Source organism: Saccostrea echinata, unplaced genomic scaffold, assembly GCF_033153115.1.
Source record: "Saccostrea echinata isolate AGI-Se365-2 ecotype Australia unplaced genomic scaffold, CSIRO_AGI_Sech_v1 ptg000028l, whole genome shotgun sequence".
Lineage (NCBI taxonomy): Eukaryota > Metazoa > Mollusca > Bivalvia > Ostreida > Ostreidae > Saccostrea > Saccostrea echinata.
In genome coordinates, this window is record NW_026889777.1 from 2,476,794 (window position 1) to 3,024,190 (window position 547,397).

Here is a 547,397-nt window from a genome sequence, read left to right on the forward strand (position 1 = left end):
GCTGAAAAAACTGCGAAAAAAAAATTCGTTATGTATGGTACGGACAGACGCACAGATAAAAAGGAAGTTGGCATCAAATTCATACAAAAATGAATCCCACCATATGACATGCCTCAGCAATGAGTGTGCTAAAATTTCAAGCAATAAGTAGTGCTTAGAAAACTGCGACGAAAATGTGTTATGTGTGGTATGGACAGACACATGGATAAACAGGAAGTTGACATCAGATTTGTATGAAAATGATTCCCACCAAGCCTAAACAAAGAGTATGCTAAAATTTCAAGCATCTGCAATGAGTAGTTGCTGAGAAAACTGTGACCAAAAATTTGTTATGGACAGTCAGACAGACACACACACAGCTAGACAGACAAGGGTAAAACAGTATCTTTTGGAGCAAGAATATAATAATACATTCCCAACACATGAGTCACCATACTACATGTACAACACACATAACAAATAACAAAATTACCACACATAATAAGCTACACTACTAACACACATGTCGAGTCACTACACTACTAACACACATGTCGAGTCACTACACTACTAACACACATGTCGAGTCACTACACTAATGAAATATACATTACAAAAAAAATTATTAAAACACACAATGAGCTATACCAGTAACACACATCAAATTAAAATATACTTTCCCAACACATGAGTTGCCATACTACATATACAACAACCATAACAAATAACAAAAATACCACATATAATAAGCTACACTTCAAACACACATGTCGAGTCACTACACTACTAACACACATGTCATGTCACTACACACTAACATACTTGTGGAGTCACTACAATACTAATATATACACTACATATAACTATATTAAAACACACACAATGAGTTATACAAGTAACACACATAAAATTATACATTCCCAACACATGAGTCACCATACTACATGTACAACTCACATAACAAATAACAAAATTACCACACATAATAAGCTACACTACTAACACACATGTCGAGTCACTACACTACTAACACACATGTCGAGTCACTTTACTACTAATATATACATTACAAATAACCATTTTAAATCACACGATGAGGCATATCAGTAACATACATAAAATTATACATTCCTAACACACGAGTCACCATACTACATACGTACACAAAATAACCACACATCATAAGCTACACTCATAACACACATGTCGAGTCACTACACTACTTACACACATGTCGAGTCACTACACTACTAATATATATTACAAAAAACAATATTTACACACATTATGAGTTATACCAGTAACACACATAAAATTATACATTAATTCCCAACACATGAGTCACCATACTATATGTACTATCATACATGTAAAACTAATAACAAAATTACCACACATAACGAGCTATACTACTAACACACATTTCAAGTCACTACACTACCATTCATATAATCTTATATATAAATGAGGTCATATAAGGAGTCAATACATTTACAATAGAGTCAACATGCTCCTAAAACACACTTATATTAGGTCGTTATAGCACTTGTCACATGTACTAGCACATGAATCACTATTATGACAAAAGAATTCTTTAGATGTACATGTAGTTGTTATTTAATCTTTGTCTAGCTGTTATGATATTTTAACAGCAAATTTTATACTCTTTCCTGCAAATTCAAAGATTGTTCTGCTTTCTGGAGGGGCATTCAAACACTTCAATTGACCATGTTTAAGTCATACTGACTTATTCCACTCCACATTGGCACTCTATGGCTGTTTTTCTTTTGTCCACACATCTTACAAATGGAACTGAAATACATAATTATATAATAGAACCATTAAAGCTTTTACATAAAAATGAAATAAAAATATATCAGTGATCAAGTTTCCAATCTTAATTAAGACACAACAACACTTCTTTAAAAGCAAAAGGACAAGAATAAATTTTAAAATTAAAATTCCTAAAACAGCTAGTTAACATTTTGTGTATTTGATTTGTATTAAATGATTATCCTTTAGAACTTGTTAGCCTTTTGAATTACTGTAAATGTATAATATTTAGCGTGTACGATATTTGGCAGAAGTTGATTACTGAGCAAGTTAGCGGAGATTTGATTTAGAGCATTTGTTAATGTTCTTCTTTATGTGTATTTGTGCAAGACATTTAGCGTTGTACTTGAATTAGCGGACATTGCTTTCCGACAAAGGCACTAAAAAGAATACACAGCGAAAAGTATATTCACAACTTAACAAACACTTTCTGAAATTTTGGGTTATCCTTTTCTTTTGTCCTTGCCTTTGGTTTCCTATCAAGCTTTCCAGTTTAAAGTGCCAAACTTTAATCTCATCTTGTTCTATAATTTACATATCAAAAGGTTGGAATCTTTATAGTTAGGACTATATAAGTACTCACAACAGAATACATGCATCTAGACAAATAAGGATTTTTTCAAAATGAAAACATGTATCCAAGCAAGTCACTTATAAGAATATTATAAATGAAAACATTCAACAAGCTACACAAATAAGATTCATTTAGCTTTTCCTGTATATTTATCTGTCTCTCATTAGTAACATATATCAATAAATGGAGTAAAATGAAAGACCTAATTTTAATTACACTAAAAGTCTACCAAGTAACAGTAATATGTAATAATTAGTTTTACATGTTTCATAATGTGCATAAGGAGATGGGTGAACAAGGCATGCAAAAAGCCTATAGCTTCAAATGTATAAAAGTCATATTCAAATACTGAGTTTAGTATTTAGAGTAAAGTTCTTCTTATTGAAAGGTATAACATTATATTACAAACAAAACTTTTCTGTGGAAAATTCTTTAAGCAAAAATCATTCTATGATAAAAAAAAAAAAGTGGTATTCTAGGGGCTGAAACCCAAGCAATGAAATTAAATCCTGAATATCAGTTTTTTTTTCTAAGAGACTAACATGCTAACCACTAAACTACATACATGTAGCTCATGACAAAAATGGGCATTTACATATGTAAATCACGTTTAAAAATGTGGCTCTTGACTAAATGGATTTCAAATATATTTCTGAAAGATATGCAGGGTTTGACACTAAGGCACGTCCGACTGACCCAGTCTAGTAAATGCATGGTCCGTCATGTTAAATGTTCAATAACTTGCCCGACTGGTTGTGTGGATGAAATAAATGTTAACTCTCATTTCAGTCTTTCAAATAAATGCTCTGACTTAAAACTTTTTAAAGAAATTTTCTTAATTTTCAGATTGCAAACACAGCCATTGCTCTGAAAAAGAAAACTTTCCTGCATGACACAATTGCTATTTTTTTTAGACCGGCTGTAATAGACAAGTCACAATCGAAACCTCAGCTTTGTTCAGTATCATTTGGTATAAATATTCATTGAATATTATAGTTTTTAATTTATTTACATGTATATTTACGGTAATAATTTTATTTAAGTTCCTTGAATTAATGTTCTTTAAAGCTTATAACATTCGCATGTTCACTCATTGGGCTGCTACCTATGGGCTCAACAGTCTGTCAAAATGTATACATGAACACATGCGAGAGATACACTGTAGTATGGTTTCAAAACTTTTTTCCCATTATAATAGGAGGTTATAAATAGAAAATTTTCAAATTTGGTCAGCGCTAGTGAATTTATGGTCAGAGCTAGTAAAAATTATGGGAAGTAGCACGACTGATCTAGTACTCATAAAAGTTAATGTCAAACCATGATATGAATGTTGTTGTGACTAGTGGTGTTCCAATCATCGATTATAATCGAAAATCAGTCAATTGCTGGCATAATCCAAGCACTCGATTACAATTTTTTTATTCTGATTAATCGGGTTATTTATTTTATTTTAAAAGCGTAATAGTTTTTAAGCCAAATATTCCAGCCGCAACTTTTCTATTAACTTATATGCATATCGTAATGGCACAGACAAAGAGACATTGTATTCATACCCAGGTAACAACGCTCATTCCTGGGTATGGACGTACTTTGGATTCTACAAAATGAGCGTAGAACCAGCTTGACTAGATAGAATATTCTGTCGTTAAAATGATATTGTCCTAAGGACTAGGGGTTGTTCCGAGACACAGTTATTCCAACTACAGCTGGACCACCACAGAAAGTAGTTATTCAACCATTCTTACCATTTAATAAACTAAAATTGACAGACTTTGTAAATGTCCGATTATAATTGATAGTTAGTTAGTTACAGTAGCCTGATCATCGATTATGAAATTCTTACCAATTCCCATCACTAGTTGTGACATAAAAGTCTATTTTTAGAAGAGTTGGTCATTTCACCATGTTTTTGTCAAACGAAATAAGAAAAGTTTTAAATATGCTTCGAGTATAATCTTACCAAAATATGGAGTGAAGACCTACTCATATTTAAAAAGTATGATATAGGAGGAAAAAATGACCATTTTTGCCCTCTTTTGGTGTGTATCTGCTATTTCATAGATCAATAATATTAATCGTTATAAGATTGTAGCAAATTGCAAAGATTTTACATAAGGTATACAATAATGTTACATGAAGTATCAAAGAAAATTTTGACATGATTAAGATTTAACTTTTTACATCTTTTTTTGTCACACAATAGGCATTTACTTGCCTTGTTTGCCCATCATCTTTATCAGTAGATAAGGTTTATGATTCAGACGGCATCTGATAATGCAGCAATAAAATGTAAAATGATAGAAATAACTGCACTATGCTCACTTTTTTCCTCCCAGAGCTCTTCTTTTCATCTTCAATTTCTTCTTCTTCATTTCCTCAACTTTTTCTTCTATTGCAAGTTCTGTAAAAAAAAAAAAAATCCAATTCGATAAACTACTAAACTGACAAAAACTCAATTTGTCAAGTTTCGGATTTTACCAGATTCATGAAAAATCTTGGCATACTGAACCTTTTTAGTGATTTATCTGAGAAAAGAGTGGTTAGTAACTTATTCGTTTTCATGTACCTGCTTGACTTCGACAGAAACGTTTTGGTACTAGAATGTAAAATACATACTTTTGTTATTACCTAAAATATTTCCATGACCTCAAATTCACCTATATTTCTTGCTGCTATTAAAGCCTGGTCAAGAAATAACGTTTCCCCTATAACAGGCATCAATTAACAAGGTTATGATTCAAAGTTTCAAAGTGTGCAGCTTGATTCACACAAAAGAAAAAAAAACATGACTGAACAGATTTACAAGTACTTGCAAAGACTAGAAATGTGTCTTGATCGACATTTTCAGCCTAAGGTAAAGTCAGGGCGTAGTCATGTAACATGTAACATTTTTCATGATGAATTACCTATATACAGTCCAATCTCATTATCTTAAACTAGATGACACAAAGTAAAAAAAAATAAAGATGTTCCTGGGTTCCAGTAAAGAGTACTCAAATACCACTTAATCATACAGTGAAACCTGTGTAATCCGACATGCACTGGGAGACAAATTTTTTGTCGGAATAGATAGGGCGTCGTATTGATCAGTGTAAAAAAACATAGAAAAAAGTAAAATGGGAATGAAATTTAACCTTGGAATTTACAGTGTGACGGATTGCACAGGCGTCAGATTAGACAGTTTTCACTGTACAATCATATAATTATGGAGATAACGAAGCTCAAGAGTCCATAGAAAAAATACAAATCAGGAGCAAACACGGACCACTAAAAACATCAGAGGTGGGATCAGGTGCAATATAGGAGTAAACATCCTCTGCCAATCATTCACATTTGATGTGTGCTCCTTGTCATGATCGGGAAAACGGAAAAGTCTGTAGACAATTCAATGTGTAAACAGACAATTCAATGTGTAAATGATGGCCAAACAATTAGTATTAAAAACATCAGTCCGCATTCGACTTACATGTAATGAAAGATTGTTTTTGCTGACAAGGTCATTGTATCGACCATAGCTAATTACACACATGCAAGTCACTACATCCAGTCAAAGTTGATGTTTTGATATTTTTTCTCAAAATATTTATGAAAGAATAAGATAAGTACATGGTAATTTTGTTGACTTGAAGAAATACATTGATGGGGAAGGGGGGGGTACTGTGATAATAATTACCTAGTCCTTTTTCATTCTGCCTTTTTCTTTATTTCTTTCCCTTTCTCTTCCGTTCCACCCTCTGGCTCATTATCTTCCATCACTTCATCCCTCTCAGAAATGGTTTCCAGTACAGATAAAGTGGTTGATGAATGACTTACTCAAAATTATGGACCCATGATATAGATGTTGTAATAATGTTACATGACACACACTGCAAGTCACTGTGCCCTGTAAAAATTGTTACCTTCTTCATTTATATTTAAGGATCAAGAACTAAATAAGAATTCATTCTTAAGTTTTACAAAAAAACTATATAAATCAGGATTTGAGAGGGCTTTGTAAAAATACTGTGAGATACATAATGTAATAACCTTGTCCTTTCTTCACCTTGTCCTCCTTGTTCTTCAGCTTTTTCTCCACTTCCTCATCTTCCTTCATTAAATCTTCCCTAGCAGCTGCTTCTAGTAGAAATAAATACCAATAAAATAAATTAAAAAAATCTTGACTCAAGAAACAGTAATGGTTACACATATTATAAAAAAAGAACATTCTTAGAATATTTGTGAAGAACTAAATAAGTATTTTAGCCAATTAAAGTAAAAGACATTCCTATCGAATAGAAAACAAGAAGTCTGTGATCGAGCCAATGCTCACTAGTAATTATAATTCCCGCACTGATTTGAATTTGGTACGGACAAGCACAGGGGTAAACAGGAAGTTGACGTCAAATTCATACAAAAATGAATCCCACCATATGGCATGCCTAAACAATTTAAAAGTGTGCTAAACTTTCAAGCATCATCCTTAACAGTTGAGAAAACTGTGATGGAAATTTAGTACGGACAGATGGAGGGATAAACAGGAAGTTAACATGGGATTCCTACAAAAATACATCCTACCATATGGCATGCCTAAACAGAGAGCGTGCTAAAATATTAAGCACCTTCGATGAGTAGTTGCTGAGAAAAGTGCAACAGAAATTTGGTAAGGACATGGATATAATAAATATGACTAATTTAAATCATGTTTCTGTCATTCCATGTAAACTTTGATCCTCTTCTGTGGCCCTACCCTACCCCTAGGGTCCATGAATTGAACAAACTTGAATCTACACTACTGGTATTTCAGGAAGCTTTCAAATACATGCAAGTTTCTCAATTAATGCAAAATTGGTTATTTTCAGTGGTTTAAATTTTCATGATTTGAGGGGATTTAATTTGTGGTTGAAAAAAAAAAAAAACATATGACACCATATCATAAAATTTCGATATTTGGTTTCACTACAATGTATACTAGTAGCTTAACACTGGAGGTTTTTTTTTATATTTTGCCTACCATGAAATGAGACCTTGATTTTTAAGGTTTCATTTAAAACACATGCATCTTTCACTTATAGAGTCACAGCTTAGTAACCGAACAATCTCATTACCTATTTCAAACATCTTGGATTGACAAGGTGCTAGAAACAAGAATTGAACAGGGACCTATTAATTATAATGCGAGTACCGACAACAACTACCGTCTAGGCTACTGTGATTTGTCAGTTTCAGGAATTAAGATAAGGGATATCAATAATGAACACTTAAGTAATTATTGCAAAATATAAAGTCTAAACATTTCGGAAAGACTATGAATTTTAAATTAATTCTACTGATTTAGTTAAAAGTTTTTGTTAGAGACTGATAAAGGAGACTTAAATTTTCAATTCAACTTTCCAGCATCATGTTTTATACAGACTGTAAGCATGGCCTGACTAAATATATGCCTGAGATATTTAAATGTCAGGGTTCAACACTAATGTTAGTCCGTTAGTCTGATCAGACTAATACATTTTCATTTGGACTAATAAAATCTGTCGCTAGTAAGTCCCAACAGACCAATAAAAATTTCTGGAAAACAAAATGAATAAATTACGATTTTCAACAACATTTACTAGAAAACCCTGCATGTATTTTTAGCTTTCTAGCATCTTAGCAGGTAGTAAGGTAATTCTGAGTCAAGTTGGCACTTAATTTTACGACTGACTGATGTGAAATTAAACATTTTAGTGATTATGATTTAGTCCTGTACAAACAATTAAGGTGGATTCCGCCCAGAATTTCGTTGGACACCAAGGGTATTCCACCGAATCCACAAATTCCAGGCTCTCAGAGATTCCGCCTAAATTTAACAGATTCCAGTCATCAAATTCTAGGCTGGGAAAATAGCTGGAAATTACAAAAAGAAATATTTTGGACAGTTTAAATGGAATCTATATTCAGGCGGAATCCTGTTATTTCAATTCTAGGTGGAATTTCAATTTCCATGCAGGCAGAATGTCAATTTCCAGGCGGAACTAATTACATTTTCGCCTCAAGCTAGTCTCCGCTTGGTTAACGCTTGGTTTCTGCTTATATTGCTTTAACATTTATCATGTTTATAGTAAGTTTTACGCCTGGAATTTTACTGAGAATTCTGTCTTGATTATGCCTTTTTCCAGGTGGAACATTTTGTACAGGGTATGATACATAAAGATGTCAAACGTTTTGAGTATAATGAATGAGATCAGGAATATGTTCATACTTCCTGCATGATCACGAGATTTTAAACAAGAGGCCCAGGGGCCACATCGCTCACCTGAGCACTATGGCTAGGAAAAAGCAGAATTCAGTTCAGTCTTGAAAGGTTGAAAAGTTTAAATAAAAAAGTGGTTCGGGGGGGGGGGGGGGGGGGGTGTCATGAATTGAACAAATTTGAATCTAAATTATCTGAGGATGCTTCAATTTAAATATGACCAAACATGACTTTGCTGTTCTTGAGTAGAAGATTTTTAAAGATTTAACCTATGTATTCCTATGTAAAACTTTGATCGCCCATTGTGGCCCCACCCGACCCCCGGGGGTCATGATTTGAACAAACTTGAATCTACACTATCTGAGGAGGCTACCATATAAATATGACCAATCATGGCTTTGCTGTTCTTGAGAGAAAATTTTTAAAGATTATTCCTATATATTCCTATGTAAAACTTTGATCGCCCATTGTGGCCCCACCCGACCCCCAGGGGTCATGATTTGAACAAACTTGAATCTACACTACCTGAGGATGCTTCCACATAAGTTTCATATTTTCAAGCACAGTGGTTCTTGAGAAGAAGATTTTTTAATGATGCCATTAATTTTTCACAAATTCTTAATTATCTCCCCTTGGAAGAAGGCGTGGCCCTTCATTTGAACAAACTTGAATCCCCATTACCCAAGGATACTTTGTGCCAAGTTTGGTTGAAATTGGCCCAGTGGTTCTTGAGAAGAAGATGAAAATGTGAAAAGTTTACAACAACAACGACAATGACAACAACAACGACAGACAACGGACAAATTCTGATCAGAAAAGCTCACTTGAGCCTTTGGCTCAGGTGAGCTAAAAATCTTTGGAATAAAACACTTCATGTACTTTCAAAAAACTATAAAAAGTACATTGTAATCAGTCTTCGACAAATCCCGGGAGTCCGAAGCCCGGGACCTGGTAAAATTGTAAGGGGGCATGTGGAAATGGCATTCTTACAAGCCCAAAGGGCATGTGAATTCTGAGGCCTAAGCCTCCGTATTATCAAATTAAGTAATACCAATAACATTAAATGTACTTAAAAGTCTGATTTTTCATCTGAAGTGGAGCACCAAATAAAATTTTAACGATAGTTTATTCTACCACGATTTCCAGGGAACTCTTTTGCAAAAGAAACACAAAAAGTGTACAGGTTGAAAACAATATTAATGGCTAGACAATAGATCGATAGAAATGGATTTCGGATCATTTCCTTGCCATGAAAAGGCAAATAAGAATAAAATTACTTGATAAAATTCTGGGCATGTGAATATTTGCTCGGGCTAGCGTAATAAGTGGTTAAACCTGCCCGAAGGGCATGTACTGAAAAAAAGATTTGGCAAAGACTGCATTGTAATGTTTATTTTTAGATAAATCATTACAAAACACTGATCTTTCCTTTTTTGACGGACTCATGTGAAGTAGTAAAAGAAGGACATGTTTGTTGAAACACCCTGTATTAAAGGGATTTCAACGCTTATGTACATGATGTATTTGTTTAATCATTCATCCCACCCCAAAACAAAAAAAAGAAGCTTTTTAAAACAATTCTACTTACGCATTAGAAGTACTGCCATCTTTTTTCTCCTGGTGAAGATTCAAAATATAATTAAATGGGTTTGTGTTCACTGGCCAATAGTTTTAAACACCATCTGCAGGAACCTTGAAGTTTTCCTGTATCACCATGAACCTAAAAAAATCGATGTTATACTTCAGTATCACAAAACATCCATCCTAAAACATTCACAGACAGACATTACACACATACAAACGTTCCACGTTCCATTTATGTTCATTATTTGAAAATAATCATAAATTGTGAATTTGCTTCATCTTGCACTGATTTAAGTCCCAACATTGTTTAGTTAAATAAATAATACAGTTAAAAAGCATGTTTTACTGACCATGCTGACAAATAATACATTAGACAAAATTAATACATGTATCGATCATGCTATCAATAAAATATGAAAAATGTTAGTGTGCATGTTTACACACACTTGAATAAGTTGACTGACTGCTTCCAAAGAATGTACATGTCCTCATTCATGTAATCCTGTTCCATGATAATAGTTTTCATTTATACCCCTTCATAAAATGACACATGCATGTCACTTACATACTGCAAGACCCTGCCGGCCTGTACATTGAGTACACTACTTTCACTTTGAACTTGAACTTGACTGAATACCGATTCCGACCTCGTTTGTGAATTTTTGTGTACATATTGAATCCTTATGTAAAAATATATTCAACTTAGCTTTGAATTAATAAATAATATAAATTGACACATTGATTGAATTTATTCGCTACATACATGTAACTGTAAACAACAGGAGGTATGAGAATTAGCTGTATGTTCATAAGGGGGGGGGGGGGGGGTTACTCCCATATGAAACTGTCTGGGTGGTTTAACCACAGGCACAAATTTAGCTTCCATAAACCTGTAACAGACTAGCATTTCTCCTCCTATATATGTAAAATATGTATAGAAAGCCATGCGAAAAAGTGGTGAAGGCAAGAACAGGCATGGGATAATGACTGAAATATAACATAACACAGTTTTACAAATAAACCCTTCACAGAAAGTTGTGCTAGGTTCCCTACATAAACTCATGGATTCTGAAAAACCTGTACCAGAAACCTGTGCCATTTTCCATATCTGGAGACCCTGATTTGGGAATCCGACCATGTCAAAAAATAACCAAATATGGAGTCATGAGATCTGCATGTGCCTTAATTAATTCATCTAGATCTGGGTTAGGATCTTGGAGAATCCCCTGATGTTGCTGTAGATGCCAAATAGAGACTGAATACAAACTTTACAATGCTTTACATTATTAATTTGATTAGTTTTAGAATTTTTAAAGTTTGAAATTAATACATGTATGAGAGTGCCACATTCATTTTTATAGAACTTATCTACACTATCATTTTAACAATTTATAGTAGTTTCTTATTAAGAATCAAATGATTCAATGCACAATTCTATAGTAATTTAACTTAATTAGGCCAAATGAAAAAAATTATGTGTTTCTGGTGACATATGCTAAAAAAAATTAGGCTAGGTAAGTAGGGAATAACTTTTTTTTTTACTTTACTGTTAATTTTGTTTACTTGATTGTTTGTTGTTTAATTCCCTTTTGAGAAATTTTCACTCATATGGAGATGCCACTACTTGTCGGTGGAGGGCTGCAAATTAATAGACCTATACTCCGCTCTCAGTGAGGGATCTTTTTCATGCCAGCACCTACTGCGACATAGGACCTCTGTTTATATGGTCTCATCCGAAGGACCGGTCTTCACGTCCCACAGTGGGATTCGAACCTGCAATCTAAGGATCAACTCCTTACTTCGCGACTCTAGAGCAAACACTCTAACCACTGCGTCACACAAGCAACACTTTTTATTTTGAAAGCATCAAATAATTATTCTGTACATTGTTTTTCTATCATATACATGTACATAAACATACATGTATATGAATAAACAAACATATATATATATATATATATATATATATATATATATATATATATATATATATATATATATATATATATATATATATATATATAAAGTAGGAGTACTCTTTAAGACTCTTGGATAAACAGGTTTTTACAGTGTACGAGACATGCATTTTATGGACTGCACTACGAGAAAACTTTACTATGAACAAAAGTACGATTCAAAATCTCGAATTGGAATAAAAAGTAGTAGAGTCGGTGGGTAAAATTAGGTCAGCTGGGTTATGGGAAATACATGTTGTTGTTTTTTTCAGCCTAAGTTTGTTCAATTTGAATTTAATAAAATCATGACTTTCTTTATCATGTGATGACACAAAATGAAATGAGATTGTTAACTTAGGTTAAATCATCATTGATCAACAAAGACTATTTCAATGTCTGTCAGCTTGCATTGAAACATCCAAGGATAAAGATTTCAAATGGCTTCTATATTAGACTTACTTACTTAGACTTTTAGTTCAAAAGTGACAAAATCATTCAAGTTGACCTAAGTACAATTCCAAGTGATATACATATATATTAGTTATGTATCTTTTATAAATTAAGAAAGACACAAGCTATATTAGCTCAGGATCATGAATCCTTCTAATCTGATTTGCACAAAGGAAGTTATGATCATGCTATGTAAAAAGCCGTGAGATTAAAAATACATGTATATAGTTTGAACTAAATCTGCCTCATTCAAATTTTGTAAGTTAGAAACTGTCTTCTTGGGACAAGTATTCCTTGCCTACACATTGGTTTCTGTGCACAAGAACACCTTGCTTTCAACCTCAGATTCTTTGTCCATATCTTGGGTCTGTGGAGCCCGTACATCTTTTCTAAATTTCATATATGGGTTCCGTGCCTTAACTGTGTCTATATACACTATGTCTATTTCACCTCAAAATTTTGGAAGGACACTACATTGTGACTCGATTTGTTTTAAAATATGCACATTAAGCAAAATAAAAGTTGTGTATTTCATAGATTTCAACAATTGGAAATGATAATATTATTAAATTACAAACTTCAACTCAGCCTGAAAGTACAATTTTTTTAACAAGTAGAATTTCTCTTAGCATGCTTACCAATAGACGTACTCAATATATATGGGGTATACAGTCCACCAATACATTTCCCATAGGCGACAATGTTAACCTTTTCTCACACTGTTTTAAATCCTTGCTTTACATTTAAGGATGGAACAACTCTCAAATAACATCTCAAGGTGGAATGTCAGATTGTTTTCCGGCCAAATGCACACATTCGCAAAAAATAAACATCTGAAAATGAAAGTAATTAAAACAATAAAAGTAGAGCATTAACATTTCCAAAATCTAGGGTGTGCACATATCAAACTATACAATTCCTTTCCTTTAAAGTCGCCTGTGTGGCGCAGTGGTTAGAGCGTTTGCTCTAGAGTCGCGGAGTAAGGAGTTGATTCTTACGTCGCGGGTTCGAATCCCACTGTGGGACGTGGAGACCGGTCCTTCGGATGAGACCGTATAAACCGAGATCCCATGTCGCAGTAGGTGCTGGCACAAAAAAGATCCCTCGCTGCTCAATGGCCATAAATGCCGAGTATAGGACAAAATTTGCAGCTCTCCACCGGCAAGTGGTGGCGTCTCCATATGAGTGAAAAATTCTCGAGAGGGACGTTAAACAACATACAAACAAAACAAACCTTTCCTTTAAAAGATATAATGTCGAAATCTTTCCAATGAACAGAGCCAAGGGAAAATTGAATGCACACTTTGGTGCTAATATGGTTGATTTAATGACCATTTTAAATTTTTTTTACTTCAGTGCAATTATCATGATTATGGTGCATGGCACAAGCCTTCAGCATATGCCAGCGAGTATGTTAATCTTTATGTACGTCGATGCAAGTTTTTTAAGCTTTGTACATGCTGTAGTGTGGCAAAGCCTTAATTTGAAGAGGTGTGGAGCAACCTTTACATCTTTTGTGTGTGTATGTGAATTTACAAGAGTCTCACTTAGCCTATCTTCTTTTACGTGTTGGTATCACAGCTGTATCACGTATCACGCTCACAAACACCACAGTGAAAGGTTTAAAATATATGCACAACCAAACCTTTGTGAAACATCTGCACTTGACTGATATCACATGCATGACTTAATAATTTTATACGTGACTCGAATGACCTCTGATTTGTTTATCATGTAAATATTTTGAACTTGTCATTTACACCTTTATATAACGTTTCTTACTCTATACTTACCATGAGGGGTATTTACATACTAAAATAAATCACAGAATGACATCGAAGGTATAATCCAATAAGTATTTCTATGTTATTAGGTTCACAATCAAGCATCACGCCACAACAGTTACGATTAAGTAGTAATTCGTTCCGGTGATGACTCGGAATGAAATTTTACACAGAAAAAAAAAAGTTTATTACTTGAGTAAATTTGAGTAGAATAGGTTAATCAGACAATTTTTTTTTTAACTAGAAATAAACATGGTAAATGGAGAGGGGGGAGGGGGGAGGCATTAACAATGTTCAAATAGATATTTCTATATATAGTCCCTGATTAGACTAAGTGTAAAATTTATGCAGTTCTTTATATATACGATGGACAATGTTTAGCAATTCATGCACCGATCCAGTCCAGTCCACTCATATTTTTTTATTTTTATTTTTTTATTTTTTATTTATTTATTTATTTATTTATTTTTTTGAGTTTTCAAATTGTAGTTTTTCTCGGGGGGGGGGGGGGGGGGAGGGGATGGACAAGTTTGCGTTTTTTAAAATTTATCTATTTATTTTTTAAGTTTTGGGTAAATTTCTCAGTTGGATTTTTTTTGGGGGGGGGGGGGGGCATGGACCCCCCCCCCCCCCGGAAGAATTCCTGGATCATCTCCTTCTGAGGAAACAATAGTGAACATGAATCACTAACTCTAATGAATAAATAAGGTAAAGTCTTGGAAACCACATTTTACAATTACCGTAATCACACCTCATCAAGTCTAGAGACTGTAATTATTTCTCTTACACGGACAGGTAAGCAACTAATGATTAAAGTTTCCAATCTGAATACATGTACAAAAACTTGCAGATTTTCATATTTTGATTAGTTTACCAGCTTTAAGGACACATACAAGAAGAACTGAGCATACTTTATTTTTGGATGAAAGAGAACTCTGATCTTGTCTACGTTAGCCGTAGTATTTTAAAAATGCATTTCCCCTTCCGATCAAAACAGTTTATCATACACATACCTCCATTATAAAGATATCTAATCTTTCTAAATTCTTTTTATACAATACATGTGCAGGTGTTCCATTGTGACATACATCAGGGACATTGTATTAGAAAATATTTAAATGAATTTGTTCATTTGAAATTCTGTAAAATCAGTCGAGAAACATTTAAAATCGAAAAGTGTGATTCTTATATAGTGAGAACGTACTGTTAAATACTTTTGTAATCATACATATTTGAAGCAGTTTTTTTTTTTAAATAAAGAATAAATTACAAATGAAGTGCATGTCTTGGACAAAGATAAATAAGATAAATAATTTCTAACTTCATAAAATAATTTATTTAACTTCTGAACTGAAGATGTGTTGATGGCAATATGTGTGACTATAAAGGATAGAGATAATTCCAGTTCAGTTCATAACTAGAACAAAGAACCAGATACGTTTGATATATTACATGAAGTATAATTTTTTATATAAGTTGAACATAATTAATTGATACGAGTGCATGAAATAGAAACATGTCAACATTATGAATAATTCGAGAAAATTCGAACTTAGACTCGATGACGACTGCAAATTATGCTTAACAAATGGATTGGGCCATGTAGTGGATTTAAAGTTATATGGAAATATATTTAAATAATTCTTTAACCTTAAAGTTTTATTTTGTGGATTATAACTAAGGGATTTGAACATAAATTTTTCAAGGGCATATAAACAACGAAATCTAAATACTCTATGTTTATCGAGTGATTGATTAATATCTTTGTATATGGAAACGATGTGATGTTTTGTAATTAACGCTTTAATTCACGGTAAAATCAACAGAAAATTAACTTACCTGATGAGATCATTTGTTGCTTTGTAGAAAAATCGAGATCATTACATACCGGAAGTCGGCCATAGTATTAGTCTGCATTGCGCATGCGCTAGAATCAAAACCGAGTAAAGTGTGTAAGGGCCATTTTTTGATCATTAGTCGGTGTGTGAAAATACGGGTGTAAACCGTCAAATGACACCAACTTTTTTTCTCGATTTTTTGGGCATAAATAATCGAGAACTACCCATTTTTCGTAAAACGGCAACTCACTACAGTGATTACTGTAGTGACTTGGAAAACTGTAGTGAGTTGATTGATGTGTCAATAAGTACCTGAGCTGAGTTGAAGGTGTTTACAAACGCACACATACTCACACACACACACACACACCCTCACACACACACACACACACACACACCCTTACACACACACACACACACACACTCACACACACACACACACACATATATATATATATATATATATATATATATATCTGGATGGGGCACTTGTCTCTTCTCGACAAGTTTGTGGCATGTTTTTTAATCAAGTCCCATCTTTTTTACCATTTTTTAGTCATGCATTTTTTATTGTGTATACCTATACAGTTTTATATGCATGATTGTTCTATATTAATTAGGGCAAATTTAAGATATGCACTTCATCTTGTATTGTATGTACTTTTTGGGTTGTTTTTAATTTTTTCCTTGTAACAGGTGTAACATATATTTAATATCAAACAATACTGCTGTATATTTATATTGTTTTTTACTTCATTGGCATTTGTAATAAATGCTCTTTTTCAATTCAAAGTATGTTGTTATCATCTTTTGGCAAAAAACAGAGCAGAGTAGATTCTGGTAGAAAAATGAAGAGAAGGTATTTGAAGTTAAAATAGACGATGGTGTATATATATATATATATATATATATATATATATATATATATATATATATATATATATATATATATATATATATATATATATATATATACTTAATTTAATTAAAAAAATCGTTGAGGACTTTTAACAAGATTTATTTAAAATAATGATTAATGTTTTATTAATAAAAAAAAATCGTTGAGGACTTTGAACTAGATTTTATAATTAGACTCTTTTTAAAGGAAATTAACCTTGTACGTATTTTTCCCCCGCAACCTATAACCTATTACAAAGAACGTCAACAACCTCATTACATATTAATGTTTTAATTATGTACGGGTACAATCGATCTTTTCCCAATATATTTCTGAACAAATTGCCTCTTCCAAATAAAAAGAAATCCTTTGAAAATTAAAAAAAAAATCAAAAATGTGATATGATTTATAAAAAAGAAAACTTAATGGAAATATTGACTTTCACAAAATAGAAACCTTTTCAGACATGAAAAAGTCTTTTTTCTGCTCAGAGAGAGATAGGAACTTTATAAAAAAGATAATAATAATAAAAAAAGAGGTCCATGGGCCACGATGCTCACCTGATTAGCTATTGCCCTTCTTGTTCATCCGTAGATTTTTTTTTCCTATAAACTCCAATACATGTAAACCTTTGATTGTCCATTGTAGACTTACCCTATCGCTCCGGGGAGTGGAATCTTAATTTGAATTAACCTGATTCTACACTACCCGAGGATGCTTCCATAAAAATATGACTTATCATGACTTTATTGTTCTTGAGAAGATTTGTAAAGGTTTTCCCTGTGAATTTTAATGTAAAAATTTGATTGCCTAATGTGGCTTTACTCTACCACCAAGAGTCTTGATTTGAAGAAAATTCAATATACACCACCTGTGGATGCTTCCGTTTAAATATGACTTTTCAAGGCTTTGTTGATCTTCAAAAAAAATCCTATTGTTGTCCCATGTACTTTGATTACCCATTGTGGCCTTACCCTACCCCCTGGGGTCATGATTATAACAAACTTAAATATACAGTATTTGAGGATGCTTCCATGAAATATGACTCATGACTTTTCTGTTCGTAAAATTTGGTTGAACAAATTAGAATAAATACTATACATGTATTTGTATGCTTACGTATATATATGATCATGACTGATCATGGCTCTTTTATGAAATTTTTCACGATTTTTCCTATATAATGTGAATAGCCATTTAAAAGTTTGATTGTCCTAAGTGGCCCCACCCGATCCCCGAGGGTCATGATATGAACAAACTGAAATGCCAAGAAGCTTTCACATGTTTCATCTTTTCTGGCAGAGTAGTTCTTGAGAAAAGGATTTTTAAATATCCTCACCCAATATTGACTATTTCTTAATTTCTCCCCTATGAAGAGGGTGTGGTCCTTCATTTGAATGAACTTTAATCCCCTACACCTAAGAATACTCTGTGTCCTGTTTGGTTGAAAGAAAAAGGTATGGTTTGGTCTTTATTGTGCTCTAAAAAACTCATATTAAAAAAAAAAGTTATGACATTGGCTTTAATATGAGTTGAGTAGATGAATGTGATAAATCATGAAAGAATATGGCATGAAGCAGGACATTGTGGAAATATGACGTCGTTAATTTTTTTTTACATTTCTAAGTTTTGAACAGAAAAGCCTCAACATGACTCATTTCTTGGGTTATTTTCCTTAAGAAAATCTTGTCCACAGCCGTCGACCACTTCAATTTTTGGATATTTGTGTAAAATCCTTTATCAAATAGCATTTATCAAAATTTTTGTGGGCGATGCATCTGCTCTTTATCATTGCATAGAAAATTCACTGAAAAATTGATGCCTTCTGCTACATTCCAAGAAAAAACGGGAAATTGCACAAGTTCATTACGTCACAATTAGTATTTAGGAGGTCATTAGTTGGGAACGTTAAGTTAACAAATAATCTTTTATATACGAAAGATTGAAACATAAACAGGCATTTCCCATAAACGTAACCTGATAAATAACCTACCCTATTTATGTTATTACGACATTATAAACAATCGTAAACTGACATATATAACTCCAATTCCCGCAGATCTTGCATTGTTTTTACTACATTGAGATCGCTTAGCACAATAAACTTCCGGTGCAGATCTGATTGCGGGGAAGGGGAGCGGATCGTAGTCAATTTCTCTAGCAACGTAATACGATATAAACAGCGGTCAACTGGCCATCTGGAGCATTCTGTTCATTGCCTCAACTGACGAGTACTTAAAAAATTGGGAATGTGGAAACCCAAAGCAGATGAGTAATTGATTAATTAATTTATTTATTTATTCATCCCAATTAATTTATGAATATTTGGAATTGATGCCTGTTAATTAAAATTTATTAATTTAAATAGTTTAACACTATACAGAAAATATTTTGGGTATTCCCACACATAGGAAAAACTTTATATGGGATATTAAAATCCCATTCTTCTTGATTTATTTGAAATATTTCCTTTTGTAATTTATTACCACTCAATAATCCATCCTTCACAAAATAATTAACGTAATAAAAGTTTTATACAAAAAGTTATTTGGTATTATATTTCCATCTGATATACAGACTTGGGAGACCCACAAGTTACAATTACCAAAATTCAAAGTAAAAAGGGTGAAACGTAACAGTTTTTACTGGACAGAATTTCAATGATTTAGAAAGCATGAATTTTATTTTCTTACATCACTTTCATATTTAAGAAAAATACAGGGCCATATTTGTATTGAAACCGTACCTTGTTCTTAGCGAAGTAGTTCTGGAGAAAAAGATACAAATTCAACGAGTTAACAACAATGACGACGACGAAGGCAGACAACGGACAATTTTCGATCAGAAAAGGTCACTTGATCCTTCGGGTCAGGTGAGCTAAATATCGTACAGCATAGCAAAAAAGTCAAACTTTATTTGAGCGAAACGTTGAAACCAGACTTTCCTTCTTGTGAGTTCGTGTATCTATCTGTCTGTCAGTCCGTCTGTCTTCCGTCCCTCGGTTTGTGCGTCAGACTGTCCCACTTGGTTTCTTCACAAGCTCGTTTAAGATAGGTATAGGCGTTTCTATACAGATTAAATAATTAAATTGGATACGGGCCACACTTCTGAACGGGTTAGGTTTAAAATGTGTTATCTATTGCATACTTGATAATCACATGTTATAACCCGTACCCATCAGAACATCGTATTATGACGTCATTGTACTTCATTACTGGAGGTTGTACAACATATCTGCAAATCAGCTTCGGCGCAATTCATACACGAATCATATTTAATTTTACAGAAACAAGGTATAATTAGAAGCACAATATTCCAGGGATTGATGATATTGCTGCAAAAATTTCAACAGTTCAGTTGTTTAGTTGCTTTTTGTACATGTAACTTTTTAGTTGAAAGATGGTAGAAATGCACAGTCCGGTGTAAGTTTCCTCAAATCCTGGTAAAATTGAGAAAGTGCATAGGATTTGCGCTGCAATTTTATTAATCTTTGGAGCATTATATATTATTTATATAAAAATTATTATATACCCTTTCACCGAGGCTGTTTTGTTGATGAGCTTTATTGAATTGACTAGTTAAAACCAATTACATAATAATATGACGTCTTAATTTGTACAGGCTATAAGATGTCGTGGGTACTAACTATATATAAGAAAATAAACTCTAAACTTTCACTGCATTACGAGATATACGTTTTATGTGTTTAAACTAGCTTATTTACATAGAAAACCTATACCTAGACTTAACTGACATGCACATTTTTTAAAACAAATTGCAGATATTGAGCTGATTTATGGTGTGTGAGTGTACTTTAAATTGATAAGTTACAGATCAAGTATGTATTTTGCTCCAGGCCAATGATTTTTGACGGAATTATGATCTTTATAATTTCTAAGGGGAATCAGATTTTCAACTTGGTTTCCTTAACCACTTGCAGGGTACCTCTGTTCATCATAAATATGCTCTTGGTTTGTTTGCTCAATAGCATAGCAGAGATGATTTTCAAAAAAAAAAAAAAAAAAAAAAAAAAAAAAAATAATGAACTCTCACTATTTAATCAATGGATCCTTCTCCCCCTCCTTCTCCCTACAATTTCGGAGGAGGCTCTTGATGATTGATTATTTATGGTTGTGATGTTTGGGTAAGGTTCTATAAATCAGGTATTGAAAATGCATAAATTCTTTCAATATCTTCGTTTCTACTCCATGGTTTTAGCAGACATTGCTAAAGGATACCTCTTCCAAAATTGATCAGGGGTTCTAGTGTTAGAGCAGGGCTGTATAAATCATATATTGAAAATGAATACCATTAAATTCTTTAAACATCTTTTTGTCTACCCGTGGGTGTTTAGCAGACATACTATTTTCATGCTTATGATGAGCAAGGATGCCTCTTCAAGAAGTATGAAATTCATAACTCTTGGGTCAATGGTTTTGGTTTTAGGACAGGGCCTCTGTTCAACATATATCGTAAAAATGATCTTTTTTTGAAAAGGAAGTCAAATATCAAGGCCAAAGTTACGAGGGGCAAAAATAATACTAAATTTGGAAAAAAATCTTGTCACATATAAGGCACATGTGAAATATGAAAGCCCTATCTTTTCTTATTCTAAAGTTATAACCAAGGTTACAATTTTTGTCACAGACAGACGGAAGACTGCCAGACGAATGAGATTTATTATCCCTTCGGTTTGGCGGATGCAGGTGCGGTTGTTGGTACATGTATATACAAATGCCATACAATGAACATTTGCCTAGTGTGTAAGGTAGTCAAAATACAGATATGTTTTTGTAAATTGCCTAGTGCTGCAATTAAGTAAACAAAGAGAAATCTCTAATGCCTGTATATTTACTCGAGGTGATGCCTCTAAGCTACAAAAACAAATTAGCTGCTTTGCCACTTGATACCAACAATTGCCTCCTGGCAACACAAAAAACTTGGTAGTACTTAGTATACAACATAGATACTTGCTACTTGTCAGTAACTACAACATGTCCCCTAGTCTCCCTGGCTCTTTGTTGACTTGTTAACTTGGATAAAGTATAAAACAACCTTTTTGCAGTCTCTTGCCAACTAAACCCTGATCTTCATGAATTATCCTGACAATAAGACATTAATTGTCCCACAGAACACTATAGTATACACAAATTAAGTAAAATTGGCCATTTTGCTACACAAATAATCTTTATTTCATACTGCTTTACAAGCAAAATCTTACTTTGAGCATGATTTGCGCGCTTAAACTAAACATTCAAACATTCATGATTATTTTGTTTATATATATATATATATATATATATATATATATATATATATATATATATATATATATATATATATATATATATATATATATATATATATATATATATGGCCGAGCGGTCTAGCGCGCTGTTCCTGTACTGCTAGGAGACAGATTCCGTAGGTCGAGAGTTCATCCCTGGGTTGAGACGGAAGTGGGTATCCTTATAAAAGTGAATTTCCTTGTGCTTTCTATATTAATATTTCTTCACTTAGGGCAGTTATGTTAGTTTCAGAGTTGTTATAAAATGTGCTGTAAAAATAAAAATTAATTCATTACAATGTGTATCGGTAACGATCCTCTAATAAAACTAATGTCCAAATAACTGTATCTCACTTCCATTCTCAATGACCGTGTAGTGAAGGACAGCGCCGCGGGAATTCTATCGGCATCGAAAGCAAGTTTTTTAACTTGCCTTGATGGCCGAGCGGTCTAGCGCGCTGTTCCTGTACTGCTAAGAGACAGATTCCGTAGGTCGAAAGTTCAACCCCGGGTTGGGGCGGAAGTGGGTATCCTTATAAAAGTGAGTTTCCTTGTGCTTTCTATATATATAATGCATTTTCACTATATAATTATTATAGCCCCCCCACCCCCCACCCCAACACCAGAATCCCTACCTAGGGACCATAAAATTCATCATGACTATGTTTTTATTTCATCGACTAAATACGCCAGGAGCAGAGATTTTCAAAGAATTAATGCATTTTCACAATATAATCATTAGAGCCCCGCCCTAAAACCAGAACTCTGACCAAGGTACCATGAAATGCACAATGTTGAAAGAGGCACCCTTTTTCATCATAACTATGCATTTAGTTTGTTTGCTTAATACCCAATAATAATAAATATTTTTTTTTGAAATTAATAATGAATTTTCACTATAAATTTAACAGAAACCCACCGTAGCACGTACCAGAACCTCTGAACCTGGGGCCATGAATTTCATAATTTCGGTAGAGGGCTGAGTGCTTAATACACTCATGCCAACAGTTTGACTGCTTAATATCCAGAAGTAAAGAAGAAGATGTTTTAAGATTGCATTTAGTTTGATGGTTTTAGTTCTTTCCCTAAGGCCCGAAGGGGGCAGGGTCCATGAAAATCACAAGTTTTGTTCCCCTTCACCCATATATTTTTTATGCCCAAATTAGTTGAATTTGGTTCAGTGGTTTCAGAGAAGAAATTGAAAATGTTCATATGTTAATCGCACGACGAAAAAGATTGAAATAGGTCACCTGAGTGATCAGGTAATCTAATAGATTATACATACTCACTATATGATAAATAGAGCACCACCCTTACTCCTGAACCCCTGACCCTGGACCAAAAATTTCACAATCTTGATAGAAGGTTGAATGCTTATTACAAACATGCCATCAATTTGACTGCTTAAAGATTGCACTAATTTTGATGGTTTTAGCCCCACTCCTAAAGTCCCAGGGGCAAGGACCATGAAATTCTCAATTTCAGTACTCTTTTACCCATCTATGCTATATGTCAAAATTCGATGAAAATGGTTTAGTGCGATGTGCGTTAACATATGAAGTTAAAAACGACTGACAGACGACGCAAAACGGGCGTCGCACAGCCGGACAAAACAGATACAATAGATCACCTTAGTGACTCAGTGACCTTAAAGGATAATGTAAGAATACAAAATAGTAAGCATCATTTTGAATAGTTAATAAGAAAATGAATGAAAACTTAAAAATAGAAAAGTTCAATAAATTTCGAAATGTTTGGTCTGCGAAACTTAATTATTTTAATTTTTTTATCATAAAAGAAAAATATTTTACAACACAGTAACATCAGTTTTATGTATTCTTATGTTAATTTCATGAAATGTTATCCATTTCAAAAAATTTAAATATAACTTATTCAAATTCAAAACAACGTATTAAAATTAAGAAATTCTATCTACAAAGTAACGTAAATATATAACACTTCACACCTGCCTAAAGGGAATAGATAAATGAATTATTTTTAAATGTTTGCATTTTATGTTAAACTTAATCATGTGGAAACAACGTTTCTATGCTGTTGAAGTTTTACCGCTGAGTGTATTTCTTTGGCTAGAAGTTCTTTGAAACGGATATGAAAATAAACAAAAAGGAACTATATTTGCATTTTGATACAATGAAGGTAAAAGCAATATAATGACTATGATTTTTTTTTTTTTTTTTTTTTTTTTTTTTTTTTGCATTGTAATATACGCGGACACATATTTCAAGTGCTAATCAAAAAATTGGGAAATATGAATGTAAAACACGTTAATTTCAATTCATTGTTAAAGTCTATTAATGGTTGCAAAATTCCATCTCAAAAGAGATATGCTGTTCTTTTCTTCAGTTGGGACCAGTATTGAGGTCATAGAGCTCCTTACACATGACAAATCACTGACTGTGCCTCAGAAACTGGAACTGCAAGTGATAAATATGAAAAAAAAATCCTTATTGGTTTCCATTATTAGAAAAAGAATTAAAAAAAACAAAACAAAACAAAAAAAAAAAAAAAAAAAAAAAAAAAAAAAAAAAAAAAAACTGCACTTATCCTGTAAAAAAAAAAAAATTCTTATATAATTAATTTCAAGGAATATTTTATAAACAATAAACATAAAATAGAATTTCGTTGGCATAATAATAATTGATTGGGCTATCAAATGAGCTGTTTAAAGATGTAAACCTGGATTCATATTTCGTGTAAAAGGCGTGTATTAATCAAACAAGAAAAAAAAACGATGTAGCTGATGCAGAAAAACATAACCCGCTTAAGCGTCGAAGCTTTTAAGTTTCCAAGTAAAAAGTACATGTATGATGGAAACAAATACATAAAATAAACCAATGCGTAAAGTTGTCTCACCTATTTCAGTTGATAAAACTAAATTCACTTTTTTTTCAACGGGACCACATGCTCCACACCAACCCGCACATCGAAAAGAAATTTCCGCTCCATCCGCTGAGCGCTGAAAATTCAGTATGCCTGTTGCATACCCTCTAACTCGTCCGTATACTATCTGTGAATAGTGTTTTGATATGTTTATTTTTGTTTGTACATTTCTGTGTTCAAAATAATGTGTAGAAAAATGTAAGTTTTTTTTCCTGATTAATAAACATTTTAAATATTTTCAGAATAATTCTGTTATTTCAACAACAATATTTCTCTGAAACATAATCAAATGATTGCTCGGTTAATTGTATGTTGTTTAATATTCAATTCGAGATTTTTCTCACATGTAGAGACATCACCTGACTAAGGATAGCTATAATAAAAAAAACAAAACAAACATTGATTGGTATATATTTTTGACTGATTTTGAATAAAAATGGCAAATATAGAAATTCTTTGGTGTTCAAATTTGAGTCTGTTGGCCATTTTATATGAATCTATACAATTATTTCAAACATTTATGACATGATTACAATATCTTACAAAATTTCTACATTGAATCTGGCAAAAATTATTCAAGTTATCTATAAGAACATAAATCTAATAGATTTATTGAAGATTTCTGAAAAAAAAATTGTGTTATTTAAGGCGAACTGATACAAAATTTGACATGTGCAGAGCGGTTACGTCCGTACAAGTATTACTGTTCTTTATTGTGTCAAAGCCTACCGTGATATGGGACCTCGGTTTTCAAAGTCTCATCCGAAAGACCCGCGAATTTCACTTTTATGAACGGACAGTACTCTTCTCCAGTATTCAATGATAATCATCTTTCAAAGAACTATTGAAATGCAATCTACTCCCTCTCAATTTAGAATATAAACTAAAGTATTAGCTTCAATTCTCAAAAACATGTATTTTAAAACAAAAAATTCTTACAGTAGGATCAAGGATCATCCCCGTCCCTCGAGTATTGATTTTGGCATGGGAGAATCGAAAACAATTTGTATTGGACTTTTCTGCAGCACAGTCTGCTGTTTGTCCAAAAGTGAGTTGGAAATTTCCTGTACGCACTGCGAATGTATAGGCAGTTCCATTTACAGACATATCCTATGAATAAAAAACAGAGAAAGACAAATAAACCAAGAGAAGTACTACTTTATATAAATATAAAATGCATTAAGGCTGCTCTTTTCTTAAGAACAATGATATATCTATATTTGTAGGAATAATGGCGAAGAGCTTTTTAAAAATCAACTTATTGTGGTTGAAGGAAGAAATTTTTGAGGTTTTATTCTTAATGAGGGTTCTTTCCTTTTAAAACTGTATTAAAAAATGGAATTATTTGAAATTTAATTATATAGCTTTAAATAGGTATGCATAACAGAAAAATATATGAAATCAGAACTTTTTTCGAAGTCATCTTTCAACTCACTTTTTATGACTAATGTTGTTATTTTATTGCTATTAAATTTGTTTTCGTTTCTTTCATATATTCTGACTCAAGAAACAATGCCGTTATCTCTAAGATACAATGTTTAATCTATTCTTAAAAATATGGGAAATTCTATAAATACAAGTTGTGATCGTTAAGCATTTTGAGAAAAGAAGTCTGAAGATTACTGAGGCCTGTTCAACAGAGCGAGCCTTCGCGAACATTTCTGTTGGAGGGATAAGGAATTTTGGCGAGCGCGCGCAAACATTCGCTCTGTTGAACACACCTCTGACCGAATATTTCGTACTACAAGTCAAGATAAGTTTTCAATATGTATTCAGAGCTAAACAACGAAAAATAAATATTTTTTGAATACATTCTACGTCATATGAATATAAAAAAAACGGTTGACTTATAAGGAACACAATTAATACACATCTCTATAATGTCGCATTGTTGGACGACCTTTTGACTAAATATTACATATATTTTCAATAAAGAACTCCAGCATTCTTTTAATATCAACTTCAGGGGACTTGTGTGTAGAATAGAATGATTTTTAACAAAGTTCTTTTGTAGACGAACAATCCCAAGATATGAAAATTTACGAGTTTTATTTTTGTTAAGGAAGCAATTGTTATGATGTCTAAAAAGCCCGCTCTTTAATTTATCATCAGAAATTGTTGTTTAAAGAATAGAAAATTGATGCTATTAATATTTGAAAAGTTTTAAGATTTTAAATTTTCCAGTCATTCTTTGGAATTCGTAGATTCCACATTTGATTTACACCTCCTCTTGAATGTGTTGTATCACAATATGTCTGAAATGTCTCCTTCACAGCAGTTTATATTTCTATGAAGAGTATGGATAGGGATTGGTTGAACATTTACTGGACTCTGCAATATATCTCTGTTTGTAAGATTTTAATAACGTTTTGGAATCCAGTATAAGTACATGTACGATAAATCGATCTCGCTTCTGTTTAAAGTGCAAATTGAAAGTTAAAACTGAAGGGTGAATTTGAAGAATTTCATCTTTTGAAAGGGAACTGTGTGTATAGGTTCGATTACCAGATGTGGAGTTAAAACCGAGTTCTTCTAATATGCAGTTGTAATAATGAGCCTCATAATCGAAAATAATATTTGATACAAGCTGTGGCAGCTTGCGCTAAAGCATACTTTTCAGTTCGTAGTCTTTCTAATTGTTTTTATTACTTCCGGTCTAATGAAAACGATAGTTTGCATTTTGCTCTTTTACTTTCTATTGCGATTCTATATTTTAAAAATCCTTGGCCCATTTTGACAGATTGTCAAGGCCATCCCCCTCATATTTCGCCCATCGTCTAGCATACTTTGATATTTTCCCGCGTTTCGATAGTATAGCAGGAAAATGTTGTATTAATGACAAGATGTTTAAACACATGTAGTGTGGATTGGTTAGAGAGTGACCAATAGAAATTGATTTTGATGTGTAATAGAGAACTGGTTTTAAAGGTTGCTCACTTCTAGCCGCCGATTTAAGCGAGCAACATCAAATTATGGACGCCGAGGACGTTCAACAGCAAATAAACACGTCAACAGCAAATAAACACGTCAATTCAACAGGCAAACAATGAGATTTTGAGTCAGTTTTCCAGTATTTTAGACAGTCGACTGTTAACAGTTCAGAGAAGTATAAATGAGCAAGTTTTTGCAGATAATTACAAATTCAAAAAGCGCGGTAATGAAGAACAATACAAGCACAATGTTAAAGTAATGGCAAAGCTGAAGGAGGCAAACGAAGAAATGGAAGAGAGCCGCATTCAAGGAGCGAGACAAAAGATAACAGAAGGTTATGACTTAATTAAGCAGAGACAAAAACTTGTTAAGTTAGCAGATTCGTCATCGGCTGGATGGAGAGCTGTAGATGAATCTGCAAAGAACCCCATAGCTTCAGAATCAGATGATGAAAAAAGAAGTTCCAAAGCGCAAACGAGGGCGGAGAGAAAAGTCAAGGACGAACGCATCAAACGTCGAAAGGATATGCGAGAGAAATGGAGGCCCTATCCTTCTATCAACGCTGCAGAAGGCAGTACTTCATCCTCTACAACGGCCGCAGTGTGGAGATCAGGGCAGTGCTACAGGTGTCATAAGAAGGGACACTGGAGAAAAGATTGTACAGAAAAAATAGATGAAAAGATAAGTAGTTTTGTATTTGAATGTTTTGACGCAAAGCAGTCATGTGAGACGAACACAGGTAAATCACTGGTAGGTAGACTGAGAAAAAATGTAGGTCAATGGCGTTCGATTGAAACGAGCAGGTATGTGTTAAGTGTTATTGAATTTGGTTACAAACTGCCTTTATTTACAATTCCAAGTCCAATAGAACTTAAAAATAACAAATCTGCATTGGAAAATGCCAATTTTGTATCAACTGAAATAGAAAAGCAGGTGAAAATGGGCATGTGCAAGATTTTATTGACAAACCAAAAGTATTGAATCCATTGACTGTAGCAGGTAATAAACAAAAACAAAGGTTGGTTTTAGACGCTAGGCATGTCAATCCACATTTATTTAAATACAAACACAAGTACAAAGACACAAGTACATCACGTGAACTGTTTCAAGAGGGTGGTTACATTTTTTCATTTGATTTGAAAAGCGCTTATCATCATATTATGATAAATGAGCTAGACAGAGAGTATTTGGGTTTTAAATGGAAAAACAAATTCTATGTGTTTAACGTTCTGCCATTTGGCATCAGTATTGCTGGATATATTTTTACAAAGGTTTTGCGAGAAGTAGTTAAATTTTGGAGATCGAAGAGTTACAAAATCGTTATGTATTTAGATGACGGCATAGGTGGTGCTGAAACTTTAGATCACGCTAGAATTGTTAGTGAAAAAAATTCAAGCTGATTTAAATGCATTAGGTTTTTTAGTGGCTGATGAGAAATGTCATTGGGAACCAGTTCAAGAAATAACTTGGTTAGGGTTCGTTTGGAACACAAATCTTGATAGAATATCAGTCTCAAATTCTAGGATAAACAAACTTAAAGCAAGTATTCAAAATATTTTGCAAGGCATCAAAGCCGGATACAAATGGTTTGAAGTTCGATTTGTTGCATCAGTAATCGGTCAGATCATTTCAACACAAGCGGTGTTTGGTGATGCGGTTAGGCTCAGAACCAGGTATATGTATTATTGCATTTTAATAAGATCCAGTTGGAATTCTTATATTATGTTGAGTAAGGAAGCTGTAGAGGAGCTTCAGTTTTGGTTACAAAATTTAGAAAGCATGAATGAAGTGGGCGCTCGGTTGAGTAAGGTCATGGACAAAGATGTCAGACAAATTGAAGTATATTGTGATGGTTCAGATTCTGGATATGGAGGTCATTTGACTCTAAGTTCAAAGGATGAACAGAAGGAATTTGAATGGTATGGTATTTGGAATGAATGTGAATGTAGACAGAGTTCCACATGGAGGGAACTGGAAACTGTTAAGAGAATTTTAGATAATTCGGTAGATTTGGTCAAGAGCAATTCAGTTGAAGTAAATTCAGAGAACAAGAATGTGCCACACATACTTAAGGTAGGTAGTAGAAATAAGTGTTTGCAGGACATTGCTATGTCTGTGCATGAGCTGTGTAAGGAGGAGAATATTCAGTTGAATTGTAAATGGTTGCCTAGAACTGCTAATAAGAAAGCAGATACACTAAGCAGGATGATCATGAGTGATTGTGATGATTGGGCTATTAAACAGGGAGTGTTTGAGTTTTTGATGAAGCATGGGGTAAGCATACATGTGACAGATTTGCTTCTAAATATAACAGTAAGTGTGAGGTATTCAATTCCAAATATTGGTGCGCTGAATCAAGCGGAGTTGATTCTTTTGAAGAGGTATGGTCAGATTGTGTTAACTGGGTTGTACCACCACCTTGTCTGATACAAAGATGTGTAAGAAAAATTGAATCTGAGAAGTGTAAGTGTACTTTGGTAATACCAGAGTGGAAATCTGCACCCTTCTGGCCAATGTTGGTCTGTAAGGATGGAAATTTCATTTGGTATACAAAATGTAGCAAAACTTAAAAATGTTGATGTTGTGTGTAGAAGTTGAGGGGGAAACGGGATTTTTTGTAAAGAGGGGCTTGTTTAATATGATGTTTTTAAGAATTGAATTTTGATATTGCAGGAATGGGATTGCAGGATAGAGTTCGAAAGGTAGCGCTGGACAGTGGAGTGAAACCTGGCAGTTATTTGGACGACATTTGCCCCCACATGAGTGTTTTGATATTATCAAGTAAAAGTGACAACACGAACAAAAACTATTTTAACGCTTTCAAAAGATGGGAGACCTTCATCAAATCACATGGACAAAGAGCACTTCCGGCAAACCCCATTCACGTTGCATTGTATTTGACACACCTTTTAGATAATGGCACAACGCAACATCCAATTAATTCGGCTGTGTACGGGATCAAGTGGGCGCATGACTGTTTGGGTTTTACAGATCCTACTAAAAATTCATTTCTTCTATCTATACAGGAAGCAGCAAGGAGAAAAGTTTCTAAAACTGTGAACAAAAAGGAACCGATTACCAAAGTAGTGTTAATAGAATTATGTAGTAAGTTCCAGGAATCAACAGATTTGTTAATTAATCGAAATCTCACAATGATTTTGTTTAGTTTCGCTGGTTTCTTCCGATTTGATGAGTTAAGCTCTCTCTTTTTCAACGATGTACTAATTTGTGACGATTATTTAGTGATATGCATCAGAAAAAGTAAGACAGATCAATATCGGCAAGGGAATGAAGTACTTATATCAAAAGGGGATATGCCTGCCTGTCCGGTGAGCATGTACCAGCGCTATTTGGAGCTTCTTGGTGATGTGGATTATAAACATTTTTTTTGCATTCAGACCTATTTTTAGGTCAAAAGACAATTGTAAACTGATTTATAAAAATAAAAAGATAAGTTATTCTGCTGCAAGAAATAACATAATACCACTTATTAAATCTGTTGTTGGGGAGGTTGATATCGGGCTTCATTCTTTAAGGTCGGGGGGAGCGACTGTGGCTGCAAACGCTAGTGTTGATGATAGATGTCTCAAAAGACATGGCAGTTGGAAAACTGATAGTTCAAAAGACGGATATATTGTTGATTCAGTTGAGAAGCGATTGCAAGTCTCTAAATCTCTTGGTTTGTAATCACAGTCGTTGTTTTTGCCCATACTTTGTAATTTCTAGCGCACGCTCGGCTGGCTGTCATGCATAGCATGTTGTTGTGTTTCATGTTGGTATAAAAGTAATGGAGTGAATACTGATATTTTCCCTCGTTTCGATAGTATAGGGGGGAAATGTTGTATTAATGACAAGATGTTTATACACATGTAGTGTGGATTGGTCAGAGAGTGACCAATAGAAATTGATTTTGATGTATAATAGAGAACTGGTTTTAAAGGTTGGTCACTTCTAGCTGCCGATTTAAGCGAGCAACATCAAAGTTTTCCTAACTTGTAGATATAAGAAAATTTTTTTTATCAGGTATACAAGTAGATTGTGAGGTCCGTCGCAACTATTTTTGCATCCAGCGGCACTAGGCAACGGACACAGGTTTCTAGAGTTTCTAAAATTATTTTATCTCTAGTTTTTCCTGGCCGGCCCTGATGCTTTTCAAAATTTTCATATTACAGTGTATATAATTATAATATATGCAGCAGTTTTTGCAAATTTTATGGTTTTATTTCGTCATACAATGTTCTGTATGTATATATTGATTTATTGTTTTGTGGAGACTGTCAATAAAATACGGCGTCCAGCGCACGCTCGGCTAGCTGTCATGCATAGCATGTTGTTGTTTTTTATGTTGGTATAAAAGTAATGGAGTGAATACCTCTACTGTATTCATAATAGAAATGAAGTTCTGTCGCCATTTAAAAGATCATGACTACCTGAATTTAGGACCTCTTTAAAAAACATCCGTTAGCTCGTAATTTTGAACTATACTTACATCACCAGTAATGGCGTGTCCAGCTGGACTATAGTTGAAAGAAAAGGAATAACAAGAACACTCAGTAAGATTTTTTCTAGATAGTTAATATCTACGCAATGTAGATATTGTTTATAATTAAAAATTTAAAATGCAATGGTTGTGAAATATCCCAAGAGCTGGCTACAAGGTATTTTGTATATAAAACGGAGATTTTTTTAGATTGACCCTGGGTAAATTCGGACAGACGCATTTTCCTTTTTGTAAATAAAGTCACTTTGATTACATAAAATCAAACAATATGATATCGGCTCTTGTATTGAAACGTATAATTCAACTTATATTATGCTGGATTACGAGACTTCTACACCGCTACTCTAGACCTAACCGTCTAACCTCTGCGCCATGCGGGCGACTCCAGTGAAATGCTTATAAAGAAGTTGATGGCCCCCATCATTTATTTCAAACTCATGTCCCGATATTTTCTTGTTGAGAGAGCCCTTGGTTTTCTCCAACATAAAAAAAGGCCACAAAGATTGCATTCAATTCCATACATAACGTTAATAGGCATTCAACTCAGATCTTTACAAGTTTTGGTATTAAAACTTTGTCCAGTGAAGTTGCTATTAAAATGATTTTTGGTAATCAAAATATCGGAGATTTTACAAATTTTTGTACATTTGGAAATGAAACATATGGTGTCAGAATAGGAATCGTCAAAAATATCTTTGATGAGTCTGGTCGAAACTTTAAAATCTATTCTACTAAAGGTATTGTCTATTTTATGCCAAAACTAGTTATCTGAAAACTGTATACTAGTATAAGACAAAGCAAATCTTAGCTTATAAACTGTTTACATGCAACATTGATTTAAAAGATTCTGAAATAACTAAATTTTGTTAATACAGTACCTCTATATTTATGGCCACTCTCGTAAATTCTGCCTTCTTTAACGGAGGAGTATAAGTGGTCGAGCAGCGCTGAAATTTACTCAACCAGTTTGAACTGTCGTGTTCAATAAAGGTATTTCCATTCTTCAGAGTGACATATTCTTTTGGATCTGATTGCATGTTGTGACAATAAATCTTCACTTTCTTTCCATTCGTTGCTGGAGGGTATAACCAGTACTCACCATCAGTATTTATACCAGCACATCCGGCGATGTCTGAACACGACTGGGGTACTTCATAAACATACAATAAAATAAAGAACAATGAATTAAGATCCTTATCTATCTGCATCTATCTATCTGTCCGTCCGTCCGTCCGTCCGTCCATCCATCCATCTATCCAACCATACAACCTTTCTTCATTTCTCTCTTTTTTCTTATCTTTCTGTCTTTCATATCTTTATAAGGTGGACAGTGATAATAATATTTTAAAACTATGTTACAGAAATATCATTTAACGATGACAGATCAAGTATATTGCCCTATTTAAATCATAAGCATATGAATACCAACAAAATAAAAAAAAAAATCATTGTAAGGATATTAATTTTGACAAAAGTGTCAAAGTGTCCTATAATTCACGATCAAATAGTACAGTTCATGTGATAAATATTATAAATTATGATTAAAACAAAATCTAAAGCTAAGACAGAAACATTTTAATTGGAATAAACTGAAAGAGAATCACACTTTTTCTGTAAATTATATTTCGCACCTGTAGAAATCTGGAAATTTTGATACATGTAATATGTCTCGTATTTGTCTGGTGCTCATTTTTCTACAGGTCCTAATCAATACTAGTAGACAATTGTCATCCACGTGGGTGAATCCTAATAAGCGATGTTTAAATCCTGAGTGTAAATGGTCGTAAACTAAAGTTCTCGCGATCCTTTTATTACTTAGAGAATAAGCCTCCTAATAATCTTTTAATTGTTTGCTATGGACTAAGTACGTCAAGAGACTTTTCAGAGATTAACAAAATAATTATTGATAAACTATTTGGGGTCTCACTTTTTTATCACTATTTGGGGTCTCACTTTTTTATCATTTATCATTTTTATGTTATATCAAATGGGGAAGATAATTTCGAACATTTATTTATTATTACTATAACATGTATCATCATCATCACCATTTTATTATACCCCCGTTATCAAGCCAAAAATTCAAATTCGACTGGTATTAATCCTCATTTTTGAAAAAAAAAAATTAATAAGAAATTCAGGTTTTGTAAAAAGATACAATAAAGCATCCTGTGCTGATTAGACCACATAACTTTGGGAACGATCCCTTTAAATGCTGAGACCAAAATTTTAAAACATAAGACGTCTCACCCTATTATACTGCATGGCATTCTCTAGGAATACAAAGAGTCGTATAAATATATGTAACTAAGATAATATTGATTAGTCATCACAGAACAGAAAAATATTCGTAATTAATTAACTGTGACAAGTCGTGTTTAAAAGATAAAAGGCTTCGCAAAATATCGTTATCATAATCAATGACAATAAATCCCTTGTACAGCATCAAGCCTTTAATTTAAAATGCAAATATGTAATGAACTCATTGTCAAGAACACACCTTGTTACTTTTACTTTGAAAGGTACTTAATAAATAAAATTCAATTTAAAAACAAATGAATTTTTAAAAGAGGCCATTTTCAGCTGGAATAGACTTTTCTTTAAAACATAAAAAACAAACTAATTTATTGCAGAAGTATCACTAGACAACTTTGATGAAAGAAGTGGTATAAATATCAATCTATTATCAAAATTTAATGCACTTATAATTAAGTTTCTGAAAATAATTTTTTTTTCGGCACAGTTACAAAATTTAAGGCACATACTGTACCATTTCCTATTTCTCAATCAAAATCACGCGAATTCAAGTCTAACGCAATTTCCCATGTACTCCAGAGACATAAACACAGATTTGAAAGTAATATCCTTAAACAATTTCGATAAAATTCATGACTTATCGAATGTGCTCGCACATCTTAAAGAAACTTCTTTTGTCTGAACATTATCAAAACTGCGAATTCCAGGCGTGTTTGATTGCCTTGCATACTTGCTTTTTCAACAAATTAAAATTTATCCTTTTTCATATTTAAGAAAAATTAGAAATGTGGGTTGAATGAATTTAAAGATATTAAAACTATAATCAAGAAAATTCAGAAATGAAATGCAAGATAGCAATTAAAACAACACAATAGTATTGTCAATTCGTGTTCACTGATGTGTGCAGTATTAGCACATCGAACACACTCGGCAAAACATAAAAGAGTTGTTAACAAAGCTGTTTCATGTTAGATTACGAAAGATGTCGTTGTCTTTAAATGCTTAAAATTTTCATGTAAGTTCAAATCACTAAAAAGAAGTTTTTTTTTTTTTTTTTTTTTTTTTTTTTTTTTTTTTTTTTAAACTAAAGAGTAAATAAAACGGCAATGCAAATGTGTCTTTACCCCGTTGATAAGAGTAAGTATTACGTGTACATTAAATAAGCCCAAGATAGCTCATCTTTGCTAGCAACTCCTGACAAACCCATTTGTGCTTTCAATATTCGGGAATTACTTTGGGGAGGTGTTCCAAGACATTGCTGATATGCAAAGTTATAGTCACTGAGTATGTGTCCGCTGCTTTTAAAAATGAAAAGCTTTCGATCCGTACATGTAAGATTGTCTTCTATTCATATAACAGTGACGTTATTAATTTTAAGGGATGTGAGAATAAGACCAGAGTCCCATTTTACAAAAGAGCTGATTTTCAAATTAACCTTAAAACAAGTTATTCCTAAAATAACACTTTGGTCGTAGTCCTAAATTCTTTTGTAAATCGGGATCCTGGTGTCTACATTGCAGATACAAAACTTACGTTGCACCTTATCAAATCATCATTGCATGACCCTTGATTATTTAGTTTTTAAAATTAAAGCACAATTACATACTAGACATATCCTAGAAAGATCTTCATTTTTCAACTAACATACTAACCTATGGCTACAGATGATTTGATATTATTCCATGTTGATGTTATACAGAGAATAATCCTTCAGATAATGTACTTACGTCTTTTGTTGCTTGCTTTGTCCATAATATAATATTCAGTTTTATTTTCGTCTCCAAGTTTGTCCAAGTTATGATGAAAATTTAAAATCTGACAAGTCCGACTGTTTTTATTGTATAATAGAGAAATGCACTGACGCTCTTTTGAGCAAACTAAACTACAATGAGTCCTGCTTTCTGTGGTGCCTGTCCAGAGAGCAAGGGACGGTTCAATGAATTCTAATCCGGATGCTGCCTTTCGAAATAATACATAATCTGAAACAGAAATTTTATGACGTAATATATATATATATATATATATATATATATATATATATATATATATATATATATATATATATATATATATATATATATATATATATATATATAAAGCACAGAAAAATTCACTTTTATTAGGATACCCACTTCCGCCCCAACCCGGAGTTAAACTCTCGACCTACGGAATCTGTCTCCTACCAGTACAGGAACAGCGTACTAGACCGCTCGGCCATCTAGGCACGTCAAGAAAACTTGCTTTCGATGCCGATGGAATTCTTGCGGCGCTGTCCTACACTACACGGTCATTGAGAAAGGAAGTGAGATAGTTATTTGGACATTAGTTTTATTAGAGGATCGTTACCGATACATATTGTAATGAATTAATTTTTATTTATAAAGCACGTTTTATAACATAAATATATATTAATATAGAAAGCACAGAGAAATTCACATTTATTAGTATACCCACTTCCGCCCCAACCCGGGGTTGAACTCTCGACCTACGGATTCTGTCTCCTACCAGTACAGAAACAGCTTGCTAGACCGCTCGGCCATCTAGGCAAGTCAAGAAAACTTGCTTTCGATGCCGATTGAATTCTCGCGGCGCTGTCCTACACTACACGGTCATTGAGAATGGATGTGAGATACAGTTATTTGGACATTAGTTTTATTTCAAAATTCTATTACAGATCAATATATCATGGAAAAAATCGCAAAAACTAAAAATAAATAATAATCATTGTTTCCTCTTAACATAAAACATGAGTTTTGACAGAATGTGGTACATTTATTAATCAACAGGATAACAACATTATACTGTGGAGTCATTAGATTTTGTCGTGGCTTAATTTTCGTGGAATTCTTGGGTACCTCTTATCTCCGAATTAACATCCTCCACGAATTAATAAACTACATGTATGATTACAAAGTCATATGCCCTTCTGTAGGAATAAGAGAAACACGAAATTACGTCCCTACGAACCTGTAAAATTTAAACAATCCACGAAAATTTACCCCCAAGAATTTTAATGATTTCACTGTTCTCATATTCTCTGAAAGTGCATATTGCAGTAGCTCTATAAAAGGATTTGGAATAAGATTTTACATCATTTGTCAACGTTTGAATTAATACAAAGTAAAGGCAAAATAAAGTCATGAACTCCACGACTAAAAAATTCAGTCATACCCTCGAACCAAGGGTGCAATAACTGTCATTTGTCAAACATCCCCGCAACACTTTGATACTAATGAAAATTCATTAAAATTGTTTTCACTTTTTTAAAACTCAATATTCTTTTCAAAATAAGAGTTTTTCAAAAATATTTCTTTTAAATGTTTTAAAACGTAATGGACTTACCTGCATATCCGTACAAAAATTGGAATTCCAAATAAGCAAAGAAAAATGCTACTTTTTCGAAATGAATTAACATTTTCTGAGTGACAACTTTGTTCTCTTTTACTCTCTTTTTATTCTCTCTATGCGCTCAGAAGAAATGGTTTAGCACAAATTCTGCGTGCCTTAAGCTTATGATTATAAACGGCTGGTTGAATACCAGTTTTTTAAATTAATAATTCATATGTTTTTAAAAACAAAAAGGTGTCATAAATTCATGTTCGTAGATACACTTAAATGCTGATTATATCAGCCAATGATTATTTAGTTCCAAATTCAAAAGAAAAAGATTATTTTCAAATTTGATTGGGGAAAAAAAAAAAAATCACATTTTCACCAAATTGCAAAATGAATATTTATGCCATACAACATATATGGAATATTTTTATGCTATTCAATTAGAAAACAAATTAAATGAACTGTCCATGTGTGTAATGGTTTGACAGAATCGCCTGCAATATGCTTTTTTGTTTGTTGTTTAACGTCCCTCTCGCGAATTTTTCACTCATAAGGAGACGCTTGCAATATGAAGAGAAAAAAAAAATAATTTCTTTTGTCAATTGTTTTCATCAGAGATCTCATTTCTATTAATTGTCCTCATGGTAGCTGTACAAAAAGATCTGGAGAGTTGGTACAGAATATCAAAAGAATAATTTAAAGCCATTTGCTTTTCTCATTATGTGGCCACAAAGCTACGCTTAACAAAAAAATGTGCGAATAGTAATGGAATAAAGGGATCATGATCCTTTTCTTTCAAATAAATGTTATTTCTGAATAGCATTTTTATTTCAAAGACGACATCGTATAAAGCATCATACATATATTTGTCATGAAACTCATTATATGATATTATGTTACAAGTGTATCTGAATGGCATATCATAGGATATAATTATAAATCTTATATTTCAAAGAACCTGAAGAACATAACTTAGAAAGGACAGAATTATTCGAACAATACTATCAAAAAGACTATTTGGATGCATATTAAATGTGTCTAAGAACAAGAAAATAATGAGCTCTTGTCTTTATTTTTGAAGATATTTTTGATTAATCATATATCATTCAGACCAATTTTGACCAGAAGAATGGCTTTAGTCTTTAATTTCCTCTTGGAAACCATGTAAATATATAAATATGCTGAAAAAATCTGTTCATTTGGATAGGAGACCATTTGAATAGATAGGTAGATATCTAAAAAGGTATCCCTAATAAAAAATTATATATAGGGATAGGGTCTTTCACATAATCTAGGAAAGGACACTAGAAATCTAAGGTAAGTGAGGTTTACGTTTAATCAAATTAGCTTTAAATTAAAATTCATTGTCCTTCTTTTCACTCAGATTATATTTTCTTTTACTCCTTAGATTTTCCAAAAGATTGATTGATTGCATGTTGTTTAACGTATCATTAAAAAAAAATTCACTCATATAGAGACGATATCGTGTGTCGTTGAAAGGCTTCAAATTTAGACCTATACACGGATTCTGAGCCCAGTTGAGTAGTGCGTGTTCTGAACAAGTCAACGCCTACCCTGACTCAGGACCTCGATTCTAAGTTCTAATCCAAAAGCCTCGTGACTTTCACTTCTAATGTGTGGCGCTTTGCGAAGGAACAGTCACTATCTATGTTTACATCTTAGGTTTGACGCAGCCCTGAAAACGAAAAAATTGAATCTGAGCCTTCCTTATCACAAAGCGAACACCCTACTACTAAATTAGACAGGAATGCCACATTAGCCTGACAATTTTATAAAGAAATAATAGTCATTTCACTCAGTGAGATATATCTTTCTTATCAGAGGATCAAGTAACCTGAAATGGTATTTACTTTCTGTAACCTACGGTGAATCAGTCCATTGATTTTATGTTCAACTACACAATTTAAGTTTGACTTCTTGATTGCTTAGTTACATTGGACTTTCGAGACTGAATACTGTTCGTTATCTTCATATTTCATTACAAAAAGTTAAAGGCATATATGCCAGGATTCTCTACATCTGAAAATTAACTATGGAGGAAGCTTCGCAAAAGCAAAATTCGATCGAAAGCCCAAATGTGTTCGAGCTTCTAGGCCTCACTTAATGAATGGTTAATATATTTTTATTTACCATGGCAACACCACAAATTGAGGTAAAAAAAAATATTTTGCAATATTTTATAGCTTACTGAAGTCTACAGAGGCTTTTCAAAATCTATACTTACAAATTAATAAATTTTGCAAATAAACTCCGAACCGGGTGCATCAGAGTTCTTACTTACTCCTCTAATAATACACTATATACAAGATGTCCGTAAACTATACTTAGATTTCACTCATACAGTTAGTTTCGTACATTAAATTAAAAGTCTACTTTCATTTTCTATAAACAGCCATGAAATAGCAAAAACGTGAGTACGGTGGCGTTTCCGGTTGGTGGATCTAAGTTATTGGAAATTTTTAATGAAACTGACAACAAACAATTGTTTATTTATTTCATAAAACGTCATCACTTTATTATTCAATCAAAACTTGATTTAAATGATATGAAAGAAATAAGTTGTGATAACCGATTAAAAAGGAAAATGTGCAAATTATTTTCTTCATTCACCGATCTTTATATCGACGGAAGCTTCTAGAACATCATATAGCATCGAGCCCGATGTTTAAAAGAAAAACGAGGTGATTATAGCTGCATGAACATAAAAAAAAGCTTTTGTCTGAATGATCATTGAAATAATGGTAAATCATAACACTATAAGTTGTGAATATATTTATATATCGAAAGACTATTACAAATATGTAGTAGGTTTTCTTAATAAAGAACAAGGTCGGTAAAATTTGTATTTTCCGTACTGAAAGCATCGTGGCAACAAACCCGAAGTACAATTTGTACTTCGTAATAAACTTGCTTACATGAAAGGAGAAAATTAATGAATAAGGCATTGTTCAATACAATTAAAGCTGTAAAATTTTGTGCTTTAATCAATACAATTCAATTTTTTTTCTGAATACAGTCTTTTGTATCAAATACTCGGCCTATTTATAAGGCGTTAAAAGCTAATTTTACACAGGTAGTTGGGTCTTGGTTTATAAATATGTATGTACCTTATTGATATGTAAAGAAAGTAAAGTACATTTTTTACATATCAATAAGGTACATGCATATTTATAAACCAAGACCCAAGTACCTGTGAATTTTTACCCCCCCCCCCCTAAAAAAATCAATTTATCAGTAAAATGTGCATATTCGTTCCTTTTATCCTTGACGGAAATGAAATAAGAGCATCTGAAGTACAATATCCACAAAATAGTTTAACAGGTTTCACAATAAACGTCAATTAATGAAATTGTGATTTTTCAAGTTTTTACAAAAAGGGGGTGGGGTGGGGTGGAGACGTACATCTACTTCATGCGGGATTTTGAACAAAGTATTTCTTTCTTCTATAAACCTGTAGGTTGTCAGTAGAAACTAAAATATATTTTCTGTCGGTAGTGGTATAAATTCAATTTCATCTAGTCAAACCAAAATTGTACGACAATGAGCGTTTTGAAAGATTTTCACAGAATGTTTTAAGTAAACATAGCAACATTGCTCGACGAATTTAATTGACGGAAACCAATTTACTAAACTTATGTTGCCTGTTGTATGACAAGTTTAATTGAAATTGAACCAAACCTGATGAAGGAGTGATATTTTGGGGGAAAAAAGAACTACAAACACGCAAGTGAAGAGAAGGACAGACGCTGACATCTTAACATTATGCCTAAACTTTCCACTGCATGGTCTTTAATATACTACATGTATAGTATACGTATCAAAATTTAATATTAGTAGAGAAGAAATCTGGAGTAGGCCCTTACTGTAATTTGCTCTTTCTTTCTCTCTCTCTCTCTCTCTCTCTCTCTCTCTCTCTCTCTAAGAGTTTGTTTGCTCATGTGGTCTTGAGAGTGCTAAAAACAGCACCACGCGACTTGTCATACAATCGGCATATGACTTGGTGACGTGATTATCAATTGACATTTTATATTATATGCCATGGAGGATTGAACATCCCCTGTCGACCGGTCACAAACGCAGTGTGCTCTGTTACAAAGTGAGACGTAATAACAATGCAAAATGTAATAAACTAGAATTATTACATTTTGCATGATTACATTTTGCATCGAGATCAACGTAGAATGTAATAACGCAAAATGTTATAACGCTATTTTTGGATTATTACATTTTGTGTTATTACATTTTACATTCGGATTAACGCAAAATGAAATAATACACCTTTTGGTTGTTACATTTTGCGTTATTTAATTTTTGCGTTGAGGCCAACGCAAAATGTAATAAAACAAAATTTAATTATTTTTTGTATTGTGTTCAACGCGAAACATCACAAAATTTATTTAAACATATAACAATGGGGAAAATCACTCTACTAAATAGACAGACACACCTATGACTATGAGACAAACGTTTACACTTTTACGGACATTATTTAATTAAGTTTTTTTTTTTAATTCTATGCCTAACAATTTTATTAAATACTTATAAAACATAAACTTAACTTTGATAGACATGTCTAATTATAAACAGTATTATATATCCATCACTGACATTCTTAATTACCAAAGATTGAGCATGGGTCCATTAAAAACCCTTGATATGCATGTGTACATTGGTTAGCAAATGAGAAGTGCATGTGTGAGTGTGTCTGGCGAGAAGAAGCGGTCGGAGTAGGGATTACTTCCTATGTTGATCATTGTATTTTATGCGCATGCAGAAACTTCCATTTTATTACTGAAAAGAAAGAGAGAGAGAGAGAGACAGAGACAGAGAGAGAAAATTTTATTTTTGCTCGTCTGCAATGCACATGATTTGTACAACAGTATGAAAATTTGTTAAGAAACCCCTTTCCAGCTATATTTATACCTGCCAGTAAAAATAAATAGATTTCTTTTCTAAATTTTATGCATGTGCCTATAAAAATGCAAAAACAAAATGATACACTGATCAACGAAATACCCCCCCCCCCCACACACACACACACACACGTCCGCACACACGTTTATAATTTACAATACCTATGTTTTGAATGTTAACCGGTGTTAAATGGCTAATGAAATCAATATAGTATGAAATCAGATCTAATGTAAGAATCAGCATATGTTTATATTTCCTTTTGTTTTATGTTCTTTCCGTTTATTTTTTCATCCACTCAATCTACTCATCCACTCATCTACCCAATTGAAAATTATGCTCAACCTGACCTACCAAAAAGTGTGTTATTGGATTTTGCGTTGTTACGTTTTGCTTAATCTCGACGAAAAATGTAACAACATAAAATGTAATAATCCACGAATCGTGTTATTACATTTTGCGTTGATCTAGACGCAAAATGTAATAACGCAAAATGCAATATATAATATCGGTTTATAACATATTGCGTTGTGATTACATTTCTCGTTGTAACAGTGCTCCTTGTCATGGTCAGGAAAAAGGAAAAAAAATCTGTAGACAATTCAGTGTATAAATAATCGCCTAACAATTAGTATGAAAAACGTCAGTCAGCATTTGACTTAATGATAGGTTGTATTTGCTGACAAAGTCATAGAATGTTAATATCCTTGTTTCATCAACTTGTTTGTCAATAGCTTGCATCGTTTTTGAAATTGTTCATATGTAAAAGACGCTCTTGCATATCAAATCAACAAGGAGATAAAAACCCCATATGCAGGTGATAGGGGTACATTGCTACATAAATAAGGGGAGGTGAAGATTGAAGGATTTTTATGGAGTTTTGGAATCCAGTATTGGTATGGCAATTCAAATTCATATTGATTGTTGGGAATATTGAAAATATTTAAAACTGGAATATGGTTTTGAAGAATTTATTTCTTAGAAAGGGAACTATGGATATAAGTTTCATTACCAGGAGGACAAAACATTTTAAAATTCGAATTCTCTGTGTTGGGTGATAATTATGAGAAATCATTAATGCGCTGGTTTTTGTTTTCTGTAAATCCTTTTTTTTTACAAGAACTTACCAAAACATATGGTATACAGGAAAAAATCTTGTGTTCAGATATCTACTCAAATTGAGCATCCACTAATTGACTCTCAATTGCTCAATTGTCACGCTTTACAGCAAAACATCGATCAATGACTGTGTTTATTTAGCACAATTTTCTCTCTCTCTCAAGAAAGAGGTGCAGGGCACACGTAGCATTAACAGATTTAACGACTCAAGTCATTAGAAAGTAGGTGTCAATACTGAAATGCAATAAAAATTTAATCATTTCCGCTATAGAATTTCACCAGACCGTGGCACATTTAACCATGCATATGACACACCTAAATTTAACCATGCGGGCCTCCATGGCTAAACTCTTCTTTCTTTATTTCCCCTTATATATCATCCCCTTAACTGTTGTTCATAGATTTCCTGGGCTTAAAAATGAGCTACTTTATGCAGATTATATTGATAATTATGAATCCTAATGGTAAAATTTTCATCGTTTTACATACTGGTAGTTAGTCTTGATTAACGTTTGCTCAGCTTCAAAGAATATGACACTTTTAAGTGAAATTATAGAAATATTAATATTCATTTGAATTTTTGATGATTAACAAATTAACTTTACTTAATGAAAAGAAATTGGAACAAATACCATATCTTTTTTCAATGAAAAAAAAAAACTTATTATTGTTTATTCTGAAGAAAATACACTAACTTCAAACTGAAGAGAGTGTCCAAAGAAATGAAAAAAAAAATCCTTCACATGTACATGCTAGATCTAGAAACAAAGACTTTTAATGTCCAAAATAATAATTAAAAAAGTACTTAAATCGTATTAGGAGGCATCCCTATGATTTTAAAGATAGATGGAAACCTAAAAAATTGAATATTTTCGCAAGTTCTAGTTTCTTTCTATTTCTTTCGGTGATGACTATTCTATTTGATATAGCACTGTCAGCATGAAATTCAATTGAACATCGTTATTTCGAACACCGACATCTCGAATACTATGGATATGTTGAAGTGAATATGGATTCCATACTATTTTTACTTTTTGTATTTTAACATCCATTTCTCCAATATATTGATATATCGAAGCATTTTCTTGACCCAGTGACTTCGAGATAACGAGTTTGACTGTACAAAGTCAGTAATAATATTATGCAAATACATTCTTCCCAAATATTTCTTTTGTTAGGATGTCTGCTATGCACAAAAATAATTTTTAAAGTTTTTTTTTCTTTCAGATCGATTCATCTTTCGAAATTATTGTTCAGCATGGTGCATAAGCTATCAATGGATTACAATGTAGAAGGGAGAATAGAAAGGGTTCCACTGGGAATCATATCTTATATTCTCAACATCATAGGAATTATTGGCAATGGGGTGGTTATACATATCTTTCGAAGACGTACTGCTCCTTCCTCAAACTACAGGATCTTCGTTCTTTATCTGTCTGTCGTTGATCTCTTTATATGTGTTTCTCACATTTCAAAAGAACTGAACAGAATGATAGCAGTGTACGACCAGGTCTCCACAGAAGATGGAGTAGTATGCAAGATATCTAACTATGTTGGTAATTCTGTAGGATATGCCTCACTTTCTATTGTACTTTTCATTGGTTTTGAAAGATACAGAAAAATTTGCAAACCTTTCAAAACACAGTTCACGATAAAACATTCAAAGATTATATGTATGGGTTGTATTTTACTTGGTTTTGTCATAAAATTTCCAGTTTGTTTGATTTATGGTAAAAGATATGTAAAAGTAGAAAGCATTAATGCTTCTCGATGTGATATTGAAAACAAATATGATGGGAATTCTTTACTTTTCCTGTTTTATACTTTCAGATTTGTAATTACTGTTACGTTTATTATATTAATAGCTGTATTTCAAGTGAACATACGAAATTCTCTTGTTAAGAAATCTAAAATAAAAAGGCAGATGAAAAACAAGGTCGTCTCCGAAAGAGCACAATCAGAGTGCAGCACTTCAACATTAAACGTAAGCAGTATTCAAAAAGAAAAAGGAAATCAGCTCCATTCAAAAGAATCAATAGAGGACATAGAGGCGGACAAAAATAGGCGAATAGCAATCACTTTTGCTTTTGTTACTGTTTTCTTGGTAGCCAGTTTCGTCACAATTACTTTGTTTCAATCCATCCAAGCTATCAAAAGATTTTTCTTTCCACGAGCAAAAATTTCCAAAATGGAGGATATCATTCAAGAATATCTGCCAGATGTTGTAATCATCAGTGGGATTCTAAATCCATTTGTTTACTTTTTTACTGATGTGCAGTTCAAACGACAGGTAATGAAACTGTGCGGTAGCAGAACATAGGTTTCAATGTTCCCCATTTTCCTTACATATTGTATCTGTAATAAAAGTAGGACTTTTACAGGAATCGATGAAAATAAATTGAGTATTTTTATCAAGTGTTCAATGTCCAATGACTGGTAAAATAAATCAACCCTAACAAATCTTAGCTGACAGAAACAGACCAAAATTTGAGAGAAATGACGTCAAATGCATGTTCTTTTTTATTTTTGTTTGAAACAGATTGAGTCTAACTCAAACATGATGAATTTGTTGAATATAAATGCCCTGCAGCTGAATATACCTAATTTAGCTGTTATGTGAACAAATTTCTGAAAATAATATACATTTATATAATTATTTGAGATTTTAACGCACAGAGAATTGTTTGAAGAATTAAGATCAGATGATACAAACAAAAAATGGATATCTGGATTGGTATATATTGTTTGACCTATTTTGGTTATGAACAATGCGAATAATAAATTTCTAAAATATTAGGAAATTGTAAACTTTCTATGACGTTCAAAATTCTTCCTTTCTGCAAACATCCTTATCAATCTCTTTATAACTTTTTGTCACCTTAAATTACATGACTGTAAAACTTTAAATGAAAAATTGAAATCTCTGCAGTTAAACTTATCCATTTTACTTATACAGTCATGACTCAATTACGTTGACATTTTCAAGACTTTTGATAAAAGTTTGTTTGTATCATATGTCCTTAAATTTGAATTGTTTTTGATCAAATCTATCACATTAAAACTCATTTATACTTACAATATAGTTATTAAAATGCTTAGCAACATTATTTTTTTTAAATATTCAGAATAGAAACTTAAAAAATTTCGTTCATAATACCAGCACAATTGGTATTTTTGCACTCTTCCTCGCAAATCATATCAAAAGGAAAAAGATGAAGATAAGGAATAGTAATATATCTAATAAATCCTTAAACAATACGAATTGAACATGGCAAAAACACAGACCCCTGAAACACCAGAAGTGGGATCAGGTGCCAAGAAGAACAAGATACCACCAAAACGATAGTGGTACATGTATATGCAAAAGAGCTCGAGGTCAATGTAGACTTTACATGCACAATAGGTTTTGGGAAATGCTGACTTTCTAGAGAAGCAATCATTCTTCCACTCCAAGCAAACTTTATTTAAACGGTATACTCTTCTTGTGAGTTTCTAGAAAATATCTCAAGTTTTATCATCATTAATCCCTTGCGCCATTCTGTTATATATACACATAAAAATGTACCTCTAATCTCTGTCGTGTTACTGGGGGCATTTATAAGTCTTTAAAGTCTGGGGGTTTTTATATCACAATGAATACCCTGAATTTCAATCAAGAAAAATAGAATAATATATCCTTTTTTTAAATCAATAATAAAACAAAACCCGCGGACATCTTCATATTTTTAAGGCGTCTGACTATAGTCGTACTTGAGAATATAAGTGTCTTGTCTTTGCGAAATTTATTATCTTTGTTGTCAAATTGATGTTGTATATTTAAAATGTCTGTTTAACGTATGGTTATATATCTGGAAAATAGTTAAAATTGAATGTGCTGGTAGATGCCGACCACAGAAGTAAAGAAAAGACCCTCTTAACTGAATATACGTAATGCAGAACTAAACAGTTTTGATTTTTAAAGCTTAACATTTAGCACTTATTAAATTTCAGTACAATCATGGTTGTAGCCAGTTGCGTTCGACATAAAATGTACTATTAAAATGTATCTATTAGAAGTACGTACTTTTATGCTTTTTAATCATTGTCAATGTTTATTCATTTACACGTTCAAATTCAAATAAATTAGGAAAAAAATATCCATTGTTTTTTTTATGTTGTTGTTCCTGTTTCTTGGCCAGACACACTATAATTATTTTATTTACTTTCGTGTCAATAAACACCACATGCAAAAAATAAGCTCGTCAATTAAATGGTTTTTTTTTTTGCTTGTTTGTATGTTTTTTTTTTTTTCTTTTTTCTTTTTTTTTTTTTTTTTGTAAAAACAGAATTATTGTTTGGCTGCATGTATCATGAAATAGTAAATTAAATCTATTCACTGTGTCAAAAAAGCTTGTTCTCCTTGTCACTTACCAATTGATACTACATGCAAATTTTAAAGCTTATAAATTGCCAATTGCTATGTAAAACTTAGATTACATATTGTGGTTCCGCCCTACTCAAGGGGATCATGATTTGAACAAACTTGAATCTACGCTACCTGAGAATGCTTAAATATAACTGATCATGACTTTGCTGTTCTTGAGAAGAAGGTTTTTTAAAAAAAAAAAAAATCCTATATATTCTAATGTAAAACTTTCATCACCCATTGAGACCTCTACCTACCCCTTGGGGTAATGAGTTGAACAAACTTGAATCTGTTTTGTCTTAGGATGCTTCCATAAATATATATATATATATATATATATATATATATATATATATATATATATATATATATATATATATATATATATATATATATATATATATATATATATATATATATATATATATATATATATATATATATATACTCATGTAAAACTTTGATCGTGAATAGTAGCCTCTTCATACCCCATGATACCCCAGGGGTTATGATTTGAACAAACTTGAATCTGCAATATATGTCAGAAAGTTTTCATTAAAGTTTTGAAGTTTCATCTCTTCTGGCGAGGTGGTTCTTGAGCAGAAGATTTTTAAATGGCCCCACCAAATGTTCAATATATCTTAATTATCTCTCCTTGGAAGAGGGCGTGGTCCTTCAGTTAAATAAATTTGAATTCCTTACATCCAAGGATGTTTTGTGCTAAGTGTGATTGAAATTGACTTAATAGTTCTGAAGAAAAAGATGAAAATGTGAAATGTTTACGACAACGACAACAACGACAGACAACGGACAAATTTCTATCAGAAAAGATCTCCTGAGCCAAAGACTCAGTTGAGCAATAAAACTTTAATTAAACAGTACCAGAATTAAGAACTATGTAAAATGACATTTAATTTCAGGCTGAACCAAAACAAATAAGTTAGCAGAAACATTTAACATTGTCAATTTATAGCACTAAAATATGAAATTTAGTTCAATATAACAGGAAAGATGCTTGTGTAAGGCCATTTGGATAAATCAGTCAAGATGATATCACCGGCTTAGCGTAGTGTTAATCAAAGGCCTCCTCTATTATAGGATTGCAGATTAAGGAATTAATTCAATGTCATGATTTCCAATCCAATTGTAAAACCTGGATACCATTAGTTCAAATCAGATCATAAAAACAGAGATCATGCATCTCAGTTAGTACAGGGAAATCCACCAAATACAGGACTATATCAACTGTAAATTGGTTGCATCCCAAATTTGGGAAAATATTCCCGAAAGAGAGGGTGTGAAAGCAAACAAAAAAATTTAAGTTTCTTAGCAACAGATAAAGAATCAATAAAATTCATTCAGAATTTTAGATTCTTACGAAATTCATTCTTTATAAATTCGAAATGCGTTGGAAACTGAGTCCACTACATCCATGTGTTCAGCTGCAAGCCCTAACAAAAACACTATAGTTAACTATAGTGATAACTTTGACACTCTGAAAACTTTGGTTTACTATAGTGATCACTATGACACTATAGTGATCACTTTGAAAACTTTGATTTACTATAGTGATCACTTTGACACTTTGATTTACTATAGTTAACTACAGTTAACTACAGTAAACTATAATTGACAATAGTATTTTTTTTGTTAGGGAGCATTGCACTGGATTTGAATTCCTCTGACTAATTAGAGTAGGATGATCTTGTGAGTTTGTTTTTGTATTCAAAAAAAAAATAGATAGCATAAATAACAGTACTGATCCCTGTTAACATTAAGAAAACCTGTACTCGCACTACGATAATTTTTTTAAGATATACATGAGGAACCTTAATAACAATAACAATATCAATGATATAAATTTCGGAAATGTATCAATATAAATGTAATATTTCCTTTTGATATATATATATATATATATATATATATATATATATATATATATATATATATATATATATATATATATATATATATATATATATATATATATATATATATATTAGAAAATGAACTATAATAACTTGAAATTCTTGGTGACATTTTTCGATTACTTTGAGTTACAAAAGTTAACAATAGGTAACTAGGTATTTTTCTTTGGGTGTAACCCGGGTTGTGATGGTCACCTTGCTAATTCTGGGATAGGATATCCTTCTTCACCCATCCTATTGCCGAGATTTGACCATTTCTGACAGTTGGACTATTATTGTTATAAAAAATAGCTTGCATGGCAAGAAATTTAAGACTCGGAGCAATCTTTTAGCTTCTGTGAACAGACCGTTAAGGAACATATCACGTGACCGCCTGGATCACGAGATTTGCGCATGGGCAGAACAATGGCAGGTGTGCATTAAAATCGGAGAGGACTTCTTAAAAAAAATAATGAACGCTTAAAACCCTCATTTTATTTCTTTGAAGGAAGTAATTCAATTAGTTCGCGAACTTTTTGATCACCTCTCGTAGAGCCTTAATAAAAAAAAAAAAAAACCCATTCATCTATTGAATGAAAAAAAATTGAATGATATTGCAAAAATAAAATATGCATTCTCTTTCTTGATAAAATTATTATTTCTGATTGGCATGAGCATGCTTTTATGTACATAGCCCATTGTATAAAGCCCATATCAATTTCGTTATAAAAGCATTATCATGAAATATTATATATAAGATAGGATTGCAGATTGTGAAAGTATTGTAAAAGCTCTCTGACTGTTATTGGGTGATTATTAACCTCGCTGTAATTATGTAAACAAATACATTCAAAGTGCTTTAACAGATGGAATATATCCAAGGATACAAGTTAATGATTTTCTCTCTATATATACGACAAACAATATTATTGAAGGTTTTGATATGAGGAGAGATCTTTGCCTTAATAAAAAGTAGGAAAATCTTTTCTTTTGACCATAAAACAATCAGAATAGTACGCTATATATAAGACAGTAGCTTATTTTCTCTGACAAGAAATGTTCAATGCCTTTTGCAATTTATCTGACAGTTTAAATTATTATTGAAAGAAATTCTTTAAATAATAATTTAAAAAAATTGAATTCATTCCCAGAGTCAAACAAAGAGAACAAAGAGAATCTATAAACAACGGATGGGTTTTTCTTATGCAACCTCAGGAAAGAGACCTTGAAGTCATCGGTAAGTTATCCTTACTTCTGTCAATTTTAGCTGCTGGTTAAGTTGCTGTCCTCAAATGAGAACTTATTTGTTAATATCAATCTGAATAAGCATATTATTTTTCTGTTGAAATATGTTGTTTGGAATTCATTTTTGATAGAAACTAGACGTACGGCTACTCTCATAAATTTGCCAGATTCAAAGCAAAGGAAGAATAGAAACGGATAGAAACAAAAATATTATCCAGAAAAATAAAATATAAAAATAATAGAAAATCTTAGTTAAGACGGCATTTAAACAGATATGTAATGCGGGGGCTTAAAAGCAAATTTTGAATGTATTTGTATGTTAAAATTTTACCCCCTTTGCTGATTTATTTCCATTAATCAAATCTGTCAATGGTGACAATCAGTTGTTTACCAATCCCAGTCGGCTTTTCCTCTGTCATTCTCCACAGAAAATGCAAACGAACAACACTACACTGGATAGTTTAAAATATAATGTTTATCCAGATTGAAAACTTGTCTTCTAAAATATTTTTTTTAAAAGTGCTGCTAGAATCGTTGGGTAAAAGTTGCTTGGAAAAAAATCTTTTGAAATATTAATATTATATGTATAAATTGAAAAAAAATGTGTGAGGGTACAAGTGCGAATGTGTGGAATTTTTTTTTTTTCAGATCGGGTAGTAGCATTCTAGTGCCACCTTTTTATGCACTAGAGATGTTTCTCAAAATATTTAATCATATACTGATTATGACCTATTTTTACGTAATAATACCGCCCCTGTATTCAACGGGTATGATCTTCCTGTACTAACAGATCGTGTATGACGTCACCAACTAGTTGGACGCGCAATTTAAGGTAAGGGGTGGATCAATTTATTTCATGATTTGTTAACATTTACAAGAATGTTTAAACTTTTTATTTTTTATATAAGAATTAAAGATGTAAATAAAAGTAAAACAAATTGTCAAAAATGTATACAAGAACTGATGGTTTACACGTTTTGCACTTATATAAACGGAGACTATGATGTAGTCAAACAGAGTCATGTGACCATGTATGATGTATCCTTCTTCCCCTTAAGGATATCCGATCCTCAGCCAGGAAGGATAACTCTTTAATTTATTATTTAATTCAAAAGTCTCAAAATGAAGCTTAAATATGAAATTTTTTCATGCAACATTTTTCATTTTATGCATCTCAATGTGATTCAAGGTTCTTTGAAGTATTAGAAACAGTCTTTTAAAACGTTGATTTTTTACCCTATAAAGATATGTTAAAAATACAGATTTAAAGAAATCGACTTTTCCTCATATTTAATCTTAGATACAAATGCTAGTCGCCCGCGTGGCGCAGTGGTTAGAGCGTCTGCTTTAGAGTCGCGGTGTAAGGAGTTGATCCTTACGTCGCGGGTTCGAATCCCACTGTGGGACGTGCAGACCGGTGCTTCGGATGAGACCGTATAAACCGAGGTCCCGGGTCGCAGTAGGTGCTGGCACGAAAAAGATCCCTCACTGCTCAATGGCCGTAAGTGCCGAGTATAGGACAAAATTTGCAGCTCTCCACGGCAAGTGGTGGAGTCTCCATATGAGTGAAAAATTCTCGAGAAAGACGTTAAACAACATACAAACAAACCAAAAAAAAAAACAAACAAACAAACAAACAAAAAAAAAAAACAAAAAAAAAAAAAACAAATGCTAATATATGATATGAAATTAGAAATGATTTGTGGTGTTTTGCAATGATAGGAAACACTTTATAAAATAGTCATTATATAATTATTGAAGTACACAGAAGAAACTGAAGAACTGTATAGGTATAAAAATCATGCAATTTCCTTCAAATGCCTGGATACTTATAGTTTTTTATCCTAAAATGTTTTTGTTGATCAATTTCCAGTTAAAAATGCATAGTAGGTGTCTTTATTCGCATTTCCTGAAATTTTATTTGAATTTTACGAATTTTCCTATATAATATGATTAACTTTAATGATGAAGTTTGAACAATTACTGTGGGTAAATTCACGTTACTTTGAGAATTCAGAGACATTTTTGTGAGCATTTTCAATTAGTCAATGCCTGATTTTCAGAACCTGAGGATCCGACTACCTTAATTAATATGTAAATGTAACCAAACAAATTATCTTTGTCCCAACCCAGAAAACACAGACCCCCTTTAAAATTGTAAGGAGCTAGAGCCATACGTGCATGTATCTGAAGGAAATTTTCTAAGGAAAATGTCAGGTTTTGACAAGTTTTTTTTTTTTGTTTTTTTTTTTTTTTGTCAGAAATTTCCGGGTCTGAGATTTGTTACAATTGACCCCCCCCCCCCCCCAAAAAAAAAATTATACTGGATAAGCAAATAATTGCCGTCGACCTTAGCCCTTTCCTAAATTGATAATAAAAATAAATTTTAATGTTAAATGTTGAGATCATTTGTAGTTTTACTGGTTAAGTTCAAGAAGCCAGTAATATGAAAATACAAAATGTACGCGTGGATTTTGTAAAAAAAAAAAAAATTGAAAAAATTTATTCGGTTTCTGAAATTAATTTGAAATTGAAAACGGCCATGTCTACAAAAATGTAGTTATTCTGCCATTATGTTTTTATTTTTTAAGGTCATACATGCACTATTTACTTCCACCGACCCCCTTTCAAAAATAACAAAATAAATAAATAAATAAAAAAAAAAAAACAAATAAATAAACAACAAAAATAGCCTTTTCCTTCTGTTTCCCTATAATAACCAACTTCCTCGCAGTATTGTAACACAGATAAAAGGTAATTAAGTTGACAAAACTAAGTTATTATCTTAACCGACTTTGAACTGCATTGCATGTACATAATTATTTTTTGATTTTTTTGAATAATTTATTCTGCTCATACAATATGTTTGATTTTTTTCTCATTTTTTTTATCACTTACATGTTACAATATTTAATGAAATAATTATGTAACTAAACTGGACCAAAAACATCCTGAAAATCACTACATGTACATATTTTTCAAGTCCCTTTTGACACATGATAATCTCACTGTTGCATCTAGATCTCTATCCAATATCTATCTTTTATGAATTTAACTGAATCCCCCTCCCTCTTTAAAAGTAAAATCAATAACAAAATACCCCCCCCCCCGCCAAAAAAAAAACAAAACAAAAAAACAAACAAACAAACAAACAAAAAAGTATATTCATCGCAAATTTGTCACACCCCATAAACCCTATATCACTTACCACAGAATGTGATTTCTAATCCTAAGTTAATACAGGTTAATACACGTAATATGTAAGTGTAGGAAAACCTAGAAGCTCGTTGTGATCAACAATTACAGTCCATTTTGAGTTTTTATTCAAAAAACACAAGGCGGTACAAGTACTCTAATGCTAGCCAGCAGAATTCTTCATTTTCGTTACCGTTTATACATCCGCAAACAGAAAAAAAAAGACATAATAGTAAAGAAAAGAAATCGAAAAATAATGCACATTTAATTTACACAATGTCAATCAAAAAAGAATGATAATATTCGAGAGATGCATGTTTTGGTTAAAACAGTTGGATCTCTGACACATCATTTACTTTTAAATTCATACACTTTCACGCAGTTGCCATTGGTGACTACAAAAAAAGTCAGACTTCCTTCCTTAAACTTGATACAAAACGGTTTGGGAATGTCGGGTATAATTCTGAGTAGCCTCCCTTTGGGGGACAGAATGTGGACGTTGTTTGATTGTTCCCCAGCCACATATATATTATCCAGGAAATCCACAGACACACAGACGGGACCGATCAGCTTAGGATGTTTATACACCCACAATGTGTTTCCATCATCTCTCATGGCTGATACGGAATTGCCACCATAATGACAGTGGATTATGTTCCCGATATCCGTCACCGTTACTGAATAAGTCCACTTCCGGGTCGGGTAAGTTTTAAGGATGTTTCCTTGTTTATCCAGTTTGATAATTGACGTTGGTCGCGTTACGTATATATTTTCTTGGAATTTCGCTATTCCCAAGCATGCCTCGCCAGTTGGAATGGTTGAGCCCAAACTAAATTTTCCGACGGACACTTTTTGTAGTGCGTTTAAGCCTTCCAATGCTATCAAGATATCAGATCCTTGAACGATTATGTCCCTAGGTTTGGGACCTACTAATTTCCCTTGAAGTATATTTTTTCCGATGCAGTCCAAATAAATAAAGCGGAAATTAGGGTAGTCCGCTAGTAGTATTCCTCCGCTTGGTAGAAAACTTCCTCCATATATCCAGCCATTTTCCACAGTAAACTCAGCCTCTAAAGTCATCTTTGCTGTTGTGACATCAAAACCAAATTCCATAGAGCACGATTTCTGAAATACAGATAGCTCTGAGAGTTTGGAAATAGTTTTCATTTCCTTCACTTTGGGTGAAATCTTTTCCTGTATATCAAACGATATTTTGTTTATATTTGTCTTTTTGATTTCGTCAATTTTACGCTTCACTTCATAATACTTAGTGACGAAAGCCAAATCGGATCCGTTTTCCTTCACGCGAGAGATAACTTGTTTACAATGTTCCATGTAGAGTTTCTTTTCCATTATGGAGTCCAAAGAAGAATTCAGCTTATCTTTTCTCTCTTTGGTGATCTTTGAAAGCTCTCCTGCGTGGCTGTTTTTTAGCAACTCCATATGTTCTACGATTTCTTGCTGTATTTGTTCAATAGTCCTGAGGATTTCGTTAGATTGTAGGTCAATCTGAGAGATGTTACTTTCCTCTTCTTTTGCAATATTCTCAAGCTTCAGGGACAGTTTATCAATTTCTGTCATCAATTTTTCGATGGCATTGTCCTCTTGTAGAGCAGTAAGACATTTGTCAATTGATTCCACTTTTTGGCATTTTCTATGTTCGAAACTGACGCAAGTGGTGCAGCACGCCTCCTGGTGATCAAAGCAGAACATCATTATCTCCCCTTTATGCTTTACGCAGACATTTTCTGCTATCATGGCAGATCCTGAAGACTTTACTTCATTTAGAGGGGCCAGCCTGTGTTCTTGAGTCATCATGTTTTTTCTGTGATACTTTGTACACATATCGCACAAAAACTCCATACAAGTCTTACACCAAAATGAAGCGGGTTGATCTTCTTGGGCCCTGTTACATGCCTCGCACATGTTATGATCCTCCACAACATTTTCATTTTTCAGATATTTTATCAAAGACTCATTAAGTGGTAATTGTTTTGCCCATTTCTCTGGTGAGCTAAATGTACCGGGGGCAGCAACAAATTCTCTGCACAACGGGCACCTGAATCCAACCGGGGAGTCCTTTGATATGCAGGCAGAAATGATATAAGACTCCAAGCAGGAGTGACAAAAGGAATGTAGGCATGGTAAATAACGCGGGTTTTTGAACCGTTCAAAGCAAACTGAACACGTGGATATATCACCTTTATGCTGTGGACTGTCGGATGTAGCCATAGTTTGGAAATTTCCTTGATCAGTAATGGTCTTCAGCTAGTACACCCGAACTCACGCTTCGCACACTGAAACACCTGAATATGTACTCATGTTTTTAGTTAACTGAATCTCAAACCCGGTCTTAAATATTTACAATAAAGGAATTGGTATTACATATCACATTAGTAACTGAATTAAAGGGCAGATGATAGAAACAAATTTTTATCAAAATTCTGGAGAATAACAACTTGATTCATATTTATATTAGTAAAATGAATAAATTTGACCGCATAGTTTTTTGTTTTTTTTTTAAATTTTCCATTAAAAGTTTCACAATAATTGGATTTATAGTGACATAAAGTTGTGTAGATTACAATCTAATTAAAATTAGATGTTCCAAATCCGCTACCGCTTCTCAAACATCTAATAACATCCCATTCGGGGTCACGTCAGAGCGACCTTTCGATTACCCAATGAAATCGCCGTCTCTGAAATCTTGGCTTATAGTTCGGATGCGTTTCTTTTTTTACTGCCAAAGCTAAACGCCCGAGGGGTTTCGTAGTAAACAAAGTATGCATGGTAAAGACTGTGCTATATATGAATGTGACATGCGGGATATATAGACGTATACATGTAATTTGTGCATTTTAGGTAAGAATGTCAGATTGGCGGACTACGTTCAATTTATACCAATATTATTTTAATTCAACGTAAGAAAATCTACTGGGCATCAATAATGTAAAGATGTAGCCGTGGAACTAATTTTAGAATCGTATACAGAAGGTTGAATCTGATTGGCCAATTTTTTTTTGTTTATTCAGAATCGAAAGGTCGCTCTGACGTGACCCCTAATGGGATGTTGTTAGATGTTTGAGAAGCGGTAGCGGATTCGGAACATCTAATTTTAATTAGATTGTATAGATTAACAATGATGGAAGAAAGCATATACATACATGTATGTAATGTCTTAATATTTTAGAAATTTATTATTTGCATTATTTACAAAAAAAAAAAAAAGAAAGAAAAAAGAAAACAAAAAGAAAAAAGAAAAGAAAGAAAAAAAAAAAACAGGTCCAAAAGTAAAATATTAAACCAATGCAGGCATCATTATTTTGTTTGTTTGTTTATATCATCTATCCTTTAAATCAATATATTCAAAAAATAATAATTTAACAGAAATCCGCTGTCTAATACTTCGCACTTAAACACATAAGAGCAGAAGTCTTCCGTCTCTGAAACTAGAATTAAGTACGAATTAAGTAAGAATTTGCAAAAAGATATACACGCTACATAAACGCGATTTTTTATGTGAAACAAAATGATTAAATGATTTGAGAAACATGATGTGTAAAAAAAATAATTACTTTCCACAAAGTTTTACTAAATAAGTCGTTGTAATTACAAAACAATTAAGCAAGATCTGCAATATATTAAGAATTCAGTCTATTCATGAATATTGATGAAGGAAGTGCGTAAACAGTATATAGACACGCATGTCCGCGGGAAATCAGAGACAACGAGGTACGTTGCATTTTGACTACGATTTTGAATAAAAGTTAATATCTGTCATTACAGAGTAGATGGTTAATACTGGTTGTTTTTAAAGATAAGTATCTTTAAGCATAAAACGTATGCCATACATGTCAAAAGTTATTTTGTATACCAAACGGCCTACCTCGTTTTCTTGACGCTATTTTTGTTTATCAATCTAAAAGTAGCGACGGTGTCACATGATGCATGAATTTAAATAGAGACATTAATTTCCTAGTACGATAATAGATAATTATAATTTGAGATACTTATGATGCGTTCATTTCCAATTGTGTAATTTACAATATTTTCGAAATTTTATTTGGTAAACAAAATAAATAAATTTCCAACTTTATTTTTAACTGACGCAAGTTATAGCGTGTATATCTTTAAAATAAATGTTTTGTGTATAGAAATGGATTATATTACCAAAATGACATAAAAATGATTTATATTTGGAAAAAAAAAGTGTCAGATAAGTATATATATATCGCAGATGCTGTCCCCAGCCACTGATGAGCTGAGAGTAAAGTGTGGCCACCATACATGTAGGTAGTATTCATGTAAATTTTGATATTTTCTACAAGAAAATGTCATATGATTAAAATATCGTCCTCTTAAAGAACAAGTAAACAATGAATCACATTTACTTATCTTCATTCAAATTACAGTCACTTCAAGTTATGGTCCTTAGGGGTGGGGGTTGAGATATTAAGGGGATGTCCATCTGATTTATGAAGGGGGAGGGGGGAATTTGAAATCAATGATGTCTTCGTAAATGTTAAAAATAAATAATCCGTCTTCAACTTGCAGGAAAATTAATAATCCTTGTCTGCATGGTGATACGTGTACCCCTCCACTTCCCAACCGGAACTTAGTGCTGTAGTTTGACAGATTTCTATTTTTATGTTTTCTCTTTTAGTGCTGACCAAACTTTTCAGAATCACCAAGAAAATAAATAATCTGATTTCAACTGGCAAGAAAATAAATAATCTTTGTCTGCATGGTGATACCCCTCCACTTCCAACCCGAAACTTAGTGTTGTTGTTTGGCAGTTTTCTATCCCCCCTCCCTTTGTTTAGTGTTGACCAAACTTTTCAATGACCAAGAAAATCAATAATCTGTCCTCTATTACCTTGAAAAAATATAATTTTTCCTTGACTGGTATTAAGATAAACGACTTAACTAAAAAACAGATTGCAACCACTTTAGAATCTAATGGTCGTTCCTTTAGGGTTCTACAGTTTTCCTTATACTTGGGGGGGTGGGGGGGGCAAACCACGGCCAACGTGTACGATCCTCTCCAATTCTATGCGGACTCCGGACCATGGCTTGAGACGAAAGGGGGGTTGGGGTTGGGGGTGGCACGATATTCAACAACACAATTTATTGTAGAGTTAAGTTTCGGCATTTCATGCCCCTTGAGTTTAGGTTGTGACTGCAATCGGCGGGGATAGATGTACATGTAGGGGATGAAGAATGCCAAATATTATCATGGGATTGTATCTTTTGATGAAAAAATGAAAATGTTCTTAAAACAACTTTGCTGAAGTAAATTGGATGACCTTGTGACTATAGGCTTCCTGTGTGGTTTTCTCGGGTGTTAATTATATAATTATTTTCTCATATTTATTTCCTTCTTTCATGATTGAACTGTTGAAGGAAAGTATGTTTTTGTCAACTAGAGCATAAATTGCTCAGGTCAACATGCATATGTGGCCCATAGGCCTCTCACGTAAGTATTTCATTTGCTAAATTCATTACCAGTCTGAAAATACAAAATTCAATGATGTACTAGGGGTAAATTCTGTTTAAAAGATTTAAAAGAGATTTTTCGAAAGAAGATTTTTGAAAAAATATGTTTGGGACAGGCGCGGATCCAGGAATTTTTTCCAGGGGAGGGGGTCCACCCCAGTCAACATAAATCCATTCCCCAAACGTGAAGAACGCCTATTTCGTAGTGGTGATGGTGGGTTAAAGTTTTCTAGGGAGGGGAGGGGGTCAAAGCCAAAATGATCAAATTTTGTAAACTTTTATCAGTATTTGGGTAGGAAAAAACCTATTTCAAATCCACACCCGCTCAAAATCAAAATCAAACCTCTACCCAAATCTATGTTAAAACATCAATGTAATTATTACATAAATTTTATACATGTACAATGACAAAATTATTGCATTCTTAAGTATAGATTAAACATTTATAAATATCTTTTGTTCCAATAGCAATAAGGGAAGGGAACTCTTTACCTCTTGAAACAAAACAATCCACTACTATAGGTTCCTTCAAAAAATTGTATAAACTCTCAAAAAACACCTACTCCTGCCTTTGTTTTTCTTTTGGTGATCGTTACTGGAATGTAATTCATACTAGATTAAGACACAATTGTGTTCTGAATAAAGATTTATTTAGGTGTAACATCATTGACAGTCCATTGTGCACTTGTGGAAAAATAGAAGACGCATATCATTTCTTTTTTTCTTGTGCGAAATACACTGCCCCAAGAAACGATCTGTTTAATGCTATTTTTAGAATGATTAATTTAACGTATTGTAGACACTCACGTTCTGTTATGGGGAGATGATTCGATCATTCAGCATTTCTGAAAATGAAAGTCAATATTCATAGCATTGCATAAAATGAAAACGAACGCCACATTACTAATTTGAATAATATTGTATTGTGTACATGTAGGATTTGAGTATATTTCATTGTTTAGATGTTACAACAAAAGGATCGGACACAAGTTCTTAAAACTTAGGACGTTCTCTCGATCTTTATAACACTTAATTACACAAAGAGGGTGTTGCAGTTCTTTTGTTATTTTCCCTAAAGCTGTAGCAGTTTAAAAGAAAAAATTTAAGTAACAGAAAACGGTCTTAATTTTTTTCAGATACAACAGTATATACAGCACAATGTAGAACAATATTTGCAAAATGCATATCGACTACTAATTTGCCATTAAAAGAAGTGTAAATTAGTCACATAGCAAAATAAGTCAAGTTTTCTGTTTTTCAAATAGGGAATCCCCATTGTTCTGAAAAACTGCCTCTTTGAAACAGAATGAATTTGATATACACATAAAGAGACAGGAATTTTCTTCAAAACTGCCATTTCCGATTTTTGTTTCAAAGAGGCATATTTTTGAAAAACACAAAAATCGAAGAAAAATTATTATCCACCCGAAATGAAAAGTGTGTAAATAAAATAGCATATTATACTTCAGTGTCGGAGCTGGTCTAGTAGTAAAGCATGTGGACTCTGCGCAAAGATTCTTTTTACCTGAGAATGGGTTCGAATCCTGGAATGGCTGGTATATACATTTTTTTCTTATACACTATAATGGAAGTACAATGTAACAACTCTCTTGAGAGATAAAGACAGAGGGAGAGAATGTCAGAGAGTTAATGGGTAATATTTTAAATAAATGCAGAATTAAATTGTTTTCTTTGATATTGTGTCTAAAACTAATAAGACATACATTTAATGTTATTATTTAGTGGCAATGTCTTAAAAAATAAAGTACTATCTCTTAAAATAATTTAATTTATTCATATTCATTTCGTTTCATTATTGTTCTGTTAATTAGTGGCTCAGATTTGACTTGAAACAACTAAATTGAAATGACTCGATGGAATTTCTTGGATATTGCATCAATAGCGTAATTATTGGACACATTTGTATATAGTGAAAAATATTAACGCACGCTTTTTACAGTACATCTTTCAAAATGATGTGCGAGTCTATTTAGGAAAAAACTATGCATGGTATTAACATAAAATATGAAATGTTTCGTTATAACAAGCTGGACATACCCGCTGTATAAATAAAGCCATCTACGTAGCATTAACTATTTTTAGAGATAACTCTTCATGCGTCGTGGGTATTTAAATGACCTTCTCGATTTAGGGAATAATCACGAGTTTCTGCAACACCCTCTTTAAATACACTGAACCAAAGGCCGAAAACATAAAAACATTATCTGCTTGCATAAACTATGTATGTTCAAATAATATATTTAATTTAATATGTACAAATGAATCTAAATAAGATACAAATCAAAAAACGACCAGATCTCCTTATAAACAATTGCACATTTAAAAAATAAACTTTCCACCAATGCGCATCTAGGTTACTATTTGAGAGACGCTAATTATTTAGCGCCGAGATGTCAAGCCTTAATTCATGCACAGATTTTAGAAGAAAATCAGACGATTCCTTTTTTTGGAGAAAACTATTTTTATATTTAAAATAATATTGAATATTATGAAGTGTTGTCATTTCTGATGATGATATCCATCACTTGACACAGAAATTTCTGCAATTCTATCAATAAGAAACTTGAAATAAAACATTTAACCAAAATCAGAAAAAAGGTAAAAAATCACTAAAAAATATTTATCGTATCATAACCTCCACTTGGATATTTGAAATCTTCATAAATAAATGTGCTGTAAGTATTATTTAGAGAACGAGACCTGTTCTGTATCGTAGATACAAATTTGGGGGTGGAAGAGTTCGTAGCACGAGTCTCCACCCCCAAATTTGTATCTACGATACAAAACAGGTCTCGTTCTCTTAATGATTTGTGACAGGATCAAAAAAAAAAAAAAAAAAAAAAAAAAAAAAAAAAAAAAAAATACCGCCCACTGTATAGCTGTGCAGCATCCAAACTTCCGCCAGAGTTCGTTTGTTCTCATACGAGGCCTCGACGAGGAGTATACATCCGCAGTATATATATATTTCCACGGACAACTTAAGTACAGCTCCACGTAACAATCAGGCAGGAGGTGATACAAAGGGTATTCAGAAATTAATGATTTTTCACTCACAGTTTTTTCTTGGGCTATAAGCCGTGTATGTGGAAGGAAAAATATTTTGGGTCATTGTTACTATGGAAACCTGGACAAAGAAATTTCCCTAGCAACCGCCCAATTTTTCTTTGTAGATTGACGAAATTTCACTCATTTTGAAGGCTTTATATGAAACGTAAATAAAGTGATTTTTTCTTTTATCTAGTGTAATAGGAAAGATACATTTTTAAAGTGTTCTGTCAACATAATAAAAAGAAATTACATTCTCTAATATATTTGCTATAGACACAGGAAAAGATACATGTTTCCCATTTTTTGCTGATTCAGCATTTTGCTTGATTTTAGCAAAAATCAAGTCAATATTATTCATTTCACCATCTTAATACAACTGTTTCATCTATTTCATGTAAAACTACAGGAAAGCTTCTCTAGGAATTTGAACTAAAAAGTTTTTCAAATTTGAAAATTCCTATCTGTTGCTAAGCAACAGAAATGGATGGTTTGTTTAATTAAAAAGGGATAATTGTAAAACATTGGAAGAAAAATCATATAAACTGTAATCATTGAGTACCAAATACAAATTTTAAACTAATAAAATATTCAATATTCTTCCTTGTATACTAAAGACTATTTTACAAAAAGCTATCTCCATAGCAACAGCAAATTTTTCTTAGCAACGAAGCATTGAAAGTTATTTTTAGCACATAGTCATCTAAGTTTTAAAAGATTATCTGATTCTTATTGTTGGATTGCTATTGCCCAGAATCGACATTGTCAAACTGTTTTTTTAAAAAGTATTTTTTAAGTTAATTCATCCATAGCAACAGAACTTGTCTACATAGCAACAAATATATTTTATAAAGAATCAGTATGTAGCAATTCCTCAGCAAAATTTGTGTCTTTAAAGGATGTTTACTAGGCAAAAACATTCTACTAATGGGAATGAAAAATCATTTATTTGACTTATGACTGTGGTATTTTTTTCACTTTGAAATAGTAAATCAATAACCTATTTTTCATGCCAGTGGCCAATTGAGGCTTGAGAGTCTTAAAATTTCTTGCAAATTCCTGAAAATTTTGCATGACCAATATTTGCATCGAAAATTGGATAGTCTAACTTCTGACAAGTTTTAAAAAAAAGTAATCTTGTAATAAAAAAAAATGACTTTTGATGAGGTCTACTTGTGACAATGCAGAACTGGTGAGGTATTGATTGACCGAGGTCGAAGGCTGAGGTTAATCAGTTCCTGACAAAGTCCGCATGGGCACGAGTAGGCCGAATTCAAAAGGTCAATAAAAACAAATGTTTATATTGTAATCATTGAGTACCAAACACAATTTTTAAAAGAATAAAATATACAATATTCTTCTGTGTAAACTAAATGCAGTTAAAAAAATTTCCATCTCCCATGGCAACAGAAAATTTTCCTTAGCAACAAGGCAAGGAAAGTAATATTTAGCACAAACATGTATTCATGAAAGTTTTTAAAAATATTTATATGATCCTAAATTCGCTGTCAAGGAATTTTAGTTACGTCTATCTAAATTGCCATTTATTTCTTTTTGTTGCACAACTTTGATGAATAAACATATTTAATAATTTTCTGATGCTCATATTTAATAACTAATAATGTTTTAATGATTGTCAAGCGAATAATCAAACTTGTAATGATTGTTTTTGATGCAATTCAGTGGACAATCTCTGTGACATTTTTTCATATGGTCCGAAGAAATGAAGGAATAGCAGCAGTAAATAAAATCATTCCACCTAATTTTCTTGATTCGTTTATTATATACAAATTTATTTATTAAATTTACTGGGTTTGTTAAAAAAAATATTGAATATTTTTAAAATTAAACAATGGTTAAATTTTATGCTTGGGGATGTAACATTTCGTGTCAATTTTGTTACGTCTCGCGCACACCCGCTTTCAGAAACAATAGAGGGAAACTTCGATTGATATGTTCTATTTATAGCAATTAGAGGTGTCGTAAAAGATTTACGAACTATGGCTGTGTTCAAATGTGAAAGTATTATTTCAAAAAATAATCATCATAATTTTATCTGTATTTTCGTGTCAAAACGTTACGTCTGTATACACGTGTCATACATCAAATACTCGGTTGACCAGAGGACGACATCCTGTTTGTATGACATTTTCTGGTCTCTACTTTCATTTTTGTAAGACCCGTGCACGTGTTGGATCAGTTCCAAGAAAAAGATGACAGGAGACGAGAGTAGTAGGTAGGTCATTTACATGTTACGTCTCTCATTTTTTGGGGACCTCATCTTTTTCGGTGATTTAAGGATGTATTTTGAAACATATATAATGCCAGATTTGCGTGTTTGCAAAGAAATAAGAATGAATTTTCTAATAAACTGTAAATATTGAACTATGCTACACTAATATAAGAATTATGCTTATTTATTTTCACACTATGGTTGGACTGATTGTGTCCACAGTTACATCACGCCCCCCAATCAAGTATTACCTAAATCTTTTAATTTAAAAATGTTCATGTACATGTGATTAAATTTCAACTGATTGAGCTTAATTTAATTGTATCAAGTAATAACCATTGTAAACTCTATTTTAGAAAATTTTTGAAAATATCTGAAAATTTATAAAAGATGTAACTTTGACGAGATTATTAAGCCACAACAGAATTTGTCACCATTACATCACTATTTATGAATATGCATATTTTTTTTGTTGATTGGCTTCTGACAAAAATACCTAATTGGTGTTTTCAGAAGTGCAAAACACACAAATAAACTTGAGTGAAATAGTGTGTATTATACATTGTTCTGTCATGCTTTAACTCCATTACATGATGTAACATAGGACACCAGTTTTTGTGTCCAAGTTAAATTTGTGAAAATATCATGAGATCAATGTTACATCACTATTAAAGTATGAGTATAGATCTTAATATCCTTGTCAAACTACCTTTTCACCATTTTTTCTTTTCTTTTCAGATCATAGAATGGCCACTGATCACTTCTGTGACTCTTTAACTTGGAAAAGATCAAGATTGATCTCTTGACAGAAGATAAAATGACATTTGTGTAGAAAGGGGCCTATACAATACAATGTATATTATTTAAATAAAACTGAAATTTTGGTCAATTGTTTACTTATTTATTAAGTTAAAATATTCTTAAAGTTTCCTGTGATCTGATTCAAAGTAAAAACTTAACAATTAAGTAAATTAAAAAAAAAAGTTTGCCAGAAAAGCTTCAGTGTCCAGTGTTACATCTCTATATGTTGAAATGAGGCATATAATTTTATTCCTTTGCCATATGATTATGCAAACTTGACCAAAAAATGCACGAATGTTAGTGCAAATCCTTTAATAAAAAAATTTTCAATTAATTTTAATTTTGGAGGAAATTTTCTTTTTTGTGTGCTGAAGTTTGTGTCCTGTTACGTCTGAAACAGAAGGTGATCTTTTTATGCATTGGTCTTTAGATTTGAGTGTAAATGAGAACAATAGACAGAAATTTTGTATACAAAGGAACAAAAATGAGTGTCACAAGTAAGATATAATTCAGTTGTAATTAACTTAATTTGAATTAAACTTGAAGTGTCTCCGTTACATCACTCAATACTAATGAATTAAATTTTAATTGTATTTCAATTGTTTCAAGTGTAACTATCTCGACCTTCTTAGGTGACTTGGTCCTGATACCAATCTTCAATTTGCACCAATTTTTAGAGTGATATCTTAAATCTGAAATATTGGACACAAAGCTTTGAGTGATGTAACAAAAATTCCTTGACAGTGAATTTAAGATCATATTACATTTTTGCAGTAAAACTGAATTTGCACAGTCTGACTGGCTATTCTACTTTTTTGTTGAATTTTCCTATGCTATTGAAATTGTAACAAATATTTAAATATCCCACATAAACAAAGTTGGGGAGTTGGGGGGTGGTTGTGTGTTATATAGAAATCCCTTTACTGTATGTCCTTCTGTCCATGCAATCTTCTCGCTATAACTTGAAAAACACTGGAAGCTCATACTTTGTACAGAGATTGCTTATGACCCAAGGAGGTGCTATGCTCTTGACACAAGGTCATGCCAGCATGTTCAAGGTCACTGGCAAAAAAAGTGTATAAAAGTTGTTGCTCGGTCCAAAACTTTGTAACGGGGAATCATTGGATGCTCATACTCAGTGCAGTAATAGCTTTGTTGACCTAAGTGTGTTAAGACCTTGACCCAAAGCCATTTTGATTAGTTCAAGGTCATTTGGTGAAAAATTTTATAATTATTTGGGTAATAAGTGATTTTGTAACGGCGAATCTCTGGAAGCTCATACATGGAATAAAATTTGCGGATGATCCAAGAGTGTTTGTTGACCTTGACCCTAGGTCATTCCGGCAAGTACGTATTCACTGGCAGAAAAAACTATATAATGGAGAATTACTGGAAGCTGATACTTGTTACAAAGATTGCTTTTGACCTAAGAGTAAAACCGACCTTAACCCAAACCCATTTTTGCGCGCAAGTTCAAGTTCACTTACAGAAAGTATAAAATTCTGGTTTGTCCTTTAACTTTGTAATTGAGAATTAATAGGCTTATACGTTGTACAAAGAATGCTTTTGACCGTGGGTAATTCATGACCTTGACCCATATAGGTTTTGGCAAGTTCAAGGTCACTGACGAAAACATATTAAATTTTTGTCTGAACTCCAACTTTGTAATGGTGATTCACTTGTAGCTTTACTTGAAACAGAGCTTGCTAATGATCCGAGGGTGTGTCCTCATATTGAATAAAGATCATTCCTCCAAGCTCAAGATCACTGACTGGAAAGGAAAAAAAAATTCTTGTCTGGGTTATTTTTCTTTTACCCTTGCCTTTGACGTTGTGACCTCAGAATCAACAACGATCATCCTTTTTCTTGGGGGAACCAATTTGAAGTTTGTCAAGCTAAGGATTTTTAGCTAACCTGAGCAAATGCTCAAGTGAGCTTTTCTGATTAAAAAGAGTCCGACGTCTGTCGTCGTTGTAATTGTAAACTTTTCACATTTTCATCTACCTCTCAAGAACCACTGGGCCAATTTCAACCAAACTAGCCACAAAGTATCCTTCAGTAAAGGGGATTCAAGTTTGTTCAGATGAAGGGACACGCCTTCTTCCAAAGGGATATTATGATGATTTTGTGAAAAATTAATGGCTTCATTTAAGAAAAAAATCTTGTTCAAATCATCGGGTAGGGCGGGGCACAATGGGCGATCAAAGTTTTAAATATGAAGACAAAGGGGAAATCTTAAATTCTTCACAAGACCAATAAAGCCATGATTGGTCATAAAAATATAAAAGCATCCTCAGTTAATGTTAATTTAATTTTTTTTCAAATCATTGCCACCCAGGAGAATAGAGGCGCCATAACAGGAGATCATATTTATACAAAGGAATATTAAGGATATAATCAATAAAAAAAATACTATGAATGGGTTCAGTCAACATACAATTCAAAGATAGATTGCATTTGCTGACAAAGTCATTGTATCGACCATAGAACTTGCGAAATTATGACTATAAACAAGACTGTTGATATTCTTATTTCATCAACTTGTTTGTCAGTAGCTTGCCTCCTTTTAGAAAGTATTCGTACCTAGAGCATCTCTTGCGTATTGAACCAACTTGGAGATATAAAACAAGCTTAGATTACAGTTAAAGCACAAACTTTAATTGTTTATTTCATGAAACAAGACTATCACTATTTTTCAGTGTATTTCTTTTATTTTTTCATTAAGCTCGTCATATCAAAAATATTTTTTACTTATTACATGTAAATATCCTGTCATAACTTGACTAGTAAATGATAAAAATCGAGAGTTAGTTATCTCGTTATAATTTAATTCTGGATGTAACACGTCATTTGATAGAATAAAAAATGTAGTTTATACCGTATAACATATGTTGCCTACGTCACAATGACTTAGGCCAAAAACGTATTATTTGGCTTGAGGTACTTTTAAAATATACCGTATAACATATGTTGCCTACGTCACAATGACTTACGCCAAAAACGTATTATTTGGCTTGAGGTACTTTCAAAATATGCTTAATTTGAAGGCATTTCTTAAGGAAAATTGCCTTAATTGGAAAATTAAATTATAAGAAATGAATTTAATTAATAGCTGCCCAAGTTACACTGGTATAACCTGGGTTGGAACAATTTACTCTTTTTTATTAACCGCTTCACGGTTTATAAAGCGGAAACTGTCCCAACGCAGGTTATACCGTACAGTATAACTGGAGTAGCTATTAAATTCATTCCTTAAATAATGAATTAGTTACCCCAATAAAATGAATTCCCTATCTTGCTTTTATAACGAGTTGGTATCATATTATAATATTTTTTTAATCTCATTCTCCAGGAGTCAGTAGTCTCGTTACAACGAGTTTGTTATCTTGTTAAAACGTTTCAACGAGTTAGTCATTTTTTTTATGATAAATTAGCTATCTTGTTCATGAGTTAGTATCTCATTATAACTTATTACATATGTAGTTATCTCATCAAAATAAGTTTTTTTAATCTTGTAATTCAGGAGACAGAAGTCTCGCTACAAAGACTTTGTTTATTTAGGTTTTCTGTCTTAGCCAATCTTGATAGTTTTGCTTACATTTTTATCTGCCAGTCAAATTGCGCACAGACTCCAGTACCGAACCGTCTAAACTCAATATAAGTAAATGGTTTGAAATATTTATAGTTTTAATATACTATTTTCCACCTTTGTTAAACAGTTTAAACTGTTGAAAAATAATTATGATATCTTGCTGCAAAACAAAATACTAAGTATATTATGGGCGTTAATATACTTTTGATGAAGAAAATAGGTGGATTGTGAAAAATGTAAAAAAAAAAAAAAAAAAAAAAAAAAAAAAAAATCCTGATACTTTAAAATACAGTTATTGACTTTTGAATTAGGTCTACTTGTTACTATACGGACTTTGTCAGGAACTGATTAACCTCACGCTTCGGCCTCGGTCAACCAATACCTCACCAGGCCTGCATTGTCACAAGTAGACCTTATCAAAAATCTATTTTTTTATTACGAGATTACTGGTTTTTTTTAAAACTTATCAGAAGTTAGACTATCCAGTTTTCGTTGCAAATATTGGTCATGATGCAAAATTTTCAGGACTTTGCAAGAAATTTTAAGACTCTAGAGTCTCAATAAGCCACTAGCATGAAAAATAGGTTATTGATTTACTATTTCAAAGTGAAAAAAATACCACAGTCATAAGTCAAGTAAGTGATATTCATTCCCATTAGTAGAATGTTTTTGCCTAGTAAACATCCTTTTAAGACAAAGATTTTTGCTGAGGAATTGCTACATACTGATTCTTTATAAAATACATTTGTTGCTATGTAGACATGTTCTATTGCTATGGATGAATTAACTCAAAAATACCTTTGAAAAAACAGTTTGACAATGTCGATTCTGGGCAATAGCAATCCAACAATAAGAATCAGATAATCTTTTAAAAAATTAGATGAATATGTCCTATAAATAATTTTCAATGTTTCGTTGCTAAGGAAAATTTGCTGTTGCTATGGAGATAGCTTTTTGTAAAAAGTCTTTAGTATACAAGGAAGAATACTGTATATTTTACTATTTTAAAATTTGTTTTTGGTACTCAATGATTACAATTTATTCGATTTTTCTTGCGATGCTTTTCATTTTCTCCTTTTTTAATTAATCAAACCATCCATTTCTGTTGCTTAGCAACAGATAGGAATTTTCAAATTTGCAAAACTTTTTAGTTCAAATTCTAAGAGAGGCTTTCCAGTGGTTTTACACGAAATAGATGAAACAGTTGTATTAAGATGGTGAAATGAATAATATCGACTTGATTTTTGCTAAAATCAAGCAAAATGCTGAATCAGCAAAAAATGGGAAACATGTATCTTTTCCTGTGTCTATAGCAAATATATTAGAGAATGTAATTTCTTTTTATTATGTTGACAGAACACTTTAAAAATGTATCTTTCTTATTACACTAAATGAGAGAAAAAATCACTATATTTACGTTTCATATAAAGCCTTCAAAATGAGTGAAATTTCGTCAATCTACAAAGAAAAATTGGGCGGTTGCTAGGGAAATTTCTTTGTCCAGGTTTCCATAGTAACAATGACCCAAAATATTTTTCCTTCCACATACACGGCTTATAGAGCAAGAAAAAACCGTGAGTGAAAAATCATTAATTTCTGAGAACCCCCATGTATCACCTTTTATATATAGGCTGCCTGATTGTTACGTGGAACTGTACTTAAGATTTATAGTCAGATTAGTTTTGACAACGGGGTAGACGTAAGTGACTTGAAGTCAGTCTTAATTGATAAGGTGGACGGATTTAATTAACCTTGTTGTAGATGGAGATTGATCCTAATTTATTTCAGGGGTCTTAAAATCTCAGTTTAACTAGATTCACATACAGGCGATACAGACAGTTTTTTCGATTTAATAATAATAAGAAGAAACAGAGTAAAAACAATATGTTCCCAAACTCCGTTTGGGGAACATAATAATAATAATAAGAAACAGAGTAAAAACAATATGTTCCCAAACTTCGTTTGGGGAACATAAATATGAAACGCTCCCCCTTACACGTCCGCAGACAGAGTTAGAATTTATAAATCATGTATACAATGTATATTAGACTGGCACAAGTGATTAGGAAAGATTAACTGAAGACGTTCTATGTGAATCTACTAGAGAAGTGTGTCTTCTAACTAAATGTTGCTAGGGGATCGTTTGTAATTTATCCTATTTTGTATCAATTGCGATGAAGAGTGAAAAATGACCCCTTGTATGTGGGTAAGTTGAATTTCTCGTGAAATATTTCCTTAAGAAGTAAAACTCAGTCTTGCCCCCATTACTTTATATATGCCCAAGAATACGTTTAATTGACTTATGTAACAAACGGTTCTCAATAATTTTGTTTTTCACTTGTGCCGATTGGATTTTTGTTGCATCAATTCGGAAAATTTATATTTGTCCGTCACGTGATCAACATAGTCATATGACATTGAAATCAAAATCTAGCTCAAAATATAATAGCTTATTTCTAACGCATATTAAGCCTTCGGACAGCCTAAACATAGTCGCACAAGGAAAATCTAATAAATCACCATCTATTTTAATGTATATCCGAAATATACGTACCCGATTGGATATTATGAAACCGGATTTAACTCGTACAGTACTGCAAAAACAATATGGTTCAACGACAAAACACTGTGGAAATGTGATTCGAGAATTCTCTGAGGGGGACTCGATAAACACGCGCGATTATCGCACTAACTTGGACAAATGGGCAAATGGACGAATCCATTCACGCACTGGCCCCTTATCTTACAAGGTCGATGTCAATGGAACTCTTTGGAGGAGGTACATTGACCAAATAGTTCATACATCCAAAGATCAAGCCGCATATCCAATACCAGTGGAGATTCCATTTGTGCCATCTGTGAAGGTTCCATGTCCCACCGACAAAACTCAGGTATGCGTGAAGGACGTAGAGACCAGTACGCCAGTACCAGTGCCACTTCAAAATCCGCCACGAACTCGTGATAAGCCGGACAAACTGTATTTGTGAGCTTATCCACAATCTGGAAATGATTGTTTACTGAAATGAACCCTTCTGTAAAGTTCATTTTGTGTGAAGTAATTTTTAATTGTATTTGATTGAACTGTTTGCTACATTAACGTATTTCATTTTTGTTTTTCATGGTGATCATTCTACTATAGTCTGTCCCACCAAGCTATTGTCACCACTTTTTGCAACATATCTCAAAATATATAAATACCTTGGCCTTCAGCCTAGGTCCGATCGATAGATCATTTTTTTTTCCAATTTTCCTCCATTTATCCGAACCCTCGAGTTCAACCGGTGTATTGACACGGCGGCAAATTCAAAGTCTACGGGGATTTAACATTGCCAAAATGGCCGTCACTTCGGAAGGGGATCCATTATTATTCGTGGATTTCCGTACTTTACCGTCATTGACGTAATGACGTAACACACTTTCGGAAATTCTCTGCACTTACGGACGTCCGGAAAAGCATACCGCCCGAGACTTACCAAGCACCTAATACACGTGTATTTTAAAATTAGTGATAAAATACGGAGTTTTAAGCATACATTGCATATCAATTGACAGAAGAATTTTAAAAGAGCTAAACACTGCGACCCATTTGAATTCATATACTAAACGATTCGTAAGTTTGAATGTTAAAAACATTCGAGGCTGCAAAATATCAACCAAGGAAGAGTGCCATGACTGCTTTGCCAAAACATGTAAGCGAATACGTTCTATAGAGTGTAAATGTAAACAAAATCTACAACTTTACCTTGCACTGAGTAAATCCCAAACACAATATATATATATAGTTCAATGTAAACACGATTAAACATCTTGTCACTTCTATACATGTCCCGTAAGTGCACTTCCTGGATTTATATACTTATAACACTTATCACACCATATATCCACCTTTGTTAATACTTTCTGAATCTTTGTGCAAACAAGACTTGTAGTCTGCATCAAACTACGTCACAAGTGGATTTTGACCTTGCCCTTCGAAAACTTCCTGTATCGGCATTAGGTAAATCCGGGCCCTGAGATTTTAAACATTTTATATCAAGTCTTTCCATTAATAAATGCCAGAATACCAAAGATCAAGGACACACTCAATCATGTACTCATGGAATACATTTTATATTTTTTTTTATTATGTCTGTAGATTTTGCATGAATATGAACTTTTAAAATATAACCAGGGATCTCTACTAACTATTAAAGTATATAGGTCCCTGATATATAACACACATTTTTAAAAAAAAAAATATGTATATTTGCAGGAAATATAAATTCTTGTCGAATCCCTCTCATATTATTTTTTCCAAACATTAAGAAAAAAAAAATTAAAAACTATAGAAAAAATTAAATAAGCATAAATAATACAAAGCATTTTACAGCTGTTTTATTTGGAAACAAGAATTTAATTTTAGGATACAGAATAGCTAGCTGAAGACATCAGACAGACCAGCACAAGCAAAGATGATTAAACCACCCAAAGTACCTGCAGATACATGTATATGGCCTTCTATAGTTTTTGAAAATTGAAAAACTGTGCAATCATTTTATTGGGGGGGGGGGGGGGGGGCATTAATCAGCTGTTAGTAGGCAGGCATTTAATTCAACTGGTTTGTGCAGACATAATTCATAAGGTTAACTTTAAAATACATTAAGTTAAAGATTCAATGAATTGACAAGTTGAAAAAATAAGTATTTGTGGGAATATAAATTAGTGGATATGTTTGACCCATCTATCCTCCCCCAAGAACAATGATGATTCCACAGTAAATGCTGCCAATTACTTTTTTTAAAATACCAAATAATTGAGTTATGTGTCTGAAACTGAAAAAGTAAATACTTGTTGAAGTTATGCTAATTTACATCTTCTTCTGTGCAAAGTAAATTCACACTGTAATAATTAAGGGTATAACATACAAATTCAGAAGAAGAAATGAAAGTCAACTGCTCTGTGGTGATGTTGTTTATGGTTTGAAAGTCCCTTCAGCCTTGGTACAATAGAAAAGTCTTGACTCATATTCAACACAATCAATGAAGCCAAGAATGAAGCTATGAATGAGTTGGAGAGTGGGTATCTTGTTTTTTTTTTATTTACACTCTTAACAGTTCTGTTGAAAATGGTTTCTGCCTTATCCAGTGTCCAGATCACTAAGTAGACTACCAGTTAATATTTGTTTCAGCCATCACTTTTGGTCTGAAATAGATAATAAAACACATCTTAAATGTTATTAAAATTCTTGAGAATGAAAATTTATGGTTAAGTAATTGAAGTGAAATTGAAGAATGAATTTCAATTCTACATGTACCAAGATACATGTAGTATAATTTATATATATATGGAAACTACAATTTTTATTTTCAGATTCCAGCCTGAAGTATGCAATTCAGACAGAGTAAAGACATTTTAATATTTTATATATACATGTACATGTATAACTTACTAGTCCAGAAGATTCCTGAGACTCTGTGATTCACCCAATTACATGAATGCCTTCGAGTCTGGTCATCATAACAATGTACTCCAATTTTTTTAACCTTCAAAAAAAAAAAATTATGTAAATAAATATAAAGGCATAATCAAGTATACTTTACTTCTTTATTACAATGTGCTCATACACTGTATACAATATGCATCATATCAGTTTTCTGGCCTTTTATTTAGTACATGTATGCTAGAATACTGTACATAACTTTAATTTTACAAATGAATGTTTTGCTAAATTTTTCTTTTGGACATAAAGAATGGATGCATACAAGGCGAAGATAATCCCCCACTCTGAGAAAAGACATTTCTTAATTCTTAAGTTCATGATGTAATATTTCACAAAAATTGTATTGTCAATATCATCTTTTACACATTTGCTTCTTTTATTTAATTGAATAACTTATTGATTAGTATTTTTTATTTTCAATTATGAAGGTATGTGGAAAGAAAAAAAAGAGCCGAAGGCTCAAGTGAGCTTTTCTGATCAAAGGGTGTCTGGCGTCTGCCATCTATAAACTTTTTCGACTTCTTCTCAAGAACCGCTGGGCCAATTTAAAACAAACCTGCAAATGTGACAAAGCATCCTTGGGTGAAGGGGATTTAAGTTTGTTCACAGGAAGTGCCATGCCTTCTTTCAAGGAGAGATAATGAAGAGTACATGAAAATTTAGTGGCATCTTTAAAAATCTTCTCAAGAACCACTAGCTAGGCAAGAAAAGATGAAAATTATGTAAAAGCTTCATTTCAAATTACATTACATGTACAATCAAGTTTATTCATATCATAACCCCGGGGGGGGGGGGGGGGGGAGGGTGTTCACAAGAGAGGGGTGAAGTTTTATGTAGGAATACATGGGAAATGTCTTTAAAAATCTTCTTGTCGAGAACAGCTTTGCCACTATTAGTCATATTAATTCAGAAGCAACCTTGGGTAATGTAGAATCAAGTTATCCTCAGGTAGTGTAGATTCAAGTTTGTTCAAATTAGGGGGGTGGGGACACAACAGAGGGTCAAAGTTTCGCATAAGAATATATAGGAATCATCTTGAAAAAAATTTTCTGTTCAAGAACAGCAAAGCCATGATTAGTCATGTTATTATAGAAGCATCCTCAGGTAGTGTAGATTCAAATTTGTTCAATTTTAGGATGGGTAGGGTGGGGGCACCAGGGTTCAAAATTCACTATATACAACTCGCAAAACACGAGTTAGAATTCCCAAATTGCGAGTTGAAAATTAGGTAACTCACAAAAACTTGCAAGTTGATTTTTTTTTTTTTTTTTTTTTTTGCATGGAAACTGTAGCAAAATTATATAATATGACAGAACACAATACTTTTGATTTAAATCAGTAATTTAAATAAAAGTCACACTGTAGTTGTATTTTGTGTATTGTACAGTAGTTACTTTTTCCTTAAGTTACATGTATTTAATTTATATAAATTTAACTTTATATGAAAATTGCAAGTAGTCTTATAAAATTGCGAGTTCACTTTGTTGGTACTCGCAATTATTTGCGAGTTGTAATTTTAGGGAGTTTCTAACCCTGGGCCACAATGAGCGATGAGCATATTACATAGGAATACATGGGGGGGGGGGGTCTTTAAAATTCTTCTGTTAAAGAACAGCAAAGCCATGATTAGTAATATTGATACGGAAGCATCCTGAGGTAGTGAAAATTTAAGTTTGCCATTGACATTACTAACAACTTTTTTTTTTATAAATGTAACTCTTCCTTGAACTTTGAAAATTGTAATATATCTCACAGCAGGGGATTGTCCTGTATGCTCTCTTTCTTTATTGTTTGAACAAAATGGGTTAACTATGGGGTAGATGTAAGTCAATGAATTTCAAATTATGAACTTTAAAGAAATAACCCCCCCCCCCCCAAAAAAAAAAAAATAATTTTTTTTTTTACAATACTGGTGAAAGAAAAAAAAAGAGAAATCTCAAGGGTTGTATACCAGGGAAACTTGCAGCATTACCATATTATGAATTCCAACTTAACAAAAAATTGTTAGTGAAAAAGAGGGGGGACTGAGGAACAACCAAAAAAAAAATCACACTGCCTTTCACATGAAGGGATGAAATGTAACTGCAAAGTTAGTACTGGAAGTGTGAATATTTCAAAATGGGAGTATTTGGGGCATGCCCCCTCCCCTGGAAAGCTTAGGATTAACGTAATAATTTGCATTCTGAGAGCTAATCTAAGTTCATTTATTTTATAATAAAATGCAGCATGCTTACTTTATCCTCAACTTAATGTATATTTAATCGAAAATTTTCTGTAACTAAAAGGGGGAAATTTGACATTTTATTAATCAGGTGAAAGGATTGTTTACAATGAATTCTGTGGACCAGCTGTTGCGTTTTAGATATGTTCCCTGTGACTGAAAGAGAAAGTAGACCTGTCATATAAAATATTAAAAATCTTAAGCTTCTTACAAAAAAAGTCATTACCATTATAGATCTACTGAAAGTTTTCGTTTTCCCCCACTAGGCCTACTGTGCAGATATGCATTGGGCGATTTCGCCGAATAATGCTTGATTTTGACAAATCATTAGCACTTGAAAACACTTCTTTTGTGGGTGTACTTTCAGAAGTAAAAAAAAAACAACTTACGTTTTCATCGAAGGAAGCTGTATCGTGTCAACATCCCCTTTCTAGAGCAGTGTGTTATCCACAACTTGTACTGCATTGAATTCGGATTATTTTCTCTCAGTTTATGAGAAAACTCGTCAAATATATTTGAATGCAAAACAATTCTTATATTTTTTACCAAAACACACTGAATTGCTTTCGTTGAATTTTTAGGATTTTTTTGTAATTTTAATTTGGAAAGAACGACTACTCCCTCGATAAACTGGTTTTCTGCCCCGTGATCTTGACGCTAATGGACGAGTTTACCATGTTAAATCCCCGTAGACTTTGAATTTGCCGCCGTTTCAATACACCGGTTGAACTCGAGGGTTCGGATAAATGCAGGAAGTTTGGAAAAAAAATGATCTATCTCTCGAACCTAGGTTGAAGGCCAAGGTATTTATATATTTTGAGATATGTTGCAAAAAGTGGTGACAGTAGCTTGGTGGGACAGACTATAGTCAGGAAGGAGTGTAGTGTATGTTAGTTCGTATTGAGTAATCCGGAAATAATTCTTCTGTGCATGTTTTAGTAATCCGGAAATTACATTCCTGTGCATGTTTTGATTTTCTCTGTTAGTTAAATAAACGAGGTAAAAACAACTGTGTTTTTATACAGCACTGTCTCAACGACATGATTAATTGATTATACCTAAAAGATCCTGAATCTATTTGCCATTACAATAATGTAACATATGTTTCGTGCAAATTTACAATCACACCTGTTCTTTGATTTTTGTCAAAAGAGCTGGGCTCATTTTATCCATCAAACGGTCTTAACCATATACCAATTAACTTACAATGTAACATGACCCAATGTCTAATTTCAAGCATCAATATAAAGTAGATACTTAGTGTTTTCATTTCCTATAAAAAAGGACCTTTACAAAATTTATTTTTTAGGTCATCTGAAAAAAGGTCAAAATATCATTGAACATTATATATTCTCAGTCTTACGTCATCACAATTAAAATTTCAACAGACAAACTGTTTGCTTTCTGCCATTTATTTACATCAGATACAGTAGAAAAAAATCCCGTGCCCGATTTTGGGATCCCCTTAATAGGAGAAGGTACATGTATTGGAGAGTGTCGGGAAGTCATGTGATCTGTTTTAACCAGTCAATATAGGCCTACACAGTCTCGTAAAATCTCACTTCCGGTAAACTACTTCCGGAGACAACTTGGAGATCGATATATAGTGCAATTATAGTAGATTGGCGGCGTATACGGTTATGACAATTTGTTTTGTATTCGATTGTAACCACCAAGGGTTGAGAAAAACATGTAAGATGTCCCAACCAGCCTCGCATTGGCGAAGAAATGGGAAAAACTTTGCAGGTACGTATCATCACTTATCATATCTTTGACCTTTGTCATCTGTTTGTACGTAGAATGCTGTATACATTTCAAAGCATGTATCAATATATGACTTTTTAAAACGTTTATTAATAAAACAGACGTAAGGATAGAAGCATGATCCCTCAGAATGACAGGATCTGCAGCTGTCACTTTGTAGATGGTGAGAAGCGTAATGGCCCCACCCTCTTCCCATGGAGTTGTGGAAAAATGTTCAATTTCCCTGATCCGAGCAAAATAAACAGGTACTTTATAACAGGGCTACTTTTATATAGTGTAGTAAAACATGATTTTGTTTATATGTTTTTCTGATGGAATAAACAATCATATATTAACTGATTAAAGCTAAGTTTTCAGTGCATAAAATGTTACATTTTATTTTTGTTCAGCTTGTCGAGAACCGAAAAAAAAGAGATAAAAGAAAAAGCAGTCTCTGAAGACCAGTGTGAATCTACTGCAATGTCATGTCAACCATTACACGTTTCTCTAGATCACACCTATCAGGCTTCATATCATCAGTTAAAAGAAGAGAATCAGGTAAATATGACAGATGTACACAAAAATAAGTGACATAGTGCATGTACTTCAATAGTAGCAATAGCATTCACCTTATTAAGAAAAAAATGTCTGATAGGATATATTAAAACTTGGTGTCTTTGGTATTTTACCTGGTACATGTTTTAATTCTTATTTGTAAGTCGGTATATGTACATTTTACATGTATTCACCAGAACCTGAGGCGTGAGGTTGAAGAACTAAGAATACAGGTCAGGATGATGTCAACAAAGCGAGCATTCAGGATTGGTGATATCATAAGTGAAGAAAGGAAGGTACGTTTCAGAAGATAAATAGTATAAATATATCAGGTATTATATAACATGTATATTATAGTATAAATAGTATATATAAGATAAATAAGTTTAATTTTGTTATCATTCAATATAGACATTAAATTAAATTTCAGCTATAAAAACCTTGTTAAAACGTTTAAATTTATAGTTGAAAATCTCCTTTCATAAAAATAAGCTGTGATCACACATGTCTTTGAACACGATACTTTGCGGTTAAGTATTTTCATTTCAGTTTACATGTTTATTGTGATAATGGGCCAACTGCTGGACAGTTCATCAGCCTGTGATAAATGACTGGATAAGTGCTAGAACATCCAATGCCAGGAAAGAAAATAAATCTGCTTATATCTTGTAAAACTGTTTATATGAAATACTGCTGGACAGTATTTTCATTTTCATGGGCAAATAAATTTGAATAATAAAAGAAAAGAAACATTCTTGACACTGTGTTTTTAATGTCATGTTTTGATATAGATGCTGATGTACACAAGTCTACGTCCTGACATGTTTCTTGCCATTGATGAAATGATGCAGAGGTTCCAGATAAAGTATATTGATGGATGGACACCATCTTTCATTTCCTTGACTGACCAATTGTTGATGACTTTAATGAAACTGACAATGAACACCCCATTTTTGGACCTTGCTGAGAGGTTCAACACTAGTGCGTCATCTGTAAATAACATTGTAACTTCTCAGATTTGTGCATTGCATGAAGTTTTATATGAAGGACTCGTAGAGAGTCGCATTCCTTCTCTCCAAAAGTGCAAGGGGTCTATGCCTATAAGTTTTGGGGATTTCAGTTCATGTAGAATAGTACTTGATGCGACGGAAATCACCCAGGATGTTCCAGGGAATGACATGAGATTGCAGGCCAGCACATATAGTGGATACAAAAATTCACACACTGTTAAAAGTGTTACAGGTGTTGCACCAAATGGTGCTTTGGTATTTATTAGTAAATTGTACCCTGGCAGCACATCTGATGTTGCAATTGTAGAACATTGTAAGGTCTTAGAACAGTTAGCACCAGGTGATATGATCTTAGCAGACAAAGGGTTCACTATTCACAAGTTGTTGCCCCAAGGAGTACATTTAAATATTCCTCCCTTTCTCACATCTAAATCCCAGTACACCCCCAGTGAGGTTCAGCTATGTAGAAAAATAGCCAAGTCTCGCATACATGTTGAAAGAGCAAATGAGCGCATTAAAAATTATGAAATTTTAAGGCATGTCCCTCAGCAATTTAGATACATTTCTACAAAAGTCTTTCAATTATGCTGTGTTTTAGTCAATTTTCAGGATCCTCTCATGCAAGAAATTGCTCAGAATTTTGCAAGTGTAGACAACTAAGATGTTAAAATTAGAATATGTTTTCACCATGTTTAATGTTATATTTTATAGCTGTTGTACATAAGGAAGAAATTTACAGAAATAAAAGTCTGTCAAAACAGATATGTTAATTCCCCAATTGACGTCTTTGTTAATTCTAACAATAGCACAGTCTTTTGGTGTCCAGACCATGAAATCACACAAGGACTTTCCAGTTATGTAAAGTTGTCCTTGAACTTGATCATAGTATTGGTGGTTTTCTCGTAATCTGTATGATTTCACTCCATGAAAATCCTGAACCTCTGTATGAAAAAATAAATAAAAATATATTTGTCTCATTTTTATAGAATAAGAATTTTCATTGGTGCTTCAAACATTAAAACACAATATTATGTATTTAGTATAAATTTTTAAGTAATTTGTTCCTTACAATAAAGTGAGAACGCTAATTATATGCCTTGAGTACTAGCATTATAATTACAACAGGAGGAGAAAACTTTTAACAATTGTTACATGGGTACCTAACTTTATCATATAAAACATATATATTGGAGTTATTGAAAATAATTAACATTTTCAAAAAAATACTTAATATACACTATTATTACCTAGGCAGAAATCATTTACTTTTTCAATAGCTTCTGGAATGGTCATATTCTTCGCTGAAAAGGGGCATTTCACCTCCAGAATTTCTGGCTTAACGTTTAACATCTCTAACATGTCAGCTAGTCCTGGATTCTGATAGTTGAATTCGAATGCAGCTGGGCGACGAATGAGTCCATCTGGGCTTGACCCAAGAACCCCATTACAGTGTAGCCAGATACCTTATAAATAGCATTATAAAGTTACAGGATAACATTATAAAGCAACACTCCGAATATTGTTATGCACTTATGTACAAGAAGACTTGTTATAAACATAACATCAAAACAGTATATTCATACTCATTATCTTCAACTTCAGTTTAATAACTGAATTTTAAATTATCTCAAGTACAATTTTTTTTATTATTATTTATTTGCCTTAAAGAAATTAACATTTTGCTTGATTTATGAAAGAAAAATACCAACCTGTTGGCTCTACAACTGCATCCCCAAAAGTTTTGTACTTTTCAATGGCGACTTTTTCATTGCACATCCCCCAAATAATAGCATCCTTTTTTGACAGATCATAAGCTGAACATAGTCTTTTGTATAAGGAGATAGGATATCTATTAAATAAGGAGCAAGAACATCTGTTAAATAAGGATCAAATTTTCAATATTTTTGATTTAATTAACTGCTTTTACATGTATTATTTAATTAAATGTACATATAAAGGCATATAACTACAGGTATACCTATTTCTCTTGATCGCTGCCAAAACACAACCAAAGTTTGATGCTGTTAATCTATTCTTCCTAACAGATGACCACATGCAATTTTCTTTTTGACCAGTGGTAAGAGAGGCAATCTACAAAAGTCCTTAAACTTAAACAACATTCAAATTAAAACTGAATACTTTCAACTCACTACACAACTTTTTTGTCTTTACCTGTTGGATTTGTTGCTCATTAATCATTAATTTTTGCTTCATCCAAGCAATCGGATTTTCCGCAGAAATAAATTCCTGGCTAGATATGAGGTCTTCAACTAGAGGCACTGCAAGTGTGGGTACAGGCGGCTCAGGGGATAGTATCCAATGCATTGCTGTTGATTAAATTAAAAAAAAATTTAAACCCTCATAGAAAAATAAGGCAAATACTCAATAACCCTGTATTAAACTGCAGTTACATTACCAATTATTAATACCAGTATATATGTTTAATATTTTTTCAAACTTATTTTATTCACTACTTCAAATAAGTGTGGGATTTCAATGTATACAATGACATGTGAAAAGAATGTACAAATAACTCCTTCAGAGTAAAAGAAATAGGTTTAAACATAATAAAAGTGTATTATTAAAAGTTTAATACAAAAACAAGAACAAAAAAAAGACAAGAACAAAGCTAAACATGTGACAATAAAAAAAAGGATCAGATTAACCTGAAAATCTCCCCACAGTAGTCAATTTCTGATATAGGAACTCCCTGTCCCTATCATTGACTGGCCTATTTGTTGCCCTAATAATTTTTGACAAAGGTTAAAAAAATAGAGCAAAATAAAATGCTAAATGGTTTCACACAAAGGCCTACCATGCAAAATAATTAAATCTGATACTTAAGGTACACTACATATTATCATTCACTACATACTGTAAATTGAAATACAAGTTAAATGCAAACATACATACACACACACATATCTATATATATATATATATATATATATATATATATATATATATATATATATATATATATATATATATATATATATATATATATAATGCACATTAGTAAATGTAGTAATCATGAGCTAGCTAACCTGTAATTTACAAATCTGTCTGCTGCAGGGAAAAGGTCCTCCATTGTCTTGGTTTGTCGAGGTGGGACCGACTTCGGATTTTTCACCCACGACTGCCGAACATCTGTCTTGGAGACATTCTTATACCTGTTGAGAATTAAATACCTGACATACATACTTATTTTATTGAAATTTGTTTAGAACTTGTCCACCGGGGATTGAAAAGAAGTTACATATATTAACATGCATAGCATATTTTATTATGCTTGTAGGTCCATCGAATGCTTTAAAATAAATTCAATAGATTTATAAGTTGTTTATTGACTAAATAAATTTAGATTAGATTACCCATAGAGAAGGAGGCTAGCCTTATGGTGACATTTATCCTGCCCATTAACACACTCACAGGTGCTGTTCTCCACATTATAATTCGTTCCAAGACTAATCTATATATTATATATCCATTAATAATATATTGATATATTTAGCTCATATATAAGTAGAATCAAACAAAACGTTTTCTTATCATTTTATTTTGTGTATTCAGTCTCAAAATGAAGGGAAATCCGCCTACCGTTACATTATAACTCCTGTCTCGCATTGAAGCTTGGACCACACCGCGGACGTATGAAGCTTCCTGGTCATAAATAAACCTCAGTACATGGTCAGAATGTACAGCTATTTCAGATTTTCTGCTCAATTTTTTGGTTCCAGCTGTATAATTTGCCCAATATAAGATAGAAAACGCCATCGCACTATTTACTGCACACCGGCCGACATGTTTGTTTATCTCCAAAACTGAAATCTCGCGAAGTCTCGCGTAACACTGTGTAGGCCTATTCAACCATTTGCAGGAAGTGGGATAAATAGATATTTATTGTGCTGTCTAGCACATGCTTCCAAATTAATATCCTTCCCTACCTACTCTTGACGTACCGACTTACAGTGCTAATGAATGCTTAATTTAAATAATTAACAGGTCGGATTTCATAGGAAACTGTGAACGATTTTAATATCGATGGCAACTCCTTTTTATGTAATGCCCTGTACATGTACAAAGACAAACACTTATGTTTGTCATGCAATAAACAAAATCACAATTGTTTCATGTAGCTAATGACATTCATGATATCTAAGTATAATCCAAAATGTTTATTTTTTTTCACTCAGTTCAGTGCTTTAATATTCATTTTAAACTACGAAATGTATTTCATTATTTTAGCTCACTTTTTTAGCTCACATTATTTTAGTCGATCTTTTCACAAAAAAATCGTACGACATATTTTTATTATAACTGAAAACTTACAATAAAAATCGTTTTCACAGAAATTCTTAAGAAAGTCATAAGTGCAAAATCTGTCGTAACTTACGAAAACCCTTACCCTCTCTTAAGTATTTCAAAACCGATTTTATTGTACAAATATAAACGTAAAAACCAAAATACACGTTAAATTGAACCTTCAAAGCAACTTCCAATAATATTCTATATCTATTTCACTAGTATTGAATTAAATGAAATACACTACAAAATATTTGCGATGCAAGTTTCACTTATTAAGATTTTCGTCAGACTTGTGATTGTGACGAAAAATTTCGAACTTCCTTGCTTCATAAACGATTGCTTTCGATATTTATTGTCAATAATTTTTTTTTTTTGCTGACAAATGTTGAAGATTAAGCTATATTTTTATTTTCATCCACTTATTTAAGGATTATAAAGCATACCAAGATCGTTGCTAGGGACGAAGTCTGTCGTAAGAAAAAAATCTTTAGTTCAATCAGCTATGAATGCGCTACTGAGCTGCAAGCATTTTATATCGCGTCCATCTGTCTGAAACTTTTAAGATTTTTAGATTCTTCCTAAGAAGCACTCGGCCAATTTCACTCAAACTTGTCACAAAGGATCTTTGAGTAAAGGAGATTTAAGTTACGTGTAGTTCAAATGAATGACCAAACCCTCTTTCAAGGGGGGGGGGGGGATTAAGAATTAGTGAAAATATGGCGACATCTGTTACAAATTTCCTACTCAGGAATCACTTGGGAAGAAAAAAAAAAAACCTTATAGGAAAGCTTTATCATTGCAAAATGTAGATTCAGTTTTTTTTAAATCATGCCTATGCATGAATGCAAAGTTTTACAAAGGAATATGAGAGGAAAAGAAATCTCAAGAACAACAGACCTATAGTGATATTGAAATATAATCCTCAGGAGTAGATTGGACCAGATTTTGAGTTTGAGGTTTTACATAGGTATATTTAGAAAAAAAATATTAATAGCACAAAGCTATGGCATGTCGAATTCATATGGAAGCATTCTCACGTAGTCTAGATTCAAGTTTGTCCAAATTATAGCCCCCTGGGTCTAGGATGGAACAAGAATAGGAGGTTAGAGTTTTATATATGGATACATAAAAGAACTCTAAATCGATATCCTATTCTCAAGAACAACAGACCTATGAATTGTCATATTGATATGGGGGCATCCTCAAGTAGAGTAGAATCAATTCGGTTTATTTCATTTCATTTAATTTAACTGGGGCTAGATAAGGGCCATATGTATATTTTTTTTAATGAACTTTAATCATTGGAGAAAATTTTTTTATCCACTCATATATCTGATAAGTAACAATTCTTAAAAATATTTAAAGGGAGGATCAAAAAAAGGCGTAAGTAGAAATTATATGTAACTGATGAGTTCCAAGTGTTATTGAAACCAAATAAAAAAAAAAGGCCAGGGGACTGTGAAACAAGTTTGCAATTTTATCTAAATTTCAGTTATTGTTCTCTCCGCATTGTTAAAAAGGTAAGTGTTTTATTTTATAAATTAATGTAAACGAATTTAGAAAAGTTATCTTTATCAGCATAACACCATGATTAATATATTCGTGTGACATCTATATTGTACATAATGACATATATTTGTTACATGTACACTTTGGTCATCTTCATGAACTAGTGCATTCCCTTTTATGTATATAGGTTAGGGATGGCAATTTGTAATCGGTTAACCGGTTACTCGGTCGGAACGATGGTAATCGGTTAGAAAATCTGTAATCGGTTAGTCGGAAAAAAAATTAAAATAGGTGTAAATTTCCTTAAAACACGATGTACAATGTTAAAAAACCCTGAATATTGATAAGTTATAATGTTTCCACATTTAATTCGGCTGATTAGGAGGTAAATAATTTAATTAAGACTCTCAAGATTGAATTTCTTGGGGGTAATTGGTCACTTTGCGAAGTGTTAATTGCTGTTTAAATACCATGTCGTTACCCAGCCTGTCTTAATTATGATATGAATTAAATCTTTTTTGAGTTCTGTTAAATGATTGCAATGTGTATCTTACCCTGTCTATCCTTCGCAGTTATCTATCAAATTATATTTTCAAACAAACATTGTAAATTATTTCAGACTCAGTTTCTGCTTATGGTGACAATGCACAATGACCTTGTGTTATAACAATATCAATTTCTGCGATATTTAAGAGATGTTTCATGGTTTCCTTATTTTTTCTTACCGTTCGAAATTGAAATAAAATAAAATATATATTTTACTAATCAAGCATTAATGCCTTTTTCATTTTTCTTGTGTATATAACTAGAGTTAACTTGAACAAGCATTCTGAGAGTATTGCATTAGCAATACTAGTCCCCTACCGGCAAGTGTAATCTGGTTCCCGTTAAAAATTGAAAATGCCATAATTCCGTTAAAAATCATTGAAGTGGAACGAAATGCAAACTTGATCTATAAGTAATCAAGTTTAAGTCACACACCAAAAATCAGCTCAATATCAGCAAGCGTTTAGAAAAAAAATCGCTGAAAACCCTTAAAAATTGAAAAGGTCGTAATTCCGTCAAAAATCAATGAAGCGGAACGAAATGCAAACATGATCCGTAACTCATCAAGATACACTCACATACCAAAAATCAGCTCAATATCTACAAGCTTTTAGGAAAAAAGTGCGGAAAACCAAGTGGGACAGACTGACAGACAGACAGAGGGACAGACAGACAGACAGACAGACAGACTCAGAGGAAACCTATAGTCCCCTCCGGTTTCACCGGTAGGGGACTAAAAATGAAATATAAGGAAAATGTGTATTTTGATACGATCAACCGATTAATCGGTCGGAACGTCTTTCGGTTAACCGATTAGCAATTCCGTATTCGATTGCCATCCCTAATATAGGTTCATCATTTCCAAGTACATGTTATATTTACAAGAATTTACATATGAGTAAAATTACTTAATCTTTCTATGTTAAAAACTTGAAATATATCTTGTTTTCATGTGTCAGAATGTTTACTTTAATTTTACAGAAAAGACAATCCTGCAACAATTTCATTTTACTCGGAAACATGTTCTGTGGTATGCTATTGCATAGATTTCTTTTTGTATTCAAAAGTTAAAATAAATTAATATTTTCAGGGTACACAGGTATTGGTTGAAATATTCAACAAAGAAGCAAATGCTTCAATGTGTAAGACGATAGCATCTGCTTGGTTCAATTAGTAAATACATTTAATCAAAGTTGCAATTATTATACTTTTCTTGAAGTTAACAGACCCCAATAACAACACTTTCGTAAAGCGATATTGAACATCTTTTCATGTTGGTACATGTATGTTTGACTTCTACAACAATTTGGGATTAGATTTTACAATGAAAATCGGAGTATTTTGACTATGAAAATTAAATTATTATAATGCTTAGATTAGATACATTGGACTTGGAATGTTTTTTTTTTCAAAGTAGATAGAAATTTGATGGATAATTTGAGCCATTGCTGTCAAGCAAAGCAAGACGATGTTATTTCTAGAAATCATTTGATCTCCAAGTCGATTCCGCAACTTTCACTTCAAAGTGCCGAGCGCTTGGCGAGGGAACAGTTGCTACCTATTTTTTATCGACGTAGGTCAGTCGCGGCTGCGATTCGAACTCACGACCTTCCCAATCATTGAGTGAGTTTGTTTGGGGTTTTTGGGGAGTAATTTCGTAGATGGAGAATTGTTGAGTTGTTACGTATATGACATTTAACATATCTTGATGGACAGGGTTTCGTGGGTTTCTTCCTACCTCAAAAACAACAAAAATTAAATACCCACGAACGTAAGTAATTTCAAAGTGTAATGGTATTAGATGTTTTGGTAAGCAACCTGATTTAAGTGCTGGAAAGTGGACGAGGCTCCTACAGGTGACGCTGACATTTAAACCTTTCTTTCCTTAATCAAAATAGCATAAAATTCAGCCTACTTCTGAATGAAAGCAGGGAACTATTTAGCTTTAAAAATACACAATCAAACCACTTACTCTGCTTTACTCTGCTTAAAAATATACCCTTTGTGGAATATAAATGTAATGGAATTTTGTAATGAATTTGAAATTTCATATAACTGCAGAATAGGAAAGGAGAAAATTAGGACAAATATCATTATATAGAAAAGCATCAGAATTGAACCGAAGAAGAAGGAGCTATACCGGAGCTGTACTTCTATTAAAACTGGAGTGGTCTTCATAATGTTAAACGAAAAATATACCCCTAATTTAGACTTTGAGAAAAATATTTTATTCTTGCACCATGAGTATAAAATTATCGTTTTTCTCTATCAAAATAATTTTAAGAAATGATATGAAAGCAAAAAACAAAAACAGGACATTGCTCCATTAAGGTGTTTTCTTGCAAAAAAAGTATCCATCTCGTGCATATTTTGATCTTGCTTATCTCCAGATTTATTCGTTCGAATCTAGTATTGTAATTAAAAATATTAAAAATTAAAATTAAAAATCAGATGAACATTTTCAACCAAGGCCGTAACTACCATTGAGGCAAGTGAAGCAAATGCCTCACTAAAATTTTAGTGTTTTCTGAAAATTGAAAATAACTTTACTTTGATATGAAATTTCAACTTTACTTTCAATTTCTTAAAATCGATCATCACACCAGGTGCTTCATTATAGTTTAGAAAGCATGTAAAAATAATTCAAAACATGTGAAAATTTCAAAGATTAAGTCTTTAATGTACTAAAACCCAGGTTTTGATACCCCCCTCCCGAGAACCCCCACCAGGGCACTACCCTCGACCCGCTTGGGACTCGGGTGGCCCCAGAATGCTTGCCTCACTAAAAATTTGAGCCTAGTTACGGCCTTGTCAACAGTGAAATACTGTAATTTATTTATGGGATAAAAGTAATATTTAGTCACAGTGAGAATGAATATCAAAGTTATATTCTGTCATGGTGTAACAATATCAGAAGTGCGACAAAACACTTAACTTTCTTTGTTTTTCACAAAAATGTTGTAAAAAGTACTCCCCGATCCTCTACATGTATAAGATGGAGAGAGTAAATAAACCATACTGAAAGAGACTAAAACTGCCGCAGTTTCTCCGATTATATTGTTAAAATCTAGTGATTAACAATGGTTTTAAGATCATCATTGCTAAGTTATAACGTATCGATCGTCAATTATTTCACGATGTTGTGGCCTTCAACTCGACATTTCGATATATCGACGACGTATTATCAATTTACAAAAGTTACTTCCATTCATATGTCGACTTGATATATCCCAGTGAGCTTGAAATAAAAGATACTACAGAGTCTGACACATCTGTTTCCTATTTGGATATTTTACTAGAAAAAGACTTTAATGGTAAAGCAACAAAGCTTCATGATAAACGTGATGACTTCAACTTCCCTTATTTATGTAGCAATATACCCTTATCACCTGCATATGGAGTTAATATTTCTCAGTTGATTCGATAAGCAAGAGCATGCTCTTACTTACTTACTTACTGCCTGTGACGCCTTTGGTGTATAGGGCAGTAACGAGGGTTTTTCCATCCTTGTCTATTACTGGCTAGCTTTTGGAGTAAGCCCTAGCTTCTCTTTTGTTCTTTAAGTTCAGCTTCCACTCCAGTCACCGCCAAGTGACTTTGGGCCTCCCTCTCTTCCGTTTTCCCTCTGGTGTCCAGAAGAGAGCTGTCTTTATGATGCTGCTCGAGTCCCTTCTAAGTACATGGCCAAGCCAGTTCCAGCGTCTTCTGATGATGATTGTGGCCATGTCCTCTTGTTGGCACCTGTTGAGAAGGTCCTGATTTGAGATGGTATTAGGCCAAATTATTCTTAAGATCCTTCTCAGGGACTTTGTATGGAATGTCGACAGCTTGTTTAGGTCACTCTCAGTCATTCTCCAACACTCTGATCCATACAAAAGGATAGGTAGAATGCACCTTTTGTATAGTTTCAGCTTTGTTCTTGTTGTATACTGACTTGATCTCCAAACAGTATGTAGGTTGCTAAATGTTGCTCTTGCCTTGGACAGTCTCTCTTTGATGTCGGTCTCTGCTCCACTATCTGTTGTTACTTTGCTACCCAAGTATGTAAAGTTTTTGGTGCATGGAAGGATGTGATTTCCACTTTGACCGCTTGTAGGTAGTTTACATTTAGGGTCATGACCTCTGTGTTTTGGTGTTTATCTTCAGTCCAATGCTTCCTGCATATTTGTGTAGCCTGCTGGTTTTGTCTGGAATATGCTGGTGGGAGTGGGAGAATAAGGCTATATCATCAGCAAAGTCTAGGTCTTCTAGAGTTGTAAATGTACCCCATCTGATGCCTCTCGGAATGTCAGATGTTGTATTCTTCATGACCCAGTCAAAGGCTATGATAAAGTGTTGATGACATTACACAGCCTTGAGGGACTCCTGTTTTAACATCAAACTCGATGCTGGTGTTTCCTCTCTGCGTCTGAAGTTGACATAAAAACTCTTGATGACATCTATTAGATGTTGTAGGATGCCATATGACCGCACAATATTCCAGACACTGTCTCTATGAATGTTGTCGAAGGCTTTTTCGAAATCAATAAAATTAATATATAAATGTCGTTGCCATTCTGTACACAGTTCAATGATGTTTCTTAGTGTAAATATTTGATCAGTACATCCTTGCCGTGGCCTAAACCCTGCTTGTTCTTCACGCAGTTTGACATCTACAGCCATGGCTATCCTTCTGATGATGATTTTAGCAATGATCTTATTTGTTTGTTGTTTGTTTGTATGTTGTTTAACGTCCCTCTCGAGAATTTTTCACTCATATGGAGACGCCACCACTTGCCGGTGGAGAGCTGCAAATTTTGTCCTATACTCGGCACTTACGGCCATTGAGCAGTGAGGGATCTTTTTCGTGCCAGCACCTACTGCGACGCGGGACCTCGGTTTATACGGTCTCATCCGAAGGACCGGTCTCCACGTCCCACAGTGGGATTCGAACCCGCGACGTAAGGATCAGCTCCTTACTTTGCGACTCTAGAGCAGACGCTCTAACCACTGCGCCACGCGGGCGACTGATCTTATTTGGGATGGAAAGAAGTGTTATTCCTCGCCAATTGTTGCAGTGATTTAGGTTGCCTTTCTTTGGTATCTTAATGATGACTCCATGGTTCCACTCATCTGGTATGGTGTTGCTTTCCCAGATGTCATGGAAAATTGGCTGTAAAATTGTGGCTGTAAAAAGTGGATCTGTATTGAACAATTCTGCACTTAAGTTGTCATATCCGGGGGCTGTTCCATTTTTTAGAGTTTGTATTGCAGAGACAATTTCTGGAATTTGTAGTGGTTCAATGCTTATGCCATGATCATTGAAATGGCCAATTGTTTCTTGTAAGTTAAAACCTGTCGAAATGCAGCTCAGATCCCTCTGAAATCCCTGCCGTTGGGGGTTTGGAAATTTGATTTTACTGAGACTAATTTCTGTTATTCGATAATATTTTTTCAAATAGTTTTAAAAAACACGACAGTAGAAACACCGGCCGTTGGCTATCTGGAGAATTTTTTGCTTTGTTATCCCCCTTGTAAATAGGGACTACGATGCCCCTTTTCCATTCTTTAGGAATCTGTCCAATCTTCATGATACCATTAAATAGTCCGCAGAGTTGATGCGTAACTGCGACACCGTCATATTTTAGATGTTCTGCTTGAATGCCATCCACACCCGGCACCTTGCGCAATTTGAGGGCATTTCGAACTCAAGACGTACATCATTTCATTATCATATTTGATATTTCCATACGCTCTATCCACTTGTGTTTTGTTTTCATCTTCATATTTGCTATCACTATGGGGAGGAGTGTAACTGTCTAAGTAATATGTTGCAAAAACATCAGCTACCGCTTCGGGTGTAATTGCAGTTATTCCTTTGTATATTATCTCTGGATAGATCTTATCGCGTCGGGGATTTTGTCTGCTTATCAGTTTCCAAAATAGTCGTGTATCACACCCAGCTGCTTGATCAATGTCAGTATAAGTGTTTTTGATAGACTGTTCGAAAGCAAATGTCTGGCATATCCGAAAATGCCGTTTGGCACGTTTATAGTTGAAATACGCTTGATAATGAATCCCTCTAGGTCTTCCTTCCTCAATCCAAATGTTTCTCATCCTCCTTTCATGCGCATGGGCCTCTTTTACTTCTTTCGTCCAGTATGGTTTAATATGGGGGTTAAATTTAGACCTAGGAATAACTGTATCTGCGCTTGAAATTAGGCATTCAACATGGGGTCCATAGAGTTCATTTATTTCTGAAAAGGTTTCTTATCTCTAGCTGACGACAAACTTCAGTTTGCTACGACAGTATACAATCGTTAGAAATTTTGTGCCAAACTGGTGATTTCCTTTTAATATCAGTAAGATGGTGTTGGTTGCTCTGTATATTAAATGCTGTTATAATGGGGAGGTGGTCAGACGTACTTGAGAATGGCCCTTCATCAAGGATTTCATAGATTTGAGACACATGTACATATAAGCATCTGAAAAAAATATAGTCTAAAATGGTCTGGGTAACCGAAAATGTGTATTTTAACTCTCTTGTTTGTATGCTACCCAACAAAAAATTAAGGTTATTTCGCATTACGAAATCCTTTAGTGCTTTTGATTTGTAAAAATTACAACGTCCATCATCTATTTCTAAGCAACTAGCATTAAAGTCACCAGCTAATATAACATGACCATACCTTGAGTAGTAATCGTAATAGTCCTGTAATTTTGAAAATTCATCTCTGTACATTTCAATATTATTTACCGCTGGGAGACATAGTCCCACAATATATATTTTCTCATTGATATTTGTCCTACATTCTAAAGCAATGACTCTTGATGATTTAATTTCTTTTGCACCAAGAATAAAAACTATAGTAATATTGCGACACCTGCTTTTCCATGTAATTCATTACTTGATTGGGGTTCACACTTATTAAATGCATAAAAATTGTTATCTAAACTGTCTATGTTCTTGGCATATCTTGGTGGTAACTTATGTTCAGTTATCACTACTATGTCACACTTGTTCTTTCGTAACAAATTTGTTAAACATAGAGGACATTAGCCCTCAAATATTCCAGGTCATCAAATTTAGAAGCATAAATAATGAAACAATACACATAAAAAGATTAAGATTCATCTTAAAACCCATTTTTTATTCCCTAGAGTCTAAGATTAATCTAGTAAAACGTAAGATTTTATTTTTATTCATCACCGATCTCGGCATCTTCTTATCTTTTCTGATTTTCAATTTCGATTTTCTCCTTCCACTCTCTCTGATTCATCCATTTTTTGCAACTCACTCCATCAGGCCATAAATATTTGGATTCTAAAAGCTCTGCATATTCCGGTGGGACGTTGATTTTTGCCGTTAAACGGGCTCCAGGGTATTTGGGCTTAAATAAGATGAAATGAGACACTGTAATCCCCCTCTTTGTTACGTAGTTCACGAGTCCTGTGCGTGTTGAAAGGGAATTTATACCCGCTAAAAAATAACGGGCTTTGCATTTATAGGTCACACCTTCAAAAATATCAAGTTCTGACTCGTCCCCTTCCTGATCTTGATGATCAGATCGATCTGGGTCACTTCCTTCAATGTTGCGCTCATTCGAACTCCTTTTGGTACTACTGGTGCCTGTAGTTACTTCATCTGTGTTCGATTCAGTTTTTTTGTGCGTTTCCGCCCAGCTATTTTCTAGTAGGTTTAGGGAGCGGGTTCCCTGGGTTTCCCTTCGATATGTCTGCATACGACACTGATTGTTTATGCTGATCCATTTCTGTAGTACTACAGTCACGGTTTGATTGTTTCTCAGGTTTATGTGGTTCCTGAATGGGGCTCCCCACAGGTATCACGTGCATTCCATCTGATAGTACAGGTTGCCCAGGTACTTTAAAAGAATTAAACTTTTCATTAATTTTTGTAACCGATTTTTGTAAACCGTTAACCGAACCTTGAGCTTGCTTTATATGATCCTCCAATCGTCCATGGTTTGCGATGATACAGGCCATTTCCGTCTCAAAATTTTAGATTTTTATACTTTCCGCGGGTTATTGTTTGTCAATACGTCTTACTTTTGGTGATAATTCTGCCTGGTATTTCTCGTTGTCAAGCCTAACTGATTCTATGGACCTCTCTAGTAACTTGATCATTTCTAACATTTGTTTCTCGTTTTGTTCCTTCTTAACTATAGTCTCTTCAAGCTTACTGATTCTTTCGTTTAACTTGTGAATGAGGACGGATTACTGAACACTAGAGAATGAATGAGTCTATACGGGGTGTTTGTTGGCCCGCCTCGTACTCTGACTTTGCTTTACTGAACATTTCTGACATACCAACGTCTTCTCCGTCAATAAATGCTTGTAGGGTGTAACAGTCGGAGGCGCTCTTATTAGTACATGAGGTCTTGTTTGTTGTTCTACGGTTAATTAACCTTTCCTTGGGACACCCCTCAATGGACCTCGCTCTACCAAGTAAAATATTTCTGTATGCTAGGATACATTCCTAGTTATTTTTTGTGATTCTAATCAAAGTATCTATGTATATGTCTCTTGGTAGTGAACTTAGTTGTTTGTCAGTGCATTCTACCCAATTACCATTTTACCGCCCGGGTCGTTATGATCATAACCAGCCATGTTGTTCTCTGAGTGATTACTCACAATCTCAAAGTTTGCGTTTTCACATGTTAATACACTGACTAATTTTAATATTTTTGTGGTTCATACTCACTACCCTATAAAACGTTCTAAAATCCATGACACTCATGCTCACGCTGTGCATTCACATGTGCGAAATTTCCATTTCCTTTACCAAGGGAACGCCAAGGCGGTTGACCCGTGGACGCCATTTTTTTTTATCAGGATCAGAATAGGGCGTAAGTGGAAAGTATATGTAACAGATACCTTCAAAGTGTTATTGAAACCAAGGAAAAGACAAGGGACTGTGAAAAAAGTTCGCAACTTTGTCTACATTTCAGTTATAGTTGTCTCCGCATTGTTGAAAAGGTAAATGTTTTATTTTATAAATTAATGTAAATGAATTTAGAAAAGTTATCTCTATCAGCATAACACCATGGTGTAATATATTCGTTTTACATTTATATTGTAAATTACGACATATATTTGTTACATGTACACTTTGGTTATCTTCATGAACTAGTGCATTCCCTTTTATGTATATAGGTTCACAAAGTACATGTCATATTTACAAGAATTTACATCTGAGTAAAAAAAAAAAAAAAAAAAAAGACAATCCTGCAACAATTTCATTACTTGGAAACATGTTTTGTTGTTCATGTATGTTATTGCATAGATTCCTTTTTGTAGTCAAATGTTAAAATACATTAATATTTTCAGGGTACACAGGTATTGATGGAAATATTCAACAAAGAAGCAAATGCTTAAATGTGTAAAACGGTCGCATCTGCTTGGTTTAATTAGCAAATATATCTAATCAAAGTTGCAATATTTTTCTTATAGTAAACAGGCCCCAAGATAATGAAACAGACTTAGACTCAAGCCAAATTTTCTATTGCCTGTAAAATGCATGTTTATTGATTTCTGAATCAATCTCTAAATTAACAGATAACAACACTTTCGTAAAGCAATATTACAAAAAAAAAAAAAAATCATGTTGGTACATGTACATGTATACTTGACTTCTACAACAATTTGGTACAGCAAAAAGGTTTTGACTTAAGCTCATGATGTTTCGTGATCCTGGGGCTAGATTTTACAATGAAAATCAGAGTTTTTTTACTATGAAAATTAAATTATAATAATGCTTAGATTAGATACATTGGACTTGGATTGATTTTTCAAAGTTGATAGAAATTTGCATGAATAATTTGCTGTCAAGCAAAGAAAGACAATGTTATATCTATAAATCGCGTGACCTTCAAGTCGATTCCGAGATTTAATGTACCTCTAATTTTTAGAATCGATAGAGAAAAAAAGTAAAGTACTAAAAAAAATTATTGAATTTGCAAGTACATAAAATAAGTCATCTCTACTAAATATTGATATATATACATAAAATAAAAGATAGGAAAATCATTTTCACTTTTGAGTTACCTTTAAAAGGAAAGGAACCGAGTTCTTTAATGTGTATATACCCTAAAATTTGGAAATGCCCTATTTAAACTGTCGCTTTAGGTGTATTTTTGAGTTGTGCATTTTTCTGGAAAAAAAAGAACCTGAAATGCGACATCAAGATTTTAACCAGTGAGAGAAAAAATAACAAGCTTACGGGATGCTCTCTCCTGCAACCAAAATTAGGCGAGAAGCTGTGTCGGAAAAGGTTTACATTGTTACTATGGGAAATGTATAATTGGGCTCTACTCAGCTACCGCATTATATGCTGATGGCAGATTATGTAATGGCATACCTTAAGAAAAAAAGATCTCTTTCCTAAATGTTGGCCAGTTTTGTATTTTTATACTTTGGGGGACATTGAATTTGTTACTACACCATTAGCCTAGTTGAACCTAAGAGATAACTACAAAGCAGATTGTTTCGTAAAACAATTTTATTACATTTTTATGGTGGCATATTTATGCCATCCAAATAAATTTTGTCAATATAATATATCTCGTCAAGTCAAGATAACTATCATGTGAAGTCAAGATAACTTGCGGATTTTGTCGAGATACACCAACTTCTATCTCGTCTAGTCAACTGAAGATAAGCTATCACATTTTTTTGCAATAGCTATCTCGACAAGACAAGATTATTTATCTTGTATCATGACAAAAATTGTTGCGTTGACAAGTACTGCCTCTTCGTAATAGCTTTCACGATAACTGTATACTCATATATGTATGTTTGTATTTATATAGATGACGTGTTACGGGTGTCTCAGTCGTTTTCCAGTGAAACTATTCGGATCTCTTTTATTGAAATTATTCTTCAAATTCATCACTGCTATTGAATCAATTTAATTTTTGTATTTGTCTCTTGGAGAAATGTAATTTTTAAAAGATAAAGAATTTTGAATATAAATCTTTCCATACACTTTCTCCGTTAAATATGAAACAAACAACGCATTATCTTAATTCATAATTTCCATTTTAGGTCTTTTCTTAGTTACTGGCCCGGCATAAGTAAAACAATTAATGCAAAGAGTCAATCATCTATTAAAAACTACCGGAACTAGTATTATAGCCAAGTGTTGATCTCTGATAAACAAAAATTGTTTATTTAATTGAATAGCAAATTTATTGAATTAATAATTGCAAATATTACAAGTAATTAAGTAAGAAGCTCAATGATTTAGTTCACACGTACTTGTATTTTATTTTACTACAAACAAAGACACGGTTTGAACACACGTTGTTTCAAACTTAATTCATTCGGAATTATGTGTGCAATACTTATTAGAGTAACAATTTGATAGAAGATATCCGCCTATTTCATTCGAAAATGACCGAGGTACCCGTAACACCTTATCTATTTATGTACTAGTATATGTACATGTAATATACAGTTATCGTGACTGCAATTATGAAGAGGCAGTACTTGTCAACGCAACAATTGTAGTCATGATACATGATAAATTATCTCGTTATGTCGAGATAGCTATCACAACAAAATGTGATAGATTATCTTGATTAGACGAGATAGAAGTTGGTGTATCTCGACAAAACCAGTAAGTTATCTTGAATTGACAAGATAGCTGTATCTTGACTTGACGCGATATCTTATGTTGACAAAAATTATGTGGATGGCATAAATATGCCACCATACATTTTGAATTTTGTCATAAGTTCGACATAAGCAAAAGGTTTGTGAGGTATCTTACGAGAAGATGGTATTGGTATCGCGGGAAAAACCTCATGGTTGACAGATTCATGTTGACTGGCCTTAATAAAGCTAGACGGTGTTAAATCCTGAATCCAGTGACCCACTTCGAATATATCAATGACGTTTATGAGTTATCTCACTCCCACTCTTGCAAAGAAAGAAATGACATTTACATAGATGACCATGGCAGATATCATCGTGCCTTTTACAATTATAGAATTTTGTTTCTTAAATCCACATGTTCCTTTGAGCTGAGAATAGGATTACAATAACTTCTTACGGCGATTATGCAAAATAAAAAGTGTTTATGCGTATATCTGACCTGCAGCTGCTTTTTCATAGTTTGAACTACCTTTCTTGAGGTTCAGTTGTATGGGTCAATCAAAGACCTCGTGCCATATTCAAACAAGTTTCTACGTCAATTTCTTTCTCCTAATTCATACAAATATGTTTTTGATGGATTTAGCTTCTAATAAAGAAGAAATCCCTTTTTAGTCACAATTTCTTTGAATCAAAGCAGTTAATGTAGTCCGATCCTCAGGCTCTGAAAATCGGCAGTTATATTATTTTTTTTTCCAAAGTTCATCATTAAAGTTAATCATATCATGATCATAAAGTAAAAATTATAAAATTTCAGATATATTTTTTCAGGAAACGCAAATAAAACCACCAGCTATGCATTTTCTATATGAAAAGTTATGCACAAATATATTTCAGGATAAAATAGTATACTAATTATCGAGGCATTTAGAGAAAATTACATGTTTTTTTAAATTCTTTTGCGGTATTTTAGTTCTGCTACTTACTTTGTTACATAGTACATAGTGTAAAAGTTTGTTCTATCATTTCAAGACCTCACAGATCACTTGTAATTTCAATTATTTCTAATAAGTGTTTGTATCTATAATGTTAGGCTAGATTACAGGAAATACGATTTCTCTAAAAACATTTTTGATTTCGTTCTTTTATAGGGTAGTAATGTTAACCTTTTATAATATTATTTAGTGATCATTTTAATTTTGATTTTTAAATTTTAAGGACGCACACATTGTTACCTTTTTTTCTTTTGCCAATATTTTTGACCTAAAACTTTGCTCCATTTTATTCATTTTTATGACTAGAAATTCTAACTCTTTATTTTTAAAAAATAAAAAAAATGATTATCTCACCTCACAACTAGTTTTTTTTTTAATTAGTATCTTTTGTCATAAAGAAATTAAAGAAGGATAACTACGATTTTTTGAATTTTTTTTTAAACGGTATTAATGTTTAAATTAAAGAATTATGATAACTATTATTGATTCTCGCATTTTTACGAGCATAGAAAATAATGCAATATTTTGATTTATTATCACCACTTCACTATTTTGCGTTTTTGTTATGTTTTATTATGTACGACACAAAAAAATTATTTATATACGTGTAAACCTCATTAATGTTATACAAATGTTTAATGAGTGTCCAATTTTCTTTACATCGTTGTGAGACATAAAATGTTTTTCGGTAAAGTGAGCAGCGCTTCATCCTTCATATTGTTTCCATTTGAATCTATTGCTATTTTTGCTGACGAACATCAGTCTTAGGGTTTCTTAATATTTTGGATTGAATTTAGAACAGTGGATCAATTTAACTTAAAATCAATCAGAAGTGATATTGACGTTTTATAAAACACCATTTATCATGTTTATCAGTCATTCTACGATAAAAGGACCAACTCAGCACATAAAACATGACATATTTGTTTCAATGAGCAAGGTAAATATCATAATTCTGTAATGGACACCTCAGTGAACTTGAAAACAAAGAATTGTCCACAAATCTGGTTCCGTTAACTTCTACAATAATTTCACTGCACCATTAAGTTTAAGGTTATGGAGTTATAATGCTTGATCAAGTCTTCTTACTTTTTAAATAAAGCTAATTTTGACCACTTTTTCGTTTTTCAATGTTCAGTATAGAACGCTAAAGTATGATTCACGAAGTCTCGCTAGAATCCGATATTAAGTTAAAATTTCTGGAAAAATATCGTTACAGAAGCTAATCGTTATGGAAGTTAGTCTCCAGCAATAAAAGTTAAAATTTTCGGCAATAGTCAAATTTAATGTTTATTTTAGTATATTTAACAAAAGTTCGAAGCATTTCGCTTATAAATTAATTAAAAAAAATGATAATTGATTTTATGAACAATACGAGTATAAAATAATTTATGACAACAAGATTAGATGTAAGTATTTTATTGTGTTTTTGTCATATTGTTTATTCAACTTAAGCATCTAGAGTGTACGTGTACTTAATAACCGGAAATAAAACATGACTCAATGCGAGTAAATTTTAGCTGTCAGCCGCAGTTAACTCTGCATCATTCTGCATACCTAGGAATCCGCGCTTTTAATTGTTTTTTTGTAGATGTCGCCCTGGGTTTTTCCAGAGGTCTACGTCGTTCGCAGCATTCCTTGATTTGGTTGCTCGCTGTAAGAACGACTTCAATTATATACTATTCAATAATTTGAGAAATGTACTTTTGTGAATAAATGACCTTTTCACACAATATGGATCTTATGTCTATTTTACGCAAAACAAGCTCGGACTCTGGCTGTTTATAATGTAGAAGTACATTGGTTGGCATAAATATTTAATGCAAAAACTTTCTTGAATTTCCGTTATGAAAGTTGGATTTAAACAACTGTTTTTAATTTGTTTTATCCATTTTGTTATGTCGAAAATATTATGGTCTAAAATAGCTGACTCGCAACTAGAATCTATGATATTTGGTTCCTTGGTCACTTTCAGACAAGTTTCAGTTCTTTTTGAAATCTGCATTCTGTGCCTGAAATTTAAAACAAAATAGTTATGGAATATTTCAACCCTTGAGATTGTTTCTTGAAAATAAAAGCTGAGTTCTCGTTCTCGTGATTTGCATTTTATTTGGAAAAAAAGAATTTCAGACTTTTAAATATAGACTTTTTCATAGATTGAATTATTATTCCTTAAATAGGAAATAGATGCTATCATCCTTTCATAGATTGGCAAGTTTTTAGTTTAAAATGAAATAAAAGAAAAGTTTGCTTGTCTGTTGGTCTTCACTCATATACAGTTAAAACTGCCGTAGCGAACCACTGTATTAAGCGAATCACTGTCATATGTGACCGTAAAAATCCCTCCCATAGGTTTTCCCTATATATTATACATGTACCTGTATTAAACGACCACCTGTCTGTCGCGACCAGCGACAGTAATTTTCGCTACCATCCTTTAATAATTATTTAATGAGAGTTTTACAAGTAAACAGCAATTCAAAATAATTCAAAATAAGTACTTTGACTTATGGTAATGAACATTAAAATATAATACATCAACATTCACGTTTTTTTCTCTCCGATATTCGAGCGCCATTTTGAAAATAGACGCTCGAGGTTTATCCCGATGAGTATCATTTCGTGCTATAAGGGCCTTATGGACAATTTGTATGTTTCCTAAAAACTTACAGTGTATAACTGGTAAAATCCTAGATGTTTAATTATGTGGATTGTGTCACCCTCGGGTTATGTAAACACACGCTAGCTAGAACTCATATGAGGTGTTAATTGAAGTGTTTAAAGAAACTGATGACAAACCGGCAATTAGACTAATAATTGTTTAACAAGATTAAATAAGTTTTTGGTCGTAAATATAAATTTTATTTTTTACCAGATGCAGCAAAAATCACGATAGTTTAGTTTCTTAGTAATGTGCACAACATATAAAGTTATATCATTAGGTTACCATTTTAGGTTAAAAAAAATAATTTAAAAAACTTTTGACTTTTTTTATTATGTATAAAATTATATTTTCAGCTGTTCAATATTTCCCAAAAATCAAAATAATAACAGAAATCAAATTTTATTACTGAACATGACAATCGATTGTACCCCAAAATTATAATGGCATTTACAGTTGGGTAATACTTAATATTGAAAAGAAGAAATATACAGTACATGATATTAATAAATTCCAGATACATATATGATATTTTCAGCATTGTATATTTAAACACACCGGAAAATAATCAACCTGTACTATGAGACCACCTGTCATATGTAACCTTTTTTTTTCCTTTCTCCGTTGGAAGGTCTATTAATACAGGTTTAACTGTATATGGAGACGCCACCACATGCAGGTGGAGGACTGCAAATTTATACCTGTACTCCAACGCATGGTCAGTGAGCAGTGAGGGATCTTCTCCTGCCAACACCTACTGCGACATTGGATCTCGGTTTATACGGTCTCATCCGAAGTATCGGTCTCGACGTCCTGCAGTGGATTCGAATCCGCGACGTAAAGATTGTCTCCTTACATCGCGATTCAAGTGCAGATGCTCTGACCACTCCGCCCCTAGAGCAACAATTTTTAAAAGTATTTTTCCATCATATGATACACATGTATATGGACGTGTACACCTGCATAAAATGTATTTGAAACACTAGGTTATTTGACAAGATATTTAATCAATTATGAAGAATTTAAAAAAAAAGCCATCTTTTTTTTAAAATTATTAGAAAGATGATTTTTCGAAAGTTTATGTAATTATTCGTACATTTTGGTACATTTTGACAATTATATATATATATAATTAAGAATATGAATTTCAGATTCGAATATTCGGTGTTTTTCAGATTTCATAAAAAGAAGTACTGTGATCAATAAATTTTGATTAGAACAGTGCTGGAATTATCCCTGTTTAATTTACTAGCGATCAATTTCTTTCACTACTTTCTTATCTTATAAATCTCCTAAATTTCATGTATTTTGTTTTGAGTAAGGTGTTAAAGAATTGTACAAAAATGCTTTATGTATAATACAAAACGTACTTTCATAGTTTTTATTAGTTAGATACGATCGGATCTAAAATCGAGAACAAAAATAAAATCTAAGAATGTCTAAAAGGCGTAAAGAGTATATATACTTATCAAAATAAAATTAATTGATCATTGAATGAATGCCCGATAGAATTAATCTGTAATTAATATTGTAAAGGGCTTAATTTCAGAATAAAAGTGTTTACTTGATTATCTCGGGTTGTACATACTCCTGAATTTTATATTCATTATCGGGAAATTAGTTAATTACCCAGGAAAATTGTCTATCGAAACATTTTATCATATCTCTTATCAGGCAGATAATTGTAATTTATTACACGTATTGAAATCTGAACAGTATACCGTTACGACTATCTTGCCTTTTGTAAGACGACTGGTTCCTCAGTTGGAGCTACTATAAATACACATGTTTCATTTGTTAAAATTACACTATTCTACATTTAAATTCTACATTTAAATCAATTATTTATTTCAGACATTGACAAATATCAAATGGAATTTCTTATTGTACACCTACAAAATTCTTCATACAATTTTACTTACAGTATAAGTATACCTACGCTAAACCTTTCATGAGAGTCGGATGATGCATATTTAAAATAAAACAGATTTATTTATTTTATTGAATATTCGAATATGAATTATTGACAAAATTGACATCCCTAATATATATATATATATATATATATATATATATATATATATATATATATATATATATATATATATATATATATATATATATATATATATATATATATATATATATATATATACACACAGTGCAGGAAACTAATTTTGTTACAGCATCGATGCTGATTTGAATGCTTCCTTTGCTTGCTGATTTGAATGCTTCCTTTGCTTGCTGATTTAATGGTAGTAATCCTTATCCTGATGCTGTTTTATAATTAGGTCAATGCTACCGGAAGTAGCATCATGCTACCGGAAGTAGATAATGAATTTCAGCATTGCCGTTTAAAGCAATAAAAGTGCCTTTTACAATTATTTGATCATAATATCTCACTATGTATAAATAATGTGAATACTTTAACCAATATTCTTTCTTTCTTTTTTAATATTTTACTGAATTAAAACTCATTGATTTTCTGTTGCTAGTAGGATAATGCTGATTTTATGTAGGTCAATGCTGGTTTTATCCTTTGCTTGCTGATGCTGATCCTGGTAATGCTGTTTTTTAAATGCTGATGCTGATGCTAGCTCGATCCTGATGCTACTAATGCTTATGCTGATGCTGGTTTATTTAACAAAATTAGTTCCCTGCACTGTATATATATATATATATAATTTTAGAATCTTTTCTAAAAATTTGAAAAATACCCATTCCAGTTCAATTATTTGTGTATTTTGTTATATATTATATATTCATTCAGTTATCGAAGAAGTCTTACAGTACATTGTATCGATATTACTGTAAATCACTTTTTCATTTCACGTAATTAGGCGAGACTGTCTGCTTGCAAAAGAAAATCAATGTCGCGTATATATAATTCCACGGTGTGCACTGTGATAAATGGATTCATAGCGTATACACTTCATTAATCCCATATTAAAATTCGTTGTCGTACCACTTTCTATGACTACTCGTGTATGCTGAAGAAGTATAAGAACCGGTGTCATTAAAAATCAAGAATCAAGCTCAAAGCATACCAAGTAAAACATTTCCAATAAATGTTTGTGGTGTTTGTACATTTTACATATCGACAATATGTAATGGCAGCGTGAGGATCTTCATCGTTTTCACAGTGCTACCAAAGTGGAAATTAGATAATATTTTATGATGATGTTGTTTAAGCGGATATGTAGTTCCTTTTCATAGATTACTTTCAAGGTCAAAATTTTTTTTTGAATTTGCGTTTATGTCGTTCATATATAATTCAGTATATGTCATTCATATATAATTCAATTAGCAGTTATCGTGACATACAAGTCTGACTGGTTAGATATTTATTGAAATGCTAGGATTTAAGAAATATATTTTAACACGTTCTTTACTTCCATAATCTAGCTTGAACGAATTAAAATTCAATAAATTAACCTATATAAGTATAGATATAAAAGAAAAAAAACCACTCCTATTCTTTATTTATTAACATACTCCTATAAAAATCATACGTCAATCAAAGTCTCAATTGTTAACTAATATCTTTCAAATTATTCAAATATAAATTGTCCTAAATGATTTTATCACTCTTAATTCCAGTCACAAAAAGGGTAAGTTGAGTGTTTATTATTGTTATAAATAATATTATTTTTTAATTTGTATTCAAAAAGTATATTATTTTTTTTAAAGTGAAGTTTAATGTACTTCTCATTTGCAGGAGATCATTGATGCTGTCCTGAATCTAATAGAAAATTTAACCACAAAACTAAAATCCGTTATCAAAGAACGATGTCCACACTCGTTGTTGTTCAGACTAACTCTTTCTATTTGTGTTTCTGTTTTAGGTGTGTGAAATAAGGGTAGAGTAAACTCAAGAGAAAAGATATGACGACCAGTACCATTCATCCACAGTCCATTGCGACAGAGTTTTGTCGATGTGACGTAACTCTGCCGGGGTCCAGTATTTCTCAAGAATCAATACGTAGCCTTCGGGAGGTAGAAATGGAGAAGGACAGCGGCTGTTCTTCGTACAGAAGAATCGCAAGGCACTGGAAAATGATTATAATCATTTTGATACCTGTATTATCGCTGATGTCTCTCGCAACAAACAGTCTTCTGAAAGCAGCAAAGGTCAAGAAAGCTTCAGAGAATTCAATTCACAAGGTAAAAGCTGCACATTTGTATGCAAATTTGATCCAAATGCTACAGAGAGAAAGAGGAATATCCTCCACATATTTGAGCACCTCTGGTGACAGATATTTATTGTTGGATACCATGCTGACAGCAAGGAAGAACACAGACCTAGCCTTTGCCAGAATACCTCCAAATCATCTTGCCATTAACTTGTATGGGATATCACATACAATTGTAAAAGTTCAAGAAAGTATTCATTTATCAAGGGAGAAGATTGAGAATGGGTCTGTTTCGGTTCAGGATCATTTAACTTTCTACACGAAGATTAACAATGGGTTGTTGAGCATTATGTTTAATGACGTTCGCATTCCAGGGGAGTGGAACTGCGTTCTGGACATTGTAGCATTTACAGCTCTTATAAGATGGACAGATGTAATTGGACTTTTGAGTGCTAGAATAGCATTCCAATATGCAACTTGTGAATTTTCTTCAGAGGCATTACAGAATCATTTGTTCTTGACTGGGGAAGCAAGGGGTTATAAAAATATATTCACACAGTACAATCCTGGAATGAGAACTGCATTTTCATTAGAAAATCAGAACACGGAAAGGTATTTGGAGGAAGTGATAAATTCGGCTTGGTCTGAATCATTTCTGAACTCTTGTAAAACAAAAGCGAAAGAAGATCGTTTATCTTTGGGATTAACATATTTTCAAAACATGACAAAATTAATCGATTATGCTTTTGAGATCCAGCAACTCAAGTCCAAAGATTTAACAGGCAAGATGTTAGAAATACGAAAAGATGCCGAATTCCAGTTTAACATATACCTCACTGTTGAGGCCATCATAACTACTGTAAGCATCATTTTAACAATATGGTATATATTGTGCAACGAGAACGTGACATTTAAAATAGCAAATAATGCTGTTATCATAAAATCCAAGGCCAAAGAGTTAGACGCAGAAAAAAAAGTTACAGAAAGACTGCAATACCAAATGTTATCTAAGAAAATTGCCACAGGGTTAAAAGAGGCACGAACTATTACTACCGAAAGCTTTGAAAATGTGACCATTTTCATCAGTGACATCATGAATTTTACAGAACTTGAAACAAGAAGTACAGCAAGACAGATCATCGATCTACTTAATGATTTATATGGGTATGTGCCGATTCTCGTACTGTTCAGATGATATAAAATGACACTTTAATATTTTTTTTATCTTAAAAATATTATATTTGCATTACAAGCATATAGGAATTCAAATTTAATGTATATGAATTAGCGAATTTTTCTGCCATCTAAAATCCTTTGAATTACACGTATCCACTATCTAAATTCACAAAAATCATATTTGTTTCATTATCATTTTAAAAATTTCCTGTAAATAACGCGATGTATATATAGCATATTTCTCTTCAAAGGTTATTTGATAGCGAAGCAGAGAAGTACGATGTCCACAAAATAGAAACATTTGGAGACTCTTACATGCTAGCTAGTGGAGTGCCAGATAGAAATGGCAGTGCACATGCTCTCCATATTTGCAATTTGGCCCTTGATCTGCATGACATCATGAAAAGATACCACGTTCCTTTTCAAACATTTGAAAGAAATGAATTCTTTAAAATCCGGATTGGAATTCATTCAGGTACTTCTCAATTTCTCATGATCAATTTACAATTAAAATACCTTTATTCTACAACATTATTGTTTCTATATGTACTTGTACATCCTATTTATTTCTTTTCTTTATTTTTTGACGATGTAGTTTTAGCTGCAATGCTATTTACTTTTTATGAAGTCATTTATGCGATCACGCGTTCAAAACTATGCAGTATTGCCAGTTGCTAATAATATAATGCATGAATTTATTTTGCATTTTGTGATAACATTAAATTTATTTAATAGATAACAAAGTTTTTCTAAGGAATGTGAAACCTTTATATATGTTTGTCATTTTCATTTATTTCACACATAGGACCTTGTGTAGCTGGAGTTCTTGGATTGAAAATACCTAGATATTGTTTATTTGGGGAAACAGTAAACATTGCAAAAAGATTAAAATCTACCGGGAGAGGTTTGTAAATTCCTGTTTGGGCATTCTCAGCATTTCCAATGATAGAAATTTGAGAGAAGAAATTAAGACATTTACATGTACATGTGTATATAAAAAAAGGATATATTTGAACAACTCTGGTGTTTGAAATGAATATACAATAAAGCCAATTATTTTTCTATTCATACGTAAAAAAATTAAGAAATTCTATAATCTTGTAACCAATTATACTCACAGCTGAAACTTTTTTACATGTGTTTTAGGAGGGAAAATCCATATAAGTAGCAAGACATATCAATTGATAAAAGAAACGGGCCATTTTACGGCTTTAGAAAGAGGAAATGTCATGATAAAGGTAAAAAGGAATTTGTTTTTAATTCTTTTAAAAATGCATGTATATGAAGAACTTTTTTTTGAAAATATATTTTCTTTCTCTTTCAATATTCTTGACGAAAATCGCAACTTCAAACTTTGGTGTGAAACTCTATTTCCATGCTCAAAAACTGTCATGCTCTAATTTTTAATTCATTTAGAAAGGATATTAATTAAAATATTAAATTGTAATGTGCAAAGCTGTTTGATTTTTTTTTAATTATAAAGAATCCATTTGATATGTCTATAATAATTAGAAAGGACTTTTATGCTATGGAAACACACATTGCAAATTATTCTAGATTTCTTAAATATTTTTTTTTGAATGCAATAGAAAACATGTCTATATAAAAGTAGAGGAATTACTGCCATTATATTTTATCATATCTCTAAATTCTTTATTGCTAATTCACTTTGTAAGGAAGGTAAGCTTTGTTACTTTTTTAAAAAAAAAACACCATTTAATAGACATATACTTCTCCATCAAAACAATCAAAACAGTAACAAAACTATGCAAGTCTTAATTTCAAACATGAAGATTTACATAATTGTACATCAGGATTTTAGATAGAGATAGTACTATACATGGAAAAGGTGTAGACAAGGAACATGGATCAATGTCAAAAATCGTAAACAACATAAACTGTTAGTCGTTTTCACGATCTAGTCCATATATTTTGAGGGTTCATTTTCATGTGCATAAGTTCAAAACTTTCAATCAAGCCTAATATTAAGCAGAATCCATGCATTAGAGAATAAAGTAGTTACTTTATGAGATCCATCAAGATACTTCGATGACGTCGAAAAACTTCATAATATTGTTTTTGTTTGTCAAGGACATGCATGTTTCATAAATGAAAATCCTGTATAAATTTCATTTTAACGGAAAACGTAAACTGTTTTTATTGCATCTAGTGTAAAAATTATTAAACAGATTTAATTTTTCAGGGAAAAGGATCACTGAAGACGTTTTGGCTAGGATCATCAGCACAGAATGCGAATGCAAAAATATGTGAGAGAGATTGATTTAATTAGCGAATGGGTCAAAGATCAAACAAAGTAATGATACTATAAAACCAACAAAATTATGCGCAGCACAACTCAGAGCGCGAAGAGGATGCAAGGCCTAAATTATACGGGAATATTTACTATGTCATCACACAACAATATCAAAAATTACCTCAGAATAAAATAATTTGTGATTTACTGATGTGAAGCTTTAAATTACATAAAAACTTACCACTGCATGTAGTGTTGTCGTTAGTTAAATCCCGTGTGACGTCATATTGTAAAAAATGATGCAGTGAGAGGCGGATCAAATTTTGTTTTATACAATTAAAGATGCAATTTGTAATCAAATGAAAAAAAATATTTGCGAATAAGTAAGAGGGCATTTACATGGATGCGATGATTATTTAATTAGTTAACTAATTTATTTTCTGTACATTCCTTAGTCAAGTGATACTACCGTTTATTCGTATGCAGATTCACTGGAGGGTAATAGAAGTGTCTTAATAAATCGATGTTTTGAAAGGACATACCCTCGATGATCTATTACAAGCTTTTACACATAAACTCAAGAAGTACTAAGAAATATTCGAAAAGTGCTGCGAACGTGATGAAATCTTTAATGAATTAATTATTTCTACATTAGATGCCGATTGGCAGCAAAATAATCAACACGTGGTCTAACTAATGGAAATTTATCTACTATAGATAATGGAATCGATATAGGTTCGCAGCTTTTTGTTTTTTTTTTTTTTTTGACAAACTACAAAGGGCGTTTAAAATACTGATAAATCAAACTTAGATTTTTAACTTGGTTATGCTCTTGCAATATTGGAATTTATAGATGACCTCAACCTGCAAGTATGATTGATAACATGACTGCCACATCAAGTGACAAGACTGAATGGAAATTCTAATCGTCCTCAACATGTATTTATTAACCATATCACATTTGTCCGATATAATGAAATTATAGAGTGGAGTACTAAAAATAATCGCCAATCATCATAAAGAATGTATTTTTCATCTTGAAATTAGAATTGCCGATATTTCCATTGAGCACCTCCAATTGTCCTGCGTAGTTAATCAGGAAATATTGTGACTTCAATCGATTCATGTACGTACGAGGGATGATCAAAAAGTTCGCGAACTATCTCTATATTTACAAAACTACAATTCAGTTCAGGATGAAATTTGGCACACAAATTGTGATAAAGATGTTCTAAAAATAGCATATGGTACGTAATGTTTTGGTCCATGTTTATGACGTCACAATGAGAAAATGACGTCAATATAGGTGACTTGTGACGAAAAATGGGTGACTCAGTCTTACTCGAGCAAGGAACGGCTGTAAAATTTAATGTTAATCTTGTAAATTCCTTTGCAGTGGCATATAATAATTTGTATAGGGTTTATGAAGACAAAGGACTTGCAAGAAGTTCGATCGTAACTTGGATTTTATTGTTTTAGTGAAGGAAGATGGTTAAAATTGATGTTTGTTCTGGTGCCCAGTGAAAGTAAGCTGGGAAAGAGACGTGTTTTCTTAAATTGAGCAGTTTGTTTTGAAGGATCGCCAAGTTACAGTTAGAAAATAAGTTAAATATCTTAACAATAAAACAATAATTAAATCCCTAAAATACCATTTATTTTATATTATAAACATATTAGATATGATAAAGAGAATGCGCCCATACTTAATTCACTTAAAAAAACGACGCATCCAAGACAGAGGAGTCGGGTTGTGATGGTCACCATGCTAAATCTGGTAAAAGATATCCTTATCCACCCATCCTATTGTCGAGATTTGTGACATTTGTGACAAAAGAACTATTCTTGTTATAAAAAATAACGTGCATGGTAATAAATATAAGACTTGGAAAAATCTTTTAGCTGCTGTGAACAGAATGTACGGAGCAAAATCACGTGACTGCCTGTGTTTCGCGCATGGGCAAGAACGATGGCAGATGTGCATTTAAAATCGGAGGTGACTACTTCAAAAAATAAAACACACTGAAACCTAGTTTTATTTTATTTATGGAAGTAATTAAATTAGTTCGCGAACTTTTTTATCACCCCTCGTATACAATCTAAAAAAAATATACAAAGATACATTCCATTGGGTCGTAATATATATACGACGTCTAATTTAACAAATGATAAAATATGTTTAATACAGTTTACTGATTTTCTTGTAAATAAAACATTTGTACCTTTTGAGTATCATTGTACTTACTGATGGTCATTTTTATGGTTAATATACTTTTAACATATATGACTGAGGTATCTTGCAATTTCATCTGTGTAGTGAGTTGAAATATACATGTACATGTATCATATTTATTGTGAATGTTTGTATGTGATATAAAATAGTCATGATAATTGTAAATAAATGTATTTTGAAAGAAACACTCTTCTTCTGAAATCTTTTGTAAAACAGCAGGAAGCTTAAACCTCTGGTTCATTGGTTCTAGAGGAGATTTCAATGATTTTTTTCCCTATATATTCATTGCAAAACATTGATCCCTTATTGTGGCTCCTTCCTACCCCCGGGGCCATGATTTGAACAATTCAGAATCAACAACATCTCGGAAAGCTTTCACATAAGTTTCATCACTTTTTGTTAAGTGGTTCATGAAAGGAAGATTAAAAAAAATTCCTTTATATTTCGACGTTAAAATTTGATCTATTCCTATTATTTGAACAGTTTAGACTCTACAACACCTTTGAAAGCTTTCAAAAAGTCTCATATCTTCTGGCTATGTTGTTCTTGAGAAGAAGCTTTTTTAAAAACCACCTTGTTTTTGCTTTTTTTTTAGAATCTCCCCTTAGAATAGGACTGGGCCCTTTATCTGAACTTTTTTAAAATTACATTTTATCAATGATCCTTTTGTGATGAATTTGGTTTAAATTGGCATGTGGTTCTTGCAAAGAAATTATAGAAAAAGTGAGAAGTTAACATACGGACGGATAGCTAGACAGACGGATGATAGGAGATCAAAAATGCTCAAAAAAGCTCACTTGAGTTTTCAGCTCAGGTGAGCTAAAATTAGCGCCATAGTGCCACCACAGTAAGATCACCGTAGCCCCTTTTACAAAAAATCTTAAGTTTTGCGTAATTTTTTTTTTAACTTAACGAGGCCGAGTCTAATTCGAGTGCGCATGACTGAGCAGCTTTTTAATATTGTGATTTTAAGGTATTCAATGTATAACGACCATTTTTGTACCAAATAAATGAATGGTCCGATTTTTAAATCATGATAGCATTCACTAATATACAAGCGAGTCATTTGTCATTCTTCAGCGTCCTGCATTGCTTACAAATCTCTTGTATATTCAGACGTCCATGGATATTTTACCAATAACTGTTGAACGAACATCAAAAGAAACATACTAGCAATCTAAACATTGCTATTTTTACCAAAATAATCCATCTGCGCCGGAAATAAACTTTGTAATAATTCCCAAGCCAACTAGATCGTCAAATTACACAGTTTGGTGACTTTTCACAATAACATTCATGTACTTGGCTGAAAAAGAATACTATAGGGCAGAAATACAAAAATTTGGGAAAAATTAGATAATTTGGCGCTTTTCCAACAAATTCCCATAGGGTCCAATAGTAAAATTTCACAACTTTTGAGATGGCCGCCTAAGAAATCGGGACGGTAAACAAAAGATTTTTTAATCTTTAAACAATAAATATAATAGTAAAAAATAATTAAAGAAAAATTTATCAAAATTTCTTGGGTAGAAATAATTAGACTTTGCCTCATTAAGAATCTCTAATGACAAATCGTAAGTGCTTTTCATGAATGCATTAGTAGCATTTTATATTTAAGATTTTATTTACGACAGAGTTCGTCCTCGGTAACGATCTCAATATGCTTTATAATCTTCCACAGCTAGTGACTTGTGACGTATATCGAGAAAAAATACTTTTACGTCCGGTTTTATAAAGTTTGTGCACTGACGATTTGCCTTGCACCGCCTGTAAGAGAGTTTTACAAACGTTTAAGGTATGAAGGTCTCGCCAAGGAAAAGCATGCATTAAACTGAGAGCGACACCCTAAGCATAAACATTGAATACATAACATGATCAAGGCATGACCCCCCAAAAAAGTTTCGATTCTTTCAATTATAAAAGAACAGCATACATTTGAGTTTTTTGTAGCATAATGATTCGAAAATAACAGATATATCTATGAGAAAACGTTTTACTTTATTTTTACTTTCAGACTAATCAATAAATTTCGATATCGTCAACAAAGTCTGATATTTTTGCAACTGACTTGCGCGTTTAAATAATACGTATCTCATTGTGTGTTTATAAATATTGATAAATAGTGTGCAATTCTAGTTAAGGTCTTCCGTCTCCACGGAAGACCTTATAGTGATTCTATTGTTTCTTATTATTAAGGTCTTCCGTCTTCACGGAAGACCTTATAGTGATTCTACTGTTTCTTCTTCTTCTTATTATTATTATTCTTATTTTTTTCCCCAAAATTTTGTGCAGGCGATTTCTCAAAAACTATTCAGTGGTTTTAAATGAAACTTTCAGGAATTATGCGTCGTCAAATGAACTTTGTTCATCAGAAGGAAAATTTGGAAAACTCGCTTCTGGTGCCAAGTTACTGACAGTTTTCTGATTTTAAAATGAAATTTTGTCCCCCCTTTTTTTCAAAAATGGTTTAAGATATGAACTGGAGACTTGTTAGAGATGATAGGTTATGTCTTCTAGATGAGGGGAATCAACTTTTTGTGCGTCGTCAATACTTCCGGTCTTTACCGGATGCGAATTTAAAAAAGTCGTATTTTGAAAATTTTTTGTTTTTCTATATTTTTCTTTTATTTTAATAAGGTTAATAGAGACTCTTCTGAAAATGCTTAATATATAATTTATTTTAGAATTGATCAATCCAAACTCTAGATATTCGCATTTCTAAATTTGAAGGGGGTCCAAAATGGCGGCTGTCTCTGTAAACTCCGATAAGTAGGTCAGAATTTACGGAGTCAGCCGAGCGTTTGTTTGAATGAAAGTACCATAAGGATCAAAGAAATGTGAAGGAAATGTTGGATTGTCACATCACAATTACGTTGCAATTCTGTTTCGCAATAGAGTTTTAATCCGGGGTTTCCTCAAACGTCTACTATATTTTTTCTTGTCTGTATCTCAAAGTAGAAAAACGACATGACTACAAGTGGAAATACGATAACTACAAACTTTTGTTTTACACCACGGAAAAACTGATCCTAAACCATGGTTATAAGTAAAAGCTTTTCAAGAAACTTGCCTGACTAAAGCAATCAATATATAGTAATTATTACCTGGCCATTGTTTTTTCCCCATGCAGGCTTGTGTCATATTAAATGAACAGAAAAGACAGAAATAAGAAAACCATTTTTTAAAGATTGTTTAATGAAAATGATTTAAATATTTTTTTTTTTTTCTAAAAGATGTTGTTATTGAACATAAATGGTATCAGATTGCTTGACCGTCGCAGGACGAGACATGTTTTTGGGCGAAACATTCTAGTCTTCCCATGAATGTGTAACTAATCGGGATAGTCCACTTTGGGGGTAAACAGGAAAATAAAACTTGTAGAAAATCTTACCTAAATCACTGCTTCAGTGTTACTTATCCATACGATATATAATAAGTACAATATGATAAATATACTTTCTCAAGCTCGATATTCAGGTTATAAGAACATACATTTTGAAATTTCATTGAAACCATCACCATTCAATAGAAAATACATTCCGAAGGATATGTGCGAATATTTACCCGTGACATTTCGCTCGAAATAATGTATCATGATCAACCTTTCGTAGTAGACAAATGGTCTGATGCAGAAGTATATAGAAGTGCAGAAAAAGATTACATGGACATGCCTGTATATGGAATTGCATGAAATAAAAAGTTGAATACATAAAGAATAAAAGAAAGTAAACAGTATCAACAGAGAATGGCTAAAGATATGAATATGAAACTTGCTGAGGTGATAGAGCATCAAATGTAGATATATTGATCGACAATTAATTTTCGTCGTTCTTACTTCCAGTCGCAAACGAAAGTGAATTCAAAAATGTTAAATTTGCAACTTTTTTGTTTTTCAATATTTTTCTTTGGGATTTACAGGGTTAATAGAGAGTCTTTTAGGAGTTTTATGTATGTTTTCATCTTTTTGATTGAAAAAGTTTGCAGAGATTTTTATAAAATTCACTTCCGGTCGAGTGATTACCTGTCCTCAAAATTAGAATTTATTCTCACAATATTGCTTGGCAACAGTAAACGACTGAAGTCTAAAACTTTCAGGTCTGATAGTCAGTCATCAGTTTATTTGAATCGTGAGAAAATCTTGTATCGCCGTTTCTTCCGGTCGTGACAGGAAGTGATGCAAAAAAGTGAATGGTTAATGGTTAGCTTTCTTGGATTTTCACGCTGAATTTCTTTTATCACTTTTTCAGAGTGAATTTTTGCTTTTATTTTCAGAATCGGACGGAAGACCTCTCATTGCTCGCAATGAGTTTCTAGTTATTAAGGTCTTCCGTTTCAGACGGAAGACCTTATAGTGATTCTACTGTTTATTAGGGTCTTCCGTCTTCAGCGGAAGACCCTTCTATTATTCTTATGTTTCTTTTTCAAGCTTCTTATTAAGGTCTTCCGTCTTCACGGAAGACCTTATAGTGATTCTACTGTTTCTTCTTCTTCTTCTTCTTCTTCTTCTTATTATTATTATTATTTTGACCAAATTTTGTGCAGGCGTTTTCTCGAAAACTATTCAGTGGTTTTTCGTGAAACTTTCAGGAAAAATTAGTCATTGTATGAACTTGTTTCATCACAAGGAAAATTTGAAAATTCCATTTTGGTTCCAAGTTATGGGCAATTTCCTGATTTTAAAATGAAATTTTGTCCGCGAGTGTTCTCAAGAATGACTAAAGATATGAACTGGAGACTTATTGGAGAGCATAGAACGTGACTTCTAAATTTGTGGAATCACATTTTCGTTCGTCGTCGGCACTTCCGGTCGTTTACGGAAGTGATCAAAGAAATCATAAAATTTCAACTTTCTTTTTTTAAATCAATACTTACATCACATTATTGCATCTCTTTTGTAGTTTCGAAATATGTTGGTCCCACCGGAAACAAAAACGTTAACTTCCGGTTATAAGAGAAAAACTGCATAATTTTAGTATTTTTCTTTCCCATTAATATACTTTGTAGATAAAGTATTTGAAATGAATTTTAAATATGTTATTCATACTGCAGATATCTAGAGTAACATCAAATATCTTTGTAAAATTCACTTCCGGTCGCGTGTTTTCCTGTCCTCAAAATGAGAAGTTCTCTGAGCAAGATCTCGGAAACAGTGAGAGATTAAGACACCAAACTTATATGATCAACAGACCTTAAGATTTAGGCAAAACCATTTGGGTTCAGAGCGTCAGCCGTCACTTCCGGTCGTCACAGGAAGTGATCAAAGAAATCGAAAATTTCAACTTTTCTTTTTTTAATTAAAAATTGCATCACTTTATTTCATCTTTTTCGCAGATTCGAAAGATGTTGGTCTCACCGGAAACAAAAACGACAACTTCCGGTTATAAGAGAAAAACTACATAATTTGAGTATTTTACTTTTCCATCAATATTTTTCCTAGAAAAAGTATTTGAAATGAATTTTAAATATGTTATTCAGACTGCAAATGTCTAGAGTAATCGTAAATATCTTTCAAAAATTCACTTCCGGTCGCATGTTTTCCTGTCCTCAAAATGTGAAGTTGTCTGAGCGAGATCTCAAAACCAGGTAAAAGATTAAAACACCAAACTTTTATGAGTAATAGACCTTGAGGAGTAGGCAAAACCATTTGGGTTAAACGCGTCAGTCGTCACTTCCGCCTGTCACAGTAAGTGATAAAAGAAATCTAAAAAAAATTAACTTTTCTTTTTTAAATTAATGCTTGCATCACTTTATTGCACATCTTTCGCTGTTTTGAAATATGTTAGATTCCACCGGAAACAAAAACGTCAACTTCCGGTTTTAGGAGATAAACTACTTTACTTTGATATTTAACTTTCTCATAAATATTGCTCATCGATAAAGTACTTGAAATGACTTTATGTATGTTGTATATACTGCAAATGTCTAGAGAAAAGTCAAAGATTTTCATAAAATTCACTTTCGGTCTCATGTTTACCTGTCCTCAAAATTAGAATTTGATCTCACAATATTGCTCGGCAACAGTAAACGACTGAAGTCTAAAACTTTCAGGACTGATGGTCAGTCATCAGTTATATGAATCGTGAGAAAATTTTGTATCGCCGTTACTTCCGGTACTTCCGGTCGTGACCGGAAGTGATGTAAAAAATGAATGGTTAACGTTAGCAAGTTGGATTTTCACGCTGACGACCAGGGTTAAATTTCCAGAGTGTCTGAATTTCTTTTATCTCTTTTTCAGCTTGAATTTTCGTTTTTATTTTCAGAATCGGAGGGAAGACCTCTCATTGCTCGCAATGAGTTTCTAGTTAAGGTCTTCCGTCTCCACGGAAGACCTTATAGTGATTCTATTGTTTCTTCTTCTTCTTATTATTAGGGTCTTTCGTCTCCAACGGAAGACCCTTCTATTATTCTATTGTTTCTTTTTCACTTTTATTATTATTATTTTTTTTTTCTTTACAATTTTTGTGCAGAAGATTTCTCGGAGTTGGCTCGATCGATTTACTTGAAAATTTCAGGGAAGATTTATCTTTGTCTGAACCTTATACGTTTTTCTCTTTTTTTGAAATTCACTTTCGGTCGGAAGTTATCGCCCTTTAATCAAAATTCAGAGGACCTCCTTGTCTGCAATGGAACTCAAAAACGATTAAAGCTAGAGTGCTGAAATTTTCAGCGATGATAGAGGACATATTGCCATTGATCACCTGGGTTTTGAAATCTTCCGGAAGTGCCTAGTATGGAAGCTCGGTAGGGGTCAAAATTTAGGAAACGAACCATGAGTGAATTTTAGAGACATTTCTTACGATAACTTTTTAACTATGAGTATTTTGTTAAACTAGATTGAACAAAAATTGTGTAGAATTACAAGATCTTTTATATGATGTCAAAGAAAAAGGGCTGACTCATCACATTAGGGGCTGAGAAGGGCCGAAAGTCTTTAATCAATAACTCTTTAATGATCAATATTTCGTAATGCATTACTGAAGCAAAAATGTTCATCTCAACAATTTACAATTATATATTTTGATATTCACATCATTTCTTACATAATTAGGGGCCATAAGGGGCCAGAATGCTAAATCTTTGACGCTCTATATCTCAAAAGTGGGAAATATTTTGATAAGCAATATTGAATAAAAGATGTTCAAAATAATGTTCTAAACAAGATGCAACCTTTCATTTTTTGCTAAACGTCCCCATTAAGGAGTTGAAGGGCCGGCCCCTAAATACTTCTTTTGTAAATATCTCAGAAACGAAAAAGAATTTCTGAATAGTTGTTGAACAAAAAGTGTTTAAAATCATGAGAGCTTTAAAGTGATATGAAGAAAAAGGGGCTGGCAACTCAAAATAGGGGCTGAGAGGGGCCGAAAGTCTTTGATCAATAACTCTTTAATGATCAATATTTTGTAATACATTACAGAAGCAAAAATGTTTATCTCAATAATTTACAACTATATATTATGATATTCACATCGTTTGTTACATGATTAGGGGCCATAAGGGGCCAGAATGCTAAATCTTTGACGCTTTATATCTCAAAAGTGGGAAATATTTTGATAACCAATATTGAACAAAAGATGTTCAAAATAATGTTCTAAACAATATGCAACCTTTCATTTTTTGCTAAACGTCCCCATTAAGGAATTAAAGGTCCGGTCCTTCAATAATTCCTTTGCAAATATATCAGAAACGAAAAAGAATTTCTGAGTAGTTGTTGAACAAAAAGTTTTCTAAATCATGAGAGCTTTAAATTGCTATGAAGAAAATGGGGCTGGACCCTCAAAATAGGGGCTGAGAGGGGCCGAAAGTCTTTAATCTATAACCCTTTAATGATCAATATTTTGTTAAACATTATAAAGCAAAATTGTTCGTCTTAACAATTTATTTATATCATTATATTTGAACGAAAATCTCAGTCAAATTCTTATCTCATCTCATCAAAAATCGGACGGAAGACCCACTCGTTGCTCGCAACGAGATCTCATCTAGTTTTTATTCTTTTTTCTTCTTACAATATTTGTGCAGACGATTTCTCGGAGATGGCTCCTTCGATTTTATTCAAATTTTCGTGAAAGGTGTGTTGATATCTGAAATTAATTCCGACAATTTCGTTAAGGGATACTTACTTCCGGTCAGAAGTTATCGCCCTTTTATCAAAATTTAGAGGACCTCCTTGTCTGCGATGGAACTCAAAAACGGCTTAAGCTAAAGCGCTGAAATTTTCAGTGATGATAGAGGACATGTTGCCTTTTTGCACCTGGGTTTAGATATTTTCCGGAAGTGCCTAGTATGGAAGCTCGGTAGGGGTCGAAATTTAGGACACGAATTATGAGTGAATTTTTGAGACATTTTGTATCATATCTTTTAAAGTATAATTATTTTGTTATAACATACTGAACAATATTTGTGCAGAATGACAAGGTCTTTAATATGATATCACGAAAAAAGGGCTGACTTATTATACTAGGGGCTGAGAGGGGCCAAAAGTATTAAATCAATAACTCTTTAACGATCAATATTTTGGTATACATTACTGAAGCAAAATTATTTATCTTAACAAACTACATCTATATATTATGATTTTTACGTCATATGTTACATAAATAAGGGCCACAAGGGGCCAGAATGCTAAATCTTTGAAGCTTTATATCTCGAAAAGGGGAAAGATTTTGAAAAGCAATATTGAACAAAAGTTGTTTAGAATGATGATCTGAACAATGTGCATCCTTTGAATTTTTCCAAAACAGCCCCTATAAGGACTTAAAGGGACGGCCCCTAAATATTTCAAGTCTACATATCTCGAAAACGAAACGAAACTTCTGAATAGTTGTTGAACAGAAAGTCTTCAAAATTACAAGACCTTTTATTTGATATCAAGAAAAAGGGGCTGATCTCTCAAATTAGGGGCTCAGAAGGGACAAAAGTCTTTCATCTATAACTTTTTAATGATCAATATTTTGTTATAAATTACTGAAGCAAAAATGTTCATCTTAACATTCTGCAACTATATATTATAAAATTTTGATCATATGTTACGTAATAAGGGGCCATAAGGGGCCAGAATGGTAAATCTTTGAAGCTTTATATCTCGAAAAGGGGAAATATTTTGATAACCAATATTGAACAAAAGATGTTCAGAATAATGTTCTAAACAATATACACCCTTTTAATTTTTGCAGGACATCCCCATTAAGGACTTGGAGGGCTGGCCCCTAAATAAGGTCATTCTATATATCTCTTAAACGAAAGGAAATTTCTGAATAGTTGTTGAACAAAAAGTCTTCAAAATCACAAGACCTTTCATGTGATATCAAGAAAAAGGGGCTGACCCCTCAAATTAGGGGCTCAGAAGGGACAAAAGTCTTTCATCTATAACTTTTTAATGATCAATATTTTGTTATAAATTACTGAAGCTAAAATGTTCATCTTAACATTCTGCAACTCTATATTATAAAATTTTGATCATATTTACGTAATAAGGGGCCATAAGGGACCAGAATGCCAAATCTTTGACACCTCGAACAAGGGGAAATATTTTGAAAAACAATATTGAACAAAAGATGTTCAGAATAATGTTTTAAACAATATGCATCCTTTCACTTTTTATAGACGAATATCTCAGTCAAGATCTTGACTAATCTTATCTAAAATCAGACGGAAGACCCACTCGTTGCTCGCAACGAGAACCATCTAGTTATTATTATTATTCTTTTTTTTTTAGACAAAATTTTGTGCACGCGATTTCTCGAAAACTATTCAATGAATATCTTTGAAATTTTCAGGAATAAAAGGTCTTTATATGAATTTTACAAAAAATTCCGTTTTTTGGTAAATTCGGTTCCAGTGCCAAGTTATGGACAATTTTCTGATTTTAAAATTAAATTTTGTCCGCGAGTGTTCTCAAGAATGGCATAAGATATGAACTGGAGACTTGTTAGAGATGAAAGAACATGATTTCTAGATTAGAGAGGGCACCTTTTCGTTCGTCGTCGGCACTTCCGGTCGCTTAGGGAAGTGATCAAAGAAGTCGTTAAATTTCAACTTTCCTTTTTTAAATCAATTCTTACATCACATTATTGTATCTCTTTTGTAGTTTTGAAATATGTTGGTCCCACCGGAAACAAAAACGTCAACTTCCGGTTATAGGAGAAAAACGACATAATTTGAGTATTTTTCTTTCCCATTAATATCTTTTGTAGATAAAGTATTTGAAATGAATTTTAAATATGTTATTCAGACAGCAAATGTCTAGAGTAACCTCAAAAATCTTTCAAAAACTCACTTCCGGTCGCGTGTTTTTCTGTCCTTAAAATGAGAAGTTGTCTGATCAAGATCTCGGAAACGGTAAGAGATTAAGACACCAGACTTATATGAGCAACAGACCTTAAGATGTAGTCAAAACCACTTGGGTTCAGAGCGTCAGCCGTCATTTCCGGTCGTCACAGGAAGTGATCAAAGAAATCGAAAATTTCATCTTTTCTTTTTTTAATTAAAAATTGCATCACTTTATTGCATCTTTTTCGCAGATACGAAAGATGTTGGTTCCACCGGAAAAAAAAAACGACAACTCCCGGTTATAAGAGAAAAACTACAAAATTTGAGTATTTTACTTTCCTATAAAAATGAATTTTAAATATGTTATTCAGACTGCAAAGGTCTAGAGTAATCTCAAATGTCTTTCAAAAATTCACTTCCGGTCGCCTGTTTTTCTGTCCTCAAAATGAAAAATTGTCTGAGCGAGATCTCAAAAACAGGTAAAAGATTAAAACACCAAATTTTTATGAGTAGCAGACCTTGAGGAGTAGGAAAAACCATTTTGGTTAACGCGTCCGTCGTAACTTCCGGTTGTCACAGGAAGTGATCAAAGAAATAAAAAAAATTAACTTTTCTTTTTTAAAATAAAGTTTGCATCACTTTATTGCATCTCTTTCGCTGTTTTGAAATATGTTAGATTCCACCGGAAACAAAAACGTCAACTTCCGGTTTTAGGTGATAAACTTCGTTATTTCGATATTGAACTTTCTCATAAATATTGCTTATCGATAAAGTACTTGAAATGTTTTTATGCATTTTGTAGATACTGCAAATGTCTAGAGAAACATCAGAGATTCTTTTTATAAAATTCACTTCCGGTCGCGTGTTTTCCTGTCCTCAGAATTAGAATTTGTTCTCACAATATTGCTCGGCAACAATAAACAACTGAAGTCTAAAACTTTCAGAACTGATAGTCAGTCATCAGTTTATTTGAATCGCGAGGAAATCTTGTATCGCCGTTACTTCCGGTCGTGACAGGAAGTGATGCAAAAAAGTGAATGGTTAATGGTTAGCACGTTGAATTTTCACGCTGACAACCAGGGTTAAATCTCCAGAGTGTCTGAATTTCTTTTATCACCTTTTCAGCTTGAATTTACATTTTTATTTTCAAATTCGGACGGAAGACCTCTCATTACTCGCAATGAGTTTCTAGTTTAATTTGCTCATTTTTATCTGTGCAGTTCAGTTGTCAATAATAGGTAACTTGAGAATGATGACTTACCAAAGTTTTGAGACCTGGGTAAAAGGAAAATTAACTCTAAGAAGAACTTTGATATCAAAGATTTTGAAAATGATTTTTCTACATCAATTAATTTGATTTTAATTCAATTTTGTGGTTGTAATTCAATTCATTATAATTTCTTCTATACTGTCGGGAATATTCCTTTTTTTGTTCTACATATATTGTAGAGAAAAAATGGGTTATATTATTTTTTTATCACTTTAATTATCTTCTTTAAAAAATATGTAGACTTACAAAATCATTATTTTTTATTGTTTTGTGAGCTTAATCGTATATGCCAAGAACAAAAAAAAAACCCAGAATTTGTTGTGCTACTTATCAAAACTCGGTAGGGAAAAATCTTAAAAGTTATGAAATTAAATTTTAGAATAATAAATATGAAATATGTTTTAATTCTTGGCCAGTTTTTTAAATGTTGATATGCTTTTTAAAAGTTATGCTCAGTAATTTGAGAATATAAGCTGGGATATGTGGAGGAACTTAAGAAAGTGGGTGAAAATGAAGATCAGTTATCAACACTTGTCAGAGACACAAACATTATTGACAACAAATATCAAATGCAATCGATTGTGAAGCAAGGGAATTTTGAAATCTAACGTCACAATCACAGGTCTGTCGTAAAAGTAGGTCATACAAAATCTTCAGTGAAAATGCCATCTTAAATATTTTGTTGTAGTATATTTTATTTAATTTTTCGACAATAATTATTAAAAATATATAATGATATTGTAGGCTGCTTAAAAAAGTTCATTTAAACGTGTAATGTGCTTTTTGCGGTAACCGTTATTTTTCTACATTTGAATAGGTTCTAAAATACTTACAAAAGGGTTAGGGCTCGCATAAAGTTACGACAAATTATACACCTAAGAATCTCCTAAGGAATTTTGTAAATAGAAATAAACTCATAAAATTTCTCTTATGATAGATTGATTGATTGTATGTTGTTTTTCGTCCCGTTGGAGAATTTTTCACTCATATAGAGACGTCACCATATACCGGTGAAGGACTTCAAATTTAGACCTTTACTCGGCACTCAGGGCCATTGAGTAGTGAGGGTTCTTTATCATAGCAACGCCTACCGTGACACGGGGCCTCTGTCTTTAAGGTCTCATCCGAAGGACCAGCAACTTTCACTTCAAAGTGCCGAGCGCTTGGCGAAGGAACGGTTGCTACCTATTTTTTTGTATCGACTTAGGTCAATCGCGGCTGTGATTTCAACACACCACCTTCCAATCACGGTGTGAGGGCTCTATCGACTCTTTTGACAGAATTTTATCATAAGATTTGTTGTGATAAGGTCATTCCAAGTTTCTTTTATGTTTAGCGTCCGCGGACGGATTGGTTAAAAATAAACAAAAATTAAAATTTACAAATACAAGTCTTTGAAAAGCAATTTTTTTTTCTTTTTGGGTCTACATATATCTTTTTTTTAAGTGATGTACCCTTTTTCCTGTTTCAATCAACTAATAATTAAAGGACAAGGTTCATTTGAAATAATATTTGGCCCTGAGAATTTCTAAAAATTAAAGTTTACGCTGAATCAAAACTTTACATTGAAAATAAAGTTTGGATATATGCTTCCTAAAAAAATAAACCCAAACTTTGAGAATGTGTCCCCTGTATACTGTTTATTCGTGTTCAAATCATGCACGGAATGCATATTTCCGGAAAAATCGTTAAAAATCAGGGACTTAAAAGCATTTTTCGATAGGTCCGCATTATATCACCACTTTGTAATTTTCACAGATGAAACATCAATTTGAAAGTATCTTTTATGCAAAAAATTACGATGGTGATATTGTGCGGACCATGTTTATTTTTAAAAAATGTGTTCATTTTACAGCATGCAATACACATGCATTCGACGGTGTTTTGCTATATCTAAATAATATTGAGAATATACCTCGCCACGTATCGCTAAAAATCCTTTAATATAAAGAATGAAATCATCATATCAATGTTATGAAGATCTGGTCTGTATTAATTCTTTACACGTTGTTCGAATATTCAGATACCTTGGGCCTATTTAGTATATATATAGCATCTTACTACCGCACTCCCTAACTAAGCGACAGTGGTTCGATTTAGACTATATATCTGGACGTTAGGTGGTTGAAAAAAGTAGCAGTTCACAAAAAAATGCAGTGTTTACACTTGTCGTATATATATTATTTTACATCTAGTTTATTTATTACCCAGTGACTGTGTAGACCTATATTCATGTCAAGCTGAACAGTAAAGCAATTATACGTCATTTTTGAAAATTGACGTCACAATGGTTTCGCCGATCTATTTGACCTGTTGGGAAAATGGACCATTTACATGTACTTGGATAATAATCAGGGGCGTAGCTAGAACTTTGATGAAGTATAGGCACAAATTATCCTGTGTGCGGCGAGGGGTCTGGGGCCGCTGAAGGCTCCCAGCGGGTCCAGGGCAGCGCCTTGGCTGGGGGTTCAGGGGGGCGAAGCCCCCCGACGGAAAATGGATTTCACGATTTTAAGACCCCTGGGTGACAAATTCTGGGCATTTAAACTACAAAATTCTGGGTCTCTTTCAAATGAAATTTCATATTAAGTAGAAAAGCTAAGAAAGTGGTCCAACTTTTTAACCAGAAATCTTTAGTTAGAAGAGTTTTTTCGGCGTAATCAAATTTAGAACATGAAGAAGAAAGTTATTGAAAAAGTATTCAAAAATAATCAGACTCAACGAAATGTTTTAGAATAAATAATGAAAAAATATTTTTTTTTTCAGAAAAAAGCTAATCTAGTCTACCCACAAAGAAGTGGTAAATTCGGGTGGACAGCCATAAAAAATTTAATTGCTGTTAATTCAAATTAATTATTAATTACAATGAAAATTAATACCACACATATCATATCTTTGAGCGTCGGGGAGTTTTATATCTATATTTAATGACATGTACTTGCATATAGAAATTTTCAAGACATTTTATAAAATGTCCTACAGTGAAACAGTCGGTTAACTATTATTTTCTTTCTTTCTTTTTTACAGTTTTGTTTTGTTTCTAAGTTTTTTTCTGAAAAAAAAAAAAAAACAAGTGCAGGCACGTGCCTTAAGTGCCTAATGGTAGCTACTCCACTGGATATGATTTTTTGAGCTATTATAGTGAAAATTGGAGGCTAAGTTTCATAAAAAGTACCCGTAAAGCCATATACATCACATAAATGTATTTTGGTCACATCATTTCTCGAGATGGTCAAAAAGGGGTAATATATAGCATTTTATGTACTTAATAGCGATTAAATAAAGGTTGGATGTATTGTGTACATTGTACATAATGAAAAAAAAGAAAGAAAAGAAAACAATAAACTTGGGAGGGGGGGGGTATAAATTACTACTTGAGTGATGATATCGGATGGGGGGTCGTGTCCAATTGTTCCTCTAAATTTATATTCTTAATATAACTGTAGATCGACAGACCTATATAAATTGAATATAGAAACATCATATAGAAGCGACGAATGGCAGAGGATAAAAAAAGTGTTTCCCTTTGATTGTCAAGAATCACATCAATTGCTTGTTATCCTTCTGTATTAATATCCGAAAAAGTATTGCCTATCTGCGCGCACATGCAAAACATAAATTCTGACTTAATTGTTTACTAAAACAGATATTAATCTTTGCTAAGAAATGATAAACTTTATCCACTGATATCTGTGCATAAGTGAACTATATTCTCAAACGGGGCTCATACATGTAATGCAGTGATCGTAAAAAATATAGCTGATTTTATTCTTGTAAATTGTTTTAACTGGAGGGAAAAATTAAAATAAAATATAAACAGGGTGTCATAAACATAGAAAATGATTTATTTAATAAATGCATTTACGATGTATAAGCATCGGATTTATTGTGAAATGGATTCCACGGTGCTGATCATCAGGCACCGCGTCTCGTTTGATCTGATGATCCGCGCCTGTCAACTTGACGTGATACGGCTCTTCGGATCGAGTTACTGTTATAATAATATATATGTATTCAAAGGCGGCTCCAGCACCGGCGTGCTGCCCCCCCCCCCCCCCCCACACACACACATTGTTTGAGATTTCGTTTTCCTTGTGTACATTTTGTTTGTTTAATCTGTTTATACTCTCAGTTTATCCACACGTTACGATCAGGCACGTAGTTTCAATGCTGATTCGAATTGGAAAAATGTTTCATGTCGAAAAAATCTTAACCTACCCCTTACATGTATAAATGGTAAAGGTTTACTTGATATTTCATTACCACGATGAACATGATACTTTTCCCACGACAACTTTTCCCCCTTTTTTTTAATTTTTGTCATCTTGAAAATATACATTTAATTAATTATGAATAACTGAATATAGAACTATTTTGCTTTAATTTCTACGCCTACAATATGTGATACAGGAACTATAAATATTTTATGTAATCAAAGTTCTCATTGAATAGACCCCCCCCCCCCCCCAAAAAACATGTAAAAAGTATCAACTGTACTGTCTGTTTCCTTTCCCTGAATAACAAAATAAAATTAATATTGCTTTCTGTTTGTTATGAACAAAAGACCATCTACTTTCAAGGGTTAACTTAGGTTCACAATATTAAATTGAGGTATTCTTAACATTATATTAGACCAAGATAAAGTAATTGACTACAGTATTTACACATTGATTACCGTTATAAGTAAACAACAGTGAAATCTGTTCACTAACACTTGATTGTCTTTGAACAATTTTCCTGGGGAAATAATTTAAGACAGGCACTTTATCTTTGAAATAATCTAGATTAGTTCATAATGTAACCTTTATATGATAAAATGTTCTCAAGGTCTAAAAAATGTTTTGTTTTTTTTTTCCCTTGAAACACCCGCTTGCGTAGGTTGTCGTCACAAAGGTATCAATTACTTAGAGGAAGTAGTAAGGATCCGCAGGGAGGGGGGGGGGGTATCCGGACCCCACCCCAACACCCACCACTTGTATAAAATTCTTACAGTAAATATACAAAAAATATGAAGGGGGAAGGGTTAAGAAAACTTTGTAAAGTTTGTGTGATATGTAGGAAGGTAAAGTGACACCTCCCTTTCAAAATAGGTATTTCAGGTTGGGGTCATCCACGCAAGCCAGGGGTCCTGAGTCAACATGTTGCCGCTGGACCCCTGGCATATTTCATTCAATATTTGTGGGCTGATTGTAGCGACGTCTTTCGGAAAAATTACAAATCTTGATTGTTCTTCTTATCTCTCAACCAATCACATTAAGCCATTCTATGATAAACAACTTGTAACACGTGCATTTGAGGTGTCAACTGAATCCTTATCTAACTATTTATGAAAACTTTAATTTGATTGGTGCTTCTCAATGAGAGAAGCAAGCCCATGAATATTGAATGAAATATGCCAGGGGTCCAACGGCAACGTGTTGACTCAGGCAGGACCTCTGGCTTGCGAGGATGTGTTGGGGTTAGTTTTCTTTTTTTAAAAAGGTTTTCTCCTTTGGGTCGATCTTTTTTGTTTTGAGTTGGTATGGAACACCTCACTCCCTTTTCTGGGAAAAATCACAGGAAAATTCCTCAATTGCGCTGTTATAATTTTCCGCGAGTCGACATTGCTTTTCCGCGAAAAATCCTTCTTTACTGTGAAGTGCTAGTATTTTCTCTTCTTTTCCGCGAAATCCTCTGTGAACCAGGTAGTACCTTTTGCTCCTTGTCCACCACGGGGATGAATTAATGTGAAAGTTAAAACATCGTTAAAACATGCTGTCTGTTCAATAACCCGTAGATACTAATATATTCGTGTCGGAACAAGCTGCATTTTTTGAGAAAAAAATGATTTTAATAGCTGATAATTCGATGTTGGAATGTTTCCGAAACTGCTGAAAGAAAAGAATAAATGAAGGTTCGCATGCATTCCTTTTTTCAAGAATGGGCTCTGCCTCTGGACAGCGCAAATAAATTATTATAATATAGACACAGTTAAACTTATGTAAATCAATCCACAGAAAAGCAATGTCAAGCACTTGCGGAGAAGTAAACTGTGGGTTTTTTTTTTTTTTTTTTTTTTTTTTTTTTTTTTTTTTTTTTAAATATAATGCAGATAAGCAGGAAGACCAAAATCTTGCGAGCCATACTGACATAGTATTACACAAAAAATCATTTTCTTGAACACCTGCAATCAAAATCCAACAAAAAGTCTTACGGTCTTTAAGTCTTTTTTGCAAAAGCTTGGCAATTACGGTTCGTCAAGTTAACAAACAAAGCCAATTAATAACATTGCTTGTGTCAATGCGAGGCGCGGAAAGTGAGAAATCCGCTAAGAATGTACTGTACATATACACCCCTTTTTATGATTCAAAAAGTTTCAAAGCCAACCATACCAATTGATTTAAAGATTTGTCTTTAGTTATGAAAAATAATTTAGAAAGCATGATATGCTATCACATGTTTACCAATACATCGAAATGTACTTTTATGAAAATGAGATTTAATTAACGTACATAATAAAATAGACACGTAAGCTGGATTTATTTTAAAACATGACGTTAAATTCTTGTTCAAGACGTCGCATAAAGCAACGTCAAAATATCACAACGTTATCGTAAACTATGCTACCTTTACGTTTACATAAAACAAAAATAAAGCTTTGTACATGCATATATTGATAATTTCATGAAAATATATACTCTCTCTCAGAGTTTTGAGAAGTATTACAGTAAAACTTGTCTAATCCGGCGACCAGTGGTTCCAAAATTTTTGGCCGGATTAGGCAACATCCGGATTGGAGAAAATTGAACCGTTATAGCAAGTTAAAAATTACATAGATATAAACAAAGAGTGCATGGTAAATAAATACTTGATCAAGTGTGTCATTTGAAAAAAATCGTCTATTTCCGTTTGTTTTGAACTCTGTTTGTTCTTCAGAATTTTCATTTCTGTTTAAGTTTTTTATTCAGTATCGAAATATAATATCTCTTGATCATTTATCAAATTTGAAAATCGTTTAATGTTTTAAACAACTCCAAAACCTCATCGTAGCTGTAAATATTATTTTGTTAGGGACAGATTCCTAATTAATTTCTTTCTTTTAAAATTAATATGTTTGAATATTTAGACACTGTATTAGTTAATTTCAAATGTCATACATGTAATGAATATTGAACCAAAATCTTGTCGCTATGGTCGTTGTAAACTAGCGACACAAAGGGAAGTAATTCTAATTGCACGTCGTGCACGCAAAACGAAAGTAGAAAGGAGGTCATGAATAAGTCTCCAAGATTTTCTACAGACATGCTACATATAACCATCACTATCACTCATTCTTATGCGAGTTTCCCCGCCTTACTTGAGCCATTTTTTTATCATGTTTATTAAAATCTAAACTGTCGATACAGGATAGATCATTAACGGGACAATAATTACCCCACGCGAGACTTCTATAATGACCAGCGGGCACAGGTAAAAATAAGTGGCCGGATTAGAGGAGATAATTTGTACTAATTATGAGCAGTTAGTTCTTTAAATAGCGGCCGGTTTACAGAATAGGCAAGATCCGGATTGAACAACATTTATTAAACATAAATTATAAAGAAAATTCAAGGGACTAAAATATTTCGCCGGACTGAACAACATGCCGGAATGCACAACATCCGGATTCAACAAGTTTTACTGTGTTTAATTTTGACACGGGGCCGAATTTTGCACCAAACGCACCTTGTCCTTAGTTACAATGCGGAGAAAATTCTCCAGTGATGATGAGAAATTCTAAAATTGTGCTTAAAATGTTTTTTTTCGGTTTGTGTGCGGATAGAAAAATAGGTTTTCTCTTATTAAGGGTGGACGCTTAACAAAGAAAAAAAAAACTTTGATTGGCCTGAGGTCAACTGGAACATAAATGCATCAACTTCTAATTCTCAAATCAAAATGTAATTCATGAACTATTTAACTTTTCCAGCATCTTCTAGACTCTCACTGGCGTCTACGCAGGAATATAAAGAGACAAGACATTTTTATTACTTCCGGGGGCAACTAGATTCTGGAACGCAGTTTGAAAGAGAATTTAGTTCTAGAACGCAGTTCGCAATGCCAAATTTTAATATAGTCACGGGATCTGAAAGAAGATGGGTGAACAAGGCGGGTGAAGTGCCTATAGTGCGACAAACGTGAAGTGAAAAACAAAATCTCAATTATATCAAAATTTGTTTTGATATTTCATCTAACATTAAAGTATACTTTATGTTAAGTCTTTACAATTTACAAAAATCTCACAAAGACTGAAATTATTTGCCTACGAAATAGCATACACACACTAAAAGGACAAAAAGGATCATTTTCTTATACTTAAACAAAATTTTTTCTACATGAGTGGGCCTTCGCTTCATTTGTTTTGAAAGTTAATCCTAAAAATTCGCATAAAAATATATATTTTTTGGTTTACAAAAACATGGAGCAACGACCCACTATACCTTAAAAGTACACATTTATGACAAAACATTCGTATCTTTCCGAGAAATACTTGAAGTCCATTAAGTCAAGGGTCATATCACAAACATGATTTAAATGCCACTATTCATAAGGAACTGCGTAGTGGTTAGCTTGTTAGTCTCAAAGCAATATGATACTCCGGATTTTTATTGTTAGAGATTAGAATCTCACGAATACCATTGTATTTTTTTAATAAAAGAATAATTATTTCGAGATTTTTTTTTTTCTCAGAAAAGTTTTGTTGACCATAATTTCATCAATTTCAATAGTGAGAACTTTACTTTAAATATTTTATCCAATATGATTTTTTTTAATATCTGAAGCTATAGGCATTCTGCACGTCTTGTTCACCCATCTTCTTTGAGGGAAGGGGACTCGTTGTCACTTACCAATTCTATGAAAAAATTGTGATTGTACCATTTCCAGTTATCGAAATCACTCTTACGTTTTTTTTTTGCTTGTTATATAATACTAAGTGGATAAACATCGGGTTATAGACTTCACAATGTCCAATGTTCCAGGCTTTGAAATTTTAAGTGAAGGGTACTAATGGTCAGTTATCACTTCGTTGAAAAATGTTGATTATATATATATATATATATATATATATATATATATATATATATATATATATATATATATATATATATATATATATATATATATTTATTTATTTATTTATAGAAAGAGTGAGTGAGTGAGAGAGAGAGAGAGAGAGAGAGAGAGATTTTGTAACTACATGTACAAATATGCTTCATGTAAATAAAAAAAATCATGTTATTCCGATACTTATATTGGGAACACTTTTGCGCACAATTACCTTTTATAAATAAAAATTTCGGAATCTCTCTGGGGTAACGTATTAAATGTTTGTGCATGAATCTTTTCTTTAGCCTTTTTAGTGTATTTGCATTTTCGATATTTGCTCATCGTTGTTTTATCAATTCTCGCTTTTCACGTGGTTCTAGCTGTATTCTGAAGTAGTTAAAAGCTTTAGAAGTTTAAATAAGAAATTCAATACATTAGGTACCAAGTAATGTCAGAAAAATACTAGGTAATGTCAGAAAGCAGGACAAAAACATAAAGTTTGACATTAAAAATATAATTTCATGCCATGATAAGTCTTGTGATAATACACGTAGGTTGACTGTTAATTGACTTGATTATAGATACACGTGAATTGCTATTTGAAATGTTAGTTACTCAAATTTATTTTGTGTCCTTTAAAACAAATTTCAAATGGCTAACTCTGATTATATATATTACGCTGTTTTGAGAGAATAAGACAATGTAGGATTTACTGCTTGGTCGTAATTAATTAGCGATAATTAATTTGTTCAATTATGTAAATCGCACTTCACCAGAGTACAACCGATAGACCGGACGCAATTCATAGCGCTCCGGATTTTTTTGTTCACAACTGTTTATAAACTTCAAACTAAACATGTAACACTGTAAATTTTTAGTTGTTTTTAGTGCTTTATATATATATATATATATATATATATATATATATATATATATATATATATATATATATATATATATATATATATATATATAGAATGAAATTTTCAAAAAACCGAAAAAATAGATTTATGGTCGTGTACGAAAGCAAAAAAGTTTATTATGTACGGTAGATCACTTAATTTTTGCGACACCTTATTTTCGCAAAATTGTAATTTGGTATTTATAAGCGAGACAAAATTTCCACGAATTTCGGTCATTGCTCAATATAATCATTCATAATACTAATATACGCGAGATTGAAATTTTCGCTAGCAGACAGTATCGCGAAATTACGCGAAAATAAAAGTGATTTACAGTGATATCGATACATTGTGCTGGAAACTTTTTGATAACTGAATGAATATATAATATATAACAAAATTTACAAATAGTTGAACTGGAATGGGTAAATTTCAATTTTAAGAATCGTTCTAAAATAAAAAAAAAAAATCAGATAATACAGTATAAATATAAAACAGTAATACTACAAAAACTTGTCCAATTAAGAATTTTTTATGTCGCTTACAAATTTACCGTTGTAATATCTTAACTATAAATTCAAAGATCGATTCCAACTCTAAGACTTAATATATGATTTTGTAAATATTTACCGATATACATGTATATGCAGTATACGTTTTGTTATGAACACAGCGTAATGTTGAAAAAGGTATTCCACTGCAAATCTAAATCTCGCTTCATTCATTTACAAATTTCAAAATGAAATTTTCAGCCTTATAAGCGTTCTGAATAGATTATAATAAATGTAACAAAAAGTTTTTTTCCTATATAAAAAGAAATAAATCAAACCAAATGCACGGATTTTCTTTCATACGAAATCATACCATGTCGCTGAAAATCAATTAACTTCCGTAAATTTCACGCACTGAATGCAGATTTCAAAAAGAACTGAAACTCATCTGAAAATGACCATGGAACCTAATATTATAGATTCTAGTTGCAAGTCAGATCAGCTATTTCAAGCCATTACATTTTCGACATAACAAAATGAATTAATTAATTTAAACAATATTTTATTATGCATAATCAAAATGGGATTGGATAGCATGCACTGCCTATATAAGTCCTCTTAAAAATGAATTAAACAAAAAAGTTGTCTGTCTTAAAAACTAAACTTCTTTAACGGTAATTTTGTTGTAAAGGTGTAAAAAAAATATTATTTTGGGAGCAAAATACTTCATACTTTTGGTTAATATCCTAAAACAAACGTTAATTTTAATATTGCAGAGTATTTTAACTTTTATTGCTGGAAATTAACTTCCATAACGATTAATTTCCGTAATGATATTTGTCCCGAAAATTTTCTTTCTATCGGATTCATGCGAGACTTCATGAATCATACTTTAGCTTTCAATACTGAACACCAGAAAACGAAAACGAGGTCAAATTCAGCTTTATTTAAAACAATAATAAGACTTGATCAAGCATTAACTTCCGTAACATTACCCTAAAATATATATTGAAATTGTTGTAAAAAGTAAACGATACCAGATTTGTGGACAGTTCTTTTTATATATATACAGGATTCTCCATAAGCTGTTTTACTGTGTCGGCCCCGACACAGTAAAAATTTCCCAGACTCAGTAACAATTCAAATTTTATGCGTGCGACACAGTAAAAATTTTGCGACACAGTAAGATCTATGATAATCAAAAAATCAGAACATAAATTCTTTCTAACTGAAACTTTAATCAAACAAATCTACCGTCTTTCATTTTTTAAGACAGAACACTAAATTATCTCTTAATTAATTAGGGTACTTTGTCTTGCTTCACCATGCATAATCAATTATCTCCTAGACCCTCGCTGGACTTTATTCATGAAGGAACAAAGACAAATAATTTGTTTTCACACTTCCATGTAACCGTATAATTGCTAGTTGCATTTTTAAATATTAATTAAAAATTAAAAATATATTATAAATATATGTCCTTATACTTCAGAACCACATCTTTGAAATTATGGTGGCACTGTGAGTCAAACATCGTACGGTAATCTTTTCATTGATGTAAGTGTATTGTTGAGGAATTTAAAGGCACCCCGAAAAATAATTTACTATTTTCTTTTTTTTTTAAAATTCGTGAATTCAATCAACTGACAAAAATCACGGCAAATTTACTTTTAAAGTGGGGAAATAGATCGATTTTATCGACCAGAATTTCCTCTGCTCTTCAAAGCATGTGTAAAATAGGAAGTTAAATATACATTGTATATACAAAAATATGAAAAAAAAAAATATACACGTACAGCATGTAGACAGACAATTTAGAGCTAAAAATAATATAATCTTCTTTTAAATTTCTTTTCACTTCTTCAGAAAAACAAAAATTGTTAAAAATTCAAAAGTTCCGAAATTCAACGATCGCCTAGTCAATTTAAAATGGTCGCACATTTGGCGACCAAGGAAAATTTTTAAGCGCCAATCAAAAACTTTTGGCGCCATGGCTCCTAAATTAGTCGCCAATTAGAGCCAAATCAAGTTGTAATATTTTTTGAAAAAAAAATTGTAAAAATTGTATATCCAATTAAATCAATTATTCATAACTTATTCATTTTTTTCTCAACAAAATGAATAAATAAATAGGCAAATGAAAAAGCATGTAATTTTTGTGGAGTATAGTATGGTTTGAAACTTTTTAAAGTTTTATATTTTCGGGGAAGTGTAGGTTCTTTTTTTCTTTAATGTTAAGGCTCTTGGTGTTGTTAGGCTGATTTGTTTGTCTGTTGCTTTTTCTTACGGCCCCAGTCACACTGTCACGGTAGTAAGCACAGAGTGCAACAGTTCAGACGATTTTAAAGACCTTATGGAATCGTGATACTCATACGGTTTTCTTGAGCGAAAAATAATATACAGGTTTCTTTTAAGATTGCATAATGTTTTATGAAGGTTTCAATCGGTTGTCTCAGCACGGACACCATCGCGGAAAAAACACGATACCCCCTGTTGAAATCGTACAATGCAACGGTCACAGCAAAGACGACCAAGGCATTGATATGGTCACCTATAATTTTTCACGGCAAACCTATGGACATGCGAAGAATGATGAAGACTTTCCTCAGATCACGCTACGTCTTGCAAGTCATTGATCGAAACGTTGAAAGAAAGGAAATATTGTTTCAATTTATTTTCCCAAAGGGTGCTTGGGGACGCCTCTTCCTCCTCCTCCTCCCCCCCCCCCACCAACCCCCAACCCCGCCCCGCTTTTCGAAGGGTTCTTTTTCTGTAAAAAAAAAAATCTGTAACTAATGTACAAAGTATAACAATTGAAAAATCTAAAGTAAACCCTAAACCTAACCTTTCTTTCAAAACAATCACACTCACTGTTTTTTTTTTTTTTTATTATCAGTGAGTGATTTTTTATAAGAGGTTATTAGATTAAGGTTATATGTTAGAATTTTGAATTGTATACTTTGTATTTGTAGCATAGAAAAATATATATTTATTTTTAAAAAGTTCAAAGAACCCAGGCTTTGGGGTACAGAGTGCGTATGAATGGGGGAGGGGGTTCCTATTCACAAGGACCAATAAAAAACCTACATGTACCTATCATTTAAATAAAAAAAAATCTTTATTCTCTTATTTGACGGGTGTATGCAATTCTTTGTTTTCGTGTAATCGATTAATGAAATTTAAAACGCCAAATTAAACAGGGAGTGCAATATACATTATTCATACCCAAGGCAAATACGAAAGTATGCTGCATATGAGGCTTTGATTTTTAAAAACAATTTCAAATGAATTATAATAAGTGCTACATGCTTGAGGTTTGATGACGTCACAGAATGCTATGATTCAATTGTCGAAGAAAAACAATGAATCAAAATGGGACAATATATGCCGAACACACGCACATACAAATGGCATTAAAATCGTTTCAATTCTACTCTGTCCTATATTGGAAACAGAATGTACTTCGTCTAACTTATGTATGTAGGTAAGACACGTAATTTGTACACAAGCGTGGTATATTTTATCTAAGGAATAACTGTCTAGTTTCTTTTTTTTTTCTTTTTTCTTTTTTTTTTTTTGTTTTATGATGTGATCAATCAAATTGTTCTTGTGATAAATTTGCATAAACACCGAAGGCGAATTGTTTGATCATTATCATAAAACAAAACACCAGACAGTTATTCCTTATATTTACATTTTTATCTGATCCATGATTCAATTAAAAAAAAATCAATAATAAGAAATCTCAGCATCAGCATCAGCTGTATTACTAAGCAACACGCAGCGAAAAAGCATGCAGTTCTGTCACGTGCTGAGCAAATCGATTTATGGGGTTATAAAGCCATTACCTTTTTGTAGTTTTATCTCAGAGAAAGACATTGGAAAATGTAAATATTTTATACAGAGGTACAACCAGTGGTTCATGTTTATACGTTATACACAATATTTATGTAATATCCCAGATAGCATGACTACGTTGGCCCTACGTTGGCTAATGGTTCGATCGTTGGCCGATGGTTGGCGTTGGGTGTACAACGTTGGCCCGACGTTGGGCCAATGTCAACATAATACTATTTTACTCAGAAGCCGAGGTTGGTTGGGGACACAACGTTGGTCCAACGTTGGGCCACTGTTGTTAGCTTGTCACCACTAAGTTGACGGAGTTTGTTGGGAGTACAACGTTGACCCAACGTTGGGCCAACATTGTGAATTACGTCCCTATTTTGATACATTTTGTTGGGTAGACAACGTTGAGCCAACGTTGGGGTGAAGTCAGAATTCAGGGAACAGGGTGAAGTGTTCTTTATATAATCGGACAAAGAGAGAGAGAGAGAGAGTGAAAGTAAAAGATAAAAAAATAGTTAATTATATGTATTTAATGTTACACATACCGTGTGTTCTTAATGAACATGCATGGTGATGTATCAAGATATTTAACGTAAAATATGTTTAAATCTTTAAACATAGTAATAAATTAAATGTTTTTGAGAATCACATAAAAATTTATTCAATTATGCATAAATCTAAATTAACTTAATTGCATGTCAAAAAAAAATAAAATGAAAATATAAGACGAAAACACTATATATAAAGACTCCCATTACATAATTTTTCTAAAGTGTTGGATTTAGGGAGCATATTCCAAGATAAGAGCACATTTTCTGACCAAGCAATTAGGACAGGGGTTTTCACAGCGTGAGACTGGCCAATTTCTATGGTAATTGTGATATCTGATAGGACGGGATGGTCAAATCTGCATCTTTTTAGCACGTCCAACATTTTAATCACGGAGGTTTCCTACAGAAGAACGTTGAAGGTGTTATGTAAAAAAGAAAGCTTAAATTTGAAATGTGTGTTCTTTGTGTGAATTTTTAAAGCTGTCTGAAGACATTTCACATATACAGAAATGTAAGTATCATTTACCTCAAATTATTTCAGATTTTGATGCACCAAATGCAAAGTTTGTTTATCTAAACATGCTAAATGCAATCTTTATCTTTTTTCTAAGCTTGCTTAAGTTTTATGTAACTATGTTGCTAATCACTGTGCCCTTTCTGCATGATGTATAAATCATAATATAAAACGTATCATTGTTACCATTAAAATCTAATTTGTACACGGTTAACAGCTCTTGAGCTTAATTTTTGAAAAATGGTAAATTAAGTGCATCAACCGTGACTGTAACAAAAGAAAATATATAGTCACGTCCACATTCCAACTACATTTGGATTCATAAATTTTGCTTTTTTGAATATATATCTTTGAAAGTTTGGCTGGGTCAGTTTCATAATCATTTAGACATCTATAAAATTCTGTCATATATTTTCTACCAAATGTTAAAAAAAGAAATCAAGAAGTTATTACTTGGTGCTTTAATGGAAAGCAAATCTCTTCTTTATAGATTAAAATTCTCATTCTATTTAATTGGTGGAAATAACTTGGCGAATAAAGAGGAGGGCATTTGCTGCCAATGTTCTCTAACAAAATTGCAAGGAATTCCATTGAATGGGCAAATTAGGAAAACCAGCTTTTTCAAAGATGATGGGGATTTAAAAAAGTAAGTAATAAAAATACGTGCTCAGTTTTCCCCCAGAAAAATGCTACAGTCGTACATTGCTACTAAATGTAGAAAAATATAATAATATTACTAATTTAAAAAAGAATACAAAATAATTAAAATATCCATTGTATTAATAGTTTCTAATGCAAGGAATGAATTACTATGAACTTGTATAAAGTATGACTTTACTTTTAGTTTTCAGCATTTCTCTTCATTTTGAGATTTGCTAAATGGATTTAACATTTATTTATTTAAAAGGAGCTGTTCGAACTAACTGCTTGTGTGCCAAATAAATTCCTAAGGAAATTAGCAATTCCACTGCATGTGATCATGAAGGAAGAATGAGAACAGACAGGGAAAAAAAAGAAGGAAATGCGTTCAAAAATGAAACAGAGGACAGTGATTGGTTATTAACCTGTTAACGAGTGAATTTGCGAAAAAAAGTGTATATATAACATTAAGTGGAAAAGTTTGGAAATTAATTCTAGATACATATTTTAATCTTAAAAAAGGGCAAAATTATTTATTGTTTTAATTATATTCAAAATAAATTTGTTATCTTATACTTTCATTTGCTTAATTCCCTTGTGTAGAAACAATTAATTCCATCACTAATAATTTATTTTGTTCTGATTAAATATAAGAAGTTGAACAAACCTGATATTATTTTTTATTTATTTTAGCTAACTTGTATTTTCAAGCATAGGATTGGAGGCAGATTTTTTTTCTGTTTGTAGAGACGATCGGATTAGTTCATTTGCAGACTTGTAACAATTTAATATGTTTATGACTTACACATTAGGCCAATGTTGGTCCAATATATCGGGCCAACATTGGACCGATGAGCAAACTGACATTGGGCCAATGTCATTTGCCAACGTTGGCCCAATGTAATTAATGACGTTGGCCCAACATTGACCCAATGTCGCATTCATTGGGCCAATGTTGGCTCAATGTTGGACCAATATCTGTAGAATCACACTTTACATTGGGCCAACGTTGGCCCAACATATCGGGCCAATATTGGGCCGATGAGCAAACTTACATTGGGCCAATGTCATTTGCCAACATTGGTCCAATGTAACCGATGACGTTGGCCCAATGTTAGCTTGCTATCTGGGATACTGGTAATTGATTTGCGACAACGAATTTTAAAATAATTGCATATATATATTCCCCGGTTAGACGTTTAGCAAATTTAAACAGTATATGTATTGAAGACTCAGATATCAAAATAACTCTTTTATTTGACAAATAGATGTATTCACAAACTATATATAGAATTTCATTCAAATCAAAGCACTGGTATTCACTTACAATGTATTTATAAAAATAATCACATAAAAACAAGTTCTTTTGCAATCAATTCAAATTATATCTCGCTACCAAAGCACTGCTTCTGCTTCAGAGCTTTAGTAAGCCTTGAGGTACTCTCTTTGCGCTTTAGCAGCACGCGTAAGCCTGTTACCACCAAATAATTCATTTACTTCTTTCAGGACATGGAAAATCTCCTCAGGATCAAAGGAAAATGTTGTGGTTTAGATCTTCCTGATCAAGGACAACATTTTATGCTCTGAGATATCTAAGTCTCATTATACTGTGCAAGCAGATACAGTCCAGCACAACTGAAGCGACAGCGTAAGGTTGTTCTCGCATTGTTCTAAGTAGACACTGGAACATGATTGCGAGATTTCCAAGGGCGTTTTCAACTACATGATCATTGAATTCGACGAGCCCTTGACACGCGGTAGTTGTACATTCTCTTTTCATCTGTCAGATGACGCTTCGAAAATGGTTTCATGAGCCAAGTCTTTGAGGCAAGGCATAATCTGCAATTATAAAATAAGGTATGTTCTTGCTATTTGGGAGAGAATCTGGTACTGGGAATCTTATAGCATTGTTTTTAATTGCCTCTTTGAAATCAGAGTTGTTAAAATCATGAGCAACACCCGATGAACCATTAACCCAGGAGGAATAGCCTTTCTATGCCATTATATCATTTTTCTAATTTGATCCTCTATTCTGAAAGGGATCTCCTGGAACATCGCAGCCTCCATTCTTAAAAAGTTCTTATTTTCTTGTGTATATGTAGTACCTTAGGATACCTCGAACCTTCAACCATGATCTGACCCAAAAATTTCTCTCCGTCTCTTCTTTTTCCTCTGGTTTAGAAAAACGTGCCACAACGATGTTGTTCTGTGCTTCCTGCCTGTTCAACTGCAGTAGCAGATTGAGAAATCGAAATCTTTGCTGATGGTTAAGTATCAAATACATACAAAACTGCTCTTGGACAGAGTTTGGAAATTTTGCAAGATTTGGAGAAACACGAATTATTCAGTTCCAGAAAAACCGTAAAATATCGTACCCAACCCGATTGGTATCGTAAAAAACATAGCAGCTATCCGTCAGAGACCGTTCTGCAGCCTTTGGAAATATTGGTATATCGTCAGTATTCGTATTACGTCCTTGACGTTATGCTTCAACCGAGACACAACGTGCTTGGGTTACGGTTTATAACGGATCGTCTTTACAGCCGTACATTTACCCTACCACGGTCGTCATTCTCCTCTTCTATTTGTTACGAATGTCCCCGAAACTCCAAGGAAGTCTATACGATGGTTAACCGGTGATATTAGGATTAAAGTGCGGTCAGACTACGATATGCCAGACAGAAAGTAGCATCCCGATATTCTACGACTGTTTTGAACATTTCATAGCGATTTACGGATCATTTGGGATTGTTCCGATTTATAAGGTTTTATTATGACTGCGGACATCCAAGTTTATACACGGATCTCCAAATCGTTACTTACCGTGATCTAAATCGTTAAAAAAAATTCATTCACCTAAGGGGTCGACATATACCAAAGATTATCATATAGTATATGCCTTGGGAAAAAGCAAACACATTTTTGTTCATGTACCAAGTCATTTTTTTTTTACATTTTGCACTTTTTATGTTCCTCAAACGAAGTTTGGTAACATGTTTTAACTCTGTTTCTTACTTTTTATGTCACTCCAAACGAAGTTAGGTCGACATATTGCAATTTTTACCCAGTAATGTTTTACGAGCATCTCGTAGATGCCTTAATCAATCTGGATGAAACCGAAATAATGATCACCACTTCTAGATGTGCAAGCATAAAAATTTCAAAATGATCACTGTTGCCATGAAAACGGGCAAAAGCAAAATGTTGATTTCTTTTCCTCAGTAATTTTTCAGTAAAACTCTTAAAAAAAAAAAAAAAAAAAAAAACTGTTTCTTGTGTGCTGTCAACGCGATCTTGCAACAACAACAGCAAGAAAAAAAAAAAGAGGTTAGACAAAAAAGAGAATAATTTAAGAAAACCTCTTTACCAACATTGGCATAGATGCAGACAAAGATTGACGATTCTCTGTTTTCTCAGAAATTGATCAGTCAATCTTTTCTTTAAATGGTTGCTTCTTGTGTCCGGTCAAAATGTTTTCTACAAAAAAGTTTGAAAAGTGTGGTCGGAAAAACGAACAATTTAGGAAAAGTTGTTCAAATCATGACCCCCCCCCCCCCCAAGGAGAAAAGAGGGGCAATAACAGTGGATCATATTTATACAAGGGAATATAAAGGATATATTAATAAAAATTTTCATCTTAGAACAGCAAAGGCATTATGTGTCATATTTATTATAAAGCATCCTTAGAAAGTTTAGATTCAAGTCTGTTCAAATCATACCCCCCCCCCCCCCCCCACCCCTCCAACCACTGTTATATTAAAACTTTTCAATACTAAACTGATTTCTGCTTTTTCCTAGCCAAAGTGCTCAGGTGAGCGATGTGGCCCTTGTCCTCGAAATTGATTATTGATGTAGTTACTTTAACCTCTGAACGTAAATTAGCATATCGTCGCTCATTATTCACTTTTTGCTCTATGACCGAATGCAATTTATTCATTTTGGTCATAAATAGTTACGATTTTCGGACTTTGAAATTAAGCTTCATTTTTTAATTATGAAAGGTAATGTCAGAAAATAGGGATAAAGGCATGCGATTTGACATTAGCAAATATCAAGTGATTTAACAAATCCATGGAACTTTCATATAGTTATAATGGATTTTTATTCGTCTAATTTATTAACCTAGTTGTTATGTTTTGTTAATGTAAATGTGAATTACATCACTTTTATTTCGATAGTGTCAAACAAGAAATAAACTACGGTGTACAAAAACTTTAATAATGGGCTAAAAATGCACGATTGTTTTTATTCCAAATTTTGTTTTATTTTGGTAAAATATTTTTAAAAATTACGTAGAAAAATTAAACAAGAGTAAAATAAAACACTACCTAATTGATATAATATATCCTTCATACATGTATGATTTTACGGTCTGCAACAATATGTACTAATAGACGACAATAAGTGCAGCGAGGGTAGGTACACATTGTCGCCGGTAAACATTTGCACAAGACGGTGATATGTACTGTCATGATCATGTTGCAATAGTTTTACAAGATACGGCTGTCTGATTTGCACACTAGTGAAATTTTAAAAAAAAATTAGCAACCCCTCACGTTTAACTTTTGGCTACGGTATGTGCAGTGAGGGTAAGCACATAATATTAATGTCGCAACTGACAATATGTATTTGTATTTTCAGAAGGCGAGTGTACGTGTCGATGCCAATATGTGAGTGAGGAAAGATGCATATATTGCTTCCTACGACAATATATACAAATTGATAATATGTACCGTCACAGGGTATGATCTCAGATGTGTTACACAAACCATCTGCATTAAAACCTTTTCATTCAAAAATGTGAAAGACCCTGATATTGCTCCACTAACTGAAGCACATGTAGGTTATGAAACGTATATTGAAATAGATGGTTTTATGTATTATCTCATGTGTAAAAAAATCTTTCATTAAGGCGACCATAATTTGATTTTTAGTTTTACGGATCCGCCGACTCTAAAAATTTGCATTTTGAAAAAAAAAATCCGGAATTTTTCAAGCCGCTCGTGTCAAACCCGTGTTTTATAATAGCAAATCATTCAGATACACGTGTGCAGAATGGTGGACATTGTTGGTTGAAAATCCTTGAAAATATATTCCTTGATCTGGAATATATAGTTACACATAAAAAAAATTGTATTTATAAAATGTTTCCTGTTCATGGTAAATGGCATCAGTTATTAAAAAAACAAAGAAGATTGAAATGGGGTAACTTTACACAATATAGAAAATACTCTGGAAATTGATAAGGATTAAATAATGACAATATCTTAGATAATTCAGAAGCCACCTCACGACTTTTTTTAATGAATATAAGAAAAAAATCGTTATATATGCAGAAATATGTTTGAATAACTTTTAAGAAATGTGAAAATAACGAACAGTGACCAGTTAATTTAAACATAATATGAGCAGAGCCTTCATGGAGGTGGGATCAGGTGCCATAAAGGAGGTAGCATTCTTGTCGACCTATCATGATCGGAAAAATCCGTAAACAATCAGTGTGAGAAATGATTGCCTAACAATTTGTATAAAGGATGTAAGTCGCTATTTGACCTAACGACAGATTTTATCAATTATACAAAGAAGCTTAAGGTCATTGTACATCTACATGTATCGATCAAAGAATGCACGAAATACTGACCACAAACGAGATTGTTGATACCCTCAACTTTTTGGGCAATAACCTGACTCGCTAATGTAGAACATGCTATCGAACCAAAGAATTTATTATTAATTATTTTTGTTTGAAAATAATATTACTTGTATCACTCAGTTTCTCTAAAAGTGAAAGAAACATCCGTAAACGATCAGAGCAAAGATTAATGACCTAACAATTTTTGTAAAAGACTTTAATCTGTATTCGACCTAACGACAGATTGTACTTATTTTACAAACAAGGTCATTGTATCGAGCATACAATGCACGAAATTCTGAATTTAAACGAGATTGTTCAAATCCTTGTATCATACCTTTTTTTGGTCAGTAACCTGCCTTAACGTATAGAACATATATACTATCGAATCAATTAACTGATTCAGTTTTTGAAATATATTATTATCAATACCACTCAGTTTGTTTATTTTTCTGAATGAAAGTGAAAGAAACAAAGAGTTTAAGGATCCATTTTAGTAATCAATTTACTGATTAAACCTTTAAAAACATCATTAGCACCACTAAGTTCTCCTGTAAGTAAACGAAATGAAGAAAAATCGGATTATGTTCAGTTCCTTGAATTCCCTGATGCATGAACGCCTACGTCAATGTTAAGGATGTTAAGAAAGTATCGATGAATTTTAAGGAAGCTCAACTTTGCGCACTAAAGAGTTCTATGTCAATATTAGTTTTTATGCAATTGACGTAAAATGTAATAAATGATTATCTATACAGTTAACGAAACAATTCAAAAATAGATGTAATTATTCAAAACAGTATCTTAGACCAAAATAAAGTAATTTGAAACATTATTTCCATGTATTTTCCCAATATAAATAATCAATAGCGATCTGACAAGCAATAATAAAGGTAATTTACTACTAAATTCTGGAATTTGCCAGTGCTCGACCTTACAACATCAAATATTGGGAGGGGGGGTGGGGGGGGGGGGCAACCAGCATCTAAAGGAAAATTTGCTATAGCAAAATAATATACTCAGAAAAAAGTGCGGGGGAGCAACCCCCGCGTTCTACCTATGTTTAGAGTTTCAATATCGCATAATTCGCGTAAAACTTGATTAATAAGGTCATGCGCCAAGACATAGAAAAATATAATGGCGAGGAGGCGACCTAATTCAAGTGATGCTTCATTTGTCGGTGATAGGGTCGTTTCAATGGAGATAGTATCGTATAATTGATGCAGAAGATGGACATGTAGGAGAATCATTCCTTTACCGAGTTCTCGCGTCTCAGAAGGAAAGTTGTAAAAGGTACGCTGTAGTCAATTCCCAATTTTCGATATAAACTCCGTTATGACCAAACTAACCCCCCCCCCCCTCCCACATGTTACAATATAAATGTAGGCTTAGAGTCAGAGGAGTCTCAGATAAAGGGTTGGAATGCACAACATAAGAATCAACTCCTTACTCCGCAACTCAAGAACGAAACGCTCTAACCAATGCGCCATACAAGCGATACTTCGGAAAGGGATCCATCATTATTCGTGATTGTCGTTATTTGCCGTCAAAAACGTAATGATGCAGTTTACACATTCAGCAGAAAAGTTTCGCTGACCAACGTACGAGTACATGCATGTGTACAATACAAGTTTGAATTGCATTTTAATTCCACTTTATTTTTCAAACTGAGACTTTTTATTGGAATAATTTGACTGTCTATCTATCATCTCTCTCTCTCTCTCTCTCTCTCTCTCTTTCTCATCATTTTCAACATCAAATACTGCATTTTTGTTTCATGTGAAAAAGTCAAGGAAATCATGGTTTAACAATGATTAATTGTTACATAAATGCTGATGTCATAAATTGAATATTTGTTTTAAATAGGCTTAACTTATCAACATATTGCTGCATTGTAGAGCTATTTTTCTTTCGCCAGTATTCATTCAAAAGTTGATGAAGGAAATATTCCAAGAGAATGGAAGTTTTTTATGATGTTTATCAGACAGTTAGTAACAAGGTTAAATGACAGGGATGGGCAATATGCGATAAATGACACGGTACACCAGAAAGCCGGCAATCGGATTTTGGAACGCAGTTCGCAGTTCGCAATTCGCAATTCAAAAGTGAACTGCATTCCAGAACGCAGTTCGCAATTCAAAATTTAAACATAAGTCATGGAGTCTGAAATTTTGAGGGTAGGCTACTAGTGGTCAGTTACCACTTCTGTGAAAAAATGGTGATGGTACCATCTCTAGTTTCCGAGATATAGAACTCCAGTTTTTAGGCCTACTATATAATACTATATGAATAAACATCGGGCTCGGGGACATCGAAGTCCCCTGTCCCGGGGTCTGAAATTTTGAGGGTAGGCTACTAGTGGTCAGTTACCACTTCTATGAAAAAATGATGATGGTACCATCTCTAGTTTCCGAGATATAGAACTCCAGTTTTTAGGCCTACTATATAATACTATATGAATAAACATCGGGCTCGGGGACATCGAAGTCCCCTGTCCCGGGGTCTGAAATTTTGAGGGTAGGCTACTAGTGGTCAGTTACCACTTCTATGAGAAAATGGTGATGGTACCGTCTCTAGTTCCCGAGATATAGAACTCCAGTTTTTAGGCCTACTATATAATACTATATGAATAAACATCGGGCTCGGGGACATCGAAGTCCCCTGTCCCGGGGTCTGAAATTTTGAGGGTAGGCTACTAGTGGTCAGTTACCACTTCTATGAAAAAATGGTGATGGTACCATCTCTAGTTTCCGAGATATAGAACTCCAGTTTTTAGGCCTACTATATAATACTATATGAATAAACATCGGGCTCGGGGACATCGAAGTCCCCTGTCCCGGGGTCTGAAATTTTGAGGGTAGGCTACTAGTGGTCAGTTACCACTTCTATGAAAAAATGGTGATGGTACCATCTCTAGTTTCCGAGAAATAGAACTCCAGTTTTTAGGCCTACTATATAATACTATATGAATAAACATCGGGCTCGGGGACATCGAAGTCCCCTGTCCCGGGGGTGATATTACCTAATCGAATAAGTGATATCACCTATTCAATTGGTGATACCAGTATCACCTATTCGAATAAGTGATATCACCTACTCAGCTTCTGAATTGGTGATATCACCTATTCGAATAGGTCATATCACCTTATCATATTGAAATGGTGATATCACTTAATCGAAAAGGTGATATCATCTATTCAAATTATTCATGAAATAAAACTCCTCTCAAGACTAGAGACTCTGAAAGCCTCGTTTACTTTCACTTTAGTTTTTAATTTGTTAATGTTATCGAAAAATCTCGTGAGTCAGGTGACAAGATTTATACAATTCATTCTTTTTGAACACGAATAATCATAACTGAGAGAACTCAGAAACTATCAATAAATTTTGCAAAACTAATCTGCGAGTGCAATTTATATATCTTTACAGGGATCGATAACATAAAGTCTTTAAAATGTTTTGGATTAACTGAGCAGCCCAAATTTTCTTGGGGCCAATGGAAAACTAGATAGTCTTGAGGAAGGGAGCATTCATTATTTTATAATGTAAGAATTGCAATTAGGTGATATCACCTATTCCAATTTGTGATATCACTCATCTAATTGAATAGGTGATATCACCTATTCGAATAGGTTATATCAATTATTCGAATAGGTGATATCACCTATTCATCTCGAAAAGGTGATATCACCTATTCGAATAAGTGATATCACTTCAATTCAAGGGTGCCTCTTTCAAAATTGTGAAGTTTGAGACCGCCCCCCCCCCCCCCCCCGGGCGAGGGGTACTGCGGGAGGGGGTTCTATTGATTTGATTTTATAGTGATTTTATAGTGAAAATGCATTATTTCTGTGAAAATCTTCTTTGCTCCAGTGTATTAAGCAAACAAACCAAGTATATAGTTATGATGAGCATGGACGCCTTTTCCAAAATTGTGAATGTCATGGCCCCTTGTTCAGGGGTTCTGGGGCCCGTTTTACAAAAGACCAAAATTTAACTATGCTTATTACTCTCTATCTTACAAATGTTAAAAAATGGTTTTAATCGTTTTAAAACGAATTTAACAGGATAATTTTAAGCTAGGAATTTCAAACAGAATTATCAATTCTGTAAAATTTTACAATCAACTTAAACCTTTGATCTAAGGCGTATTTTTTTTTTTTTTTAGGTCACCTGAGTCACTCAGGTGACCTATTGCTATCTCTTTTCATCCGTTGTCGTGCGTCGTCCGTCGTCCTTCGGTCGTAAACTTTTGAACATTTTCAGCTTCTTCTCTGGAACCAGCAAACCAATTTCAACCAATTTTGGCATATAGCATCTATGGGTGAAGGGGAACAAAAATTGTGAAATTCGTGGCCCCTGCCCCCCTGGGGCCTGAGGGGTGGGGCCAAAACCATCAAAATTAATGCAATCTTTAAAAATCTTCTTCTTTACTCCTGGACATCAAGCAGTCAAACTGTTGGCATGATTATAATAAGCACTGAGCCCTCCACCAAAATTGTGAAATTCATGGCCCCAGGGTTAGGGGTTCTGGTGCTAGGGCGGGGCTATATAGATCATATAGTGAAAGTGCATTATTTCTTTGAAAATCTTCTTCTCTACTCCTGGGTATTATGGAAACAAATTGAATACATAGTTATGAGAAGCAAGGATGACTCTACCAAAATTGTGAAATTCATGGCCCCAGGGTCAGGGTTCTGGTGCTAGGGCGGGGCTATATAGATCATATAGTAAAAGTGCATTATTTCATTGAAAATCTTCTTCTCTACTCCTGGGTATTATTGAAACAAATTGAATAAATAGTTATGATAAGCAACAGTGACTCTACAAAAATTGTGAAATTCAAAGTCCCAGGGTCAGGGGTTCTGGTGCTAGGGCGGGGCTATATAGATCATATACTGAAAGTGCATTATTTCTTTGAAAATCTTCTTCTCTACTCCTGGGTATTATTTAAACAAATTGAATACATAGTTATGATAAGCAAGAGTGACTCTACAAAAATTGTGAAATTCATAGTCCCAGGGTCAGGGGTTCTGGTGCTAGGGCGGGGCTATATAGATCATACAGTGAAAGTACATTATTTCTTTGAAAATCTTCTTCTCTGCTCCTGGTTATTATTTAAACAAATGCATAGTTATGATAAGCAAGGATGCCTCTTCCAAAATTGTGAATTTCATGATCCCTGGATCAGAGATTCTGATTTTAGGGCGGGGCTCTATTAATTATAGAGTGAAAATGCATTAATGCTTTAAAAATCTTCTCTGCACCTGGGCATATCAGAGGCAAAAAGAGTAAAAGTTTTAATAAGGAAGGGTATTTTTACCAGATTTTTGATCATCAGGACCATTTGGTCAAGTGTTCTGGTCCAGGCCAGGGCTCTATTAATTTGTATTCTACTGAGAGGAGTTATTCCCCTTTGCCATTTACTTGTGATAATTAATCACTGTAAATAATGTACTTGAAAGGTTAATAGAATAGGAGAATTATGCAAGAATTTTTATTGTATAATACAAAAAGTACTTCCATAGTTTTAATGATCAGGTAGACCTGTAAATAATAGATAAATAAAAATGAGACAAAAATAACTTCTCTTATTAAATGTTCATCAAAGACCAAGGGAGGCCAATGTAAGAGATTTCAACAAGGAATTAAAAGAGTACAGAAGCACTGATAGTTTGTTTACATACTGTCTGGTGAGAGTGATAAATGGGGAACAGATTAGAACCTAATTTATGAACTGTTAATGAATACTAGACTAATAATATTGTTGATCCTGATCACCCTATTTTTCTTGCTTTTGGGGAACAAAGCTTCACCTTTCAGTTCATTTTATACTCTATGGATCCTCTAAATTGTTGTCAGTATTATACTCAGGTGACCGTTAAGGCCCTTGGGCCTCTTTTTTTTCTTTTTTTTTCTTTTGTTTTTTTTTTTTTTTGTAAAACGTGCCCAAGGTCTACGAGAGGGGCTCTATTTTTTATATTGTTTAAATGCATCAATTCTTTGAAAATCTTCTCTATCCCTGGGAATTTAGCAGACAAACTAACTACATGGTTATGATAAGTAATTTGCCTTTTCCAAAATTGTGGAATATATAGCCCCACTAAGGGGTTCTGTGGAAAGGGGGGACTGTTGATAATAGAGTGAAAGTGCATGAATTCTTTGAAAATCTTCTCTGCTACTGAGTGCTTAGCAGATGAACTAAATACATGGTTATGATGAGCAAGGATGCTACTTTCAAAATTGTGAAAATTGTCACCCAGGATTAGATTGATTGATTGTATATTGTTTTACGTCCCATTCGAGAATTTTTCACTCATATAGAGACGTCACCATATACCGGTGAAGGGCTTCAAATTTTGACCTTTACTCGGCACTCAGGGCCATTGAGCAGTGAGGGATCTTTATCGTGCCAACGCCTGCCGTGACACGGGGCCTCGGTTTTTAAGGTCTCATCCGAAAGACCCGCAACTTTCACTCCAAAGTGCCGAGCGCATGGCGAAGGAACAGTTGCTACCTATTTTTTATCGACTTAGGTCTGTCGCGGCCGAGATTCGAACTCACGACCTCCCGATCACGGAGCGAGCGCTCTACCGACTGAGCTACCGTGAACGGTCACCCAGGATTAGAGTGTTAAGGTCGGGGCATGTCTGTGGAATACATGTATACTATGAAAATGAAATATAGTGATAATGCAATATTTCTTTGAAAATCTTCTTCCCTGTCCCTGGAAAGTTAGCAGACAAACGAACTGCAAGATAAGGATTCTCAAGGATGCCTCTTCAGAAAATTGAAATTAATAACCCCTGGGTCAGGGGTGTGTTTGTTTGTTTATTGTTTAACGTCCATCTCGAGAATTTTTCATTCATATGGAGACGCCACCACTTGACGGTGGAGAGCTGCAAATTTTGACCTATACTCGGCACTCAGGACCATTGAGCAGTGAGGGATCTTTTTTTCGACCAGCACCTACTGCGACACGGGACCTCGGTTTATACGGTCTCATCCGAAGAACCGGTCTCCACGTCTCACAGTGGGATTCGAACCCGCGACGTAAGGATCAACTCCTTACTCTGCAACTTTATTGCGAACGCTCTAACCACTTCGCCACGTGGGTCAGGGGTTTGGCTCTGTTGACTGTATGCTAAAAATGCAGTATTTCTTTGAAAATTTTCCCCTCTGCCCATGGGTATTTAGTAAACAAACTAAATGCATGGCTATGATAAGCAAGGGCGTCTCTTCCAAAATTGTAAATTTTATAGCCTCTGGGTTAAAGGCTTTGGTGTAAGGATGGAGCTATGTTGAATCTGTGGTGAAAATGCATTATTTCTTTGAAACCATTCATCTCTGCGCCTGGACATTTAGGAGGGAAAAAGAATATATATAAAACTGAAATAAATAAGATTATTCTTACAAGGTTTTTGAAATTCTGCACCATTTGGTCAATTTATCATTTTGTATTCTACTGACAGAAGTTATTCCACTTTGTTATTCACCTATGATAGTTAAACACTGTAAATGTAATTGAAGGGTCAACAGAATAACAGAATTTTACAATTTTGACAAGAAGTATTTTCTTAAATAATGTCAGGTAGACATTCAAATAATAGCTGAATAAAACAGAGGCCAATGTGAGAGAGAATGAGATAGGTTTACTAACAGTGCTCAAGAACTATCGTGTTTAGTCTGCATGAGAATAGTGACAAACTGGGCAAGTACAGGCAAGTAAATAAATCAATTTTTATATTTGCTCTTGAACAATAAATTAATTTTGTTGCTGATCCCTGTTCACTATGTTCATATTTCTCTTGTTTTGGGGCAACATAGCTTTATTTATCGGCGTCTTTGTTTTCCTTCATGTTCAATCTCCTGATCCTTTATATTGTGACATTATACTCAGGTGACCTAGGACCCTTGAACCTCTGTTCCAGAAATATTTCTGGAAGTGGTTAGTTTAATTTAACGACTAGATCCCCACTAAAAATTTCAATCCTCTATGTTACGGGTTTTTCAATATTTCTGAGCATGATGTTTAAAAAATGCGGGACCTATCGAAAGGATCAAGATTCGAGGTCGGATTTTAAATCGTTAAACACGACGGCATCACCATGCTTTTCATAAAGGTTTTTTGACAATAATACCCATTGCGTCTCGAATATATTTCATAGTATCCAGCACTTAAATTTATCCCTATTGTACAAGTTCTAAGTCGGAAGTCAATTGGCTTCATAAAATTCCTAATGAATAACACAGGTGGACCTGGGCCAAAATGCAAACCTGAGAAACTTTAGCCCCGCTTTTATTTAAAAGAAATTTCTCTTTTCTCTTTTTTTTAAAGAAAAACTGTGATTCAGTAATTATTATAGACCTTACTCGAAGTGGTATCTGAATCAACACAGCATACGCGCGCATGCTTTGATATCAACGTGACTATATTGGAACTGAAGTTCTGGAAAAGAGTTTTTTTTTTCTCTTTTACTTGTAATAAGATTTGATCTCAATTTTAGCCATCTCCATTACAAGATTAAAAAAGGGAATCAACACAACTTGGATATGTCTCAAGATTAAGGGTTAAATATTGTGCTCAACCTGCAATGGACCAATAATTCTTGAAAAGATTTGATAAATCCAATATATCTTTCAGTTTAAAACGAGTACTTAAAATTTCAGACCCCGGGGCAGGGGACTTCGATGTCCCCGAGCGCGATGTTTATTCACTTATTTTTATAAAGTTGCCATAAAAAGTGGAGGAGTGGATCTAGAAAAATAGAGATGGTACCATCACCGTATTTTCACAGAAGTGGTAATTGACCCCAAGTACCCCACTCCCAAAATTTCAGACCCCGGGACAGGGGACTTCGATGTCCCCGAGCCCGATGTTTATTCATATAGTATTACAGTACCAACCAGACCCAACGTGACACAAAGCAGTCCCAGAGCAGTCCCGTGGACTGCTTTCTGGGACTGCTCTGGGACTGCTAAAGCAGTCCCACAGCGGTCCCAGAGCAGTCCCACAGCGGTCCCAGAGCAGTCCCAGCGGTCCCAGAAAGCAGTCCCAGCGGTCCCAGAAAGCAGTCCCAGCAATCCCAGTGGGCGGGGTTTATTAATTTAATGGGCGGAGCTTACTCAGAAATGAGATTGCCAATAAACAATGTAACTATAAAAGGCAGTTGAAATTGATGATCCATTTCTTTCTGAGCAGTACATGTATCAATTCTCATGCGACAGTCATTTTTTAACTGTTAAGAAAATCACACTACACGTACATGTATATAGAAACAAATAATAAATATTGAACAAAGAAGACATTCACACCTATAAATAACATGAATATTTAAACACAGTTTTGTGGTATATTAATTTTTCACCAAAATAAATCAATTTCTAAATTACTGTGATTGATATTGGTTTCCATATTTATTTGTTTTTTTTATTTTTTTTATAGATAATTAAGCTTGAGTTATTTATTTTCTATCAAAACTAGCTTTAAATAGGCCATATAATTATAGAGCAAGGCCGATTTCCATACTATACTCTGAATGCAGTTTTCTTAAGTACTGGAGCTTTTGAAAAATTCTTTGTGTATTATATTTCAGTCATGATTATTTTCACTGACTTGCCAATTTAATTATCGTTAAATTATCTATGTAACAGAAAACAATAATACTTTTATTATATAAACGTTTGAGTGTACATCTGTAAATCACGCGAATGGAACCCTTAGATTATGTTCAAAATTAATTAATCCCGAAATAAATAATTTTATACACATTTATTGAAACGAAGATTTTTTGCAGTACAGAGATTGAAATTAGTGTCATTGTTGACCAGCATGTTCAGTGATGTGTAACACTGATACCCAAATAACATGCATTCATGCCCGAAGGCGATTGAAACTTCAGGTGTTGACACCATTTTATACATTTGTATTGCTTTTTATTAATCGGCCAGGAAAACACAAACAAAACAAATAAGAAATAGTCACAATTCCCAATATTTTAAAATGTTTATAAATTTACTCTTTTAATTACTTGTTTATAAATCAAAAACAAATTCATAAATAAATCCCCCAATAATTGTTCACAAATATAATTTGTAAAATGACTGAAGAATGGTAGAATAATTTTATTTCATGGTCATTTGATAAATTATTAGGTTTTATTTGAGGGCGGAAAAAAATAGCAAAGAATGCTCTTTTTTAGCATGCATATGGTTTTAGCTTTTTAAATTTAAAAAAAAAATCCAGTGCAGTACGTCCCTCTGAATGTCTTATTGTAATGACAAGTTTGTTTGTTTAATTGTTTGTTTGTTTGTTTTTAAATAGTGCTAATGCAAACTTTGAGTACATTCCGTAACTTGACAGCATTAATTAATTAAATAGGCCTCGATATTTTTTTCAAACACCTGTATTAAAGTTTTAATTAGCATTAATTAATTAAATAGGCCTAGATATATTTTTTTTTCAAACACCTGTATTAAAGTTTAATTCAAAGGATAAAAGTCATCTCCTGACTTCCCTTTTAACTACTTTCATTTTTTAAAATTAATTCTAGACTACAATTGTGTAAATTTACACCCCCTGAAGACATTTAGTAATTACATGTATATCTATCTCTACTTATTAAAAAATCCTTATTTTTTTTTATTCTTGATCTGAAACACCTCTCTGCTGAAAGTAAACAAAACAACAACAGGGAGCCTGCAAATTCAGAATACACAAGGGGCGGAGCTATCATGTCACTCAGAACCTTTTTCATGCATGAGTGAACAAAGCAGTCCCAGAAAGCAGTCCCAGGGACTGCTGGGACTGCTGGGTCTGCTTTCTAGAGCAGTCCCACAGCAGTCCCAGAGCAGTCCCACAGTGGTCCCAGAGCGGTCCCAAAGCAGTCCCGGGGACTGCTTTCTGGGACTGCTTAGGTGTCAGGTTGGGTCTGGTTGGTACTGTATATAGTAGACCTAAAAACTGGAGTTCTATATCTCGGAAACTAGAGATGGTACCATCACCATTTTTTCATAGAAGTGGTAACTGACCACTAGTAGCCTACCCTCAAAATTTCAGACCCCGGGACAGGGGACTTCGATGTCCCCGAGCCCGATGTTTATTCATATAGTATTATATAGTAGGCCTAAAAACTGGAGAGCTATATCTCGGAAACTAGAGATGGTACCATCACCATTTTTTCATAGAAGTGGTAACTGACCACTACTAGCCTACCCTCAAAATTTCAAACCCCGGGACAGGGGATTTTGATGTCCCCGAACCCGATGTTTATTCATATAGTATTATATAGTAGGCCTAAAAACTGGAGTTCTATATCTCGGAAACTAGAGATGGTACCATCACCATTTTTTCACAGAAGTGGTAACTGACCACTAGTAGCCTACCCTCAAATTTCAGTCCCCGGGACAGGAGACTTCGATGTCCCCGACCCCGATGTTTATTCACTTAGTATTATATAGTAGCAATAAAGAGTGGAGAGCTATACCTCGGAAACTGAAGATGGTACCATCACCATTTTTTCACAGAAGTGGTATCTGACGACTAGTAGCCTACCCTCAAAATTTCAGACCCCGGGACAGGGGACTTCGATGTCCCCGAACCCGATGTTTATTCATATAGTATTATATAGTAGGCCTAAAAACTGGAGAGCTATATCTCGGAAACTAGAGATGGTACCTCACCATTTTTTCATAGAAGTGGTAACTGACCACTAGTAGCCTACCCTCAAAATTTCAGACCCCGGGACAGGGGACTTCGATGTCCCCGAACCCGATGTTTATTCATATAGTATTATATAGTAGGCCTAAAAACTGGAGTTCTATATCTCGGAAACTAGAGATGGTACCATCACCATTTTTTCACAGAAGTGGTAACTGACCACTAGTAGCCTACCCTCAAAATTTCAGACCCCATGACTTATGTTTAAATTTTGAATTGCGAACTGCGTTCTGGAATGCAGTTCACTTTTGAATTGCGAATTGCGAACTGCGAACTGCGTTCCAAAATCTGATTGCCCAGAAAGCCCAAGAACCGAAGATTTAATTGGTGAAATGGACAATCTTAGATAGTTTAGAGAACTCCTTAGAAAAGTGTCAGATGGATGTTTTTAGAAAATGATGCTGGCAATATCAGCATTCCCAGCATATATTGAACTTCGAAATATGATATAAAGCATTAGCGTACAAATTTCCAATTATGCAATACCCGAAGAAAAGAGTTTGACCTCTGCATTCGCCAATCTCAATCTTTAGGCCTTTTTCGGTGGGGGGTCTCTATAAGAACATGGTCTACAATATTACACCGCAGATACTGAATGAGCTCAAAAAAAAAACATTTATTAACCTTCAAATGAGGAGTGTCTAAGCAAAAATGTGTGACAAAGCTATAAAAATTTCGAGAAGCAACTTTCATTTAATGTTGAAATAATGGAGATCATTTAGAACATGTACATGTAAGGTGGGCTTTTGGCGTTGTGAAATTCAATGCAACAAAAATGACGTAATTTAGAAATTTCACTAATTTTCATTAATGTTTTAGATTTTGTCCAGTGGTTAATATTTTACTTGGTAATTGTACATAATGAATGTTATGGATACAGGCATCAAATTGATAAAAACACTTGTCCGTGTCTTTTTCTTGTGTTTGTCAAATTGAAGATTCAAAATGTAACATATATTATGAAACACCCTATATATATATATATATATATATATATATATATATATATATATATATATATATATATATATATATATATACATACACACCCACACCCACACCCTCCCTCACACACACACACACACCCTCACACACACACACACACACACACACACATATATATATATATATATATATAGAGAGAGAGAGAGAGAGAGAGAGAGAGAGAGAGAGAGATTATTAATTATTATTGGTATTATTTGAGAATTTTTGTCGATTTTGATGACTTTCTATATTTTGATATCTTGCAGCCTTTGGTTTTTTTTCCCAATAATCTTTAAATAAAAAAAAACTTGATAAAAATATTTACATCTCAACATATCAAGTATTTGAAAAGATGAGTGGAAAGTACTCAAAAATTACTAGTAGTTATCTACATGTATGTCTGTAATGATTGTATTGTATGTTATGTCTATCCCTTGGCCGTGAATTGGTAATACATTCATTTCTACTAGTCGAGAATAAATTATGAATAAAAAAACCTAGAGGAAGCCGCAATTTTGTTTGTTGGGGGAGGGGAGGGATCACTATATATCAACTCTTCCCCCTTGGGGTGGGGGGGGGGGGAGACTCCTTGCAATGCACATGTTGGGGAAGTCTCACTATATGGTTCAATACTCAGCATATTATAACCCTAAAATGCATGACCAAAATACTAAATATGCTGTTGATGTTTCCAATGCAAGAGAGACAACTTGAATGAAAAATCGTCATAATTGGTGACTTGAAATAATAATAATACTCAACTACATCTTTAGTTAGGTGACCCTTCAATCGACTGACTTCTTGATTCTTCTGGAAATAGAAATGTTACTTAAAGGTCTTTGACGTAATTGAAGTTGTCGTCCAGCATTACCGTGAACGTATGATGAAAACTTTGGTTGGCGGTATGCATACATGTATTTTACATGTTCATACTATAACGTACCTTTTCCATGGGGTCTTTATTCCGCGGAACCACAATTTCTGTTTAATCTGCAGATAAAAAATAATGCCGATTTCTTGTACTGTCTTTGTATGCGTAATATGCACATTTATTATGCTATAAAAATTTCTGCTGAAAAGAAACTGGGGGGATAAGCCGAGCCATATACCTACATAACGATCGATAAAAGACCAGGAAATTCATTTTTTAAAAAATTCACTTTTTGTTGAATTAGTGTAATGCTTATTACCATTTGGATACAAATTTGACAAAACCTGAATACTGTAACAGCGAAAATGATTCTGATTAACACAAAAAAAATGGCATCACGCTCAATTTTCACAAAAACTGACATAAATTGGATGATATAACTACATTTTTTAAATAGAGTGGGTCATCGTACCATTTTTTTGAGAACGATTAATGAAAGGCAATGGAAAGATGTTGCTTTTTACACTTGCAAAATTTTGGTACGAAGACCCACTCTACATAAAAAATTAAGTAAACTTACTTAATTTTTCACCGTGGTCTTAAAAAATTCTAAGTGCAAATACGCTTGCTAAATATAGAGAACTGTATGTTATTTAAATGGGTATGTATGTGTGACTCCGTGGTCTAGTGGTTGGCGAGGAGCTCTTTAAAGGGTCGTTTATTGAGGAACGTGTTCGAGTCATGATTTTTCTATTTTTTTTATTTTTTGGGGAGGGGGTTAATTTTGTTTTACTTTATATAAAAAATGTCTATAGGAATGACATATTTTTCACTGGAAATAATATATATATATATATATATATATATATATATATATATATATATATATATATACAATATATATATATATATATATATATATATATATATAGTAATGAACTCATTTACAGTAAATTATTTAGAATTAATAAGAATAGATATTTGAATACTTTTATTCCCGTTTTTATTTATTTTTACTACAAGCGCTTCTAGATCACCACTATCATTATATACAATGTTAACATTTTTATGATATCTCCACAATAAGTGTTAACACTCAATATGCAGATTAATTAATAGAGGTCCCTACCCATGTTAGACACTTGTGACAGTAAATGAAAGTCAACTGTTTAGCTTGTTTAGAATATAAATATCATTTTGAGAACTACTGCAAACATTAATTCGAACAATTGAGAGATTTTTTCCAATAAATGTTCTTGCATAGCCGAAAAATGGGCATGGGCACATGCCTCGTCTTATTCCCCCAGATTCTTTGTGCATTAATAAATTTATCTTTCGCTAGGGCTACCAAAGGAGAAATAACGATAGCAATCGACAAAATGTGTTCTACGCTGTTAGATTATACTACGTTCATTAATTTTTGCTTCTGATAATTATTTTGACAAGACAGTGTACAACACTCTCAGAACCGGTGGGCAAACAATTCCTGTTTCAGCTGCTATAACTTGTAGAAATTCAACTTATAAATCTTTTTATAACGCTTTTCTGCCGATTTATCGTGTATTTGTTTCAATTTTGGAGTTGTATTCTTTACAGCCAATCAAAAACTCTACCAGAATTTCGGTAAGCCTCGTCTTAGCAAAACAAACGCTATCACGAGTATTCACCAGTTTCTCTGCTCGTTTCAGTTTATACGGAAACAGCCAAGAGTCTGGATGAACAAGACTATTCATTTGTGTTTCAAGTACATCTAACTCATAAACGCATAACAGAGAAATGTTCTGATCATTTGCGTAACAGCTAGAGGAGCTACATGTACAATGGTGGCATATTCCATAAATAAAAATCGCATTTTTAAATTAACTATTTTGGATAAAGTTCCTCCGGCTTTTATGATCCTCTGCTGGAAATATCACATTTGTTGATGTGATTTGAATGAACCCCCACCCCCACCACTTTGTTGTTTACATCATGATTTTTCATACTGCCGATTGCTATAGATTGTAAACAACTGCAATTTTGACTATAAACCTATATTTTCTTAAGCTTTTTCATAAGCCTTTAGAATAACGTTAATTTCAAACGATGCCAAGTATTTGTTTGAAATTGAAAAAAGGAAAAGGAAAGCACTGAGAGGTCATATGGTTCGTATAGAGATTTTGAGAAATAAATTGGTACTCTTTTCTCTCAAAGTTACGACCGCTTTTTTGATTTGAATATTCAAAGAAAAGAAAAGAAAAAATCGACCACAGAACGATTTTTGCTGACAAAATATACTTTTTTTTTCTTGCAAAATGGCAAAGTTCTTTCGCCTAATAGACGCAATTAAGTGAAAGCCTTTTTTTTCAGAAAATACAGATGAATAATTATTTTGTAGACTGTAAAGACCGCCTTTTTAACTTGAAAACTGTGATTTCGTACATGAACATATTAAATACAAAGAAAACGATATCTTGAATTGTGAACCGTCACTTTCTGCTCATATAACTAGGCTTGGAAAAAAAAAAAGAATTAAGTGAACGGGGCTCGCCTTTAACTTGGAATTTCGAGTGAAGAAAATCTTATGAATATTAATGCAAAATCTTATGAATATTAATTAGAAATATATCACATGGAAAAAAAATATCATGAATAAACTGTACACCTTTCATTTCTCCAGATGAGTTTATTTGTTAATTACATAATTGATTGTGTTGTGCAGTGCTTGATAATAATTATAGGCCACAAGTTTGAATCTGGATATCTTTACATGAATACTCTCCGATAACTTCCTTTAACAGCAAAAAACTTGAATTAGGTTTTGTTTGTTTGCTTTATTTATCTTTCAAACATTTTTTTCATTATATAAAATACACAATAGGATTTTAGTTATTGCCTACTAAACTTTCTCCAAAGGTACAAGATGCATCAGTGAATCGATATACTTTAAAATCACATATTTTCTTAGGGTCAAATTTTCAAGGGTCAAGGAGAAATAATTGTTTCATGGGAATTTGATATCGTGGTTGAAGTTATAAATCTGAAATATTCATTGACCAGATAGATCATTTGTTGGAGCACCTGACTGTAGATTCAGGGAGCCTGGGTTCACATCCCGATTTCTTTATGCATGGTGGTCAGTGCGGAGGCTTTGTTCAGGTTATGTGTGAATTAGTGAGTTCTGACAGGTCCCGTGAACTTGTGTTTTCGAGGTTGAAGACTACTTTTATTTAAAAAAAGGGAATAATGTAGAAAGTCCAGACTTTATGGACCTTGAATATTAGGCTTGGTAGCTCAATTACGAAACATTTTAGAATTTCTCATCAAATATAATGTTCAATTAACATTTTCCCTATCATAATAAACATTGTAAATTACAGACCTAAAAGCCGTAAGCCTTGGACAATTTTTAAAACCTTACACAATAATTTTGAATTATCTCTCTTTTCATGCATAACTATACGTTACATGTACATGTAATTTCAAACGTATACCTAATTCACTGACAGTCCATAGGTACTTTGGATAGGACACTTCCTCCCCCTCCCCCATATTCAACCTCAATCTCAAATATTGTTGAACATTTTTTCCAATTTATCAAATTTTCTTAATTACAATAATTTACCATATTTACCATAAGAACAATCGGGACTCCCCTCCCCCCTCCCCCCAAATAATCGCTCCACATAAAAAAAAACACCTCTAGACATATCTGAATAGTGATTTTTTTGTGTGTGGAGCGAGTATTTTGGGGTTTTCCGATTTTTCTTAAGGATTGCATGATAAATAAGTGTAACTGAGATAATTTGTGAAAAACTTAAACAAGATTTGGGATTGAAAATTGGAGAGGGAGTGAAGGAATCTGTCCTAAAGTACCTGTTTACTGTTGAAAATGTTCACTGAAAGGCTGGTTGCCCCTCCCCCTTTTTTGTAGTATAGTCAAATCAGGGAAATATGGTAACGAAAGAATAAAACTGGAATGTGAAAGAAGTGGAATCTACCTCTTTCCCCTTCACGAAAAATGACTTTCGAATTGAGACGATATGACATTTTTATGCCCACCAGACAGGCCAATAGGAATGGAGAGGGACAAAAATTTTGGAATTTATACTTAAATATGAAAAAGAAGGATAATTTTCAATTATGCTCATTCAATAATGTTGTTAGTTAAAAACTATGAAATAGAAATGTGAGCTAGTTTACGGTCAAACCCCCTCAAGAAATATCACATACCCCTCTCCTTTTTTCTTTTCAATAATTTATGTTATCGTGCCCCTTCCTCCTCCTACACTGAAATGGCCTTGATTCACTTACTATATGTGAGTTAAGAAAAGAAATATATTTTTTTATCTACAAATTCAGATATATGTACCTTGTACTTTAGAGTAGATCTGCTTTTGGATACGCATATATATATATATATATATATATATATATATATATATATATATATATATATATATATATATATATATATATATATATATATATATAATTTTATGGAATTTTCAATGATAGTCAAATTCTGAATCGTCAGCATTCTGAGGCATGCGCTCTCTTACTTTTGCCCATAGCATCAGGCTTAATCAAGCTTGTATAATTTCTGCTATGACCTCAAGGTCCATGCAATTTAAACAGTCAAAAGGTTACCACTTTGTGGTGATTTGATGTATTTCTGTAGAAGTTTATAAAGTTTCTAAGTACATGTATGTTTATGCCCACAAGTTTAATAAACTAATTCATATACATGTAAATGTGAAACAATTCATCTTATCCGGATACGTTGTACAACTGTATGGTAATAAAGAATTTTAAAAAAGTACTTGTTGGTCTCTAGTAATTGGGGATTTAAAAAGTTGTACATGTATTTTTTTAAAATGCACAATTATTTTTTTTTATAAATTATTTAACCTGAGGTTCAACATCAATTATTTTCTTATATATCCCTATATGGAATGTAACGTATTAACGTTGCATTTATGTCGCATGACTTAGATCTGTCCTTGAAGAAATAGGCTAATGTCACGGTCGATTTGAAATTATTTAATTTTCTGCCGAGGGTAATTAGGGAATCAATTAATGTAATTAAACTGAATCATGCTTTTCAGAAAACGAACTTTTTATTTTGTCTAAAGTCGATAGATTTATTAAAGTTATTGGAATTTAAGACTGCTGAAGCATTTTATTTGTTTGATTTTTTTTACCTTAAATGACAATGAAGAAGTTCTTTAAAATAATACAATAATGTGAACAGGACATAAAACATGGATCCTTGGGCACACCAGAGAGGGGTCAGGTGCCTTGGAGGAATAAGAATCCCCTGTCAACCGGTCATTCCCGCTGTAGGTCCTACATTTGTATTGATCAGATGACAGAGAAATCCTAAGTAAAAATGGTGTATAAACAATGGTTTAACAATTGGTGAGCTGAGAAACAAACACACACTTCCGCAATAGGTTATATTTGCAAACAAGATCATTAAAATGACCATAGAACTTTTGCCATACTGTTTTTTAACGAAACTGTTGAAATACTTGTGACATTAACTTATTTAAATTGTCAAAACCTTGCCTTGATTTGCAAATAGATGTTACTCAGAACTTGCTCTGCCGTATTGATTAATTTAGGAGACATACAATGAAACACACTACACACAGTTTATCGTGGAATTTCAATTATTCAATGATTCATAAAAAAAAATCTGTACCAAAAAATGATACAATAAAAAGACACACCCTGATACCCCCCCCCCTCTTTTTTTTTTTTATAAAAAAATTATGGAATACGTTAAAATTTTATGAGTTTTTACTTTTATTAAATCAAATTCAATTCACTTTATTGACGACAACTGCATTACATGAGCATGCCAGTAATGATTGTGATGATGCAATATCTTAGGCACATTTATCTTTGTGTACATGTAATAAGATATATTTTACATGAGATTTACTGTCCTATTTTGTGCCTTAGAATTTTTACGAGTATCATATGTACTTCTAAGATTGGGAAACATTTTTGGCATTTTCAATAATAAATGCTCTTTTTCGACAAACTCGGTGTTATGTTATCTGTTTGGCAAAAAACAGAGCAGAGTAGACTCATGGCTAAAAAGGTACCTCTATTATATTAGAAGAGGATGGTATAATTGTATTTATGTGAAAACATAAAGTAATTTATAGCATCTCGATTACATTGTCAATTTTTTCCGGAATAACAAAAATCTTTCCATTACGGTTCTGTACTTTACCGCCATATTGATCACGTGATATTTGTTTATTGAAGCTGTAGCCATTGTTTGAATGTGTAGAAACTATTACCCACCTCCATCCCCCTATCTTCCACCTGTTTTTGCATTTGTACTTGGTGTCTTAGGCTAAATATATTTTTGAAATACAATTGATCAAGTTTTATACATTTACTCTAGTCCCATTCATTTGTACAAGCATGTTATGTGTTTTTATAATGTTTGTTTGCGTTTTTCATAAGGATTAGTCCCATCTTTTTTGCCATAACTAGTCCAATGGGCAATACTTATTGTACATTTGTTATTTCTATGTCAGTATTTGTACGGTGTATATCTTAGGCACATTTATCTTTGTGTACATGTAAGAAGATATATTTTACATGAGATTTACTGTCCTATTTTGTGCCTTAGAATTTTTACGAGTATCCTATGTACTTCTAAGATTGGGAAACATTTTTGGCATTTTCAATAATAAATGCTCTTTTTCGACAAACTCGGTGTTATGTTATCTGTTTGGCAAAAAACAGAGCAGAGTAGACTCATGGCTAAAAAGGTACCTCTATTATATTAGAAGAGGATGGTATAACATGTATTTTAAAAGTTTTTAAACACTTTTTAAAAATTATCAGTTTTCAATACATGTACATGTAATTGCTACAATGTATAGTAACTTTTAATTATAGGTCGATTCGATATACCTGGGTATATCACTGGACTCTAAATGAAAGATACAACAGTGTTTTCCACATTTGTTTCAGATTTGATGTTTTATTAATTACTGTGGTACAATGTATAATTATATAAATGTTTCACTGATAAGTACTTTAACTGAAAATTTACAATATTCTCAAACTCTATGAAAGACGGGAAAATTTCAACATTTCACTCGTCACCTTCCTCTTGTTTGTTTGTTTGTAAAACGTCCCTTCGAGAATTTTTCAGTCATAATGCCGGTGGAGGGTCGCAGATTTAGACCTGTATTTTTATCTTTTAAAGTGGAGCAGAACACTGATAAAAAAGTAGATGTTGCAGAAATTTCTACAAATCTGGTTTAAGTCAGCACTTCGAAAATTCTACGGTTATTTTTGACATTAATTTGACAAATAAAGCAATAAATCAAACATTGAAAATTTAGATAACATTAATTCTGGTACATTTGATAAGAGATTCAAGTTTTGTCAGATCCAGGCATAAGTCAACATCTTATAGAGTTTGACGATGAGGAATTTATACACTTTTTCAAAGGACTTTATTTTGGATTTTTTCCCCATCCCTGTCCCTGTGTTCTCAATAAATAGGCAAATGATACAATAAAATTATATGCAATTAAAACCAAATAAATATTTACATATGTATTGTGTTAACCTTTTAATTTTAAATGTTAAATTTTGTATCTCATATTTAAGGAATGCAGCAAGATATGCAAAACTAATTTCTTTTTTATGGTAAAGACTTATAATAAAACAATATTATTATGGCCTTCTGAGGTGATTTTTATGGTTTAATATAGACATAAAAGATCAATATTCTCCTCGGCTTACCTCGGTCAATATTGATCTTTTTCTTGTCCATGTCAAACCATATTAATTACCTCAGAGAAACCATAATTATTTGCAAAATGAAATTGAAATGAAGCCAAAATTGATCAAGACAGCGTGAAAACAGATTAATGAGAAGAAAAAATCTAGCTAGAAGCAATACAAATTCATTGTGTTTTTTTTTTTCAAAGGATAAAGGGGAATATAGCGAGCATTGATCAATCATAAAACAATCTTCAAACAATACAAATCCCCCGGAAAATGCAAAGGTGGGATCAGGTTCCTAAAGGAGTAACCATCCCCTGTTGACCGGTTTTACCCTATGTGAGCCCCGGGGATAAGCTTTAGCTACAATAGAAAATCTATGCTTTACATGAGGATATTCAATAAAATCTACAAAAAATTTCTTCGATAAGTTTTAGTACTGTTCAAGAATCCTTACAGTAATGCAGATTCAAGTTTGTTTAAATCATATGGCAACTGTGGAATGAATTAGGCCACAATAGAGGATCGAAGTATTACATGGGAAGATTTAGAAACGAGATGATCAGGGGCAATAACGTACACCTGAACCCCATCAAATTTGCTTTTCTTTAGAAAACATCGTTTTCAATTGCTTTTTTTTCTATTTATTCCCATGAAAAATTGTGAGCCAGTATGTGACCCCATCCTAATTCAAGCCCAAATTAAATACATGCATATGTATACACCTATCATGATTACTAAAATCAATATGATAAATTGTCTTGAATATATTTTCCTATATACACACATGCATAATGTAAAGTTTGAACCCTGATTTTAACCCAAAAGGATTGACCCCGATATCCATAGTTTAAACAAACGTGAGTCCAGGCGGCTTGGGAATGTTATATCATTAATATTAGTATGACCGTGATACTATTTTTTTTAAAATAATTTTATTTATATTCATATGTAATAAACTTATTTCCAAATTTAGCTCTGATACCATAGACGATTGGCAATTATATCACCAAATATGAATCTTCACTACATTGGTATGTTTGTACATGTATATTGATACGAAGAAATGTTGCACTTTTTTGCTGAATTTTTTGAATAGATGTATTTGATTCTTTCTTGTGTCCTCAACTTAACTTGATACCAGGACTAAAACGAACCTGAATCTGCACAACCTGAAGATGTTATCATATTGATATTACTAATTATGAACAGTTGCCTACATTGCCTTGAATCCTTCAATTAAGATTTCTCTTTTGTGTACTACATTTAGTCTTTCTTCAGACAAGAGGTTTAATGGTTCACCTCTTTTTGCATGTTGTCGATTCTCTTTCCTTGGAAAGATCGGTGGCCCTCCATTTGAACAAACTTTGATCCATTTACTCAAGGATAGGTGCCAACATTGGTTGGAATTGTCCAGAGGTTCTTGAGAAGTATTCAAAATGCAGCATTTAACGTACAGTTGAACTACGGTATCTCGAACACTGATATCGCGAAAACCATGGATATGTCATCGTGATTTGGAAGTCCCATTACTTATTTGTTAAATATATTTAAAATGATTTTACCCGCAATATTAATATCTCGAATCCTTGCATATCTGGAGTTTTTTCTCTGAGTTCGAGATCGCGAAGTTAAGTTACATGTATATTTCAAAAGTTACATGTATCTATTTGAGAATGGAAAGCTACTGACAAAATAATGAGCTTAAGAATTAAAATTTTGTTATCTGAAGTGTGCAGCCAGATACAGAAATTTTATATCTTGTATACTAGCACAGGTGAGCTAGTATACAAGATATAAAATTTTATCAAGAGCAGCGGGGAGGATATGATTATTCATATTTATTTGTTTATTACATTTTTTAAATCATGCCCACGGATAGAATGCCCCATTATAATAGGAGACTGGACATGAGAAATCTGCAAATGCTGTATTATCAGGAGCAGGTGGCATTAGGTTTGTTAGCGACTTTTCTTTGCAAGCATCCTGATGTAGAACATTGATTGAGAGTTTGTGTAAGTCATGGTTTCAAAGGACAAGCGGGGGCCAAAATCAGATGAAAAAAGTCATATTACCTTTGTGGTCCATGGGCCTCTTGTCTTATTAGCTGTCTGCCTTAAGCTTAAAAGATTAAAAATGAAGGCGTAAATAAAAGCACGAAGAGAGCAAAAATATTTCCTTATAATAGTGACGTGGATTTTAAATAATACTGGACTGTGGACTTTTAAGGATGGGTCATCAAGTTACCATTATATTAACAGATAATTGTATGTGACAGACATTCTTTCAAGATTAGAGAACAGAATAAACAGTCGTTAAAGGACAATTATTAATTCTAAAGTCTCTCGCAGCATTATATATAATTATTTCTCTTTCAAGCTAACATTGACATGCCTAGATTTTAATGTCCATTAATTTTTTCCTGTTTTATCTCCATATAATTCTAATGGAATTTTATTTTAAGATTTCACTTACTAGACTTAAATAGAGTATATTTATTAACAAAGGGTCTTTGTCATTATTCGATATAAAATTTGGGTATATATAAATGGCCTTACTAATCTACTTTATTGCCAATAGAATGATGAGCCTCCCTCTCTCATCTGTTTTGGAGAAAAATTTCCTGAGAACCAGAGAATTAAATTAATGTATCTTTGAAAGTGTAGATCATTAGATATTCGCGACCCCTCATATACGCAAGATAGGTATGTGTTTGGTAAGAGTTTGGTATGTATAAGGAAGACGATTTTTTTTTAGGAAAGCTGTTTATTGCTGTAGGTATCCTATGCCAATGTAAATATATGCGAGAATGAAATTTTCAAGAGCAAAACGTCTTGCGTTATAGCGCAAAAATAAAGTTCTTGCAAATAAAAAGTTATTAACAGCATGTAACTCTGCAATTTACTACGAATCCCTTTACATCTCTCCCATCACCTTTGAATGTGCAGATTAGACAAAAATCACTGAATAAAGAAACTAATGAGAACATTGACACAAACAGATTGTACCTTAATCACAAAAACCTGCGCTACACCACAGATTGATGTCAAAACCTTTAAAAAAAATTATCAACTTCTGTGCTCTCAGTGACAATGTACTTCATCTTCCAGAACTCATTTAAGAACATTCAATTCTTCAGATTGTCTTGTAATTTGCTATTGTCTAATCGAAGTCACTGATTAGGGTCTGAAAATTCTTCCTCTTTCTGCAGTTGAAATTTCTTTAGCCTCTTGTTATTCGCCTTTAACCTTTTCTCAAATTTCTGAAATTGACCTTTAACATTTTTACCTCAAAATCATAATGGGTTTTCTTTAGGCCATAAAGAGTTTTGATATAGAAATTCATTGCAAAAGCTTAAAGATTTTTAGAGATATCGTCCGGAAACAAAAGTGGTACACATAAACAGACTGACCTTTGATCATTTGACCTCGTATCGATAGGGTCATCTAAAGGCCTTACGGAGTTGTGGATTAAAATTTTATCAATAGTCCTTTTGGCCTAAAGAAAACCCCTATTGTTGTTGAGGTCAAAAGGTCAAAGGTTAGAAATTCATACATTGCAAACATAGTGCATCAGAAACTGAATGTATTTTAATTGAGTTCTTCTTCTTTATGTATTGTATTTAAGAAAATCAATCTTTTATAAAATCACATTTGGGAATGTAAAAAGTCTCTTGGAATACATGTAGGTCATAAAAAAGATGTCTCTGTTAAAATGAAAATATGAGGCTGAGCAAACTTGGAAAACATGAATTAATCTTAAGTAATATTTAAATACATGTAATGCATAGTTATACTAATTTCGAAAGTCTTATCTTTCCCTATCCTTGCAGGGACTTTTAGAGAAGTATTTTAATCTAAGGAGGGACAAAAGATGTGCAGGTGCCTCTCCCCATAGTCTGACAGTACTGTCTACACCAGATAGACCAGACGCAATTCATAGCGCTCCGGATTTCTTTGTTCACAACTGTTTATAAACTTCAAATTAAACATGTAACACTAAATATTAAGTGTTTGATAGTTTAGTAGTAGTGCTAGTTGTTTTTGTTTCTCTATTTCCTTTGTTTTTATGACTTCTTAACTTTTTTCTATGTCCCGAGAAAGGGACAGGTCGTCTCGAAAAGAAGACGGTATGGTTTTAGCTTTATTGTGCCCTAAAAATTTAATGTTTTCAAAAAGTTTGGAAACTGGCTTATATATTAGTTGAGTATATGACTGTAATAAATCAGGAAAAAATATAGCATGATGGAGTACCATTCTGGATATATGACGTCATTAATTTGATGCATTTCTCTATTTTAAACAGAAAAAGCCTCAAAATGACCCATTTCAAGGGTTATTATCCTTAAGAAAATAGTGTCCACAGCCGTCGCCCACGTTAATTTTTAGATATGTTTTGTAAAATTCTTTGAAAAATCACATATCTCAAAATCTTTGTGGGCGATGCCTGTGGACAATATTATCTGAAAGAAAATTTCATTGAAAATTGATGTCTTCTGCAACTTTTTGAGAAAATATGGGAAAATGCACAAGTTTATGACGTCACAATTAGCATTTGGAAAGTCATGTGAGAAAAAAGATTTGTATGATCTTTCTGCATGGAATTTCAATAATTCAAAAAGCATGAGTTTTGATTTTTTACATCACTTTTATTTTTTAGAAAAACACAGGTAAAGATTTGTATTGAAACCGTACCTTGTTCTTTGACAATTATTATTGTTCGTGTCGCTGGTCATTTTTAGTGCTTTATATATATATATATATATATATATATATATATATATATATATATATATATATATATATATATATATATATATATATATATATATATATATATATATTAACTGAAGGCTGGCGACATCGACTTACTTAAGGCGATAAAAAGTAGGTAGCATATGTTCCTCAGCCAAGTGCTCTGCATCTTGAAGTGACCTTTACTCGACACTCAGGGCCATTGAGCAGTGAGGGATCTTTGTCGTGCAAACGCCTACCGTGACACGGGGCCTCGGTTTTTTAGGTCTCATCCGAAGGACCCGCAACTTTCACTTCAAAGTGCCGAGCGCATGGCGAAGGAACAGTTGCTACATGTACCTTTTTTTTTATCGACTTAGGTCATTCGCGATTCGAACTCACGACCTTCCGATCACGGGGAAAGAGCTCTACAGCCATGAGCTTATCAGATAAAGTGAATAATTCATAGTCAAATTCAGTTTAAAACAAAGACCTTATAATTGATATGAAATATGTCAATCAATTTAGGACCTAAATGATAGGTTGTATTTGCTAACAACATTCATTACAAAACATCATAACAGTCATTCTAACGACCATAGTATTTACGAAATGTAAACTAGGTTCATGAAATCCCTTTAAGGAGATTGGATCCCGTTATCAAATGTAATGAGAATTTTTTTATTAAGTGTATTTTTTGAATCTACACACATAGCTTAATTAAAAATCAAAACAAAAATGGGGTCAATGTGCTTCCTTTGGCACTGCGGAGCATTTAATACGACCTTTTTGCACTGTAATTACGTCTACCACATAAACCAATTTTTCAAAGTTTCTCCCCTAATATAGTTTATCTTAATAAACTATGGGACCAAGCACAAATTTTTTTTCCATCTTGAATAGTCACATTAAAAACTGTGAAAACCAAAAAAGTTTCAAATCACTTCGCATAGTCATTTCTTGACCTTTCTGCGTTCAAAAATGTAATTTTTGACATCTTTCTGAATTTAAACAGAATGGTTAAAATTATCTTAAATTTTCAGAAAAGAAAATAAATGAAGTGATGTCTGTTATGTTAATTTTTAGATTTTACTAAAAAAAAAAAAGTGTAAAAGTTAAGCTTAAATTGGACTATTTTTTCCCATGACTTTCGCAATATATTTGCAATATTTGCCAAATATGATGATAGAATTCGTGACAGTTAATTTAATGTATAATTTAGGACCAGCATAAAACATTTCATTGCACCAAATAACTCTGTGTGCAGGCTGCATGTAAAAATAGGATTCCAAACTTAACAATACTGTAATTACTACGAAAGAAAAAAGAAATTTCTTCTAAAAAAAACAAACTTTCCGCCACAAAATATAGTTCCTCACAGAATGTTTTCGGTATGGAATTCAATCATAAGGATTTAATTGAATATAGCATTGTAGAATCCGAAGTAATTGAAAAAACTAAAACATTAAGTAGAAATTTTTAAATACAGGTCAAGATAAAAATCTGCTCAAAAGCTGAGGAGCGAACCTCTTTAATATCAATTTATCTGAGAATAACCTCTTTCTGTTTAAATTTGATCATATCCAGAGTATGCTCTATTGTATCGAATAAACTTGGACATTTACACCGTATGAAGGCGATGGTGGAATATTACATATATAAGAGACGTTGACGAAGGAAAGGCCTAATACGTCCTATTTGTTCTACAGTTTTTTTAGTTGGTCCTTATCCTCCTTAGCCAGTTAAACATTCAAATTTGGGAAAACAAGTTTTATAAATACAAAATCACTGTCACTGAAAAGATTTGTATACTAGAGTGAATATAATGAAAGTTCTGTATTTTACATTATTTTTCAGACGCTTTTTGAATATATGAGACTCAATGTTTGATCAATAAATGATTTAAAACATTCTTCTGAATTTTCACAGAATTCCTCTGATACGTAGGATGTGAAAATCCCCTTGGTGTGACTGGGGGCATTGTCTCTACTTTAACTTTAATATCTTCTCAAATTCTTTCGGTCATTCTTTGAACAAGTCGACACTAAACAAGGCCTTGGTGCTATGTATGATGTGCTAATTCCTGACGCCTGCTCTGCAGTCATGTTTTCACAACCTGCTTCTCTCCCTTTACAATTTACTTTTATCCCTCGAAGATTGTTGAATCTGTAAAGGTATCACTTCACTGGGCAATTGAAGAGCTTAATGTTGAGTTGATTTGCTTCCGTTAGGGGCATTTAGTTATTGACAGCTGATTTCAAATTTGCGGCATTAATAAGCCAAAATTATGATCCGGCTCCTGGTGTTTAGGATATCGAGTTCTTATACATGTAAGTAGCTTTGTGCTTCAATTTATAAATACCTCTACAAGCTTGTCGCATGTGTATGACAAAAATTTCACTTCTTAAAGGCGTTAGACTTTTTGCGAATTGTCAGGATGTATAAGCGCGACGTTTGGCTAAAAAATGGATCGAGAATTTACACGAAAGATTAGTGGATATTTTGGCGGAAATATATTTGAGATTTTAGTTGAATTGAAATAAAGACATGACGATTTTAACAATCTGAAGGAACATGTCCTTCCCTTAATCCCATCACTGCCAATTAAAAAAAATATATATTGGAGTTATATATTTTCAATGCTTTAATATGTCTTTTTTTCAGTATTATCAAATGAATATACAGAGTTCATAAGACATGGGTTTAAAAGATTAGTAATGCCACTGACATTTCCAGTGTATTTGCAGTCAACTACTTTATTATGAAGTCACTAAAGTAATTATCCTAAAAGTATTACTTTCTCAGAATAATTAGAACCTACAAAAGCTTTTAGACTTTACATGTAATCTGAGATATAGCTAAAAATAAACAAGTTCTTTTATAATGAAGTTTTGTATATATATTTATAAGTATTGTAAAATATTACGCAGTACATACAGAATAATTCATGAGCGTTTTATGGATATTAAAAGGACTGGGAAGTTAACTCATGCAAATTTGCACCAACCATACGTTAATCCAATATGAATCCTTCCCCAGATACTGAAATTGATCTGTCAAAAGGAAAAATAATGGTAATTATTTTATTAATATACAGTAAAATTTGTCTAATCCGGACTCTGAGTACTCCGGATTTTTGTCCATTCCGCCGATAAATTTTAGTCCCATTAACTCTTTTAACAAATGCATTAGGAAAAATTCTGTGTAGTCCGGATACTGTCTATTCTGTATTCCGAACGGCCATACTGGTCCCCACTGCTCATAATTAACGGTAATTATTTCCTCTAATCCAGCCATGCATAATAACCTGAGTTACTTCAAAGCAATTAACACCTTTCGTGGTAAATGTGCTAACGTGTGTTTACATAAGTGTCATTACACGAACTGAAACTCGGCGTTGACACAGCCACTTGAAGAAATATATTAAGATTAAATTATAAGTAAATTTTAAAAAATACTTACACGTTCAACTTGTTTTTAACTCCATATCACACAGTATAACATAAAAACAATACGATATAGGTACACGATTTGCAAGTCAAAATATAAATCGGTATCGAAACTCAAACGTCTCGTTTCAAAATGGCGCCATAACACTGGAGAGAAGATGTAAATTTTTTACATAAAAATGAAAAATTCAATCCAAAAATTTTCAAATCGTAAATAATTGTGTTTATGGTTATGTGAAATGCGCTCTTTGACATGCAAACCCCAGGATGCTTGATATATAGTAAATAAAATATACGTGTCTGTAGATTTTGACTCCAGTAACATTTCACGTTGAGTCTCAAACTTCGTGAGCGGTTAAGAAAAATTTACAGTAAGTCATGCAATTCTTTTGTAATTCTAGACTCCCAAGTACTGATTGACTTTATCATTTAATCATATTTTGCCTACATATATATTGTACTTGTAAATATAAAAAACAACGAAAGTAAATTTCAAGTTTTTTCCTGCATTTTTCCTGCACTCCAGATTCTGTCTAATCCAGCCAAATTTTATGGAACTGGCGGTATCCGGTTTGGACAAATTATACTGTATATTCCAAAATGACAAGCTGAAGGTAGGGTTATGGTCAAACCGGAAGCAGCGATGCTAAACTCAGAGAGCCAATCAATAGTAAGTAAGTATATTGTGTTCGTGGAAGAAAAACGGAAAGGGTGGGATGATAATAATAATAAATGGAACGCAGCAGTGTAAAGGCTTGCTGTGAAGAAATATACGGAATATAGATGAACACTAATACATGTACCTGCAGATATCGTTTAAACTGCAGTAGTTTTTGTAAGTGTGGTATTTTAATAACAATATGACTTTAATATTATTTGAAATAACATGGTATACCCAATCCTTAATGAAAGTAATTTGATCAACTGATCTGACATTTACATGATTAAGGCCTTATGTCAATTGCATGTATGTCATAAACAAATTACAATATCCCAAGGGCATACCCTATTTCAAATTAAAGAATTAAGTGACAAGTTGTTTATACAGTATATATCTTCCAGTGTCTGGAAAACGCTGCTGCTTTAGTCAGAATTTTATCAGTTTAAATTAGCTCAAGTTGGAATATTTATGACCTTTTTTAAGTAATTTATGTATTTGTTAAGTAATGATCTCGATTTCACAGAAGCAGCAGCACTTTTCAAGTTAAGGAATATTTCCTTCATGTTTACTCAAAAAAATAGTCAAGATCTATTAAGAGTATGCCCTTACAAAAAGGCGATTTAATGATGCACTTTGATGTTAAATATGTGTACAAAAATGGCGTAAAATCTATTATCAATTCATTAATTCAATAGGTTCTTTAGATAAAAAATAGTTAATAAATTGTGCTGAACAAAGGCTTTGCATTTGTTAAACATTCGTCTACATATCTATAAATAATATTATATTTAATAATAAAATGCTTTTATCACTATGAAAATATTAATTGATCCAATCATCATTACATCATAACAAAGAAAATACGTCATATGTTACCATGATGAAGTTAAGTCAGCACGTGGATTGCCATCACAGACATGTTTTTATGCCTTGTTGTGTGGGACTTGTCTAGCAAAACATTTAACCTTATGCGTTTAAAATCGCAAATTTTTGCTTTTTCTGGAATTGTGGGAACTGCACTATTTTTTCTGTGATGTCAAAGTAAACATTTCCCGTTTAAATCAGCCCCCTTTATATACAACCTTAACAGTCCTACGAACTTCAAGGTGATTTAGTAACAGGCTGAATAACTTACATGATTTGAATATCTTACAGTTTATTAAACAGCTTTATATCTAAATAGCTTATGATTTAATCATCTTGCATTACTACTTCTCCCTAGGGCGACTGAATTTAGTGAACGCAAATCATCCTCAATAATGCTGATAAATACAAAGATTCGAGACTGTGCAGTACTTTTCTCAGGTTTTCTCCATATTAGACTGCTTAATGTAATATTCACAATAATTCATATAACAAAATATGTAAAATACTTTTTTTCTATTCAGAAAATAGGCTAAACTTTCGGTTTGGAAGTTTAAACATCCATTATTCCTCCTTTACTTATATAAAAAAAAGATTAACCCCATATATGAAAAAAGTTTCTATAAAAAGCTCAAATTCATAGTGTAACAAAGTTCAAATATTTATCAGATTATTGTCAAAATAGTTTTGACACATCATATACCCATTTTGTAAGGATATTGTAATTCCCGCCATACACTGTATACGTCAAAATAAAATTTTAGTCATTCAATTTATGCACTAAATTAGCAAGTTTAAAATCATTTCTATGGAGATTCAAGACTTTTTTTTGGAAAAAAAAAACTTTCATAAATTATCAAATTTACCGTGGCTAAAAAATGCACTACCACGACAACATCACGTGACTGCTATTGTTAGAGAAATATCATCTAGTATTCAAAAAGTAAACGGAACAACAGTAGTAGTAGTCCAGGGTTGAATAATTCTGTAAATAAATAATATTTAAAAAAAAATGAGGAGAGCTAAGCTGGTCTTCTGTAAGAAAAGTACAAGTACGTAATTCCTGAAAATGCTTCTGCAAATAAGCATGCGAGTTTCAACTGTATAATAGAATTCATCTAGGCCTACATCAACATTTACCACTGCATTCACTTTGCCGCTAGCTATAAATCACACAGGTGTAAACAAGTAACTATCTCAATGCACTTGTTGATATGACGTCATCATAGTAAAATTTTGCACATCTTATGTGCGGTGAGTGGTGGATCAAATGTTTTTCTTCACAGTGAAATAGAATTTTATTTATTTACAAACGTTAAATAAACAATTACATAACGTCCCTATGTGAAGCCTTTGTTTAATGCCATTATTAAATTATTGAAATCGAGAACGTTACTTAATGAAATAAACAAATCAAATACTTGGTAAAGGTCATGTATTTTTCTGGAGACCCGTTACGTAAATTTAAATGTCATGTAATAAATTGCAAATTCTAGTTAAAGCAGCAGTATTTTAACTTTAAAAAGAACAAGATATATATAAACACTTATATCACTTTGAATGAGCTCGTGTTCTTGCGATATTGATATTTTGTATGACCTCCATGCAGTACACATTATATACATTGATCACGTGACTGTCAAATCAGGTGACCAAGCTGAATGCACAACAGAATGTTTTATCTATATTATTTCAATTCATTCTAAATTTAAATGATACCATAACTTACGAAAATAAAAAAAAATGTTCAAAAAGGTTTTTTCTGCTCTTATACATTCCATTGATTTCTTATAGCATTTTTATAGCATGACTGCGCTGTACATATTTTGATGTTTTACTGACCACAGACTGATAATGGTCCACTAATAACACGACTGTTTCAAAAACGTGAGGACTTCAGCTTTTCAGTCGTCAACTTCCACCTTGAATAACATCAGTTTTAAATCGAAGTAAGCTACTAAAAATAAGTTGTTACAAGGATTTCAACTACCCCGATTAAAGTCAACTTTCCGAAAATTCGACGGTCGTTATTATGGTGACCTTGTTTGTAAATTCAACCTACAGTTGGGTCGTCGAATTTGTCTGACACGTATCATGCCATTTGATGTTATGTTATTGCTTTTCTTACTATATTTAACCATAAAATTCTCCTACCTGATCAATACACTAGAGACCAGTCGAAGGGGAATGCTTACTCCTTTAAGGCACCTGATCCCACCTCTGGTGTTTCCATGGGGCCCGTGTGTTTGCCCTGTAATTATGAGACTGAACACTTTTTGTCATCTTTATCGTTTACAGTACTCTTAAGATATTCATATGTAATCGGATTAGAGGTCTTATCAGAACTCAGCGTCCCGGTAAAGCCGCGAAGGAAAATAGAACATTATATATGTGGTCAAATCAATAAGTAGTCAAGGGCGTTGATAGAAATGATAGAAATGAGAAGGCAGCGGTTGGTACTTTAAATTTTCATCTGGACTTGTCACAGACGTTTATAAATTGAAAAGGTAAGAAATTAAATATTACAATGTTTTAGCTTTAGTTTTCAAAACTTCGAAATTACAAGGTACACAAGAAGAAAGATTCAAGATAAAGCCGTAAAAAATACATTTTTTTTTTCGATTTTAACTAGTAATCGTGCAGTTTTCGTCTTTAGTTATTTTCTGATTAAAAATATTACCTTCTATGATTTCGTTTATATTTTGAACATTGCGATCAAATTTATATCGTTGGTGGTCTTTTTAGCGCTTTTTTCCAGCAAGAATGTTTGTTTAGCAAAGACAAAGAAGTTCTTCTAAAACTTTTAACGTGCTTTAAGAGAAACATACAGTCATATACATTTCTTTGATGTTTTTAAAGGGTACAGAAAAATTCAACGAAAAAAGCAATTAGTATGACCTTCTTGATTGCACATAGGCTTTTAAAAGAAAACACCTTGACCATTTTATTTGTCATACGTATACACTGTACATGTTTTGTAGTTTTTCCCCTCTCGCAATAAATATTTAGGAAAATGCCAAAGTCTTTTAGATGATAATTTTTAAAAATGATATTATTCTTATTCTTTGCTGGTAATTAGCTGATTGATATCGTTCACCAGCATATTAGCAGCAACCTGAAAGAGCAAAGACCCATCTAATTCGCTTCCTATGGGCAGGACAAATAATCCTTGTTGCATAATATCAGCTATGGCTAATACCGTGTTTAACACAAATTATATTGATTTAATTCTAAACAAATTCTAGTAATTTTTCGTGAATTATGTATGGCAATAGAACAGAAAGTAGTATGTTATTTATGTATAATTTTATGAATCCATCTAATTTGTTTTTCTTTTATATAAGAGTCATTCTCAATTTTAGCATAATTTTTTATTATTATTATTATTTGCAATGATTTATCTGCAGCATTCACTTATAAACAAAAATCAGTGACCGTTCTTATTGTTTATTTTTCATGTATATTTAACTAAAGGTTACTATAGACTAACGAAATATTTACTGGAGTTAAGCGATTGAACATACAACAGTGTTATGCGACCAGGAATCATATTAAGGTACACATGCAATTTTTTTTATAATGACTAAAATATAACTACAGACATTACAGAAATTTGGAATTTTAATTGTGATAAAATTTGTCATTAGACCTGAAGAAAGGAAAAGAATAAGTTTAAGTTAACTAAATAAATATGTATGTAAATACTAGAGCCATAAGGTTTAATTAGTTAGCAATTAAAAGAAAAACCTTTCCATCATAATACTACATTTTGATATTAATATTATTATTATCTATTCATAAACAGGTATTTTAAAAAAAACTGGGGGGGGGGGGGGTCAGAATTTTCAAAAGGAATAGTATTAAAAAATGTAATCATGCAATATTATTTCGTACAATTTTGTTTATAAGAAAAAAACCTCATGCTACTGACGAAATGTTGATTCACATATATAGGTATATAATGATTTTTTTTAACTTAATATATTTGTATCTTGGTTACTATGTATCCCTCTACTTTGCCTCACACAGCTAAATACAAAATGTAAATGATAATATTAAATAACTGGGAATGATTGATTGTGTGTTGTTTTACGTTCCGTTCGAGAATTTTTCACTCATATAGAGACGTCCCCATATACCGGTGAAGGGCTTCAAATTTAGACTTTTACTGGGCACTCATGGCCATTTAGCAGTGATTTTTGGATGCAATGTCCTTGTTTATGATTTTGTTATATATTTTCCGTATATTTCCTAATTAAAGGATACTGTTCGTATTTTCGTACACAGGCACATTGGAGGATAATCTAATGGTCTTAGAAAATATAATGCAAGGGCATACCCTCAATAAATCATGGCAAGATTTTGATCATAAACGCTAGCAGCTGTATTAAAGGACTTATCGCATGATATTTCAAAAATCGTAATTTTATGAAAAATATTATCTACAACCTTGTTTATTAAAATACTGAATACAATAAACGTTGTTGAAAGCATATTTTAAGAGATATTGGGAGTTGAAATTCAAGTACGACAATATGCATATTTCAGTCGGATTTTGGCGAAATACTGCTCTGACGTCATAGGCGACAATTCAGTGATAGAGAGATGAGAATATACACACTTTTTACGGAGTTATCAGCGACAAATGCAGCTTAATTACGAAAAATGCTGAAAAAATAAATTCTTAATGTGCTTTTCAATTACTGTAGAAACATTAACTAGTTATAAGGTATAAGGCTTATGAGATATTTTCGTTTTTTATTCCAAACATTATTTTTCAAGATCGCCATCCTTTAAAATACATATGAAGACTTGCGTAAATTAATATTATGTTAACATCGAAGAACAACAAAGTTATATAATGTTAATTTGTGAATCAAATATGTAAATACATGTGATAAGATGACAAATCAAACCGTATTTTGATGGCGAGTTTCTTCGTCTTCCCCGCTTCTCCCTTACTATCGTCGCTGCTATTTTTACAATGTTAACAGACTTTTCAGATTTCTTCTTGCTGGCAGTTCTAACATATAAGGTTGGATATTCAATTTCATATCAATAAAATAAGCGATTTGATTGTCCACAACGCAGAAAATTCAGGGTGTATCGCGTATATTTTCGTAAGATTAACGTGAAGAGCTGATCAGCCATTGTCGCCTTTGACGTCACAGGGTCACGTGATCGCTATCTAATTAACTTAGATTTTTAATTCAGGGGTTTTCATATGAGTCAATAATTGATTAATTACCGCGGTTTATCCACAGTAAAAACACAAAATTTATAAACTGTGGTCATAGTGAATGTTTTACGCTTTTAAGTTCAACTAATTTAGAAACATGCGATAAGTCCTTTAAGCAATTTGGAAAAAAAGGTGCGATCCTGTTGACGTCTTAAAATTATTTCTATATTAAATGAAGCTAACCAGCAAAAAATTCACAATGCTTTCACACAGATATGATCTTAACAATGAAATAGTAGAAGCTTTTTAGGATTGCAACACTTTTCAAAAACTACAATGGGTGTTGAAGGTATGTAAAAATTAAATTTCGAATTCTAACTTAGTAATGCCCTTGCACTGTTGAAAATTATAGTAATCTCAGTAATGCAAATATATGTGCTAAAATCACCTGGCTGTCACGTCACGTGACAAGTCTAAATAGAAATTCCAATCTCCATCAATATGTAGTTAATAATCATAGTTACATTTGTCCGATATTATTAAAGTACTAAAAGGAATAGCCATCCCGAAAAAGAACATATTTTGTATCATAAAATCTCGCCGATATTTCCATTGCGCACCTTTACTGTACTGCGTATTGTGTATATCCCTAGCACTAGAACAATTTATTAAGTCCCTTACATTATCCTCCAATGTACGACAGTATCAGTTAACTAGGAAATATACGGAAACTATATGAACAAAATTATTTTTAAAAAAATCCAAGTTAATGGCCTCTGAAATATCTGCTTATAATATTTTATTTAGTTATGAAATACATTTGTTGTTGTAAAAATATTACTTAATCCGCCTTTTAATGCATACAAACTGCGTCAAATTCAACGGAATGACTTCACATCGCCAAGTGCATCGCGATCAGTAACTTGTTTGTACCTTGCTATGTGGTATTTAACTAACGACAAAACATGTTATAGTGAGTTTTAATGTATATGTTATTTAATTCTTTCGTACAGTTTAAATTCATAAATCATTTCATCGAGAGTTATTTTGAAGAATTGTTAGATTTATGTGATGTCATAATCAATATTTCTCCCCGCCTCTTTTTTGTATCCTTAATTGTACTGCGAAAGTAAAATGAAACACTGTGTTAGCATGACAATTTTTTAAAGAACGATTTTATTGAAAGATTATAAATTGTTGCAAAAACATAAACAGTCCATTTCAAATAGAAAGTAAAATATTTTTTTCCCGGTTGGAGATTTTTTTTCTTCTAAAATAATGTTATCGTTTATTAATTAATACCCAAAGTACCAAAAAATGAATCTCACTGTTCAGAATTTAAGTCTCACACAGTTACAACAAAACTAAATATATGAAAGTAAGTTTGAAGTCACTGGTTATAAAGGCTTAATATTTGATGAAGGATTTGACTTGTACAGCCTGTGGATAGTTTAAAAAAAGAGCTCTTAATCTCGTAACTGAATCTTATGGAAACGTTATGGAAATAGTTTAATTACGCATTGAATTTTTATTTTTGAATGTACCGACAAATTGATCTTTTGTCGGAACGGACAGATCCTGTTAATTATACTGCCGACGGCATCCAAAAATAAGAATTCAATGCTCATATTTATTCTCTCTCTTTTCTCTCTTAGTAATTGTTAATTTTTTTTAATATAAATAGCGCCTTTTGGAAAAGGTGTGCTTAATAGACGTAAGAGTCGTTGTGACGTGGGAAATAAACCGTTGTGACGTGTAAAGTTAAATAAGCCAAATGAATATTGCGAGGGGGTGGGGGGGGGAATAACAAATTAATTTTAAACATATAATTGTTATATTTTTATGATATTTCAATAGGGTAGTTGTTTTGAAATTGAGCCAAAAAAAATACATATTTTGGTGCTTTAGAGTATAGAAAATGCATATAGTTCCTACTCTGTATTCTACGGCGAAGTGAAAAGGTTTCGTATGTGTTACATGTATCAGGTATTGAATGTTGTAGCTTTCCAATTGATTTCATGAAGAAAATTACACTGATTGTCAATATATACTGAAACGCAAAAGAAAAGCAATATCATATTTGAGGCGGAAATATTACATATAGGATATAATTTTGTATCTAAAAGTAAGGACATCTTCAACTTTTTGAAATATCGGTAATTTAACGGTTGAATGATTTCCATACCATTACCGGAAGTTAAGTTTGAGTCTGCTTAACAGAAATCAAAAATTGCATGTTCAACAAAACATTTGTCAAAAATATGGGGTTTTAAGGATTTGTATCTATTCATCACAAGTAATACAGCAATGTTCCGAAAAGTACATTTCCCTTTCTTTTCCGTAAGCGATGCCAAAGCCTCCTGAAAATGACTTAAGTATGGATTTCCATTGCTCTAGCTGGAAAATCTCAAAAAAAGGTGATGAAGATTTGCAGATGCAAATATCATCACAACACGCTTCAACAGGCTCTTACGTATCACTAGCATGAACGACAGTCCTTTGACCGGAAGTCCAAGGGTTACTACACTGGGCTTGGCTAAACAAAATTCGACCTCATCATCTGAAAAGCATGCATTTAAAAATGGCAAAGAATATTTCTTTCGCTCAGATCTCGAGATTGATGAACCTATTGCATCGTAGAAATCAAGCTGCAAATGTTTTCAAATCGAGTTTTACCTTAGTGTTTTCAGTTTTTAAAAATCATTAGATAAAAATTCAAATATTTGTAGATTACTGCTTGTTGCATTTCTTTTGCGTTTCAGTATATAACAATGTAAGGGTAAGTAAGTCTTTTAGCAAATGCTCCTTGTAATGTAAAATATAAAGGTAAAGATCAAAGCTGGACAGCTTACAAGAATTTTTTAATAGAAAATTGAATGTTTAATAAGTAGTTTAATATCGAGATAAAGGTCACAACCTAGAATATTTTCAATGATCTTTATACGATCAACTAAAATTAATTGCTGAAATCAAATCAATTATTTTCTGTCGGTAAAAATATTATGATTAACGTAGGTTTAAAAAAAAGCCTCGTAAAAGTTCATGTTAAAATCCAAAATGTCTATAAGTGAAAACCTTTGCATTTTAAAACCATTATTCAAGCTAAATAACACATCTTATATTTTACTTTACAAAAATGCTCTATACTAGCTTGTGCATTGTACATCTATTTTGTTGTCTGATAAACTTTTTAATAAGTAGATCAATGTAGAAATTGATGATCCTGAGATCAGTAGCCCTATCGTTTTGCAAACGACATTATAAAATGTAAAGATAAGAAGGCTGATCATGTTAAAAAGCCCATTTAAAGATTATGAATTGTAAGGAGTGCCGATATGGACCTCTGAAAACAGAAATCGGATCAAATACCAGTTTTTACACGTGTAAATATCAGTTTTTCACTACTTTACTTAAAATGTTACTAAAATCTAAAAGTACCAGCATGCAAATCAACAATATCACAGATATTTATGATTCAAATTTTCTAATAACGACATGTGAGAAAAATAAGGGATATTCCATGAAACTATTCCTTGCATCAGATGAATATGGCGAAGTTGACAAAAAATGAATAATGTCATAAATTCTGTACACATATACATGTACATTACAAATCATGAACAAGTCAAAAAAAAAAAGATCTCGAAACACCAGAGCTTAGATCAGGTGCAGAAAAAGAGTAGGTATCTCCTGTCGAGTCGTAACACCAGTGTAGAACCCTCTGCATTAATCAGGTAAAAGGATTATTCCGAAATCATTTTTTAAAAGGAACAGTGACCTAACAATTGGTAAAATCATGTAAGTTAAAAATTAACTGACACATAAGGTTGTATTTGCAAGCTTATGCATCTGCATGACATCATAAATGTATCTTGATTGCACAATTCTGTATTTTCTTGTAAGTTTGACAAATGTCAGATCAGCGGATCGCTTTAATTTCGTGGCACAGAGGATATAGCGTTTGCATTAGAGTCGCAAGGAGTTTATCCCTACGTCGCGGGTTTGAATCCACCGTACGACGTGGAGAGCGGTCCTTCGGATGAGACCGTATTAACCGAGGTCCCGTGCGCTGCCACAAAAGAGATTTCTGTTCTGCTTAAAGGCTGTAAGTGTTGAGTACATGTCTAAATTTACAGCCATCCACCAGCAAGTAGTGGCGTCTCAGTATGAGTGAAAATTCTTGCTTAATTCAAATTTATATCTTTTCTGTCAGGGAAGCGATGATATACATACTAAATTTGAAAAGAAAAAAAAATTGTCTAAGGCCACGTTAATGTTCACCAGGTCAAGAAGTGCAAGAAGTGAAACTTCACATATAAAAAGAAAACCAATATCATAAATAAAATTCCTTTTGTTAAATATCATATAATAATTTGATAAGTCAGTAGACAAGTTGAAGATCTCGGGGTTAGTAGCCATAATTTTTTGCAAGCATCCATATGTCAAGCGATACATGTCAGTTCTCTCCATCTAAGTTTCAATAAATGTTAGATCTGACAGATGGAGAGAGAGACAGCAATCATATTGTCTATTTTGATAAATTGAATACGTTCTTAATAAAGATAAAAAAAACTTCCATCTAAAGGAACATGTTCATTGACTGATTTACATTAGAAACAATTATTAGAAAAGAGTTTTCAATTGAAGTAATATCTTTTCGTCTAAATGGAAGACGAGGAAAATGCTGGTTCGAATAATACATGTCAAAAATACTTCTTTTTTTTTTTACTTAAAATCATGTTTATAAGCATCATAATTCATATAGTGTGAAGAGTGAGCAAGAAGTAAATGCTATTTAAAGAAATTATACAATACCCTCACAGAGATTTGTTTAATATGAGAAATTCAAATTCAGATCACAATAGACTATTTATTGAGATATGACCCACTATCGCAATATTTTTATTACAACCTTGTTTCTTTCAGTTCATTGAAACTCATATCTTTGAACCGCTTACAAAAACCGTGTACATCAGAAGTACATGTAGAGAATTAACCTATCCCGAAGTATTTCTCAAATTTGGTATGTAATTGAATATAATATTGTTTAAGAGAGAAAATTCCTGGAAACAAAATGAAACTCAAGGAAATTGTCATTTAAAAAAGGTATCCTTTTAGAATCAAGATACATTTTATGATATCTTGCAAATGCATAAGCTTGCAATTACAACGTACACTGTATCGTGTGGGTCATTTTTTTTTACTGACATGTTTTTATTTATTGTTATATCTTTTCTAATTAAAAAATAATTTTGACTACTGAATAACCCTTTTATCTAGTCAATAGAGAGACCTCGGGCGTGGACAGACAACAGGGATTCTTACACCTGCTTTGCACCTTGTCCAATCTCGGGGCAGGGGGGGGGGGGGTTGTTGTTGTTATATATTTTTTTATGTTTGTTTGTTTGTTTTTGTTTTTGTTTTTTTTTTTTTTGGTTGTTGTTGTTTTTTGTTTTTTTTTTCGTTTGTTTTTTGTTTTGTTTTGTTTTTTTTTTTGGGGGGGGGGGGTTTGCCTTGTACACGTTTTTATATTGTATATAGGATTAATGACGTTAACATTATTCAATTGTCGTCATCGTCACTACTCTCACATGATGCCATAAGTAGTTGCTAAGAATGCCCCCTATATCTTCCAAACTGTTGTCGTGAGAGGTTTTTGATCAATGAATACTCGTAAAATCCTTGTTCATCAAAATGTTTGCGTTTTGAATTCTAGTGCCAAAAAGAAAATAACGAAGAAGAAAATAAATTTTGCTAGACCAACATTTAATTTATTTTTCATTTTTCAATTTCCTATAGACTCATGAAAACATAGCAATGAACCATTTTTTACTTGTCTGATTTGTCGCTTTATTGATTTACACGATAGCAATGAAACATGGTGATAACGAACAGTAATCAAGTTCAAAAGTCCATTGAAACAGTACAAATGGGAGCAGAACAAAAGCGGACCTTTATAAACATCTGAGATGGGATCAAGTGCCATTGATGAGTAAGCATCCCCTGTCGACCGGCCACACTCGCGGTGTACTGAACTGATACTTTTGTATATTTGCGTTTTAATTTTGATATTCGATTGGTACACTTCAGCTGTAAGGGCATATTACAAAGAAATATAAACGTGCATAAATACAAATCAATTTAAACTAAATTAACCTTAGTAAAGCTACTTTATTGTCACATGACATTAATATTTATTGAAATAACTTTTTATACTGAATGTACTGAATTTGGTTTGGTCACGTTATTTGACAGTCACGTGATAAATGCAGGTAATATGTACTGTATGTAGGTCACAAATTTCAATATTGCAAGGGCATACCTCAGTTTAAATTAAAATTTCAAGTAATAAATTGTTTCTACATAACTTGTAGTTTATGGAAAGTGCTGCTGCTTTAAACAGAATTTGCATTTTATGAAATTAAAATTCAAGTTATCTGGCTCTAGTCGAAATATTTAGGATCGTTACCAAGTATTTTATTTATTTATTAAGTTATGCTCTCTATTTCAGGAAAGCAGCCGCACTTTTCAAGTTAATGAATATTTCCTTTGTGTATATTAAAAAATGGTCGAGATCTATTAAGTGCATGGTTTTGGGAAAAGGCGATTTAATGAGGCACCTCAGCGTGAAACATGCAAACCCTCTTCATTAAAACACGGTAAAATTAATTTAATACATCCTTTCGATAGTTTTTAAATAACGGCACTAAACAAAGATTTCAGATTTGCATTATTGATCTACCTACGATTTTTAATTAACATTCTGTTAAATAATAAAATGCATTTTTCACTGTGAAAAATATACTTGATCCGCCTCTCACTGCACATAAAATGCGTCAAATTTTACGCAAATTATTTCATTTTCTGTTATTGTGAGGAATTGCTATATTTTGTGTGATATCACAGTACACATTTCTCGTATAATTAGGTCCCGACCGCTTATGCAGCCTAAACAGAGCTGAGTATATATTTTTGTGTTTTTGTCATTTCTCAAATATCTCGTATTAGGTCCAAATTCATTTCTTTTATACAGAACAGAAGTTGTATTTAATATATAAAAAAAAACGACGCTTTATAAAAATTCCACTCCTCTAGTAATGTTTCACATTATTAAAGATGTTCGACTTCACATTCGGTATATTTTAGGCTAGAATAGCCGTAAACATGGTATGATGACATCAAGGTCGCATGAAAATATTTCATAATTATTCTGAAGGGACTTCACCAATAAAGAAACAAGTAAAACTTTTTTTTTTTTCAAAAGACCTTTTACACAACCCTTTCTACATAATCACATTCATTTTTCAAGTTTATCAGCTTGTGAAATGAAAGACTTAAGAATTGTAAGATTTGAAATAATTCATTCTTAATTAGACTTGTAGTACAGAACTGTAACCTGCGTCACCGAGTGTGATCAATTCTGTGTCCAGAAAGGCGTGGAGATGGAAATAATCATGTTTTATAGCTCTATCAGTACCACACTTTATTTATCGAGAAAAAACGTTTTATTCAAGACAGCAGTCCGAACGGTCAAGGGTGTATCGCCTTGAGAGGACTTTTCAGGCGCATTCATGGCGTTTTTTAATCGAAATCCGTGTTGGAAGTAATGCTTTTAATTATGGTTTATTATAAATGGAAGAACAACCGAAAAAATCAATTATTGAAAGAGAAAGTAGGAGTTTTAGTACATGAACAAAATTATTCACAACTTTCTCTACTCTTCATCCAAATTAGTGAAAAACAGTCCCCTGCCCTCTGAATCGTTATAATTACCATATGTCTTCATTGTGTTTCCCTTCACATCATTAGGATAATGACCAAATATAGTATATATTAATACTTGTTTATGCGATTTCCCTACTTGCTGGTGACTTCATTGTATCATTACATAAAAATTGAATATAAGACTTACAGTTCATGTAGGAAATAGGATTATTAGGGAGTGTGTGCAATTACACCCATCTTCTGAAAATGAATAATCGCACAGCATAATTATAAGAGATAATCAATATGGTCATTAATATAGCCAATGCCAAATGAACAACAGCGTCTCATCAACAAACTGAGTTAAACAAACATAAACAAATCGATACTTCCCGTGCCCTTCAATTATCTGAGAAGGAAAATATTCGGAAAGATATAATTAACTTTGTAGTTGTAATCCCCCATGCTATTTTTTTGTAGTGTTTGTTTTCATTTTCATTTGTTTTCTTATTTCTCGTTGCTTCGTTTCATTTTCGCAAAATGTATGCTATATGAAATAAAATTATATGATTTATAATTTTTCATTTGTTTGTTATTTTTTTATATAAATTTTATTTCATTTTTTTTCTAATGAGTTACACATACTTAATAATCACAAATAGTGTGTACATTACATACAAAACAAAAACTACAAGAAATCAGTGTGTAAGTTGAGAGAGTGAGGTTGGGAAAGAGAGGGAGAGAAATGGACACTGAATTCTCAATGTATTGTTTAGAATGTTATGATTTATCACTGATAAATTCTATGGTATTCATTCAAACATATTAAATAGTCATGTTTCCATCGTTGATGTTAATCACCGAGAAGGTTTTGTTATCGGACGTAGGAACTTGTTAAAAAAATGCCTCCTCATTATAATCTAGCTGCCTCAGTGCCACATAAACATTTTGTAAATGCTTTCGGATGCCCTCAGCGTCCATTGAGTAGAAGAGACGGCTTCGCTGGTATCTACATGTAAATAAGACGTACATGTATGTATGGGGATAGTCATATATTGTGGTTTCTGTTTCTGTTACAGTGTACTAAAGATAGAACACATCTGTACGGTACAAACTCTTTTAAAAAGCTGAAACATTTATCAACATGGTACCAAATATACAATACTACCAATTTGTACACACAGGTCACGTGCTACCCACATTGACTGAGTAACATCGCGCTTTGAATGTTGGGAAAAGAACAACTTTGATATTTCTTAACTGCGGGAAAAACACATTCTATAAACAGCGAACGCCGTCATCTGATAATCTACCTTGTACACAATGTAATGTGTATCAAATTTTCACAGGATACAGTTTGCGAGAATTTTTTTTTTTTGGAATTATATTAATTTATTATCATCAATCGGTTCTTAAAGTTTTGTGAATCCTTGATCCGCATCTGCATCCATAGCAACGTAACATATGTTTATATTACGAGGTCTCGCAATTCAATTCATAATGGAAAATCTACAAATATTTGGAAAAGCCATATTCAATGCAAATATACACTTTAAAATAGTTGAAAGTAAGTTAATTTATATCCGGTCATACCAGATATAAGAATATAAATGAGAATAAGAGGCTCTTTTTCTCCAGACAGTTTGCAGCCGCATATGAATAAAAATCAAATTGATGTAATTTGTTGCTAACGACAGAGGTCAGTGTCGACTTGATGTGACAATGTATGGAATGATAAAATACAAAATACATAACGACGTCGTCACTTTTATGACCACATTACGTAATAGTTAATAATATACAAGCAAACAATATTTAAAAATCAATGAAATAGTATTCATAACTGGGAGAGAGATGATTTATATGTTTTAAATTCCAAGAAAAATAAGGAAAAACCTGATATTGATGAACTAAATTCATTTTACAAAAAAGTGTATGCTGAGAGAAAATTCTGAAAATTAAAAAAAAAAAAAATCCCCAGGAATTCACATTTATTTCTGAATATATGCTTTTATCAGAGATTATTTTTCAAAGAGATTCACATGGGGAAAAAGGAAGAGATAGTTATAAAGAAAGAATTAATTAAATTTTTTATTTTCAGATTTTTGAATCTCCATGCAACTGCATATCTGCTTAGAGAAATTGGAATAAAAAAAATGCAATATGGCTAACTCTATTCATCCGGCGCCAAGTCCGAAATACTTTAATCGACAAACTGAAAGCAGATCTACTCGCAATTTCTCCACAAATTCATCCGAAAGTTTTCAACAGTTCATGCAGAAGAACATTAGTGAATCCTCCTCCAGAAGAATTGTAAAACACTGGAAAATGATTTTGATTATACTGATACCCGTTTTATCTTTAATGACACTAACCACCGCTAATCTTTTAAAAGCAAGTGAAGTTAAAAGAGCGACAGTAAACGGCATTGAAAATGTACAGGAAGCGTATCTGTATGCGCAATTAGTGAAAATGTTACAAAGAGAAAGAGGCATCTCCTCGACATATTTGAGCAGTACTGGTAACAAGAGTGCAGCTTTCAATAAGATGATATCCGACAGAAGAAACACGGATTTAGCTTTTGCAGACATTCCTGTAAATCAGCGCACTGTCTTTGTTAGCGATATTCCTTTCACAATGTTACAACTTCATAAAAATGTCAATCTTTCTCGTGAGAGAATTAATAATGGCTCTATTTCTGTTGAGGATCATCTTGATTTCTACACTAATTTGAATGAAGGATTGGTGAATGTCATGTTTAAAGGCGTTGACATCCCAGGTGAACAAAATTACTACGGTGAAATTGTAGCGTTTTCCTCACTTGTCAGATGGACGGATATCATAGGTCTTTTGCGTGCACGAATAGCGTTTCAGTATGCGACTTGTGCCTTCACTTCAAAGACAATGCAGAATTATATGTTTCTGACCGGTAAAGCCGTGGCATATAAAAATATATTTATTCTTTACACCATGTCTTTGAAAGATGCTTTTTCTAAGCAAAACCAGAGCACAGAGGATTACCTTGATGAGGTTAGAATATTTGCCTGGTCAGAGTCATTTATGAACTCTTGTCAATCTTTCACGAAGGAACATCGTTTATCCTTAGGGTTGGTATGGTTTCAGAACATAACAAAATTTATCGACTTTGCGTTTGAGATCCAGATACGTCATTCCAACATATTAACAAGCATTATGTCACAAATAAGAAAAGATGCGGAATTTCAATTTAGTTTATATATTTCCGTTCAAATAATTATAACTATTGTGAGTTTTGTTTTAACAACATGGTACTTAGTTTGTATAGAAAAATTGACATTCAAAATTGCTAAACATGCTTCAACAATCAAAGCAAAATCCAACGAACTTGCAGCAGAAAAGAAATTAACTGATAGGCTTCTTTACCAAATGTTACCAAAGAACATAGCAAAAACATTGAAGGAATGCCGAGATGTCAACGCCGAATATTTTGAAGAGGTCACCATTTTCTTCAGTGACATTGTTGATTTCACAGAATTAGGATCTAGAAGTTCCCCAATGCAGATAATTGATTTGCTTAATGATTTATATGGGTAAGCCTCAAACTTTTTCATAATATTACAAATTTATCTATAGCTTCATCTTTCAGTAGTCAATGATATGCTTACAATTACGCCACATTGAACTGTTGCATAAGAACAAGCGGTAGCAAAGGAAAATCGGGTAAATTTCACCGAATTCAGCTTGAACAATCACTATTTCCTACAATCAAAAGGTTAAGTTTACGTCATCTCCTTTTAAGTGATCAAGAGATTAAGTAAATATTATATGATGATTTGTGAGTTATCATTGTAAACGAAATCGATTTAAGAAATAAGATATCATTTTAGAGTTTCACTGGGATATGACATGAAGTCGGCCACGTGATCAATTCCTATAACGCCCGAAGGGCGATGTAGTAGATTTGATCACGTACCGACTTCATGTTATATCCGAATGAAACTCTAAATGATATTTTATTTCTTATATTTATATTTTACTTTCATTCGTGTTACAAGGAAAAATAAGCACTATTTAGACTTTGTTATGGAAATGCAACATAGAGTACCTAAGACGTCATTTGACGTCACAATCGAACTTTCCAAATGGCTCCTGCAGTTTGCTTTCCATACACAAGATAGTCTGAACATGTGACCAACTGCATGTCATTGAAAATTGAATGTCAATTTAATTAGTATTGTCATGTAAGGAAATACATTGGCAAATGTAAATATTATACTTTGAAGAATAATTTAGTCAGGAACATAACATTAAAGACTGCTTTGTTACCAAGAACCTGATAAATTCATTGTAATGTTTTCCTTTGTCTTGCTTTTAAAGAAGGTAAACATTTACTTGAAAATTAACGAAAAGGAAGGCTATCGACATTGTATAAAGCCTCCGCTAAAATTTCACTGTTTATAATTCTTTCATTTAAGTTTATTTGACGACCATACTGAGAAGTACGATATATATAAAGTAGAGACTATCGGAGATGCTTATATGGTAGCTAGTGGGGTACCTATTCCAAACGGCAACACACATGCAGTTCATATTTGCAAACTTGCCCTAGACCTTCATGAACTCATGAGACGATACCGTGTCCCTATTTCTTTCGAAAGAGACGAAAATGTTAAAATTCGCATGGGAATACATTCAGGTAAGATTACAAAAAGGATATTTTAACACTGGTTATTTTAAATTTAATAATAGTTGCAATAGGTGGTGTGTTGCTAAATAATACATATGAAAATTCATTTCGACAAGTTATTCGCTCATTTTTGGATGACGAAATTGGCATACAGCAGTGGCTTAGACATATTTTCTCTACTATTGTTAAGTTGATACATGTTTAAAGGTTCAAAATTTAGTGACATAATTCTCAGAGTACTTACTTTAAAAGTGATTGCTTTGATTTTGTTTACTCTTTATATTTAAATTTAAAGGTCCCTGTGTGGCTGGAGTTGTAGGTAGGAAAATGCCAAGGTACTGTTTATTTGGAGACACGGTTAACACTGCGTCCAGAATGGAATCAACTGGAATAGGTTTGTCAACCCTTTTGTTTTGTTAACTGTCCGTGCTTTTCTTATTAACTTCAACCTACTGCAAACCAATAAATTTATTATTGAAAACAGATAGATACAAAAAAAAATGTAATCCTATATCAACAATTTATTGATAAATAGTTATAATCATCTGGGTCCTGTTTCCTTTCTTTAATCGCGATATCGACGTCAGTATCCATTTTCTAATTAGATTAGGAAATAAAATCTTATTATAACAGCAAATTTTAGAATTCATAAACGTCTTCTTCTGAATGATCAGAAAGGAAATAACTTTGAAAGTCTTAATGTAAACCTTATACGGTACCAATTATGATCCACCAGATGCACATTTCGACAAATTATGTCTCTTCGGTAATGCTCATGCCGAAACGTTGGAAATCCTAAATATTTAAATTTATAAAAAAAAAAAAAAAAAAAAAAAAAAAAAAAAAAAAAAATTGAAAAGCTGAAAAAAGACTGGAACAAAATACGAAGAAGGATCAGAGCTATGCATGAGAGAGATATTTCTTAATTTTGAAATATCTTTTTTATAATTTTACTACAGTAATTAAATATATATCGGTATTTTCAAGCTAGTACAGAAGTCCTTAGCTACTGCAGGGCTATAGAGACCACCAGCAGAAGCCTCGACTAAGGGGTTTTAATGTTTATCTAATACGGTACCAATTCTGATGCACCAGATGCGCATTTCAACAAATTATGTCTCTTCAGTAATACTCATGCCATAACGTTCAAATAAGGTTGGAAGAATAACATATTCATTTCAAGTTTTTGTTCCACGACAAATTAAAACAACCATAGTTGCAATGGGCATTTGTTTCCTTCTTTTTTAAGTCTTCCTGACATAATTACAAGTTAAAAAATGAATTGGTCATAAAACCTGCTTTATTTCATTTTGATTCTATATCTTAATGCATTATTACAATCCCTAAAACATGGCATTTCCAGTTCTTTCGTTCGCTCACCGTTCATTCCCTATGCGCATGCAGTTCCTCAACCTCTGGCGCTCATCGTTAAATTGATTTTTACTCATAGCTCAGAACAGTCCGTTTCTTCTCGACACTCGGAACTCCGAAGTGAATGGATTTTTAAAAGTGTCGAGTACAGATCTAAATTTGCAGCAGCTCTCCACCGACAAGTGGTGGTGTCTAAATATACTTGTAAGTGGAAAATTCTTGAAGGGACTTAAACAAACGAAAAAGCAAACTTTCGTTCAGCAAGAATATGAAAACGGAACGTGTGTAAAAGGATAGAAGTAAATAAGTAAACTCACATTTAACATCAAAAATATCCTTTTGAATATTTGTAAGATGTAAAAGAAAAGGTTCTCAATAATATAAATTGATACAGTAACTCTTCTACTGTATGCATATAATTTATCATGTCAGCAGGGAATTTCAAGACGTCCTATTGCGGCATTCAATATGATTAGTTGTAAATAATGAATGTTGAACATGCTAATAAACGTTTTGAATTATTCACTAAAATATTCACTTTTCTTATCTTTATTTCCTTATTGACTATTGAATGATCTTATGTTAATTATTTTTCTTCATGCAAAATAATCGAAAGTGTTTGGATATGTGCAGGGATTGCTCCATGTACAGATGTATTACTTTTGCGACATTGTATGATCATGAGTTTTCAATCATTTACTTTTTCTTTAGGAAGTGTACACAACAAAAGCTAGCTTTTAATCTACACTGGTGATGTCGAAAAATTAAATCTTTGTTTAAATTTACATATCGTTCTTTTAATCTAATTATGGAATAAATAAATTTAATGTTGTAAAACGCCCCAATATTCCGAATAAATCATACATCCTGAGTTCATCGCATGTTCAGTGATCGTTCCCCGTACACTTTACACTCACGTTCGAGCTACAGTTTACTCCCGTTCACTAACCGTCCACCGTATTTTTCTTTCTCCCTGCATTTGTTCAGCCTCCCCTTACCGATCACTCATCATTGTTCAAACGTTGAAATGGGTTAGTAGACTGCTTCAGTGGCTGTATCACGTAAAACATACATATTAAAGCAATCAAAGTGTGTGTATATGTGTATGAATATTTTAGACTTGAGAATCCATTAGAGATTATCTTTCAATCTTATTTCAGGTGGAAAAATCCACCTCAGTCCAGATACGTACAGCATTATTAAGCCATTAGGCTGTTTTGTAGTCTCCCTGCGAGGAAGGATTGTTATAAAGGTTTGGATTTTTATGACTTAATAAGTTAGCATTGTTAAAATTATTCTACAAGAAAAGTAGACAAACTTGTTTTATGAGAATAAAAAAAGCATATATATAATAAAATTAATAATAAAATTAAGCGAAATAAAATTACAAACAAGATTTAAAGTAATTGAAAGGAAAACATGCATGTCTGAAGAGATATGCAGGTACGTGTTAAGAGGCACAGAATATTAAGTGATATGTACTTCTTGCACGTACACCTTAGATGAAGATATTAAGAATGGTGTTAACTGTTACAATGTACTGCTAAAACAGCCGAATCATCATTAAATCTGAAGAACTTGTCAAATGCTGGCTCCTTAAAGATAAATAATGATTATACTTCTTTTAATTTTGTATTTTATATCACTATCAAGGAAAGCGGATGATAATGGAGTTTGTATTTATTGTCAGGGAAAAGGAGAGATGAAGACTTACTGGTTAGAGTCATTTATACAGACACCACAGGTGACAATATTTGAGCCTTCGTGCATATGATTAAGAAAAGGGAAACCGTGAAAAAAAAAAAGTTTGTTTTAAAACCTACGTTTTTTTTTTTCATGTATGAACATTTAAAGTAAGTTTGCATTAATTAAGAGAGAAGTTACATGTATATTTTCATTAATCTGTAAATGTGCAAAACTGTTTCATTGTTCTCAAATATATTTTTGTTAATTTTTTTACTCAGGGTTTGATTTCTTTTCTACATCAATAAGCAGCTGTTTTGTATATCAGAGTGCCATCTTAGAAGACATTCATTGTACAAAAGTATTCTTTGGTAGGACACGGAAATGTTTTAATGCCGTTGCTACAACATTTTATCATGATATTTTAAACTTCAAATGATGAAAATCATAAGAAATGAATATTACTGAAAATTTGGTGAAAAATACATTGTTGAAATGATACTTTTACTTTGCATATATAGGTAAGGCTATATCTAGACATTGGAAGGGTCTTGATTGTCATTTCCAATATCGCCAATACTTACAAGTTACGATCCACCTTACTAGAAGAAAATACAATGACACAATGCATAGGTTGTACCCTATTTTTAATGAATTTTTTTACATTTAGTGATTTCAAAACGTGATGAACAAAGGTTTTTTGAAAGACAAAGATATTGTACAAAAAATAATGAATAAATAAAGCAAGTATAAGCAATATAAATACACTATAAAAAAAAACTTGTTGAAGTTGATTTATCACATTTTAGATTAAAATCTAAATAAGTTTAATCTTGGCCTCACAGTCCGGTATAGATTGAAGGAGACAACACCAGAATTAATGCATTCTAGAAGCCTCTTGTAATAGAATCTTCCAGCATATGTTATTTTGATACAAGGAAGAATGTTGTCGCTCATGCGTGGTTGGGCTGAAATATGACAGAATTGTAACATTCACTTTCTTGCATATCTCTACCCAGTTGATGCATTAGCTTACGTTCGTTTTGATTATATGTTAATTTTTCTTTTAACTATAGATCCGTAACTTTTTCAGTTTGATATGAAGATATTTTGTTCAATTCTGATGTACATTGTATAAAGATGTTTGATATGTAAAATATTTGACAACAAACGGTAACAAAGCCTTTTTGGCAATTGCAATAATAAATACATGTAATCAATGAGTCATTGTACAGACAAATAATTTCTTTTTTTTCAAATAAAATCATTTTACCTTCAGGGTATGGTACGAAATGAAATGTTTCAATATTCCCACAGCAAAAGCATGAAAGCAGAAGAATGCACAAAACAAACGCCATGTCTGGAAAATTCTGATCTCTGTAGTTTGCCCTTACTCAATGAAACGATTTCAAGGAAATGCGATGGTTAATAAACATGCATTTGGCAGATTGATCATTGTGGGTGTTATTGTTGCTAAAGCTCCTATTGTAATGGGATAATTGAAATAGCATTTCCTTTGTAATTAGGTATTGAGCTATGTTATTATGAAGACCACCATTACGTTATATCTAAATCAAAATAATCCATCAGATACGTATATATATATATTCACAGCGTGACTTTGTGAAAAGGATGTTTGAATTATTGTCATTTGCAATGACAACGGTTACAATGCATAATATATTTAGTTGATTTTTTATTCTATTATTCTCTTTTTGCTCTGCTTTTGTTTTGTTTATTTATTTATTCTTTTGTTTGAAAAAGTTTCATTTTTTCATTTATTCATTTTGAAATTTGATATTTTTACCTCATTTATAGCTATTTTGAGGCTTTTTTGAATTTGAAGGAAATTCAATGGATATATATATATATATATATATATATATATATATATATATATATATATATATATATATATATATATATATATATATATATATACACTAGACAAAATAATTGCTAATGCACCGCCTAAATAAATTAACATTTTTCTTTTCAAAACTTGTTTATGATGTTTTTGATAAATAATTATATTACTTTAATAAAAAATGAGACATTTAAATGTTTTAACTGATAAATTACAACAATGTTTACTGAAGCGTAACCACTTCATAGAAAAAATTAAAATCATATCCATACTTTTTTGGTGGAATAAATTTCTAGTTTTTTTCTTTGTGGTTGTGTTCTTGATGTTTTTACTAATTAAAAACTCAGAAAAAAGTTACACCGTATGCGGCGTTTGACTCTAGAAGAGCGTGCTAACACAGCCAGTATGGTGTCTGCAGGGGGTTCCTTTGAAGAAATTTGTGAAAAATTAAAAGAATTAAAAGATTAAACATTTCTCTGATGAAATATTGTTGAAAATGAATTAACGATCATAAAAATGTTTACAACAGATATCGACGGCATTAAGTAAGCATCACACAATAACTTCAAGATTGTTCCTCAAAACTGTGGCAACCGGAAGTTGGGTGGATTTGGTAGGGACAAGAAGGCACTGGATGACTACTAAGCGATATGGTAGTCAATTAGGGTATATCATTTGATTTTTAAGTGGGAGACATTTTGAATGTTGCAATAACTACACTAGATGCTCATCATTACTTTAATTGTCAAAATCATCGGTGCGCAGTGCACGTCGGGAAATCGGTTTTCGGACAAGAAGGTCCTTTAAGGGTCTTGACATGACACCAAGACATTTGTCAATCCAACTGTTTTGGAAAAGATGGCATATTTTATATACTAGTACCAAACAGGAAAATGATCAATTCACAAATAAGAATAATAAGTGGTGCGTTAGCAATTTTGTCTAGTGTATATATATATATATATATATATATATATATATATATATATATATATATATATATATATATATATATATATATATATATATATATATATATATATATCTTAATATTAATCATGCCTGGTTCATATAAATTGTTAAGTACTCTACAAACAATTGGAATTAACTTCTATCGCATTTAATAGTTTGTATATAGATTGTAATTAAGCAACCCAGAAATAGATAAAGTTTTTATCAGTGTAATTAAAAGAAAATAGATGCACTTAAGACAAAAAAATATGTTTATCTCATAAATTGCAAACTAAAAGAATATGTTTTGAAATTGTATGTTTGCATTATACCAGCTACAATGACAAAAAGGATCTAAATTTGCCATGTCCTTTTACGAAAATATAATTTTATTAGTGCTTTATTTACTTCAGGAGACTGAGGAGAAGGGGGTCAGTTTTGGAGAAAAGTACTGTAGTGCTGAGACTCAATTCTTGATTTTTTTTTTTTTTTTTTTTTTTTGATCAAAGAACTGTCGACAAATCTTGCATTATTGCTACACACATGTATTAGCTGTCATGACCACACATGACCTCTGTGACAGATAAAAGACCAATCCTCAGGAATACAGATAAAGCAACTGCAGATTTATTTTGAAAATTTATTTCAGTTAAACAGATACAACAAAAGGGTATAATAGTATCCACTAAACAAGGAAAATGCCGATTTATTTTGACAATGTATGCATTTTATTGTCATCAATAGTCCTCTGTTGCATCTTCTTGTTTCCTGGTTTTTTTTTTTAAATTTTGCTTTGTTTTGCTTTTCTATTACATATTTCAAAAAAATCTATTCTTTAATGGAATGTTCCGCATTGGCCTGTAATACCTCACGGATCGAAGACAGCTGAGTAGTTTAAAGAAGTCGGGATGAAACTTGTTGGCAACTCTGAAGCAAGCACCAAATGGATAAGATATTCGCCCTGCTGAACATAAAACATCTTGATGGAATTTGATTTGAATGCATTTGCAAAAACATACCTCCTAAAGAATAAGATTTATCACTAAATGTACACTACGAATGTTAGCCAATCCTTCTGTATTAGAAAATTGCAAAATTTGACACCAGGTATAAATTCAAAATTTTTGATTCGCAATATTTAATGCTGCGTGCGGGTAAACAATAGTAGAAGGTCCTACGATAGAAAAAAGGACCACATCAAAATGTTCATATATAATAAGACATTTAGATCAGCTATAGGATCACAAATTAAAAATACCATATCAATTGCTCTGCCTTAAGTTTATATCTAAAAAAAAAATTTAAAAATTGGTGCCAAAGTTTGATTTAAATATCGTTATCGTATAATTTTATATTGCAATGGGGGAATTTTCTTTGTAAGAAAAAAATGTTAAATCATGTTATTAAAGCAAATAAAAAAAGAATAAATACCTGGATGGATGTAGAAAGGTTCATTTAAACAAAGGCTTGTATCCAGTCCATGAAACAGTATGAGAAAAAGAAAGATCAATTGTACTGAAGAAGCCATTCTTTGAATTAATAGTTTATACGACAAGATATATAGTTACATGAATACTAAGTATTTAATCCATCCTTATATATATGATCTTTAATTATTTTTGTGCAATAATTTAGTGAGTGAAGGATATGTATGTGTGCTTGGCAATTTACACTTAGCAGGATGACGTAAAATGTGGTATTTACAAGAAAGGAAAAAGATTAATGTAAAAATGTTGAAAAAGATTTAATATCCAGGGCATATTATTTAGAATGTCAAAATAAGGACATATCAAGAAGTAAAATAAAATGGGCAAACAACCATAAAGCACATTATATGTATGTCAAATATGCTTATTATAGATCTCACCAATTTGAAAAAGTGCATTTAACTTTTTTGTCATTTTAAATGTACAGAAACAACCAATATTTAATTATAGATCTCAGGAATAAAGTCTACATCCGAACAATTTTCAAAAAAAAATCATCAATTCCATTCATCATTTTTGGGATGAAGCATCCATACGTTTTACAAAACTATCATTTACAATCTCCTTCACGGGGAGAAACAAAATAATTCCCGTGTTTCCAAAGCACACAATAACCTAGTGATGGCAATGCACCTTTCAATATTACATTCACTCTGTCTGCTACATCATTGTACCCAAAATTAACCTTAAATATTGGCAATAATTTTCAAACAATTATTTTCGCAACATTATAGCGGCGATGCATCACTGATACCACAGTTTCAATTTCTGCGACCAACAATGTAGGATCTGTACTGGGAACGATGTCGTTCTCCCCGATCATTAGAACAACTACCTCGGGACCTAAAGCAAATACACTCTCCATATCCTTAGATATTATATCACGAACCTTCCTTCCATCACACCCCTGTACAAAACGGAATGCGTTTTTTCCCAGACCAAGGTTTGCAGAATATCTAATGTCATTACCATGTTTCAAGAATTCGTGAAAACGACGCACAATTGAATGACCAAGAATGACAAGCGAAGTTTTGCCCATAGAGACATGATAAAATAATTTTACTCACCAAATACTTCATAAAATAAATAACAAACTTGAAAAAAAAGCATCCGTCCTCCAAGGCTGTAGGAGGTGGGAGAAGAGGCAGAGTGACGCATCGCGTTGCCAGAATTTTAATTGTTTAATTTTGATTGGTCAATCTCTGCCTCTCCTAAGACATGAAACAAAATGACCATTATAATACATCACTATACAATATATCAGACTTGAACATTCAAGGAGGACACTTATTGATTACAATAAAAAATTTTAAGTAAACTTAACTTTATTTATCATCAAGAGTACCTCGTCAATAAGTAGAATCTTTGTGGTGCTTTTGGATTTTGTAGGTCTGTCTGCTTTTTTGCATATCTAGACAACATTTCGATACGTTCTTTTTCACTTTCATGTGATAAAAATGAAATGTGGTACTACACATCAAAAATGTATCTGTATATCATTTTTGATGAATTATTTTGCAATTGTTGATAGAAATGAAATAATCATATGTGAAATTCTTTTTTAATTTACGACTTTGCTTACAGTTTATTTTTATTTCAACTGATTTCCATGAAAATGGGTACACAAACGGAATACATAAATTATATGGAATAGATGCTTACATTTTCGTTCTCGGGGAGTAGTCTCATGAAGGACATTACATATAAAATATTATATTATAACATTTTAAAAACTCATTTTTGTCCAGTTTAATTAGACTTATTTCAATCTATATCTAACTTTGATGAAACTTTACCATATATAAAGACATAACAGCATTGTGGCAAGGATGATTTCCTCGGGAAAAATATTATCTTTTATGAATTAAACAGATTATTCTTGAATATTTTTTTTATAAAAAGCAACATTTCCCATGCATTTAATCATTTTAAAATAAGGACCGGAATAAGGAAAATTGCTTATCTAGGAACAATTTGATTATTTGTGTTTCTATTGTACGGCTGGTAGAATAGGTAGAATTAAGCTGTGATAGAATATGTCAGATATGTACCGTGGTATTACAGGGTGTATTCCTATTAAGTACTTCATTTCATGGACATGCTTTGAAAAATATGCTGATGCATTGACCGAACCTGAAATTACCTTAAACCCTTGTAAATTCCAAGATGGAAATACAATGTGAAAATTTCTTGTGACATATACTGGGTCATACAATTTTACCTTTTGCATTTATTGTCCTAGGAATTATTCTGTTTATATGGAGTAGGTCATATAAATAATTTAGAAATACAGTCCGGAGCTTTTACACGGGATTCAAAACTCTTATCAATTTACATTTTTGTTCATATCAAAAGCACTCTATTTTTCAGGTCTTATATGGTATAAAATTTTAGAAAATTCTAGATAAATTCTAGAAAAAAAAACACACTTTTCTATCCCTGTATATTAAGAAACAAACTAATTGCATAGACGAAATATGGAAATAACAATCAGTAGTCAAGTTCGAATGTCCATAAATTTACATATATTTTTGGACATATTTTTGAATTACATGGAATGAAATGTGGAGAAAACGAACTGAAATCAAGCCCACAAAGAAATGAACAATAATTTCCTCTTTGAAACGTGATGAATCCATTTTATTAAATGATAGTAAGCTATTTGTAATTCATGTTTTTTTTTATGTGCTGCTGAAGAGATGATTGGATATGAAAATCCTAATCAAGTAAAAGTATATGAAAAAAAAATATATTTTTTTTTTAATTCCATGTATATTTAATCTCGCTGATGTGCAGTACAGTTAAGGTGCCAAATGGAAATATCGGCGAATTTTTTTTCAGATAGAAAATACATTTTTTACAAGGATGGGTGAATCTTTTTAGGACTTTGCTATTATCGGACAAATGTAATGTGGTTAAAAAGTACATGTTGAGAACGATTAGGCTTCTTATTTAGACTTGTCACGTGATGTGGCAGTCACGTGATTTTAGCAAATATGTCTGCAGTATTGAGGTCATCTATAAATTCCAATAATGCAAGGGCATAACCAAGTTAAAAAAATCTAAGTTTACTTTATAATTATTAAATCAACACTCTTTATAGTTTGTGAAAAGTGCTGCGAACCTATATAGATTCTACTATCTAATTGCTAAAATTACATTTTTAGACCGTGTGTTGAATATTTTGCTGGTCAAGTACATTAAGTATAGACATAATTAATTCATTTGCAAGATTTCATCAGGTTCACAGAACTTTTCAAATATCTTCATACTTCTTGAGTTTATGTGTAAAAGCTTGTCATAATTCATTGAGGGTATGCCTTGCAATATATCGATTTATTACGACCCTTCTATTACCCTTCAATGAATCTGCATACAAATATACGGCAGTGTCCCTTGTCTAGGGAATGTACGGGAAGTATATGAATAAAATCATAAAATAGACATAGCATCTATGCTAATGGTCTTTTATATATCTGCAAATAATATTTTATTTAATTGCAAAAGTCATTTTTCATTGTATAAAATATTACTTGATCCGCCTCTCACTGCATACAAACTGCGTCAAATTTTACGATATGACGTCACATTGACGAGTGCATTGCGATCAGTGAATTGTTTATATATTTCTGTGTGGGATTTAACCAACGACAAAAATACATGCATTAGTAAGTATTGATGTAGTTTAAAGCTATCCAACAGTATAAAATAGCAAATCATTTCATTTTGTGGTAAATTGAAGAACTTGTATTTTTGTGTGATGCCATAATAAGCATTTACCCTATAAATTAGGCCCCGCATCTTTATTGGCCTTAACTGTGCTGTGTGGTGCTGACGACGCACTGTTGAGAGAGAAAGGGAAGAGCTAGCTTGGAGCAGCTGGAAGGAGGGGCAGGTCGTTGCCAGTTACCGCCGTAAATGGCGCTCTTTGTTGAAGGGCCTCATACGTCCTCCGGGACACGGAGAGGATAAATAAGTAGGTACACTGTAAGTATGATGCTGACAATTCAATATCAAACCAGAGTGCTAAATGGAACACGGGTTTCTTGTTGAAGAAACATGACGGATATCTGAACTTTTTTTTATTTGCAAAGGAGTATTGAAGTCCAAGCTTGTAATTGATAAAAAAATAATAACGTGGTGCATAGACATTTCAATAGTGAAACAAAACTAAACGTTTATAATTGCAAGAAATACATTTTTACCTACTGATTTTTATGTTCAGTGTTTGTTGACTAAGCTTTATAGATAAATATTTTATGTATTTTAATTAATGTTGCACAAATGGATTACCTAAAACCAATAAAGGGGTTTTCCAAAATGTATAAAGTGTAGTCTAATAGGTGTAAAAAAAAAATGCATCTTACACAAATTTTGTTTAAGTTTTGATCTGAATTCACTCTGATTGGTCTGTTTTGTATATTAATTACATTTCTTTTTCAGGAATAAACATTGTATTTTTTTTTCAATTCATACTCTACACACCAACAACAACAATTAATACAAGAGCTTGGAAAATGCCATTATCATAGCCGATAGAAATAGATTCAGTAAAATCTCCAACACACTGATCTATTGGTATTGTCCTGTGTACATGTTATTATGAATTAGGAAAGTAAAAACTATTTTTCAATGAACATGGTTATACATACCGCTCTTCGAAATATTAGAAAACAACACAGTGTGTATTTATCAAACTATTTAAGACGTGTAAATTCCTATATTCATACGTGTTGAATTGAACATTATGTCAGATGTTTTTAAATTTAAATCTTATCCCCTAATGCCTAAGACTATATAGGAAATACCAGCATAAATAATGCATTAGCACCCCGCAGAGCAAATTAGAAAACAGGGGATTATCATCGAGTTTCAGGAAAGAAAATAACGTAATGTAATCGCCCTTATACACTAAAGATGGCGACAACGTTTAACGTACGCAGCACTGTTAAGGCGTACTTCGAAGAATTGAACGGAATATAAACGTGCATAAGCATGTTAAGCATGCCTTAAGCATGCCTTTTTCAAATGAATTTATTTTTGTAAAGGTACTATATTATCACATAACTTTAATATTATTTGAGATAACATTGTATACCCCGCTCTGTACTGAACTTTCTTTGGTCACGTTATTTGACAGTTACGTGATAAATGATTGTAATGTGTACTGCATTTAGGTCACAAACAAATTTTTCAATATCGCAAGAGCATACCCTAGCTAAAATTAAAAATTTAAGTAATAAATGGTTTCTGTGGTTTTGTAGTTTGCTGCTGTTTAAATAGCATTCGCATTTTATTAGTTTAACTTCTAAGTTATCTGGCTTTAGTGAAATATGTGTGACCATTACCAAACATTTTATATATTTATTAAGTTATGCTCTCGATTTCAGGAACACTTTTCAAGTTAAGGAATGTGTCCATTATATATATCCAAAAAAAAATCAAGATCTATCAAGTGTATTCCCTTGCGAAAAGGTGATTTAATGAGGCGCCTTGGCGTGAAACATGCAAACCCTGTAGACAAAACCACATTAGAATTAATTCAATGTATTCTCTCGAAAGTTTTTTTTAATAATGGCACTAAACAAAGGTTTCAGATTTGTATTTATGGTCTAACTAAAATTTGCAAATGATATTCCGTTTAATGATAAAATGTATTTTCAATGTGAAAAAATTACTTCATCCACCTCTCACTGCACATGAAATGCGTCAAATTTTACCACGATGACATCATGTCGACAAGTGCATTGCGATCAGTGACTTGTTCATATCTTGCTGTGTGGGATTAACTAGCGACAGAAATGAATGCAGTGGTAAGTTTTGATGTAGTTCATCGCTCTTGTGCTGTTTGGAATTGCAAATTATTTCATTATCTGTTTTGTGAGGAATTGCTATATTTGTGTGATGTCACAGTAAACATTTCCCGTATAAATTAGACCCTGCGCCCTTTATGCAGCCTTAACAGAGGTGCGTGCAGCTTAATTTTCTTGATCAAGGACCAACACGTGAGATGTATGTGGCAGTATTTCAAAGAAATTCACGCATTTTCCTGCTTAAGAATTAAATCTTGTTCAGGGTGCAATTAGAGTGTGTGACCTGGCGAAACGTGTAATAAAAATTGACGTCACGATATACAACGTGAAATAAACTCAAAATTTAACCATATGAAATTAACACTTTATCAGTTATGTTGTTTTATTTTTTTGTCTCCAACTATTGCTAAATGTGATTACATTTTTAAATTTTGGTTTGTCTGTCCGTCTGCCTGTCATTCTGTACATGTACAACACTAGTTTCTGGACGTTATTTCAAAATATTTACATTTGCTGTGTTTTTCTACTAAGGAAACTGTGATATAGATTTGAAATCATTTTTTGTGTATACTCACGCGTAGTAATATACACTGAGAAACTTGCGCTAAAGTGACGTCACAATGAGGCTACAGAAACGTTAATTAAAATATGACGATATAGGGCAGCGATAAATTCAAACATTGAGTATACTTTTTGGTGCATTTAAACATGTAAAATGTAAATATATGGAGCTTCATGAAATATGCCTACGTGACAAGTCTGTGTGATTTACACACCAATAACTCACACAAAACTGAAAATATTCCTTAAATGTCCTATAGCTTTTGCAATGAGATTGTTTAACTTATTGTGACTAAATACAGATCCCAGTTCATATTTTGGTAAAAAAGTGAAGATGAGAAATTTAGGTATAACATGAAATGCTTTCCAGGTAATAACTTTAGCTCCCTTTAGAGCATCGGTTATAAAAGTTCATATCTTTAAAATTACATAAATAAAAACGTATTGTTATGAGTGAAAAGTTCAAACTCATGGTCATTTATTCATATATAGCGTAAGTGGTCTCCAAGTGATACCTTTAATGTAGTTATTATTGAGCTTTTGCAATAAAATTTTAAATACTAACTCTCCATGGGTTTTCAAGATTCCTATTACATAAAGGCCTATATGGAGAGGACGTATATAGGCAGTGTCTGCTGTCCATTCCTATTATACTTATGCGTGATAAAATATTGTTTAAATTAAATTAAAGGTCTATATGCCGATACCAGTATTTCCTATTTTGCAGCAAGTGGTTTTTAATTAACAAGTTTAGTTTTCCAAAAGCTATTGCAATGTCTCTTTACTTAGATGATGAACCTTTTTAACTGAAAAGAGACCCCTTATTATTTTGAGACAAAAATATGTCAAGGTTAATCCTTTTTTCTTTTTCTTTCTCAATCTGCATTTACCCTCTTATTTTTTGTCCTTAAGGGAGGGACATAATATCCCTGAATTATATTGATTGCTTTCATTATTTTCTTTAAATAGATGCTACCATTTAGAAATCCTGGGCGAGTTTTCATTGGTGATTCTTATTAAATAAAACGCAGCACACTCAGAAACCTCATATCAGTTGTGCTCCTAAAATTTTAAATGTAAGCAAAAGGCTCCTACTTGCTAGAACATTGGTTGAGGAAAAGTCTACATTATTGGTGTTTACTGTAAAATATTCCAATTCAAGCGAAGATGTAAATTAAATTTTATTTAAAGAACACTAGGATAGAGATAAGCCTCACAGATTTTCTTACACAGTGATAAAACTACGTGGGAAGGATGAGTTCTTTGATATTTTGAATAACCTATACTTACCGTGTGATAAGTGTGAACTTTAAACTGTTCAATAAGTCATGGACAACTTCTCGTTCGTAGACGCAGTGACGTCAATGAAGTGTCATTATGAGTTAAGTTATTTTAAAAATATAACAAAGCAGCGTTTTATCAACTTGCCACTCAAGGGGCTTGACGATCATCTGAATATCATTGGTTTCTCAGGCCACATTAGTCCCACCTGGACCTGTAGTTTTGTCTAATTTGATAAATAAATAAGTCTGGTGAGAATTAGCTTGTCTTTATAGAAGTTCAGGAGTAAGTAAGATAAGGAACATAGAATAATAATAAGCCTCAATATACATGTATGGTAAACTTCCCAATTGTGCTGAGATAGTTTTAGGTTTTGCCATCTTAGCAAAACCTTAGAGCCTGAACCCTGAACACATTTTAGTTAAAAGTTTTGTTTGTTCGTCTGTTTGTTGTTAAACGTCCCTCTCGAGAATTTTCATTCATATGGAGAGGCCACCACTTGCCGGTGAAGGGCTACAAATTTTGACCTATATTCGGCAGTTAGGGACATTGAGCTGTGAGGGATCTTTTTCGTGCCAGCACCTACTGTAACACGGGACCTCGGTTTATACGGTCTCATCCGAAGGACCGGTCTCCACGTCCCGCAGTGGGATTCGAACCCTGGTTAAAGGTTAAATACTTTTTATAATCATTGAAACAGTTTGCATGCCAGACGTCATAAGAATGTTTTCTAAGAAGTTCTGTATTTTAATTATAAGACCACCTTAGTCTACCCTGGAGTTTTAACCAAGGGGTCATAAATTTAACGGTTGTTTTTGATGATTAATTGTTCTATAATCTAGACTTTACAAATTGATATCCAAGAAAAAGAAGATTTCTGAAGTTATTTTTGATGGTTTTCTCTATAATCCACAATGAAAATCACAATATTTCTCCTTAAGTGATGAAAACTATATACAGAAATTTGTTCACACTCGTGCAGGGGTTCCGTAGAAGAAACCGAAAACGTGTAATAGTTTGGGACCTATAGACAACTCACAACACAAGATACTAGCAATACATCATTGAAGAGACTCAGGGCACATAATAATTTAATAACTGGCGAATAGGGATTAATGAACAGTAAACTAACTACGTCTAAGTCTCGTACAATTTATTTCAGACCAAATTTATATTTCAATAAGTATACTAATATATCTTAATATGAATTGGCTTATTTCACCTCATCATCTTTTATATTCGCATTTACAATGAAAAGACTTGGCAAAATATACTCTCATTATTTTTTATTTAAAAAAAACAAAAAACATAATAATGTAACCAATGCCTGAAATGCTGTGATGTACTCATATATAAATTACATTATCATCACATTTATTTGTAAATTAAAAAAAGGAGAAAAAGAAAACAAAGAATATTGATTTCGTGATCTATATTAACGTTGCTTTCCACTCTTTACATCACCAGAAGAAAAATTTCTCCTTCAACTGTCATGCGTATGTTCAAATATTCCATTAACAAAGTGATAGATTTCCTACCCCCAAAAAATTCAGAAGATGGAGAATATTAAAGTCATCATTTGATACATATAAACTATATTTAAGCTATATATTGCGTATTTGAGCTTAAGATAATGATACGACATTAAGTGTAGATATACATGATATATTTTTTGCACATTCAAAGTTCTCCTATAATTTTGCTCTATTTGTGTTCATGTTAATATTAAGCTCCTTCACGTGCATGACTGCGGACAAATACATCATTAAGATCTTGATGAAAGAAGACTTACAAATGTACATGCATTTTTGTAATATTGTTAAAATAACATAATTTTTCTCTTTCTTCATATCTGCCTATCTCATACTCGTTTTTCTTTCTGAATCTGTTAAACTTGTGTTCGCTGATCTATCTCTCGTTCTCATTCGACGCGATTATCGTTGATTGTCTTAATATAGTGTCAAGCGGATGTATTATAAAACCTCTTTTATTTTTGTGGGTTGTTAAAAAATGATTTTTGTTTGATTGTTTCATCTTTGAATTGACAGAAAAGTCTCATAAATATATATATATATATATATATATATATATATATATATATATATATATATATATATATATATATATATATATATATATATATATATATATATATAATACGCCATATATATTTTTAAATGGAAAAGGTTATCGTCGGTAACAGATTTGACATGTCTGAGAGCATATTGACACACACAAAAAAAAATCAAATAATTTGCCAAGAAAGTACACAAAGACTTATTCTTATTTAGCGACTCTGATATATTTGATCTCAAAACTATGACTTTTTTTTCAGCTGCTTACAACCGGAAATTAAAATACAATACCTATCCTAACTGCACATACTGTCATCAAAAATATGTGCCTAGACGAGCCTCATATTATTCTGCGGAATGGACAACAAAATGTATCCCTTGTTGAACAATTTCAAAACTTTAAGGAAGCTCTTAACACTAAAGAAAGTTGTTTTCGGACTTAGAGAAAAATACATCATATAAGCGTAAACGTAATGGGTCTATCTTTTCCCATTTGTAACGTAGGTCACCTGCCTTATTTCCCGAGGAAAAAATGTTCATAGACAATCAACTACATTATCTTTGTGAACATTACTATTGTATACTTATGTTAGGGAAAACGTTCAATTACTCAGACATACTTAGTCAAATATAATGTGAAACATTTAAAACCATTAAAAATTGAGTCATGATCAGTAAAATTCTACTTGTTCTAGCTTACTTCTGAGGGCAGATCACTCCAAATTACCGGGGTAAAACTACCCTACATAAAGAACTCTTTATTCTGCAGTGGTTTAAGCTTCCTGAAACAATTTTATTTCTATCGCTTAAAATGACAGTCCAAACTTGTACACGTAACCTTTACCAAAAACAAAAATTGAACATTATTCCTAGAGATCTCAGTTTATTGTTTTACAAAAAATGTTACAGATCCATTTATTCCTTTTATGTTGAAGTAAATTCTTTATTCGTCTTCTATGTCAATGGCTTCCAGGAAACGCTTGTTAAGTTCAGTACATGATATTCTAAGTGCTGGTATCCTAATTTGGTATACAGAAATGAACACAATAACTTGGTAATATTCAAAGTATTTTCATTTATGACAGATATCCACCTATAAGCAGATCTCAGTGCATTTCCCCGATCTGTGCAATAAGAGCAACGCCTAACAGGTCCTTTCATAATTCTTTGCACATATAATTTTCTCTCCCATGTATAATCAATATTTAAAAAGGCGTATATTTTTGCCACTATTCTATGTGGATACTGACAGAGGTTTTCGTAAATTAGTTTCATCATTCTGCTCTTGTGACAGTGTTCCAGATTGTCAAAATTGTTAAGGTCATAGGAAATAGTGTTACACAGTTCTTTAGCCAGGAAAGACACATTTTTTCCTTCATTTATTTTTCGCTCAAACTGAGAGTTTATTATCCCACGAGGATCTCGTAGTAAATAAATAATTTTCAAATTTGGAAGCCATTTTAGGAGCTTTCCCGCCATATATATCGACAGCCGGATAGTTTTTATCGTCCTTGTTGCTGCAGTTCTACATTTGATTCGTAAAAGTACAGAGCACATTTTGACAATTCGGAGTTTGTTTTTGGTTTTCGTTGACCTCTTGGTCCTTAAACAATAATAATAATCTTTGAGCTCTGGAGTGTGAAACAAGATGAAATGGTTTGTTAAAGACGCTATGTCGATATGATCAAAATTGCAGGTAAACCAATGGTAGAGTAACTCTGGATAAACTGATTGCTGTTCTTCTCTGAAAATTTTTCTGCAAAATAAAACATACGGTACATGTAAAGTATACATTAGGTGTATTTTTTTCTTATACGCAAAATCTTTACAAGTGATATTAATTTTCATCAAAGTTTGGCCTTTTTTTAAATTTGGTGGGGAATTTCTGCTACTTAGCCTTAAAAAAGTAATCAAAAAGCTTTATCATTTACAATATTCAGCACTAAGTCTTTACGCCTAAATAAGCTTTTTTCTTTTAATTAGTTATATATTTAATTCGATCGTTTATTCATACTATTTGAAAAGCAAGATCAATGAAAATCGCCTGATTTACTTTCTTTTGACCAGTTGCTCGTGCTCAACGAGAGAGATACTCTGAAAGAGAGGGAGATAAAGAGATCCCTTGTATGAAAATTACTTATAAAAAACACCTCACGGTTCCATTTAGGAACTGTGTTGAACTGTTCCGTCTCATAGCCTGTGATACCCCATGTAACGGTTCAAACATATAAAAGTCCCCCTCCGTGTGTCGGACAATGTCAGCTGTCAGAGTGGATCCCCCTCGCATGTACCCCACAATCAGCCTCAAAGGTGTCATGTCCTTAGCATATCTATCTGCATAGAATACAAAACCATTATAGCAACTGGATAAAGAATAGGTGATGAAAAAAAAATACGTTGGTCAGTGTAAAAATGCTTATGTTGACCTGTAAGTCATACTTACGTTCACTGCTAATATGATAAGTTTTGGTTGAGGATAAGCAGAATAAGCTGTGCATTTGCAACATGTTTAGGATAGGAAATAATCCCCTCTCTAAAGAAGAAAAGACAGTGTTATTATTAAGTAAGGTTAATTGAATAAATCTGAAAGATATTAGGGTTATAAAAAGTGTTTGCTGTCATGTTGTGTTCCTTTTCTGAAATGCTCATGGGTCGGGCGTTATCAAAAATTTCTAATAAATAAGTAAAACTAAAAAATAATGGTAAAAATAATTCAATGTACGACGGCATGCCTTTTCAAGGTAGAATATTGAACCTGATATAATAAAATAATGGCCAAAGGTCATTGTTAACTATTATACCCTTTCATCTAATTTCACACATGCAATGATTTCTTTTCTCTTTTCTCTTTTTGGGATGCTGAACAGAATCTTTTGACACCTTTTAGAATTATGGAAACAAATATCTGCTGAGAAAAATCATTACAATAGAAGCATCACGCGATGTTTTGGTAACTAGCTGGGAAAAAAACACAAAGTTCATTACCAGGGATTTTTTTCATGCTTTTATATTGGAAAGTTGTTCAAAGTAGGACGAAAATACATTATACATTTTGACTTCTATAATACACATTTAGAGGTAAATTATCCCATTTACGGGAAAATAAATAAAAAATTATGATTGTGTAATTATACAGAAAAAGAATTTCACATTACACATTCGTTCCTTACATCCAATTAAGCAAATTCTCAGTTTATGATGGAAAAATAGTTTTTATCAAAAAAAGACATGTATAAACATGTTTGGTATGATGATTGAAAAGTAAATGCATTGTCTTATTATAACTAGGCCCGTTGCAACGGTCTCAAAAGTGCTGGGACCTATTTTCCAAAACATCTGACAAGCAAAAAATATATAATAACTGTTCAAATCCTGGAATTTGCCAGTGCTTGGACTTACAACAAAAAAACTAAAGGAAAATTTTGCCTTAAACTTGAAAATTGAAATACATTTTCCACTTCTTTATAACAATAATTATTGATAAAAGAATTTTGTGTTACGAATATATTTTCTTAAAAATTATACATAAATCTATTAGGAAATAATGGAAAAATTACAAAATTATTCATTTTGGATTGATTATTTCTTTTAAAAAACTTAAATTAAGATTTTCATTATTGTTGATGTGACTAAAATAATTACACTTTCTTGTGACTGTCAAATTTACTTTCAATATATTGATGATATAGCAAAACAGAAAATTCTTTTTAATGCCAAAAATACGTAAACATGAAGGTAGAATATGTTATATTTAAAGACCTTAGTCTAAGATCATTCCTTCAAATCACTACCTCGAAATAAATATAGTCGGATTTACCGGCATTGTCAGAGTCACGATCTTTAAAAAACCATGCAATATCTACACTGTATCTGTCATGTACATAACTATTTCAAAACAAATGTCTAAAGTTAGCATCGTTCTGTCAGAATAAAAAGCAGTAAGATTTATTTCTTTGTACAACGCTATACTTTTAAATCTTTCTCAAAATCCTGATAAGTTATTGAAAAAGAATATTTGTTTCAGTCTAAGTGGTTAACATAGTAATGGCTATTTAAGTTTCACAGTTACAAAATCGAATATTCCAAATATATAAATACGCAAGTCAACTTCGAGAAAAACAATTTTGTATCAATCAATCATGCACTTTGCGTCAGCAACTGAACATAGAAGTAGTCATATTTTACTCATGGCAATGTGTCTTAATTAGTCAACAAATACAAATTAAATATTTTTAAATTAAAAAAGCCAAATCAGAAAAAATAAAATCTGTAGGATTTTTTATCCCATGAGAAGAAAAAATACAAACAGTTCTATGAAAACCTCTGTGTCAACTTACACATTTATATGTAGCACTGCTTGTTTTCCTTCAGATTCATGAGACAGTGAGATTTTGAACAGTGATGTGTTCAGGATCAATATCTTGTAAAAAGGATTGTATCTTTAGAAAGAAATATAAACGAAATAACGAAGACAGATATTACGCTAAAAATTGTGGGTTTTTTATATACATTTGAACGTCTAATACCACTCATAATCAGCTCAGCAGAAAGATAATTTATTTTAAAACATAGAAAAATTCAATTCAGTTTGATTTAGCTGAAATTTAATGTAATGATATGTCAAACGAAGACTAAGAATTTATTTTTATTTTAAAAGGAGTGATATTACATATAAAAAATTTGGTTTAAAACCTTAAAGAAATAAGTTTTTATCCGATAATGCAGTGGTTTATTATCTGATATATAACTAAATATGTTAACCTTGCTAAAAGAAGACTAATTAACATTGAAAACTAATTACCTCGGATTGCGTCATTTAAAATGTAAATGAAGAAGAAACCAATACACAGAAAACTGCCTCTTAGGATAACACAATGTATTCCTCGTAAACAAAACGTCTTCATCATAACTTAATAGCTCAGATTTAAAGTTCCAATTCTGAAACAAAAGAGTCTTATACATTGCGATGCTAAAGATTACAAATATTCATGTCAGATGATTAAAAGGTTATGCTTAAATGGTGTTTAAAGAATCAGTTTAACACATGCTAACCTCTGTTCCCGTACTTATTTTTGTCTTCCCACACTACATGTAAGATGAACTTTGTAAATTGTACATGTTTGTTTGGTGAAAATTGTAAAAATTTTGAACTTTTGAGTGTATTCAAAATATAAATTGTATCTTGAAGAAAAGTTTTTTTGTGTGTTATTGGTCTGCAGAACAAACAGATTTTTCGTTTAGGCATACGTAATTACACTAACAAACTTCAGAAAATTAGTCCTTAAATAGGCATTATATACATAAACTAAGTTTGCAATAAAGAAAAATCGAAAACATGTCGTTATTGGACATCTATTTTGATTGGTGACATTACTTTTATCAAAAAGTATACAATTATTAAAAAGCGTTTCTAGCTATCGTCAAAAAAGCATCGTAATCATTATTTTTTCAATATGGCTGTAAGAGAGCAGAGCTTACACTATCTTTCATACAAATATTGAACTGGCATATATATTTATATTTCCATTTCTATTTGTTTTCTCTGTGATAACTCTTTGAAAGTTAGTCGAGTTGATTTCTTAATCATTCTACCGGAATGTAAATTTTGCCAAGCGAAAGGTCAGTAGCTTAGAAGGCCTAATATGCATGTAAATCTCGTGCTGCTGTCTTTGTGTTTGACGTCAGTGGGCGGGGACTATTGAAATTGACATCTGAGGCCTCGTGTAATTTAAATCTATTAGTCTACATAAAGGGCTTCGTCCGTTATGCAAATTATCCCACGTTTCCAACTATCGTTGATGCCCTGGCATGCTCTACTAACTAGACAGTGATTCCTTAAATAAACATTACTCTCTGATTTTGATGCTTCGGATAAATAATACTTGAATAGTGTGACAGAGCCAGAGAGTCAAGCGAAAGCTTACCTCGTCTAACTACATAAATCTGAGGCTGCGTACTAGATTTATCAAACTTTCAATATTAATGTTGAAGTGTGATCGATTACTGCAGAATAAAATTCACATCAAAATTTCTTCATCTAAATTTTATTTCATTAAATGCTTCAGCAAATTCTGACGATTTTTTTCTTTTACAAATGCACATTTTGCACCAATATCATTGGTAAAGAACAAGGTACGGTTTCAATACATATCTGGCTCTGTATTTTTCTAAAATTTAGAAGTGACGTAAGAGATTTAAATTCATCTTTTCTGAATTATTGAAATTCCATGAAGTTGTTGATTGTTGTTGATTGTATTTTGCTTAACGTCCCTCTCGAGAATTTTTCACTCATATGGAGACGCCACCACTTGCCGGTGGAGAGCTGCAAATTTTGTCCTATGCTCGGCACTTACGGCCATTGAGCAGTGGGGGATCTTTTTCGTGCCAGCACCTACTGCGACACGGGACCTCGGTTTATACAGTCTCATCCGAAGGACCGGTCTCCACGTCCCACAGTGGGATTCGAACCCGCGACGAAAGGATCAACTCCTTACTTCGCGACTCTAGAGCAGACGCTTTAACCACTGCGACACGCGGGCGACAATTTCATGCAGTAAGAATATGCAAATCGTTTTTCCAATATGACGTCCTAAATACTAATTGTGACGTCAAGAACTTGTGCATTTTCTCGCATTTTCTTTAAAAGTTGCAGAAGTCATCAATTTTCAGTGGAATTTTCTTTCAAAAACATACAGCGCATGCATCGCCCACAAAGATTTTGAGATATGTATTTTTCAAATCATTTTACACTATATAAGTAAAAAATTGAAGTGGGTGAGGGCTGTGGAAAGGAAAATAAGCATAGAAATGAGTCATTATCAGGCTTTTTTAGCATAAAACTTAGAAATGTACAAAATTGATGACATCATATTTTCAGAATGGTCCTCCTTTATGCCATATTCTTTAATGATTTATCATATTCATCTACTCAACTTATGTTATAACCAGTTTCATAACCTTTTAAGAACATTAAATTTTTAGGGCACAATAAAGCCCAAACCGTACCTTTTTCTTTGATAATTAAATTTTGAGATAACTATCAGTAATCAAGCTCAAACGTCCATTGAAACAATACAAATTAGGAGTAGAGCAAACGCCTTTGGTGTCTAGGGGGTCCCAAAGAAATGCTGGAAACAGCTGGCAGAAAATGATTGGAAAAAAACACTATATAAAATAATTTTTAAATAATTAAGGACCATGTCTTTATATGCAATAAAATATTCGTACATGAATTTATATAGTTTTTCTTTACTTTTCATATGTCGACTCGATATATCCCAGCGATCTTGAAATAAAAGATAACAAAGAGTCTGACACATCTATTTCATATTTAAATAATCTACTAGAAAAAGACGTTAATGGTAACCTAACAACAAAGCTTTATGATAAACATGATGACTTTAAGTTTTCCATCGTCAACCTCCCTTACTTATTTAGCAATATACCCTTACATGTATCACCTGCATATGCGTTTAATGTCTTTCGGTTGATTCGAGTTGTTACGCAAAAGCATGCTCCAAGTTTGAACATTTTCTAAAACGAGGCTAGCTATTGACAAACAAGTTGATGAAACAAGGATTTCAGCTGTCTCGTTTAATTTTATCATTTCGCGAGTTTTATGGTCGTTAAAATGACTTTGTCACCAAAAACTACCTATAATTAAGTTAAATGGTGACTGACATTTTACATACTAATTGTTAGGTTATTATTTACACAATATTTACACACTACATCGTCCACAGATTTTTCCGATTTTTATTTATTTATTCATTTATTTATTTATTATTTATTTTTTTTTTATTATGACAAGGAGCACACGGCGGGTGTAACTGGTTGGCAGGGGATGATCACTCCTCCATGGCACCTGATCCCACCACTGATGTTTTTGGAGGTCTTTGTTTGCTCTGCTCCCAATTTCTATTGTTTGGATAGACTTTTAGCTTGTCTACTGTCCTTTTTCTCCATATTTCATTTTTTTTTTGCTTTGTACTTTTGGTAGAAAGGATATTTATACTCTCTCTCTCTCTCTGAGATTTAGGCAAAAGTGCACTTCATTGCTGGGAAAAGAAATATTTTGAAATACTCAGCAAATGATAAATACGCATTTGATACTACATTTTGTAAAAAAAAAAAACCTTACATGTTATTTTACGGCATGTACATGTAGTGAAATAACATTAATTCCTCTACATGTAGTAAAATAAGATTAATTTTACAACATTTAGTGTAATTACATTCATTTTGTAACTATTCATTATTCAAGAATAAATTAAAGAGATCAAAACAAAAAATATGGAGAAACTCTTTTGTTCTTTATATTGCTTAAAGTAATTTTAAATAGCAATACATAACAAACCATTTAGACAGAAAGTCAAATCAAATTTTAGGTAAGGAATATGAAACATCCTTTTTTTACACAAATTTTTACATTTTGAATATCAAGAAAAAAATCAAGATAAATTAAGCATAAAATATAATAAAATAAACTACATATTTTAATGTGATAGTTTATAAAATAATTTCAATTTTTTCATTGAAAATAATTTAAAAGGAAAACGTAAAATACCCCAAATTTGGCGTCTTTTACTCAAAATATGGGACGGGCAAAATCTTTTGAAATCGTGTTAAATGATGAAGCTATTCTTTCCAAATAAAATGATATATGACATTTGTAGAATTTAAAAAAAAATGGAGGGGGTTGCAAGACTTATCTTAAGTTCTCTATTTCCACTTTTTAATTATTTTTTTTTTCAATTTGAAAAATCATTTTTACAATATTTAGTGTGCTGATATGCCAAAAAATTACCCATACCGCATTACTAGACAAATAAAATTCAAACATACGAGTATTTCCTACATTATTTTGTCAGCAGGTTGTATTTCTTTTCATTGTTAACTCAAAATTCCTTTTCAATGCAAAGCCTGAAAATATCTGTATGTAAGGTTTCACACTCGAATACGAGGTAGAGGTCTGTATCCCTGGGGCTTTCTGAACAAACTTGTGAATTGTGAAAAAAAACTTCGATAATTTTGTTGATTAATCAGTTTGAACCCATGGTGTCCTTTAGCCTCTTCTTTTTTTGCAACCATGCTTTTGAAAAATAAACACATTAGAAAAACAGATTAAGTAAACATTTTCTGTATGTAAGATAAATTCTTTTACATGTAAGAGGACACTCTTTAAAAATTCCCTTCTTTGTACATTTCGCAATTTATACTTTATGCAACAGTATCTTTTGAATAACTTCGTGAACGAGTCATATAAAACATAGCTTATTTAAAGGCGTCATGTTATTTGAACCTAAAATGATCAATGTATCAAATAAAAAATACTTTAAAGAAATTACCCTTAAGATGCATTAAAAATGAACGCAGAGCATGTCGCTAAGACAGGAGCATGGTGATAGACAGCATCATAGAAAAATAACAGGACTACATGTACAAAACAACATAAATCAAAAATGGCACGACAAATGAAGGCATGATCTATATACAACATAACAAGAAACAGCATGTCACAAAGATGGGACAATGGTACAACAAATTAAAAGAGAGCATGATAATTGATACATATGTACATCTACAAAAAGTGCCTAGAGAATGTTTAACGTCAAAATCCTCTTGGCACTTTTTGTATATGTATCAATTAGTAAAAAAGTGTTTTAGTTTTACGGTTTAATTTAACATATTTATTAAGTTTTATGTTCAAAACATAAAATCCTAGTATTAAGTACTGGTTCTTATGACCTTTAACCATTGATACATTGACAGAGGAAGAAGATCACTTACAATCAAAATACACATGGAAAGATTTAAAGGGTCATTCAAAGAGTTCTTGAACTGATATAGACATGAATGTATGGTACAATAAACGGTTGTAAACAGTTTACAATATAGAAGAAGACACGTATAACAGAATATTAAAGGTCGATTTGTCAAATAGTGAACGACAAAAATTCGAAGGTGAAATCTCTCATATAACCTCTGTTTTATTTTAGAAGTAATCGTTGCCTTCCAATATAGTACCTTTCTGCATTGATTCAATATACGTGTATACATGTATTGAATCGGGTGCACAAAGAGCAGGTTGTTTCACTAAGAGTTACTTATCTACGTTTAAATAGTAAATTTTCACTACATCAATTTCAATAAATACTTATTTAAGACAAGCTCGACTGCGTGGCTCCATATGATACTGAGAAAATTCTTTTCTTAGAAACCTTAGAAATACGAATTACACCAACGTTTTAATCATGCTATGGCCTTAAGAGTATTGACACCGCTTGAGAGACTTTAAACTAAAATATATCAGCCCTTTTTCCAAAGAAGTATTCTTATACAAGGGGCCATGACAATTTCAAGTTGTGTAATTAACTACTTTTTATCGACTTACATGTAGTTCTTGGACCCATAAACTTCCGATCACGGAGTGAGCGCTCTACTGACTAAGCTAACCGTGACGGACCCTCCAGCACTTGTATTGACTTTCTATTAAAAATGTAATAAACATTTTAAATTCAAAATTTTCATTTTGAATTAAATATTTTTGTGTAAAGTTATCATCAGTTAAACTGTATCAAAATTTTTAATCAGATTTACATATCGTGAAACTGGAAATATCTTTTACTTCAGCAAAACGTTGGATGAATTTACAGAGTTATGCTCCCTTTCATAGTATTTCTCACAGAACGCTGTGCCGGATAATTCTGCCACGTCCTAAATGGGAAATTGGCGCCCGCCAAACTCTTAGTTTAAGTAAAATCCATATATACCATGTGGTAGACCATCACTTACAGAGTTCAAAACTACCTTTGTAACAAGTGAATCTCACCTGTCAGGTGAGATAATCACATTTAAAAATAAAATTCCCATGGGAAAAATAAAGTTCCTGTAGGAAAATTAAAATTCCTTAGGGATATTATCAAAATCCTATGGGATTCAATCATTTCCTGCAGGATATTTCAGAAGTCCTGCAGGAAATTAATTTACCAAGGAGAATTTTATTTCCTACGGGAATTTACCTTCCTATATGAGAAAGAAAAATCCTGTAGGAGGACAAAAGTTCTACAGGAAAAAACTTTCTCTTAAGGGAATTTTTTTCCCTTAGGAAAATAATTTCCATTAGAATAAAAATTCCCTTAGGAATTTTTAAATTACTCCTATGGGATTTTTGATATGTGTTATTTTTCTTCTCAGATTGATAATATTGAAAAAAAAAATCCCTTAGGAATTTATAATATTACTCCCTGTCCATACGATTTTCTTTTCTGTCTGCCTTCTAATATCCATTTGATAATGTTGTATGAACTGTATTCTCTTCTCATGTGTGTGTGTGTATAAATGTGTGTGTGTGTTTGTTCATTCATTTTTTTAATTAGGAATGTAAAATAAAAGTTCCACTATCTTTCCACTATCTCGTAAATCTGATTGATTACACCATCACGCGTTTTTTTTTTCTGTAACTAAACCAAACGCTAGAAGAATTAATGAATATTAAATTTCCATCATTGATGCTATTCTGAAGCATATAACCTTAATTCTCATAAACAAAGATGAATCGTTGTAGTAAAATTTCAAAAAAAAGAAGAAGAAGAAGGAAATATCACTTTTTTCAAAGCGACAGCAGATGTACTTGACTTGATACTTGACCTAGAGTAAGACCATTACATATCTAATAGTTCATGAAACAATTTACTTAAGTTTGAAGCAATTTCTGTCAAAGTTTTAAGTTTTATAGTCAATATAAATTTTCTTATCTCAATGACCTTGACTTTTGTCTGAAATATGATGTTGGGTCAATATCAATGACACTATACATGTGTATATCATAATCATACTAAAATACTACATACTACATACTAAAATTTGACTTCATTTCGACTTCATTCCTATCAAGAATTGGAGAGTTATGGGCGAAAAACAAGTCCTGGCAGACAAACACACAGACAAAACTGGTGGAAAAACCAGCAAACCAACAAACATGCCAAAACCTAATTCTAGACCTCCCTTTGAGGAGAAAAAATAAGAGGAATAAATTTCATACATCTCCTCCCTTTCCATACACCACATAAAAATTTGAATTAATATAATTACTTATGAAAGATTGAGTAATGTGTTGTCTTTTCTTCCACATTCAATCAGCACACTTGACAAGTATACGTACAAGCATAACGCATCAATTAATCCAGTTGGAATGTTCAAGGTTGACAAACTATAAACAATAGCCTGTAAATATCCTCCAAATATCTGTTGGTTTACTAGTACAATTGCGTTCAATTGCAGAAATAAATCATACAATTATCATTAGCAAAAATGTCCACATTGACCGTTTCAGGTAATTAAGGTCTTCCGTTTCCAACGGAAGTTCAACTGATTCTGATGATTAAGATTACTCTTATCATTCTTTTTTTTCCTAAACGCCAACATTAAAGCTTCATATCTTCCCCATTCCTGAACGGAATTTGTTCAAATTTTCAGGGCTTTTAGACCTTATAAAACACTCTCAAAACTCTTTCATACAATTCAGAAACTACTTTCTGTTTACGAGTTATTCCCCTTTGATTGAAATTTTGAGGCCTTTGATTTCCAGACAAAGGCTCTGAGACTGTAATAAATGGAGCACAAAACCCTTTGAAATTGAAAAGAAGAAGCATTAAAGTTGAGCACATCGGTTTTTTTTTATTTTTGCATTAAAAATGGCGCCAGAGAGGGGTCAAAAGTTAGAACGCAGAAAAGAGCAAAAATTTTGACATATTTTCCTTTATATCTTTAAAACTAAAAATATTTTGTTAAAATATGTAGAATAAATGTTGTGCATAATTGCAAGAGCTTTCATTTGATATCATTTAAAGGGGCTGGCCCCTAAAATTAGGGATCTAAAGCCCTTGAAAGTTTTTGCTTTATAACTCAAAAACGGTAAATACTTCGATATGGCTTTCGGAATTAAAGTTGTTCTTTAACACCTTATTGATCTCAAAAAAATTTAGTTTTGTTCGAGTATTGCATAATATGTCGTAATATGTAGGTAAAAAGCAGGTCCCGTAAACAGATAAGCGTTTTCATTCTGCAAGTAAATTAGAACTCTTCATGTGTATAACATAATCAAACTTGCTATAAATAATATACCCTACTGTACTTAATGCAAATTTTCTTCTAAATAAGGTTTTAAACGTGTTCTGTGGTTCACTTACAAAATTGATTTTTACAACTTTCTCTTTTTTTTTTAATTTAGTTTTAAAGAGAATACATCTTCAAAAAAGGAAGGAATAAAATGTATCTATATAACTATATAAGTAATATTAAATTTTAAGCATCGAATAATTAATGATCATTAATTAACTGTACGCATTTTACGTTCTCCATGTTCACCTCGATGTTAATAGTTATGTAACACAACCCCCGATCCCACGTTGCCGAGGTCACCAGTGTACCAGCCACCTGCGGTCATAAACCATGTAAACAAAACAAACATCTGTGAAGACTGCGATCGCGTTTTAAATCCATTGTGTAGAAACAACGATTTATAAAACATTATGTTTTTTTTATTTATATCGAATCTTTAAGATAACTTAATCTCATCTTTGATTTAATCTTAATTCCAAACACTAGTGCATAAAATCATTTCGAATTTTAATCGCTTTCACCGGCCTGTTCACTGTCGACACAACAATACGATTGAAAAAAAAAATATTTTTCTATCCCGTGTTATTGTATTCTATTTCAATTGTAATTGAAAAGGTGCTACGGCAAATAATGCAAAATATTAATGGAAGTATTAAGTATAATACTTGTGTAAAGTATAATTTTTACTATCAGTCTCTTGTTTCTTCATTTAATTTTTCATTTAATATTAAATAAACTATATACATAAAATAATACTTTTAAACATACAATAATTCACGCCTTCTTACAGCACACAGCTTACTTTCCGCCCTGACGCCTTGTGTTTAAACTCGTTCACACGTGGCCGCAGAGATCAGCGAGCCGAGGTCATATCGGTGTTAAAATGCAATGTGTACTCCTAGCGATTAATGGAAAATTGGGTTTGAAACCATTTCGAATCTTACACTGTACATATTGTTTTATTTCACTCTATCTCACGCTTATTTTTATCATAGTCTCAAAAGGCCTGTGCATTAATTCATTTCAAGTTTTATGCATTTTAATTGCAGACTTAACCACTATGTTTGCAACAATTTATTTCTCATGTTTTAAACTGCATGTACGCATGCATAATAATTGTAAGTAGAGGTGACGTTTTCAATTCTCGGGAAAACCGAAAATCAATTAATCACTTCTGAGTTTGCATTATTTGCTATCATGCTTAATATAATTGTACAGAATGATATACTTATGCATTTCTTTTATTTCGTCGAATAAACAAAATATCCCAATTACACGATTTTACGGATACATGCTTTAAGTACATGCAGTTTTACATTGAAAAGCGCCCAAAATAAATACATCCTGGGCTTTCAGAATACACATGATTGTGTACAAAGCAAAACGGGTAATTCACAGATAAGGAAAAACAGGAAAAAACATGTCTCCATAAATTAAGTACACAATCGCAATGATGTGTTTTAAATGATCAGCATGGGGTTTTTTATCCTTCGTCTATGCATTTCGACTATACGGAGAAAAGATCCGATTCCGTAAATTATAGCAAATGAGGTTGAAAATTGACGGACTTTTTATCCAAATTAACTTCAATGAACGTCTTCAGACTTGTGTTCCAAATAAAACCGCGTGGTCTGGGTTTGTCAATTTGTTTTAGAGCAGGACCTTTGGTAATATATAAAAAAAATGTGTTAGTCCTTTGCATGGCAATACATCCGAATAGTAATTACACAGCCTATCAAATATATCACGGCGTCCATAAAAGAATGAAACTTTTTGTTTTGTAAATAAAGTGGTTCTTACAAATATGTATGAAATCTAAAACAGCTAAATAATTATTTAATTTTTCTAACAAATACTAATTTGGTTCTAAGAGAGACACGCAGTTGTATACAAATATTCCAAAATAATCTTTCATGTTTAATGGACTGGCAGGTGATCTAATTTCCTCTCATCACGATACGTACACCCCCCCCCCCCCCTTTTAAAGAATACAGTGTTTTTCTTTAGAGCCGAAAATGTCAATCGGTTGGTTTGTTCAGATACGTATACATATAGGTGAGGGCTGGTGTTGAATTCCGAGAGAAATCCACAACCTATTTTAATGTAAACCAATAATCTTACGCGACGTTTGTTATTAACAAATCGTCAAATCAATGAAAAACAACGTCTGCAACGATTAATATCCGTGTCTAAGCTTTCCTATTTTATAAGCTTTTTAAGGTCTTTTATTTTATTTCTAAAACTTAAAAAACATAACGATTTTATGTGTTCATTGGAGTGGTCAATTGAGCGTCGAAGTGTGTACTATTAGTTTTTTGGGTGGGGGAGGCACCATTTTCGGTGCATTTAATTTCCGGAATTTTGCATTGCACTTCTGACAATTAATATTTTCATTCCGGATTTTTGACTATATTAATTTCCAGCAATTAAATGTTAACAAAATAGATGGAATTAAAATTTTAATAGAATATAAATGGCGAATGGCTGAAACTGTAAACCTGTACAATGTACATGGTACTTACAGCCTTTGAGCAGTAAGGGAAGAAATACGGAGAAAATGATCAGCATTCAAGCTTAAAAGACCATTCAAACAATACAAATCAGGAGCAGTGCAATCACGAACCTTTTAAAAGCAGAGAAGGAATCAAGTGCCATGGATCTGTCATGTTGTAAATTTTGAACTTACCGGTTGATAGTAAATACAAAATTTACATGTCATGTTGTAAATTTTGTATTTGCTGTCACCCGGTCAATTCAAAATTTATAGCATGTAAGATCCTTTTCATGCTAGCACTTACCCTGACACGAGACCTTATACGGTCTCATCCAAAGGACCGATCTCCACGTTTTACTACTTATCTAAACTGGACATAAAACATTCCTAATGAATTTTTAAATCATTGTGTTGAACCAATATAACAAATTATTCCGACTCGTTGTATGGTCTGAAAAAAAACATGGATGAACTTATCCAGTCAGAAACCTACGGATTAGGATTGTTCTTAAATAAATGTGTGTTATGGCCTTGATGCAAGGTCATTTGGTCGAGTCAATGTCACTGACAGAGAAACTGTAATTTCGCTACCGTGTTTCTACTAGTGAAACATTGCAGAGTGTGACATGGCCTTGACTCAAGGTCAAGGTCACTAAGGATAAGATGTTTTGACTAAAAGAACATGTGTCATTATGAATTTTTCAAATCGGTAACACACAGATTGGGTTTTATGGCCTGAGTGTGTCATGGCTTGACGCAAGGTCATTTGGAATGTTCAAGGTCACGTACATTCCTTTACAGTTTTCCTAGCGAAATATTGTAAGTTGCTTCCCCTTTCAAGATTGCTTACATGTATAACTTTAGAATGTGGCATGCCATTGACTCAAGGTCACTTCTTTCTTTCGCTACTCCAATGGAAGACCTATTCGTTGCTTTGCAACAAGCTCGCTCTAGTTTTTGTCTACTTTCTGTTTCAGCTTGCAAGCAGTCAGCCTCATGCTAATACTTACATTTAAACAAATGTCGCTTAAGTCTATAATGACAGCAGAATTGACATACTGGTGATGTTAATGAAGTATTTCACACATGCTAAATCAAACAGAATGATTTAAAACTTGCATGAATTAACCCACTCTCTACCGTCGGCTCATATATTCACCTCTGTTGTTGGCTCGCATATATCACAGTGATAAGCACGAGAAATAGTGCGTTTGCTTTAATTCATTATAAATAAATCCTTGCGCTTATGTTTGTCTTTAAGGTAGATATTTCCTAAATAGATATAGAAATATTAGTATAATTTGAAATAATCCTTGGAATATCATGTTTTCTACTTTATGTCAAAAATTTTGACGCGAGCCCATTGCAGAGGTGTCTGAGAGAGGAACAAACGACAACTTTGCATAAGTGATTGGAATTAACCCTTGTAAAACCAAATTTCTTTCCTTTCCATTCGGGTAGTTTTCGTCTCCAAGTTTAAAACGCTCTACTGACTTAGATGAAAGCGTACACTAAAAGTTAAAACTCGTTAAAACTTTCCGGGAAGCTCACTTTTTCCACTTGTCGGTAAGGTCCGATAAGTTGCGATTGCAAAAACTTTTTTTAGCAAAAATTTCGGTTGAAATAAGGTAAATATATAAGACTCAAAAAATGCTTAAAATGTATTTAGATTTATTAAGTAGCAAAGCTAGGTTAAAATATGCTTATAGAAACATCTGTGATCTGGGGTAAAAGGGACTTGTTTCAATGGTTTTGTATAATGTTATACATGGAATTGGTATTTTTTTTTTAAATCTTATGTTTTGTTATTCATTATTACTAATTATTATTATCATCATTGTTATAACTTTTTTTTTTTGGAGGGGGGATACACATGAGTGATTGTCTGAATAGCACAATTGTCGGATGATTAAAAAACTAGTAACTTTCAGCAAACAGTAATTTCATATAGGTATAAGTTCATGATTATTTATATTTGTAATTCGTTTTGAAAACAATATATTTCTATTTTTTTTTTCTTTTTGATGCAGACTAGACGTACAGTACTATGAATTTTAATTTTGGATCCAGTCAAAGCCGCGTCGGAAAAAAGGAAGAGTTGTGTACGATCTTCAATTAAATTCTTCAAAAAAAAAAAAATTAAATTAAATTAAAAAAAACTTGAAAATACCTTTTAAAAACAATTCATTTTTTATCTGATAAAAGAAATGCTGCTTCTTATTTATTTTATTTGCATGGTAAAAAAAATATTAACTTCTATATTGCATCAGATCCCAGCAAATTGGTTCCCATTTACAATTCTTTTTTCTGTCTGACTCTGAGAAGGTGATACCCCCCTCCCCCCCCCCCCCCATCGTTTCAGACACTGGCGACGGCCCTGCGAGTTGATACACTTTCATCATTGCCTTTTTGATTCATCATTTTTTTACTCAGTTTGTTATAGACCATCATAGAGTTTTTCCTGTCAACAATTACCATAGATTACAAGGGAACACAAATTTCTACTGATTTTTTTTTTCATAAACACCTTCATATTACATAAACTGTTTTATTCTCTGGAGAACGAAAATCCAGAATAAACCTTTATGCTACTTAGTATCAGAGTATTGAGAAAAAGCTGTATTTCATTTTCGGAATATTTTAAAATATCGAACTTTTCATTTCCGACATTTTGAAGTTCTCATTTCCGACATTTTAAAGTTTTAATTCATTACTGAATGGCGATATTTATCACATCTTACCTTTCAGGTAGTGAAAATAGAACTGAAGATTTCCCTCATATAAATTGTTAAAGAATAAATCAAGAATATATTATAATCCCTGATTTAAAAATAATCAGGAATGCTTGGCTTATAAAAAAGCTTATTCGGTACGATGATTTTACGTGTTTACCCAGAGGCACATGTAAGTATTGTGAACTTTCGTTCATCTCCTTTTCAATTCAAGATACATAAATAACAAAATGTTATTTATGTCTCTTCATGTATTCAGTTTGAGATCGGATAGGTTAAGATGGAAATGATAAGACATGCAGAAACTAGTTGAGGGAATAAAGCAAAATCGTTGAGGGAATTCTGGTTTTCGGTGCAGTCCCTGACATATAATTCAATGGACATTAAAACTGAACAAAAAGTGAACAAAAATTGCATGCTCATGTTACTTATGAAAAACTTTTAACTTGACTTAGTGTTGCATGTATATACAGTGTATTTTATTGTTTTTATTAAGTAAAAGTGGCTTGAAATATATGTAATATTTATGTCATTTAATTTCTATAAAATAATTGATTCTGATTGGATAAAAAAATTCTTTTGATAGCTGCATCAATAGAATCTGGAGTTCACTTGCACTTAGCAGCCAGAACTACTTTGGCTTACTTTACATGTATATTTAATTTTCTGCTTCCATATTTTTCTAATATATATATATATATATATATATATATATATATATATATATATATATATATATATATATATATATATATATATATATATATATATATAATACGCAATATATATTTTTAAGTGGAAAAGACTATCATCAGTAACAGATTTGACATGTCTGAGAGCATATTGACACACAAAAAAAGAGAATCAAATAATTTGCCAAGAAAGTACACGAAGACTAATTCTTATTTTGCGACTCTGATACATTTGAACTAACCTATGATTTTTTTTTCAGCTGCTAACAACCGGAAATTAAAATACAATACCAAGCATCCTAACTGCACTTATTGTCATCAACATTATGTGCTTAGACGAGCCTCATATTATCCTGCGGAATGGACAACAAAATGTATCACTTGATAAACATTTTCATAACTTTAAGGAAGCTCTTAACACTAAAGAAAGTTGTTTTCGGACTTAGACATCATATAAGAGTAAACATAATGGGTATATCTTTTCCTATTTGTAACGTAGGTCACCTGCCTTATTTCCCGAGGAAAAAATGTTCTTAGACAATAAACTACATTATATTTGTGAACAATTATTACTATTGTATACTTATGTTGGGAAAAGTGTTCAATTACTTAGACACACTTGTTCAAACATAATGTGAAACATTTAAATCCATTAAAAATTGAGTCATGATCAGTAAAATTCTGCTCGTTCTAGCTTACTTCTGAGGGCAGATCACTCCAAACTACCGGGTAAAACTATCCTACATAAAGAACTCTTTATTCTGCAGTGGATTAAGCTTCCTTAAACAATTTTATTTCTATCGCTTAAAATGACAGTCCAAACTTTTACACGTAACCTTTACCAAAAACAAAAATTGAACATTATTCCTAGAGATCTCAGTTTATTGTTTTACAAAAAATGTTACAGGTTCCATTTATTTCTTTTATGTTGAAGTACATTTCTTTATTCGTGTTCTATGTCAATGGCTTCCAGGAAACGCTTGTTATGTTCAGTACGTGATATTCTAAGTGCTCGTATCCTAATTTGGAATACATAAATGAACACAATAACTTGGTAATATTCAAAGTATTTTCATTTATGACAGAAATCCACCTATAAGCAGATTTCAGTGCATTTCCTCGATCTGTGCAATAAGAGCAACGCCTAATAGGTCCTTTCATAATCCTTCGCACAAATAATTTTCTCTCTGCTGTATAATTAACATTTAAAAAGGCGTATATTTTTGCCACTACTATATGCGGATACTGACAGAGGTTTTCGTAAATTAGCTTCATCATTCTGCTCTGGTGACAGTGCTCTAGATTGTCAAAACTGTTAAGGTCATTGGAAATAGTGTTACACAGTTCTTTAGCCAAGAAAGACAGATTTTTTCCTTCATTTATTTTTCGCTCAAACTGAGAGTTTATTATCCCTCGAGGATCTCGTAGTAAATAAATAATTTTCAAATTTGGAAGCCATTTTAGGAGCTGTCCCGCCATAAATATCGAGAGTCGGATAGTTTTTATCGTCCTTGTTGCTGCACTTCTACATTTGATTCGTAAAAGTACAGAACACATTTTGACAATTCGTAGTTTGTTTTTCGTTTGCGCTGACCTCTTGGTACTTACACAATCATAATAATCCTTTAGCTCTGGAGTGTGATACAAGATGAAATGGTTTGTTAAAGATGCCATGTCGATATGATCAAAATTGCAAGTAAACCAATAGTAAAGTAATTCTGAATAAACTGATTGCTGTTCTTCTCTGAAAATTTTTCTGTAAAATAAAACGTACAGTGCATAAAAAGTATATATTATGTGTATTTTTTCTCATACGCATAATCTTGTTAATATGTAGTTGGTTTACAAATAATATCATCAAAGAGCAAGGGCCACTTAGGACGTTTTTTGGCCCTGTAAATTTCTGAAAATTTTAAACTGCATGGGTTTAGTCGACAAGGCCATAAATATCACTTGAACACTTGGTGACTGAATTTCTACTAAAAATGACGTAATTTTCTTGCTACTCAATGCATTATGACGTCATGAATTGCGTCATTATTCACAAATCCCGTATATTTCTTCAAAAATGGCCAAAATATGATGCTATATTTCAATATTTCGTATACAGCACAACCTCCGATCCAAATGTTCAAATATATTATGAAAAAACTGCTCTTTAAGATTATAAAACATGATTTAATATCTGGATCGAGGAGTGTGCTCATATTTTGTTTCTTTGTTGAAGGTTTTCAATTTCACCTGTTTTCTGCAAAATTCAAGAACATTGCAATTTCTCACAACATGTTTTCCAGTACCTGGACTCTTTAGAGGAAACTTTTATATACAAACTGAAAGCGCCAAGTCTCTACTTTATATTGATGTCGAGAAAGGGTCATAATGTGTCAGTGGATAAATTGGTTTATATACAGGGCCATTTTATGCATAAAGTAGGCATAGCTCTTTGGCCTTTTTTGATTTTGGAGGAAACCTTAGCCTTATAAAAAGTAACCAAAAAAAGCTGTATCATTTACCTTTTTTGGCATTAATTCTTTACACCTAAATAAACTTTTTTCTTTTGATCAGTTATATAATTAATATATATAGTTTGGTCGTTTATTCATTTTATTTGAAAAGCAAAGATCAATAAAAATCTCCTGATTCACTCTATTTTAAAGAGTTGCCAGAGAGGTATTCTCACAGAGACAGAGATAAAGAGATCCCTCATACGAAAATTAGTTAAATATAACCACCTTTCGGTTCCGTTTAGGAACTGTGTTGAACTGTTCCGTCTTATAGCCTGTGACACCCCATGTAACGGTTCAAACATATAAAAGTCCTCCTCCGTGTGTCGAACAATATCAGCTGTCAGAGTGGTTCCCCCTCGCATGTACCCCACAATCAGCCTCAAAGGTGTCATGTCCCTAGCATATCTATCTGCACAGAATACAAATCACTAAAACAGCTGGATAAAGAATAAGTGACGGGAAAAAATATGTTACTAAAACACGTCACGAGTCTCAATGCTTTCAGCACAAAAATAAGCAATAAAGAGCGTTATTCTTTTTGATATTCATATTTCCTTTCTACACATTTATACATGTGATCAAATTGCTAATGAACGCGCCATTCTGCCATACATATACTTTTGCAAAGAGAGCATGATGAAATTTTTTGAGAAAAGGAGTTCAATCTTATTTCTCTTTTGAACAAAATAATAATTGTAATTTGTATTGTAATTGTAATTGGATTGTATACAATCATAGAACTATGGTATGTTATTGAGAAGGAATTGAAGCTTGTTAAAATTTACTTACCAAACTCAGATGCTTTCATACGTATTGCTTTTAAATAACAGTTCAAGTACATTATATATATAGTTTACACATTTGATAGATTTGAAGTAAGTTTCAAGATCATACGCGACGTACATGTTCACAATGTTCCCTTAACAATGATAATTTCCTCCATATATTTAGTTTAAAATCATAGTACCATCAGATATGCTCTTCGACAAAACACCAGCATACAATACAAGGAGTTTTCCGTAGATATCAAATGATGAAACTCCTTGTATTTTTAAAGAAAAATTAACAAAAAAATATAGTAATAGCTGGTATTTCTCAAAATTTCATTCAGATGATGAGTACAGCATTACCAGGTATAATAAAATTGCACAAAACTTCTTCAGTTATTGGAGCTTTTGAATTACAGAGGGAATAAGTAAATACAATTTTAAAAATGGTGTATGTTCTTAAGTAGAAATAGATTTTTATGATTACTAAGCAGCACGGAAGAATTTAAATAAACTAATTCACCCTAACAAAACCTTGCCATAATTAACTATGACTTATTGTCTCTTACTATGGAACTTTGAAACTTTAAAACTGTTTCCTGATACTTAAGCATAACTATTACTATTTCGCAGATTTCATATCAGAAATGGTTATTTTTGGAAACAAGTAATTTTTCCCTTTTATATCAAACATGTTTGAAAATCAACAAAAATGAAAAATCTGTATAAGAAGTTGAATTTCATAGTAAAATTACTTTGATTTAATACATGTATAGTGAAAGTTTGATTTACTTTACTTAACTACACGATTTTTTTTTTGGGGGGGGGGGGGTAAAAATGCATAAATTGACCTGTAGAGAATATGTACTTACGTTCACTTGTAATATGAAAAGGTTTGGCTGAGGATAAACAGAATACGCTGTGCATTTGCAACATGTTTATGATAGGAAATAATCCCCTCTCTAAAAAAGAAAAGACAGTGGCATTATTAAGTGAAGATAATGAAATGCCGGTAAATCTGAAAGATAAGAGGGTTATGAAAAGTGTTTGCGGTCAGAATGTGTTGTGAGGTCGATATTTGCTTTTCTAACAACGCTCGTAGGACGGGTGGTATCAAATAGTTCTAATAAATAAGTAGAAATAAAACTAATGTTAAAAATAATTTGATGCACGACGGCATGCCATTTCAAAGTAGAATATTAACTCTAATAAAGTGGAATAATGATAAAGGGTCATTGTTCACTTTTATTCCCTGCTAACTATTTTCACACATACAATGATTTCTTTTCTCTTTTTGGGACGCTGAATAGAAGAATTCGACACCTTTTAGAATTATGGAAACAAATATCTGCTGAGAACAATCATTACAATAGAAGCATCACGCGATGCTTCGGTAATTAGCTGGGGAAACAAACACAGATTTCATTGCCAGTGATTCTTTCATGCTTTTATACTCGTCCAACATTAATAATTACATATGTAAATAGATGTTATCTTTCAATAAGCACGTGGAGATAAACCAGATTAAGAAAGTAAAATTGTTTCAAAAGAACTCAAAGCAGGAAGAAAATACATAATATATTAAGACAGCTATAATGCTCATTCAGAGGTAGGAACGAGTCAAATTATCTCATTAACCGAAACAAAAATCAAAGGTTATGTATGGGTAATTATACAGTAATTCGTTCCTTACATCCATGTAAGCAAATTCTTAATTTATAATAAAACAAAAAAGTTTTCATTAGAACCAGACACGTATAAACATGTTTGACACGGTAATTGAAAAATAAGACTATTGTCTCATTACAGCCAGGCCCGTGACAACGGTCTCAAAAGTGGTGGCACCTACGTCCAAGAAAATCTAACAAGCAAAAATATAATAATAATAATAATTAAGAAATAATGTATCATTTTTAAACATCTATCGGGATATAAATACGGGTTGGTCACGAGACCCGAAGGGCTTTATGGTAAATTTGATCTCGTACCAACCCGTATTTATATCTGATAGATGTTTAAAAATGATACATTATTACTTATATTTACATTTATGACTTATTCATATTTTATATTTTCCTGATTATAATCTTTAACGCGTGAAATGTTTTATTTTTCAAATTCAACGGCACGTATTTGATCCATTGTTTGCGCGTCGACCTTTTATGACGTCACTGAGAAATTACGCAGAACGTTTATGACGCGAGGAACCAATGTTTATACGGATATAGATACGCGTTGCTTTCAATAGTGTTATATAAGGGAAACATTTGCAAATGTAAATATTAATAAATAACTGTCCAAATCCTGGAATTTGCTAGTGCTTGGTCTTACAGCAGCAAAATGTTGGGGGGAGCATCTAAAGGAATGTTTAATAAAGCAAAATATTATACTCCGAAAAAGATGCTTTCTTTCCCCCGCGTTCTACGGGCCTGATGGCAATGATACACACTTTACATGTATATCATTAATGATGTGAAGCTTCTTTTATGGACATATAATCTTCAAATGTTTCGAATCACTATAAGACATATCTTAAGGATAAGCAATTTTGCCTTAAACTTGAAAATTGAAATATATTTTATAACCATGATTATTGGGAAAAAAATTGTGTTACGAATATATTCTCTTTAAGATAATACAAAAACTTATAAAGAAATACGTGTAATCGAATAATTGCAAAATAACTCGTTTGAATTGAATATTTCTTTTATAAACTGTTTTCCTTAAAATCAAGATTTTCATTATTGCTATGTGTTCTTCTATAAAACTAAAACTTTCTTGCAGCTGTCAAATTTACTCGCAACATACTAATGATTTAGCAAAACAGAACATATCCTTTTTATTGCCAAAAATACATAAACATGAACGTAGAAAATGTTATTTTTAAAGATCTTAAACCATTCCTTCAAATCCTACCTCGAAATAAATATAGTCGGATTTTACGCAAGTGTCAGAGTCACGATCTTTTAAAACCCATGCAATATCTATACTGTATCTGTCATGTACACTACTATTTTAGAATAAATATCTAAACTTAGCATCGTTCTGTCAGAATAAAAAGCCGTAAGAATTATTTGTTTGTACGACACGATACTTTAAAATCTTTTTTGCAAACCTGATACATTATTTTAGAATATATTTCTCAATCAGATTGGTTTACATATTTATGACTATTTAAGTTTCTCAGTTACAAAATCTTATGTTCCAAATATGTAAAGACTCAAGTCAACTTCGCTGGAAAAAAAATGGTATCCATCAATTCTGCAGTTTGCTTAAGCATTTGAACATAGAAGTACATATTTCTTAATTAGTCAACATATACAAATTAAACAATTAAACAATTTAAAAAGCCAGATCTGACAAAATAAAATCCATAAGTTTTTTTTTCCATGAGAAGGAAATATACAGTGTATGAAAACCTAAAACAACAGCACAAATGCTACAGACGTCTGTTTCAACTAATATATTTATATGTTGCATTGCTTCTTTTCCTTTTAATTCATGAGACAGTGAGATTTTGAACAGTGATGCGATCTGGATCAAAATATTGTAGAAAGTTTGCATTTTTAGAAAGAAATACAAAACGAAGTAACGAAGACTGATATTATGTTAAAGGATTTCACTATTTTTATTCATTTGAACCTCTATTACCACTCATTATCAGCTCAACAGAAACTTGATTTATTTCAAAACATGGAATAATTCAATATAAGCGTTTTAAATTTAGCCGAAATTTAATACAAAGATAAGACAAACAAAGACAGAATTTATTTTTATATTTCAAAATAAGCGATATTTCAAAGCAAGTGATTTGAATAAAAATAATGTAGCCTTTACAATAACTATAAGCTTAAAAATCGGTTTTTATCTTATAATGAAGTGGTTTATTATCTAATACATAACCTGTTCTGTAAACCTTGCGAAAAGAAGACTAATTAACATTGAAAACTAATTACCTCGGATCGTGTCATATAAAATGTAAATGAAGAAGAAACCAATACACAGAAAACTGCCCTTTAGGTGAACACAGTTTATTCCTCGTAAGCAAAACATGTCTTCATCATAGCTTAATTCCTCAAATTTAAAGTTCCATTTATGAAACAAAAGAGTCTTATACATCGCGATGTTAAAGATTACAAATATTTATGTCAGATGACAAAAAAAGGTTAAGCTTGAATGGTGTGTAAAGAATCACTTTAACACATGCTAACCTATATTCCGGTACTTATTTTTGTTTTCCCATACTAACATGCACTTTGTTATACATGTGTTTGTATGATGAAAATTGTAAAAATTTTAACTGAGTGTATTTTTTAAATATAAATTGTGACCTTAATAACAGATTTGTTTTTTTTTTTTAGTTTGTGAGTGTTATTGGTCTGTAGATCAAACAGATTTCTCATGTAGGCATTAGCAATAACACTCACAAACTTCAGAAAATAAGTCCTTGAATAGGCATTATAGATATAAATTAAGTCCGCAATAAAGAAAAAATGAAAACATACCGTTATTGGTACATCTATTTCGATTTGTAACATTACTTTTATCAAACAGCATAAAATTATTAAAAACGTTTCTAGCCATCGTCAAAATAGCAGTGTAATCTATTTTTTTTCTCAATGTGGTTGTAAGAGTACACTATCTCTGATACAAGGATTGAACTAGCATATGTATTTATAAACATCACTTTCTGATTTTGATGCTTCTTATGAATAGTACTTGAATAGTGTGACAGAGCCAGAGAGTCAAGAGAAAGCTTACCTCTTCTAACTGCACAAATCTAAGACTGCGTACTAGATAGCATATCACACTTTCAATATTGTAGCGTTATCGATTACTGCAGAATAAAATTAACATGATTGAAGAGTCAAATTCCTTCATCTACCTTTTATTTCATTAAATGCTTCAGCAAATTCAGATGATTTTTCCTTTTACCTTTTGCACCAATATCATTGGTAAATTTGATAAATTAAATATTGAGATAACGAACAGTAATCAAGCTCTCAAGTCCATTGAAACAGAACAAATCGGGAGTAAAGCAAACACGGACCTCTATAAAAATTGGAATTGGGTGTCATTGGGTTAAAAAACATATGCTAGTATATGATTTCACGGGAACTTATCTAGTTATCAATATCTATCTTTAATAATAAGAAATTTTGCACATTTGTTTCATTTGATCTTGATTAAAAATGTTGACGAATTTTCATGAATTTATCTCTTTCCTTTATGGAGTAAGGGTACAAAATCTTTCAATAATTTCCGAACAGCCCTTGCATGTAGCAAACCCTTATCACCAGTAAATTGGGTTTATGTCTCTCAGTTGATTCGATACGCAAGAGCATGCTTTATCTTTGAACAATTTCTAAAACGAGGCAAGCTATTGACAAAGAAGTTATTGAAACAAGGATATCAGCTGTCTCATTTGAAGTCATCATTTTGCAAGTTTCATGGTCGTTACTATGACCTTGTCACCAAATACAACCTATCATTAAATCAAATGGGGACTGACGTTTTTCATACTAATTGTTAGGCCAATATTTGCACACTTTATCGTCTACAGATTTTTCTGTTTTTTTTTTTCCGATAATGACCAGAAGTACACGGCGGATGAGACTGGTTGGCAGGGGATGTTCCCTCCTCCATGGCACCTTACCCCAACTCTGCGTTGTTGGAGGTCCGTATTTGCTTTGTTCTCAATTTCTATTGTTTGATTAGACTTTAAGCTTGATTACTGTTCGTTATCTCCATATTTCATTTATTTGCTTCGTACTTCTGGCAGAAAGTAATTTTACATCTCTCTCTCTCTCTCTCTCTCTCTCTCTCTCAGATTCAGACAAAAGTGCACTTGATTGGGATAGGAAATATTTTGAAATACTCGGCAAATGATAAATACGTATTAGATACTACAAGAAATGGAAAATCAGACAAACTGAAATAACACAAATGTGCATTTTTACATTTTATATCATATCATTAATTTCACAAATGCATTGTAATAACATTGATTCCACTATGTGTAGTATAATAACATTAATTTCACTACGTTTTGTGTAATAATACTAATGTATTAACCATTTATTATACAAGACAAGATTAAAGAGACGAAAAAAATAAAATAAAGAGAAACCCATTTGTTCTTTGTCTTTTTTTTTTTTTTTTTTTTTTTTTTTTTTTTTTTTTTTTTGCTAAAAGTACTTTTTAATAGCAATACATGACATAACACTTAGCCAGAAAGACAACCCTTTTAAATTTTAATGTCTTTATATCCACTTTATGATGATTTGTTGTTGTTGTTTTTTTTTTCAATTTGAAAAATCCATTTTAACAACATTTACATGTAGTATGTTGATATGCCCAAAAAATTATTTCCATGTCGCATTACTAGACAAATAAAATTGTAAATATATTTTGTACATTATTATCTTACAGCGAGTTGTATTTCTGTTCGTTGTTCACTCAAAAACCCTTCACACTTCAAGGCCTGAAAATATCTGTATATAAGGTTTCATATTTGGGTACAAGGCAGAGGTCTGTATCCCTGGGGCCTTCTGGAGAAACTTGTGAATTGTGAAAAAAAAAATCGATAATTTCGAAGATCAATCAGTTGAACCCACGGTGTCCTTTAACGTCTTTTATATCTTGTTATTTTGCAACTATGCTTTGAAAAGTAAACACATTAGAAAAACAGATCAAGAAAACATGATTTGTATGTGAGATAAATTCTTTTACATGTAAGTGGACACGCTTAAAAAAACTCCTATGCTTTGTATATTTTAGCAATTTATACTTTATGCAACAGTAGTTGTTGAATAACTAAGTGAAGACGTCAGATAAATTATAACTTATTTAAAGGCGTCATGTTATATGAACCTAAAATGATCAAAGTATGAAACAAAAAAAAGAACTTTAAAAATATTATTACCCTTAAGATGCATTAATAAATGAAAATAGAGCATGTCGCTAAGACAAGAGCATGGTGAAAGACAGCATCATAGAAAAATAACAGGACTACAAAACATTGTGTTTCAAAAATGGCACGGCAAAAGGCATGATCTATATACAACATAAGAAGAAACAGCATGTCACAAAGATGGTACAACGGTACAACAAATTAAAAGAGAGCAGGATAATTGATACATCTACAAAAAGTGAGAAGAGGATTTTGATGTTTTTAACGTCAAAATCCTCTTGGCACTTTTTGTAGATGTATCAATAGGAAAAAAAAGTTTTAAGTTTTACGTTTTACTTTAACATATTTATTAAGTGAAAAAGCAAAGAGCAAAAAAATTTTACTACACGTAATTTAACATTTTTTTTTTCCCATAAGTACTAAGCTTTATGCTCAAAACATAAAATCCTAGTGTTAAGTACTGTTTCTTATGACCTTTAACCATTGATATATTGACAGATCATGAAGTTTTTATCATTGTTTATTTACATTCGAAATATTCATGGAATGATTTAAAGGGTCATACAATGGGTTCTTGAACTGATGTAGACATGGATTTATGGTACAATAAACGTTTGATGTGTGAACAGTTTACAATATAGAAGAGGACAGGTATAACAGAATATTAAAGGTCGATTTATCAAAAAGTGAACGAGAAAAAAATCGAAGATGAAGTCTTTCATATAACCTCTGTTTCATTTCAGAAGTAACACAGACTAACAATCTTGGCCTTCTAATATGGTGGCTTTTTGCATTGAGTCAATATATTCGTGTACATATATTGAATGGGTTGCACAAAGAGCAGGTTATTTCACAAAGAGAAACTTATCTACGTGTTATAATAGTAAATTTTCAATACAGCAATATTAATTTCAACAAATATTCATTCAAGACCAGCTCGACTGCATGGCTGCATATGACGATGAGAAAATTATATTCCTAGAAACCTGTGACAGTTTTGTATCTTTTTTGATTTTCGAAAAATACAATTTACACCAACTTTTATCATAGGTTAACCAACTTTTAAATCATGCATTGGCCTTAAGAGAATTGACACAGCTTTAGAAATTTTAAAAATATCAGAGCACTTTTTCCAAAAAAGTATTCTGATACAAGGAACCAAGAATCTGTGTAATTAACTATTTTTATCGACCTAGTTCTTGGACCCAGAAACTTCAGATCACGGAGTGAGCACTCTACCGACTGAGCTACCGTGACGGACCCTACAGGATTTGCATTGACTTTCTATTAAAAATAAAATTTTAAATTCAAGCATCCAATTCGAATTTATATTATATATATGTAAAGTTATCATCAGTTACACTGTATCAAGATTTTTAAACAGATTGACATATGGTGAAAAACTGGAAATACCCTTTACTTCAGCAAAACATTGGATGGATATATATATGGAGTTATGCTCCTTTTCATAGTATTTCTCAAAGGTTAATAAATCATGCTAACGTACTTTGGCGTGCCAAAATATGCCTACCCTTCATTTGTTTTGTATCTGTTTGATGCCATTCATCAAAAAATAATTACTGTTGCAATTAGTTTGACGCTACACCTACATCTTCCCTGAGTTTACTGGACTTCTTTGTGATATCCCAACAAAAATTTACAATAGTTTACTAATGCTAACTATAATGAAAACTTTGATACTTTGATATACTATGAAACTTTACTCTGAAACTTTTTTTGAGATTTCAAAGCTTAAAAATCTCTTAAATTCGATAACAGTTATGCAAAATTAGGAAATAATATGTAAATATACAAAATATCACTTCCATTTAATTTGAAAAAAATGTGCGTGTGCCAAAAAAAAAATAAGAATTTGAAATCCATAGTAAAAATACTTCAATTTACTATAGTAAAAAAAAAACTTTTATACTATGGTAAACTAAAGTTAACTATAGTATTTTTTGTTACGGTAGCTTTATTTTATTTTCTTTTTTTTTTTTTAGAAATGTAAAGTATTTTAAATATTGTGTGAAAAAGTTAAAACCACCTTTCCAATTTGGTATATTTGCATTCTTCTTTATCCTGTAGGCTCCCATGAAGCCTTCGTTGAATTCAATTTATCATATTCTAGATGTTGATACCCGAAGTGTGAATACAAAAATGAACAATGAAGATCAATGTCTAATAATGTCTTTTCTTCAATATCACGGATCCACCTGTAAGCATTTCCTAGAGCATCCCCTCGATCTGTACAATAGTGACATTTTCTAGCGGGTCCATTCATAATCCGTTTGACATAATTTCCTGTCTCATTCGTAAACTCAACATTTAAAAACTTATATATTTTTGGTACAAGTATGCTTGGATACTGACACAGGTTTTCGTAAATAATAATCAGCATTCTGTTTTTATAGCAAAGCTCTAAGTATTTAAAGTTTGTAAAGTCTGTCGAAATAGTATTACACACTTTTTTGATAGTTGCAATCGTATCATTTTCTTCGGTCACGTGTTGCTCAAATTGCGAATTTAAGATTCCTCGGGGGTCTCGTATTAAATAAGTAATTTTCAGATTTGGCAGCCATTTTAAGAGTTTTCCCGCCATTAACATTGACAAACGAACAGTCTTTATCGTCCTAGTCTTTGCTGTTGAACATCGTATACTCAAAAAGTCAACGCAATCTTTTACACTTTCAATAACACTTTTGTTTTCTTTCATATTATCTTCAAAACATTTATAGTAGTCTTTATGTTCTGGTGTATGTATTGCTATAAAAGGATCTGTTAAGGCAGTCAGATCAATATGATCGAAGTTACACGTAAACCAGTAATAAATCATTTCGGGATAAACATATTCAAGTCTCTCTTTTAGAATCGTCCTGTAATAAAAGGAAACAACATTAAATTAATATCGGTTGGACTATTCATTCGTTTTATTCTATGTATATCTTTTATTATGGTTATCAAACATAAATTGTCGATTAAAGTTGTGTTCCCTTCAAATTATTTTTTTTTATTTATAAATATTTGATGTTAATTCCTTAATAACATCAAAACACTTAATAAACGTATGGCCGTCATTGTTAATTTTGCATAACTTCCATTCTAAACTTCTTACCTTTGTGCATTAGAATAGCCTAAATAGGCTAAAATATATAAAAGTCTGCCAAAGAAAAATACATTTCTTGATAGATAAAATTACCTCTCTGTACCATTTAGAAACTTTGTTGTATTGTTCCATCTAACTGCCTGAGACAATGCGTGTAATGGTTCAAACATGTAGAAGTCCCCCTCCGTGTGACGTATAAGGTCAGCTGTTAGAGTGGTTCCTCCTCTCATATACCCCAAAACCAGCCTCATCTGCGCCTTGTCACTTGTATTATTATCATTATTACTTGCATTATACATATCTGTGTAAAATAATCAAATTTTAAATATTGTATCTCATTTGTGGTTTGCCGGATGTGTGTATTCCTGAGCAAATCGTCTGAATTAATGATGCATCTTGATTAATGAAATGTACTTCGTATATATTAATTGCCCCCCCCCCTCCACACTTCATCCAGAAGGTGGAGCATTCAGATTGTTGACATCCAGATTAAGGAGGCTCCGCTGTATACATGTTTGCATGAATCTTGAACAGATATATTAAATATTTCCTTATCCATCAATGCATACCTGATTTATGCATCTTTCTTGGAAATGTCCTGTTCATTTGCAAGCTCTCAACTGTAGATAGCAATCCTTTCTCTAATGATAAAAAAGGGAGTCGTTATTTATACAAAGTTTATATTTATGTACTTTAGTCAATTTTTTTATTCAATCCTGCAACCTGCGGTTGTCCTTATTTATATATGTAAATTGTTCTTTCCAGTTATTTTGTTTTTCACATACTTCAAATGTCAAAAACACTAGAACTTTTTAATTTCCTTATTTTTTGATATATTACTAATGATCGGTATCTCCACTGTTAGCAGGCATAACAGGATTACAGTTAGATATCTTAATCTGAATTTCTATGTCTGTGTTTCATTCATCGTTGTCGCCTGCGTGGTTAGAAACTGGTTAGAGCGTCTGCTCTAGAGTCGCGGAGTAAGCAGTTGATCCTTACGTTGCAAGTTCGAATCCCACTGTGGGACGTGGAGACCGGTCCATCGGATGAGACCGTATAAATTGAGGTCCCGTGTCGCAGTAGGTGCTGGCACGAAAAAGATCCCTCACTGCTCATTGGCCCTGAGTGCCAAGTATAGATCAAAATTTGTTGCCCTCTACCGGCAAGTGGTTGCGTCTCCATATGAGTGAAAAATTCTCGAGAGGGACGTTAAACATCATACAATCAATCAATTGATCAATCATCGTTATTTGCGGTGGACCAATGTTCGTGGATTTTGTAGGACACCTAAACCCACGAGTTTATATCCCCAAAACTTTGTCTTTACAAGAGTTACCAACGTAATCACGTTCCCATGAACCAGAACAACTTGCTAGCCAACGAACATTGACCCCACAAATGATTTCACATTACCGACTCATTTCAAATTATGTGTCATTTAAAATATTTTTAAACACACATAAGTATCCCGTTTAAATCCTAAACTATTCAATGAACAAAGTGAAATAGTAAAATCAATACATCTATGTGAAAGTTACAGCAATTGCAGAACAATTGTTTTAACTAGTGACATGATTAGTCCAAATGTTAGAATCCAGGTGTGATATTTTCCCTAACATAAGACCGCACAGTAAAGCCTTGTCAATCCGGACATCTGGATAAATGAAGCATCTGGAATACTGAATCATACTCCACAGTACTTGATATATAATAATTGCTCCCCATAAACTTCGCCCAAAAGGAAAAGCGTTCGGACTATTGACATCCGTATTAACGAAACTCGATTGTACACATATGTATCGTGTTGCCAAGTTTGAATCTTGAACAGATATATTAAATATTTCATTTTCCATCAAAGCATACCTGAATTATGCGTCTTTCTTGGAAATGTCCTGTTCATTTGCAAACTCTCAACTGTAGATAGCAATCCTTTCTCTAAGGATAAAAAAGGGAGACGTTATTTAAGTTCATATTTATGTGCTATACTCATATTTTTTATCAAATCCTGCAAATGAAAAAAAAATTAACGATTGTTTTAATTTTGATAGGTAAATTATTTCCACTTTATTTTGCTTGTATCTTGACATCTGATTTTGTAAGTCACGCAGGTGTTTTAAGGCGGCACCCTGATCATTATTCTGCAAATTTACACTTTTTTGGTAAAATGTAACATTGATAAATCGGAAAAGTTATGAAAAATTATTTACATTTATTATTCATTTTATACAGTCGCCCGTGTGGCGTAGTGGTTAGAGCTTTTGTACAGGAGTCGCGGTGTAAGGAGTTGATCCTTACGTCGAAGGTTCGAATCCAACTGCGGGAAGTGGAGACCGGTCCTTCGGATGAGACCGTATAAACCGAAGTCACGTGTCGCAGTAGGTGCTGGCTCGAAAAAGATCCCTCACTGCTCAATGACCCTGAGTGCCGAGTGTAGGTCTAAATTTGCAACCCTCCACCAGCAAGTGGTGGCGCCTCCATGTGTGAAAAATTCTCAAATGGGACGTTAAACCAATAAACAAATGGGAAACATACATTTTATAGATAAGCTAAAATAAGATTGTCATGTTAAATCTAAAAATATAACAAATGGTTTAATGAAAAAAGTTAAAAATTCAACACTAACATGGGGATAATTCATTAGTTTTTGTGAAATTAATTATGTAAAAACATCTCTGGGGCATGAAAAGTGCTGCAAGAATCTTACTCTCAAGTCACATAAATAATTATTCCACTCTTTCGTATGAAATCTTACCCACTTTTTTTTTACATTTGATCGAAGAAGTTTTATCAATTCATGTTAACCACACGATTCTAGCAGCACTTTCCAAATACTGTAGAATACAGACTTTCAATATAAGCAATAATTGTGTTTCTAAGTATGCTGCATAGTGTTGAACCTTTGCATCTTTGTTGTTATGAAGGACAGAGGAAAGGCTGATTGAGATTTCAAAACACCGAATGTCTTCAGTATAAGAGAAATGATAAAAATAGATCAGCGTACCTGATACTTTATCTTTAATTCCTTATGAATCACACATGATATTTACGGTATATGCTTTCTAACTCCCATTTCATATATTTGTTTACAACAATTTTGTCATGTTTCCTTGTTACTCGGCAAATATTTGATCAGCAGTTATGACGGCTTGGGTCAGGCATTTAACTCCCATGACAAATATTTACTATTAATACAATCCAATAATTGCAAGATTTAGTTAATATCATTTTTTGCATGTTTCGATTCAATTCTAGGACGTGAAATAGATTTTTAAACATAGATATCAAGAAATCCTTATCTGTAAAGTTCAGGTCATATAACCTACTATGACGTCTTATTGTATAGGGAAGTAGATTTACTGAATGTGGCCTTAACTTACCTGTGCAGTGTTTCAAGGATAGTGACACATTGCGAAGTATATGTCATTTATAATTTCTTTTGAATGCATAGAATTATGCCTTTAAAATTCTAAACTATTCAAAGTACAAAATCTTATAATTAAAATAATACATCAATCTGAAAGCTACAGAATATTCAGGAAAAATATTTATGAACTAGTGGCTTAATTAGTCTAAATGATGTAAGTCTGTGTGTTACATCTGCTCTAACGTAAGGCAACACAAAAGCTCAGTTGTAGCAAGATTTGATTCGCTCACTTGGAAGATATCATAGACAGCATCCAAGGAGTAACCAAGCATTTTACATTCTATGAAATCAATGCTATTTTTACATACTGTAAACCAACTTTTATTCGCTTGCGAGAAATATCCGCAAGTTTCGCTACCTACTTTGACTCGCGAATATTAATCGCCGAGAACCAATTATGTTACTTTGTATTTGTAGAGAATGTTACCTCAGTCGCGAAAATTAATCGTCGCGAAATGATTTAAACTGAAGAATCGCGAATAAAAGATGACGCGAATAATAATTGGTTTACAGTAGTCCTTTATATGTAGAATGTTTACACAATTCATACATCAGAAATGCAGTAAATATCATAAATAAAATACTTAAGAAGAAGAAATACCTCTAACCGTTTCACAAATGAAATAAAACACTAAACATCCAAAAAGTAAGAAATTATATGGAAAGCATTTAAAATAACGTGACATTCTGATATAAACAATTTTCTTGGGTCCAATGGCAATAACGCCAATGGTTCACGAAAACAAGACAGGGAAAGTTCATTGTTTAAATAGTAAATTTATGACACCTTATTTAAATTTTTCATATCTTTAACTTCAGCAATAAAAATGAAGAGAAGTCATGTAGTAAATAAATACCAAAGTAATTTATGATTTAGCGATTCAGAAAACTATCCTGTTTTTATGCCGAAAATTTATAAAACAAGTACGTAGAAAACATTTACTTCTTCTAAATTAATATTTAGACCCTTCCTTCTAAATTCTCGAAACCATACAAACAGGGCGTCTTTAACCCACTGTAACAGAGTCACGATCTGTTTATCGGATATCTATACTCTGTCATCGCTGCTGCCAGCGGACTGATCCTCCGGTTAATACGGCATTTGTAGTGTTATGAACCGTGTGCGATTGCATAGATTGCATAGGAAATATAAATAAACTATATAAATATTATCTAGATCTACCATCTTTCGCGGTTCGTGTGCAGTTTAGGTATTTATGGTAAATCTTGTCAATAAATTCATGGAATTCGCTTAGCTTTCTGATCATAGAAGCATATATCTTACGCATGCGCGTGTGCCTTAAGTATACAACGTTAACAAATCAAGATGTTTTTGTTTGAAAGCTAAGATAATGCAAAAAAATATCTAAGCTCTTCCACGAGAAGGAAAAATGCATGTGAATTGATAATATTGTGAATACATACAACAATATAATGAATGCTAAATTTTCATCTGTTTGAACTTAACTATTAACAATGTGGCATTAAATGTTTTCTTTAAGATTCTTGCGACAGCGAGATTTTTTAACATAAAAATGTTAAGGAACGATTTATTGAAAATTAAAAAAGGCGAGGAGAGCAAAAAACTGATCAATCTCAAAAACCTATAAACAATATCCTCTGTTAATTGGTAAAACCGTCTTCAGCCGTATGTTTTGATCAAGTAGACGGAAATATAGTATCAAAACAAATGCCTCACAATTTGCATGAAATATGTCAGTCAAAATACAACCCAGTGATAAGAAATATAAAATTTACGAAATTTTGACCCTACAATGAGGTTGTTGAAACCCCTGTAACATCAGCTAATTTTTCAATAGCCTGTCTCGGTTTACAAATAATCGTACTAAGAGCATTCTCTTGAGTTTTGAATAAGCAGGGAGACATAAAAACATAATGCAATTGATTGTGAAATATTACTACACATACGAGGTTGTCCCAAAAATACGCGAACATTTTCAATATCTTTTGTTTCAAGTTAAAAGTTAAAGTTAAAATTTGGCATACATCATAATCAACATTTTTTGAATAACTCATAAGAATTTCAATGAAATATCTCCAAAAATAACATTTTTCTCTCAAGTAAACGAATCTTACAAATCAGTTGTCGGCGCAACACTGACGACGTCAAAACATAGCTCGTGGCGTTTGTGAATTTGTTTTGGAAATGTGCTTCTGATAAAATTCGTTTAAGCATTAATTCGGCACTGTATTTAATTTTCTTTCATTTACCAAGTTATACATCTCAAATCCTTGTAACAAAAAAATCGGAATTAATTCTTCTAATCGACAATTTCTCAATCCTGATAATAAACATAACAGTTTGCATTGTTAAACGGCGGTCTTTACTCAGGCCTACGGCGTTCAGCTCCTGACTTTCAGTTTGTTCTCATTTTTGTTGGTCTACAAAACGCCTCTTCTGTCGGATAACCAGTCAAGCCATCCTCAAACCTCTTCAACTAGGAATAAAGCTGTGTCCGAGATAACTGTTTTTATTTCTCCATCGTTAACATATCTTTTATGGTATGGATAGGAGTCATATCCCGCTCAACACAGTACTGCTTAATAATTTGGTGCTCCACATTATCGCCAAACGTCACCATTTTTGACAATATCTAATTAAAAGTGTTTTGGCATATATCGTCATATATTTGTCATTAATGATGTCAAATTAATAAATTTTTATACAGGATCCGGAGTACACCAGATCAAAGAGTATGCGGAGGTAAATTTTGTGACATTATATTTACGTATAGCCTGGTAATAAAGAAAACTTCATTGACAATGCTACTTTTAAAAGTCAAAAACTCGCCGTGCGCTGACCACTGATATTCAACATCCTGTAAATACTGTTTTTATATACTTATGACATAACAAACCTAAAATATTTTGTCAAAATAAAGAAAATATTATTTTCCAACAACGTGCAAAAAATTATTTGTTTTGATCGAATAGTTTCTGAAATATTGAAAAAGTTCGCGTTTTTCTGGAACAACCCTCGTATAAGGAAAGTTCACAATGGAAAAGTTCAAAGTTATCTCGTTTGTCATAAAGTGAGTTGTTTGTTTTTCACATCTATAGACAGTAAAACATCCAAATATGAAACAGAAGTAGCTGAATCTTTGGTGCCTTTCATTTAGATTTCACAGGAATGGAAGTATTTATTGTATTGATAAAACTTCGTTGATATATCTTGATGTCGTGTTGTCACAGCAAGTATGTTTTCTTCTCATGTAAAAGTTTTTGAATAAATTCTACTTCATAGGAATATAAAAAAAAAAAACAGGTCGGCTAATAAAGGAGCAAAATTAGTGACCATAAAAAAACCAAGCAGGTTGATGAAAGACCTGGTCTCTAAAGACTACATAGATGTTTTCAGAAAGGAATTCCAGGATCCTTTTAATATCAACTTCAGACTACTAGTGTGTAGAATCATAGTGATATTTAGATAAAGTAATTCCGTTCAAGACCAATCACAATATATGAATATTTCCTACTTCCATTTTTAATCTAGTATTATTTCTGAGTTCCATTTTTATTGAAGAAGCAGTTGCCTATTATATCAAAAAGCTTAGTTTTAATCTGCCATGAGGAATGGTTGCACAAAGTGTTGAAAAATCATACATTTTCATGTTACTGAATTTTGAAAAATGTTATGCTTTTTATTTTTTCTTAAAGTTCTTTGGCGTGTTGGATACTGCACATTTGTTTTGACCACTTCAAGAATATGCTATAGCACAGTATGTCCTAAGATTCTACTTAATAGTATTTAATATCTTTGTGACTTGTCTATTTTCAAAAGGAAGAGCAGAACAGAGAAATGAAGACAGTTATTATGTCAACAGAATTGTACTATTTTTATTCATCTCAACGTTGAATACCTTTCATTATCAGCTCAGCAGAAAGATGATTTATTTCAAAACATGGAATAATTCAATTTTAGCGATTTCGATTTATCTGATATTTTGTTACAAATATAACATGAAATCAAGAATTGGGCTTTTTTTTAAATTTCAAAATAAAGGATCTTTCAAAAGAAAGCGATTTCAATGTAAGTTGAATGGGCTTTTGTATTATTGCCTCCATGAAAAGCATATTCATTTTTCAATCTTTGATGATATATTTGTTTATTATTTTATATGTAACTAAATTTGTAAACGTTAATTTAAAAAAAGTCTTAGTAACAATAAACATCAATTACCTCTGATCATGCCGTACAAAATATAAAGAAACATGCCAAAAATCAGGAAAATGCACATTAGGTTTACACGATATACTCCTCGGTATGTAAAACATGTCTTCATCATAATTTTACAGTTCAACTTTAAAGTTCCTTCTATAAAACAAAAGAACCTTACTTCTTGTTGTTAAATATTAAAATTATTAATGCCAAATGACCAGAAAGGATTACATTTGAATGGATTTAAAAAAAAAACAGTTTTAACGCAATAATACGCAGTTGTGGATATTTTTGTGTGATGAAGTTTGTATATTCTTATTCAGTTTAATCTATTTATACGTACGCATTAAGTTGTTGAAAAATAAAAATCACATTTGTATCTATTAGGGATGTCAACGAATACTGGTAGTCGACTATTCGACCGTCAGTCGAATGGACCGAAGATCGAATAATGAAACGACATTCGAATCTATACTTATAAATTAATAAATTTTGCATATAAACCCCGAAACGGGTGCACCAGAGTTCTTACTTACTCCTCTAACAATACACTAGATACAAGCTGATGTCCGTAAACTATATTCAGATTTCACTCGCATAGTAAGTATCGTACATTAAATTAAAAGTCTACTTTCATTTTCTATAAACAGCCATGAAATAGCTAAAACGTGAGTACGGTGGTGTTTCCGGTTGGCGGAACTAAGTTACTGGCAATTTTTAATGAAACTGACAACAAACAATCGTTTATTTATTATATAAAACGTCATCACTGAATTAGTCAATTAAAACTCGATTTAAATGATATAAAAGAAGTAAGTTTTTCAAAATAAAGAAATAAGTTTTTTCAAAATAAACTGACGGACGTTTTTCATACTAATTGTTAGGCCATTATTTACACACTGAATTGTCGACGGATTTTTCCGTTATTTCCCGATCATGACAAGGAGCACACGGCGGGTGTGACCGGTCGGCAGGGGATGCTCACTCCTCCATGGCACCTGATCCCACCTCTGATGTTTGGAGGTCCGTGTTTGCTCTGCTCCTATTTTGTATTGTTTAATGGACTTTTGAGCTTGAATACTGTTCGTTATCTCCATATATTTCATTGTGATAACCGATTAAAAAGGGAAATGTGCAAAATATTTCGTCATTCACCGATCTTTATATTGACGGAAGCTTCTAGAACATCATATAGCATCGAGTCCGATATTAAGAAAATAAAGAGGCGATTATAGCTACATGACCATAAGAAAAGCTTTCGTGTAAATGGTCAATTGAAATAATGGTAAATCACTGATAACACTATAAGTTGTGAATATAATTATATATCGAAAGACTATTACATTTACATGTATGTAGTAGGTTTTCCTAATAAATTTATCGGTAAAATTTGTATATATTCCCACTCTCTACCATCCGCTCATACATTCAGTGTTTGAGAGAGGAACGAACGACAACTCTGCATAGGAGATTGATATATTCCTACTGAGAGCATCGTGACAACGAACTCGAAGTACAATTTGTACTTCGTAATAAACTTGTTTACATGAAAAGAGAAAATTAATGAATAAGGTATTGTTCAAATACAATTAAAGATGTAAATTTTGCGCTTTAATCAACGCACAGTTAATTTCTGAATACAATCTTTTATAGCTGCAATAATGTAGCCCTCTCCTTTTTTGAGAGGGGGGGGGGGGGAGTAGGGGCCAGAAAATATCAGATCAAAGAAGAAAAAGAAAAACTGAGAGGGCTACATTATTGCAGCTTAGTCTTTTGTATCAAATACTCAGCCTATTCATAGGGCGATAAAAGCTCATTTTTACACAGGTACTTGGTTCTTGGTTAATTTAAATATGTATGTACCTTATTGGCAGGTAAAAAAGTAAAGTACACTTTTTACATATCAATAAGGTACAAACATATTTATAAACCAAGACCCAAGTACCTGTGAATTTTTACCCCCCCCCCCCCATCATTTTATTAGTAAAATGTTCATATTCGTTGCTTTTATCCTTGACGGAAATGAAATAAGAGCATCTGAAGTACAATATCCATAACGCAGTATAACAGGTTTCACAATAAATGTCAATTAATGAAATTGCTGTTTTTCAAATTTAAAAATAAATAAATAAATAAATAAATAAATAAAACACAAAAAACGGGGGGGGGGGTGGATAGGTAAATCTACTGCATGCGGGATTTTGAACAAAGTATTTGTTCCTGCATGCTGAACAAAGTATTTGTTCCTGCTATAAGCCGGTAGGCTGTCAATAGAGAACTACAATATATTTTCTGTCGGTAGTGGTATAAATTCAATTCCCCGCGGTTGCGCGGGATTTCATCTAGTATCAAAGAAATGCAAGAAAAGGGGGCGATAAAGAGAAGGAATTCTCGTCTTAAAATTGAAAAAAGCGTCCTTCCTCAAACCATCTAATATACGTCCTCAGACGATTAAGAACTCGACGGCAATCACAGTTGATAAATAATTTTCCACAGCAAAATCTGTTGACTTTCAATGTACATATGGAAAGTACAGTAATTACAAATGCTTCCCTACAGCGATAATCATTTCTCAATGACTGACCTTTTAGTTTTTGTAACGAATTATGCAACTTTGTTTGTAAAACTATTAATTGGACTTGAACTCAAACCATTGTACCAATTATATGTTACTACTTCTAAGAATGTTTGAACGCTAGGAACACACCATAGCTGTGAAGTTTTGAAACTTCGATAATTATTAAAACAATAATCTTACATTGTAAGGACATTTTGATAGCCGGGACAATCATTTATTGAACAAACAGTATTTAATCAACAATATCACCTGACGTGGGGATAGTGTGTGTTTACCCCTCCCCCTTCCACAATTCATTTTATTAGCTTTAAAAGTACCATGCTGACAATTCTCTAAGCTTACTAGAATAAAAACTGACTGTACAGACCAATTTATGAATGTGATTTACGGGAAATCATCATAATCATGCATTTTGGAGAATTGCCGATGTATATCTATTTCATTTCAAAATCTTATCCCTACGTTATCTCAACGTTAGGTGCCTCTCAATATCTGTGTGTAATATAGACATTTTGATGTTTCGAATAGTCGATTATCGTTCGGATAATGCAATCGAATGTTCGACTAAGAAAAATAAATATTTTGACATCCCTATAGCTAGTATCTATACATTTTTCTCACATTTAGAATGATACATGTGTATTGTGACAAAAACGGAGTATTTAGAGAGTGCCCACCTCATATTACTTATGAAATACAAGAATACGAACTAGAGATAACAGATATTCCATATTGCAGAGTGGTTTCTCCAGAGTGAAAAAAAAACAAATTGTTCATCTCTTGTCCTATTGGACCATAAGCTCAAGAAAATTCAAGTGATTTACCCTTCAACCAATACATATTTTGCACCAATATCATTGATTGATTTGATGTCTTTCGACAAATTTTACAAACAAGAGATGGAGACAGAAAAAAGAAAAAAAACACAATGTCGATTCGTTTATTATTCAATTAAGGGTCCACAAGGGGCAATCTAAGGTTAAATGCAAAATACTAGGGCATGCCTGTAAATGCAATGCAATATTCATCCTTTACCTTAAAAAAAAAAAAGAAAGAAAATAAGTATCAGACTCTTTAACCAGAGAGATGGGGTAAGATGGATAAAATAAACCCTCTTTCGAACTATATTAATAAAAAAAGAAAACAAATCTTTATAATTAATGATGAAATCTTGCTTCAAAATTTTTATGTTTTTTTTTTCATATTTAGGAACATTTTCCTTAAAATTCTAATCATACTTGATACTCAACAGAATTTTAGTCTAGGTTTACCACACTAGCTGTTTGTTTCCCTTTCCCTTTAAGTTTGTTTGGCTACCCCATTCTCAATGAAATTACTTCCTACGGGTCTCTTTTAATATGTATAAGCCTAAGTAGTTTAAGATACCGCAAGTAGGCCTTAGGGTATGAAGGCAATTAAGCATTTAGAAGTGTAGCCACTCTATAACAAAAAGATAATTCCTCCTTTTGACATTTTGGCATTTATGTAGATAATCATCATTGAATTTAGTCATCCATTTATAGAATAGTAAAGTACACATGTCATGTAACAGATCACTGTTTAAAATCATTCAAATAGAATAATCACGTCAGATTGGTGATAATACGTTTAAAAAACTAAATAAAGAGGAAATATGGTTAAGTAGAAAAAACTCTATTTTGATTTAAAGTGGATTTCTGATAAAGAAATGCAAAAAAAAAAAAAAAAAAAAAAAAAAAAAAATTATTTTATTTTATTTAATCTGCGAAAACTAAATCACATTATATATAAGCAAAGTGATTCATTTTGCTACGTTTTTGGCTGCTACAATCTAGAAAAATAGATGTACAACTGACCTTCCGTATCCTTAACACCATGGATATGTCAAATAACTTTTTATTTAATATATTTTTCAATCTCATATCAATTGAAAAAAAAATCTCGATTTTTTGCAGTCCCATAGAGTTCGATGCGTTTGATTGTTTAAAAGTTAGTTTATGTCTGTAAAATGTTGCTGAGGAAGAAAGTAAAGAAATAATTGTACACTAATTAAAGTTCCATTTATTCATTCAAATATTTTAGTAAACAAATGAAAAATAAGTATGCAATGTCCATGTCAAAAATGATTGTAGAGACAAAATAATTTTGTTTTATTTTCAAATGTAACGATTTTGGTTTCCTCTATGGTAACTTTATGATGTTTCTTTATGATATTTCTCAGTCTATCAACAGATCAAAATTCATGAAAACAATACACTATAAAATAAACACATGTGAAAACAAAAGGGAACACTCTATTTTTTTTTTTTTTTTTTTTTTTTTTTTTTTGGTTCTGATGTTGCATTTCCTTTTTTAAAGCGGTCACGGTAACCTAGTATTAGGGCATTCAATCATGATCAAGACGTTAACATTGGTAGTGACTATTCTTTCGCCAAGTGACCAGCATGAGAAGTATAACGCAGGAGACCTCCCCATATACCGGTGAAGGGCTTCAAATTTAGACCCTTTACTTTTACTCGGCACTCAGGGCCATTAAGCAGTGAGGGTTCTTTATCGTGCCAACGCCTACCGTGACATTGGGACTCGTTTTTAAGGTCTCATCCGAAGGACCAGAAACTTTTACTTCAAAGTGTCGAGCGCTTGGCGAAGGAAAAGTTGCTTCCTATTTTCTATCGACTTAGGTCGGTCGCGGATTGATTCGAACACACGACCTTCCGATCACGGAGGGAGCGCTATACCGACGGTCATTTTAAATTTTAAAAAACATCTGGCTTAGATTCAAATGAATAGCAAAACATTTTCAAAAATTTGTTAATGAATATTTTGAGTCGTCAAGTACATGTACAGGAGAAGTTTAATTATGAATTTACAATGCATATAAGTGCAAACAGCTCTCCTGAATCAATTGGATGAATTGTGAAGATTATGAACAGTAAACATGCTCAAAATCCACTTTAACAATACAAATTGTGAGCAAAGCAAACATGGACCTCTGAAAACTGAGGAGGAGTTAGGTATTATTGAGTAATGAGCACCTTATCCTATTTGTATTTTAATGAAAGGTTGTTGTACATTCAAAAATCATACAGAGAAATTTCATTTGATAAAGATTTGTTACCATTTTATTCCAAATTAAAGCTCAATACCTATAGGACTATTACTTTTATTAGATATTGTTTTATCTAACTTATCCGTTTAAATATACGTATCCGTATCGAGGTATGAGAGGCATAATAATCCAGATGTCTAAACTATTTAATGAAATTTCCATTGTTGATTGTTTGATTTTAAAGCGGACCCATTTATTGGGAATATCGTACAGTAATTTTTCTAAACAAATTGTATTAAGCTGTTGTATATCCCTATCATTTCGAGGGAAAATATGAAAATAAGTAAATTTGTTTTTGTTGCAATTATATTGACTTAAAAAACAAACTGCAATTTTGATTCAAACATTTACCGGGCTTTTCTCTTTTTAACAACAAAAGACACATTTATTGTTGATCGTGTTGGTATTTAACGTCTTTTGTACATGAATTTTAGAGTAGGGAACGAGGACTAACTGTTTTGCCAAGTAATAATATACAGTAGTTGGCCATAATTTAGTTCCCAAAATGGCCGCCGATGTTTTCGTGAATCTTTTTGGCGATGATGTTCTGTCTCCTAGTTTCCCAGTACGTTAAAAAATCTTACCTTTCTGCGTCCGGATATAAGCACCAATATCGAATTTGGTTTTAAATTTATTTTCCTAATTCTATTTCCGTTATGTTTGTTGATAAACTTCTGCTAACAAAATGGGTCGCCGTGGAAAAGATTTGACACCGGAGGTGAGAAAAATCATCGTAAGTTTATCTGAGAAAGGTTATTCTGGCCATAAGATCTCGAAAATCACTGGAGTTAATCCGAGGACTGTAAATAAATTTATAAAACGAGTGAAAGAAAGGGGAAACGAAAAAAAAAGAAGTGGCAGGCGGAGAAAAAACTGACAATAGAGCCGATCGTCGACTTTTTCGGATGGTACGGAACAACCGACGGCAGACCTTGGAAGACCTCACAAATAAATTTAACAACAATTCTGTTGAAAATATTTCTTCAAGGACTGTTAGAAAAAGATTGTTTGAAAATAATTATAAAAGACATATTGTTTCTGAGAAAATCACGATAAGGAGAGAAAACAGATCTCGGCGGACCAGTTTTTGTAGACAGAAATTGTGTTGGACAGTTGAAAATAACTGGTGTAAAGTAATTTTTAGTGACGAAACAAAAGTGGTAATTGGAGAGGACAAAAAAATTTATGTGTGGAGAAAATCTAACGAACGTTGAATGGGAGAATGCACAGGAATGTTTAAGGACAGAGAGAAGCAAGGTACAATCTCTGCAATGTTCTGGGGCTGTGTCACCTATAATGGTGTCGGAACACTAACACTTATAAATGGAAACACGAATTCCAATATTTATATTGAAACTTTGGATAGATATTTGTGGCCAGTGGTAACAAAAAACTTTGGAAATCACCCTTGGATATTCCAAAAAGATAATGCTCCTTGCCACGTATCTCGACAATGTAATGCCTGGAAAGCAGACAATAATATTCCCATTTTACCTTGGTCTGCAAAAAGCCCAGATATGAACATAATAGAAAATGTATGGAGAGTTTTGAAATTCCGCATCAAACGCCGCATAAATGAAATTAACAACAAGTCAGATCTTGAAAGAGTAGTGACTGAAATCTGGGCATTACTTCCTTTGCATTATATAAAAAGCCTGTATCAAAGTATTCCAAAGAGAATCAGAGCCGTAATTAAAGCAAAAGAATATTGTCAAAATACTAGAAATTTAAGGTAAGTGTGTGTTGTTATTTGCATGCTATTTAAGTTTTACATTACAACAGGCTAGTCCAACATTTAACGGCGGCGGCCATTTTTGGAACTAAATTATGGCCAACTTCTGTATGTATATAATAGAACGAATCAATAAAATGTAATATAAAGAAAGAAAGAGAAAGGACAGGACTTTCAAGTCTCTATAGTTGCGGCCGTTCAAAGGCCCCGTTTCCAATCCACAAAAGGTAAACTTTCCAAGTTGAATGTGTGACTACACGATCAGTATATATTGGTCAAAGCTGACAAAGCAGGCAACAACATTGTCTTTACAAGTGGCAATCAAACTTATACGCAAAGCTTCCTTTCTAAGGAGGAAATTCTTCAAAATCATATGTCAGTTTTGAATATTTTTAATATTCCCAACAAGCAAAATGAATTCGAATTACCAAATACATGTATTTATATTTGATTCTGAAAATTTCATAAAAATCCTTACAAACAAAGATACATAGCGGGTTCCAGTAAATGTTCTACCAAGCCTCTTTCTTTACTCCTACCTAAAATATTAACAACAGTGAAGGAGTAATTACAGGAGTACTGTACAATAATTTATTATTTTGTGCTGCAAATCAGATGTGGATACTTAAAAACTCCAAGGAACTTTTGGAAAATTTGAAATCACAAAATTTTACCAAAGTCAATAACAAAAAAATTACTGGTTTAAACTCTGTATACAACCATTCCCGAAGATAAATTAAAGTCCAGGCTTTTTGACATAATTGACAGCTGCTTTTTCAATAAAAATGGAACTCGAAAATTTACTTACCTTGTCAATCGTTATTTGCAAATTTATTTTGTTTAAAAAAAGACATTCTGATTGTACACGCAAGTACTCTGAAGTTTATGAAAAAGATGTTTGAGTTTCTCATTGACAATATCTTTGTGGTTTTGAAGACCAAGTCTCCAAATTCCAATGGGTAATTCCCATGCCAATTGCGCCCCGTTGTTTGCAGACCTATTTTTATATTCATATGAAGCAGAATTTATATTCAAAATCTTACACATGAGAAAAAGCCTCAACTCAACATTTAAATATATCGATTTATATATTATCAATTAACATTAGTTTTTTCCATTCATATGTCGACACGATATATCCAAGTGAGCATGAAATAAAAGAAACCACAGAGTCTGACACATCTGTTCCAGAAATTAAAATTTGAAGTTCATCAATTTCATTGACTAAAAATTAACGAAGACGATATTACATGCATGTGTTGCCAAATGTCTATGAACAAGTTGATTTTTCAAATAAGTATGTAATTCATCAACACATTGACTAAACATTTATCAAAATCATTACATGTACATAATTATTAATCGCTAGAAGTCTATAACCGAGTTGAGTTTATAAAAAAAAAACTCCAAAAAATTAATCCAGAGTTTGTCTCAAAATTTCATTTTTTAATGAAAAATAGAGAATCTATACTTTGTTCCGAGATGTCACCAATGAATAATAATGTGCCTTGTTGTGGAAACGATACATTCGGTATCGTTTGAAATATAACACGCCTTACATACAGAGCCTGATCTAGAGGATGGGACTGAGAGAAAAGAAAATGAGGATGAAAATGTTCAGTGACTCCCCCACCTCATCCCTCTTCCACTTTTTTTTTCACAGTATGATCAAACCGTCAACAGTTAATGTACCTGGCATAAACTTTGTGAAAAAGAAAAAATAGAGTAGAGAATCATTATACCCCCACCCACCCATCCTACCCAAGAATAGGTTTATAAAGTTTGGCCAATTTCTACACACTTGTTTGGCTTCAAAGTTTTGTTTATGTCGCTTCTTGCTTTCTTCCTGTCTCGCATCCTCCCCATCCTCCACTTTGTAAAGCCATTTTTAAATGTCTGTCTAAAAGAGACAAACTTACTCATCAAAAATGTTTTATCTTCAACACTTCAACAAACTGCAAAAAGTATTATTTTCATGTAAGTTAAACACTTTATCAGATCGCATCCTCGAATATTTCTAAGTTTTATTTAGTCACGTAAAATTTGAAGTAACGAGGTTTGACTAAATAAATAAATTTTAAGGGATAAATAGATGTACTTAAAGTTTCTAATACCAAATGTTTAGTGAAAAAGAGGAAAGCGGAACAAAATGCAAACTTGCTCTGTAAATCATAAATAAAAGTTGCGAACCAAAACTTAGTTCAAAATCTGCAAGCGTCAACGAAAAAAATCCTCTATCTAATGGTGGAAATAAACTGTCTGATAAAAAAGAGGACATAGCTGCAAATGAAGAGAGGGATCCGGAGAGGAAGCATTTCCACCCATTTCGCTTTAACTGATAGGTGACAAATAATGCAACATATAAATAGGAGGCGTGTTTCCGACTGATTAAGATGCTCGCCTGCTGAGCACATGGTCAAGAGTTCGATTCCCGAAATGTGTCTTTTTTTGTGACGTCCAATGCAATTTTAAGGCACCCATGGTCCATTTTAAGCCACTTCGAAGAAATCTTTTAAGGAGCCCCCTCTTAAGGAGTAGATTATATGTTTAGTAGTAAAAGATGACGTATATAAAGTTTATTTTAAAATTAAGGAAAAAAATCATTTCATGAGGTACTAAGCGGTATTTAGCGGATTAAAATGAATTGTAGACATCTGATTTAATTAATGTTCTAAAGGAGGGCATGTTTATCAAATACTTTTTAAGGAAATTAAAGGAATTCCCATTTGCTAGAAGGAGTTCTCAACAGCGTACAAATAGGTCAACAGAACGCCTTATGAGTGTTTATATATATATATAACATAGGTTCCTCAGGGTTCTCCATCATTTCAAATTTAACTGTGGCGCAAGACTTACGCGAAGTGCTAATATTCGCATTTATTTCGCGACCGAATTCGCGAGGGAAGCACGAAATAAGTTGAAAAACACACTGTCCCTATGAATCAATAGTTTAATATACAAATGATATTTATTTCTTGGCAAATTGATTATTAAATTTAATAATAAAAGTAATTAAACCGATTACTAAACATAGGGTAAAACAAAAATTAGGATATTCCCAAAATATATGCATACTGTGAAAAAGACCCTCCCCCTCCCAAACACACACATACTTATAAATAAACAAATATTAGCTTATAAAATCTGAAAATAAAAGTACCATTAACAATAAGTTTTAAGCATTAAACCTTCTTTAAAAAAAATACAACAGGTAAATTATATAGTGTTCATTAGAGGACGGGGAAAATTTGTGAATTAAAAAAAATACTTAAGCAGTTTAGAGTCATGAAATTATATTTTGGTGGATCTATCAACATTGCAAAAATACATGATTACGATATACGTGCGATGCTTGACACGGACTGCCAATATAATTTTGGAGACGTGGTTATCTATAGAACTATTTTAAAACATGAATGAAATAATATTAAAAATTTCATTTGCAATTTACGTGAAATGTGTGGAAAAATGGCTTGTCTCTTTTCATTCAAGTGTCCAGCGAGGTCTAGAAGATAATTGTTTGTGCAAGCCAAACAATGGGCCCTTATTAGAGTAATTAAAGGTTTCGCATTAGAAACTGAAAAACGGTACATAATTTGGAGGTTCATTTGGTTTATAAATTTATATATTTATCTTACTGACGACGACGATCTTACTGTGGCGCTAATATTTTAACTGTGGCGGAAGTATGGCGCTGATTTTTTAACAGTGGCGCTAAGGATTTAACTGTGGCGGGGCCGCCAGGTTAAACAGCCCATGGAGAACCCTGGGTTCCTATTTCTTTATCAAATGTATTTTTCATGATGGATAAACAAAAATGAAGGATCATATACATGTATACATTCTTTATGTGTGAAGAATTGATGAAATAAATGATGATAAATACCTATAATTCTTTCGTATATGTAGTAGAAAGAAATATATCCAAAAAGCAAGAAAATCAATGTCACACATCGAGAAAAAACGACGCCTTTTTGAGAAGGCACCTGCTCTCCAAAACATCACAAATAAACTGCTTCTTCATATGTACAAAATCATTTAGTCATTATTGCATTGGCATTGAGCTGATGAAATAAACCAGTTCTTTTATATTTAAAAAAATTATAATTTTAAAGTAAGTAGAGGGTGTGTCGCAGAGGAAACTTCCGTATTTTACCAAGGGCACAGGTAATATGTTGACTTTGAATTTGATGTTCCAGCTATGAGCTTTATTATAAAGCAAGGAATTCCATTAACCTTTAGAAAGTTTTTTTTTATTATGGAAATGTGACATTGTCTACCTTTTAAAACTCTCATACGGAACAAATAGGGTAAAGAAAACATGATTTTTGCTTGGTAACAAATGAAACCCAAATGCCGGATCAAAAAAATTCAAAGGTAAAGTATTGATTATTTTAATGTTAGACAACTCTAATTATTGAGCATTTTATGGTTATTTCGTATGCAATGTCTGAAATTGCTAAACTTTAAGTCAAAGAAGGAGTACAATTCAGCAATGATATACCCTGTTGAAAAGGTAGACCAAATTCTCTGTTCCTGAATAAAAATCCCTATCGTTTATAAAATAAACATTTTTTTTTTTTCATAAGGACTTGAAAAAGTCTCCTGCAGATTATGACACTAGCATCTATATTTTCAAAAGCTTTGCAAAGAGGCGAATCCCAATTGACGTAAAATAAAATCTTCTTAAAATGTAATTTCAAAGTAATAATAATAATAATAATAATAATAATTGACAAAAAATATAGCCGATTTCTTTTACCTTAATATTTCTCCATCTACCATTACAGCATAACTTATTTAGTAGGTGAAGCTTATGTGACGAAAGAAAATGGTTAAACTGACTTTCTAGTTTTTAATTTATTGATAAATTCTAACACATTTAGGTGATAATCTAACAGGGTTTTCGTTGTTTTCGTTGTTGTTGTTTATGTTAAACATGTAAGGCCAACGATTTTTTTATTTTTAACTTTACAAACCCGCTGCTCAAGTTTTTGAATTTTCAACAACAAAAAATAATAAAATAAAATTGAGAAAAAAGGAACTGTTACGTTTTTCTTTCCGATGTTTAAGGCCTCGATTGTGTATAGTATTAGAACATTTTTTTTTTTACACATTTATTCAACACATTTTCTTAAAAAATTGAAGATATTGAAAGAGTGAAGAAAATTAATCTATTTAATCTTGTATTTTGACAAATATATCATTATGGCAGATCATGAAATGTACAATTTAAGGTTCTATTTTGAGTCCTATTTGTAACCATTGTATGGCCAGTGGCAAGGAACCTGTTAGGTGAGCATCGAAAAAGAAGCAAAAATCTAGTACAAAATGTATTGTATTTCCTCCTCCTACGAGAATATATAATTCTGGTGTTCGTAAACCTAAAAATTAAAAAAGAATACTGGCCTAAGAAAGTAAAGTAGACCATTAAATCAAATTTTAAACCCATTTTCTACCTTTGACTGTTTTTCAAAATACAAGAAGATTCTACCCCAGGTCATCTGAGATCTCATTTACAAGTATCAGATTATTTTAACAACTGCTTGCAATTGTTTCCAAGATATTGTTAAAAATATTACTAATTTAGGTTATTTAAGTAGTTCGATCAACGTTCGTTATCTTCGTGTTTTTCATTCTAATATCTGTAGCCTTCTTTCTCTGGCCACTTTGCATATCTGAAGCAAAGTTTATTAAAAAGGGATATAGACACACAAACAGGAAAAGTTATAAGGACCCCATCCTTTAAAGTTTAGTGAGGGAATATGCCGGTATGTTTAGGAAGCATTCTAAACATTTCTCGGGAAATTTAGACTTTTTAAAGAAATTTGTTATGTTTGTTTGTGGATTGTTTAAGTCCCTCTAGAGAATTTTTCACACTTATGAAGACGCCACCACTTCTCGGTGGAGACCTGCAAATTTATACTAATACTCGAAACTTAGAGCCATCGAGTACTGAGTTATCTTTTTCGTGCCAACACCTACTGTGACACGGGAACTCGGTTTATCAGCTCCTTACTCCGCGACTCTAGAACAGACGTTCTAACCATTCGCCACCGTAAGAAATTTAAGTTTGATAAATTATCAAAACCGCAATAAAAACACACACACACACACACACACACCTACACACACACACACACATATATATACAGGAACAACAAAAACGAGAAAGTGGGGTTTTGGCTTCTTGAAATTGAAACAAATTATACGTGAACATTTTGAAAACATCAATGCTATACGTCAATTTACTTTGGTTTGAAAATGCAGATATTTTTGTACCAAAAAAAATAAAGTTCATTTGAATTTTTTCTAGAATTTATCTTGTATAATTTCTACTTGAAAGCATTTAACAAAATATTGATCATGGGACAAATCACCTCAAATCATCTGAAAAAAATCAAGAGCTCTACAGAGCAAAAACATAAAATAAGAAACTTCTACGCTTGTGTAAATTTTATTCGAGTTCTTTTATCATGTAGGCATCCAAGAAACCAAAGTTGAATTTAATCTATCATAATCCAAAAGCTTATATCCTAATGATGGAAAGAGAAATGAGCAATAGAGATCAATAATTATTAAAGTTTTTTCTTCAATGACGTGGATCCATCTATAAGCGTTTCCTAGAGCATCCCCACGGTCTGTGCAGTAGTGACATTTCTTAACTGTTCCATTCAGAATCCTTTTGACAAATATTTCTACCTTTTTTGGATACTCCATGTTCAAAAACTTGTATATTTTTGGCACAACTTTTAGTGGATATTGACAAAGGTTTTCATAAATAATTCTCATTATCCTGCTTTTGTGACACAGTTCTAATTCCTTAATGTGTGACAGGTCTGAAGATATAGTATTACACACTTTTTTAACAGTCGTGAAAATCCTTTTTTCTTCAGTGACGTGTTGTTCAAACTGCGAGTTGAGTATCCCACGAGGATCGCGGACTAAATGAATAATTCTCAGATTCGGTAGCCATTTTAAAAGTTTTCCCGCCATAAACATAGACATTCTAATGGTTTTAATTGTTCGTGTCCGTGCTGTAATGCATCTTGTGTACAATAAACTAACACACATTTTCACGCTATCAATAACACTTTTGGATTCATTCAACTTCAATACTGTACAATTGTAATACTCTGTAAGCTCTGGTGTGTGTATTGAAATGAATGGGTTTGTGAGGGCAGCTAGGTCAATTTGATCAAAATTGCAGGTAAACCAGTGATAAAGCAATTCCGGATAAATTGTATCACGTTCATCTCGAAAAATAGTTCTGTAAAATAAAAGATAGCAAACACGATCTAAAATAAATATTATTAGCATTTGAAAAAAAAGATAAGTGAAAAATTTTCGCAATTTTTTCCTTATATTATGCGTTTCATTTATTTGAATAAATAATGACAAAAGAGACAGATTTTGTTTGCAAATTCACATTTTTATTAAATTAACATGTATAAGTGTATAAAAAAAAAGCGTGATTTGTATACTTCTTATATTTGGTATTCATAAATATATTACCGTTTAGTTCCGTTTAAGAATTGTATTGTTTTGTTCCAACGTTGTGAAATGCCATGCAAAGGCTCAAACATATAAAAGTCCCCTTCTGTCTGACGAACAATGTCTGCTGTCAGAGTTGACCCCCCTCGCATATAACCCACGATTAGCCGCTGAGGTGTCTTCTCCCCAACTTTGTAAAACTCTGAATTAAAATCGGGTATTCATTTATCTGTAATTGTCTTCGTTACAGGGTGTTCCCTCGTTTAAAAGATCATAAAAAACCTGACAATACATACCTAAGCCGTGCAATTGAATACGGTTTGCAGAGGACAAACATTGTAAGCTGCTCATCTGCAAACTCTCAAATGTAGAAAATATTCCTTTTTCTAAAATTGAAATTAAAATTCTGTGAACAAAATATTTTGATATGCTGATATACGAAGATTGCATTGCTTGTTTAAAAACACTGACGAACAACTCATGACTATTGCATGCAATAACATTCCCTGTTGTTCTAATTGTTTGCTCAGATTGAAATTTAGGTAATTGTAATATCACATACGTCGATCGACCGTGATCAGTATATAATATTATATAATAAATATAATATAATATATAATATTATATAATAAACATTATTGTTCACTTTTTTGTACAACCCTAATTAATTAATTAAGATCGTTTAATGAAATTGCAAATTAAACGTGCAATCATCTATCATTATGCACTTCTAATAATTTTTAAAGCCTCCTAGAACGGTTCTATATCCATTGAATAGATCTGTTACGTTAAAAGATCGTTCTAGTATCTTCATGATATACATTGTAAGTTTTAATGTTCTTTAATGTACGGATTTGCAAATGACAATTATTATCGGCCACTGGAGCTGCCGATGAATTTGTTGTGTTAGAAAGTGCTCATTGGGTAGGAAACATGTTTTATTGGTTCGGAAAATAACTCCTTAATGATAATCATATGTCCGTTTTAGATATTTTTAATATTCCCAACAATCAAAATGAATTTGGATTACCATACCTTTACTGAATCCCTTAACTTTATAAAATTCTTATAAACAAAGATACATAGCGGGTTCCAGTAAATGTTCTACCAAGCCTCTTTCTTTACTCCTGATTTAAATATTTGATCTAATGAAGGAGAAGTTTCAGGATTACTGTACAACAGTATATTCGATAAATTGTGTAAATCAGATGTGGATACTTAAAACTCCAAGGAACTTTTATAAAAATTTGAAATCACAAAATTTTACTTAAATCAATAACATCAAAATGTACGACTTTTCAACACTTTATACAACCATTCCCTTCGATAAATTGAAGTCCAGGCTTTTTGACATGATAGACAGTTGCTTTTTTCATTAAAAACGGAGCTCGTAAGCTCGTATGCTTACCTTGTCATAGGTTAATTGCAATTTTTTTGTTGTTAAAAGCATTATCATTGTACATACAAGTACTCTGAAATTGATATTAAAAAGATGCTTGAGTTTCTGATTGACAATAACTATGTAGTTTTTGGAGATCAGGTCTTCCAACAATCTGTTGGAATTCCCATGGGTACCAATTGCGCCCCGTTATTAGCGGACCTATTGTTGTATTCGTATGAAGCAGAATTTATACAAAAACTTCTACATGAGAAAAAGAAAAAAACTTGAGGTGGCCTTCAACCCGACATTTCGATATATCGACAACGTATCATTGGCGTCAGAAGCAAATTAAAAGTGGGGTCTAATTGAAAGAGAAAAAATTTGAACCTGAAAAAACTTGACAAGAAAGGAAAAAAAGGAATTTTTTTTCATTTTTTTTTTCCAAACCCCAACACTTACCCTTCTTTGACTGCACTGCAACCTGTGCCTCTTGAAAGTAGGGGGTGGGGGGCTAATCCTACGTCCCAATGTTCAATGCTTGTCTATTTTTGCAAAAAGTGGGGGGGGGGCTAAGCCCCCCTCACTCCCCCCCCCCCCGTTCCGACGCCTATGCGTATTATCATTTAACAATAGTCGGTATGTCGGCTCGATATAACCCAGTGAGCTTGAAATAAAAGATAACACAGGTTCTGACCCATTTGTTTCATATTTAGATATTTTGCTAGAAAAAAACGTTAATGGTAACTTAACAACAAAGCTTTATTTAAACGTTATGATTTCAACATTTTCAATCGTCAACTTCCCTTACTTATGTAGCAATATACCCTTATCACCTACATATGGGGTTTATCTCTCTCAGTTGATTCGATATGCAGGAGCAGGCTCTACGTATAAACAATTTCTAAATCGAGGCAAGCTACTGACAAACAATTTGATGAAACAAGGATATCAACAGTCTTGTTTGAACTTTAAAGGCATCATTTCTTAAGTTTTATGGTCGATACAATGACCTTGTCAGCATATACAACCTATCATTGAGTCAAATGCTGACTGACGTTTCCCATATTAATTGTTAGACCATTAATTATACACTGACCTGTGTACGAATTTTTCCGGAAGGGGGGGGGGGTCCCGATCATGACAAGCAGCAAACGGCAGATGTGACCGGTTTGCAGGGGATGCTCACTCCCCCATGGCAACTGATCCCACCTCTAAATTTTGAGGTCCTTGTTTGCTCTGGTCCAAATTTGTATCTTTTCATTGGACTTTCGAGATTGAATACTGTTCGTTATTTTCATATTTCATGTTGAAATCATGAGTAAACTTTATCTTAAACTTGCTTTATTTTAAGAATTAATCGTTGTTATGTTAAATTTTATTCAATTTTTTCTCACCAAATATTAATCAATGAATGATTTTAAAAAACAGGATTCACAAGAGGAAAACCTTGACATGCGAGTGTGTTATAAATGAATGCAAATCGTTTTGAGTTTCCGGATAATAATTACAATATCAAAATTGATAAATAAAAATTGGGGGAAAAGTTGGAATATCAAGTAAATTTTTATCTTTTGAATATGATACAACTTCAAATGACACATTATTTTTATTTTTTTATTTTTTTACAAATGACACATTATTTTTTTTATGTGGAGATCCGATTTATTATAATAATTTATCACTGATTGTCCTATCAATTCATTGACTGTTTTGTTTAAAATACACTTAATTTAGGGTACTGGTATAGTATGTGCCACTTTTGTGTATCTTGCAATTTGTGTAATTTTATTTATAGCTCTGTACATATATACAGTTTGGAAATAAAAATATGTATACTTTTTCTGCTTTGTAGAATTTTGTGCTTTTTGGACTTTTTCTTGCAAAAAACATGATTCAAAATGTTTCATTCTTTGCGGTTGATTTCATGCTTAGCAATTTAAACTTGTTCAAGCATTTTTTAAAACGATTTTTTTTAACTTCACATATTGTTCAACCATGACTAGATTCAAGGAACGAATAAAGCATGTAAATATTTGTCTGCACATATGTCATTTCTATCAACATTTTCTTCATTTAATTAGTTTTGTTAAGCCTGACACTTCATTTGAGACATTTTTCTTAAATAATTGAGCCTGTCCAGTTTATTCAGTGTGAGCAAAAACAAAATGTATTTGTCCTTTTGTCTTGACAAATTGAATTTAATCCAAACATTAAGGATTCCTAGGACACCATGCGGCTTCTAGCAAGACCAGAAAACACGTATTTAACACGGCATGCATTTTTGGTTCAGAAGCCTATACATACTGCACTGGGCTCTTTTAGCCGACTAGTTTTATGAGGACATTTGCTTCGAAATAAAACCCATGTTATAAAAACAATAAACACGTACCAAATGAATTTATTCATTAGTCAACTTATTTTAAAATCAAATGTTGAATATTTCTTCCTTTGCCCACTTTCTGAAAGCGCTAGGAATCATATGAATTTGAGTCCTCTCCTTTAATAATTATTTTTAAGAATCTTTTACATTGCTCCTTTATACGCAGCATTGAATGTTCTTGTCTTTAAACCATCTTGCTGAATAATTATAATTATCACCATTTCTGCGACTGGGTAAAAGAACAAAGGAAAAGAAATAACATATTAATTACTTATTTTTACGAAAATCAGTTTAAGACGCTATACTTTCTAGTCCCGTCACATAACGCTTAATATCACTATCTTCTGCTTCGATAGGGTTTTGATTTTAAAATACATCTCAGACAATGAAAAAAATCCTCATTATGAAAATGATCCATGTCCGTACAATGCTGAACAACAAAATGTTATTTCTTAATTTTACGAGAACGTCGGAGTTAGAAATATGACTCTCTCCTGGATTTATTAACAACAGGTAACAGGGTTAAATAAACAGTGTGCATTGGCGAATACGAATGTCAGCAGGTGTCATGTCCACGGACAATTATCATACAATCGGCAAGGTACTTTACACAACAAAGAATTTATTTTTCATCGCATTTTCGTCAAAAGTGAGGGAAATACATGAACAAAATATAAATCTCATGTAACAAAAACAATTATTTTGATACCAGGGACGTAAATAGGTCCTTTTTGTTAACCATCATGAAATTAAAAAAAAAAAATTAAGGTTATGTTAGAAAATTTAATTATCCAATTACTGTCAACATTACGAATACACATTTTTATTCAATATATATAGGGAAAATTATTATGAAAAATGTGTCGATACATTTTTTTTTCGCTATATATATATATTTTTTTATATTTTCTAACTTTTCTTAAATTTCTACTATCAAAAGACAGGTGTAAATACATGATTATGTAACAGAGTTGGAAGTGGATATGCGTTGTATATAGTGAGGCCACGCTCCTACTAGCACTAGTTAGTGGGTTAACCCTTTAGCTCAGTCGGTAGAGCGTTGGATTTTTAATCTGAGGGTTGTAGATTCGAGCCACAGTGTGGACACCCCTAGCTAATCGGTCATAATTAAAAAAGAATAGACTTAAAACTTTTTTCCTACTTAATATCAAACCAAATTCATCTGTAATTTTATTTTCTGATGTCATTTCTAATTAAACCTGATATTTTTATAAATAAATTAAATGAACATTCAAAAATATTAGTTGAATTTTCACCAGACTTTATTCTTTCAACTAAATATTTAATGAGTAATCATTTTGACCTTTACTGTTAATATCCTAATATCCACTATAAAGAAAAGAATCATAAATGGACAACTACAGCAAATAAAATACCAAGGGGGCGTAATTTCATGATTGATTAATGAAGAAAAACGAAATGCTCAATCCGTATTTAAATGTGGTGCATATAGACTGATTTGCCAAAATCAACTCAAATATCTGGAAAGATCTAGGAAAAAACTGAAATGATTTAGACAGAACGAAATGTGAATTACCTATAATAAACAATGTAGAATCACATGCCAACTCAAATATCAGTTCAAAGTTAGCACCTTGAAGTTTCAAGAAAAAAATGTGGAAAACTTAAAATATAATGAGTATAATACCTAAATTCCCAAGTCTGGGGGCTTTTATTTCATTAAAATTCATTTATGGGGAACCAAATGCGAACTTCATCAATTATTCATCATGGTAACCACATATTAGAAATCAATTCAATATCTGAAATTGTCTTTTTTAAAAATCTTGGAAAAAGGTAAATATACTACATGTAATATATTAAATTTACAAATCAAAATGCCACAGTTCAGTCAAAAATACTCCTTACTGGATACATTCAACCCTTTTTTTTTTTTACACATAAGAGACAGATATATGGATATAGGGAGAGGAAATCTTGAATCTCTTGAATCTCTTTTCTTTTCATCGGAAGTGAACAAATGACAAAAATAAACATATATTTAGAATAACTGAGTGGTATCAATCAAGATATTCGACCGCGAGTCATATTGTCAAGGGTTCCATTCTAGACATTTGAGTTTTTATTAATTTTTTTGCGACTGAAAGGGTTTTTTGACATTACAGACTGCACGTCTGGTTCAATGACGACTGCAAAGACCAACTACGAGGGCTGTTCGATAAATCCTGAGGATAATGTCTATCCGTGTTTTACTTTTTCTTAAATTTCAAAATGACAATATCACATGTAAAAAAAAAAAAGATATTGATCTTTTTGATGTGTTGTTTCATTTCATGTGATTAAATGAAAATCATGTAGCTCAATTCTTAAATCAACATGCTTATACATGTAACCACGGAGCATTCATATCAATTTATATATATATATATATATATATATATATATATATATATATATATATATATATATATATATATATATATATATATATATATATATATATATATATTGTAACATCAAAGACATAACGCCAAGAGTTCATCCAAAACATACTCTCTTTATAAAACATTTCAAACGGTTGGACCCATACCAACTCATTAAAGAGGTTTCTAAATCACTTGAAATTAATTTTGCTAAAAAATGCTCCAATGGCAGAAGTTTGTCAATGTTTTATTTCTTTTTAGTTAACCTAGTGACTGTGCTTTTACAAAATCAGCAAAGTGAAGGGTCCATCAATTTGGATGTCGTATTTACACTTTAAAATTATTATCAGATTTTTTTTTGAAACAGTGAACTCTGTTTCCTCACAGATTGCATTTGTCTGATGAAGTCTCTACCATCCAAAACCGCCTGTTCCTTTTACACACAAATGTCAGGCTCACTTTTGACATATTCTCTGCTTCGTCCATCATTTCAAGAGTTTACATATTGTATTTTGGAGTTTTTCCGTGTACAATTATACAAAATCGTGTCTTTAGTAACTGTTGTTCCTCAATGATTTTCTACGCCATCAACTTTTCTTTGCATTTGATGTGAGGACAATCTATCTTCTGAAATTGATTTCTTTTCAAAGACGCAAAATATTAAGTCATAATTTGGCATATGAAACGATATAACAATTTTTTATACTTAAATGTAGGATTTCTTCAGTTTCTGAGCCATTATGCAGATATGACGGCAGACATTATTTAGTGTATTGTTTTTAAATTTTGACGTGCTCTGCGACACTATTTTCGCAGATTTAAATTTTAAATAAGTTTACAATATATCACAATATAATCAAATTTTATTACATTTCATTTTAATTTTTTTGTTTAAACATATCTGTTGAACATGAATATAATTTGATGTTAAATAAAATAGTTATGACAGAAGTCCGAGAACTTTTCGAACAACCCTCGTAGAATCCACATTTACGCACCTACAGTCAATCTTTATGTTCTAAGTTTCTTTTAAACCCTCTTTAAGGAGCCAGGTATGCATTAATTACAGCTTTTATGTATTGCGTACATATTACTTGAAAAGTGTTTCAGACTTCTAAACGATAACCTAAAGATGACCTTTTGTTATCTTTAAATCCACATTTAATTCAAGCTTAAAGGGAATGTTATTATCTTATGAATTGTATATAGGTTTTTTTTTTAAAACAATCTAACTGGATTCTTACATATCTGATATAAAATTTAGTTGATAGTGCAATAAAACAATTAACTAGTTGTGCTTTGTTTTTGTTTTTGTTTTTTTTTAGTTCATAGAGGAAGAGGTCTTCAACGTGGGAAGATGCCAATAAAATGCGAAATGGGTATACATATAAATTTGAAGTACTTGATGTCCGTTTTTTATTAAATATCAAAATTGTAATTTGAAGATGTACAAATTAAATGAAACTTTTTGCATTTCGAAAAGAATCTGTGAAAAATTAGACAATAAATGATAATAAAATACCTATAATTCTTTCGTACATGTAGTAAATAGAAATATATCCAAAGAGCACTAAATGGAATACCATACATCCAGACAAATGACGCATTTTGGTAAACACACTAGAAATGGGCTACCTCCCCTTCCAAAGCAGCACGATTAAACAGTTTCTCTATCATTTATACAGATAAAGAAAAACTCCGTCATTCACTACCATGAAATATACGTAGTATCAATGAATGTTTAAATCTGACAAAATAGAGCAGGCTACCTTTGTCTAAAACATAGTGACGAATATTCCCGTGCATAAACACGATCGATAACCTATGTGCATTTTAAATTCTGAAATAAACGGTATAAGGTTAACTCACACAGGAAACTTTTTGTATGGCATAGCACAAAAACAATATGGACAAATGTGCCAAGAGCACAAGTAATGTACTTGCTTTACATTTGGTGTCGTCAGCTATTATATGTTCTATTCTGAAGGAAATTGTATTTCTATTCACTACAGACAGAAATTTAAATGTTGCAAGATTTTAAGTGTTAAATTTCTTTCCGCCTTCAGAAAACCTTTTTTGACATTTTTTTATTGAAGTTTTTAAAGACAACATGATTATATCCAGATTTACTGCTATGTACGATGATTGTCCCAGAAGAACGTGTACATTAACAAATGAATATATTTTGTTTCTCTAAAATTATGAATTTAAAAATTAACAAGCACCATAGTCACAGTTTTTTGAATGCTACATACTGTGCTTGCAGAAAGTTTAGTAAAATACCTCTATAAATATTACATTTTTCTCATTGTTAAACGAATTGTACATAATTGCTGTCGGTGCAACTTCAACGACGCTAAAACAGAGATTGTGGCGTTTATGAAATTGTTCAAGAATCGTTGCTTATGGTCATTATAATGTCCTTGTCAGTTCACATAACCTAGCATTAGGTCGACTTTTGACGGACATATTTCACACCAATTGTCAGGCCTTTGTTTTAACACTAAATATTCCGTCTATCTGATCAGTACATAAGGTTCACAGCGGGTTTGTCCAGTCAATAGGGGATGCTTACACCTTCTAGGTATCTGATCCGAACTTTGCAATTTCCAGGAGTTTCTGAGGTTCGTGTTTCATGTCCTGATTACAGATTTATATTGTTTGTAGGTTTTTTGAGATTGGTGATAGTTCGTTAGATCGTTCGCTATCTTCATCTTCTTCATTTTGTGATTTACCATTGACTACCAAACGCCTCTTCTATCGGATTACAAAATATGACCAACCTTGAACCTCTTTTGTTACGTATCACCTGCGGTGTCTCAGACATTGTTTCCATCTTTTCCGTTATGAACAAAATTCGTACCCCGCCCAACATAGTATGGAATACAAATTTATTACGCCGCATTATCACCCAACGTCGCCATTTTGACAATTTCAATTGTAGCAATGATGCATAAAACGTCATTGATATCAAATTCATGAATTTCGGCACATTTGAACCATGATATATAGTTTTTGGCGCTGTATTATTTCACGTATTATTTCCCGATAATCCGATAATCTGGTAATAAACAAAGCATCGCTGACAGTGGTATTTTTGGAAAATAGAAGAAACTGGTGTGGCGACAGGTATATTATCCCGCGTAAAATCCACCTTTTTAAATGCTTATAATTATTGTTTGTTAATATATAAGAAAGAATATTTATAAGATACACTGTAAATATACATTTAATAACATATTAGTAGTATTTATTTATATAAAGATAGAAAGTAAGGCAAAAATGTGTACTAAAGTTATTTAAATCCGCTGTCATTCAACAGCTTCGAATGCCTAGTGAGATGAATACCTGACTCTGAAGGTGAAAGTACCGGTTTTGATTCTCAACAGTGCCACATTAATATATTTATTTTCTTTATGTGTAAATAAATTTGTTAAAATTTTCTAAATTCTTTCCTATGTAGAGGTACGGGAAGGAGAATATCAACGTTAACATAAACAATTCTGTTTTTGATGTAATTTGCAACTCTCCATTCCTGAAAAATAATGGAGCGTTCAAACAAAAGAGTGACGTCACAGGTGGATTTTACCTGTGTTTAATCATTTTTTTAAAATTTGCATTCACTATCTATTAAAAAGTGCTAATATTTCCAAATTAACAAAAAGTATGAAATAAGAATTGAAAATGTCCATTTCAGATTTATATTATCAGTGCAAAATAATGATCTAATAAATTGTATCAAAAAAGTAAAACTCAGATTATGCTTTTATGAAAAACAGGAATTTCTCTTGATTTACTTCAGAAAAACATCATTTTGGTTACAAATTTATGCCCCTTTTCTATAATAATTCCAATAGATAATTAAATTATGCTAAAATAAGCTTTTAGTTGATTAGATTTTCTTAGATTTTCACTTTAAATATTTTGTACGTTAAATCAAACTTATGACAAAGTGATTTGTGTTGAAATTAGGTTGATGCTGGGCCATATTTTCGTTAAAATGAGGTTTTATGTCAAGAAAAAGCACGTCACAAAAATGGTAGGACAAAGACAGCATCATCTATAAATAAATCATGAAGATAAAGATTGCAGGATAACAGACAGCATGATATAAATACAGCAAGACGAAAAAAAAACATGATAGGCTAAATTGACTTTGAAGTTTTTATAACTTTTAACACGGCCTTTGACACATTTATTGTAACTTTAAACACTTTTTCAAATGATAATCGAGATTTTTTGTTAACATTACAAATGTAAGAAAGAAAAGCGGAAAATTGAACCCAATTACTACCTTTGATGGTTGACCATTTTTCAAATTGCAAGGGAATTCTTCCTCAGGTCATTCAGTATCTCATCGGCGAATATCAGATTAGACTGATTAGTTTTAATTGTATGTAAAACATTTCTGACATTTTATTGATTTATATCTTTATTGTAATTCTCATTAAAGTAGTTGTGTGTCTCTTTCTCCGACCATATGCATCTTCCTAATCTGAAGCAAAGTGAATAACAAAAGGTTTGAAAACACACAGGGAAAAATTAAATGGACCCAGTCTGTCGCAATTTTATTGAGGGAATATAAAGTGAGTTACAAGAAATGATATTCTGTGTATTCAAGAATCTCCGTTTGAATTGAAGTTATATTGAGGAAAATCAGAATATAAAATACATAGCCGAGATTTAAATATAAAAGGAAGAACGTAATATGGAGGTTAAGGTGAAATATCTTGACATACTGAATTGTTTACTTACATACCTTTCTGAATGCATGAAGAATGATATTAACGGTCATTTACTGAGTTTTTTAAACTGATAAAAGAAAGAGGTTTCAATACAAAGCATACCCGGTATTCATCGGAATTATGAAATTGTTGTGACAAATTAAAATTCATGCTTTCAACCTCCATGGAATAAGAACATACAAATTGTTTTTCTTATATGATCTCCTAAATACCAACTGTGGCGTTTTGAATTGTGCAGTATATCCAGTATATTCTTAAAAAGTTTCAGAAGACACCTATTCTTTAAGTGGAATTTTCTTTCAGACAATATAGACTATAGCTACCTGCATCGCCCACAAAAATTTTAAGATGTTTGATTTCCAAACGATGTATACAAAACATATCCGAGAAATAAAGAGGGCGGCGGTGTAGACACTATTTTTGTACTGAAAGTAACCCTTTAAATGAATCGTTTTGAGATTTTTCTGTTTAAAGTTTAGAAATGAAACATTTTAATGACGTCATATTTCCAGATGGGTCTTCCCTTATGCTTACTTCTTTCATGATTTACATGTATAACATTCGTGAATCCAAGTTATGTTTAAGAAAATTTCAAAACTTTAAGAAAACATCAAATTTTGAGGGCATGATATAGCCAGAACCGTACCGTCTTCTTTTTAATACAAAATATTAAACGGTTGATATGCTATACGAGAAGAGGGGAATTACATGCACAGACGAATACATAACTGACACAGGGTATAGGATACTTATGTAATCGATATCACAATTTAAAAAAATCTAACATTACAACAAGTTACAAATTAAAAGAATAAAAATAAACTACAAATGAAAGGATTTTGCATATATTTAAACTATATAAAGTGACATGAAAAATGGCTACATAGACAACACTTTTAAAATCCGAATTTGCTCGAAATGGACATCTTTGTTCATACTGGTAAGATTATTATTGCCTTGAATATTTCAGGATTAATTCTCTTAATCAGGGAAGTTAGCAAGTAGAAAATTTGATAATTAGCCAATATTATTCGTTAAATATGATGGTAATTATTACGACTGTAAAAACTGACGAATATAAGAGAATATTATCATTGTTTTCGCTTGTCAACAAGGAGATAGAAAGAATGTGCTTAAAGGCGCTATTTTGTTTTAGCCACTTTGCAGCTGCAGCTCATAGGATGTTCACAAAGAGACACCTTTTTAAACTGAATTCATTTTTGTTAAGCTATTATGTTATTATGTGAATTTGAAATGAATTGGAATAAAATAGTATAACCTCAATCAATGATGATTTCATCTTGATTAAACAGTTACTTGATTAATGCAGTTTGATGTGTACTGCATGCAGATCAGAAGCAAATTTCAATATTGCAAGAGCATGCTCTCATCAACATCAAAATATGAATTGATAAATTGTTTAAATATATCTTTTAGTTTCCTAAAAATGCTGCTGCTTTAAATATAATGTATCTTATTAGTTAGAAATTAGAATAATGGGACTCCATTTGAAATTCTTATGACCTTTACCAAGTTTTTTATGTGTTTATTAAGTAACTTCCTCCATTGGAGGATAGCAGAAGGAGTTTTAAAGTTACGGAACACATCCTTTATCTATAAATAAAAAAAATGAGTAAGATCAACTTAGTGATTATCCCTTGCAAAAAGAAGATTTGAAGAGGCACCTTGATGTTAATCATACAATCCCTGTACACCATACACAGTAGAATAAATTCAATATGCTTTAAATTCTCGATAATAATTAAAAAATGCCATTAAAGAAAGGTTAATGCATTGGCATTAATTATCTATAAAACATTTTTGAATAGTATTCTAAGTAATAAAATGCATTTTTCACTGCAAAAAAATCATTTCATTCTTTACTCACCGCACATTTTTCCATGATGACATAATGTCGACAAGAACATTGCAATCAGCTTTGCTGTGTGGAATTTAAGCAGTAATAAAAATGCAGTTGTTAGATTTGGTGTAATTCAATGCTCAAATGCAGTTTCAAATTTCTAATTATTTCAGTTTCTGATCTTATGAGATATCATAATAATTGTGTAATGTCTAAGTAAACATATCCCGTGTAAATTAAGCCCAACCTTTTTTTTTTTTTTTTTTTTTTTTTTTTTTTTTTTTTTTTTGCAGTCCTAACAGTGCTGCGTAAATAATGTATCCATTTCTTTGAGTCTTTTTTGTAATCTTTTGACAACTTTACGGTACCTAACAAACTTTTAAAAAATTATCCAAAATCTTTCTTAACATACCTTTTACGTTACGTTACCTTTTATTCATTTATTAATTTCGTCTTTTCACTTTTGAATCACGGAAATAAATCACAAGTTTCATTTAATATACACATATTTATTATAAAAGCATTTTTCTTAAGAAATATATACACGTACGAAATACTTATAAGCATACGTATTTCGAAAATAAATGTAGAATATTTCTTTTGTCCTTATTCTCTCCCCCCCCCCCCCCCCCCCCCCCGAAAGCGCAAGGAACCATGAAAATTTCGAAGAATTTATTCATGTACCAATACATGTACATGTGTAAAATTAATTTCTTGTCTTCAAATCATCTCTCTCAATGATGTAGATTATCACTCACCATGTTCTGCTAAAGGGGTGTTAAAAAGGAAATCATTAGTTGCCTATTTTAAACTTAGAATTTAAGACAAATCATAAAAAAATATAATGAATTTGATGTTTGAAAACAAATTTAAGTGCTTACATCACAAAGATATTTTGATTTAAAACAATATAAATTCTTTTTTCATTCTCATTGTGAAAACGAAACCTATCAGTTTACTCTAAAAACAACACAATGTTATACCACGAGAAGGGTGGAGTGGGAAAGGTGACTCTCTGCTAGACTGAAACACGACAGGAAACACGGTTACCTAAACAGGTGCATGAGAGAGAGGAAAAGAAAATTAGTGTCAATTGACTGCGTAACATGAAGACCATGTTTCACTGGTAAACTATTTAACCAACTACGGTCATTACAGGTTTCAACGACCGAATTTTTAATCAAAAGTGAAAGAAGTACAAAATAAAATATAGATTTACATCGCATTTAAAAAGACAATTGTCTGGATACTCTTTTTAAGAGAAAAAGAACTAAAATATAAATTTTCTTCAGATTTTATATTTTCCAACCACAATCTACAATAACAGACTCGCGGGTGCCATCGCCTTTTTAATGAAGGAGTCGCCCCTTCCCCAACAATTTTGACGATATATACTATAAAATCTGAAAAAGAGCTATTATATCATTTTACCTCCTCAATATTAACATTTGATGACTCCTTTGGGGGAAGGGGGTGGGGTGTCAAGGATTTTTTTTGTTTAGTTTGGACCCAAATTGAAATTGTTTGGTTAACATCCCCCAATTAATTTTCATGTTATATAAGGCAGATATTTTTTTTTAAATATATCAAGTAATGAGTCAAATGGTCATAATTCCATTAAAACTATCAAAAGGAACAAAATACGATCTTGTTGTTGATGCATCACGGTAACAAACCAAATAGCTTCTTGATATCTACAAGCGATTAACAGGTCATGGTAGCCCACAGGTAGGGCGCTCGCTTTGAGATCGGGAGAGCAGGGTTCGATTTTCGTTCGCCGCACCGAGTCAAACCTAAAACCTAAACATAGGTAGTGAATGTTCCTTTCGCCAAGCACTCGGCATTTGAAGTGAAAGTCACGGGTCTTTCGGATGAGCTCTTTAAAACCCAGGTCCCGTGTCACGATAGGCGTTGGCACGATAAAGAACTATCACTGCTAAATGGCCATGAGTGCAGAGTGAAGTCTCTGTACATGCTGTATTAGTGAAAAGTTCTCAAATGGTACGGTAAACACATACAATCAATCAATCTGCAAGCGATTGGAAAAAAAAGGTGAAAAAAACGTATATATACTTAAATTTCTTTTAAAAAAAAGCAGCAGAGCGGAACAAATTGCAAACTCATCTATAATTCATCTGGGAAGGGTTTAGGAAAGACAATCCACTAAGCGAAGGTGGAATAAACTGTCTGACAGATAACAGGATATAGCTGCAGAGGTGGAGACGGATCCGGAGAGGTAGACTTTACGCCCCTTTGCTTTATCCTATAGGTGACAAATAATGCAAAAAATAAATAGGAGGCGTGTAGCCGACTGATAAAGATGCACGGCTGCTGAGATACGGTCGAGTTCGATTCCCGAAATGTGTACTTTGTTGTGACGTTTAAATGCCACCTTAAGGCACCTATGGTCCATTTTAAGCCACTTTGAAGTAACCTTTTAGCCCACTTTTAAGACGTCGGTGCTAGATTAAATGTATAGTAAAGATGGCATATATATATTGTTTATTTTTCAATTTTTTCATGAAGTACTAAGCGGATTCAGTGCCTTAAATAGATAAACTGTAGACCTCTGATTTAATTTATGTTCTATTGGAGGATATGTTTATATAAACAAAGGTGGAGAATCATACACACACACCCTCTTACACACACCCTCACACACACACACACACACACTCACACACACACACACACACATATATATATATATATATATATATATATATATACAATGTGTGAAAAATAGATGAAATAAATTATGATAAATACCTTTAATTCTTTCGGATATGTAGTAGAAAGAAATATTCTATAAACAATGTGTGAAAAATAGATGAAATAAATTATGATAAATACCTTTAATTCTTTCGGATATGTAGTAGAAAGAAATATATCCAAAAAGCAGGAAAATCAATACCACACATCCAGAAAAACGACGCATTTTTTGAGAAGACACCTTCTTTTCCAAAACATCAAGAATAATCTTTTTCTTTATATATGCACATGTAGAAAATATTTCCGTCATTCATTGTCATTATATATTGATCTGATGAAATAGAACAGTCCCTTTTATGTTTAAAACATAGTAACAAATACACTGTATAAAAATAATTGACAAGTACTTTAGTTAAACATAAAATTCTAAAGTAGAGGGTGTGAGGTTGACTTGCATAGGAAACTTTTGTATTTTATCAAGGGCACAGGTAATGTGCTGACTTTGAATTTGATGCTCCAAATATAAGTTTTATTAAAGTGCAGGGAATTCTGTTAACCTATAGAAAACTTTTATGTTATAATGGAAATGTGACAATTTCTTCCTTTTAAAAATTTTCATAAGGAGCTTGTAGGATAAAGGGAACATGATTTTTGCTTTGTAATAAATGAAACCAAATCCTGCATCAAAAAAGTCAATCGGTAAAGTATTGATTAGTTTAATGTTCGACAAATCTAATTATTGAGTATTTAATGGTTAATTATTTCCTATGCAATGTCTGAAATCAGTTAAACTTTAAATCAAAGAAGGAGTACAATTTGGCTCTTGATATACCCAGTTGAAAAGGGAGAAAAAAATCCTGTTCCTGGATAAACTTTCTATCTTTTTTTAAATAAACATTTTTTTTTTCAAAAGGATTTGAAAATTTCTCCTCAGTTTATTCCATTTGTGTCTATATAATCAAAAGCTTTGCAAAGGGTGTTTCCCGATTGGCTTAAAATTAAATCATGATATCACTTTATGATAAACGTTATGACTTCAACTTTTCTTACTTATGTAGCAATATACCCTTATCGACTGCATATGGGGTTTATGTTTCCCAGTTGATTCGATACACAGGAGCATGCTTTACGTACGAGCCTGCGTGGCACAGTGGTTAGAGCGTCTGCTCTAGAGTCGCAGAGTAAGGAGTTGATCCTTAAGTCGCGGGTTCGAATCTATCGCGGGACATTGAAGCTGGTCCTTCGGATGAGACCGTATAAACCAAGGTCCCTTTTTTGCATAAGGTTTTGGCATGAAAAAGATCCCTCACTGCTCAATGGCCTTAAGGAACGTGTATAGGTATAAATTTGCAGCTCTCCACCGGCAAGTGGTGGCGTCCACATATAAGTGAAAAATTCTCGTTAAACAACAATCAAACAAAAACAATAAACGTATGATCAATTTTTAAAACGAGGCAAACTATTAACCAACAAGCTGATGAAACAAGGATATCAACAATCTCGTTTGAAGTCATCATTTCGCAAGTTCTGTGGTCAATACAATGACCTTGTCAGCAAATACAATTTATCATTAGGTCAAGTGCTGACTGACGTTTTTCATACTAATTGTTAGGTCATTATTTACAATCTGGAATTTCTACGAATTTTTTCATTTACCGGATCATGACAAGGAGCACACGTCGGGTGTGACCGGTCGACAGGGGATCCTTACTCCATCATGGCACTTGATCCCGCCTCTGATGTTTTGGAGATCTGTGTTTGCTTTGCTTCCGATTTATATTGGTTAAAAAGACTATGAGCTTGTTCGCTATCTCCATGTTTCATCATTCTAAAAATGTGATTTCCAAAAAATAAACAAATGACAATAACAATATAGCCCATTTCTTTTACCTTTATATTTCTCCATCAACCTTCACAGCTAAACATAAGTAGATTAAGCTTACATAATGAAAGAAAATAGGCTAAATTGACTTTCTAGTTATTAATTTATTAATCAATTCCAGCATTGCCTTTGAAACACAATAGTTAATTTAAACACTCTTTTTGATGATAATGTAACAGTTTGTTGTTGTTGTTATTGTTTATGTTATACATATAAGAAAGGAACGTAAAAAATTAAACCAAATTACTACCTTTGACGGTTTTTCAAAATGGTAGATGACTCTTCCCCAGGTCAACTACGATCTCTTTTACAAGTATCAAATTAGTTAATAGCTCCTTACAATTGTTTCCAAAACATTGTTAAACATATTACTGATTTAGGTTGTAAAAGTAGTTCGATCATTGTCCGTAATCTTTACCTTTTTTCATTCAAAAATATGTAGGTCTCTTTCTCTGGTCACTTTGAATATCTGAAGTAGAGTTTATTACAAAAGGTATGAACACACAACCAGGGAAAGTTATCAGGACCCCATCTTTTAAATTTCTAGCGAGGGGAATATAAAGTGATCTTAGCTTGAATCAAAGTTTTATGAGAAAAATTTCCTCCATAAAAGGTACGAACTTGATGAAGGGGTTAAGTGAAAAATCTTGACATACAGTGAATTGTTTACTTTCCTGAATTTCCTGAATACAAGTAGGGGTCATTTATTGAGTTCTTAAACTGATGTGACATAAATTTATGGTACAATAAACGGTTTATATGCTTTAAGAAGAGGGCAACTATAATTTAACACATAGGATACGTAATCGATATCACAATAGAAAACAAATTTTTTAACCTTACCTTACAGGAAATAGAAGTTGCACCAGTTTTAGTAATTATCTATATTAGTACATGCATTACTGTAATAACTTATACAATTTATTATCCATCCGTTTGCTCTTACTCAATTTTTTATTAATTTTCTTTTGTAAAAGTCTGAGAGAAAAAGCAAATCTAATTTTCCCATTCATGTCAAGTAACATGTATATGTTATCTAAAATTTTGAAAGAAAATGCCTTTATGATATTATGATATAATGGTTTTTTTTCTATTATACAGACTTCCATGAAATCCTTGTTGAGTTCAATTTATCATAATCTAGATGCTGATATCCAAAATTTGAATAAAAAAATGAGCAATAAAAATCAATGATCATTAATGTCTTTTCTTCAATGACACGGATCCATCTGTAAGCATTCTCTAGTGCGTTTCCCCGATCAGTGCAATAATTACAGTTCTTAATCGGTCCGTTCATTATTTGCTGCACATAATTTTCTGTCTTTTTTGTATATTCAACTTTCAAAAACTTATATACTTGTTGCACAAGTGTGATTGGATTTTGACACAAGTTTTCGTAAATAATACTTATTATTCTGCTTTTGTAGCAAAGATCCATTTGTCTAAGATGTGACAAATCTAAAGAAATAGCATTGCACACTCTTTTGACAGTAGCAGACATGTTTCTTTCTTCGGTCACCTGTTGCTCAAACTGCGAATTTAAGATTCCTCGGGGGTCTCGTATTAGATAAATAATCTTCAGATTTGGCAGCCATTTTAAGAGTTTTCCAGCCATTAACATGGACAAACGAACAGTCTTTATCGTCCTCGTCTTTGCTGTTGAACATCGTGTAATCAACAATTCAACACAATCTTTAACACTTTCAGTTACACTCTTGTTTTCTATAATCTTACTTTCAAAACATTTATAGTAATCCTGATGTTCTGGCGTATGTATTGCTATAAAAGGATCTGTTAAAGCAGTCAGGACGATATGGTCAAAGTTACACGTAAACCAGCAATAAATCATTTCTGGATAAACATATTCAAGTCTCTCTCTTGGAATCGCCCTGTAATAAGAAGAAACAACACCAAATAAATATCAGTTCGACTTTTACTCGTTTAATGCTACGTAAATCTTTTGTAATGATTATTGAGCATAAACTGACGAACAGGGTCATGTTGTATTTCAATTTGTTTCCTTGGTCATTTTTTTTTATTTAAAGAGCATTTAATTGTGAAATCCTCATAGATATCCAAACACATAAATATTTTCCTGTCATTGTTAATTTTGCTTAATGTTTAATTCAGAACTTACATAATGCATAAAATACATTTCTCAATAGATAAAATTACCTCTCTGTACCATTTAGAAACTGTGTTGTATTGTTCCATCTAACTGCCTGAGACAATGCGTGTAATGGTTCAAACATGTAGAAGTCCCCCTCCGTGTGGCGTATAAGGTCAGCTGTCAGAGTGGTTCCTCCTCTCATATACCCCAAAACCAGCCTCATCTGCGTCTTGTCACTTGTATTATTATCATTATTACTTGCATTACACATATCTGTGTAAAATAATCAAATCTTAAATACAGTATTATATCTCTATTGTGGTTTGCAAAATATATATAGTAGCGCCTCGTATAACCGTCATTGTTAATTTTGCTTAATTTCAAATCCGAACTACATGTATTAGAATAAGCTAAAAAGGTGAAGAATCATACAAAAATGCTGAAAAAGAAGTATTAACATTTCTCGATTGAAAGGGGGAAATTGAAGGTATATCTCTATGCTATTTTGAAATGTTGTATTAATATTATCGTTAATAATTGCATCTGTGTGTAAAATAATCAATCTTAAATTTTATATCTCTATTATGAGTTGCCAAATGTGTATACATAAAGTAGCGCCTCATTAATCCGGACGTATATGTTCCCGAGAAAAATCGTTTGGATTAATGAAGCGTACTTAACATACATAACATAAAAACATATATAAATACCGGAAGGTGAAGGTCCAGATTATTGGTGTCCGGGTTAACGAGACTCCACTGTATACATCGTGTTGCCAAGTTAGAATCTCACGCAGATATATTAAATATTTTCTTTTCCCTCAATGCATACCTGTTTTTAGTGTCTTTCTTGGAAATGTCCTGTTCATCTCCAAACTCTCAATTGTAGATAGCAATTCTTTTTCTAGGGATAAAAGGAGTAGTCTTTATTTCTACCAAGCTTATATTCTTATACATGAAATCTGCTATACTTATATTCTTAATTAAATCCTGCAAATGGAAAACTTCGAAACTTCGAAACGATCGTCTTATTTATATTTGTGAATTATTTATAATTATTGTGTTTATTGTCTTCAAAGATCCTGATAGTCTACTAAGCCAAAGACGTAACGTGAGTACTGCATTTTCTTTTGTAATTTTTTCCATCCAAATAATGTCTTTTTTCAAATTACATCGATTGTAGAAATATTAACAACGTTTTAACTGGTGGCATAAGAAGTCTAAATGCTAGATAGTCACAACTGACCTTATATAAAGGCAGCACAAAAAGATGAAATGTAACAAGATTTGATCTACAAAGCATTTACTATTATTATAGATTTTTTACAAGTTAGCTAAACAAGCAGTTTACATTAGAGAATATCAATAAACTTTTTAATAGTCCATTATATGTAGAAGATATATAAAATCAGCATTATAAACTAAGACTAAAAATACCTCGAATCGTTTCACATATGAAATAAAACAATAAACATCCAGCAAGTAAGATATTATATGCAAAGCATTTAAAATATCGTGGCATTCTGGCAATTACTGTACAATTTCTAGGGTACAATGGAAACAAGACCAATGCTTCAAGAAAACAAGGCAGGAAAAGTTCATTGTTTGAACAGCTAATTTATGACACCTAATTTAGAGTTTTTATATCATTATTGTCGCAATAAAATGTAAAGAAATAGTCTAATAAATCAATATCATACTGAACGACAAAATGCATGAATTAATGACTTGGAAAGTAAATGTGAATGCTGACTGTTTTAATTTATTGCACGCTAAATTACAACCACTAGAATATCTAGCAGTTTGACCAACAATTCATCAACAAGAAAACAAACTTCTCCATTTTGTATTTCCTTTGCATTCCCACGACATGAAACCCATAAGCCCTTTGGGCTCCGTTTCTTATTTGCTAGCAAAATCTCTCGACTTTCAAGGTATATTCTCCAACAATTCCTCTTTCTTAAATCAGTTATAGTTATACATGGTAAAAAATTAAAGAGCTTTTCTGTTGTAGTTTTTACACTATTAAACTCCAGTCTCCTCCATTGAATAGCTTCCAAACTTCTTTGAACACATCAAGAGTACAGTACTGATCAATTATGTTAACCTCTTTTTCAATGTTAAGAAACTAAACGTTTTCTTACATCGTTTAATTATCCTTAATCAATTAGATCAAATTTGAATAAAGTATTATAGCATTTTAAAGATTATACTTATTTGAATCCATAATGTAACATGTTCTATAGCTATGTTTGCATGGGTTACATCAGAAATTCTGTGAGAAATTCGTTGAATCCAGGACGGAAGCATCTCTTAGTTTTTCTGTTTTAATATATTGGTACCTTTTGCAATCAAAACTATCATTGGAAACATCTCAAAATTGATAATTGATTTGTGATGCATAATTAAGAAAAAGAAGATTGCATGTACATTATTTATTTTGGTTTAGTACATGTTCTCTAATCATTTCCTTGCTTTAGTAAAACGAGAAGGGTGAAACTTCCCATAAAATCAATTCAATCGAAAACTGAAAAATCTTGCTCGGTCAATCAATAAAGAGGAACATTCCAAGAAGAAACTTAAATATGCTTCTAGATGCTGATGAAGGTAGCAATATATTCTTGTTTGTTACCAAATCGTACAAATGATAGCATTTTATAGGTCCGAAAGACTGACAGTTTTGATGATGAACTCCTGTCACAACCTTATATTCATAGCATAAGGATATTGCATTGTAACTAAACTGCGTGCACTGCGACTTTCAAATTTCGCTTATCTCTAACATGCTTCAAAACTTTTTACAAAAAAGCAAGTCTTGGTACAGAGACCCATTTTAAGTGGATGAAAAACATGAAAAAGTAGAACTGCAAGATTTGTAACACATTGAAAAGGATTAACTTGTTTGGTGTCATGTACCATCTAGGATTTCATCGGTGTTCAATGTTGATCCATTTGCAAAATGTTTGTTTTTTATTAAAAAAAAAAACAACAATATCTATTGCAGATATGAAATTAGATTATACATGTATAGTCCTTTCTTTTTAATTATTATATTTTTTTCATTTTAGTTCATTTTTTATTATTTTTTAATATTAATTTTTACTAATTTAGTTTTTCATGTTGGAACTTTCTATCCGAATATATGTGAGTCTTTTTTGTCATCTAGAATATAAGCAGGAAAGGTCCTCTGGGAATTGATGCATAAACCCATGAACGGCTTTTACCCTATTGCAATTTTAAGTGAGGAAATCATAAATGATATACAATACTTGATAATATTTAACATATTCAGCAATATATGCTTGAAGCACAATTATATTCATTCATATTTCGACTCGATATGTCGCAGTGAGACCACACAGAGTCTGCCACGTCTGTTTCATATTTGGATGTTTTAGTGACTATAGATGATAATGGCCAACTAATTACTAAACTGCATGATAAACGGGATGACCAGCTTTTCCATTGTCTATTTCCTTTATTTATGAAGTAAAATTTCAACCACCTGGATTTATGTATCCCAACTGATTCGATGTACAAGAGCATACTCCGTTTAAGATTCATTTTCAAACCAAGGCGTCCTGCTGACAAATAAGTTCATTTTACAAGGATTTCAATAACCGAGTTTATAGGCAGAGTTTCGCAATTTCTACAGTCATTTTTATGACCTTGTTTGTAAATTAACATACCATTAGGTTGTATTTTGTCTGACATGTTTTATACCATTTGTTAATTCATTGCTTTTATACTGAATTTGACTGCGGATTATTCCGTCTTCCTGACAATAAACAGGACTCACGGCGGGTGAGACGGGTGACAAGGCGTGCCTAATCCTCTTAGGCTCCTGTTCACATCTTTGGAGTTTCCAGGGTATCGTGGTTTTCCCTGTTCAGGATTTTGTTTTGTGTATTGGATTTATGAGATTGATCACTTTTCATATCTTCATCTTAAATTACATTATACATAAAAAGAATTGAAAATCTTAACAAATAGCTATAAATCACTATTTCCTCTAGCAGACCGTAAAAACGTGGCATTGATATTAAAAGCAAATCATGGCAAATGTTTTATAGAGTCATTCAATGAGTTCTTGAACTGATGTGGACGTGAAGTAATGGCAAAATAAACGGTTGATATGTAAATACCGGTAGTTTACAATGAAGAGGACACGTAAAATAGAATATGTAAGTTCGATTTGTCACAATGTGAACGAGAGGAAGTCGAAAATGAAGTCTTCGATAAAACTTCTATTAACTTCGAAAGTTATTTATTCGCATCACACACGTAGCATGTAGAAAAAAAATACATCTGACAAAACACCAATTCTTTAATTTTAAAATATTCAACTGTCTGATAGCTACATGTATTACATTTTTTTTCAAAAATATTATCTATCCCATTTTTTATATTCTGTCTTATGATAAACAATGTCATTGATCTGATTTTGTGTAATATTTCAAAAAAAAAAAAAAATAGTTATACCTTGGTTATCAAACTGGATTCACTAGATACACACACTTTCTACGTTTGAATAGCCCTCAATTTCAACTAGTATAGAGCAAAGAAAGCTAATCAGTTAGCAAGGCTTTAACATTACAAAAAAGACCATCAAGAGATGAATAATTATCTCCGACATTTTTTGTCGCGTGCCATTGATACCTCCATGAATTTAAACGTGTTTGGAATAAATTTATAGGTCACATGCGGAAAATCTCCGGAAAAGCGACAACGCACCCCCCCCCTCTTTTTTTCCTGCTAATTTTTCCTGCTTCTTGCCTTGCTTGTTCAATGAACTATAGAGATAAGGAAAAGTATTCAAGCTCAAAGACCATTTAGACAATACAAATCAGGAGCAGAGCAAACACAGACCTCTAAACACGTCAGAGGTGGGAGCAAGTGCCATTGAGGAGTGAAAACGTTTATATGCATGTATTCACCTTGACCTTCATGCAGGGAGAGGGCTACATTAAGCTGTGTCTGCTGCCCAATCCCTCTCACTTTGTGAATGGAATATCCTTTAAGATAATCCTTCTTTTGTATGAGTTGTCTATCTATTTTAAAACAAGCTACATTCCTTAATTTTATGATCCATTCATAGTTTTTTTTTATTTACAAAATCTTTTGGCGAAGACCTTAAGTAAGAAAAGGACTACAATACATGAATGATGTGACTGAAAATTTGCCCATCTTCTTGTCATCAAAGAGTTTTTGAAATTACCTCATCTGATCCTTTTAAAGGATGTACTCAGAATTTCAAAAGAATTGACCTATATATAGGAAAGAGTAATTTCCCGGAAAATGTTGCATTTGAAAATTAATGTCTATTACTTATTTTCTACCGTATATTGGTCTATTTTTTCAGATATACATGTTAAACCTAAAAAGTATTTACAACCTTAAAGTTAACGTCCTAAGTTGGCTTAAACAGCATTTTGTTCGTTAAAGCACCGATTTTTCCATGAATTTTGGCCTTAAACTCCTTCAGGACAGGCCTTTCCTGAATAAAATTATATTTTTATAGGTTGGGATCTAAGGAATGATTTAAGATAGGATTTCTTTTTAAGAAACAGCCCTGCCTTAGGGTCGAATTTTAAAAAAAAAAAAAAAAAAAAAAAAAAAAAAAAAAAAAAAAAAACTAAGAATAATGAGGAACCCTGTTTTTTGACAATCTGGTTCATTATACCATCTTTTTTCATAGCCAGAATAGCTCGTATGGTATAAAAGCTGACTATTAACATAGCTGATAGGTTTTTTTATACTCATGGTTCGAATCCACCCGGTGCCACACTTTTATAGTTTTACTATTTTATATCTTTGTATAGGCATGATAGGGACTTGTGTATTTTCCTTCAATTACCTATCTTTTATGCATGTTCATTTTTGATATAAAAGACACTAAAGAGAAAGCAAATCCTAAATTTCATTGTAAATAAAACACAGTCAAGCGGAACTATACCTTAGTATATCACGCCTGCTTCAAGGACAATAATTATTCACTCTGTGTTACTCCATACGGGTATTCTCGTATGCAGTGAGCTGTTATGGATTTCTATTGTATAAAAATTCCTTAGAATTAATCAATTTACTGTGTAACAATTCTTTTATTCCGTCTGCACTTGTACTTTTCTGGGTTGTTGAACTAGAAAGTATACATATTGTTTGTATTATTTCAGCTTAATATAATATTACAATTACAAACATGTACTTTTTAATCAATGTTCTAAATTCAGATTTCAAGTTTTGAGACAAAATCATGCTTTATAGTCTATGAAAAGAGATCTCCCATCTCTACATACTAAATAAAATGAGTTATGAAAAAAAAAATTGACACGTGTATGTAGCCTAAAGTTCTTGAGCAGAACGGTAATCAATTTTTGTAAAGACTAAAACCAGTTTGAGTCCTACAGGTCTAAGCTCCATTTTTAACGAATTTATATAATTATATAAATATATTATGTATAAATATTATAGTATATACTTGCAGAGGCCTTCGATACTTTGATGTTCTGAAAAATACATGTATATAGTAATTAACATTAGTGCCACTCATTCATGCAATTTTGCTTTTTTGTTATTTTGTTGTGTTCATATCTATTCATGTACGTGTACAAGAGTTGGTTCTTTGTTTTAATCAAAAAATTTAAACTTGAAAACCTTTATTTCTCCGTAATATTTTACTACACGTAATTTAACATTCTTTCATATTGAGCTTAATGTTTTAAACATAAAGTCCTAATGTTAAGAACTGTTTCTTCTGACCTTTAATCATTGACAGATCATAAGTATTTATGTAAGGAAATATTTTTAAGTTTCGTGTGAATTACTGGTGTGTAAATCAGACTTGTCGCGTAAGCATTCTTTTTATGAACCGCGTTTTACAGTGAATATTATTGTTTATGTATATTCAAAATACACGCGAATTGATTTAAAGGGTCATTCAATGAGTTTTCGAACTGAGGAGGATATGAATTTATGGTACAATAAACTGTTGATATGTAAATAGTTTACAATACAGAAAAGAAAACGTATAGTGGAAAAGTCAAAGTTTACTTGTCAAAAGGTGAACGGTAAGTGGAAGATGAAGTCTTATCATATATACATGTAACCTCGATTTTATTTTGAAGGTAACGCATATTTGCAATCTTGCCAAGGCTTCTAAAATGGTGTCTTCTGTATTGAATCAATATGTATATGTATTGAAAATACTGCAAAAAGAGCAGATTGTTTTATACAGGGCATGTTGTATCAAATAGAGTAACTATTCGAAATTCCACGCTTTATTAGTAAAATTTTTAATACAAATATTCCAACAAATATAGATTCAAGAGCAGCTCTGGAGGAGTGAGTTTCCCCTGCCGATCGGTCACATCGCCGTGTGCTCCTTGTCATGAATGGCCTAACAATTAGTATGAAAAACGTCAGTCAGCATATGACTCAACTGAGAGATACATGTATACATCCCAAATAGGTGATTGGGGTATATTGCTGCATGAGTAAGGGAAGTTGACGATTGAAAAGTTAAAGTCATCACGTTTATCATAAAGTTTTGATTTTAGGTTACCATTAATGTCTTTTTTTATAGTAAAATACCGTATAGCGGGTTTCTTTAGCGGGTCTAAAATTTGGCGTTTTACTTGCTCAAGGGTATGCCAATAATTTTGGTGGAACTTTTTTTGGCGGACACGGATTTCCATCACTCTGCAATAAAAATGGAAATTTATCTTTTAGATGAGTTTCAGTACGTTAAATATACCTTTGAATACCAATTTACGCAAGAGTTTGAGCAAATACCAATGCCAGTCTAAAGATATACTACCAAGTAACGTTAATTAACAGACTGATCAAAGCTATTTAAGTTATTTTTCTTGTATTTAGTACTTATAAGCAAGAGTGCAAATTTAGCGATTAAAATTTTAGCGGTCTACTACAAAACCGCTAAAATAAGCCAAAGTTAGCACCCCGCTAAAAATTCCCGCTATACGGTATCTAAATAGATGTGTCAGACTCTGTGGTATCTTTTTTTTCAAGCTCACTGGGATATATCGAGTCGACATATGAATGGAAATAACTGTTGTTAATTGTTAATACGTCGTCGATATTTCTAAATGTCGAGGTGAAGGCCAAACCAAGAGATTCCTTTTTCTCATGTATAAGATTTTGAATAAGTTCTGCTTCATATGAATACAAAAAAGGGTCTGCTAACAACGGGGCGCAATTGGTACCCATGGGAATTCCAACATATTGTTGGAAAACCTGGTCTCCAAAAACCACATAGATATTGTCCATCAGAAACTCAAGCATCTTTTGAATATTAACTTCAGAGTACTTGTGTGTACAATCAGAATGTTTTTTTTTAAATAAAATAATTTTGCAAATGACCAATGACAAGGTAAGTATATTTATAAGTTCCATTTTTATTGAAAAAGCAGCTGTCAGTGATATCAAAAAGTCTGGAGAATGGTTATTTAAAGTATTGAAAAGTCGTACGTTTTTTATGATTATTTTAAGTAAAATTTTGTGTTTTCAAATTTGCCAAAAGTTCCTTGGAATTTTAAAGTATCCACATCTGATTTACACCATTTCTTGAATTTATTATTGCACAGAACTCCTGAAGTTTCTCATTCACTGCTATTAATATTTTAGTGAGGAGTAAAGAAGGGGGCTTGGTAGAATATTTACTGGAACCCGCTATGAATCTTTGCTTGCAAGGATTTTTATGAAGTTCCGGAATCCAATATAAATATGGTAGTTCAAATTCATTTTGATTGTTGGGAACATTAAAAATTTTCAAAACTGACATATGATTTTAAAGATTTTCCTCCTTAGAAAGGGAGCTATGGGTATACGTCTGATTGCCACTTGTAGAATTCGAGTTCTTCTAAAATACAATGAAAATAACATGAATAATTATCCTTGCAAACAATGTTGTTACCTGCTTTGTTGGCTGGAACCAGTACATACTGATGGTGTAGTCTATTTAATTCTTTTTTTTCACTTCTGAATTATTGAACACAAAAGGGTAGATGGTTTACATATTGCCACTCAATCGCTTAATGCGAGATTTCAACATACATCTGATACATTTAATCCATTTTGATAAAGTGTCAAGGTCTTCTTTTACATGTCTGGCCCATTGCCTGGCGTAATCTTTGAAATTATGATTCCAGTTGAAAGATCTGGGTTACCTAAATTTTGGCCCTTTTAAAATAAGTAATTTAAGGTCCTCATTATTAACTATATTTATGTCACCATTAATAACGTGTCCAGCTGGACTATAGTTGTAGGGTGAAGAAGAACATGAACACGATGGAGGATTATGATTCAGATGCTCAATATCCAGGCTCTGCAAAGTTTTCTTGTAATTTAAAAGTTTGGAAGCAATAGTCAATGTATAATTATAGGAAATACAGGGTGTAGTCTTCAATTAGAAACATGGTGGAATACAAGAGTTGACCCTTTTGTGATTACAAATATTACTTATATTAACCACGTCAATTCCTTTATTGGCACACTGAAGTTTAAGGAACAAACGGGTAGTTTTAGCTGTATTTTCTTTCGTAAAACGTGGCCATTTAAAAAGCCTATGATTTGCAATATCCATAACCACAGATCCGAGTCTGTATTCTGGTGTCGAATAATCCAAATATGGACTTTCCTTGACTTTTGCAAATAGACTATTCAAAACTCTCGAAGGGCCAGAGTAAAGTTTGGTGCGAATGTGATGAATGCCTAATTGTTTATTCACATAAGATAGTAGTGAATCAAAGAAGACATCGTTTATAATAGGTTTATTGTAAGAGGAATGTTCATGACTACGCTTACGTCTCTTTGTACTGTTAAAAAGTTCCATCACATTCACATTGCTACACTGTTGCTTGAAAGATTCCCAACACTGTCGACATTGGCATTGCTACCATATGGAAAGGCCTGCCTAGTTTTCTAATCCAGTATTCTTTTGTCTAAGGAAAGGTGTACTCGGTGATGGGTTATTAGTATGATGGTAAATCTCTTCTAGAATTCTAACTTTCAGTGACAAAACAGAATGATCAGGTAAATTAAAATGCTTGTATAGAAGCTGCTGGCCCCCGTTGTTAATCGGAAATCTATGCCCTGATATTCTTTTATTAAGTGAACCCTTGGTTTCACCAACATAAATAAGCCCACAAACGGTACATTCTATTCCGTAGACAACATTAGATTTGCAACTCAGATTTTCCCAAGTTTTGAAATAGAAGCTCTATATCCAGTAAAATTACTAGAAAACGAAGAGCTAGTAATCAAAATATCACAGTTTTTATCTACATGCAAAAACCATGAAAGTTTGGTCTGGGTAGGGTTTAGAATTATTGAGAATGTTCCAAAGACCTGAACTGTTTAATATAGATCAGATTATCCAGGTAATTCAGATGCTGCATCTGAAGCATCTGTTTGTAAGTGTTAATCGCTAGATACATCATTCATTCAAGGTGGATCAAAGTAGGTTTTATAGTTACTTTGGAATGAACCTGCTCCAAAAACTTTACATTTATCATTCATTTGAAAATGTAGACCAGATGCAGTCTGGAGATAAACATCCCTAGATTCCTGTATGCAAATTCAGTCATCATTTAGTTTCTGAATACATATCATACACAAAGAAGAGCTTGTTTTAAAGCTTTCTAAAAAAGAGAAGGAAAATGAAATCGATTTTCTTCCTCTCAATCATTTTATTTATACATTCCACAATGCTTTTGTTGCAGAAAAGACAGCAATGTTAGTTCATGCTTCAAATTTTAACGAAAAATATATGAATGTAACTCTGCAATGACCAGAAAAGGACAAACTTCATATAGTAATACACATAATTAAATGTATAATAACGGGATGCTGAATTATTTAATATACTAGTACTAATTTCCTTTCCTAATGTCACCAAAAGTTTAAGTTTAAGTTTCAAAAGACATGAAACAAAATCTGCACTGAAAATATCCAAATCAAAATAAAAAGCATTTTAATACTATCCTCCTTCCCCCTACACAAAAACATTTATGTTTTTATTATATTTTTATTATGGATATTATGATGTTCTTAATTCAAGTTCATACAACTTGAATGCAACATCACACATTGAACATGATGAATGTAAAACTTAATATCAATTATCAAAATTGTTCAATGCAAAAGAGGAAACAAAAAGATTTATTAATTAAAAACAATCAAACTGACTCTGTTTATTTATCTTTTTGTAGTTTAGTTTGTCACTTATTGCTTACGCTATGTAATTAATAATTATATAGTTATAATAATAAACTCTTTGAAAATTTAAATTTCAATTGCTAGATTCCACTTTTGATTTCTATGGGTTGATCTTTGATATCTTGAACATTGTTATCTTGAATACTAAAGTATACAAGAAGAATTAAGGAAGCCAGTGGAGGTACCAACCACTTTTTCCCTACTGTATTTTAACCTCAATATCTCAAAATCCTTGGAAGTTTTTTTTTCCTAACTCCCTATTGAGTTTGAGATAGCGAGGTTTGACTGTAAATGTAGGTATTATTTTATTTGTAATGAGCAAACAAAGAAATTTTGAAGATGCAGCTTTCAAACGGTGGTAATATGTACCGAAAAACACCTTATTATGGCAGTAAATATAAAACGTCCCACAAAAAAGGACAAATCACCAAATGAATGTAATAAAAAATGAATGTAATATAATTCAAAGCACTTTACCAACAAATCTTGTACAGAAGCATACAGAAGTACATATTTGATTCATTATCTGAATTTTCATCTTTTTACCCAGAGTTGATGCCTGTTTTACACTGTCCTGAATATGAATACTATATAAAGTGCTATGCTATATAGCTGTATTCATCGGAAGAATTGGCTGTCCTTTCTAAATAAGATTTGTCAATCAACGATTCAATGCACTTTTTGATCATTGGTACACTAGGAGCGAATCTTGCTCGGGATTGGCTTATCACCTGAAAAGAAAATAAACAAGGCATTATAAAGTGTTCACAGAGTGAATTGTGCATGACATTAAATCAATCCATTTTTCAGATCTTCACTATAAAAGCATTTTTTTTTTTTAAATTGGGGTCAGCAATTTAAATTGAGGTTGGTCGGGAAAGCAGAAACAAACATTTTTTTTAGGCCTTACTTTAAATATGTGTATTCATTTTTGGGGGGATTTGTATTTTGGCAACTTTGGCTGAATTCTTTCATGACTACAATCAAAATAATTTTCTTTATAAAATAATACATCCAAATTCTGTTTAGTTAGCATCAATTTTTTAAGGCACCCAAATGTTCTACTTAAATTAAAATATGTGCAGTACATATACACAATTTACACATACCTCCTGTATGAGCATGGCATGTTTGAGAATTTTACGAGCTTTCATTATACGGACAATGGCTGCTTGCAAGTACATTTTTCTGTCTTCCTCTACTGCATTGTGGGTCTGCTCTACTTCCTGTTGTGGAAAATATATTCAAATTCACAAGAGTAAAAACCCTTTATCATAAGCCAGAAGGACATCTTTTTTTTTTTAATTCTGCAAAATTCTCTGGCAAGTGTTTACACCTTTCCTTAATTTCTTTCCACCAATTTTATTTCATAAATTTAAAATGATAATTTCAACTGAACAGAACAAAGAAAAATTTCTCAAACTGAAACTACAAAAACGTCTTAAATACACACCTAGGTACAATTTTATACAGTATTCTTAAAATTACCCCAAAAATGGTCATTGTAATGTCAAAATTTTTTTTATCACTATAAACACTTACCTGTGATGAATCTTTCTGAATTGCGGCTGTAATTTTGAATTTTGTCCTTTTGTTTGTATATCCCATATTGAGCGAAATACAGCTACAAGTGGTTACATCTCCCTGTCAAGTACAAATTACTACATTTACAAAATTTTCTTACTTAGCTTGATGGAGATAACTGACACATGAAGACACTTTGATCTGGATTAAATTTAATTTTCTCAGAATTAACACATGAAGACATTTAAATCTAGATTAAATTTAATCTTTGGGAGTTCAGTATATCTGGACATACTATAAACATAGACATGTATTCTTTTTACATGTAGTACTTTTTGGCAGAAAGCAACATCTGTTAAATCAAATCCATAGCTTAATTTCTTTATACACTGTATGCATACATTTATTTATAAATGTTTACTAAAATATCAAAATCTGCCAAATATCATAAACACAATTAATTTCACAGTAACCATAATAGGAATTTAAGATAAATTTGTTTGTAATGGCCCATGGAGATATAGATTCATCATGACTTATTTGTTTTAACTTACCTTGAGATTGTACTCATACATGTATTATGCTAAATTAATCTAGACTTTTTTTGGTGGAGATGATTTTATTTAGACTTACTTCAGTTGAGACAATTTTTGTGTCTAATAAGGTCTGAAGCTGTTTGACAAGTTCCTTCTCTGGTAAGTCAGTATTTTTCTTTATTTCATTAAAAGTCAGTGTATCACCACTATTGAATAACAACAAAATGGCCATGTGGAAATTGCCCATTGTCACAAAGTAAGGCCTCTTCAAATGATTAAACTTTAGCTCAGCTGAAAAGAAAAAAATATAGACACATACATGTAAAGTGAAGAGTTCTGGAGCAAATATTCTCACTTGGAATTCTCTTTCAATACACTCAAATTCAAAATTTTAGGACTTACCCAGATAAATTTAAGATTTAACATGGGAGAATTCACATATGATAATTTAATTCAACTTTACCCTATTACTTTGCTCATATTATAAAAAAGAGGTGCTGAAACATTCTCTATTGCTTTTTATACAAACTGAATAAGATGAACTTTTTGTCTAGCTCTTAATACCACTCTAGGATATGAATATCAATCATATTAATTCTTTATTCTAAAAATCAGAATCAACTGATTTTAACTTAGTTTTCATGTTTGAACCCCCCCCCCCCCCCTTCCCCAAAACTGGGTAGGTGTGTTGGACAAATCTGAATTGGTCTGTAAAATGCAGCAATAACTAGTTGATGCAGCTAATATATATAGAGAGAGAGAGAGAAAAAAAAAAACAATTACCTGTAATGATAAAATGATATTTAATACATACCCGTGCAGAAATTATGAAGCCATGTCAATTTTCTCCCACTATATTTGACATTATAGAAAGCCTCAAACTGCAAAAGATAAAAAAAAGTCAAGCTACATCTCTCACCTCAGTTTAGCATATTTAGTGCTATCTACATTTCAAAATCAAGCAGATCAGAAGCAAGAAACTCAATCATGTACATGAGAATTCCTTGTGAGATGTGCTTCATGATTAGAGGAAAGAGCCATGTTATGTTTAATCATTGGTTAATGAATTGAATCACACCACCTCAGTTCGCACGCATGACATCATGGGTCCAGTAAAGGAGCATAAATAGTCAGGCCCCATTTATCCAATCTTTATTATGTCCATGAACAATCTTTTTTCTTACTTGGGAGAAAGTATGATAATTATGAAAATTCAAACATATGTAAGAAATTCAGATGCGTTAATGGACAAAATCTGAAGCAAATCTCTTTTCATCATTAGTCTTTAGTGCATGACTGTGGCAATAATATGGTACATCCAGGTCTTTGTTTTTAAAGCAAGAGTTACCTCTCTCTCCTTTTTTTCTTGTCAACAAGTGATACATCAACTGATTCTTTTTTTTTGCACTCTAGACTTGTATTATTTGATACTCAATAAACTTTAGATAATGGTATTCAAAATATTTTCATCAATAGTTTATTGCTAAGATATTTTTAAAACAAGAAATATATTGTTTATCTAATATAAACATGGCTATATTAAAGTATTGGAAAAAGGGCATAACTCAACTTTCTTTTCTCAAAATGAGAAAAATAGAAAATTGAGTTAATCCCCTTTTTCAAAATGTGAATAAAATTGATCAGTGTGGCAGACTAAAGATGAATGTGTTTCCCTAAATGAAAAAAAAAATCTCCCAATTTCTAAGCATGAGATACCTCTTTCAAAGTTATAGATGTATCGATCTACTTTATTCACAGAAGGAAACCAACATCACACATGGTTATAATAAACAAAGTCATAGCTTTGTCCTTATGAGGCAATTTCTTACAGCATACTATAAATGTAACTGATCAGAAACAAGAGACTCATCATACATATAAGAGTCCCTTGAGAGACCTGTTTCAAAGATTGGCAAGGGAGCCATATTGGTTTTAATCATTAGTTTATGTTGTTGAACAGAAACCTCAGTTGCACTCCAATGACATCATGCCACACCTACTTTTGGGCTTTAAAATGTCAGGCTCCACCCACAAATCTTTGCTCTGTAATTCATTCTTTCACGCACCTTTCTACCATCATGTATAACATTTAAAACAGGTTTCACTTACACTCACTCATTTTCTCTGGTTTTCAAAGATTTATTTCAATCATCAGGGAACTCACTCAATATTTCTTCAGATGAAAAAATATCAAGTGAAAGGAGCCCCCTTCATAAGACGAAAAGGTTTTCAGATATTAAACCTTGCTTCTCTGTCACCCTTCTACCACACTGAACATTTTAATATTAATATTAATTATTAAAGCTACTTTCTCCCAGACAGAGCTAGAAACAAGTCTCTACTTCATCATATCAAAGAAACTTCTAAAATATGCCATTTCAAACAATTTGTAGGCTTATGTTTGTTTGTTTATTTTGTTTAACGTCCCTCTCAATAATTTTTCACTCATATGGAGACGCCACCACTTGCCGGTGGAGAGCTGCAAATTTTGGCCTATACTCAGCACTTAGGGCCATTGAGCAGTGAGGGATCTTTTTTGTGCCAGCACCCACTGCGACACGGGACCTCGGTTTATACGGTCTCATCCAAAGGACCAGTCTCCACGTCCCACAGTTGGATTTGAACCCTCGACGTAAAGATCAACTCCTTACGCCGCGACTCTAGAGCAAATGCTCTAACCACTGTGCCAGCCGGGCTGTAGGCTTATGGGTTTTATAAACAATATAATTGATTAATTGTTTTTAGTTTTATATCCCTTGCAAGATTGTTTCACTAATCACTCACCATCCAATGGCAGTGACAGGCTTCAAATTTAGACTTTACTCAGCACTCATGCAGGGCAATTGAGCAGTGAGGGATCTTTCGTGTGCCAGCATCTGCCATGACACAGTTTTTTTAGGTCTCACTGGAAAAACCAGCAACTTTCACTTCAAGGTGCCAAGCCCTTGGCAAAGGAACAACTGCTACCTACTTTTTTTTTATCAATTTAAGTTTGTCGTGGCTGGTGCTCGAACCCGTGACTGAGCAAGTGCATCTTCTAAAACTTTAACCTATATGACATCAAAGTTGACCCACCAGAATAGAAACCAATGAACAACAATATGTATACTTTATACTACTCTATCTCTGGACACCAATCCATGATTTTAATAAGTACATCTTTTAGATCACTTACAGTATGGATTCCTGTTGGGATAATATTTAAAATTTTGTTTAATTAATTCATTTAAAGTAAAATCAAAATACTTAATATAAATCTATGCTATCACAACAAGACATACTAGACATATGAAAAGAAATATATCTTTTAGCTATAAAAATGATATTGTATATCTATCTTGCCAAGGAAAACATTCTTTGATTTAGTAGATTTCATAGGAAAGTTTGGATTTAAGGTCTAACATGAAGGGTCCAGGCCTATGCATGTGAGTAATTCAGAATTATATATTTAAAATTCTAACAATTTAAAAAATTCTCAACATCTGTAGAAAAGGCTTATAAAATTTGGTTAATCCCTTCACACAAGAGTTCCACAGAGAACTGCCAAGTGAGCTCATAACATTCACTGTTAACAAAATGTACTGCAGTACATGAACTATAAACATGCATAATGTATTTATTGCAAATGACTTTATATTCACTTCTTATTATGTAAAAAAGATCATTGTAAAATGATCAGATACAAAGAGATTATCATAAACATGACAGTCCCTTGAGAAACTTGCTTCAAAGATAGGGGTGGAGCCATGTTGATCCTAATCATTGGTTTATGTTGTTTACAATAAACCTCAGTCGCACGCAAAGTCATCATGCTACACCTACATGGGCAACAAAAAGTCAGGCTCCACCCACAAACCTTTGCTCTATCTACACACTTGCATACAACTTTCTCAATACAACTTGCATCCACTTTTTTATAAAGAAAAAAAAATCTTTCATTGATACACACAGAGCTACAAGCAAGCTTCTATTTCATCACATCAACTGAATCTCCAGATTTTTTTATGTGTATATGTTTATGCACTTTTTTTGTGATTTTAAAATCTGATAGTTATTATCAATAGAAAGAAAAGTCAGCTAGGTAAAATGTATTTTGCAAACAAAATTTTCTTTTTATTTTTATCAAAATAAATTGCTTCCTTGATGCAACAAACAGCTCTCGGCAGACTGTATCACGTACAAACATAAGCATGAAGCCAAAAGGTACAGACAAGTTTTTCCAACATCATTATTGTCCACCCATACAATGAAGTGTCAAAGCTGAATATAGCTAATGGAATGCAAAAAATAAACATCCGAAGAATCATTTATTTAATGACTAATTAATTTGATGAAAAGTTCAGAACAGCTAGGCAATATTTCCAAAATAATTGTCACATTGCCAATAAATATATAGGTTCATATTCAGATATTATGAATTTCCTAACAAGTCATTCTATTTTTACACCTACTAAAAGTGGATGTAGATGAACATTATTATGTTGACGAACCCTACTTCATGTATCGGATCCCTATTACATACAGATTAAAAACTTATAAAAACTGCCTCTAGAACACACTAAATTACTTAATAGTACAGATTTAATTGCAACAGAAACTCTAATTTAAATCATGCACCAAAATATCACTGTTTTACAGTACATGAATGAGACTGGTTCTTACAGTTGCACTAAGTGTAATGATCAGAAACAAAAGACTCAATCACACGTACATGAGAGTCTGTTGAGAGACTTATTTCAAAGATAAGGAGGGGAGCCATATTGGTTTTAATCACTGGTTATTGCCATTTACAAAAACCTCAGATGCACTCCAATGACTTCATGCCACACCCACCCAGGGTATATAGGTAATCAGGCTCCGCCCCCAAATCTTTGGCTCTGTCTATATCCTTGCATCCATCTTGCTTCCACCTTTCAAAACCAATAAATAGAAGAAAGTTCTTACATACACTCTTTCTCTCCGGTTTTCAAGATCCTTGTTTTCAATCACTAGAGGGTCACATGAGTAATTTTTTAATTAAAAAAAAACTATCATGTATAGAACCCTCTTCATAAGACGAACAGAAGTCTTCAATATTGGGTACCTTAGTTCACTTATATCCATCTATCACACAGGAAAACATTTAAACATTAAAAAATAAGTAGTTATAAAAATCCATTCTCACAGACAGAGCTAGAAATGTGTCTCTATTTCATCATTTCAATTTCATATACTTAATCTATTTTTATCATTAAAGGAAATGAATACATTTTTGGTTTTTCTTGTGAAATCTTCACATAAATAGTCACCATTATGCTCGTTTTTAATGCAAATAACGAGTATGAGCTAGAGAAACAAAAAAAAGAAGTAAGAAATTAATGTTACTAAAAAATCAGAACCAAAGGACTCCATCATAAGCTGAGAATCCTCTGAGAAGCTTGCTACATAATCATTGTCAGAGACCGGTCATGTTTTCATCACAGGTCTTTAAAACGTTTAACCTCATTGAATCCATGGCTTAAAAAAAGTGTGGGCATCAAAACTGTGACCCAGTGTAGCTCCAGCCACAGAACCATGGGACACATTCAGATCTCTGTATTACAATGACTATACTTGCAGCAAGTTTCTATTTCATCATTTGTTCTAGATCTACATAGTATTATTATAATGTATTTCAAAACAAACTAAATAACATAGAGAAACTTTGCCAATCTTTCACTTTTTTGCAATGTTTTACATTAAAAACACAACTAGAATTAATAGTAGTGCACTGTAAATTATTACATTCCTGGTTTATTTCCAGGAACTCTCCTCAGACTATTTAGTATATGTACTACTGTGCATTACTATCTTTAATAAAGTTTATAATTTTTCTGACAGGACAATCTGTTTGTCACTATATTCCATTCCATGATCTATCTGTGAATTTTTTTTTTTTTTTTTTTTTTTTTTGGACACATGATATACTTGATTTGAAATTATGGACCTACACTACATCTTAAAGACTGAAAAGATTTCTTGAAAAAAAAATCATTTAGTCAATGTACTAGGTAAAAAAAAAAGGTAACCAAAGTAAATGCAAATATATGTATCTTGGTAGAGGGGGAGGGACCTTTCAATCAGAGTAAAGGGACTCAATCACATTAATAGTGAGAATCCCTTTTTGAAACATGCTTCAGTGACCAACAGAAAAGATTGGTTTCTTCTCAATCACTGGCTTCCATACAAAACCTCAGACTGCGCTCAACCTTTGACATCATATAAATTCAAACTTTTCCTTGCAGATCACTGCCCTCTCTCCCCATTAAAATGAAATCTTAAATTATATGTTTCTTGCCCCACACCAATCCCCTTTTTTTCTACCCTGACAAGTAACCTGAGTTCAGATAAGTGATCACATTGAATCATCAGAAGACATTATGTCAACTTCATTACGTCAGAAGAGAGATCATGTATCAGACTGCCATCTTTTATTAAATTTATTAAACCTTTCCTTACCCCCGGACCCCCCCCCCCCCCTCAACCACCAACACAACCTCTATACTAACCTCTCAAATAATCCACCATCATAATTTTGATCACAGTGAATCATTAGATGACAAAATGTCAACTTCATTACGACAGAGTAGGTGCAATCAGATGTGGAATTACTTTGCCAAATCCCATTCTAAGTATTAATGATTAATGTACATGTAGTTCAATACTTAACCCACAAAGCTTGAAGCATGTTCCCATTTCATCATGTAAGTTTGAAAGCAAATCATGTCTGTATTTATATTAATTTTTTTTCATTAGAAACTTATTAGGGTTAATAATTTTGTTTATGCACACACACTGTATATGCATCTTGTGACTTATGGCAGCACAAACTGCGAAAGTAATCATTGAATTTTTGAAGCAAATGTTTTTTTTAACAAAAATATGATTTTCAAACAAGCTAGAATAGAAACACACAAACAAAAAAATAAAAAAAAACAAACAAACAAAAAACAAAATCTCTGATATAAAACAGAGTCAAGGAACTCGATCAAATTAGTGATCAAACCACAGTCCGGTCTCAGAATTCCCCCTCGGGTTCTAAATTGAATTTAAAAATTAAAAAAAAAAATATTTCCCCTCTGCAAACCCACCCTCTTTTTCTAACCTCTTAAGTAATCTTCTATCAGACAAATATTGATCATACTGAATCATTAGCAGACACCGTGTCAACTTCATTACGACAGAACAAATATCATATATTAGATTACTGCTAAAGAAAGAAAAAGGGGGAGGGTAATAGAAAGAAAAAAAAATACTTTTAACTTGTCCAATAGGGTTTGAAGCATGTTTCTTTTTCATCACATTTTTGAATCCAAATCACTTAACATGCTTAACTAGAACTGTCCAAAATGGACAAATACCCCCCGCTGGGTTTTTCAGAGAAGGTACCAAATCACTAATGTTTTCTAGATGTATGAGGTGTTCACAATTTGCTTAAACATTTAGAGTGAAAATTTAATTACTCATTATATTTTTTTAATGAATGAAACTAAGGTGCAGCCTAATAAAACATCAATACTAATAATTACAGTGTTTTTCATTACATTGAAAAAATAGTTTGCAACTATCTGTCATCTTTGTGAGACATGACACTCTGCAAATTGATTGTTGAAAAAAAATTATCATAATTAATTATACAAAATCAAATTAATCTTAATACCTTTATATCAAACTCATTTAAAAAATAAAAGGCTGGTTCCAGTAACTATGTATTTTGACAAACATAAATTACAATTAAGAGACTTAGACAACAGAGATATTTATTTCTTTCTGCCCAATTCCCAAGAGATATAGATAAGACCCGCTTGATCAGAGATGCCCTAACAGCTTCCCACACTGAACTCATTAATTAATCTTTAACTGGATGCATGTCCACTCATTACTCCCAAGAGACAAATGGATTTACACTATCTGCTGTGTAATGTAAAAACTGATTTTAATACTTTGTGATTTTTTTTCAGTTCTAATGATTAGTTTTAAGCTGTAGTTCACATTTTTGTACAGATGTTCTAGATTCTATGTCTCAAACCTTTGACAAGAACCCAAAATGACTAAGTCAATAAAAATAAAAAAAAAAAAACACCTGTAAAATGCAGAAAAATTATCAAATAATGATGAAAATACCAGGTGCTCATCTTCATATAGTAAATAATGAGTGTACAAATTTTCATACAAATCTATGCAATAGTCTCTGGGAACAGATCCAGGCAAAACCACATAATAAAAATGAAAAAAAAAAACCTGTAAAATGCAAAAAAAAATTATCCAATCATGATGAAAATACCAGGTGCACACCTTCATATGGCTAATAATAAGTGTACAAATTTTCAGACAAATCCTTGCAAAAGTTTCCAAGAAATAGTCTGGACAAAATCTCGTCTACAGACAGATGGACATGCTGATTCCAATATACCCCCCCCCCTAAACTTTGTTTGCAGGGGGTATAATGAGGTTGTTAGAGAATTTGTGAGAATAACTACAGAGAACCAGATTTTCATACTGATAATCTAAGTACACAAGATACCATTATGTTGCTAAAAAGGTACTGAATGTGTACTTAAAATAGCAGCTTCATATTTTAGCGGCTTTGGCACAGACAACGTTGCGCTAATTCATGAATACCGCTAAAAATTAATTTATAAATACAATATACGGCATGGACATGTATAGTGCTAATTCATGATTTTGCCAACAACTCCATACCCAGTGATTGCGCTAAATTTTGAATACACTAATTTATGTAAACGTACAGTATATTGACATGGTGGGACATATCCAAGGAATTACATTATGAATGAAAATTAGAACTACTATGCCTTTTAATATCATAATCTAATTCTTATGTTTATTTAAGAGCTTTAACTAATTATTATTTTTTAAATCGTATCCCATGGAATGAAAAATGTGAGAAAAAATGTTTTATAAATTAAATTTGGCAATAATTCATAAAGATACAATAAAAACCCAAATATACTGCCAAGATTAGAAAATTACACAATTTCAGTAATGACTACAAAGGAACCATATTCTCTATCTCAGCACTTAATTAGAATGCATTCAAATAACCACAATGATTTACTTTACATTGTGTCTTATAGATTTGCTCACATGTATACAATCATGTATATTTAGCTGTTACAACACTGAATGAAAACATAAACTTACCATCTGCACACTTTTTTCAAGTTCTTGTGGAATTGAAAATGTGGGGAGATTACTTTGACCTATAGGCCATGCACCTGCCTGAAAGTAAATAACTGGATTAAATAAAGAAGAAACAAGAATCTATTAATATTTAATTACAATTCAAAAACAAAATTATTTTCTAAAAACTTATTTTCCCCCACAATCAGTGGGTTTATAGACCATTTATGCTCCTACAGAAAGGTTTCTTGAGAGCGAGTAGATTTTTGATGATGATTTTTCCCTGAAATTTTTTCAATTTTATTTACAGCAGAGGGAATCATGCAATACAGTGTAACGCTGTACCAGCCAAAAGAAAAGAATTATAAGTAATTAAAGGACAAAATGTCACTTAATTAAACTGCTTAAAAATAGATTTTCCATAGAAAATATAAAAGTTCTAACCAAAAGCAAAATTTTAGCAGGATAGTGATGCATGTAATAGAAAATATTTTCCGCAAACACTGAGTCATAAACAGCATTTAACACATCAGTGGTAAGTCTCCATTAAAATTCACACGATCTATGTACACATGTAGTACAGTACAATTCGTTTATAATCATAGTTTATTTGTCAGGCCAAAACTTTATAATAAGCGACTTTTATAATAACCATAGTCGGCTGAAATTCACGTCGGACGGCTGACGATACGACGTTTGTGTAAATTATTGGATGTAATATACATCTTACGTTACATATAATTTCGATTTTTTAGGTTTATTTGGAATACAAGTTAACTGACATATCATTTCACAATATTTACTTACTATTTCCACTTTTTATTATAAATGAATTCACTTAAATAAAGCTTAATACGCTTCAAACTCAATCTTCTAGATCCCTTGGCATCCATCTTGTTTATTTTGATCTACTTTCATTTTTAATTTATGGTCAATTCAAATTACCAATGTTTCGTTTCGTTTTTTTTTTTTTTTTTTTGTTTTTTTTTTTTTTGGTTTTTTTTTTTTTTGGTCACATATTAAATAAATTAACACAGCATGCATTCAAATTGTTTTTTTTATTCATCCAAAGTAGACATAAAAAATTACCTATTTACACTTAATGTCGCCGTATAATTAAAATTAATTGATATGCTGATGAGCATATGCATTCAAAGCCGCTTGGACTGAATGGTGAAAGAGTTAATTTCACTTAATCATTTCTTAATTAATCGGGTAGTTTTGTAAATGTAATTAACTATGAACACTGATCCAGACGATAAGCGTAAGAAAGCTTGGGTTAATATTGACACTAATTTTAGTTTCAACACATTTGGTAAAACGTATTTATTACGAACGTACAATTCAGGATTAACATAAGAAGAGAATAAGTTATGAAAAAAAAAGAGTGTGTGTTATCCTGTCATGTACTTCATGAAATAAACAGACTCCCTGTCAATCGCTCAGGTAAGTGCACTGAAGTGTGACTAATCTCCCCAGTCCCTCACTATCGGCAAATTTCAAAGTGAAAATCAAGCCATTGTGTATAGACAAGCGACAGTGCATGAACCACAAGTGTAGATAGGTGTTATCTTTTGTTTTGTTGATTGTCCCAAGAGTGAAAAGGTGTGAAAAAAAATATTACGGACGGACATTTTCTATTATAGTAAGCGAAGTGTATACTTTTACCTATGATAATAACAGACGAAATTTATAATGAATTATTAAGAAATGGTTTTGTGTTTCAGATATCTATGATAAAAAAAGAAGTATGATATAAAACCGGTATGATAAAATACGAATTGTACTGTACATGCACGTACCTTTTTTCACTTAACAAACAAAATTACCTGTAAAACCATTATAGAGAAATTAACTCCCAGTTCTACATTTTCTTTGGATTGAATAAAATCCGAAAACTCTTTATTTAATGTTGTGCTGATGGAAACATCCGTGAACATCCGATGTAATTTGTTTGTAAATTCATATCCACAAGCTTGCTGGAAAAAAGATACAAAGTTTTAAAATTATTTCATCTATGGTCATATATATACAATATGAATTCATCAAATACATACATCAATATCATACATACTGTACATGTACGATACTGACGCTCTATGTGACATTTAATTTAGTTGTGATGCATAATTTGTTTGTGTTTGTGTGTTTTTAGGGTAAACAAATAAAGTCTTTGGCTTGTTATTAATTTTTTTTTTCATATTGATAATATTTTTTTACCCATCTAAAATCCCAAATGAGAGCATAACAATATTTAAAATACACTCACTAGAAACCCTTACATGTACCCCAGTACTTCACAAAATCAAATTCCAAAGATATTTACATTCAACAAGTTCCTAATTTTGAGTTAAAATGGGTGGATAAAATACAAATTGTTCTCAATCAGATACATATACTTTAACTATATTCTTATATAGTTTATCCAAAATCTGGTTTTTTGCTGACAAGAGATTAATACCCACAAACCTTGAGTTTATTTATCATGGCTTCTTCTGCGTCCATTGAAGCTGACTGTCCGTATATTAATCTTTTGGCCAACATCCGAGAATAAAACTGAAAAGCAGAGTTTAAAGGCATATGAATTTCTAATAAGCTTAATTATTGGAACCTATTTCACAATTCATTAACATAACTTTTAAAGACAGCCTACACCATTTGTATAAATGTCTTTTTCTCAAATCCCCCTAGCGGTGAGCACTATCCAAACATTGCTTCCTAGTGTAGGAAGAGGGAGATAACTCTGTTCACTGATGATTGAACACATCTAATGTTTACAAAGCCCTTGACATCTATTGAGATATTTTTTATATAAATATTTTTTTTTCATCAGCATATGCATAAACAGGTCGTTACTTGTGACCAATACTATAAACAAGCATCACTGTAAAAGTAGGCATCCATCCAACAAAAGTTTTGCAATTTTTTTTTTCACTGGTATTTTGTATTAATATTTTATACATGTACATATTTAACTGAACCATAAACCTTTCTACAAGTCCACCTACCCTTTGGAACACATCTTTATCATCTAGATACTTGAAGACAGTGATACAGTTTGTTAATTTGTCGTCCATTTCAGATTCTGAAATTCCTTTCGAACTTTTCTTTAATAAATTATCACAGTATTTTGAAAGCTGAAAGCAGAACAGGAAAATGTGTGTAGTACGTGTCTTAACATAACATTGTTCCTAATTCTCATAAAGCTTACATTATTCCTGAAATAGTACTATACTACCAAGACATTTAATGTATAAATCCTCCATAGACGATAGTACACTTTTAATTTTACATATATATGTACATTATCCATACTATTACACTATCGCCTTTATACATCATCAGTATTATTAACTTATCAGTCTCTTGTTTATAAACCTATTGATTATTCTTCTTTTGAAACATTCATTCTCAATAGATTTCTGTCAGATTTCTGATAACTGCTTTGTTCAACTTTGTACAGGTGTATATAAAAAACAAAATTGTACACAGAGATTTCAAATTTATGGATTATTACCATTTCTGGGGATTTACAAACATGTTTAGCACTTTGTTTAAAGTTGATTGCTGCAGCACAAGCCTAAAAAACCAAAAATAAAAGAAAAATTTATCTGAATATTCTTTAAGAAAATGGTCAAGTTCATATCTTATCATCAATAAAAACAGAACACTGAATAGTTAAGAAAGAATACATGTATCTTTCAAAAGGAAATACCTTGTCCAGGGCACCAACAAACAGCTGATCAGAGTGGAATACACCCTGAATCATTTCTGTGTACTTCTGGTGAACCTCTAACATAGACTCCACAAACTGTCCCGGCACCTGCAGTTAATTTACAAATTTAGTTATGGGTAATTAAAAGTTATTTTAATATAGGTACATATAAATTACAAGTTATTTGATATGTTAAATCTAGAAAACTTAATTATTTATAGAAAACTTAAATATGAGTTATTCATTTGTTTCTCATAAAATCATTTTTAAAGGTTATTTCTAAATTATTAACATGGACATGTAGTAATAAATGTAAGCTGCATTATTAATGGGGTGGGGTGTAAATTAAATCGTTAATCCTAATGCAAAATTAATTCTGCAGAGCCTTGAGTGAAAATCCAGTATTAGTGAATGAAATAAAACAAACTTTCACTGACTATTATACAGAACGGTACAGAATTTAACAAGTAAAAAAAATTGTATAAGAATATTTTTTCTCAACCTTTCCAGATTCAACATTTTAATCAGTTATTAAACAACACAAGAGACAATATATCCAAATACACAAACATTATTCTTATTATTTACTAACATTCTCTCCTTTAAGATTTTTGACAGCCTCCATTCCAGTTTGTTTGATATGTCCTTCTACTTCTTGCACCAGCACACCAAGGCCTCCATGGATTGGCTTCAGGAGTTTATACATGTTGGAAAGGTCTGAATCAAATGGAACAATTTGCTTAGTATCACTATTTTAAAATTGAAATGTCACTTCTGTTTCATCCTGAATACCAAGTAGAATTTGTACGAACCTTCTGCATATCACATCATAGTTTACTTTATGGAATTACTCCCCATCATCATTTTAATTTGTATCATATAACATTCCCATTCTCTATTACCTAATGATGTTTTGCTTTGCAATTTGACACAGACATCCAAATTGCCAGTAGCCTGTAATAGCAAGCGTAGCAAGCTTTTTAAGCAATGCCTGGGTGAAGAGAAAATTTTGACCACTGCATAATGATCCAATAGAACTTTTTTCCCACAGTACACTCATTACTCACAATCTACATTCTTGCGATAACAAAATAAAAGCTCAGAAATATTCTCAAAAAACAGAGCTTGCCTTACTTTTAATAGAAATTGTAAATAGATAGTAGATAAAACACTCCTTGTTAACGATTTGCACTTTTTAGACTCGATTATATGGAAATGCAACTAACATCCGACACCATGTGACATCATTGTCTAGACCGAATCTTGCGCTTTGATGTCTGAAGAGGCAGATATGTTAGATATAAGTTAAAGTGTAAGCCATCCTCTGCACTAGTAAAACACAACTGTGCTCGCACTGATGGTTGTATCAACAAACATACATGTATTAAACATGAAATAGGCCTTTATTTAAGTCCTACCTTTCCTCCTCTCCTGTTTGACCATGTCTTTACATTCTCCATGGAGAAATTGAAGATGATCAGCTACCATCCTCTGCTGACATTCGTGTGTTATTTTGTTGTAAGAACTCGGATGTAGGAATTTCCGACTTCTGAAGTCTTCATTGTCCAAACGAGTAATTACCTACGTTACAATTAAGGAAAAAAATCAAATCCTATTCTGATATCATGTGTCGTAATATTTATTTTATTCTTAATTTTCTATCATTCAAAATACATCATATTAATTTTAGAAAGAATCAAAGTTACGAGGGGTGATCAAAAAGTTCGCGAACTATCTCTATATTTACAAAACCACAATTTAGATCAGAATGAAATTTGGCACACATATAGTCATACACATGTTCTATAAATAACATATGTTAAATAATGTTTTGCTCCGTGTTGGTGACGTCACAATGTGAAAATGACGTCAATATGTAGGTCACTTGTGACAAAAAATGGTTGACTCAGTCGTGCTCGAGCAACGAACAGCTGTAAAGTTTAACTTATATCCTGGAAATTCCTTTGCAGTAGAATATGATAATTTGTACAAGGTTTATGAAGACAAAAGACTTACCAGAAGTTCAATCATTAATTGGATTGATTGTTTAAGTAAGGACAGGGAGACGGTTAAAAATGATGTTTGTTCTATTGCCCATCGAAAGCAAGCCGGGGAAAAGATGTGTCCGTAGTAGAGCAATTTGTTATGAAACATCGTCAAGTAAAAATTAGAAAAATGGTTGTATATCTTAACAATAATTTAATTATTAAATCTCTAAAATATCGTTTACTTTAGACTTTAAACATATGAGATATGATAAAAAGAAGGCGCCCATACTTTATCCACATTGGGTAAACGACTCTCCCGAGACAGAGGACTCGGGTTGTGATGGGTCACCATACTAATTGTGGGAAGGGATATCCTTATCCACCCATCCTATTGCCGAGATTTGGCCATTTCTGACAGATGGACTGTTTTTGTTTTAAAAAATAACTTGCATGGTAAGAAATATAAGACTCGGAAAAATCTTTTAGCTTCTCTGAACAGACTGCTTCGGAGCATGTCACGTGACTGCCTGGATCACGTGATTCGCGCATGGGCAGAACAATTGCAGATGTGCATTAAAATCGGAGAGGACTACTTCAAAAAATAATAAACACTGAAACTTCATTTTATTTCTTTTAAAGAAGTAATTCAATTAGTTCGCGAACTTTTTGATCACCCCTCGTACTGTACTTCTTTAAAAAAAATCAAAATACCCCTTCTATATGTATATGAAGAGCACAATTTGCTTTTGAATTCAGTCAGTTATTTACGATGACAATGGCACAGAAATATTGCTAATAATACTGAATTTATTTCACAGCAAAAATACACTGTAGGAAAGTTAAACAAATTTCAAAACATTTATTTGAAAGTTTTGCATTCAATAATTAAGCTACCATACATGTACATGTATCCTTACTCTGAACTGAAATATTGGTGTACACTTACTGTGTATTCTAAAAAGGTATATTCATCATTAAGCCTACCTTTTCCATGTATTCTGAGCATGTGTATACATCTTTAAGCCTACCTTTTCCATGTATTCTGAGCAGGTGTATTCATCTTTAAGCTTGGCTGCCTCCTGTCTATAATGAGCCCCAGTCTCCATTTTGTATGGATTCTCCAGCAACTCCTCATACAACAGCAGAGGGTGCTTCCTCTTATATTCTTGGACGTTGACAAAAGAGTTGATGACGCCATGCACCACAGTCTGATTGACCATCTCCCCCATCCTGTCCCTGTTGACTTCATTTAGAATCAGCTTGATGAGGGTTTCCTTATGTGGTTCTATCATCAGTCTTTTCCATGTGTCTAAAGCAAGCTGTAATTCACCAGAAAGTACTATATTATGCGATGCATGTAAACTTGCTAGTCTGATGGAATGTCACATGCCCAGGGTTGAGAATTTTGAAACTACATTCATGCTTTCAAATAACTATTCAGTGTATATACATGTACTATATAAATAAATAAGTAATACCCATACTGTTGCAAATATTTTAACAATTTACATTTTTTTTACACTTTTTTTTTTGGGGGGGGGGGGGGGGATTGATTATAAAATATGTATATACACAGTAATGAATAATAGAGTATCTTTAAATATTGTAGAGGTAAATGTTACTGACAGATGACTCTAGTATGCTATAAAAATTTTAAAACGTTTTTATGCCCCGCCATGAATATGGCTGGGGCATATAGTGTTTGTCATGTCCATCTTCCATCCTTCCGTCTGTCTTTCCATTGCGCTTTGCATTTAGCTCTGTTCAAAGCTCAGTTTTAAAGAAACTATCCAAGATATTTTTATCAAACTTAATATGCTGATAGATATTGATGAGAGCTATGCAACTGCATCAACATTTGACCTTGACTTTTCCTCTGACCTTGACCTCACTTTTCCTAAATTAGTGTTTAGCTCAGTTTTAAAGATACCATTCAAGACAGTGAAATCAAACTTCATATGTTGATACATACTGATGTAAGCTATTCAACTGCATCAATATTTTTTTACCTTGACCTTTCCTTTGACCTTGACCTCACTTTTCTTAAATTAGTGTTTAGCTCAGTTTTAATGAAATCATTCAAGATATTTTTATAAAACTTCATATGCTGATACGTATTTGTGAGAACTATTCAACTGAATCAAAAACGCTTGACCTTGAAGTTTCCTGTAACCTCACTTTTCTTAAATTTGCATTTTGCTTGATTTTAAGGAGGTTGGATCCTGCCATCAAAAGTAATGAGAATTTTTTATGAAGTATATTTATAGAATTTATACACATAGCTTTATTAAAAATCAAAACAAAAAATGGGGGTCAATGCGCCTCTTTTGGCGCTACAGAGCATTTAGTTTGACCTTTTTGCACTGTAAATACGTCTTACACATATATCAATTTTTAAAGTTTTTCCTTCAATATTTTTTGTTCAAATAAATTATGGTGAGCAAACACAGTCTTATTTCATCTTAAATAGACCCATTAAAATTTGTAACAACGAAGTAATTTTCGAAGTACTCCGCATCTTCAATTATTTGACCTTTTTGCACTCAAACATTTTCATTTTTCTGGCATTAAAATTTAACAAGCAAAAAAATCATTTGAAAGTAATGCCATTTTACTGAATTTAAGAAGAATGGTTAAAAGTATCGTATATATTCAGAAAAGAAAATTAGAAGAGGGGGTCTGTGATGTTAATTTTTAGATATTACTAAAATAGTGCTAATTTTAAGCTTAAATTAGGGCTATTTTTTTTCTTCATTTCCACAATATATTTGCTATATTTATCAAATATGATGATAGAATTCATGACAGTTTATTTAATAGATAATTTAGGACCAGTATAAAACAGTCCACTGCACAAAATAACTATGTGTGCAGACTGCATGTAAAAATAGGAATCCAAACTTAACATACTTTAAATACTTCGAAAGAGAAAAAAATGATCATTTTCTTCTTAAAAAACCTTCCGCCACAAAATATAGTTCCTCACTTAATGCTTTTGGTATGGAATTTATTCATGGAGTTTTAACTGAATATAGTTAAATTGGCATTGTAGAATCCAAATTTATTGTAAGAATTAAAACATTACGCAGAATTTTTGAAATATAGGTTAAGATAAGAATCTGCTCAAAAGCTCAGGAGCGAACCTCGTTAAAGAAACCATTTACGATATATTTATGTAAGCTTATGCACTTATACATAATTTGGTGAGAATTTATCATCTATATCCAACTTTTTAGATTTCAATTTTAAAGAAACTATTCAAGATATTCTCATCAAATTTCATACACTAATACAAATTTTCATGTTGCATTACTAATATACCCTCGGTGGGGCATTCATGTCCTATGGACATATTTCTAGTTAGATTAGATTCTTCTAAATTTGCATACATTTTTATTGTTATTTTATATAGATTATAAAAGTTCCAAGATAAAAAATTATTCAAAAGTACTTTTTCTACTTCATAAGGTGAAAATGTTGGCATTAAGTATAGATTTGAATAGTCTCTGCATAAAAGTACATTGTATATAAATTGAGTATTCTCTCCAATGTTGTATTAATTTGCTGTAAATACTGTAGACCCTTTAAACCTTAAAATAAACCTAAACAGATTTTTGTATAAATTTGAGTGATTTCAGCACACATGCTACAAATAAATTTCAAAAGCTCTTTCGAATTGGGGAATATTAAAGAAACTAGTATTGAATTTATCACTCAGGGTCAGATTATTTGTTTCCTTCCCAGTTGAAGACATATAATTTACTCTTAATATTTTAAAGGATAGATTGTTTATTTATTGCCAAAATTTACAAGCCCCCCCCCCTTCAAAATCAAATGGTCGTCCTCATAGATTTTGAAGTCCATTCCAAAAAAGGTACATGTACCAAATAAGATGTAATATACTCCGAAATTTAATTATTAAATCTATCTGAATGAAATTGTATTAACAGCTGAGATGCTTTATCATATCCTGCAAAGAATCTTTGAAATCATACGAACAATTAACTCCCTTACTTTATGCTATTATTTAACATTGCACGGTTACGCCGCCAAACAAGATTGACCTGTCCGAATTTACCCGTGTTGTGGTTGTATCCAGATTCACCCCACTCTGCCAATGCACTTTATTTTGCTAATATTTGAATAAAATCTGGAGGAAAACAATCTAAAACATCGATATATCAAGGATTATGAATGAAATTCAGACATCGATTCCAAATTAGGTTACTTATTAGTCAGTTTCCCGTTGATTTTCTTTCCAAACAGAGCTGAAGTGACTATTGTGTGAATTATCCGGATATACTCAACCTATCAACTGGGCCTGTTTACCTCTCCTGATCTATGATACACATAACACCTTTTGATACTTATTAAAATTGCAAATAGTGTTGGAGGTTTAAAAGCTACAGATTTGGAGGCAAAATACATGTACAGTAGGCCAAATTTTAGAGATTCTAGAAAATAAATTCGTAATGACAAAAAATACCTTTGAGTTCATGACACTTTAAAAAGGAAAAACAAAATTGAAGTATTTGCTTTTTATGTGAAGAAAATACAGTTTGTAAAGAAAACATGGATAATCATTTAGAAAACAATGAATGTGTTGCACTCAAAATCAAAGAGGTGACTTATCTCTAGATCCATTTATGTCAATTTGACAGAATTTCATGTTTTTTTCCCCTGTCTCTAAGATATGACCTTCTTAACTGGTAATGTAATAACCATATTCCATACTTATTAACATCAAAACAACTACTTCTCTTTCTTCCTCTAATGTTAAAGCATTACATATGGGATTTAACCCTAGCAGTAATATTTATAACAGCATGACATATTGGCTATTCCCAGATCTATAAAATACATTTCACTTGGCCTTCCTTACCTCCCCTGATATATTACATATCTATTAATTGCCTTGCTTACCTCCCCTGATCTATTACATACCTATCAATTGACCTGCTTACCTCCCCTGATCTATTACATATCTACACGTATCCATTGCCCTGCTTACCTCCCCTGATGTATTACATACCTATCAACTGCCCTGCTTACCTCCCCTGATCTGTTACATACCTAACAATTGCCTTGCTCACCTCCCTTGATGTATTACATACCTATCAATTGCCATGCTCACCTCCCTTGATGTATTACATACCTATCAATTGCCTTGCTTACCTCCCTTGATGTATTACATACCTATCAATTGCCTTGCTTACCTCCCCTATTTCCAGCAGCTGGTCTGCTGTGTCTGTGCTGATTCCACCATAACTCAGGTCAGCATCTGTGTATTTCTGCTTCTTTATGTAAGTTGTATTTAAGTATCTAAGAAAATACAAATTTCCATATCTTGAGTAATCTCTTACTACATAAGACTAATATACCTCCAAAAGGTTATACCTGGCTTACATGTTAAGATTTTTCCACATGCAGAAAACATAAATTTCAACTTGTTCAAACTCGACAAACTGGTATGAATAGTAATATGCAGCTAGCTAGTTGAAATATTTTTATATGAACACTTGCATAAGACTGTTTCACAGATTTAACCACACAACTGGTTCAGATATATAACACAATAAGTTCAGATGTCACACACTTACCCATACAACTAGTTAAATTATCATAATTCACGTACAATTGGATCAGAAATAACACTTGCATGTACCCATCTAACTGGTTCAGATACTATACACTTGCTTATACAACTGCTTCAGATATCATTCTACCCATTCAACTGGTTCAAATATCACACATTTGCACATATACAACTGCTTCAGATGTCATACACTTACCCATACAAGTGGTTCAGAAATCACACACATGCATCTATAAAACTGGTTCAAATATCACACATTTACCCATACAACTGGTTCAGAATCACACACTTATCCATACAACTGGTTGACCGTTCAGATATCATACACTTATCCATACAGTTGGTTCAGATATTATACACTTACCAAAATAACTGGTTCATATATCCAACACTTATCAATACAACTGATTCAGAATCACATACACATACAACTGGTTTAGATATCACAACCTACCCATATAGCTGGTTCAGATATCACACACTTACACATACAACTGGTTTACATATCACACAACTACCCATACAAATGGTTCAGAATCACACTTACCCATATAGCTGGTTTAGATATCACACACTTACCCATACAGCTGGTTTAGATACCCTGATCCTTGGCTATATTCCTCCCAATGTTTATGGTAAGTTGCCAGACAGTTTTCCTCACCATTTTCTTGTACTTTCTGAAAATAGTCCAATTAACATTTTATAAAAACGAAAATAACTTCAATACTTTTCATCTTTAATTGACACATGTCTGTGGTTATTTCACTGATGCATATGCTTTGTATCACTACCGAGAAACTGATGGTCTTGGTATATTTCAGGATCTTTATTTATAAGAGGATTATATTATAAACATACTTGCTGATATTTCTAAGGCATACATGTGTGTATGTATATATATATATATACATGTATATATATATATATATAATTATATATATATATAATTATATATATATATATATATATATATATATATATATATATATATATATATATATATATATATACATTACTGTAACAACAATTTTTATACCATACACTATAACCGAAAGTGTTAGACCCCCACCCCCCCACCCCGACCCCTTACCCTTTTCCCTCAAGAAAGACATGATTTAGGAAATTATGATTCATTTTATCTTGCATATCCATACCTTATACAGCTCTGAGACATGGTTTTCTAGGAACTTTTTGGTCTCTGTGTACAGTTTATCACTCAGTGGATCAGGACAGGCAACACATAGGGCATAAACATCTGTACACAGCTGTTAAGTTTATATCAGTTGTCTTAGATAACAATGCCACATAATGTTTTCCATTTTACTGTCTTGTGAAAATTGTTAGTAATACTTAATAGGCCATGTCTTTCATTGTTTTGTCAATGTTTCATCATCATTATAATGTCAAACAAAAAAAAATCAGCATTTTATATCAGATTATGCTTATTGGCTTAGCAAAGTCACTGACAACTGTACCTTCATTTTATTTTTGATTTTTGCATGTTTACATGGCTTCTTATAAAATATGAAATAAGAATATCATACATTTTCATGAAATGAATGGTAATTACCAAATACAAAACAATTTGTTTTTGTTTCACAATTTTACATTTTGTAAAATTCACAATTTAAGCATTTTATTTTTGCTTTGGTATATGTTGAATAGAATTGGTGAGATTTACAAAATTGGAAATTTGCATTTCATTTTTTTTCTGATTCCCCTGACATTATGGTCTGCAGATAAGTAATCCATGAAATTAGAAAAATATGGTCTAACCTGAGTTTCTTATAAATTACTCACATGGTAACTATAGATATTAACTATATCAAGTAAGAACATTTTTTTTAAAAATACTTTTCTTTTTACATTACAGGTATAAACATGATAAAAGGCAGTTGTCCTTATTATTTTAACAGTTTATTGTACTTAATGCTTGTGACATAAATGTAAATCCAAGTTACTGAATAAAAATATACAGATATACATGTGAAAATTTCAATAAAAAAAAAAAGGATATGAAAATCTGTCATTCCATGTGGCACGGCCAACCTTGGCACATGTAACAACGCCCTTTACTGTTTCCAGAAGAGTTGCCCAGGTGGCATCAAAATCAACTTTCCTTGGTTTCAAAGACATATCCTAGTAATAAAATACAAGTAAAATCATGACTCAACATACACAATATGTACATAAAATTACCAATTAAGACACTACCTCAGAAGCTACCTAGATATCTGCACTGTCATATGTTGTACTTACAAAAATGACTAACTGATTTTGAGTTTGTAAATATTACTTTCATTTATTGAAAAAATCTTACACTACTTTTCATACAATAAAGGCTCAAACTGAAGAAAAAGAGAATCCATGAAAAGACTGTTTTGTGATAGCTGTGGTACTTTTTTTAGCAAAGCAAATTTTATAGTTGGTGAAAAGTGATGTAACTGTAATTGTTGATAAACATCATTAAATTATCTACCAATTAAACCTTCGCCAAACTATATTAATTTGTCCTGCAAAAAGAAAAGTACCTCACTAAAGTGAAAAAAGCAGCTGAAAAGGTGGTCACATTTAAGAAGTGAAATCAGAGTTATCTCCCCAGAGTATTTTGGATAAATGTTATCTTGGATCTGTTGTGTGAATATTTTTGCAGACCACTAGCTATAGCAGTAAATTTTAAAACTTATTCTCTTTTCATGACTCATTTTTCACAGAACTTTGAAGAAATCCAGAGACATTGCTTCAGAATAGATTTACTGATTTGCCTCCAGCAGGATTTCTATCGATTAAGAAGACTCTTGGTATAACTCAGTTTTGAAAAATGTATTCTATATTTTAATATTTTCAATTTCTTCCTAAAAATACCTTCTTCCTTGTTGTGAAAAATGCGATTTCGTCACAGATTTCGTTCCTTTGCAGAGGAGGTCGCCATATTGATCACCTATAAAATAATTTTTTAAAGAAACGCAAATATAATTTTAAACATATAAAATAATTCAAAATGTTATTTATTTTTTCTATAACAAATAAGTGACAAAAACTGAGCATTTCTTTATATCCTATAAACACTATTCAGAATTAAACACTAATCTCTATTCGTAACATTATGTTTTCGTTTCGGTAAAATTGAGATTTGCTCAACAACAACTTGCATGAACTTGGTAACAGATTCCATCGTGAACGCCGGATTTTTTTGTAGCTTTTGAGGTTAGATATCTATATTTTGAGATATATTTTGCATTTATATCCCGAGAAATATACTAAAAATTAACATCTTGTTTCAACTTTTTAGTTTCCTTTTCGATAGGCCAGTGTGTCGTATTTGGCGAAATAAATTCTCTATTTTCGGTTTTACTTTAATTTTTATCATGCCTTATTTCAAGATTTTCCAATCTATTTTCGGTTTTGCTTTAATCTTCATGATGTATTGACGTTTTTCTTTATTAGAACAGTACTGACAATTTGTAAAAAAAATTTAATTCTTTCACCATGTTCACTAAGGATGCTTTGACTGATAGCCTTATTCTGAACAGTACCTATAGGCTAAAGTCCCTATAATTGTGAAAAGAAAGTAGCCCAGAACCTGTTCAAGTATGGGTATTTCATTTTATCTTATTTTTACCTTTACAGGATTTTTGTTTTTATAATAGTTTAATGAAAGGTGCATTAATATTTAAAATATTTTTAGAACACTTTGAGAGGATTTCCAAAATGTCTGCACAGGACAATCCTTTGTTAAACATGGGTACTACAAAGAAATATGATATTCCTGTTGCCCATTTAGATTACAAGTACATTGATGAATGTAATGATGTCAAATATCTGGAGAAGATACTCAAAGTATTAAGGTAAAAATTGTAATATAATAAAACTTGTGTCTTAACCTTTTTTTGGTTACAGGTGTACAATCAAGTTAATTAATCTTTTAAAAGGAGGTTTATATCTAAATTATGATTAATTCATCTCATAATTACTTGTATTAAGTAACAGTCCTAATCACCACAAATATTTACTCATTACTTACTGATAGAATAATCAAATATGAGGCTTGTAAACAAACTGAAAGTACAGCATTAACCCATCATTTTAATTAAATGAAGTACTGTACAATACACCTAATCCTCAGTATATCAAACTCAGAATCAGATTGACAAAAACAGTCTAAATGTGAGATAACTAAGTATAAACTCAGGTTTATACTTTTGTTGGGATCAGGGACTCAGTTTAACATGTGCCTGGTATGGCTAGTACAGTAGTCCTACAGAAGTGGAGTTTGAAATGCTTATTTATTAACAGTTGAATCAAACCCTTCGTGTTCCAGATTCCACTGCATAACTTATTTATTAATTTTTCTTATAGATTGAAAATCAAACTTTATATTTATGTTTCCTGTGATTTCTAGGTCTGGCTCAGAAGGAAGGTACCCAGAAATGGAGAAGCAGTGTGAAGATAAGATAGAAAAACTTAATCCTGCTAGGTCAGTCATAGTTTCTGCCTGTAAAGTTGTACGGAGGTTGTGTTTTCACCCATGTATGTCTGTCTTATTGTTTATCTATGGGAAGAGATATGCCATGAGGCAGGAATAAATTTATTTAAAGCAGGATAATAATCTAAATTGATCCCTGTGGTATATGACTTTAGAACTCTGCAAAATTGGTGAATCTTTAATTAAACTAAAAACCACTGGATTCTTAAAATTGGATACTTGGGGGCAAAATACATGAAACACCCAATAAAGATATTCAGAAGAGATGGTGGTTTCTTGGAATTCTAGACTTAACAGCTAAGCTTTATTGTCAATTTTTGTAGCCGGATTCTGAGAAAAGACAATCCAGTGAAGAAGATAAGTGACATTGATCGAGATGAAGGCCATTCTTTGCAGAAAGATCTTCAGGTAATTTTTTTTTCAGATCATACAACAGATCGTACAACAGATTCTCTGATTTCTATGACCATTTGAAGAATTAAAAAAAAAGGAAGCCATATTTTAAATGAATATTTTGTGTTATTATGTTTTTTTTAAGTGTATTAAAACATGGATGCAAAATCTCACAAACATTTACATGTAGATAAACTTTGTTAATTCTTGAAGGGAAATGCATGCATTTCACAGAGTATGAAATTGTATAAATTTTATCATTATTCAGGTGAATCTCTTCATACTAAAATGAATGCACTATACCCATGATTACAGATCTGACAAATTTCTGAAGACTGTCAGATATTTGCCAGGTAGATTGACAAAAGTTCAAAATCTTGTCAGTCCAAACAAAACTCTGTCAGTTCACTTTGATTGTTCAAGTTCATGTCACCTGGACAGGCAAGGAATTCATCTGTCCAATTGTTTTGTCTTGCGGACCGACAGGAACTAAAATGTTTTTGACAACTCCGGTTTCATTACTAGGACAGTATGGTACCCCACTCAGTTTCCCTGAGTAACATTTTGTCAAATTTTGATTTTTTTTAAAAATAGAATTGGACATCTGATATAAAGGAAATGGAAGGATCGGTCAATGGAGTTTCCGAATTTGATAACGAGAATCTTCCACCAATCAGATCAGGAGCCATATCTATGAGTGGAAAACCAATCCAAGTACGCTTTTTTATGTCAAAATGGGTGACATGAAATCTGTGTGTTTTTTAGTATATATAGTGCTAGCTGTTGATTTTTCTGGAATACAGTGAAACAGATTTAGACTTTTCAATATGTTCAATATTTCTTATACATAATTGTTTAAATTTTTTTAAAAAATGGTAATTTAAAAATTTTAAACAACAGCAGTGATGTATGACTTGTGCTTGAGTTACATGTATACATTGATGTAAATATTAATTATTAGAATTTGGACAAGAATCTAATTTTTGCTAAATTGATTACAGCCTGAGAAAGACAAAGACAAGAAAAAGCCAGCCATGCCTCGCAGCTACAAAGAATGGGACAAGTGAGTCTTTTATACCGATAAACCAATAAAAGATGTTTGTTTTTGCTGTTGCATGTTGTTCTACGCCTACATGCACGATTGAACTTTGCTATTTCGAACACTCAGTCTTATATCTCAAATTCCATGGATATGTTGAAGTGATTTGGAAGTCCCAATCACTTATTCTTTAAAGTATTTTACCCTTGATATCTCGAATCCTTGGATTATCTCAAAGTTTTTTCTCAGTTTCATCGAGATCAAGATAACAAGGTTTGACTGTATATACATACATGTAATGCTACAATTCTTGCATGTGCTAGCCCTACATGTCTTTCAGATGATAAGAAATATACAAATTAGAAGAACTTGGAACATTACACAGATTCTGTAGAGGTGTATTATTTTATAGGTTTGATGTTGACAAAGAATTGGAAGCTGCAGAAAAAGATAAACCCAGAGAGAAAGGCAAATCCTCAGCACAGCCTGTTATAGAGGATATCATAGACTCCACAGGTTAGTACACAGCCTGTTATAGAGGATATCATAGACTCCACAGGTAAGTACACAGCCTGTTATAGAGGATATCATAGTACACAGCCTGTTATACAGTGGCGCCGCGTTTATCCGGACGCCATTTATCCGGACGCTTCACCATCCGGACGATATTTTTTGGGAACCGATTTTTTTCCACGTTATTTTGTCTCATTAATCCGGAAATTCGCGTTCCGTATCCGGACGGTCAATTTCTACTACAAAACATAATAGTTCATTGAAAAATGACTCGTTTATCCGGACGGTAATTTTTCAAGAAACGACATTTTCACACTTATCCTGCATTCCAGGGGCGTAGCTTGACTTTAAATTCTAGTGAGGCAAATCAAAACCATACATGTAGCAGCAAAAGGTCTGGGGCCGCCTTAAGCCCCCATCAGGTTCCGGTTGATGTCATGGGGGGTGGGGGCACTCCGATAGAAAATGGAGTTGGGGGTTTTAAAATGCAATGAAATTTCATTTGCTGTACTGGTTTCTTTATTTAAGACTTCAGCATGATACTACATATTGTAAAAGAATGTAAAAGAGTTAAGAAATACATGTATGTTTACTAAAACTTTTGAAACATTTAAAGGTGAAAGCGCATCTTATTAAATTTTGCTTTTATTTCTTTAAAACTTCAATTTAACATTAAAGAACTGCTTAAAATGTTAAAAGAAATACCATTAATATTATACCTTTTATCTGCAATGAATTGTTGATTACGGGAAGGGTCGGTGGTGGTGAAAAATCTAGTGAGGCAGTTGCCTCATTGCCACAATGGAAGCTACGCCCCTGCATTCGTGTTAATTGTTGTAAAAACATTGGCCATGCAGTCAGTTTGAAGGCGGTTACGTGTGACCTACAAACAATAGCGTCTATAATTAGCGTGTGTTTACCCCAATTCAATCACACGTTTATCTTTATTACGAAGCTCAAAGAATTTAATTGACACTGTGCATTACTTAAATAATAATCCGTTCAAAATCATATTGCTAACCGTATATATATATATATATATATATATATATATATATATATATATATATATATATATATATATATATATATATATATATATATATAAATTCATGAGAATTTTGGAGAGTTGTAAATAAAATGAACAATAAATAACGAGCGATTTCGTAATGCTCTTTATCATGTCGATTGCGTTAGTTTAAAATACGATGTTCCATTTCTAAAAAAACGTAAATGTATTTGAAAGGCTTTTTTTCCCACAAGACAGTATAGAAAGGTACATAATAGAAGAAATATCTCTATCTAATGTACTACCGTTTACAAACGTCCATTACATATCAAACTGGCGTTATGTACAGAAGTTGATTACGTTTTTCAAGGTATTTTTTAATGATCGAAATTCAAACTTAGCGTCTGTAGAAAAAAAAAATATTGATAATCATGAAGATGGCTTGTGTTTACGAATGTTTTTAATACTTTGTTTGATTGGTTTGCAGTGTTCAGTTAATTTTATAGTAACCATGTGTAATGAATATACGGGGAATATACAGGGTTAGTTTATATTTGAACATTTTCAATGATGATGCTGAACAGTTCTGTCATATCATATAAGCTTCAATAATTATAATATATGACAAAATAAAACAACAGTAGATCAAAATTTGCTCAACCCATGAAGTCACATGTCAAAGAGAAGGTGAATTAAAAAAGGAGGTCTCGGCATAAAATTGGCCATCCATTTTTTTTTTTTATTAATCAATTACTGCTTTTAAAACAATTAACCAAAATATAATTTAAAAGTTTTTTTTCCTTGCTGTCACATCTGAAACAAGAATGTGCATATATACATGCTTATATAGAGTGCTTTTTGATATGTGATTCAATTATCCGGACGATTCATTTATCCGGACGATTTCGTTGGGGACAGAGGCGTCCGGATAAATGAGGCGCCACTGTAGAGGATATCATAGACTCCACAGGTGAGTACACAGCCTGTTATAGAGGATATCATAAACTCCACAGGTTAGTACACAGCCAGTTATAGAGGATATCATAGTACACAGCCTGTTATAGAGGATATCATAGATTCCACAGGTTAGTACACAGCCTGTTATAGAGGATATCATAGACTCCACAGGTTAGTACACAGCCTGTTATAGAGGATATCATAGACTCCACAGGTAAGTACACAGCCAGTTATAGAGGATATCATAGACTCCACAGGTAAGTACACAGCCAGTTATAGAGGATATCATAGACTCCACAGGCAAGTACATGTATAGTACAGCCTTTTATACATACCCTGATAAACTTTGGCCTGGAAGAATACTGTTTAAAACTGTATCATGCTGCCTAGTGAGATGGTATTGTTAATATATATGCCCCTTCCACATGACCTACTGACCAGATATTTAATTCCATAATACACGGTTACTGTTTTCACTTGACCTAATAATTGATGTCATATGAAAATATTTGGGGTCCTTAAAAAATGCAGTGTATGTATTTTTTCAAAGACCTCATATATTTCCATGTTACCCCTCAAAGTGTCTACATAACTGATACTATAGAGGATGACATAGACTCCAAAGACAAGTATAAAACTCTCATAAATGATGTCTTAGACTCCTAAGGTCTATGATGCAATACATAACACAGCTGGTTATAGAGATGCCATAGACTCCACAGAAAAGTATAATACAACATGTTATACACTTCATGGGCAAGTTCTATACTACCTGTATCTTTTGATAGAGACAATACTTGGATTACAATGTGAATGACCAGGGAAAAGGTTATTGTACAGAGATGAAACTCTTTTGCTCTTCTTTCTCTGAAATATAAATAATCTGATGATAGTATGATGGAATCTTGGGACTTGAGTTTTATAGAAATGTGTACACTGTTTGACTCTTTCAACTAAATGTAGTCAGGATATTTTTGTACAATTATACATTTGTGAAGTGTTTATAGTGTTGATACAGTTGAACTTTGATATCTCGAATATCATGGATATATCAAAATGATTTGGAAGTCCCAACCACTTATTCTTTAAGTATTTTATGCTTGATATCTGGAATACTTAGATATCTCCAAGTTTTTCATCGGTCCCATTGAGTTTGAGATAATGAGGTTTGACTGAATTTAATCTGCTTTGTTTGCATTTTATTACTTAGTGAAAAAACAAAGATCATTTTATTTCTACTCTCTGTTGTAGGAATGTCAGAGAGGGAAAAAGAAATGAAGGCAAACAGAGAAAAAGACAAAGGGAATGAGGTACAAAATTTCAGGAATATTTATATATGAGAGTTGAATTCTCCAAAAAGTTTTAAAGAAAGAAATCTCAGTAACCACTTGAACATGGTATCCAAAGACATGTTCATGAAATTCTCAATTTTAGGGTACCACAAAAATCAAAAGGGCACATCATATATGCAACTAATAAATATTTGTCATACTCTATTTGCCACAGAAATCGGTAAGAATATTATTGTCATTTTTCAGGCCTTCAGATCTGGAGACTATCAAGAGGCAATATCTTACTATTCCAGAAGTATATCCCTTCTGCCTACCCCACCCTCCTACAACAACAGGGCCCTGGCTTGTAAGTCTCTCTCTCTCTCTCTCTTTCTCTCTCTCTCTCTCTCTCTCTCATGTCAGGTCAAATTTGGGATTTTTCTCTCAAAGGTGCATGTAAATGCAAGAATTTTTTTAAACTGTAGAAAAATTGCTGTGTCACAGATCAAAATTGGATGTTTAAGAAAACAAAGTAAAAACATCAAGGAAATCTGTGAAAGGTAGGGGAAACACTGTGACTTGATGAAAATGCAATAATTTTTTTGTCAGATTTAAAGACTAAGGAATGGCTAAAGGCAGAAACAGATTGTGACAAAGTTCTCTCTTGGGAGCCTAAAAATATCAAAGGTATGACGAACATCTTTCTTAGATTTGGTTTTTGAATGTAAAACTCAATAATCTTATTGTGTTTTAGGTGATGAATCTTTACTATAGATGATCATTGTAAATTATACTTTAAAAATTTCAACATTTTAATGAAATCTGATGCCAACTTATATAAATTAAAATACTTATTACTACCATTGAAATCCTGGTGAAATTTTTTGTTGATTTTGATTATATTCAAATTATTAATTGTTCAGAGTATTATAATGTACATATACATTTTATATCTCTGATTTTTTTACGTAGCCTTGTTGAGGAGAGGATCTGCTAGAATGGGAAAGAAATGTTTTACTGAGGCCATGACAGATTTTAAGTATGTGCTGGAGCTAGAACCCAAGAACAAAAGAGCACAGGTAACAACTGAAGACAAATGTACAAGTAAATATATATATTATTAACCCTATAATGGTGATGTTATCGGTGTATTCTGTTCATGAACAACCCTTCAATGTCTCGCACAAGGAAATATTTTTACTATATGATACCAGATTGTCTTGATTAAATTAATCAACTGAACTCTCAACAGATACATGTGATTATTGAAATGGAAAACAAAGGTAGATTAAGGCTTTGACAAAAAAAATGAGATTAGGAAAAGCTACACCTTCTGCAGCTTTTAAGAGAGAGCATTGAGAGTAAATATACTTACCCAAAAGTACAGATAAATTTCACATATTTAAAACAAACAGTCCACACATCATCCAGGAAGTTGCATCATGCAAACTTAATATTTGTACGCAAAAGAAATATTATAGGCCTAAAATAAAAATGCCAAAACAGAAAAAAGGAGAAAATTTGTATATAATAATGTACTGCAGAATCATCATTGTTTGTGGAGGACCAATGTTAATACATATTTTACATCGCCACGAATGATTACAAACTATCTGTTTATTGAATCTTCTATATAAATGATTTCCCAACAAAATAACATCCCCACGACCAGTGAAATTTTAGTACCCTCAAAATGGAAATGATTCCACAATATAGATGTACAAGTAGCACAACAGTTAATGGAGTTCAGTTTGATTGTCCATTTTCTTGCATAATACAATATACATTGTAAGTGTTTTAAAGTACATGTATATTCTTGTAATTTTCACATCACTAGCCACTGAAATTTCCTTTTTAAATGTTATAATTCAATGAACAGTAAATGTGTTCTTAATTTCAAAGTAATTGACATTAAGAAGCAATTAACAAACAAAATTTGATCTAGGTTTCATTCTCACTACAAGGACATACACAGTAATTAAAAATAACTGAATCAACAGTAGTTTTATTTCTTGATAACTAAAGCTAACCATGTTTTGTAAAGAATTTTTGATCTGGTGTAGGAACTTATTGAGGACCTGAAGAAGGCAGAAGTGAAAGTGGAGGAGGAAAAGAAGCAGAGGAAGGAGAAAGGGAGGAGGATGGTCATTGAGGAGGTCGAAGAAGATGAAGAGTCAGCTGATGAGGAGATTGTAATTGAGGAGGTGAGTGTAGAGTCAGTTGATGAGGAGATTGTAATTGAGGTGATGAGTGTAGAGTCAGCTGATGAGGAGATTGTAATTGAGAAGATGAGTGTAGAGTCAGCTGATGAGGTGATTGTAATTGAGGTGGTGAGTGTAGAGTCAGCTGATGAGGAGATTGTAATTGAGGAGGTGAGTGTAGAGTCAGCTGATGAGGAGATTGTAATGGGGAAGGTGAGTGTACTGTCAGCTGATGAGGAGATTGTAATTGAAGAGGTCAGTGTAGAGTCAGCTGATGAGGAGATTGTAATTGAGGAGGTGAGTGTAGAATCAGCTGATGAGGAGATTTCATTAAGGAGTAGGGGTGCAACGATACACTAACCTCACGATACGATACGTTTCATGGTATTCAGTTCACGATACGATACGTATCACGATACATGACAAGGTTAAACGTTCTTTCAAGTTTGTTATCATATATTTTTTTAAAACTTGACAGGGTATACCAAATGTTCATATTTTTTTTAAAATAATTAAAATAACATTTTGTTAACTTGAATTGGATTGTTAGGTAGATCGTTGAGTTGTGACAACATTCTAAACCAATGATGAACATTTACAGGGAACTACGGGGACCTTACCTAATAATCTTCCTTTTAAATTGGAATGAAAAAGGAAAACATTCAATTCTTTTATTCCTTTTATTTACGTAGAAAACCAGTTGTCATATTTCTCGTGATAATACGTTTTAGTCAACAAGACAGCGAATTTTCATCGAAATACACACGTGATGAAATATTGTGTATTACCAAAGAATATGTTTAGATCTAAAGGGTTTATCATTTGTCTTAACATCTATAACTTATAATCACATAAAGTCCTTCTCCGTGTTAAATCTGAGGTCTGTAAGATGCTGGAGATGAGTTTAACTGCCGTAAATGCGTTATTGGCGACCTCATGTTTTGCGAGGAAGCCATTTTGAAATAGTAAAGAAGGAAATAAACGCACAAAACGGATAATTCTGGACCGATTGAACCGAACCACGATAGCAGTTTAACGTATCGTGAATTGAACTGTGGAAAAATATACCGCGATATACCGTTAAACAGTTTATTGTTGCACCCTTATTGAGGAGGTGAGTGTAGCGTCAGCTGATGAGGGGATTGTAATTGAGGAGGTGAGAGTAGAGTCAGCTCATGAGGAGATCGTAACTGAGGAGGTGAGTGTAGAGTCAGCTGATGAGGAGATTGTAATTGAAGAGGTGAGTGTAAAGTCAGCTGATGAGGAGATTATAATTGATGAGGTGAGTGTAGAGTCAGCTGATGAGGAGATTGTAACTGAGGAGGTGAGTGTAGAGTCAGCTGATGAAGAGATTGTAATGGGGAAGGTGAGTGTAGAGTCAGCTGATGAGGGGATTGTAATTGAGGAGGTGAGTATAGAGTCAGCTGATGAGGAGATTGTAATTGAGAAGTGAGTGTAGTGTCAGCTGATGAGTTGTTTGTTATTGAGGTGGTGAGTGTAGAGTCAGCTGATGAGGAGATTGTAATTGAGGAGGTGAGTGTAGCATCAGCTGATGAAGAGATTGTAACTGAGGAGGTGAGTGTAGAGTCAGCTGATGAGAAGATTGTAATTGAGGAGGTGAGTGTAGCATCAGCTGATGAAGAGATTGTAATTGAGGAGATGAGTGTAGAGTCAGCTGATGAAAAGATTGTAATTGAGGAGGTGAGTGTAGAGTCAGCTGATGAGGAGATTGTAATTTAGGAGGTGAGTGTAGAGTCAGCAGATGAGGTAGGTGTACATGCAGTCACCTGTAGAGAAAACTGCTGTTAAAGTAATGATGTTGTGATTGCTGATTTAAGGGTACAAATTAGCTAAAGTATATGTTATTTTAACAATGTTAATATATTTTAATATTTTTGATATATTTTATGTCAGAGGAAAATTTTAATTACTATTTCCGTGCCATCAGGTTTGAATATTGTCTGTCTTTTAGATCTAATACTGTACACAGCTTTCAACTCAAGGCATAACTATGGCTCTGTTTGAGAGTACATATACATGTAGTTAATGAAACTTCAAATCTAAATGTAAAATTAATATCAAAGACAGAGAAAGATACAATGTAAACATGTTTTAAGATTTGGGGTTTGTTTTGTTTTCAGGAGAAGAGTTTTGAAAAGAAGAAGGAATCAGTCAGTGTTAAATCTCAGGAAATAAACAAAAACAAAAGTTCCAGTGTAAGCAACAAAAAAGAAGAAAAACCATTGGTTAATGGTTTTCATGAATCCTCAAATCAGAAAAGTGATAAAAAAGATATTTGGGAAGAGGAAGAAGTACCTTTCAAAGACAGTCAAGACTTTATGACACTAAAAACAAAGCCAGAAGTAGTGGAGAACACTAGTGAAAGTGAAAGTACACAGGCAGTACCTTCACAAAATTCCATTCAGCAAAGTGAATCTAGTGGGCCTACACCTCCAGAGATTGAAAATTCTGAAAATGAGAACATTGCCAATGCCTCATTAGAAGGTACACGGATAGAAAAGGAACCAGAGTCTAGTGGTGCAGTGGTAGCAAAGCCACCCGAGGAGGTGGCTCTAGTGAGACCAGTGTTTATACAACATCCATTACCTGGTCCCATTGCTAAACTCAGAGAGGAGGGGAACCAGTTGTTCAGAGAGGGTCAATATGGGGATGCAATACAGAAATATACTGAGGCCTTAAAGAGGCTCCAGAAAGGTACTTCTGCTTCTGTCTAATACTATGAAGTCACTAATTTTCATGGGGTTTGATTTTTGTTTTTCCGAGGTATGAAGAGACCCACAAATGTCTAACTGGAAATGCGATTTCTAACATGTATCACTAAAAAATTCATTATCAATTAATATTTACATTTCCAATGTCCTTGTCCTAGATAAAATTTCAAATAGTAAAAATACTTTATTTCTACATAAATCTACTGGTTCATCGATAGGAGTGGTGAAAAAAAAATCACGTGCGGGGCGGGACAAATAGAGACAGAAGCGGGGCCTGTAGCACATGAATTTGCAGAATCAAGAGCATGTAAATATAAGGAATAACTGTCAGATTTTTTGGTATTATGACGATGATCAATTGATTGGCTTGCGTGAAAATTTTATGCATAAACGCCTTTGGCGTTTATGCAAATTATCACGCAAGCCAATCGATTGATCACATCATGAAACCAAAAAATTAGACAGTTATTCCTTAAATCAAATCCCCACAAACTCATCTTTTTTCTTCAAATCACGATAATTTGACCCTACAAAGATATGTAATTTTACAGTATTTTTAAATCATGCTCAGTACATGTAGAGTGCTGTAAATCACTTTATTCATGGGAACTTTATTTTCAAGTAATCATGTGAAATGGTCTGCTCACGAAAATTTCTTTCTTGCATATTTTTTATCGATGTAGATTAGATACAACAGTACCCAGAATTCTTGAAAATTTTGACTTGCTTATAATTAACAAATACCTACATGTATCTCATGAAAGTAAGGTGTCTCAAAAATTTTGTGTTCTACAGTAATGAGAAAAATTATTTTGAAAGCTTTCTAGTCTGTCCAAGACAAGAAAAAGGAAATCTTGGCCAGAGAACCTCAGGATTATGCTGTTGTGTTTTGGAAAGGATAAGTAAATGTATTAATCTTGTGTAGAAAAAAAATACATACTGTAAACTAATTAAATGCATTTTTTTTCATAGAGAAAACAGATCAAATTGTGAACAAATCCTTGATTCACAGTAACAGGGCAGCCTGCTATCTGAAAACAGGGGATTGTGCTACAGCTGTAAAAGACTGCACCTCCTCACTAGAGCTGGTGCCACATTCTATAAAACCTCTGCTACGACGAGGAAATGCCTTTGAATTATTAGAAAAGTAAGTGGAAGTACAAGCATCAAGAGTTTTTTTAAAAAGGAGTAGATTTATGAAAAGGGAAAGCTTAGTATCATGACAATTTTTAAATTGCTATATTTAAACAATAAAATGCTTTCCAGTATGATTAGAAATGGCACTCAATTAATTTAAATTAATTTTAATTCTTTTATTGTTCACAGTTTCAGGAAGGCCTATATCGACTACAAACATGTTCTAAATATAGACAGCAGCATAGACATTGCTCATCAGGGCTCATCCAGGTAACAGACAGTTTTATTCCCATTTTATTTGTTGAGATTGTTTAATTTTTAATAAAATCTGTCCTTATAGTTCAAAGACACAACTTCCCTGTTGAAATGTATACAGGTGAACTTCTTTATTTCAAACACTGATATTTGGAACACAAGGGATATGTCGAAGTGATTTGACAGTCCCAACAAGTTTTTCTTTTATGATTTTTTACCCTCTTTATCTCAAATTCTCAGATATCTTGAAGCTTAATAATGGTTTCTTTGAGTTCAAGATAATGAGGTTTCACTGTAAGAATTGCAAGATTTTTTTGTAGAATAAAAATTACATTGTTTATTCCTCTTATGTGCTAAATTGAAATGATCTGGAAAAATTGTAAATTTATAAGATGTAATCAATGATGTCCTTGCCAGCTCTTCTTTTATATTCTTGTATTGGGTTGAAAAATTGCACAGTAAAATACACTGTATGCTGGAAAATCTTCTCTTGAATTTTAGGTGCCACAGTCATCTCAAATCAGTGGATGGTCCACAGTGGAGAGAAAAGCTACCTAAAATCCCTTCTGTTTTACCCTGGGAGATCCCAGACATAAGGACCCCAGAGGGAGCCTCAAGTGCTCCTCCCACATTGTCATCAGTTTCCTCATCATCTCAGAAATCATCATCCTCATCATCACAGCCATCATCAGCCACATCATCATCATCATCAGGAAACAAGATACCCAGTGATTCACCTACAAAACTTGTGAAGGAGGAGTCATTTGATGAGATTAAGAGCAGAGGGAATGAGCATGTGAAAAATGTAGGTATCAAGATGACACACAATCTACATTTTCTCAATAGTATGCTTTACATCTTATTTTGGTGTATTGAAAATTGAGTGAATCTGTATATCAAAAGACTGATTAGGGTAATCAAAAATTATATGAAGTGCTGTTTTCACATTGATTTCATATTAAAGAAATCATATTCTGGCAGAGATCATGAGTTACATGTACATACAGTGCGGTCTCGTTATTACTATGTTCATTTTGTCATGGTGAAATATCGTAATACCGAGGGCAACGTAATAAAGGTTCCAAAAAAAATCCATTAAAACATTGTTTTGAAAGCTTATATTATTAGTGATGGAGAAGAACTTTTTCCATTCTGTTTTCTTCTTCCATTCTACCTTAAATAATAAATATCATAGTTAAAACACTTTGACACTTTAATTCATTGTCAACTTATCTTGTAAATGCATATTTCTTCATGCTGTTGAACTCCTTTTGCTTTATTTCTAATGTATCGATCATATTTTGTAATAAACATAGGCTCTGTGCGTTGTTTCCTGCGATCCCGCCATTTTCTTTCACTTTAATTTGTACTTAGATAATGCAATCGTAAAAACTTAACTTAAAACAGTTTCATGTTCAATATATGTTCATTACTGAATAGACAACCAAAAACATTGTTTTATTTATTTTATCAATTTAAATTTATTTTAAATTAAAAAAAAAAAAGCAAACCTCAATTCCCTCAAAACAGAGTTTTACAAGATCTGATTACACAAGCTATAAGGGTATATGTCATAGTTCAGTTGGCCATTATCATTCCGTGTTCCTGTTAACACTTGTAAATTAGACCAAACCATTTTCCAAGCTGTTTAAACTTGACTGAGGTTTATTTTTTTCTTTAAAATAATGTTTGATACCCAAGCTGTCCATTAACACAGTGTAACGACGAACGTAATTACACAGTGGATTTAACATGCATCAGCACAATTAAATGCAAGTTTTCTTTATAAATAAGCTTTAATTTGTAACCAACCTATTGAAAATTAAGTAAATTTACAGAATTAAATAAACTAGAAGCTATAGATATGCACACTTTCAAAAGTTTTTCAATGGCTTCTCTACTATGAACCCTGCCTGACTTGTCAAAGTGCGATCAGTCAAGCGTCACTTATCACCCACCCTGTCAGACAACAGGTGTTCCAGTGTTTATTTAGCGTCTCCTAAAGTGTCACTTATTGATCAATACTGAATAAACATGGATGGAATTTTTTTTTGGTCAAAATTTTTACATCGTAATAACGAGTCCTAGCACTTTTGGACAACGTAATAAATGGTCCTATTTTGTATAGATTTGTTAAGAAGTTTGCTTTGAATTTAAAACGTATAAAGCATTCTATCTTATAAAACCATCACCGTAATACCAAGATCCCACTGTACTATATCATGTATATAGAGGGCATATGAATCACTTTCATTTAACTACAATTACAGTTGTGGTCATTTCTGAGATATAGGGAATTAGTGATTTGATTCTTGGAATTAGCCTTCAAATTTTTGTAAATTCTATTTCAGCACTTTCAAACCCACAATAGAGGAATACTTTTTATGTCAGGAATCTTCAAATAGATAAAAGACATCCTGGCCCTATTTCATGATATCCTATTAAATTAAGATGTTTTATTTTCCAGTCCAAGTTTAAGCCAGCTATAGAGTGCTACACTCGCTGCATAGAGTTAGATCCCAAACAAACCGTCAGTTACACCAATAGGGCGCTCTGTTACATACGAATCAATGAACCAGAGAAAGCGGAGCTAGACTGTACCACGGCTTTGTCTTTAGAAGAGGACAATGTAAAAGCTCTGTTTAGGAGGGCACAGGCCAAAAAGGTAATGATGGTCCTCAAATATACAGACAAAATGTATGAATATCATTTTTCAGATTAAATGTGCAGTTTGAGTTTGATGCAATTAGTGCAAGCTGATTACCTATATTTCATTTTCAGCTATACCTACTGTAAAAGCACTTATTTTCGCAGGGTCAAATTTTTCGTGTTTTGAGGAAAAAATATTGGTTTGCAGGGATTTGATTTCTTGGTTGTAGAGGTTTTGTAAGTTGTTGTACATGATTATATGTTCCATAGTTTACATTTTGTGGGGAACTTAAATTCATGGGTCCCTTCATACCAAGAACAGAACGAAAATTAACCCCATGAAAATTGGTGATTCCAAGTATTACCTATTAACTACATCTATTCTTATGTATGTATCTGTGGATTATAAGTTCTTGCAAGCTTTTTGTTGACTTATAAACTTTATATACATTCAGTGTAGATGTACATTATCAGATTAGCTGTCTGCTTGGAGTATTTGTAAGGAAAGCTCTGTTAAAATTGGCACAATTAAGAGTTCAGAATCAATGGTGACAGATTCAATGTGTGAAATCTTTGTAATGCCTTGTAAGTAATTTGAAATGTCTATTCTTTTGCAGATGCTTAAGAAGTTCAAAGACAGTTTAAGTGATTTAGTTCACTTACTACGAGTTGATAACAAAAATACAGCTGCCAAACGAGAATTAGAACTGGTCAAGGACTACTGGCGAGAGGTCAGGAAGGCTTATTTATTCTAAACAGGCTAACTTTAAATCATAAAATGTTTTGTATTTCAATTCAATGATGTAAGTTGAACATGTAAACCATTTCTGATGTCAGTGTGAAATGTGTAAACAATTCACACCTTCTCAGAATTTGTGTAATGTGATCATGTGTCAAATTAGTCAAACCTCATTATCTCAAACTTGATGGGACCAAGAAAAACTTCAGATATCCAAGGATTTGAGATATCAAGGGTAAAATACTTAAAGAGTGTGTGGTTGGGTCTTCCAAATCACTTCAATATATCCATGGTATTCGAGATATCAGTGTTAGAGATACCGAAGTTCAACTGACGTGTTTCTATCTAGTGATAGACACATATTGCTCAAATAGTGATTTATAAGAGAAAACATTTGCAAATACCTGTAGGAATGATAAAAAAGTAGTCAACATATGTCTGTTAAGATGTACGTGTGTTTTATTTTATAGGAATTAAAGTCACGACCCCCTCAAAGCTCCAGCAGTGATTCAAATGAAGACGAGGCAAAGCCATCCAAAGAAGATAAGACATCAAAGGTGAAAGGTCAATCATCAATCAATCAGAAGTCTTCTCAGTCCCAAACAAGTTCAAAAAGCAGTTTACCAAAAGCTAAACATCAGGAAGCTAGCAAGAGTGAAGAGAAGCCTGAGCCAAAGAAGGGGAAACAGAAAACCAGGAAGCGGATGGTTATAGAGGAAGTAGACTCAGAAGGTAGGGCAGTGTTGTTGTACTGTTAATATGTGTTAAATGTGCAAACTGTAAAATAGGAAGTATTTGAGTGTAGGAGTTGTGTCAGTAGTTTGTAGATGAAGTTTCAATTGTATTTAATCATAAAAAAAGAACAACTAGCTGTTTCTAATACTGTATACAGGGAAAATCTTGCTCCATCACCCTCAGTGCAAATGGTTGTATTTAAGACAGAGTGAATTCAAAGAGAACAGCATTACATGTGTCTCTTCAATACAACTGGGTTTGCATGAATTTAAACATGGCAAAATGGTTGCAAGTGTGTAAGAGCAAAAATAACATGGTGTGAAAACCAGCTATCTCCCTCCATTGACATGCTAGTAAAGAAATATATTAACTTAAAGTACATGTAATACATAAGCAGATATTCAATAAATCTGATTTTGCTACAATCATGATGTAATTATTGCAATGACTGGAGAAGTTATTTTCTTGTTTTAGTTGGAGTCGGATATGAAGTTAATGATGTATTAGATGTGAAGATAATGTAGAAAAGAATATTTCTTGTAAGAGTTTTAATTTTTTGAAAGCTATGATATTAATATTGTATATTTCAGAAAAACAAGAAGAGAAGAAACAAGAAACTCCAAAAGAGACACAAAAAGCATCAAATCAGCCCAATGTAAAACAAACAACCCACAGTCAGGAATCTGGTGCCAAGTCTAAACACACTGGTTCATCTCCTAGTCAACAACCTGGTGCCAAGTCCAAACAAGCAGACCCTCCAAGTCATCAAGAACCAAAATCTAAAAAGAAAGGCAAGAAGAACAAGTCAACAGTGGAACAAACATCATCTCAAAGATCTTCAGAACCATCATCAGCTACTTCAGAAAAATCCTCAACATCACAAAATTCATCTTCAAATCCGGTGTCTCCCAGCAAAGCCAGTCAGAAATCCAGTATTAAACCTACCAGTACCGGACTTCCGGTGGTGCCCCCGGCTGCACCAAAGTTAGAGAAGGCCACTCCGTACGAGTTCATTCAGGCCTGGAATTCCTTGAAGAATGTGACAGATACACAGCCCTATGCTGATTTATTAAGACAGATTCCTCCTAAAGATCTACCTCAAGGTAAAATTGACAATCAGAAATTATGACTCTCAATTTTCTCTGACTGGGGCCATTTAAAGGCCCCATTCCCAATTCAAAATATGTACTTTTTTCAAATGAATATGTTTATTTTCCCAAAATCATTTACTCCCCTAAATATAGGAACATCTATTTGGATATATAATAACTAAAATTGCTGATTGTGTCCTGTAAAGTTATAGCAAAACAGAAATTTATATGAAAACAAACACAAGAAACTTAAAATATGATGAGTTTTCATCTAATTATTAGGATTTTCCCAAAAGGTTGCTAATTTTCCTAATTTTAATGGCCCTGGCCCCCATCCCAAAAAGTAGTGTGAGAGCCCTGGAAATGTTGTGAATTAAACTCATTGATATTCATATATAACTTACTTGTAGTGATTACCTATCCATATTGGACATCTGCAAATTGTAAGACTTCCAGCAGGAAAGTGTAAATGCAGAATTAAACTTTTAAACGGGAAATGTTTTTGTTATGTCTGTAAATATATGTTTATGTTGTAAATACAAATCAAATACATCGATGAATTCCAGAGCCTCCCTTACGAAAGATGTGGGGTATTGCTATTTTGCAGAAAGTTTCCTTTTTCCAAAAGCAAACACTGGTCTTTGTACATGTGCAGTGTTCCTCTATGAATTGTTGTACCGGTATGTCAATTTGGGAAATGTATATTGTAATCTGTGTGCTTTTATTTCTTTCCTGCAGTTATTAGCAATAAACTTGATGGGTCAATGCTGAACAAAATCACCAAGTGTGTGGCAGAGAAATTCCTCACCCAAGGTATGATATGTATTTCATTGACAGATAAAAAACAAATTTTAGCCATGTACAAAGGTCAAGAAAGACAACTCTATTGCAAACAGATGTTCATAAGAAGAGTTACTTACCTTGATACATGTTTAATCTATTCATGCTGGAGATTCTTCATTCTCTCTCTCTCTCTCTCTCTCTCTCTCTCTCTCTCTCTCTTTTAGTGTGGTTATACCCACAATGCCACTTGGTGACATGTAACAAAGAGTGCAAAATCTATCAAGTCATTTTGATCAAGATACTGGCAGTACATTTTTAACAAAAATTTTTGTAGGCCAAAAAACTTACTCTAAAAAAAAAAAAAGAATAGGGCATTACATTTTATAAAACAATGGTAGGAGGATATGGAATTAAATGAGTTTTTTATTTGATATTTCAGGTGATCTGGATTTGAGCTACAATGTTCTCCATCATTTAACTAAGGTTCCCCGATTTTCCACAATAGCAATGTTTTTGTCTCCAGCTGAAAAGAAAGGTAATTACTGTATTCATATAATGGGACATGTGTAAGCTTAACGATCACCTTCAACTTTGTTTAATTGCTATCATGTGTTTTAATAGTAAATTTATTACAGCAAGCTTTCAAATTGATATCAACTGGTCACCGTAGCCCAGTAGTGGGGCGTTCACTTGATGGTCGGGAGGTATCGGGTTCAATTCTCATCCCTACCCTGCATCAAACCTAACTTAGGTAGTGACTGTTCCTTTGCCAAGCACTCAGCATTAAAAATGAAAATCATAGGTCTTTCAGATGAGACCTTAAAAACCAAGGTCACATGTCATGGTAGGCGTTGGCATGATGAACCCTCACTGCTCAGTGGCCCTGAGTGTCAAGGAAAGGTCTAAATTTGATGCCCTTCACCGGTATATACATGTGTACATGTATGGTAACATCTCATATGAGTGAAAAATTCTCACAGGGACATAAAACAACAAACAATCAATCAATCAGATTGACATCAACTTTCATTGAACTTAATCTTGTCTGTTTGAACACCTGTATTCAGAGACGACTTATTCTACATGTATTTTACTTTGATGTCAGAATTAATTCCATTACATTCATTTTGATTTCTTTTTCAGATATCCAGACGGTCATTTCAAATCTACAGAAATCCCCCTCCGGTCTCTTTGGTAACAAGGAGTTGTCCAGTCTGAAGAAAGAATATGGTCTTTAATTGAACAAGCAATTTGAAAATTATACAGAATGAGTGTTGAAATAATTTCTTAATTTTTTTTTAATACTACTATTATTCAGGTAAGGTTTTGACAATTTGTGTGCAAAAAATTTTTTCACTGAAAATTTGGATTTTACATGTAATGATATGCTGATATTTGAAAATGATTGTTTATACAGTAAAACTTAACTAATCCGGATGTTGTGTATTCTGAAATCGTGTCTTATACGATGTCAACTTTAAGTCCCATTTAGTAAATTCAGTTGGTTAAAATGTTGTTTAATCTGGAATGTTGTCTATTCCGGCCAATTTCTTCGGAACCATTGGTGTCTGGATTAGACAAGTTTTACTGTGTATAGCTTGCATATACATATTTTTACATGACTGCACTCTTTAAAACACGACTGCACTTTTGAATCTGGTTCATGTGTGTTAAACATAGACCTTGAACTGACATAATATGCATTGTTTGTTATAAAATTTTTCTATATATATATCAAGCTGTAGAGAATGCATAAGAAATGTTTTAAATGATCCAATGTTATGCAATCTGTAGAACTCCCCTGTGAATCATTACGAAAAATTATGTGCTTATTTGTAATTGCTGTTAAGAGTTCAGATTTTTTAGAATGGTATAACTTTCTGTGATGTAATTATGAATATAGTGTGCGGTTGTTACAAATGCTGCTCTAATTTTATGAGACTGTTTTTTCTCTCAATTTTTTTAGCTTCACGTACCTCTCTAGAGAGAACACCGCAGGTGTTTGCCATACTTTATCTTATTCATGTGTGGTATTTACTGTCTTGGCTCGGTAATTACTTCCCTAATTAATTAATTAATTTCCATATTATATTTCTTTTGTTCCCTTCATCAGAGTTGTCTTTTGACATTAAATTTTTTGAGACAATGAGTAACATCAGAAAAACTCCTGGTTTTTAGGAGCATAATGTTTTTTCCCCTGTTTTGTTTTGTTGTATTGCTCATTTTCACACTGTTTTAGTAGATAATTGTCTGTTAAGATGTATTAAATGTAAGAAAAAGTGTCTGTCACTTCTATAATAAGCATATTTACTAACGAATTATTAATGGTTATGATTCATTTAAAAAAAAAATATGTATACAAGTTTTGGTTGGATTTTCAATTTGTTGATAAAAATACAATACTGTGATAACACTTTTTATTTTGTGTTCCATACAACATATATTCTTATTGGAAAGCAGGTTCTGTATTAAATAAGAATAAGATAATATTGAAGATAAATTATATGTATGAAAAATTGCTTCATGAGTCCACCTCAGTGAAAAATCCTTATTTTCAATTATTGTGAACATCTTCAAGTCTGAGTTTGTTCATTAAGGAAGTGAGAGAGGACTTTATACATTTATTTTCATTTTTAACAAATTAATTATTATGGTTAATTGTCAGCTTAAACAACATGGTATGATGATACATTTTATAATTTATCTAATTTTGACATGAAGTCGAAGATATCTTGAGGGTCATTTTTGTAATTATCAAAATTCATTTCACTCCTGTATGAAATGTTGGAAAAGCATTCTCTCTTCAAAAATGAATTAACCTTTAGAAAACATGCACATTCATTCATTCATTTTGTTTTATAAAATTTCAACAGGAAATACCATAGTAAGGATAGGGTCATCATGATAATTAATGATTGTAAGTGTTCATATAAAAAAAAATGTGTTGAAAAGCATAGGGGATTTTTTTTTCTCTTTTCAATTAGACCAATGCAGGATACATGTACATGTAGCATTTTCACATTTGAATTTGAATCCTAAGACATTCAGAAATTTCACAGAACATTTTTGAGTGTACATACAGTTAACTATATGTTCAAAGGTAAAAATAGTTATTACTTAGCTGTGTGGTTCATTTAAATGTCAACATTTTTGTACTTTTGTTTCAATGTTACTTGAAGATTCTTTAGTTATATTTTTAACAACTATGTTATACCCATATCTGTTTGCTACTAACAATATGTGATATAAACTTTCAGGTGGACTTGCATGTTGAATGTCCCAATATTGAATACTTGAGTGGCTTTGGTATTTTTGACAATATTTATTCTTGTTAAATGGATTCTCAAAAGGAATTCTTGATTGGAGAAAAAAGCAATATTTTTTTTGAGGGAATAAAAGTTCTATGAGGAGTGTGTCTGTCTGTCGGTTTGTTGTCACAATTTGCCTTGTGTTCATCTTTTTGTCATATCATAGAAAATATTGTCTTTGAATGACATTAAACATTTAATCAAGTGTATCTGTGTTTGATTTTGTTATTCAGATGTCTAATTTCTATTGTTAGTGTAAAGATTGGTTGGTAACTTTATTATTGGAGCATGGGATATGTACATGAAGCAGCTGTGCACATTTTTAAAGGGGAAGGGATGGTATTTTTACCGAAGTCGAGATGAGCTTATGATGTACCGTCGGCGTTAGCGTCGGCGTCCCGGTTAAAGTTTTAGGAGCAAGTCCCATTCCCAAGTAACTATAAGCCCTACCTGGACCAAACTTGCGTGTATGATGCATCTAGGGATGGACACTACCACACTTGCTTTGGATGCTGGATCTGACCTAGATTTTCCAGATGAATGACCACTGCAGGTTAAAGTTTTTGGAGCAGGTCCATTCCCAAGTAACTATAAGCCCTACCTTGACCAAACTTGCATGGATGATGCATCTAGGGATGGACACTACCACACTTGCTTCGGATGCTGGATCTACCTAGATTTTCCAGATGAATGACCAGGTTAAAGTTTTTGGAGCAGGTCCATTCCCAAGTAATTATAAGCCCGACTTTGACCAAACTTGCATGGGTAATACATATAGGGATGGACACTACCACACTTGCTTCGGATGCTGGATTTGACCTAGATTTTCCAGATGAGTGACCAGGTTAAAGTTTTTGGAGCAGGTCCATTCCCAAGTAACTATAAGCCCTACCTGGACCAAACTTGGATGGATGATGCATCCAGGGGTGGACACTACGCTTGCTTCGGATGCTGGCACTGAGCTAGATTTTCCACATGTGAGACCAGGTTTAGATTTTGAAGCAGTCCCGTTCCCAAGTAATTATAAGCCCTACCTGGACCAAACTTGCATGGTTGATGCATCTGGGGATGTACATTAACCAACCTGCTTCGGATGCTGGATCTGACCTAGGTTTTCTACATGAGTGAATTTTAGCCATTTTTAAACCAAATTAGCATGGATGATGTATCTAGGGATGGACACTTCCAGACTTGCTTTGGATTCTGAATCTGACCTACATTTTGCAGATGATATTGTGGCCTGTTATGATTAAACTTGCATAGATGGTGCATCTAAGGATGAAAACTTCCAGACTTGCTTTGGATGTTAGAAATGACCACAATTTTCTTGATAACTAAACAGGTTAAAAGTTTATTGAGCAGGTCTATTTCCAAGTAACTACAAGTCCTACTTAAACCAAACTTGCATGGATACTGATCTTGGGATGTACCCTTACTAGAAAAAAAAATGTGAAATTTCCTTACTTATAGATAACATTCGTCGAGGTGAGCTTTGTAATCTTTGATTACCTATGTTTATATTATTGTACATTTCCCTGGACAGTATTACTCAAGGGTGGATTCATGGGTTTTATTCTCTCTCTCTCTCTCTCTCTCTGATTTTATGCTTGATATTTTGCTTTGCACCAAAGGAATTAAAGTATACATGCACACTATTGAAAATTAATTGTTCTAGAATGAACATTAGAAATATCAAGTGATCTTCATTGGTATGGTGAACAAGTATTATGCAGCAGTGGTGTCTTGGGATTTGAAGATTTTTATTTGGCTTTGGTTTGTGTCTTATGTGGTTAAAATAATATCTGGATTTCACAATTATTTACGCCTCAAAATTATTTACGCATGAGCTTTTTGTCAATATCACGAATTTCACGCAGTCTGATACATTGTAGATAAATTTCATAAATTTTAATATGAAAAAAAAAAGAAATTGGGGGTTCTTTATTGATGAATGCAAAAATGCAATCTTATGACAGTTTTCATGAAAAACATTTATTAACATCAGTCCACAAAGCCTGTTAGAATTTTCACGCTTTCGATTGACAGCGAGAACGGTTTCTGGTCACGTGATGAATAGAGTTCAACGCACAAAACAGTTACTTTTCAAAGACTGCCACAATGACTTTGTATTATATTCTTCACAACACAAAGAAAAGTTTGGTATCGTTTTTAATTCAACAATGAGCATGTGCCTTTTTAGTCACATCCTTGTAATTGCTATATCTTAATTCGTACGAAAATGCATTCTTAAGCATTGTAAAGAATAAATTATCTTACTATTTTGATCCTACAAAATTAACACAGTCACAACTCTGATTTATGCAGACAAGACATTAGTTTCAAGAACAGAACATATATTAAGATTCAAATATCTGAAGTAAAAATTTATTTAAACAAAATACTATATTAATATGTCTCCCTCAGAACACGAGCGATTTATTTGATCAAGTATAAGGTTCACATGTTGCATATGCAGTACAATGCATGCACATGCATGTGCAGATACATGAAGCAGGTTGCTTCACGTGTCTTTATTGCCTGAAACAAGCAGAAATATTAGCCCACCACCACCCTCCAGAAATCTCCAATTTATACTTATCTCTCAAATGCTTAGCAGTTATCTTGCGAAATTTGCATAAGATAACTCTGGATGTACTCAAATGATCTCCCTTTGAACGACGCAAGCACAACGTTCATTGGAATAAAGCTAATGTAAATGTAAGGAGTCGGTGACGAGATGGCGAGAATTCAGTTTGAAAAACACATAAAGTACTGTTCAAATACTACAAAATTTACCTGATATTAAGCCCATCAAAACTAGCTCGATTTTGTTAAATGTTACAGAGATTTATTGTTAATGCATTTCAGTTTTTGCAAATTCACGTAGTATATTGCCAGGAAAGGTAAACAAAATAAATTTCATAATACACTTTACGTTACACTTAGTCAGAAATGTTATTTTCAGAAATATATGGCATCAAAATCGACTGAATAATACAATGGAAGTTTATGTCTATTATGAATTTTTGAGGCGAATTGAATTCTCTCTCTCTCTCTCTCTCTGTAAATATTTTGTGGACTGCATAAAATGACAAGTGCTAGAATTTAACGAATTAGAAAGCATTTCATTTCAATAATGTGTGTGAGTATTAGTAAGTGGGGACTGATAAACGAAATGCCTTTAACTGTTTGGCTCCTAAGTTTAAAGTACATTTGAATGTTACACATTTCACATTAAAAGTACTGGCACACAGCAAATAAGGTATTAGTAATTTGGCAATTCATGGAGAAATTTTTAGTGCCAAAGAGAGAGAGAGTCTAGCGATAATTGTTTCAGGAAAAGAATGTTCTTGTAGAATATTGCACAGCATAGGGGTCTTGAGACAATCTTGAGCAAAAACTGGTACATGTATATAGTGTAATAGAGTGTGTTTTATACTATAACCCAGTTTTTGTTCAGAATGTCTCAAGACTTTGTGGAACATAGTACCAGTACTATAATGTACAGACGCGTACGTAGCTGCCTATACGCAAGTCCGTACACATTATTCCCCCCCCCCCCCCCAAAAAAAAAGGGAATGAGAGAGAGAGAGAGAATATATATTCTGAGAGAAAAAAAATAACATCCAGTAAACATTTTTGTTTCAATTTTATTTTATTTTATTCAGTTTTATTATTTTTTTTGGGGGGGGGGGGTCATATTTTTCAGGTTCAAATTTCATATTATCACGTCTATATAATCAAATCCAAATAAATCATTCATTAGCATTTAATTGTTCTGTGGCACGTTGGTAATGTTTTAAAAGATCTTTGAATTTCGTGAATTTCAATCATGAGGTTGAATGCTATGATATATAACTTAGTATATGATTTAAAATACTATATTTTTTGTGTTAATAACATTAATTTTATTATACTTGTTTCTGTCCATTAAAAATAGAGAAGACGATTCCAAAATATTGATAAAATATTTAGTGTCCACTACATGTATACCTGCAGTAAGTCAATGGTGAATTTAGAGGGGGCTGGGGTCCCCGTCCCCCTAGCTCCCCCTTTTCTGACCAAAAACATAAGATTAATGAATCAGTCTTTTTGTGTTGGATATTGCATTAATTATACCTAAAATAGAGCTAATATAAGCCAAAACACTGTTCCAAAAAACTCCTGAAGTCGGAGAGCATCACAAAGACCTTATTGCGGACAGATGTACAAGTTCTCGGTTGTTTTTTCGCACTAAGAATGTTTAAAACTGAAAATTAATTACCAAATGAAAATCTTTTCCATTTAAAACTGTAAGATATTTTACTCGTTAGAGCTTAAAAGAAGGCAAGTTATATATATATAAATTTACAGAATGATGTATTTATCCTGATTTTCAAATCTAACACGATTACATATCACAGGTTTGTGTCATTTTGATATCCTCCCCACCCCCCCAAAAAAAGTACAACATAAAACAAATTAAATATTCCTTTAACAATTTTAAATGCTCAACAACCTTGTTTTTATTTATTTTTCTTGTGCATGTTTTGCGCTGGTGCAGAATCTTGGATTGTGGAGTGTTGCAATGTGCAACCGTATACATGCAGGCGTAGGGTCTACACGTGTTGGCACAATCTATATGTAGAGCACCTTCATTTTACCTACCGTTAACAGAATCTCAAACACAATGTAATTCATTTTGGAATGAGTACAAATGTATACTAATACACATACATACAACTATGTCAAAGGTGCAAACACGTGAAAGAAGCAATGACGATCAAGGATGAAAGAAATAAAACAAGAATAATGCCAAATACTTCAGGTTATGTTTAAAAAATATTTTAAACAGATGTTTATATCCCATTTTTATTTACCAGAACTTGTTTTGTATAATATTTTACTGTATGTTTAATTAATATATAAAAGTCATGTTTATTCTAAAAGAACCCCTGATACATTTACATGTGTATTTTAAAGGGAGATGAAAAGTTGAATTAAACAAATTTTGAAAAATTGTTTTCAAATAATTCCTACATTACCTCTTCCTTTATCACTTCACAATAAGTACATGGAAACTTATAAATTGCATGTACTTCCTTTCTTGGGAATGCAAATTTAAAAAAAATTAATATACAGAAAAATATTGATTACATTTTTGAAATACACAACTACTCCATTTCCTCTGGAAGAAAGATATGGGCTCCATCATAAAAAAGAAACATCCAGTATGGGTTAAAACCGCTTTTCATCGGGACCGTTTAGACCATTCTGTAAAACGTGCATTCCCACCCCACCCCTTTTTTTCATGTAAAAAGTTAGTGCTTCTAAACGCATATGATTAGACTGCTACAGTTTGTGGTGCATTTAACTGATGGCTGTTATTTTCTAGTCTAGAATGATTCATTAGAGATCTGAATCGATGTTTTGGGGTATCCAAAAGGGGAAAAATATATAATATATGAGTGGAAATCACATGTATGTTCTGCATAAAAAGGCGTCTGTTTCTACACACCTTGAGAGATTATATATGGAAAATATAATTATACGTCATCGACATTAATTATTTTTATTAAAGATGCAAAAATAGTAATATCAAACCGCAAAACTTTTAGAATTTTTATTTTTCACTCCCCGCCATGAGTATGACCGGGGCATATAGTGTTTGTCATGTTCATCTTTCGTCCTCCGTCTACCCCCATTCGTCTGTGTGCCCGTTACACTTTGCGTTTCTTTCAGTTTCAAAGAAACTGATCAAGATGTCTGAACCAAAATTCATACACTGATACAAATTAGTGAGAGCTATTCAACTGTAGCATAGTTTTCTGACCTTGACCTTCCCTGTGACCTTGTCCTCACTATTCCCACGTTGTGCTTAATTCAATTTCAAAGTTACACGGTATTCATGATATTCTAATCAAAACTCATACACTGGTACATATTGATGAGAGCTATTTTAACTGTGGCATAATTTTCTTCCTTATGACCTCGACCTCACTATTACTTAATTTGAGTTTAGCACAGATTAGAAGTAACTATTCAAGACATTTTTATCAGAACTCAAACACTGATACATGTATATATATATTGTGGTAGCTATTCAACTGGGTCATAACTTTCTGACCTTGACTTTCCATATGAACTTGACTCACTATTCTCTATTTTGTGGTTTTTTTTTTTTCAATTTCAAAGTAACTATTCAAGATGTTGAATCAGATCTCAAAAACTGATTCAAACTATTCAACTCTAGCAAAATTTTCTGGTCTTGACTTTCCGAATAACCTTGACCTTACTATAATTGCTTAATTTGCATTTAGCACAGTTCAGAAGTAATTATTCAAGATATTTTGATCAAAACTCATACCTGGTACACTGATAAAATTGGTGGGAGCTATTCAACTGTTTCATAATTTTCTGACCCTATATATGATCTTCCCTGTGATCTTGACCTCACTATAACTGATTTTGAATGTAACACATTTTAAATATGAAACTGTTCATTAACTTTTCTTTAAAACTCATAAACTGTTACATATTGGTGGAAACTATTCAACTGTGATATAATTTTCTGACTCTTTGACCATGACCCCACTATTTGTCATATTACATTTATCTTAGTTTCAAAGAAACTGTTCAAGATGTTTACATCAATCTTCATAAAATATTTTTGATCTTGACCTTCCATATGACTCTGAATTTCCATATGACCTTGATCTCACTATTTATTGCATGTTTTGAGTTTAACACAGAAGAAACTTCATCAAACTTCATTTACTGAATAAATACAATTGTTGAGAGCTATTTAAATGTGTCATAATTTTCTTAGCTTGAACTCACCTATTACCTTAATTTCACTTTTCAAAATATTTTCATTATACTAAGTTACATATTGGTTAGAGCAATTAAATTCTTTCATAATTTTTTTACCTTGACCTTTCTTATGAATGTTACCTTCTCAGGGCCCACCACTTTGATTATTTGACGTAATAACCATTAAGACTCCGAGCCCCCCCCCCCCAAGGCAAAATATAAAAATATGATGTCTTTGCACTATTATATTATTTTAAGGAATAAATTTAATAGCTACCCAATTTATAAATACGGTATAAACTGGGTTGGGGCAGCTTACGCTTTATAAACCGTGAAAAGTTTACACTTGTTTATGTGTTCAGTCTTCATACTGGTCTTTTTTCCAGAAAGGGGGAGGGTTGAACAATTTCTTTTTAACTTCCATACTTCCAATTTTGTCAAAGGATCAAGCAAACAGTCTGCATGAATATTCAAAATTAATCTCCGGCGGAACAATCGATGACGGCTTATCATTGTTAATTAAAACAATGCAATTAGAATTTAAAAAAAAAACTGAGGTTTGATACTTGGCAAGGTAGTCAAATAAGACTAGCGTCTCGTCTGCTGCTTTATAGGTGGCCCAGAACTGATGACCCAAACAACTTCAAGGATATAACGTTACATAAGAATAAAAGACAAATGTCAACACATATGTATGCATTATGCAGAAAAACCCTATCGTGAGAAGAAAATATAATTACATGTACGTATATGCATATCTATTCGACAAAATAGGGCATAGAAGTTGGACGACTTTTTTTATGCGGATTTGACTTTAATTCAAATTTTGTATTGAGATGGCATCGCATTCCCATAATATCTGAAATATTATAGAAAAATAAAAGAATATATATATACATAAATATAAATAAATAATATGAGTTTCTTAGATATATTTAACATATCATATTTATGGCACATGTAATAATGAGTTAAAATTTACAGAAACTATACAAAAAAATGCTGCTGAGTTGAGAGGATAGCGTGTAATTTATAATCAAGAATCCTGACACTTTAAGTTTATAAAAAAAAAAAACTGTGTTGATATCAACCCCCTCCCTTAAAAAAATTAAAATAAATAAATAAATTATAATTGATTAATTAATCAATTTATTAATGAATTAATAAAGGTATTAAATAAATGAAAGATCAATCTGTTTCATTTTTCATATTTAAAAGTAAGAACAGAGCAAAAAATGCATGATTTATATTTAATAGTAACACATTTTTGCTTATACTTTATTTCTAGCAGTATAAATTGATCGACGGCAACAAATATCTTAATTTTCCAGTCGGCGATTTTTATACAGAATTAACTGCATTGTGCCAAAATTGTGAATGGATTTTGATTGAGAAAAGAAATATTTGAAATGGTTTTTAATGTGCAGATTTTGGCACCGTATCTTCAGGTCTCCTGGAGACTCTGGGTCTCTATTGTCCCGAACCTGTGTCAAAAGCAATCCATTCATCTGGTTTCACATTGCAATTCAAAAACCACAACAAAAACTGTTTTTTAAAATCTGACCGTTTGATTAACCCGTCAAAATCTGGACAGGTTTAACAATGCCACCATTTGTCCATATTGTGTGTGGTTAGAAAAATTAGTGGTTAAGAAAATATGCTGAAGTATTTAAATTTTTATCAATGAAAAGAAAATGGAACTTGGGTTTGATTTTTTTTTTCAATCAGACACAATTGAATTTTAAGTGTTAACTGAAGCATTCTTTGCTTTCAGATTTAAAAAAATATTAATTTTTCATCCTCATTCATATTTCACAACTAACGGCAATATCAATGCCCAGGTTTACTGTCCCATAAATAGAAACATCACCTGGATTTTAAAATATACGGTCGAGTTCGTCTACCTTTATCGTGCCTCTCCTGTGAAAAATGGGAGTGAGGATCCAGCAATCCGATTGGCTGAAAAATCACGTGGTTTGTAAATTTCATTGAGAAAATTGACCGTCACATGGTTTTCATTTAATGCAACAACCCATGTGTAAACGTGGTGGATAGGAATTCGTAGCTAGGCCCCGTCAACACACGGTTAACAGCTGACGACCGAAAAAAAAAAACACGCCTAGTTAAAAAGTATATTCTGAAGAAAAAAAAATATACCGGGAAATATATATACTCTTGTTGAAGAGGATTCGCAAGTTATTCGAGGCGAGCCCTTGGAAACGGGCGATTGAACGGGGAACTCCCTCCTTATGACATGGTGTGCAAAGTTATAATTTTTTCTTCATGTTGAAATCCAGAACATTGGATAGTATGGGGTCAGATGGGGAAAGGAACCCTCAAGTGACCTCCGTGAAGTGTAAGATAGTGTTAGTGGGGGACTGCGAGTGTGGAAAGACTTCATTAATTAAGCGGTACATCAAAGAAAACTTCGACGAGGTAGGTCAGGCTTCTAAACTTCGCTCCTTAAAAATAGTTTGCAAATTATATATATTCAACATGTTCAATGTGCCAAATACAGTATAGAAATTCACATAGGTGGACGCATGTTAGTCTGCTATTTAGCTGCCGAACTGTATCATTATGGGTTTACATTTTAGTGTTTGACCATGGTCAAAGGCTAAAATATAAAACCATAACGTTACAGTTCTGCTGCTATCTGCTATAAATAATTGTAATGAATATAAAGTATTGTATAACCACGTGTACAAATGTTCTTCGTTTAATAAAACTGTAAGCTTAGCTGTATCATCGTGGTATTGAACTTTGAAAAATTAAAGGGATTGTCAGTTCACAGTTGAGAATTTAATCTTTAACCGCAAAAACTGAGATTTAAAAGAAATCCATATTCTTTTTTTTATATACACCTGGGAGTGTTGTACGTGCTGGTTATTTAATAGAGAACTTCAGTGAATGGGTTTTAAAAACCCATTGTTATCATTGACTCTGAGGGTGTGGTTAATATTTCACAGCGGTTGGTCGCAATTACGGTTTATATGGCTATTATCAGATTATCATCCAGGAGATCACAAAACCCCGAATCTTCTTTAAAACGGCCTTTCATATTTTTTCTTCTTCGTTAAATTCTAAAAATAGATCCGACGTAAGGAGTGGTAATAAATTCATGACCTGACATGCCTTTTAAAAAAAAATCTGCTATAAGTTATGCAATGTCTTTCACCTGTGTAAAACTTGCATTAATTTATTTTCACCGCGGAACAAGCTTAAAACTAGTGACAAAGTCCAATTCTGGTCTGTTCTATCTCTAATGAAAATGCCACAGTTGGTGGAGTGTCTAAATCTAGATTTTAATCAAAACCTTGAGGGGGTCCTAGCGCGTATATATACTTGATAGATAAAACGACATTTCAATGTGTATCTCTAGCGATCAGTAATTCTTTGGTTCCAACAAAAATCTCGTCACCTTGAAAGCTTACAGCTGTACATTTAGATATTTAAAGAAGAAAAAATCAATTTCGATGATTGATCTATGGTTGAAGGTTACATGTTATTATGAGGGAGATATGTTAATTTTTTCTCATTTTTTATTAATTTTCAAAATTTTACGTATTATATGTAAAATGTAAATTGCTATAAGTAAAAGGTCTATTGTCACATCAAAAGTATATGAAAGTATATGATTTTTCTTTGAGAAATTCTTTATTGCCCAGAAGATGTTTCTGGACCATCAAATTTTTGCATTACATCAATCTATACTTAACGTTTGATAATCTCGGCACCTGGCGAGGGATGAATGAAAGGTGTCTGAATACATTTTTATCGCTGTGTCAACAGCGCATTTAATTCACCGTATTCCGTTGATAATCGAACATGAGCTAACCCAGACAATGTCGGTTGCTCTTCTGACACCGTCAGAGTGAATGACCATAGATGGCTGTCAAATTTCCCCGGTAGGTTTTGATTGACGATTGGCATTACTGACCAGTTTTGACATATGCACAATAAATGGCAGAGAAAGACGTTATCTTGATAAGGCCAAATAAAAAAATATGTGTGGTTCCGGTTACCCGACCGTCCCTATTTTATCCCTCCGACCCTAACCTTTTTTTGGCAATTTTCATATTTTTTCCGGAATTTTCCCCAATTTCCATCAATGGCTCCGGTTTAAGTTTTAGTTTCAGCAATGACCGCCCCCTTGCACAACATAGTGCAAGTGTTTATTAGTGTTAAATCCAAAGCAAGCTAGCATGTAGGTGTCCCCTACCAATATTGACTAGTATATTATCACACCACATCTAAATGTCATTTGCAAAGTAGTGATAAGTATTATTTAGAAAAATTAAGAAAATCATTTTGTTAAAAAAAAAAAAAAAAAAAAAAAAAAAAAAAAAAAAAAATCCCTAGCTACCTACCCTAATTCTTTTGGAGGTGTAACCGGAACCACACATATTTTTGTGTTTGGCCTAATCAAATGTATGTTTGTGGTAATATTCTACATGAATGTATGTGAGAGAGAGAGAGAGAGAGAGAGAGAGAGAGAGAGAGAGAGAGAGAGATCTTCGAGAGAGTTTAATTTGAATTTTATTTTAGAAAGATCAAGAATTTTTCAATACATAGAAATTTTATGCTTATTTTCGTTTTTGTCGAAAAAAATCGCAATACAAGGCAGAAGAAAATGTTTGACAATTTTTATTTGTCTTCCAATGTATATGAGAATATATATTGTACATAATAATATTCGAAAAAGGTTCATATACAGAAATTTGACAGAGAATAATGTGGTATTACGGTACTTGAATTAATAACATGACAAACGATGAAGTTATGCAGTGAAACAAAGGTCTGTTCTATAATTTACATGAATGAGTGGTGAAGCAGGGGTTGTCATATTGTACAGGTTTTGTGGTCGGAAATGCGCTTCGTTCCACCACAAGCGTGGCATGAGGTGTGGACCTCTCATTCATATTTTTCTAGGTCATGCAAATGGAAATGATAAAGGAAAGTTAATACGTTGCAACTTTTAGACAGTGGTTGTTAAAATTAAGCGAAACATTTATTGGGTTTATTGCAAATGTGTAATACCACACTATGTGTTTTGTTCGCGGGGCAAGGAAGAGGTAAACGATTTAGAAAATTACCGTGTAAAAGCACGCTATCTTATTTATTTTCAATTAAATGAAAATATTTGAAAGATCACGCGATAATATGGGGGCGATCTCGTTTTACATTTCACGAATTCTTTTACCATTTAATTCCGGAAGCAAATTGATGCAGCGACTTAATTCAAATTGCAAATTCCTAGGACAGACATTCCACGCAATATGAAAGATGATGATATCAAATTCTGCAATTCTAAAGATTATTAGCACAAAAATCAGTCCAGAGTATGAACTTTTTTCCCTGACTTGAGGCATTTTTATGAAAACCTTGTAAGATGTTTGAAGTACCAATTAGTGAATTAGCAGACTACATGATCAATCGTGTTGAGAAGTGCCACAGGGACTTGTAAAATCAACAAATAAACATAGAACAACACGACAACTGCCATTAAACACACACGAACAGTTTCTTTTTTCTTAGAAAAGAAACATAACACTCGAAGGCATATTTGAAATGTTTCCGGAGTTCGCAACAAGATTTAGCAAATTGGCCATAGAAGTCAGTTCACCGTGGTCCTTTCATTGGCAGTCAGCAAAGATAAAATTGGTTTCTGAATCTGCCAGAGATATCTTAATTCGATACTGATAAGTAGGATGCTTCTTTAATTTGTCTGTTCTTGTCTAGAGTATTGCCTAGAATTTTAGCTCCCCCATTTCCTGTTGTGATGACGTCATCTTTGCAGGCTTTATATTTGAAACCTTTTGTCGTATTGTATTTTTCGATACCTATTATTCTAAAGAACAAAGTACATTTTACTTTAGCGTTTAAAAATATATACAATTTTTTTGCTAAACATAAACATGATAAACGGATTTATATAAATTAGCTTTGTATGGTAGGGCGTTTTCCCTGCAAAAGACAGCGGACCAATTGGCATGAAAAAACCAAAGAACCTCGGTAATGAACCATTAACAAAATGAAGTTAAACCCATTTCTTCTCTACGATAAAAAATGATAAACTGTTGACTGTTTGATCCAATAATATCTTTGATAGACACTATAAAAATAAAATTTCTCTTTTATAATCAGCAGAAATCGGCCGTAAAACGCCGTCTCGGAAAAGCTCGATTTGTTAATTTTCTGAGTCTGTCAGAGCTTGTGTGAGTCAGGGTTTGCTGATGAGAAGCGATGTGTCAGAACGATAAAACCCCCCTGATGTTCCGTCTGATAAAATGAATGTGTTTGCTCTCCTTGATATCAGGGAGCATACCGTTTCTATCTCGTGGGAATTCGACCTACTAAAAAGTGATACATTTTCCGCCAAATGTACCGATTTCCCAAAGGTTTTTTTTAGCAAGTTGTGTTTATACTGTCAATAAATATATACATGTATATATGAACATGATGAAGATATGCACGTGCGAAGAAATGCAAATATGCAGGGCGAATGTTGGAAAGATGCTTACACGAAATCTTAGCCGTTCTTTTTGTAGGGAGGTGGACTGCTAAGGAAATATATGTTTTGGATGCTTAATAAATCTGTTAAATGTACATACCAGCATATATAGCTGGGGACGATTCGTGCAAACAGACTATTCAGTCAGAAACTATATCGTCTATACACTTTTGTTAAATTATAATTGCACACCCCTTGTATAGTAGTTTTAGATTGTTATTTAAGCATTGAATGTTCATCAATGCATAGCATTGTGTCGTAAATTACTTTCATCTCATTTGTTAAACAGTTCATCATTTCGATTATGAATGCAGTCTTGATCTGAGTTTAACATATCTTTTTGTACTTTTTGGGGGGTGGGTGGGTGGGGTGTTATACAGTTATCTATTTTATTTTGTATGATTTAAAATAGTAAGAGTTTTCATTTTTCGTTTCAGATATATACTGCTACAGCTTTTGATACATATAACACGACATATCATGTTTCCGACACATACCGAATCCAGATGTCCCTTTGGGATACCTCAGGTAAATATATACACCTGTATCTGTTAGATGGACAGGATTTCAAAATCAGATACTCAATTTACTTCCTGTCTGCAATGTACTAACATTAAATACTATAACATTAGCGGGACACAGAAGAAATGCATGTTAGTTAGAAGACTGTGTTTCATTAGTATTGAGAGTCTTGTTTCACAAGAACTCATATGGCATGGATTCGGTGCTGGGTTTACAGTTCAAGGTCGTAATCTATAGGATACAGGTTGGGTTTACAGTTCAAGGTCGTAATCTATAGGATACAAGTTTCGTTAGTTCCATCTATGTTGTATGTTGTATGGTGGTCATTGTATTCAAAGAAAGAACGTGATTGGTATTGGTAAGGTAGCCTTTGGAATGACCGCAATATACGGGCAAAGTTAATATTTTCAGCTCCTCTAGCAAATGTGCTGACGTCTTCGACGCCAGACAAGATGTATTTCTTGATAACACATGACCTTACGTTCAAACTTCTAACATATCGACTGACTTTTTCATCAACCTTACTCGCCGATACCATCTACTACCTGTATTGCATATAATACGAAAAGAAACCCAATCTAGTCGAAAATACAGAAATCTCGCACAAGTCTCGTGCGTGACGTAATTCAAAACCTAAGGTTAAAAGGGTGCGGAATTTTCAATGGCTGTACCGCCTGAAGTTATTGAAAAAGTACATATTCTGTTGTGTTTTAACATAAAACTGTTTGAACCTTGTGACATTCACAATTTCCGCTACCTGGCTAACATTCCTGGGCTGTCTCCAGTCTTAATTAATGAGGTGGTAAAATGTTCTGATTGTTTTTTTGTATTATGCATCCAAAAAAAAAAAAAAGACACAGTTTCTAGGACATTCATGTTTCTAGGTAATAATTAACAATTTTCAAAACATATTGCTGTTAAAAAAATCTTATTAATATAATATGGGAAGGCATAGAAAATCAAACGCAAAAACACCTTTACTGAAATTCACCTGTTGACCTACATACCTGGAAGGATTATTAAAATTTGGCATGGGAATGGTTTTTACCTGGGGTAAATTTTGAAATACACACCAGTAAATCTGATTATAGAATTTGGATGTCATATTCATGCATTCCAATGTATTTTATTCTCAAAACTAATCGGAGTGACCGTCTAAAAGACAAATGCAAGTACATGTATATGTCAGCCATTGTTAATTGCACTTGGATAAAAAAAAGAAAATCCGGCTTATAATTTGATCCCAGGATTATCTATCACCACGAAGTACAAAATTTTGGCAAAACCTTGCCATTGACTAATGTACGACATGAACTCAAAAATGTCTTTGTCAGCTAATATTTTATTCAGACTATAACTACTTCGTATTAATTATATTCAGCAATGACGAAATATTTTCATCATTTATTAATTCAAGGCAGCCCACGCTATTATGTTAGAGCAAATTCCTGTGAAATTTTAAGATTCATGCAGGGACATTAGGAAGCAATGATGGTCAACACATCGAAGTTATTAAAAATTTACGCGTATATATTCGTTCTTATTATGAGGTGCAGTTATTTTGAATTGCCAAAGGCAATCAAAGCTTTGTAAGATGCATAGATTGCTCTTACGCCCTAAGGCCCCCTATTAATAAAGGAAGGAAAATTTATGTATAAATGAATGGCCAAATGTTGCAAATAATTGAGGAAAATGAAAAAAAAGAAAATCTTCTTTTTGTATTTCCATCGTTTGCAATCCCATTAATTATAAAACATCCTGCTCATATGTCTTCTGCCTACCCCTCTTTCCTCCGCCAACCAGCTGTTCTACTCAGTAATTGTTATCTTGCTTTACTGGTTAATGACACCAACAATTCACAGAATGGAATCATATTCTTTGTTCTCGGGTGTTAGGCATAAAATTAAAGCCATTAAGTTCTTCATTTCACTGGGCCTTTCGGTAGAGACCATTAACTAAAAAGAAAAATAAAAAATTTTATGCATTAAAATGATTTCGATCACTACAGAGTCGTCATGGTTTAATTTTCTTGGATGAACTACACTTGTACATATTTTAAGTTCTTGAGTATTGTTAACGTTGCGATGACTTTTCTATTTCAAACTCCAAATTTCAATAACGCACATATACGTTTTCATGATATTTTTCATAGACTTTGCAAGAGAGAATCATTTTATTTGTCTTGTTCCGAACCATGTCAAAAAGGCAGTTTGTCACTGTTCGTGTGTGGAAGATAATTGACTTATAAAATGTGTTTATATAGGTATACTTATATCCTTTTCATTCATTATACGTAGCTAGCCATTTGGAAATTTCGGCAGACACTAACAATTGTTAAAATGGGCGTAGTAAAAATATACCCTTTTTCCTATTCCTTTGAGAAAGGTTCATTCATATACGACAAAGAAAGGCAAAGAAAATGTAATGTCATTCTTTAGCGCTAGGTTTCTCTTCTTCGGCGGAGTTATGTATGAAATATGGGAGTGCTATTTGGGCGACTATTTGCTTAGTGCATTTTTATGGCGCTTGCATCGACACGTTCAAATTCTTTTTGCCTATCAAGGTATATATGTAAATAGTGGGGGAGGCCCTTGAAGCGACCATAAATTAAGGTCGTCTGCTTTTATATCTCTTTTGGACTTAAGATTGAAATTCAAAAGCTTTTGAAATGTTTCTGTTGGTACGGATGATTGTAAATCGAGATGGCAATGTTTTCTATGAATTGATGTGTATACGTGTATACGATTAATATGGGGAATATTCAGGGAAAAGGCTTAGAAAATTGTCTGAAATATGTGATAAACATTTAAAAAAAAAAACTTTTGACAATATTATCCTTTGAAAAACATTCAAGTGTCTTTGCAGTTTCTTACGCAAGTGCAATGCGAATATGATGAGATTTTTTCATTTGTCATGTTTATTATTAGAATGCGTTTAGACAAATTTGTGAAGTTTCAAATGTAAATATTATTATACAAAATCTAAAAGCGTGTTCCAAGGCCGATTACATCATGTTTAAAAATTACTCTCTTTGTTTTGTACAACAACTAGAACAGTTCGTGGTTTTATGATAGATCGTGGTAGATAATTTTTTTTTTTTTTGGAAGACATAATTTCATGCTAGTTGGTGAGAAGTTTATTTTTTGCATCATGCATTTTTATTTATAGAAAATTTGTGATTAGTTGATTAATTTTTTTTAAAAAGTTTGGCACAGTTAGAACAAAATGTTTAAATTTATGTATGAAATTCGTCTTGCAATAAATGGTATTAAAATAAGGTATGATCCTACGGCCGAACATGGTGTTTCTGACGAATGCATTTTTTGTACGCATGGATCACTTCACCTCGACTTAAACAGTCAGCTGTCTGGAACGGCACAACCCAAAACAAAAAGAAACCCATTAGTCCTAAAGTACATTTTGTATTGATAACTTAGAAACTAATATAAGAGAGCAAGAATATACGTGGGCTTGAAGTATCTCAACCACCTGTAAAATCAGTCTTAAAGAAATCTCCGTGTTCAATATCTGAAATAATGTCTCTACACTTGGACCTATCAGAAGAACGAATGCCAATCATGTTTTAGATGTGAAGAATTGTACGGAATTTGTAATTCCCCTTCAATTATTTGCTCAGCCAAATCAAAATACTTCGGGCAAACAAATCCATTGTCAATTTGGGGACTGTTAAGAATTCACTGAATTTACAAAAAAAATCAACTCGTACTTTCTGATAAAAGAGTCGACAGACATTTGTGTGATAAACTGCGTCGTTGAAAAACAGGTTTAGGAAATGTAAAGAAAAGAGATAGGCCATGGTACTGAACTTTCCTTGAATGTTAAAATCAGATGGTTGCTTACGCAGACAGAAATCAGGGATCTTAAATTGGCGATTGACGATGATTGATTTGTAGGTCCAAATTTTAAGCTTTTTCTTACATAGCCGCCTCTTGGTATTTGAACAATTCATTTGTTTTGCAAAGAAGTAGGTAGGGTTTTCGGACCTAGGTTTCGATGCAATAAAGGTGACGTTGCGGAAAGTTGAAACTAGGAAACTTTAACCTTACTAATTTATAATCCCCACACAGCAATATACATGTACATATATGTAATGCACAGTTTTTAACTGTCAATAAATATGCCAAGTTTCATCGATTTCTTTAATCTCTTACTTACATAATCACCACTGATATTATAATACTGACGCGAATCACACTCGAACATTAAACGTTATTGCTTATTAATTATATTTAAAATTTGATTTCAGGCTCTCATACGTATAACAGTGTGCGCCCTCTATCGTACGCCGACGCTGATCTCATTATGGTCTGTTTCTCAGTAGCAGATCCAGATAGTTTGGAACACGCAATCTCAAGAGTAAGTGACGTCATTTGTATGCACACGCAGTAAAAGCCATGTATTTCTAAAGAAAGCCTCATTTTTTACTATTCTTTTAATTTGCTTCTTTTTAGTGGTCACGTGAAGTCAGGGAACACTGTCCGAAACAGCCCATGATATTAGTGGGCTGCAAAACAGACCTCAGAACTGACCCCACAACGCTAGCAGAACTTGCCAAGAAAAGAACATCACCCATTATGTATGATCAGGTAGGATTCTAGTTTTATATTAATTACATTGTAACAATCTCGCTATGGTTGAGATCAGAAGCCTTTTTACTTTCGGTCTGTTTTTGGAAAGATATTGCGTACGTGTAACTACGTAACCATGCATGAAAATGAAAGGGGAGACTATTGTTTATTTACAAAAAATCTTTTTACAGGCTCTCAAGTCAGCAAAAAATATTGGAGCCTTGGTTTATTCAGAAATTTCTTCCAAGGATTCACAGCGAAGCGTGAATGACGTCATAGAAGTAGCGGCTCTGTCCTCTGCCGGAAATAAGACCACACCAGAACAAAGTCCCACCTTCCGGCGACAGAGGTCCTTCATGCGACGCAAACGATTTAGCGGGATTGGCGAGGCAAAGGTGCAATTACGAAAGGAAGCAGCCAAAAGTTGCTGTATCATGTGATTGAGTGACTGTGAACATTTCAAGAAAAAGAATCATGATCTCTGACTAATTTGAAGGGAAGATGTGTCCTGTTTCCCATAAAAGCTGACGTGCTTTGGCCACTGTTTTGCTTATTGCAAAATCTTTAATTTGTCTGTACATTGTTTTGTTACAATTCACAACGGCTTGCAGATGTGTTTCTTAACACTTAAGTCTAATGAAGATATTGCCTTGGACTCTGTGCTCTAATACTACAGATTGTATATTAAAATGGATGAACCCATTCAAAAGCATTGACCCAAGAACATTATACATCTTTTTGTTATTGACGTAGAAAATAAGTCATTTTCTTCAATTCAAGGATTAGAACAATCATTTATAAACTAGCAGATCTTCATTAAACTTCGAGCATATATTCATTGTAGTGCGAAGTGACTGTCAAAAATATTGACAAAATAGTGTCAGACATTGAGGAACTGTATATGCAAGACAAGGTGGTGCACACTGTTATTTGTATATTAAGGAGTGAGACAAGGGGGTTCTGTTTGCCCCGACTTCTTTAGGCTAGAAGAATTGCAAAGGTGCTAAAGTGTGAGAGAGAAAAAAAACTGACAACAGAAACAATTGTCCAACAGTTTGTCTTTCATATTTGTATATAGTATTGAATGCAAATGATAGATATTAATTTATTTTTGAGCAAGAGTGTCGTGTGTGCAATTTCTAGTGCGGTGTGCAATATTGCTCGCGTGCAGGAATAAATCGAAGATTTTGTTTTATTACACGGGAGGTGTTATATATTTGAACAAATTTGATACCTAAAAATAAATGAGAAACTTTATTTATGTGTTTGTTATATTGAATATGTGTTTTTTTTCCTTGGAAATAGTGCTTGTTTTATTTGAAAGGCGACATTCGAAGCAGTTAAGCTTACCCTCTCCCCTATTATCTGATATGCCTCAAGTCAAAGATTACACTATGGTATAGGATAGTGTTTTCATGTACTTCAATCGACAAACCACCTGTATAATTCTTCAAAAAACCTTTATCTCCTGGATCCGCCCCTGAATTTACGGACATGGTCAAGTACTTACGATTGATTCAGTTTTTCAAAACCTTCCACTAAAACGCTTAATGATACACGGTTGTAGAAGAAATATGTATGTCGCTAAATCTATGTCATAGGCCCTATATGTATACATGTACACGTACTCACTAGATAAAATTCTAACGCACCACTCAGTATTTTCATCTGTAATTACATGTAAGATATTTTCATTACTGAAACGAGTAAATTTAATAAACAGTTTTGCCCACTGCAATTGAACTTGCCGATGTCTTGGTGTCAATTAATACAACACCCTTCAAAGGCCTTCTTGCCCGCAACCCAATTTCCGGCAGCCAATTGGCACTGTTTGTACACTGTTCTGAAGTTGGCCGTTACCGATGGTTTGTCACTGAGGTTTGAAACAGCCTTGGTGTTAATGATTTAGAGCAATATGTCTAACATGTCGCCCGGAAGTCACCTAGCTATAGTACTTTGATTTCCGTACCCAGTCCACCACACTTCCGGTTGCTTTACAATCTTGCAGTAATTATGTGGTTTTTATTGGATTCCATATTCACATAAAGAAGGCATATTTGTATTCGTTGATTTAATCACAGCATGTTTTAACCAAAAGAAACAAAAAAAATTACATTGTTTTATTATTTTGAAAAAAAAAAATTCCAAAGAACACCCTGCAGACAACATACCATCCACCCTACTACGCTTTTCCATGGTCAAACACTGCATACACGGTCAAGTTTTTCTTTTTAATTTTTTAGGAACATGGAAAACTCAAATACAATGAAAAATTTGAAATTTATTCCTCCAAAAGGTGTGAGCACGATTTCCATCCAGGAATGGCACGCTTCAATTATAACATTAAAATTTTCGTATATCAGTTATGGCATTTTTAAATGCCTTTCTTTTAACTATGGTAACAAATCAAATACGTCTCAAGTTCAAATTCAAGCTCAAGTTCAATTGATTCGCCCAACCAAAGTACTGGTGCATGGTGTACATTAATAACATATGTGCATGTACAATATATTCAAAATGGTCAGAGGGACATATACAAAACAAAACAACCAAAAAAAAAAAAAAGGACAGAAAATAAATAAAAACTAAACAAGTTTTGAAGAGGTACAATGTAAATATTGATTTTATATGATGGTGCTTTAGCAATTTTGTTAAGTGTACATGTATGTTTTTAACACTTCATGCAATAACTCCGTGGGATCCGCTTTACATTGATGGCCTTGTCTTTTGAATTTTATCATTGAAGCAGTTTTCATCTCTTGGATGATTCAATAAGATATGTGTTAAGGTTTGACGACTTGTTCCTAAAATATCTATTTTCTTTCTCCTTGTAAAATATAAGATGGTTTATAAACTGTTTTCAAAATGTATTAGAAAATAACTACAACAAAAATTGTGATAATGACAATTCAAGTGATTTCAAATAGCATTATATAGGAAACACCCCCCTCTGGTATCTTGCACAAATGTCCGGTAAGGTACCTCAATTTTTTGTGAGGAAACTTGTTAAAGTAGCAGTGCTTCAGTGACAAATTTTTGGGAAAAATTATACATAATTGAGGAACGTGTCGTCTGACCTTAATTTTTTAAATAAATGTATATCTGCACTGTTTACTGTTTGGAATCTGAAATCTCACCGGCAAGGAAGACCAACTCTCAATTTGTGTGAAATATTTCAATAAGATGTGCCCTTGGACAAAATTATATTGTATTAACATAAATTCTACTTACTTTAATAGCTGACAGACTCTTTTTTAAATATGTTAAACGTTTTGTAAAGCATGTATGATACTGACTCATCAGTATGGAGTAAGTGCCCTCTCATGATGTAAACTAGAAGAAGTCATAAGGGAGTAATACCCGCACCTGTGTTTGCCTCTAAATGTACGCTAGCTCCCTTGTACCTTGGTAGCAAAGAAACCACAAAAGTTACTATACATAATGATATTTACATAAAATATATATACATGCATTTTAAGCACAGGTAGTAAGCATGACTATGTAGTATGACCATGAGCCTCTTTTATTATTATTCGACCCCCCATTTGGCCCCAAGGGTGAAAATTAAAATTACTAAAGCTTATTGTACATCTGCAGGACACCCAAAATCATCTTGCAAAAGATTTAGATAACTACTGTGTAAAATATTGCTTCCTGAGGTGAAAATGAAAATTTAAAAAAAAAAAAATTCTTAGTACGAGGAGAAAGAAGATAGTATGAGGGATGGACAGGTGGACAGACCAATTAAGATAACAACGCGAACTTTCTTTACCAAGTTCGGGTATAAATACAAGATTACCCGCAACGCAAAGCTCAATTACATGTATTTATAATTTCCGGAAATCTTGCTTTAAAATAGCTAAACATACATTAATGCTGGTATTTAAAAAAAACATTAAACACGCTTTGAAATTGAAAAATGTCTGTACGGTAATCGGTACGTGAATATCAAAACAGATGCAAAGAACTATAACTCCAAGAAGTACGTTAAAGTAAATGAAATCAGGGGCCCGTTTTACAAGAGAACTTACGACTAAGACCAATATTTAATTCCGCTTAAAACTTTCTATTTTTCATTAAACAGAAAATGGTTTTAATCTTTATAAAAGAAATGTAGAACGATATTTTTACATTAGCAATTTAAAACAGAATTTGTTTTCAAAAATTTCACATTTGATCTTAGTCGTAAGTTTTGTAAAACAGGCCCCAGAATACAACAAGAGGCTGATGAACCACAAAGCTCACAAGTTACTTTGGTCCTACTGTTCTTCACAAGATATTCTAGCTCCTCCCTAGACCCAAGATATCATAACGTACATATCCTAGATTGTTTCTTTATCTATATGACTAACATGGTCCTGTTCCTCTGCAGAAGAATATTTTTTTTTCCTGTATACATGCATCAGTAAACTTTTATCAGGGTCAGTAATAAAAAATAAATTTAACAACCCATGCGCGGATCTAAAGGGGGGAGGTCTGGACCCCTACCCGTGATTTTCCTAGTTAAAAGGCTATCTTTTTCCTTGGAAAAATGGGAAAGTGCCCTCCCCCTCCAGCGAAATACAGATTATGCCTTTCTATCGTAACAATTCACTATTTCTTGTAGTTATAAATATACATCATATTTTCAGCTTGTTTTTTCGGTTTTCCTAATATTCTATGCAGTTGAAACTAATTCATGTAACCTTTACACATTTACAAAGCCAAAGCTTTCCAGAATAAATCAACAACTTTAATTTGTTTCTCGTGTTTACTTCATTCTAATCAAATAAATCTCATGTCATAATAACTATTTTTATATAACTCCTTTATATAAATTTTTCTGATTAGTCGAAAACACCTTAAACTTAATGAATGTTTTGTACAAAATCTGCAAAATGTAAGGTAATGAAATATCCCCCCCCCCCCCACACACACACACAAATGGACGAATACGTTTATTACTTATCATCCCCATACGTTCTTTAGATATTTTAAAATTGCTTTAGTCAGGTAAGTTATTTGAAAAGCTATTATTTGTATCCAATAAATCACATACAATATATACAAAAGACATGACATTTGCTTCTTAACCCCCATCATCATTCAGAGAATTAAAATAACACCATTATGAAAAAAGGAGAATGGTTTTATCTTGTTTTTAAGATGAAGATGTTTTTATTTTTAATTCATTTTGAAAACTGAAATCATTTTTGAAATAGATACGGACATTTCACTTTGAACGTAAAACACCCGCACGTGAAAAATTATCGTTCTTTGTAACTATATCAAATAATTTCATAAAAAGTATTCCTCTTCTTTTACATGGTTAGGATAAAATTTAATAACATTATGATAGATCTAGAAAGAAATAGTGATCATTCTAATACTGATATTTCCTTTATTTTTCCCTTAGTGATTAAATTATATCATCCAAAATAAAAACTAAACCCATAGAAATGTTTAATGTATTACTTATTAATGTATTGTTTAATGTATCATTTCAAAACTGATATTGACTCTTTGTTACAGGTTAATGAATAATTATTTTCGGTAAAAAGAAATAGGAACAACAGCAGTATAACTCATGCTAGTATGATTAAGAAAACGGAACACAAATCTAAATGCACATGCTTCTGCATATATAAAGCAGTATTTGTGGTACATGTATCTATAAAGTAGATATGGTTTTTGAATCATTGTTAACGTGTATAAGACATTTTTATCTTTGCAATGGCAAAAAACCAACGATTTTAATGACATAGAATTTTACACTCCATTGATTTCTGCTTCATTGTCTTGAAGCTGAACACGACTCATAAATAGGCATATGCCATTTTCGAAATAATATTTACGATATCAGCACCGAGGTATACTCTTCGCCTTTGTTACGCCTGACTGCTTTATTGTCACGGGTATCGGCGTGGAATGGCGACCCGTGTTCGTGCTGGTTATCTTGCATTACCTTTGTTTACATTTTATTGCAGTAACGTGTATTTGTGTTTGTTTGTATACTGCACTGACCTGTGCAAGTGTTGTAAGTTTCTTTAGTATCTTACTCTCCTGCATTAGAAGAAGTTCACACTAGTTATTTTTTTGTCGCCACCGAGTGGTGTATAGCATACGTCCGTCTACATCAGTAACGACTGATTGCACTGAACAGTGACTAAGTGAGCGGATTTATAAAGGGGCCCTCAGATATAGCGAGAGACCAATCGAATATGGTGGACACATTCCTTTTACGAATCGTGTTCAGCTTTAAGCTTTGTTCAGACCTAGTGAGAAAAACTCACGGTAAACACGAGACATTTCCGTTACTTTTGATGAACTATTGCACGACTCTAAAGCCTTTTATACTTTACAAAACAGTGACTGAACATTTGCATAAAATGAGAGCAAAAAGCTATGACCGTTTTCCCTACGTTATTGAACTTTGATAATACAGTACAAATATGCAAATTTTCAAAAACTACAAGTACAGAAATTGTACAAAAGAACTTTTGGACGGAGGTGGTGGTAGAGTTTATTTCAGTAGAATAAACTGGGAGAAAAAAATCCTTGAATCAAAGACTGAACCACTACGAGTGCAAATGAAATGCATCTCCATTAGAAAAAAAAATAGCTGAATGATTAAGATGAATAAATTTTGTCTAAATTTTCTAAATTGAAGAAATTTCAAGATGTGGTTGGATATTAGCACTTTCCTTATTTCGATGGTCTTTTAGACATTTTGCATATGAAGATAAACGGAATACTCTGGTTCTTATTTTTAACAAAAATACTCCAAAAAGGGAGAGGAATGTAAATTCAGTACTTCAAATCAAAAAAGAAAAAAAATGATGTTTCACACACACACACACACACACACACACACCCACACACACACACAGAGAGAGAGAGAGAGAGAGAGAGAGAGAGAGAGAGAGAGAGAGAGAGAGATCGAATTAATACAGTTAAATTAATTCAATATTCGAATAAGAGAGAGGAAATTCTTTTCATTACAAATGTTGCCTTTACTTTTACATGAACGATAGATAATTTCATAACAAATATTCCTTTACTTTTACTTGGTTAGGATAAAATTTATAATTACATTATGATACATAGAGAAAGATATAGAGAGTGATCATTTTAATATTGATTTTATTTTTCCCTGAATGATTAAATTATATCATGTCAAGAAAAGAAAAAAAATAAATCCATAGAAATGTTTTATTTATTACTGGTATTGTTTAAAATTTTCTTTCGAAAGAAAAAATCATTTCAATACAGATAATACCTACAGTTTACAGGTTAATGATTAATTATTTTCAGTAAAAAGAAAAAGAAACAACAGATGTGTTTCTCATAGAAGAATTTAATAAAAAAAAAAGGGAACACAAACTCAATGCACTTTCTTTTGCTCGGAGCAGTATTTTTGTGGTACATGTATTTGTAAAGTGGTTGTGAGTTTAGAATCATTGTAAACGTGTATCTGACATGTCCATCTTTGAAATGGAAATACAGCACCGATTTAATGACATAGAATTTTACGCTCCAGTGAGTCCTGCTTTGCTGCCTCTGTTCAGGCCTAGTGAGAAAAACTCACGGTGAACACGAGACATTTCCGTTACTTTTGATGAACTATTGCACGACTCTAAAACCTTTTATACTTTACAAACCTGTTGCTGGTAAACAGTGACTGAACATTTGCATAATGTGAGAGCAGAAAGCTATGACCGTTTTCCCTACGTTATTCAAAGGGATATGATCTGAGGTATTGAACTTTGATAACACAGTACAAATTTGCAAATTTCAAAAACTGCACCCGTTCATAGACAGAAATTGTACAAAAGAGAAATTTTGGACGGAGGTGTTGTGAGAGTTTATTTCACCAGAATAAACAGGAAGAAAAAAATCCTTGAATCAAAGAGTGAACCACTACGGGTGCGTGGTTGGATATTAGAACTTTCCTTGATTCGATGATCTTATAGACATTTTCAATATGAAGATGAACAGAATACTCTGGTACTTATTTTTAACAAAGAGGGAGAGGAATGTAAATTCAGTACTTCAAATCAAAAAGAAAAATGTCAGAGAGAGAGAGAGAGAGAGAGAGAGAGTGAGAGAGAGAGAGATCGAGAGATCAAATTATTGCTGTTAAATTGATTCATTATTCGAATAAGAGAGAGGAAATTCATTTCATTTCACAATGTTGCCTTTACTTTTACATGAAGGATAGATAATTTCATAACAAATATTCCATTACTTTAACATGGTTAAGATAAAATTTAATTACGTTATGATAGATAGAGAAAGAGATAGAGAGTGATCATTTTAATATTGATATTGCCTTTATTTTCCCCTGAATTTTCAAATTATATCATGCCAAAAATTATGAATTCATAGAAATGTTTTATTTATTACTGGTGTTGTTAAAAAATTCTTTCGAAAGAAAAGTCATTTTAAAACAGATATTACCTACAGTTTACAGGTTAATGATTAATTATTTTCGGTAAAAAGAAATAAAAACAACAGACGTATTTCACATAGAAGTACATGTATTTAATAAAAAAAAAAGGGAGAACAAAACAAATGGTATCAGAGAGAGAGAGAGAGAGAGAGAGAGAGAGAGAGAGAGAGAGAGAGAGAGATCAAATTAATACTGTTAAATTAATTCATTATTCGAATAAGAGAGAGGAAATTCATTACATTACACAATGTTGCCTTTACTTGTACATGAGTGAAAGATAATTTCAAAACAAATAGTCCTCTATTTCTACATGGTTAGGATGAAAATAAATAACATTAAATAGTTAGAGAAAGATATAGAGTGTTCATTTTAATACTGATATTGCCTTTATTTTTTCCCTGAAAGATAACATTATATACCCCCTCCCCCAAAAAAGGAAAAGAAGAAAATCAATTGCATAGAAATGTTTTTATTATTACAGGTATCGTTCAAAAATTCTTTCGAAAGAAAAGTCATTTCAGTCAGATATTGTCTATATTTTAGAGGTTAATGATTGCTTATTTTCGGTAAAAAGAAATGGAAACAACAGCTACATATTTCTCATAGAAGAATTTTTTTTAAGGAACACAAAACTCAATGCACATTCTTTTGCACAGAGCAGTACATGTATTTGTAAAGTAATTATGATTTTTGAATCATTGTAAACGTGTATCTAACATTTCTATCTTTGAAATGGCAATACAACACAGATTTTAATGTCATAGAATTTTACGCTCCAGTGAGTCCTGCTTCCCTGTCTCTAGATCTGTTCAGGCCTAGTAAGAAAAACTCGCAGCGAAAACGAGACATTTCCTTTACTTTTGATCAACTATTGTACGACTCTAAAGCCTTTTATACTATACAATCTTGCTGCTGTTAACAGTGACTGAACATTTGCATAATATGAGTGCAGGAAGCCGTGAGCGTTTCCCTACGTTATTCAAAGGGACATGATCTGAGTTATTGAACTTTGATAACCCAGTACAAATATGCAAATTTCAAAAACTACAACCAACCAAAGACAGAAAGTTTATAAAAGAGAAGTGTTGGAGAAAGGTGGTGGGAGAGTTTAACCATGAACCACTCCATAGTGCATAGCATCTCCATTGAGAATAAACTTGGATAATGAAACTGCTCTGCTTTGTAATGTTCGTCGCTCTAGCTTTGTGATTCGACAAATAAATGAATGCATGAATGAATAAATAAAGGAATGATTAGATAAATAAATTTAGTCAAAACTTTATAACTTGAAGATATTTCAAAATGTTGTTGGATATTGAATGTAGCACTTTACTTAATTCGATGGTCTTTTAGACATTTTCAATATGAAGATGTACAGAATACTTTGGTACTTATTTTTACCAAAATTGAGAGGAATGTACACTTAGTAAATCAAATCATAAAGAAAAAATGATGTCAGAGGACTGTATGACGACAGTGATCGAGTAGTGCACTGCCGAGAGAGAGAGAGAGAGAGAGAGAGAGAGAGAGAGAGAGAGAGAGAGATTTTTTCGAAAAAGAAAGGGAAATTTCATTTTATTACAAATATTCCTTTACTTTTACATGGTATGGATGAAATGTAATAACATATAGTGTTAGACACACACAAGCACACGCACAGAGAGAGAGAGAGAGAGAGAGAGAGAGAGAGAGAGAGAGATTAATACTGTTAAATTAATTCATTATTCAAATAAGAGAGAGGAAATTCATCACATTATAAATATTGCCGTTACTTTAACATGAAAGAAAGATAATTTCATACCAAATAGTCCTCTACTTTCACAGACTCGGCGTTAAACAATAAACAATCAATCAATCAATCTACTTTTACATGGTTAGGATGAAAATTTAATAATATTATGGTAGATAGAGAAAGAGATACTGATTGATGTTTTTTAATATTGATATTGCCTTTATTTTCCCCTTAATGATTAAACTATATCATGCGAAAAAAAAAATGAAATCCATAGAAATGTTTTATTTATTACTGGTATTTTCCAAAAATATTTCTTTCGAAAGAATCATTTCAGTACTGATATTGTCTATATTTTACAGGTTAATGATTGGTTATTTTCGTTAAAAAGAAATGGAAACAACAGCTGTATTTTTTTTTTAAAAAAAGGAACACAAAACTCACTTGCTTTTGCATGGAGAAGTATTTGATGTACATGCATTTGTAAAGTAGTTGTGATTTTTGAATCATAGTAAACGTGTATCTGGCATTTCTATCTTTGAAAGGGCAAAAATGCACCGATTTACTGACATAGAATTTTAATGCTTCACTGAGTCCTACTTTGCTGTCTTTGTTCAAGCCTAAATTCACGATAAACACGTGACATTTCCGTTACTTTTGATAATCTATTGTACGACTCTAAAGCCTCCCATACTTTACAATCCTGTTGCTGGTTACATGTAACAGTGACTGAACATTTGCATAATATGAGATCTAGAGCAGATAGCCGTGACCGTTTTCCCTATTCAAATAATATTCAAAGGGACATGATATGAATTATTGAACTTTGATAACACAGTACAAATATGTAAATTTCAAAAACTACAACCATTCACAGACAGAAATTGTATAAAAGAGAAGTGTTGGAGGGATTCGTTGAATCAAAGAATGAACCAATTTGTAATGCAACTGTCCTGCATTGCATATCCCTTCGCAAAATAAGTGTAAATCTATAGGGTTTAGCACAGACATATTATTTGAACATTTAAAACTTAGACAATATTAATATCATAATTATTTTTAGTTATTAGTAGTGAAAATAAAATGAAATAAAAGTTTATTAAATCAGAATGTGTATTATTAGTACCTCAAATTCGGTGACTTTATAATTGGAAAAAGGACTTTAATTTTATGAACTATTATTATCTTTTTAAAACAAATTGGATTTTGTTGTTGTTCCAATGTACTATAATTTGGTAAATCATTTTGTACTGATCGAAATTGATCCGAATAGACCAATCAAGCCCATCGATAGTAAGTAATAAAATTTGAACGGAAATGCAATGGTATTATTAAGATTTTTGACCAAGAGCAATAAAATTGGGAACTTTGAAGTAAATAAGTAAAAGAGCTTAGGGCTAGAACTCCTAGGGTGAAGAGATGGGGACTGAGCCCATAAATACTAGTAATGAGCGTTTACTTGCATTTGAGGGTGGTGCCATGTTGGGGTTCATAGGTCAACGGACAGACCTACGGACAAAGCGTAGGTGGTTAGTAAGGGGGGGGGGGTTAGCCAATGAAATGCATTTTTATATCCGGGACCATGAATACCCTCTGAGCACAAAATACCCTGTTTTGTCAGAAATCGGCGTCATTGTCTTTTTCTTTCTTAATCTCATCTCAGATTCTCAATTCTCTCTCTCATTATTTTATTCTATATTTGAGAATCATTATTTTGGACTTTTATTTATTTTTGGGAGTTCAGCCTTCAACTCTTTCTGTTTGGACGGATCCTGTTGTCATTGAAATAGACAGAGTATTAGTTTATTCAGATCAAAACTATACGATCACTGTGAATTTGGATTTATTTAATAAACTTTGAAATCAACCAAAGTGTCGTCATTGGCTTACATAAGGATGAAGAAACAACTTGAATAAAAACAAATTAACGCACTGAAGTACAACTGCACTGCATTGTAATGTTCGTCAGCTTTAACTAGGTGTTTAACCAGATAAATAAATGAATAAGTAAATAAATAAATAGATGATTAGATAATCTTAGTCAATATTGTCTAAATTGAAGAAATTTCATGATGTGGTTAGATATAGAACTTCGATGCTCTTTTAGACGTTTTGAATATTAAGATTAACGGAATACTTTGGTACTTATTTTTAACAGAGAGAGAGAGAGAGAGAGAGAGAGAGAGAGAATAATTGTGATTAACTAAAACCCATAAAGAGCTGAACTCAGGGGGCACTTAAAACGCACCAACATTTTTCAAAAGCAGGTCTGAAGCGGACCCTAGAGAACACAAAGCGAACCCTGGTGACATGTTGTGTTTGAACGGTACTGTATTTCTTGATAAAAAGTGAGAATAAATAAAAGTTAAAAATATGTTATTTAAAGGTCTGTAAAATCGAATCCTAAGAATCAGGTGCAGAAGCTTCTGTCTTGCTAGAATTAAGAAAGAGAGCCCTTTCTTCATAGCCCTTCATCCGATATTTTTTCCAAATATGGAGCCCTGATTTATCGTGAATTGGGTAATCTTAGGGGGCAGGGTTGCGCGGGTTGTGCAATTTTAAATCCGCCACTGGCAGAGATTTTTTTCTTACAGGCTCTATACAGGAAAGCGACCCGCTGTTTTATCTCTGAATTTAAAACAAATTCCCGAACATTGGTCTAAGAATGTAGAGGATTTCACCCAGTGTCAACAGATCGCACGCCCACTCTGCGGGCTGATTACTAGGAACAAAAGCCAACCCTAACAAAAATTATTTTACTTTGCTATAGTTAACTACAGTTTACTATCATATCGAAGTTTTTACTATAGTAATCAAAGTATTTTACTATGGCTTTCAGAATGTTAAATTTTATGCTCTCTAATTCATACATATTAAATAAAAGTTGAACTTAAATATTTAATATTAAATGGAGATATCACAAAGGACGCATTCATATTGTACTAAAAAATCAATTGCAAGAAAACATACGCTTTAAAAGGTAACACACAGCTCGTGTTTTTGATACACGGCTTACGAAATTATAGAAATTGTAGAAAAAATACTTCTAAAAGGAAAGTGATAATGAAAAAGGAGGAGGAGGAGGAGGGAAAATCAAGAAGAGGCGAAAAGAAGAAGGACTGGGCATTAAAAGGTGTCACAGGGGGTTGAAGTTCAAGAGGAATAAAAAACCCGGCGAGGTAGGTCACAGATGATTTAGATTCAGCAAGTATCAACACAGGTATGGGACTAGTGGTTCGGACGTTTTCACAGATTTTTCACAGACAAGGAAGAGAAGCTTGAAGAATCCATTGTCCAATAGGATTGTTTTACAATAAAGCGTCAGACTGTTTGTTTGTATTGACCTTTGAATTATTTTTCTATATCTTTCTTGCAGGCTCTAAAATACAGGGTTGGTTTAAGAACAAATGGCAAGACGCAGGGTCAGGCGCAGAGACGTTGACGACAAGAAAAAGGTGGCAGCTGGCAAACTTGGAGTTCCTTTTGTGTTTGCTTGCTTTACTTACAGCTTCCGTCACGCAGTTCAGATTCGGAGAAGAGGAAGAAGAGGCAGAGGAAGTGACAGAGGCCGTACATGTAGCCACATGTTCGACATCGGCACGAGAACCATCCAAGAAAACCGATAAAAGTGATCAGCGCGGACACAAATAGGCAAGAAAGATTGAGGAGACGTTCGTGGACATTCTTACTAGCCTTAGTCCATAGGCTATAGCTAAAAAATAAATTGTGGGTGTAAAATGACAGTATGAAAATATATTTAATATCTAAAGTTAACGTTCTTCTACAATACATTGTAGTTAAAAAACTTTTTTTGTAAAATTGGATATCTACCATACTAGAAGATGTTAAGAAAAATTCAATCCTGATATGTGCAGGGATGTTGAGATCAGTGAAATTCCATTATACAGTATGTGCATCTTTTACGAATCTGTATGTGAAAAGAGTTATGTCATGTATTTTAATATAAAATTACTTTATATGGTTCCAAAAAATCCTTTACTATGCATTCGATCAAAATTTACAATATTATGTTTGTATTGTACCAGTTATTGCTACTATACAGGTATATATACAGTATAACGGTATTCTCTTCTGTGTTTCAGACAGTACCAAATATGCAGGTTCTCCCTACGACTGGTGCTTCCAACAACTTTGTTTCAAAAACCTCGCAAAGCTTCATCCGCTGACAACAAAAATGAAATGAAATTGAAAGATTTATGATCGTAATTTTGAAATAGGTCTACTTGTAACATTATTCTTGAAATGTTTATAATATAAATGAGATTTGAATTGTCATATTAAAGTCAGTGACATCAGACCATTCATTGATAATTAATTTTTTTTTAACCTTAAAATCACTATAATTTTCCTTGGGTCAAATTTTATTGTTTGTGGAAAGCAATCTTTTTATTGGGATTTAATTTCATGGATGAAAGAATGTTGCGTTGTTTTAAGTATGAAATTTTACATTTGGGGGGGTGGGGGGATTCGTTGCTCCGCAACACGAAAACAAAGACAATTTAACACTGTATGAAAATTAATGATTTCTCAAAAATAAGTCATATGTTTGATCTCTCGGATTCAAAGTTATCTGAGTAAATCCTCCCTCATTTTTGTGGCAATGTAATTTTTATAATGCATATTGTTAAGCTAAAGATATAACAGAACATCGAAGTCTTTATCATGAAACTTCTTAGGGGCGAAGCAGTATCCTTATTCCTTTGCAGCTTTCCCTAACTACATCTACGAAACACAGACTTGAAAAATCCTAAAAACAAAACGCTGCACGCTTCTGACGCCACTTTTGAGAAGAGCACGGCACACTTACGCTATTCTCACTTACATTTTACGAACTCACTGCTACCTTTTTTTCTCTTCTACTTATTTGTCATCCTTTTTTGATTTTCAAACGCAGAAGACACATGTTCTTAAAAACCGTGAAACCGTGAAGCCGGTTGTAACTGAAACCAAATAGGGTGGTACATTGAGAGGGCTGTTTATTAGTAAAATATTTAATGTTCTAATATCTGGATTCTATGCCTCTTCATTTTCGGCGTTTAAGTCTATAATTCATGTTTACCATCCTTTTGAGCATTGTTTTGACACCCCAGATCAGGAAGGTGATTGATTACATTAAAATTTTGTCTGAAGTTGTAGAAGTTGGAGATAATCTAGACCAGGTCGATACACCATCTTTAAAGAGGGATCAGTAAATGCATTGCTGGAGGCCAACTCTCATAATTTTTACACATATGAATCTTGGTATAATTTATACTCAACAAAAAGAGTTAACTATCGTCAATACTTCATGCTGACAATAAAAATAAGGATAATTAAACATCTTTTATACATAAATGTATTACAGGCAATTCCTCAACGACGGTGTCTTAATGTACAGGAAGCCGGCAGGGCCATATGGATGCTACAAACTGGAATGTCACAAGATACAGCGGGTAGATTCATGATCGGGTCTTAAAGTGTTATTGGTTGATTGTAAAAAAGATTTCAGGAAACAGGATCAGTCCAAGAAAGGCCTCGGAGTGGAAGACCACGATGTACGACGGCCCGGCAGGACCACCAACTTGTACTGCAAGCAAAGCGAAACCTATTCCGCTCAGCTGTTGCTTTAACAGGGACTTTCACAACACAAATGGAGTAAACATTTCTAATCAAACTTGCAGGAATAGGCTTTATGAAGCTAACCTGAAAACAAGACAGCCTGCCACAAGCCCAATTGACTGAAGTGTGCAAGAGATCATGAAAATTGGCAAATCCGTCACTTAAGATCCATACTGTTTACAGACAAATCCAGATTTTGTGTGAATTTTAATGATGGAAGGCGTCGAGTGTGGAGACCGATGAATGAGCATTTCAGTGAATGCTGTGTGGCTCAACATGATCGCTTTGGTGGAGGTTCTGTTATGATGTGGGGAGGGATTTCTATTTAAGGGTCCACGGAGATATACATCATCCGAAATGGAGCACTGACCGGTATTAGATATAGAGATGAGATTCTTCATTCAATCCTGAGACAATTTGGCGTGGCAATAGGAACAGAATTCGTTTTGATGGATGAAAACGCTAGGCGACAATGGACATACATCGTGAACATTGAGGCAGAGACTATCAAGATAATGGAATGGTCTTCGAAGTCTCCAGACCTCAATCCTACTGAACATGTCTGGGATGTTCTACAGAGGCAGATTCAGCAACGGGATCCTGCTCCATCTAATACCAATGAACTTGAAGTGGCTCAGTTAGAGGAATGGGATGGGATTCCCCAAAAGACCATCCGTTCACTTATTCAACGCTTGCCCAGACGATACAGGGCTGTTATTCAGGCAAGGGGAGGCCATAAAAGTATTGACATTTCTTGGATCAATTGGTTTTTTTTTTTATTAAATAAATTATACAATTACTAGATATGGAAATTCACTTTGATAAAAAGGGTGCCCATAATTGTTAGTCTTGTTCTTCTGTGCAAGTGAATATTTATGTTCCCCAAACGAAGTTTGGGAACATATTGTTTTCACTCTGTTTCTTATTATTATTATTAAGGTCTTCCGTTTCAGTCGGAAGACCTTATAGTGATTGTACTGTTTATTATTATTATTATTATTATTATTTTTTTCCCCTTTTTTTGTCGGCAGGATTTCTCAGAGATGACTGGACGGATTTTCCTGAAATTTTCAGACCCCGAGGCGCTTTTTTCATTTTTTCAAAATTCACTTCCGGTCGTCAGATATGTCCGATTTCCGTTTTTTTCAAAAATATTTTTTCCGAGTGAGATCTCAGAAACGGTAAGAGATTAAGACACCAAACTTATACGAGTAATAGATCATGAGGAGTAGGCGAGCCCATTTGGGTTAAGCGTGCCAGCCGTCACTTCCGGTCGTCACAGGAAGTGATCAAAGAAATCGAAAATTTCAACTTTTCTTTTTTGAATTTTTTTTTGCATCACATTATTGCATCTCATGTGTAGTTTCGAAATATGTCAGTCCCACCGGAAACAAAAACGACAACTTCCGGTTAGAAGAGGAAAACTACATAATTTGAGTAATTTACTTTCCCTTAAATATCTTTTGTAGATAAAGTATTTGAGAAGATTTTTAGATATGTTATTCAAACTGCAAATGTCTAGAGTAACGTCAAAAATCTTAGTAAAATTCACTTCCGGTCGCGTGTTTTTCCTGTCCTCAAAATGAAAAGTTATCTCAGCGAGATCTCGGAAACGGCATGAGATTAAGACACCAAACTTAAATGAGTAATAGACCTTGAGGAGTAGGCAAAACACATAGGGTTAGACGCGTCAGCCGTCACTTCCGGTCGTCACAGGAAGTGATCAAAAAATCGAAAATTTCAACTTTTCTTTATAAAATTAAAGCTTGCATCACTTTGTTGCATCTCTTTCGTGTTTTGAAATATGTTAGATTCCACCGGAAACAAAAACTGTAAACTTCCGGTTTATTGAGATAAACTACGTTATTTCGATGTTTAGCTTTCTCATAAATATCACTTACAGATAAGTATTTGAAATTTTTTTTTATACATATGCTGTAGATACTTAAAAATTTCATGAGAAAATTCAGAGATTTTTATTCAATTCACTTCAGGTCGTGTGTTTTCCTGTCCCCAAAATTAGAATGTGTTCTCACAATTGCTCGGTAAGAGTAAAAGACTGAAGTCTAAAACTTTCAGGACTTATAGTCAGTCATCAGTTCATTTGCATCGTGTAAAAATCGTCTGTCGTCATTACTTCCGGTCGTGACAGGAAATGAAGCAAAAAGTATTTTTTTAAGTTATTTTTTTCTACATCAGTTTTAGGCTTATACCGACGTTGGAAAAGACATGTTCATGCAAACAGGAAGTAGTATAACGGAAGACCTTCTCATTACTAGTAATGAGTTTCTAGTATTCTTAATATTATTGTATAGACGAAATTTTGTATAGGACTTTGTCCGCTCCACTTCTTTAGAACAGCTTAACATATGAAAGTTAACTCTGTCAGATATCATAGATAATGACTTGTAGATGTCACCATGAACATTTTTTCCGTCGTCAATACTTCCGGTCGTCACAGAAAGTGGATTAAAAAATCGATTTTTTCAATTTCTTCGTCTTTCTAACTTCTTTTTTCAGTAATATTCATAGGGTACGTAAAGTCCCCTCTTTGAAGCTTTTACGTATTACCAGTTTCTTGATAGGATTAAGAAGGAATTTAATATCTTTAAATACCTTAGAAATTCCGTAAACGTAGGACCAACGTTTCTTAAACACTACGAAATATTGACTTTTTCCCGGTATATATAGTTTGCGGGGACTGCTCAGAGCTCATTCACGTAGGAGAAGGTGTAGAGGTAACACCTACCTGGTGATTGGGATAGGCCAGAAAAACCTTCCTGTTGCCATGGAAACGAGTTTATATTAAATAAAACTGGTTGTATATGATATATATCATGTGTGTGCATTTTATCTGCCCCATTGTCATCTTTACAGACCCCCCCCCTTCTCTTTTATTGTAATGAATGCAAATTTCGCTTTTATGTTTTGGATTCTAAATAAAATGACCTTGACCTTCATATCACAAGCAACTCTTCTTGAAGTTTTCAAAATGATAAGGCTTAATTCTTTGTACAAAATAAAGGGCATTTACATGTTTATGTTCAAGACCCCCCCCCCCCCCCCCCCCCCCCCCCCCGAGAAGTAGCCAGGTGGAATAGGCAGATATAAAATATACAACTTATAAGGAACTTCTTAAGAGGTTCATTAATAAAATTCCACCTGGCTACTTCGAGGGGGGGGGGGGGGGGGTCTCTGCATACAGTATCATTTATAAAGAATGAAGACTACATTTAATTGCAGTAAAAATCAAAGTACCTGAAGTACTGAGAGGACTGTTTTAGATACCCACCTTTTTCTAACTACAGGCGTGTTTTCTGTACATAAAAATCAATGCATACAATAAGTTACCTATGGAAGCTATTTTCATTAGCCAATAAAAATCAAAGTACCGTAAGGACTGAAATATATTTACTATTCTTATTTACTTTGACTTATATATAGATGTTTCTCTAAAAGCAAAATTCAATTCAAACACTGCATGTATTATAATTTGTCATGTTTATATATAAGGACGGTGGATACTATCATTTTTGTAGTGAAAATCAAAGTACTATAAGAAGTGACAGGTTGTTTTCTCGATATCCCCCCATTTAACTTTTAAATTTAAAAATAGTTTAAATATGCTTCTACTAATGAAAAAACAACAACATGCATACAATATCATATATAAGGACAACAGATACATTCATTTTTGCAGTAAAAATCAATGGACTGCAAGTACCGAAAGGACAAATTTTAGATTCTTTACAACTTAATTATTACATACTGTTCACGTTTCTCTACAAAAAAAAATTAAAACAAAAAACAAAACAAAACAATGTAAACGGTATCATATAGGAACGGAAGACCTTTTTGTTGCCATGGCAACAAGAGTCTAGTTATTATTATTTTTCTTCCTGGGTACTTTTTTGTCCGTGAGTGATCTCCGAAACTACACATCCGATTGAGGTGAAACCTTTTTAGGGTTAATAGGAATGTTATGTAGATTTGCGGAACGAAGGTCATTTTGCGCGCACGTGCATGCACGTGCGTGTGCGTGCAATACGTAAAATGACCAATTTAATTGATATAGCTGTAACTTTTATATTTTTTGATGAAATGCTTTGATACTCAGAATATAAGGATATATTAATAGTGTAGACAAGATGACATGGTCAGAATGCACATGCATGCACGTGCGCGCATGCGCATTGATTGAAATAATCAATACAATTGATATAGACTTAACTTGTACATTTTTTGATGAATTGCATTGAAACTCAGAATATAAATATATGTTAGAGGTGTACATAAGAAGACTTGATCAGCGCACACATGCATGCACGTGCGTGCACGTGCGCGCGCGTGCAATGAGTAAAATAAAAGATATACTTGATATATCTATAACTTTCATATCTTTTGATGAAATGCTTTGATACTCAGGATATCAGGATATATTAAAAGTGTAGACAAGATGACATGGTCAGAATGCACATGCATGCACGTGTGCGCATGCGCAATGATTGAAATAATCAATACAAATTATATAGACTTAACTTGTACATTTTTTGATGAATTGCTTTGAAACTCAGAATATAAATATATATTAGAAGTGTACACAAGATGACATGATCAGCGCACACATGCATGCACTTGCAAGCACGTGCGTGCGCGTGCAATGAGTAGAATGACCAATATACTTGATATAGCCAAAACTTTCATATCTTTTGATGAAATACTTTAATACTCAGAATATAAGGATATATTAATAGTGTAGACAAGATGACATGGTCAGCGCACACATGCATGCACATGCGTACGCGTGCAATGAGTAAAAATACCAATATACTTGATATAACCATAACTTTTACATTTTTTGATGTAATGCTTTGATACTCAGAATATATAGACATATTATAAATGTAGACAAGACGACATTGCCAACATGCACATGCGCGCGCATGCAATGCTAAAATGACCAATATACTTGATATAGCTGTAAGTATTATACTTTTTGTTGAAATGCTTTGTTACTCAAAATATTTAGATATATTAATAGTGTTGACAAGTCGACACGATCATCATGAACATGCATGCACGTGCGCGTGCTTGCAATGCGTAAAATGACAGATATACCTAATATAGCCAATTTTTTTTTATCTTTTGATGAAATTTGAATATAAAGATGTATCAAAAGTATAGACAAGTTGACATGGTCATTTTGTACATGCATGCCCGTGCGCGCGCGGGTAATGCGTAAAAAACCCCAGTAAACTTGATTGCCTTATTTAATGAAGCTTACAGGGAATAAGACACCAAAAGGAAGTTGGGGAGCGTTTGGGGAACATCTGTAACGGTCCCCGTTACAATTAATACTAGTTACCATTAGGTTTTTTTTTTTTTATCAAGTTTTTGTTACTTTACAGAAGAAACTTTGTGATTTATTTTGATAAAGCGTACTTTTTTGATAAAGAAAGTATAAATGAAGATTTTCATAACCCTTATTTTTTTTATTGAGTATAATTTGATGTTAGGCATCCAGCGACTAAAATCGAAACCGGATACCTTGTTAGAAAGTACAATTTAAATTTTTCAACGGCTGTAATTATAGCTCATGCTTCCCCCACCATGTAATGCATTAAATAAATCAGTGTTTGGGAAGGTATAGGTAAGTTGTAAATCACAATACGGTTTTATTTAAAGGAGAAAAAAAACATACATATAATTTGATTATTTACAGAGTCCTAATTCTTTCTGAATGATTGCCAATTCGATATTCAACAACACATCCAGTCTCGCTCAGCTCCGTATTTAAAAGAGAAAATGAAGTGCGAGCAACCTGTAGAATGTCTCACCTCCTCTAACGATAAACGCAATCTCAGTCATTTTTCTAGAATTAAACGCCGTTTGTATGTAAGTGTAAATCCCCCAGTGCATGTATGAGTAATTTGTGTGCCATTTTCAAATTTGTGCAGTTTGTAGCTTTATACCAAACAGGTTCAGTTGTAGAAATTGACTGACCTCCCCCTCACTCACACGTGATTTGCCAAATTTCTCTGCTGATTCTATTGAATCGTGGGCCCAAGTAAGGGTTGGCTTTCTATAGAGGAGATTACGACAAGGCACGCAGAGATGTGGTGATGAGATAGTGCAATTTCGCATCCATCTCCCCGATAATATGCCCCCACCGGTGTTTCTGACAAGCATTTGCACTCCATTCGTGGAGGGAATTGATCTTGTATTTAAAGGCTTCATAGATTTTGTTATCAAAATGTGGTGTTTAATATTATATAGATAACTATTTTGGCATGCCCAATTTACTATGGAAAAATATTTTAATCGAACACATTCTAATGATAAATCATGTGTTCTAGTTGAAAGTGTATTGAAAAGAAATGCTTTCTTAAAATTTTCTTCGTATATATGATATATTATTAGGTATATATAAGGTAGATAATAGATAACTAAGTTATCGAACTTTGGTTACGCTATTTTCTTAACAATTAAATGCTCTTTCAAGTGAAGAGTAGACGATAAAGAAGTATTTGTGTACTTATTATTTTCTCCAAATGAATCTTGATATAATTTAAGGAGTATGATTTGGGTTTATTCTATAAAAGCATTTCATGATTATTAATAACATCATTGCCCCTTGATAAAACTCTTAGTTCTTTTCTTTTCACTGTATGCCCCTGTGTGCACTAAATGTTAATTTCAATCTATATTTTTCACAGTTTACAAGTTTTATATGAATGTATTCAAAACCGAATGTGATTTAAAGGTCGTTATTCAACGCCATGCTTATGTTCCTTAAACATATATATTTGTGTGATATTGATAAATTAGATATACGTACGTTTGTAGTCTTACAAATAGAAATGTTTTTGAGCGAGGGATTTCTAAGTGCTGAACTTGATAATTGAATGTATCTTAGTATGATGTTCGTGTATTGCTGATAAAAATAACATAAATGATTCTCTCTGTGCGTAATAGCTATCGGTTTCTAAACAATAAGATTACGTGATTGACCCAGTTTGTCAATAGCGCAATGCAGAAATAAACTCGCAGTTAAAATTTTGTATGTTTTTGGGATATATACAGAGTTGTCTGCACAGATTGTGGCTGGACTTGCTTAAGTTAGTTTTTAAAGTGTATAAAATAAAATAAGTATCCAGAACGATTCATTTAACTTCACTGTATCCAAGAAAGTTCTACAAGATGCAAATGACTATGTAAACACTACTGTGACAAGATTTTTTTAAAGACACGTGAAGAACGGCCCTTCGGATAAGACCTTACAAACCTAGGTCCTGCGTTGCAGCAGATGCTGCTGGCATGAAAAAGATCCTTCACTGCTCAATGGGCCTGAGTGACGAGTACAAGTCTAAAGGACAAGATAGGCTAAGACCCCTTTTTGGCCCCTGGTTTGGGGTGTCTTTTAGAATGATGCAACAGTTTATCAATAAAAACCTGTTGTCACTCCTGCTACAAAATGAGCATTGGTTTAAAGTTATGGGATACACAGAGGTCACAAGAAGGTCAGAAAATATGTCAAATTCCGAATTTTCTCATTTTTATGCAAATTTTCATCAATTTTACAGCACATTTTGTTTCAGCCATTAGATTGCTGAAGGAACAATATCCTGATTTTGGCGATCTCGGGATTATACCAATTTTTTGAGTGATATTTCATTTAGTTTGATAATTTGCATCCACATTCTGAATAAGAGAAAACAGTTTTGAGAATTTTGTTTATAGCCTTGATAACAGGTGCTTTGGCTATACTTGTAAATTTCAGGGACATACCAGAATTTGAAATAATTTGTTATACAATTAATATGACCAATGTTTGATTATTGTGTAACAAAAGCAATTTAAATTCATTGTTAATGGTATATTAATATACATGTACAGGTCTAGTAATTACCATTTTTTTGTTGATGATAATGATGGCCCAATTCCACTTAGTTTGAGCTTCGTTATTAGAGGATTTGAATATTAGCTCTGGTCTTTAATATATTTATTATAACATTTGGATCTCTAGCACTTGCTATCATGTATATTGGGGACATTTGGAATGATGATTTAAACAGACTTAGTCCTTTTGACTCAATAACTGAAAATTTCTAATTAACTGATGACAGATGCTTTTGGCTATGACAAATATACTGTGAGCATCCCAATCCATCATATGTGTAGTGAATTAGCTTCTACATTTGTTTAGTTTTGCTCGAGTAAATTTAAATTGCTGTTTCTAATTGAACCGGTTTTCATATATTTGGTTAAGCTAAAATCCATACCAATGAAGCAGATTTAACTAAGTACATGTATTAACCATACATGTTATTTTTCAATTATGAATGTTTTTCTATCTATTTTTTTTTTTCAGGGAAGGGGGTGGGTGGGTCATAAATGTACTTTGTCAAAAAATTATTGAAGAATACTAGACTTTGTTTACACTTGCAGATTTAGACCTGCAAAGGATATGGACTGATCTAAAAGCGGCCTTAAATCGGGTTTAAGATTCTATTTGTCTAGTCGAAGGTTTTTAAAAGGATCAGTTTAAATTGGAACTATCTTTCAACAGGACACACCTGGTATAAATGCATATGTAATTATATCGATTGATCTATGATATAAAGAAAACTGGGTTATGAGCCAACTCGATGGGAAAAAGTTTACTTTTAATTATGTGCAATAGAAAGGGAAAAGGAGATCTTTGGATGCACAAAGACATTGTCGTCCTTCTGGAACTTAGGTCGATGTGACTCCTCCATCATGCAATTTTTCCCAAATACGAAATGTATTCTTCAAAGTAATTTGCAATCCTCCACCAGTAAGTGGTGGCGTCTCAATATGACTGAAAATTTCTTGAAGGGACGTTAAACAAAATCAAAACAAACAAACAAACTTATAGATAATATTCATTATCTAATTTAAACTTTATTCACATTGACAATACTCGTAAATCTGTGCAAGCATTTGATGACAGAGTTGGCAGTCGTAAAACAAACGATACTGCGTATAACAATTCTGGACGTATACAAATCCGTTGAATTTCGTACCGGCGGATTAAATATTAAATGCAAATCCTCGGAAATATGACCCCGCAAAAAAATATACAGTATTTGAAAGATAGTATAAAAAAGTGGGAAAAAATTGCAAAAATAAATTTTGAAGATTTAATGTAACGTTGTTATTTATGGTTAAATACAACAACAGGTTGATAGAAGTAAAATTTAAATTTAACTTCATTGGAGCGTAGAAAACAACAAAATCTGTAATTCATTGTATCTATATACTTCTATAGATGACATACACAAAAATGACGAACAGCTATTTATGTATTCAACAAAGATGGCATCAAGTTTTACTTCCATTATTCCAGGAAATTACTGAATTATCCCCTGAGTAAAGCATCAACATTTTCATTCAAAAATGAGGACTTACTTTTACATTCATTTGCGCGAAAAAGTAAAATATCAATAAAACTGCAAGAACAAAATGAAAAGAATCGACCGATAATAACATCCATTAAAATTTCGATTCATTTACACGTTCAATTAATGCATAACCTTTTAGACTTTATTGCTGACTTGGACTCAATGATAATAATCACAATGGGACCAAATAAATATTTTTTTGTCATTATGACCTATGATAATTAAGGATATTTCAGATCAGTAGAAACAAATAGGAAGTGCGTTTTTCCTTTGATATACCAGCGCTACAATTAACCAGCATAGATAGACCGTGGACATTAAGAATCAGAATAAATTTCCAAATTATCCATGTCAGCTCTGGTTAGATACAAGGGTCAATCAAGCTCTTTTAAAGACTTACAAGAGGCACTCTCAGATGTACAGAATGCTTCTTGGACCTGCTGTTTTCATCATCACTTTCAGTGGTCTTCATGTTGCGTTTTGTTATAACGTCACAGACGAGGAAATTCTTCATGAATACTTGTTCTCGAGCTACAATAAAGAACTACGGGCTGGAATAGACAGAAACGATGTCTTGAACGTGTCTCTGACATTTTACCTTTTCGCAATTAAAGAATTCGTTGAAGTGACGGGCAGATTAGCTCTCAATGGTGCATTTTCGATAGTCTGGAAAGATGAAAGATTATCCTGGGACCCTGTAAAATTTAACAATATTACCGAAACACTGATTTCTACAGATAAAATATGGAAACCGCAAATTGCCAGTCGGAATCCTTTTAAAGACGTCTTCGGATTGGGGAATAGTCTTGACATTGTGCATCTGTACTCAAATGGAACATGTAAATGGTCTTCACTGCAATCATGTGAAGTAATTTGTGATGCAGATGTGACATATTACCCATTTGATAAACAATACTGCACGCTTAAATTTCTTGTAACTGTATTGAAGGATGCATGGCTGAACGTAACTTTTTCCAATTCTAAAGCTGATCTTTCATATTATGAAGAAAATGGACTTTGGCAAGTTCAGAACACGGTTACTTATTCAAGCTTATTAAGAATATATCCTCATGTAGTTGTTGGGTTGTATTTGCAACGCAGATCGACCTTTTACGTAGTGAGCCTCATCATCCCCCTATCATTTGTCACAACTCTGCAATCATTTGTGTTTTTGCTTCCGAAGGAATCCGGCGAGAGACTAAGTTTCTCTGTTACATTGCTTTTAACCAATGTAGTTTTCCTTACAATTATTCAGGAAAAACTCCCCGAGTCCTCAGAACCAAGTATTCCCATATTAGGATTCTTGATACTCGGGAATATTATTCTTGGTGCTGTTGTTACACTTTGTGTAATTCTAAGTTCGAACATTCACTCCATTGAGGCAAAAGATATTGTCCCAAATTGGCTGAGACGATTATGCTGCATATACACGAATAAAGTGGATAAAAAGACTTCAACAGAAGAGAAACAAGATGGCACCTCAACAGAAAATCCAACGACTACACAAAGGGGGACGCATGCTTCATCTTACTCATGGAAATATATTGGAAAATTCTTCGACAAAATTTGTTTTCTATTTTCGGTTTTTCTATATGCAGTTCAAATTATCATTTATCTTGCAATAGTTTTATAAATACATGTACAATGTCCTTCTAAAATATGATGCCTGGAGATACATTGGATTCTGTCTTTTTGTTTTATTAAAGTACCGCGAAAAAAAATTATCGTAATTATTTTTTTCTAAACAGGGTTTGTTTTGAACATATTTTATTGTTATTTCTAACTACAAATGGAATTGGGCACAAGTTCTAAACTTATTAAGCACTCTCCTTAGATGTAATTACAAAGTTTAAATAGGTCACAGTTAAATATGTACAAAATATTGAATATTTGCAAAAATTTTAAAGAATTATACACACAATTTTGTATATACATGTATATATAAATGAATGTGTTTACTAATGATAATACTTACATGTGAATCTGTAAGAATGTTTGATATATGTTTGAACAATTAAGAAAAGAAGTTCATTCTCCGCGCAACTCTATCCCACATAATAAGACATGTGTATTTTATCGAATAATAGAAATTTATCCAAAAAAAAAAACCCTTTATGACTTCTCTATACTTTGCAATTGGAGATATAAAAAAATGATATGTATCTTCTTTTTTACCACATCAACATAAAGGGCTTGAGATAAAATTTCACCTGTAAAGGTAATTATTCAATTATGACAAAGTCTGGTATTGAGAACATTCAATCGCCTGTTACCATATTTGATACTTATTTTAGATTTAAAATTTGACATTACTTGTAAATTTCGATTTTCAAGTGGTAATGAGTTCCATTCAATTACTACAATAGGAATAAACGAAGACTTATAAGTCTACACTTTGGAATTTCATACAGACCCTGAAACGTGCTACTACCCCAAAAAAGCGTGTGACTTTCGTGCACTTTTCGTTTCGTGCAAACCGTGTAGCGTTTCGTGTAAACCGTGCAGCGTTTCGAGCAAACCGTGTAGCGTTTCGTGTAAACCGTGCAGCGTTTCGTGTAAGCTCCAAAGCGTTTCGTGCAAACCGTGTAGCGAGCGTGCAAGAAGCGTGTGAGAAACGTGCGACTTTCGTGTAAGAACCGTGTGAGAAACGTGCGACTTTCGTGCAAGAATCGTGTGAGAAACGTGTAGGATTCATTCGGAAGTCTTTTTATTTTACAGATGGCTGTTGATGGATCAACATGTCATTCTGTGTTGTTTGTAACAAATATTATTCGGATATATCATACCGGTGGTATTTTAAGAGTGAAAAAATACGGAAACAACAAAATAAAATTACTCGGTAATGTATTACATATTTGTTTGATTTTCTTTCTTTTTTTATTTCAATAAAGATGGACAGAAAATGTGTTAAAAGTAATTAATTATATGCACATAAATTTTAAGGTATTTGATTCAATACATTTTTTTAAGGGAGCAATACTGAACATTTTTTAAAAGAAAATTCATTAGAAATCCGGTCTTGTCCTTTTCATTCATTTATTCGAATCTCTTCACCATTCTACAATTATGGGATGTGGGATTACAAGAACAAATCGGTGATTAATACAAAATAATAGATAAATATGTCAGGTGTGAAAAATAAAATGCAAAATTTAGTGTGTTGCTAGAAATGTGAAGTATTGGAATTCTAGGCCGGGGAGCACAGTTAATTGATTTTCTTTATAAATGAACATAATTTTCTTATATTACGAGATTTTGATGCAAATTATTTTGCAACGATGAGTCATTTATAGTTTATTTTTATGCAAAAAATTGGTTGATTAATAATAGTCATATAAATGAATTATAATTCACATGCATCGACAAATACAGGGTTAAATATTCCCGGGAGGGGGGGGGGGGTGATCAAATGAAAATACTGAGTTTTTGTTGTAAACAAGTCTTTTATTGATGATTTTCTTTCTTAAAATAATCTATTGCTTTTTGCGGCGTGCGCCCGATGCACCCCTTAAAAAATATTGTAATCTTCTTTACACTTTCAGCACTTTTCTTACGACTGTGATCAAGGTCATTTACAACAGCGATCACGGCTTCCGCGTGCCGGGACTGAAAACTTGTTCTGCAAGTATCTCTTGTCAATCATAGATAAGATGACAACCGACAATAACGATTGATTTTTAATTTGTGAAATTAAACGGTTTTATTAGTATTTAATGGATATAAATAAATACCCGTGGATTTTATTTCTTAAATTTATCCGATTGTCTATAAACAGTGAATTAATTTGCAATTGCATTCGTAAATAAAATAAATCCTGAACAATCATACATGTATATTAGTTGTTTTATTAATCACGCAGTTCTAGAGCATATTTTTTTTTTTAGTTTTTAGGCCATTAGACATGTATACATATATATTGAATGTATAAGCCGTGATTATTGATTACATAAATTATTGATTTTTTTTTGTCTAGACGCGGTTTGAAATGAAGGATTTTAAAAGGTGGTGGGTATAATATTGCTTTTATTTGATAAACCAATGCCTCAAAAGAGAACTAAATAATTACAATACTTATCCCCCGGCTTCTCTACCATATAAAATTAAAATGATTAAATAAAGTTTAACTCTGTAATGAAACGATATATTTACCATTTACCATTTTGAATAAAGTGCATTTAATGAATTACATGTATCGGGTCCCGCTACAGATATGGATATCCTTTTTTTCTTAGAACGGGCACTTGTTTCTATAATATTTTTTCCACCGATGGTAAACTTACTGAAACAAGTGCCCGTTATATTTAGTCATGTACAGATTTGAAGATACAACAGTAAGATGTCGATAATCTACCCCCTCCCCCCTTTTCCTACACAATGTTCCTGTTAGATGCAGTTTACATATTACCTTTGCAAATTATAAACAGAACCTAATTTTATCAAATGAAATTATTTTTTTTTTTTTACTAAATCAAAAAAATGTATAAATCAATCAATAATTAAAAAAAGGGAAAAGAAAATCAATCCGTTTACAGAAATCATACGCAATTGACGGCTTCTCTACCATATAAAATTTAAATGATTAAATAAAGTTTAACTCTGTAATGAAACGATATATTTACCATTTACCATTTTGAATAAAGTGCATTTAATGAATTACATGTATCGGGTTCCGCTACAGATATGGATATCCTTTTTTTCTTAGAACGGGCACTTGTTCAAATCAATAACTGAGTTTATTTGTTAGTAATAAAACGACTATTTATTATCAAACTATAAATGGAAAAACAATAAATGCTGTGAAAGATTATGAATTATAAATATGACTTTTTTTCAGTGCGTAATTTAGAGTCTAGTGAAAAAAGTTTTGTACACAGACGATAATAAGTATTTCATCGGGCGGGTCACATACTCACTGACAACTATGTATTAATTACAATTGAACATTGAGTATTTTATCTGTTAATATAGTACTGGTGTAGCGAGTTTTAATCTTAACTTAATCTGAATGATTCCAATTCTTAACTAATCTTTGATTAATCCGTAATAATTGAAATAAAGTCCGAGAGATTCCGAATAGAAAATCCAGATCGAGGCCAAAGCGTGCGAGAATCGTTTACAAAGCGTGTGAGAAACGTGTACAAAGCGTTTCGTGCAGGCTTTCGTGTAAACCGTGTAGCGTTTCGTGCAAACCGTGTAGCGTTTCGTGTAAACCGTGCAGCGTTTCGTGCAAACCGTGTAGCGAGCGTGTACCGTTCGTGCAGCGTGCGTGTGGGGTAGTAGCACGTTTCAGGGTCTGTAATTTTCAGAATTTTTAGTATAATATATATTATGTCGCACATCTGGAAGTATGTTCATTAGATAATCTGGTACTAAGTTATTATGAGAAAATGCCGCCTTTTGTTATTTAGAAATCATGGCAGTATAAGGAATTTGGCGTTGAATTGCATTTTCTATCTTTTGGGGGACAAGAAATAGAGTTTCCGTTCTTGGAAATAAAACATTTACCGTTTATAGGCTGTTTATATGCATCATTTAACAGGAAACCATATATTATTATTCAGAGCAGGAAGAAATGTTAATGTTAGCTTTTAGAAAGCCCCCACACCTTCGATACTGTTTGACCGTTCACGGTAGCTCAGTCGGTAGAGCGCTCGCTCCGTGATCGGGAGGTCGTGAGTTCGAATCTCGGCCGCGACTGACCTAAGACGATATAAACTGAGTAGAACTGTTCCTTCGCCATGCGCTGGGTACTTTGAAGTGAAAGTTGCGGTTCCTGCGAATGAGACCTTAAAAACCGAGGCCCCTTGTCACGGCAGGCGTTGGCACGATAAAGATTCCTCACTGCTCAATGACCCTGAGTGCCGAGTAAAGGTCAAAATTTGAAGCCTTTTACCGGTATATGGCGACGTCTCTATATGAGTGAAAAATTCTCGAATGGGACGTAAAACAACATACAATCAATCAATCAATACTGTTTGAAGGAACGGTCTTCTTTACAATTTGTACAATTTATATGTTACTTGCAGGCTCTGGTATAGGGCTGCATACCGGCTTGGAATTTCGTATATAGCGATATTTTTAACGGTATTGCGATACGTTTTGTAATATTTCCAATAACAGTTAAAATGAATTACCCTCCATTTATAAGTAAAGTGTATTTACTATTATAACTGTTCTTGTTGATTTCATTACTGTTTGCAACGAAATGCAACCATAAAACAGCAACCTTTTTGTTTGGTACGATTGAAAACGTTTCTGACATCTTAAATTTCATTTTTTTACTTTAGAAATCCCAAGCATATCGGTGCTGGAAAAAAGTATCACATTTATTGTCAACAAATTGCAATATTATACAATTATAGCCTTTTGATGAGGTCAATCCCAAGATATATAGACCTTAGAGAAAGCATATCGACCGAACACGAAGTGCAAGGTCGATATGCTTTCTCTAAGGTCTATATATCTAGGGATTGTACCTGACTTAAAAGTGTGTAATTACATTTTGCGTTGTTGCATTTTGCTTAATCTCGACGCAAAATGTAACAACGCAGAATGTAATAATCCAAAAATCATGTTATGACATTTTCCTTTATTACATTTTGCGTTGATCTCGACGTAAAATGTAAAATCGCAAAATGTAATAATCCTAAAAAGTCTGTTTTTACATTTTGCATTATTACATTCTGCGTTGATATCGACGCAAAATATAATAACGCAAAATGCAATAATCCCAGTTTATTACGTTTTTGCGTTGTTATTACATTTCGCGTTGTAACAGCGCTAGCTCCGTGATCGGAAAGTCGTGTGTTCGAATCACGCGACTAACCTAAGTCGATAAAAAAATAGGTAGCAACTGTTCCTTCGCCAAGCTCTCGGCACTTTAAAGTGAAAGTTGTGAGTCCTTAAAAGCCTAGGCCCCGTTTCACGGTAGGCGTTGGCACCATAAAGAATGCTCACTGCTCAATGGCCCTGAGTGCCGACTAAAGGTCTATATTTGAAGCCCTTTAAAGGTATATGGTGACGTTTCTATATGAGTGAAAAACGGGACGTAAAACAATATACAATCAATCAATCCTTCAAAAAATTAATATTGTGAGAGCCACAAGCAGTAGAAAACAGAATTACAATGTTAGACAATAACTTTTATTATACCTCATTGTAATTATTCTTTACAACGCGTTATCTGATTTGTTTAAGATTATCACGTGACAGGGTCATAAAAATTCATATTTCCCTGCCGTCGTCATGCTTTTCATCATATTCAACCTCTTTGCGATCGGAGACCTACTGCATTTTCCCGCAATAGTTATCGTTCGTTGAACGAAAACTCCCCAGAGTATAGGAGACATCACAATAGCCTGGTTCACGTCACAAAATTGCTGATGAACTTCGGTAAATTATTTTAGTAACACTACGTCAAAATTGAAAGTAAATTTTTATAAGCGTTGCCGATTGGCGAATTTGAAAGTTTATGCTTATTTTAAAAGTTTTTGCTTGTTTTGATATAATAAACAATTTATTGCATGAATGTTCGGGAAACATGAAGATTTATTCAGCCAAGAAATATCATATTCCATATGATTTTTCTTGGCTGAATAAATCTTCATATTTCCCTCATGATCATGCAATAAATGTATAATGCCAAATGACATAGGTTTTTTCAGATTTCTTGCAAGTCTTTAGTGAAATGATCCATCTTCCATCTTGCTGGCGAAGACTTAAGAATTTCTACGCAAGTTAATTTACAAACTCCTTTCTGATCCTGTGCGATATTTACGGCTAAAAATGTATTTTATTTCTGTGATTTATCAATCCGTGACTTTTAATGCCATCTGATCCTGTTAGATCACGTTCGACATCCGAAAAAAAAACTAGTGGAGCGATACAATTATACCGGTATTCAATCACCTGCATCGAACTGTCCACCGAACCACCCGCTCTCCCTAATAAGGATCTACACGTCATACTATCAGGTCGCTCGGACCACCGACACCTTTCCTGTCAGATATTGTATAAAAGTTTTCCGAGTTTTATTAATAAGAATATTTCTTAACAACTTTCAAAGATTAAAAATAAAATTTTGTACACGTGATGTGTAAAAATAATGAATCTATTTCATAGAGAGAGATCTACAGATATATTTATTTCAAGAATAAAATCACAATTCAATAATGAACAAATATCATAAATTCCAATATAAATGCTTCATTTCTTTACATGGTCTTGAAAAACTTTAAAAATAATCATATCGAGCTAAAATCAATTGCGATTACTTGTAAACATTGATTTTATTTCTTTTTTTAATCCTTCAATATTCAAGCAATATATAATTGGATTTATAACAGAATTCAGAATGACACAAAAAGCAAAAATTCTATAAGTCAGATGAGAAGAATGAGTTAAACCCCACAATGCCATAGGGCCTGATAAAATTAACAGTGTTGCTGTAATTATGCCAACAAGTTTCATAGACTTTAACATGCGCCTATGTTTAATATGAGACAAGTGTTCCGTAGTGTTGTCGATATTTGAAGAATTGGCATTGTGCTCTGTTTTCTTGTATCTTTTACGTACCTTCCATAACGCAAGCATATAAAACAGTAATGTCAGAAATAACAGAAGAGAATAAAACGAATAGTACACTCCTTTGAAAATGGAAAAATTATCACCGTATATTGGTTTCAGTGTGCACTCATCACCCTTCGGTGAAACTAGAGAACAGACCAGTACGATGATTCCAACCCAGGATATACTGTATACCAAATATTTCCGATTCCCATTCCATAAAACTTGGTTTAGTTGATTTTCCGAAATAACGAGGTAGCGGTTAAGACTTATGTAAAATGTTTGTAAAAAGGACATTAATGTTGTAATGCACCACAGGCAGAAGATTATAACGCAGACTAAACCCATTTTTATACCTTCGTCACTCTCTGTGAATATTATTCCATAAATAATAAGATTCAAACCAAGTAAAAGATCACTGAAGGAAAGAGATAACACGAGGTTGTAATGAATGTTGTCTCTTAGTGCCCTATTTCGTGCAGCGGCAACAAGAATAAGCAAATTTTCCACTAAAACTACGATTCCCAAACACACAATAACAGATCGTATTACTACATCCAAAGTAGATTGTTCGTTTTCTTTATTATTAAAAATATTTAATTGTCCCGATGCATTGGAGGCAGTTTCCAGGTCTGAAGTGCTTTCATTAAACATAATGAATATTTTGTCCATATGTGTACATCTGCTTTATCAAAGTTGGTCACAGCAGAGTAGAACTGTTCAATTATATATCTGAAAATAAATGCAAGAAGATGTTCTAAGAAATTTGAAAATTTTACTTTATAAGCAGTACAATGAGCGACTTCATCATGAAATCCTTTAAAGATAAATTCATTGTTTCAAAATTTAAAATTGCTGAAAACTCTCCACAAATTATATAATTTCTTTTTATATTTCTGTTGAAGCTTATTCACATGTAACTTATCTTAATTTCTCGATATTTATCTTCAAAGCTTTTCAATAGCGGAAGGAATCATCGCATAAGATCGGAGGTTGATTCATATCTTTTCGACGGCAGTAACGTAATAAACCGTATATAAAACCCGGAATTTTATAGCCAAGCTGGAGATTTGCTGGAGAACGGCCTCAACGTAATAAAACACATGAAATTCCAGGTTCATAAAGCCAAGGGAAGAACAATAATAACAGAATAGAATGTTAGAGATTTTGCACAAAATCCTAAATTTCATTAGTATCTAATGGATTTAAGAAAACATATATGATTTTTCTCGCAAATTTTATTATCCACTGATTATTATTATTATATTATTATTATATATGTTATTATTTTATTAGCCACTGATTAAAGTCTAGAAATTTCATTTGTCGAGAAGAATACTGTATTAAACCATATTATGATGTCTACCCATATTATATTATTCATGTGCCCCCTCTACGTGACCTACCGACCACACATCAAATCAATATGCCGACTTCACGTGACCTACCGACCACACATCAAATCGGTATGCCCCCTTCACGTGACCTACCGACCACACCTCAAATCAATATGCCCCCATCAACGTGCAATACTGTCCAGTTCATATTCAATGTGTTGTTTTCATTTGAACACTCAAGGAGCCTAATAACTGACGTCACAAAAACATCAAACGACGTAATAATTGTTACGGAACTGCTTGCTTAACTCAGAAAAAAATGAACTTTATCAAAAAAAAATCTTCTAGAGGATAAATTCGTTATGTAGACACTTAGAGGGGTAATACCGAAATATATGGGGTCCTTGAAAAATATAAATACATGGGGTCATCAGACGACATCACAGTGTAAACAAATGTTACGGAACGGTTTGCTTAACTCAGAGAAAATGGACGTTATGAAAAACAATCTTCGACAGAATAAATTCCTTATGTAGACAGTTAGAGGGGTAATACGGAAATATGTGGGGTCCTGGAAAAATGCATACTGAACTCGGCTTACTCCTTGCCCAGCATGTATTCTTTCAAGGACCCCCTTTTTCGTATTACCTCTTTAAACTGTAAGTGTCTACATAACTAATAATGGATGTCGTGCTTATTAGAAATAGTGCAAACATTAACATGGTTAAATTTTCTTTTTAAAAAAGATTAAAAACAGCATTATCGATATTTTGCAAACGAACTGCAAATACTACATAAGCCAACAAAAACTTCATGATAACAAGAACATGTATGTTTTTTTAATCTCTACCTTTTCGTAACACACCAAGCTACGCTAAACAAATTCAATCTATTCAAACATGTACATGTATTACATATTATGTATGGTGGTATATTTCTTTCCCCTACATGCAAGATATATGTGATGACATAAATAAGTCGCATGTCTACATAATTATCTCGCATGTTGGTATGAATAAGTCCTATGTCAACATGATCATGTTGTATATTGGACAAAAGATTTCAGATGCTGGCGTAAATAATGGCGTACTCCTAACAAAAATTTACTATAGTTAACTACAGTTTACTATAGTTAACTATAGTGAAAACTTTGATACTTTGATTTACTATGAAACTTTACTCTGGAACTTTTTTTGAGATTTCAAAGCTTAAAATTTCCAACATTCGATAGCAGTTATGTAAAATTTGGAAATAATCTGTGAATATACAAATAATATTTCAATTTAATATTTAAAAAATGTGCATCTATGAATTGAAGAACAAAAAATATAACGATCCGAAATCCATAGTAAAACTACTTTGATTTACTATAGTGAAAAACTTTGATACTATAGTTAACTATAATAAACTATAGTTAACTATAGTAAACTATAGTTAACTATAGTACTTTTTTGTTAGGGGTAAATAAGTAAATTTACCAATGTTAAAAATCTGACTCTCTAAAAAGATTGTAATTTGCATGTCAACATAATAATTTTGCATGTAGACATAATTATCTTGCATGTTGACATTCTTTTCTCGCAGGTTAACATAGTTTATCTTGCAAATAGAGAGCAGAAATATGTAACAATACAATGTATATAAGTAGAGAAAATTACGCAAGAATATGGTGCTGTTTTTCTACCAAAATATACACTAAAATACGTTACAGCTGTTTTGTTTAATTTTTTTGAATTTTTCATAAGCGAACTAAATGGTAACATATACAAAAGTTCCCATGTGATTGATAGGCTAGAATGTGTAAGAGCCGTTCTCATTACTTCATATATCTACGCTAGCGCTCTAGCGTATTTTAACGTACTCATTTTGAAAAAAAAATCTATCGACTGTAGAACAATCGAGTCGTATTTATGCGTAAAAATATGAAAAGTTATATGGTATATATAGCAAAATGAAAATATATAACTCGTTTTTACGCTGTGGATATATATATATATATATATATATATATATATATATATATATATATATATATATATATATATATATATATATATATATATATATATATATATATATATAGGATCTCCCATGATTTGTAGTTGGATATGATTTTTATCCAACGAGTTGTGTGTTTTTTTTTTTATCCCTGAGCCTTGGCGAGGGGATAAAAACATACAACGAGTTGGATAAAAGTCATTTCCAACTACAAATCATGGGAGATTCTTTTTATCCCATGTTTAATACTTCACAACCAATGTTTTACACTGTTTTATATAGGACTCCACTTTATTTTATTTCATCACGCTCACGCAAAAACCATTGTGACGTCACAACTGCACTTAACTATGGGATATGAAAAAAAATATCCAATGAGTCATATCCACGGGATAAAGGGGTAAACATGGGATAAATATATACAAATCATGGGAGATCCTATATATATCCTTTTATATATATATATATATATATATATATATATATATATATATATATATATATATATATATATATATATATATATATATATATATATATATATATATACGTACTTGACGTGGTTTGCGGGTCATGTCACATAAACATGGTTTATGGGACCCTGCATTTGTAATAGGCTTATTTCAAAAGGAAACACATTTTTAAGAATAGTTTTTGATGTAGATCCTAAATATAGAAAAATTATAAAGTTTTCTCATATTTGGTTTCAAAGCTATAGATAACGTTGTGGGTCATTACATTGTGGGTATGAGTCCCACAGCGATCTATAGTAGATAATTATATATAACATACTTGTGGGTAGGGACCCACAAACCATACCATAGAAATATATATATATATTCTTTGTGGGAGATATCCCACAAACCATGTATGGATTCAAAAACAATTATATATAGCATACAATTGAATATGATTTGTATCGGAGCTCAAAAAAACACATATCCTTTTATCAGACTAGTATATAGGTTTTTTCTTTGAGGTAAATTTTCATCAAAGCACCTGTGAGGACTAGAGGTGTTTCCTAAGGGGTAAAGTGCAGCATACTTGTGGGTAGGGACCCACAAACCATACCATAGAAATATATATATATATATATTCTTTGTGGGAGATATCCCACAAACCATGTATGGATGTAAAAACAGTTATATATAGCAAACAATTGAATATGATTTGTATTGGGACTCAAAAAACACATATCATTTTATCAGACTAGTATATAGGTTTTTTTCTTTGAGGTAAATTTTCATCAAAGCACCTGTGAGAACTAAAGGTGTTTCTTAAGGGGTAAAGTGCAGCATACTTGTGGGTAGGGACCCACAAACCATATCATAGCAATATGGGGGAGATATCCCACAAACCATGTATGGATGCAAAAACAGTTATATATAGCATACAATTGAATATGATTTGTAAAGGAGCTTTAAAAACACATATCATTTTATCAGATTAGTGTATATTTTTTTTTCTTTGAGGTAAATTTCCATCAAATACTTGTGAGAACTAGAGCTGTCTCCTAAGTGGAAAAGTGCATCCTGTGGGACATACTCAAAGAGAATGCAGATTTGTACAAATGCATTAAACAGAACATCCAGGGATGTGCTAAGGAAGTTTGCTTTGTAAACTCCTTGTGATAAGACAAAATTGAAACTGTTCTTAATGAATCACGGAAGCATGAAATGTAGGCCAGATGAAGCATGCAAAGCACCCATTGAAATGATCATAGATATGTAGATACACCTCAGGAGGAAGTTTGGTTTGTGTACCCCTTTTTATAAACTGAAAACAGACCAAAAAGTTGGCCTGATCTGTAAAACGTCTTTTAAAATATATGCATCGTATATCTTAAGATTGGTTTGTAAATCTCAAAAGATAAGCTGGTAACAGACCACTTTCCTTAACTGAAATTATTGACGCCTGGTCAAACGCAGCATAAAAAGTGGGAGAACATTTCATAGTCATATATGTGTAGTAATATATAAGCCTAAAAGAAACCCTATAGAATCACAGGTTCCTTCCAACTTCAACTATTTAGACCTGACATTAAGTGCTAATCTGTCATTTGTCTCCTTTAACATTTCTAAATTGTCTGGAGATTAAGATATCGTTTTAGATTTAGAAAGTATGGTGGGTTATTACAAGAAAAATAATACCAAATTTACCTTATATGGTTAGTTAAGAGAACACACGAATAGCAATTGACTGAACTTTACATGATTATAGATGCTGTCGATGGAAATTCAGGTCTTTTTACAATATATTATTTTAGATTAAGAAATTACATGCTATAACAAGTAAAACAACACCATATTTACCATGTTTCAATGAAAAATAAGAGAAAAAGTTATGGTCAATTACGAGAATACAACCATATGGATTGATTGACCCTAAGATGATGATTGTTGGATCCATGCTTTCTATGAAAATTCAAGTTCTCATTAAATATCAGAAGCTCTATTTTTCTAAATCAGTAGCATTAAGAAATTTAGTTTGATTATTCAGGCCTGTAAATACATATTAAAAATTAAATTTAACAAGGACACCGCAAAGAGGAGCATCCCTCGCAAAGAGCTTCTCTATAAATGCAAGGGAGCATTCGAAATCGATCCCGATGCAAATTACGTCACTTCCGTTTCGCACAGGACATAACCCACACACGATCGATTGCGTTACTATATCCCTCCAACTCCGTTGCGAGGGGATAATCAGATTTGCAAGGTGTGTACCAAAGCTATTAGAGGTATCCCTCATCTTCCTCTATCGCTCAAATGCAATATGGCTCAGATATTTTTATATACATGATTTAACTCGTCTTTTATACGTTTCCAAGTTGCATATTATCCCAAAATCACATTTAGATTTCCAAAACATAAACATTTTGGTTCTGAAAAGGAAAATGCCAATTTTACTTCAACTGAATGGAGTATGTAGCTACAATTGTTAGTCATCTATACCCCACCCCTCTAGATAGCTGATGATAATTCAGATCATGTTATATATGCAGAAATATTAATTTGACTTTTCTAAACAAAATGAGGATGGATCATTTACTTTTTTCATTCTTTAAGGTGTTGGACCAAGACTTTTTTAAAATCAATAATTATTATTTTTTGCACTGGTCCCACCCTGGTGATAAATATTGCCTGGACCCTGAGTTCGAAGGTCAGGGGCATACTGATTTTGTCATGTCTGTTATTTTTCATAAAATTAATCTTTCCTACATTTTTATGAGAAGAACAATAAAGAAATTTGAAAAGATCTTTATGAGATCTAATTTCCTTAGCAATCGCCCATTTGTTTCACAAAGTTTTATTTCGGTAGGGTCCAAATGTTAACGTTAACCTTTCTTATAACATCTGAAAAAAAAGGTTTGAGACTTTATTTTGGATTTTTGGCTTTTTGCACATTATTTACCCAGAGCTAAATCAAAGAGGATTACAATTATGGAAACTATACATTCTCTATTTAATAGGTTTCTCTTTTTGACACCAACTAAGAAAATTATCTTGATTTTTTAAATAATGACAACTGTGAAAACTTATTTATAATATGTGATAAAACGAACCTAAGAATGCACAAACTCTTGCTCTAATAGTCACAGAACATGTTTTCCTTTAATGGGGATAAAACTTTTGTATCAAAGATGAAAGATACATGTATAGTTCAATAGTATAGTACCTTTTAATTTTTGTTACTTAAACTTTAAAACTTTTAGAAATGAACACTTCATATCAAAAGCCAACAATTACCCGGTACTGCTGTTTTACCTCTGCAGGCATGCTTATAAAGCTATCCTTAAATTAACGACCACGAGATTAAAAAGACATGTCTATGGTAATTTTAAAAAGCGATGTTGCCAGGAAAACAACTTACAATTATGAAATTAACATTGTCTAATTAAATCCAATATATTTAGTAAAATTTCATTTTCATTAATTGAAGTATTAAAAAATTTATGCATCTAAAGGTTAAAACGTACGAAAGCCGGATAGGCTCATTTTTGATAAGACAAAAAAAATTAGCTCGTTATAACGAGATAATTATCTCGTAATAACGAGCTAGTATCTCGTTAAAACTAGTTAGTATCTCGTTATAACGAGTTAGTTATCTCGTTGTAACAAGATAATTATCTCGTTATAACGAGTTAGTTTTCTCGTTATAACCAGTTATTATCCCGTTATAACGAGTTGGTATCTCGTTATAACGAGTTAGTATCTCGTTATAACGGGTAAGTTATCTCGTTATAACGAGTTAGTTATCTCGTTTTAACGAGTTAGTTTTCTTGTTATAACGAGATGGTTATCTCGTTATAACGAGTAAGTTATCTCGTTATAAAGTGTAAGTTATCTCGTTATAACCAGTTAGTTAGTTAGTATAGCCAGTTGGTTATTTCGTTATAAAGAGTTAGTTATCTCGTTATAACGAGTTAGTTGTCTTGTTATATCGAATTAGTTATCTTGTTATAACGATAGAATTATCTGGTTATAACGAGTAAGTTATCTCGTTATAACGAGTTAGTTATCTCGTTATAACTAGACAATTATCACTTTATAACGAGTTAGTTATCTCGTTATAACGAGTTAATATCTCGTTATAATGAGTTAATATCTCGTTATAACGAGTTAGTTATCTCGTTATAACGGGATAAAAATTAATTTAAAGTGTTTAAATATCTAAGTAAAGAATAGACCATTATAATAGGAAATATACAAAAGCGATTCGATCAAATTTGTTTGAAGTGTGTGTGTTTTTATGGAACAACAACATACTAGTTTTTTTGTGTTATGCCTTTGATTATTATTGTTTATTGAAAAGACCGAAGAGAAATATACGGAAACATATGACCGCCTCATGTTGTTGTTTTATACCTTAAAATTGCAGAATTAGTGTCATCTTCAAATAGAATGTGCATAACGTGAAAATTTTGTCAAGGAGATCAAAAACAAAAAGATATACTCTGGCTGCTTTAACTGCCCTGTTCAAGCTTTGTTGACTTTGTTGAAATTATTATTTTTGCGTAACATTTGTCGCTATAAAAATGCAAAGAAATAATCCCATTATTTTATATATTCCGGATTAAAAATGTCGATATACCATTTGTAAGGCTTTAACGTCCATATTTTGATAATTCCTTGCCTGTTAACAAGGAATACAGATCAAAATTCAATGTCTGACAAAAAAATAAATCACGTTGTTTTTATCATCAATTCCTCCTTCCCCTCAATAATAAATATGATGAATTTAATTTCAAGAACTAATACTGTACTTATCACTTAATAATTTATATATTTCTTTTGTTTATTAAAATTATTAATATTTACCAATTTGGCATGAAATCTCATGTACAATATGTAATTTTTGCCTTATTATCAATGTGGTAGAATAAAAAACTTTGGGGGCTCTTTATTCTACGGAAGGCAAAATAAAAAGGTGAAGGTCAGCAGGCTGAATGTAGTGCATGTAGGAATTCACATGCCTCACTTTGATAGTAAAAACAGTTGACATGTTTGTGATCCTTTTTGGGTATAGAATGAAAGTTTAATATCTAAAGTTTACAATATGATACGCTTTATTTAAGGTGTATTTCAAGCATAAATTATGCCTAGAAATATGTATTGTATCGTGAGAAGGAATTCTTGATATTTTCACTCTTGCTTTGCACTCATGAAAATAAAAAAAAAAATTCTGTCCCACTCGTGAAATAAATTTCATATCAACTACAAAACATTGAATATCCTCTATTTATTAACCCCCCCCCCTCCCAAAAAAAAAAAAAAAAATCACCAATCTCTTTTTGAAATAAAAATTATATGCTTGCAAAGTATACATAATAAATATTGTGATGAGGAAAATAATTAACGGCAGTGTCTCAATGTTGTATTAATAATATACATGTAGTATTAGGCCTATTCGTTGATCAATCCTTAGTAATAATCGGAACTGGCTTAGTAAAATCTGTAAAATCCGCCAAACAGACGTGAATCTCATATAGGTTTACGTGAATCTCTACAGTTTGACCCCCCCCCCCCCCCGCAAAAAAATTTAAACAGTGAATCATGACAGAATATTAGATAAAATGTCAATATCAGCAGATCAGATCTAACGTCGTATTACGTAGAAAGGATGTTATATCATTTTTGCTTCATCATTCCTCATCATCGTGGACAATCTGCATAAGCTTGGTCACAAAGTTCAATTGGGAGAGGAAGGGGGGGGGGGGGGGTAAACCAAGCAAAATATTTTGACAAGCAAAAAGAAATTTGATATTTCAACTACGAGTATTTGCCATTATTTTCGGGAGATATTTACTCAGGTAAAAAAAAATCTGGAGGAAGGGGCATAAAGATACTCTTGTCCGCCCCCTTTTCAAAAGTGGTGGTTGGGACATTAGCCCCCTATTAAAACGCCAATGATCTAACTGCTGATGTCTCACCATACCCCTTCTTCAAAACAATTCTGAATTTAAAAAATAACATATGTATCACACTGTAATCGTATATATTATTATATGTTGCATGAACACCTGCGATATGTTGCACTTGTATTGTCTCTCATATCTAATTTTAGCGGTATAGAAATTGATATATGAAAGTGTATAAATCGTCCAAAACATGTCGAAATAGTGTCATTCATCCGAAATAGCTGTCATGAATAAATTGACAAAGTTTGAAGCAAGTATATTCGGTAATATTATTTTAAGAAAAATATCGCATCCTAATGCAACAATTTGAGTAGACGTTCACGAATTAATGTGTAAATGTGTTCGCCTTAGATTTGCTATACGTATCAAATATGATTATTGACAGCGAGATAGTTCAAGATTTAATCATAAGTAAACCCCAGAGCAAATTAAATTTTCAACCATTTATCAATTGTTCAAGTTAAATTTGATTGATAATTACTAGCTAATAATTCAATGGCATTAAAAACTACAGCCATTTTTACTATATTGCTATTAAATCTCGAAATAACGAGAAAACTATCTCGTTATAACGAGATAACTTACTCGTTATAACGAGATAATTATCTCATTATAACGAGATACCAACTCGTTATAACGAGATAACTAACTCGTTATAACGAGATAACTATCTCGTTATAACGAGTAATTTTTCTTTCTTATCAAAAATGAGTCTATCCGGCTTTCGTAAAAACGTTCTGAAGTAGGTTCAATTAAACCCTTTTAAAATATATACAAAAATACCAGTAATTAATTAATTGTTCTTTTTTTATTCGGAAGGGGGCGGCGGTAGGAGGATGCAGTCATGTGCTACTTTTAATATGCCCTCTGACCTTTTACATTGTAAAACCTCGGGTATCAATCGTGAATCCAAGCATTTTTTCCAATGGGGGAGGGGACACGCTCATCAAAAAAATCTGATTCAAAACTCGGGGTGACTCCATGAGCACCCCTCCCCCTCCTGATCATCTGCACATGCTTATGATGGAATCTGGAAATAGGAATTTTAATGAAACACCTGTTTTCAAAAAAAAAAAAAAAAAAAAAAAAAAAAAGGAAAAAAGATAAATGCTTAGAATTGAACTACAGACATCTTTACTTAAGGCCAGACGACACGTTACTCAATTATATGTTTTGTATTGTATACCTTGGTATTATATCAAAAATTATTCATAATTGTCATTGTCTTGTGATTTCTTAATTGTTTTCAATATGTTTAAAAATAAGTACACCAGTAATTGTAACATTGGCAATTCAAAAGATTACCTATATGGATTATATAGGAAATATCACCCTCTGGTATCTTGCCCAAATGCCTGATAGGGTACCTCAATTTTTGGTGAGGAAACTTGTTTAAGTAGCAATACTTCAATGGCAAATTCTTGGGAAAAATTATATATTTTTGAGAAACGCGTCGTCTGACCTTAAGATATTCCTATGACGTTTTTGGTTTACACACTAAGACGTATCTTAAGATATTCCTAAGATACATGTACGTCCTAAAAAATATCCTTAGACACGTCTTAAGACAAATCTAAGGATTATTTTTTTACATGACATGAGCAGTATGTGCACTGATGCGATGCGAAATTTCGTTCACAAGTACGTGACTAAAAGAACAACAAACAAGTTGACAAAGAAAACGCAAGGCATGCCCATTGCTAAATTTGAATTATCTTTTCTCCTCTTCAGAAAGAAAGGTTGAAAATGTTGATAGTTCCGAAATTTGAGAATCGCCAAGTCAGTTTATAATGGTCGCCAATTTTGCGACTTGTAGAAAATTTTAGGCGTCAATCAAATATTTTAAGCCCCACGGCGACTAAATTAGTCGCCAATTAGAGCCCTGAGGACTAAGGTTTGTTTTTCTTGCTATTAAATGAATGAGTCAACCACTGTTTCGTACATGTTCTCAATAGTTAGATAGATGAATATGAGAGAGAGAGAGAAATTTTCACGGTATGGAAAAATCATAATTGCTTCCTTTTCCTTAAGACAAATGCGATACTCTGTCACATTTCGACCCCTACATCTACCGTATTCTGAATTCTATTGTCTCTATATTTTTTTGAAGATTTTTTCTTTTGAAAGGGGAAAAAAATCATGAAATTCAATTGATTTCTTTGACTACTTTGATTAACTAAGTAGAAAATTAACTAAAGAAGTCAAAGAAATCAATTGAATTTCATGATTTTTCCCCTTTCAAAAAAAAATCTCTAAAAAAATATAGAGACAATAGAATTCAGAATATTAAGGTAAAATAAAATACAATTTGAAAAAAGTTGATGACCCCCATACAATTCCCCAAACTGACGTTCTGCACGTCTAGTTGACTCGTGTCAGGTGCAGGACTAACCCTCAAATCACAAGCAACTATGGTGTCCATAAGATTCTTAAATTTCTGTAACACAAAAATGGCCCACACACAGTTTATCACATCCCACCCCGACCCTTATCAAATGAAAATGATCTGATTGACACAGCATTAGGTTTTAAGTAAACTCTGTGTCTAGTTAGATTCTTCTCTCTGATACAGCTATGGCTCACACCAGAATTCCAACATTTTCCTCCTTGTGACCTTGTCTAAATAATACCTGATAAAAGTCATAACACAAAATATTTTCTCTGGAGACTGTGTTCAAGTAATACCAGGTCAAGGTCATGACAAACCCATGGTCATGTCCATCTCTGTGTAAGATATAAGCAGAAGCCATATAAATGCTTTTTTCAAAGTTATGGCCATGACATGGCAATCCCTCCTCATAACATAAACAGACAGACAAGGCAATTCCTATATACCAGGGCCAAGCATAAAAAATTCTTGGTTTGCAGTTGTCAACCTAAATTTTTAGAATGGGCGGTATTTTTTTTATTTTTCTAAAAAAATGTAGTTTTCAAATATGTTTTAACAAACAAAAATAGGCTTACTTAACATAAGCTCCTCTTGTTATAAGTCGCTGATTGATAATACCAAAAATCGAAAATGAAACATGCAGTTTCACTATCCTGAAAGCTTGAAGCTTAAAAAAAATAATACAAAATAGCTGGAAAAAGTTTGGGTCAGGTGCATTTTCAGTGGGTCACTAGGCAGCTGAAAAAAATTATTTTAGGCCCAGGCTCTTCATTTGCAGGGGTAAGATAACACTGATAAGGTAACACTTTTATCAGTTAAAGATTATGTATTTATTTCTCAAAGTGAGGAAAACACACATAATAGTATTCACAATCAAGTACTTTACAACAGTGACCCACAAACACGAACAGACAAATATCTATATCATATATTTAAACTGATACTGATCCAAAAACCATAATCAGACACATTCTAAAACAAAAAATCTTAAAACAGTGAATCACATTCTATGAAAGTAATGATTACTCAGTGATCAAGAAACCATAAACACATGCATAATTGAACTGCCATAACCAAACTTCTACAATGTTTTGAACAAACATTCTATGACAGTGACCCACAATCCATGAACAGACACATACATGTATATATGACAGTGTTCAACAAAGCATGAACATTTTCATATATATGTATGCATATACACAAATGTCTTTACTCAAAGGCACAAAAAGTCATGAACAAACTACAGGAAAAATGTTAGAACAAACAATCTATGACAGTGACCCACAACCCATGAACAGACACAAACACTTATATATGACAGTGATCAACAAACCATGAACATTTTCATATATATGTATTCATGTACACAACTGTCTTAACTCAAAGACACAAAAAAAAGTCATGAACAAACTACAGGCAAAATATGAGAACAAACAACCTACGACAATGACCTACAATCCATGATAGAACAAACAATCTATGACAGTAACCCACAATCCATGAACAGACTCATACATGTATATATATGACAGTGATCCACAAACTATGAACTTTTCATATATGTATGCATATACATAAATGTCTTTACTCGAGGACACAAAAAGTCATGAACAAACTACAGGAAAAATGATAGAACAAACAATATATGACAGTGACCCACAATCCATGAACAGACACAAACACTTATATATGACAGTGATCAACAAACCATAAACATTTTTATATATATGTACGCATATACACAAATGTCTTTACTCAAAGGCACAAAAAGTCATGAACAAAATAAAGGAAAAATGTTAGAACAAACAATCTATGACAGTGACCCACAAACCATGAACAGACACATACATGTATATATGACAGTGTTCAACAAAGCATGAACATTTTCATATATATGTATTCATGTACACAACTGTCTTAACTCAAAGACACAAAAAAGTCATGAACAAACTACAGGCAAAATATTAGGACAACCTATGACAATGACCTACAATCCATGATAGAACAAACAATCTATGACAGTGACCCACAATCCATGAACAGACACATACATGTATATATATGACAGTGATCCCCAAACTATGAACATTTTCATATATGTATGCATATACACAAATGTCTTTACTCGGGGACACAAAAAGTCATGAACAAACTACAGGAAAAATGATGGAACAAACAATATATGACAGTGACCCACAATCCATGAACAGACACAAACACTTATATATATATGACAGTGATCCACTAACCATGAACATTTTCATATATATGTATGCATGTACACAACTGTCTTAACTCAATGACACAAAAAAGTCATGAACAAACTACAGGTAAAATATTACAACAAACATTCTATGACAGTGACCCATAACCCATGAACAGACACATACACGTATATATGACAGTGAACAACAAACCATGAACATTTTTATATATATGTATGCATATACACAAATGTCTTAACTCAAGGACACAAAAAGTCATGAACAAACTACAGGAAAAATGTTAGAACAAACAATCTATGACAGTGACCCACAACCCATGAACAGACACAAACACTTATATATGACAGTGATCAACAGAGCATGAACATTTTCATATATATGTATGCATGTACACAACTGTCTTAACCCAAAGACACAAAAAGGTCATGAACAAACTACAGGCAAAATATTAGAACCTATGACAATGACCTACAATCCATGATAGAACAAACAATCTATGACAGTGACCCACAATCCATGAACAGACACATACATGTATATATATGACAGTGATCCACAAACTATGAACATTGAACATTTTTATATATATGTATGCCTATACACAAATGTCTTAACTCAAAGACACAAAAAGTCATGAACAAACTACAGGAAAAATGTAAGAACAAACAATATATGACAGTGACCCACAACCCATGAACAGACACAAACACTTATTTACATGACAGTGATCAACAAACCATGAACATTTTCATATATATGTATGCATATACACAAATGTCTATACACAAAGACATAAAAAAGTCATGAACAAACTACAGGAAAAATGCAAGAACAAACAATCTATGACAGTGACCCACAATCCACCATGAACAGACACATGCATGTAAATATGACAGTAATCCACAAACCACATATACATGTATGCATATACACAAATGATACAAAAATACATAAACAAACTACAGAAAAAAAATTGTAAAATGTTAGAACAATAAATAACCGTGACCCACAATCCAAGAGGTTGAACCGATATGACAATGACCCACAAACTATACACAAACTATGGGACAACCAATATACCAATATATAGAAATATTTACCTCCTGGAGAATATTGATATACAATTCAAGCTTTGATACTATAATTAACAAGCATTTTGACAATCTAAAAATAAATTATTAAATTTTAGAACTAAGATTTGATTTTATTAACTTTGTTAGTGTAAAAATCCTTCAAAAAATCACACAAAATACGAAATCTGATGTACAGGTTCTAGACAGACATTACTTGAAAAATTGATGTCACTTTATAATTCTTTTTTTCCTATAGAATAGATATATATTTTATCACCTCTGGCTTGTGAACATGACTGTTTAGTCTTTATTTATCATTTATTGCATAAATATTTACATTTCCAATGTCTTTGTCCGAGATAAAATTACAAATTGTAAAAATACTTTATTTCTACATAAATCTACTAGTTCATCAATAGGCGCGGTTAAAAAAAAATCACGTGCGGGGCGGGACAAATAGAGACAGAAGCGGGGCTATTAGCATGGGAATTTGCAGAATCAGGAGCATGTAAATATAAGGAATAACTATCAGGTTTTTTGGATTCATGACGATGATCAATCGATTGGCTTGCGTGATAATTTTATGCATAAACGCCTTCGGCGTTTATGCAAATTATCACGCAAGCCACTCGATTGATCACATCATGAATCCAAAAAATAAGACAGTTAGCTTTAAATGAGTTTTAATAAAACATAATTTCACCACGCGAATTTAATTTCTTGTTCGTCGCACATCTGGTGAAAAAAGTAAGAGCGGGCAAGAGATTAAATAATAATATTATTACTTTTTTGTACGCAAAATTTTTAGGCATAACATGAAAAAAATTGAGTGACAATTATATTTTTTCTACTTTTTTCTGATTTGTAGAGTAAACAGATTTAAATTATCAAAAATAGAGCGGAAATAAAACAGAAACTGGCACAGAATTTCCCAGGTGCAAGAGATTTAAATTAATATTATTTGTATAGCTTTGTTCAAATAAGAGCGTGCGGGTCCGACAAGCAAAACATTAAATTGGAATGGCCTTTGTATTTGATTTTATTTATGAAAATTGATAATGGCACATGTCACATATTCACATCAAAACTTATCACATTATCACTTTTGGAATTGCAAAGCAGTGTATCAACAGACTTTTCATATTTGAAACTAATTATTTTTTTTTCTGCATAATAAAGCATAATTCAAAATGTACCGGTAGTATTTTCAGATTAAGATGGACTTAACTGTAGAAAAAGACAGTTTTATATTCAGTCCACATATCAGCTTCAGAGCAAATAATTAACCACACACACATGAACACCATTAGGGTCTTGGCTTATCTGCGGAAAAAGTTTATATTCTGCAAAATGGTCTTCACTGGTTTGTGGAACATGTGAAAGTTTTCCATCAGGGTCTGCCTCAATAATCCACTCTAAGGAACATGCAAAGAAGAACTGACAATGTAATATAAGTTATGCTACAAGTCTTGTATTGAAATTTCCACCTATATTTCAGAAGAGTTACACATACCTGTACTAAATTGCCTAAGCTGTTGAACATAAGAATTTACAAGGTCCTGACTAGTCTGTACAATCTGTGGAACATGTAGAAATGCTGCAACAGGGTTTGCCTCCAAAATGCTTCCTATAATATATGTGCAAAACAAAATTAATTGTGATTATATTTATGCCTACAACTACATTCAGATACCTTTAATGTATGCTATTTCGATGCATTTTGAATAGAAATTTAACATGCTATTAAATAAATGTTCTTAACATAAAATAAATTAATAAAAAATATCAAATAAACTAATTGTTTTTTTATATAACACTAAACAGCAAGGGCAATGGTCACCCAGGTGTAAATTGTACAATCAACTGAGAAGTCCTATTAGGTAGACCCTAATTGTAAGGACCATTATGACAATTTATAAAAGGATCTTGGATCAGGCTAAACAAGAAATATACTAAACTTCAAAGTTCGCAGAAATGTTCTTCCTATAAATATCTACTTGATGGGTTTTACCTACCGTATTATTTAAGAAATTCAATTCTGACTAAGTTTCAAAAATGTATATCAAAGTTAAGATTATCTTCACACCTTTTAGCTATTGAAACTGGATATAATAAAGCAAACAGATCCCACTGGAAATGTTTTTTTGTGTCATACTTGTGTCGAGGATGAATATCACATTCTACTAGTATGTCCTGTTTATCGAGATTATCAATGCAAATTATTTCTTTTTAAAAAAAACATCCATACGTATAAATTACTGCAATTGTTCAATACTAAGAACTTTAAGGATATGTGTAACCTAGGTAAATATATTTATTATAGCATGAGGCAAAGAGGTGATCCTGTACATATAATCAAATATCAGCTGTCTCATTTAAAGTCATCATTTTGTAAGTTCTATGGTCGATACAATGACCTTGTCAGCAAATACAATTTATCATTGAGTCAAATGCTGACTGACGTTTTTCATACTAATTGTTAGACCATTATTTACACACTGAATTGTCGACGGATTTTTCCGTTATTTCCCAATCATGACAAGGAGCACACGGCGGGTGTGACCGGTCGGCAGGGGATGCTCACTCCTCCATGGCACCTGATCCCACCTCTGATGTTTGGAGGTCCGTGTTTGCTCTGCTCCTATTTTGTATTGTATAATGGACTTTTGAGCTTGAGGTCCGTGTTTGCTCTGCTCCTATTTTGTATTGTATAATGGACTTTTGAGCTTGAATACTGTTCGTTATCTCCATATATTTCATATCAAGGTGATCTTGTAATCCAATAATAATAATCACTCTAACCTTGTCTTAGAGGTATTATTTTCAATAATTTACTTTATTTAGGCCAAAAAAAATAATAGTCTTGTTTTTTTTAAATTTTGGAAGAAAAAAATCTCGAATTTCCGGAATTTCATCGTTCTGTCACCATAATCGTTTTCTGTGTTAACACAAAACAAGCATTTCATGAAATTCTTGTTTTAAATGTGGACTTTCATAGAATACCACTTGAGTTTAGTCAAAAGACATGAAATTTGATTTTAAAAGACAATATTGACCTGTGACATGTTTAATTTTATCTTTTATTAGTTCATATCCAAAAAATGTTGTCGAAAAAAAAAATAAAATGAAAATATACAATAAAATAATTTTCCTACCTACCTACCCTATTTTTTTTTTCAGGCTGGTAGCAGGAAACAAGACTATTTTTTTGGTCTTATCTAAAATATGGATCACAAAAAGATGTTGTTTTTTCCCCATCAATTTAATTAATTCATCATTTTCACCAATTGCTATTTTCCTATTCTTGGAAAAAAAGTTCACAAATTAATATATTTCAATGTACGTGATGTAAACTTCAGAAACTTGCATCTGCTGAACATCAATTTTAGTGCCCTTGTAATCGTAGATTCGGGGGTATATAGTTTTTGCCCTGTGCATCCATCTGTCTGTTTGTCCGCAAAAAAAATCATTAATCATCAAGTCGTAATGTTATGACAGCATGCTTTAATAGTGACTACTTATACAGTTTGATGGAACCACGGACCTATACTATACGTCCCTGACAGAATGGCATCCAAACATCATAAACTTTTTAGAACCTGACCTTGTTATTGAAACATTTGGTCAATTGCTTGCATATTACAACTAATTAAGTGTTTTGGCAGCATTAATAATGACTGTTTAATGGGTTAGGTACATACTATGTAATAATAAGTAAACATGACAAACAGCTGGCAAAGTCCTGTCTCAATAAGTGTCAAACTTGGTATTTTCTTTTGAATAAATTTTAATTCTAGGATCAGTCTTCTTGTGTTCCTCTGTGTACTGTACAACCATAAGGGTGGTTGTACTAATAAAAATATTTCCTTAAACCTAGCAAATTGTTTATAGTCACAGTAATACCTTACATCTTTGATTTAGTAAAGACATAAAACATACAGGGTGTTAGTTCCTTGTTTTACTATTGTTATTCACAAAATATTTTCATTATGGCAAGTGAAATATTCTGAAATGGTGGCCAAAATTTTTTTTAAGTCCTCATTTAGTGACCTGAAAGTAAGTGTGACTTGGAACACTGTTGGGTAAAACATTTTTCATCTCTTGACCTCTCAAGAACATTGAAAAAAAATGCACTACAAAGAGGATGCAGCGTATCAAATTTGAAAATCCATTATTCTAAATATTTACCTGATGAGTGATGAACTCCAAGGAAGATTGTCCATTGGGCATGGGATCACCATAGTCATATCTGATCTCCTTCCCTCTATCAATATCCCTTCTTGCAAAGAAAAAGCCTGGAGTAGTTGTTTAACACTTTTAACTTCTCATAACATGCATAAGATGGGGTTGTCTATAGCTGCATCATTAACCTACTTTCCAAGCCTTTGGAAGCTGTCAGATGCATCAATGCTTGTAAAATGATAATGAAAACCATAAATAAAAAGTTTAAAGTTACATATAAACATAATAACATATATGATGAAATATTAGGACTGCAGGAACAATACAGGTTTTATGCAACAATCACAATATAGTAGTCACAATATATGAATCACAATGTATTTTTCCAAAAATAATTTTTGTTTCATACAATTTGCAAGAGTAATAAAAATCCCTGCCACTGTATGATATTGTTCAATTATCGTACACATTTTAGAGTGCAAGAAAATTATGTTATTCTTTACTCTAAAAAATTGTCATCCTAGTGAGACATGACACTCTGCAATTTGTTGTAAAGATATAAAAATCCAAATAAAAAATATAACGCAGCAAGGTTAAGGATGCCCACAGGAAATAATACGCCTAAAAATATTCCGAGAAAATAAATATAGTGTTGATTTTTTTTTTACAGCATGAGTTTTGATTAATGGGAATTCTACTATTTGCATATGTAGGAGGGTTGTCCCAGAAATACGTGAACATTTTCAATATCTTTTGTTTCACTAATACTGTAAAGTTAAAAATAGGCATAGATCATGATCAACATTTTTGTGAATTTTTTCTGGAAATGTGCTTCTGATAAAATTAGTTTATTTAAGCATAAATTCGGCACAGTATTTAATTTTATTTTATTTACCAAGTAATGCATCTCAAATATGGCGTGTGTTGCTAAAAGATTGTGGAATTAATTCTTTCAATAGACAATTTCTCAATTCCGATAATAAACCTAACAGTTCACATTGTTTAACGATGGCCTTGGCTTAGGCTTATGACGTAAAGCTCAGGACTTTCAGTTTGTCTTCATTTCTTTTGGTCTACAAAATGTCTCTTCCAGCACTAATATCTCTTTCATCGTATGGGCAAGAGTCCTATCCCGTTTTAAAGACAGTGCTGCTTAATAATTTGTGCTCCAAATTATCACTAAACGTCACCATTTTTAACAATATCTAATTAAAAGTGTTCTGGCATATAACGTCACATATTTGTCATTAATGATATCAAATTAATGAATTTTCATACACAAGTATATCAGCTAGATCAAAGAGTATTTATGGAGGTAAAGTTTGTGACATTATATTTCCGTATAGCCTGGTAATAAAGAAAAATTCACTGACAATGCTACTTTTAAAAGTCAATAAACTGCAGTGTGCAGACCACCGATATTTAACACCCTTTAAATGCCGTTTTTACATATTAATGACATCACAAGCCTAAAATATTTTGTCATAATACTGAAAATATCATTTTCCAACAACTTGCAAAAAATTATTAGTTCTGGTCAAATAGTTTCTGAAATATACAAAAAGTTTGTGTTTTCTGGGACAACCCTCATATATATGAGGTCTTTGCCGAGTTCGGCCAAAGCAACTTTACTTACATCAGCTGTTTGTCAAGTGACATGTTTAAAATTACAAAAAATATGTATGGCTACAAAGATCATAAAGTACAACGATATACGGATATCTTTTCACTATGAAATTAATTTTGTTTTCTTTAAGACAAATTCCTTAACCTGAAAAGTGCTGGGAGCAACTTCCCCATGCCTGAGAATTAATTTATGTAAAATTTTTGATAAACTTCCTACATTGACATAATATGCATTGAAATAATGGTAAAATACGGAAAAAAGCAACAGCGCACAACCAGCTCCTGGCACTTTTCAAAGTAGTAGGGATGTTACTACCTTTGTATAATAAAGTGCCCCAGCATGATACACCCGTCAAATATTGTTCAATTATCACGAACAGTTTAGAGTGCAAGAAAATAAAGTCAACCTTGATACAAGGATTTCCAAGATTTTTCCATTTCTTACAATTTTTGTTTATACATTTCCTGTGGTGTAGGCATTATAACAAATATTACATTATAGATCCTCAACTGGTAGTGTTAGAGCTTGACAAATGCCCATCTGCACCCCCCCCCCCCCCCCCACACACACACACACAGTGACACACACACACATCTTTCATATTTGTGAGACATGATGCTCTGAAATTTACTAGTTGATATTTTCAAAAAATTAAATAAAAATATCATATTAAACAAAATCAATTTAGTCTTAACAACTTAATCTATACCAATTTAATTTTAAAATAAAAGACTGGCCATCAAATGACATATGCTATAAACTGACCAGCAGTTCTTCTGTCTAATTCCCAAAGGATACAGATAAGAACTGCTTGATCAGAGATGCTCTAACAGAAATGATTGAGAACAGCTAGCCTTCCTACACTGAACTCATTAATTAATCTTTAACTGGATGCATGTCCACTCATTACTCCCAAGGGATGAATGGATCTGTGCTATCTGCTTTGTAGTGCAATTAAAATGAATATTTATGTCATTCTGAAATTAAATTTGAAAACAAAGATTTTTTTTTTTTCAATTTGTTACAAAGATTTATAAAAAGAAAAAAAAATTGTAATCTTGATGCAACATTTTTAATAAGGTTTCTGCTTGACTCTTAGATTTGTAGGGACTCATTCATTCATTCATACTTTATTTCCACTTTGCAGTGATTAATGAATACTGTACAAAATGCACAAAAAAGAATATCGTATATATAACATATAACTACATGAATTGAAATTCGTACACATCCAAAGGTGAATTGCATGTAAACATATATATAGAAAAAAGAAATATTTACAAAGTTTGAGACCACAAAATAGTGGTCATTACCTTACTTCATACACTATGTCCTTGCGAGTTATCAACAAAAAAAAAAAAAAAAAAAAAAAAAAAAAGAAAACTATAGATGAACATTAGGAAAACAGAAAGATATAAAGGAGTGGGAAGCATCCCTCACTGACAGATTTGCAGTACGGAAAGATTGCGCTTATAGAGAGCACAAGAATCGGCAATGAGACGAAAGTTACGTAGCTGGAAGTTTCGGAGGTGGAAGGCGGATAGAATGGTGTTCGGCTTACGGCCTAGCAGAATCAAGTACAGCTCATCTTCTGTAAGGGCACACAGTTCAGCACACAAGTTGATGTCAAAGTAGTTAATTACATCCTCCCACCATTGATTGCGTATATCATATGTGATACGACAAGTACATGATGCATGGTTAAAGAGATCAACATAAAGAGTTCCACAAAGGGAACAAATTTCTGTAGTTTCTCGAGGAGATTCGGAGACTAATTTGCAAATGAATTTGCACAACGAAATCTCATAACAATTTTTGGGTAGTCGCCAGAATAAAGCCGGATTTCCATCCTGAAATATTTTCCGGAAACGGATGAATCCTGGGTCACCTGAAACACGTGTGTCTCTCCGGAGCTTATTGTATCGAAAAGTCGCAGATCTCACAATTTGTTTCCAGGCTGACTTTGATGGAAATGAACCGAGCGAAAGCCACTCTCTCACATATTCGCAAAGGTTATAAATGCATAAAAGACTCAAAATATCAGGAATAAAACCTAGCTGCTTATGGGCGATCCCCTCCAAGTAAGAAAACAGCCTGGTTAAGAAGATTTTCTTAGACAGAGTTTTGTATTCCAGGCGACACAGACGGCCAAAAAATAGTAGCTTCCTTGTATCAATCTCGGCTTGTATTGGAAGAACTTCAAAAAGGTTTTCACAAATGTCAGACCTTGTTCTGGTAGGTAGATTCTGGGCGTTTTTGACCACTAGATGTTGGAAGACATTCAAGCGATGTAAATCATTTGAGGACATGTCATTCCATAATTCACATCCGAATTGATTTGTAGAGATGAGAAAGTGTTAAAGGGTTCAGGTACTGAGATCCAATATCATTAAGGGCGAAATACGAGTTTTTACCCTTTCGACATGCAGAAATTATCCTATCTGAAAGATTGCACTTATCATTGATAAGAATACCGAGATGATTGCAGTTGTCCAGACAAGGAATGGTTTCGTTTCCCAAGAACCATACATAGTCGAAGTCTACTCTGACATTTTTTGCGCGGAATCTCAGAATGCAGGATTTTTGGGCATTGAACGTAAATCGCCATCTCCTGGAATATTCGAATGAAATGTTCAGCATTGTTTGAAGGGATGCAGGTGAAAGTCCTATGCATGCTAGATCATCTGCCAGTGAGGGACAGCTACATGAAATATTAAGAATGCCTGAGTAGTTGGATGATTGTTCTAGAATATTAATCAAATCATTAATGTACACAAGATACAAGAATGTAGAAAGGACACCGCCTTGTCTGACACCCTGCTGGACAGGAAACCACCTGGACTGAGATTGATTAACTATAATAGCACTGGATGTATCAATGTGACAGTCCTTTAGTATAGACCAAAGTTTTCCTGTCACACCAAGTTCATACAATTTCAATAAAAGAGCATGTCTCCATACAGTATCAAATGGCTTTGTACTATCCAAAAAACTAACATAAACATTGCTACCCTGTTCTAAATTATGAAAAATAGTTTCATGTAAGTTGAAGGATGCCGTCAAACAACCTAGCTTCTGTTGAAAACCTTGCTGTTGGGGATTTGGGAATGATTTATTAATTAACACATGTTCAGAAATGCGGGTATGAATGATACTTTCAAAAATCTTTAAAAAGCATGACAATAAAGCGACTGGTCTGTAGCTATTGCACGAAGTTTTAGATTTATCCCCTCCCTTGTATAGCGGCACAATGAATCCCCGTTTCCATGCACAAGGTATCACCCCATGCAACACAATAGCATTAAACATTTTTACAGTACATGCAAGGGCACATTCGCCACCGAAAATAATGTGTTCATATGTAACTCGATCAGCACCGGGTGCTTTTCTGTATTTCAGCTTGCGAATGATGGGTGTTAACTCGGTTACAGTAATTTGGCCACCGGGAATGTCGCCGCTATAATGATCACACAGCTTTTCAATATTTGCATACTTCTCTTCAATTTGGCGATGGAAGTCTTGGTCAAATGATGAATCATCAGAAGGAGTATAAATATTCTGAAAGTGCATTGCAAAGGCTTCAGCGACTCCAGAAGGATTGCTATAGGTAACTCCGTTTTCTCCGTGAATTTCAGGATAGGTACGGGAAGATCTGCGTTTCTGTCCTTTTACCAACTTCCAAAATAGGCGAATATCGCAGTCGGCTGCTTCGTCAAGATCACGGTATACGCCACTCATATAGCGCTCGTTTTCTGTATCTAGTGCATTTCTGAACTGTCTTTTGGCTCTTTTGTAGTTTCGATAAGTTTCATAAACCATACCCCTTGGTCTCCCTTCATCAATCCAGAGACGCCGCATTTTCCTTTCTAACACATGGGATTCTTTTACCTCTTTGGTCCATCCCGGTCTTGTATGTGGATTAAAACCAGCTTGGGGTATATTGCGCTCAGCAGAGTTTATCAGAATTGAACACAAATCAAAGTAAAAGTTGTTAATGTCGGTGATAGACTGGATATCACGCTTGAGTATATCCTGAAGATCTTGCTGCATATATGACCTATAAGACTCAATAGCAACAGACGTAGCTTTATGCCATGCCGCTACTTTAAAGTTAGAGTGTATGAGATAGTGGTGTGAACACTTGAAGCTTAGTTCAGCAAGAACTGGTAAATGGTCTGAGGTGCTACAGATTTTACCTTCCTCAAAAATTTTATAAGACACTAATTTATCCATAAAGGATTTGTTGAAGAAAATGTAATCTAACATTGTACACTTTTGAATGAATGTAAATTGTTCACCTTCTATATTGAAGTCTGACCCTGGTAAGCAGAGGTCACATCTCTGAACAAAATTGGAAAGGATCTGAGACTTAACAGGGTTTGTGTTGAGGGGGCTAATACAACTACTATTTAAATCACCTGCAATCACAACAATGCCATATGAACTATAATAATTGTACAGACTTTCATCAACATTGAGTTCATGCCTATATAAATCTACATTACCATCAGCGGGTAAGTATACACCAAAAATATACATGACATTGGCATAGTTATCTTTAACTTCAACTCCAACCACACGGTTAGAATCATTACATGTTACCTCTTTGACAGAGTACTCAAGTGAATTTCTAATGAGTAGTGCAACACCACCCCTACCTACAAAGTGCGAGCTAGATGCCAGTCTTGGGTTTACATAGCTGTCTGTGTCTACCTTGACAAGGCTTTTATAATCTTTATGTATAGAATCTAAATACATTGACGGATTAAAGTTATCTTTAAGCTTATGCTCTGATATAATTGCAAAGTCACACTTTGTATGGTCAAGCATGTTCGAAAGACACAGTGTAGAGGACATAACTCCCCTAACATTCCATGACAAAATAACTACCATGTTAAAATAAAATACTAAATACAGAAAATGAATTGTAAGTCTATTCATAATAGTGAGCGTGTCTTTGAGATACATTAGTCTACATTCGACGGTCATTCACATCATTGTCATATTCCGACCACCATTCTCGGCTGCGCGAGTATTGTCCTCCGTTGTCTACATCATGATCCTGACCCGAACATCGCGCCTCCCAGTCTCTATTGTTATACCATGCAACATTTTTAATAAGGTTTCTGCTTGACTCTTAGATTTGTAGGGACTATCTATTAGTTTATTATACAATATCAAATTAGTTTATTATACAATTATTGTATCAAATTAGTTTTAATTACTTTTCACCAAATTCATTTTAAAAGTTAGGCTAGCCCACAAAAAACTATTTAATCCAACATGGCTGATTCCTCTGCCCAATTCCCAAGAGATATAGATAACACCTGCTTGATCAGAGATGCTCTACCAGTTAGCTCCTCACACTAAACTAATTTCTCGCTAATTTGACATGCAATTTTCTGTTATCAAAATTCTCCTTGACCAGTGCTTGATAATTACACCCATGGGAGAGGTGGAATTTCTCTTGTAACATTATATTTGTTATAGATTGCTGTAAAGTATATAATGAAAAAAATAAGTATTTCTTGATTTTAACATCTTTTTAATAAGGATACTGCAACACTTCTACATTTTTTGGGATTGTGTAATTTAATAGTAAAAAGACAGTTTTTTTTTTTTTAAATTTCACTTAAATTAAAGGTCACAGTGACCTTGAAATAGGTCGCGACACACCTTCTACCTAAGATGCATAAACTGGCCAAATTTGATGATTATAAATCTAATAGTTTTCTAGTTATGAGCCGGACAGGATTTTTCCATATTTGGCCATAGCATCTTAATTAAAGGTCAGAACGACCTACTTTTAGTGCGTGACACACCTTCTACCAAAGAAGTATCAGCTGACAAAGTTTGATAATCCTAGGCCTAATAGTATTAAAGTTATGAGCCGGACACGAGAAAGGCTAACAGACAGACAGACAGACGGACATGAACGCCATAACATAATACGTTCCGTCTAAAGACGGGCGTATAAAAATTCATAAATTATAGTGAAGCAGATATCGTTGAACTTTTGAGATTTTCGAGGGGCTGTGCCTGTTATTCTAGATAGTTAATGTATAAATGTGCCTTACTGTGGCTTTATATGAGGTCTACACATTTTCAATTTAAGGCCTAAAAAAAAAATAAGTTTGTTTCCTGTAACCCGACCGACCCATTCAAATTATCCCCCGGCGGATTTTTTTTTCCTGCCAAATCTGCATTTGCTCTTTGGTTCGATCGATCAGCTGATTCCATTTATTCAAAAAATATTAATTGTAGCTTTATTTGAGATATAAAATATGTCATCCTAGTCAACATTTACCTTGAATATAAAGAGTAATCATTATTGTAACAACAATTTCCACCCACAACTTTTAGAATTTCGTTCTCTGCCGCTAAGCAGCCATTTTGGGTGTCCACTTTAAATATAACACCTGGTTAATTCAGTCTGGGGATGTTTGACCCTTTTATCCATAAGCAAAAAAAAAAAAAAAAAAAAAAAAAAAAATCCCGACCTACCGACCCTTGATTTTTTGGGAATGTTACAGGAAGCAAACAATTTTTTTTAGGCCTAATTAGACTATAAAATATTGATTAATACATTCAAAAATATGACTTAGTTTTGGTCAGATCACACTTATTTTAATTTGATATTTACAAGCTACAATAATAGCTTGATCTACGCCTCAAGTACAGAGAAACTGTCTGTCAAACTAGGGTGTGACGTCATCTTAGTCAGTGCAGGAAGGTCAAGATGGCTTAAATTCTACATTCAAATAGTGTTATTATGACATGATAAGTTACACATCAATTTTTGTTTACAATATTTATCATGTTATGAGAAAAGACTGTATTTGAGTGTGTATGAAAAAGAAAACATTAGTATTTAGGATTTATTTGTTCAGTTTCATTGTGACGTCATAATCGATTTCCAGAAGCTCTGCATATAGGCTGATGTAAGTATGGGAGTCCTAAACCTAGCTGCGTATACAATATATATATATATTTTTATATAATTAGTTTTGATTACTTGTTAAATATACAATATCAAATTAGTTTTAATTATATTATATACTAAAAGATTAGTTTTATTTACTTTACAACAAATTTATCTTGAAAGTTAGACTAGACAAGAAAGTCGACTTTTGCACTCGGCGAGCAGAGTTTTGACACTGTTTACGGAAATAAAAGAAAATTAATAAATAAGACAAACATGTCATAGATAGTTGTGTAGATAAATTATCGTAGAGGACAATGGTAATAAACAGTTTGCCAGTGCATTTCCTCTGAAAGTGTAAATAAGTTCAATTTTGGGGAAGGGGGGGGGGGTACTCAATGTAATATGGATTTGGATACCTTGTGTTATCATCATACTATGGGTTGAAAAATTTATTACCAAAACAAGTGCCTGTAATACCAGCTGTTAAAAATCAGTATGGGCCACTACCATTTTAGAACTAGTAGCCTCTTCAGCGACCAGTTTTAAAGGCTGATATTTTTAACCGAACAGTTTTCTCTGGTGAGGGGAGGGACTAAGATTTTCCCAGAGGCTGATCGTGTATGGTGTTAATACCTATACACACACAGTATACACAGGAAGTCCTTGTTACCTGTGGGAACTTTTATACATATATTTCTAAAAGATGATAAATTTTTTAATTGTAAGCTAGCTTATTGTGAGAAAATATAGCATTATAACTGACAAACTGTCAACTTTAATGCATTTAATTATAAAACAAACAGCATATAGACCTCTTTAAATACAGCGATCTTTACAGCAATGTGTTGACGTGATCCTTGTCATGTTAAATATGGGAAATTCCGAAAATATCAATGTACCTGTATTTAATTTCAATTATTTATAAGTGTAAAAAAAGTTGTTATACAGTGCCTGGGAAGGTAAAACAACAGATGCGGGCAAATGGCCCTGTTATTTATAGCCACTAACCAGGGTCATTTTGAAATTTAAGGGGTCTAGAGGAAATATATTCAGGTCATTCTAAAATATGTCATAGTTTTGTGCTAATAATAATGCATATACATGTATCTTTGACACCTAAATTTAAGTTGCTAAAGAATGCCATAGGAATTGACAAATCATTCGACATTGACTAGCAAAAGTGATTTTTCTGTTTCTAAGAAATTCATAAATCATTCGTCATCTACCACAGCAAGTATTTAGGAAAATTACATTTAAACCAAACACACTTTTTTTAAATTGTCGATTTAGAGATCAAGGGACAGGCAAAGATAAAAAACTTCGATGATGTGGTTTTTCATTGTAAGGTAAAATTTTTTTTCGTAAATCTGTGGTAAGCCATCCAAAATGACTCAACATTTCTTTGCCAATGGATGTAAAATATGTTGAATGTCGGTTCCAATTTTTTAATATGATACATTACAGATTCCATCTACCTTCGACGATGAATACTGTACCGATAGAGCAGACTGATATGAACTTCACAAAGTAGAAAACAATGTGTGTTGTGCTGCATGGCATCAGTGCATCAATGCATTGGGCCATTTTTCGGCAGTATGCACATACAGCACATGATATGGCCCCTTCCCAGGTCCTGGTCATAAAAATTTTTATGATCACGATCAAAATGTTTAGAAAACCCTGTTTGTATGAAAAGTTGTGCAACACTTCTCTTAGCAATTGAGCAAATGGCAAAAGATGCAATGTGGAAAAGCCACAAATATCTAGAAATAACCGTAGTGGGAATTGAATCATGCCAATCTCAAACAAATGCAAAAAAATGTTTTATAACTGAGGTTTTTCCTAATGCTTCTGTAGTAGGCCCTATATTATGTTCTCCCTCCTTTCTTTCATCAGAGGTAAGGCATAATAAAAAAAATATGTTTGTTTACAGTTACCCGACTGACCCTATATCTAATAGGCAACCCAAATTTTTTTTCGTCGTAAAAATCCAGAAGTCACTCATTCGTCGGTTTAACTTTTACATGCATCTTAATCAGTCAAGCGTTTGAAATCGAAAGTACTAGAAATAGTTAGTGCAACATGGAATTAAAGAAGAAATACAAGACAGTTTTTTTCATTGTGTGGTAGCTGTAAGGCAGTTGGCAAGAAAGATATTGCCATATGGCAAGCCCAAACAAAAGTAAAGCACCACACAATGGTAAAACTGTCTTGTTTTTCAACCAATTCATTTGAATTTGTGTATAAAAAAATTCAATAAAATAAAAAAAATCCTACCTATCGGCCCTATTTTATTTCGGCATGTAACAGTAAACAAACATATTTTTTTGTTTGGCCTAAACATGTATGGAAACTATAAACATAAAACTAACACCCCAAGTATGCCATCTGCATTCAGAATCGGTGCATGTGCTTTTTTGAGGTTGACAAGCTGGTAATTATGCTTCACAGCTGCTTCAGGCTGAAGCATCCGTCATTTGTAAGGTAGGTCGCGGGTTTGCTTTTGTCATCAATTTCGGTACACAATTTAGACAATTCGAGTGGTTGTTTTGTGCACATTTGATTATGACGTGAGTTACATCACAAAGGCGATGTTGCATTGCTTCCTGCTTATTTCTCTGAAAATTATTTTAATTAGCAATAGAATCTAGTCCATACGAGGCGTATGTACAGTGTGCGAAAGTATTAACGCCTGTCCGATGGTCCGAATCTACCTCAAATTGAATTGGTCTACCCCGATCCGAATTGAAACAGACCGAATTCTCTATCCCAATTTTGGCCATGGGTAAAATGAGATTGAACAAGAATGACCATTTCGTATTTTTAACACATAATTATAAACAAAATAATTGTGAAAAAATAATTTAATACTTTTATATTTTACATGGTAAAAGAACTGTTGTTAAATCTCTTTACTTATTAATTTATAACATTGTGCATCTTTCGATGAATTAGTGGTGTACAATTTTTACCCAATGCTTGCTGTTTATGTATATCAGGCATGCTACAAATCCTGACTGCAGGAAGCACTGCATTAAAACACAAATTGAATCAACAAAAAGACAACCAAAAAAATTGAAAATAAAATAATGAATCCGAGAAAAGGGAAAGCTATAAAGATGAAATTAGAGTTTGTGTCTTTCACAAATATTAGCTGGTCTGCAGAGTGAAGTTTATATACGACGAGTCTGAATAATTGCACAGTTTTTTGGGGTGTGAAATGCATGAACACTGCATGATTATATTTAATTTTCACTAGATAATCATGAAAATATATAGCAGATACTTCAATAAGAATATAAATGAATAAATTTTAAAAAATTTAACAATAACAAGAGCACATTTTTTTCCTAATTTACTTTCTTTGGACATTCCTATTTGTCTACGGTCTATCCCAATTTCAAATGAGATAGTCAAATGGGCTATTTCATTCTCCAGATTAGTTTCGCACACTGTATGTATGAACCTAGAGGATTATAAGTTAATTCTGCTCTGATTATATGTGTAATGTATAAGAACAAACTTATAAAACATAATAAATGTGATGCAAAATGCATGGAATTCATTTTATATTGAATATGATACTAAACTACTAAAGGTTAATCAAATTGATTCAGTGTTAAAAATATGGCATGCAAAATGAAAGTAACGGTTTCAGTAAATTGCTACATTGAAAAATTGAAAGGCTGTATGTATGCACATAAATTTGCAATGAAGAGAAGGTGTGTAATGCACCATGTTTGCTCATCACAGCCAAAAAAAAACAACACATTTGTTATTTTAAGGATAACATCAACCCTAAACACTAAAAATGGATGAAATTTAATTAAATGCATTTTCCTCTTTTTTAAAAAAATATTTTGTATTTGAATCTAATAAAGTTGTTCTCTATTTATAAGCAGGCTAGCAAGGAATTGATTTATCAGTGAAATGCATGTTAAACATGTTATAATAAGGAGGAGAAGGACCTTGAGCTGAAAAAATACTTGTCATTCAATTTTTTTCATATTTTGTATATTTCTAATTAAGTATGTCCCACATATCTTAAAGCAGTTATATCATAGGTTTCTTACCTTATTTTGGAGATATTGATTGACAATTACTATGCCCTACTGTATCTAAGTGGAGTTTTAATTCTCCATGTTTCCGGGCTAATTACTCTGTCCTTAATGGGATTTTTTAAGCATATGTAAAAAATATCAAAGTGGACATGTATCTTTTAAATTATTTCAGAGTATAACTAGGATTTAAAATTCAAAAAAGCAAGTTTTGTCTATCACACTGCATCTGGATAGGGAAAATTACGCACTTTTTAAGACAACTTAAACAATAAAAAACGTAATTTACAAAAAATTCTATCATTCAATATTTTTTAATTTACGTTGAAATGCAAATCCTTCAAATTATTGAATAACTGTAAAAATTTCAAATGATGAAGCTGACCTCATTATTTCACAGGACATCGTTAAAGAGGACATAAGCATGACAAAAATGTGTCATGTTACATTTCTCGACTACGAGAAAAACCAACTATGACGTCACAGGTAAGCTAAATAAGCGAAATAAGATATACCTACATATGATTTCCGTCATCAGCCATGCAAAAATAATTTTTGTGTTCCCCATTTCTCAAAATATTTCATCATATACTGATTATGAACTGTTTTTACATAATACAGTGGCTTCCATTTTATCGGATAGCGGTTTAACGAATATTTCGGCTATTTCAATATAATATCAGAGCACAAAACCATTTCTTATATATTTATTAATAATTTCACCTGATATTCTGATGAAAAAATACTGGAATTTTGTTTTATCCCATACAAAAATTTGGACTATCATAGTGTTTTTTGATAATCAGCACTTTGTTCACACCTCCACAGAGCTCGACATTAACGCTTGTCCGGTACCAGCGAAAAAAAATTACGGACAAGTGAATATTGCTGGGCACTTGTCCGATTGGACAAGTGCATTTTAATATAAAGAAGTCTTCAAATAATAAAAAGAACGACTATTGAAAGTTCATCGGTAAAGACGTAAGCAGTACATAAAAAAACGAACTTCGATCCCAATATGGATCGCTATGTAATTGAGTTCACACTTGATCGGGATCGAAGTTCACTAATTGCATACTACTGCAAAGGAGGGCATGAAGTTACGTCGAGTTACGAAGTTTAGGTTCTTTTTGATAATTGTGAACATTTATGTTGTTGTCAGGATAGAAAGTCTAGATAAAAGTTTGTTTTTATGTGTTTGTTGTATTTATCAATAACATCACGAATGAATCACATGTAATGGACTTTATATTAGTTTTCAAGTTGACAGTATTGTATCTTTATTGAACAAATTTCGGACCAGTGAAGTTGAAGTTCGGACAAGTAAATGTCTTGGTCACTTGCCCGATTGGACAAGTAAGGGGAAAAAATTAATGTCGAGCCCTGCTCCACCTTCGTATGTGAAGCCTTTGTTTACACAGTTTGACACCAATTACCTTGACTGGCTTGAGTACGACAATGAGGGGATTAGTTACGCCTGGACGCACACAGGCACCTTACCTGTGTCAATAGTGGGCATAGTAAATAGATATGTTTTGATTACAGTTGTGGTGATCAGCTTGGGTTCAATGATGCACTTGTTAATTATGACAGTTATCCACAATTTTTTCGGCGTGAAATTTTAATTATTGAACTGATTAGCTTGTGTATGACAATTTGCTTGGATAATGAAATAACCCTATTCAATCGTTTAACTTGGTAAATTGGCTTAATATTTATTCACTTTTCAGTGCAAAATTTATGGTAAAAATCACAAATGGCTCGTTCTATAAAAATACGTCTCAAAATTCATACCAACTTTCTCGACATGGCTCTCAAAATCTCTCTTCAGCAGACAAGAACGAGACTGGTAAACTCACACACAGTATAAAATACATAACCATATTAAAGAAACAAATCCAAAGGAAACAATTACATATATTTAATATTTTTGTTTATTTTCAATTTACAATCTATCCAGGGAAAAATAGTTTACGGTTATTAGTCAAGCATTTAGTCTACTTCCTTTTCCAAAATGGCGACCATCGAAGAAGGAATGTAAACATGTGCTGAAGAAAGATGGCAATATCTATCAAAGAATATACTCTATACGTCAATTTATTTGATAAAAAATTTCATATTAAATTCATAAGTAAGTGAAATAAATTATTTTTAGTAAAGTCATTAAGTAAACATGTCAAAAGAAAACTAAGTGCAAGCTTGAAATTTGCTAGCTACGATGTATTATCAATACATGTAGCTCTATACATCTATCTTTGGACTCGGTATGGAGCAATCGGCTATTCTAATTTTCGGCTATTCGGATAAAACTATGCTGACAACTTGACTATTCGATAAAACGGGAACCACTGTAATACCACCCCTGTGTTCACCGAGTATGATCTTGCTGTACTAACAGATCATGTATGACGTCACCGACTTGTTGGACACGCAGTTTAGGGAAACAGAGGAGTGGATCAATCTTTTTCATAATTTGTTAATGTTTACAAGAACGTAAAAACTTTTTAATTTTTTTATATAAGATGGTAATTAAAGTTAAAAAATTGTCAAAAAATTATACAAGAATTAATGCTTTACACATATTGCACTTATATAAACGGAGACTATGATGTAGTTAAACAGTCATGTGACCATGTGTCCTTCATCCCCTTAAAATGAATTCATACAAACACCCAGCATATCGGACCTTTATGGCACTCTAAACAGATATTAATATACTGTACATGTATTACGAAATACAAGTATCAAGACTTCAAGTACAATTTTTTCTATAACAAAATTAAGCTATCTGTGTTTAAGCTGAATGCAAGTATTTTACATTTTTTAATGATGAAAAATTAATAAAGAAAAAAAAACAAGAAAGAACAAATGTTTGAGAGTTCTGACTATATACTGAATTGCGATTGACTTAAAAAGAACATTCAATGGTGGACTTTTTTTTTTCCTTTACCGTGTTATACTTGAATTCTTAATAATGAACTTGAACATCCTAACATTACTTGTATTATATTATCTATCGCAGTGTTACTGCTAGTGGTGTTCCAATCATCGATTATAATCGAAAATCAGTCGATTGTTGGCATAATCCAAGCGCTCGATTACAAAATTTCTATTCCGATTAATCGGGTTATTTATTTTATTTTACAAGCGTAATAGTTTTCAAGCCAAATATTCCAGCCGCGACTTTTCTATTAACTTATTTGTGTATCGTAATGGCGTAGATGAACAGACATTGTATTCATACCCGGGTAACAACGCTAATTCCCGGGTATGGACATACTTTGGATTCTACAAAATGAATGAAGAACCAGCTGGATTAGATCGAACGTTCTATCGTTAAAATATTGTCCTAAGGACTAGGGCTTGTCCCGAAACACAGTTAGATTATTCTAACTACAGCTGGACCACCACAGAAAGTAGTTATTCATCCATTCTTACCATTTGATAAACTAAATTGACAGACTTTGTAAATGTCCGATTATAATTGATAATTAGTTAGTTACAGTAGCCCGATCATCGATTATGAAATTCTTACCGATTCCCATCACTAGTTACTGCATATTAATTCTAATGCACGAAGAATGTTTATATCAATATACCGTTCATTCTGACTTTGTGGGCAGAATTATGAATTTCATAATACTAGAGAAGATAAGCTACTTATCTTCACGAAGGCAAATTTAATAAAAATTTCAGATAATATGCCGCAAATTCTAAGGAACATTATATCAAATTTTTCTGAACATGTTTTCCCGTAAAAATTTTTATGCAGTAAACCCGCGACCAACCTTAAACTGTGCTTACGATCAAACAAGTTCGAAAGTTCCTCGTTCTCTCGTCTAATTATCATAAATATGTGTTATATTCAATTGCTCTACTAATAATAACAAGATACTTACTGTCTTACAGCTCTTTACCCCTGCTAAACGCCGCCATTGTCCTCCCACAATGCATTGCGTGTATCGCTACACCGTATTGTGGGATATTCCAATTGACATTTATAGATACACAAAATGTTGAAAGCGAGGGACTTAGACCGACTGTTCTAAAAATAGATTTTGCGTTGTGGGACATTTTTCTATATATCCTTATGGGTCAAAAAAATTATTTTTTTTGTTTTTTATGGTAGGAATAGCATTTCCAACATTTCTGTGAAGTTTAGACTACATGGTTTATGGGTCAAAATATAGATGACCCATAAACCACCTAAGGATCCCACAACGTGAGTCTGAGATACGCCAAATATCCCATAACACGCCTCTTGTATAACTATATATATATATATATATATATATATATATATATATATATATATATATATATATATATATATATATATATATATATATATATATATATATAAACCTCTTTATCCACAGCATAAAAAGGAGTATATTTTCATTTTGCTATATATACCATATAACATTTCATGCTTTTAAGAAATGTGAAATGTGCTAAAAATGAAAATTAATACATTACAATGTTCTATCGGTAACGATCCTCTAATAAAACTAATGTCCGAATAACTGTAACTCTCTTCCATTCTCACATGTAGTGTAGGGCAGCGCCGCAAGAATTCCATCGGCATCGAAAGGAAGTTTTTTGACTTGCCTAGACGGCTGAGCGGTCTAGCGCGCTGTTCCTGTACTGCTAGGAGACAGATTCCGTGCGTCGAGAGTTCAAACCCGGGTTGGGGCGGAAGTGAGTATCCTTATAAAAGTGAATTTCTTTGTACTTTATATATATATATATATATATATATATATATATATATATATATATATATATATATATATATATATATATATATATATATATATATATATATATATATATATATATATATATATATATATATATATAGTTATACAAGAGGCGTGTTATGGGATATTTGGCGTATCTAATAATTTTTTGACCCATAAGGATATATAGAAAAATGTCCCACAACGCAAAATCTATTTTTAGAACAGTCGGTCTAAGTCCCTCGCTTTCAACATTTTGTGTATCTATAAATGTCAATTGGAATATCCCACAATACGGTGTAGCGATACACGCAATGCATTGTGGGAGGACAATGGCGGCGTTTAGCAGGGGTAAAGAGCTGTAAGACAGTAAGTATCTTGTTATTATTAGTAGAGCAATTGAATATAACACATATTTATGATAATTAGACGAGAGAACGAGGAACTTTCGAACTTGTTTGATCGTAAGCACAGTTTAAGGTTGGTCGCGGGTTTACTGCATAAAATTTTTTACGGGAAAACATGTTCAGAAAAATTTGATACAATGTTCCTTAGAATTTGCGGCATATTATCTGAAATTTTTATTAAATTTGCCTTCGTGAAGATAAGTAGCTTATCTTCTCTAGTATTATGAAATTCATAATTCTGCCCACAAAGTCAGAATGAACGGTATATTGATATAAACATTCTTCGTGCATTAGAATTAATATGCAGTAACTAGTGATGGGAATCGGTAAGAATTTCATAATCGATGATCGGGCTACTGTAACTAACTAATTATCAATTATAATCGGACATTTACAAAGTCTGTCAATTTAGTTTATCAAATGGTAAGAATGGATGAATAACTACTTTCTGTGGTGGTCCAGCTGTAGTTAGAATAATCTAACTGTGTTTCGGGACAAGCCCTAGTCCTTAGGACAATATTTTAACGATAGAACGTTCGATCTAATCCAGCTGGTTCTTCATTCATTTTGTAGAATCCAAAGTATGTCCATACCCGGGAATTAGCGTTGTTACCCGGGTATGAATACAATGTCTGTTCATCTACGCCATTACGATACACAAATAAGTTAATAGAAAAGTCGCGGCTGGAATATTTGGCTTGAAAACTATTACGCTTGTAAAATAAAATAAATAACCCGATTAATCGGAATAGAAATTTTGTAATCGAGCGCTTGGATTATGCCAACAATCGACTGATTTTCGATTATAATCGATGATTGGAACACCACTAGCAGTAACACTGCGATAGATAATATAATACAAGTAATGTTAGGATGTTCAAGTTCATTATTAAGAATTCAAGTATAACACGGTAAAGGAAAAAAAAAAGTCCACCATTGAAGGGGGGTGGGGGTTATCGGTAATGTTCTTTTTAAGTCAATCGCAATTCAGTATATAGTCAGAACTCTCAAACATTTGTTCTTTCTTGTTTTTTTTTCTTTATTAATTTTTCATCATTAAAAAATGTAAAATACTTGCATTCAGCTTAAACACAGATAGCTTAATTTTGTTATAGAAAAAATTGTACTTGAAGTCTTGATACTTGTATTTCGTAATACATGTACAGTATATTAATATCTGTTTAGAGTGCCATAAAGGTCCGATATGCTGGGTGTTTGTATGAATTCATTTTAAGGGGATGAAGGACACATGGTCACATGACTGTTTAACTACATCATAGTCTCCGTTTATATAAGTGCAATATGTGTAAAGCATTAATTCTTGTATAATTTTTTGACAATTTTTTAACTTTAATTACCATCTTATATAAAAAAATTAAAAAGTTTTTACGTTCTTGTAAACATTAACAAATTATGAAAAAGATTGATCCACTCCTCTGTTTCCCTAAACTGCGTGTCCAACAAGTCGGTGACGTCATACATGATCTGTTAGTACAGCAAGATCATACTCGGTGAACACAGGGGTGGTATTACAGTGGTTCCCGTTTTATCGAATAGTCAAGTTGTCAGCATAGTTTTATCCGAATAGCCGAAAATTAGAATAGCCGATTGCTCCATACCGAGTCCAAAGATAGATGTATAGAGCTACATGTATTGATAATACATCGTAGCTAGCAAATTTCAAGCTTGCACTTTTGTTTTCTTTTGACATGTTTACTTAATGACTTTACTAAAAATAATTTATTTCACTTACTTATGAATTTAATATGAAATTTTTTATCAAATAAATTGACGTATAGAGTATATTCTTTGATAGTTATTGCCATCTTTCTTCAGCACATGTTTACATTCCTTCTTCGATGGTCGCCATTTTGGAAAAGGAAGTAGACTAAATGCTTGACTAATAACCGTAAACTATTTTTCCCTGGATAGATTGTAAATTGAAAATAAGCAAAAATATTAAATATATGTAATTGTTTCCTTTGGATTTGTTTCTTTAATACGGTTACGTATTTTATACTGTGTGTGAGTTTACCAGTCTCGTTCTTGTCTGCTGAAGAGAGATTTTGAGAGCCATGTCGAGAAAGTTGGTATGAATTTTGAGACGTATTTTTAAAGAACGAGCCATTTGTGATTTTTACCATAAATTTTGCACTGAAAAGTGAATAAATATTAAGCCAATTTACCAAGTTAAACGATTGAATAGGGTTATTTCATTATCCAAGCAAATTGTCATACACAAGCTAATCAGTTCAATAATTAAAATTTCACGCCGAAAAAATTGCAGATAACTGTCATAATTAACAAGTGCATCATTGAACCCAAGCTGATCACCACAACTGTAATCAAAACATATCTATTTACTATGCCCACTATTGACACAGGTAAGGTGCCTGTGTGCGTCCAGGCGTAACTAATCCCCTCATTGTCGTACTCAAGCCAGTCAAGGTAATTGGTGTCAAACTGTGTAAACAAAGGCTTCACATACGAAGGTGGAGCAGGGCTCGACATTAATTTTTTCCCCTTACTTGTCCAATCGGGCAAGTGACCAAGACATTTACTTGTCCGAACTTCAACTTCACTGGTCCGAAATTTGTTCAATAAAGATACAATACTGTCAACTTGAAAACTAATATAAAGTCCATTACATGTGATTCATTCGTGATGTTATTGATAAATACAACAAACACATAAAAACAAACTTTTATCTAGACTTTCTATCCTGACAACAACATAAATGTTCACAATTATCAAAAAGAACCTAAACTTCGTAACTCGACGTAACTTCATGCCCTCCTTTGCAGTAGTATGCAATTAGTGAACTTCGATCCCGATCAAGTGTGAACTCAATTACATAGCGATCCATATTGGGATCGAAGTTCGTTTTTTTATGTACTGCTTACGTCTTTACCGATGAACTTTCAATAGTCGTTCTTTTTATTATTTGAAGACTTCTTTATATTAAAATGCACTTGTCCAATCGGACAAGTGCCCAGCAATATTCACTTGTCCGTAATTTTTTTTCGCTGGTACCGGACAAGCGTTAATGTCGAGCTCTGTGGAGGTGTGAACAAAGTGCTGATTATCAAAAAACACTATGATAGTCCAAATTTTTGTACGGGATAAAACAAAATTCCAGTATTTTTTCATCAGAATATCAGGTGAAATTATTAATAAATATATAAGAAATGGTTTTGTGCTCTGATATTATATTGAAATAGCCGAAATATTCGTTAAACCGCTATCCGATAAAATGGAAGCCACTGTATTATGTAAAAACAGTTCATAATCAGTATATGATGAAATATTTTGAGAAATGGGGAACACAAAAATTATTTTTGCATGGCTGATGACGGAAATCATATGTAGGTATATCTTATTTAGCTTATTTAGCTTACCTGTGACGTCATAGTTGGTTTTTCTCGTAGTCGAGAAATGTAACATGACACATTTTTGTCATGCTTATGTCCTCTTTAACGATGTCTTGTGAAATAATGAGGTCAGCTTCATCATTTGAAATTTTTACAGTTATTCAATAATTTGAAGGATTTGCATTTCAACGTAAATTAAAAAATATTGAATGATAGAATTTTTTGTAAATTACGTTTTTTATTGTTTAAGTTGTCTTAAAAAGTGCGTAATTTTCCCTATCCAGATGCAGTGTGATAGACAAAACTTGCTTTTTTGAATTTTAAATCCTAGTTATACTCTGAAATAATTTAAAAGATACATGTCCACTTTGATATTTTTTACATATGCTTAAAAAATCCCATTAAGGACAGAGTAATTAGCCCGGAAACATGGAGAATTAAAACTCCACTTAGATACAGTAGGGCATAGTAATTGTCAATCAATATCTCCAAAATAAGGTAAGAAACCTAATGATATAACTGCTTTAAGATATGTGGGACATACTTAATTAGAAATATACAAAATATGAAAAAAATTGAATGACAAGTATTTTTTCAGCTCAAGGTCCTTCTCCTCCTTATTATAACATGTTTAACATGCATTTCACTGATAAATCAATTCCTTGCTAGCCTGCTTATAAATAGAGAACAACTTTATTAGATTCAAATACAAAATATTTTTTTAAAAAAGAGGAAAATGCATTTAATTAAATTTCATCCATTTTTAGTGTTTAGGGTTGATGTTATCCTTAAAGTAACAAATGTGTTGTTTTTTTTTGGCTGTGATGAGCAAACATGGTGCATTACACACCTTCCCTTCATTGCAAATTTATGTGCATACATACAGCCTTTCAATTTTTCAATGTAGCAATTTACTGAAACCGTTACTTTCATTTTGCATGCCATATTTTTAACACTGAATCAATTTGATTGACCTTTAGTAGTTTAGTATTATTTTCAATATAAAATGAATTCCATGCATTTTGCATCACATTTATTATGTTTTATAAGTTTGTTCTTATACATTACACATATAATCAGAGCAGAATAAACTTATAATCCTCTAGGTTCATACATACAGTGTGCGAAACTAATCTGGAGAATGAAATAGCCCATTTGACTATCTCATTTGAAATTGGGATAGACCGTAGACAAATAGGAATGTCCAAAGAAAGTAAATTAGGAAAAAATGTGCTCTTGTTATTGTTAAATTTTTTAAAATTTATTCATTTATATTCTTATTGAAGTATCTGCTATATATTTTCATGATTATCTAGTGAAAATTAAATATAATCATGCAGTGTTCATGCATTTCACACCCCAAAAAACTGTGCAATTATTCAGACTCGTCGTATATGAACTTCACTCTGCAGACCAGCTAATATTTGTGAAAGACACAAACTCTAATTTCATCTTTATAGCTTTCCCTTTTCTCGGATTCATTATTTTATTTTCAATTTTTTTGGTTGTCTTTTTGTTGATTCAATTTGTGTTTTAATGCAGTGCTTCCTGCAGTCAGGATTTGTAGCATGCCTGATATACATAAACAGCAAGCATTGGGTAAAAATTGTACACCACTAATTCATCGAAAGATGCACAATGTTATATATTAATAAGTAAAGGGATTTAACAACAGTTCTTTTACCATGTAAAATATAAAAGTATTAAATTATTTTTTCACAATTATTTTGTTTATAATTATGTGTTAAAAATACGAAATGGTCATTCTTGTTCAATCTCATTTTACCCATGGCCAAAATTGGGATAGAGAATTCGGTCTGTTTCAATTCGGATCGGGGTAGACCAATTCAATTTGAGATAGATTCGGACCATCGGACAGGCGTTAATACTTTCGCACACTGTACATACGCCTCGTATGGACTAGATTCTATTGCTAATTAAAGTAATTTTCAGAGAAATAAGCAGGAAGCAATGCAACATCGCCTTTGTGATGTAACTCACGTCATAATCAAATGTGCACAAAACAACCACTCGAATTGTCTAAATTGTGTACCGAAATTGATGACAAAAGCAAACCTGCGACCTACCTTACAAATGACGGATGCTTCAGCCTGAAGCAGCTGTGAAGCATAATTACCAGCTTGTCAACCTCAAAAAAGCACATGCACCGATTCTGAATGCAGATGGCATACTTGGGGTGTTAGTTTTATGTTTATAGTTTCCATACATGTTTAGGCCAAACAAAAAAATATGTTTGTTTACTGTTACATGCCGAAATAAAATAGGGCCGATAGGTAGGATTTTTTTTATTTTATTGAATTTTTTTATACACAAATTCAAATGAATTGGTTGAAAAACAAGACAGTTTTACCATTGTGTGGTGCTTTACTTTTGTTTGGGCTTGCCATATGGCAATATCTTTCTTGCCAACTGCCTTACAGCTACCACACAATGAAAAAAACTGTCTTGTATTTCTTCTTTAATTCCATGTTGCACTAACTATTTCTAGTACTTTCGATTTCAAACGCTTGACTGATTAAGATGCATGTAAAAGTTAAACCGACGAATGAGTGACTTCTGGATTTTTACGACGAAAAAAAATTTGGGTTGCCTATTAGATATAGGGTCAGTCGGGTAACTGTAAACAAACATATTTTTTTTATTATGCCTTACCTCTGATGAAAGAAAGGAGGGAGAACATAATATAGGGCCTACTACAGAAGCATTAGGAAAAACCTCAGTTATAAAACATTTTTTTGCATTTGTTTGAGATTGGCATGATTCAATTCCCACTACGGTTATTTCTAGATATTTGTGGCTTTTCCACATTGCATCTTTTGCCATTTGCTCAATTGCTAAGAGAAGTGTTGCACAACTTTTCATACAAACAGGGTTTTCTAAACATTTTGATCGTGATCATAAAAATTTTTATGACCAGGACCTGGGAAGGGGCCATATCATGTGCTATATGTGCATACTGCCGAAAAATGGCCCAATGCATTGATGCACTGATGCCATGCAGCACAACACACATTGTTTTCTACTTTGTGAAGTTCATATCAGTCTGCTCTATCGGTACAGTATTCATCGTCGAAGGTAGATGGAATCTGTAATGTATCATATTAAAAAATTGGAACCGACATTCAACATATTTTACATCCATTGGCAAAGAAATGTTGAGTCATTTTGGATGGCTTACCACAGATTTACGAAAAAAAATTTACCTTACAATGAAAAACCACATCATCGAAGTTTTTTATCTTTGCCTGTCCCTTGATCTCTAAATCGACAATTTAAAAAAAGTGTGTGTTTGGTTTAAATGTAATTTTCCTAAATACTTGCTGTGGTAGATGACGAATGATTTATGAATTTCTTAGAAACAGAAAAATCACTTTTGCTAGTCAATGTCGAATGATTTGTCAATTCCTATGGCATTCTTTAGCAACTTAAATTTAGGTGTCAAAGATACATGTATATGCATTATTATTAGCACAAAACTATGACATATTTTAGAATGACCTGAATATATTTCCTCTAGACCCCTTAAATTTCAAAATGACCCTGGTTAGTGGCTATAAATAACAGGGCCATTTGCCCGCATCTGTTGTTTTACCTTCCCAGGCACTGTATAACAACTTTTTTTACACTTATAAATAATTGAAATTAAATACAGGTACATTGATATTTTCGGAATTTCCCATATTTAACATGACAAGGATCACGTCAACACATTGCTGTAAAGATCGCTGTATTTAAAGAGGTCTATATGCTGTTTGTTTTATAATTAAATGCATTAAAGTTGACAGTTTGTCAGTTATAATGCTATATTTTCTCACAATAAGCTAGCTTACAATTAAAAAATTTATCATCTTTTAGAAATATATGTATAAAAGTTCCCACAGGTAACAAGGACTTCCTGTGTATACTGTGTGTGTATAGGTATTAACACCATACACGATCAGCCTCTGGGAAAATCTTAGTCCCTCCCCTCACCAGAGAAAACTGTTCGGTTAAAAATATCAGCCTTTAAAACTGGTCGCTGAAGAGGCTACTAGTTCTAAAATGGTAGTGGCCCATACTGATTTTTAACAGCTGGTATTACAGGCACTTGTTTTGGTAATAAATTTTTCAACCCATAGTATGATGATAACACAAGGTATCCAACTCCATATTACATTGAGTACCCCCCCCCCTTCCCCAAAATTGAACTTATTTACACTTTCAGAGGAAATGCACTGGCAAACTGTTTATTACCATTGTCCTCTACGATAATTTATCTACACAACTATCTATGACATGTTTGTCTTATTTATTAATTTTCTTTTATTTCCGTAAACAGTGTCAAAACTCTGCTCGCCGAGTGCAAAAGTCGACTTTCTTGTCTAGTCTAACTTTCAAGATAAATTTGTTGTAAAGTAAATAAAACTAATCTTTTAGTATATAATATAATTAAAACTAATTTGATATTGTATATTTAACAAGTAATCAAAACTAATTATATAAAAATATATATATATATTGTATACGCAGCTAGGTTTAGGACTCCCATACTTACATCAGCCTATATGCAGAGCTTCTGGAAATCGATTATGACGTCACAATGAAACTGAACAAATAAATCCTAAATACTAATGTTTTCTTTTTCATACACACTCAAATACAGTCTTTTCTCATAACATGATAAATATTGTAAACATAAATTGATGTGTAACTTATCATGTCATAATAACACTATTTGAATGTAGAATTTAAGCCATCTTGACCTTCCTGCACTGACTAAGATGACGTCACACCCTAGTTTGACAGACAGTTTCTCTGTACTTGAGGCATAGATCAAGCTATTATTGTAGCTTGTAAATATCAAATTAAAATAAGTGTGATCTGACCAAAACTAAGTCATATTTTTGAATGTATTAATCAATATTTTATAGTCTAATTAGGCCTAAAAAAAATTGTTTGCTTCCTGTAACATTCCCAAAAAATCAAGGGTCGGTAGGTCGGGATTTTTTTTTTTTTTTTTTTTTTTTTTGCTTATGGATAAAAGGGTCAAACATCCCCAGACTGAATTAACCAGGTGTTATATTTAAAGTGGACACCCAAAATGGCTGCTTAGCGGCAGAGAACGAAATTCTAAAAGTTGTGGGTGGAAATTGTTGTTACAATAATGATTACTCTTTATATTCAAGGTAAATGTTGACTAGGATGACATATTTTATATCTCAAATAAAGCTACAATTAATATTTTTTGAATAAATGGAATCAGCTGATCCATCGAACCAAAGAGCAAATGCAGATTTGGCAGAAAAAAAAAATCCGCCAGGGGATAATTTGAATGGGTCGGTCGGGTTACAGGAAACAAACTTATTTTTTTTTAGGCCTTAAATTGAAAATGTGTAGACCTCATATAAAGCCAGAGTAAGGCACATTTATACATTAACAATCTAGAATAACAGGCACAGCCCCTCGAAAATCTCAAAAGTTCAACGATATCTGCTTCACTATAATTTATGAATTTTTATACGCCCGTCTTTAGACGGAACGTATTATGTTATGGCGTTCATGTCCGTCTGTCTGTCTGTCTGTTAGCCTTTCTCGTGTCCGGCTCATAACTTTAATACTATTAGGCCTAGGATTATCAAACTTTGTCAGCTGATACTTCTTTGGTAGAAGGTGTGTCACGCACTAAAAGTAGGTCGTTCTGACCTTTAATTAAGATGCTATGGCCAAATATGGAAAAATCCTGTCTGGCTCATAACTAGAAAACTATTAGACTTATAATCATCAAATTTGGCCAGTTTATGCATCTTAGGTAGAAGGTGTGTCGCGACCTATTTCAAGGTCACTGTGACCTTTAATTTAAGTGAAATTTAAAAAAAAAAAAAACTGTCTTTTTACTATTAAATTACACAATCCCAAAAAATGTAGAAGTGTTGCAGTATCCTTATTAAAAAGATGTTAAAATCAAGAAATACTTATTTTTTTCATTATATACTTTACAGCAATCTGTAACAAATATAATGTTACAAGAGAAATTCCACCTCTCCCATGGGTGTAATTATCAAGCACTGGTCAAGGAGAATTTTGATAACAGAAAATTGCATGTCAAATTAGCGAGAAATTAGTTAAGTGTGAGGAGCTAACTGGTAGAGCATCTCTGATCAAGCAGGTGTTATCTATATCTCTTGGGAATTGGGCAGAGGAATCAGCCATGTTGGATTAAATAGTTTTTTGTGGGCTAGCCTAACTTTTAAAATGAATTTGGTGAAAAGTAATTAAAACTAATTTGATACAATAATTGTATAATAAACTAATTTGATATTGTATAATAAACTAATAGATAGTCCCTACAAATCTAAGAGTCAAGCAGAAACCTTATTAAAAATGTTGCATCAAGATTACAATTTTTTTTTCTTTTTATAAATCTTTGTAACAAATTGAAAAAAAAAATCTTTGTTTTCAAATTTAATTTCAGAATGACATAAATATTCATTTTAATTGCACTACAAAGCAGATAGCACAGATCCATTCATCCCTTGGGAGTAATGAGTGGACATGCATCCAGTTAAAGATTAATTAATGAGTTCAGTGTAGGAAGGCTAGCTGTTCTCAATCATTTCTGTTAGAGCATCTCTGATCAAGCAGTTCTTATCTGTATCCTTTGGGAATTAGACAGAAGAACTGCTGGTCAGTTTATAGCATATGTCATTTGATGGCCAGTCTTTTATTTTAAAATTAAATTGGTATAGATTAAGTTGTTAAGACTAAATTGATTTTGTTTAATATGATATTTTTATTTAATTTTTTGAAAATATCAACTAGTAAATTTCAGAGCATCATGTCTCACAAATATGAAAGATGTGTGTGTGTGTCACTGTGTGTGTGTGTGGGGGGGGGGGGGTGCAGATGGGCATTTGTCAAGCTCTAACACTACCAGTTGAGGATCTATAATGTAATATTTGTTATAATGCCTACACCACAGGAAATGTATAAACAAAAATTGTAAGAAATGGAAAAATCTTGGAAAACTTGTATCAAAGGTTGACTTTATTTTCTTGCACTCTAAACTGTTCGTGATAATTGAACAATATTTGACGGGCGTATCATGCTGGGGCACTTTATTATACAAAGGTAGTAACATCCCTACTACTTTGAAAAGTGCCAGGAGCTGGTTGTGCGCTGTTGCTTTTTTCCGTATTTTACCATTATTTCAATGCATATTATGTCAATGTAGGAAGTTTATCAAAAATTTTACATAATTCTCAGGCATGGGGAAGTTGCTCCCAGCACTTTTCAGGTTAAGGAATTTGTCTTAAAGAAAACAAAATTAATTTCATAGTGAAAAGATATCCGTATATCGTTGTACTTTATGATCTTTGTAGCCATACATATTTTTTGTAATTTTAAACATGTCACTTGACAAACAGCTGATGTAAGTAAAGTTGCTTTGGCCGAACTCGGCAAAGACCTCATATATATGAGGGTTGTCCCAGAAAACACAAACTTTTTGTATATTTCAGAAACTATTTGACCAGAACTAATAATTTTTTGCAAGTTGTTGGAAAATGATATTTTCAGTATTATGACAAAATATTTTAGGCTTGTGATGTCATTAATATGTAAAAAAGGCATTTAAAGGGTGTTAAATATCGGTGGTCTGCACACTGCAGTTTATTGACTTTTAAAAGTAGCATTGTCAATGAATTTTTCTTTATTACCAGGCTATACGGAAATATAATGTCACAAACTTTACCTCCATAAATACTCTTTGATCTAGCTGATATACTTGTGTATGAAAATTCATTAATTTGATATCATTAATGACAAATATATGACGTTATATGCCAGAACACTTTTAATTAGATATTGTTAAAAATGGTGACGTTTAGTGATAATTTGGAGCACAAATTATTAAGCAGCACTGTCTTTAAAATGGGATAGGACTCTTGCCCATACGATGAAAGAGATATTAGTGCTGGAAGAGACATTTTGTAGACCAAAAGAAATGAAGACAAACTGAAAGTCCTGAGCTTTACGTCATAAGCCTAAGCCAAGGCCATCGTTAAACAATGTGAACCGTTAGGTTTATTATCGGAATTGAGAAATTGTCTATTGAAAGAATTAATTCCACAATCTTTTAGCAACACATGCCGTATTTGAGATGCATTACTTGGTAAATAAAATAAAATTAAATACTGTGCCGAATTTATGCTTAAATAAACTAATTTTATCAGAAGCACATTTCCAGAAAAAATTCACAAAAATGTTGATCATGATCTATGCCTATTTTTAACTTTACAGTATTAGTGAAACAAAAGATATTGAAAATGTTCACGTATTTCTGGGACAACCCTCCTACATATGCAAATAGTAGAATTCCCATTCATCAAAACTCATGCTGTAAAAAAAAAATCAACACTATATTTATTTTCTCGGAATATTTTTAGGCGTATTATTTCCTGTGGGCATCCTTAACCTTGCTGCGTTATATTTTTTATTTGGATTTTTATATCTTTACAACAAATTGCAGAGTGTCATGTCTCACTAGGATGACAATTTTTTAGAGTAAAGAATAACATAATTTTCTTGCACTCTAAAATGTGTACGATAATTGAACAATATCATACAGTGGCAGGGATTTTTATTACTCTTGCAAATTGTATGAAACAAAAATTATTTTTGGAAAAATACATTGTGATTCATATATTGTGACTACTATATTGTGATTGTTGCATAAAACCTGTATTGTTCCTGCAGTCCTAATATTTCATCATATATGTTATTATGTTTATATGTAACTTTAAACTTTTTATTTATGGTTTTCATTATCATTTTACAAGCATTGATGCATCTGACAGCTTCCAAAGGCTTGGAAAGTAGGTTAATGATGCAGCTATAGACAACCCCATCTTATGCATGTTATGAGAAGTTAAAAGTGTTTAACAACTACTCCAGGCTTTTTCTTTGCAAGAAGGGATAGTGATAGGGGGAAGGAGATCAGATATGACTATGGTGATCCCATGCCCAATGGACAATCTTCCTTGGAGTTCATCACTCATCAGGTAAATATTTAGAATAATGGATTTTCAAATTTGATACGTTGCATCCTCTTTGTAGTGCATTTTTTTTTTTTCAATGTTCTTGAGAGGTCAAGAGATGAAAAATGTTTTACCCAACAGTGTTCCAAGTCACACTTACTTTCAGGTCACTAAATGAGGACCTAAAAAAAATTTTGGCCACCATTTCAGAATATTTCACTTGCCATAATGAAAATATTTTGTGAATAACACTAGTAAAACAAGGAACTAACACCCTGTATGTTTTATGTCTTTACTAAATCAAAGATGTAAGGTATTACTGTGACTATAAACAATTTGCTAGGTTTAAGGAAATATTTTTATTAGTACAACCACCCTTATGGTTGTACAGTACACAGAGGAACACAAGAAGACTGATCCTAGAATTAAAATTTATTCAAAAGAAAATACCAAGTTTGACACTTACTGAGACAGGACTTTGCCAGCTGTTTGTCATGGTTACTTATTATTACATAGTACGTACCTAACCCATTAAACAGTCATTATTAATGCTGCCAAAACACTTAATTAGTTGTAATATGCAAGCAATTGACCAAATGTTTCAATAACAAGGTCAGGTTCTAAAAAGTTTATGACGTTTGGATGCCATTCTGTCAGGGACGTATAGTATAGGTCCGTGGTTCCATCGAACTGTATAAGTAGTCACTATTAAAGCATGCTGTCATAACATTACGACTTGATGATTAATGATTTTTTTTGCGGACAAACAGACAGATGGATGCACAGGGCAAAAACTATATACATGAACTTTTTTTCCAAGAATAGGAAAATAGCAATTGGTGAAAATGATGAATTAATTAAATTGATGGGGAAAAAACAACATCTTTTTGTGATCCATATTTTAGATAAGACCAAAAAAATAGTCTTGTTTCCTGCTACCAGCCTGAAAAAAGAAATAGGGTAGGTAGGTAGGAAAATTATTTTATTGTATATTTTCATTTTATTTTTTTTTTCGACAACATTTTTTGGATATGAACTAATAAAAGATAAAATTAAACATGTCACAGGTCAATATTGTCTTTTAAAATCAAATTTCATGTCTTTTGACTAAACTCAAGTGGTATTCTATGAAAGTCCACATTTAAAACAAGAATTTCATGAAATGCTTGTTTTGTGTTAACACAGAAAACGATTATATTGACAGAACGATGAAATTCCGGAAATTCGAGATTTTTTTCTTCCAAAATTTAAAAAAAACAAGACTATTATTTTTTTTTGGCCTAAATAAAGTAAATTATTGAAAATAATACCTCTAAGACAAGGTTAGAGTGATTATTATTATTGGATTACAAGATCACCTTGATATGAAATATATGGAGATAATGAACAGTATTCAAGCTCAAAAGTCCATTATACAATACAAAATAGGAGCAGAGCAAACACGGACCTCCAAACATCAGAGGTGGGATCAGGTGCCATGGAGGAGTGAGCATCCCCTGCAGACCGGTCACACCCGCCGTGTGCTCCTTGTCATGATTGGGAAATAACGGAAAAATCCGTCGACAATTCAGTGTGTAAATAATGGTCTAACAATTAGTATGAAAAACGTCAGTCAGCATTTGACTCAATGATAAATTGTATTTGCTGACAAGGTCATTGTATCGACCATAGAACTTACAAAATGATGACTTTAAATGAGACAGCTGATATTTGATTATATGTACAGGATCACCTCTTTGCCTCATGCTATAATAAATATATTTGTAATACCTAGGTTACACATATCCTTAAAGTTCTTAGTATTGAACAATTGCAGTAATTTATACGTATGGATGTTTTTTTTAAAAAGAAATAATTTGCATTGATAATCTCGATAAACAGGACATACTAGTAGAAAGTGATATTCATCCTCGACACAAGTATGACACAAAAAAACATTTCCAGTGGGATCTGTTTGCTTTATTATATCCAGTTTCAATAGCTAAAAGGTGTGAAGATAATCTTAACTTTGATATACATTTTTGAAACTTAGTCAGAATTGAATTTCTTAAATAATATGGTAGGTAAAACCCATCAAGTAGATATTTATAGAAAGAACATTTCTGCGAACTTTGAAGTTTAGTATATTTCTTGTTTAGCCTGATCCAAGATCCTTTGATAAATTGTCATAATGGTCCTTACAATTAGGGTCTACCTAATAGGACTTCTCAGTTGATTGTACAATTTACACCTGGGTGACCATTGCCCTTGCTGTTTAGTGTTATATAAAAAAACAATTAGTTTATTTGATACTTTTTATTAATTTATTTTATGTTAAAAACATTTATTTAATAGCATGTTAAATTTCTATTCAAAATGCATCGAAATAGCTTACATTAAAGGTATCTGAATGTAGTTGTAGGCATAAATATAATCACAATTAATTTTGTTTTGCACATATATTATAGGAAGCATTTTGGAGGCAAACCCTGTTGCAGCATTTCTACATGTTCCACAGATTGTGCAGACTAGTCAGGACCTTGTAAATTCACATGTTCAACAGCTTAGGCAATTTAGTACAGGTATGTGTAACTCTTCTGAAATATAGGAGGAAATTTCAATACAAGACTTGTAGCATAACTTATATTACATTGTCAGTTCTTCTTTGCATGTTCCTTAGAGTGGATTATTGAGGCAGACCCTGATGGAAAACTTGCACATGTTCCACAAACCAGTGAAGACCATTTTGCAGAATATAAACTTTTTCCGCAGATAAGCCAAGACCCTAATGGTGTTCATGTGTGTGTGGTTAATTATTTGCTCTGAAGCTGATATGTGGACTGAATATAAAACTGTCTTTTTCTACAGTTAAGTCCATCTTAATCTGAAAATACTACCGGTACATTTTGAATTATGCTTTATTATGCAGAAAAAAAAATAATTAGTTTCAAATATGAAAAGTCTGTTGATACACTGCTTTGCAATTCCAAAAGTGATAATGTGATAAGTTTTGATGTGAATATGTGACATGTGCCATTATCAATTTTCATAAATAAAATCAAATACAAAGGCCATTCCAATTTAATGTTTTGCTTGTTGGACCCGCACGCTCTTATTTGAACAAAGCTATACAAATAATATTAATTTAAATCTCTTGCACCTGGGAAATTCTGTGCCAGTTTCTGTTTTATTTCCGCTCTATTTTTGATAATTTAAATCTGTTTACTCTACAAATCAGAAAAAAGTAGAAAAAATATAATTGTCACTCAATTTTTTTCATGTTATGCCTAAAAATTTTGCGTACAAAAAAGTAATAATATTATTATTTAATCTCTTGCCCGCTCTTACTTTTTTCACCAGATGTGCGACGAACAAGAAATTAAATTCGCGTGGTGAAATTATGTTTTATTAAAACTCATTTAAAGCTAACTGTCTTATTTTTTGGATTCATGATGTGATCAATCGAGTGGCTTGCGTGATAATTTGCATAAACGCCAAAGGCGTTTATGCATAAAATTATCACGCAAGCCAATCGATTGATCATCGTCATGAATCCAAAAAATCTGATAGTTATTCCTTATATTTACATGCTCCCAAATTCCCATGCTAATAGCCCCGCTTCTGTCTCTATTTGTCCCGCCCCGCACGTGATTTTTTTTTAACCGCGCCTATCGATGAACTAGTAGATTTATGTAGAAATAAAGTATTTTTACAATTTGTAATTTTATCTCGGACAAAGACATTGGAAATGTAAATATTTATGCAATAAATGATAAATAAAGACTAAACAGTCATGTTCACAAGCCAGAGGTGATAAAATATATATCTATTCTATAGGAAAAAAAGAATTATAAAGTGACATCAATTTTTCAAGTAATGTCTGTCTAGAACCTGTACATCAGATGTCGTATTTTGTGTGATTTTTTGAAGGATTTTTACACTAACAAAGTTAATAAAATCAAATCTTAGTTCTAAAATTTAATAATTTATTTTTAGATTGTCAAAATGCTTGTTAATTATAGTATCAAAGCTTGAATTGTATATCAATATTCTCCAGGAGGTAAATATTTCTATATATTGGTATATTGGTTTTCCCATAGTTTGTGTATAGTTTGTGGGTCATTGTCATATCGGTTCAACCTCTTGGATTGTGGGTCACGGTTATTTATTGTTCTAACATTTTACAATTTTTTTTCTGTAGTTTGTTTATGTATTTTTGTATCATTTGTGTATATGCATACATGTATATGTGGTTTGTGGATTACTGTCATATTTACATGCATGTGTCTGTTCATGGTGGATTGTGGGTCACTGTCATAGATTGTTTGTTCTTGCATTTTTCCTGTAGTTTGTTCATGACTTTTTTATGTCTTTGTGTATAGACATTTGTGTATATGCATACATATATATGAAAATGTTCATGGTTTGTTGATCACTGTCATGTAAATAAGTGTTTGTGTCTGTTCATGGGTTGTGGGTCACTGTCATATATTGTTTGTTCTTACATTTTTCCTGTAGTTTGTTCATGACTTTTTGTGTCTTTGAGTTAAGACATTTGTGTATAGGCATACATATATATAAAAATGTTCATAGTTTGTGGATCACTGTCATATATATACATGTATGTGTCTGTTCATGGATTGTGGGTCACTGTCATAGATTGTTTGTTCTATCATGGATTGTAGGTCATTGTCATAGGTTGTTTGTTCTAATATTTTGCCTGTAGTTTGTTCATGACCTTTTTGTGTCTTTGGGTTAAGACAGTTGTGTACATGCATACATATATATGAAAATGTTCATGGTTTGTTGATCACTGTCATATATAAGTGTTTGTGTCTGTTCATGGTTTGTGGGTCACTGTCATAGATTGTTTGTTCTAACATTTTTCCTGTAGTTTGTTCATGACTTTTTGTGTCTTTGAGTTAAGACATTTGTGTATATGCATACATATATATAAAAATGTTCATGGTTTGTTGTTCACTGTCATATATACATGTATGTGTCTGTTCATGGGTTATGGGTCACTGTCATAGAATGTTTGTTGTAATATTTTACCTGTAGTTTGTTCATGACTTTTTTGTGTCATTGAGTTAAGACAGTTGTGTACATGCATACATATATATGAAAATGTTCATGGTTAGTGGATCACTGTCATATATATATATAAGTGTTTGTGTCTGTTCATGGATTGTGGGTCACTGTCATATATTGTTTGTTCCATCATTTTTCCTGTAGTTTGTTCATGACTTTTTGTGTCCCCGAGTAAAGACATTTGTGTATATGCATACATATATGAAAATGTTCATAGTTTGGGGATCACTGTCATATATATACATGTATGTGTCTGTTCATGGATTGTGGGTCACTGTCATAGATTGTTTGTTCTATCATGGATTGTAGGTCATTGTCATAGGTTGTCCTAATATTTTGCCTGTAGTTTGTTCATGACTTTTTTGTGTCTTTGAGTTAAGACAGTTGTGTACATGAATACATATATATGAAAATGTTCATGCTTTGTTGAACACTGTCATATATACATGTATGTGTCTGTTCATGGTTTGTGGGTCACTGTCATAGATTGTTTGTTCTAACATTTTTCCTTTATTTTGTTCATGACTTTTTGTGCCTTTGAGTAAAGACATTTGTGTATATGCATACATATATATAAAAATGTTTATGGTTTGTTGATCACTGTCATATATAAGTGTTTGTGTCTGTTCATGGATTGTGGGTCACTGTCATATATTGTTTGTTCTATCATTTTTCCTGTAGTTTGTTCATGACTTTTTGTGTCCTCGAGTAAAGACATTTGTGAATATACATACATATATGAAAAGTTCATAGTTTGTGGATCACTGTCATATATATACATGTATGAGTCTGTTCATGGATTGTGGGTCACTGTAATATATTGTTTGTTCTATCATGGATTGTAGGTCATTGTCGTAGGTTGTTTGTTCTCATTTTTTGCCTGTAGTTTGTTCATGACTTTTTTTTGTGTCTTTGAGTTAAGACAGTTGTGTACATGAATACATATATATGAAAATGTTCATGGTTTGTTGATCACTGTCATATATAAGTGTTTGTGTCTGTTCATGGGTTGTGGGTCACTGTCATAGATTGTTTGTTCTAACATTTTTCCTTTATTTTGTTCATGACTTTTTGTGCCTTTGAGTAAAGACATTTGTGTATATGCATACATATATATGAAAATGTTCATGCTTTGTTGAACACTGTCATATATACATGTATGTGTCTGTTCATGGATTGTGGGTCACTGTCATAGAATGTTTGTTCAAAACATTGTAGAAGTTTGGTTATGGCAGTTCAATTATGCATGTGTTTATGGTTTCTTGATCACTGAGTAATCATTACTTTCATAGAATGTGATTCACTGTTTTAAGATTTTTTGTATTAGAATGTGTCTGATTATGGTTTTTGGATCAGTATCAGTTTAAATATATGATATAGATATTTGTCTGTTCGTGTTTGTGGGTCACTGTTGTAAAGTACTTGATTGTGAATACTATTATGTGTGTTTTCCTCACTTTGAGAAATAAATACATAATCTTTAACTGATAAAAGTGTTACCTTATCAGTGTTATCTTACCCCTTCAAATGAAGAGCCTGGGCCTAAAATAATTTTTTTCAGCTGCCTAGTGACCCACTGAAAATGCACCTGACCCAAACTTTTTCCAGCTATTTTGTATTATTTTTTTTAAGCTTCAAGCTTTCAGGATAGTGAAACTGCATGTTTCATTTTCGATTTTTGGTATTATCAATCAGCGACTTATAACAAGAGGAGCTTATGTTAAGTAAGCCTATTTTTGTTAGTTAAAACATATTTGAAAACTACATTTTTTTAGAAAAATAAAAAAAATACCGCCCATTCTAAAAATTTAGGTTGACAACTGCAAACCAAGAATTTTTTAAGCTTGGCCCTGGTATATAGGAATTGCCTTGTCTGTCTGTTTATGTTATGAGGAGGGATTGCCATGTCATGGCCATAACTTTGAAAAAAGCATTTATATGGCTTCTGCTTATATCTTACACAGAGATGGACATGACCATGGGTTTGTCATGACCTTGACCTGGTATTACTTGAACACAGTCTCCAGAGAAAATATTTTGTGTTATGACTTTTATCAGGTATTATTTAGACAAGGTCACAAGGAGAAAAATGTTGGAATTCTGGTGTGAGCCATAGCTGTATCAGAGAGAAGAATCTAACTAGACACAGAGTTTACTTAAAACCTAATGCTGTGTCAATCAGATCATTTTCATTTGATAAGGGTCGGGGTGGGATGTGATAAACTGTGTGTGGGCCATTTTTGTGTTACAGAAATTTAAGAATCTTATGGACACCATAGTTGCTTGTGATTTGAGGGTTAGTCCTGCACCTGACACTAGTCAACTAGACGTGCAGAACGTCAGTTTGGGGAATTGCATGGGGGTCATCAACTTTTTTCAAATTGTATTTTTTTTTACCATAATATTCTGAATTCTATTGTCTCTATATTTTTTTAGAGATTTTTTTTTGAAAGGGGAAAAATCATGAAATTCAATTGATTTCTTTGACTACTTTAGTTAATTTTCTACTTAGTTAATTAAAGTAGTCAAAGAAATCAATTGAATTTCATGATTTTTTTCCCCTTTCAAAAGAAAAAATCTTCAAAAAAATATAGAGACAATAGAATTCAGAATACGGTAGATGTAGGGGTCGAAATGTGACAGAGTATCGCATTTGTCTTAAGGAAAAGGGAGCAATTATGATTTTTCCATACCGTGAAAATTTCTCTCTCTCTCTCATATTCATCTATCTAACTATTGAGAACATGTACGAAACAATGGTTGACTCATTCATTTAATAGCAAGAAAAACAAACCTTAGTCCTCAGGGCTCTAATTGGCGACTAATTTAGTCGCAGTGGGGCTTAAAATATTTGATTGACGCCTAAAATTTTCTACAAGTCGCAAAATTGGCGACCATTATAAACTGACTTGGCGATTCTCAAATTTCGGAACTATCAACATTTTCAACCTTTCTTTCTGAAGAGGAGAAAAGATAATTCAAATTTAGCAATGGGCATGCCTTGCGTTTTCTTTGTCAACTTGTTTGTTGTTCTTTTAGTCACGCACTTGTGAACGAAATTTCGCATCGCATCAGTGCACATACTGCTCATGTCATGTAAAAAAATAATCCTTAGATTTGTCTTAAGACGTGTCTAAGGATATTTTTTAGGACATACATGTATCTTAGGAATATCTTAAGATACGTCTTAGTGTGTAAACCAAAAACGTCATAGGAATATCTTAAGGTCAGACGACGCGTTTCTCAAAAATATATAATTTTTCCCAAGAATTTGCCATTGAAGTATTGCTACTTAAACAAGTTTCCTCACCAAAAATTGAGGTACCCTATCAGGCATTTGGGCAAGATACCAGAGGGTGATATTTCCTATATAATCCATATAGGTAATCTTTTGAATTGCCAATGTTACAATTACTGGTGTACTTATTTTTAAACATATTGAAAACAATTAAGAAATCACAAGACAATGACAATTATGAATAATTTTTGATATAATACCAAGGTATACAATACAAAACATATAACTGAGTAACGTGTCGTCTGGCCTTAAGTAAAGATGTCTGTAGTTCAATTCTAAGCATTTATCTTTTTTCCTTTTTTTTTTTTTTTTTTTTTTTTGAAAACAAGTGTTTCATTAAAATTCCTATTTCCAGATTCCATCATAAGCATGTGCAGATGATCAGGAGGGGGAGGGGTGCTCATGGAGTCACCCCGAGTTTTGAATCAGATTTTTTTGATGAGCGTGTCCCCTCCCCCATTGGAAAAAATGCTTGGATTCACGATTGATACCCGAGGTTTTACAATGTAAAAGGTCAGGGGGCATATTAAAAGTAGCACATGACTGCATCCTCCTACCGCCGCCCCCTTCCGAATAAAAAAAGAACAATTAATTAATTACTGATATTTTTGTATATATTTTAAAAGGGTTTAATTGAACCTACTTCAGAACGTTTTTACGAAAGCCGGATAGACTCATTTTTGATAAGAAAGAAAAATTACTCGTTATAACGAGATAGTTATCTCGTTATAACGAGTTAGTTATCTCGTTATAACGAGTTGGTATCTCGTTATAATGAGATAATTATCTCGTTATAATGAGTAAGTTATCTCGTTATAACGAGATAGTTTTCTCGTTATTTCGAGATTTAATAGCAATATAGTAAAAATGGCTGTAGTTTTTAATGCCATTGAATTATTAGCTAGTAATTATCAATCAAATTTAACTTGAACAATTGATAAATGGTTGAAAATTTAATTTGCTCTGGGGTTTACTTATGATTAAATCTTGAACTATCTCGCTGTCAATAATCATATTTTGATACGTATAGCAAATCTAAGGCGAACACATTTACACATTAATTCGTGAACGTCTACTCAAATTGTTGCATTAGGATGCGATATTTTTCTTAAAATAATATTACCGAATATACTTGCTTCAAACTTTGTCAATTTATTCATGACAGCTATTTCGGATGAATGACACTATTTCGACATGTTTTGGACGAGTTATACACTTTCATATATCAATTTCTATACCGCTAAAATTAGATATGAGAGACAATACAAGTGCAACATATCGCAGGTGTTCATGCAACATATAATAATATATACGATTACAGTGTGATACATATGTTATTTTTTAAATTCAGAATTGTTTTGAAGAAGGGGTATGGTGAGACATCAGCAGTTAGATCATTGGCGTTTTAATAGGGGGCTAATGTCCCAACCACCACTTTTGAAAAGGGGGCTGACAAGAGTATCTTTGTGCCCCTTCCTCCAGATTTTTTTTTTACCTGAGTAAATATCTCCCGAAAATAATGGCAAATACTCGTAAGTTAGTTCTCGAAATTAAATTCATCATATTTATTATTGAGGGGAAGGAGGAATTGATGATAAAAACAACGTGATTTATTTTTTTGTCAGACATTGAATTTTGATCTGTATTCCTTGTTAACAGGCAAGGAATTATCAAAATATGGACGTTAAAGCCTTACAAATGGTATATCGACATTTTTAATCCGGAATATATAAAATAATGGGATTATTTCTTTGCATTTTTATAGCGACAAATGTTACGCAAAAATAATAATTTCAACAAAGTCAACAAAGCTTGAACAGGGCAGTTAAAGCAGCCAGAGTATATCTTTTTGTTTTTGATCTCCTTGACAAAATTTTCACGTTATGCACATTCTATTTGAAGATGACACTAATTCTGCAATTTTAAGGTATAAAACAACAACATGAGGCGGTCATATGTTTCCGTATATTTCTCTTCGGTCTTTTCAATAAACAATAATAATCAAAGGCATAACACAAAAAAACTAGTATGTTGTTGTTCCATAAAAACACACACACTTCAAACAAATTTGATCGAATCGCTTTTGTATATTTCCTATTATAATGGTCTATTCTTTACTTAGATATTTAAACACTTTAAATTAATTTTTATCTCGTTATAACGAGATAACTAACTCGTTATAACGAGATATTAACTCATTATAACGAGATATTAACTCGTTATAACGAGATAACTAACTCGTTATAAAGTGATAATTGTCTAGTTATAACGAGATAACTAACTCGTTATAACGAGATAACTTACTCGTTATAACCAGATAATTATATCGTTATAACAAGATAACTAATTCGATATAATAAGACAACTAACTCGTTATATCGAGATAACTAACTCTTTATAACGAAATAACCAACTGGCTATAACAAGATAACTAACTGGTTATAACGAGATAACTTACACTTTATAACGAGATAACTTACTCGTTATAACGAGATAACCATCTCGTTATAACAAGAAAACTAACTCGTTAAAACGAGATAACTAACTCGTTATAACGAGATAACTTACCCGTTATAACGAGATACTAACTCGTTATAACGAGATACCAACTCGTTATAACGGGATAATAACTGGTTATAACGAGAAAACTAACTCGTTATAACGAGATAATTATCTTGTTACAACGAGATAACTAACTCGTTATAACGAGATACTAACTAGTTTTAACGAGATACTAGCTCGTTATTACGAGATAATTATCTCGTTATAACGAGCTAATTTTTTTTGTCTTATCAAAAATGAGCCTATCCGGCTTTCGTACGTTTTAACCTTTAGATGCATAAATTTTTTAATACTTCAATTAATGAAAATGAAATTTTACCAAATATATTGGATTTAATTAGACAATGTTAATTTCATAATTGTAAGTTGTTTTCCTGGCAACATCGCTTTTTAAAATTACCAAAGACATGTCTTTTTAATCTCGTGGTCGTTAATTTAAGGATAGCTTTATAAGCATGCCTGCAGAGGTAAAACAGCAGTAACGGGTAATTGTTGGCTTTTGATATGAAGTGTTCATTTCTAAAAGTTTTAAAGTTTAAGAAACAAAAATTAAAAGGTACTATACTATTGTACTATACATGTATCTTTCATCTTTGATACAAAAGTTTTATCCCCATTAAAGGAAAACATGTTCTGTGACTATTAGAGCAAGAGTTTGTGCATTCTTAGGTTCGTTTTATCACATATTATAAATAAGTTTTCACAGTTGTCATTATTTAAAAAATCAAGATAATTTTCTTAGTTGGTGTCAAAAAGAGAAACCTATTAAATAGAGAATGTATAGTTTCCATAATTGTAATCCTCTTTGATTTAGCTCTGGGTAAATAATGTGCAAAAAGCCAAAAATCCAAAATAAAGTCTCAAACCTTTTTTTTCAGATGTTATAAGAAAGGTTAACGTTAACATTTGGACCCTACCGAAATAAAACTTCATGAAACAAATGGGCGATTGCTAAGGAAATTAGATCTCATAAAGATCTTTTCAAATTTCTTTATTGTTCTTCTCATAAAAATGTAGGAAAGATTAAATTTATGAAAAATAACAGACATGACAAAATCAGTATGCCCCTGACCTTCGAACTCAGGGTCCAGGCAATATTTATCACCAGGGTGGGACCAGTGCAAAAAATAATAATTATTGATTTTAAAAAAGTCTTGGTCCAACACCTTAAAGAATGAAAAAAGTAAATGATCCATCCTCATATTGTTTAGAAAAGTCAAATTAATATTTCTGCATATATAACATGATCTGAATTATCATCAGCTATCTAGAGGGGTGGGGTATAGATGACTAACAGTTGTAGCTACATACTCCATTCAGTTGAAGTAAAATTGGCATTTTCCTTTTCAGAACCAAAATGTTTATGTTTTGGAAATTTAAATGTGATTTTGGGATAATATGCAACTTGGAAATGTATAAAAGACGAGTTAAATCATGTATATAAAAATATCTGAGCCATATTGCATTTGAGCGATAGAGGAAGATGAGGGATACCTCTAATAGCTTTGGTACACACCTTGCAAATCTGATTATCCCCTCGCAACGGAGTTGGAGGGATATAGTAACGCAATCGATCGTGTGTGGGTTATGTCCTGTGCGAAACGGAAGTGACGTAATTTGCATCGGGATCGATTTCGAATGCTCCCTTGCATTTATAGGGAAGCTCTTTGCGAGGGATGCTCCTCTTTGCGGTGTCCTTGTTAAATTTAATTTTTAATATGTATTTACAGACCCGAATAATCAAACTAAATTTCTTAATGCTACTGATTTAGAAAAATAGAGCTTCTGATATTTAATGAGAACTTGAATTTTCATAGAAAGCATGGATCCAACAATCATCATCTTAGGGTCAATCAATCCATATGGTTGTATTCTCGTAATTGACCATAACTTTTTCTCTTATTTTTCATTGAAACATGGTAAATATGGTGTTGTTTTACTTGTTATAGCATGTAATTTCTTAATCTAAAATAATATATTGTAAAAAGACCTGAATTTCCATCGACAGCATCTATAATCATGTAAAGTTCAGTCAATTGCTATTCGTGTGTTCTCTTAACTAACCATATAAGGTAAATTTGGTATTATTTTTCTTGTAATAACCCACCATACTTTCTAAATCTAAAACGATATCTTAATCTCCAGACAATTTAGAAATGTTAAAGGAGACAAATGATTAAGCACTTAATGTCAGGTCTAAATAGTTGAAGTTGGAAGGAACCTGTGATTCTATAGGGTTTCTTTTAGGCTTATATATTACTACACATATATGACTATGAAATGTTCTCCCACTTTTTATGCTGCGTTTGACCAGGCGTCAATAATTTCAGTTAAGGAAAGTGGTCTGTTACTAGCTTATCTTTTGAGATTTACAAACCAATCTTAAGATATACGATGCATATATTTTAAAAGACGTTTTACAGATCAGGCCAACTTTTTGGTCTGTTTTCAGTTTATAAAAAGGGGTACACAAACCAAACTTCCTCCTGAGGTGTATCTACATATCTATGATCATTTCAATGGGTGCTTTGCATGCTTCATCTGGCCTACATTTCATGCTTCCGTGATTCATTAAGAACAGTTTCAATTTTGTCTTATCACAAGGAGTTTACAAAGCAAACTTCCTTAGCACATCCCTGGATGTTCTGTTTAATGCATTTGTACAAATCTGCATTCTCTTTGAGTATGTCCCACAGGATGCACTTTTCCACTTAGGAGACAGCTTTAGTTCTCACAAGTATTTGATGGAAATTTACCTCAAAGAAAAAAAAATATACACTAGTCTGATAAAATGATATGTGTTTTTAAAGCTCGTTTACAAATCATATTCAATTGTATGCTATATATAACTGTTTTTGCATCCATACATGGTTTGTGGGATATCTCCCCCATATTGCTATGATATGGTTTGTGGGTCCCTACCCACAAGTATGCTGCACTTTACCCCTTAAGAAACACCTTTAGTTCTCACAGGTGCTTTGATGAAAATTTACCTCAAAGAAAAAAACCTATATACTAGTCTGATAAAATGATATGTGTTTTTTTGAGCCCCAATACAAATCATATTCAATTGTTTGCTATATATAACTGTTTTTGCATCCATACATGGTTTGTGGGATATCTCCCACAAAGAATATATATATATATATATATTTCTATGATATGGTTTGTGGGTCCCTACCCACAAGTATGCTGCACTTTACCCCTTAGGAAACACCTCTAGTCCTCACAGGTGCTTTGATGAAAATTTACCTCAAAGAAAAAACCTATATACTAGTCTGATAAAATGATATGTGTTTTTTTGAGCTCCGATACAAATCATATTCAATTGTATGCTATATATAATTGTTTTTGAATCCATACATGGTTTGTGGGATATCTCCCACAAAGAATATATATATATATTGCTATGATATGGTTTGTGGGTCCCTACCCACAAGTATGTTATATATAATTATCTACTATAGATCGCTGTGGGACTCATACCCACAATGTAATGACCCACAACGTTATCTATAGCTTTGAAACCAAATATGAGAAAACTTTATAATTTTTCTATATTTAGGATCTACATCAAAAACTATTCTTAAAAATGTGTTTCCTTTTGAAATAAGCCTATTACAAATGCAGGGTCCCATAAACCATGTTTATTTGACATGACCCGCAAACCACGTCAAGTACGTATATATATATATATATATATATATATATATATATATATATATATATATATATATATATATATATATATATATATATAATTATTAGAATCTCCCATGAATTGTGGATGGATATGATCTATATCCAACGAATTTTATGTTTTCTATCCCAAAGCCTTGGCGACATTTTCCTCTATGCGTTCTTTAACCTTCTGTCAAAACTCATTTTTGAAATTGATAGGGAGAAATCTTACCTTGGAATGTATCCGCGGATCGGTTAATTAGTATATTCTATGGCGGCTCTTAATTGATATCGGGGGTTATATACTGACTGAAGTATATAGATCCCTACTGAGATAGATCGATTATTTTAGTTTCACGTCCTTTGTAAGATTATTTCTCGTCATTATATGTAAGTTTTACTTGTTTTGCATTTGGAAAGTCAACTAGTTTTGCATACTCCTTAATTGTTCGTTTAAACATTACATATTCTCATAAAATGTTTTTTTTTCTTTTTCAACGCATTCATTAAATATGAAATATCATATGCCTCTCCATTCTCATCAAAACTATCTTTAAAATAGAGAATCCATCTTTTATCCGATTTTCAAATCAGATAATATTTCCTTTGAATTGAAATAATGAAATACACCATATAAATTTTGAAAGAATTTCATATATTTTTAGAGTACAACGATGCCTTTCTTTTTAACATAAATTAAAAGCAGAAAAAAATACTTAACAATAAAAGTATAGCAAATGTAGTATTTTACAAAATTTAGTATCAGTTTTTTTTATTACATTAGATACAGAGATGTTTAATTTATATAGCATGTTAAAAATGCTATCTTGCGTTATACAAATTTATTTGTTATTCTCTTAATCCATGCCGCTTAAAGCTGAACACGACTCGTAATAGGCATACGCCATTTTCGATATTATATCTACAATACATCAACACCAGGGTATACTCTTCGCATTCGTTACACATGACTGCTTTATTGTCACGGGTATCGGCGTGGAATGGCGACCCGTGTTCGTGCTGGTTATCTTGCATTACCTTTGTTTACATTTTATTGTAGTTACTTGTATCTGTGTTTGTTTGTACACTGCACTGAACTGTACAACTATAATTGTAAGTTTCTTTTGTATCTTACTTTCCTGCATTAGACGAGGTATTACAGTTATTTTTGTCGCTACCGAGTGCTGTATAGCATACGTCCGTCTACACCGGTGTCGACTGATTATACTGAACAGTGTCCAAGTCAGGCCCTTTATATAGGGGTCCTCAGATATAGCGAGAATCCGAACAAAAATGGCGGACACATTGCTTTTACGAATCATGTTCAGCTTTAAGCAGCTACAAATTTACTTTCAATAATCACTATATATATCCTGCCTTTCTCACTTTGTCCGATCAATGTATTTCTTTTTATTTTATACCTTTTTCCAAATGAATTTAAATGTTAGCTTTGATATATTTTTTAAAATTTTCTGGGTTTAGATTTTGAAGAATAATTACAATATATTGCTTAGGTGTTTGTAAATGTACATTCTCCAAAAATGGTTAGATTCCGCTTTCTCCAAGCACTTAAACTTTTAGATATTTTTTCTAATTTACTCGTCCAGTTTTTGTTATAACATTCAATTTTATCATGACCAAGGTATATTCCTAAGGATTTAATACTCTTCCGGTTTATTTTAATGCTGACTTCAATAAAAGTGTCATTTTCATATGTCTTTATAAATAAACCGGTTAAAAGACATTCTGTTCTTTTTTTAGATTTAAATTGGGACCTTCTACTTTGCAGAAAGAACTAGATTGTTTCTATAACTTTCTTTTTACCAATATTTGTACAATAATCTGCATGTTTTGCTTTTGTATTCTCTATCAATATTTTTATTGAATTTAAAATCCTGTATTTCATAATTTTCCTAATTTGAATTGCTAAGATTTCTGCAACGAAAACAAATAAAGCAGACACAGGAAAACATTTCCATGTTACAAGATTTTGAAATCCACCCATTAATTTTTTACATTAAAGATAAGTTTATATAATAATAACTTAATCATATTAATAAATTTTTCTCCAAACTTTGAATTTTTCATTGTTTTAAACGTAAAATTAGACTCAACAGAGTCAAAGTCTTTTTCAAAATCAAGAAAGAGTAATATCTCATCTAAATTACTAGTATTTTCCATGTAATCAGATATATCTTATATAAATCGGACATTTTCGCTAATGTACCGTTTTATTTATGCACTGTGGCAACGCACTTTGAGAAAAAATTTCAAGGTGCGTTAAAATTGGGGGAAAAATCAACGCACTTTAAAAAAAATGAAAGTTCGTAAAATTTGGGACATCAACACACTTTGAAAATGATTTCAAGGTGTGTTAAGAGTGTACATCAACTTTTTTTTAACCATGGAGACGCGTAACGCACTTTGAAAAAATATGTTTAAAACAAAAATTCTGGATTTGAATTTTAATAATAGACAGCATTATTTTGTTATCTTAAAAAAAAAAAAACTGATGAATTGATTTACCCTCATCGAGAACGAGAAGGAAAAAGGTAGAAGGCCCCTCAGCCCAATTCTTTACCTTTCCTACCCAAATATATGTAGTAATTAAAACATGCTATTTGACATGTCTAGCTTTTATATGATATCAAATTACATATTAAGAAGTATTCTGACTGCATATAAAGAAAAAGTTATTTGTGAACGAGGTAAAAAATTCATTCAAACGAATAATGTGGCTAATTTTTTTTACCTTACTATCAAATAAATGAACCAACCATTGTTTCATATAGGTTCACAATAAATAGATCATGACTATAATATATTAATAGATATAGATTAGAGAGAGAGAGAGAGAGAGAGAGAGAGAGAGAGAATTTTCATAGTATGGAAAAATCATAATTCCTCCCTTTTTCCTAAGAAAATGCGATGCGTTAAGTCATTTATCGACCCCCTACTAAAATAAAAAAAATTGAAATAAACGAGATTGTGTTATTAAACAATCATTCCTTCATTATTTCTAAAAGACCCATTTCGCATGTTATACATTTACGAGAACCTTTGGGAACAAGACAAGCCCAAAACATATTTGAAACGTCTTTATCTCAGATCCTGATGTGACGTCATCACTGAAAAAATATTCATCCAGGTTGAAATAATTGGTTATCATACCTATAATTTGCAAAAAAAAATTGATAAGCCGCACAAATTCTTTTTCTAATATTGTCGATAGAATTCTTTTTAAAGTGCGTTACTTGGTCAAAAGTCTAAAGCATTTTGAAATTTTTTTTAAAAGTGCGTAGTTTTTCAAGGTGCAATGTAACAAAGCACTTTTTTCACTGCTAATAACTTTATTTGCAACGTTTTGTAAACGACTTGCCAGAACTTGTGTCAACTTTTTATAATCTACATTTGTAAGAATTATATATTTTTTTTTATTTTTAATCTATATTTTTCATCTTTTTTTTCATAAATTAACAAAATAATAACATTTCTTTCTGAAAAAGGCAGTGTGCCTTTCTCTGTACTTTTTATTAGGGATCCGTAATGTATATTTTTTATATCTTCCCAAAAGTATTTTCAAAAATAAAATAAAATAAATAAATAAATAAGTAAATGAAATAAATAAATAAATAAATAAACTGTCATGTGCCATCTGCATGTTTAGCTTTCTTGATATTCTCTTGGCTCTGCCTCATTTGTTAGAGTCATACTATCTAATTTAAGGACGTAAATTGCATCGAAATACACGGCATTTATAAATGGCTTCAGTGGAAAAGGAAAACAATTCTACATCCTTCCAAAATGATATACTTGGATATACTTAACTTATACAATAAAAGCCTGTTTACTGAAAACAAAAGTTAAATAAAACTTATGAATATCTATTTTCTCTATTGGAATAGGACTCGAATACCTCAATATTTTGCTCTATGCGCTCTTTAACCTAACCTTCTGTCGAAACTCATTCTTCAAATTGATAGGGAGAAATCTTACCTTGGAATGTATCCGCGGATCGGTAAATTAGTATATTCTATGGCGGCTCTAAATTCAAATCAAGGGTTATATACTGACTGAAGTATATAGATCCCTGCTGAGATGGATCGATTGTTTTAGATTTAAGTCCTTTGCAAGATTATTTCTTTCCTATAAGGCGTCTTTAATTTGTTTTTATATCTGATGCAGTGTAAAAATCATACAATGCTGATATTCTCGTTTGATAACTTTTTACAAAGGCTACATTGTTATTTTCCTTTATTGCCATTTGCAACTTCTCCCCAAATTTACTTCGAGGACCGGCATGGCAAAAATCAAATTACCCTCAAAATATTAAAATACTAAATATATTGTCAGGCTCCATTATTTCACAGACAGTTCCGTTTATTTAAGAAAGCTTTTTAATGAGATAAAGAATTCATAGCAAAATACTATCTAATGGAATGTACGACAGGGACAGGTTTTAAATCGAAACTCAGATTTTCTTTGAGTATTAAACGGAAACTTCGATTTATTGCAAAATCAAAATCCTAGTTCCAGGACTCCTTTTTTTTTTTTTTATTAAATGCATAAAAATCATTAAAACTGCAATTCTTGAACAAATTGATGTGCTTCAACATCTAATTAAACATTGCTAAAGTTATTTCACGTTTGTAGCTTTTTTGCCAAATTACGAGGTAGACCGTCATAGAAAATATAATTAACCGATCCGCGGATACATTCCAATTAATTTTGTCTCTATTAATTTCAAGAAAGATTTTCTGTATAAGGTGAAAGTACGCACAAAGTAAAATGGTGTGGTATTCAAGTCCTTTCTCAAATAGAAAAAATAGCCATTCATTAGCTTTGTGTATAATTATGTATATATATTTGCAGTAAACAGGCTTACATTGTATATGATATAAGTAAAGAATATCCAAGTTATCATTTAGGAAAAATGTAAAATTTTCTTCTCAACTCAGACCATTTATACATTCGGTGTATTTTGATGCAAGTTACGCCCTAAAATAGATTGTATGACTAAGAAGTAAAGCAGAGCCAAGAGAACGCCAAGAGAACGCAGAGTTAGCGCTGAGAGAATATAAAGAACACCTATCATGCAGATGGCACAGGACATTTCAACCATTTATTTATTTATTTATTTATTTTTCTTTCTTTCTTTTTTTTGGCAATCAAAATGTTGGCCTTATGTTTTTGTGTGGACCCTGAGATCCACGCAGAAAATATATAAGAAGGTTAAACCACATGCTTTGGACTACAATAAAGTTGTGCATGTGCCATACTGCTAGACAGTTCTAGGACAACTTCCACTTCGCCCTTTTCAAATAAGAACTCGCCCATCATTGGCAAAACTCACATAAAATCATATTTAATAACTTATTAAAATATCAGAGGTCCCAATCTAAGAGAAGTTCAAAGTGAAAAAAATCAAACTTCCTCTCGATAAAAAAACAGAAGCAGAGATGGAGAAAATTGGGATATACATGTACATTGAATATATAGTTATATATCCTTTCGACGTCAAGACACTTCTAGAACCGCACGGCCGCAAAATAATAAAACGTAAATAAAATTCCGGGTTTATATAAGCAAAGTTGTTTTACTAGAGGAAAATACTTTAAGCAATATGAGCTGCATTTTTGAGAATTTTATTTTGATGTTAAAATGTGCTATTATGATAAATCTGCAAAAAAGACCTTTATGATCAATTACACTTAATTAAGTATCAAATTGTTTCAGAACAAAGATTTCTGTACAATGGAATGTATAGTATTATATAGGAAATCAATATTGTACAGGACGAAAATAATGTAATTTTGCTTTAGCCAATCAAAGTTTTTAAAGTGATCTATATAGTGTCATGCATATGGTTATCACTATGACCTATCAAAGTTTTCAAAGTTATCCCTAAAGTAAATAAAAGTTTTCAAAGTATTCACAAAAGTTCATAACAGTTTTCATACTGATCACTATAATATTTCAAAGTTTTTATAGTCACCACTATAGTGTCTTAGTGATCACTATAGTAAAGTTTTTATAGTAACATAAAATACTAAAACAGTGTCATATATATATATATATATATATATATATATATATATATATATATATATATAGTTAAATATAGTTATGTAATTAACTATGGTTTACTATTGTATTTTTTGTTCGGGTCACGCCAGTGTGGATTGCTTTTGAAATGTGCTGCGCAAAAGTGTGATGGTTTGACACTCCAAGGCCCAATGGTGTGTAGAAACAATTAAAGTGTATGACGTCACCATGATCCGACGTCAATCCTTGTCCGAAATTCAAAAGCAAATAATAAAGGATTAGTCCTCGAATACGAATTTGACTGATTTTGCTTTTTGCTTGCCAACACATGTGAATTTGGTAAAGTCCTCGCACACCAATCGACTAATAAGGGTCTCCTACCCAATATATCTAGATCAGGTGTTGCACACTTTTAGAGTTAGTCTCACACCCTTCCCATTCCCTGAGATGATCGTAAGCGTTCAAACCACTCCAGACATTAGGATAAGTGGGCACTTTCGGTTGCGTGAACATTTTCAAAATAGCGACTACGTATCTTCAATATGGAACGCATTAGGCACCAAAAACTAGTGTTGTCAACGAGAACTCGATCACCGGTATACGTCGAACGATGCAAATATCGAATAGTAAAACTGCTTTTCGGTTGTATGATATAGATACTTTGCTAATTAAATAAGTAGAAAAAATGATGACAAATTTCATCAATTTCATAGACAGTTAGTCTCGATATATTCACAATTCGATCGACTTGTTTTGATTAGTTTACACAGCTTATCTAATGAATGATTGTGAATGCCAAGCGGTATACAAGTTTTGAAGACCTAAATAAATTGTCACCTTACTACTAATACGATTAAACAAAATGCTGTCCCAGATAATAAAGCCTGGATATAATCGTTTGATATGACAACAAAGAAAAACACTATATAGTGATTTTTACATTGCGTTTTACACATGTATCACCATTCTAGATAGAGATTTAGTAAAACAAACGAGAAGTCTTCTATTTTCTATTTTTATTTTCCTATTTCTTTCATAATTTATTGTAGCAACAACTAATTGTGTAAGGGTTTTGGTAAAAGAGCAAGAATCAAGTCTATGAAGCTCTGCCTTTGCATAATACAGAAATTCTAATTTATACCCCTTTATCCAAAAATTCATCATTTTTAAGAGATGAAACAATGATTAATCTTAGATTTGACAAATTTAGGGAAGAGGTGATGGCCCTTCTTAAATTCTTCCTTTTTCCTTGAGTGCTTGAGACATAGATCTCTAGATGACCCATCCAAACACCAATTATATGAGGGCTGAGCAGTTGAGTTAGTTTGTATGAAGTTGGAGATATAAAATAATATGGTTTAATGTATACCCATATACTTTATTCTTAGAGACTATGTAAGACATTAAAAACATTCAAGCCCTGAAAGAGACTTCATTCCAGAAATCCTCGATCCCCGAACTAACAACCATACGATAATTTTTTTTTTGGTTTCAAGTTTTAGAGGTTGTGATATATAAAAATATTTAAGGAAACGGGTACCCCGTTTTGAGGGAGGTTTATGCAGCATTTCAAATAGAGTTTATGCAAAAGGCAGATGATTTTTACAAGCCTCTTCTCTTCACACCCGGCCAAAATATTTTATTTGTCCTAAATTCGTGTTTATTTACCAGATTTCCTTCCGCTTTCAGCGAATCAGCAGAGCCGTTAATCAGAAACACTGTAGCTTATACATGTCATATGCAGAGCATATATCTTTGAGTAGTATGAACATTATCAATAGGTTGTTGCTAAAATATTTAAAACATCATGATACGTTTAGGGAAGACTTTTTGTTTTGAGCTATTACAAAATACAGCATCTACTGTATCTAGTAACTCATTTAGTAGATTGGATTATATAAACTTTATTTGTATGAGTTATTTTATTTTTGTGCAATATGGTTTCCACACTTTCTTATCCATATATTATAGTCGCTAATAGTTGTAGAAGTTCAAACAACCAAAAATGTCCAGTAGTACAATTCAATTTGGGTAAATTCTAGTTAACCATTTCACTTCTGCAATCAAATATTTAATATTCATTTGTATTAATTTTAAAAGCATCGGACCTTGGCGTTGCGCAGCATTGCAATTTTAGGCAGTAGTACAATGACGTCATAATCGCTCATTGGTTTTTAATGCACCTTTTTACATTCACAGCGTAAAAAATTGTATTTTTTCATTTAGATATTCCATATAAACTTTTTTAAAAATACTTTTTAGCATAAGTACGACACGGTTGTTCTAGACTCGAAAGATTTTTTTTTCAAAATAAGTACATTAAGGTACGCTACCACGTAGATTTGTTTGTTTGTATGTTGTTTAACGTCCCTCTCGAGAATTTTTCACTCATATGGAGACGCCACCACTTGCCGGTGGAGAGCTGCAAATTTTGTCCTATACTCGGCACTTAGGGCCGTTGAGCAGTGAGGGATGTTTTTCGTGCCAGCACCTACTGCGACACGGGACCTCGGTTTATACGGTCTCATCCGAAGGACCGGTCTCCACGTCCCACAGTGGGATTCGAACCCGCGACTTAAGGATCAACTCCTTACTCCGCGACTCTAGAGCAGACGCTCTAACCACTGCGCCACGCGGGCGACCGCTACCACGTAGATATGTAATGATAAGTAATGAGCATGGCTCTAACGCATTCTAGTGTATCAATCACAATCATGTCCACTATTGTTTATATAACCATTCAGCACGCTTATGAAAAATTGAATGACTATTGAATGTAACGTATATTGGGCATTTTTGGTAGTTGTAAGAAAAACGGCACCATAGACTGGTGTAATTTTTTCTGTTTATATGTAATTGTTATCATGAAGTTTTTGTTGGATGATGTTATATGCAGTTTATCTAAATATTTGCAAAATATTGATTATGTAATTTTTTATCTATTTTTTAAAGAAAATTAAACCATGTTAAAGTCTGCACTTTTTCGAATAAGCACGACGTCAACGTAAATTAACAAGAAAATTTAGATGTGTTTTGTGAAATCCATAAGACATTATTGAATATTAGGATTTGTGCAAAATCCCGACTGTTCTTCAATAAAACACCCTTGGCTTTATGAACATGGAATTCATTTTCGTTTTTTTTTACGTTGAGGCTGTCCTCCAGCAAATCACCCTTGGCTATATTAACCCGGTTTCTAGCTGTACTGGTCATAGACCAAAAGAACTTATGCGATAGTAGCGCGTCCGTCTTCAGTCTAGCTGTCTGTCTGTCCAGCTGTCCGTCCGCCGGTTTTTGATTTTGAGGAATAGTGCTCCCATGGTAACTAAAAATAGAAATTTCTGTGAATGCATTTAAAACGCTACTCCTTTTACTGTTTTATTCTGATTTCAAACTTTGCACATAAGTGGACTTCACTTAGATAAATGATGTAGTGCATTGATTTTTAATTTTGCTGAATGGTGTTGCCATTGTTACTTAGAATTTTCTTTGAAATTCCTTTAAAACGCTACTTCTCCCAAAATTTTTGTCTGATTTCAGTAAAACTTATCACACAAGTAGACTACGCTTAGATACATAATTTAATTAGTGATCGGGTTTTGATTTTGATTAAGGGTTATCCATAGTTACTAAAAATAGAAGTTTCTGTGAAATATCTATAATATATATATATATATATATATATATATATATATATATATATATATATATATATATATATATATATATAAAGCACTAAAAACCAACAACACTGTATATCCTAAGTGTCGGATCTACTAAGTAGATACAAGGTCACGGATGGAAATTTATATAAAGCACTAAAAATGACCAACGACACGAACAATAATAATTGTCAAATTTTCGGGACAACCTGTCCCTTCCTCAGGACAAAGAAAAAAGTTAAGAAGTCATAAAAACAAAGGAAATAGAGAAGCAAAAACAACTAGCACTACTACTAAACTACCAAACACTAAATATTTACAATGTTACATGTTTAATTTTGAGTTTATAAACAGTTGTGAACAAAGAAATCCGGAGCGCTATGAATTGCGTCCGGTCTATCGGGTGTAGTCTGGTGAAGTGTGATTTACATAATTGAACGAATTAATTATCGCTAATTAATTAAGGCCAACAGTAAATCGTACATTGTCTTATTCTATCAAAATAGCGTAACTCTACATAATAAACAGAAATTAAAGAAAGATAATATGGAAGGACAATTTAGAAATATGAATTTGGATATATATTTTAAATTTGGAAATCGGAAAAAAGAAATAAACAAAAATGTGAGCTGTAAATATTTGGGTAGGTTGTTCCAGGATTACTAATACGAATTGACGGTAAAGTTAACACTATATAGAGAGAATGAACTTGTTTGTTACAATCCGGGATTGGGTCTAGTTTACGTTCATCCTGGTGAAGTCATTAAGTTTGTTAATACCATTAGGGCGGAATGACTTCAGCCTGTGCATCCAGAACTTTTCCTTGCCTTTTCTCTGCGCGTCTGTCCATCTTGGATTATGGTCAATAACCACTACTGTCATGTCCTCCCATTTGTGACCTTCAAGGTTAAAATGTTCCCCAACGGGTTCATTGAGTTTTTTGGTCCTAATGGTAGAACGGTGATTATTGACTCTCCTGCGGAGATCTCCTGTTTCACCAACATACTGTTTGGAGCAAACTTTGCAACTGATGAGATAAATGCAGTTGTCTGTTTGACAGGACAAATTCCCTAGTATTTTGTAGCTGCGGCCTGTAACGGGGCTGTTAAAACTGTCTGTGTCAGAGCTGTACTTACAGAGAAGACATCTTCTGTCAGAGCAAGTTTTAAAGCCCCCGTTAGGTAATGGATTGTCCAATCTGGTTCTTACTACCATGTCCTTCAGGTTCCTCGGGCGTCTGTATGCAGCCAATGGGGGCTCCTTAAAGACCTCTGCCATTCGTTTATTTGAGTGGAGAATTGGCAGATTCTTTTGAAGGATACCGCTGAGGTTCTTAAGGACGGGATGGTATGTGGTTACCAGAGGGACCCTGCAGCTATTGTCTTTTTCCTTGTAGCGTAATAGGTTTTGCCTGTCATGTCCCGCCATCTCATCAATAGCAGTTTGTACGGTGCGGGCATTGTAGCCTCTCTTGCATAAGTGGGACTTAAGGAGACCGCTTTGTTCTTGATATAAGGCAGGGGATGAACAGATGCGCCGAATTCTGGTGGCTAGACCCTTAGGCACACCCTTAAATGTGTGTGGGGGATGACAGCTAGTTGGCATAAGATACAGATGGGAATCTGTGGGTTTCGTGTGGAGACTGAACTCGATTTCACCATCAGTCAGGGTAGATGTAGTATCTAGGAATATGTTTTTCGAATTAGATACGTCTACTGTAAATTTGATAGACTGATGAAAGGTGTTGGCAAACGAAATGAATGCCTCGAGGCTCTCGCGACATTCCACCCACTTCATCTCTATATCGTCAATGAAACGCAACCAGCTAAGGGGCCTAAATGGTGCTTGAAGTAGCAAGTTGCGTTCCAGTCTGCCCATGAAAATATTGGCATAAGATGGTGCCATTTTCGTACCCATAGCAGTGCCATTAACCTGCAGGTAATGTTCTCCATTAAACATGAAGTTGTTATACTTGAGAACATGTTCAAGGAGCTTGGCAAGGGACTCGGTAGAAGGAATTTGTATGGATCTACTATCCCAGACTTCTCTACAGGCTTCGATACCCTCATCGTGCGGAATATTGGTGTACAAAGATGTGACGTCCATAGTCACGAGAAGGGTATGATCTGGAAGGCCAGTAGAGGGCGTCTTGTTAATGTAGTCCGTGGTGTCCTTGAGATAGGATGGCAAATTCTCTACGTGTGGACGGAGATGTAAATCGATGTATTCAGAAATTTTCTCCGTGGGGTGTCCAATAGCGCTAACTATAGGGCGACCTGGCATACCTTCTTTGTGTATCTTAGGAAGCAGATAAAATTGTCCTGGTCTACAGTCAATAGGATTGAGTGTCTCATAGACGTTGATACCAATCTCGTTTTTCTCAAACATTTCGTCAAGAGTTTTGGTGATGGCGGTGGAGAATTCTTTAGTAGGGTCAGAGTCCAGTTTCTTATAGAAACGTTCGTCTGAGAGTTGTCTATGGGCCTCCGCCATGTACGTCTCTTTATCAAGCACTACTACTGTAGAGCCTTTGTCTGCTTTCTTGATTACAATGTCATCCCGATTCTTTAATGATTGTAAGGCGGATCTCTCTTCCTTACTCAAATTGTCGGGAGCCTTGTCTGGCATTGAAAGGAGTTTCTCTATGTCTGACTCAACGGCGTCAATATATGACTCAAGGGCTCCGCATTTGCCCGGTGCAGGTTCCCAGTCACTTTTTGGCCGATAGAGTTTGTGTTCCTCTAGGTCGTGCAATTGTGGCTGAGAAGAGTCATATGAGTCAACTTCGGAGTTTTTTCTAGAAAAATGCTCCTTCAACCGAAGTCTCCGAAAGAAAGCTCGGGTGTCCTCTCTGACTTGTTTTTCGTCGACCTCATGTGGCGTGGGACAGAAGTTAAGCCCCTTGGAAAGAAGTGAGGTCTCCGATTCGGAGAGAGGAACACTAGATCTATTGAGCACTGGGCAGACGTCAGGAGTTTGTGAGGGTCCGTCCCTCGCGATTGTCGTTAAGCGCTTGAAGCGTCTCGAGCGGGGCTTACGTGTTTTGTTAACTCGGACCTCTGATCGGTTGTTTCTGGTCTGTGGAACACTGTCTCGGAGAAATTTCTTTCTTTGAGTCTTGTTGAGTTCATTTGTTAGGGCCATATTATAGGTGTCAATAATATTATGGGCTTCATCAAGATCAGCTTGGGACATGCTATCAGTGAGGGATGATTCTAAGGAAGTGATATCACTCTCAAATTGTCCTAACTTGTGGATATCCCAAGAAAGACAGAGTGACATCAATTGTTTAGAACACCTCTTTGTAATGTCTTCCCAACGTTCTTGAAAGCGTTTGGAGATCGGCCCTATGTTAGGCGTGACATTAATCTGGAAACCTTTAGGTATAATGTCACACTCTAAGTAGGTCTGTAAATTCGAGACCCGGTGTTCAGTTTTGATTGATTTTTGGTGTTGTTTCTTCAGAAGTTTGAATGTTGGATTACTTTTTATAGACATGTTTAAAAGGAAATAAACAGCTAATTGTCTAAAGAATATGACTAATTTTTAAACTGTAGCCGTGTGAAGTCGAAGATTCAACGAACGATTGCACTATTTTCTTAATACGTAGGAGATAACTCGTACAAGAATTCAAAAAAATAAAAACAAATGCTACATGAATAAAATTTTGAAGAGAAGAGTGGAAAGAACTAAATTGCAAGACTGGAATACAAATAAATAACTAGAAAATCAAACGATGATAGAAATAAACAAAAATGAATGATAGGTACAGAGAATTAGAATAGAGAAATAATGGATAAACGGGTGGATCTGAGAAGATACAGTTGGCGAAAAAAGGATATAAAAAGCACTAAAAACCAACAACACTGTATATCCTAAGTGTCGGATCTACTAAGTAGATACAACACCAAAAATCAATCAAAACTGAACACCGGGTCTCGAATTTACAGACCTACTTAGAGTGTGACATTATACCTAAAGGTTTCTAGATTAATGTCACGCCTAACATAGGGCCGATCTCCAAACGCTTTCAAGAACGTTGGGAAGACATTACAAAGAGGTGTTCTAAACAATTGATGTCACTCTGTCTTTCTTGGGATATCCACAAGTTAGGACAATTTGAGAGTGATATCACTTCCTTAGAATCATCCCTCACTGATAGCATGTCCCAAGCTGATCTTGATGAAGCCCATAATATTATTGACACCTATAATATGGCCCTAACAAATGAACTCAACAAGACTCAAAGAAAGAAATTTCTCCGAGACAGTGTTCCACAGACCAGAAACAACCGATCAGAGGTCCGAGTTAACAAAACACGTAAGCCCCGCTCGAGACGCTTCAAGCGCTTAACGACAATCGCGAGGGACGGACCCTCACAAACTCCTGACGTCTGCCCAGTGCTCAATAGATCTAGTGTTCCTCTCTCCGAATCGGAGACCTCACTTCTTTCCAAGGGGCTTAACTTCTGTCCCACGCCACATGAGGTCGACGAAAAACAAGTCAGAGAGGACACCCGAGCTTTCTTTCGGAGACTTCGGTTGAAGGAGCATTTTTCTAGAAAAAACTCCGAAGTTGACTCATATGACTCTTCTCAGCCACAATTGCACGACCTAGAGGAACACAAACTCTATCGGCCAAAAAGTGACTGGGAACCTGCACCGGGCAAATGCGGAGCCCTTGAGTCATATATTGACGCCGTTGAGTCAGACATAGAGAAACTCCTTTCAATGCCAGACAAGGCTCCCGACAATTTGAGTAAGGAAGAGAGATCCGCCTTACAATCATTAAAGAATCGGGATGACATTGTAATCAAGAAAGCAGACAAAGGCTCTACAGTAGTAGTGCTTGATAAAGAGACGTACATGGCGGAGGCCCATAGACAACTCTCAGACGAACGTTTCTATAAGAAACTGGACTCTGACCCTACTAAAGAATTCTCCACCGCCATCACCAAAACTCTTGACGAAATGTTTGAGAAAAACGAGATTGGTATCAACGTCTATGAGACACTCAATCCTATTGACTGTAGACCAGGACAATTTTATCTGCTTCCTAAGATACACAAAGAAGGTATGCCAGGTCGCCCTATAGTTAGCGCTATTGGACACCCCACGGAGAAAATTTCTGAATACATCGATTTACATCTCCGTCCACACGTAGAGAATTTGCCATCCTATCTCAAGGACACCACGGACTACATTAACAAGACGCCCTCTACTGGCCTTCCAGATCATACCCTTCTCGTGACTATGGACGTCACATCTTTGTACACCAATATTCCGCACGATGAGGGTATCGAAGCCTGTAGAGAAGTCTGGGATAGTAGATCCATACAAATTCCTTCTACCGAGTCCCTTGCCAAGCTCCTTGAACATGTTCTCAAGTATAACAACTTCATGTTTAATGGAGAACATTACCTGCAGGTTAATGGCACTGCTATGGGTACGAAAATGGCACCATCTTATGCCAATATTTTCATGGGCAGACTGGAACGCAACTTGCTACTTCAAGCACCATTTAGGCCCCTTAGCTGGTTGCGTTTCATTGACGATATAGAGATGAAGTGGGTGGAATGTCGCGAGAGCCTCGAGGCATTCATTTCGTTTGCCAACACCTTTCATCAGTCTATCAAATTTACAGTAGACGTATCTAATTCGAAAAACATATTCCTAGATACTACATCTACCCTGACTGATGGTGAAATCGAGTTCAGTCTCCACACGAAACCCACAGATTCCCATCTGTATCTTATGCCAACTAGCTGTCATCCCCCACACACATTTAAGGGTGTGCCTAAGGGTCTAGCCACCAGAATTCGGCGCATCTGTTCATCCCCTGCCTTATATCAAGAACAAAGCGGTCTCCTTAAGTCCCACTTATGCAAGAGAGGCTACAATGCCCGCACCGTACAAACTGCTATTGATGAGATGGCGGGACATGACAGGCAAAACCTATTACGCTACAAGGAAAAAGACAATAGCTGCAGGGTCCCTCTGGTAACCACATACCATCCCGTCCTTAAGAACCTCAGCGGTATCCTTCAAAAGAATCTGCCAATTCTCCACTCAAATAAACGAATGGCAGAGGTCTTTAAGGAGCCCCCATTGGCTGCATACAGACGCCCGAGGAACCTGAAGGACATGGTAGTAAGAACCAGATTGGACAATCCATTACCTAACGGGGGCTTTAAAACTTGCTCTGACAGAAGATGTCTTCTCTGTAAGTACAGCTCTGACACAGACAGTTTTAACAGCCCCGTTACAGGCCGCAGCTACAAAATACTAGGGAATTTGTCCTGTCAAACAGACAACTGCATTTATCTCATCAGTTGCAAAGTTTGCTCCAAACAGTATGTTGGTGAAACAGGAGATCTCCGCAGGAGAGTCAATAATCACCGTTCTACCATTAGGACCAAAAAACTCAATGAACCCGTTGGGGAACATTTTAACCTTGAAGGTCACAAATGGGAGGACATGACAGTAGTGGTTATTGACCATAATCCAAGATGGACAGACGCGCAGAGAAAAGGCAAGGAAAAGTTCTGGATGCACAGGCTGAAGTCATTCCGCCCTAATGGTATTAACAAACTTAATGACTTCACCAGGATGAACGTAAACTAGACCCAATCCCGGATTGTAACAAACAAGTTCATTCTCTCTATATAGTGTTAACTTTACCGTCAATTCGTATTAGTAATCCTGGAACAACCTACCCAAATATTTACAGCTCACATTTTTGTTTATTTCTTTTTTCCGATTTCCAAATTTAAAATATATATCCAAATTCATATTTCTAAATTGTCCTTCCATATTATCTTTCTTTAATTTCTGTTTATTATGTAGAGTTACGCTATTTTGATAGAATAAGACAATGTACGATTTACTGTTGGCCTTAATTAATTAGCGATAATTAATTCGTTCAATTATGTAAATCACACTTCATCAGACTACACCCGATAGACCGGACGCAATTCATAGCGCTCCGGATTTCTTTGTTCACAACTGTTTATAAACTCAAAATTAAACATGTAACATTGTAAATATTTAGTGTTTGGTAGTTTAGTAGTAGTGCTAGTTGTTTTTGCTTCTCTATTTCCTTTGTTTTTATGACTTCTTAACTTTTTTCTTTGTCCTGAGGAAGGGACAGGTTGTCCCGAAAATTTGACAATTATTATTGTTCGTGTCGTTGGTCATTTTTAGTGCTTTATATATATATATATATATATATATATATATATATATATATATATATATATATATATATATATATATATATATATATGATATGGCACATCAGTAGACTACACCGAGATAAGAAATTCTTTTTTATTGATCTTTTTTTTGTGAGCTTTAAATTTGTTGCCATGCTCACTTAACATATATCACATAAAAAAACATATTTTCGAAATATTTTCATAACGCTACTTCTTCAGTTTTGTTCTGATTTTAATATAACTTGCCATGGACGCAAGATTTCAAACTCAGATAAATAATTCTTTGCACGTTTTGATTTGGAATAATATACTGATATTGTATGAAATAAACTTAATGATAGGACAGTTTAACTCAGTGATGACAATATATGATCATATTATTATAAGAAGAGAGTAAATAACCTTTTTTGACAACATACTTTAATCTTTTGCACTACATGCTATACAAAATTGACTCAATAAAATATAGATTTGACAATATGTGTTAGATTTTTGAATGCATGTTATATGCATTCGACCATGTAGACCATGTAGTACATTAATTAGTCAGCAAATTTAAGCCTCAGTACTACATATTATATGTACTACATATTAATGTACTTGATGATATAAAAGGAAGACTCAATGTTATATGCATCCGACTATGTAGTATTTTAATTTCACAGCATATTAAAGCTTATGTACTACATAATATATTAAGTGGATCTAATGATATAAAGGAAAGACTTAATATTATAGACATCCGATTATGTAGTATTTTAATTTCACACATATTGTCGAAAGCTTCTGTACTACATTTTATATAAAGTGGACTGAATGATATAAAGGACGGACTTAATATTATGTAAAATTGATACTATGATGCATATTTTGTATCCTTAAGACAGCTGTCGTGTACCATATGAAACGGTCGCCAGGTCTTTCATCATTTTAGATGGAAACTCGACAGGGCACAACAGCTTTTAACTTATTAGGTATTAACGTTTTAGTTGACCTTCTTCAAATTACAAATATAAATTAAAAAAGTATGTTACAACATTGGAAAAGAAGAATTCTTACTTTCATATCACTCCCTACACCAAAGGGAGAGATAATCTCATCATTATTCAAAGATATTTTTGAAGTTATTTAGAATGCAAAATGTGGGGTTAAAATATTGGAAATTAGCAATTTTATTATGGTTTTGAAATGTTCTTGTCTGAAGAGGTTATTAGCAGGTCACAAACCCTAGGTAGATATTTTTGAAGCTACATGTATCAATGGTAAAGATTTTGTTCACAAGTTACTTGATTTTGGTGATGCATTTATCTCTGTATGTGTAATCCCCAAAATCAACTGTTTTTGGCAAGATGTTTTAGGTCTATACTTCATGTTATCAAATCTTTTGATAGTAAATTCTACATGGAAAATTTCCTAGCATTCCTGTGTGGTAGCACTGTTTATAAAAAAGCTGGTATGAAATGGGTGTGAAACTTGTTGAAGATTTTTAAGATGAGGAAGGGAATATTTACTGCATGTCATTTTTCAACAGAGATTTGATATTCAAGTATCCATCATGCAATATAATCATGTAATGAGTGCAAAATCAAAATATATGAAATCTTTTGTAAACAAAAGTTTATTTAATAGATCTTTTACTCCATATATTCCACTATATCATAAATATTTTCTTTTGCAAAATAGATTTGCTAAGATTATATTTAAACAGTTTAATGCGAACATTTTATTCCTACTTCTGTACATTAATTGAATTTAGAGCTCGGCCATTATGGTATAAAGATATGTATTAATGATGCGTTTACTGTTTGCTTTCGCGTTAAGACTACCAAGGACTCTTCAATCCAATGTCTACAATACAGAATTCGCCACAGAATATTACCTGTCAATTACTACATGAAAAAAAATCAATGCTATATCATCGGATTGCTGTTCTTTCTGTAAACATCAAGCTGAGACAATTCAACATATTTTTCTGTCGCCTGCTGAGCAGAGCAGCACTAAGGGATCACTTTATCCGGCGTCTGCCTGTCTGTCCGTGTGCAGGTCTAGCTGTCTGTTCCGTCTGCCACACCCTTCATCTCAAGAACTGTAAGAGGTATAGATTTAATATTATCGCTTGGCACTATGGCTTTTGTTAATTATCATGGTAACCTAACTGACCTTTGACCTTGACCTTTGACCTAATTTTCAAAATATTTCATAGTACCGATATAAAGCATATTTCTGAAATTTAGGATTTATGTCTATGCTATTTAGCATGTGCACTATTTGTCATAAGACAATATGAACAAGAGGCCCATGGGCCACATCGCTCACCTGCGTAACTTTGGCCATGTTGTTATTTACCAGATTTCCCCCCTTTTAATATATCTATTGTGGCCCCGCCCTACCCCCGAGGGTCATGATTTGAACAATTTAGAATCTACACTACCCCAGGATGCTTCCATATAAGTTTCAGCTTTTCTGGCCCAGTGGTTCTTGAGAAGAAGATTTGTAAAGATTTTTCCTATATATTTCAATGTAAAACTTGGATTCCCTATTGTGGCCCCGCCCTACCCCTGGGGGTCATGATTTGAACAATTTAGAATTTACACTACCCCAGGATGCTTCCATATAAGTTTCAGCTTTTCTGGCCCAGTGGTTCTTGAGAAGAAGATTTTTTAATGACCCCACCCTATTTTTGTCTTTTCTTGATTATCTCCCCTTATAAGGAGACTTGGCCCTTTATTTTAACAATTTACACTCCCCTTCACCCAAGGATACTTTGTATCAAGTTTGGTTAAAATTGGCCCAGTGGTTCTTGAGAAGAAGTTGAAAATGTGAAAAGTTTACAGACAGACGGACAGACGGACGGACGACGGACAATGGGTGATCAGAAAAGCTCACTTGAGTTTTCAGCTCAGGTGAGCTAAAAATACCAGCATTACAATCCATCTTGACCTTTGACCTACTTTGCAAAAAAAAAAAATATCTCGGGCAGTTTAATTAAACTAATGAAATTTGAATTTTGAGAGGTAGGGTTTAGATAATTAGCATTTATACATGTTTATGAGCTCATGATCGTGTACTTTGAAATTGATGATATTTAGTTACCAGACAAACTTATATTTTTAAGTACTATGAAAAGGGATCGGTATTCCACAATTGATCGTGTATATAGACTGGGAATTTTAGTAAAGACAGACTGAAATCTCTTTTGAATGAATATTGGAAACATGTTTAGCTCATGAGAAAGTAATTTGAAACTGCATGATATTCAGTTACCACACACACTTATATTTAAATACCATAAAATACATCGGGATCGGTATTCAACAATGGATCGTGTAGACTGACAATTGAAGTAAAGACAGACTGAAATCTCTTTTGGAGGATTGTTGGAAACACGTATTAATAAAATGACAAATAGTTATTTCTAATAATTCCAATTTTAGTATTCATTTGAGGGTTATGATACCATATTTTCTGATTGTCAGATTCTATCGCAGTCTTCTACTATCCATGGATGCCAATTTATCAAACAACTTAAAAAAGAATTGGTTTTGAGTAATTGGTATTTTATTAGGTGAACTTACTTTGTCTAAAGATAATAGAATTGTAATTCTGATCTGGTATATAAAACAATATACTGTTTCATGTTTAAAGAAAGGCAAACTGCCAAGTCTCCTGGAACTTCTGTTTCACTTACACAATAAATATAGGGTTGGAAAATATATTGCAAGAATACCTGGCAAATATGGAAAGGTCTATTTGACAATATTAATAAGTTTTAATCTGTTACAATATATTAGGTTTGACTTATTTTAGTGTTTAAATTGATGCATTTTTTCTCTCTTTTTGTTAAAATATATAAACAAGAAAGCTTCCACATACCAAAATCAGATGAGTGTAATTGAGAAAGTGTGAAGGAATGGGTATGTAAAAAAGAAAAAGCTTGTACTTGATACTGTATGTTTGTTTTCAATCGAGAAGATAAATATTCAGCTGCGAGGTGAAGATAGTAACTTTCATGTGCCAATATCTTACTCCAAGTCCAAGGTAGTACAGAATTGGCTATTGGCTTATAATTACTAATGTATACGAATTGTAGATCATCCTCCTCGGGCTTCCTGTACAGTCTGCGATCGTTGGAGTAAAAAGTCATAATCTCTTTGTTCCAGCCTGGACATATGTGAGGGTTGAAATCGGAATGAGGTGTGGTATGTTTTACAAAGTCTACGAGAATACAGACTAAATCATTGACAAATCAATTGGTTTAAATCACTTGAGATAAATTTCTTCCTTCACGCGAATTCTGTTCTGTGCAAGAGCAACAAGAGTTCTCCTTATGCCATGCTTGTAATTGTGTATTAGACAAAAGTAGAAATGTCAACATTGAAGATCTTAATCAACTAATACAGGTAAATGATCTGAAGTAATAGTTATTGAGCTTATGTCATATATTTTGTACAAGGAAAGCTTATCAATTAAACTTTTGCCAAATACCATATAGTCTTGCATAGTGCAGTTTGGCATAAAAGAATACTTTTCACCTGTAACATGAAAGGAGACAGGGGGGTATAGCAAAACCACATCGTTTTAAAAACCAAGATCAAGAAATATTTTTCAACGATTTTTGGGAAACGAATTAATAAACCTACTGTTTAGATCACGTGATATAAACGAGTTGCCATATTCGCTGTAGTATATTTGACTGAAAACTTTTTTATTTAAAATATCAAATTAGTAAACATAAGACCTTGTGTTTCAGTCTACAGATATGTAGACTCCAAATACGTAAAATCTTACGGTGTTTGTTTTTAGTTCGACACCAATAATCAGGTTGGAGTCGATTTGAATTTCTTTGGATGTATATGCTGTAGCAATAATCCATTTCCCTACATGTATCACCATGTAAGGTGATATGTGAGCGAAATTAGAAAGGAGACATCGGTATCAGACGGTGCATTATTCCTAACTGTTTGTTCATTTTTTTTAAAAAGAAAATTAGCAATATATTCTAGTTTTGATGGTGTTAATACCGTAATTGTTGACTGAATTTCTTTTTTGTTGGAAAAAAATATGACTTTTTTGAATTATGGATGTGAACACCAACTTCACATGTATATTCATAGTTGCAAAAATTGGTGCAGAGCCTTCCACTGGACTAAATTATTAATACACCAAAAATGTTGTATTTCAGGTTCCTAAGATTTTGGCAATGAGATTATCCAAAATCAGTTTGCCGAGTGTGCTATTTTTACAATTTTGCGATTCTACTCGATATGCAATTATAAAAATTTCGAATTGAAAGATGTTGCCATAATCTTTCTTGGAAAATTGTATACATTACCTATAATAGAGAATGTACACGAATACTAATTGCAGGAAATCAAAAAGATTCATTTGCCAATCTAAAATATATGAATAATTCGGTCCTGTATTTTTTTTTTTTTATCTTAAATTATTCCATTTCATACAATTATGCACATATAGATGAAACTCATCCGTTTTATATCGCCAAAGATCGGAAACACACATAACTCTAATGTCTTTTTGTATGATTTTTTTTCTTTCGAAATGTTGAATTGCCATTTTTTGGTCGTGCATTATTTTTTCATAATGTGTCTTAATGTATTACAACTCTTACTTCTTAGACCACTGTGCCCGGTACCCCTGAATCTCCAGCTCTACCAACTGAGCTAACTGGTCACCGGCAATCGAACCCGTCTGACCTCCACAGTTTTATCAAATCATAATATTCATTTCCATTTCAAGGTTAATACAATCACAATATGACTGACACATTGCCGACTAGGTGTTCAAAATGAGTCAATCAATCATTCAATCCTATTGTTCGATGAACTCAAAATACAAGACACAACAGAGTCTGACACATCTGCCTCTTATTCTGATATTTTAATAAAAAAGACGTCGATGATACTATCAGGGCAATTTCTATACATTTGTTTTGTATACATCAGAATAGATGTTGCAACATTGTGTCACTATGTAAGCTTGGCACCTGTAAGTTATGATTGTAAAACATCAGAAACATGTAATTCCAAGAACAAGAAATGACCTTTCAAATGTATTTATGTACAATTACATTAAGTAAAGTTCCTTATTGATACAGATGTAAACTTTATCAAGCCAATTCATTCCCAGGGCAAATCTCAGGACATCACGTATGACCTCACATTCTGTTGCAGAAGACTACTAGTAGTACATGTAAGTATGTTTTTTTTAAATAATTGTATTGGTGCATAGGATAAACACAGTAAAAAAGAGATACATGAAAAACATTTTGATGGATTCGTAATTGTAAATTACCTTTACATGTACACTCTTTAAATAGGTAAAACTGGCGGAGGGGGTGCCACCGGAACTATTTTGTCTTCTGCCTCATCTTGTTGATCCATTTCAGAAAAATCGCTTATTTTCAGTGGATCTAAAGCTTGAAAAGTAAGTTTCCTATCCGCTCTTGCACTGCATGCTACATCACCAAGGTTACATTTAGGACGACGTCGACGCCGTGGACCAATACCCAGAAGAAATTTCTCAGAATCGGAAACATTACTCTCCCGTTTGCGGCAAGTTTCATCAGTCAAAACAAACTCCTCAGGGCAGAAACTCGATTTTGAACTGAAGGCGTATGAAGTCGTTGGAGTAATGCTTCTAGTTGTCTTACAGAAAATAGAAAAAAATATTTCAAAACAAAAGTATATTTACTTTAATATTAACATTGCATCATGCTTAAATCAACCATCTCAGGAATAAATTTACTCTCCCTTTGCTCAATATTTTTTCTGTTTTCTACATGTACGTGTACTTTGCGTTTTCTAAAAAAAGTAATATTTGAATTTATTGAAACGTAAATATAGGATTTTTTCAAATACATAAAGAAGCTGGAGAAAGCTCAATACGCTACAACTCCATACTAACATTATTGGTAGGGAAAGTAGTCCCGTAGAATTGACACTGGATAAAACATTCGCGTTTTTCTTTTGCAAAAATTAAAATGCATGTAATTTGCTTGTGATAAGACATCTTGCAATGGTGACTATCTCTTACCATTATTTATTATTCTTTAACGCTTATAATAAAATAATACAGCGAAATCATTTGAGCAATGGCCTTAAATACTTTAAAATAAGTTTTGTCTTGTCAATATTATAGATAATGTTCATGTGTTCATTAATGTAATGTTTACAGAAGAATCATTTCCATATGGGAAATGGGGGGGGGGGGGTAGTGTGTGTGTGTGTATTTTGGGGGATTTTATTTCGGAAATATTTTTATTTATTTTAGAGTATGTTATACTCATGTTCAGAAATTGAAATTCTTTTCAATGAATACAACTAGCAAATTAGAAAAATTATATCTACAAGCAAAAGCATTTCATTTGAACGATTCTTATACATTGTACTAAAAGCGTATCGTCGATATTGATTAGGAGGAAAGAAGAAAGAAATAAATGCATGCAATCAGAGCATATTGTTTGATTATTACGTATATAAATATGCATTCCTATATTTGTATCTTGTTTGATGCAGAGGTATGGATAATGTAATAATGTAATGTTGTAATTTTGTAAGTGAGATGTAAAATTTACAACAAGTATTGATGTTTTTAATGTAATATTTCCATTTCTATTTGTTTTCTCTGTGATAACTCTTTGAAAGTTAGGAGAGTTGATTTCTTGATCATTCTAACGGAATGCAAATTTCGCCAAGCGAAAGGTCAGGAGCTGAAGAAGGCTTAATATGCATGTAATTCTCGTGTGGCTGTCTTTGTGTCTGACTTTAAGGAGGCCTAATACGCATGTAATTCTCGTGCGTTATGCAAATTATCCCACGTTTCCAACTATCGTTGATGCCCTGGCATACTCTACTAACTAGACAGTGATTCCTTAAATAACCGATTTCACAGTACGTTCAAAACCATGTATTTATACATTTAGCTATATTTGTTTGACAAAAATTTGAGTAAAGTAGTAAAACGCATTGCATCAAAATAGAAGAAAAGAAACCCATAAGATCGGATCTTAAAGAGATGAAGGACTTGCAAGTAATTTTTGCATTTTGCCTACTGTCTAATCACTTTACATTAATTCGGAAAGAAATCTTGTTCAAATTACAACTTGAACAGAACCGGATGGTCAGGATAATCAGGCTATGAATATACATCAGCTTATTAATAAATTTGATACTGAGAATGCCTCAACTTTCCAAAGACAAAGATTGTTAGGGTGGATTTAGTCTGTAATTACTTAGTATGATAATTTCAATATAGGCAGAATTTATAATATAAAGAGTCTACAGGAACACGATAAATAAATATTTAAAATGTATTTTTTTTTCCAAATAAACAAGACAGTGTTTTTTTTTTAATTTATCATTTCCTTATTTCTAACGAGGAAATTTCCTGATAAGTAGAGGGTTTTTGTTTTTAATCTTCGCCTCCTTCCAATTGAGCTCTGAACTAAAAACCGTTTATCCTCTGCTACCTGATAACATTGTCAAATAGTTTTGTCCTTCTGTATATGCTCAGTGAATGCTTACTATTAATCCAGGTTCGAGTTGTTCATAAGAACTTGGGACTGTTCTGGTACAGGCTTTATATCCTCGTGTTGTTGTTGTGCCCTAACTTCAGGTTCTTGTTGTGGATGAGAACGTTGTAGGCATTGTTTCTCCTTCCTCTCAAGAATTATTGATGGCATGTTCTTGTCTTGTTGTTGTGCCATTTTTTTTCTAGATGAGAACTTTTTTGGACTGTTTCAGTTGTTTCTTTGAATGTTGTTGCTTAGCCAACAGGAATGGTTGTAGCTTGGTTCTGTCTAATTTAGATTTACAAACTGTTTAAAGTTTTTGAATATAATTAAACCTTCTAACTCGGGACTATTATTCAATATCTTTAGATCTTTTATTTATAATCATTAAACTTTTACAATATAATATGTATCCATTCACCTGCATGTGTCAGTTATCCAAGATTAAATGTTGGTTGAATCTATATATAATGAACATACGAGGGGTGATCAAAAAGTTCGCGAACTATTTCTATATTTACAAAACCATAATACAGATCAGAATGAAATTTGGCACACATATATACATGTAGTCATACAAATGTTAAAAAAATAGCAGATGTTATGTGATGTTTTGCTCCATATTTGTGACCTCACAATGTGAAAACGACGTCTATGTGTAGATGACTTGTGACAAAAAAAAAATGATTGACTAAGTCGTACTCGAGCAACGAACAGCTGTTAAGTTTTTCGTATATCTTGGAAATTCCTTTGCAGTAACATATACTGATTTGTACAAGGTTTTTGAAGACTAAAGACTTGCCAGAAGTGCAATCATTAATTTGATTGATCGTTTTAGTGAAGGAAGGGAGATGTTCAAAATGAAGTTTGTTCTGTTGCCTAGTAAAAGCAAGCTGGGGGAGAGATGTGTCCTTAGTTAAGCAATTTGTTTTGAGAGATCGCCAAGTTACAGTTAGAAAAAGAGTTGAATACTAGTATCTCTTCAGCGATCTTTATATTTTATAGGATGACCTTCAGTGAAAAAATAATACATGGAACTTTGACCTCCGTTTAAGATAACGAGACTTGAAATAAATCAATTAAAAATCATTTAATATCTTTTTTTCGCACTGTGATAAACTTTTATACATGATATGTTGGCACTGAGCTCGACATGCATGAAATCCCTTTGCTACAGGCTTTTGAATACAGACTAAGCGTTCAATCAGCATTATCCACTGTTCCAACGTCCCTCACATTTGTGTTCCCGCTTTTGTGAATGCAAGGAAACATTAAATTCCATTCGTCTGTCCGTCTGTATGTCTGCCCGTCAGGTTGTTTAACAGTCCGTTGCCAATTTCAAACTTTCAACCTTGTTCATAACTTTTGAATGAGGTGGATTTTCATTTTTAACATGTACCGTGTGACGAGATCTTTCTGAATGTTTTATGATATTTTGACCTCATGACCTTGACTTTATGATTTAAACCAACCAATAAGATCGGACTCAAAATCTCTGAATGTCCTTGCATCACTCATTTTATCTCCAATAACTCTGCCAAAGTCCGTTCGCTCCCCATCTACTACAGTCCCTAGTCAAACGCACTCTGAAAAAAAAATTCAAAGTGCGTTAATTTGGGGATCAAGTTTATGCACTTTGAAAACTAATATTTTTTTTCAAGGTGCGTCAATATCGACAATATTAACGAATTTGAAAATAAAATTCCACGGCTTGGCCTAAATTTTTGCATAATTTAGATACGATAAATAATTATTTGTATCTTGTTGAATAAGTTTTCGGTAATGTCGTCCCTTCAGGATCTGAGATATAGAAGCTTTAAAGATTTTTAGGGGTTGTCTTGTTCCCAAAGATTTTCGTTCAAGTTATAAAAGGAAAATGGGTCTTTTAGAAATAATGGAGGAATGATTGTTTTATATCACAATTTTCAATTCTTTTTTTATTATTATTTTATCCAGTCTGTAATAAGTTCGATAGATGTAGGGGTCGATAATTGGGTTGAGGCTATCTGGTACCGCTTGCAGGGTGGCTAGCAGGAGTTATCTCTCCATAAGTGCGTACGAGTTATCTCGCATCACAACGGTGATATACATGAATTTGTACCCTTACTAAAAAGTTCCACATCAATGATTCCCTAGAAAGGTTAATGTTTATTTAGTATGTAAAACGAAATAATCAAGAAAAAGGAAGGGAGAGAGACAATTAAAGTCCTCTAATTGCTGATTTGGGAGCATATATAATATATTGCATTCGAACTTAGGGGTGGAGGGGGAGGGGGTATCGTCACAATAATTTTAAAATTATATAATATTCACTTGAAAAGAAAGATGTGTTACGGAGCCCCCCCCCCCCCCCCTCCAAAAAGTGTATGATGAAGTTTATTTTTTTAATTATTTAATTATTATTTTATATATATTATTTTATGTACATATTTATTTTTATTAATTCGTTTGTTTTTGTAAATACATACCTTTTGTTTTTCACTCGAGACTGCAATGTTTTCAGTTACCTTTTGTTGTTATTCTTTTCTTTTGACAAATGTTCACTTGCTTTGTCATTCTCACAAACATGGCACGATAACCGAACGTCGAATCCCCTCCATGTATCAGCAAATGCCGGTATGCAAAGACTCTACAAGGACCTTTTATAATATAATTATTTACAATTTAATCAAGGGTCGAAAGGAAGTGTTTTTGAATATGTCTCCAAGTTATTAACAGTTCTCCCTCTCTTTCTCTCTCTCTCTCCATCTCTTTCTCTCTCTCTCTCTCTGACGGTAGTGAACCCATGACTCAATCCGTGCTTGCTGTGTTCTACATTTAATCTAAATTTCAGACACTCTGTTAGCTTTCTAGTCATCATCTTCTAATTCACCGAAAATTGTTCTGGTTTTTTTTTTTAAAATATATTTCATCTCATATTTTCACAGTGAACATAACAATTCCATGATAACCTTGTACAATTAACTAATAATGATAGCGTTTATAACATACGTCCAACTAGAATTTCAAAACTATCCCAAAAATAAAATTCTGCATCTATATGTATGCCCCCCCCCCCCCCTTCGGATGAAAAAACTAAAATTCTTAAACCAGTATTTAATAGTGATATTTATTTTCTTTAATCATAATATGAATAGAGGAATGTTTTAACGTTGAGAGTCAGCATTTATATGTATAAAAGTTAAGACATAATAAAGTCACCTCTACCGACCGCCTTGTCAAACCTTTGCACGCTTTTAGTTACGGTCTTAAGTTTAATACTACATACATTCTTAAGTCCTTCCTAAGCATGGTCCTAGACTTAAGTACCCTTTATGTTACGACCCCCAGAAAATGAAACTGCCCACCTCTAACAGGTACTACATTATGTAGCTTGTACCTGTAACATGTACAGATCTATATCAAGTTATGATACTACCTACCTCTAACCGGTACAAGATTTCAAAGCTAGCTACCTCTAACCGGTACCAAATTTCAAAGCTACCTACCTCTAACAGGTATACCAGATTTCAAAGCTACCTACCTCTAACAGGTACGAGATTTCAAAGCTACCTACCTCTATCAGGTACCAGATTTCAAAGCTACCTACCTCTATCAGGTACCAGATTTCAAAACTACCTACCTCTAACAGGTACCAGATTTCAAAGCTACCTGCCTCTAACAGGTACCAGATTTCAAAGCTACCTACCTCTATCAGGTACCAGATTTGAAAGCTACCTACCTCTAACAGGTACCAGATTTCAAAGCTACCTACCTCTAACAGGTACCAGATTTCAAAGCTACCTACCTCTATCAGGTACCAGATTTCAAAGCTACCTACCTCTAACAGGTACCAGATTTCAAAGCTACCTGCCTCTATCAGGTACCAGATTTCAAAGCTACCTACCTCTAACAGGTACCAGATTTCAAAGCTACCTACCTCTTACAGGTACCAGATTTCAAAGCTACCTGCCTCTAACAGGTACCAGATTTCAAAGCTACCTACCTCTAACAGGTACCAGATTTCAAAGCTACCTACCTCTAACAGGTGCCGGATTTTAAAGCTACCTATCTCTAACAGGTACCAGATTTCAATGCTACCTACCTCTAACAGGCACCAGATTTCAAAGCTACCTACCTCTAACAGGTACCAGATTACAGGACTACCTACCTCTAACCGGTACCAGATTTCAAAACTACCTACCTCTAACAGGTACCAGATTTCTAAATTACCTACCTCTAACAGGTACCAGATTTCTAAATTACCTACCTCTAACAGGTACCAGATTTCTAAGCTACCTACCTCTAACAGGTACCAGATTTCTTAGCTACCTACCTCTTACAGGTACCAGATCGTAAAACTACATGTATCTTGTTCTAATACTACTGCTTTTAATCTTTATTATGTACCAGATAATGAATCTGCTTACCTCTAACATTAGATTATGAAGCTTCTTACTTGTAAGAGGTACCAGATTAGAAAGCTACTCACCTCTAACACTAACGGGTTATGAAACTACCTACCAGCATGAGATACCACATTATGAAGTTTCCTACGTGTAAGAGGTACAAGATTACGAATTTAACTACCTCTAACAGGTACCACATTCAGAAACTACCTACCTCTTACAGGTACCAAAATATGAAATTTCCTTACTGTAAGAGGTACAGTATTATAAAATTTCCTATCTGCATGATGTACCAGATTATTAAGCTACCTACCTGTAAGAGGTTCCAAAATATGAAGTAACTTACTTCTGACAGGCACCATATTATGAAGCTACATGTACCTACCTGTAACAGGCACTAAATTATGAAGCTTCCTACCTGTAAGAGGTACCATATTATGAAGCTCTTTACCTTTAACAGGTACAAGATTATGAAGTTACCTACCTCTAACATGTACCAGATTATAAATCTACCTACCTGTGAGGAGTACCAGATGATGAATCCATTTTCCTGTATCAGATGGCAGATTATGAAGGTGCCAACCTCTAGCGAGTTTCAGATTTTGAAGCTAACCAACCTGTAGTTGGTACCGTGTTTTTAAGGGAGCCTTTTTCTATCAGGTTCCACATTATAAATAGTCGCCTGCGTGGCGCAGTGGTAAGAGCGTCCGCTCTAGAGTCGCGGAGTAAGGAGTTGATCCTTACGTCGAGGGTTCGAATCCCACTGTGGGACGTAGAGACCGGTCCTTCGGATGAAACCGTATAAACCGAGGTCCCGTGTCGCAGTAGGTGCTGGCACGAAGAAGATCCCTCACTGCTAAATGGCCCTAAGTGCCGAGCATATAGGTCAAAATTTGTAGTTCTCCACCCGTTAGTGGTGGCGTCTCCATATGAGTGAAAAATTCTCGAGAGGGACGTTAAACAACAAACAAACAAACACATTATAAATAACTTGTCTCTATTAGGTATAAGATTATTAAACTACTACCTCGAACAGGTACTAGATTTTGAAACTTTCTGCTTTTGTTTAATAGCTTCCTCTCTTTTCTATATACATGTATATGCCAACAATTACACCTACACAAAACAAAGAATGAGCCTTAGTCTTGCTAAAATACATGATAAATTAAATATCATGGTTGTAAAGTTCATATTGTCGTTTTGTACATATTGTCGTCGGCGACAATATGCACGTATCCTCATTGCACATAGTGTCGTCAATCGGCAGATATTGTTGTCGGCTGAAAAGACTATGTATGTATATATATGTATATTACATATGTATTTTTACCCACATAATGAGCTTTCCTTTGTCGTACATATTGTCGCGTCACAGCTAGGGTTGCTTAATGTTTTTGTAGTTTTTAGCTCACCCGAGCCGAAGGCTCAAGTGAGCTTTTCTGATCGAAATTTACCCGTTGTCTGTCGTCGTTGTCGTCGTTGTTGTTGTTGTAAACTTTTCACAATTTCATCTTCTTCTCCAGAACTACTGGGCCAATTTCAACCAAACTTGGCAGAGCATCCTTGGGTAAAGAGGATTCAAGATTGTTCAATTGAAGGGTCACGCCCTCTTCCAAGGGGAGATAATAACAAATTAGTGAAAAATTAATGACATCTTTTAAAAATCTTCTTCTCAAGAATTACTGGGCCAGGAAAGATGAAACTCATGTGGAATCATCCTCAGGTAGTGTAGCTTCACGTTTGTTCAAAGCATGACCCCCAGGGGGATAGGGTTTGGCTACAATTGACAATCAAAGTTTTACATAGGAATATATAGGAAAAAAATCTTTAAAAATCTTCTTCTCAAGAACAGCAAAACCGTGATTGGTCATATTTATATGGAAGCATCCTCAAGTGGTGTAGATTCAAGTTTGTTCAAATTGTGACCCCTGGGGTAGGGTGGAGCCACAATAAAAAAAAAACTTTTTCTGACAAAAAAAAATTGAAAATTGTTTACTTATTTAACTGGCGTACACTTTGTATATCATTCTGTCTGTATGTCTGTGTGTGTTTGTGTGTGTTTATCTCTCTCTCTCACCCTCTCTCTCTCTCTCTCTCTCTCTCTCTCTCTCTCTCTCTCTCTCTTCAAAACCTTAGTAAATATTCTTCAACACAATATATCGGCAACAAAATGTGCCAATGTTCACAGCTAGTACATATTGTCACCGACGACAAAATGTGCCGATGCGCGACTGTAAATTTTGTCGTCCATTATGCAGGATGACATATTGTCGCCTCAATATGTACTGATGGTCGACAATATGTCCAGTGAGGGTAGATACTTATTGTCGCCGACAACAATATGTACAGAATGACAATATGTACCGTCACCATGCAGGCACGTAGCAACAGGGAGGGGCGGATGGGGCCTGGTCCCTACTTTTTTCCGAGCATAAGTTTTTACTATTGAATTGTCAATTTCCTTTTATTATATTTTTTGTTTTTTTTTTTGTTGTTGCTGGTCAAGCTTTTTCAGGTAAGTTGAATTTTTTTCTCTGGCTCCCCCCCCCCACTTTAAAAAAAAATGCTACGTCCCTGACCGTCACAGCCCTGTCTAGCAATATAACGCTTGACCCAGTGGCTTCACAAAACACCATTACTCATTACAACTTTGTACTTTGTTTGACCCTAGATGCACAGGAGCAGAGAAAGAGATTTTCTATAGGTTCACTATACATGTATAATCATTAGAGCCACTAAATAATCAACAGAGCCACCAAATCATTAATAGAGCCCGAACCTTAACACCGGAAACCCTGATCCAGAGGCCATATATTTCACAATTTTGGAAGAGGTACCCTTGCTTATCATAACTATGCACTTTGTTTGTATTATAAATACCCAGGAGTAGAGAAGATTTTCAAAGAATTACAGCATTCACTATATGATCAATAGAGCCACTTCAAAGCATCTGAAAACTTTCGAAGATTAAAGTCTTTAATTTGCTAAAATCCAGGTTTTGGACATCCCCCACCCCCCGGTCAGGACACTACCCTGGACCCGCTTAGGAATCGGGTGTCCCCCCTACCCGAACCATTACCTCACTAAAAATTTGAGCCTATAGTTACGGTCTTGATCTTATTGTTTGATATAACCATACCAACAGTTTGACTGTTTGATGTTCAGGAGTAAGATTTTAAGGATTGCATTACTTTTTATTGTTTTGACCCCACCTCCTAGGCCCGAGGGAGAACAAACCATGAATTATTAAAGTTTTGTTTTCCTTTGCCCTAGATGTTCTATGCCAAAATTGCAATTCATTCAGCCATTCATGAGAAGAAGCAGCATGAGAATGTTTAAAATTTTTGACCGATGCACGACAGAAGGTGACGGGCAAAAAACAAATGATGACTCAGGGGACCCAATGAACCAATAAAATTTTTAATTCACAAAGTAATGGATTGTTGGCATATAAATAAGATATAAATCTTTCTTGCTATTCTTCCAATTAAGCTTTTTGTACAAATTTTCAGTATATTCCCATGAAAATGTTACTCCCCTCTCTTCCCCCATCCTACACAAAGGGGTGATGATAAATGCGCAATAATGCCGATTATGTTACCCCTATTGATCTTGAGAATATTGAAGATTTTTCAGTTTTATTCTCGTGTAAAAGTTTGGATCTTATTGCAGCCCCATACCTACTCCTGAGGGCCATGCTATGAACGAGTGGAATATGCACTACTAGAGGATGTTTGCATATTATATGATGTCTGATCATGGTTCTGTTGCTCTTTTAAGCAAGATTTTGCAAAAAAAAAAAAAAAAAAAAAAAAAAAAAAATCGTACAAATTCGTAGTATAAATTTAATTCTGTATTGGTTTTCTAACCTATCCCTAATGATCAAAATTTAAACAACCTGGAATCAACACTGTTTAACCTTACATACACATAAGTTTTAACTTTTTTGGCACAATGGCTTTTGAGAAGACCCAACCATGTTTCCACTATTTCTGAATTATTTTCCCTTGAAAAATAGTGTAGCCTTTCTTTTAAACAAAAACTAATAATTCTAATCACCAGAGACTGGTTTATGACAAGTCTATTTGGTGACTTGGAGAAGATTGTAAATGGGAATGGATAACGTACAGATGACATACAATATACAGATAGGCAGACAGACGCTGAACACTCTAATCAGAAAAAGGTTACTTGCGTCTTATGCTGTTTTGAGATAAAACTATGTCATTATGTCAACCCAAACAAAGTCAAGAGACATATTCTTATTCTTACATAACTTCAGGTAGCTTCATAATAAAGTGCTGAATAGAAGTATGTACATTATAATCTGGTACCTGTTAGAGGTAGTTAACTTCATAATCTGGTACCTGTTACAGGTAGGTAGCTTAGAAATCAGGTACCTGTTAGAGGTAGGTAGCTTTGAAATCTGGTACCTGTTAGAGGTAGGTCACTTTGAAATCTGGTACCTGTTAGAGGTAGGTAGTTTTGTAATCTGGTACCTGTTAGAGGTAGGTAGGTAGTTTTGTAATCTGGTACCTGTTAGAGGTAGGTAGCTTTGAAATCTGGTACCTGTTAGAGGTAGGTAGCCTAGAAATCTGGTACCTGTTAGAGGTAGGTAGCTTTGAAATCTGGTACCTGTTAGAGGTAGGTAGCTTTGAAATCTGGAACCTGTTAGATGTAGGTAACTTAGAAATCTGGTACCTGTTAGAGGTAGGTACCTTCAAAATCTGGTTCCTGTAAGGGGTAGGTAACTTTAAAATCAGGTACCTGTTAGAGATAGGTAGCTTTAAAATGTAGGTAGCTTTGAAATCTGGTACCTGTTAGAGGTAGGTAGCTTTGAAATCTGGTACTTGTTAGAGGTAGGTAGCTTTGAAATCTGGTACCTGTTAGAGGTAGGTAGCATCATATTCTGGTACCTGTTAGAGGGAGAGTGCTTTATTTTTGTATCACATGGCGTAACTGTCATATCCTTTTTGTGTTTGGGTTTTTTTTTTGTTTTTTTTTTTTTTTTGCATACTTAGAATCAAATTACCCTCAAAATAATTCAGTTCTCGATATTTTTTCTGTTTATTCTTAATGTTTTGTTTTAATTTCAGTAGAATGCATGAGGGGTTGATTGCTCAGTTATGTCTTAATCTCTTAAAACAATCTTCTCATGTTTGGCCACATTTCTCAAAGTGCCAAATTTAGATAAACTGTAATAATAGTTGAAGCACTTAAATTATTTGGATATAGGTCTATCATTAACCCAGTTATTGCGTGCAAAAGTTTGAATATATTGATGCGAGAATGAAATCGATATAGTTGTCGTTTTCTGATCATTAAATTTTTCTCTGCATACACAAGCACTCTCTACCACCAATATATCGAATGATATGAAATAAAGCGATATTTTTGTCTAAATGTCTCTAGTTTTTTATATGCATTTGATACTGTCTAATGGTGCCAAAGCATAAAATTTCACATCTTGCATCAGGCGTGTGTGTGTGTGTGAGTGTGTGTGTGTGGGGGGGGGGGGGGGGGAGGGGGTAGTAGATATTTATTGGTCTGAGAATCGCGGCTTTGCATTGATCCAGGACTGTGCTCTGTAGGCAATTTTAATTAAAAAGTTTGGGGGCACATCCAAAGAGAAATTCCTTTAGAAGCCAAAATATATGAATTGAATACATTGTAAATAAATAAATAAATAAAATAATTAAATATTTAATTAAGTAAATAAACTTCGTCATGCATATGTTTGTGGAGTTGGGGGGGGGGGGGCACAGCTCTGTTAAACACCTTTGTTTCCTGTTGAACATTTTATAATCATTAATGTTAAAATTATTCTGACGATTTTATAATCATTAATGTTAAAATTATTGTGACGACCCACCCCTTCCCCCTTTTCCATCCCCAAGTTCGCAAGATCTTAAGATCAGCAATTAGAAACCATAAATTTCTCTTTCCCTTTCTCTCTCTTAATTATTACGTTATACATATTAAATAAACATTAACCTTTCTAGAGAATGATTGATGTGGAACTTTTTAATAAGGGTGCAAATTCATGTATATCTCCGTTGTAATGCGAGATAACTCGTACGCACTTATGGAGAGATAACTCCTGCTAGCCACCCTGCAAGCGGTACCAGATAGCCTCAACCCGATAATTGACTTAAAGCATCGCATTTTTCTTAGGGAAAAAGGAAGCAATTAGGATTTTTTGTATTGAAAATAATTTTCCCTCACAACATGATGTTTCTTTTATAGTTATTTGATAAGTATATATAAGTATGAAAAAAAAATGAATAAACAATTTACAGTTATTTGGTATTAAGAGGTTTGAAAAAAAAATTATTTTACACAAGCGATTTTTTATTTGTATTCAATGTATAAAATATGAAGATTACGAACAGTATTCAAGCTCAATGCCCATTAAAGCAATACAAATCGGGAGCGGAGCAAACACCGACCTCCAAAAACATTAGAGGTGGGATCAGTTGCAATGTAGAAGTGAGCATTCCCTGCCGAACGATCACCCCGCCATGTGCTCCTTGTAAAGCTACTTTGGCCAAAGATTAATCAGCTGGCTATTGTTGCTTAGATCAGTGATATGGCCCCTTGGCCTCTCTTCTTTAATATGATAGGTGCATTTTTTTCACGAAAGCTTATCTCAGTTTTTTTAGAATCTTTTTTATCTGGAATTAAAATTTTTTCAGTACAAACTAATCTTTGGCATAAAACTTTCCCAAAAAGAAAGTTGTCTTTTCTATCAAATATATGGTGTTATCGTAGAAGATAGCAAAAATATAGGTTTGCTTCGATTAGAGCTTATAAACAGTTTTCTCAAAACAAATATAATGAAGATAATTAAAAGTTAAGAAATCTTCACTTTCCCTGTCATTGAAATAGTACAAAATTTCATTAAAAAAATTTCTGCACAAAAATGCACTTCAAAGTGCTCTATTAATTGGGGAAAAAAGAAATTGAAATTCTAATGAAATACATGTAATTATTATGAATAACAAAAGAACTTAAGAAACAAGGTTTTCGATTTAAAAAGAGGTTAGTTATTCATGAATATGCATGAATTAATTATACTTCAATACCAGAATAATTACATGTTCTTCTCATATAAAGTCCTACTAGATAATATCCAAAAATTGGGATTTTTTTTTTTTTTACAAAAGTTTTTTATGGAGTATTTTTTATATAAAAAGTTTAACCTCTTCTTCCGGTATCCTCCAATTTCTTCATTAACATGCACAATTAAATTTGAGTTAAATGCATACTAGTATTTAAATATTATCTTTAATGTTTTTGATATTATCAATTAGGAATTTATCTGATCTTTTGAATGCACAGTTTATAATATGTGCATCTATTTGTTTTAATGGTCTCTTGATTGTTAGAAAAACATCCAATGACGGATATCGACTAACAAGGTGTTAATATTTGGTATATTTCCCCTTTACCAAGGTTATTTGTATTTCTGATTTATCCTTGTCAATTTTACACATCCACATAGTGAAGCACCATATGTAATTGACATAAGATCCTGACTAAATAATCAAAGCTAGTTAAATAATATCAGCAGTGATTTATCAGTTAAAAATGATAATCTTATCACGTTGTACCAAAATGTAGATAAAGAATAGAAAACTTAAGAAATTATATAATAAGACAAGCGGTGATTGGGAGATTGGTATGCTTAATGTAGCTTTTCTGTATATGGTAAAATGCATAATTTTTTCTAAGATTTTATTCATGCTATTGATCTTAAATCTATTGTCAATGCAAGGCACACAGAGACCCACGCATGAGGCAACACATACACACACTGTTTGATTCCTCGAGAAGTTTTTGCTAAATCAATTGACGAAACTTATCTTAGTTCTCAGTAACAAAAAAAAAATTAAATTAAAAAAAAAAACTGAAATCATTATAAATATTCTGATACATGAAAGACTCGCAATCCTTACCTTTACCTGAATGACGCTATAATCTTTAATATATGTTTATCAGTTAGCAATACGATTGACTTCTATTTCTATTTGAAATAAGGAATCCCCAAGGTATTTAAAGTTCAGTTTATGTATATTAAATCTGAAACCACCTTAGTCTTTTTAAAGCAATATGAGCTGCAATTTTGATGTCGGAAATTTTTGTTGCAAAATTGTAATTAACTATTTTAATGACAGGAACGTTTGTAAACTTCTGTTGTTCATATTTGCGATGGAAGAACTATTTTAAAGCTTTGATTGAACCAGAACTACATTATTGTCGTCCTGTACAATATTGATTCCTTATGTACATGTAATACTATATAATCTATTGTACAGAAATCTTTCTTCTGAAACAATTTAATACTTTATTTAAGTCAAATTGACCAAAATGGTTCTAAAAACATACTAATTTATCAAATAGCACAGCTAAATTAAATTCTCAAAAGTGCAGCTCAAATTGCTTTAAGTACCAGTAAAATACACAGAATCAATTGTAACATATCAATTATAAAATAGCTCATTAATTAAGTGACAAAGATCCTAACAAACGAAAGAGGTTCGTTCCAGATTAAGTAAACCTCTAAATGTGCATCGTGATATACTTGAAATTATCACGATTAAAAAGAAAACAGTGAAGAAACGTGGACCAAAGAGAGGGGAATCAAGGCAGTCTTATTTTTTACTGCAGCCAAACTTCTAAAGTTTATTGTAGAAATTGTGAAAATTGTAAACCCTTTACTATAGACCTCAATAGCATGTTCCTACTGTACCCTTCGAAGATAACAAGCATTATTCAGCTCAAAAGTCCATTCAAACAATACAGATCAGAAGCAGAGCAAACACAGACCCCTAAAACATCAGATGATCATTTGATCAATTAAACGACAAACTTGAAAATCAGAAACTGGACGTCATACATTGAGACTAACGTTTGTTCATGATCAAGGTGGGAAAAAAATATCTTTTCCAAAAACTGATTTGGCTGTCTTTTGATGACCGTAGTTTGTCCAAGATGGATTATTTGCTTACCAACTGATAATCAAATGTAGTATCAAATTTCTGCGTCAGTAAAATTTTAAAGAAAAGGGGGCTCAATTTCTTTACAAATTCACAAACGTCACAAACTACATTTGTTGTTGCACCGACAGCTCTTATATAAGCGACATTTTACTAGAAGGAAAAATGTTATTTATAGAGATATTTTTTTTATTTCTCGGTTGTTTTAAAAAATGATGATAATGATGCATGCAAAACCTCAACTTTATAATATTAGTGTAACAAAAATAAATATTGAAAGAGTTCGTATTTTTCTGGGACTACCCTCGTTTATTTATGTCAAAAGGTCTATTTATGTGTCCTTCGAAGATACCATCCATTTATTTTCATAACCTCTAAATTTTAAAAGGAATTGACTGACGTTACTCCTGATTCGAATGCCTACACTTGAATCCAAAAAATAAGGGCTTTGAAAAACATTAAACTGAGAGAAAAAAGTACTACTGTCAATAAATCTGTGCAAGAACAAAAAAGGAAATCAATTGAATACCAATTCCATTAAAACTCTATTCTTTCACATGTTTGTTGAATGCATAACCTTTTAGATTTTAGTGTAGAAGCGGATGCCAAGTATTGATACAATGAACAATAATGTTTGATATCTATAATTTGAGTCGTTATGATTCATAATGCACATTATATTTCTAGAAACTATTATGGATATTAAAGATCAATAGATAAAATGCCAAATGCATGTCTTCTTGGTGTATATATAGGGTACTCAGGACAACAGTTTATGAATGTGGACAAATTCTTGAAGACACTGAAGATCAACATATTTAACAAACTCATTCATTTGATCTGGTACAAAGATAAAGCAAGATTTAAAGGACATCAATGGTTTTCAAACCTAGTCTCACCTTTATTTTCTGTGGACTTCATGTTGCGTTTTGCTACAATGTCACAGACGAGGACTATCTTCGTAAATACCTGTTCTCAAACTACAATAAAGACCTACGAGCTGGAATTGACAGAGATTATGCTTTGAACGTGTCAATGAAATTTTATCTTTTTGCAATCAAAGAATTCATTGAAGCGACCGGCAGATTTGCTTTGAATGGAGTGTTTAGCATAGTTTGGGTGGATGAAAGACTATCCTGGGATGCTATGAAGTTTAACAATATAACTGAGACATTGATTACTAAGGATAGAATTTGGATACCGAACATTGTAAGTAGAAATCCTTTCGAAGAATCTTTCAGATTAGGGAGCAGTCTTGAAATGGTACATCTGTACTCAGATGGAACATGTATCTGGTCTTCTTTGCAATCATATGACGTAATTTGTGATGCAGATGTGACGTATTTTCCATATGATAAACAATTCTGCACTCTAAAATTTCTTGCAACTGTGTTGAACGACGCCTGGCTAAATATAACGTTTGCTGATTCTAAAGTTGATCTAACGGCGTATGAAGAAAATGGATTGTGGCAGGTAGAGGATACGATGACATATACTGAATTAATCACATTTGTGCCTGATATAGTTGTTGGGTTGCATTTGCGACGCAGATCAACATTTTACGTTGTGTGTATCACGCTTCCTATGTCATTTGTCACAAGTCTGCAATCATTTGTGTTTTTGCTACCAAATGAATCCGGGGAGAGATTAGGTTTGTCTGTTACATTACTTTTGGCCAATGTAGTTTTCCTTACAATTACTCAGGAAACACTCCCAGAGTCCTCAGAGCCAAGTATTTCCATATTAGGATACTTTTTACTTGTGCATGTTATTCTTGGTTCAATCGTTACATTATGTGTAATTCTCAGTTCAAACATTCATTCCTTCGAAGGAAAAACACCTGATCCAAAATGCCTTCGATGTTTTCGCTGCATAAACTCAAATAAAGTTGACGAAAGAATTTCAACGGAAGATATACTAGATAATGCATCAGAAGGAAAATCAAAGACAAAGCACAGGGAAATGCAGGTCTCATCTTATTCCTGGAATCAATTTTCAAAATTCTTTGACAAGCTTTGTTTTCTCTGTTCATTCTTTCTATATGTACTTCAAAGTATTATTTTTCTTTCAATTGTATTTTAGATATACATCGAAAATATAAATGAAGATAATTTGATTTTAGCTTAATGTTTGTACAATGTCAAAGGAAACGTCAATTTGACTTTAAGGTATCTCTCTCCACCCTCTCATTTATGATTTTAAGTTTGAACAACTTCATTAATAATCACTCAACATAGTTATACGTAATTCGTTATCTCAAAAAAGGTAAAGATCATTAACTTTTTAAAGATTCAGACAGGTAAAGAAAAAGAGAGAAAGATAAAGAAAAGTATCTGATATGAAAAAAATTCATTTTGGTAAAGTACATTACCACAATTAGTTAAAAGTGGTTTAAATGACATTATTTTAATAATGAATGTTCTAATGTAAAAATTAAAGATAACGAACATGCAGGTATGTTAAAGCAGTACCCAGATCATTTTTCGGCGAATTTAGACTTTTTTCGAAAAATTTAACATTGATAAATCGGAAAAGCCATAGATAAAACATTTACTTTTATTATCCATTGTATAGACGTCATTGAGTCCTAAGCTAAGAGAAGCACTCCACTACGACGTCATCATGTGACATCTATAAATAGAAAATTGCCTTAACGAAAAGGTGAAAAGTACAACACTACCCCGGGGATAATTTATTTCTTTTTGTGAAGATAATTATGTAAAAACGTCACTGGGTCATGAAAAGTGCTGCTAGAATCCTACTCTCCCCACACAGAAAAAATTATTCCAAAGTTTGGCATGAAACCTTACCAACATTTTTACATTTTGTACATACGATCAAGGAATTGTCATCAATTAATGTTAACCACACGATTCTAGCAGCACTTTCCAAGTATAATAGAATACAAGCTTTCGATACAAACAAAAATTATCTTTCAAAGTATGTAGCTTAGTGTTGAACTTTTTCATTTTTGTTGTTATAGAACGACAGAGGAAAGGCTGATCGGGATTTCAAAACACTGCTTGTGTTCGTTTTAAGAAAATATGATAAGAAAAAATTAGCGTAACTGATTCTTAATCTTTAATTCCTTATGAATCACAAATGACATTCAAGGTATAGGCTTCAAAACTGCCATTTCATATATTTGTTTACATGAATTCTCGTCACGTTAAGTTTCACTCTGCAAATATTTTCTCACGTCATGGGTTTGGCATTTAACCCCTGCGATAAATACTCAGCTATTTATACCACACCGAAACGACAGGATTTAGTTTATATTATGTTTTTGAATTATTTCAATTATTTCTTGGACCTGAAATAAAACTTTAAATACAGATATGAAGAAATCATTATCTCTAAACTTCACGTCATTACTATGACGTCATATTGTATAGGCATGTAGAGTATCTGGGTGTAGCCTTAACATACCTGCGCAGTGATCGGCTCAAAAAATCCATAAACAAAACAAATATGTGAAGAGGGCATAAATCACGGACCCCTGGAAATTCCAGAGGTGGGATCAGGTGCCTAGGAGGAGAAAGCATCTCCTGTTGACCGGTCACACCCGCCGTGAGCCCTTATTGATCAGGTAGACAGAACTATCCGTAGCAAATTCAGTACAAAAACAAAGGCCTTACAATTAATATGAAACAATTCAGCCAAAATACGACCTAATGATTGATATATTTGTTAACAAGGTCATTATAACGAACATAATATTTACGAAATGCTGCCTTTAAACGAGGTTGTTGAAATCCCTGTAACATCAACTTATCAGTGAGAAGCATGTCTCACTTTAAAAACTGATCGTACACAGAGCAAGTTCTTAAGTAGCGAATAAGTTGGGAGACATAAACACCATAAGCAGGTGATAGTGGAATATTGCTACATAAATAAGGAAAGTTGACGAATAAAAAGCTAAAGTCGTCTCGTTTGTCATACATATTTGTTGTTAACTGGCCTTTATCGTCTATAGTCTGTAAAACATCCAAATATTAAACAGATGTAGCAGACTCTTTGGTGTCTTTCATTTCAAGTTAACTGGGATATATCGAGTCGACATACGAATGAAAATAAGTATTGTTAATTTATAAAACATCGTCAATATATCTGAATTTGGAATTCAAAGCCACAACTGGTGTTTTCCTCTTCTCATATAGAAGTTTCTGAATAAATTCTGCTTCATAGGAATATAGAAACAGTAAATAAAGGGGTACAATTAGTGCCCATCGGTATTCCAACAGCTTGTTGGAAAACTTGGTCTCCGAAGACTACATAAATGTTGTCAATGAAGAATCCAGCATTCTTTTAATATCAACTTAAGAATACTTGTGTTAACAATCAAAGTTGTTTTTAATGAAGTAATTTTGCTGATGACCAATCACAAGATGTGAAAATTTCCGAGTTCCGTTTTTATTCAAGAAGCAGTTGTCTATGATATCAAAAGTCTAGATTATATTGTATCTTTGTAAGGATTTTTATGAAGTTTAGGAATCCAGAACAGATAGGGTAAATAGAACTCACCTTGGTCGAATGGTATATAAAAAGTATTAAAAACTGAAATATGATTTTGAAGAATTTCTTCTTGGGAAGGTGAATTGTGAGTATATGTAGGATTTCCAGACGTAAAATTAAAACCAAGTTCTTCCAAAATATAATTATAATGATGAACCTTGCAAACAAAGACGATATTGTTACCAGTCTTGTCTGCTGAAACCATAACATATTTTTCGTGTAGTCGCTCTAACTCTTTCATCACTTCCGGTTTAGTAAAACCGGAGTGGTAGATGGTTCACATTTTGCCTTCTAATTTTCTAATGCGAATCTTTAATATATTTCTAAAACACTCAATCCATTCTGACAAAGTGTTTAGGTCTTCCTTTTCATATCTAGCCCAACGTCTAGCATAATCTTCGACAGAATTCATAATGGAAATAAAGTTCTGTCTCAAACTGAAAGATTGGGGTTCCCTGTATTTAGGACCTTTAATTTACAATGATTGCTTTAAGATCTTCATTTTCAACTATATTAACATCACCAGTAATTACGTGTCCAGCGGGACTGTAGTTGAAAGACGAAGAAGAGCAAGAACACCTAAGAGGATTTTTGTTTTAGATGTTCAATATCTAGGCACTGTAGGGTTTGTTTTATGATTAAGAATATTACCAATGTTCACAGCTTCTATTCCTTTGTTTGCAAATTTAAGCTTAAGGAACCGACGTGTCGGGTCAGAATTATCTTCACACAGGCGGTGGTTGACTGATACTTTATAAATATGTATAAACTGTGGATATCAGGGAAACCAATTTACAATAGAAGAATAATAACAAGGATACATGGGTTGCCCTTTGCACATTTTTAAAAAAATAAGTAAATGATTAATTATAGCAAATATTTTTTTTAATACTCTTGTTAAATAATCTAAACTTTGATTACACCTATTTCAACACATTCTTCAACAGTATAGATTTAATAAAAGATTTCCAAAAGCTAGTGACACTGTTTGAGGGTGGATTTACCTTAATAAATAAAAGACAAGCAGGATTTATGATGTCATACGTGGATCTAGCTAACAGGGGATCAGGGTTTAGGACCCTCCCTAGGATTTTCAGTTTTAAAAATTGTATAGTAAAGTAAGGAATACATGACTTTGGACCCCCATTGAATTCAAGAGCCCTTAAAGGAGAGTAACTTGCCCCCCCCCCCCGGCCCTAGATAGGTTTGGATGTTCAGGTATTTTTTTGTCAAAAGATTTCTCTATATGCATCCCTCTCCCCACGAGGGAAATTTCTTAGATCTGTGCACGTGTGTAAGCCTATGTCTGCAATATAGATTCCAGATTAAATTACGTGCAAATCAACTTAAAGTTGGATGACACGATCGCTATTTATTGTATGACATGTCTTCCAGATCATTGTTTACGTGTGCATTTTAGAGTCAAGAAAAATCCAGAACAGAGTTATCGTCATTTGCTATAGCTTTGCAATGCATTCGCTGATTTGTCGTAGGGTATCAATGAAATATGAACAGAACAAATAGTAACCATGCTCAAAAGGTCAAAGAAAAAGCACATATTGCGAGCAGAGCAAACACAGACCTCTGAAATCATCAGAGGTATGATCAGGTAAGAAGAAGGAGGAAGCATCCGCTGTCTACCCTTCACAACCACTGAGTGCCGTATGTCATGATCTAGTAAGTAGAAAAATCCATAGTCTATTCAGTAGAGAAATAAATAATGACCTAACAATTTGATATAAAAGACATCAGTCAGCATACGGCCTAACGACAGATTTTATTTGCAAACAAAGTCATTGTATCGGCCATATAAATTGCAAAATGTTGACTTTAAAAGAAATTGAAGATACCCTTGTATCATAAACTTTATTTGTCAGTAGCTTACCTTGTAGAAATTATTCGTAATCAGAACATGCTCTTGCGTATAAAATTAATTTCGAGACATAACCAAAAATGCAGGTGATAATGATATTTCATTATCATTATTAGTAAATACTTAGTCTACATAAATAGTATTTATGTGCTACAAAAATAGTACATATTATTCATGTATGTACATAAATACATATGTACTTACGTCCATAAGGAACATAAACGATACATCAAAATAAACCAATGGTTCGGAAACCCACTTCTGCGTATATGTATAATAATGACTTCATCGCTAGTTTACCTATCTGGTTTTTTTTTAAAGATAAACCTGTAAAAAAATATTAACTTGATTCGTTCAAGATACTCTGCAGACTTGTATTATGTCTTTAGCTAACTCTTTGTGATAGCATTCATTAAAATATATATACTGGAGTCTAGAAATCATTTGCGACAATTTTTAGCAAAGAAAAATTAGGTTTATGTTCTTAAAACGCTAGAATATTTTGACAGAACAAATCAAATACAAGTACTGAGCTTTGTAAACTTAGTCATGTTAGACTGTATAGTCGATCGACTGATGAGTAATAAACAAAGATACAAGAAAAACAAGATGCCTATGGGCCTTGAAAGGTCACCTGGGGAAATACAACTCTGTAATGGATCACATTATTACAATTTAATGGTTACAATGGAGCCTCATTAACCCGGAAACCAATAATCCGGACGATAAACCTTCCTGACAAAACTTGCAAAATTTGTTGGATACAGAATTTACATTTATACCTACAAATTATAAATCATCCCTATTAATAGTCTAGACGCTTCATTATCAGTACAATGTGCTTGGGGACACAGGCGAAGATATGTGTCTAAAAACCAGAGAAATATAACGATCAGGGATTAACAAAATGATAGTCTGGTATATAACCTTTCAATTATTTTTTTCAAAGACTGTGCAAACAAAGTGAGGAACACGTATTAGCACGTTATAAACAAAATTGTCGGAATTTCCAGCAACAACTTTAAAAAAGAGATTTATTGTCAAACTATCACAAACACTTTTTCATAATTAAAACATAGTTAACCCAGCGCAATCTCCATTGACCTCTCTTAGCCTTGAAAAAAAATATACAAATATAAGGTAATTTTGCTTCATTTTATTCTTATGTTATCTACAAAACCACCTTACCATCAAAAACCTTAAAAATACTCTTTATTATGCATTGTATGATAAAAATTCTTGATAGAATATTTCATTCAATTAACCTATCAATTTCATTATTTACAGTGATTAATTGTCATAGGTGAATAAGGAAGAGGAATAACTATTCTAAAAGTAGAGTACAAAATTTCATTGATCAATAGAGCCTTTTCAGTGGTCTAGAATATCACAAATCTGGTAAAACACACTTAGCTTTCTCATTAAAAATTGTACTCTGTTTGCCTTCTTGTTGCCCTGGAACAGATAAGATTTTCAAGGAATTAAAGTTTTTTCAGTATATGATTAACAGAGTTCCATTAAAACACTAGGGGCCATAATTTCACAATTTCCAAAAGGCACCCGTACTCATCACAACCAAGTACTTAGTATGTCAATTAAAATCCTAGGAGTGCAGAAAATAAACCTTACTCCAGAACAAGGTCTCTGGATTCATAAATTTCACAATTTTGGAAGAGGCATTCTTACTTAACAAAACAATGCACTTTGTTTATCAGCTTAATTCCCAGAAGCAGAGATGAAGATTCTCAAATAATTATTGCATTTTCACTATAATTATAATCAATAGAGCCCTGTCCTTACTTCAGAATCTCTGAACTAAAGATCATGCTCATTAAAACCATGCACATAGTTTTTCTGCTAAATAAGCATGGGAGAGAAGAAGCTTCTTAAAGGATTTCTGTTTTTTTCACTATATCCTCATTAGAGTCCCATCCTAGCTTCAGAACCACTGACCTTGTCGCCATGAATTTTGTAGAGCGTTCAATGCTCATTACAATCATGCTAACAGTTTTACTGCTTCATGTCCAGGTGTAAAGAAGAAGAGTTTTTAAGATTGCATTAATGTTCGTGCTTCTAACCCCACAGCTTAGGTCCCAGTGAGGGGGACCATGAAATTCAAAGGGATACTATATGCCAAAACTAGCTGAAATTGGTTCAGTGGTTCTAGAGAAGAAGCTGAAAATGTTCAAATATTAACGGACGGACAAAAGACTACGCACGACGACAAACGACAACAGATAGTAATGGGTCACCTGAGTGACTCAGGTGACCTAAAAATAAGAAAAGACTCAAACTAACAATGCAATGACTGAACAGAATGTCCTTTATATTAACTATAAAAGCGATCAAATACTCTGTCATACACAAGAATCATCAGGAATTTGAATTGCCTTTGGTAGAAAAAAGGTTATATTGTCATTTAGTTTAATTATTAATTAAGTACATTAGTCAACGCTTGGAATACATGTTCTTGTATGTGTGCAGAGATAATGAATTATTAAGCAAACAGTTCTGTTTAAAATTCTGTATTTTTCAAACAAATGTTAGGTCTGTGCCACGGGTGGATCCAAAAATATGAGTTTTGCTGAAGGAAATTTTTTTCAGAGGCCTGAATTTTAGATTTTCAGGAGAGAAATGCAACTTTATAATAACGTTCATGGAACCAGCTACTAAATAAAGGCAAACAAGTGCCAATCATCAAATTATGAAAAATGAGTGAATTTTTTTTCTAGTCAAACTAACTTGTTCGTCAATGTCTTGGATATAAGATGTGAATCACTCTACTTAGATTTCTTAAGCATTGAATTCTTATTTTTGGATGTCGTCGGTCCTATAACACACCTGGCCGTGCCAACAAATTGGATACCGCGTTATGGTGGTATGATAATTTGTCGGCACAGCCAGGTGTGTTATTGGACCGACGACATCCAAAAATAAGAATTCAATGCTTATATTTACATTCTCTAATTTTCTATCTTCATAATTGTTTATGTCGTTAATTTTTTTACCTTAATTTAACAGGGTAGTTGATTTTTTTTTATTAAATTGGGTCAAAGCAATATACATTTTGGTCTTCCTAGATATTGAAAATGCATATAGTTCCACCGCGTGTTGACAAGGTTTCGCGTGTTATAGAGATTTGAACGTCTTACATTTCCAATGGATTTCATAAAGAAAATAACACTGGATGTAAATATTTGTTATTTGAACCCCCCACCCCCACCCACACACTTCACCGCGCATGATTACGATTCTTGTATGTCTGCTCGTTTTTGTAAGAGTAAATTATTTTGAGGAAATATTTGGAAAAAATCTGCACGTGTAAAAAAAAATTGAGTTAGAATGACTTTAGGGGAAAATCTGTCACTTACATTATTTTCATTATCTTTAAAACTATGTGAAAATGCCGTATTATTAACAGGTTTAAATTATTATGAGTAGCATTTAGAGAAATTATTTATTTTCATCTTTTAATTGTGATATCTTTTAAGTGTAAAAAAATCAAACCGTATGTTTAAAAAGTAGCATCAGAACTCGTCCTATAAAATTAATTGGTAGATCACATAGCTGCAACATGCAAAAAGTATGTTGCTTTTTGACTTTTCATAAACAGCCTATCTCAAATATTTTATACAAAATTAATTTTTGAAGACAATGTCGATCACTTTATTTTCCTATGAATATCTTTAAATAACTTTCATCAGCCGAGGAAAAAGAAGTGTATTAAATTCTTGCCGATCCATGATAGTAATTTTTTTTTACCAGTACATGTAGAGGAAATCTTTCTTATTCACTTTCCGAGATAAGAGAGGGTAATGCTAGGAATTTCTGAGACAAAACTGACGGCAGGTCTTTTACTTTACAGAGGATTAAGGAAACAATGCAATGCTGAAAAGAAAAATCCACAAAGCTTATATTGCAAGTGTACCAAATATCATTTTTTAGACTCTATTTTAACGTATTTTAAGATCTTGACAGTGTTCTCTATATTTATTCTTGCGTTACCTAATTTTTAATATTTTATGGCTGGGAGCTGGAGGGGGTGCTCTAATCCCCCACATTGTGCATAACAAAATATACCATCTGGTGTATATATTTTGAGACGATAAGGAGTCTTAGAATTACCCCTCTTAGCTGAGAATTAAAATGATATAATTTATATGTTTCACAATATTCTTTTTAAAAATACATCAAGAGGTATATTCTAAAAGAAGAAACTTTTGTTTTTTTAAAGAATAAAATAATAAAGTATCAGTAATTTTTATTGCATTACTTTTATTTCTATATACATTTAAAAATAAAATTAAAAATATAATATATATATTTAGTCGACTATCTTGGAAGAAACAATTATATCTTTGTCCGGCGAAAGCCAGAAGTTATTGTAACCCACTTAAGAATATTTGGAGCGTGTCATAAAAAACACGTGATAACCGAACACGATAAACCAAGAAACCGAAGAGGATGAACCAAGATAAAGATATTTTCCTTTTTAATGAACTAAAGTTCGGTTGTACCGATAAATGTCAAGATTTGACATTTGAATTTGACGTAAAATCACTCTTCGACTTTTGGTCAACTTCAGTGAGTGATATAAACATTTTAAATATCTTTTCTTATTTCAAAGAAAGCTGTGCATTCTAAAACATTGTGAAATTAACATTTTTTGTCCTTTTTATATGATAAACATAATCTCTCTGTTTCCTCCGACTACTGATCTTTTAATTAATTTGAAGTTTCATTTCAATACAAATATATGCTGTTTTCAGGAATTTCTAGAGTTACTTTTTGGTGGAGGGCGATTCAAATACAAAACAAAACTTCCCCAACGCACATGTACATCCATCACGCAACACACTTTGAGTATGAAAGATAAGAATAAGATGTATGAATCATTGTATAATTGAGTTGCACAGCATCAACAGAATTTTAAGTAAAATACATAAATACGAATACGTACCAAATACGAAACATTTTTAGTTGCTTATTTGATTACTTGCAGATTTTATTAAATTTAAGATGCTCCAAATAACCTATCAACTACCAATCAGATACAGGAGTTTACAGATCTTCCTGTGAATACGAAATTAGAGGAGATAGAGCAAACAAAGAATTTGTGAAGTGGTTCGACTGCGAACATCTACATATGTACCTCCCTACAATGTATCAAATTACGAATAATGAAAGCTTTATTAATGAATCAGAATAATGTACAGCGCATGCAATAAAAAATCTTATAGGATTCATGTAAAGTATGCATTTTGTACATGTATATTTTATCGCAATTACGTGTATTTGTGTTTGTTTGTTATACTGCACTGACCTGTGCAATTGTTCTAAGTTTCTGTGGTATCTTACTTTCTAGGCGTAGAAGAAGTACAGTTACTTTCTGTCGCTATCGAGTGCTGTGTAGCATACGTCCATCTACACCGGTGACAACTGATTACGCTGAACAGTGACTAAGTGAGCGGATTATAATGGGGCTCTCATATATAGCGAGTGAATAATCGAATATGGCGGACAAATTCTTTTTACGAATCGTGTTCAGCTTTAAACTACGTATATAATTAAAAAAAGAATTAGACTCTCTAAATGAAAGCCCTAGCATCAACCGTTGAAAAATTATGAAGGTTAGAGTTTTTTCAAAGTAAGTAAAATGACAAGGTCAAGGTAAAATGGTGCCCAATGGAAGGTCTTGTCACGTGATACACATGATCCTGAAATGTGAAAGTCCAAGAACCAAATATTCAAATGTTATGGCCAAGGTTATTATTTTTTTAAAGTAGGTCAACCTCTAAGGTCAAGGTCAAAGTTATAGGTATCTAAAGTAAGGTCTTGTCACAAGAAATGCATATATGAAGTATGAGAGCTATAACACTAACGGTTCAAAATTTATGGCCAACGTTAAAGTTTTTCAAAAGTAGGTCAAACTCCAAGTACCTGTTGGTATCTAAAGGAAGGACTTGTCACAAGGAATACATATGTGAAGCATGAAAATCCTAACAACAACTGTTCAAAAGTTATGGTAAAAGTAAATGTTTTTTCAACAGTGTGTCAAACCCCAAGATCAAAGGGTCAAAGTTGCTGGTGTCCCAATGAAGGTCTTGTCACAAGGAATAAACATGTGAAGTTTGAAAGCCCAAGTTCCAACTGATCAAAAGTTATGGCCAAGGTTAAAATCTCATAAAATTTTGCAAAAGTGGGACTCCAAGGTCAAGGTCAAAAGGTCAAATATGATGGTATCTAAAGAAAGGTCTTGTCACAAGGAATACACATGTAAAATATGAAAGCCATAACTTAACTAATCAAAAGTTATGGGCAAGGTTAAAGTTTTTGCGGACAAACAGACAAACGGACAGGGCAAAAACTATATGCCCCCGAATCATCATCGATTACGGAGGCATAAAAATTTCTGAAAATTTTTTTAAAAGGTGTACAAATATTGGATAAATACGATAAATTCAACTTGATTTCAAATGAAAGTGGTCAGAGAGCATTAAAAATAGTTCATATTTTTATGCCCCCGTATCGAAGATATAGTTATATATATATATTTTGTCCTGTACGCCCGTTTGTTTGTCTGTTTGTCCGCCAAAGCTTTAACATTGCCCATAAATTTTGATTGGTTGGAGCTATGGCTTTCATATTTCACTTGTGTATTCCTTGTGACAAGACCTTTCTTTTGAGTACCAACATTTCGAATGGTTGGAGTGAGGGCTTTCATACTTCACATGTGTAATCTTTGTGACAATTCCTTCTTTTGGATACAAACAACTTTGACCATTTGACCTTGACCTTGGAGTTGACCTTGGTGTTTAACCTACTTTTGGAAAACTTTAACCTTGGCCATAACTTTTAAACAGTTGGTGCTACGGCTTTCATACTTTACGTAATTCTTGTGACAAGACCTTACTTTGCATACCAACAACTTTGACCTTGACCTTGGGGTTTGACCTACTTTGACCTGCTTTTAGAAAACTTTAAACTTGGCCATATATTTTGAACGGTTGGTGCTAGGGCTTTCATATTTCACATGTGTATTTCTTGTGAGAAGGTCTTTCCGTGGGCACCATTAATTTTGACCATTTGACCTTGACCTTGATGTTTGACTTATTTTTGAAAAGTTTAACCTTTTCCATATCTTTTAAATGGTTGCTGCAAGGGCTTTCATTTTTCTCAGGTATAATCCTCGCGACAGGAATTTACTTCGGGTACCAATTTTGATTTGCATTTGAAAAATTTTAACCTTCGCTATAAGTAGCCATACGGGGCATCAGTGTTTCACAAACACATTTTGTTAATTCTTAGTTCAAGTAAAAACTCGTATTTAGATGGATTTCATAAAATGTAACCAAGGATTTCTTAAGAAATTCTTTCTATGTTTTCTTCTAGTTTACAAACATGTTTGACACACCAGTAGGTATAGCTGCAAAGCAATGTAATTTTAACATTTCAAGTTCCACATCTTTCTGATGAGTGGTAAACCTAGATTATGCGATGTCACAACATTTTTCGTTTTGTATGCACAACCCGGTGGTATACGCCCCGAGTTAAATCCAGCAATACGTTTCAGTTTGTAACCTAATTTTTTGATACACAGAGCAACATACACATCTTCCAGATGAAAGAAAGGAACATGTTTTGAAGCTTCATAAATCTTTGATGCTACATTCATACTTGTAACATAACCCGTCCCGGAGCAATAACCAGGATAAGTATTCTTCGGATAACTTAACATTGACGCATACCATTTAGATTTTTTGTCTCTGATTGGCCGAGCAGACATATGACATGCTCCTCCAACTGCAACCTGAAGGCTCGAGCCATGGACGGACACCACATGTTTCACTGCATCTAAGTTGACATACATGTCATCATCTGCCTTCATTACAAATTTTGCTTGTTTGCATGTAGTGCTTGCCCATTTGAAAGCCATTATTGTCTTGTAAGTCAGATTCATGTATGCATCAACAAAATCCTCCTGAAGGATGTCATGGTAAATCATATTTTCAGCCTCAATCCTTTTATTGAGATTCGGATCTGACGTGTTGCCTAGTAAAAATGCATATCTGATGTCAGATGTGTTGTTTTTGGTTGGAGTTAACCATGTTTGCCGGAGGGTGTCTCTTGCTTCTCTGTTAGCATGTATGGTTAGAATAAGAACAATTATGTCTACACTACTATTTCCTTCTCCAGAATCACATATATGCTTATTATTTATAACATATCTGAACTTGTGTTCAAAGCAAGATTTACATTGATCAGGTCGCGGGGTTGGTTGCACTGGACGAGATTTTGTGGTCACTTTAAAAATTGTTGATTTGATGGTAGGGTGGATTTGTTTTTGTGCTGTGAGCTGTTTGCTTAGAATTGAACCTAACACAGTGCTGTCTGATCCTGATTGAATTGCTGTTATTTTATTACATGTACAATTGTCCTGACCACCATGTTGTACATCAGGACTATCACTGTATACGTAGTTTAAAGAATGTTTGAAGTCATCTCTAGGTTGCTTAGAACGCAGGATCAATGATTTAAAAAGTTTGTCAGCAAAGAGAATGTTAGTCAGAACAATAATGGATACATGTAACCCTACAAGTATATAAATGCATGTTCTAATGCTGCAAAGTCCCGACCAGTGCCTTGGTTTCTTATCAGCCATAATGAATTCCTTATGACCTTTCCTCCAATAATCTGTAAAAAATAGAGTATGAAAATGTTTCACTCTAGTACCCTTTTAAATTTAGTATTTACATTCGCTAGGATTTTGGTGGTAAAGACCATGTCAGCTCCTGGAATTATACTACATAACCATAAATAAATGACGGTATGCCTTACTTGTAAAATACATTTCATTTCTTAATACAGATTAATAGAAGTCAAATTAAGAGGCAGACAATAAAAGGCTTAAGAAAAAATTCCTATTCTTTATGGCAGTGATGATAATGACACCAAACCTGAAAGCATTTGATAATTCATGCAGAAACTATTTATCTCTTGCTCTTTGCTCTATATATAGTTCGTCGTTAACCCAGAAAAAATATTGACATTTTTTTTTAAATAGAAAGATAGTATTCAAAGATAGCCAAGCTCACCTCAGGGTTGGTTTTGTTTGCATATAATAATAATAAGTTATATACATGTATATTATATATAAGTTATGTTATAAGTAGGGGTGTCAATTAATATTCGAGTACTCGACTATCGTTCGACCATACTGAATATCTACTAGAATTTTTCGTTAAAAATGTGTTACCTGAAAGAAAGTAGTTTTAAATTCAAGGTAATAAACTTGGATTCGCCCATTTCATTTATATATAGATCAATTTTCTCGTCTGCTCAAAGGAAATTCTTTGTATGTCGATTTATGTTCGGCAAATATGCCTCCAAAATCTACAGTTTTGGAATACTTTAAAAGATTTCAGGATGGAAAAACAGTTAAAAGTACGTTTTCAAAGTTATGTGAAACTGAACTTGTATTCTGCAGTGGAACATCATATATGATGTATCGTATGCCGAATCTGTCAAACATACATGTAGTAAACAGTCTTCAAGTGAAACTTTTCTTAAGTAAGTTCTCTGCAAAGTGCCCCAAAAAAGCAGAACCGGAAAGAAAAATGTGGCTATCACAAACATGATTATCAAGGATTGTCTACCACTTATTGTTGTAAGTGGAGAGGACGTTCAAGAATTGCTTGGTTTTGTAGATTCAAATTATAAAGTTTTAACCTGCAATTCCCTAAGATCTGGAGTAATGCAATTACTCATAAGCAATTAAACAGCTGTTACAAAATTGTAAATACATGTAAATTCGGGGACAGTTATGAGCGTAATTAAATGGTGTTTCTTTCTGATATTAAGGAGGAGAAGGACACATGGTCACATGACTCTGTTTAACTACGTCATAGTCTCCGTTTATATAAGTGCAAAACGTGTAAAACGTCAGTTCTTGTATAAATTTTTGATAATGTTTTAACTTAAAAAAACATCTTATATAAAAAAAAAATGAAAAGTTTAACATTCTGGTAAACATTAACAAATTATGAAAAAGATTCATCCACTCCTCTAGATCTGTTTCCTAAACTGCGCGTCCAACAAGTCGGTGACGTCATACACGATCTGTTAGTACAGCAAGATCATACTCGGTGAACACAGGGGCGGTTTTATTATGTAAAAGCAGGTCATAATCGGTATATGATGAAATATTTTGAGAAACGGGGAACACAAAAATTATTTTTGCATGACTGATGACGGAAATCTCATGTAGGTATATCTTATTTCGCTTATTTAGCTTACGTGAGACGTCACAGTTGGTTTTTCCCGTACTCGAGAAATGTAGTGACACGTTTTTTGTCATGCTTATGTCCTCTTTGTGAAATATTGAGGTCAGCTTCATCATTCGAAATTCTTAATCAATAATTTGAAGGATTTGCATTTCAAGGTAAATAAAAAAATATTGAATGATAGAATTTTTTGTAAATTACGTTTTTTTATTGTACCCGGATTCTCCACCATGTAATGTTTACGTTGCTTTGAAAATAATAATTCCTGATTAAAGTTTAGAATTTATTGAAGTCCAAAAGTACAAAACAAAACTGCATTTTTACACAAAGGTTTTTAAGAGAGTGTCCTTACAGACAAACTCACGCACGTCTCATCCTTGACAACTCCACCCACTTTTCATAGATGAACCAATCAAACAATTTTTAAGACAGTGGTAAAATTAGGGAAAAGCTCAATGGCATTAATTTACAGAACAGGAAACAGTGTGAGTAAGCATAACAAATTCAAAGAAACATTGGTCTCAGATCTGACCATAAATCTGATAACAATTATAAGCGAATGGCATCGATACCGTGGGACGGGAGAGAGAGATGTCAAGATGAGAAATTACAAACACGTGCGGTAATGCTCTTTCTTAAGATCAAACAAAACAATTAAATTTCAATTACCGATTTTCAACAAGTCAAAAAAAATATTTAAACAATGCCTAAATCATTATAAGTACATGAAGAAAATATCTAATGAGTTGTCTTTATCAATAAAATATACACATGTATACAACATTAAGTTGTCTTAAAAAGTGCGTAATTTTCCACACCCAGATGCAGTGTGATAGACAAAATTTGCTTTTTTGAATTTTAAATCCATTTATACTCTGAAATATTTTAAAAGATACATGTCCAATTTAATATTTTTTTATATATGCTTTAAAAAATCCCATTATGGACAGAGTAATGAGTTCGGAAACATGGAGAATTAAAACTCCACTTAGATAACTGTAGGGCATAGAATTTGTCAATCAATATCTCCAAAATAAGTTAAGAAACCTAGTGATATAACTGCTTTAAGATATGTGGGACATACTTAATCAGAAATATACAAAATATAAAAAAAAATTGAATGACAAGTGTTTTTTCAGCTCAAGGTCCTTCTCCTCCTTAATATCATGCAGTCTTTTTAAGATTGTATTGATTATTTGCACAAAATCTCATAATAAAAATTTATCGCAAGCTCTTTCTGTTTTTATAGGAGGCACGCCTTAATTGTTTACCAGTCAAAGGTCACTGACACGATACGTAGAAATGTCTTCAATTACATAGTACATGTTCTATCGTTTTGAAAAGAAAGGACAAATGCAAGCGTTTGATATCCTGCATTTAGATAAAATGTGCAGTAAATATTATATTAATTTTGAAATCAAGTGCATTGGGTAAATGTAGATGCACATTATTTATTGTACGACATAGATGTTTACGATTCAGAAATTCGTTGTATAATGAAGATAGCGTAGGTTAAATATTGCACAACTAGTCTAGAAAAGGCAAATAGTGAAAATGACATGGAAAATTTATTTAAATTTCAACGAATATTCGATTATCGTTCGACTAAAGCCTCCGACTATTCAACTAAGCTGTCCGAATAAAATTGACATCCCTAATTATAAGGCATATAATAATAAAAAGTTTAACTTTGGAATATATTGGGAAGGCATTTATAAAAATTGTCTTTTCAAGAACAATGGGTCAAGGGGACCATGATTTGAATAAACTTAAATCTGACACTATACAACAATGTTTGCATTTTAATCAGATAATCCGTGTTGTTTTTTGAAATTTTATTAAGATTTGTTTTCCATATACTCCCTTGTACGATTTTAATGATGGGTCTCATGAAATATTTACTTTACAAGAAAAAAAATCAGACTTGCCCCTTTTTTTATATACAATAGAATACGATTAATTGACTTACGTAACAAAACCTTCATTAAAAAATTATCACTATGCGATTTTTGTGCAACATCTAGGAAAAATATAAATTGTATTTCAAGTGATCGAAAAAGTCATGTGACATCATTAAAATCATTAAAATACCCGATGAAACTCTTCGCATATTTACTGTACATGTGAACTTAGTTTGGAAATTGAAATGAAAACCGTGCTCAAATAATATATTAATATGCTTATAATACATATTAAGGTGAAGGCAGACTCATTTGATGATTATTGTCATATTGCAGGCTCGAATTCCTACTACCATGCACAGTCTATTCCAACCCACACCCACCTCAAATTCACTGTGTTTTCCTAATTGATTTTTAGACTTCAGTGTGATGTTCTTCCCAAAATGATTGAAAGAAGTCTACTTTTAAAATACGAGAGAAAAAATGACTCAATGTCTTAGAATTGTGCAGAGAGGCATGATCCTGACAATGAGGTTTAGATGAGGTGTAAAAGTGCTCTATTGTATTCTTGGGCTAAAGTCTTTGTCAATATTTGATTTTTTGTGGAAAACAAAGAAATGTATATTTAAAATCATCATTTAAAAAGAGAATTTTTTTTGTTATATTTCCAGGTTTAATAATAGCATTTTTTTTTACAAAACGAGTCTACGTGCAAAAAAGGTCATTTTTTTTAAACTTGGATGTAAAATCACACATAACTTTTAAATAAATGCCATTACATGCATATCATATTTTTTCATAACCAAAATAAAGATATTTGCATGTGCAATAATATATTTTTCCAAATTTTTTCTCACAGATTTACTGAAAATAAATATTCAAATGTATGAAAATTGAAAGAATTATAGAGCTGGTGTGTATTTCATCAATAATATAGTGCAAATGGCTTTAAATTTTTATTTTTTTTTTTTCAAACATTTACTGACATTAATTTATCATTTAACTTAGATTATTAATATGTATTTTTTTTCCCTTTTTTCATATTTTCTTTGTTTTATGTATAGCTGAATATTATTTTATCAAAAGCTCAGACTCTATACCCAACTTTAAGTAGTACTGCTGCAAAAAATAAATAAATAAATAAATAAATAATAATAATATGACAATGGCTTTTTCCCATAAATATGTTTTATGTTGGTTAGTGAAATAATGTTGAAAGGGACAGTTTGGTCAGAATTTTAATTTCTAGAAATATAAAACTACACCTCTCATTAAAAAAGTAGCATCTTATAGCTTTGCACTGCTGATAAGAACGGTTAAAATTGAAATTGATTGCTTAATTGGAGCAGCATGGGGAAATCCTTATACTGACAGATAAGTAGATCTTACGGGGATTTAAACAAAACCTCGATTAAAGTCAGCATTTCGTTTATTTCATTGTCGTAATAATGACTTCATTAACAGATATAGCCTATAATTGGGTTGTATTTTAGCTGAATTATTTCATACCAATTGTTCGTTTTTGTGTTTATACTGAATTTGACTACGGAATGTTCTGTCTATCTGATCAAACCTAGGGCTCACGGCGAATGTGACCGGTCAACAGGGGGTGTTTACTCATTCTAGGCGCCTGATCCCACCTCCGGAATTTCCAGGCGTCCGTGATTTATGTCCTCCTCACAGATTACAGTATAAGTGGAATTTTTAGCGAGACGTAAATTTAGCGATTTATCCCAAAACAATTGTATATAATTTTAGCTAGATATAATTTTAGCGATTTAAAAAATGTCTAGAAGATACCTATAACAACCGATAAGGAATAAATTGTTCTCAAAACCCTCGCTTATAATGCCAAAATTGAATCCTCGCTAAAAATTCTGTTTATATTTTTGTTTGTACGCTTTTGAGATCGATCACTGTTCGTTATCTTCACTTTTTTGTTAAGAAGGGAAAGTATGTACTGATTGTTAATATATCTATGTATATGTTTTGTGAATGCGCAAATGAAAAAAAAATAAACAAATTGAAAAAATACTACGTTTACAAGATTTCATTTCAACTTTGAAGGGCATCAATTTATAACATCATTTGGGTTTAAATTTTGGATGTGCAAAATATTCCTCAACTGTCTTTCTTTATTTGATATTGACTTTGTAGAGAACAGTATTATTTTATTAATAGATTTTAAATATGGCTAGGTCCTATTTGTAAATATTACATAAACAGCTAATGAGGATGGATTTATGAATTCAAGTAACCCATTCCTTTTACTCCTATCACTGAATTGGTTGTGCTTCGAGAACAGTTATTTTATAGACCATGTAATATCTTTGAAACAAATTATTTACATCAAGGTTACACTGCATGGTATATTTTCCCGATAGCAGATGACAAATAGCACTGAAGATTTTTTTTTTAATCAAATAAAGGATTTTTGGAAACCAGTTATAATCAGGTTGGGGGGAAACGTAAATTCCGCTATAATAGTGGTGTATCACTATTATAGTGAGATTCCGCTATATTTTCAGCCGTAGTTACCCTCGATTTCATCAAATAACATACTTGCTGACTAAAGCGCAAGTTATGATGGGTATAAAAATGGACAATAATTGAATTCTTGCATGTTATAAATTTTATTTAATTTTCTGCCGATGCGTTTAATAATACGAACAAACTTTTTAAAGCGGAAGTTACACTTTTAACATAGCAACCAGTGATTGCAGTAGTATTGAAAAAGACTGACTCTTAATATCTCTCATACATGTGCACAAATTAGTGCTTGTAATAACTTTGAACCCACGTTAAAATACGTTTGTCGAATTTACAGAAGAAAAGATGATTTTTGCCTGCATGGTAACGGGTATGGAGGCCCGTTGTGACAAACGAAAAAAGCTCATTACATGTTCACTTTATTCTGATGAAACCGATTTGTATTGTTTAATTGCAGTAAAGCGTAAACAATGATGTAAGATGTCATTTCTGCAGGTAATTACAAACACATTGTTTGACATTCGTTTTGGGAATGTTAAACAAAATTTACAATGCGAACAACAAAGGGCCTCGGTTTTAAGAGTCTTCCACCTATTCCCACTTTAATGGTCTTCCATCTATTCCCACTTTTTAAAAAAAATGACAAGTCCACCTATTTCCGCTTGCAAATATGATATAGTTTATTCAGAATATAACTTTGGGCAGTACAGCCCATCAGTAACAAAAAATAACTTATAATCTATACATATTTTACAATAAGTAAGACTCTCAAAGAGTCTAAAGGGGGTGGGACCCCTGATCAAGTGTTCCTCAGTCCCACAGTTCCATTCACTTGTATAGAAGATTATAATATATGCTATAATATAAAGCAGAAGAAGGAATACTTTAAAACAATATAATTGTTTTACATTATATGTAGCAATGCTGTGGTATTATATATAAACATCTGAAAATTAACCTTTAGAACAATTAGACATTGGGTCAACCTGGCAGATCATCGTAACGTAATATAAGAGCATGATGGATAAATTTCCCTTAGCCAACTAGGGTACATATGCAATGTGAACCGAATAACTTAAGTAATTTAAATGTACTTGGAGATTTGTAATAGTATTCTTTATGTATTTTTTCCTTAAATTAAGATATCTATGGCATTGAAGAATGAAATTAAATTCGTCTTCAATTTGATGAGTATCGTAAACGTAGCATAATCTATCCTCCCTGCTCTTGCCTTGTGTTGAAAGTTCATTTGTGTTTATAACAATTATGTTAATTACATCTCAACTTAGGTGTTTTTTTTTTTTTTTTTTTTTTTTTTTTTTTTTTTTTTTTTTTTTTTACAATTCAATACACTTTAAGACAGAAAATATATTAAATAAATCGATTAATTTCACTTAATTTTTTACAGAAAATAAATAAATAGATTTTAAGAAAAAATATGATGTAATTCACTCAATTTTTTGCTCCTTTAATACGTACACTTTAAGAGAAAATAAATTAAATCGATTCAATTTCTTTTTCAATTTGCTTAAAATACTGTATGAAATATGAAGATAACAAACAGTAATCAATCTCAAAAGCCCATTGAAACAACAACAAAAAATTAAACAGAGCAAACACGGACCCCTAAAAAACATCAGGTGCCATGGAGGAGTGAGCACCCCCTACCGACCGGTCACACCCGCCGTGTGCTCCTTGTCATGATCTTGAAAAAACCGTAGACAATTCAATGTGTAAATAATGGCTTATGTGTACTTAAAAAAGCAGGCTTAATATTTTAGCGTCTGTGTCGCAGACAACGATGCACTAATTCATGATAACCATTAGCAAATGAATTTCGCAAAATCCATGATCGACAGGGGATGCCTTCTAATCCATAGCATCTGATCCTACCTTTTCGCTCTGCGAAAAATTTTATTGTTCAAATGGCCTTTTTCGTTATCTTCATATTTCTGTTTCTCCTTGTATTTCGTTTATTTATACCAGAATAATATACTTCTGGTAATTAGGATTTCATTGTCTCTTTTTTAGTGCATAACGTAGTTAAACATAAAATTTTATGCAATTTACAAGATCAATAAATTGTGCAGAATTTAAAAGACGTCACATCTACAGGTAATTTTCACAACTTTTCCCCTTTTTCTTGCTAAGACTAATCATTTTAATTCATGGTTTCATCCTCAAGAAAGGAAACATTATACATGTACCTAAGATTACATGTAAAAGTGACATATATTGCTTACGATGTAGACGACACAAATCGTTTCCATTAAAGTGAACTTGTGCTGAGCTTTTTTTTCATTTGTCATAACGGGCCTCCATACCAGTAACTATGCAGGCAAAAATCACCTTTTCTTCTGTAAATTCGACAAACCTATTCCAAAGTGGGTTCAAAGTTATTACAAGCACTAATTTGTGCACATGTATGAGAGATATTAAGAGTCAGTCTTTGTTCAATACTACGGCAATCACTGGTTGCTATGTTAAATATGTAACTTCCGCTTTAAAACGTATGTTCGTATTATTAAACGCATCGGCAGAAAATTAAATAAAATTCATAACATGCAAGGATTCAAATTATTGTCCATTTTTATACCCATCATAACTTGCGCTTTAATCAGCAAGTATGTTATTTGATGAAATCGAGGGTAACTACGGCTGGAAATATAGCGGAATCTCACTATAATAGTGATATACCACTATTATAGCGGAATTTACATTCCCCCCCAACCTGATAATTATAACTGCACCTGCTTCATTTTCCATGACGTTGATATTATTCCAGAAAATGACTGCAATTTCTACATTGAACTGAAAACCAGATGGATTTCACTGGTTTTGGCAATTCTGACCCTCATCCGACCCAAATGATTGCACAATCAGGAAGGAAATGTGTATATCAATAAAATGAAAGTTAACGGTTGGGATTTTCTTTTCAGAAGTCCACATTACACAGATTCATAACCGAACAGAGTATGGATTGGCTGTTTGTTTAACCTGTTCATGTCTTGTTTGGAAAAAAACGATAACAAAACACCAATATATTCTGTTGTTTCCAGAAACAAGAAAACAAAAGTAAAAATTTAGAATAATGCCATTTTGTGACCACCATGATGAGAGAAAAATCTGGTCAGAGTTTCTGAACTTGTACTTATGGCGGATGTAGAAAAGATAAAATTATTAATAGGCCGTGTTTCAATCCCTGTTTGAAAAAAAAAATCCCTTTATAATAAACATTCAAATTATTGAGAGCAAATAGCAGAGTTACTGATTTTGATGCATTACAAATACATAAAACACGCTAAATTATTATATACAGCAACGAAAGAGATGGAGGTAATGAAAAGTGATCGATCTTATTAATCATTTACACAATACAAATCATTTTCAACGCAATAAACACAGGTCCCTAGAAATACAAGAAGTGGGATCAGCTGCCTACGAGGCAATTATGAAACCATATAGTCTACATGCATATAAAGATCAGCTATGAATCATTTTTAATGCTAACGTGAGACCAATGATTGAAAACATATTGTTCAAGAAGACTACGTTGAGCCTCTATTTCGAGGAGAGGAGTACAAATGGGATACATGATTCAGTTTTTAATTGTGGGTGCATACGAATATGCTAACCTTTAAGGACATATGCAACGTAGTTTGAACTTTATTGTCTTTTTCCCTGGAGTTGAAGAGTTCCAAAAACTTGAAGGAACTGTGTGCTACATTTTAATGTCTATATATGCTGTTGTACACTTCTTCTAAAACAATTTTGGATAAACAAAACATCTAGAATATATGTTTAATAATTTTTGTATATTTTTCTTTGAATTACACAAGAATTTTCATCAATTAATATCTTTTCAAAACCCCTGGTAATGCATGCTGATTTTTTGTCTACAAACATCTGATGGCACTATAATCTTAAATTAAGAATATCTTGAAAAATTATCAGTAGGTAAGGTACGTTGCGTATGTCCTTAAGTTTAACTTTGTAGAGCACGGGATTATTTTTTTTATAACCTTACAATTATTGAATAAATTTGTAAAGAATTATCCTTATTGTAAATTTTACAAATCTACAAAGAACTAAAAGAGGATGGATTCATGAACTCAAACAGTTCAGTTATTTTACTTGCATGACTGAATTGACTTTACTTTGAGCACGACCACTATATGAAGCATTTAACGTCTTTGAAACAAAATATTCATATCGTGGTTTCATGGTATGGCAAATATCCCAGCTATATTCCCGCTATTAGACGAAAAATAGCATTTAAAAAGTTAAAAAAAAAATCTTTTATTAAATTATGGATTCTGGAAATCAGGTTTTACTATCACTGCAACTGCAACTGCTTCAAGCTCCACGACGTTGGCCTTATTCCAGAGAATGATTTCAACTGAACAGTCAGCTGAATTCCAATTATTTGGCAATTTCGACCCCAACCATTCCTAGTGATTGCACGATATGGAAGAAAAAGTATACACTTAACAAAACTTCTAAGTGTTCACTCTAATAAATGTATTAAATTAAAAACTACATGATAGATTGGTATGATATTTTGAAATTATTATAACCAATGAGTCTTCTCAACAATTGTCGAAAGAAAATCAATTATCACCGATGAAAACCAATGTCCCGTGACGAAGCTTAAAAACAATAAATCTGAACTTTGCGGCACGTGTTTTTCTGTAATCAGCTTCTTTTAGTGACCATTATCAATTTTTAACAACTGGTTTAACTAAAAAACACAAAACATGGGCAAAATTACCCTTGTGGAAGGAGCGAAAGCCGTTGGAATGTTGAAATCTGGATCATCCTTACGACACGTTTCACTCACTTTTATTTTAGTGTTTATTTGTCCTTTATATTACTTTTAGAAATTAACAACCTGAATAAAAATCCATTTCAACACATTTTTCTATAGGTTGTGCGTCATTTTTATCGCCAATTTATCACATTTTGAAAGCTTTGGACAAAATTTAATCAAACCGGAAGTGACCAGGATCTTCGTCTGAGGCCAAGGTTTTGCGTCACAACCAAGCTAAAAGATTGTTACATGGTCCTGAACCACTTTCGAAACATTTAAATCAGCAACATCAATGGTACGAAAATGGCAACAAATTGGTGCTAATGGCAGTCCAGTATCATCTCAAACAGTCTGAATCATCCTTAAAGAGGTACACTTAATTAAGTGAGAGACGCCTAAGGAGGGTCTTAGTGTTGACCAAAAGGCTTCTGTGTGATGCAGTGGCCTGCCAAATCCCCAGCTCTGAATCTCATTGAACATATTTGGGACTTTGAAAAGGAATGTCAAAGCCCCCCCCCCCCTTTACACAATTTCAACGGTTTAGAAAGATCCATGCAGTAGGTGTGGCAGCATTTAGGCAAACCTTCTGTTCAGGGGTACATAGGATCCATGAGAAAAGGATGTCTTGCAGTAATTAGAGCGAGTGGTGGTCTTACGCCATAGAGATTATTTTATGTGAAGTTTCATTCTTCGCTTTAAACTCTGAATAGATACTTACATGAAATTTATGCAACGTCGAACCGAAATAAGCATCATTAACCATGAATTAAAGGAATTATTTATTGTATGCATTTGTTCTTTATAACTTAAAAAATGTTAGGTTAACACTTAGAAGTTTGGTTCAGTGTGTACGAGTTTGATAGAAAAGCTCAGAGACACAGCGATTTACGGGAAATTAATTGTAGACTGTTAAGAATGACGTATGTTTGATTAAATGATTGAATTATTGTTTGATTGATTAATTGATTGTATGTTGTTTAGCGTCCCACTCGAGAAATATTCATTCACATAGATACGTTTTTGGCTGTCTTCGCAGTTCAGCATCCCGGTGAGAAAACAAAGCAAAACCAAATGGCGTAATGTCCAGGCAACAGGAGCGTGTCGAAGGAGTTTATGATCAAAATATAAATCCTCCAATCATTAACAGTTAAGTTGCTACCATTTCAAAACTTTGTCCTAGACTCGAGTAGGCAATATCCAGCAATCGAAAACACTTAAGTCGCTTTCGGGCATTGTCTTGCCTCGAGCTCCATGCTTAATTTCTCAACAGCTCGGTGCCTCAAGACGTTCAAGGACGTGTCCATTGTTGACTTTTTTTTTTTTATAAAGTGATCATCCATAATTAGTGACAAAACTGTCTTTAATTCTCTAATTGATTTTAAATTTTCACTAATTAAAGGACGTTTAATAAACATTATTGACTGTTGAAATATCGTGATTTTTATGCGTTTAAAAGTGCAATTTATTATAATTCACACAAATGTCTATAAAAGGGAAACTTACACAAAGAGTAACATGCTCCGAGAATATTTTTGAAATGATATAGTTGCATTTTTATTGATCATCGGAAAACATCAAATGTTTGTATTTTTATTGGAAAATATGCATATTTTTGTGTCTACAAGGATTTTTTTTTCCTTTTTTTTCTTTTGGTTTCTGTAAAAATCGCTCTTACAACTGCATTTGTCTGCAAACTTTTCTAACAACCTTTGTACTTTCAATACCAAGAAAGTTCAGTTCAAACTGGGCATTTTCTTTGACGAAAGTCTGCATCACATATACTGACTGAACGGAATATGGATTGTCTGTTTTCAAAAAGCCATGTCCCGTCTGGAGGATCCAGAAAATCAAAAATGCCAAAACAGTGTCAAAATATCAAAGACCGAAAAGGTTTTGACAAATTAGAGTAGTATCCTAAGTAAGAAAATAAGTTTCCAGTTTTTATTGCAAGACACTGTGTTACAACATGAAGGAAAGAATACCTCTTAGAAGGTCGTGTTTCATTCCTCCTGGTCGTGTTTCATTCCTCTATTGATAAGCATTCTCTTTTTCCATTTAGAATTAAATCTGTAAACATCAAACATTGAAACATTTATTTTAAGTTTTAAAGAGTTTAAGGTAAGTAGAAAACAAGGTCAAGGTCGTGGACATGTAGACGCATTTGTTTTTGCTCCCCTGAAATTGAGAGAAAATTGTGTTACGATTGTGAATCTATGATAGAGGAATCAATTATTATGTAGCAGCAAGGTGGTAGTGAGTATAGTTATGTAGAAATCGTATGCTAAATGTAAATGAAGATTGTATTTGGAGAACATTTAATTCAGAACACTTCACCGACAGTGAACAGTTTTCACCACCATTGTTGCACAAGTCAGGGGTTCTAGTTCAAGCTTGTATTAAAAACTAAATAATGGGAGGGAATAAAAACAGGAATAAAGATCAAAGTGAAAAAAAGAGACCTAGAATAGACTCAAACAATTCAACATGCTCTAATCAAGATCTTAAAGAAAAACTTGACAATTTGAGTGATATATTAGACACAGTATCTCAGGATGAAGAAGGTGTTAAACAAGCAGTAAGCATCATTCTAAACAACGATTCATTTAAAACTCAAATTTCCGATTGTTTGCTTAACAAAATTGCCGAATTAGAGCAAAAAGTCGCTAGCATTGAAAAACGAATGGATGAAGCAGAACAGTACTCTAGAAGAACATGCTTGAAATTTTGTGGAATACCTGAAACCCAGAATGAAAATACAGATACTATTGTCTTGAATGTTATAAACAATTACGTATTGACATCAGAACAAAAAAAAAATAAATTATTCAAATATGTAGAACACATAGAGTGGGCAAAGAAGGCAGGGGTCAGGATTCCGGTGTAACTAAAAAACAGGGACCCAGAGATATCAGAGCGAAGTTCATAAGCTGCAGACACAAAGAAATTGTCTTCACAAACAAGAGGAACGTAAAAACTTTCAACGAAAATAAAAATAATGGCTACAATTTTTTTTATAAATGAATCACCTACGAGGCATAGAATGGGTATACATGTACTCTTCGAGGTACGGAAAGAAGTGTGACGGTTTCGGTTTTTATTGAACATTTAATTTGTCTTTCTTAGAATATTTAGTGCTTTAAATTACCTTTATACATTTTCCGTAAGTCATAACTGATGTTAAAAGTCCCGTATTTGTAATTTTGTAACTTTATTTGTTTTCACATGTGCTCAAGTTAAATTTACCTCCATATTGGCTGTCATTCCGAACTTATTTTGTTTCCTGACTTTTCATTGGTTGACAGTTTGTACTTTGAACTTATCAGAAGTCATTTTAGATATTCACATTACTATTTCAAAGCTAGTTAGTTAGAATGATTTTCATTGGTCAGAGTTTATATATAAACCGTGGCAGCGGCATTTTCAAGTCACTCTAGGTTAAAGAACCCAAAGGTTCAAGCTTTCTCTTCTTCACTCTTAGGGTTTAATCCCGGACTACTCGTGCAGTCTCATTTTTTTTTGTTTAGGACACGATCTAAATTCTGTAAAATGTAACTTAAAGTCCTTAGCTAGAGTCACATTGGTTCAAGGATGAATTAGATATCCCTAGACCTTTATAGTGTTATTTATAATAAATAAATTGCCTTGTCCCTTGTGTAATAAATAGGGCTTTAGGAAATTTTGAGTCTACTTGCATAGTGTCTCACTATAAATTTTAGGGTGTTGTATGGAATCATAAAATCTCTTAAGGTGTATGGAAGCTCACTCCCATCTATTTTGGTAGATTTTTCTTAGGGTACTATCACACTCATTTTTCTCAATTATATTTTTTTATCAAATTATATTTACTTTGTTATTATTTATTCAGTTATTAATTTATTTTTCTACCTCAATTTTTTGTTTAAATTTTGAGATTATTTTGGAAAATTATTTGTTATTTGTTGTCAACTACAAATTATTCAGAATTATCACCATAATAAATTAATTGTTAAAATTCAAACTTTCTTCTTATTTCAAGGTGTTGATCATAATCTAGGAATCTCTGAACCTGGGTTGAATAAAACAGGACCAGTCTATGTACCTTTACATAGTTAGTGGGCTTAGTCTGTTCCTTAGTATTACTTAGTAGAGTTTGAAGATAATCTTGCATACTTTGGGGCAGATTGAGTACACTTTGCGGCCATAGACAAACTGATTCCCGTTACAGAAGTAAAAAACAATAGATTGGATGCTGCGTGGACCCATGACGGCAAAATCCTCGTCAAAACATTGACAGGTAAAATCCGGACAATTACAAGAGTAGAAGATTTGTCTAAAGTGATCCATGGCACAAGGGAAGTCGGTGCAGAGTCATCGCAGAGGTTGGAGGAAACGCGGACGTCCAATGATTTTGCACCTACCACTCAGACCATTAAATAAATGTGTAACTGTGTAACGTGCAAGTGCTTAATAAATGATATTAAGTCAATAATAAATAATAATACTCCACTGTTGCTTGTGGAGACAGAACGTGCATACTCTTTTGCTCTCGTGTAGGGAGTTGTTTACAATCAACGTCGAAAAAACGCTTTCGTTCCCGATGGGGAAAATCCAGGGCTATTTTTAGTATTATTTTTAATACAAGTAATCAGGAACATACATTGATTTATATATTGCTGCAAATCTATCCTGAAATTTATTGTAAGTACTCTCTCAATGCTTTATATGTTTAGAACCATTTCAGTTCTTTTGTGTGTACGTTTAATATTGGAGTCATGCTCGAATTTGTTGTATGAAGATAGTCAGCAGTTTTACCTTCTTGGAACCAGGTTTGAGTATAAAAACTATCAAATTCTACTTCATTTCCAACAAAAACTTTTCTACCTCAATCATCTATATGTGTTTTTCCTAGTAAAACTATTTCAGAGTCCACAAAATGTGATCTGTGTATATATGTTAACACTTTCATTCCTACAAAGCTTGTTTTTCATTTGTATTTATTTTTTGTTCTTTTTGTGTTTATTTTTCTTTAATTTCCATTTTATTTTGTTTGATTTTCCTTCATCTTTTTTTGTTCCAGCTTGTTTAAGGAAGCGATTGCAAGGCGTCACGTGATCGACTCATGTGATGTTTAAAAAAAGAAGATTTACGGTAACCATTTCCGGAATAACAGCTGAATAAGGAGCGTGATTATGATTACGTCCATGACAAAATATCTTCGTGGCAATAATTTTAAAGCAGAGAAAGAATAATATTAAGATGTGATGTTGCAGAGTGTTGGTGAGCGTCGACGCAGACTTTTTTTTTTAAATTCCTGTGTTTTTTTTTTTTTTTTTTTCGTTTCGACACGTCTACCTTTTGTCGTAGTTCTGAACACTGAAATCTATTTCATGAATAAATTTAATTCATATCTGGATCTTTATGTCCTCTAGTTTTATTTAAAATATTAGAATTTTATTTGAGATCGGTTTCTTTCCTATAGGGTCTACATCTATGAATCGATATTCATTTCCTAGAAGCTTCAGACGGCGTGATTTTCTCAGTGATTATAATGAATATAGGCCTATATGGATGGACAGATAAATGAATGCGATTTTCATATATACGTGTATAGACCAGTTTGAGGCCGCATGCTGGACATGAACGTATTTTTAAAAATATCGCAGAGGAAATTGTTTTCCTCGGTAAGATCTTCTCTAGCATTTTCAACTCTTACATCGACCATGTAAACATTGAATCGTCGGCACATTATTGCGTAAACATTTAATTGTTGTGGTAAAATGTTTTATTCGTCGTATTTGGTAAAAAATTGAAACTGAACACACTTCTTCTGACAGAAAAGAAAAGTTTCTTTTTGCAAGTTTTCACAAATCTAGCAAAAAATACGCGTGTAAGAATGACAGATGAAACTAAGAGAGGTTAATTCTGACAATCGAGGTACTACGGAGGTAACAGGTGTACCAGAGAGAGGGAAAATTATTTTGAGCATATTACATTTTTGAAAAAAAATTTCAACTCATCCTGCTCACGGGAATATATTTGAAAAATGAATTTGATTTTTTAAAATTCACGAGGACATAAACAAAGACGTTTCACCTCAGCATATTTCATGAACCGCGTGAGCGTGAAACGCAAATTTATAAATGTCATTCAACGATTATTTTTGAAACAAAACAGTTTGCACTATAGTTTTGACGTCAAGTGTGACATTATGACGTCACAATGGAGATATGTAGGCTTACCTACATGTAGTTCATGAAAAAATGAATTGTTTTCTAACTTGCAATGAATCTGAAGGGGAAATATTTGCAAAATGTAAATATTAAATAGCAAATCATGAAATTTGTCAAATAAGATAATAGTTAGGATTTTTATATACGGTATATATTGCAGGTACAAGTTCTCTGAAATAACCTATTCATTCAATGTGTTCAAGTGACTCACCCCCCCCCTCCCCCCCCCCCCTTTCCGATTCCAAGTCACAGTGCAGAGAACTCGCTGAGTGTTCAGAGCATGAACAATTTGGCCCTTAGACCACTGTGCACTGGTTTAGAATGTATATACATGTACTTATGTTGATATAATAATGGAATGAATATTTTGGAGATGGGGAAATAAAAAAATATGCATATTGTTGTTTTTTTGTGTACATTATATTATATCATTCTGCTACCATTCTGCTCTACGCATAAAATGAGCAACCACTACAAGATTTTCAGGAAAAAATATTTATTAATCTATACGTATTTTCTATAGTTTTTAACAGATTATGCATATTAAAGGTTCAGCAACAAACCATCAGATTAAAATTTATGAAATTTTTTAATATTTTAGGAAAGGGGGGGGGGTATTGAAATGCATGTAGCTTAAAAAAGAATGTGATGACCCCACTTCATATTTTAACCATAAGTCACTTATAATAATTGTTACAAAATATATTAATTTTAGGAAAATTCATTGGGCAATTTTTTGTCAAGACGTTGAAAACTGCTCTTGGGGTGAAAATATTACTGCAAATTTACAATGACTACTCCCCAAAGCAACTGGGGCATTAGTACATCTATCAATAGTTTCCGATACAATTTTTTTCCCGATGAACATAAAGCATGTTATTTAATATCTGGTGAAAATTATTTAATTTGTTTCAATTTTGATACCTGCATGGCATAATTAAAAATTCACTACATAAATATCAAAATATTGAAAAACGGTGGTTACCATGGCAACCATATCTTCCTTATAACCCTGATGACCATGGTTGAAATTTTCATATTATGATACCGTAATCGTAGGGCAAATTATATGTAAAAATGAGAAAAATTCATTGAGCGGATTTTTTTCATGTACCCTTGCAATCTCTTCCTTAATGTATGCTATATCTCACTTTACTATAGTAGTCCAGTTTGCTAAAGATGTAAGTTCAAACATGATAACTTTATCACTGATCAGTAATCATTGCCAAAAATTTGAATATTATCTTATTTACTATTTCACAGAAATCTTTATTATTATAAATCATCATTTTAGTATTATAGTCATAACAATTTTGCTGTTATGTGGATGTGTGGAAACAAACCCAGGTCCAACAGATTTAAAAAAAAAAAACACATCAGTATTGTACACAATAATGTTTGTAGTATATTTCCAAAACATGATATTATTAGAAATGAACTGTCAGGAAATGATATAATTGCTATTACTGAGACCCACTCAAATCAGAGTATTGACAATAATGAAATTCACTAGATGGTTATTATCAGCCAGTTAGAAAAGACAGGAACAGATATGGTGGTGGAGTTGCATTATACATCTCAACTAGATTAAATTCTATAGTCAGAAATGATTTAAATTTTTCTGATATTGAAATTTTAGGGGTAGAGATCCATTCACAAAATCAAAAATTTTTAGTTGGAGTCATATACAGACCTCCTAATTCTGGGACTGACTTCTGGGATAAATTTATAAGTACTGTAGAAAGAGCTATAGATACAGAGATGAATTTATTTTTGTTAGGTGATTTTAATGTAAACATGTTAACCCCTGGAAACAATATATTTAAACAACTACTACTACAACTTAATTTAAGTAATGTTGTCCAAGAGCCTACCAACTTTACAACAGATAATGGAACCTGCATAGACTTAGTGTTAACTAATGATCCTAACAAAGTTGAGAGTGTTACAGTTGATGAACCAATTTGTAGTTCTCACTCACCTGTCTCTATAGAAATTTCATTTCAAACATACAAACAACAAGCCTTTAAGCGCAGTTAGGAATTATAATAAGGCAAATTATCAAGGCCTGAATGAAGACCTACAAAATGTCAATTGGGATGAAAAAGTATTTAACACTAATAATATGAATGAAATCTATCAAAATTTTACATACACTTACCTACACCTGGTAGATAAACACATACCAACTAGGCAAATTACGATACGTCCTTCAGATAAACCATATATTACCACAGAAATTCGTAGGAAAATGCGGCAAAGAAAAAGAATACATAAAAAGGCAAAGCATACCAAAATCCATTACATTGGCAAAAAAGACAAATTCGTAATGAAGTAATAGATCTATTCCGAAAGAGTAGGAAGGAATACAAAATCAAACTTGTTTCACAGCTTATTGATAAGTCTATTCCACCAGGAAAATGGTGGCGCATCGCAAAATCTGTTGCAAGGTTAGAGAAACAAAATTCTCCTCCACCCTCTATTAAATCACAGGATGGTAGAATATTGATTCATCCAATCGATAAAGCTGAAGAACTTAATAATTTTTTCTCAAATATATCACATATTGAAAATGAGCCAGACTTGCCTGAACATGGAGCTGGACCATAAGAATATGTCTGTGATTTAGTGATCAAGATGTTCTTGATCAGTTAAGTATACTTGATCCCTCTAACCATGTGGACCAGATGGGATTTCTCCCAGAATTTTAAAAGAAAGCCGTTATTCTATATATAAATCATTATGTAGAATATTTAACCTATCACTTACAAATAAAGTTCTTCCATACATATAGAAACAAGCACATATATTACACCTATTTTTAAGAACAAAGGCTGTCCCCAACAGCCTAATAATTACAGACCAATATCATTGACTAGTTCTATATGTAAAATAATGGAAAAAATACTTTTCAAATATATGTTTAATCACATTAAGGAACATGACATATTGTCTAAGTTCCAATCTGGCTTCCAGCCTAAAGAGTCTACTGTTAACCAATTGGTTGAAATATATGATAATATGATGTCAAACCTAGACAAAGGTAAAGATATACGCTTTATATTTTTGTGACATTTCCAAAGCTTTTGATAAGGTTCGGCATAAGGGAATGATTTTTAAACTTAAAAACATTGGTTTTAGAAGTAATGTTCTAGGTATGATTGAAGATTATCTTACTGATAGACAATAAAGAGTGAATTTGGAAGGTTTTTCATCATCATATAAAACTATAGATGCTGGGTGCCTCAAGGGTCTGTACTTGGTCCCTTCTTGTTTTTGTTATATATAAATGATATAGCTAAAGATATATCCTGTAATATTCGATTGTTTGCTGCTGATACATCTTTGTTTGCTATTACAGACAATGATATTACTAATCCAACAATGCCACTTACTCAAGATCTTGAAAAAATAAGAAATTGGTCCAAAACCTGGGCTGTAGACTTCAATAGTGAAAAAAAAACGGTTAATGTTGATTTTACAAGGAAACAAATAAGTCATCCTGATATTCAATGTGGACATGGAGGTGATTATATAAAACAATCAAAAACACATGTACATCTAGGAATACATTTTCAGGCAGATGCCTCTCGGAATAATCATATATCAAATATATATGAAAAGACATGTAAAAGATTGAATATACTAGTCTTAGGTTATTGAAACATAGTATAGATAGAAATTCACTTATAAAAAATTATTTTGCTTTCATAAGACCCATTTTAGAATATGCAAACATTGTGTGGGATAATTGTACCCAAAGTAACGCAGAATTGCTTGAAAAGGTTCAGATAGAAGCTGCTAGAATTATTACTGAGCTTAGAGTTAATTCTTCCAAATCTTGTTTGTATAGTGAACTTATATGGGAACCATTATATTTTAGAAGAGAAAAACATGAACTTCAATTGATGTATAAAATAATTAATGGATCTGCACCTGATTATTTGTATGAATTGATTCAACCTTTTTTTCCAGTTCAACATACATATAACCTAAGGTCTGGATATGATAATTTGCGTATACCAATTTGTAAAACAATGTCTTACTATAATAGTTTTATTCCCTCAACTATAAAACTTTGGAACAGTCTTAGTAAGGATATCAAAAGCTCTGCATCATTACATGTATCTATCTTTAAAGCAAAGCTTAAAAGTTGGGGAGCAACTGACAAACCATGTAGGTACTTTAATTTTGGTAATAGAAAAGAGAATATCTTATATTGTCAGTTGCGAAACAATGCCAGCAATCTAAATCCCCATTTAAAAAAATCTTTCTTTATCAGATGTTCAATCATGTGAAAAGTGTGGCTTTTATACTGAGGATATTGAACATTATCTTATCAAATGTCCTTCATATACTGTTGAAAGAAATTTAATGGTAAAAAAAAAATTAAATGATATTGATATTTTTTTCGATCTTGACACTTTGTTAAGAGAAATTCAACTTCTAGTAAATACTCAAGTTGGCAGTGACAAATAAACAAGAGAGCTAATTATTTATGCACTTAATCAACATTGTAATTTTTTATTTTTTTTTTTTATTTTTTTTTTTTTTTTTTTTTTGCTCAGGAGAAACTTAGGTACGCAGATGCGTGTTCAATAGAGGACTTTTCAGTCAGTATAAATAATTCAATACATTTCAAGCAGAATAATCATGAAATCAACAATTATATCACTCCATAACATTTGTTTAATTCATAAGTTGACTATATTTTCTCCAGATTTATATATAAGTATACGGTAAGTACATATACTTCACACCAATTTAAAACCAATACATTATTTTCAAATTGGTATTTAGTGGATATATGATTTTATCACTAATAACTACAAAAAATTCAAGCTTTTATTGAATAGAAGCTGTTGCTATGGCTCTTCCATGAATTATAACTTAATATAAGGATTTTGAAACATATATAAATCCCAATTGCAGTCAGGGCAAGGAATCAGAAAATGCAAAAATAAGCAATGAATCATTATTTTTGAAAGATTTAGTCATACAGTGGCTGCAACGTTATTGTTGACAACTTACACGAACGATCACGTTATACGAACGATTCCGCACGATATTTTAAAAAATAAGCAATGAATCATTATTTTTGAAAGATTTAGTCATACAGTGGCTGCAACGTTATTGTTGACAACTTACACGAACGATTCCGCACGATTAACCCTCGATTAAATCTGTTACACGAACGATCCTTCACGCAAACGATTCTACACGTTACACGATCTTACACGTTTGCTAACGCAAACGCACGATTCTTCACCCAAAATAGGTAAAAATATTTAGGAGTGGATATTTTCAAAGCGAAATAAGGCTTAATTGTTACAAAAATTATTGATGCAATTCATCGACTTTGGAAAACTGAAAAATTTACTTAGGAATGGATATTTTTGAAACCAATTAAAAACATTGGTATATAAAAATTAATTAAAATTATATCCATCTTTCCATTGGTGAAAAACATTGGTATCTAAAAAGTGATAAAATTATATCCATCTTTCCATTGGTGATTTTCTAAAATCAGTAATTAATTTACAATTCATTCATTTGCAGAAAATATAAAAAATAAAGGAACTTATCAGGGATAAACACTGATAAAAGTAACCTCGACAATCATGTCGGTAACATTTGCCGACTAAATATTAATATCAGCATTAAGAATTATTCATTGTTTTTGTAAGGATATACATTTTTGAGGTATTGATATAAAAATATCTTGACCAAACATAGCAGTAAATATAATGAGCATCAATGTTCAGGAAAAAAATCGTTAAACATCTTAATTAGTTACGATTATCATTAAATGTTACGATATTTCAAGAGAATACAATATTGAACGAATTACTATATTGCTTATTAACTAGCGATAGTTAGTTCGTTCAGTTATATAAATCATGGATCATTTCTTTAAAACAGACAAGCGAAATGCTTGTTTAAAAAATTTCATTCCGATAAAAACTTACAAAACGAAATTTGCACGATTCTTTCCGCACGATCACGCACGATTAAAACCGAAAACGATTGAGCCTGATACACGCACGATCCCTCATGTTATACGAATGATCATGCACGTTTCACGAACGATTCTACACGATTGGTTTGTCAACAATAACGTTGCAGCCACTGTAACTGCTACGGTATGTGGAAACAATTTTTCATAAGGCGCTAACGCGCGTAACTCAATTTGTTTGCGAACACCGTTGCAGTTATAAAATCATGTCTTTCAAAAAGTAATTATTCAACGCTAAAATATACAGTGACCCACAAACAGGCAAAATCACTTCATCCATCCCATAATGTCCGATCCTTACCATAATATATTTACTATTACCATAATATAATATTTATTCAATATACAGTTTTTCAGCCTAATATTAGAGATTCTTAACAAGATATTTCATGTGCCTATACTACCCCACAGTTTCATACATACACATAGATAGTGACGAAAAAATAGGTATAATTACTACCTTATCCCAATAGTGTACGTCCATCTCATTATGTTTTATTTATTTATTCAATATTATTAAAAAGATTACCTTATGCATGTATTACGTCTACTTACCCAACAATTTTTTTACATATACATGTAGTTACCCACAAACAGGTACATTCATTAGACTAATCCCATAATGTTATTCTTATCGTACTAATATATTATTTATTTATTCAATATACAGCTTATTAGCCTTATATTCATCGTCGGATACCCACGGGTGATCTCGTCTTTTACTTGTCACCCGTGGGCAAAGTCGCCGAAATGTCGTCGTATGTTAAATTAATATGCGCGGGTCATTTGATTGGCTGCTGCATAGAATCGCGTTGGCAAATAACGAATCACAGTTTACGTTACGCATGTATGTTCGGCGATGACAAACGCTTTTCCGTAGTTAACACACAGATTGTAAACAAATCTTTAGCAGTCTTTTAGCGGTTTGAGAAAGATACTCCTACGTGTATGTTATTGCTGATTGATATTTGATGTCGGTGACATGTACGACTTGTCCTTTATTGTGTAAAAAAAAATTGTAAGTTTAATAGTGGCTGCAACGTTATTGTTGACAACTTACACGAACGATCACGTTACACGAACGATTCCGCACGATTAACCCACGATTAATTAAACCTGTTACACGAACGATCCTTCACGCACACGGTTCTACACGTTACACGATCTTACACGATTGCTAACGCAAACGCACGATTCTTCACCGAAAATAAGTAAAAATATTTAGGAGTGGATATTTTCAAATAAGGCTTAATTGTTACAAAAATTATTGATGCAATTCATCGACTTTGGAAAACTGAAAAAATTACTTAGAAATGGATATTTTTGAAACCAATTAAAACCATTGGTATATAAAAATTAATTTATATCCATCTTTCCATTGATAAAAAACATTGATATCTAAAAATTAATTAAAATTATATCCATCTTTCCATTGGTGATTTTCTAAAATCAGTAATTAATTTACAATTCATTCATTTGCAGAAATTATAAAAAATAAAGGAACTTATCAGGGATAAACACTGATAAAAGTAACCTCGACAATCATGTCGGTAACATTTGCCGACTAAATATTTATGTCAGCATTAAGAATTATTCATTGTTTTTGTAAGGATATACATTTCTGAGGTATTGATATAAAAAAAATATCTTGTCCAAACATAGCAGTAATTAAATATAATGAGCATCAATGTTCAAAAAAAAAAAAATCGTTAAACATCTTAAATAGTAATGATTATCATTTAATGGTACGATATTTCAAGAGAATACAATATTGAACGAATTACTCTGTTGCATTTTAATTAGCGATAGTTAGTTCGTTCAGTTATATAAATCATGGTTCATCTCTTTAAAACAGACAAGCGAAATGCTTGTTTAAAAAATTTCATTCCGATAAAAACTTACAAAACGAAATTTGTACGATTCTTACCGCACGATCACACACGATTAAAACCGCAAACGATTGAGCCTGATACACGCACGATCCCTCACGTTATACGAACGATCACGCACGTTTCACGAACGATTCTACACGATTGGTTTGTCAACAATAACGTTGCAGCCACTGTAACGACGTCACGACGATAGCATAAAAAGCAAACTAATGAACGTATTTTCAAAATTGAAGAGTTCCAACTTTCTGATTAGTTGTCAATAATCGACGAATTTGCATAAAACAACGATATTTCATCGAGTTTTCCACTGGGGATATTAGTAAAAGACGAGATAACCCGTTTGTATCCGACGATGCCTTAAATGTTATGACACTCTTGCATGTTACACTTCTTTTTTTTTGCAATCGCCTACTTTTCAAACAATTTCTCATATAAATGTAAATCCATTTATCCTGCCTCTGATAAAAATTTTGCTTCATTTAAGATTTATTGCAAATGGACTATACAAAATCGGTTCCATCAGAATAAAGTATACATGTAATGAGTTTTTTTTTTTTTTCATTTGTCACAACGGGCCTCCATACCGTTACCATGCAGACAAAAATCATCTTTTCTTCTGTAAATTCGACAAACCTCTTTCAATGCGGGTTGAAAGTTATTATAAGTATGGCATGTCAAACGTTGCAATATTCGATCTTTTCCATTTGCATTGTATAATTTTCCATTTGTATTGTATAATTTTTATTTGTATTGTATAATTTTCTATTTGTATTGTATAATTTTTATTTGTATTCTATAATTTTCTATTTGTATTGTATAATTTTCATTTGTATTGTAAAATTTTTATTTGTATTCTATAATTTTCTATTTGTATTGTATAATTTTCATTTGTATTGTATAATTTTTATTTGTATTGTATAATTTTCCATTTGCATTGTAAAATTTCTTATTTGTATGCGATAATTTTTCATTTGTATTGTATCCGCGGACTGTTTATTTGTTTCGTTACGAAGGATTTCATTGGTCAAGTTTCAGCCTGTATCGGGTTGAAGATATCCCGGATGCTAAAAGCAAACTGGGCTCATATGTATTTGCTTGATTGATTGATTGATTATTGTTTAACGCCGAGTCGGCAATATTTCAGCCATATTTCGGCGGCATATGTATTTGCGTGCATGTTAGACGGTCATTGGATTCTAAAAAGGGAGCGCTGGTAGATGGCAAATAAATAATCTGTCCTTAGAAATGCAGATTGAGAAAATAAATAAATTGACCTTGAGTGGTGGTAACTACCCCCACCCCCAAAAAACTGAGTTTTCGGGTTTGGGCGGATTTTCTTTTTTTTTTTTTTTTTTTTTTCTCCTTGTCTCTGGTCATATTGGAAATAAATATTCTCTCCTGCGAGAGAATGAAAATAAATAATCGGATTCGACACCCCCCGAGAATCAAATGGTCGTCCCTTAGTATGCACCGCAAATAGAGGAGCCGAGCTTGTGTTTGTAGAGAGTGCGCGATCGGAATTGTGGGAAGGGTACCAGACAAAGTTTGTGATGGGCACCTTTATACAGACTAAATTTTATGACCAATGACATCCTTCGTAACGAAATAAATAAACAATCCTCGGATACAATACAAATGAAAAATTATCGCATACAAATAAGAAATTATACAATACTAATAAGAAATTATACAATGCAAATGGAAAATATAGAATACAAATGAAAAATTATACAATACAAATGATTTTTTTACAACACAAATGGAAAATATAGAATACAAATAAACATTATACAATCCAAATGGAAAATTATAAAATCCAAATGGAAAATTATAGAATACAAATAAAAATTATACAATACAAATGGAAAATTATACAATACAAATGAAAAATTATACAATATAAATAAAAATTATACAATACAAATGGAAAGTTATACAATACAAATGGAAAAGATCGAATATTGCAACGTTTGACATGCCATATATAAGCATTAATTTGTGCACATGTGTGAGAAAAATTGAGATCCAGTCTTTCTTGAATATTACCACAATCACTGGTTGCTATGTTAAAAATGTAACTTCCGTTTTAAAAAGTGTTCTCATAATTAAACACATTGGCAGAAAATTTTGTAAAATTCATAACATGTAAGGGTGCCAGTTAGTGTCCATTTTTATACCCACCATGACTTGCTCTTTAAACAGGAAGCATCTTATTTGATGAAATAGAGGACAAATACGGTTGAAATTATATTGGAATTTCGCTGTAATATGGTGAAATACAACTATTATAGCGGAATTCACGTTTCCCCCAACCTGACCAATGCTCTGGGTATATCTGTGGTTTGACATTTATTCTGCAGTGACATCATTCAAAGGTTGCATTAATATTTTTTTTCAATATTTGCAATTAAATTTGATCTGAAATTCTATAATAAATATGGAATGAAAGTATTTTGCCATAAACATTCTTAAAAATTAATAGACATTACCTAATGAATAAAATATACAAATATGAAGAATGCACGTATTTATTAAAATATCAATCTAATAGTTTACCCTCATGATCAAATCGTGGGAACCCTTTCTTCTTTTTGACCTTTTTTATTTCGTTATGTTCGCTCTTTAATAAAATTCAAGCATTATCTTTAGCTTGTACAATTTTTGGTTAACTAATTTTTTTTTCTTCAAAAAGGCTACTGATAAATAAATTTGTGTTACAGTTTTTTCAACTATTTCATTTCAAGTTAACATTTTGCTAATTCTTTCGTCGTTATAATGACATTGCTTGCAAATACAACTGCATATGCGTTGAGTCACATTTTGACTGACATTGCTAGAGCATTTTGTTCCATTTTGGCAAGATTACTCCGTTAACTTAAACATACAGAGGACTAAATGCCAGTTTAGCCTCATAGGCACCAAACAGTGGGACGGACAACTTCGGAATGGACATTTTTCCGAACTTGCGCACCCTTTTCCTTTAAAGCTATTATCTTAGGATTTTTTTTAAATGGTGGGGTTTTTATATTTAAATTGATTTATGAAATAAAAAATCCATCATTTTTAGCTAGTTTTTGAGATATTAAGTGGCAAAGATAAAAATCCCATGGGGAAACATGTACTTAAAATTACCCCATGAAAAACCCCAAAAAACCCCATGGGATTTAAAATTTTCCCCATGGGGGAAATAAACCCATATAATCTTTCGTGGGGTTTTTAAACCCATATATGACTAAAAATTACATGTGGGTTTTTTTCCCCACGTTTTTGTTACTTAGGGTAAAAAACCCCATGTAATCTTCATTATATATCTTTGATTTCATGAGAATTGGAATGGAGACATTAATTATTGTCTTGTCTTATTTTCAAACTTATTTCCAAGATATAATAATTTCAGACATGTCTGCTCCTCATTTTTTTTCAATATTTTTGAAACCTTGTTAGTATAGCAAAATCATTACAAATTCTGTTTATTAATTAATTCATAAATTATCTTGGTATGTCCCACTTCCCTTGGATCCCCAACTCATAACAAGAGACCGTTGAATCCACCAATAAATTCTTTGAATCTACATATGATTCATGTTACATACATAAATTTTCTATATGACTTATTCATATAAAGAATAAACTTTCTTATCTCCCATACAGAAGAGTACCATTGCTATATATATTTCAATATTTATTTCATATTTCTTTTTTTCCTTCAAATTTCCCCTTGGATCCCCAAATAAACTAGATCTTTGGATCCATCACTTAATTCTATGGAGCTATTTAACTCATTCATGTTAAGCTTAAGTTATGTACGTGTACTTGATATCATTTTGTTGAAATAAAAAAATAATTGATATTATCAGATAAAGGTATGTTCCTCTCACTTTCAATCAACAACCTGAACATAAAACATTTATTCTTGAGACCTGATTAACATATTAAAATCATTTACTTTAAAATAAATATACTCTTAATATCTCAAACTTTTTAATTCATAAAATATTCCCCACTCCCCTTGGATCCCCCTCTCAAAAGATTAGACTCCTGGATCCACCACAAAATTCTCTGGATCTATGTTTGAATATTTTTTTCTTCAAATTAAATCAATACATATGTGATTAGATAAAGTTCTTCTTCCTTTGGATCCACAACTTAATTAAAATTTAATTGATCCCTATTATTTGTTATCAAATTGTAAACACATGTAATATCTTTTGTTTTCAAATATAAGGATATGCAAATGCTGTTTATAAATTAATTAAAAAATTATGTCCCATTCCCCTTGGATCCCCCATTCAAAAGAATAGACCCTTGGATCTACCACTAAATTCTTTGAATCTATATATAATTCAAACCTATATATAATATATGACTCTTTCATATAAAGGATAAATTTTCTTATCTCCCATACAGAAGAGTTACATAGCTATATTTCAAATTTTCTTTCATGAATATCTCTTCCTTTTTTTTTTTAAATTGATAAATTATTCCCCACTCCCCTTGGATCCCTCACTCAAAAACCTTGATCCTATGATCCATCACTTAATTCTTTGGATCTATATAACGCACTTATATTGAGCTTAAAGTTATGTAACTTTGACATTATGTTTAAAACAAAACTTCATATTATAAGATAAAGCTACATTCCTCTCCCTTTCGATAAAGAGCCATGAACATTAGACATGCCTGATGTTCTCAATTATTCATAGGTTTAACATATATATATCAAAAATCATTTACTCTTAAATATAAAATACTTTTAATATCTCAAACTTTTTAATTCATAATATATTTCCCACTCCCCTTGGATCCCCCTCTCAAAAGATTAGACCCTTGGATCCACCACAAAATTAAATTGTAAACACATGTAATGTGATTTTATATATTATAAGGAAATAAAATTAGAAATTTAAAAAAGGCAGATGAAAGAATTCATTATCATGTAGTCTCATTAATTCCAGCATCTACACTTGTTCGTTATGCACTGACAATAGCATAAAATTTGAGTGCAGTATAAAAAAAATTAGCTTAACTTAAAAATCACATCTAAGCCAACAGCATTGATTCAGTTGTTTCCTTGGAACCAGCACCTAAATGAGTGTATGTTGAAAATTGCCGCAGAAGAAATCAAGAGGGAAAACAAAACAATTTGTAATAAAAAAAAAAAAATAATAATAATTTCTGGTTCTGTCAGTTGAGATGTTCATACATGTACAACCTACTAATAATCCTTCCATTTTCATCTCCACCTGATAATATTTAATTAATTCTAACTTTCAAACAATTTATATTATTAAAAAAAAATTAAATAAAATTAAATCTGCTATCAACAACTGGATCACTCCCAATTACCCAGACTGTTCACAAGTATAATCTGATTGTATGATATAGGTTCTCCTTTCATTGTAAAGAATTAACTTCTGTACAAAATTTAAAAATTGTTTGACTTATCGTGTAAAAACAAAGTGTTGATGGATGGACAATGCGATCCTAATTGTTTTCCCGCATTCCATGAAAGGCCCTAAATATCACAAAATAATAAGTATACTTCTTCAAAGAAATTAAGGCATATTGCCTGAATGCAGTTAAGAGGGCTGGGTGTTTGTGGCCATTTTCAGACTATATTGATCTCCTTTAGAAGAAGAGCTCCATATAAAGATATACAAAAATGATCAAATTTTAAAACTAAAATGTATGGAATTTTTGTTTGCCAAATGACAGTTGACAGCTTAAGATATCATATAAAAAAAAATTAAGTTATATATCTGAAGGTCAATTTGTCGACCCCCAGCCTCCTTAAAAAGTATAGCTGTTGCTTGATTTCTGAAACTTTTGAGGGTTTGAGATAATGAAGATGACAATCATATCTTTAATTCCAAAAATTGTCTGTATTAATCACTTTAAAATATCCCTTGTATATTACATTTATTTTAACTGACCAAACCTCAACAGCAATCTTTGTACATGTACATAAAAAAAAACATGAAACCCAACACACCTAATGACAGTTGACCTAACTAGTAAACACCATTAATTTCATTGTATTATAGAGATTGCATGTATCTATTGCTATGTATACATGTGTATATATCTGATGCATGTATATAGCCAGCTAGGACCCAGTCCCAAACAAATCCTTTTAAAATTACCCAAAAATCAAGATGAAAATTCGCTGACAAGCACTGTGTAATTCATCAGAAATCTAAATTTTTGTATTGTAATACTTAATTTATAAACTGAGATGTAAATATTTAAAATTAGGATAAACTTTCAATCTATTTTTAGAGTCTTTACTTTGCAGTAGAATGTATATAAGCTTATTCAGGATATAACTTTGGGCAATACAGCCCATCAGTTTACAAAAATAACATATATTTATAACATACATTACAACATTTAAGACTCTCAGTGAGCCTAAATTGGGGGGTGAAACTTGCAACTTGTACAAGATGTCAATTATCCTGTTCCCAACTCTGGTGTTTCTAGTGGTATATATTTTTGTCCTATTCACAATTCGTATCATTTACTGCATTTATGAGATTGATCACTCTTCCTTATGTTCACGTTTTACATCTCACACCATAAGTTCGAATTGAAACTATATATTGTTATACCTTTAAAAATTTATTCCTATATAAATCAATACTAATAAAAGTCTAACATTTTCAATGTTTTACTGAGCGGGCATAAAAAATCGATGTTTAGCCGCGGAGTAAGATATTGGACCTGTCGATGAGATCTTGGACCGTTTACGTCACATAATGGGCGGGTTCAGCTAAATCTTATTTGCATTCGTTGGTGTTCGACATACATGTATGTCAAAAAGAAAATAATAATAAAATAAATAAATAAAAGGTATAACAAAACATTTATTGATTGTGTTCTCGGGCAAAATGCGTTTTGTCGACCCCTCGAACCAAACTGTTTGCCTACGGCCTCAGGCAAACGGTTTGGTTCTTGGGTCCGACAAAACGCATGTTGCCCTCGAACCAAGTCAATAAATGTATATTTTTATATATTATTATAATAATCTGTATGTTGTAAATAACAACCAAAGGCATA

The 547,397-nt window shown here is 32.7% G+C and overlaps 16 protein-coding genes and 4 long non-coding RNA genes across 21 annotated transcripts in view; 9 read left to right on the plus strand and 11 right to left on the minus strand.

Annotated features, from left to right (window-relative positions):
- LOC133194016 (uncharacterized) overlaps positions 1–6,489 on the minus strand; it is an 8,858-nt gene extending 2,369 nt beyond the window's left edge. Inside the window, exons 1-4 of the long non-coding RNA XR_009722031.1 lie at positions 6,413–6,489; positions 6,060–6,269; positions 4,709–4,787; positions 1–1,791 (exon numbers count right to left, since the gene is read on the minus strand). The exon at positions 1–1,791 is cut by the window's left edge and continues 2,369 nt beyond it. This is a non-coding gene — a long non-coding RNA (uncharacterized LOC133194016). The remainder of the gene's footprint in view (positions 1,792–4,708; positions 4,788–6,059; positions 6,270–6,412) is intronic.
- LOC133194017 (tripartite motif-containing protein 5-like) overlaps positions 1–57,366 on the minus strand; it is a 138,637-nt gene extending 81,271 nt beyond the window's left edge. The window contains exon 1 of the mRNA XM_061329935.1: positions 55,469–57,366. Coding sequence (XP_061185919.1) covers positions 55,470–57,353 — 1,884 coding nt within the window. The 5' untranslated portion in view covers positions 57,354–57,366 and the 3' untranslated portion in view covers position 55,469. The remainder of the gene's footprint in view (positions 1–55,468) is intronic.
- Positions 23,946–29,214, plus strand: LOC133193898 (uncharacterized). The gene is made up of 3 exons (XM_061329812.1): positions 23,946–24,066; positions 24,755–24,831; positions 28,307–29,214. Exons 1-3 carry the CDS (start codon positions 23,946–23,948, stop codon positions 29,201–29,203), a joined length of 1,095 nt encoding a protein of 364 aa, XP_061185796.1. The 3' UTR covers positions 29,204–29,214.
- Positions 30,896–32,190, plus strand: LOC133193625 (integrase/recombinase xerD homolog). Its single transcript, XM_061329580.1, has 2 exons — positions 30,896–31,590; positions 31,733–32,190. Exons 1-2 carry the CDS (start codon positions 30,898–30,900, stop codon positions 31,907–31,909), a joined length of 870 nt encoding a protein of 289 aa, XP_061185564.1. The 5' UTR covers positions 30,896–30,897; the 3' UTR covers positions 31,910–32,190.
- Positions 57,367–75,338: 17,972 nt separating the features above from the next.
- On the minus strand, positions 75,339–76,430 carry LOC133193626 (uncharacterized). The gene is made up of 3 exons (XR_009721954.1): positions 76,345–76,430; positions 75,738–75,831; positions 75,339–75,490 (listed from the first exon to the last, which is right to left on the minus strand). It is a non-coding gene; the product is annotated as an uncharacterized LOC133193626 (long non-coding RNA).
- Positions 76,431–79,727: 3,297 nt separating this feature from the next.
- LOC133194023 (uncharacterized) lies at positions 79,728–80,730 on the plus strand. Its single transcript, XM_061329944.1, has 4 exons — positions 79,728–79,755; positions 79,875–80,018; positions 80,163–80,310; positions 80,505–80,730. The coding sequence occupies exons 2-4, from the start codon at positions 79,891–79,893 to the stop codon at positions 80,619–80,621; spliced, it is 393 nt and encodes a 130-aa protein (XP_061185928.1). The 5' UTR covers positions 79,728–79,755; positions 79,875–79,890; the 3' UTR covers positions 80,622–80,730.
- Positions 80,731–81,098: 368 nt separating this feature from the next.
- LOC133193899 (uncharacterized) lies at positions 81,099–81,977 on the plus strand. Its single transcript, XM_061329813.1, has one exon. The coding sequence runs from the start codon at positions 81,099–81,101 to the stop codon at positions 81,975–81,977; it is 879 nt and encodes a 292-aa protein (XP_061185797.1).
- Positions 81,978–81,993: 16 nt separating this feature from the next.
- On the minus strand, positions 81,994–412,943 carry LOC133194024 (uncharacterized). 2 transcript variants are annotated; one of them, XM_061329945.1, is made up of 6 exons: positions 412,892–412,943; positions 83,490–83,644; positions 83,296–83,408; positions 83,027–83,166; positions 82,565–82,780; positions 81,994–82,258 (listed from the first exon to the last, which is right to left on the minus strand). In XM_061329945.1, exons 2-6 carry the CDS (start codon positions 83,640–83,642, stop codon positions 82,023–82,025), a joined length of 858 nt encoding a protein of 285 aa, XP_061185929.1. In that variant the 5' UTR covers positions 83,643–83,644; positions 412,892–412,943; the 3' UTR covers positions 81,994–82,022. The 2 variants fall into 2 exon arrangements, with proteins under 2 accessions (XP_061185929.1, XP_061185930.1); XM_061329946.1 differs by lacking the exon at positions 412,892–412,943 and adding an exon at positions 83,984–84,002.
- LOC133193900 (uncharacterized) lies at positions 84,349–85,130 on the minus strand. Its single transcript, XM_061329814.1, has 3 exons — positions 84,918–85,130; positions 84,692–84,789; positions 84,349–84,490 (listed from the first exon to the last, which is right to left on the minus strand). The coding sequence occupies exons 1-3, from the start codon at positions 85,092–85,094 to the stop codon at positions 84,349–84,351; spliced, it is 417 nt and encodes a 138-aa protein (XP_061185798.1). The 5' UTR covers positions 85,095–85,130.
- LOC133193901 (uncharacterized) lies at positions 106,815–110,519 on the plus strand. Its single transcript, XM_061329816.1, has 5 exons — positions 106,815–108,226; positions 108,490–108,713; positions 109,044–109,142; positions 109,385–109,476; positions 110,442–110,519. Exons 1-5 carry the CDS (start codon positions 106,815–106,817, stop codon positions 110,517–110,519), a joined length of 1,905 nt encoding a protein of 634 aa, XP_061185800.1.
- LOC133193902 (uncharacterized) lies at positions 191,970–197,617 on the plus strand. The gene is made up of 5 exons (XM_061329817.1): positions 191,970–193,375; positions 194,261–194,481; positions 194,768–194,866; positions 197,004–197,095; positions 197,534–197,617. Exons 1-5 carry the CDS (start codon positions 191,970–191,972, stop codon positions 197,615–197,617), a joined length of 1,902 nt encoding a protein of 633 aa, XP_061185801.1.
- Positions 212,516–233,500, minus strand: LOC133193903 (uncharacterized). The gene is made up of 3 exons (XM_061329818.1): positions 233,311–233,500; positions 213,712–213,895; positions 212,516–213,317 (listed from the first exon to the last, which is right to left on the minus strand). Exons 1-3 carry the CDS (start codon positions 233,498–233,500, stop codon positions 212,516–212,518), a joined length of 1,176 nt encoding a protein of 391 aa, XP_061185802.1.
- LOC133193627 (carbohydrate sulfotransferase 1-like) lies at positions 242,837–244,162 on the minus strand. Its single transcript, XM_061329581.1, has 2 exons — positions 243,988–244,162; positions 242,837–243,664 (listed from the first exon to the last, which is right to left on the minus strand). Exons 1-2 carry the CDS (start codon positions 244,143–244,145, stop codon positions 242,866–242,868), a joined length of 957 nt encoding a protein of 318 aa, XP_061185565.1. The 5' UTR covers positions 244,146–244,162; the 3' UTR covers positions 242,837–242,865.
- On the minus strand, positions 265,374–266,770 carry LOC133193904 (carbohydrate sulfotransferase 1-like). Its single transcript, XM_061329819.1, has 3 exons — positions 266,690–266,770; positions 266,415–266,595; positions 265,374–266,169 (listed from the first exon to the last, which is right to left on the minus strand). Exons 1-3 carry the CDS (start codon positions 266,742–266,744, stop codon positions 265,374–265,376), a joined length of 1,032 nt encoding a protein of 343 aa, XP_061185803.1. The 5' UTR covers positions 266,745–266,770.
- On the minus strand, positions 296,551–322,540 carry LOC133194020 (cullin-2-like). The gene is made up of 19 exons (XM_061329940.1): positions 322,490–322,540; positions 321,642–321,763; positions 320,779–320,881; positions 320,204–320,301; positions 319,245–319,350; positions 315,057–315,347; positions 313,459–313,621; positions 312,633–312,757; positions 312,041–312,148; positions 311,843–311,905; positions 311,334–311,462; positions 310,795–310,881; positions 310,155–310,304; positions 308,347–308,424; positions 299,978–300,044; positions 299,261–299,454; positions 298,646–298,747; positions 298,213–298,329; positions 296,551–297,834 (listed from the first exon to the last, which is right to left on the minus strand). Exons 2-19 carry the CDS (start codon positions 321,758–321,760, stop codon positions 297,703–297,705), a joined length of 2,232 nt encoding a protein of 743 aa, XP_061185924.1. The 5' UTR covers positions 321,761–321,763; positions 322,490–322,540; the 3' UTR covers positions 296,551–297,702.
- LOC133194021 (sperm-associated antigen 1-like) lies at positions 323,312–345,129 on the plus strand. The gene is made up of 23 exons (XM_061329942.1): positions 323,312–323,472; positions 324,027–324,101; positions 324,434–324,518; positions 325,098–325,217; positions 325,505–325,566; positions 325,955–326,058; positions 329,273–329,331; positions 329,560–329,659; positions 329,902–329,979; positions 330,265–330,371; positions 331,356–331,507; positions 331,628–331,664; positions 333,635–334,208; positions 335,198–335,372; positions 335,552–335,632; positions 336,119–336,422; positions 338,085–338,282; positions 338,884–338,997; positions 339,476–339,737; positions 340,331–340,843; positions 341,570–341,644; positions 342,054–342,149; positions 342,758–345,129. Exons 1-23 carry the CDS (start codon positions 323,336–323,338, stop codon positions 342,850–342,852), a joined length of 3,603 nt encoding a protein of 1,200 aa, XP_061185926.1. The 5' UTR covers positions 323,312–323,335; the 3' UTR covers positions 342,853–345,129.
- Positions 353,762–364,596, plus strand: LOC133194022 (rho-related GTP-binding protein RhoE-like). Its single transcript, XM_061329943.1, has 5 exons — positions 353,762–354,150; positions 358,666–358,756; positions 363,018–363,127; positions 363,223–363,357; positions 363,531–364,596. Exons 1-5 carry the CDS (start codon positions 353,998–354,000, stop codon positions 363,777–363,779), a joined length of 738 nt encoding a protein of 245 aa, XP_061185927.1. The 5' UTR covers positions 353,762–353,997; the 3' UTR covers positions 363,780–364,596.
- A 632-nt stretch (positions 412,944–413,575) lies between the features above and the next one.
- On the minus strand, positions 413,576–433,302 carry LOC133194025 (uncharacterized). Its single transcript, XR_009722032.1, has 4 exons — positions 433,246–433,302; positions 416,743–416,964; positions 414,068–414,181; positions 413,576–413,969 (listed from the first exon to the last, which is right to left on the minus strand). It is a non-coding gene; the product is annotated as an uncharacterized LOC133194025 (long non-coding RNA).
- A 1,098-nt stretch (positions 433,303–434,400) lies between these two features.
- Positions 434,401–449,954, plus strand: LOC133193628 (uncharacterized). The gene is made up of 4 exons (XR_009721955.1): positions 434,401–434,457; positions 446,704–446,925; positions 449,349–449,462; positions 449,561–449,954. It is a non-coding gene; the product is annotated as an uncharacterized LOC133193628 (long non-coding RNA).
- Positions 449,955–514,014: 64,060 nt separating this feature from the next.
- Positions 514,015–515,402, minus strand: LOC133193849 (beta-1,3-galactosyltransferase 1-like). The gene has a single exon (XM_061329771.1). It carries the CDS (start codon positions 515,400–515,402, stop codon positions 514,185–514,187), a length of 1,218 nt encoding a protein of 405 aa, XP_061185755.1. The 3' UTR covers positions 514,015–514,184.
- Positions 515,403–547,397: the final 31,995 nt, after the last annotated feature.

Bases quoted from the DNA above. Each gene is read 5' to 3' on its own strand.
- LOC133193625 (XM_061329580.1), top strand. From the start codon at position 30,898: ATGGGATTGCAGGATAGAGTTCGAAAGGTAGCGCTGGACAGTGGAGTG. The intron at 31,591-31,732 runs GTGGATTATAAA...GTTGTTGGGGAG, and splicing joins ATTTGGAGCTTCTTGGTGAT to GTTGATATCGGGCTTCATTC.
- LOC133194024 (XM_061329945.1), bottom strand. From the start codon at position 83,642: ATGCATTGGATACTATCCCCTGAGCCGCCTGTACCCACACTTGCAGTG. The intron at 83,409-83,489 runs GTAAAGACAAAA...GGACTTTTGTAG, and splicing joins ATGAGCAACAAATCCAACAG to ATTGCCTCTCTTACCACTGG. The intron at 82,781-83,026 runs GTTGGTATTTTT...GCTATTTATAAG, and splicing joins TGCAGTTGTAGAGCCAACAG to GTATCTGGCTACACTGTAAT.
- LOC133194022 (XM_061329943.1), top strand. From the start codon at position 353,998: ATGTTGAAATCCAGAACATTGGATAGTATGGGGTCAGATGGGGAAAGG. The intron at 363,128-363,222 runs GTAAGTGACGTC...GCTTCTTTTTAG, and splicing joins TGGAACACGCAATCTCAAGA to TGGTCACGTGAAGTCAGGGA. The intron at 363,358-363,530 runs GTAGGATTCTAG...ATCTTTTTACAG, and splicing joins CACCCATTATGTATGATCAG to GCTCTCAAGTCAGCAAAAAA.
- LOC133193902 (XM_061329817.1), top strand. From the start codon at position 191,970: ATGGCTAACTCTATTCATCCGGCGCCAAGTCCGAAATACTTTAATCGA. The intron at 194,867-197,003 runs GTTTGTCAACCC...ATCTTATTTCAG, and splicing joins AATGGAATCAACTGGAATAG to GTGGAAAAATCCACCTCAGT. The intron at 197,096-197,533 runs GTTTGGATTTTT...ATTTATTGTCAG, and splicing joins GAGGAAGGATTGTTATAAAG to GGAAAAGGAGAGATGAAGAC.
- LOC133193849 (XM_061329771.1), bottom strand. From the start codon at position 515,402: ATGGCTGATAAGAAACCAAGGCACTGGTCGGGACTTTGCAGCATTAGA.
- LOC133193898 (XM_061329812.1), top strand. From the start codon at position 23,946: ATGAAGTTAAAAACGACTGACAGACGACGCAAAACGGGCGTCGCACAG. The intron at 24,067-24,754 runs GTAAGCATCATT...TCTTTTCTTCAG, and splicing joins TAATGTAAGAATACAAAATA to TTGGGACCAGTATTGAGGTC. The intron at 24,832-28,306 runs GTGATAAATATG...ACACGTCAACAG, and splicing joins CTCAGAAACTGGAACTGCAA to CAAATAAACACGTCAATTCA.
- LOC133193903 (XM_061329818.1), bottom strand. From the start codon at position 233,500: ATGACACCTTTGAGGCTGATTGTGGGGTACATGCGAGGGGGAACCACT. The intron at 213,896-233,310 runs GTATGAGGGATC...TATTCTATGCAG, and splicing joins GTTATATTTAACTAATTTTC to ATAGATATGCTAAGGACATG. The intron at 213,318-213,711 runs GTGTTTTTTATA...TTTATTTTGCAG, and splicing joins TTCCTAAATGGAACCGTGAG to AAAAATTTTCAGAGAAGAAC.
- LOC133193901 (XM_061329816.1), top strand. From the start codon at position 106,815: ATGACGACCAGTACCATTCATCCACAGTCCATTGCGACAGAGTTTTGT. The intron at 109,143-109,384 runs GTTTGTAAATTC...CATGTGTTTTAG, and splicing joins ATTAAAATCTACCGGGAGAG to GAGGGAAAATCCATATAAGT. The intron at 109,477-110,441 runs GTAAAAAGGAAT...TTAATTTTTCAG, and splicing joins GAGGAAATGTCATGATAAAG to GGAAAAGGATCACTGAAGAC.
- LOC133193904 (XM_061329819.1), bottom strand. From the start codon at position 266,744: ATGAGCAGCTTACAATGTTTGTCCTCTGCAAACCGTATTCAATTGCAC. The intron at 266,596-266,689 runs GTATGTATTGTC...ATTTTAATTCAG, and splicing joins TATTCAATTGCACGGCTTAG to AGTTTTACAAAGTTGGGGAG. The intron at 266,170-266,414 runs GTAATATATTTA...TTTATTTTACAG, and splicing joins TTCTTAAACGGAACTAAACG to AACTATTTTTCGAGATGAAC.
- LOC133193627 (XM_061329581.1), bottom strand. From the start codon at position 244,145: ATGAGGCTGGTTTTGGGGTATATGAGAGGAGGAACCACTCTAACAGCT. The intron at 243,665-243,987 runs GTAATTTTATCT...CTTTTATTACAG, and splicing joins TTTCTAAATGGTACAGAGAG to GACGATTCTAAAAGAGAGAC.
- LOC133193899 (XM_061329813.1), top strand. From the start codon at position 81,099: ATGCTGATGTACACAAGTCTACGTCCTGACATGTTTCTTGCCATTGAT.
- LOC133194023 (XM_061329944.1), top strand. From the start codon at position 79,891: ATGATCCCTCAGAATGACAGGATCTGCAGCTGTCACTTTGTAGATGGT. The intron at 80,019-80,162 runs GTACTTTATAAC...ATTTTTGTTCAG, and splicing joins GATCCGAGCAAAATAAACAG to CTTGTCGAGAACCGAAAAAA. The intron at 80,311-80,504 runs GTAAATATGACA...TGTATTCACCAG, and splicing joins AGTTAAAAGAAGAGAATCAG to AACCTGAGGCGTGAGGTTGA.
- LOC133193900 (XM_061329814.1), bottom strand. From the start codon at position 85,094: ATGGCGTTTTCTATCTTATATTGGGCAAATTATACAGCTGGAACCAAA. The intron at 84,790-84,917 runs GTAGGCGGATTT...TATAATATATAG, and splicing joins ACAGGAGTTATAATGTAACG to ATTAGTCTTGGAACGAATTA. The intron at 84,491-84,691 runs GTAATCTAATCT...AATTCTCAACAG, and splicing joins GCTAGCCTCCTTCTCTATGG to GTATAAGAATGTCTCCAAGA.
- LOC133194021 (XM_061329942.1), top strand. From the start codon at position 323,336: ATGTCTGCACAGGACAATCCTTTGTTAAACATGGGTACTACAAAGAAA. The intron at 329,660-329,901 runs GTAAGTCTCTCT...TTTTTTTGTCAG, and splicing joins CAACAACAGGGCCCTGGCTT to ATTTAAAGACTAAGGAATGG. The intron at 338,283-338,883 runs GTAATGATGGTC...ATTCTTTTGCAG, and splicing joins GGAGGGCACAGGCCAAAAAG to ATGCTTAAGAAGTTCAAAGA.
- LOC133194020 (XM_061329940.1), bottom strand. From the start codon at position 321,760: ATGTCTTTGAAACCAAGGAAAGTTGATTTTGATGCCACCTGGGCAACT. The intron at 312,149-312,632 runs GTTAGTAAATAA...AATTAACTGCAG, and splicing joins AAAATCTTAAAGGAGAGAAT to GTGCCGGGACAGTTTGTGGA. The intron at 299,455-299,977 runs GTATGTATTAAA...TTTTCTTTTCAG, and splicing joins GCTTCATAATTTCTGCACGG to CTGAGCTAAAGTTTAATCAT.